Source organism: Homo sapiens, chromosome 11, assembly GCF_000001405.40.
Source record: "Homo sapiens chromosome 11, GRCh38.p14 Primary Assembly".
NCBI classification, from domain to species: domain Eukaryota; kingdom Metazoa; phylum Chordata; class Mammalia; order Primates; family Hominidae; genus Homo; species Homo sapiens.
This window is the reverse complement of record NC_000011.10, coordinates 67051866-67524515: the sequence shown is the minus strand read 5'-3', so window position 1 is coordinate 67524515 and position 472650 is coordinate 67051866. Positions and strand designations below refer to the sequence as shown.

The 472650-nt window shown below is 51.6% G+C and overlaps 21 protein-coding genes, 3 long non-coding RNA genes, 2 other non-coding genes and 2 pseudogenes across 120 annotated transcripts, besides 128 other annotated features; 12 read left to right on the top strand and 16 right to left on the bottom strand.

The window, feature by feature from the left end:
- CABP2 (calcium binding protein 2) lies at positions 1070 to 5604 on the top strand. 2 transcript variants are annotated; one of them, NM_016366.3, is made up of 7 exons: positions 1070 to 1231; positions 1800 to 1970; positions 2534 to 2564; positions 3357 to 3491; positions 4356 to 4465; positions 4576 to 4723; positions 5352 to 5604. In NM_016366.3, exons 1-7 carry the CDS (start codon positions 1190 to 1192, stop codon positions 5375 to 5377), a joined length of 663 nt encoding a protein of 220 aa, NP_057450.2. In that variant the 5' UTR covers positions 1070 to 1189; the 3' UTR covers positions 5378 to 5604. The 2 variants fall into 2 exon arrangements, with proteins under 2 accessions (NP_057450.2, NP_001305425.1); NM_001318496.2 differs by having other exon boundaries at positions 1800 to 1974.
- Positions 15822 to 16071: a silencer, noted in NCBI's record as "silent region_3644". NCBI's record gives its function as "represses an Ori minimal core promoter by ATAC-STARR-seq in GM12878 lymphoblastoid cells {active_cell/tissue: GM12878}" and the evidence as "EXISTENCE:reporter gene assay evidence [ECO:0000049][PMID:35858748]".
- Positions 16354 to 18019, top strand: CDK2AP2 (cyclin dependent kinase 2 associated protein 2). Of its 3 annotated transcripts, none has more exons than NM_005851.5 (4): positions 16354 to 16515; positions 16827 to 16924; positions 17019 to 17151; positions 17504 to 18019. In NM_005851.5, the coding sequence occupies exons 1-4, from the start codon at positions 16434 to 16436 to the stop codon at positions 17569 to 17571; spliced, it is 381 nt and encodes a 126-aa protein (NP_005842.1). In that variant the 5' UTR covers positions 16354 to 16433; the 3' UTR covers positions 17572 to 18019. The 3 variants fall into 3 exon arrangements, 2 of the variants coding, with proteins under 2 accessions (NP_005842.1, NP_001258778.1); NM_001271849.2 differs by having other exon boundaries at positions 16354 to 16656; NR_073484.2 differs by having other exon boundaries at positions 16354 to 16924.
- Positions 16382 to 16481: a silencer, noted in NCBI's record as "silent region_3643". NCBI's record gives its function as "represses an Ori minimal core promoter by ATAC-STARR-seq in GM12878 lymphoblastoid cells {active_cell/tissue: GM12878}" and the evidence as "EXISTENCE:reporter gene assay evidence [ECO:0000049][PMID:35858748]".
- A 230-nt stretch (positions 18020 to 18249) lies between the features above and the next one.
- Positions 18250 to 32748, top strand: PITPNM1 (phosphatidylinositol transfer protein membrane associated 1). Of its 18 annotated transcripts, none has more exons than XM_047427907.1 (24): positions 18250 to 18340; positions 20295 to 20413; positions 21798 to 22012; positions 22103 to 22224; positions 22430 to 22654; positions 24095 to 24421; positions 24507 to 24602; positions 24686 to 24793; positions 25515 to 25576; positions 25670 to 25920; positions 26194 to 26383; positions 26492 to 26599; positions 26837 to 26994; positions 27080 to 27285; positions 28168 to 28338; positions 28914 to 29078; positions 29291 to 29439; positions 29560 to 29670; positions 30156 to 30272; positions 30446 to 30594; positions 30679 to 30828; positions 30923 to 31106; positions 31454 to 31582; positions 32220 to 32748. In XM_047427907.1, the coding sequence occupies exons 2-24, from the start codon at positions 20336 to 20338 to the stop codon at positions 32481 to 32483; spliced, it is 3735 nt and encodes a 1244-aa protein (XP_047283863.1). In that variant the 5' UTR covers positions 18250 to 18340; positions 20295 to 20335; the 3' UTR covers positions 32484 to 32748. The 18 variants fall into 18 exon arrangements, with proteins under 18 accessions (XP_047283863.1, XP_047283867.1, XP_047283861.1 ...); XM_047427911.1 differs by having other exon boundaries at positions 18252 to 18340; positions 24689 to 24793; positions 28171 to 28338; XM_047427905.1 differs by lacking the exon at positions 18250 to 18340 and adding an exon at positions 18378 to 18618.
- Positions 18857 to 19486: a silencer, noted in NCBI's record as "silent region_3642". NCBI's record gives its function as "represses an Ori minimal core promoter by ATAC-STARR-seq in GM12878 lymphoblastoid cells {active_cell/tissue: GM12878}" and the evidence as "EXISTENCE:reporter gene assay evidence [ECO:0000049][PMID:35858748]".
- Positions 19697 to 19856: a silencer, noted in NCBI's record as "silent region_3641". NCBI's record gives its function as "represses an Ori minimal core promoter by ATAC-STARR-seq in GM12878 lymphoblastoid cells {active_cell/tissue: GM12878}" and the evidence as "EXISTENCE:reporter gene assay evidence [ECO:0000049][PMID:35858748]".
- Positions 19867 to 19986: a silencer, noted in NCBI's record as "silent region_3640". NCBI's record gives its function as "represses an Ori minimal core promoter by ATAC-STARR-seq in GM12878 lymphoblastoid cells {active_cell/tissue: GM12878}" and the evidence as "EXISTENCE:reporter gene assay evidence [ECO:0000049][PMID:35858748]".
- Positions 19867 to 20694: a biological region, named in NCBI's record as "H3K4me1 hESC enhancer GRCh37_chr11:67271293-67272042".
- Positions 19945 to 20694: an enhancer, noted in NCBI's record as "H3K4me1 hESC enhancer chr11:67271293-67272042 (GRCh37/hg19 assembly coordinates)". NCBI's record gives its function as "activates a minimal SCP1, AML or CMV promoter by ChIP-STARR-seq in naive H9 embryonic stem cells {active_cell/tissue: H9 hESC(naive)}" and the evidence as "EXISTENCE:reporter gene assay evidence [ECO:0000049][PMID:30033119]".
- Positions 20067 to 20166: a silencer, noted in NCBI's record as "silent region_3639". NCBI's record gives its function as "represses an Ori minimal core promoter by ATAC-STARR-seq in GM12878 lymphoblastoid cells {active_cell/tissue: GM12878}" and the evidence as "EXISTENCE:reporter gene assay evidence [ECO:0000049][PMID:35858748]".
- Positions 20695 to 21444: an enhancer, noted in NCBI's record as "H3K4me1 hESC enhancer chr11:67270543-67271292 (GRCh37/hg19 assembly coordinates)". NCBI's record gives its function as "activates a minimal SCP1, AML or CMV promoter by ChIP-STARR-seq in naive H9 embryonic stem cells {active_cell/tissue: H9 hESC(naive)}" and the evidence as "EXISTENCE:reporter gene assay evidence [ECO:0000049][PMID:30033119]".
- AIP (AHR interacting HSP90 co-chaperone) lies at positions 33413 to 41490 on the bottom strand. Of its 3 annotated transcripts, none has more exons than NM_003977.4 (6): positions 41259 to 41490; positions 37331 to 37510; positions 35061 to 35249; positions 34302 to 34478; positions 34059 to 34200; positions 33413 to 33728 (listed from the first exon to the last, which is right to left on the bottom strand). In NM_003977.4, exons 1-6 carry the CDS (start codon positions 41355 to 41357, stop codon positions 33523 to 33525), a joined length of 993 nt encoding a protein of 330 aa, NP_003968.3. In that variant the 5' UTR covers positions 41358 to 41490; the 3' UTR covers positions 33413 to 33522. The 3 variants fall into 3 exon arrangements, with proteins under 3 accessions (NP_003968.3, NP_001289889.1, NP_001289888.1); NM_001302960.2 differs by having other exon boundaries at positions 34067 to 34200; NM_001302959.2 differs by lacking the exon at positions 41259 to 41490 and adding an exon at positions 40806 to 41000.
- Positions 34201 to 34271, bottom strand: MIR6752 (microRNA 6752). Its single transcript, NR_106810.1, has one exon. It is a non-coding gene; the product is annotated as a microRNA 6752 (primary transcript).
- Positions 37092 to 37171: an enhancer, noted in NCBI's record as "active region_5108". NCBI's record gives its function as "activates an Ori minimal core promoter by ATAC-STARR-seq in GM12878 lymphoblastoid cells {active_cell/tissue: GM12878}" and the evidence as "EXISTENCE:reporter gene assay evidence [ECO:0000049][PMID:35858748]".
- Positions 37342 to 37641: an enhancer, noted in NCBI's record as "active region_5107". NCBI's record gives its function as "activates an Ori minimal core promoter by ATAC-STARR-seq in GM12878 lymphoblastoid cells {active_cell/tissue: GM12878}" and the evidence as "EXISTENCE:reporter gene assay evidence [ECO:0000049][PMID:35858748]".
- Positions 37963 to 38936: an enhancer, noted in NCBI's record as "H3K4me1 hESC enhancer chr11:67253051-67254024 (GRCh37/hg19 assembly coordinates)". NCBI's record gives its function as "activates a minimal SCP1, AML or CMV promoter by ChIP-STARR-seq in naive H9 embryonic stem cells {active_cell/tissue: H9 hESC(naive)}" and the evidence as "EXISTENCE:reporter gene assay evidence [ECO:0000049][PMID:30033119]".
- Positions 39392 to 39441: an enhancer, noted in NCBI's record as "active region_5106". NCBI's record gives its function as "activates an Ori minimal core promoter by ATAC-STARR-seq in GM12878 lymphoblastoid cells {active_cell/tissue: GM12878}" and the evidence as "EXISTENCE:reporter gene assay evidence [ECO:0000049][PMID:35858748]".
- Positions 41589 to 41648: an enhancer, noted in NCBI's record as "active region_5105". NCBI's record gives its function as "activates an Ori minimal core promoter by ATAC-STARR-seq in GM12878 lymphoblastoid cells {active_cell/tissue: GM12878}" and the evidence as "EXISTENCE:reporter gene assay evidence [ECO:0000049][PMID:35858748]".
- Positions 46585 to 47135: an enhancer, noted in NCBI's record as "NANOG-H3K27ac hESC enhancer chr11:67244852-67245402 (GRCh37/hg19 assembly coordinates)". NCBI's record gives its function as "activates a minimal SCP1, AML or CMV promoter by ChIP-STARR-seq in primed H9 embryonic stem cells {active_cell/tissue: H9 hESC(primed)}" and the evidence as "EXISTENCE:reporter gene assay evidence [ECO:0000049][PMID:30033119]".
- Positions 54861 to 55040: an enhancer, noted in NCBI's record as "active region_5104". NCBI's record gives its function as "activates an Ori minimal core promoter by ATAC-STARR-seq in GM12878 lymphoblastoid cells {active_cell/tissue: GM12878}" and the evidence as "EXISTENCE:reporter gene assay evidence [ECO:0000049][PMID:35858748]".
- Positions 55029 to 55653: an enhancer, noted in NCBI's record as "H3K27ac hESC enhancer chr11:67236334-67236958 (GRCh37/hg19 assembly coordinates)". NCBI's record gives its function as "activates a minimal SCP1, AML or CMV promoter by ChIP-STARR-seq in naive H9 embryonic stem cells {active_cell/tissue: H9 hESC(naive)}" and the evidence as "EXISTENCE:reporter gene assay evidence [ECO:0000049][PMID:30033119]".
- Positions 55029 to 55680: a biological region, named in NCBI's record as "H3K27ac hESC enhancer GRCh37_chr11:67236334-67236958".
- Positions 55191 to 55330: a silencer, noted in NCBI's record as "silent region_3638". NCBI's record gives its function as "represses an Ori minimal core promoter by ATAC-STARR-seq in GM12878 lymphoblastoid cells {active_cell/tissue: GM12878}" and the evidence as "EXISTENCE:reporter gene assay evidence [ECO:0000049][PMID:35858748]".
- Positions 55265 to 62806, top strand: TMEM134 (transmembrane protein 134). 12 transcript variants are annotated; one of them, NR_073409.2, is made up of 7 exons: positions 55265 to 55497; positions 56424 to 56488; positions 56926 to 57015; positions 57128 to 57204; positions 59249 to 59460; positions 59660 to 59713; positions 59820 to 62806. NR_073409.2 is itself a non-coding variant. In NM_001078651.3 (7 exons), the coding sequence occupies exons 1-7, from the start codon at positions 55324 to 55326 to the stop codon at positions 59900 to 59902; spliced, it is 561 nt and encodes a 186-aa protein (NP_001072119.1). In that variant the 5' UTR covers positions 55265 to 55323; the 3' UTR covers positions 59903 to 62806. The 12 variants fall into 12 exon arrangements, 4 of the variants coding, with proteins under 4 accessions (NP_001072119.1, NP_079400.1, NP_001072118.1 ...); NR_073413.2 differs by having other exon boundaries at positions 56424 to 56499; positions 56953 to 57015; positions 59416 to 59460; NR_073411.2 differs by having other exon boundaries at positions 56424 to 56499; positions 59416 to 59460.
- Positions 55541 to 55680: a silencer, noted in NCBI's record as "silent region_3637". NCBI's record gives its function as "represses an Ori minimal core promoter by ATAC-STARR-seq in GM12878 lymphoblastoid cells {active_cell/tissue: GM12878}" and the evidence as "EXISTENCE:reporter gene assay evidence [ECO:0000049][PMID:35858748]".
- Positions 62764 to 72113, bottom strand: CABP4 (calcium binding protein 4). Of its 7 annotated transcripts, NM_001379183.1 has the most exons (9): positions 71870 to 72113; positions 71691 to 71778; positions 71547 to 71579; positions 68727 to 69082; positions 68298 to 68410; positions 68074 to 68217; positions 66834 to 66943; positions 65998 to 66145; positions 62764 to 65885 (listed from the first exon to the last, which is right to left on the bottom strand). In NM_001379183.1, exons 5-9 carry the CDS (start codon positions 68377 to 68379, stop codon positions 65857 to 65859), a joined length of 513 nt encoding a protein of 170 aa, NP_001366112.1. In that variant the 5' UTR covers positions 68380 to 68410; positions 68727 to 69082; positions 71547 to 71579; positions 71691 to 71778; positions 71870 to 72113; the 3' UTR covers positions 62764 to 65856. The 7 variants fall into 7 exon arrangements, 6 of the variants coding, with proteins under 6 accessions (NP_001366112.1, XP_024304383.1, NP_001287825.1 ...); XM_024448615.2 differs by having other exon boundaries at positions 68298 to 68328; positions 68727 to 71778; NM_001300896.3 differs by lacking the exons at positions 71547 to 71579; positions 71691 to 71778 and having other exon boundaries at positions 68727 to 68807.
- Positions 64285 to 64334: an enhancer, noted in NCBI's record as "active region_5103". NCBI's record gives its function as "activates an Ori minimal core promoter by ATAC-STARR-seq in GM12878 lymphoblastoid cells {active_cell/tissue: GM12878}" and the evidence as "EXISTENCE:reporter gene assay evidence [ECO:0000049][PMID:35858748]".
- Positions 64545 to 64594: an enhancer, noted in NCBI's record as "active region_5102". NCBI's record gives its function as "activates an Ori minimal core promoter by ATAC-STARR-seq in GM12878 lymphoblastoid cells {active_cell/tissue: GM12878}" and the evidence as "EXISTENCE:reporter gene assay evidence [ECO:0000049][PMID:35858748]".
- On the top strand, positions 71787 to 73215 carry GPR152 (G protein-coupled receptor 152). Its single transcript, NM_206997.1, has one exon. The coding sequence runs from the start codon at positions 71792 to 71794 to the stop codon at positions 73202 to 73204; it is 1413 nt and encodes a 470-aa protein (NP_996880.1). The 5' UTR covers positions 71787 to 71791; the 3' UTR covers positions 73205 to 73215.
- Positions 78255 to 78334: an enhancer, noted in NCBI's record as "active region_5101". NCBI's record gives its function as "activates an Ori minimal core promoter by ATAC-STARR-seq in GM12878 lymphoblastoid cells {active_cell/tissue: GM12878}" and the evidence as "EXISTENCE:reporter gene assay evidence [ECO:0000049][PMID:35858748]".
- Positions 80305 to 81144: an enhancer, noted in NCBI's record as "H3K27ac hESC enhancer chr11:67210843-67211682 (GRCh37/hg19 assembly coordinates)". NCBI's record gives its function as "activates a minimal SCP1, AML or CMV promoter by ChIP-STARR-seq in primed H9 embryonic stem cells {active_cell/tissue: H9 hESC(primed)}" and the evidence as "EXISTENCE:reporter gene assay evidence [ECO:0000049][PMID:30033119]".
- Positions 80545 to 80644: an enhancer, noted in NCBI's record as "active region_5100". NCBI's record gives its function as "activates an Ori minimal core promoter by ATAC-STARR-seq in GM12878 lymphoblastoid cells {active_cell/tissue: GM12878}" and the evidence as "EXISTENCE:reporter gene assay evidence [ECO:0000049][PMID:35858748]".
- CORO1B (coronin 1B) lies at positions 80707 to 89006 on the top strand. 2 transcript variants are annotated; one of them, NM_001018070.3, is made up of 12 exons: positions 80707 to 80763; positions 81051 to 81112; positions 81886 to 82088; positions 82428 to 82550; positions 82654 to 82783; positions 83002 to 83183; positions 83272 to 83391; positions 84077 to 84181; positions 84253 to 84398; positions 84673 to 84730; positions 85567 to 85845; positions 86015 to 89006. In NM_001018070.3, the coding sequence occupies exons 3-12, from the start codon at positions 81888 to 81890 to the stop codon at positions 86138 to 86140; spliced, it is 1470 nt and encodes a 489-aa protein (NP_001018080.1). In that variant the 5' UTR covers positions 80707 to 80763; positions 81051 to 81112; positions 81886 to 81887; the 3' UTR covers positions 86141 to 89006. The 2 variants fall into 2 exon arrangements, with proteins under 2 accessions (NP_001018080.1, NP_065174.1); NM_020441.3 differs by lacking the exon at positions 80707 to 80763 and having other exon boundaries at positions 81040 to 81112.
- Positions 80775 to 81034: a silencer, noted in NCBI's record as "silent region_3636". NCBI's record gives its function as "represses an Ori minimal core promoter by ATAC-STARR-seq in GM12878 lymphoblastoid cells {active_cell/tissue: GM12878}" and the evidence as "EXISTENCE:reporter gene assay evidence [ECO:0000049][PMID:35858748]".
- Positions 81075 to 81124: a silencer, noted in NCBI's record as "silent region_3635". NCBI's record gives its function as "represses an Ori minimal core promoter by ATAC-STARR-seq in GM12878 lymphoblastoid cells {active_cell/tissue: GM12878}" and the evidence as "EXISTENCE:reporter gene assay evidence [ECO:0000049][PMID:35858748]".
- Positions 81985 to 82824: an enhancer, noted in NCBI's record as "H3K4me1 hESC enhancer chr11:67209163-67210002 (GRCh37/hg19 assembly coordinates)". NCBI's record gives its function as "activates a minimal SCP1, AML or CMV promoter by ChIP-STARR-seq in primed H9 embryonic stem cells {active_cell/tissue: H9 hESC(primed)}" and the evidence as "EXISTENCE:reporter gene assay evidence [ECO:0000049][PMID:30033119]".
- Positions 83024 to 83103: an enhancer, noted in NCBI's record as "active region_5099". NCBI's record gives its function as "activates an Ori minimal core promoter by ATAC-STARR-seq in GM12878 lymphoblastoid cells {active_cell/tissue: GM12878}" and the evidence as "EXISTENCE:reporter gene assay evidence [ECO:0000049][PMID:35858748]".
- Positions 85099 to 85158: an enhancer, noted in NCBI's record as "active region_5098". NCBI's record gives its function as "activates an Ori minimal core promoter by ATAC-STARR-seq in GM12878 lymphoblastoid cells {active_cell/tissue: GM12878}" and the evidence as "EXISTENCE:reporter gene assay evidence [ECO:0000049][PMID:35858748]".
- Positions 85285 to 85816: an enhancer, noted in NCBI's record as "H3K27ac-H3K4me1 hESC enhancer chr11:67206171-67206702 (GRCh37/hg19 assembly coordinates)". NCBI's record gives its function as "activates a minimal SCP1, AML or CMV promoter by ChIP-STARR-seq in naive H9 embryonic stem cells {active_cell/tissue: H9 hESC(naive)}" and the evidence as "EXISTENCE:reporter gene assay evidence [ECO:0000049][PMID:30033119]".
- Positions 85751 to 85890: a silencer, noted in NCBI's record as "silent region_3634". NCBI's record gives its function as "represses an Ori minimal core promoter by ATAC-STARR-seq in GM12878 lymphoblastoid cells {active_cell/tissue: GM12878}" and the evidence as "EXISTENCE:reporter gene assay evidence [ECO:0000049][PMID:35858748]".
- Positions 85751 to 86349: a biological region, named in NCBI's record as "H3K27ac-H3K4me1 hESC enhancer GRCh37_chr11:67205638-67206170".
- Positions 85817 to 86349: an enhancer, noted in NCBI's record as "H3K27ac-H3K4me1 hESC enhancer chr11:67205638-67206170 (GRCh37/hg19 assembly coordinates)". NCBI's record gives its function as "activates a minimal SCP1, AML or CMV promoter by ChIP-STARR-seq in naive H9 embryonic stem cells {active_cell/tissue: H9 hESC(naive)}" and the evidence as "EXISTENCE:reporter gene assay evidence [ECO:0000049][PMID:30033119]".
- Positions 86350 to 86882: an enhancer, noted in NCBI's record as "H3K27ac-H3K4me1 hESC enhancer chr11:67205105-67205637 (GRCh37/hg19 assembly coordinates)". NCBI's record gives its function as "activates a minimal SCP1, AML or CMV promoter by ChIP-STARR-seq in primed H9 embryonic stem cells {active_cell/tissue: H9 hESC(primed)}" and the evidence as "EXISTENCE:reporter gene assay evidence [ECO:0000049][PMID:30033119]".
- PTPRCAP (protein tyrosine phosphatase receptor type C associated protein) lies at positions 86834 to 89006 on the top strand. The gene is made up of 2 exons (NM_005608.3): positions 86834 to 86899; positions 88166 to 89006. The coding sequence occupies exons 1-2, from the start codon at positions 86897 to 86899 to the stop codon at positions 88781 to 88783; spliced, it is 621 nt and encodes a 206-aa protein (NP_005599.1). The 5' UTR covers positions 86834 to 86896; the 3' UTR covers positions 88784 to 89006.
- Positions 86883 to 87415: an enhancer, noted in NCBI's record as "H3K27ac-H3K4me1 hESC enhancer chr11:67204572-67205104 (GRCh37/hg19 assembly coordinates)". NCBI's record gives its function as "activates a minimal SCP1, AML or CMV promoter by ChIP-STARR-seq in primed H9 embryonic stem cells {active_cell/tissue: H9 hESC(primed)}" and the evidence as "EXISTENCE:reporter gene assay evidence [ECO:0000049][PMID:30033119]".
- Positions 86883 to 87510: a biological region, named in NCBI's record as "H3K27ac-H3K4me1 hESC enhancer GRCh37_chr11:67204572-67205104".
- Positions 87141 to 87510: a silencer, noted in NCBI's record as "silent region_3633". NCBI's record gives its function as "represses an Ori minimal core promoter by ATAC-STARR-seq in GM12878 lymphoblastoid cells {active_cell/tissue: GM12878}" and the evidence as "EXISTENCE:reporter gene assay evidence [ECO:0000049][PMID:35858748]".
- Positions 87693 to 88454: an enhancer, noted in NCBI's record as "H3K27ac-H3K4me1 hESC enhancer chr11:67203533-67204294 (GRCh37/hg19 assembly coordinates)". NCBI's record gives its function as "activates a minimal SCP1, AML or CMV promoter by ChIP-STARR-seq in naive H9 embryonic stem cells {active_cell/tissue: H9 hESC(naive)}" and the evidence as "EXISTENCE:reporter gene assay evidence [ECO:0000049][PMID:30033119]".
- Positions 87731 to 87790: an enhancer, noted in NCBI's record as "active region_5097". NCBI's record gives its function as "activates an Ori minimal core promoter by ATAC-STARR-seq in GM12878 lymphoblastoid cells {active_cell/tissue: GM12878}" and the evidence as "EXISTENCE:reporter gene assay evidence [ECO:0000049][PMID:35858748]".
- Positions 89007 to 89114: 108 nt separating the features above from the next.
- On the bottom strand, positions 89115 to 96022 carry RPS6KB2 (ribosomal protein S6 kinase B2). 4 transcript variants are annotated; one of them, NM_003952.3, is made up of 15 exons: positions 95893 to 96022; positions 95494 to 95534; positions 95276 to 95396; positions 94921 to 94989; positions 93001 to 93148; positions 91859 to 91916; positions 91679 to 91779; positions 91474 to 91564; positions 91300 to 91390; positions 91069 to 91176; positions 90459 to 90521; positions 90241 to 90318; positions 90032 to 90139; positions 89822 to 89934; positions 89115 to 89527 (listed from the first exon to the last, which is right to left on the bottom strand). In NM_003952.3, the coding sequence occupies exons 1-15, from the start codon at positions 95968 to 95970 to the stop codon at positions 89347 to 89349; spliced, it is 1449 nt and encodes a 482-aa protein (NP_003943.2). In that variant the 5' UTR covers positions 95971 to 96022; the 3' UTR covers positions 89115 to 89346. The 4 variants fall into 4 exon arrangements, with proteins under 4 accessions (NP_003943.2, XP_006718719.1, XP_047283351.1 ...); XM_006718656.4 differs by lacking the exons at positions 93001 to 93148; positions 94921 to 94989; positions 95276 to 95396; positions 95494 to 95534; positions 95893 to 96022 and adding an exon at positions 92024 to 92160; XM_047427395.1 differs by lacking the exons at positions 89115 to 89527; positions 89822 to 89934; positions 90032 to 90139; positions 90241 to 90318 and having other exon boundaries at positions 90485 to 90521; positions 91322 to 91390.
- Positions 89961 to 90080: an enhancer, noted in NCBI's record as "active region_5096". NCBI's record gives its function as "activates an Ori minimal core promoter by ATAC-STARR-seq in GM12878 lymphoblastoid cells {active_cell/tissue: GM12878}" and the evidence as "EXISTENCE:reporter gene assay evidence [ECO:0000049][PMID:35858748]".
- Positions 89961 to 90740: a biological region, named in NCBI's record as "H3K27ac-H3K4me1 hESC enhancer GRCh37_chr11:67201247-67202008".
- Positions 89979 to 90740: an enhancer, noted in NCBI's record as "H3K27ac-H3K4me1 hESC enhancer chr11:67201247-67202008 (GRCh37/hg19 assembly coordinates)". NCBI's record gives its function as "activates a minimal SCP1, AML or CMV promoter by ChIP-STARR-seq in naive H9 embryonic stem cells {active_cell/tissue: H9 hESC(naive)}" and the evidence as "EXISTENCE:reporter gene assay evidence [ECO:0000049][PMID:30033119]".
- Positions 90111 to 90210: an enhancer, noted in NCBI's record as "active region_5095". NCBI's record gives its function as "activates an Ori minimal core promoter by ATAC-STARR-seq in GM12878 lymphoblastoid cells {active_cell/tissue: GM12878}" and the evidence as "EXISTENCE:reporter gene assay evidence [ECO:0000049][PMID:35858748]".
- Positions 94777 to 95544: an enhancer, noted in NCBI's record as "H3K27ac-H3K4me1 hESC enhancer chr11:67196443-67197210 (GRCh37/hg19 assembly coordinates)". NCBI's record gives its function as "activates a minimal SCP1, AML or CMV promoter by ChIP-STARR-seq in naive H9 embryonic stem cells {active_cell/tissue: H9 hESC(naive)}" and the evidence as "EXISTENCE:reporter gene assay evidence [ECO:0000049][PMID:30033119]".
- Positions 95545 to 96312: an enhancer, noted in NCBI's record as "H3K27ac-H3K4me1 hESC enhancer chr11:67195675-67196442 (GRCh37/hg19 assembly coordinates)". NCBI's record gives its function as "activates a minimal SCP1, AML or CMV promoter by ChIP-STARR-seq in naive H9 embryonic stem cells {active_cell/tissue: H9 hESC(naive)}" and the evidence as "EXISTENCE:reporter gene assay evidence [ECO:0000049][PMID:30033119]".
- Positions 95979 to 96228: an enhancer, noted in NCBI's record as "active region_5094". NCBI's record gives its function as "activates an Ori minimal core promoter by ATAC-STARR-seq in GM12878 lymphoblastoid cells {active_cell/tissue: GM12878}" and the evidence as "EXISTENCE:reporter gene assay evidence [ECO:0000049][PMID:35858748]".
- Positions 96329 to 96478: an enhancer, noted in NCBI's record as "active region_5093". NCBI's record gives its function as "activates an Ori minimal core promoter by ATAC-STARR-seq in GM12878 lymphoblastoid cells {active_cell/tissue: GM12878}" and the evidence as "EXISTENCE:reporter gene assay evidence [ECO:0000049][PMID:35858748]".
- CARNS1 (carnosine synthase 1) lies at positions 98912 to 108838 on the bottom strand. Of its 5 annotated transcripts, NM_001166222.2 has the most exons (10): positions 108753 to 108838; positions 108314 to 108340; positions 106839 to 107109; positions 105996 to 106085; positions 105273 to 105760; positions 104855 to 105029; positions 104678 to 104763; positions 103676 to 103907; positions 103297 to 103577; positions 98912 to 101141 (listed from the first exon to the last, which is right to left on the bottom strand). In NM_001166222.2, the coding sequence occupies exons 2-10, from the start codon at positions 108314 to 108316 to the stop codon at positions 99915 to 99917; spliced, it is 2853 nt and encodes a 950-aa protein (NP_001159694.1). In that variant the 5' UTR covers positions 108317 to 108340; positions 108753 to 108838; the 3' UTR covers positions 98912 to 99914. The 5 variants fall into 5 exon arrangements, with proteins under 5 accessions (NP_001159694.1, NP_001381506.1, NP_001381507.1 ...); NM_001394577.1 differs by lacking the exon at positions 105996 to 106085; NM_001394578.1 differs by lacking the exon at positions 106839 to 107109.
- Positions 103110 to 103459: a silencer, noted in NCBI's record as "silent region_3632". NCBI's record gives its function as "represses an Ori minimal core promoter by ATAC-STARR-seq in GM12878 lymphoblastoid cells {active_cell/tissue: GM12878}" and the evidence as "EXISTENCE:reporter gene assay evidence [ECO:0000049][PMID:35858748]".
- Positions 103470 to 104009: a silencer, noted in NCBI's record as "silent region_3631". NCBI's record gives its function as "represses an Ori minimal core promoter by ATAC-STARR-seq in GM12878 lymphoblastoid cells {active_cell/tissue: GM12878}" and the evidence as "EXISTENCE:reporter gene assay evidence [ECO:0000049][PMID:35858748]".
- Positions 107265 to 108100: an enhancer, noted in NCBI's record as "H3K4me1 hESC enhancer chr11:67183887-67184722 (GRCh37/hg19 assembly coordinates)". NCBI's record gives its function as "activates a minimal SCP1, AML or CMV promoter by ChIP-STARR-seq in naive H9 embryonic stem cells {active_cell/tissue: H9 hESC(naive)}" and the evidence as "EXISTENCE:reporter gene assay evidence [ECO:0000049][PMID:30033119]".
- Positions 111473 to 111972: an enhancer, noted in NCBI's record as "H3K4me1 hESC enhancer chr11:67180015-67180514 (GRCh37/hg19 assembly coordinates)". NCBI's record gives its function as "activates a minimal SCP1, AML or CMV promoter by ChIP-STARR-seq in naive H9 embryonic stem cells {active_cell/tissue: H9 hESC(naive)}" and the evidence as "EXISTENCE:reporter gene assay evidence [ECO:0000049][PMID:30033119]".
- Positions 111973 to 112474: an enhancer, noted in NCBI's record as "H3K4me1 hESC enhancer chr11:67179513-67180014 (GRCh37/hg19 assembly coordinates)". NCBI's record gives its function as "activates a minimal SCP1, AML or CMV promoter by ChIP-STARR-seq in naive H9 embryonic stem cells {active_cell/tissue: H9 hESC(naive)}" and the evidence as "EXISTENCE:reporter gene assay evidence [ECO:0000049][PMID:30033119]".
- Positions 112501 to 112640: an enhancer, noted in NCBI's record as "active region_5092". NCBI's record gives its function as "activates an Ori minimal core promoter by ATAC-STARR-seq in GM12878 lymphoblastoid cells {active_cell/tissue: GM12878}" and the evidence as "EXISTENCE:reporter gene assay evidence [ECO:0000049][PMID:35858748]".
- On the bottom strand, positions 114426 to 120603 carry TBC1D10C (TBC1 domain family member 10C). Of its 17 annotated transcripts, none has more exons than XM_006718538.5 (10): positions 120559 to 120586; positions 120162 to 120397; positions 119332 to 119431; positions 119010 to 119117; positions 118815 to 118921; positions 118499 to 118613; positions 117824 to 117889; positions 117500 to 117689; positions 115383 to 115537; positions 114427 to 115109 (listed from the first exon to the last, which is right to left on the bottom strand). In XM_006718538.5, the coding sequence occupies exons 2-10, from the start codon at positions 120311 to 120313 to the stop codon at positions 114762 to 114764; spliced, it is 1341 nt and encodes a 446-aa protein (XP_006718601.1). In that variant the 5' UTR covers positions 120314 to 120397; positions 120559 to 120586; the 3' UTR covers positions 114427 to 114761.
- Positions 119286 to 119455: an enhancer, noted in NCBI's record as "active region_5091". NCBI's record gives its function as "activates an Ori minimal core promoter by ATAC-STARR-seq in GM12878 lymphoblastoid cells {active_cell/tissue: GM12878}" and the evidence as "EXISTENCE:reporter gene assay evidence [ECO:0000049][PMID:35858748]".
- Positions 122397 to 123176: a silencer, noted in NCBI's record as "silent region_3630". NCBI's record gives its function as "represses an Ori minimal core promoter by ATAC-STARR-seq in GM12878 lymphoblastoid cells {active_cell/tissue: GM12878}" and the evidence as "EXISTENCE:reporter gene assay evidence [ECO:0000049][PMID:35858748]".
- PPP1CA (protein phosphatase 1 catalytic subunit alpha) lies at positions 122658 to 126333 on the top strand. 3 transcript variants are annotated; one of them, NM_002708.4, is made up of 7 exons: positions 122658 to 122788; positions 123317 to 123448; positions 123597 to 123827; positions 124851 to 124955; positions 125353 to 125576; positions 125660 to 125794; positions 125871 to 126333. In NM_002708.4, the coding sequence occupies exons 1-7, from the start codon at positions 122734 to 122736 to the stop codon at positions 125979 to 125981; spliced, it is 993 nt and encodes a 330-aa protein (NP_002699.1). In that variant the 5' UTR covers positions 122658 to 122733; the 3' UTR covers positions 125982 to 126333. The 3 variants fall into 3 exon arrangements, with proteins under 3 accessions (NP_002699.1, NP_001008709.1, NP_996756.1); NM_001008709.2 differs by having other exon boundaries at positions 123284 to 123448; NM_206873.2 differs by lacking the exon at positions 123317 to 123448.
- Positions 125847 to 126427: an enhancer, noted in NCBI's record as "H3K27ac-H3K4me1 hESC enhancer chr11:67165560-67166140 (GRCh37/hg19 assembly coordinates)". NCBI's record gives its function as "activates a minimal SCP1, AML or CMV promoter by ChIP-STARR-seq in primed H9 embryonic stem cells {active_cell/tissue: H9 hESC(primed)}" and the evidence as "EXISTENCE:reporter gene assay evidence [ECO:0000049][PMID:30033119]".
- On the bottom strand, positions 126104 to 132530 carry RAD9A (RAD9 checkpoint clamp component A). 7 transcript variants are annotated; one of them, NM_004584.3, is made up of 11 exons: positions 132438 to 132530; positions 132285 to 132355; positions 131734 to 131862; positions 130906 to 131020; positions 130726 to 130825; positions 128691 to 128800; positions 128495 to 128604; positions 128341 to 128405; positions 128116 to 128253; positions 127130 to 127337; positions 126106 to 127052 (listed from the first exon to the last, which is right to left on the bottom strand). In NM_004584.3, the coding sequence occupies exons 1-11, from the start codon at positions 132469 to 132471 to the stop codon at positions 126957 to 126959; spliced, it is 1176 nt and encodes a 391-aa protein (NP_004575.1). In that variant the 5' UTR covers positions 132472 to 132530; the 3' UTR covers positions 126106 to 126956. The 7 variants fall into 7 exon arrangements, with proteins under 7 accessions (XP_047283339.1, XP_047283338.1, XP_006718715.1 ...); XM_047427383.1 differs by lacking the exon at positions 132285 to 132355 and having other exon boundaries at positions 126104 to 127052; positions 130726 to 130793; XM_047427382.1 differs by lacking the exon at positions 132285 to 132355 and having other exon boundaries at positions 126104 to 127052; positions 130906 to 131862.
- Positions 126428 to 127009: an enhancer, noted in NCBI's record as "H3K27ac-H3K4me1 hESC enhancer chr11:67164978-67165559 (GRCh37/hg19 assembly coordinates)". NCBI's record gives its function as "activates a minimal SCP1, AML or CMV promoter by ChIP-STARR-seq in primed H9 embryonic stem cells {active_cell/tissue: H9 hESC(primed)}" and the evidence as "EXISTENCE:reporter gene assay evidence [ECO:0000049][PMID:30033119]".
- On the top strand, positions 129205 to 129306 carry RNU6-1238P (RNA, U6 small nuclear 1238, pseudogene; annotated as a pseudogene).
- Positions 131909 to 132413: an enhancer, noted in NCBI's record as "H3K4me1 hESC enhancer chr11:67159574-67160078 (GRCh37/hg19 assembly coordinates)". NCBI's record gives its function as "activates a minimal SCP1, AML or CMV promoter by ChIP-STARR-seq in primed H9 embryonic stem cells {active_cell/tissue: H9 hESC(primed)}" and the evidence as "EXISTENCE:reporter gene assay evidence [ECO:0000049][PMID:30033119]".
- Positions 131909 to 133363: a biological region, named in NCBI's record as "hESC enhancers GRCh37_chr11:67158624-67159539 and GRCh37_chr11:67159574-67160078".
- Positions 132314 to 132683: a silencer, noted in NCBI's record as "silent region_3629". NCBI's record gives its function as "represses an Ori minimal core promoter by ATAC-STARR-seq in GM12878 lymphoblastoid cells {active_cell/tissue: GM12878}" and the evidence as "EXISTENCE:reporter gene assay evidence [ECO:0000049][PMID:35858748]".
- Positions 132448 to 133363: an enhancer, noted in NCBI's record as "H3K27ac-H3K4me1 hESC enhancer chr11:67158624-67159539 (GRCh37/hg19 assembly coordinates)". NCBI's record gives its function as "activates a minimal SCP1, AML or CMV promoter by ChIP-STARR-seq in primed H9 embryonic stem cells {active_cell/tissue: H9 hESC(primed)}" and the evidence as "EXISTENCE:reporter gene assay evidence [ECO:0000049][PMID:30033119]".
- LOC100130987 (uncharacterized) lies at positions 132829 to 206677 on the bottom strand. The gene is made up of 4 exons (NR_024469.1): positions 206319 to 206677; positions 203183 to 203246; positions 136845 to 136981; positions 132829 to 133118 (listed from the first exon to the last, which is right to left on the bottom strand). It is a non-coding gene; the product is annotated as an uncharacterized LOC100130987 (long non-coding RNA).
- Positions 143527 to 143576: an enhancer, noted in NCBI's record as "active region_5090". NCBI's record gives its function as "activates an Ori minimal core promoter by ATAC-STARR-seq in GM12878 lymphoblastoid cells {active_cell/tissue: GM12878}" and the evidence as "EXISTENCE:reporter gene assay evidence [ECO:0000049][PMID:35858748]".
- Positions 144421 to 145142: an enhancer, noted in NCBI's record as "H3K27ac-H3K4me1 hESC enhancer chr11:67146845-67147566 (GRCh37/hg19 assembly coordinates)". NCBI's record gives its function as "activates a minimal SCP1, AML or CMV promoter by ChIP-STARR-seq in naive H9 embryonic stem cells {active_cell/tissue: H9 hESC(naive)}" and the evidence as "EXISTENCE:reporter gene assay evidence [ECO:0000049][PMID:30033119]".
- On the top strand, positions 150339 to 160348 carry CLCF1 (cardiotrophin like cytokine factor 1). Of its 2 annotated transcripts, none has more exons than NM_001166212.2 (3): positions 150339 to 150469; positions 156890 to 157056; positions 158886 to 160348. In NM_001166212.2, exons 2-3 carry the CDS (start codon positions 156904 to 156906, stop codon positions 159378 to 159380), a joined length of 648 nt encoding a protein of 215 aa, NP_001159684.1. In that variant the 5' UTR covers positions 150339 to 150469; positions 156890 to 156903; the 3' UTR covers positions 159381 to 160348. The 2 variants fall into 2 exon arrangements, with proteins under 2 accessions (NP_001159684.1, NP_037378.1); NM_013246.3 differs by lacking the exon at positions 150339 to 150469 and adding an exon at positions 150918 to 150992.
- Positions 150580 to 150629: a silencer, noted in NCBI's record as "silent region_3628". NCBI's record gives its function as "represses an Ori minimal core promoter by ATAC-STARR-seq in GM12878 lymphoblastoid cells {active_cell/tissue: GM12878}" and the evidence as "EXISTENCE:reporter gene assay evidence [ECO:0000049][PMID:35858748]".
- Positions 151190 to 151529: a silencer, noted in NCBI's record as "silent region_3627". NCBI's record gives its function as "represses an Ori minimal core promoter by ATAC-STARR-seq in GM12878 lymphoblastoid cells {active_cell/tissue: GM12878}" and the evidence as "EXISTENCE:reporter gene assay evidence [ECO:0000049][PMID:35858748]".
- Positions 155690 to 155739: a silencer, noted in NCBI's record as "silent region_3626". NCBI's record gives its function as "represses an Ori minimal core promoter by ATAC-STARR-seq in GM12878 lymphoblastoid cells {active_cell/tissue: GM12878}" and the evidence as "EXISTENCE:reporter gene assay evidence [ECO:0000049][PMID:35858748]".
- Positions 156509 to 157008: an enhancer, noted in NCBI's record as "H3K4me1 hESC enhancer chr11:67134979-67135478 (GRCh37/hg19 assembly coordinates)". NCBI's record gives its function as "activates a minimal SCP1, AML or CMV promoter by ChIP-STARR-seq in naive H9 embryonic stem cells {active_cell/tissue: H9 hESC(naive)}" and the evidence as "EXISTENCE:reporter gene assay evidence [ECO:0000049][PMID:30033119]".
- Positions 159412 to 159461: an enhancer, noted in NCBI's record as "active region_5089". NCBI's record gives its function as "activates an Ori minimal core promoter by ATAC-STARR-seq in GM12878 lymphoblastoid cells {active_cell/tissue: GM12878}" and the evidence as "EXISTENCE:reporter gene assay evidence [ECO:0000049][PMID:35858748]".
- Positions 159502 to 159561: an enhancer, noted in NCBI's record as "active region_5088". NCBI's record gives its function as "activates an Ori minimal core promoter by ATAC-STARR-seq in GM12878 lymphoblastoid cells {active_cell/tissue: GM12878}" and the evidence as "EXISTENCE:reporter gene assay evidence [ECO:0000049][PMID:35858748]".
- Positions 161808 to 162102, bottom strand: RN7SKP239 (RN7SK pseudogene 239; annotated as a pseudogene).
- Positions 170653 to 170902: a silencer, noted in NCBI's record as "silent region_3625". NCBI's record gives its function as "represses an Ori minimal core promoter by ATAC-STARR-seq in GM12878 lymphoblastoid cells {active_cell/tissue: GM12878}" and the evidence as "EXISTENCE:reporter gene assay evidence [ECO:0000049][PMID:35858748]".
- POLD4 (DNA polymerase delta 4, accessory subunit) lies at positions 170920 to 173751 on the top strand. Of its 5 annotated transcripts, none has more exons than NR_046413.1 (4): positions 170920 to 170977; positions 171439 to 171528; positions 171714 to 171825; positions 172497 to 173751. NR_046413.1 is itself a non-coding variant. In NM_021173.5 (4 exons), the coding sequence occupies exons 1-4, from the start codon at positions 171117 to 171119 to the stop codon at positions 172519 to 172521; spliced, it is 324 nt and encodes a 107-aa protein (NP_066996.3). In that variant the 5' UTR covers positions 170970 to 171116; the 3' UTR covers positions 172522 to 173744. The 5 variants fall into 5 exon arrangements, 2 of the variants coding, with proteins under 2 accessions (NP_066996.3, NP_001243799.1); NR_046412.2 differs by having other exon boundaries at positions 170970 to 171152; positions 172497 to 173744; NR_046411.2 differs by having other exon boundaries at positions 170970 to 171222; positions 172497 to 173744.
- Positions 171083 to 171132: an enhancer, noted in NCBI's record as "active region_5087". NCBI's record gives its function as "activates an Ori minimal core promoter by ATAC-STARR-seq in GM12878 lymphoblastoid cells {active_cell/tissue: GM12878}" and the evidence as "EXISTENCE:reporter gene assay evidence [ECO:0000049][PMID:35858748]".
- Positions 171126 to 171707: an enhancer, noted in NCBI's record as "H3K27ac-H3K4me1 hESC enhancer chr11:67120280-67120861 (GRCh37/hg19 assembly coordinates)". NCBI's record gives its function as "activates a minimal SCP1, AML or CMV promoter by ChIP-STARR-seq in naive H9 embryonic stem cells {active_cell/tissue: H9 hESC(naive)}" and the evidence as "EXISTENCE:reporter gene assay evidence [ECO:0000049][PMID:30033119]".
- Positions 171708 to 172290: an enhancer, noted in NCBI's record as "H3K27ac-H3K4me1 hESC enhancer chr11:67119697-67120279 (GRCh37/hg19 assembly coordinates)". NCBI's record gives its function as "activates a minimal SCP1, AML or CMV promoter by ChIP-STARR-seq in naive H9 embryonic stem cells {active_cell/tissue: H9 hESC(naive)}" and the evidence as "EXISTENCE:reporter gene assay evidence [ECO:0000049][PMID:30033119]".
- Positions 176211 to 176350: a silencer, noted in NCBI's record as "silent region_3624". NCBI's record gives its function as "represses an Ori minimal core promoter by ATAC-STARR-seq in GM12878 lymphoblastoid cells {active_cell/tissue: GM12878}" and the evidence as "EXISTENCE:reporter gene assay evidence [ECO:0000049][PMID:35858748]".
- Positions 206257 to 206306: a silencer, noted in NCBI's record as "silent region_3623". NCBI's record gives its function as "represses an Ori minimal core promoter by ATAC-STARR-seq in GM12878 lymphoblastoid cells {active_cell/tissue: GM12878}" and the evidence as "EXISTENCE:reporter gene assay evidence [ECO:0000049][PMID:35858748]".
- Positions 206527 to 206956: an enhancer, noted in NCBI's record as "active region_5086". NCBI's record gives its function as "activates an Ori minimal core promoter by ATAC-STARR-seq in GM12878 lymphoblastoid cells {active_cell/tissue: GM12878}" and the evidence as "EXISTENCE:reporter gene assay evidence [ECO:0000049][PMID:35858748]".
- Positions 206997 to 207046: an enhancer, noted in NCBI's record as "active region_5085". NCBI's record gives its function as "activates an Ori minimal core promoter by ATAC-STARR-seq in GM12878 lymphoblastoid cells {active_cell/tissue: GM12878}" and the evidence as "EXISTENCE:reporter gene assay evidence [ECO:0000049][PMID:35858748]".
- Positions 211924 to 220986, bottom strand: SSH3 (slingshot protein phosphatase 3). Of its 2 annotated transcripts, NM_017857.4 has the most exons (14): positions 220825 to 220986; positions 220361 to 220398; positions 219509 to 219743; positions 217554 to 217678; positions 217403 to 217474; positions 217080 to 217145; positions 216779 to 216967; positions 216577 to 216670; positions 216214 to 216342; positions 216058 to 216104; positions 214973 to 215119; positions 214548 to 214748; positions 214177 to 214450; positions 211924 to 212925 (listed from the first exon to the last, which is right to left on the bottom strand). In NM_017857.4, the coding sequence occupies exons 1-14, from the start codon at positions 220888 to 220890 to the stop codon at positions 212629 to 212631; spliced, it is 1980 nt and encodes a 659-aa protein (NP_060327.3). In that variant the 5' UTR covers positions 220891 to 220986; the 3' UTR covers positions 211924 to 212628. The 2 variants fall into 2 exon arrangements, with proteins under 2 accessions (NP_060327.3, XP_047283133.1); XM_047427177.1 differs by lacking the exon at positions 211924 to 212925 and having other exon boundaries at positions 214177 to 214352.
- Positions 220799 to 221318: an enhancer, noted in NCBI's record as "H3K27ac-H3K4me1 hESC enhancer chr11:67070669-67071188 (GRCh37/hg19 assembly coordinates)". NCBI's record gives its function as "activates a minimal SCP1, AML or CMV promoter by ChIP-STARR-seq in primed H9 embryonic stem cells {active_cell/tissue: H9 hESC(primed)}" and the evidence as "EXISTENCE:reporter gene assay evidence [ECO:0000049][PMID:30033119]".
- Positions 221319 to 221836: an enhancer, noted in NCBI's record as "H3K27ac-H3K4me1 hESC enhancer chr11:67070151-67070668 (GRCh37/hg19 assembly coordinates)". NCBI's record gives its function as "activates a minimal SCP1, AML or CMV promoter by ChIP-STARR-seq in primed H9 embryonic stem cells {active_cell/tissue: H9 hESC(primed)}" and the evidence as "EXISTENCE:reporter gene assay evidence [ECO:0000049][PMID:30033119]".
- ANKRD13D (ankyrin repeat domain 13D) lies at positions 222032 to 235213 on the bottom strand. Of its 6 annotated transcripts, NM_001347901.2 has the most exons (16): positions 234966 to 235213; positions 234551 to 234687; positions 234303 to 234438; positions 234070 to 234194; positions 232995 to 233040; positions 232770 to 232913; positions 232336 to 232525; positions 225392 to 225458; positions 224905 to 224986; positions 224628 to 224689; positions 224393 to 224523; positions 223369 to 223526; positions 223118 to 223234; positions 222865 to 223028; positions 222693 to 222784; positions 222032 to 222397 (listed from the first exon to the last, which is right to left on the bottom strand). In NM_001347901.2, exons 4-16 carry the CDS (start codon positions 234157 to 234159, stop codon positions 222184 to 222186), a joined length of 1557 nt encoding a protein of 518 aa, NP_001334830.1. In that variant the 5' UTR covers positions 234160 to 234194; positions 234303 to 234438; positions 234551 to 234687; positions 234966 to 235213; the 3' UTR covers positions 222032 to 222183. The 6 variants fall into 6 exon arrangements, 5 of the variants coding, with proteins under 5 accessions (NP_001334830.1, XP_047282829.1, NP_997237.2 ...); XM_047426873.1 differs by having other exon boundaries at positions 234303 to 234687; NM_207354.3 differs by lacking the exon at positions 234551 to 234687.
- Positions 233016 to 233938: an enhancer, noted in NCBI's record as "H3K4me1 hESC enhancer chr11:67058049-67058971 (GRCh37/hg19 assembly coordinates)". NCBI's record gives its function as "activates a minimal SCP1, AML or CMV promoter by ChIP-STARR-seq in primed H9 embryonic stem cells {active_cell/tissue: H9 hESC(primed)}" and the evidence as "EXISTENCE:reporter gene assay evidence [ECO:0000049][PMID:30033119]".
- Positions 233939 to 234863: an enhancer, noted in NCBI's record as "H3K4me1 hESC enhancer chr11:67057124-67058048 (GRCh37/hg19 assembly coordinates)". NCBI's record gives its function as "activates a minimal SCP1, AML or CMV promoter by ChIP-STARR-seq in primed H9 embryonic stem cells {active_cell/tissue: H9 hESC(primed)}" and the evidence as "EXISTENCE:reporter gene assay evidence [ECO:0000049][PMID:30033119]".
- Positions 234858 to 235627: a silencer, noted in NCBI's record as "silent region_3622". NCBI's record gives its function as "represses an Ori minimal core promoter by ATAC-STARR-seq in GM12878 lymphoblastoid cells {active_cell/tissue: GM12878}" and the evidence as "EXISTENCE:reporter gene assay evidence [ECO:0000049][PMID:35858748]".
- Positions 235808 to 235877: a silencer, noted in NCBI's record as "silent region_3621". NCBI's record gives its function as "represses an Ori minimal core promoter by ATAC-STARR-seq in GM12878 lymphoblastoid cells {active_cell/tissue: GM12878}" and the evidence as "EXISTENCE:reporter gene assay evidence [ECO:0000049][PMID:35858748]".
- Positions 236098 to 236307: an enhancer, noted in NCBI's record as "active region_5084". NCBI's record gives its function as "activates an Ori minimal core promoter by ATAC-STARR-seq in GM12878 lymphoblastoid cells {active_cell/tissue: GM12878}" and the evidence as "EXISTENCE:reporter gene assay evidence [ECO:0000049][PMID:35858748]".
- Positions 237058 to 237307: an enhancer, noted in NCBI's record as "active region_5083". NCBI's record gives its function as "activates an Ori minimal core promoter by ATAC-STARR-seq in GM12878 lymphoblastoid cells {active_cell/tissue: GM12878}" and the evidence as "EXISTENCE:reporter gene assay evidence [ECO:0000049][PMID:35858748]".
- On the bottom strand, positions 237960 to 258043 carry GRK2 (G protein-coupled receptor kinase 2). Of its 3 annotated transcripts, none has more exons than NM_001619.5 (21): positions 257704 to 258043; positions 247168 to 247244; positions 245243 to 245316; positions 244997 to 245098; positions 244816 to 244890; positions 244616 to 244677; positions 243733 to 243784; positions 243332 to 243423; positions 242958 to 243057; positions 242788 to 242866; positions 242564 to 242694; positions 242151 to 242245; positions 241974 to 242081; positions 241698 to 241764; positions 241288 to 241388; positions 240743 to 240809; positions 240567 to 240662; positions 240143 to 240305; positions 239533 to 239669; positions 239328 to 239441; positions 237960 to 239230 (listed from the first exon to the last, which is right to left on the bottom strand). In NM_001619.5, exons 1-21 carry the CDS (start codon positions 257814 to 257816, stop codon positions 239066 to 239068), a joined length of 2070 nt encoding a protein of 689 aa, NP_001610.2. In that variant the 5' UTR covers positions 257817 to 258043; the 3' UTR covers positions 237960 to 239065. The 3 variants fall into 3 exon arrangements, 2 of the variants coding, with proteins under 2 accessions (NP_001610.2, XP_011543075.1); XM_011544773.2 differs by lacking the exon at positions 257704 to 258043 and adding an exon at positions 256668 to 257320; XR_007062455.1 differs by lacking the exons at positions 237960 to 239230; positions 239328 to 239441; positions 239533 to 239669; positions 240743 to 240809 and having other exon boundaries at positions 240169 to 240305.
- Positions 246319 to 246932: an enhancer, noted in NCBI's record as "H3K27ac-H3K4me1 hESC enhancer chr11:67045055-67045668 (GRCh37/hg19 assembly coordinates)". NCBI's record gives its function as "activates a minimal SCP1, AML or CMV promoter by ChIP-STARR-seq in naive and primed H9 embryonic stem cells {active_cell/tissue: H9 hESC(naive and primed)}" and the evidence as "EXISTENCE:reporter gene assay evidence [ECO:0000049][PMID:30033119]".
- Positions 246522 to 246731: an enhancer, noted in NCBI's record as "active region_5082". NCBI's record gives its function as "activates an Ori minimal core promoter by ATAC-STARR-seq in GM12878 lymphoblastoid cells {active_cell/tissue: GM12878}" and the evidence as "EXISTENCE:reporter gene assay evidence [ECO:0000049][PMID:35858748]".
- Positions 246933 to 247546: an enhancer, noted in NCBI's record as "H3K27ac-H3K4me1 hESC enhancer chr11:67044441-67045054 (GRCh37/hg19 assembly coordinates)". NCBI's record gives its function as "activates a minimal SCP1, AML or CMV promoter by ChIP-STARR-seq in primed H9 embryonic stem cells {active_cell/tissue: H9 hESC(primed)}" and the evidence as "EXISTENCE:reporter gene assay evidence [ECO:0000049][PMID:30033119]".
- Positions 247452 to 247501: an enhancer, noted in NCBI's record as "active region_5081". NCBI's record gives its function as "activates an Ori minimal core promoter by ATAC-STARR-seq in GM12878 lymphoblastoid cells {active_cell/tissue: GM12878}" and the evidence as "EXISTENCE:reporter gene assay evidence [ECO:0000049][PMID:35858748]".
- Positions 251536 to 252500: an enhancer, noted in NCBI's record as "H3K27ac-H3K4me1 hESC enhancer chr11:67039487-67040451 (GRCh37/hg19 assembly coordinates)". NCBI's record gives its function as "activates a minimal SCP1, AML or CMV promoter by ChIP-STARR-seq in naive H9 embryonic stem cells {active_cell/tissue: H9 hESC(naive)}" and the evidence as "EXISTENCE:reporter gene assay evidence [ECO:0000049][PMID:30033119]".
- Positions 252501 to 253465: an enhancer, noted in NCBI's record as "H3K27ac-H3K4me1 hESC enhancer chr11:67038522-67039486 (GRCh37/hg19 assembly coordinates)". NCBI's record gives its function as "activates a minimal SCP1, AML or CMV promoter by ChIP-STARR-seq in naive H9 embryonic stem cells {active_cell/tissue: H9 hESC(naive)}" and the evidence as "EXISTENCE:reporter gene assay evidence [ECO:0000049][PMID:30033119]".
- Positions 252838 to 252977: an enhancer, noted in NCBI's record as "active region_5080". NCBI's record gives its function as "activates an Ori minimal core promoter by ATAC-STARR-seq in GM12878 lymphoblastoid cells {active_cell/tissue: GM12878}" and the evidence as "EXISTENCE:reporter gene assay evidence [ECO:0000049][PMID:35858748]".
- Positions 253939 to 254058: an enhancer, noted in NCBI's record as "active region_5079". NCBI's record gives its function as "activates an Ori minimal core promoter by ATAC-STARR-seq in GM12878 lymphoblastoid cells {active_cell/tissue: GM12878}" and the evidence as "EXISTENCE:reporter gene assay evidence [ECO:0000049][PMID:35858748]".
- Positions 254069 to 254118: an enhancer, noted in NCBI's record as "active region_5078". NCBI's record gives its function as "activates an Ori minimal core promoter by ATAC-STARR-seq in GM12878 lymphoblastoid cells {active_cell/tissue: GM12878}" and the evidence as "EXISTENCE:reporter gene assay evidence [ECO:0000049][PMID:35858748]".
- Positions 255715 to 255774: an enhancer, noted in NCBI's record as "active region_5077". NCBI's record gives its function as "activates an Ori minimal core promoter by ATAC-STARR-seq in GM12878 lymphoblastoid cells {active_cell/tissue: GM12878}" and the evidence as "EXISTENCE:reporter gene assay evidence [ECO:0000049][PMID:35858748]".
- Positions 256085 to 256134: a silencer, noted in NCBI's record as "silent region_3620". NCBI's record gives its function as "represses an Ori minimal core promoter by ATAC-STARR-seq in GM12878 lymphoblastoid cells {active_cell/tissue: GM12878}" and the evidence as "EXISTENCE:reporter gene assay evidence [ECO:0000049][PMID:35858748]".
- Positions 256475 to 256524: an enhancer, noted in NCBI's record as "active region_5076". NCBI's record gives its function as "activates an Ori minimal core promoter by ATAC-STARR-seq in GM12878 lymphoblastoid cells {active_cell/tissue: GM12878}" and the evidence as "EXISTENCE:reporter gene assay evidence [ECO:0000049][PMID:35858748]".
- Positions 258055 to 258254: a silencer, noted in NCBI's record as "silent region_3619". NCBI's record gives its function as "represses an Ori minimal core promoter by ATAC-STARR-seq in GM12878 lymphoblastoid cells {active_cell/tissue: GM12878}" and the evidence as "EXISTENCE:reporter gene assay evidence [ECO:0000049][PMID:35858748]".
- KDM2A (lysine demethylase 2A) lies at positions 266434 to 405253 on the bottom strand. Of its 8 annotated transcripts, none has more exons than NR_027473.2 (21): positions 404467 to 405253; positions 403158 to 403282; positions 344299 to 344437; positions 343118 to 343196; positions 342624 to 342670; positions 316828 to 317006; positions 309070 to 309176; positions 308567 to 308660; positions 306632 to 306785; positions 305113 to 305228; positions 296353 to 296479; positions 292556 to 292950; positions 281424 to 281507; positions 279058 to 279327; positions 278400 to 278531; positions 276146 to 276235; positions 274170 to 274430; positions 271659 to 271822; positions 270905 to 271063; positions 270098 to 270313; positions 266434 to 269642 (listed from the first exon to the last, which is right to left on the bottom strand). NR_027473.2 is itself a non-coding variant. In NM_012308.3 (21 exons), the coding sequence occupies exons 2-21, from the start codon at positions 403197 to 403199 to the stop codon at positions 269461 to 269463; spliced, it is 3489 nt and encodes a 1162-aa protein (NP_036440.1). In that variant the 5' UTR covers positions 403200 to 403282; positions 404467 to 405253; the 3' UTR covers positions 266434 to 269460. The 8 variants fall into 8 exon arrangements, 7 of the variants coding, with proteins under 7 accessions (NP_036440.1, XP_016872880.1, XP_016872881.1 ...); NM_012308.3 differs by having other exon boundaries at positions 273718 to 274430; XM_017017391.2 differs by lacking the exon at positions 404467 to 405253 and adding an exon at positions 392443 to 392564 and having other exon boundaries at positions 273718 to 274430; positions 403158 to 403244.
- Positions 269360 to 269860: an enhancer, noted in NCBI's record as "H3K4me1 hESC enhancer chr11:67022127-67022627 (GRCh37/hg19 assembly coordinates)". NCBI's record gives its function as "activates a minimal SCP1, AML or CMV promoter by ChIP-STARR-seq in primed H9 embryonic stem cells {active_cell/tissue: H9 hESC(primed)}" and the evidence as "EXISTENCE:reporter gene assay evidence [ECO:0000049][PMID:30033119]".
- Positions 269360 to 271017: a biological region, named in NCBI's record as "CDK7 strongly-dependent group 2 enhancer GRCh37_chr11:67020970-67022169".
- Positions 269818 to 271017: an enhancer, noted in NCBI's record as "CDK7 strongly-dependent group 2 enhancer chr11:67020970-67022169 (GRCh37/hg19 assembly coordinates)". NCBI's record gives its function as "activates an origin of replication core promoter dependent on BRD2, BRD4, P300/CBP, MED14 and CDK7 cofactors, with strong dependence on CDK7, by STARR-seq in HCT116 cells {active_cell/tissue: HCT116}" and the evidence as "EXISTENCE:reporter gene assay evidence [ECO:0000049][PMID:35650434]".
- Positions 269861 to 270361: an enhancer, noted in NCBI's record as "H3K4me1 hESC enhancer chr11:67021626-67022126 (GRCh37/hg19 assembly coordinates)". NCBI's record gives its function as "activates a minimal SCP1, AML or CMV promoter by ChIP-STARR-seq in primed H9 embryonic stem cells {active_cell/tissue: H9 hESC(primed)}" and the evidence as "EXISTENCE:reporter gene assay evidence [ECO:0000049][PMID:30033119]".
- Positions 283395 to 283564: an enhancer, noted in NCBI's record as "active region_5075". NCBI's record gives its function as "activates an Ori minimal core promoter by ATAC-STARR-seq in GM12878 lymphoblastoid cells {active_cell/tissue: GM12878}" and the evidence as "EXISTENCE:reporter gene assay evidence [ECO:0000049][PMID:35858748]".
- Positions 284145 to 284224: an enhancer, noted in NCBI's record as "active region_5074". NCBI's record gives its function as "activates an Ori minimal core promoter by ATAC-STARR-seq in GM12878 lymphoblastoid cells {active_cell/tissue: GM12878}" and the evidence as "EXISTENCE:reporter gene assay evidence [ECO:0000049][PMID:35858748]".
- Positions 284415 to 284474: an enhancer, noted in NCBI's record as "active region_5073". NCBI's record gives its function as "activates an Ori minimal core promoter by ATAC-STARR-seq in GM12878 lymphoblastoid cells {active_cell/tissue: GM12878}" and the evidence as "EXISTENCE:reporter gene assay evidence [ECO:0000049][PMID:35858748]".
- Positions 301379 to 302258: an enhancer, noted in NCBI's record as "NANOG-H3K27ac hESC enhancer chr11:66989729-66990608 (GRCh37/hg19 assembly coordinates)". NCBI's record gives its function as "activates a minimal SCP1, AML or CMV promoter by ChIP-STARR-seq in primed H9 embryonic stem cells {active_cell/tissue: H9 hESC(primed)}" and the evidence as "EXISTENCE:reporter gene assay evidence [ECO:0000049][PMID:30033119]".
- On the bottom strand, positions 303500 to 303608 carry LOC124902839 (small nucleolar RNA U13). Its single transcript, XR_007063022.1, has one exon. It is a non-coding gene; the product is annotated as a small nucleolar RNA U13 (small nucleolar RNA).
- Positions 326648 to 327148: an enhancer, noted in NCBI's record as "H3K4me1 hESC enhancer chr11:66964839-66965339 (GRCh37/hg19 assembly coordinates)". NCBI's record gives its function as "activates a minimal SCP1, AML or CMV promoter by ChIP-STARR-seq in primed H9 embryonic stem cells {active_cell/tissue: H9 hESC(primed)}" and the evidence as "EXISTENCE:reporter gene assay evidence [ECO:0000049][PMID:30033119]".
- Positions 375101 to 389905, bottom strand: LOC124902695 (uncharacterized). 3 transcript variants are annotated; one of them, XR_007062740.1, is made up of 2 exons: positions 389869 to 389905; positions 375101 to 375461 (listed from the first exon to the last, which is right to left on the bottom strand). It is a non-coding gene; the product is annotated as an uncharacterized LOC124902695 (long non-coding RNA). The 3 variants fall into 3 exon arrangements; XR_007062739.1 differs by lacking the exon at positions 389869 to 389905 and adding an exon at positions 389305 to 389343; XR_007062738.1 differs by lacking the exon at positions 389869 to 389905 and adding an exon at positions 381145 to 381303.
- Positions 404112 to 404201: a silencer, noted in NCBI's record as "silent region_3618". NCBI's record gives its function as "represses an Ori minimal core promoter by ATAC-STARR-seq in GM12878 lymphoblastoid cells {active_cell/tissue: GM12878}" and the evidence as "EXISTENCE:reporter gene assay evidence [ECO:0000049][PMID:35858748]".
- Positions 404727 to 404866: a silencer, noted in NCBI's record as "silent region_3617". NCBI's record gives its function as "represses an Ori minimal core promoter by ATAC-STARR-seq in GM12878 lymphoblastoid cells {active_cell/tissue: GM12878}" and the evidence as "EXISTENCE:reporter gene assay evidence [ECO:0000049][PMID:35858748]".
- Positions 405047 to 405116: a silencer, noted in NCBI's record as "silent region_3616". NCBI's record gives its function as "represses an Ori minimal core promoter by ATAC-STARR-seq in GM12878 lymphoblastoid cells {active_cell/tissue: GM12878}" and the evidence as "EXISTENCE:reporter gene assay evidence [ECO:0000049][PMID:35858748]".
- Positions 405257 to 405696: a silencer, noted in NCBI's record as "silent region_3615". NCBI's record gives its function as "represses an Ori minimal core promoter by ATAC-STARR-seq in GM12878 lymphoblastoid cells {active_cell/tissue: GM12878}" and the evidence as "EXISTENCE:reporter gene assay evidence [ECO:0000049][PMID:35858748]".
- Positions 405767 to 405816: an enhancer, noted in NCBI's record as "active region_5072". NCBI's record gives its function as "activates an Ori minimal core promoter by ATAC-STARR-seq in GM12878 lymphoblastoid cells {active_cell/tissue: GM12878}" and the evidence as "EXISTENCE:reporter gene assay evidence [ECO:0000049][PMID:35858748]".
- Positions 405877 to 406156: a silencer, noted in NCBI's record as "silent region_3614". NCBI's record gives its function as "represses an Ori minimal core promoter by ATAC-STARR-seq in GM12878 lymphoblastoid cells {active_cell/tissue: GM12878}" and the evidence as "EXISTENCE:reporter gene assay evidence [ECO:0000049][PMID:35858748]".
- LOC107984341 (uncharacterized) lies at positions 406168 to 412224 on the top strand. The gene is made up of 2 exons (NR_160735.1): positions 406168 to 407282; positions 411861 to 412224. It is a non-coding gene; the product is annotated as an uncharacterized LOC107984341 (long non-coding RNA).
- Positions 406297 to 406346: a silencer, noted in NCBI's record as "silent region_3613". NCBI's record gives its function as "represses an Ori minimal core promoter by ATAC-STARR-seq in GM12878 lymphoblastoid cells {active_cell/tissue: GM12878}" and the evidence as "EXISTENCE:reporter gene assay evidence [ECO:0000049][PMID:35858748]".
- Positions 406677 to 406726: a silencer, noted in NCBI's record as "silent region_3612". NCBI's record gives its function as "represses an Ori minimal core promoter by ATAC-STARR-seq in GM12878 lymphoblastoid cells {active_cell/tissue: GM12878}" and the evidence as "EXISTENCE:reporter gene assay evidence [ECO:0000049][PMID:35858748]".
- Positions 423822 to 424322: an enhancer, noted in NCBI's record as "H3K27ac hESC enhancer chr11:66867665-66868165 (GRCh37/hg19 assembly coordinates)". NCBI's record gives its function as "activates a minimal SCP1, AML or CMV promoter by ChIP-STARR-seq in naive H9 embryonic stem cells {active_cell/tissue: H9 hESC(naive)}" and the evidence as "EXISTENCE:reporter gene assay evidence [ECO:0000049][PMID:30033119]".
- Positions 423986 to 424105: an enhancer, noted in NCBI's record as "active region_5071". NCBI's record gives its function as "activates an Ori minimal core promoter by ATAC-STARR-seq in GM12878 lymphoblastoid cells {active_cell/tissue: GM12878}" and the evidence as "EXISTENCE:reporter gene assay evidence [ECO:0000049][PMID:35858748]".
- Positions 424516 to 424625: an enhancer, noted in NCBI's record as "active region_5070". NCBI's record gives its function as "activates an Ori minimal core promoter by ATAC-STARR-seq in GM12878 lymphoblastoid cells {active_cell/tissue: GM12878}" and the evidence as "EXISTENCE:reporter gene assay evidence [ECO:0000049][PMID:35858748]".
- Positions 429158 to 429217: an enhancer, noted in NCBI's record as "active region_5069". NCBI's record gives its function as "activates an Ori minimal core promoter by ATAC-STARR-seq in GM12878 lymphoblastoid cells {active_cell/tissue: GM12878}" and the evidence as "EXISTENCE:reporter gene assay evidence [ECO:0000049][PMID:35858748]".
- Positions 429318 to 429387: a silencer, noted in NCBI's record as "silent region_3611". NCBI's record gives its function as "represses an Ori minimal core promoter by ATAC-STARR-seq in GM12878 lymphoblastoid cells {active_cell/tissue: GM12878}" and the evidence as "EXISTENCE:reporter gene assay evidence [ECO:0000049][PMID:35858748]".
- Positions 445437 to 445546: an enhancer, noted in NCBI's record as "active region_5068". NCBI's record gives its function as "activates an Ori minimal core promoter by ATAC-STARR-seq in GM12878 lymphoblastoid cells {active_cell/tissue: GM12878}" and the evidence as "EXISTENCE:reporter gene assay evidence [ECO:0000049][PMID:35858748]".
- Positions 445685 to 446580: an enhancer, noted in NCBI's record as "H3K27ac-H3K4me1 hESC enhancer chr11:66845407-66846302 (GRCh37/hg19 assembly coordinates)". NCBI's record gives its function as "activates a minimal SCP1, AML or CMV promoter by ChIP-STARR-seq in naive H9 embryonic stem cells {active_cell/tissue: H9 hESC(naive)}" and the evidence as "EXISTENCE:reporter gene assay evidence [ECO:0000049][PMID:30033119]".
- Positions 448922 to 449122: a silencer, noted in NCBI's record as "peak1310 fragment used in MPRA reporter construct". NCBI's record gives its function as "represses an SCP1 promoter by STARR-seq MPRAs in K562 erythroleukemia cells {active_cell/tissue: K562}" and the evidence as "EXISTENCE:reporter gene assay evidence [ECO:0000049][PMID:32103011]".
- Positions 450095 to 450595: an enhancer, noted in NCBI's record as "H3K27ac hESC enhancer chr11:66841392-66841892 (GRCh37/hg19 assembly coordinates)". NCBI's record gives its function as "activates a minimal SCP1, AML or CMV promoter by ChIP-STARR-seq in primed H9 embryonic stem cells {active_cell/tissue: H9 hESC(primed)}" and the evidence as "EXISTENCE:reporter gene assay evidence [ECO:0000049][PMID:30033119]".
- On the bottom strand, positions 452499 to 467669 carry RHOD (ras homolog family member D). Of its 2 annotated transcripts, NM_014578.4 has the most exons (5): positions 467482 to 467669; positions 458533 to 458620; positions 457669 to 457778; positions 453957 to 454091; positions 452499 to 453081 (listed from the first exon to the last, which is right to left on the bottom strand). In NM_014578.4, the coding sequence occupies exons 1-5, from the start codon at positions 467611 to 467613 to the stop codon at positions 452914 to 452916; spliced, it is 633 nt and encodes a 210-aa protein (NP_055393.1). In that variant the 5' UTR covers positions 467614 to 467669; the 3' UTR covers positions 452499 to 452913. The 2 variants fall into 2 exon arrangements, with proteins under 2 accessions (NP_055393.1, NP_001287815.1); NM_001300886.2 differs by lacking the exons at positions 457669 to 457778; positions 458533 to 458620.
- Positions 467531 to 467600: a silencer, noted in NCBI's record as "silent region_3610". NCBI's record gives its function as "represses an Ori minimal core promoter by ATAC-STARR-seq in GM12878 lymphoblastoid cells {active_cell/tissue: GM12878}" and the evidence as "EXISTENCE:reporter gene assay evidence [ECO:0000049][PMID:35858748]".
- Positions 467611 to 467770: a silencer, noted in NCBI's record as "silent region_3609". NCBI's record gives its function as "represses an Ori minimal core promoter by ATAC-STARR-seq in GM12878 lymphoblastoid cells {active_cell/tissue: GM12878}" and the evidence as "EXISTENCE:reporter gene assay evidence [ECO:0000049][PMID:35858748]".
- Positions 470590 to 470699: an enhancer, noted in NCBI's record as "active region_5067". NCBI's record gives its function as "activates an Ori minimal core promoter by ATAC-STARR-seq in GM12878 lymphoblastoid cells {active_cell/tissue: GM12878}" and the evidence as "EXISTENCE:reporter gene assay evidence [ECO:0000049][PMID:35858748]".

Genomic DNA, 472650 nt, shown 5'->3' with positions numbered 1-472650 from the left:
GGAGGAAGGGACAGAAAGAAGAGTAGCAGGGACCCAGGCCACACCTGTGGCTGCCCACAAGACCACTCTCCCGCAGGACTGGGGAGGCCGGACGGAGCAGCGTCCCTCAGCCAGGAGGAGGTACCAAGCCCTCATCTCCATGGCCCAGCCCCAGGGCCCAGCAGAGGGCAGCCTCCCAACGGGGGACCCCAGCCCCTCTGAGGGCACTCCAGGAACCAGCCAGGCCCCTGGCAGCCCAGCAGCCACCCGGCGACGAGAGCTTCTCCGGGAGCTCGAGGCCCAGGTGCAGGCAGCCTACGGGCAGGTAATGCGGGCAGGGGTATGAGGGGACCAGGAACAAAGAGCAGGGACCCCACACCCCAACTGGGGGCCCCGGAGGACAGACCCAGGACTTAGTCCAGGGAGGGGACCAGGAGGCAGAGTCCAATGGGAGACTCTCTGAGGTCGGCAGGGCCGGGGTGGCTTCCCTTCCCAATCTCCACCCTCACCGAGCCCTGTCACTGCCCACAGCACATAGGCGGTTCCCTTCTGCTCCTCATCCAAGGGCGGGGCACCAGTCCAGGCAGGGGGAGCCAAGTGCAAGCAATTGGGGCTACCCCGAGGTGAGGAGCCCAGGGCCCAGCTGGGGTCCTGGCAGGGAGAGGCAGGGGCTTCCTGGGCTGAGCCAAGTGGCTGCCTCTTTCTGGGAGGCTGTGTGGGAAGGCCCGCGTGTCCATACCAACCGGAATCTGTGCCATTCGGAGGGCCCAGCCCACCCTGGCACACTGCACGCCTGCCTTCCTCCTCCTGGGACCCAGGCCCTGCTTCTGAAGACATTAAATCTCCCCTGATTGGGAGAGATTAGAGGCAGGGGTTGGGGGAGGGTGCTGGAGAAGGGGCGTCTGGAAGACCCTCAGGAGGCAGTCTGGGGAGGCTGTGCTCTCCAGGGGGCCTTGGGCCCAAGTGGCTCCCCTCAGCAGCGGAGACGCTCAAAGATAATCCCGGATTAGGACCCAAGCCCCAGGCCCAAGTCCCCCGCCTGCCCACCCGCCCCCGATCTTCCCCACAAAACCCCAGGAAAATCCCCGGCAGTACTCCCAGGCTCTCATCGGGAGCAGCTGGGGGCTGGCAGGAGTCCTCAGGCAGCAGCATCCGCCGAGGCCCACCCGGGCCACCCCCGGGGTTCCAGGCCTGGCATGGTTCAGGGCCCATGGGGAACTGTGCCAAGCGGCCCTGGCGCCGGGGCCCTAAGGTAGGAGGGGTCAGGGGAGAAACCCAGGCCAGGAGGCTGGAATGGACCCTGAGGGTCAGATGGGATGGGCAGAGCCCTCCGAGGGCCGGGCGGGGTTGGGGGCTGCCCACTGCCCCAGGTGGAGATTTTTTTCCTGGAAGCCACAGCCTCTGGCCATCCTGATCTTGGCTCCCACCGACCTCTGGGTCTCCCCTGCCAGGCTCCAGGTCCCCCAGCTGCCCGTCCAGCTGCCCCATCCCGGCTGCAGGTCCCCGCTCTCTGCTAGCCAGCCTCCATCTAGGAGACAGAGCTGGGCACAAGGTCCCTCTCTGCCGCTGGCTTTCTCAGTGGCCTTGGCCAAGTCTCTTGCCTTTTCTGGTCCTCAGTTTGCCCAACAGAACAGTTAGAGGATTGACCCTTTCTGCCTAAAGAGTTCACGGGTGAGGGTCCTCTCTCTACCCCCCAGCCCCTTCCCTACTGTCCCATGCCGGGCTCCAAAGACAGGAGCAGCTGGTGAGAGGAGTGGGGAGGGCTATCAGGCCCAGAGCTCAGCGGCCACTGCCCCAGCTCACGGCCGGCTCTGCTGCAGGACCCCTTGCAGTGGCTCGGCTCCCCACCAAGGGGCTCCTGCCCCAGCCCCAGCTCCAGCCCCAAGGAGCAGGGGGACCCCGCGCCAGGCGTCCAGGGCTACTCGGTGCTCAACAGCCTGGTGGGGCCTGCCTGCATCTTCCTGCGGCCCAGCATTGCCGCCACCCAACTCGTATGTACGGCCACCCGCCCGCCAGCCTGCCTGCCCTTGCCCCTCTCCCACCAGCTCACCTGCCCTTGCCCCTCGCACTCCAGCCCACCTACCCTTGCCCCTCGCTTTGCCTCTCCTGGAGCTAGGGGGAAGAGGATTGAGTGGGGACATCAGAGCAAAGGTACACAGATCTGGGGTGGGGGTGCAGAGAGGGGAGAGAGCAATGACTCTAGAAATGGAAGAGAGATCAACAGTGACATTGAGGCTGGCGGGACCAAGTCTGAGGTTCTGCCCAAACCCCAGATCCACCACCAGCAAAGGGAGCCCCCTGCCCCAGAAGAGGGTGATGGAGTAGGTGAGGACGGCCCAAGGAGTGACCTAGGCCAGAAGCAGGGAAGGGGGCACCCGGTTACCCAGGCCAGTGAGTAGGATGGGGTGGGAACCAGGGCCGAGCAATCAGACAGACACAGGCCCTGCGTGTGCGTGTTGGATTGTGGGGCTGGGTGGGGAGCCCCGGGAAGCAAGAAGGAAGGGCACAGTCATCAGTAGGAGCAGGGAATTCCTAACCCCTCTGTGCCCTTCAGGACCGGGAGCTGCGGCCCGAGGAGATTGAAGGTAAAGGGTTGGAGAAGGAACTGGTTCCCTGAAGGGGAGGTGGCATGGGGGGCATGGGGTGGGGACACAGGGTTGGGGGGGCATCGGGTGGGGGCCTCAGTGTTTCCAGGAGGAAGTGGGAGCAAGAAGGCTGCAGGGGACCAGTTTAGGGAAATGGGGACAAGACTGAGCAGGGAGGGGATGACAGACCCCCACCCAGCTGTCATTCCTTGGTCTCACTCACCAGGCAGGTGACAGGGCCCCTTTTATATTTGTTCATTCAGCTGACACTTCCTGGGTGCCCACTGTGTGCCTGGCCCTGGCTGAGCACTGGGAAACATGGCCAGCTAGACAGATATGGCCCGTGCCCTCTGGAGACCAACGTCAATTAGTCAGCTACAAGTACAAATGGTGCATGTGCTCTCCAGGAAAGGGACAAATGGGCCGGGGGAGGCCACATGTAGAGGGATGGCTTCCTTTAGTAGGTGACATAGGACCAAAGAGGAAGGGGAAGAGTGAGGAAATCTCCAAGAGGTCAGAATTTGTTTCCCCCACTTTCTTTCTTTCTTCCTTTTTGAAAAATTTCACTGCTGTATCCCCAGTGCCTAGAGCAGAGCTTGGCACATAGTAGATGCTCCTCAAATATTTGCTGAAAGAACAAATAACAGGAACAGCACGTGCAAAGGCCCCGAGGCAGCAAAGAGAATCTGATGTTCAGAAGGAGGGATGATTGGACCAAGGGAGAAGGGTAGGCGGGTCCAGGCCAGGATCAGGGGGTTGTGGGGGAAGGACTGACCCCACCCTGCCTGGCAGAGCTGCAGGTCGCCTTCCAGGAGTTTGACCGAGACCGGGACGGCTACATTGGCTGCCGGGAGCTGGGTGCCTGCATGCGGACCCTGGGCTACATGCCCACCGAGATGGAGCTCATCGAGATCTCACAACAAATCAGTATGTGCCTCGGACCCATCCCCATCCCCAGTCCTCCAGATGCCCCCGCTGGGCCCATGAAGCCAAGCAGTCCAGGTACACAGGTGACTGCACAGGCTGTCCCCAGAGCCCATGACCTTGGTCATTCTCAAGGCAAGCTCTCTGCCTCTGGAGAATCTCACCAGCTTCTAGGAGGTGGGCACAGCAAGGACTGTGATCCTCATTCTGCAGATGAGGCAACTGAATGGCTAAGTGACTTGTCTAAGGTCACACAGCAAGTTCCTTGGAGCCAGGACTTGAACCCAACCGAAGAGTTCAGGAAAATTAAGGAAAGTTCCAAGAAGTTTTTTGGTTTTTTTGTTTGTTTGTTTTTTGTTTTTTGTTTTTTGTTTAGATGGGGTCTTTTTCTGTCACCCAGGAGTGACAATGGCGCTATCTCGGCTCACTGCAACATCTGCCTCCTGGGTTCAAGCAATTCTCCTGCCTCAGCCTCCTGAGTAGCTGGGATTACAGGCACCTGCCACCATGCCCAGCTAATTTTTGTATTTTTAGTGGAGACGGGGTTTCACCATGTTAGTCAGGCTGGTCTCGAACTCCTGACCTCAGGTGATCCACCCGCCTCAGCCTCCCAAAGTGCTGGCATTACAGGCGTGAACCACCGTGCCCGGCCCAATAAGTTTTGAGAGTGGTTTTCCTTTCACTTTTGGCCAAATCTGTGCCTTGTTTGGAGGGCGATTCCCATTGGGAAATACAGATGACCCAGGCTTCTGGCGCAGAGGGAGGAAAGGATCCATTCACGAAGGGAAGGCAGAGGGCAGAGGAGGGAGGGCCAGGGAGGGGCAGGGGTCTCTGATGCCCTGGGTCTGTAATGGACGGGACCCCCAGGTGGCGGAAAGGTGGACTTTGAAGACTTCGTGGAGCTGATGGGCCCCAAGCTGCTGGCAGAGACGGCAGACATGATCGGTGTCCGGGAGCTACGGGACGCCTTCCGGGAGGTGCGGCCACTGGGGCTGAGGGCGGGCAGGGCTGCGTGTCTGCCGTGAGTGAGGGGCTGCGCGTGTGAATGACTGTCAGTGACCAGACGCCACAACCAACGCCGCCACAGTTCGACACCAATGGGGACGGCCGCATCAGCGTGGGCGAGCTCCGGGCGGCCCTCAAGGCCCTGCTGGGGGAGCGCCTCAGCCAGCGGGAGGTGGACGAGATCCTCCAGGACGTGGACCTCAATGGGGACGGTCTGGTCGACTTCGAAGGTACCCCCTGCCGCACATAGCAACACACGCCCTGGAAGGGTCCTAGCAGATAAGAAACCGCACAGCAAGAGTCACCACTGGGCACCAGACCCTGTGCCACGCACTCCCATGTCCTCTCCTAGTTAATTATCATGGAGAATCCGAGAGGAAGGAATTGTTATCCCCATAGGCAAGAGAAGAAAGTCCATTCTCAGGAAAGCCTAGGCACTTAGCAAAAAAGCAAGTAGATGGAGTCAAGATTTGAATCTGGGCAGCCTGATCCAGAACCCAGCTCTTCCTCTATGCTGCATTCCCATAAAGGGGTAAAATGATTAAATAATAATAGAAGCCAAGGAAAATTACTATGTGGAAATGTATTGCCATAAGTAGGCCTCAAAGTTGCTCCTGAGCTTCCTAGCTGTCAAAGCAAAAAGGAAAACAAGTTCCATTACAAGGGTTTGTTTGTTTTTCCCCCATAAGACAAAGCCTCCTCTTCCCGGCTCTGAGGCCTATTCCCTATCAGATCCAGAGGATGCCCTTGAAGACCCTCCCCTCAACCACACTCCCACCCGCCCCAAGGCCTGCAGATGATCCTCACTCCTAGCGCAGTCCAGAGAACAGACCCAAAACCTTGGCTTCGTCCTGGCAGAGTTTGTGCGAATGATGTCTCGGTGAGCCTGTACAGAAGCTGGAGGCAGCATAAAGGACTCAAGGACCACAGCCTCTGCCCACCAGCATGTTCCTTGAAGCCCATCGCCTCTAGCGGGGACCCTCCTTTCCTCCCCATCCCACCTGTGTGCAGTGCCCTTGCCTGCCTTCACCCCCACCACCACTTCTCCAATAAAGCCGCCTGGCCTTGTCTCTGTCTCTCTGACAATAAAATATCTCCAAGCCTGGGGAGATGGCTTTTGCCTCTCACTTGCTTATCCTGGAGGCTCCAGTATTTGGCCCCCAAAATCAAGTACTGGGGCTGTCCCCTTGGATCACAAGCCCCGTCCATTGTGAGCTCCAGGGAGATGGGGACCCTCTCTTATTCCTCTCTGGATCCTGGACCCAGCCCAGAGCAAGTGTCAGGAAACATCCCTAGCGAGTAAACAAAGCCTTCTTGTCCCAAGCTCAGGCGTATGTTGGCCTCCACAGTTCCTGCCGTGTATCCTGAGAACAGCTCCTGCTACCTGCATGATTACATTCGAGCGTGGAGCAAGTACTATAAGAAGACCTTTCCCAAGCTTGGTCTCACTTTTCCTGCAGTAGCCTTGGAGGCACACTGCTCAGAGCTCACTTCAAGTACACGCAGTTCAACTTAGAGAAGTGGGTGAGTTAGCAAAAGGGCTCAGCCACTGGCCCCTTCAGGAGACACCTCAGCTTTTGGGCTGACACCTCACTCATCCAGGGAGCCCCCAGCCACTAACTGAGCACAGCATGGGGAACCAGGACCTGGACATTTCTGCCTAATGCAAGGCTCCTCTAATGGGCAGTCTTTGCTCTGAGCTCCCCTTTGGGGCGGCCAAGGCAGACAGATCTGCGTGGAGTCAGAGGCTCGCCTGCCCAGTCCTGCTTCCTCCCCCTTTACCTTCCTCCCTCCCTAACTCCATCTCAGCATCTTCCTCCTGGAGGACCCCAGACACTCAAAGCATATCCCAGTCTTCAGGGCCCCATTTTCCAGATTGAAGAAATTGACAGGCTGAGTGCCCTCATCCTTTCCTGCTGCTATAACAAAATACCTTAGACTGGTATTTTATAAACAGTATGAATTTATTGCTCACAGTTATGGAGGCTGGGAAGTCCAGGGTCAAGGTGCAGGCAGTTGGGTGTCTGGAGAGGGCCAGGTCTCTGCTTCCAAGATGGTGCCTTGAGCTGCTTCCTCCAGAGGGTGCCTCACGTAGCAGAAAGGCAGGAAGCACATGAGGGCCTGGCTACTCCCCCCGCCCCACCGCCACCCCCAGCCCTTTTATAAGGCACTAATCCCATCCATAAGGGCAGAGCCCTCATGGCCCGATCGTCTTCTAAAGGCCCCACCCCTTACCGTTGCTGCACTGGGGATTGAGTTTCAACATGCATTTTGGAGGGGACACGAACATCAGAGCCACAGCACGCGGGCCAGGTGCAGTGGCTCATGCATGCAACCCCAGCACTTTGAGGCCAGGAATTTGAGACCAGCCTGGGCAACATAGCGAGACCCTATCTCTACAAAAATAAAGCAAAAATTAGCCAGGTGTGGTGGTGCATACCTGTAGTCCCAGCTACTTGGGAGGCTGAGGTGGGAGGATCACGGGAACCCAGGAGGTCAAGGCTGCAGTGAACTATATGATTGCACCACTGCACTCTAGCCTGGGCAACAGAACAAAACCCTGTCTCTAAAAAACACTTTTTTAACTAAAAATAATAATAACATAAACAATAGCACCAAGTCAAAGTGACCTGCTAGAGACTACGTGGCCTCACTGCCCTCTATCCCTACACGCGGCTAGGCTATTCTTCCTAAAATGCCACTTGCATTTTGTCACACCCCTGTTCAGGACCTCGCCATGACTTTCCATTACCCCCAGGTTAATCCAGGGCCTTTGCCTGCACAGAGGTTCCAGGAGAACACGGGAGTGGCATAAAGCCACACACAATCAGGATGAAGGGTGGTGGGACTTGCACCCAGGCCCAGGGACTCTGAAACTACAGTGCCAACTAGGGAGGGTGCCTCGGAGTCAGGACCGGCCCAGGCCAGATCTTGGCCTCTTCTAGCTATGCCGCAAGCCTCATCTGCAGCTTCTGCCTGCTGGGAGCGAACGACCCCTGACCTTCCTCATCATGAAGGGGTGAGAGTGCCCAGTGCCTGTGCCTGGTCCTCACATGGCGCCTGCCAACAAGATGGCCCTGGGACAAAGCAGGCAGGCGGCCTGGGGATGTGCGCTGCGCATTCTGGAGACTGGATGCTGAGGTGCTGGAGCTGGCTGCAGTGGCCTCAGCACCACTCTCCTGGCAGATCTCAATTAATCCTTAATCCTCAATTAGGTAATCACCTCTGCCAATCTGGCAGGACTAGGGATGTGGATAAGTTGCCCCAGCCTCAGTGGCTTCTCTGGGAGCCAGGATCCACACTCCCACCCTTCCTTCCACCACCCTCACGGCTGGTACAGATGGTATTGCTGCCTGAGAAGATGCCTGTCCCTGCTGCAGGGGCTGAGGGGTAGTGATGGCCATGAGGAAAAGGGAAATCAGAACCCTACTCAGGGTCAGCCTCCCACCACCTCCCCAGGCCTCAGCCTGGCAGGCTCTGCGGCTAGAGAACTGGGAGTGGCTGTGGGGTGGTCTGAATCAGGGCAGTGTGTCTGCTGGCAAAAGAAGTGCTCCCAGCTCCCCCAAATCTCACACACACTTCCCAACAGATAGCAACTGGAGCAGGGGATCCCTTAAGCCTGTGAGATCGAGGCTGCACTAGGCTGGGGAAGGAACAGTGGGCAGGGTTGAAACTATGGCAAGTCCAGAACCCCTGCCCCCGCTACAGGGGGCACCTGCTGCCCAACTCCTCCGATTCTTGCCAGAGCAGCCCCAAGCTATAAGATCTTCTGATTTAGGCCGGGTGCAGTGGCTCATGGCTGTAATCCCAGCACTTTGGGAGGCCGAGGCGGGTGAATCGCCTGAAGTCAGGATTTCGAGATCAGCCTGGCCAATATGGTGAAACCCCGACTCCACCAAAAATACAAACATTAGCCAGGCGTGGTGACAGGCTCCTGTAATCTCAGCTACTCGGGAGACTGAGACAGGAGAATTGCTTGAACTCGGGACACAGAGGTTTCAGTGAGCCAAGATTGTGTCAGTGAGCCAAGACTGTGTCACTGAACTCCCGCCTGGGCAACAGAGTGAGACTCCATCTCAAAATAAACAAACAAACAAACAAACAAAAGACCTATAGGTTTACAGAATGACTGTGAAGATAGCACAGAGGGTTTCCCAATACCCCACGCCCAGATTCCCCTATATATCAGTCAGGGTTCTCCAGAGAAACAGAACAATAGGATATCTTGGTAGATGATTGATGATTGATAGATAGATAGATAGATAGGTAGATAGATAGATAGGTAGATCGATCCATAGGGAGTCTTTCAATTGGCTTTGTGTCCCCATCTTTGTGTATGTTTGTTTATTTTTAGCACTTTTTATGCTTTGGCACTACAAGCTGCTCCAGGATCATCTTGTATATTTCCTGCCCCAGTCCTACTATCAGTCATTTCTCCGAGGAGCCCTGGTTCATTTTATTGGAGAATGGTATTAGACACCAAGATCTGGGGCGGGGCATGGTGCCTAATGCCTGTAATTCCTATACTTTGAGACGCCAAGGTGGGAGGATCACTTGAGTCCAGGAGTTCAAGACCAGCCTGGGCAACATAGTGAGACCCCATCTCTACAAAAAAATTTTAAAAATTAGCCAGGTGTAGTAGTGTGCGCCTGTAGTTCCAGCTACTTGGAAGGCTGAAGTGGGAAGATCACTTGTCCCTGGGTGTTCAAGGCTTCAGTGAACTAGGATAGCACCCAGTTCACCACACTGCAGCCTGGGCAACAGAGCAAAGCCCTGTCTCTCTAAAAAAACAAAAAAGTGGGGGCAGGGGCCGGGCACAGTGGCTCACACCTGTAATCCCAGGACTTTGGGAGGCCAAGGCAGGCAAATCATTTGAGGTCAGGAGCTCAAGACCAGCCTGACCAACATGGTGAAATCCCACCTCTACTAAAAATACAAAAAGAATCCCGGCGTGGTGGCGGGTGCCTATAATCCCAGCTATGCAGGAGGCACCATGCCCCACCCCAGAGCAGGAGAATGGCTTGAACCCGGGGGGCAGAGGTTGCAGTAAGCTGAAATCCCACCACTGCATTCCAGCCTGGGTGACAGAGAGAGACTTCATCTCAAAAAAAAAAAAAAGAAAGAAAAAAGAAAAGAAAAGGAAAAGAAACCAAGATCTGGGTGCTTGTTGCTAGTGGGTGTAGCAGGGAGGGGAAATTGTTTCCAGGTCTTCTCTGCTGATAACATGAGGAGATACGTGTGTGTGCATGCTATTCTGTGTATACAGACATTCATAAATATTCCTGTATGTAAGCAACTGAATCTCTATTAAGCTGTACATGAGTTCATCCTGATGCTTCCAACTCCAGCCCATTACCACATGGATCATTCTAGCCACCCCACTTGCTTATCTGTAACTTCTCATTCCAACAGTGACCCCCATCATCCATCCTCTGTTTACTTAATTGTTCAGTTCCAGCTACATGTGGAGTGATTTTGGAACTGTTAACCCATATTCCTGTGGGGTACAACTTTCTCAACGAGTGCGGTGCTTATGTGCAGTTCCTTTTGCCTTTAGTCTTACAGACTCCCTCATTTCTAGGTCAGCACCTTATTCCTTCAGCCCCTACAGTGAGGTTGTTGCACACATTTGTAATATAGCTAGTTTCTTTGGTTGCATTCTGCATTCCATCCTGGGATCCGCTGACCTCCAAGATGAATTTTTTTACATTTGCATACATTAAAGTTTACTCAGCCGGGAACCGTGGCTCACGCCTGTAATCTACTTTGGGAGGCCAAGGAAGGAGGATGGCATGAGCCCAGGAGTTGGATGCAGCAGTAAGCCATGATCACACTACCGCACTCCAGCCTGGGCAAAGAGCAAGACCCTGAATAAAAAATAAAAAATAAAAACACAGAAAGTTGGTCAGGAGTGTTGGCTCACGCCTGTAATCCCAGCACTTCGGAAGACCAAGGTGGGTGAATCACCTGAGGTCAGGAGTTCGAGACCAGCCTGGCCAACATGGTGAAACCCTATCTCTATTAAAAATACAAAAATTAGCTGGGCATGGTGGCGTGCAGTTGTAATTCCAGCTACTGGGGAGGCGGAGGCAGGAGAATCGCTTGAACCCGAGTGGCAGAAGTTGCAGTGAGCTGAGATTGTGCCACTGCACTCCTGCCTGGGTGACAGAGTGAGACTCCGTCTCAAAAAAAAACAAAAACAAAAACAAAAAGTTTCCTCATACAGAAGAGTTTCACTCCCCTATGCCTCACCTATTCAGTTTCACTCCCTCTACCCCAGGCCCCAGCAATCACAGATCAATTTCTGTATAGTTTTCCCTTTTCCAGAATGTCACAGAATTGGAATCATACAGTATGTGGCTTTTTCAGACTGGCTTCTTTCACTTAGCAAAATGCATTTAAGATTTATTGATGTCTTTTCATGGCTAGATAGGCGATTTCCTTCATTGCCCAATAATATTCCATTGTATGGATATGTCAGTTTGTTTAACCATTCACCTATTTTTTTTTTTTTGAGATGGCGTCTCACTTTGTCACCCGGGCTGGAGTGCAATGGCATGATCTCAGCTGACTGCAACCTCTGCCTCCCGGGTTCAAGTGATTCTCCTGCCTCAGCCTCCCCAGTAGCTGGGATTACAGGCAACCGCCATCATGGCTGGCTAATTTTTTTATTTTTAGTACAGAAGGGGCTTCTCCATGTTGGTCAGGCTGGTCTTGAACTCCTGACCTTAGGTGATCCACCTGCCTCGACCTCCCAAAGTACTGGGATTCCAGGCGTGAGCCACCGTGCCCAGCCCCATTCACCTATTAAAGGGCATCTCGTTGCTTCCAGTTTTGGAGATTATAAAACTGCTATAAATATTCACATGCACGTGTTTTTGTGTGCTCATACATTTTCAAATCAGTTGGGTCAACACCCAGGAACACAACTGCTGGATCACAGAGTAAGTCTATGTTTAGTTTTGGAAGAAGCCACCAAACCATCTTCCAAAATGGCTGTACCATTCTACATCCCTACCAACAGTAAATGCGAGTCACTGCTGCTCCACACCCTTGCCAGCAACTGACATTGTCAGGTTTTGGATTTTAGCCATTCTAACAAGAATGTAGTAGTATCATCTTGTTCATCCATTCATTTTTTTTTTTTTTGAGACAGAGTCTCACTGTGTCACCCAGGCTGGAGTGCAATGGCACAATCTCAGCTCACTGCAAGCTCCGCCTCCCAGATTCAAGAGATTCTCCTGCCTCAGCCTCCCAAGTAGCTGGGACTATGGGCACGTGTCACCATGCCTGGCTAATATTTTTGTATTTTTAGTAGAGACAGGGTTTCACCATGTTAGCCAGGATGGTCTCGATCTCCTGATCTCGTGATCTGCCCGCCTCAGCCTCCCAAAGTGCTAGGATTACATGCGTGAGCCACCGCGCAAAGTTGAAAGGATTGTACAGAAATACAATGCTGCTCACTAAGATGAAGTTTTAATTCACTGGGCAAGCCAACGAGAGCCCATCTATGGGCTGAATTTAGCAATGGTTAAAGGCTCCAAAATCCAGGGGATGAGCTGTGGGTCTGAGGGCTGAGACCAGAGGGGAGCCCCTAAAGCGTTGTACCAAGGAAGCTGTGCTATCTTCCCCCGAGGTAGACAGAGTCCTCTCTCTAAGATAGGCCACAGTTGTCACCACCCACCTCCCTCACGGAACTCTGTGCCCCTCCTGCCATAGCCCACTGCTCCAAGGAGGAGGGACATCTGAACCTGCTGTAGGGCCAAGCCAGTGGCTCCTGCCTGTAATCCCAGCACTTTGGGAGGCTGAGGTAGGAGGATTGCTTGAGCCCAGGAGGTCAAGACTGCAGTGAGCCATGTTTGCACCACTGCGCTCAAGCCTGGGTGACAGGGTAAGACCCTGTCTCAAAAATAAATAAATAAATATAAATGAATGAATTCAAGGTTCAACCCCTCAGGCACCTCCCAAGCAAACCCCTTCCCCCAAACATGGGTGTTATGGACTAAATGTTTGTGTCTCTCCAAAATTCATATGCTGAAGCCTAACTCCCAGTGTGGCTGTGTTTGGAGATGGACCGCTAAGGAAGTAATTAAGGTTAAATGAGGCCATAAGGGTAGGGCTCTGATTTGATAGGACTAGTGTCCTTTTTTGTTTTTTTACTTTTTTATTTTTTTAAGACAGGGTCTTGCTCTGTTGCCCAGGCTGGAGTGCAGTTGCATGATCACGGCTCACTGCAGCCTCAACCTCCTGGGCTCAAGCAATCCTCCCACCTCAGCCTCCCAAGTAGCTGGGACTAAAGGCACATGCCACCATGCCAGGCTACTTTTTGTAGAGACAGGGTCTCACTATGTTGCCCAGGCTGGTCTTGAACTCCTGGGCTGAAGCAATACTCCCGCCTCAGCTTCCCAGTGTGCTGGGATTACAGGAGTGAGCCACCGAGCCTGGCCCTTCTTTTGTTTTTTAGATGTCGGGTCTCACTGTGTTGCCCAGGCTGGACTCAAACTTCTGGGCTCAATCAAGTCTTCCATGTGAGCTCCCAAGTAGCTGAGATTACAGCCTTGCACCTCCCTGCCCAGCTTCCAGGATTAACGTACTTATAAGAAGAGACACCAGAAAGCTTGTTCTTTCTCTCTGCACCAAGGAGCACATATGAAGACGTGGCCAGAAGGTGGCTATTTACAAGCCAGGAAGGGAGCCCTCACCAGAAACCAACCGTGCTAGCATCCTGATCTCAAACTTGCAGCCTCCAGAACCATGAGAAAATAAATTTTAGTTGTTTAAGCCACCCAGTCTATGGTATTTTATTTTGTTTGTGGAATTAGGCCAGTGGCTATTGCCTGTAATCCCAGCACTTTGAGAGGCTGAGGCAAGAGGATTGTTTGAGCCCAGGAGGTCAAGGCTGCAGTAACTAATAGAATGGGCAGTGGAGAAAGTAGGAAGGTCTAAGGTGTGGAAGTGTCAGAGGTGTTTGAACCAGAGCAACTCCATCTTGAATAGGAGCTGGGTAAAATGAGGCTGAGACCTACTGGGCTGCATTCCCAGATGGTTAAGGCATTCTAAGTCACAGGATGAGATCGAAGGTCAGCACAAGACACAGGTCATAAATACCGTGCTGATAAAACAGGTTACAGTAAAGAGGCCAGCTAAAACCCACCAAAACCAAGATGGTGATGAGAGTGACCTCTGGTCGTCCTCACTGCTACACTCCCATCTGTAAACTGATGCCATGGCAATGTCAGGCAGTTACCCTATATGGTCTAAAAAGGGGAGGCATGAATAATCCACCCCTTGATTAGCATATCATCAAGAAATAACCAGAAAAATGAGCAACCAGTAGCCCTTGGGGCTGCTCTGTCCGTAGCCATTCTTTTATTCCTTTACTTTCTTAATAAACTTGCTTTCACTTTACTCTGTGGACTCACCCTAAATTATTTCTTGTGCAAGATCCAAGAACCCTCTGGTGGGATATGGATCCAGACCCCTTTCCTGTAACAGAAGGAGTTGGGGCTTGGTGGTTTCCAAAGGAGGTATAACCCTCAGTGGCTCCTCTTCACCTACTATCCACAGTAGATTTCTCTGAAGCGCACCCTCAGTGCCACCAGTAGGAGCAGAAGACCTTGGGTGACCTGATCAACACCTTTTCTTTTTAACAGTAGTTGAGTCTGAATATGTATTAGAAAACTATAAATACTGAGCACATGATTAAATGGACATTATGCCTTTTCCTTTCTATTTAAGATTTTGTAAAAGTGAATTAATTACAAGGAAATGTTAAATAGATGGCAAAACTGATGGAGTTTTCCTAATGGCTGGAGTTAGGGAAGCACTGGACTCCGTGGTCAACTCAGCTTCCTTACATCCACGTCACCTAAGGTCCCCTTCCTGACCCTGTGGTTATTTCCACGGCTCCACCTCCACTTCCCAGTGAACTCTCCAGCAGAAAAAAAAAAGGAAAAAAAAAAAAGGCTGGTTCTCAAACACATGTTGTGCTCTCCCATTTCCCAAGATTTTGCACATGACAGTCCCTCTACCTGGAGTGTCCCCTCGGTCTCCGCTTCCACCCCCACCTACTCAAATGCCACCTAGTCTGTAGAGATTTCTGTGATGCCACCCGGCAGGCCCTTCCTCTAAGTTCCAATGCATCCTGTCCCGTTATCCCTTGTGGCCATTGACTTACTGCAATGTAAAGAAGACGTTGCTTCCCTGTCTCAGAGTATAAGGCCTCCTTGAGTACAGAGGCCATGGCCTGTTCATTTCTGTAACCTCAGCGTTCAGCACAAGGCATGGGACGGAGGAGGGAGTCAGAACATGGTTTTTGTGTGTTTTTTTTGGGGGGGGGGTTTGAGACCGAGTCTTGCCCTGTCGCTCAGGCTGGAGTGCAATGGCACGATCTCGGCTCACTGCAACCTCTGTTCAAACGATTCTCCTGCCTCAGCCTCCCAAGTAGCTGGGATTACAGGCGCCCGCCACCACACCGCTAATTTTTGTATTTTTAGTAGAGATGGGGGTTTCACCATGTTGGCCAGGCTAGTCTCGAACTCCTGACCTCGTGATCCGCCCGCCTCGGCCTCCCAAAGTGCTGGGATTACAGGCGTGAGCCACCGCGCTCAGCCAGAACATGCTTGTTGGATGAATGAATGAATGAATGAATGAATGACTGTCCTAGAGATGAAGATCTACAAAGCTGGGAGCATGAAGATACACAAGGCCAGAGAAGTTTGAGTTTGGAGAAGGAGCCTGGGAGAAAGGGTTAGGGAGTGGAGGAGGGTCTGAGGTCTAACTCTGTGGGGAGTGAGACTTGAGGGGAGGGGTCTGAGTGGTGGAGTGGAAAGGTATGGGGGCCCTGTGGGACAGGAAGGCGGAGAATGAAACAACAAGCACTTTATGACTATTCATTTAATCCACACAACCCAATGAGATCGTCATTTTCCCCATTTTACGGATGGGGAAACTGAGGCATACTGAGGTGAGAAACTTGCCTGGGGGAAATCGCTAGTGGGGGTGGTGCTGAGATTTGAACCCAGACGGTTGGCTCCAGTCGGTGCTCTTGACCAGTTTGGTCCGGGGCCCGGCACGCAAGTAATCCCGAAGGTTTGCCCTACGGCCATTGTCACTAACTTAGGCAGCAGCGCGGGGCCTTGGGGGTGCGGGTAAAGGGGTCTTTGAGGTCGCCCTTAGACCTGAGGACGAGCCAAGCCGCAGGAAGAACGGTACGTGGCGGCATCCATGAGGGGCCTGTTGCCATGGGAACAAACGCAGGCCTCGGGCGGGCGCATGCGCAGATCGGGGAGCGGGTGTTGAACCGGTGAAAGGTGACGTAAAAGCGCACGGGGTGGGGCGCAGGGCTCGGGACGTCAAAGCCCTGCGTCCTTCGGCCCCCAGAGCGGAGAAGCGCGCAAGGCACCGGTGGCAGCGGCGACGGCAGCTGCGACAGCAACCCCTGCTGGGCCGAAACTGGGCAGAGCGGAGCAGACGTCTGAAGCAGCGCGAGTGAGGCGCGAGGGTAGCGCCCGCGCCCGGGAAGACCCCTCGGCGCGAACCGGCAGCCCAGCCCCGGGTCCCGGTTCCCAAGGCCCCGCCTCTAGGGCCTGGGGACTAATCGGATTGAGAGCGCGCCGGCCCGGGCCGCGAACTCGCCAATTGCGGAGGGCGGTGGCCACCGCCCAATCCGGAGCAGACAGGTGCGAGGTCCGGAAGGCGGAGGCCAATCGGCGGCGGTTGCGACCTGCTGGGGCAGGTCTCGGCCAATAAGGAGGCTCGAGTGACATCTTCGCGCACCAATCGGGAGTGAGGGAGCATTCGTGCCCGCTCGCCCTTCCGGCCAGACCTCTATTTACCAGGGGCGTGCAGCCCGCTTGCCAATCAGAGCGCGGCTGAGCGGCCCCGCAGCCAACCCCCGAGGAGCGGCCGGCTGGCGTCCGCCGCGCCCAGGAGTTGGGGATGTCCTACAAACCCATCGCCCCTGCTCCCAGCAGCACCCCTGGCTCCAGCACCCCTGGGCCGGGCACCCCGGTCCCTACAGGTGAGGATCCAGCTCCACCCCTGCTCGCCTGCCGGGCGGTCGAGGTCTCGAAGAGAAGACGGCCTGAGTTCTGCAATACTGGGCCTGCCGCCTACCCTCGCTGAGCCTCAGTTTGCTGGCCTGTGAAGTGGGCGTGGTCACGTAAGGGCTTGTAGGTGGAGCGCAGTGGGAGGGATTTGTCCCTGAAGTTGATCAGCATGGAATGAAGCATCCTTTGGAGGGAATCGGGCGAACCCGGTCCTGGGCTTGGAAAAGCTGGGAGGCGGCGTCCCTGCCCCGCGCTGACCTCTTACTCGCGCCTGTTGCTGCAGGAAGCGTCCCGTCGCCGTCGGGCTCAGTGCCAGGAGCCGGCGCTCCTTTCAGACCGCTGTTTAACGACTTTGGACCGCCTTCCATGGGCTACGTGCAGGTGAGTGGGGCCAAAGCCTTGCTTATGGATGCGGACTGGAGTCCCCCTCCCCGCCAGGTGCCTGAGCTCACTGCCCTGTTCTCTTTTGACATAGGCGATGAAGCCACCCGGCGCCCAGGGCTCCCAGAGCACCTACACGGACCTGCTGTCAGTCATAGAGGAGATGGGCAAAGAGATCCGGCCTACCTATGCTGGCAGCAAGAGCGCCATGGAGCGCCTGAAGAGAGGTAAGTGAGGCCAGGCCGCCCTGCTCAGGAAACCGACACTGGACTATCCTTCATGAGGGAAGGAAGGACATCTGGAGGCCACCTGAGCCAAGCCTAGAGGATGTCCAGTATTACTACCAGAGAGGTGTTTTGAATCGAATTGAAATTGAGTCCATTTCCAGGGAAGAGCATGGGAATTTGTATTTCAACAGGGCAACCTTGAGGATTAACCAAACCTCTAATTTCATCTAGCCGTCATTAGATTTGAATTTCTTTTGCCGAAAGTGGAAAGGGAGTGGGGAGGCAGGGGTCCTCCTCTGGAGGGCAGTGGGTGGGGCTGTGGAGGGTTGCTGAGACCCCACCCCACCCCCAGGTATCATCCATGCCCGGGCCCTAGTCAGAGAGTGCCTGGCAGAGACAGAGCGGAACGCCCGCACGTAACAGGAAGCGCCTCGGCCTCAGCGTCTGGACCTATCCGGCCACTGCAGAGCACCCGCTTCTCCCTGGCCTTCATCCCGAGTTGCACTAACCATCCTGGGCTTCCTGTCCTGTGTCCCTTGGTGGGTCCCCTCCAGGAACCAAGGAGTGGCCCTCCAGGTGGCAGCACTAAGGACACCCCCCCACAACAAGAGTTAGCAGCGAGGTCCCCATGAGTCCCACCCATGACCTGCCGACAGTGTTGCCCACCGGAACTTTTGTGGCCCCTACCGCTCAGCCCTTCCCAGCACTTCTCCCACTTTGTCCCGAGCCTCCTTCTCCCCCAGCAGGGGCACAGGCCTGGCACCTCCCTGCCTTGTGTCCTGAGCCATAGTGACTCTTTTATCTGTGTGTCTTTTGCTAAATATGCCCTTTTTATATTAATAAAAGATGATTTGGAGTTGTGCTCTCAGCTCTGAGCCTTTCTGGGTCTGGTTCTTCAGCTAAGCCTGGGTGGGCCAGGCAGAGACAGGGGAAGAGGAGACTATGGATGGGGAGGGTGTGATTAAATGAGGTTTGACTTGCCTCTGTAGGCCATCAGCCTTTGGTGGGACCTGGGCCCTCTCCGCCCCAGCCGTGGCGCTGAGAGCCCTGGGCCTTCCTGTGGTGCCACCAGGGGGCAGCACAGGGCCTGGCTGCTTCCACAGCCCTTGGCGCTGTGGGCAGCCTGGGCCTGGAGGGCGCTTCCTCTGGATTGGCGGTGATGCCTGGCAGCATGGAAATGCCAGTTCACGTAAGCCACTCCCTCACACGCCCTAATGCCCTGACAACACCCCAGCCTCTGAATCAGCCCTGAAGGTCTCTGACTTCTCAGAGAGAAAGGGCACTGCTGCTTCCAGCACTTGGCCTCAGTGTCAAGGGGAGGGGCTGGCGGGGTGCTGCCGTCACTGCCCCAGCACCTTGTAGCAGGCTGGGTGGGATCCCATGAACCCAGCCTTGGGGTGCCTCGTGAGGCCTTTGCCCAGACTCCGGGTGGCTGGGTGACCGGACTTGTGGACCCGGAAGGCAGAGGTGGGGGAGGCTTTGTGGCACCATGCAGGGGCTAGCCCAGCCACTCACAGTGACAGCCCGTTTCTGCCTGGGCGTGTAGCTGGGTGACCATAGAGGCCTGGGGCCCTGGAGCCGAGCCCAGCCCTAGGTGGAGGCATGTCAGAGCCACCAGCTTCTGGCTAGACTGGTGGGGAGGCATTTCCTCAACCCTGGGTCCCAAATCTAAGGACTGCAGAGAGTGAGAAGAGGAGAGTGGGCCTGGGACCCCCCATATCAAACCACCCTGTGACTGCACACAGGAGGGCTGGGCTAGGGTGGAGATAGGAACTAAGAGTCTTTGGGGACCCCAATCAGCACAGAGGGACTAGGAAGAGCCAGAATTTAGGCAATGGCCTTTTTCCCACTGCCCGGGGGAAGGAAGGCAGGGGCCTCCCTCCCTGCCTCCTCCGCTGCAGGCGGGGCTGCCCGGACCCCGCCGGGGTGGGGAGGGCCAGCCGGGCCCAGGAAGGGGGCGGGGCGGCCGCAGTGACGCGGCGGGCGTCGGGGAGGGACTGCAGGGGCGCCGGCGGGCGGATCGAGAGGAAGGTCGGGGCCATGGGCCGGCACTGCGCCTCGGGAGGGTCCGGCCACCGCTGGAACCCGAGGCCGGGGCTGGGGGCGCTCCGGGCTCCGACCCACGGGCCGGCCGGCCCTGCCCGGGCTGGGTGAGGGGCGCCCGCCTCAAGCTAGAGGTGAGCCGGGGCGTCGGCAGGCGGGCCAAGAGCGCGGCAGGGGACCGGGACGCCGGCGAGCAGAGGGAAGTGGGGACAACGGGGCCTCTCGCTTGCTCGCGGGGTGCGAGTGGGGGATGGAGGGGTGCCTGCAGCGGAACCTCGGTGCCAGTCTGGGGCGCAGGTGGACGGAGCGGGTCTCCAGGGCCATGGCCCGTGGGATACCAAGTGGAGCCACTCTGGCCTCAGCCTGAGGAGGGCTCACCCCCTGGGAAGAGGACGGAGTGGCTGCCTAGGCGCGTGGAGAGCCGGCGAGGGCCAGGGGTCCAGGAAGGATGCTGGGAGGGGGAGGTCGAGGACCCGGCTGCCCAAGAAGGCAGATCTGGAGGGCGGAGGAGATTACCGGTCCCGGAAGGTAGGTTCGGGTGCAGGGCGTGGGGAACCCTGGCAGAGATGCTGGGCGCACTGGGCCACTCCGCGCAGAGACACTCGGGGAACAAAGCTCTAGGTGGACGTCCGAGAGTGGGGGACTTGGGACCCCGCCGACTCCGGGAAGGGGATGCAAGGGGCGGGTCCCCGAGGGGCCGGTCGCGGAAGGCGGGCCCGGAAGGAGGGGCCCCGGGGCTTCGGGGGCGCGCCCAGAGGGATGCCGTTTCCCGGGGTTAGGACGCGGTCGCAGCGGGAGAGGTGAGGTGGCCCTCCCGCCCGCCGGCCGGAGCCTGGCGCTCCGGGGGGCCCGCGTCAGCGCGCGGTTGCCATGGCGACGGGCGGGCGGGGGGCGGGGGCTGCGCGGAAAAGAGGTCAGCGCTCAGCCTCGCTGCGGCTCCCGGCCCCGGCGGCGCGGGCGGCGGTGCTAGGCTCGCCTCTGCCTCCCTCGTGGCGGGCCCGGACATGGGGTCCCGTGGCCTGAGTCCCTCGGCCGGCGCGCAGGGCTCGGGGCCGCGCGCAGCCTCCCCGCACTGACTGTCGCGCCGTGCCCTGCGCCAGGAGGAGCGGAGGCCGCGCGCGGCCCGCCGAGCGCCTTCAGGATGCTCATCAAGGAATACCACATTCTGCTGCCCATGAGCCTGGACGAGTACCAGGTGGCCCAGCTCTACATGATCCAGGTGAGGGCGGCGGGGAGAGGGCACCCGGGCAAGGGGTGGAGCCCTGCCGACCCCGCCAGCCCTGCCCCGGGGCTGGGACCGGCTGGGAGCCCGGAGGAGGCAAGAGAGGCCCCCCTTCAGATGTGGGAATGGGGAAGGACTGTGGGAAGAGGGGCAGGAGGGCCGAGTGGTGCTTCCCATCCGCTAAGTGCCCAGCCCTCCTCTGATCTCCTGTAATCCTCCTCAGGATCTGTAATCCCATCGGGGAAGGAAAAAGCGCCCAGGAGGCGGCAAGAATGAGGAGGGGGGCCTCCGCGGCAGAGGAAGGCGGGAGGGGGTCTGGAGAAGTGGAGGGTCCTGGCCATCCCTGGAGGTCAGGGAGATGTGGTGAGGACCAGGTGTCAAACCTGGAGCAGGGACAGGGCAGCAAGGATGGGAGGGCGAGGAGGCTCTGGTGTAGGGCAGTGAGAAGAGTGGGCCAGGGCAGGCCCTCAGCAGTGGCCGGGTTGGTGCGGGGCCTGGGGGAGTCTGCTCCAGATCTGTCCCCAGCACAGCAGGACCAGAATCTCATAAAGCAAGAGGGCCCGGACCCCGCCTCGGGCTTGAAAGGGCCATCTGAGCCCCGGAGCAATAGAAGGCAGGATCTGGGGGCTCTCAAGCTCTGAGGGGTGTGGCGGAGCTGGGATTGGGAGGCGGCCAGGGCCTCCCAGAGAGGGAGGGGGCCAGGGTCAGGGCCTCTGAGAGCTGGAGGCCCCTTTTCCTCTCCTAGTCCCTTCTTCCTTGCCAGCCACCCCGGCCTCCTTGCCACCTGCCAGCACATCCAGTATGCTCCCACCTTGGGGCTGCACTGGCTTCCCCCGGCCTTGAGCACCTCCTCCTACCTCACCTCCTTAAAGTCATGTTCAAGCCATGGTCACATTGTGTTATTAGCAAGGCCTTCCCTGACTATCAGATCAAAACTGCAGCCCCCAACCCTCATCACCTATACCCTACTCTAGGCTTTCTTTTCCTATAGCACCTAGCGCCTTCTAACACACCACATAATTTGCTTTTTCCTTTTGTCTGTCTCCTTCCACTAGAATGTAAGTTCCACGAGGGCAGGGATCTTTGTTCTATTCATCAATATATCTCAATTGATATAATCCCAAACACTGCCTGGAGTGGAGCAGACACTCAATGAATACTTGAATGACTCAACTGAGTGCTGGGTTGCAGACCCCATGCGGGGCTGGGCTGCATCTGTGATTCTGATCCCAGGGAGCTTTGGTGGGGCGGGGTCTGGTTTCAGGGAGTTGAAAAGGCTGGGACCAGGGCCCCAGAGCTGTGTAGAACACCAGGCTGAGCTGGGGATCCCAGATGCTAAGCTGGGGCTGAGCTCCCTGTCCTGCTCTCCCTTGGGCCACAGAAAAAGAGCCGGGAGGAGTCTAGTGGTGAGGGCAGCGGCGTGGAGATCCTGGCCAACCGGCCCTACACGGATGGGCCCGGGGGCAGCGGGCAATACACACACAAGGTGTACCACGTGGGCTCCCACATCCCAGGCTGGTTCCGGGCACTGCTGCCCAAGGCTGCCCTGCAGGTAGAAGAGGAATCCTGGAATGCCTACCCCTACACCCGAACCCGGTGAGTGGGTGAGCTGGGCATGGTCCGAGGCCAGGAGGGGAGCGGCCCTGGTGGGTACAGCAGTGAGCCTCACCCGTGCCTTCTGCCCAGGTACACCTGCCCTTTCGTGGAGAAATTCTCCATTGAAATTGAGACCTATTACCTGCCTGATGGGGGGCAGCAGCCAAACGTCTTCAACCTGAGCGGGGCCGAGAGGAGACAGCGCATCCTGGGTGAGGCCTGGAGCTATGGGGGGACCCTGGCGCCCCTCTCAGGCTCCTGGCTGCCTCAGTGGGCAGCCTCTGAGAAGTCCCAGCCCTCTCCAGGCCTCATGTCCTGTCTGCAAAAGGACGGGAACTGTCATCCAGTCCCAAGAGGGTGCCAGGAGCGGGGGCTCAAAGGGGCTGGCGCTGCTCAATGCTTGCCGAACTCCCTCAGACACCATCGACATCGTGCGGGATGCAGTGGCCCCAGGCGAGTACAAAGCAGAAGAGGACCCCCGGCTTTATCACTCGGTCAAGACGGGCCGAGGGCCACTGTCTGATGACTGGGCACGGACGGCGGCACAGACGGGGCCCCTTATGTGTGCCTATAAGCTGTGCAAGGTTGAGTTCCGCTACTGGGGCATGCAAGCCAAGATCGAGCAGTTCATCCATGATGTAGGTGAGCACCCAGCTGCGGGAGGTCCCACTTACCCAGCATGCCCCAGACCCCATGTTTAGGGCCAGGGATGCTCCCATCCACTGGGGACACAGAAGCAGAAAGCCATCGTTTCCATTTGAGGTGGGGAGCACTAGGGCAGAAGCGGCCGCACAGCCTAGCCAGGCATCCACAGAGCAGGAAGCTGGTAACATGATCTACAAGGTCCATACTGGCTCTGACATTCAGAAATGCTGCTGCTTCCATTAAGATTCTAAGATTCTCCATCATCCTATGAGTTAGATGAGACTTAGAGACACTCAGGAAGGTCACCGGCTCTAACTGGCAGCATGCTAAGGAGTGCAGGCTGAGGCTGTGACTCTGATGTCATTCTCTCTGGGATTCCCCACCTCCACTCCCAGTTTCTAGTGTTCCAGCCTTTGGCCCTGGTGTTCAGGAGCCCCAGTCCCACACCTCCCCTCAACCTGACCCCACCACGCCTACAATTCAGCCCTGCCTCAGTGCCCAGGTCATCTGCACACAGAGGGATGGTCCCTAGTTGGAGAGACCAGCGGCCTGGCTTCTGTCCCACTACTGACCCCCACCCCATGGTACCTCCAGCAAGGCACTGGCCATCTCTGCACTTTAAATTTCTCTTCAGTAAATGAGGAAGAGGTTGAGTCAGATATGAAGAGCTAATACTGACAGTGATTGCGACACACAGACCCATGGCTAATTACTTTTTGTGCAAGATCTCCCTTAACACCCACAACACCCCACCAGGTAATGACGATGATTATTCCCATTTTACAGGTGAGGAAATTCAGCTTAGAGAATAATGAGGACGCCTTGTCTTGCATTTGGAAAAATGCCAAAAAGCACAAATAAGAAAAATATAGCCACTACTAAGATTCCAATATATCTCCTCGCAGAAGTTTATAATTATCATTCAACCATCATTACTTTATTTCCTAGACATTTAAGAGTTTCTAACTTTTTCTTCTGCTTAAGATAAAAATATCCCAGAATGGGTATCATCTTTCGCTACAACCTTCATTGAGTGCCAACACTTCCATTAACTGTTAACACCTTCATTAACCATCAACAATTTCATTAACTGTTAAACCCTTAATTAACTGTTAATTCCTCAGAAGTCAGCAGGAAGCCAGCCAAAAGCAAGAACAAGCATTGGTCCCTGCTTCTGGAGTGATGGGGTGGGGACAGTGCTGAGAGTTAGGGTGTGCAGAGAGACAGGAAAGGCAGTGGGCGGGGGGGAGTCAGGCAGGAAGACAAATGCCCCACTTTCCACTCCCATTCCTGGACTGCACTGGCCCTGCCCTACTTTGTGGCTCTGGGTGGGTGGTGTCCCCAGGGGAGCCATTATCCAACCTCAAGGCTGGGCATGTAGCTGCGGTGGCAGGGAAGCAGGGGGAGGGGGCAGTTCTGACGCCTGGGCACCTGCAGGTCTGCGTCGGGTGATGCTGCGGGCCCACCGCCAGGCCTGGTGCTGGCAGGATGAGTGGACAGAGCTGAGCATGGCTGACATCCGGGCACTGGAAGAGGAGACTGCTCGCATGCTGGCCCAGCGCATGGCCAAGTGCAACACAGGCAGTGAGGGGTCCGAGGCCCAGCCCCCCGGGAAACCGAGCACCGAGGCCCGGTCTGCGGCCAGCAACACTGGCACCCCCGATGGGCCTGAGGCCCCCCCAGGCCCAGATGCCTCCCCCGATGCCAGCTTTGGGAAGCAGTGGTCCTCATCCTCCCGTTCCTCCTACTCATCCCAACATGGAGGTGAGGCTGGGGCACAGGGATGGGAGGAACGGCCCTCCCCAGGCTGGGCTCCTGGGCTGAGGCTGAGGCTGAGCTGGCCCGGCAGGGGCTGTGTCTCCCCAGAGCTTGTCTGAGTGGCGCATGCAGAACATTGCCCGAGACTCTGAGAACAGCTCCGAGGAAGAGTTCTTTGATGCCCACGGTCAGCACTGAGGCCCTTTTTGGGAGTGGGGATGTCCCCGAGCAGCTCCTCCCACCCCATGACACAGCCCCCTGTCCCCTCAGAAGGCTTCTCGGACAGTGAGGAGGTCTTCCCCAAGGAGATGACCAAGTGGAACTCCAATGACTTCATTGATGCCTTTGCCTCCCCAGTGGAGGCAGAGGGAACGCCAGGTAAAGATACCGCCTAGGACACCGGCCCCCAGCACCCGTGTACAGCAGGTCATGAGTTTAATGGCATCTTAAGATGAGAGGCAATCTGAAGAGGTGCTCATTAAATACATAGACGAATAATGAATGGTGGATGGATGGATGGATGGATGGATGGATGGATGGGTGGATGGATGGATGATTAGAATGTAGTCATGATTCAGACATAGCACTAAGAATGAAGGAATTAATTTGGACTCCCTGAATGCTTCACTTGAGAGGTGATGTCTATGCTGGCTTTGGAGGACTTGGGCCAGCACTGTCCAGCAGAACTTCTAGGTCCATGCTGCCCAAGGCAATAACCACCAGCCACACTGGCTCCCAGGCACTGAAAATGGGGTTAGTGTGACTGAGGAACTGAGGTTTTTATGTATTATATTTTAATTCATTTAAATTTAAATGGCCACTTGTAGCTAATGGCCACCACATTGGACAGGGCAGGGTTAGAGAAGTTTGCCAGGCAAACAGGCATTGTGTGGAGAGGCAGCCCTGACTGCAATAAGACCAGTAGGAGCAAAGGCCTGGAAATACAAACTGACCTGGGAGAGTTGGTGGGAGGAGAAGTTTGGAGGAAGGTAGGGACTGGGGGCCTCAGGCAGATGCCAGAACTGGGGTGCCTGAAGTGCCAGATGAGGGGATCCCAGTGGTCCTCTCCGTCCCTCTCACTGGCTTCGTTGCCCTGCAGAGCCTGGAGCCGAGGCAGCTAAAGGCATTGAGGATGGGGCCCAAGCACCCAGGGACTCAGAGGCGAGTATGGTCAGCCACCCCATGTCAAAGCTCCCCCTACTCACTGGCCCGGCCACTGCTGTGACACCCACTGCACCCCATTGTTCCCCCCAGGGCCTGGATGGAGCCGGGGAGCTGGGGGCTGAGGCATGCGCAGTCCACGCCCTCTTCCTTATCCTGCACAGCGGCAACATCCTGGACTCAGGCCCTGGAGACGCCAACTCCAAGCAGGCGGATGTGCAGACGCTGAGCTCCGCCTTCGAGGCCGTCACCCGCATCCACTTCCCTGAGGCCTTGGGCCACGTGGCGCTGCGACTGGTGCCCTGTCCACCCATCTGCGCCGCCGCCTATGCCCTTGTCTCCAAGTACTAGCCACGGGTGGAAGGGCAGGGAACTCGTAGGATCAGGCCAGGGAGCGGGGCAGGGAGCGGGGAAGGGGTCAGGAAGCCAGACACCTGGGTCGGTCACTGGCATGGCTGGACCTGTTCTGGAGAATGGCTCCATTTCAGTTGCCTCTTGGGGCTAACGCTCCCCACAGAGGACCCACAGAGCCAGGGCCTGCCAGCAGGCCCAGGGGACTTGGATGGCAGGAGTGGGTCTGGAAGCCCCTCACCCACGCACATTTCCCCCTCCTACAGCCTGAGCCCTTACAGCCACGATGGGGACAGCCTGTCTCGCTCCCAAGACCACATTCCACTGGCTGCCCTGCCACTGCTGGCCACCTCATCCTCCCGCTACCAGGGCGCCGTGGCCACCGTCATTGCCCGCACCAACCAGGCCTACTCAGCCTTCCTGCGCTCACCTGAGGGTGCCGGCTTCTGTGGGCAGGTCAGCGGTTAGGGACAGTCCATCTGCTGCCCTCCACTGCAGCCCCCACTGTAGTCTGGCCTGGGTGAGGACAAGGCCTCTCCTGATGGTGCCCCTGCTCCCACCCAGGTCGCACTGATTGGAGATGGTGTTGGTGGCATCCTGGGCTTTGATGCACTCTGCCACAGTGCTAACGCGGGCACCGGGAGTCGGGGCAGCAGCCGCCGTGGGAGCATGGTCAGTATAGCCAAACCCGGCCTCCTCAGGAGCGGAAAGGCCCTCTCTGGCTCTAGGTCTCTGCCCCCTGGAATGCCACCCCTCTGCCAGCAGGCAGGCCCCCTGCTGCCCTGCCAGTTCATGTCTTCTCTGGAATTCTGCTCTGCCCAACCCCCAAGCCTCGCTCCTCACTTCTAAGTAAGTAGAATTCGAATGGTCCCCAGGCCTAAGAATGTTTCTGTCTCCTGTTCCATCCAGAACAATGAGCTGCTCTCTCCGGAGTTTGGCCCAGTGCGGGACCCCCTGGCAGATGGTGTGGAAGGCCTGGGTCGGGGCAGCCCAGAACCCTCGGCCTTGCCTCCCCAGCGCATCCCCAGCGACATGGCCAGTCCTGAGCCCGAGGGCTCTCAGAACAGGTGACGTCCCTGCCCCATCACCCCTACCCTGGGCACATGATGGACTACAGAGGCAGCAGCACTGAGCACCCCTCCTCCCCCACAGCCTTCAGGCAGCCCCCGCAACCACCTCCTCCTGGGAGCCCCGGCGGGCAAGCACGGCCTTCTGCCCACCCGCTGCCAGTTCCGAGGCACCTGACGGCCCCAGCAGCACTGCCCGCCTTGACTTCAAGGTCTCTGGCTTCTTCCTCTTCGGCTCCCCACTGGGCCTGGTGCTGGCTCTGCGCAAAACTGTGATGCCCGCCCTGGAGGGTGAGTCCTAGGGGCTGCGGGGGCGCCTCTAGTCTCTGTCTGCCCCTTCCTTCCCCACCTCCTCTGGCCTTCCCTCTCATCCGAGGCATGAGCAACTTCCCCACTGTACTAATTCAAAGGCCTGGCTACAGAAGGGGAACCTGAGGCCCAGAAAGAAGGGACTCGCCAAGGGTGAGTCTCCCAAAGCCACTGGGAGGAGCTTCACACCCGTGGGATGTTCTGCACTAGAAGGGGTCAATCAGACACCACAGCAGCAAATCGAAGCCGCTGCCCTCTTCTCAGCCTTTTTTTTTTTTTTTGAGACAGAGTCTCGCTCTGTCACCCAGACTAGAGTGTCAGTGGCCTGATCTTGCTCACTGCAACCTCCTGGGTTCAAGTGATTCTCCTACCTCAGCATCCCAAGTAACTGGGATTACAGGCACCTGCCACCATGCCCAGCTAATTTTTGTATTTTTTTTAGTAGAGACAGGGTTTTGCCATGTTGGCCAGGCTGGTCTCGAACTCCTGACCTCAGGTAATCCACCCACCTCTGCCTCCCACAGTGCTGGGATTCCAGGAATGAGCCACTGAACCCAGCTAATTTTTGTATTTTTAATGGAGACGGGGTTTCACCATGTTGGCCAGACTGGTCTCGAACTCCTGACCTCAAGTGATCCATCTGCTTCTGCCTCCCGCAGTACTGGGATTCCAGGCATGAGCCACGGTGCCCAGCCCCTGTCTCACTTTAAGCAGGGCCCTACTGACTTCCCAGGGAGTGCAGTTTGGGAAGTGCTGGCTCGGGGTCACACCAGACATCAGGGTGCTGCTCCCACACCCCCTACCTCCCAGAGTGCCCAGCTGAAACCCTGACCCCACAATCTTTCTCTGTCTTCTGGGTACCAGCAGCCCAGATGCGCCCAGCCTGTGAACAGATCTACAACCTCTTCCACGCGGCTGACCCCTGCGCCTCACGCCTCGAGCCCCTGCTGGCCCCGAAGTTCCAGGCCATCGCCCCACTGACCGTGCCCCGCTACCAGAAGTTCCCCCTGGGAGATGGCTCATCCCTGCTGCTGGGTACGCCCCCAAACAAGATAAAGGGGAGAAGGAGGAGGGCACACACAGGAAGGGAGGAGGTAGCAGAAGACATGAGGAGGCTCCCAGACGATGGAAAACCTCTCAGGCCACCACTCCCAGGACCAGGCGCTCCTTCCCCCTGGGGGGGTCTGGATCCCCAGGACCCTCTGACCTCCTGGGCCTAGAAGTTGGGTGGGGGTGGTTAGCCAAGCTAGAGAGGGTGCCCCCTGGCAGCATGATGCTGGTGTGCTGCCATACAAGCAGCCAGCATGTGTGCGCTGCTGCATCTGTGTGGGGTGTGCTGCAGACATTTATTGCGGGGCATGCCCAGGTATGTATGGGCCAAGCGGGCCTGTGTTGGGCACAGGTGTGCAGCGTTTGGGGCGGTGGCAACAGGCATTCTGGCAGGAGTGCAGCTGGCCACTGGGCTGAGAGGAGAGAATGCCACAGTGCAGCCTCAGCCAGGACCTGACCAGAGGGGCCACAGGAAGATGGCAGAGGTGCGGGGAGCCCTGGGTGAGAAGACAGGAGAGCCACCTGGCCGGCCCCTGCTGACCTTGCCCTCCTTCCCCCAGCCGACACTCTGCAGACGCACTCCAGCCTCTTTCTGGAGGAGCTGGAGATGCTGGTGCCCTCAACACCCACCTCTACTAGCGGTGCCTTCTGGAAGGGCAGTGAGTTGGCCACTGACCCCCCGGCCCAGCCAGCCGCCCCCAGCACCACCAGTGAGGTGGTTAAGAGTAAGTCAGCCAGCCTAGGCAGTCCAGCCTGGGGGTGGGGGAGGCCCGTATTCCACCTCCGAAGCCCAGCTGAGAAACCCTTTCCCCCAGCACACAGCCTGGACTTGGCAAAGAGCAGGCTGGGTGAAAAGGGGGGAGGGAAGAGCACCCAGCGCCCAGGCAGATGGGTGTGGGGCAGGAGGCCATCCTGACTCGCTGCCATGGCCGCGCAGTCCTGGAGCGCTGGTGGGGGACCAAGCGGATCGACTACTCGCTGTACTGCCCCGAGGCGCTCACCGCCTTTCCCACCGTCACGCTGCCCCACCTCTTCCACGCCAGCTACTGGGAGTCCGCCGACGTGGTGGCGTTCATCCTGCGCCAGGTGGGCCTGGGAATATGGAATGGGAGATGAGAATGGGACGGGGATGGGCTGCTTTGGGCCGGGGGAGGGGCAGCCCTCCCTCCCCTAAGAGACAGAGGCCTCGCCCCCTGTCCCGTGCAGGTGATCGAGAAGGAGCGGCCACAGCTGGCGGAATGCGAGGAGCCGTCCATCTACAGCCCGGCCTTCCCCAGGGAGAAGTGGCAGCGAAAACGCACGCAGGTCAAGATCCGGGTAGGTGCCCTGCCCCTCGCCCCCTCGCCCACTCGCCCACTCTCGCCCACTCACCAGAGAGGCCCCGCCCCTCCCCCCAGCACCCCCCTCCTCGGGTCCTAGCCGATCCAACTCTCTCCCAGTCCTGCCCCGCCCCTGGGGTCCTGGCCCCACCTCATTGCCCCAGCCCCGCCCCTGGGAACCGCTGGTCTCCCCGCCCTCTGCGGGAAGTTTGGGTCTAGGGTCTGGATCTGCGCTGGTCCCCACCTCGCCTCATCCTCTGCATCCCGTCCTGTCACAGCTCTGCCCCTGGAGGCGCGGCCCACACACAGGCTCTCAGGCCGGGGTCCACAAAAGTGCGCCCCCCGGGCTTGCCCTTTTCCCTCAATGCCCCGCCGCCTCTAGGCCCCCACCCCGGTGTTTGCGTGTGGATCCTCACCCGCTCCCCCTCCCCAAGCATCCCCATCCTTTGCTGGCCGCGGACTCACGCCCTCTCCTCCCTCTAGAACGTCACTTCCAACCACCGGGCGAGCGACACGGTGGTGTGCGAGGGCCGCCCCCAGGTGCTAAGCGGGCGCTTCATGTACGGGCCCCTGGACGTCGTCACGCTCACTGGAGAGAAGGTCAGGACCCAGAGGCCCTGTCGCCTGGTCCCATGGCCCCATCTCCTGTCCTCGGAACAGCTCCTGGTCCCTGGTGGTTGTGCCCCTAGACCCACCCATCCCCGACGACAGCCCCGCCTCTGCCCACCTCCACGCAGGGCCCCCATTTACCTCCCGCCCCTTCTCCCCTCCAGGTGGATGTCTACATCATGACGCAGCCGCTGTCGGGCAAGTGGATCCACTTTGGCACCGAAGTCACCAATAGCTCGGGCCGCCTCACCTTCCCAGTTCCCCCAGAACGCGCGCTGGGCATTGGTGTCTACCCCGTGCGCATGGTGGTCAGGTGAGCGCGGCTGGCCGGGCCTCTGCGGGAGGGCTCCGCCAGGCCTCGCCCCGCGCCACTCACGCCCCGCCCCGTGGGCCGCAGGGGCGACCACACCTATGCCGAATGCTGCCTGACTGTGGTGGCCCGCGGCACGGAGGCTGTGGTCTTCAGCATCGACGGCTCCTTCACCGCCAGCGTCTCCATCATGGGCAGCGACCCCAAGGTGCGAGCTGGCGCCGTGGACGTGGTCAGGTAGGAGTTGCCACTGCCACCACCACCCATTTCACCGGGGTGACCGGCCCCTCACCCCTGGCCAGCGGAGCTGACCGCTGCCCCCGCCCCACAGGCACTGGCAGGACTCCGGCTACCTGATCGTGTATGTCACAGGCCGGCCGGATATGCAGAAGCACCGCGTGGTGGCATGGCTGTCGCAGCACAACTTCCCCCACGGCGTCGTCTCCTTCTGCGACGGCCTCACCCACGACCCACTACGCCAGAAGGCAATGTTTCTGCAGAGCCTGGTGCAGGAGGTGCGGCGGCTGGGGGAGGCTCCGGGTCCTGACCCCGCCCCCGCTCCCCCTTACCCTCCACCCCCGGATCGGCGGAGGCCCATCTGTTCCCAACTGGATCGGCCCGGGCCCTGCCTGACTGCAGCGGCCCGCTACGGTCCTGCTCCCCTAGTTTGAGGGGCCCCGTGTACTTAGGGGCAACTAGGGAGATGCAGCTGGTCCCGCCCCTGTCCCCGTGGGACTGGGACCTGTCTTCGCCTCCGTCTGCCTGGACCCACCCCCAGAACAATCTGGGGAAGCCCAACAGGCCCCGCCCCCAGCTGCACGGCTCCACCCCTGGGGCGGCTGATTGGCATCTCCCGCCACAGGTAGAACTGAACATCGTGGCCGGTTATGGGTCTCCCAAAGATGTGGCTGTATACGCGGCGCTGGGGCTGTCCCCGAGCCAGACCTACATCGTGGGCCGTGCCGTGCGGAAGCTACAGGCGCAGTGCCAGGTGAGGCCCAAGTGAAGGCCAGGAACAGGACCCCACCAGGGGGCAGGGCCCTCAGTCCCAGGCCTTGGGAACCACGGACTCTGGGGAAGATGTGAGAAGGCCTAACCGGCCTCCAGGGAACCTGGGATCCTCCGAGGACAAGGGCCATGAGCAGCTTGAGCTGCCAGCTGCCAGGCAAGCCAGAGGGGACAGCCCACACTGGAAAGTGCTCAAGACCCTAGGCGCTGGTTCCACTCGGCCATGGCTTTCCACTGTGACCTTTCTGAGCCTCAGCTTCCCATCTGTAAATGGAAATGATCATGGCACTGCCCATGTCAGCTTATGAAGATCACATCAACAGGCACAGGGCTGGGCACAAAGCAAGTGCTGGCTAAACATTGGCTGCTGTTATTTTTCCTCTAAGACCCCATTTTCCAGATGAGGAGACTGAGGCCCAGAGAAGGGCAGAGCTAGGAGCACAGCCAAGGTGCCCTGGCTCCCAGCCTGGGGTCCTATCTATTGAGAAGGCTTCAGCTCAGGCTGTGCCAAGCCTGCCACCAGTCCCCCAGCCTGCCTCAGGTGCCTCTGGAGGACCGTGGAGGGCAGCGTGTGGGCCCTTGGCCAGCACCCCCTCATCGCTGCCTACCTCTGCCCACAGTTCCTGTCAGACGGCTATGTGGCCCACCTGGGCCAGCTGGAAGCGGGCTCGCACTCGCATGCCTCCTCGGGACCCCCGAGAGCTGCCTTGGGCAAGAGCAGCTATGGTGTGGCTGCCCCCGTGGACTTCCTGCGCAAACAGAGCCAGCTGCTTCGCTCGAGGGGCCCCAGCCAGGCGGAGCGTGAGGGCCCGGGAACACCACCCACCACCCTGGCACGGGGCAAAGCACGGAGCATCAGCCTGAAGCTGGACAGCGAGGAGTGAGGCCCACACCAGCCTGGACCTGGGTTATTTATTGACACACCCAAGGGGCCCGAGGGGCTGCGTGTGGGAGGCTGGGGACCCAGACTTTTGGCCCCAGCGCTGGCCCCCCCAGCCCCACACCCTATATCTCCGTGTGCTCCTCGGTGTTACTTCCCTTTCATATGAGGGGACCCAGCGCCGGGGGGAGGGAGGAGGGCGTGGGCATGGGCGCAGAGGCTTTTCCAGTGTGTATAAATCCATGAAAATAAACGCCACCTGCACCCCACCCACTCACCCCATGCCTGGCATCACAGGGCAGCCAGCCCAGTTTCCAGTTCAACAGGGGACACTGATGTGCACAGAGAGGCCAACACACACCCAGGGCCATCCAGCTCACAGGCAGGGTCAGGATGGGGGCCTGGGCCTCAAAAGGTCGCACGAAACCCACGCCCAGGGCCATCCATGTCACAGGCAGGTCAGGATGGGGGCCTGGGCCTCAAAAGGTCTCACGAAGCGCTCGGCCCTCTCCTCTTTCTGGACAGTCAGCCCACCCCAGCCCAACCCGGCTCACCTCAGCCCCAGCGTAGCTTCTCATGGAAACCCTGCCCCCAGACACCGAGGCCAGGAGACCATGGGATCCGAGGCTGGAGTGGGAGGGCAGCACCAGGAGACTACCTCCCTCAGGTGCCCAGCTACCTAGCTTGTACCCACTTCATCTCCCCCTTAAGACTGTGGGCTCCTGGGGCGCCCCAGCCCTGGCCAGCGAGAGACACTTCCTTGGTGAAAGAGCTCATCGTAATTTCTCTAACAGGGACACCAGAGCCTCAGAGCTGGTGGGTGGAGGGGCTAGGATTTGAACCCTGATTCTTTGCCTCCCAACAGCCACCCAAGTACCAGGAATGCCAGGTGATGACCCGGCTCTCCCAGTGGAGCAGCTCAGCAGACTCAGAGAGAGATAAATAAAGGCCTTTATATACACAGAAGCATGACGCAGCACGGGCAGGGGGGCTGGCAGCTGCAGCAGTGGGCTTGGCAGGTAAGGCAGGGCCAAGTGCTCCTGTCAATGGGAGAAGATCCCCCGGAACCGGGCTTTGTCCTCTTCGTCCTTCTGCCGGATCCGTGCCTCCAGGGCCCGCAGCTCTCGGCTCACCACAGGCGCCAGGGCTGGGTCCAGCTCCAGCACTTTGGCAAAGTCAGCCTGGGCCTCCTGGGCATTCCACACGGCCGCGTGGGCCTTGCCCCGCTTGAAGTAGGCCTTGACGTTGTCTGCAGGGGAGGCCAGTGGGCAGTGGGCATGCAAGGGCATGAGGGGGGATCCTGGCCAGCTGCCTGCCCTCATGTCTCCTGGCACCATGGGCCCACAGGGGAGAGAGAGCCCTCCCTGACCTGAGGATGCCACCCCACCCCCAATACACCATTCATGCTTCATTGGCACAATGGGGCCCACAGCCCTGCCGAGTAGAGGCATTTAGTCAGGCCCCCGTGGGAGCTCAGAATGGGGGTTGTGAAAGGCTAGGTCTTGACCCCAGCAGTGACAGGAGAAAGGCCACTCTCTGACCACTCGCAGCCCCCGGCAGCCCAGGGCCCGGTGCTCACCGTCGTACTTGTTGAGGATGGAAGAGCAGTGGTCCAGCACCTCGTAGTACTCCTCGACCACCAGCTTGCACTGGCAGTAGTTGAGCAGCAGCGGCGTGATCTGCTGGTCCAGCTGGATCCATTCAGGGGACCCAGGCTGTTCCTGGGAGTATGGGGGCAGGGAGCGGGGAGAAGCTGTAGACCTGGGCCCCCTGGCTCCACACCCCCCTCCATCCATCCTCCCCCTCAGCCTCCAGGCAGTACCTTCATCTGCAGGTTCTTGAGGCAGGCAATGGCATCGTAGTACTTGGCAGCAGCCTCCTTCACATGCCCCTCGCGGTACAACCGGTTGCCCTCCTGGTGGATAAGTGGCACTGCCTTTGCCTTCTCTTCGTCTGTCATGGCCCATGGGTCCTGCTGGTACGTGCCAGGGCTCTCCACCTGCAGGGCATGGGGCATATCACAGCGGGGCTCGGGGACACCACAGCTGCGTCCGTCAGCAGCAGACCTGACCCACATCTGGGCTGGCTGGGCCCCCAGACATCACACACCAGCAGCAGAGCTACTTGTCACTCAAAAAGCATCAAACATCGATGTCACATCTCCTGTGTGCCCAGCACTGTGCCAAGTGCTAAGAATAGAACAGTGAACAAGACGGTGAAAAGCCCTGCCCTCGCAGAGATCATGCTGCATGGCAGGTTCCCTAAATGGACAAGGAAATCCATGAATTCCAAGGGACTTCAAGGTGCGGCAGAGGCTATAAAGGAAATGAGCTGCTGCGAGACAGAGAATGAGGAGACCGGGTGGGCAGGGCCGGTTTCCTGGAGGAGGTGACATTTGAGATGTGAAGGAGGAGGAAAGGAGACCCAGGGTACTGCCAAGGGTCCTGCACAGGTTTTCTTGTCTCTGTCCGCTCCCCCAGCAGTCCACCTGCGGATCCCACCACCCCTGGGTGGACAGGCCAGCGCCGCCCTGAGGCTGGGCAGTGGGGGCCTGGTGAGACCAGGCGCGGTGGCCCCTCACCTTCAGCATCTCCATGTGGAAGATGAGGGGCTGGGGGTTCTGCTGCAGGGCGTCCAGGTCAGCATGGCCCAGGGAGCTGTGTTCACGCATCTGTGCAACACCGCAGCAGTGCCGCTGGCCCTCCAGGGGGTCCTTGCCCACCGCGATGTTGCGGAGACTCTTGGCCACCAGCGGGTACAGGACCACATGCTGCGGGAAGGCAAGGGCGCCGGGGGCTCTGTCACCGTGGGCTGGCTGGTCACCGGGTCCACAAGGCCCAGCCCCCTTCCCCACCACCATCTGAGAACAAACACCAAGGCCCAGAGAGTGACAACTGGGACCCTACTCCGTTTAAGCACAGGAGGCTTTTAATTCAGGACTCCTCCAGTCGCTCAGCCCTCTCTCCTGGTGAAGCCCCAGCTTCTGCCACATTCTCTGGCCACCAAACAGAGCACCTAACCCCCTCCTCACCCCCACCACAGACACATGCCTACCATCAACCCCTGTCTCCCTGGTCCTTACAGGCCCAGTAGAATTCTTACCTCCTCTCCCTCCAGAGGATAAGGCCCTTTGCTGGACTATGCAAAGAACTGGGGCCCCCCACATTCTGTTCCCAGCAGCTCCTCCTTCTGCCCCACCCACACCCCACTGAGGGCCTACCTCAGAGCTGGGCCCAGGCCAGCCACTTCAAAACCCTCAGGGAGGCCGGATGTGGTGGCTCACGCCTGTAATCCTAGCACTTCGGGAGGCCAAGGCGGGCGGATCACCTGAGGTCAGGAGTTCAAGACCAGCCTGACCAACATGGTGAAACCGCGTCTCTGCTAAAATACAAAAATGAGCCGGGCACGATGGCAGGTGCCTGTAATCCCAGCTACTCAGGCAGCTAAGGCAGAGAATCAGCTGAACCCAGGAGATGGTGGTTGCAGTGAGCCAAGATCACGCCACTGCACTCCAGCCTGGGCAACAGAGTGAGACTTAGTCAAAAAAAAAAAAACCCCACAGGGAGACAGGCATAGGGGACCTAGCCTCTAATCTCTTGCTTGGCAAAGCTGCTAGGCTGGTGGGAACCAGATAACCAGATTCCTCCTACCCGGGTCCTCCCCACTCCTCCCACTGCCCTGTTGTCTGGACAGGGGCTGACTGCCGGGCTGCCATCAGCGGGCATTTCCTGAGTCTTGGCTCTGGACTGGCTCGCGCTGGGCATCCCAAAGCTAGAAGTAAACAGGCCAGATCCCTGCTCTGCAATAGCCTAGGACAAGGCAGAAGAGCAGATCCTGGCCATGCAGGGCATGAGGGTTGGAGGACCCAAACATGGGAGTTGAGCCAACCACTAGCAGTCAGGGAGGGCTTCCTAGAGGTGGTGACCCAGGAATAAGCTTTGAAGGAAGAGGGAAGATCTTGGCTAAGAAGGGGAATGGAAAGGAAAAGCAGGGAGGTTGAGTAAGAGGGTGAGACGGCAGGGGCCAGCCCCCAAAAAGCTATGTGAGCAGCTATAGCTTATACGGTTTAAGTCCTCACTTAACGTCCTAAGTAGGTTCTTGGAAACTGTGACTGTAGGCGAAACAATACATAACGAAACCAATTTTTCTTCTCATCAATGTTCTAACAAAATTTTGCTGAGAGAAATGACGGTGGCTGAGAAAAAACCTGATGTATGTTTTTTCTCTTAGTCACAGTTTCCAAGAATGTATCAGCAACATGAAGTGAGGACCCCCTGTGCTCTATCCTTACAGTGACCAGGAGTCATAGAGGTTTGAAACAAAGGGATGTACAGGTCATTTGCATTTGAGAACGAGTCCCCTGGCCTCAGTCTGGCTAATAGGGGAAGGCGGAATGGAGGCCAGGACGCCATCAGCAGGCTGGTGTGGTGGTCTGGAAAGAGTGGGTGGGCCGGGCGCGGTGGCACACGCCTATAATCCCAGCACTTTGGGAGGCCAAGGCGGGTGGATCACCTGAGGTCAGGTGTTCAAGACCAGCCTGGCCAACATGGTGAAACCCTGTCTCTACTAAAAATACAAAAATTAGCCAGGCATCATGGCGGGTGTTTGTAATCCCAGCTACTCGGGAGGCTGAGGCAGAAGAATCGCTTGAACCCAGGAGGTGGAGGGTGCAGTGAGCTGAGATCGTACCACTGCACTCCAGCCTGGGCGACAGAGCAAGACTCCATCTCAAAAAAAAAAAGAAAGCGGGTGGCAGTCTAGCAGAGGGTGGAGGGAGGAGGAGCCCTGGGGATAGGGAATAGGAATAGGGCTTGGCTGGACAGCCACCGCAGACAGGTACAGGACAGACACCTTGATGTCACAGAGGAACTGGGCAATCTCCCCTTCTCGCATGGTGCACACGATGGTCTCCCACACAGGCAGCTTGAACTTCTTGCCAATGATGAGCTCCATGGGCTTGCCACGAGCCCGGCTGTCGTCCAGCACGGTGCCCTCGTCGTCACTGTGCAGCGTCCGGTAGTGGAACGTGGCCTGTGGGCCACATGCGAGGTCAGGCAAAGGCACAAACCCTCACCCTGACCCCCAAGGAGAAGTCCAGTCCCCGGCCTGCAGACGGCATAAGGGACGGGGCTTCCCCGGGGACACCACCTGACCTTACACCTGGCTTCATCCTCCCACGCTGGTGAGAAAACAAAGCCACAAGGAGGGGAGGAATAGGCCCAAGCCACACGGCTAGTGGGTGGCTGAGTGGGAACAAGAGTCCAAGCAGTCTGACTCCAGTCATTCCTCAACAGATATTTACTAAGCACCTACTATGTGCCCAAGCTCTGTGCTAGACACCAGAACATGGCAGCAAGCAAAACACAAAAAAGTCCCTGCCCCCCTGGAGCTCACATGGCGCTTCTAGAGGGAGGAGATGGGCATCAAACAAAACAATATGTCATGGCAGGTGAAGCCACGTGCTTGGGAAACAGCAGGGCAAGAGGGTTGGGGCTGGATTAAACAGAGTGGGGGGTTGGGGAGTAAGGAAGAAAGCAAGCCAAGTGGACCCTGGGATAGGAACTTTCTAGGCCAAAAGAACAGCATGTGTAAAAAAGCCTTGCAGTGGGACAATGTGATATGGAAGTGCTGGGAAGGGAGGAGCATGGTCCTGTTAAATAATTTGGAAGGGGAGAAGGGAAGTGCTGGGTAGAGGAGGGCGTGGTCCCTGGGTAGGGTTCCACCCCCACAGACCTAGGTGAGAACAGGCATTTCCTGCCCAAATGTTGCATTTCCCAAGACCACCCTGGCCTGCCACACCCCTATCCTGTGCCTATAAAAACCCAACACCCCTAGGGGGTAGACCCACAGGCAGCCAGATGTCAGAGGAGCCCATCAGCAGAAGACGAGCTCCTGGTCATTGAGAGGATGTCAGGGGAGCAAGAAGCAGAAGATCACACTGACAGGCACCTGCACGCTGGCAGGTCATCAACTGGCAGGAAGAGGCGGAGTTTGGCTGGGGCAGTCAGAGGAGAGGTGGGGCCACCAAGTGGCCCAACCCCAGGGGAAGACCATCTCCAAGGCGGGTGGATCACCTGAGGTCAGGAGTTCAAGACCAGCCTGGCCAATGTGGCAAAACCCCGTCTCTACTAAAAATACAAAAATTAGCTGGCCATGATGGCGGGTGCCTGTAATCCCAGCTACTTGGGAGGCTGAGGCAGGAGAATCACTTGAACCCAGAAGGTGGAGGTTGCAGTGAACCGAGATCATGCCACTGCACTCCAGCTTGGGCAATAGAGCAAGACTCCGTCTCAAAAAAAAAAAAAAAAAAAAAGGCGTTTGAAACCAGCTTGGCCAACATGGTAAAAGCCCATCTCTACTAAAAACATTTTTAAAAATTAGCCGGGCCTGGTGTCAGGCACATGTAATCTCAGCTACTTGGGAGGCTGAGGCAGGAGAATTGCTTGAACCTGGGAGGCAGAGATTGTGCCATTGCACTCCAGCCTGGGCAACAAGAGTGAAACTCCATCTCAGAAAAAAAAAATAAAATAAAAAATAAAAAAAAATTTGCAATCATTCTCCAAGCCCACAAGTGATCTAATTCTCCAGTACTCCAGTACATCAAGGCAAGAAAACCCCAGACTACAGAAAGCCCTCTGTCCTTGTGATAAGGAAGGGGGTCTAATTGAGCTGGTTAACACAAGCCTCCCATAGACAAACTAAAAGAGCACCCTAGAACACACGGAGCTGTAAATATTCACCCCTAGACACTGCCATGAGGTCGGAGCCCACAGCCTGCCCATCTGTATGCTCCCCCAGAGGTCTGAGCAGCGGGGCACTGAAGAAGCGAGCCACTCCCCCATCGCACGCCCTGCGAGGGAGACAAGGGAACTTCCCGTTTCAAATGCATGATGTGTTCAAGAGCAGCAATGCCAGTGTGGCAGAGCAGAGTGAAGGAGGGGGTGGGGTACACCACAGGGTCAGCAGGGGAGCTCACCCAGGTCAGTAGGGGTGGACCTCACAGGGCCTGTAGGCTATGGTGAGGCCTCTGTTTTTCACTCTGTGATGGAAGCCACTGAGTGGCTCCGAGCAAAAAAGGAATTGAATCTGGCATGGGCTCGGCTGCTGGGACGAGAACAGACCACAGAGGGACAAAAGAGGCAGGAGAGTTAGAGGTCGCTGCAGTAACCCAGGCTGGAGATGAGGATGGCCTGGACCCAAGCAGTGATGGCAGAAGTGGTGAGAACTCAGATCCTGGCTGGATATTGAGGATGTGATGTTGGATGTGAGACTGGGAGGACCACAGAGATGCTAAGGTTTTTGCCCTGAACAACGGGAAGGTTGTTGGTTCCCCTGACACGGAGAAGCCTCAGGTGGAGCAGGTTAAGTGTGAGTTGCCAACCAGGCTTCCAGGTGGATATGGTGAGTAGGGAGCTATATATCAGGTTTAAGAGACAGTTAATGACTGGAGAGCTGCATCTGGGAGTAATCCGGGCAGGGAGAGTTTTTAGAGATAACACTGGGGGTGGGTGCAGAGAAAAGAGGTTTGGAGATTGAACTCTCGACAGGATATGGTTAGAGGAGCCCACGCTCTTAACTGCCGCACCATGCTGCATCTCTGAAGTCAGTTTCCACATCGGTAAAACGGAATCAACAACAGTACCTATCTCACATTGTAGGAAATAAACGTGTGAAGCATGTAGCACAATGTTCGAATAGTGAGCACTCAATCAGTGCTGGCGATTGGTTATTTAACACCACCTGTTTCTGATCTTGGGGTGCCATTGTTCACATCTCTCCTTCTGATGTCTGTTCCATCCAGGATCCCCCTTGCCAGCCCCTTCTTCCAACGCCACCAACCCCCCAGCACATGGGGGCATGAACCCACACCACACATCCTGTCTCTTCTTAGAGAAGATATCTTTTCATACAGCGGATCACTCCAGCCATGCAGCTCCCCTCTGCTCTCAGGGCACTTATACTGCACTGGGCTAGGATGCTTAGCTGCCCGATTCGGCACGGTGCTGGCCAGGGGGCATGTGCTCATTTGCTCAATGTGCATGTCCTGCCTGACTGCTCTGCTGGGCACAGGGGCTGCCCCTGGGAGGTTCCCTACTCTGCAAACAAGTGGCAGCTGGGAAAAGCACTCCGGGAGGAGGCAACTACAGGAGAAGCAGGGAAGCCTGGAGTTGTAGGTTGGGGGAGAAGCGGGCAGAGGGGCTGGATCTGGGGGCCTGGCAAAAAGGAGAAAAGTGGGAGGTTCTTTACTTCCCAACCCTCATCTGTCCCAACAAGCCCCTAGTGCAGCAGGAAGGCTGCTAAAGAGTCCCTGTCTGGGAGACCTGACCTCTGGGCCCGTTCTCCGGCTTTGCACGTCCCAGGGTCTTGGTTTTCCACTCTAAACAGCGGCAGTTGGTCTAAGTGTTTTCAGAAGGCCCTTCCATCTACAAAGGATCATGAGCCTTGAAACCCAGATACCCGAGGACCACTCCCGGCCCTGGGTTTCCTCCAGCGTGGGGTCTGCCCAAGCACTGAGATCAACCCCCAACCCCAACCCGCTTGTGATGACTGACGGCCTCCCCCACCAATGCTGCTACAAGGCCGAGCCAGGGGGCGGGGCAGACAGGCCCGAATTCACCCCCTACTTAAATTCAGCCCAATCAGCGTCGAGTTCTGCATGTGAGCGGTAGGGGCAGTGGACGCTGCCCTCTGGGCATGCGCAACCTCTCGCCTAAGGCCTCCTCCCGCCTCGCATGCGCACCACGCCGCAGAGGGGGAGAAGGGTAGGGTAGACACGAACCTTGGTCCCATCTTGAAAGTCCGGGAGCTCTCCTCGGCCTTCCTGTATCACACGTTTTTGGATCCCGTCCTCCCGGAGTCTTGCGATGATATCCGCCATCCTCCTTCCCCGCTGCTCCCTTTCGGCAACTTCCGGACTCGCTCGGTAGCTTCCGGACTTGCTTCGGCAACTCCTAGCACCTCGGCAGCTTCCGAGCTAGCGCCATTTTGGTTGAGGGCAGAAGCCAAAAGGGACTGAGCGTGGAAACGGATGGTGATTGGTTCTCTGCGCTGGGGCTGAGCGCGCGCGTCTGCTCGGGGGCGGAGCCTAGGAATGTCTCGGGGCTGGACCCCAGCCTGTCAAGGAGGAAGGGCCGGGGTCCGCGGGCCGGGCGGGACGAGGACGTCCCTAACAATTGTCATTGAATTGATTGGGACTGCGGCCGTGTGGCACTTTGTTTGAAGTTGTGGATGGAATATAACAGCACTGCAGAGTTAGGAAAATGAAAAAAAAAAAAAACACCCGTAAGCCACACCCTCAAAGTGTTATGATTTTTGTGTATTTTCTTCCGGCTTTTTCTCTTTCGCATATCTAGTATGATTGTCGGGACTCTTGCATCCTGGATCTTCCTCTTTCAAAAAATAAAAAGAGGAAGAGGGAAAGAAAGGTGGAGAAGGAGACCAAGAGAGCCCATTGCGGGGTCGGAAATGAGTCATAGTTGTGCCCAATTAATATTAGGGAATAATCGATGAATGATAGAAATGAGGTACTTTAGCGCCGGGCGCGGTGGCCCTGTAACCCCACCACTTTGGGAGGCCGAGGCGAGAGGATCGCTTGAGCCCAGGAGTTCGAGGCTGCAGTGGGCCGTGTTCGTGCCACTGCACTCCAGGCTAGCCGACAGAGCGAGATGCTGTCTCAAAACAAAACAAAAAAAAAAAATTAAATTAAAAGAAAAGAGAAATGAGGTACTTTGGGGCTAAAACAACTTTTGTTTTTCTTTTTTTGAGACGGAGTCTCGCTCTGTCACCCACGCTGGAGTGCAGTGGCACAATTTCAGCTCACTGCAAGCTCTGCCTCCCGGGTTCACGCCATTCTCCTGCCTCAGCCTCCCGAGCAGCTGGGACTACAGGCGCCCGCCACCATGCCCGGCTAATTTTTTGTATTTTTAGTAGAGACAGGGTTTCACCGTGTTAGCCAGGATGGTCTCAATCTCCGGACCTCGTGATCCGCCCACCTCGGCCTCCCAAAGTGCTGGGATTACAGGCGTGAGCCACAGCGCCCAGCTGATATGAAACATTCTAAATAAAATACTAGGCTAATTGAATTCACTAATGTCATGTAAAAATGCATCAGTATGGGGCAGGTGTGGTGGCTTATGCCTCTAATACCAGCACTTTGGGAGGCCAAGGCAAGTGGATCTCCTGGATCTCCTTGAGCTCACAAGTTCAAGACCAGCCTGGACAACATGGCAAAATACCATCTTCACCAAAAATACAAAAAATTAGGTGGTGTGGTGGTGCACGCCTGTGGTCCCAGCTACTCAGCAGGCTGAGGCTGGAGGATTGCTTGAGCCCAGGAGATGGAGGTTGTAGTGAGCCAAGATCGCACCACTGCACTCCAGCCTGGGTGATAGAGTGAGACCCCATCTCAAAAAAAAAAAAAAAGCATCAATATGCTAAGTGAAATAACAGTACCAGTCACATACAGGAAAATACTGTATTATTCTACTTATGTAAGGTACCTAGAGTAGTCAGATTCACAAAGACAGAAAGCAGGGCCGGGCGCGGTGGCTCACACCTGTAATCCCAGCACTTTTGGAGGCCAAGGCAGGCAGATCACCTGAGGTCAGGAGTTTGAGACCAGCCTGGCCAACATGGAGAAACCCCATCTCTACGAAAAATACAAAAATTAGCTGGGTATGGTGGCACGTGCCTGTAATCCCAGCTACTCGGGAGGCTAAGGCAGGAGAATCGCTTGAACCCAGGAGGCAGAAGTTGCATTGAACCAAGATCGCGCCACTGCACTCCAGCCTGGGCGACAGAGCAAGACTCCATCTCAAAAAAAAAAAAAAATGACAGCAGAATGGTGATTGCCAAGGGCTGGGGGCAGGGGGGTGGGAAATGGAGACTTGTTCTTTGATGAGTGTAGAATTTCTGTTTTGAAAGACGAAACTGTTCTGGAAATTGGTTGCATAACAGTGTGCATATACTTAACGCCACTGAGTATACACTTCAAAACGGTTGAGATGGTAAATTTTATGTTATGTTATGTGTATTTTACCACAATTAAGAATAATTTTTTTGCCGGGCGTGGTGGCTCACGCCTGTAATCCCGGCTCTTTGGGAGGCTGAGGCAGGTGGATCACCTCAGGTCAGAAGTTCAAGACCAGCCTGGTCAACATGGTGAAACCCCGTCTCTACTAAATATACAAAAATTGGCCAGGCGTGGTGGCGGGCACCTATAATCCCAGCTACTCAGGAGGCTGAGGCAGGAGAATCGCTTGAACCCGGGAGGCAGAGGTTGCAGTGAGCCGAGATTGCACCATTGCACTCCAGCCTGGGCAACAAGAGCGAAACTTCATTCCAAAAAAAAAAAAGAATAATTTTTTTTTCCGGGCTGGCACGGTGGCTCACGCCTGTAATCCCAGCACTTTGGGAGGCCGAGGCGGGCAGATCACGAGGTCAAGAGATCAAGACCAGCCTGACCAACATGGTGAAACCCCGTCTCTACTAAAAATATAAAAATTAGCCAGGCGTGGTGGCAGGCGCCTGTAATCCCAGCTACTCAGGGAGACTGAGGCAGGAGAATCGCTTGAACCCAGGAGGTGGAGGTTACAGTGAGCCGAGATCACACCACTGCACTCCAGCCTGATGACAGATCGAGACTGTCTCAAAAAAAAAAAAAAGAATTTTTTTTCCAAAGAAAATGCATGAAGATCAAGTAGAGTTTATTCCAAGAATGTAAGAATGGTTCAACATTATAAACATCTATTACTGTAATTCACCACGTCGGTTAACTAAAGGAGAAAATGCATATGGTTATCTCAAAATATGCAGAAAAAGCATTTTATGAACTTCTGTGACTATTTATGATAAAAACTCACAGTTAGGAACAAAGAGGAATTTTCTCAGGTTGATAAAAGCTGCATACAATTAAGTATGATGGAATAAGTATCCACAATTTCTTCAAGATCAGGAACAAGGCAATGATGCTCTCTAGGAATGATGCTGATCAGTAAGTGTTAGAAGTCCTGCCTAGAATCCCAGCACTTTGGGAGGCTGAGGCAGGAGGATAGCTTGAGCCCATGAGTAACAACTTGGGCAAGATAGCAAGACCCAGTCTTTACAAAAAGAAAAAAAGAAAGAAAATTAGCTGGGCATAGTGGCACATGCCTGTAGTCCCAGCTACTAAAGAGGCTGAGGCAGGATGATCCCTTGAGCCCAGGAGATCGAGGCTGCAGTGAGCTATGATCTCACCACTGCACTCCAGCCTGCACAACAGAGCAAGACCCTATATCCAAAAAAATAAAAGAAATTTAATTTTTTTTAAAAAAAGAAGTCCTGGCCAAAACAATAAGCCAAGAAAAAGAAACGAGAGTAAACTGTCATTGTTGGCAGATTATATCGGTATAGAAAATCCAACATAATCTATAGACTGCTTTAACAAATTAGAAGGCCAGGCATGGTGGCTCATGCCTATAATCCCAACAATTTTAGAAGTCAAGGCAGGAGGATTACTCGAGGCCAGGAGTTCGAGAGCAGCCTGAGCAACATAGCAAGACCCTGTCTCTACAAATAAATCAAAAAATGTAGTTGGGCATGGTACCACGCGCTTGTGGTTCTAACTACTTGGGAGGCAGGAGGATCCCTTGAGCCCATGAGGCTGAGGCTGCAGTGAGCCATGATCAGACCACTGCACTCCACCCTGGGCGACAGAGTGAGACCCTATCTCAAAAACGGAAACAAAAAACCCAGAGTTCAGCAATGTTACAGGGATAAAATAAAAAAAAAAAAAAAGCGGCCGGGCGCAGCGGCTCACACCTGTAATCCCAGCAGTTTAAGAGGCTGAGGTGGGCGGGTCACCTGAGGTCAGGAGTTCAAGACCAGCCTGGCCAACATCGTGGAACCCCCGTGTCTACTAAAAATACAAAAATTAGCTGGGTGTGGTGGCGGGTGCCTGTAATCCCAGCTACTCGGGAGGCTGAGACAGGAGAATCGCTTGAACCCAGGAGGCGGAGGTTGCAGTAAGCCGAGGTTGTGCCACTGCACTCCAGCCTGGGCAAGAAAGAGCGAAACTCCGTCTCCAAAAAAAAAAAAGCTAACAAAAATTAATAGTACTCTTCACACCAGCAATAAGCAACTGAAAAGTATAATAGAATATAAAGGGCCAGGCATGGTAGCTGACACCTGTAATCCCAGCACTTCGGGAGGCTGAGGCAGGCAGATCACTTGAGGTCAGGAGTTCAAGACCAGCTTGGCCAACATGGTGGAACCCCATCTCTACTAAAAATACAAAAATTAGCCAGGCATGGTGGCACATGCCTGTAATCCCAGCTACTCGGGAGGCTGAGGCAGGAGAATAGCTTGAACCTGGAAGGCGGAGGCTGCAGTGAGCCATAATCACACCACTTCACTCCAGCCTGGACGACGGAGACTCCAACTCAAAGAGAAAAAAAAGGGAGAGACTAAAGTATCATTCACAACAGCAATAAAACCCATGAAGTAGGAAATACAAACACAACTCAGAACTTTTTGAAGAAAAACAAATTTTTTTTTTTTTTTTTTTTTTTGAGATGGAGGCTTGCTCTGTCGCCAGGCTGGAATGCAGTGGCGCGATCTCAGCTCACTGCAACCTCTGCCTCCAGGGTTCAAGTAATTCTCCTGCCTCAGCCTCCCAAGTAGCTTGGACTACAGGTGCCTGCCAACATTCCCAGCTAATTTTTGTATTTTTAGTAGAGACAGGGTTTCACCATGTTGACTAGGGTGGTCTCGAACTCCTGACCTCAGGTGATCCGCCTGCCTCGGCCTCCCAAAGTGCTGGGATTACAGGCATGAGTCACTGTGCCCAGCCTGAAAAACAAGATTTTATAACACAAAAGAAGATCTCAATAACTGAAGAGACGTATCTTGTTAATAAATAGAACAACTCAACACAAAGATGTGATTGCTTCTGAAATTAATCTAGAAATTCAATGAAATCCAAATAGAAATCAGGAGAATTTTTTCGCCCGGCCAGCCACCCCATCCGGGAGGTGAGGGGCACCTCTGCCCGGCCGCCCCTCCTGGGAAGTGAGGAGCCCCTCTGCCCGGCCACCACCCCGTCTGGGAGGTGTACCCAACGGCTCATTGAGAACGGGCCATGATGACAATGGCGGTTTTGTGGAATAGAAAGGGGGGAAAGGTGGGGAAAAGATTGAGAAATCGGATGGTAGCTGTGTCTGTGTAGAAACAAGTAGACATGGGAGACTTTTCATTTTGTTCTGTACTAAGAAAAATTCTTCTGCCTTGGGATCCTGTTGATCTGTGACCTTACCCCCAACCCTGTGCTCTCTGAAACATGTGCTGTGTCCACTCAGGGTTAAATGGATTAAGGGCGGTGCAAGATGTGCTTTGTTAAACAGATGCTTGAAGGCAGCATGCTCGTTAAGAGTCATCACCACTCCCTAATCTCAAGTACCCAGGGACACAAACACTGCGGAAGTCCGCAGGGTCCTCTGCCTAGGAAAACCAGAGACCTTTGTTCACTTGTTTATCTGCTGACCTTCCCTCCACTACTGTCCTATGACCCTGCCAAATCCCCTTCTGCGAGAAACACCAAGAATGATCAATTAAAAAAAAAAAGAAAAAAAGAAATTGGGAGGATTTTTTAAGAACTCGGAAAACATTTTTGTAACATTTCTATAAAAAATAAAGGTCCATGAAAAGCTAAGTCAAGTTTGAACAAGATGACCAAGGAGAAGGGGCTTGGTCTCTTGCATTAAACCACACCGAAAACCGTACAGACAAGGATAAGATACTGGTGAGAATTAGTGAAGTGGGTCAAAGTGTGTCCGGAATTGGTGGGTTCTTGGTCTCACTGACTTCAAGAATGAAACTGCAGACCCTCGCAGTGAGTATTACAGTTCTTAAAGGAGGCGTGTCCGGAGTTTGTTCCTTCTTATTTTCGGATGTTTTCGGAGTTTCTTCCTTCTGGTGGGTTCAGGGTCTCGCTAGCTTCAGGAGTGAAGCTGCAGACCTTCGCGGTCAGTGTTACAGCTCACAAACGCAGTGTTGACCCAAAGTATGAGCAGCAGCAAGAGCTATTGCAAAGAGCAAAAGAATAAAGCTTCCACAGTGTGCAAAACAACCCGAGCCAGTTGCCACCGATAGCTCGGGCAGCCTGCTTTTATTCTCTTATCTAGCCCCACCCACATCCTGCTGATTGGGCCACTTTACAGAGAGCCAATTGATCCATTTTCCAGAGAGCTGATTGGTCCGTTTTGACAGGGTGCTGATTGGTGCGTTTACAATCCCTGAGCTAGACAAAAAAGTTCTCCACGTCCCCACTAGATTAGCTAGATACAGAGTATCCACACAAAGGTTCTCCAAGTCCCCACCAGAGCAGCTGGATACAGAGTGTTGACTGGTGCATTCACAAACCCTGAGCTAGACACAGGGTGCTGATTGGTGTGTTTACAAACCTTGAGCTAGATACAGAGTGCCCATTGGTGTATTTACAATCCCTTAGCTAGACGTAAAGGTTCTCCAAGTCCCCACCAGACTCAGGAGCTCTGTTGGCTTCACCCAGTGGATCGCGCACCGTGGCTGCAGGTGGAGCTGCCTGCCAGTCCCGCACCGTGCGCCCGCACTCCTCAGCCCTTGGGTGGTCGATGGGACTGGGCGCCCTGGAGCAGGGGGCGTCGCTCGTCGCGGAGGCTCAGGCTGCGCAGGAGCCCACGGCGGGGCTGTGGGGAGGCTCAGGCATGGCGGGCTGCAGGTCCCCGAGCCCTGCCCCGCGGGGAGGCAGCTAAGGCCCAGCGAGAAGTCGAGCACAGCAGCTGCTGGCCCAGGTGCTAAGCCCCTCACTGCCCAGGGCCGGCGGGCGGGCCGGCCGCTCGGAGTGCGGGGCCTGCCGAGCCCACGCCCACCCGGAACTCGCGCTGGCCCGCAAGCACCGCGCGCGGCCCCGGTTCCCGCCCGCGCTTCTCCCTCCAGACCTCCCCGCAAGCTGAGGGAGCCAGCTCTGGCCTTGGCCAGCCCAGAAAGGGGCTCCCACAGTGCAGCGGCGGGCTGAAGGGCTCCTCAAGCGCAGCCAGAGTGGGCACCAAGGCCGAGGAGGCGCCGAGAGCGAGCAAGGGCTGTGAGGGCTGCCAGCAGGCTGTCACCTCTCAAAAGGAACCAAAAAGAGAGCTTAGAACATACATATGTGTAGGCAGCTCTACAACTGCTGTATGATAAAGATGGCACCACAGTCCAGAGGGAAAAAGAACTGGTTGTTTGGAGCGGCCAGTGGTAGTGGCTCACACCTAATCCCAGTACTTTGGGAGGCCGGGGCAGGCAGATCACATGAGGTCAGGAGTGCAAGACCAGCCTGGCCAACATGGTGAAACCCCGTCTGTACTAAAAATATAAAAATTGGCCGGGCGCAGTGGCTCACACCTGTAATCCCAGCACTTTGGGAGGCAGAGGCGGGCGGATCACGAGCTCAGGAGATCGAGACCATCCTGGCTAACACAGTGAAACCCCGTCTCTACTAAAAATACAAAAAATTAGCCGGGCGTGGTGGCGGGCGCCTGTAGTTGCAGCTACTCTGGAGGCTGAGGCAGGAGAATGGCATGAACCCGGGAGGCGGAGCTTGCAGTAAGCCGAGATTGCGCCACTGCACTCCAGCCTGGGCGACAGAGAGAGACTCCATCTCAAAAAAATATATATATAATATATTATATTATGTATATTATATATATTATCATATATTATATAATATATATTGTATATAATATATATTATATATTTATATATTATATAAATATATATAAATTAGCTGGGCATGGTGGTGGGCACCTGTAATCCCAGCTACTCGAGAGGCTGAGACGGGAGAATCACTTGGACTCAAGAGGCAGAGGTTGCAGTGATCCGAGATCACCCCACTGCCCTCCAGCCTGTGTGGCTGAGCAAGACTCCATCTCAAAAAAAAAAAAAAAAAAACGGGAATCTTGCCCTGTCATCCAGGCTGGAGTGCAGTGGCACAATCTCGGCTCACTGTAACCTCCGCCTTCTGGTTCAAGCGATTCTCCTGCCTCAGCCTCCCGAGTAGCAGGAACCACAGGCACCCACCACCATGCCCTGCTAATTTTTTTGAGACTTTGTCTAAAAAAAAAAAAAAAAACTTGGAACAGAGGCGAATGTACAATAGCTACCCTTGCCCCTCCAGAGGTCACAGTCTATAACCCCATAAGACCCAAGAACAGCAGAAGTAAGTGAGCAATAGGATTAATTTTGGCGGGAATCAGGGCAACAATAGGACTGGTGGCACCCTAGGGTGGCCTTGCTTACCACGAGTCAACCGTAAAGAACTTGACTCAAACCCTAGAATCCTTAGCCACCAACACGGGTCAGGCCTTAAAGGGAATTCAAGAATTTCTAGACTCTTTGGCAAACATAGTTCTCTGTAACAGATTAGCATTAGATTATTTACTAGCTGAACAAGGTGAAGTTTGTGCAGTTATTAATAAAACCTGCTGCACATGTCTTACCAGCTCCAAACAGACTGAGGCTAACATTCGAAAGATCTATGAACAAGCTACTTGGCTACATAGATAGAACCATAGCACCAACCCCAGCAATATCTGGTCAACTATCAAAAATGCCTTCCCGAGTCTCACCTGGTTTTTTACCTCTCCTAGGACCTTTGATAGCCATCTTGTTATTCCTAATTTTTGGCTGTGGTTGTTTAAACTCTTAGTAAGTCTTTGAGATTGCAACAGTTTCAGGTAAACACAATGCTGGCACAAGGCTTCCGACCCATTCATCTACTGACCTGGGTAATGAAAGTATCCTGTCTTTTGGACCCTTAGATCGGGTATCAGGAGATTTTTTTTTTTTTTTTTTTTTTTTTTTTGAGACAGAGTCTCGCTCTGTCACCCAGGCTGGAGTCCAGAGGCGAGATCTTGGCTCGTTGCAACCTCCACCTCCCGGGTTCAAGAGATTCTCTGCCTCAGCCTCCCAAGTAGCTGGGATTACAGGCGTCTGCCACCATGCCCAGCTAATTTTTGTATTTTTAGTAGAGACGGGGTTTCTTTTTTTTGTTCGTTTGTTTTTTGAGACGGAGTCTCGCTCTGTCGCCCAAGCTGGAGTGCAGTGGCGCGATTTCAGCTCACTGCAACCTCCACCTCCCGGGTTCACGCCGTTCTCCTGCCTCAGCCTCCCAAGTAGCTGGGACTACAGGGGCCTGCCACCACGCCCAGCTAATTTTTTGTATTTTTAGTAGAGATGGGGTTTCACTGTGTTAGCCAGGATGGTAGAGACAGGGTTTCACCATGTTGGCCTGGATGGTCTCGACCTCCTGACCTTGTGATCCACCCGCCTCAGCCTCCCACAGTTCTGGGATTACAGGCATGAGCCACTGCACCCGACCGGGTATCTGGAGATTTTTACCTCTCCAGTGCTAGGAAGGGGCTATGCCCATAAACTCAACAGGAAGCAGTTACAGAAGATGGATCTCTGCCCTTCCGCTGCCCTCTTAAGATTAAGAAGGAGTATCTAATCTCTGAGCGAGGAATGAGGTAGGTGGCAGGACTCAGCTCTGGAGGTGGGACACAGACACCAGACCAGATTGAGAACTAGCTAAAACAGGGAATGCTGCGCATGGTGGCTCATGCCTGTAATCCCAGCACTTTGGGAGGGTGAGGCAGGTGGATCACTTGAGGCCAGGAATTTGAGACCAGTTTGGCCAACATGGTAAAACACCATCTCTACTAAAAATACAAAACTTAGCTGGGTGTAGTGGCGGATGCCTGTAATCCCAGCTACTCCGGAGGCTGAGGCAGAGAATCGCTTGAACCCAGGAGGTGGAGGTTGCAGTGAGCCTAGATCGTGCCACTGCACTCCAGCCTGGACAACAGAGGGAGACTCCGTCTCAAAAAAATAAAACAGGGAAGAGGTGAAAGCACCTCTCCATAAGACCTAAGACCCGTAAGACCAGTGCATGTCAGTTTACCATTGCCATGGCAACACCTAGAAGTTACCACCCCCTTCGGTGGCAATGACCTGACGGCCCAGAAGTTACCACTCTTTCCCTAGAAATTTCTGGATAATTCACCCCTCAATTTGCATGTAATTAAAAGTGGGCATAAATATGGCTGCAGAACTGCCTCTGAGCAGCTGCTGGGGGCACACTGCCTGTGGGATGGCCCTGCTCCACAAGGAGCGACGCCTGTGCTGCTGCTGTGCGCTGCTGCTTCTGTAAAAGTTGCTTTCCAATAAGTAAAAAATAAGGCCAGGCACGGTGGCTCACGCCTGTAATCCCAGCACTTTGGGAGGCTGAAGTGGGCAGATCAACTGAGGTCAGAAGATGGAGACCAGCCTGGCCAAAATGGCGAAATCCTGTCTCTACTAAAAATACAAAAATTAGCTGGGCGTGGTGGCAGACGCCTGTAATCCAAGCCACTTGGGAGGCTGAGGCAGAAGAATCGCTTGAACCCAAGAGGCAGAGATTGCAGTGAGCCGAGATCACACCACTGCACTCCAGCCTGGGCGACAGAGCAAGGCTCAGTCTTAAAAAAATAAAAAATTTTAAAAAATGTTTAAGTTGCTGTCTAACACCACCAGCTCACCCTTGAATTCTTTCCCAGGTGAAGCCAAGCACTCTCTTGGGCTAAGCCCCAATTTTGGGGATCACCTGCCCTGCATCAGCCTTGCTACGCTGAGGCTGATCTTGAATTCCTGGCCTCAAGTGATCCTCCTGCCTCAGCTTCCCCAAAGTGCTGGGATTACAGACATGAGCCACTGCACCCAGCCTGAAAAGGAGTGATTATTCTTTGAGAGCATGTTAGACAAAGAGTCAAAGACAGACAGATAGGAAATATGTGCAAGGTCATAAACCAGCAAGGAATTAATGATTAGATATGTTGATATGCAAATTAGTGGAAAAAGGCTAGAAACCCAATAGCAAAAAGAAAGACCAAAGATATGAAAAGCCAGTTCACAGACAAGGGACACCCAATGGCTGACAAGGGCACAAAGAGCAGCTCAAACTCTCCAGCCATCAGAGAACCCAGAGGAACATGAGGTACCACTTTAAATTCATCAGATCGGCAAGCCATTAAAAAGTTGGATGGTACCAAGTCCTGAGAGAACCAGAAGCCTCAGGTGGAGTGTCAACTCTCACAGCCACTCAGGAGAGCATCTGTGGTACCCTGTGAAGTCATGAGTGCGTGTGCCCTATAACCTGGAAATCCTACCCCAAGGGGAATTCTCCCACAGTCCATAAGGGGACAGCAGGAAGATGTTAACTGCAGTGATGCCTGTGATGGCGGGGTTGAGGCCAGTTTGAGTGTACAACACTGTGGAGGTGAGGTGGATCATAAAGGTGCTAGACACTCAACATGGTACAACATGCATGTAGCCTGTAGAAACAATAAACAAATGCATATGGAAAACAGCATCGAGAGCAAAAATGTAAACGTGTAAGTAACAGAACTGAATTTTCTGCATGACATCATGTTTGTAAATTGCAAACACATCCACATAGGAGACAGTGCCATACATGGTACAGAGCCAGGCAGGCTTTAAGGACGCCGACTGAGCATGCTGACATGGGTCTGATGGAAGGCAGGGGAGAGGAAGGAACCTGGGAAGTGAAAGAGGGTAAGTGAATTAACATAACTCGAGAGGGGCCTTATTCATAGTGTTGATGTGTAACAAACAGAAGTAGACTTGACTCAGCTCTGTACATGAGGCCATAAAATGAACATGAGGCCGGGTGTGGTGGCTCATACCCAGCACCTTGGGAGGCCGAGGTGGGCAGATCACGCCTGTAATCCTAGCTACAGGGGAGGCTGAGGCAGGAGAATCGCTTGAACCCAGGGGGCGGAGGTTGCAGCAAGCCGAGATCTTGCCACTGCACTCCAGCCCGGGTGACGGTGCGAGACTCTGTCTCAAAAATAATAATAATAATAATAATAATAATAAGGCAGGGCACTGTGGCTCATGCCTGTAATCCCAGCCTCCTCGGGAGGCTGAGGCAGGAGAATCACTTGAACCCAGGAGGTGGAGGTTGCAGTGAGCTGAGATCGCACTCCAGCTTGGGCAACAGAGCGAGACCCTGTGTCGAAAAAAACAAAAACAAAAAAGAACTCTTGACTAAGGTCCATAAAGCTCTCAAGGCTCTGGGGCCCATCTACTCCTCCCAGGCTCATCAAGTCGGCCTGCCCCTTTCCTTGCTGCTCAGCCACACTGGTTTTCTCACATTCTTCCTCCACAGGCCAAGCTCCTTCCCACCTCCTGGCCTTTGAACGTGCTGTTCCCTGGTGCCAGGAAAACACTGAACCTTGCTTTTCTCACAGCTGGCTCCTTCATCATCGGCATTCCTGCTCAAATGTCACCTCTTGGAAAGGTCATCTTTGAGTACGAAATCTAAAGTCAGTTTTGCATCACACAGCACTTGAAACTGTCTCATTTTGCACTGTTTTATTCACCACTGTATCTATAGTGCCCAAAACAGTGTTTGGCCCTAAATAGATGCTTAATAAATACTTGTGGCAGAAATGAATGAGGGGTTTGCCAAAGTCCCAAGTACTTACAAGTGGTAGAATGGGGATTTGAAACCAGGTCCACCTAATTCATAGAGTACTTCTGCTCTTCCACCCCCACCGCCCCCCACCACGGTTCATTTTTTTTTTATGGAGTCTTGCTCTGTTGCCCAGGCTGGAGTGCAGTGGTGTGATCTCCACTCACTACAACCTCTGCCTCCAGGGTACAAGCGATTCTCCTGCCTCAGCCTCCCAAGTAGCTGGGATTACAGGCACTGGTCACCGTGCCCAGCTAATTTTTGTATTTTTAGTAGAGACTGGGTTTCACCATGTTGGCCAGGCTGGTCTCAAACTCCTGACCTCAAGTGATCCACTCTCCTTGGCCTCCCAAAGTGTGAGCCACCGTGCCCTGCCAAGAGTTCAGATTTTATTCTAAGTGCAATGGAAAACCAAGGGAAGGTTTTTTTGTTTGTTTTGTTTTGTTTTTTGAGACGGAGTCTTGCTCTGTCGCCCAGGCTGGAGTGCAGTGGCTCAATCTCGGCTCACTGCAACATCTGCCTCCCGGGTTCAAGCAATTCTTCTGCCTCAGCCTCCCAAGTAGCTGGGACTATAGGCATGCACTACCACGCCCGGCTAATTTTTGTATTTTTAGTAAAGACGGGGTTTCGCCTTTTGGCCAGGCTGGTCTTGAACTCCTGACCTCAAGTGATCCACCCGCCTCGGCCTCCCAAAGTGCTGGGATTACAGGAGTGAGCCACCGAGCCAGGCCAGCAGCAAAATTTTTAAAAAGGGTTTTCAGAATAACACACGCAGATAAAAAGATTTGTTTTAAAAGATCACTTCGGCTGCTGCGTGGAGACTGACTGGAAATTGGAAGACACATAAGCTCTCTGAGCCTCGGTTTCCACATTTGCAAAAATGGGGAGAGCACCCCTCCGGTGCGGGGCTGTTGTGAGTAAGGTGGGGAAACAGTTCCCAGGAGTCTCCTTGGCACTCGAGGAACAGGCTGCGGTGCAAAAGGCCCTGTCAGGGACCTGGAGGTTGGGGCGTGGAAGCCCCTCCAAGCCCCCGCACATACACGCCTGGGGGATGTGTCCGAGCCCGGCACGGGCTGTCGCTTGCCATGGCGGCCACTGAGTGGCGTCACGGGGCGGGCGCGCTCCGTCTGGAAGAGGCTCCCACCCATCAGCCCGCTCAGGGCTCGGCAACTCTGGCCTGCTTAGGGCGGACGGGGGCGGGACCGGCGCGTGGGGCGGAGCCAGGGTCGGAGGGGCGGGGCATGCGGGGGCGGGGCAGCGGCGACGCTGGGTGTGTGGGCGCAGATGGCGGCGGCGCACGGCGCCTGAGCGGGCCGGGGCCATGAGCGCCGCCCGGCCCCAGTTCAGCATTGATGATGCCTTCGAGCTGTCCCTGGAGGACGGGGGCCCTGGGCCCGAGTCCAGCGGGGTCGCGCGCTTTGGGCCGCTGCACTTCGAGCGTCGGGCCCGGTTCGAGGTGGCTGACGAGGACAAGCAGTCCCGGCTGCGCTACCAGGTGAACCGCCCGGCCCACCTAACCCCCTGCCCCCGGCCGGACGGGACCCCAGGCCGGGCCCCAAAGGCCTCAACTCGGGGAAGCATCTGCCTAGAGGCCCCAGCTGAAGCGCGAGACCGCCCCCCCGCCCCGCGGACGTGACTCTTGATCCAGAGCCCTGCCCAGGCCCTCCCGGTTCCCATACCGGGCCCCAGCCAGCCGGGAAGAGCCCAGTGCCCGGGCCCGGGAGCTCATCCCTCAGCTCCAGCTGGGGAACCCAACCGGATTCCCCACTCATCCTGGCTACTCGCACCTGGCCCCCGCTGGGTTGGGGGAGCTCCTCTGTATCTGAACCAGACCTTGCCCCACACGCAGGAGCATCCCCTGTGCCCCAGGCCAGCTAAGCTGATGGGAACCCGCACGCCTTTCTCTATTCTGAAAGCCCTCTCCCTAATCCCACCACCACCCCTAAGAGCTGGAGCTCCTCTCACATGACCAGTCCTTGCCCACCCTTTGGCTCCCACTAAACCAGAAAAACCCATTTTCCCAGAAAACCTCCACCAACCCTAGGCTGCTTTTCTTGGAGACCTGGACCAGAACCCTGTGCCTTGAACCTGGGAACTCTGGGCCTGGCCTTTCCTGGCACCCCAATTCCCAAGCTCCCATTCTAGGCCACTGAATGAGAGCTCCACCCTAACCCAAAGTTGGGAGCTCTCCTTTCCCTGGGATCTATGCAGGCTCCTGCTCCCCAAAGCCCTGGCATCCACCCACCTCCTACCTGGTTTCTGTGAATCACCAAACCCGTTCTGCGGGGAGGGCAGAGGGCCAGGTGAACAGCTGCCAGGCGGCCAGGCAAATGGTTGTGTAGGCCTGCTTTTCTCTTCCCGGGAGGGAGTGAGGAAGGGCCCCAGCCCAGCAACCCCCCTGAGACCTGTGTTCTGCAACAGAACCTGGAGAACGATGAGGATGGAGCCCAGGCCTCTCCGGAGCCGGATGGGGGAGTCGGCACCAGGTTAGGGCCAGGTGGGGACCCAACCCTGTACCCCAGCCCCAGCTCCTATCCCCAGGGACCCTGCTCAGTCACCCACCCCACTTCACTCACTCTCTTCCATCCCGTCCTATTGATTCCTAGCCTGACCCTCACTTTCCTCACAGGGTCTCCTACACTGTAGGGTCACCCTACCCTAGTGCCCAGCTGTACTCACCTCTTTCAGAAACCCCCAGTCTGGTCTGGCCCCCACCTTCATACAGGTCACCTGTCCTACAGAATCCCCTAGCTCATCCCCAGCCCCTGAATTCATGCTCACCCACCGAGGCCTCTCAGGGCCCACTATCCTGCAAGGGGCCAGCCCCAGTCCCTGCACCATGCCCTGCACTTCATCAGGACTCCTGTCCCAAAGCAACCCCGTCCTTGCCTCCCTGCCCCTCACTGGGCGCCTGTCCTGGCAGGGATTCCAGCCGAACTTCCATCCGCAGCTCCCAGTGGTCCTTCAGCACCATCAGCAGCAGCACCCAGCGCTCCTACAACACCTGCTGCAGGTGAGCCTGCCCGCCTAAGCCCCCAGCCGAGCAGCCCTGGCTCCACCCCCACAGCCTCCTGCACCCCCTCCCTCCACCTCCTTCACATTCACCCTGCTCTCCTGCCACCCAGCTGGACCCAACACCCTTTGATCCAGAAGAACCGCCGAGTGGTGCTGGCCTCCTTCCTGCTCCTGCTGCTGGGGCTGGGTGAGTGGCCCTGAGGGTTGGGGTCAAGAGGGGCCCCGTGGGAGGCTCTGCCCTCCTTTTGTACAGGCTCTGCCTCCCCCTTGACACTGAGCCTCCCAGCATCCTGAGGAGGCAGCTGGCTGCCATCATCACACTCCCATTTTACAGGTGAGGAGACAGAGGCCTTGTGACCTGGGCACACAGCCAGGAAATCACACATAGCTGAAAATGGAACCTGGCTTATCACTGCAAAGACTTTTCCTTTTTTAAAAAATTTAACCTGTTTAAATCCATTAGAGGACAGAAGAGTAGCAGCTACCATTTATTCTGTGTCTACTCTGGGCAAGGTGCAGGGCAGTTTTATTTTCCCATCTTACAGAAGTCCTACAAGTGAGGTGGTGCCCAGAAGCCACGTGTAGGGGCTCAGGGATGCCGAGTGCCCAGCCAGTGCAGAGCCGCAGGGCACCTGGCACTTCCCCTTGTCTGGCATCTAAGCACTGACAAGCACCCCTCTCCTACCCATTGCTCAGATGGGGGAACTTTTGGTCCAGAGCAGGCAGATCTCACACCAGGTGTTCTTTGGCTCCCAGGCACCTCGTTCTTTGGGGTAGAGGAGGCAGAGTCCCCAGAAAGGATCCAGGGTTGGGGTCACGAGTGATCCATAAGAAGGGACTAACTGTGGCTGCTACCCTGGCTCATCTCTCCGCTTCTCCAGGAAGGCCAAGGCTCCCCAGCCAGCCAGGCCCCTGGCACAGAGTCTGGCCTCTGCTCAGGGTGTTTGAGTGTGGGGGAGGGGGCTGCCACTTCCCAGCACCGCTGTACACTGGCCCTGGTAGTGCTGCCAAGTTCTTTCATTTTTCCCCTCAACCCAGCAAGGCAAGCCTGGGGCTACCAGAGCGCCTTAGAGGGCCTTTGTAGGGTGCAGGGAGTGAGTTTCAGCCCCCATCATACCCTATACCCCTTTATTTTTATTTATTTATTTTTTGAGGAGGAGTCTTGCTCTGTCGCCCAGGCAGGAGTGTAGTGGCGCAATCTCGGCTCACTGCAACCTCTGCCTCCTGGGTTCAAGGGATTTTCATGCCTTAGCCTCCAGAGTAGCTGGGATTACAGGCGCGCGCCACCACACCTGGCTAATTTTTTGTATTTTTTTAGTAGAGATGGGGTTTCACCATGTTGGCCTCAGGTGATCCACCCACCTCAGCTTCCCAAAGTGTTGGGATTACAGGCGTGAGCCACCACGCCCAGCCCTTTTTATTTTTTAGAGACAGGGTCTTGTTCTGTTGCCCAAGCTGGAGAGCTGTGGTATGATCACTGCAGCCTCAAACTCTTGGACTCAAGCCATCCTCCCAGCTGAGCCTCCCTAGTAGCTGGGACTACAGGCATGTACCACCATGCTCAGCTAATTTTTTTTTTTTTAAAATAATAATAGAGACAAGGTCTCACTATGTTGCCCAGGCTGGTCTTGAACTCCTGAACTCAAGTGATCCTCCTGCCTCAGCCTCCCAAAGTGCTAGGATTACAGCCATGAGTCACCACGCCTGGGCTGGGCTAATTTTTTTTTAACCTTTTATAGAGATGGGGATCTTGGTATGTTGCCCAGGCTGGCTTCAAACTCCTGGCCTCAAGCGATCTTCCTGCCTTGGCTCCCTGAAGCACTGGGATTACAGGCATGAGCCACCACACCTGGCCCACCCTTTTTGAAGTAGTCTGGGCAATGCACAAAGCAGTCCATGGTGGCCCCCCAGTCCCCCAGGCTTACTACCCCCCTTGTTGCAGAGCCCAAAGTCCAGCTCCTCATTCCCCCATCACTCTTCTAACTGGGGACCCAGGACTCCTGCACTGCCCTGTTCTTACCCCCTATATCCCAATCACCTGTACTGTTAGCTTTCAGGTTCTTATTGGTTCCTCCACTAAGGACGGGCCATGAGGGCAGGGACCTTATCTGCCCTTCAGGGCGGAATTCCCAGTACCAGGCACGCAGTAGGTGTTCCATAAATGTTTGCTGAATGACTAAAAGCCCACCCCAAGGAACAAAGAAAAATCTCTCCTTTCACACACTTCCCAGGGCCTGCTCAGTGCCTTGCTCTGGAAACAGAGCTTGGTGAGCTTCCTGGGGAGGGTCTCTGCCTAGGGCACCTTCAGCTCAGGTGGTGGGTGAGCCGGGCTGGGGGTGGGAGCCCCCGCCCTCACCACTGCTCCTGCCCCCACCCCCGCGGCTCCGTCTGTGTGCAGTGCTGATCCTGGTCGGCGTGGGACTGGAGGCGACCCCCTCTCCAGGTGAGCGACCCTCCCGCCCCCACAGGCAGAGGACACCCCTGTCTTGTGTCCACGGGTCCACGGCAAGCCCTCCCACCTCCCGGCAGTACACGGCTCCTTTTCAGCTGGGAGTGAGGCTTGCCCGGGCAGTCAGCGGCAGCCCGGAAGGCCTCGAAGCCTCCGCCCCCTCGCCCTGACCGGGCTCTGGTCCCTCCCGCAGGTGTCTCCAGCGCCATCTTCTTCGTGCCGGGCTTCCTGTTGTTGGTGCCTGGAGGTGCGAGCGGGCACCGGGGCGGAAGGGGCGGGGGCTGTGGGGCGGCACTGGGGGCGGTGTTGCGGGGAGGGGCGGGGCTTCTGCGCTGACAGGCCCCGCCCCGCAGTCTATCACGTGATCTTCATCTACTGCGCGGTCAAGGGCCACCGGGGCTTCCAGTTCTTCTACCTGCCCTACTTCGAGAAGTGATCGCGGCGCAGCGTGGACCCCTTGCGCCCATGGGGGCGCCCCTCTTGCCCTGTTCCGTTCCCCTCATCTCAAGGGAAGAGGCCCTCCAGGACCCTCGAAACCCCAGCCCCTAGGGAGTTTGCTCAGGAAGTTCGGGGCATGCAGGCCTGGCCCTGGGAAAGCCGCCCGTCGCCTGCTCTGTGCCTTAACTTATTCTCGGGCCGTGCGGCTGCTAGGTTGCTGTTATTTTGTGCTAATAAAAGAGTAATTAATTCCACCAGAGGCAATTGCTCTCCTCCTGTCCTGCCACTGCTAGCCCAGCCCACCAGCCTGACCACAGCCCCCCTCCCAAGGACTGACCCTGACGCTGAAGGGCTTCGAGCACCACCGAACGCGTGGCAGCCCTGATGCTGAGGCTTGCCCAAGGGCACGGGGCATGTTAGGGGCAGAGCTGGGCGTAGGACTCCTGCCTTGCCAGCCAGGAGCCGGCCGGAACAGCCTGCCCCACCCCCAGCCCTTGGATGACTCAACCAGCCCGTCTCTGTCTGGTGGCCCTGGCCGAGGGCACGCAGAGATGACGCAGGCCTGGGACCTGGAGGCTGGTATCCTAGTTCCAGCCTGGCTCTGGGGCCCTGGGCTGCCACAGCCAGCCCTGAATGTGGGCCATGTCAAGGCAATGGCCCAGCCCCCTCCACCCACTGCCCTCCTTCCCAGTCCCAGAGGTTGGGAGAACCTGGGGGCAGAGGGCATAGGAAGCCGCGCCTGACAGACACCCTCAGTGGTCAAAGACTTAGAAATGCAGAACGTTAGAAACAAACCATCTCAGAATTTTGGAACATCAGCATTTCAGAATCTTACGAAACAAGAAACAGAATCTTTGAGAAACCTGAAATCTGAGATCATAGTAGCTACCAGTTATCAATTTGTTGAAAGACCCCAGGATGGCCGGGCACGGTGGCTCAAGCCTGTAATCCTAGCACTTTGAGAGGCCAAGGTGGGAGGATCGCTTGAGCCCAGGAGTTCGCGACCAACCTGGACAACATGGCGAGAACCCATCTCTATTTAAAAAAAAAAAAAGAAAAGAAAATATACTAGGCCCTGCGCTAAGCACTGAACACGGGTTATATCTTGTAATCTTCACTACCTCCGTCCCATTTTACAGATAAGGACTGACTCACCCAAGGACAGCCAGCAGGTGGTAGGTAGAATTAGGAACGTAGCCCAGGGCTCTTCCCATGACACTGTCGGGGAGGGAGAAGGAAACCGGCACTGAGCTGGTCTCCCCTACCGGCCAACCAAGAGGCTGGCTGAGTGAGCAAGGGTTGGGAGGCCCTGTTGGTGCACCTGCCCGTACTGTCTATCTCCCCCACCAAAACACGGGTCCCACAAACCACTGTCTGCAGCACCCAACACAGCGGGGCCTTCAGGATTCTGAGTTAGAGGAATGGACACCCAGACTCTTGCTCTCGCTCCCACCTTTCCAGGCCCCGCAGACTTCCCACCCTCATCCCCCATTCAAGGCACTTAGGGGGCACCCATTGGATGCAGGAACTCCTAAACCAGTGGTCCCCCAACTAGCTATGGTAAAGGACCAGTTTTCATTTCTAATCCATCACGGTCCAGTACTTTCATAAGAAGAACTAGCCGGGTGCCGTGCCTCATGCCTGTAATCCCAGCACTTTGAGAGGCCACGGTGGGAGGATCACTTGAGCCCAGGAGTTCGAGACCAACCTGGGAAACATGGGAAAACCCCATCTCTACAAAAAATACAAAAACTTAGCCAGGCATGGTGGGGCGCCTGTAGTCCCACCCACTTGCGAGGCTGGAGTGGGAGGATCACGGAGCCTGGGAGGCTGCAGTGGAGTCATGATTGCACCACTGCACTCCAGCCTGGAAGACAGACTGAGACCTATTTAAAAAATAAATAAATAAATAACATAAAAATTTTAAAAACTAGAAAAATGAAATAAAAAACATACAGAGGCTGGGCGTGGTGGCTCATGCCTGCAATCCCAGCACTTTGGGAGGCCGAGGCAGGTGAATCATGAGGTCAGGAGTTCGAGACCAGCCTGGCCAACAGGGTGAAATCCCATTTCTATTAAAAATACAAAAAAATTACCGGGCATGGTGGTGCGCACCTGTAATCCCAGCTACTCAGGAGGCTGAGGCAGGAGAATCGCTTGAACCCGGGAGGCAGAGGTTGCAGTGAGCCGAGATCACGCCACTACACTCCAGCCTGAGCGACAGAGCGAGACTCTGTCTCCAAAAAAAAAAAAAATACAGAATACAAGTCCACAGTTTATCAGATTAATTAGACATAAAATTACATTTCAATAAATATAATCAGAACAAACATAGGAAAAAGGAAAAATGACAAAAACCATTGAATATGAACAAACAGGCAATTAACACAGAATCGCAGCTAACAACTTTTTACTCCTTGTTTTTTTTTTTTTTGTTTTTTTTTTGAGACGAGTCTCACTGTCTCCCAGGCTGGAGTGCAGTGGCCCGATCTCGGCTCACTGCATCCTCTGCCTCCCGGTTTAAGCGATTCTCATGCCTCAGCCTTCTCAGTAGCTGCGACTACAGGCACATGCCACCATGCCCAGCTAATCTTTGTATTTTTAGTAGAGACAGGGTTTCACTATGTTGGCCAGGCTGGTCTCCAACCCCTGAGCCACCTCGCCCGACTTCATTCTACAGTCTTAACAGAAAGCAATTTCAGAAGTGGTGATTCCCATCATTAGAAGTCTGCGTTAGGAATCAGCAAGGTATAGTCCACAGAGTGGTTTTTATATTTTGTAATGGTTGGAGAAAAGTCAAAGAATAATAAGATTTTATGACATAAAATTATATAAAATTCAAATTTCCATGTCAATAAATGAAGTTTTACTGTTATTTATTAAAATTTCTGATATAGCCACACTCATTTGTTGACTTGACTTTGCACTACAAACTTCAACAGCAGAGTTGCGTGAGCAGCTGCAACAGAGACCAAAGCCTCAAAGCTGAAAATAATTATTCTCCAGCCCTTTACAGAAAGTTTCCCCACCCTTAGTCTACATGAACACTTTGACAGAACACCGTGAATCTGACTTTTCTCTCCAGTTATTTATAAGATTTGCTTTTTATATTCTGTGGTTTCAATGGGATATATCCAGATATATATTTATTTTTATTTACCCTACTCTGACTTCAGTTTGTTCCTTCAATCTGGGGAGTTGAAGTCTGTGGAAGTCTTTATGGAAAATTTTCAGCCATTATCTCTTTGGTTATTGCTTCTTGTTCATTCTCTATGTATGTCCTCCGTCTGAGACTCCCAAGGACTTATCTGTCTTTTTCTTTGAGACAGGGTCTCTTGCTCTGTCACCAAGGCTGGAGTGCAGTGGCACGATCACTGCAGCCTCCAACTCCTGGGCTCAAATGATCCTCTCACCTCAGCCTCCTGAATAGCTGGAACTACAAGCATGAGCCACTACACCCAGCTTATTTTTTTATTATTTTTTTTAAGAGGCAGGGTCTTGCTGTTAGGCTGGTCTCAAACTCCTGGCCTCAAGTGATCCTCCTGCCTTAGCCTCCCAAAATGCTGGGATTACAGGCATAAGCCACCACACCCAGTCTTCCAGTGACCTTTTTTTTTTTTTTTTTCCGAGACGGAGTCTCGCTCTGTAGCCCAGGCTGGAGTGCAGTGGTGCAATCTCGGCTCACTGCAAGCTCCGCCTCCTGGGTTCACGCCATTCTCTTGCCTCAGCCTCCCTAGTAGCTGGGACTACAGGCGCCCGCCACCACGCCCAGCTAATTTTTTTTTGTATTTTTAGTAGAGATGGGGTTTCACTGTGTTAGCCAGGATGGTCTCGATCTCCTGACCCTGTGACCCGCCCGTCTCAGCCTCCCAAAGTGCTGGGATTACAGGCGTGAGCCACCACACCCAGCCTTCCAGTGACTTTTAACTACCCTGTAATATTTTCCATCCTTTTGTCTCTCAGTGTTACATTATAAGTGATTTCTTAGATATAGCTTCCAGTTCATTAATCTTTAAATTGTGTTTAATCTGCTGTTTAGCTTATCCATTATTTTTTCATTCCAATGGCTGTGTGTGTGTGTGTGTGTGTGTGTGTATATATAAAATATACTTTATTTTTTTAACAGAAGCCATGGTTTGTTTTTTTCTTTTTGACGGATTCTCACTCTGTTACCCACGCTGGAGTGCAGTGGTGCGATCTCGACTCACTGCAACCTCTGCCTCCTGGGCTCAAGTGATCCTCCCACCTCAGCCTGTAGAATACCTGGGACCACAGATGCAAGCACCACCACGCCTGGCTAATTTTTGTATTTTTAGTAGAGACAGGGTTTCACCATGTTGCCCAGGCTGGTCTCGAATTCCTGAGCTCAAGCAACCCACCCACCTTGGCCTCCCAAAGTGCTGGGATTCCAGGCATGAGCCATGCGCCTGGCCTGTTGGGTTACTTTTTAAATCTTCCGGTTCTCTCTTCATACTATCCTGTTACTGCATGTTGATCTCTCTTCCCCTTTTAGCCGTCTTTTATTTGCATGTATCTTGTGGTCTCTTAGGCGGCTGTATTATGTACACTGAGATGCCAGTCCTCTTGTTTTTGTCTCTGTCTCGTCTCCTTCATGGTGGTTTCTTTACTTTTATAATCAGTATGGTTTTTTTGTTTTGTTTTTGAGACGGAGTCTCGATCTGTTGCTCAGGCTGGGGTGCAATGGTGTGATCTCAGCTCACTGCAGCTCCACCTCCCGGGCTCAAGCGATTCTCCTGCCTCAACCTCCGAGTAGCTGAGATTACAGGTGCATGCTACCTCGCCCAGTTAATTTTTGTATTTTTAGTAGAGATGGGGTTTCACCATGTTGGTCAGGCTGGCCTCAAACTCCTGACCTCAGGTAATTCACCCGCCTCAGCCTCCCAAAGTGCTGGGATTACAGGCGTGAGCCACCACTCCCAGCCCAATAATCTGTAATTTTTATCACAAGTTCCCCTTTGGGAGCGGCAGGGTTTTTTTCCAGTTTTTCACACCCTGGAGAGAGACTACACGCCTGCTTGAAGGGCAGGCCCTGGAGTTCCAGGCTCTTTAGGGCAGCTGTTTCCACTCTGGGCCCTGAACATCTGTATCCTTGCCACTTTCTATGACTGGTCAGTGCAGACAGATTAATATCTTAGCCTTTGGAGACCCTGGAATATATCCGGGGGGTTTGTTTCTTGCTCCCCAGACTCATATGGTTCTTCTGTCACTCATGGTTGTAGGAGTCCAGGCGGCCAAGCCTCCATCCAGATCTGAAACCCCCACAGCGTCAGCTCCCTCTTACAACCCCAGCTTTGATTTCTTTGTCTTTGATACATGGAGCCATCCCTTTCTTTCTTTCAAGCTCACTTTTTTTACACTTGGGTTTTTTGGTTTTTTGTTTGTTTTTTTGTCTTTTATTTTTCCTTTTTGTGGAGAATGGGGTCTCAGTATATTGCCCAGGCAGGTCTTGCACTCCTGGGCTCAAGCTATCCTCCCGCTTCTGCCCCCTGACAGCTGGGCTTACAGGTGTGAGCCACTGCACCCGGCTCAAGTTCATTAAAAAAAAAAAAAATTATAAACATAAGTAGTGGAAGGGGTCCAGCCATCCTCTCCATTCATCATGCCACTGGGGGGTCCCCACTGAATGCTGCCAGTGCCAGGGAACTCCCTACCTCCCAGAGGTCTGGAGAGACCCAAATCTTGCTCACACTGAGGAACGGTGGGCAGCTGAGAGCAGGTCTTCTCCAGGCAGCTTGAGTAGGAGGAGGTAAGGATGAGGGTGGGCAGGTAACATAACAAGCCAACATTGAGGCCAGGTGTTTTCAGGGATAGAAGTAGTCTGGGGGCTGCTGGGTCTCCATCTCCATCCTGGAGGCTCCTGGGGGAGGCCTGCAGCCTGGGTCTGGCTGGTGTCTGGGGCCGCAGGGGCAACAGATATTCCCTCCTGGAGCCTCAGTGGCGGGAGAGCATCATCACAAACTCTGCGGGAGAGAAGGGCAGGGCTTGGGTCAGTCCACGTCAGGGATCCCAGGAGGTGCTGGGCTCAGCCTAGGCCCTGGAAGCACGGGAGGGTTTTCCGGGAAGGAGACTCACCGTCAAAGTCTACGGTGCCATCCCCATTGAGGTCCACTTCTCGGAGCATCTCGTCCAGCTCAGGACCCGCCAGCGGCTCCCCGAGCAGAGCCGGTACCGCCTCCCGCAGCTCCGCCACCGTAATTCGTCCATCCCTGTCCCTGTCAAACTAAGGTCCCCGCAAAGCTCAGCCCCTCCCACCCAAAGCTGCCTCAGCCTCAGCCAGCTCCACTCTTTTATTTTTTATTTTATTTTATTTTATTTATTTTTATTTTATTTTTTGAGATGGAGTCTTGCTCTGTCACCAGGCTGGAGTGCAGTGACGCAATTTCGGCTCACTGCAACCTTCGCCTCCAGGGTTCAAGTGATTCTCCTGCCTCAGCCTCCTGAGTAGCTGAGATTACAGGTGCCCACCACAACCCTTGGCTAATTTTTGTATTTTTAATAGAGATGGGGTTTTGCCATGTTGGCCAGGCTGACCTCAAACTCCTGACCTCAGGTGATCTGCCCACCTTGGCCTCCCAAAGTGCTGGGATTGCAGGCGTGAGCCACCGCGCCTGGCCAGCCAGTTCCACTCTTACCGCTGCCTGTACCTAGATGCTCCCCTGCCCACCATCTCTGCCCATGCACACCTTCCACACCCTCCCACACCAAGGTGGTTTGCCTCCTGCTCCAGGAAGTCCCCCTGGACGGATCCTCTAGCTGGTAGTGATCTGAACCATCTCTGACCCATCCCTGGGCCCCAGTCCCACCGCCTGCAGGGCTCTAGGCCTTCCCAAGGCTGAGACCTGAGTGAGAGGCCAGCAAGGATGCCACCCAGCCCTGCCCCCCTCTGCCCACCTCACCACACTCCGCACCTCTCGGAAGGCGATGCGCAGCTCTCGCACCCCCAGCATGTGCGCCGTCTCCTCCCTCAGCTTTGGGCCTATCAGTTCTACAAACTCCTCAAAGTCCACACGGCCGCCCACTGCAGACCCAGGAAGAGTGTCACAATGGTGAGGGCATAAGGTCTGAAGCCCAAGGAGGGACATCCCACAGGCCAGGCACCCCCACCCCCAGGCTCTGCACCTAGGAAGAAACACCCGTGTCCACGCCTGCAGCAGATAGGAGGCTGGAACCCCCGTCCTTGGCTGCTGGGGTACCAGGGCTGCTTCTGCTCTTAGTGGAGAACCCAAGTGTGCAAGGAAGAGACCAGGCTTTGGAGCCAGATAGTGCCCGGTTCAAATCTTGGCCCTGCTGCTGATGTGCGTGGCATTGGCTGACTTACTGCCCTCCCTTCCTCATCCTAGGAGCAGGGTGAGGAGCCTACTCCATGGGGTTCAGGTTCATGGCCATGAAGTACTGGAGCCCAGTGGGCAGCAATAAATGCCACCTCCGAACACACCCATGTGGTCCGTGCCTCAGTTCTAAGATGCCATCAGTCACTCAAAGCACTCATGGTCACCCAACAGCTTTGGGGACAGAAAAGCATGACACCAAATGTCCAGCTCAATTGTAAATCACATCCCCATTTTGGGAATTTTAAGGAAAAAATGCAGGAGTCCTGGAATGAAGTGAATATGAGATTTGTCTGAGGACAAACCAGCGAAGGGGAACCACACAGTTCCTGCCATCAGACACTGAGTCGCAAGGCATAGGTGGGGTCCTCTCCCATCAGGGCGACCCCAATTCAGGCAGCTGCCACCAGGGCACAGGGCTGAGGCAGGGTCACAGAAAGAGAGAGAAAGAGAGAAGGTGCCAGGTGACTAGTATCAGCGGACAGCACTTTATCACTGAGTCAGGGGCTTCTGGGCCAGCGAGGCAGGAAGGGCTCGGGTGAAAGGAGCAAATGTGTATAGTGGCCATGGCAACAGACATCCCGAGCCAGGGTCCTCAACCTGAGCCCCAAGGGGCTCTCCTGGGTCTCCGGGCCGCCTTGCTGGCCTGCCTTCCCACACAGAGAGGCAGGAGCTTGAACCCGGTGCCCCTGCCTGGAAACCGCCACCCTCCCTCACTCCCACTAGCACCCCGATGGACTCCCAAGGGCCACCTCCTGCCAGCCCCTCGTGACCCCCTGAACTACGCAGGCTGCCCGGGCGGGCGGGCTCCCTGACTGACTGCGCATCTTGATGTGCTGCGAGACCTCCAGGAGCTCCATCTCGGTGGGCATGTAGCCCAGGGTCCGCATGCAGTCACCCAGCTCCCGGTGGCTGATGTAGCCGTCACGGTCAGTGTCAAACTCCTCGAAGGCGGCCTGAAGCTCTGTGGAGGAGGGAGGTCAAGCCCAGGTGGCCAGGCTCAGGGACAGCTCCCACCCCCTGCCAGCAGCAAGAGCCACTCACCGTCTAGCTCCTCGGGGCCCAGTTCGCGGTCCTGCAGGGGGAGAGTCCAGGATGTCCCCAGGGCCAGCCACGGCTCTGTCATCCTTCCTCCTTCATCCCCTGCTCATGTTGGCCTGGGCAGGGCCCAGCCCCATCAGAGTAGGAAAAGGACCCTGAAGCCTCGTGGGACCCAGGAGGAGCAAGCTCCCTTTTGTGCTCCTAGAGCCTGGAGCTCCCACAGAGCCCTGGTGTGAATTCTGGCTCTGCCCACCGCCCACGCTGGCCCGAGACCTACCCTTCCCCAAACCGCAGCAACCCTGCCCCACAGCCCAGGCTCAGTCTGGGGCAGAAGAGGCAGAGGGCCTCTCAGGGGCAGGGTGAGCTGAGCCCAAGGGGTGTGTCTCCAGCCCCACCCCCAGGACCCCCAGCCCAATCCAGGTCCCACCTAACCTTCCCGAAGACTCGATTGAGCAGGGGCCCGTATGTCCTCTGAGCAGCGTCGTGCAGGGAGTCAGGACGATGTCGGTGGGACTGGCGAGAAGAGGCCGGCCCAGGGGATGCAGGGGGTGCGCCCGCCGGCCCCTCTCCAGTGCTGGGAGGGTTATTGCTGCTCCCCGGGGCCTCGGGGCCTGTCTGCTCCCCAGAGCTGCCAGTGCGCTTTCGAGACCCTCGGAGCCCCCTCTCCTTCTTGCTCCTCTTCCTGGTCAACGGGGGCTCCTCTGCATCACTCTTGGGAGTCACAACCCCCGCAGGGGGCTTCTGACGGCCAATGGCCAGATTTGGGCCCTGCTGCCCCCTTGCCTGCTCTGTGGTCATGGGGGAGGGATAACAGGGCTCAGAGACACCACACCCCTGGGCACCCTTGGCTTTCAGGACCCATAAAGCTGCTTATGCACCCCCACTCTTAGAGCTGAGAGCCTAGGATCGGGCTCTGAGGGGGATTAGGGTAAGTGAGGCAGGCAGCCCTGGCCCTAATCCCAGTCCTCTGCCCCAGGGCTGGCCAGGGCAGAGCCAGATGGGTCCAGAGAACTGTCCTTGGTCAGAAGCAAGGGGCACCAGGACGTGGTGGCTGCCATGAGCCTCAGATGCCAGATCTGCTACTTATTAGCTGGGGGATCCAGCAAATTCCCCTCCCAGCCTCAGTTTCCCTATCTATAAAACATGGGGAATAATGCTAGAGCGCAGAAGACTCAGCTCATGTGTGACATGGGCAGAGGCCTTCGTTAGGCAGAGAGGACCAGGGAAGGCATCTCAGGTGGCAGGAGGCATGCGGACAACGGCTGGGAGGTGGGAAAGGATGAGCGAGTGGCCTACTGGGGCCCCCCCATGGGTGACATCCTGGCCAGAGCAGAGGGTGTGTGAAATGGAGGAAGAGGCCAGATCACAGATGCCTCGAATGCCGTTTTGAGGAGCACGGGGGGTGATGTGGGAGGAGGTGGACCTTGGGGTCTTAGAGTCTGCTCTGGGCTAGAGAGGCCCTGGGGAGGAGGGTCTGACTGTCCAGGCCCATCAGGGCTGGGGGAGGGGGTCTGGCTGGTCACTTGGCCCTACTGGGCCAGGGTTAGGGTTTCCCAGCAAGCAGCCCCATAAATAATTGATGTCCTCTCAGCTTGGGTTTCCTGCCCACCCGCCTTAGCGCTGCCGGGTGCCACAAAGCAGGCCCCAGTGAGGGCCGGGGGGACAGCTGGAGTGCTGGGCAGGCAGGCACGCCCTGCTCCTGCTCCTTCCACCCATCGGCCTCTGCCTCCCAGGTAAGCCAGGCCTCACTGGTCAGGGCCCCAGTCTCGGGGTGCCTGGGGCTCTGATCCAATAGGGAATGGAGACAGCAGAGGGGGTCAGCCTGAGGAGGAACCCTGAGGGTACGGAGGGCACCAAACTAAAGGCCAAGTGGCTGGAGCCGTGGGCCGTGGGCAGGGGCCAGCCCTTCAGGGCATCCGTTCCCTCCCCAGACTATACCACCACCTGGGCTCTCATCGCCCTCAAAGGGAAACTCCCTCCCCGCTGCCAGCGGGGAAGGGCGAGGTGGGGCTGCAGGCCTCTTGGATCCCAGGTCTGGGTGCCCTCCAACTCCCCTCACCCTCACCATCCCACCACCATCCCACTGCAGAGCCCCTCCCCCTCTCTTTAGCAGCTCCAGGAGACAAACAGGGGTCACCTCCTGCCTGAGCTGTGGGAAGCGGGAGAGGGCCGCGGTGGGGTGGAAGATGCTGGAGAGGCACCAGGGGCTCCTAGGATGGCCCTCCTGACCCCAGGCTGTGGGGTCCTGAGGCTCAGAGACCTCATCCTGAGCCCATGAGTGACACTCGCTGGAGGGGAGGGGGTTCCCACTGCCCCAGACTCCCTACCTTCGGGTCCCCTGGGCCCATGGGAACCAGAGCCCTCCCTTCTTGGAATCCTAAACACTCGAACCCCAGAGGAGCAGGCATAAAGGGGCCTTGTGATGAGCGGACCAAACGGTCTTCAAACTGTGTTCCCTGGAACCCTGGGGGGTAGGGGTACTCTTCCCTCCCTTAATTTGAGCACCCCCTTTTAGTCCATATAGGAGTTCCACTAGAATACTTTTTTTTTTTTTTTTTTTGAGACAGAGTTTTGCTCTTGTTACTCAGGCTGGAGTGCGATGGCACGATCTTGGCTCACCACAACCTCTGCCTCCCGGGTTCAAGCGATTCTCCTGAGTAGCTGGGATTACAGGCATGCGCCACCACGGCCAGCCAATTTTGTATTTTTAGTAGAGATGGGGTTTCTCCATGTTGGTCAGGCTGGTCTCGAACTCCCAACCTCAGGTGATCCTCCCAAAGTGCTGGGATTACAGGTGTGAGCCACCGTGCCCGGCCTTAGAATACTTTACTTACAGACAAAATTCCATACCTTTAACAATGTTTGAAAGCCTCCGGGTTAGTCTATCCGGACCCATTGGGATTCTACATGGCAGAAGATTAAGTCTGTCTGGACAGTGTCTCATGCCTGTAATCTCAACATTTCAGGAGGCCAAGGTAGGAGGATCACTTGAGCTCACGAGTTCAAGACCAGCCTGGGCAACACAGTGAGACCTTGTTTCTACTAAAAATTTAAAAAGTAGTGGGTGCACACCTGTAGTCCCAGCTACTAGGGAGGCTGAGATGGGAGGGTCGCTGGAACCCAGGAGGTGGAAGCTGCAGGGACTGTGCCACTGCACTCATCCTGGGCAATAGAGCAAGGCCCTGTCTCTCAAAAAAAAAAAAAGAAAAGAAAAGAAAAGTCTGGGTTGAGCCCTGGCACCTCCCTTCCTACCTTCACTGATTCTCTGAACCTTCCTGTCCTCGCCTGTAAAGTAGATTGTATGAGGACTCCATGAGGTCATCCACTTCAAGTCCTTGGCATAGGATAATTACTCAAAAGGTGATGACAATGGCGCAGGGAGGGATGGTGACTTGCCTGGAGATGCACAGCACCGTCTCTCCCATACTCGGTCATTCACACCATCATTGATTCACCAGGCACCCACTCCGTGTCCAGCAGGACTCTGGGGACCCCAAATGGACACTACCATGGAAGCTGACCTGGGTGCCACTGGCCACAGGCCCCGCACAGAGCTTGATGATGAGGACTCCTACCCCCAAGGTGGCTGGGACACGGTCTTCCTGGTGGCCCTGCTGCTCCTTGGGCTGCCAGCCAATGGGTTGATGGCGTGGCTGGCCGGCTCCCAGGCCCGGCATGGAGCTGGCACGCGTCTGGCGCTGCTCCTGCTCAGCCTGGCCCTCTCTGACTTCTTGTTCCTGGCAGCAGCGGCCTTCCAGATCCTAGAGATCCGGCATGGGGGACACTGGCCGCTGGGGACAGCTGCCTGCCGCTTCTACTACTTCCTATGGGGCGTGTCCTACTCCTCCGGCCTCTTCCTGCTGGCCGCCCTCAGCCTCGACCGCTGCCTGCTGGCGCTGTGCCCACACTGGTACCCTGGGCACCGCCCAGTCCGCCTGCCCCTCTGGGTCTGCGCCGGTGTCTGGGTGCTGGCCACACTCTTCAGCGTGCCCTGGCTGGTCTTCCCCGAGGCTGCCGTCTGGTGGTACGACCTGGTCATCTGCCTGGACTTCTGGGACAGCGAGGAGCTGTCGCTGAGGATGCTGGAGGTCCTGGGGGGCTTCCTGCCTTTCCTCCTGCTGCTCGTCTGCCACGTGCTCACCCAGGCCACAGCCTGTCGCACCTGCCACCGCCAACAGCAGCCCGCAGCCTGCCGGGGCTTCGCCCGTGTGGCCAGGACCATTCTGTCAGCCTATGTGGTCCTGAGGCTGCCCTACCAGCTGGCCCAGCTGCTCTACCTGGCCTTCCTGTGGGACGTCTACTCTGGCTACCTGCTCTGGGAGGCCCTGGTCTACTCCGACTACCTGATCCTACTCAACAGCTGCCTCAGCCCCTTCCTCTGCCTCATGGCCAGTGCCGACCTCCGGACCCTGCTGCGCTCCGTGCTCTCGTCCTTCGCGGCAGCTCTCTGCGAGGAGCGGCCGGGCAGCTTCACGCCCACTGAGCCACAGACCCAGCTAGATTCTGAGGGTCCAACTCTGCCAGAGCCGATGGCAGAGGCCCAGTCACAGATGGATCCTGTGGCCCAGCCTCAGGTGAACCCCACACTCCAGCCACGATCGGATCCCACAGCTCAGCCACAGCTGAACCCTACGGCCCAGCCACAGTCGGATCCCACAGCCCAGCCACAGCTGAACCTCATGGCCCAGCCACAGTCAGATTCTGTGGCCCAGCCACAGGCAGACACTAACGTCCAGACCCCTGCACCTGCTGCCAGTTCTGTGCCCAGTCCCTGTGATGAAGCTTCCCCAACCCCATCCTCGCATCCTACCCCAGGGGCCCTTGAGGACCCAGCCACACCTCCTGCCTCTGAAGGAGAAAGCCCCAGCAGCACCCCGCCAGAGGCGGCCCCGGGCGCAGGCCCCACGTGAGGGTCCAGGAACACGCAGGCCCACCAGAGCAGTGAAAGAGCCCAGGGCAGACAGAGGAACCAGCCAGTCAGACAGGTGGGGAGCCGCCGACAGCTTTGTCCTTAAAAACCCTGCTGAGTCCGTCAGGCCTGGAAGGAGGACTTGAGGGAGGGGAAACAATCCAGCCAGAAGTCTCAGGCAGTTCCATGTCAGCGACCCCTGCTCCCGGCCATCAGCCTTTTCTGTGGTTGCTCCCAACACACACACAGTCGCCCGACAGCCCCCAAACCGCAGCTAATGGCATCTTGCGGGGTACTGTCCCTCAACACCCCAGACCCCGCTGACTATTCTTCCCTGGGCCTCAGTCCTGCTGGAGGAAGACAACAGGGGGCACTTTCCCCGGGCTTGACCTGACCTCCCTTTGGTCCTTCCCTCCCTCTCCTCCTCCGGGCCTGGACACAAGGACGTGAAACAAAAAAGTCCCTGAAGAGAAGGGGGCCTCCCAGGAGCCACCAGCCCCAAGCAGGAGCCTAAGGCCCTGGTGAACCACAAGCTGGCCTGGCATGGCCAAGCCTGGTCCACTAGTCCCCTTCCCCCAACAGTCATTGAGGCTGGGGCAGGGCCTCCCTCAGCAAGGCGCCAGAAGAGGCAAGAGCTGCCTAGCCTGGATTCAAATCCAGCTCTGCCATGTCCCAGCTGAGCGACTCTGGAGGAGCAACTTCACCTTCCGAGCTCCCGTGTCATCAGCTGTTGAGAGGATGCAATAAGAAAGTGTGTAAGGCATTACAAGAGCCTGGCGCACGCAGGGGCCTGGTGAACTAGCCTTTCTTCTCCTTCATCCACATACAGGATGTCCCTTTAGAGGCTGGGGATGGATAGAGGAGGCAGTGGGGAGAGCCACCACCTGGCCCAGGCATCTGGGATCTTGTGACCTGTCTGGGCCGTAGACACCCAGGTGGCCTAAGACCAGGAGGCCGCCTCTGTGCCTTGGGGGCCTGCAGGGGACTTCAAAGTCTGATTCTATTTAAAAGTTCAATTAGCATCCACCTGCTCCCCACCTCCCGTGGAGGGCTGCACAAGATTCTTTGTGGGGGCTGCAGGTACAGAGGGCCCCGATCCTGCCTGAATAACAGCCTCCCTCTGTCTGAGCCCAAGTGCACAGATAGGAAGTTGTCCAAGCACACAGAGCTCAGGGCACCAGTGGGTCTAGGAAGGGCAAAGGCAAAGACGGCCGGGCGCGGTGGCTCACGCCTGTAATCCCAGCACTTTGGGAGGCCGAGGCGGGCGGATCACAAGGTCAAAAGATCAAGACCATCCTGGCCAACATGGTGAAACCCCGTCTCTATTAAAAGTACAAAAATTAGCTGGGCGTAGCGGCGCACACCTGTAATCCCAGCTACTCGGGAGGCTGAGGCAGGAGAATTGCTTGAACCCGGGAGGCAGAGGTTGCAGTGAGCCGGGATTGTACCACTGCACTCCAGCCTGGCGACAGAGCAAGACTCCATCTCAAAAAAAAAAAAAAAAATTAGAAAGGGCAAAGGCTCCCAGAGGTCACACAGCTTCTCTAGGGCAGAACCAGCTCTTCCCTCTCAAGCTGCTGATGCTGCAGAAAAAACTAGAAGTGCTGAAGGTCTATCTTCCAACCCCCACTCCACTTCCCTTTTCCTACCCATCGTCCTCTCCTGGCACCCACCCCACCTGCGTTCTCCTTACCCCCAGTGTTCCAGTCATGCCCCCTTATCCCATTAGCTCAGTATCGTGACCTTCAGCAACTGAGACGCCCTTTCCGGCAGGTGTAAATGACAATGATGTCAGATGTGCAACCCTTCCCAGAGACACCTGCATTTTCCAAATGCAGCAGGCTGTGCAGGCAGCCTAGAGTGATACAGTCAGGTCTGGGTTCTGGTTCCTAACTTCCTTCCTCTCAGCCTGTTTTCTCCTCTGTAAAATGGAGTGATCATGTTCCCCTTGCAGGCTTGGCAGTTCTGATCATTGACTGAGCCCAGGGATGGGAAGTGCTGTGGGCGGTGGTGGTGGTGATACCAGAAGCATAGTCGTAGTGATGGAATTGCGGGCACTGAGGCCCATGGGAGAGAGATTTCTGGCCAGGCATGCATTTATTGAATTCATTCATCCAGTATTTCTTGGGCACTCGCTAGATGCCTTTCTGGCCAGCCTTCCATTCTGGAGCCACTTGGGTGAGGTTAAGGGTTTGCCCTCTTGGCTGGGCGCAGTGGCTTACGCCTGTAATCCCAGCACTTTGGGACCCTGAGGCAGGCAGATCACAAGGTCAGGAGATCGAGACCATCCTGGCTAACATGGTGAAACCCTGTCTCTACTAAAAATACAAAAAAAAAAAAAATTAGCTGGGCGTGGTGGTGGGCACCTGTAGTTCCAGCTACTCGGGAGGCTGAGGCAGGAGAATGGCGTGAACCTGGGAGGCGGAGCTTGCAGTGAGCCGAGATCGCACCACTGCACTCCAGCCTGGGCACACAGAAAGACTCTGTCTCTAAAAAAAAAAAAAAAAAAAAAAAAAAAAAGAGTGCACTCTCTGGTGACCATCAGGGGTTGTTTGAATCCTGGCTCCACCACTCACAGGCTGTGTGACCTTCCACAAAGCTCTTAGCCTCTTTGGGACTCAGTTTCCTCGTCTGTAAAATGAGGATCATAATAATGGTACCCATCTTGCAGGAGCGTGAATCCCTATGAAGTGTTCGTGATTGTTAGCCATTAATTTGATGACAGCAGTGGGCACCCCCCGGTCTCACTCAGCCCTGGGACCAATACTGAGCCACAGGCCAGCGCCTGAGTGGCAGATCGCCTGCCCCCCAGGCCTCCCCACCATGGCACTGCCTCCTGTTCCACAAGGGAAGTTCTCACCCTCCCCATCCCACTGCAGTCCACACTCTGAGCGCAGGGCCTGGACTTCGGTCCCCATTAGGGCACTCCGCAGTGCCCTTCTCCCTTTTTCTGGGCAGGGCTCCCAGGGCCTTTTCAGCATGGCAGGCAGATTGGGAAATAAAACCTCAGCATCAGCCACTTGCTTTCAGCTCTGGTCCACACTCCAAACCCTACCTCTTGGGGAGTGGGCCAGTCCCACGTCCAAGGACCCCAAAGGGAATCCCACCCATAATGCGTGATTTCTGTCCAGAAGAAAGAGCAGCAGACCATCACCCTTGGTCAGCCAGAGCAGCGGATGCTCAAGAAAGGAATAAGTGAGGTAGCTGGTACCCCAAAGCCGCCAGCCTGAGGGAGGCGGGGCAGACTCCACCTGTGGGACAGGATGGGGTAGAATGCCTGAAGGGTTTTGCGGAATAAAGAGGAGTTCTCAGGCCAGGCACGGTGGCTCACGCCTGTGATCCCAGCACTTTAGGAAGCCAAGGCAGGCAGATCAACTGAGGTCAGGAGTTCAAGGCCAGCCTGGCCAACATGGTGAAACCTCATCTATACAAATACAAAAAATTTGCCGGGTGTGGTGGCGCATGCCTGTAATCCCAGCTACTCGGGAGGCTGAGGCAGGAGAATTGCTTGAACCCAGGAAGCGCGGGTTGTGTAAACCCCCGAGGGGTTCGCCTTGCCTGCTGCCTAGACAGAGCCAATTCACGCAGAGCCGGCTGTGCAGGAGACTGCAGTTTTATTCTTACTCAAATCAGACTCCCTGAGCATTCTCAGGGAGCTGAGTTTTTAAGGATAACTTGGTGGGTGGTGGGAAGCCAGTGAGCCAGCGGTGCTGATTGGTCAAGGATGAAATCAGAGGGAATCAAAGCTGTCATCTTGCACTGAGTCAGTTCCTGGGTGGGGGCCACAAGATCAGATGAGCCAGTTGATTGATCTGGTGGTGCCAGCTGATCCATCAAGGGCAGGGTCTGCAAATATCTCAAGCGCTGACCTTAGGAGCAGTTTAGGGAGGGTCCGAATCTTATAGCCTCCAGCTGCATAACTCCTAAACCATAATTTCTTTTTTGTTTGTTTGTTTGTTTTGTTTTTTTGAGACAGAGTTTTGCTCTTGTTGCCCCAGGCTGGAATGCAATGGCGTGATCTCAGCTCACCACAACCTCCGCCTCCCGGGTTCAAGCGATTCTCCTACCTCAGCCTCCCGAGTAGCTGGGATTACAGGCATGTGCTACCACACCCAGCTAATTTTGCATTTTTTAGTAGAGACGGTGTTTCACCATGTTGGCCAGGGTGATCTCGAACTCCCGACCTCAGGTGGTCCGCCCGCCTCGGCCTCCCAAAGTGCTGGGATTACAGGCGTGAGCCACCATGCCCGGCCCTAAACCATAATTTCTAATCTTGTGGCTAATGTTAGTCCTACAAAGGCAATCTAGTCCCCAGGCAACAGGGAAGTCTGCTTTGGGAAAGGGCTGTTACCATCTTTGTTTATAAACTAAGTTTCTCCCAAAGTTAGTTCAGCCTATGCCCAGAAATGAACAAGGACGGTTTAGAGATTAGAAGCAAGGGCCAGATGAGGTGGCTCATGCCTGTAATCCCAGCACTTTGGGAGGCCGAGATGGGCTGATCACAAGATCAGGAGATTGAGACCATCCTGGCTAACACAGTGAAACCCTGTCTCTATTAAAAATACAAAAAAAATTAGCCAGGTGAGGTGGTGGGCGCCTGTATTCCCAAATACTCGGGAGGCTGAGGCAGGAGAATGGCGTGAACCCAGCAGGCGGAGCTTGCAGTGAGCCGAGATCGCACCACTGCACTCCAGCCTGGGCGACAGAGCGAGACTCTGTCTCAAAAAAAAAAAAAAAAAAAGAGAGAGATTAGAAGCAAGATGGTTGGTGAAGTTAGATCTCTTTCACTGTCTCAGTCATAGTTTTGCAAAGGTGGTTTCCGTTGCAGTAAGCCGAGATCGCGTCACTGCACTCCAGCCTGTACAACAGAGCAAGACTCTGTCTCCAAAAAAAAAAAAAAAAGAGTTCTCTCAGTGGTCCATGGAGGAGGGTTTTGTGTTAGAGAAAATGGGCATGAAGGTGGGCTCAGCCCCAAGACATTGCCCAGCCACACACCTCCTGCCTACCACATCCCAGGGGACCAGTCTCCTGCTGCCGTCTGGAAGACTCACTCCTTCTCCGGTGAGAGATGCCCTTCCTTCCCTCTCCTTCATAGGTGCCAGACATTGATCCTGAGAATTGTGATTATGAGTATTGTTCAATTCTACATTCAGGGCTGCTGCTCATTCATTCATTCCTCATACATTACTTGATCCCATACTGAGTGTTGGATCTTGTTCAGGGTGCTGGGAATACAGTAGGAAGATAGGCAAAGTCCTTCCCCTCAATTTGCTGACATCCTGGTGGAGGCCGACACAAACCAAATACACCAATAAGCACCTGATGCAACATCAGGCGGCGCTGGAGAACACAGGCCGGGTGGTGGCTCACACCTGTAATCCCAGAGTTTTGGGAGGCTGAGGCAGGAGGATTTTTTGAGGCCAGGAGTTTGGAACCAGCCTGGACAACATAGGAGACCTCCATCTCTACAAAAATAAAAATTAGCTAGGCATGGTGGTACGTGCCTGTAGTCCCAGCTACTTGGGAGGCTGAGGCGGGAGGACTGAGCCCCAGAGTGTGAGGCGGTAGTGAGCTAGGACCGTGCCACTGCACTCCAGCCTGGGCAACTGAGCAAGACCCTGTCTCCCAAAAAAAGAACAATGCAGTCAGGACAAGTAAGACCAAAGAGTGGCTGGGTGAGGAATGGTCCAGGAGAGCCCTAGGAGGAGGTGATGTCTGACCAGAGACCTGAATCGAGTGGGGAAAGGAGCCTTTTTGGGATCTGAGGAAAGAGCTTCCAGATGGAGAGAACAGGATGTGCCCAGGCCTCGGGGTGGGAAGGAAGGTGGGTGGGATCTAGATGATCCTTCTAGCCCCAGGGTTTATAGAGCACTAGGAAAAGCAAGGGCTTTGGACCCAAGCCGATGGGGATTGCATCCGGCTGGATGACCTCAGGCAGGCACCGCACCTCTCTGTGCCTGTTTCCTCAATGGGGTGTGGCAATGGGAATGAGATGGGAGACAAGCCCGAGGTCACCCTCAGACACACAGTGGGGGCCTCTTTTAGCCAGAGACAAGGCTCCTGTGACCTCTGCTCTTCCCCCGCTTCGTCCTCCATCCATCTCTTTCTGGGAAAGGGAGGGTGCCATCGGTCAGCCAGGGCAGTGGATGCTCAAGGAAAGAATAAGGGAAGTAGCCGGTGCCCCAGAGCCGCTGGCCTAAGGGAACGGGGGTACATTCCACCTGTGGAACGGGATGGGGTGGGTCTGGAGAGGCCAGTCTGGGCTCCTTGTCACAGGCGCTGGCTAGAGAAAGAGAGAGGCCTGTGAATGGATCTCCAGGCCTTCGAGGGAGATGGTGGAGAAAAGAAGGCAAGGTGCAAGGGACTCACTGGCCATGGCCCCCTTTCAAATTGTAATAAGAAAGCTCAGCAGAATGCACAGGTGTTTACCCTGAAAAATGGGACTCCTGGGTCTTCCACTCGCTCCATAAACACTGCTATTTTCTGGATGGGCACGGTGGCTCACAACTGTAATCCCAGCACTCTGGGAGGCTAAGGCAGGAGGATTGCTTGAGCCCGGGAGTTCAAGAGCAGCCTGGCCAACATGGTGAAACCCTATCTCTACTAAAAATACAAAAAAAATAGCAGGGTATGGTAGCAGGCACCTGTAATCCCAGCGAATTGGGAGGCTGAGGCAGGAGAATTGCTTGAACACGGGAGGCAGAAGTTGCAGTGAGCCGAGATCGCGCCATTGCACTATAGGCTGGGAGACAGAGCGAGACTCCATCTCAAAACAAAACAAAAAACACACCAGCCTGGGCGACAGAGCAAGAGACCCCATCTCTACAAAAAGTAAAAGAAAAATTAGCCAGGCGTGGTGGTGTGTGTCTGTAGTCCCAGCTACTTGGGAGGCTGAGGCAGGAGGATCCCTTGAGCCTAGGAGGTCGAGCCTGTAGTGAGCCATGATCATGGCACTACATTCTAGCCCGGTAGTGACAGACCTTGCCTCAAAAAAAAAAAAAAAAACCACCCCAACACCTGCTGTTGTTTTCTTTACATTGTTAACCAAGAGCATGAAATTTAGGCCGGGCATGGTGTCTCACGCCTGTAATCCCAGCACTTTGGGAGGCCGAGGCGGGCGGATCACGAGGTCGGGAAATCGAGACCATCCTGGCTAACATGGTGAAACCCCGTCTCTACTAAACATACAAAAAATTAGCCGGGCGTGGTAGTATAAGCCTGTAGTCCCAGCTACTGGGGTGAATTTCTTGAACCTGGGAGGGCGGAGGTTGCAGTGGGCCGAGATCGCGCCACTGCACTCCAGCCTGGGTGACAAAAACTCCGTCTCAAAAAAAAAAAAAAAAAAAAAAAAAGAGCATTAACTTTGATAACTTAAAAAGAGTCACGTGAACATATCCACTGTCCGTGTAGATTCTACATTTATTTGTTGGGGGCGGTAATGGGGCCCCTTGGAGGTGTGCGTTCCGTCGGGGGCCGGGAAGGCGGGGCCTCACCCAATCCTGGAGACTCCTGCGGATGCCATTATGAGGAGCAAGAACGCGAAGGGGCCTCGGGTCCGCTGTAAGGCTGCACCCGCACCTGCGGCGCCTCTGCGGCGGCCGCCGTCGGCCCTGCCCCGCCCCGCCCCCTTCTTCCGGAGGAGCTGCGGTGGGGGCGCTCCACCGGGTCCTAGGAAAGGGGCTCTCTCTGGCCCCGTCCCCGGCGGCCCCGCTCCCGGCCCCCCGGCGCCGCTCAGCCTCCCGCCCAGCCCCTCCGCGCGTGACCTCGGCCCCGCCCCCGCGAGCCCCTGCCCCGCCCCCGCTCCGGGTCCCTCTGTCACTTCCTGAATCCTGCTTCCTGCTTCCCAGAGGCCGGGATCCGGAGCCGCCCGAAGCCGGTGCCGCAGCCCCCTGCGCCCCCGGTGCCCCCGGTGAGCGCGGCAGGGCCGGGGCTAGGGGCGCGGGCTGGGGGCTGGGCGGGGCTGCAGGGGCCGGGCTGAGGGGGCTGAGGGGGGATCGCGGGTCCCAGGAGCCTTTCGCCTCCCCTCTACCCCACTCAGTCCCACTCCCCTTGGCCGCCCAGCCTCTCCTCTCCTGGGCGGAGGTCCCTGGAAGTTGGGCTCCTGGTTCACCCTGGACCCCGATTCGAGGCCGCTCTGGGTTGCTTCGCGGCCCACAGCTGCGTCCCGACCCCGTCCCTTCCTGGGGGCCATGCCGGGGCTCCCTGGACATTCCCTGGGACTCAGAACTGGGCACTCACTCGGCCCCACAGTAGAGAGACTTTTCCTGCTTCCTCTCTCCTTCTTCCCCATTACCTAGCCTCCAAATCTCTGGGAGCAGGAAGGAGGCTGCTCCCGACTGGCTGGGACCTACAGTAGAGCTGAGAGCTCTCCAACCCCGGCACCTCCCACCTCCTGCCCCCGACACACACCAGAGCCAGGGAGGGGCCCTGCGTCCTGCAAAGCCCCTCAGGACTCAGCAGTGGTCAGGGCCGGAGCATTTACCTCTCAGATCACTGCCTGCGGGGTGACAGGCGGCCAGGCTCTGCACCTGTGACCCCATTCTGTAACTGGGTAAACCGAGACCCAGGAGGGTTACGGTGGCCTGGCCCCCGGTTGCATCCTCCCGGCTCACCTTCAGCAGCCTGGGGAGGGCTGGAGTTGTTGGGATGGGCCGGACTGACCCAGGCCTCTCTGTCCCGCAGACATGTCCTTCCGCAAAGTGGTCCGGCAGAGCAAATTCCGGCATGTGTTCGGGCAGCCGGTCAAGAACGACCAGTGCTATGAGGACATTCGCGTGTCCCGTGTTACCTGGGACAGCACCTTCTGCGCCGTCAACCCCAAGTTCCTGGCGGTGATTGTGGAGGCCAGTGGAGGGGGTGCCTTTCTGGTGCTCCCCCTAAGCAAGGTGGGTCCTGTCAGGGTTGGGGGAAGAGGAGGCACCTCGGCCACCCCTACTGGGCCTTTCTGCACACCTTGAATCCCTCATCTTGCCGTTTCTCACACTGCTGGGCAGGTGTTATAACCCAGATTTATCGCCCCAAGTGTTAGCACAGATGGAAAGTAGCCTGTTGCCATAGAGGCAGGGTTAGAGGCAGCAAACATTTCCTGCTCACCTGGCAAGTGGGGCACAGTCACATCTGGGCCACCTGTGAGCCGGGACGTGCATGTCATTCCCACTCCATGGAGGGGAAGACCAAGGCTTCGGGAGGGATGGAGCCCACTGACTGCCCCCTCGTGCCCACAGACGGGCCGCATTGACAAGGCCTACCCGACGGTGTGTGGGCACACGGGACCTGTCCTGGACATCGACTGGTGTCCTCACAACGACGAAGTCATAGCCAGCGGCTCGGAGGACTGCACGGTCATGGTGAGGCACAGGACTGGCTGGGCCAGGGTCGTGGGTGTGGCCGAAGGGGGCCAGCAATAGGACCAGCAGAGGACTGAGCTCGGTGGCCCTGTCCCTACCACAGGTGTGGCAGATCCCAGAGAACGGGCTGACCTCCCCGCTGACAGAGCCGGTGGTGGTACTGGAGGGGCACACCAAGCGAGTGGGCATCATCGCCTGGCACCCCACGGCCCGAAACGTGCTGCTCAGTGCAGGTCTGCACCGCCCCCCGTTTTGTGCTCCCCCCCCCCACGGACCCCTCCATACATCCCAGCAGCCCCTCCAGGGCCCACATGACAAATGGGAAAGCTGAGGCCCTCAGAGTTGGAGAGACCCGTCTGTCCCAGGGTGGTGGGCAGAGTGGGCCTCAGCCTGGTGAGCTAATGGCCTCCTGCCACCCACCCGGCCCGAGCTGACAACCCTCACCTGCCAGGCTGCGACAACGTGGTACTCATCTGGAATGTGGGCACAGCGGAGGAGCTGTACCGCCTGGACAGCCTGCACCCTGACCTCATCTACAATGTCAGCTGGAACCACAATGGCAGCCTGTTTTGCTCAGCATGCAAGGACAAGAGCGTGCGCATCATCGACCCCCGTCGGGGCACCCTGGTGGCAGTACGTGGCTCTGGAGGGCAAGGATGGCTGTGGATAGGCCCAGGACCTTGAGCAGGGCGCTGCACTGACCAGCCTGTCCCCCCGACAGGAGCGGGAGAAGGCTCATGAGGGGGCCCGGCCCATGCGGGCCATCTTCCTGGCAGATGGCAAGGTGTTCACCACAGGCTTCAGCCGAATGAGCGAGCGGCAGCTGGCGCTCTGGGACCCAGTGAGTGGCCAGCCTGAGGGGGCAAACTTGAGACTTGGGCCCCACCCTGGGCCAGGCAGGCAGGGTTCACCCTGGGGAGGCCTGTGGTTCCTAGCTTCTCTGCCTGGAACTTGAGGCTCTCAGGGCCTAGGACTCTGTCAGACTTTCCTCTCCTGCCCCCTGCTCGCCCGACTGCCCCACCACTCCCCCATGGCCTCCCACTGCCTCTGTGTCTTTGCCCATGTTGTTCATGCCAACGGAAGGGCCCTTCTCTCCCTTGCTTGCCTGTACCACCCACTGCCTGCACAGGGCTCCCCGCTCCTCCAGAAAGCCTCCTCCTCCAGCAAGCCTCCTGGCCCCAGCCCTCTCTGCTTCTGCATAGTGACCTCCAGGGCACCTTGAGCAGGGGCTGGTGCCGCTGGCACCCCAGCTCCCCACAGTGAGGTATGTTTCAGCACTTGCTTAGTGGCCTGGGCATAGTCTTAAGGCCTGGAGGAGGCTGGAAAAGAGGGACCCTGGGAATAAAGTGAAGCCAGGAGGGCCAGGTGGGGGTCGTCATGTGGGAAAAGGCATAGAGATGGCAGAGGGCCCACCTGCATTTAGGGGCAGTGCTGGCTGGCCTTAGTGAGGCCAGCTAAGGCCCGTCCTGGTTTGGGATTAGGGGGTGAGGAGGTTCTGCTTGGCCTGACTGCCTGCAATGTGCCAGGAAAACCTCGAGGAACCCATGGCCCTGCAGGAACTGGACTCGAGCAACGGGGCCCTGCTGCCCTTCTACGACCCCGACACCAGTGTGGTCTACGTCTGCGGCAAGGTGGGGCTGGGCAGGGCTGGCGAGGGGCAGGGAAGAGGCGTGCCCAGGTGCTGAGCCCCCTCCCCACACAGGGTGACTCCAGCATCCGGTACTTTGAGATCACAGAGGAGCCTCCCTACATCCACTTCCTGAACACGTTCACCAGCAAGGAGCCGCAGCGGGGTATGGGCAGCATGCCCAAGCGGGGCCTGGAGGTCAGCAAGTGCGAGATCGCCCGGTAAGAGGGCTACCGAGGCCACTCGGGGATAGGGGCATCTAAGGTGAGAGGTCAGGTCATTGGAGGCTGCTTGGGAGCAGGAAACCTTGCGCCAGGGAGGCCCGGCGGGCCATGAGAACTGTCACGAGGCAGCCCGTGTGGGGGTCTAGCCACCTTAGGGGTCGGCCTGCGGAGGTCCTGGGGTGAGGACTGGAAGTGGAGGATGCCAGGAGAGCTGGCGGTGGGTGGGGGGGGCGGTGAGGGTTCCACCCGTGGCTCCTCCTTGCATCCCCAGGTTCTACAAACTGCATGAGCGCAAGTGTGAGCCCATCGTCATGACTGTGCCAAGAAAGGTGAGGCCGCCCGTCCCTCGGCTCACTTGGCCCTTTCTCCAGCAAGCGGGCCATGCAGTTGTGACCAGGGCGAGGCCTGTGAATGGAACATGACCTAGTATGGTTTGTGGGCAGTGAGCTGGACAGATGCCAGCTTGCCCTTGTACCAGCCAGCTGTTGGGCTGTGCCAGTCAGGGGGCAAGTGGGGATGAGACAGAGGGTGAGCAGGGGCCCTGCTCTGGATGAGCCACAGGAGAAGGACACCAGGCAGTCAGGGAGGGAGTGGCAGCCACACAGATCTTCCTGAAGGAGGCAGGACCCATAACACAGCTGGGGTGGCGCCATCCACTGGGGGCAGGCCAGGCGAAGGGCACAGTGGTGGGAATGGAGAGAGGAACAAGGAGTCTGGCTGCAGTGGGGAATCCCATGAAGAGGGGACCGGGCCACATGTGGCTTGGCCTCAGATGCCAAGAGCCTCGGACACGCTTCCATGATTCTCTGGCCAGCATTTGCCGACTGCTCTTTCAACATGCCAGGCACATTTTGGGGAGTGGAGCTGAGCTGATAGGGCCTGCTCCAGGAGCTCACAGTCCATGGGCCCCAGAATCCCATAAAGCCACATAGTGGCCCCTGTGCCTTGCAGGGGAAGGTGATGACAGGGGCCTTGCTCAGAAGGGTGGGAAAGCTTCCGAGGGAGCTGTTGATGGTGTCCAGAAAGGAAGTTAAAGGCCAGATTTGAGCTTTCCAGGCCGTGGGAGAATGGGTTAACAGAGTGCAAGCCTGGAGGCCAGGGGAGGGATGAGGGGACCCTGATGGGGCCTCCTAACTGATCCTGACCTCCCCGGCCCCCTGCCCAGTCGGACCTCTTCCAGGATGATCTGTACCCCGACACAGCCGGGCCCGAGGCAGCCCTGGAGGCTGAGGAGTGGGTGAGCGGGCGGGATGCCGACCCGATCCTCATCTCACTGCGGGAGGCCTACGTGCCCAGCAAGCAGCGGGACCTGAAGATCAGCCGGCGCAACGTGTTGTCTGACAGCCGGCCCGCCATGGCCCCGGGCTCCTCCCACCTAGGGGCCCCCGCCTCCACCACCACTGCTGCTGATGCCACCCCCAGCGGCAGCCTGGCCAGAGCCGGGGTATGCACGCGCAGGCAGGGGTGGTGCTGGGAGCCCCAGGTGTGGCCCTGGCCTGCTGTGTGGGCTTCAGCCATTCGCTGTCCCTCTCTGGGGTAGTGGTGGGTTTGGGAGGGCTATGGCTTAGCAGCCCCTGACCACCGCCCCCTACCCCTGCTTCATGTCCCCACAGGAGGCTGGGAAGCTGGAGGAGGTGATGCAGGAGCTGCGGGCCCTGAGGGCGCTGGTCAAGGAGCAGGGCGACCGCATCTGCCGCCTGGAGGAGCAGCTGGGCCGCATGGAGAACGGGGATGCGTAGGGCCACAGCCACACGCCACCTTCATCTCCTCCGCCGCCCCCTTCCCACTCAGCTTCTGCCAGCGGGTCGCACCGGGCTAGCTGGCTGCCCAGAGCCTCTGAGGCAGCGCAGGGGTCAGTTCCCACCCCCACCCGTCCCAGGCCCAGGCCGAAGCCAGCGCCCAGCTTTCCTCACTGTTCCTGTGGAGGATGTCTACGCCCAGGCGAGCTCCTCGACCTCTGAGGGACCATCTCCCCGACCACTGCCCAGCCCTCTGCTCCCTCCCCAGAGGAGGCGGGAGGGTGGGCTCTATATTTTCATTCCAAATAAAATTCTCTTTCTAAAAGCCAGGCTGACCTGCTGCTGCAAGGGTGGGGCTGAGAAGTCTGGAAACCTGGAGACAGAGGATGTCACAGGAGTCACACATGTGCAGAAGGTCTGGGGGCAGTGAGCAGCCCCACAGGCATTGCTCCCCTGGATTGTCAGGCAGGGAAACTGAGGCAGAAGACCTGAGAACACATGCAAGGCTGCATCCAGCTTCAAGTTGGTGCTGCTTCTTCCTTGGAGGACAGGCCCGGCAGCCCAGCCTCCTCCAGAGAGACTGGGGAGGGTCTGGTGTGGACCAGGGGTCCTGCAGCAGGGAGGGGCAGGTGGGGTATGTGGGCAGGAAGCGGAAGCCTGGGCCACCCTTCACTGCAGACGAGCACTGAGCTCACTTCTCGCTCGACACAGCCAGAGCTGGAGGTGGGTGCCCGGCACGGAGGGGCCTGCGGACCAATGGTAAGCCTCGGAGCCCCCCGGGTTCTTGGGATGGGGGCCACAGGCGGTCGGGGCTAGAATGTCTGGGCCTGTGGAGCTAAGGAGGGCCCCACATTGGCCCCAGGGAAGAGGTGAGACCTAAGAGGAGTATGGCAGAGGCTGAACCTTTCTCTCACCTGAGCTGGGCTCCCTGGGACTCCAGGCCTGGCCCCCAGCACCCCATACCGGACCAGGCCCCTGTCAGGAGCCCTGGGAAGGCCCTTACCTGGTCTTCCTGTGAGCGGGAACTTGCATTCCTGGAGCCTGGGCGGACAGCCTGGGGTGGTGGGGGAGGCTGGCTGCACCTCAGCACCCCTCCCCCGACACCCCCCACCTAGCCTGTTCCGACCGCAGACTTCCTCTGGCAGCTGCGCCCGCCTCCCCCAGCCCCCCCCAGCCCCCGGCCCTGCACGCCTGTGGCCCTCAGGGACTGGGAGTGGAACGGAAACCCTGCCGCTGGGGCAGCCCCGTGGTGGGGAGGGAGGAAGAGGGGCCTCACGGACCCCCGTTTGGGGACCTGGCCAAGCAGAAGATGAGCAGTTGCCTCTGGGTGCATCCAGGCCCCTCCATCCCCCATCCCAGGCCTCAGGGAGAGCCAGCCCTGACACCAGCTAGCAACCTCCTTCCCTCCCTCCCATCTCCTCTCCCACCCACCCAGGCAGCCTAGACACATTTAATCCATACTTATTGAGCACCTACTAACATGCTTGACCCAAAAAGCCCCCGTTTCCTAGCAGCTTATTGTGGGGGGTAGATAAGACAATAGACATAAAAAATGAGTACAGTTATCTCCTGCGTTAGGTGACATGGAAGGAAAAAGGCACTGAGTGCTGGGGGGTGCTGGGGTGGGCTGCAGTGATAGACATCAGGGTAGAGGTTAAGGTCAGGTTCAGCCTCACTGGGGTGAAGTTTGAGCACGGTGAGCAGGCCATGCAGCCCGGGGGAGGGGAGGATGGGAGGAGGTGGAGCTTTCCGGGCAGAGGGAACAGCCAGTGCGAAGGCCCCAGGCAGGTGGCTTAATGCAGCTGTTGGGGGAGGTGAGTGGTAGGGAGGAGGCTGGAGGGATGGGGGCTGATCTCACAGGGCCAGAGCCTGGTTGACCAAATAAGGCCTTGGCCTTTTCTGCTTGGCTGTCCCAAGAGGATCCCAAAGAGAAAAAAACGAAAGTGGTCTTGGTCACCCAGCCTGCCCCACACCAGGCCCCACCCCAGGTGCTGAGCCCTCTGAGCCCCTGCCTGTCTCCCACAGGCTCTGCCCTGCACCTTAGGGCTCGGGATGCTGCTGGCCCTGCCAGGGGCCTTGGGCTCGGGTGGCAGCGCGGAGGACAGCGTGGGCTCCAGCTCTGTCACCGTTGTCCTGCTGCTGCTGCTGCTCCTACTGCTGGCCACTGGCCTAGCACTGGCCTGGCGCCGCCTCAGCCGTGACTCAGGGGGCTACTACCACCCGGCCCGCCTAGGTGCCGCGCTGTGGGGCCGCACGCGGCGCCTGCTCTGGGCCAGCCCCCCAGGTCGCTGGCTGCAGGCCCGAGCTGAGCTGGGGTCCACAGACAATGACCTTGAGCGACAGGAGGATGAGCAGGACACAGACTATGACCACGTCGCGGATGGTGGCCTGCAGGCTGACCCTGGGGAAGGCGAGCAGCAATGTGGAGAGGCGTCCAGCCCAGAGCAGGTCCCCGTGCGGGCTGAGGAAGCCAGAGACAGTGACACGGAGGGCGACCTGGTCCTCGGCTCCCCAGGACCAGCGAGCGCAGGGGGCAGTGCTGAGGCCCTGCTGAGTGACCTGCACGCCTTTGCTGGCAGCGCAGCCTGGGATGACAGCGCCAGGGCAGCTGGGGGCCAGGGCCTCCATGTCACCGCACTGTAGAGGCCGGTCTTGGTGTCCCATCCCTGTCACAGCCGCTCACTCCCCGTGCCTCTGCTTCCCAAGATGCCATGGCTGGACTGGACCCCCAGCCCACATGACCATGCCTCAGACTGTCACCCCCTACCAGTTCCCAAGTCCATGTGTACCCCGCTCACCACGGGAACGGCCCCCCCCAACCACAGGCATCAGGCAACCATTTGAAATAAAACTCCTTCAGCCTGTGGCCCTGTGGTCCTACAGAGACCCCTCCCTCCTGGACCAGGGGCTCCTCCTGGCACAATCCAACCCAACCCTGCCCCTAGGCATGCAGCACAAAGAGCCAGGTCAGCACCATGATTCAGCCCTTTAATCTTCCACGGGAGCAGTTGAGCGCGGGGCGTGGCGGGCGGCCCTCCGTGCCCATGATTCAGGGGCACAGCTGCCCCAGCAGACACACACTTTCATACGCACTCACACCCCACCCCCAGACACACCCCCAGGTCTCTGGAACTGGCCCAGGGTCCTGCTGCTCTCACAGCCGCAGGGACAGGGCTCAAGGGCTACCCTCACCCCCACCCGGCTTCCTAGCGCCCTGGACGCCCACGGCCCCTCTTGGACTTCTTGGTCCCTGAGGGGGGACGGATGGGGAGAGGGGCGGTGGTCGAGGGCGGCGGCGGTGGCAGGAGTGGAGGTAGAGGTAGCTCCGTGGGCTCCGGCAGGCTGGGGCTGGGCCGAAACCCCTCAAAAGGGGAGAACTTGAGGGGGCTGCAGGGGAAACCAAGGCAGAATAAGAGCCTCCTAGGCCCTGCCAGAGGCTCCCAGCACTCAGTCAGGGAAGGCAGCCTTTCCCACCTGCCCAGGCACACAGGCCGCGGGCTCCACAAACTCCCATCCAGGCAGCCTGGCCACAAGGGGTGTAGGAACTGAGGTCCCCATGATAGACACAGCAACCGAAGCCAACACTGGCCGACAGACGTGGCCAAGGCACCCAAGGCTGGAGCTGGCATCCTGCCTGCCAGCGTCCCTAACCCAGCCACACACCCCCACGTCCCTCAGTACCTGACGGGGGCCCGGGGGCTACTGTTGAGGCGCCTGGGTGAGCGCAGCTTGGGCTGGAAGGAGAAGCCCTCCTTGATGCTGTCCAGGACAGACGGCGCCACGTATGTGAAGCCCTGGGGGGCGGAGGCAGGGCCATGCGACACTCAGTGCCTGCCATCCTTAGTCACGATCCGTGCCCTGGTCCCACAGGCCTCAGGCCCCCGCACTCACCAGGAAGGCCTGGTTGGCACTCTCGCTGAGGGCTGTGTCATCAGGACTGTCCACCGGCGTCTGCCGTGTGAAGCGGGTATCAAACTGGCTCACGTCCTCCTCTGACTGCTGTGGGCCGACCAGAGTGGGGAGGGGTCAGAGGGCACCAAGATGCAGGTTCTCCACTTGCCACCCGCCACCGGCCACTGGCCACCAGCCCTGCTGCTCACCAGACAGGGCCTGAAAGGGGGGTCCACACGCCAGGCCAGAAGGTCGTCCCAATTCATGTGCCGGAAAAAGGGATGTCTCTGTAGGTAGAGAATGCACCAAACCCACTAACAGCTCACCCTGCTTGCCCCCCGGTCACTCCCTCTGCCCTGGGGCCCTGCCCCCATTCCCGGCACCCTTGGAGACTCAGCCCTACCCCTGGTGGTGGTCCCAAACCCACCTGCACATCAGCAGCATCCCCTGGGCCACCCCCAATCCGCTGGCTGGGATTCCGTTTCAGAAACTGCGGGACCAGGAGAGAGGGTGAGGGCCTGGGCAAGTACTGCTCATGTGTCCCCGGGTCCCAGGGCTAGCTGGAGTAGGGGTCAGGTGACATGGGAGAGAATGCTTTTGGGTGTGGCTCCCACCTATGGATACCCTCAGGGCTTTCAAGGTTTGGTCAATGGAGCCACCTTCTCCACAAAGGCTTTGCAGAGGCTCCTGGGCCCTGGCATTGCCCCAGGGCGCGTTGGTGAGGCGCCAACTCCCCATGTGGCTGTCCGGCCTCCCCCTAACACCTCCGATGCTCGCCTTTGACGGAAGTGTGGCCAGCTCATCACAAGCGTGTCACTGGTTAGGACTCAGCCTAAGGACTGGGCCAGGGCAGCAGCTGGTCTGTGACAGGGCTGAGACCTGGGCTCAATCCCTGACTTCAAGGGAGGGGCTCCTTTCATTCCCAGAGGCAAACTGCACAGGCCGGGGTGGCCCTGGCTTCCCCACAGCCCAGAGAGACTCAGGAACACGTGCAGAATGGCTGGCAGGGCCCCGGAGAAGAGAGAAGGGAGCTGCACCTTTTTGACAAGGTCCCGGGCATCTGGGGTGAGGTAGGGGGGCAGTGCCAGCTTGCCCCTGATGATCTTATCCATGGTTTTCTTCCGGTTCTCTGCGGTGAAGGGCGGCTGGAGGAGGAGGAAGGTGAGAGGAGCCTTGTGGGCCTCCCACCAGGCCCTGCCCTTGCCCCAGGAGGGGGGCTACTCCCACCTCTGCCCCTGCCCCTCCTCCTCCCCGGGGGCTGGACTTGCCGATCCAGTGAGCATGTCGTACATCAGGGCCCCCAGGCTCCACCAGTCCACAGCCCGGTTGTGGCCACTGCGCACCAGAATCTCAGGGGCCCTGGGGTCCAGGTGGAACTGTCAGTCAGGCCGTGCCCCTTCGGGCTGTCCTCCCGACCCCTGGGCCAGCCAGGTGCCACTTACATGTACTCAATGGTGCCGCAGAAGGTGTGAGTGACGGCGCCCTCATGGATAGACTCCTTGCAGAGTCCAAAGTCGGTCAGTTTGATGTGGCCTGAGGAAGGGTGTTGGAGAGGCGTGACCAGGGCCCCACCCCACCCACAGAGGTCCTCAGCCCTCCCCACAGATTGCAGACCCCGCCTGCAGCTGCCCGCACACACATGCGCACCCTGGCTGCTGAGCATGATGTTCTCGGGCTTGAGGTCCCGGTAGATGATGCCCTGGGAGTGGAGATGGCCCAGGGCCAGCGTGATCTCAGCCAGGTAGAAGCTGCAGAAACAAGACAGGGTGAAGGCGGGAGTAGAGCAGGGACCTGGCAGCCTCAGGAAAGCGGAGGATTAACACCCACCAGGCCGTATCTTCCAGGAAGATGCCCTCTCGCTCCAGATGCGTGAAGAGCTCGCCACCTGCCACACAAACACGTCAGCAGCCACGTGCTGGGTCCAAGCCCCTTTGTGCTTTCTGAGTCTTTATTTCTTCTTGGGGAAAGAGGGGCTCATAATTCCCGCCCTACCTGCCTCACAGAGCTGCCGTGGGGATTCAATTCAATTCAGCAAACATCTACCGACGCCTACTCGGTGCCTGGCCCTGTGCTGGGTGAAGCTGGGGACAGGATGAAGAGACCCAGCCACTGCCCTCAGGACGCTCAGTCTACTGGGGAGACAGACATGTACACAACGGCTCTAATACGCCAGGCCCAGGCCACAGCTCCAAGAGCTTAGCCCAAAAGATCTCGCAGAGAAGACAGGGAAGACAGAGTGAATCCCAACAGAACAGAACAGAGAAAGCGCGGTTTGCTGGGACTTTAAGGGGATGCTGAGATGGACGGAGCGAATGCAGAGCATGGAGGCAGAAGCTCGCAGGGTTCATCTGGCCCAAACGAGGGAAAGGCAGGTCAAGACTGCTCACAGCCTGCAGGGGACAGCCGGCCTAGGGGCAAGGCTTGATGTGGGCAGCCAGCCGCAGGACTCTGAATAGAAGGGCTGGGAGCAGCCCCAGGCTCTATGACCTCAGCAGTCGGCAGAGGAGACACTAGAAAGCAGGTGAGCGGGAGGCCTCAGCCCAGTTAGAAAAGTGCTCTGGCCACCCCACCAGGCCCCTGAGAGTGGACGGATGGAGGAGGACACTACAGAGAATGAACCAGTTGGGCTGGGGACCTGACAGGATGCAGGGCACACGGGAGAGAAGAACAAGACAGGGAGGGGAGTAGGAAGAGACTCAACCATCCTCTGGACTTCTATCCAAATTCGCACCATGCCCATCCACCCCCAACACACGTGAGGGACACAGTAGGTGCTGGACAGACGTTTGCTGAATGAATGAATGATGGGACGGATGCACGGATGGATGGATGGATGGGTAGGACAGAGTGGGGGCCCCCTAGCCAACCCCCACAGACTCATCTCTCAAGAGCTTCCCCCCAGAGCTTCCTTTGCTGGCTCGCTGCCCCCCCGCGACCCCCAGCACCCCTGCCTGGGCCCGCACTCATACCACTGAGGCACTCAAGGATGAGGTAGAGTTTGCCACCAGTCTGGAAGGCATAGGCCAGTTCCACAATAAAGGGGTGCTTCACTGACTCTAGAATGTTCCGCTCAGCCCGTGTGTGTGCTGTGTCCTTGGCATTGCGCACAATTTTGGCCTGGAGATACAGGAATTGGTTAGAAACTGAGGCATCCAGGCTGGGCACAGTGGCTCACACCTGTAATCCCAGCACTCTAGGAGGCCAAGGCAGGCGGATTACCTGAGGTCAGGAATTTGAGACCAGCCTGGCCAACATGGTGAAACCCCATCTCTACTAAAAATAGAAAAATTAGCTGGGTATGATGGTACACGCCTGTAATCCCAGCTCAGGAGGCTGAGGCAGGAGAATCGCTTGAACCCAGGGGCAGAGGTTGCAGTGAGCTGAGATCACGCCACTGCACTCCAGCCTGGGTGACAGAGCGAGACACTATCTCAAAAAAAAAAAAAAAAAAAAAATGGGGGCAACCAGAGCTCCTCAGACCATCCATCTGTTTGTTAACTGCTGCATCCTCTGTCACTGCATTGTATTTCTCCATAATTCTGCTGCTGTCAGCCACCATCATTTTCAGGGATGGGTTTATCCTCTAACACAGGGTTTCTCAACCTCGGCACTACTGACACCTGGGACCAGGTCATTCTTTGTTGTGGGAGGCTGCCCTGCGCATCGTGGGATGTTCAGCAGCATCCCTGGTCTCCACCCACCGGGTGCCAGTAACACTCCCCTCTTGCCTTGACAATCAAAAATGTGTCCATGCCAGGCGCAGTGGATCACACCTGTAATCCCAGCACTTTGGGAGGTTGAGGCAGGCGAATCACCTGAGGTCAGGAGTTCGAGACCAGCCTGACCAACATGGTGAAACCCTGCCTCCACTAAAAAGTACAAAAACTAGGCCAGGCACGGTGGTTCATGGCTGTAATCCCAGCACTTTGGGAGGCCAAGGTGAGCGGATAGCCTGAGGTCAGGAGTTCAAGACCAGCCTGACCAACATGACAAAAACCCATCTCTACTAAAAATACAAAAAAAAAAAATTAGCCAGGAGTGGTGGTTCACGCCTGTAATCCCAGCTACTCAGGAGGCTGAGGCAGGAGAATCACTTCACCCTGGGAGGTGGAGGTTGCCAGTGAGCCGAGATCGCACCACTGCACTCCAGCCTGAGTGACAGAGTGAGACTCCGTCTCAAAATAAGTAGGTAAACAAATAGAAATACAAAGATTAGCCAGGTGTGGTGGCACAAGCCTGTAGTCCCAACTACTCAGGAGGCTGAGGTAAGAGAATTACCTGAACCCGGGAGGCAGAGGTTGCAGTGAGCAGAGAGTGCACTACTGCACTCCAGTCTGGGGAACAAAGCAAGACTCCATCCAAAAAAAAAAAAAAGCTAGGGACGGTGGCTCATGCCTGTAATCCCAGCTCCCAGCACGTTGGAGGCCAAGGCGGGCAGATCACCTGAGATTAGGAGTTAGAGACCAGCCAGGCGAAACCCCACCTCTACAAAAAAGTACAAAAATTAGCTGGGTGTGGTGGCAAGCGCCTGTAATCCCAGCTACTCCGGAGTCTAAGGCACGAGAATCGCTTGAACCTGGGAGACAGAGGTGGCAGTGAGCCAAAATCGCGTCACTGCACTCCAGCCTGGGTGACAGAGCAAGACTCCGTCTTAAAAAAAAATAAAATAAAATAGTGTCCAGACACTGTTGTCAAATGTCTGCTGGGAGTCAAAATTGCCCCCATTGAGAATTACTGCAAGACAATACACATCACAACAGACAATAAACCAGCAAACGCCAAAGTCAGGGATCCTCCTCCACTGTGTTCCCTGCTGTCTTCCCAAAGCCTGGTACAGCATGTTGGGAATGGCAGCCACACAGTATTCGTTGGCTGAACGAGTGACTCACCTTCCTTAGGACTTTCATGGCATATATTTTGCCCAAGTTGGTGCCTTGCACCTTTCGCACCTGGAACACCTGTAGGGCAGGGGAGACAGGATCAACTTCCCTCTCCACATCCTATCTTCAAGAAGCCCCACCCTGAAGCTCTGGCTTTGGGATCAGGAGGCCTAGGCCCTGCCAAGGGTGGGGCAGTGAAGATTTCAAGTCCGATTGGAGAGGATTTGGCCTTCCCTCCTTTATGTTTCTGGCTCTGAATCCCATTAGAGGCCCTGCTGATTCACAAGTCTAATTTGTTTTGAGAACCCTTTGCTGCCTCCAGATGGAGGCTGTGAGGCCAGGAGGAGGGTGCGCCCGCCCCTACCTTGCCATAGCCCCCCTTGCCCAGCACACGCAGCAGCTCAAAGCAGTGGGGCCCGATGCGCTCTGGGCCAACGTTCACGCTGGTCTCAGTCAGCTCCACCTCTTCATAGTGTCCCACAGGCCTACGGACACAAGGAGTTAATGAGGACAAGGCTCCAGTGCTCCCCAGTTCCCCTTCCCCACTCCATTCCCCCCTCCCCCAACACGACCCTCACTCACTCTAGGCCAGCTGCCCTCAACTCGGCAAGGGGACATGCGTCCTGTGAGAAACCGAGGGGTAAGAGCCAAGGAAGGTGCCAGGATACCTCCCCGCTCCCGTTCAGGTTGGACTGCGTGGCCCAGGAGAGAAGGGTGTCAGGGATGGCAGCTAGTAGGGGATGGGTAAGAATTGGGAAGAAACCGAAGGCAGGAAAGGGAGAATCGGGAGAAAAGGCTGGGGTTCTGGAAGAGAGGTCGGGGTGAGGGTGGGATCAGAACTTAATAGAGACCGGGATCTGAGAAGGATCTGGGTCTGCAAAGAGTCGGAGCCCGCTCTGGGCGTGCGGAGCCGCCGCTCCGGCCTCGGCTGGGTGACAGGATCGGCTCCAGGATCCAGTCGCGCCAGGGCAGGGCACTCACCGCGGGGCTGAGCTCTGGCTCGCCCTCGCCCTCGCTGCCTTCCTCCGTCTCCAAATCCAAATCAAACACGGCCGCCATGGCGGCGCCGGCCCCGCGGGCCCGTCGGCCCGTACCTGGCCGCGCACTGACTGACAGTCCCGGACCTAAACATCATCTCTCCGCGACGGCAGCTGCGCGCGCCGGTGACGCAAGGGATCTTACTCCCCCTCCGGAAAATCGCTTAGCCTGGTGGGGAACAAAGATGGCTTCCGTCGCAAGGCCTCTCGGGAATTGTAGTCCTAGAGTGGCGAGGCGCCTAGCCTTCAGCCTGCAGAATCCTTTCCGCAGGACCCTCGGTCTTCCCAGCAAGGCTTTCTGGGAGCCCGTTTTGGTTCTACGGTGTTTTGAGTTTGGATGGAGCAGGGTCGGAAGTGTATGCAGGTGTGAATGTAAATGCAATCCCCAGCCCTGTTGGAGACGGGTACTGCCAGGCCGGCTGCGTGATGAAAGGCAGGTCGCGTTGCTTTCGGTTCACTCCAGAAAGGGAGGCGGCTGCATCAGGGTCTCCTCAAAGTGCCTCTGGCTCGAGGACCCTGCAAATCGGAGCATTTACTGAGTGGCCAGCTCACTGCCAGGCTATGTTGCCAGGTTCCCGCCTTAAATAGGGTTTTGGGGGTCAGTGATAGACCTGTAAATATGGGATTTTGTTGGCGTTTACTCCCTTCTTAATTTAAGCACATTTAGGCACCTGGTACAGAATAGACACTTCAAAAAACGTTGTTGAGGCCGGACACGATGCCTCACGCCTGTAATCGTAGCACTTTGGGAAGCCAAGTTGGGAGGATCACTTGAGGCCAGGAGTTCAAGGTTACAGTGAGCTATGATGGTGCCACTGCACTCCAGGCTGGGTGACACAGTGAGATCCTGTCTCAAAAAAACAAACAGGCCGGAGGCGGTGGCTCACACCTGTAATCTCAACACTTTCGGAGGCCGAGGTGGGTGGATCACTTGAGGTCAGAAGTTGGAGACCAGCCTGGCCAACATGATGAAACTCTGCCTCTACTATAAATACAAAAAATTAGACGGGTGTGGTGGCGCGCACCTGTACTCCCAGATACTCGGGAGGTTGAGGCAGGAGAATCGCTTGAACTCGGGCGATAGAGGTTGCAGTGAGCCAAGATTGCACCACTGCGCTCCAGGCTGGGCGGCAGAGTGAGACCAAGTCTCAAACAGATAAAACCCGAAAACCTGGCTGGTCACGGTGGCTCACACCTGTAATCCCAGCACTTTGGGAGGCCGAGCCAGGCGGATCACCTGAGGTCGGGAGTTCAGGACCAGCCTGACCAACATGGAGAAACCCCGTCTCTACTAAAAACACAAAATTAGCTGGGCATGGTGGTGCATGCTTGTAATCCCAGCTACTCGGGAAGGCTGAGGCAGGCGAATCACTTGAACCTGGGAAGCGGAGGTTGCGGTGAGCCAAGATCATGCCATTGTACTCCAGCCTGGGCAACAAGAGCGAGACTCCATCTTAAAAAAAAAAAAAAAAAAAAAAAAAAAAAAAAAAAAAACTTTATGGTTTTTTTTTCTTTGTTTTGTTTAGTTTTTCAGACAGGATCTTACTCTGTCACCCAGGCTGGAGTACAGTGGCAAGATCGTGGCTCATTGCAGCCTTGACTTCTTGGGTTCCAGTGATTCTCCCACCTCAAATCCCAAGTAACTGGAATGACATAATCACATAATCTTTTTTCTTTTCTTTCTTTCTTTCTTTTTTTTTTTTTTTAGAGGGGAGGTCTTGTTTTGTTGCCCAGGAGGCTGGTCTTGAACTTCTGGACTCAAGTGATCCTCCTGCCTTGGCCTTCCAAAGTGCTGTGATTACAGGCATGAGCCACTACACCCAGCAAAAACCAAAAACGCTGTTGACAGAATGAACTTAGGCCAGGCAGGGTCGCTCATGCCTGCGATCCCAGCAATTTGGGAGGCCAAGGCGGGTGGATCACTTGAGGTCAGGAGTTCAAGACCAGCTTAACCAACATAGTGAAAACCTGTCTCTACTAAAAATACAAAAATTAGCCGGGAGTGGTGGTGCATGCCTATAGTCCCAGCTACTTGGGAGGCTGAGGTAGGAAAATCGCTTGAACCTGGGAGGCAGAGGTTGCAGTGAATCAAGATCACGCCATTGCACTACAGCCTGGGCAACAGAGTGAGACTCCGTCTCCAAAAAAAGAAAAAAAAAGAAAGAAGGAATGAACACACTCAACACAGCAAATCTTGTCTGTGACATGTGGTCTGTGACTTTAGATTGGGTATGGATTTGGCGGGGCGCGGTGGCTCACACCTGCAACCCTAGCACTTTGGGAGGTCGAGCCGGGTGGATCGCTTGAGGTCAGGAGTTCGACACCAGTCTGGCCAACATGGTGAAACCCCGTCTCTACTAAAAATACAAAAATTAGCTGGGTGTGGTGGTGGGTGCCTGTAATCCCAGCTACTTGAGAGGCTGAGGCAGAAGAATCACTTAAACCCGGGAGGCAGAGGTTTCAGTGAGCCGTGACTGTGCCATTGCACTCCAGCCTGGGCAGCAAGAGTGAAACTGTCTCAAAAAAAAAAAAAAAGATTGGGTATGGATTCTTATTGGATGGGGATGTGTGGGTGTGAATTTGGGTCAGACCAGGCCTTGGGTGTGAGTTCTGATTGTTGGAGGCTGTCTAGGTGTGCCTTCCATGTGCATAGGGGAGGTTGGGTATGAACTGAGGTGGACAGAATTCAGGGGTCTCCAGGCATGCAGAGGGTTATCTCGTTGAATGTGGCCCTCTGGTTGTAATTCCACCAAAGGAGATCCCCAGGTTCGGGTCTTGATGTGGGTGTAGGGCAGGCCCCTAGCAACCCAGGGCAACTCAGACACCAGGCCAGTGGGGTGGTTTTCCCTTAGCTCCAGATGCTACAAGTATCCCCTACCCGTCTCTTGATCCCCCTTCCCCACCCCCTATCTAGCTGATCCTGGGAGGAGTTGTCCAGTCAAGAGAACCTATCTAGACACTTCACCAGTACATAAGCCTTTATTTGGGGAGGGATGCCTGGGGAGCTGCCTCCAGCTCCTCTGCTGCACAGAGGCAGGATTTCTTAAAGCATCTTCCCTGAATGAGGAAGAGAGTGTAGACTCTCCTCTGCCAATGCTAGTTAGGTGTGCCAGAGGCCAAAGCACCAAAGCTCGGTGGAGAAGGTTTGTGATGCATAGGAGGGAGGTGTTCACGTGTCTCAGGGCCACTTGTGAATGAGGGCAGGGAGGTGAGGGGGGCCTAGAAGCTGAATGGGCATGTAAGACTTGATCAAAACAGAAACCTGGACCCTGCATCATGTCCTGTGACCCGCTCTCCACTGTGGTATAATCCTGGAGCAGTCATTTTTCTTCTCTCAGCCTGTTTCCTCTCATCGGGGGAACATAGGCAGTTGTGTCTGCCTGGGGTGAGCAGAAAGAGGATTACTTCTGTCCACAGGCCACCTGCCTCTACCGGTCAGGCCGAATGAGGCAGGTTGGATGCCACCAAGTTTCCAGCAGGCTTCAGAGCTATCCTAGAATTTGGGTAAGAGGAAGACAAGGGTTCTAGTCTCAGGTTTTCCCAGGATTTGTCCAAGGCTTGGGGCCCAGCCAGGTCCTCTCCTCTTGTAGATGGCAGGAAGAGAGTGAGACCTGGAGAGGTGGACAGGAGGGGCTGGGTTTGGGCCCACTCCCACCTGGGGAGCTGGCGTCAGAGGTGTGTGTGTGTGTGTGTGTGTGTGTGTGTGGCCATTGTCATTTCTCCAAGGCTAGAATGCTGGGGAAGCTGTAGGCTGGACTGGGGCCTTCGGGAGGGCAAGAGGCCCTTGAGTCCAGGATGCCTTGGTGTCTAAATTGCCCTGCTGCTCTGGAACAGACCTAGGCATTGCAGCGGGCCAGGCTGGGGCTGGGGCATGGTGATGGGGAGAGAAGCAGGAAGAGCTCCAGGGAGCAGAGGGCACCACAGTGCCTCCACCCAGCACTGCTTCCCTGCCCCCTGACCCCAGTGCTATTTGAAGTGAGACAGGAAGTGGGCAACAGGGTAGCTGGGCCCATCGATGCCCAGGCCCTGGCAGAGGCCCAGCAGGCGGAGACGGGCCTCGGTGGGGCTGGGTCCGGCACAGGCCACACTGCAGTAGGGCTCCTCATACTCGCCAGGCACCAGGGCCTCCTCCAGCAGATTGAGGCGTAGCAGTCCACGGTCGTGCAGGGCCTGCAGGGTCTCACGGCTGGCGGTGGAACTCAGGGCCTGCAGGTGCTGGGACACAAGGCACATGACGCCCACCAGATGGCCACGAGCACGTGGGCGGGTGGGCAGGGCAGGACGCAAGCCACAGGCCACCATAACAGCAGCCAGCAGCAGGTCAACACCATAGAGCTCCAGGATCCAATCACGCAGGTAGAAGCCACCCATGCGGGGGTTGATCTCGATAAGCCGAGGCCCAGCCCCGGTCAGCTTGAGCTCCACGTTGAAGACTCCATCGAGCAACCCGCAGCCCAGGCAACAGCGGAAGGCTGCCTGAACCATCTGTGCCTCCTGCTCTGGTGCCAGCCCGGTGGGCATGCAGGCCGCCGTCTCAGTGAAGCCAGGCAGCCTCGTAGGGCCATTGTCGGAGACAAAGGCAGCCAGCAACCGCCCACCAAACAACACCAGGTCCACGTCGTGCTCGGTGCCCTCCACAAACTCCATCAGCAGCATGGCATTGCCCCAGCCCAGCCCAATGCCTGGGTGGTCGGCCTCGCCCTGCAAGTCTCGGGTAATCCGGGAAAAGTGCTCATGGCACTGTGGCGCATCCTCTACCAGCCGGACACCCACTGCACCTGCCCCGAACTCCAGCTTCATGACACCTGGCAGGGGTACCTGGTGCACGGCCCTCTCCACATCAGCCTCACTCTCCAGTGGGCAGCAGGGCACAGCATGGAGGGAGGGCGCAGGCCAGGGTGGGCCATGGTGGTGCAACAGGTGCAGCTGGGTGAGGCTCTTCTGCTTAGCCAGGCGCATGGCAGCTGGGGAGCTGCAGGGCAGACCTAGCTCCTGGCAGAGCAGGGCTGTGAGCACCAGGCAGTCATCCCAGTAGGAGAAGCAGCCATCTAGCTTGAGGCCGCGAGCCCGCACCAACTCTGCCAGCAGCCGTGCGTTCTCCTCATCCCTCCGGTGCTCTGTCATGTCAAAGTGGATGAAGGTCTGTACCAACTGGGATGCAAAGTGGTTGGGGTCTGACTCCACGAGGTGCAGCTGCAGAAGCCACAGGGTGGGGCATATCCAGGTCAGCTAGTACTGGGTGCTAGGGGGATAGGATGGGGCCTAGGATGGCCCCTTCAGGGGATACGAGTACACAAACACTAGGTGCTCAATAAATGTGTGTTGTGGATTGACTGAATAAATGGAAGGGGCAGAAGTGGGACACCTGATACAGGCCGGAGGGGAGGGAAGGCATCCTAGAGGAGGCAATGCCTAAGCTGGGAGCTGAAGAATATGAGTCAGCCAGGTGGCTGCAGGAGGAAAAGGCATGTTCTGGGTGGGAGGGGCTGCAGCACAGAGAAGAGGGTGTGAGAGAGCGTGGTGGACTCTTTCCCACAGGCAGCCTCACTGGCCGGGGATTGCAGAGAAACTACCAGGGCTGGGGCTTGGGACAAGTGGTTTGGTCACAATTCACCCCATGTGCTCTGACACTGGGAAGTGTCCACGGAGGAATCCAGTGGGGCCCCGTGCCCCTAAAGCTTACTGCCTGCTGGGGGAACCCAGGGCAGGGCAGCCACTGAAGAGAGAGGGAGGGTGGCTCTCTGCAAAGTAACACAGCCTCGGCAGTGGAGTGACATTCCAAGTGGAGAAAACACTGAGCAAGGCAGGGGACACAGAGGTGGTGTCCACAGGGGGTGCTGCACGGTGGGAGAGGGGAGAGGAGGCCAGTGTGCTAGATTAGGGCCAGCTTGAGATGGCCTCAGTTTTCTTATCTGTTCAATGGGGATAAGAATGTCTAATTGGCTGTGCGCAGTGGCTCACACCTGTAATCCCAGCACTTTGGGAGGCCGAAGCAGGAGGATCGCTTGAGCTCAGGAGTTCAAGACCATCCTGGGCAACAGAGCGAGATCCCGTCTCTACTAAAAATTTTTAAAATTAGCCAGGCAGGCCGGGCTGGTGGCTCACGCCTGTAATCCCAGTTCTTTGGGAGGCCAAAGCGGGCAGATCACTTGAGGTCAGGAGTTCGAGACCAGCCTGGCCAACATGGTGAAACCCTGTCTCTACTAAAAATAAAAAATTAGCCGGACATGTTGGTGCGTGCCTGTAATCCTAGTTACTCCGGAGGCTGAGGCACGAGAATCACTTGAACCCAGGAGGCAGAGGTTGCAATGGGCCGAGATTGCGCCATTCCACTCCAGCCTGGGAGACAGAGAGAGACTCCGTATTAAAAAAAAAAAAAAAAAAAAAAAAAAAAAAGGCCGGGCGCGGTGGCTCACGCCTGTAATCCCAGCACTTTGGGAGGCTGAGGCGGGTGGATCACGAGGTCAGGAGATCGAGACCATCCTGGCTAACATGGTGAAACCCCATCTCTACTAAAAGTTAGCCAGGCGTGGTGGCGGGCGCCTGTAGTCCCAGGTACTCGGGAGCCTGAGGCAGGAGAATGGCGTGAACCCGGGAGGTTGCAGTGAGCCGAGATCACGCCACTGCACCCAGCCTGGGCGACAGAGCAAGACTCCGTTTCAAAAAAAAAAAATTAGCTGGGCATGGTGGCACGTGCCTGTAGTCTCAGCTACTAGGGAGGCTGAGGTGGGAGGATCGCTTCAGCCCAGGAAGTCGAGGCTGCAGTGAGCTGTGATCGCACCACCGCACTCCAGTCTGGTCAACAGATTGAGACCCTGTCTCAAAAAAGAAAAAACAAAAACAAGTCTACCTGCCTGGCTCGCTCCAGATTCTGTAAAGTGATGCCCTGCTATGAACTTGATTCAGGATCTGTATGCGGTTCCCCAGCACCCTCTGCGGGTCCTGGGTGCCAAGTGTCAGGAATTCAACCTCAAAGGGCCCGCCCTTTCCCCAAGACAGAGCCAGGCTCCTTAGCCTGGCATTCAAGGCCCCCACTCTGGCGCTAACGCTGTCCCTCGCCCAGCCCATCTACCCGGGCTCCTCTCCTCTTTCTGTGGAGGACTCCCTGCCCTCCCCAGGGCCTCTCACTCCAGAACTAGCGGAGTCCCCTCACCCTCACCGGGCGGCGGACTCCGCCCTTACTCCTGGGCTTACTTGTACCTGGCCAGGATGCCCCGCCCAAGCACCGCCTCTAGCGCGGCTGGTCCCGCCCCAAGGACGCCCCTTTGCTCCAGGCCCCGCCCCGGGGTCCCGCCTCCACCACTCGGGCCAGGACCTGGGGCCCAGCCCCGCCCCGCGCCCCGCCCACCTGGAGCCCGTAGTCGCGCGCCGCCTCCCACACGAACTTCTTGCTGACGCCGCCAGCGCCGACCACCAGCAGCTGTTTTCCCTCCATGAGGCAGCGCGCCGACCGCCGAAGCATGGTCTCCACCAGCGGCGCCGCCACCGCCTCGTCGGCCGCCGGCCCCAGCCGCGGCGCGGCCCACAGCCCCTCCAGCGCGCCGCACGCCTCCAGACACAGGCCGCCGTTCAGCTCCAGGGCCACTGGGGTCAGCACGCCGCCGGCCGCTGTCAGCGCGAAATCCACGCCTGCGCCGGGCGGGAGGCGCGAGCTCAGCTACGGCAGCCACCGCCCTCCAGCCCCTGGCCCTCGGCTCCCGGCCCCGGCCCCGGCCGCCCTCACTCACCCAGGAAGTCCGTGTGCGCCCGGCGCCCGCCGCGCTGCTCGGCACTCAGGCCGGCCTCCAGAGCCAGCACGGCGGCCAGCGCGGCCTCGGCCGCCGCCTTGACGCGCTGCCGCACAGCCGCCACCTGCGCCTCCTCGCCCAGGCCGCACTGGGCCAGCGCCACCTCCAGCGTCCTCGGCAGGGAGTTGTGGTGCCGTAGAGGGCGGTCCCCGCGGCCCACGCCGCACACCACCTGGGCAGGGGGAGACTCAGGGGGAGGCCCACACACTCCCTGCCCCCCACGCACACCCCCACCGCCTTGTGCCAAAATTCAGACCAGACCCCTCACTGGACATTCAAGAAGCCCCGTCCTCCAACGTGTCTTAAATTGCACACGAGCTCTCCCTGCCACTCCCCATCTGGTCCCCAGACCTCTCCAGGGATTCTACCTACCCAGGCTTCCAGGCCCAGCTGGGGTCCCCCTCCAGGATGGCTCCTGCAGCCCTGGGGGCCTGGGCCACCCTGGTGTGCCCCACCCTAGCATCTCCCTGGGGCGCACCTTTCCCTACCCCACTGGAGCTCCCTGAGGGCAGGGTCGAATCTCTCCCTCTCAGTGTAGCCTAGAGCGGGGTACTCAGGAGGGTCCGTAAGCCTTCCTGACTCTCCAGCTTAGAGGCCCCTCCTGAAGGCGTCCAGGCACTAGAGGTTTATCAGGAGGCCCTGGGTCAGCCTCTACGTGGGCAAGAGCTCTCTGGGAAGACAATTCAGCCCCCTGGGCCCTGGTACTACCCAGCGTGGGGCTGAGCACAGGGGCAGGGGCTCTTGGTGTGGGAGGGATTCTGGAAGGGTTGCAGGAGAGGGAAGACGGTCAGACCCAGTAGTTTCCCCAGAGGCAACTACGACCCCCCTAAGGATTTTGTCCTCTCTGCCCAGAGACGGCTCAGGGGCCCTTGGCAAACCACTACTGGGACTGGGCTGGCGTGTGGCAGGCAGGGTCACAGCCTGGGCCTGGGCCACGCTCACCTTGCTCAGCAGTGGCCTATCACCCTGTGTCCGACACACCACAGCACAGATTCGCACGGCCAGGCCGGGGCCGGGTGAAGGACCATCTGGGGGAAGACGGGGAGGTCTAAGGCCAGCACAGAGTGGCCAGAAGGCCACACCAAACTCCCATCCCTGGTCAGCCCAGGTGGCTCTCACCTGAGCAGGGCAGCTGGGCAGGTGGGTACACAGCCTCCACCAGGACACTCTCCTCCTCCTCCAGCTTCTCCAGCAGCGCCAGCACTGTGTCCACCACTGCACCCAGCTCTGCCCGCGGGTGCAGACGCCATGCCTGCCGCCCCCGCCAGCGCCAGCCACTGAGCTTCACAGCTACCTGCAGCAAGGAGGGGAAAGGGGCCTCCTGGACACCACCCCAGGTACTGCAGGGTGGGGCACTTCCGCCACAGGAGCCGGTGAGTAAACTGAGGCAAAAGGGCAGGGGATTGCCCCAGAGATGGGGCAGGGCAGCGGCAGGGCTAAGAGGTAGGGACACCTTTCCAGCCAGACTTGGTAACCGTGCCTGGGTCCCATCCTGCTGGCATCTGTACAGACCTCAGGGTGGGCGAGAGTCTGTTACCTGCAGGATATCACCCAGGGCCTCGGAGCGCAGAAAAGCCTCCACTTCCTCTTTCACCAGCGTCTCCTGGCCCTCTTTGCCACTCAGCTCCACCAGCCGTAGCCCTAGGCTGGCATCCCCTCCCCGCAGCAGCCCCGGCGGCTTGTAGGTGAAAGCCAGGGTTGCTGGCACAGCCACACCACCCTGCTGGGCCAGCAACTGCCTTGTCAGCAGCCGGTCCTCCAGCAGCCGGGCCAGCTCAGCCGAAGCTCCTGTGGGGCAGGTCAGGTCACGGGCGAGTTCTGCTGCCTCTCGGCCCCGGCCAGGCCCCAGGCCCAGGCCTGCCAAAAAGTAGGTGGCACGGCGCGGGGGGACAAAGTCATCCAGGAATGTCAGGCCCCCAGGGTGGAAGCTCACAGCCTTGGAGACTAGCAGGGCTGCCTCACCCGGCTGCCCGGGTGCTGGCACCTTCATCAGCCAAGCAGGGGACAGGCAAAGGAGCATGTTTCCTGTGGGCAGAGAAGGCAAGTGGCTGGCCAGGGAAGGCTTGATGCCCTATGCCCGGGCCCCCGGGTAGCGGAGTGGAAGCAGCTGATCCCAGAACCCATCCCCATTCAGCATGGCAGCTGCTCCGGTGGAATGCAGGCAGTTGCCAGGGTTGGCGGGTATTTTGGGATGTGGCTGGGCCAGGGCAGGGCTGCCCTTTCTGTAGAAGGGGATGGGGAAACTTGAGCATACACTCACCCGGGCTCTGGACCCCACCCTCCAGCAGCACAGGCAGAAAGGTGCTGGGGGAGCCCAGAACGCACAAGGTCACCTCCGCCCCAGGACAGCCTCGGGAAAGAGAACATGGCCCAGCTCACCAGGGGCGCCCTTGCTGTCTCTCTGCCCACCTTCCACCACCTCCACACCCACGGCCCCACCCTGAGCCCCCAGAGTTTTCCCAGGAATCGGATGAGACAGGGGACAGGCAGGGAATGGAGGTGCCCGCCAGTCCTGCCCCGTGAAGCTGGTTTCCCCTTTCTGCAGCTGTTCCAGAGGTGCTGTGGGCTAGGTGACTGGAGACCTGAGTTCTAGCCCGAGCTCTGACTTTCTGTGTAACCTTGGAGGAGTCAGTGTTCCTCCAAGCCTCAGTTTCCAAGTTTGTACAATGGGACCAAGTCTGTGATTCTCAGGTATTCTGCCTGTGAACCCTCTGTCCACACAAAGTCTGATATATGTAACAGGCGTGGAGGGGCAGAAGGGGAGGAGTCTGGGGGGTCTCAGCTGCTGAGCTGCCTCCACCACAGCTCCCAAGACCTTTCTCTAGAAGCTTCGGTGCCACACAACGTGGTTTCCCAATCCCAGGGCTGGGTCTTTTTGGGGAGGGGGTGAGGGCAGGGAGCCCAATCCTTGACCTCACTGGTGCCAGATGCCCTTGCAAACAATGTCCGCCTACCCTAGGCCAACTGGCTGTGCCTTCCCTGCCTTCAGATGGAACCAGAGCCTAGGGGAAGGGGCCGACCTTGACAGGGATGAGCAAGCAGACTGGGCTGAGGGCCCCTCCCTGCCCCCAGAGGTGCCTCCCTCCAGGGAGCCCTTGGGCACCTGTGCGGGGCACCTGGCCGCGGTCCTGAGTCTCCGGAAGGCCAGCTTGCTGCAGACAGCTCTGCAGGAGGCTGTAGTAGTAGACAGTCCAAGCCCGGGCCTCGGCCCCCTCGGGGGATCCCTTGCAGTCCAGGCCCACGTCCTGGCGCCAGGAGCCAGGGAAGCAGCCTGTGGGCGGCAGGCCAGAGCCCCCTCCCCAGGGGCCCTCTTCCTCCAGGTCCTTGGAGCCCAGTGGGCAATCCCACTCGGGACCCGATGGATCCAGGGAGAGCTGAGAGGGCAGAAGTGGTAGGTCTTGGGCAGGGTGGGCCAGTGGGCACATTAAGTCACCCAAGGGTGTAAGCCCCCCACTCTCCCAGCCTGGGCTATGTTCAGGGCTGACACCGTCCCGGGGACTAGGAGAGGAAAGGCTTGTGTTGGGGGCGAAGGCTTGTTAATGGGAACGCAACCGTGGGAGTGCTTTGTAAACTGTTCTGTGTGGTGCCCCTGGGGGGAGGGCAGGAAGCAATGTCTTGCCAGCCAGCCCCTCCCGCCCCTGCCATGCTGGGCTCCGCCTTAGCTTGCTTCACAGCAGCAGAGTTTTCTGCTTGTTTTGTTCATGGAGGCAACCCCAGCACCTAAAGCGTGCCTGGCACACAGCCACTTCTCAGTAAGTGTTTGTTGACTGAAGAGTAGATGAATGAACGAACCCAGCCATCACTCTGAGGTGGCTTATTTCTGTCTCATGACCCGGCATGGAGTGTGCTGACACCTAAATGTGATTCCACTGTCATCCCCACGTAGGTCTTGAAGCCCTACTGTGTGCCCAGCCCTGGGCTAAACATTAGGAGGCTAGACAGTATCCCCCCTGCAGATATTTTGAGTCACGGAAATGCTTTCTTTGGATGAAACCTAACGTCCCTCCCCTCTCTGAGGCTGGCGCCCCCCCAATATGGGGCTGCTGGGAGGCTTCGTGTGAATGGAATTCTTGTTCTTTGCAGTCCCCAGGCCTGGACAGGCCTGGCAGCTGAGTCTGTCCTCCAGGGGACAGGCTCGGCCACCTTGAGCAAGTCGTGAGGTCTCTTTGGACCTTGTTGCCTGGTGCCTGCCCTCTCCCATCCCCTGGGGGCTGATGAGGCTGGGACGAAGAGAATCTCTTGGTTGTTGGGAGATGGTGTGCTGTGGCCCAGACGGCAGAGGACTGGGCCTCATGCCTGGGCTCGAATCCCAGTTTGCCAGGGCCAGAGCCTCTGTGCCGTCTCCTAGAAGGTGAGCTCCCTGAGGGGCCATGGAATGAATGAATGTCACAGGGCACTAAGAGTGCCCACCTCCCAGGATGCAGCCGCAGGGTGGGGGTGGGGGAGCTGGTCGTGGGTCTAAGCTGTCTGCAGGGGGCAACTCCCAGGCTTAGGTCCTAGGTGCTGCCTGCTGTCCTCTGGGCCCACTCTCTGCCCAGGGACTTGGGCCTTGTGGGGGAGGGACCACAGAAGACTCACCATCTCGTGGGTGGAGTGGCTGAGAGACTGATGGCAGAGACAGAGGGACAGAGAGACGAAGGAGTCAGGGCAGCCAAGTCCCTGCCTGGCCTTCCAGCCCCTAGACTTTGGGAGTGGAGAGGTGGCCGACACCTGTCCCTGCAGAGAGAGGCCAAGGCAGCCCCACCCCCACCCCGAAGGTAGGGAGGGATTTCTGCTGCCCAGACCGAGTGGCTCCTGCCCCAGTGCGGCTCACAGGTCCTTCCTGCCCTGGGGTCCGGGCTTGGCTCTGCCCCTCCAGCGCGGGGGGGAGTTGGGGGCACCGGGTCCCGGGGGTGGGGGGCGTAGCGTCGAGGGTCCCGCCGCGGGGAGCGGGCGCCCGGGGTCCTCGTCCCCGCGACTCCTGCCCCGGCCGCCCCCCTCCCTGGCTCTCCCCGGGGCGGGGCCGGAGCTGGGGTACCTGGCGGCGGCAGCGGCTCGGCGGGCGTGGCGGGCGGACTCGGACCGGGCGGGATGCAGCGGCGGCGGCGGTGGCAGTGGCACAGCGCCCGGCCCAAGCGGCGCCGCTTTATATAGAAACGCCTGGGGCATGCCCAGTGCCCAGCGGGGGCGGCGCGGGGCGGACGGACCGACAGGGACCGATAGGGACCCGCCGGGGACGCGCCCCCCCCCCCCCCCGCCCGTCAGCCACGAAAACGTCCCAGACCTGGGGGCGTGTGGCGGGACACGGACCCAGCAGGAGGAGGGCACGGAGCAGGCAGGGAGAGACGGGGGTCTTCAGAGACACAGAGGAAGTCCCGACAGAGGGCCAGGTACAGATGGACAGGGACTGTCGTCGAGGGTCACAGACGTAGGGCTGCCATGAAGAAAGAGGGAGGCCCACCATGGAGAAGAGATGGAAAGGAGGGGCGGGGAGAGCCGGAGCAGGCAGAGACTGGTACTAGGGCCCGCCCTTAGGGGTGGGGTGCCCGGGAGAGCAGCCTGGAGCACACAGCCCTGAGCCCTACCTTTGGATGGAGGCCGGAGGTCCCAGCCCTGCAGCTTTCTGTCCCAGCTGCCAGCGCTTTGCCCTATTGCACGTTCTCCCAGAGAGGCCCTCCTGGGCCAGGGTCTCCACACATCTGTGCAGCCCCCTCCTCACTTCTGGACCCAGTGGACTTGCACACAGGGGCCAGGATGTCTATAAGATCCAGCCTCTCCTGGTGCGGTGGCTGCCTATAATCCCAGCACTTTGGGAGCCTGAGGCAGGAGAATTGCTTGAACCCAGGAGTTTGTGACCAGCCTGGGCAACATAGCAAGACCCTGTCTCTATAAAAAAAAAAAATTTAAACTAGCTGGTTGAGGTGGTGTGGGCCTGTAATCCCAGCTACTTGGGAGGCTGAGGTGGGAAGATCACATGAGCCCCGGGGGTCGAGACTGCAGTGAGTCCTGGTTGTGCCACTGCACTCCAGCCTGGGCAATACAGTGAGAGCCTATCTCTCTCGCTCGCTCCGCTTTTTTTTTTTTTTTTTTTTTTTTTGAGACAGAGTTTCAGTGTGTCGGCCCAGGCTGGAGTGCAGTGGTGTGATCTCAGCTCACTGCAACCTCTACCTCCCAGGTTCAAGTGATTCTCCTGCCTCAGCCTCCTGAGTGGCTGGGATTACAGGCACACGCCACCACGCCTGGCTAATTTTTGTGTGTTTAGTAGAGACAGGGTTTCGCCGTGTTGGCCAGGCTTGTCTTGAACTCCTGACCTCAGGTGCTCCTCCTGCTTCGGCCTCCCAATGTCCTGAGAATACAGGTGTAAGCCACTGTACCCAGCCGAGACCCTATCTCTCTCTCTTTTTTTTTTTTTTTTTTTTGACCCTATCCCTTTTTTTTTTTTTTTTTTTTTTAAGACAGAGTCTTACTCTGTCACCAGGCTGGAGTGCAGTGGCACAATCTTGGCTCACTGCAACCTCCGCCTCCCCGGGTCCAGTGATTCTCCTGCCTCAGCCTCCCAAGTAGCTGGGACTACAGGTGCGAGCCACCATGCCCAGCTACTTTTGTTTTGTTTTGTTTTGTTTTGTTTTTGAGATGGAGTTTCGCTCTTGTTGCCCAGGCTGGAGTAGCTGGGATTATAGGCATGCGCCACCATGACAGCTAATTTTGTATTTTTAGTAGAGACAGGGTTTCTCCATGTTGGTCAGGCTAGTCTCGAACTCCCGACCTCAGGTGATCTGCCCGCCTCAGCCTCCCAAAGTATTAGGATTACAGGCATGAGCTACCGCGCCCAGCCCACCCAGCTAATTTTTGTATTTTTAGTGGAGACGGGGTTTCATGATGTTGGCCAGGATGGTCGCAATCTCCTGACCTCATGATCTGGTCACCTTGGCCTCCCAAAGTGCTAGGATTACAGGTGTGAGCCACTGCACCTGGCCCCCCTATCTCTTTAAAAAAAAAAAAAAAGAAAGAAAAAAGAAGAGAAAAGAAAGGAAAAGAAATCTGCTCTGCTTATCAACACCCACCCAGGTCAACTTCACACCCGGAGTTGAAGCTATAATCTCCCCAAGACATACATACTCACACCCAAGTGTACCCACCCAACCACAGAAGCATACCCCAGGAGACCTGGGTCTCAGCCACAATTCACCCACAGAAGCACAACCAGAGATTCACCCCCTCTCCTGGAGTGTGTCCCACCAGTGGGTTTCAATCCTAGCTCTGGCTGTGGGACCTGGGCCCCTCCCCTTTGTGATCTGAAGCTCACTCTCCCCAGCCTAGAATGGGGCTGGTTTCCCTCTCCTAGGCAGGGCAGCCTATGGCTCTAACTCCTCCCTCTCACAGTCCCCAGTCAGCCCTTCTCCCTGCCTGTCTCGCAACTGGACACATATTGAGCCCTGGCTGTCCTTGAGAGCCTCCTGGCCTGGGGGAGAATACTGAGGGGCCCACACATGTCAGGGACAGAGATGACAGCTGTTGGACCCTTTCTGCAACTATATACAGGGCAGTCTGTGCAGACCCATCCCTGTCTACCACTGGAGAGGGTCGGCAGAGAGGGGAAATGGCTTCTCCAGGATGCCCAGTCCAGCCCACATTCCCCACACAACTTCCAGGCCCACGTGCAGCCCTCCCTACAGCTGGTCCAGGCTCCAGGAATGAGGAACCAGCCCCATTCTAGGCTGGGGAGAGTGAGCTTCAGATCACTAAGGGGAGGGGCCCAGGTCCCACAACCACCCCAGGAGACCCAATCGCTTGCCACCTGGGTGGCCTGAGCGCCCATGGGGTCCCACTGTGGGGCCTGGGCGTGATCCAAAGAGCATGAGCTTTGACATTTAACATTTAACAAGCTCTGCAGCCCTGGGGACTCAGTTTTCTCATCTTCAAATGGGGATACAGTGCACACTCAGCCCAGGCTTAACACTTCACATGCAAGGGAGCAATTATGAGACTGAGAGAGGTCGTGTGACTTGCCCAAGGTCACACAGCTGGTGAGAGGCAGAGCCGGGATCTTCTGCCAGAATGCGTGCATGCATGCACAGAGTGCTGCGGCTGTGCCCTCTCCTAGGCCACCCTGTCTGGTCCCTGGCTGCTCTGGCTTTTGCCTTGTGGATACAGGGAGGAAAATCAGAGTTGGGCAGCTGCAGCCCAAGCTCAGGATCCTGGGACTTGGGGCAGGCAGGTGGGCGGGTGGTTCTGCTCTGCCCCTGCCAGGAAAGCCTGGACATCACCTGAGGCTAGGTAGGGGTGGGGTGAGGAGAGGCAGTGCTTTGGCTGCTGTCCCGCTGGACTGAACAGTCATCATCATCATCATCATGAGCTGGTAGAGCCCTCTTGAGGCTGGGGTGGGGGCTATTATAATCCCATTATCCGCAGGAGAATACTGAGGCTCAGAGGAGAAGAAAGGGCCTTTCCCATGCAGGTGAGTCCAAGTCTGACCCCTCTGGGAGCCTGGAACAGTGTGGGAATTCAGGGAACCTCAAGTGGGTGGCAGGGCAAGATGGAGACCGTGGGTCCTCCCCGCCGATCCATGGCAGGCACCCATTTGTCCTGCTCCACTCCTTTGCATGCCCCCACTCGTGTCCACTCTGAGGCAGGCTGACAGACATCCCAGGGGCCCTCCCAGCTTCAGTCCCCACACACTGAGTCCTCTCAGATGCATCACTTCCCTTCTCTGAGCCCCCTTCCAGGCAGATCTGTAGGGACTTTCTAGGTTCACTGAGCATGTTTGTGTAGGTTGCTCACTGCACAAAGGCACCTGGGAGAGAGATCACACCCCACTCTGCTACACCGTGCACTCTGGTGAGGCTGCATGTTGCCTGGAGGAGAGACGTCTTTCCCTAGCTGGCAAAAAGGTGCTGTGGGGGCCGGTGCAGCCCTGCGGAGGAGAGCCTGTGAGAACGCATGTGTGCGAGGGTTCACACCCGGAGGGCACTGGGCCTCTTCTGTCCAGCCTGTGAGTTAGGGCTCCCATGCAGGTGACTGATAAGGAAACCTACAGAAGAGCTGCCCAGAAAACAGTCTCCTGAGTAGGAAAGGCAATGACTGAGCCCCAGCTGGAGGGACGCTGCTGGAGACCACCGGCTCCTAGGGTCTGTGTCCAGGGTGAGCCACTGCCACCGCGCCCCCGCAGGCTCATGACAGACCCTCGGCCCAGGGCTGAGGCTGCTGCACCTTGCTCCTCTATTCTCCCAGGCAAAGAGCTGAACTGTGGAGGGCGGGGAGCTCCCAAGTGGATTTCAGGGACAAGTGCCCCCTGACCCCGGCCACCCTGCCCGCTACAGTGCCTGAGATTCCACCAAGACACTCCTCGTCTAAGGATAAGGCATAGTCTACACAGCACAGAGCCTTGCCTCTGCATTCCAGCCGGCTCTGCCTTTCACTGTGGGCCTGGGTGAGGTCCTTGTCCTCACTAAGCCTGTGTCTCTAACAGGGATATCAGGGGCCACCTGCAGAGAGAGGGCCTAGGGGCGGGGGGTCTGGGAAAGGGTTTTGTAAACTACAGGTAAGGAGGCTATTATTAAGTTGCAGGCACCCCAGCGGGGTAAGGAGGAGTGGGCAGAGGAGGCTCTGGAGCGCGCTCTAAATCACGGGAGTCTGGCTATTGCCTCATTCACACACTGAGGGGCTGGTGCAGGATTGGGGGTAGAGCGGGGAAGGAGCAGGAGAAAGCACTCCCAGGGGGCTGCCCAGGGGGGAGCTGCCAGTGGTTGGGGCAGGGCTAAACCTTGGGTCTGCTATGGATAGATAGTAAGGCTTTCTGCAAGTTCCTGCTCCTCCTGAGCCTCAGTTTCCCCCGGAGAAACGACAGATAAGGAAGGGTCTGGGCCGCCATGATTCCCTCTTCCAGGGGTTAGGCTCCTTGGGAGTAGGACAAGTCTGCCCAGGACCCAGGACCTGGCACTTGCCACATAGACGCAGCCTGTGGCCCTGTCGCAAGAACATTCCAAACCCAGAGTCTGACAGGTGACTCCACTGACACCCCACCCAATGGCCACCCCTGGAGCCTGGGCCTGCAGATGCCTCCCATCCATATGGAGTCCTGCCGTGTTCCCCATCGAAGGGAGGGCACTTGGGAATGGACACTGCGGGACACACGCCTGTGTCGGAACCAGCCCTGTTGCCCTGGCGATGGCTCAGGTCCTGGGCACCCACGGGGGCTATTAGTGAGTGTGGGAGGGGGTTTCCATGGTGGCGGTCCCGAGGGGGCAGACGCAGGGCCCAGGGAGGGGTGAGGGCTGGCGGGACCTTTCTCCTTTGTCCGAGGCACACTAGGCCTTTGTTCTTGCCTGGATCCCTTTGACAGATGTGACTAGAACCATGGGTGCGGGGAGGACTTGGGTTAGAGTCCCCCATCCCAGCGAGTACTGAACCACCCTGGAGGGAGGGGAAGGAGGGCAGAAGAGGGGGTAGAGCCCCTGGACTCGCCATCCACTGGGGCGCCCTCCTCCTGCAGGTGCAAAAGCCACTCCTGTCCCCAGAGGCTGGGCAGGGCAACTTTCAATTGGCTCTTATTACTGTAAACACCTTCCCCAGCGGCCAGTGGGCAGCCTCGGTGTGTCCCCAGGGCAGGACCAGGAGAGGGCGGGGCTGGGAAGGGCAGATGAGGGAGGAGGGGAAGGGGCTGCCTGTCTGGGGTTGGGAGGAGGGCATTTGATCCAGCGCCATCCAAGGCATCTGTTCAAGAAGATTTTATTCCTGGTGCCCTCTGGGGTCCCTTGACTCAGCCAACCCCTTCCCTGACTCCTTTGGTGCTGGCTTTGGTACTTGTGAGGGCCTGGGCACCAGGACGGTTCCATGGGTCCTCACGTGCCCCACTCTGTGACCCTCCTCCATGCTAGTGCCTGACCCAGTATGTACCACGGAGGACCTCCTCCTTCCCCACTGCCTGGTCCTTGCCAGGAAGGAAGCCAAGTCCCCGAGTCCCAAGAGTAAAGTGCGGTGCCTATTTGCCGGGCCGGCATCAGCCATCAGGCAATTGAGACTGGGGGACACTAAGTCCATGGTCCTCTCAGAAGCGGGTGTCCAGGAAGGAGGTGGAGCCTCGTTGGGGCCTGGGGGGCCCCTCGATGGGGGGGCCCCGGGCCCGAGTCAGGAGCCCATGGAAAGTCTTGCCGCGGGTCTGGGGTTTCCGCCGCGGTGGTCTGGGCTCCTCCGGGGGCTGCACCACAATCCGAGGCACCTCAGGCTTGGCGCCTCGTCGCACTCCTGCCAGCTGCTGGGCCTCAAAGATGGCTTGGGCCCCGGCGAGGCGGACCTGTGGCCGGGGCGGGGGTCCCGGCGCGGAATCGGGCAGCTGGGCCAGCTGGGCCTTGATCTCCCGCTGCAGGTCCCGCTCTGACAGCACCACGCTGTGCACCTGTGGGGAGCAGTTGGTGCTGCGTTTGCCCGGCCTCAAGGCAGGAACAGGAAACTGTGAGGTCCCCAGCCCAGGAAGTGGCTGAGGACTGAGGGGCTGACAGCCTCACTGGGGAGCCACAGAAAGCCACTGGAGGCCTCAGGTTTTTGTGTTCTCTGAAGCTCAGGGGACAGGAACTAAGTCCCCATTCTCGCTTTGGCTTCCTGCTCTGGGACTCAGTTTCCCCCGTGCAGCAGGGGCTGGGCAAGTCCAAGGAGAGGTGGGGGTACCCACCTGTGACATGAAGGCCTCCTCCTGCAGCTGCGCGGGGGGGATGGCTCGAAGGGCTCCCAGTGTCTCCAGGAGGCCAGGGCAGGCCCCTCGCTGCTCTGCAGTGCCCAGCGCCAGGCGCACCAGTGTCAGCCCCACACGGAACAGTACTCTGGCACCTGCAGGCCGGGGGCTTATTCACTGGGAGGCCGGCCCTGCCCCTCCACAGTTCTGCACCCAAACCTGCCCTCAGCCATATGCCTCCCACTCTCCTGCAGCTCTGCCCTCCCCGGTTCAGGAACAATGACAGAGGGTGGAGTTGCATTTCGGGTAACACAGGCCGCTGTACTGGCCAAGTTAGCCTCAAGAGCCACAGATGCTTTGGGGAAGAGTTACTATCTTGTGAATTTGGTTACTGTCGCCTCCCATCCCCACCCCCGCCAAAATGAAGGTCTTGATCACTTGATGCTCAGATGCCATCCATATCTGGAGCCAGCAAGCACCCAGCAGGTGCCTGTGGGCTCCGGGGAGGAGCACCTCCTACCCTCCCTGAGCCAGTCAGGCCTCCATGTGCTATGATCACCCAGCTCCTACCCCAGGCAGCATCCGGGTGACAGGTGATGTGCCACCAGGCACAGGGCCATCACCTTCAGCACACCTGGTCCCATGACTCGAGGCTCCAAAAGGGAACCCTGGAGCTGGTGAGCTAGCTCCCTGTCCACACCCCAAGGCTCCAGTCCCCTCCAAGCCACCAGCTTCCTGCCAGGAGCCCAGGGCTACTGATGCCTTCACACCAAGCCCTCCCTGGGCCTCAGCTTGCTCATCTCCATGATGAAAGGTCAGGTGGAGCCCTTTAAGGGCCTTTCCAACTTGGATCTGTGACCCTCTGATTCTAGAAAGATCCTAGGCAGAACTGCTCTTCCCTAAGCCAGGAGCATAGCACTCAGTGCACACTCCCCACAGTGTGAGTTTGGGCTAGTCCTGGAGCCTCAAAATTCCTTCCTGGCAGCCTCTGATCTGAGAAGAGCCACCAGGGGACCAGCGAGGTTGAGTGATGATGGTAGGAACAATCACTATTCATACTATCGTCCTTCTGATAAAGGGAGCCTGTGTAGTGTTTGCCCCCAGGTGGGCAGGTCAGGCCCTGCCCAGCTCTGCCCAGCCCTGCTCTCGAGGTCTAAGGCTGGTTGGAAGGTGACCGCATGGATAGCGACTTGGACACCTGTGGCCAGAACTCTAAGTCAGCCAGTGGTCCTCCGCTGTGCGGAGGGCAGGAAGCCGGCTGAGCACACGACAGGCATTCAGTATGCACAGTATGCATATGCTGACTGATTTCTACCACGTTTTAAGGTGCAACCTCCAGACCTCACATATAGAACAGAATGCAGGTGGGTTACCGATGGCAGTATCAAGGCAGAGTCCCAAAGACACAGGGAGTCCAGCTTGGCTCTGCTCCGACTCCCCTCCTGTTCTTGGCCTGGCCCCCAGCCTCCACCTCTCTGGCTTCATGGCTCCAAGCCCTCCCTGCTTCGTAGACTGTAGCCTGGCCCCTGGGGACAGTGGCCTCTCTGGCCCCAGGCCTCCACAGCCACCCCTGTGAGTCCTCCTCCTGCACAGAGCAGCCAGAAGGAGCTTAAATGCAGCCATCGCCCCTGCACTCCCCTGACACTCCCTGTCACATCCCTTGTTTTATTTTCTTCATGACACTTCTGACAATCTATAAATATCTTGTGAATTTGGTTACTGTCGCCACCCATCCCCACCCCCGCCAGAATTGAAGGTCTCGATCACTTGATTCCCAGCTGCAGATCCACGTCTGGAGCCAGTGAGCACCCAGCAGGTGCCTGCGGGCTCTGGGGAGGAACGCCTCCTACTGTCCCTGAGAAGCTCAGGCCTCCATGTGCTGTGATCACCCTGCTCCTGCCCCATCTGCCTCCTCTGGAAGCCTCCCTGGCCCAGCTCTGCACCAGGCGGTGCCTGGGTGATGGGTGATGGGTGATGTAGCGCCAGGCACCAGGCCATCACCTTCGGCACACCCAGTCCTGTGATTTGAGGCTCAAAAAGGGAACCCTGGAGCTGGTGAGCTACCTCCCCACCCACACCCCAAGGCTCCTGCCCCAGCCACTGGCTGCCCCACTCACCCTCACTGAGGAAGGCATCCCAGACACGCAGCACTGTGGGGAAGGGCAGGGAGCGGGCGAAGAGGCACAGGAACCACTCGGGCAGGTACAGCAGGGGTCCGACGCCCACCTGCTGCAGGTGCTTGTGCACGTGCGGAAGCAGCCGCCGCAGCAGGGCCATGAACACCTCGGCGTCCAGCCGCACAGCCTCCTGTGGCCACGTCCATCAGCAGGCCAGCACCGCCACCCCCAGAGCCCAGGCTCAACCTCCCTCAGTCCCCAGACCCCCACCCACTCACCGGGCCCCTGCCCCTCCTTCCTCCAGCCCCCATGTCAGCCTCTCACCATGTGGGGCCCGTAGTACCCAGGGAGGTAGACCTCACAGATCTGCACCAGGCACCAGAAGGCCTCCTGGGGAAGGGGCAGGGCACAGGCCTGTAAGTGCTCACCAAGGAAGGGACCGTGGAGGAGAAGGCAGGACAGGGGAAAGGAGTGAAGGGGAGGGCCTGGGCACCACAGGGGCCTGCACTCAGGGCCACTCCTAACCTGCGCAGTTCCTGGAAGCCCTTCCCAAAAGCCCCCTCCTCTGCCCAAGACAGGGTCTGCTGAGGGGTTTAGGGTGTTGGAAATCACAGGGCTCATGGTGTTAGATTTGAAGGTCACAGGGTTGGGGTTCACTGGCCAAGGGTTGGGAGTGTCCCAAAGTTCAAGTCCTGGGTTTCTGGGTCTTTGGGGTTGGGGTCGCAGTCCCCAAGTTCAGAATCAGGAGTCGTGGGGTCAAGGTGATAACATCCAGATTCCTAGATGACTGGGGTCAAGGCTGGGGTCAAGGGTCCCAGGTTCCTGGAGTCAAGGTCATTAGGCTTGAAGGTCACTGAGGCTGGCAGTCATGAGGACCTGGGTCACTAGGACAGGGTCCAGGAATCAAGGATTGCAGGTTTCTGAGGCCACAGTTCCTGGGGATGGGGTTCCCTGGGCCTAGGTCACTAGGGTTCCCAGAGCAGGGTCAAGGTCACTCACCTCTGGGGGCAGGTGCATGAGCAGCACAGCAGCCACGGGCCCCTGGGCCTGGCAGTAGCCCTGCTCCGGTCGATACAGGGTGTAGGCCTTGAGCACCTGCAGGAGCCCCTGCTGCCTGTGCCGGAAGACCCCATAAGGGGCCAGTCCTGCAGGCACCCCCTTCTCCACCCTCTGGGGGCCTCTGCCCAGGCCTCAGCCTCCCTGGGCCTTCCTGGGTCCCCTGAGATGCAAGACTGTAGAGCTGGGCTAGGGAAAGTGGGCTGGAGCACCTGGGGCTTGTGGGGCTGGGGGTCCCTGGGCATCACCGGCCTCGTACCCGTGGCCCTGAGGCGACACAAACATCTCGTGCAGAGGGAATTGACGGTGCAGGTCCCTGCCAATGGTCTCCATCCACTGTGGGTCTCCAGGGGCCTCTGCCAGCTCCTGTGGGTAGCCAGGAAGGTGGGTGTGAGGGTTCAGTGTGGTGAGGGGCTCTGGGTAGGGGAATTGGGGCCCCTGCCCACTCCCTCACCTGATAGGTGCCAGGGCTGTTCTTCTGGCACACATGGGCCCCACACAACAGGGGCCAGCATCGGGCGCGCAGGGCAGACGGGATGCCTTTCCGGCACTGCATCTTTACCTGTGGGTGAGGCCAAGGGCTCCACTAGGCAGCCTCCATAGCTCCTGCTGGCAGGCCCCAGGCACAGCTCATCAGCAGGCAGGGGCCCACTTTGGGTGGCAGGGAGCAAAGGCCGGAGGTGCTGGGACACAGGGTGGGTACATTTTGCCAAGATGTGGGCTGAGGCAGAGAGGAATGAGCCATGGAAGCCAAGTGGGGCCCCTGCCCCCCTCACCTTCTTGTACCGCCGGGACATGGTTTTCTCCCAGTGCGAGGTCATCTCCACCCACTTCATCTCCCGTTGGCGGATGAGGTCTGCAGGTGGGTGGCCCGGCCTGGGGGTGCATGGCACAGGTATCCAGACGCTGGGCAGCTGTTACCCAAGGCCCACACTGCCACCCTCCAGGCTACCCAGGTGAACCCAGCTCCTGGCCCTAGGGATCTCTGGGAGCCCTGTGGGGTGACCTGTGACCCAGGAGCTGCCAATGCTTGTCACGGGGACAGGAAAGGATGTGGCTCCGACGTGGGCAGAAGCAGGAGACTGAAGGGGTGAGTGGGTGTGTATTGGGGGAGGGACTGGTTGGCTGTCACCCAGGACAGGGACACAGACAATTCATAGGGGAAGCTGGCTGGAGAGAGCCCTGGACTGGAAGCCCAGAGTCCTGAGTTTGAGTCTGGGTCTGTGTCTGATCTGTGTGACCTGGGGCAAGTTTCTGTCTATATCTGGACTTGTGTTTCTGTCTGTAGCTTGGGGAAAGGGGGAAGGAGGAGGTATGGGTTCTGTGATTTGGATCTGGGATTCCTGAGCCAGAGGTTCAAAGGGGAAGGATGTTCTGCCCCAGTAGTGGGTGCAAACCCTCGGAGGCTGGGGGTAAGAGACGTACAGAGGCCTCCCCGGACCCTTCCCACCTTAGGGTTCCACCTGGCACCTGCAGAGGGGTGCTACTGGCTGAGTCCCCCTCCCAATCCCTACCACCAGACCCTCCCGGCCTCCCTCCAGAATTCAGCCCTCAGCCCCCTGTCCTCTGTCCCAGCATTCCGCCAGCCCTCACCCTGCCCCCTTACCCTGGCTCTGCTGAGCTGCCCCCAATGAATCCATAGCGGTCGGCCTGGCGATATGGGCCAGGCCCGCTGAGCTCTGAGTCGGACCCCAAGGAGCTGGAGTCATCCTGCAGCTCGGGAGGCTGCACCAGGTCCTCCCCCAGGGCCTGGGCCATGGTGCCCGGGGCCTTCGATGCCACAGGCAGAGAAAGTGGGGAGAACCAGTGTGAGGGGCCACTCCCGGCCAGCCTGGGGCCTGGCTGCGGGGTCAGAGGGGGGAGGTTTCAGGGTATCTCACCAAGCCCCCTATGTCTCCTCTTTTATGGGGGCAGGGGCTAGGCCCTGCCCTGACAGAAAAGCCAGGCCTCTGTCCGGAGACCCAGCCCCAAGCCCTGCCCCTGTCCCCACCAGCCCAGCTCACCTCCCGCAGCACCTCACCTCCTCCTCTCACTTCCTCCTCCTCCTCACACAGCTTTGGCAACCGCTGGGGGCCCCTCCCAAGGGTGGGGGGTGTCACCCCTTCCTCTCTGAGGCTCTTCCTGCCTGCCCCAGTGCCCCTGAGCTGTGGGCTCCTCCCACCTTCCCCATGGCCCCAGTGACTGCAGGCTTGAGTTCCTGTGCTGGTGTGGAGGGCCCAGGACTGTTAGACGCAGGGGCCGGGCCACCTCCAGTTCTTTTGTTTGTTTCTTTTGAGACAGAGTCTCGCTCTGTTGCCCAGGCTGGAGTGCAGTGGCGCGGTCTCAGCTCACTGCAACCTCCACCTCCCGGATTCAAGTGATTCTCCTGCCTCAGCCCCCCAAGTAGCAGGGACTACAGACAAGCACCACCATGCCCGGCTAATTTTTGTATTTTTAGTAGAGACAGGGTTTTTGCCACATTGGTCAAACTCTTGACCTCAGGTGATCCATCCACCTCAGCCTCCCAAAGTGCTGGGATTGCAGGCATGAGCCACTGCGCCTGGACTTCATGTTTGTTTCTTGAGACAGGGTCTTGCTCTGTCACCCAGGCTGGAGTGTAATGGCACGATCTGGGCTCACTGCAACCTCCACCTCCTGGTCTCAAGAGATCCTCCTGCGTCAGCCTCCACAGTAGCTGGGACTGCAGGCGCGCACCACCATGCCCAGCTAATTTTTGTATTTTTTGTTGAGACAGGGTTTCGCTGTGTTGCCCAGGCTGGACGCAAGAGACCATCCCGCCTTAGCCTCCCAAAGTGCTGGAATTACAGGCCTGAGCCACCACGGCAGGCCCACTTCCAGTTCTGAGGTTACTGGCATGTAAAGCACCAACTCAGGGTTCCAACAAGAATTAAGGTTCATTTATCGTCTGCTCTTCTTTTTTTTTTTTTTTTTTTTGAGACAGTCTCGCACTGTCGCCTGGGCTCCACTTCCCAGGTTCAAGCGATTCTCCTGCCTCAGCCTCCCAAGTAGCTGGGATTACAGGAGGCTCCCATCATGCCCAGCTAACTTTTTGTATTTTTAGAGAGATGGGGTTTCACCATGTTGGCCAGGCTGGTCTCGAACTCCTGACCTCAAATGATCCGCCCGCCTAGGCCTCCCAAAGTCCTGGGATTACAGGCGTGAGCCACTGTGCCCAGCCACGTCTGCTCATAAAGTAATTATTTTTATGTGCACACCCTGCAATATTACTGTGCTACTCAAAAGCTAATTATGGGGCCAGGCTTGTTGGCTCACGCCTGTAATCCTAGCACTTTGGGAGGTCAAGGGGGGTGGATCACTTGAGGTTAGGAGTTCAAGGCCACCTGGCCAACATGGCGAAACCCCACCTCTGCTAAAAATACAAAAATTAGCTGGGCACAGTGGCGCACGCCTGTAATCCCAGCTACTCCAGAGGCTGAGGCAGGAGAATCGCTTGAACCCGGGAAGTGAATGTTGCAGTGAGCCAAAGTCGCGCCACTGCACTCCAGCCTGGGGGACAGAGCAAAACTCTGTCTCAAAAAAAAAAAGCGAATTATGGGACTTATAAGAAAATATTAATTTAGCATGCCCCAAGGACCAAAGTGCGCTGGGAATTCAGCCGTAGCTGTCTTTGAGTGTGGTCAGCCGCCTGGGCGCCACAGAGACCCACGAAGAAGTGGGGGGTCCTCCGTGAATGCGAGGTCCAGGCTGTTTTTATCTCTTGAGCCTCAGTTTCCTTTCCTGCACTTGGAGCAGTTAACCCTCAGTGCCTAGCAGCCGGTTATTAACATGTTCACAACACCTTCCACCCAGGGAAGGGGTGGGAAAGTCTGTTGGGCTTTTGAAAGAGAAAAACAACTTCCACAGTCCTTCCGGCCCCACATCCTCTGAACAGGGCTGGGCGCCTCCTCTGGGGCGTAACCAGCTTGGTCACGCCCCCGACAGACCCCGCCCCCAGCCCGCCGCCGAGGCCCCGCCCCCCGGGCCGCCGCGCCTCACGTCCAGCGGGGGCGCTAGAGGGCGGGGGACTGGGCGGGGCGGGCCCGGGAGGCCTGGAGGCGGGGCCGCGGGCCGGGGGCGGACTGGGGCGGGCGGAAGGAGAGCCAGGCCGGAAGGAGGCTGCCGGAGGGCGGGAGGCAGGAGCGGGCCAGGAGCTGCTGGGCTGGAGCGGCGGCGCCGCCATGTCCGACAGCGAGAAGCTCAACCTGGACTCGATCATCGGGCGCCTGCTGGAAGGTTGGTCGGGGCGGGGGAGGCCCGCGTCCGCCGCGCCCTGGCCCCCTGCCCGGCCCGGAAGTGGCGCGCGGGCGGGCCCCCGGGGCCAGCTTAGACTGGGCGGGGACGGGCAGCGAGGTTCCGTGGCCGCAGCTGCCCCCCCGCGGACGCGCCTGAGAGGTCCGGGGCCAGCTCCGACGCGCGGAGCAGCTCCCCCCCTCTCCCGGGCTGGGGGCGCACGGGTTGCCTGGGCTCTTGGGGCGAGGGAGAAACCCGGGAAGCCCGGTCCAGGAAGGGGTCCTGCGCTGTGAGGTTTTTGGTGGCAGCCCCCTGCGCACGACAGTCGCCTCCCGAGGCGCTGAGGGTAGCTGGGGGCTTCCCCTGGGAGGCTTGAGGCCGCGGTCCCGGGAGGCTCAGCAGCAACAGCTGCCTGTGGGCAAGGAGGGGCCGAGGAGGCCTAGGCGCCCCCGGAGGTATCCATGGGGCCACCCGTGTCGCCCACCCTCCTCCTGTCAGGGTCCAGGGTCCTGACACCCCATTGCGCCCCAGTGCAGGGCTCGCGGCCTGGCAAGAATGTACAGCTGACAGAGAACGAGATCCGCGGTCTGTGCCTGAAATCCCGGGAGATTTTTCTGAGCCAGCCCATTCTTCTGGAGCTGGAGGCACCCCTCAAGATCTGCGGTGAGCCCCCGGCCCAGGTCCCCTTGCCTTCCTAAAAGTGGCACTGGACCCCACAGAGTTCCTGGAGCCCTCCTCCCTTGAGCGCAGTCCTGGCCCTGGGTTCAGGTCTAGACCTTGCATCTAGCTTACCCGGTTCCCTGGGTCACAGGTGACATACACGGCCAGTACTACGACCTTCTGCGACTATTTGAGTATGGCGGTTTCCCTCCCGAGAGCAACTACCTCTTTCTGGGGGACTATGTGGACAGGGGCAAGCAGTCCTTGGAGACCATCTGCCTGCTGCTGGCCTATAAGATCAAGTACCCCGAGAACTTCTTCCTGCTCCGTGGGAACCACGAGTGTGCCAGCATCAACCGCATCTATGGTTTCTACGATGAGTGTGAGTGGTCTGAGCGTCTGGGGCTGCCCGGGTCCTGAACCGCACTCTTTGCCATTCAGTGGGACCTTCACATTGGCCTGATATCTGACAGACACTTGATAGACTGTGCGCTCCACGAAGGCGGGGCCCAGGTCCGTTCTCGTGCCTGCCCTGCCCCTCCTGGCATGGGGTCTGGGGAATGGTTGCTGACTGAAGGGCTGCCCGGATTCTAGTGCTTTCCCCCAGGGCCCTGCCTGGTGACACTCCCCCTACATTTGCTACTAAGCACTTAGGATGTTTGCAGATGGGCTCTGCTGTCCAGAAGCTGAGATAAACCAGACCTGGACTTGGCCCGGCTCATGGGTGGGGGCATGCGAGGAGTGCCAACCCTGAGGCTGGTCCAGATTGGAACTTAGTTTCCAGTGGACTCGGGTGCTTTAGAATTACTTCTGGCAGGAGGCCGAGGCGGGAAGATCCCTTGGACCCAGAAGCTCCAAGTTACAGTGAGCTATGATCTTGCCACTGCACTCCAGCCTGGGTGACAGAGCAAGACCCTGTTTCTTTACTTTTTTGAGACGGAGTTTCACTCTTGTTGCCCAGGCTAGAGTGCAATGGTGTGATCTCGGCTCACCACAACCTCCGTCTCCTGGGTTCAAGCGATTCTCCTGCCTCAGCCTCCCAAGTAGCTGGGATTACAGGCATGCGCCACCACGCCTGGCTGATTTTTTTGTATTTTAGTAGAGACGAGGTTTCTCCATGTTGGTCAGGCTGGTCTCGAACTTCTGACCTCAGGTGATCCGCCCGCCTCGGCCTCCCAAAGTGCTGGGATTACAGGTCTTAGCCACTGCGCCTGGCCAGATCCTGTCTTCTTTAATTAAAATAAAAAGTAACTAGAATTGCTCCTGGAAGGCTGACAGGTGGCAGGGGTGGGGGGTGGTTTGCATCGGTGCCTGACTCTCTCCTCCCAGCCACGGCTGAATAGCCCAGGGACCCTGGCTGAGGGTGGGGTAGGCAGGCACCTCACAGCCACCTCCCCCTGGGCAGGCAAGAGACGCTACAACATCAAACTGTGGAAAACCTTCACTGACTGCTTCAACTGCCTGCCCATCGCGGCCATAGTGGACGAAAAGATCTTCTGCTGCCACGGAGGTGAGGGAGGGGATGGCTGGGGAGGAGGAGCACTGGCCGCATCCCTCAGCACCCGGCAGCTCTCCTTAGGTCTCATCTGGGAAGTCACTCCTTCCAGGAAGTGTCCCCCATACCCCACTGTGCTGGGCTGCACTCACTTCCTTGATGTGTGTCCTACATGGAGTGGGCTTGTCTCCTTTCTCCCGGGAGCTCTGTGCTCCTGAGGGCAGGGATGCCTTTGTGCCTGTTTGGGAACTTGAAAAAGCTGAGGGGAAGGGGATGACTTCTGCCTGTCTAGGCGCCCAGGAGACCAGTGGCGGGACCAGGAGGGTGGTGGGAAAGGTGGGGTTCATTGGCCAAGGCTTCCTGGAGGGAGGATGTCCTTGTTTGAGGAAGTGACCTTCCCCCGGCCCCCCAGGCCTGTCCCCGGACCTGCAGTCTATGGAGCAGATTCGGCGGATCATGCGGCCCACAGATGTGCCTGACCAGGGCCTGCTGTGTGACCTGCTGTGGTCTGACCCTGACAAGGACGTGCAGGGCTGGGGCGAGAACGACCGTGGCGTCTCTTTTACCTTTGGAGCCGAGGTGGTGGCCAAGTTCCTCCACAAGCACGACTTGGACCTCATCTGCCGAGCACACCAGGTGGGCTGGTGGCTCCGGCCTGCGGCAGGGGAAGGGGAGGGCCGTGCCTGCGCTCGGGACTGACTGCTCCCATCCTCGCCCAGGTGGTAGAAGACGGCTACGAGTTCTTTGCCAAGCGGCAGCTGGTGACACTTTTCTCAGCTCCCAACTACTGTGGCGAGTTTGACAATGCTGGCGCCATGATGAGTGTGGACGAGACCCTCATGTGCTCTTTCCAGGTGAGTGTGGGGAAGAAAGGAGCCGCTAGGCCCTGTGGCTCAGCCCCATGAGCCTGACCAACACTGTCTCTTTTAGATCCTCAAGCCCGCCGACAAGAACAAGGGGAAGTACGGGCAGTTCAGTGGCCTGAACCCTGGAGGCCGACCCATCACCCCACCCCGCAATTCCGCCAAAGCCAAGAAATAGCCCCCGCACACCACCCTGTGCCCCAGATGATGGATTGATTGTACAGAAATCATGCTGCCATGCTGGGGGGGGGTCACCCCGACCCCTCAGGCCCACCTGTCACGGGGAACATGGAGCCTTGGTGTATTTTTCTTTTCTTTTTTTAATGAATCAATAGCAGCGTCCAGTCCCCCAGGGCTGCTTCCTGCCTGCACCTGCGGTGACTGTGAGCAGGATCCTGGGGCCGAGGCTGCAGCTCAGGGCAACGGCAGGCCAGGTCGTGGGTCTCCAGCCGTGCTTGGCCTCAGGGCTGGCAGCCGGATCCTGGGGCAACCCATCTGGTCTCTTGAATAAAGGTCAAAGCTGGATTCTCGCCATGGCCTCCGTCTCACATCTAAGACACTGCCTGGCAGCTCTTCTGCACAGAGCCGCTTGGGAGTCTCGGCACCGGGCCCCAGCCAGGGCAACCCTAGCCACACACTCGGGTCCAAGGCTCTTAGAATTCCAAGTCAGCGCCAAAGAGTATCAGGAAAGCAAGGAAAACTTGTCAGCTCCACGGGGGTCCCAGATGCATGCCCAGGACTTCAGGAAGGAACAGGTCATGATTGGCAGAGAAGCTGGATCACCAGGGGCCAGCAGCACCTACTATGACATTTTCCTTAGGAAGGTGAGCCTGAGGGAGACAGGTTTCCAGCCTTGGCCAGCTGGAGTATAGCCTGAGGCTCAATGAGAAATAAGAGGTAGGAACGTCAGTAGTTCAGGGCCAAGTCTGGAAAGTCCTGATTGGCTGGGGGTTGTGGGGAGATAACGGCCCAGGCCCGACCGCTGTGGGACAGCTTTACAGTGACAGCCAGCTGGGGCCTGCGAGAGGCAGTGAAACAGCTCAGCTCCAGCAAGCCCACCTTTCTGATCCCCAGGGCTGAGAGACCCAGTTCTGCCACTGGCTGGGGCTTCGTCTAGTCCAAGGCCTCTGGGTACAGGCTTCAGGTTCTTGGTTCAGCCTTCACCCTCACTGTCTTCCGCCAGCACAGGGCTGGGGCCCTGGGGGGAGCGTACAGGGGCCAGGATGGAGCCGAAGAACAGTGAGCGGAACTGGAAAGAGAACAAGTGAGTTCTGGAGGCTGCTCCCTTCCCTACCTCCCACCCCTGCCTCCACCTCCAGTCCCTACCTTCTTGGGTGGGGGAGTCCCAGGCACTGTACTGGGCTCAGCCTCATCTTCCTCCTCGGAGTGGGGACCGGGGCTCTTGGGGGGCTGGGGGCCAGGTGAAAGGGAAATGGAGGGCAGCACCCGCGAGCCCTCATTGCCTATAGTGGTTTCCATGGCGATCATGTAAGAGTCAATGTCGTCATTGGCAAAGTCGTCCGGGTGGGGTGTGCTGTAGGCAGAATCGGAGTATCAGGGAGGGGACTGGGGGAGCAGAGGCAGGGCCCCACCTTGGAGGGCTCGAAGGGAGCTCTGGGGCCCCCGACCACTGGAGATCTCTTGGTTTTATGACTTCCTGATTTGGCTGGAGAGGAGAGGATGCAGGGGTTAAGTGGTGACTTCCTGGAGGGGGTGGGCCAGGAATCTCTTTGATCAGAATTCAGGTAGGGGCCTGAGGGAGGCATCCCGGGGGCTACCTTAGCTCAGCTAGGAGGGAGGAGCAGCAAGTCTTATGAACTGGGCCACATGGAGCCCAAGCCCCCACCTTCCCAGGGGACAGGAGCTGGAAAGCACAGGAGCCCAGGGACAGGCTGGGCTGGGGGCCAGCCCCAACTTCCTGTGCTGAAAGTGCACTGGGCCATCCTCCCCAGCCCACCTGCCCTTCCAGCCACCTGCTTCCCCCAGCCCAGGCAGCTCCTGCCTCCCAGCAGCCCTTTCCCTCCTTGGCCTGGGAGGAGGCTCAGAGGGGCGGCCTCAGCCAGAGAAGGAAGCTGGCAGGGCCTTGGGGATGCTTCCCTGGGTGGGAGGGGTCTCTGAGTACAGCTAACCGAGAAGGCTGAGTCTGCAGGGCTGGCAGCTGTGAGCACTATAGGGTTAGGGGCTGGGGCCTGATAGAAAGAGAAGGGGCGGGAGAGAACACATTGCGGGGAGGTGCAGAAGCTAGGAGTTGCAGTCTCAGGCTGGAGTGCACAGACATGGAGAGAGGAGGAGTTGGGGGGAGGTGCCCTCACCTGTGAGCCTGGAGCTGAGGCACTGGCTGGTGACGCTCTGGGGAGCCCAGGTCCTGGGAGTGCGAGTCGGTGTCTGAGAGTGTGGCCAAGACAAAGTGGCCGTCCAGCAAAGAGTCCTTGATGGTGAAGATGGCGGGCCTGGGCAGGGGAGGGGGCCCAAGCTAGGTCATCCCATTCAGCTCCTGCCATCCCAGAGCCCTTCCCTGTCCCAAGGCTGGGAACTACCTGCCTGGAGCATCAAAATGAATGCTAAGATTCAAGTTTGCTGACTCTGCAAAGCTCAGGAGCCCCTGGGAGGAAAGAGGTAGCAGGTGAGGCCCCGGGCTGGGCTGAGCTGGGCAGGGAGGACAGGACGGCGAGCGCCTGGGAGGAACCTCACCCGGAATTCCTTGAGGCAGAAAGTGATGGCCACCCCTTCCTGGGCCTGCAGCTGCTGGAAATCCTCCTCTCCAAGGCACATCTCAGTCACCATGGCTTTGGCAGTGCTGTCTGTTGGGGAAGAACAGGAGTAACCTGGGCCCCGCCCCTCTCCCACCTGCCACTCTGCTGTCCCAGGCCACGTCCAGCCCCCTCACCTGCCTCCTCCTCGTGGTAGCTGCGCAGGATGACCCTGCGGCCACGGCCAATGCCCAGCGTCACTTCAGCCAGTGCAGGAGAGAAGGGCAGAACAGCCTCCCCCAGAACCCTGTGAACAGGGTGGAGCATTACCCGAAATGCCTGGCCCTGCCCAGGGCTTTGCTCTCGGAGGACCTGAGGTGGGGGTGACACATGCACACGCACGGATGTGCGCAGGCCTAGCGCACCGTGGATGAGGCCCAGAGAAGGTGGCAGGGAGGGGACTGGTTGCAGTGGTTGCTCAAACCTGGCAGGCGGCACCTGACCATGCAGACCAGGGAGAGGGCCCAGAGGCAGGACGTGGCACTCAGGCCACCCTACAAACCCGGCCTTCAGAAAGAGCCCTGAAATCCTTATCCTCTAAGGATACCCATTGACATACAGATGAAATCACATCTGGAAATTGTTTCAAGTCAAGTGGGGACGGGAGCTGCGTCTGCTTTTACATATATTTGAAATTATTCATGAGACAGAGTGCTTGCTTCGGCAGCACATACACTAAAACTGAAGCATGCAAAAGATGAGCAAGGCCCCTGCGCAAGGATTTAAAAAAAAACAGTGGCTCATGCCTGTAATCCCAGCACTTTGGGAGGCCGAAGCAGTGGATCACTTGAGTTCAGGAGTTCGAGACCAGCTTGGCCAACATGGTGAAACCTCGTCTCTACTAAACATATATAAATTAGCCGGGCGTGGTGGTGCATGCCTGTAATCCCAGCTACTCGGGAGGCTGAGGCAGGAGAATCGCTTGAACCCGGGAGGCAGAGATTGCAGTGAGCCAAGATTGCACCACTGCACTCCAGCCTGGGTGACAGAGCGAGACTCTATCTCAAAACAAAACGAGAGAAACAATTGCTCATTTTTAAAAAAAGAGACTGAGTGTGGTGGCTGACGCCTGTAATCCCAGTACTTTGGGAGGCTGAGACGGGCAGATCACCTGAGGTCGGGAGTTCAAGACCAGCCTGACCAACATGGAGAAACCCTGTCTCTACTAAAAATACAAAAAATTAGCCGGGCATGGTGGCGCATGCCTGTAATCCCAGCTACTCGGGAGGCTGAGGCAGGAGAATCACTTTTATCGGGAGGCGGAGGTTGTGGTGAGCCGAGATCGTGCCATTGCCTGGGCAACAAGAGCGAAACTCTGTCTCAAAAAAAAAAAAAAAAGACACCACCCTAAATGCAGACCAAGGAATTGGCCCCCGTCTCTCACTACCCAAAAGAGCTCTGAGCAGTGCTGGCTCAAAAGAACCTGGGGAAACAGATGTCAGGACCCAAAGGGATCTTCAGTCACCCTGAGAAATGAGCAGGACCTTGGGCCACTTGAATGCAAGCAGTGACCAGCATGGAGCAGGGGGAGAGCCCACTCCTCTCTGAGCTGGTCCTCGCCAGGGACGTTTGCTTCAACTGGAGTCCCCATTTCCCTGGCCCCAGACAGCCCCCAGTGCTCGGACTGCCCAGAACAGCTCCACCCCATAGCTGATTATTCAGCCTCCCTCCAGCCTCCTGCCCTGGCCTTGGGGACTCCTCGATCCTGGGCAGTCAGGAAAAGAGGCTGCCGTTGAATGGGGAACACCTCTGGAAGGATGCCCAGGCCGGAGAAGGGGTCTGAGCCTCTGAGCCACAGGTTATGGGCAGACCTTCAAGGTTACTCAAGCCAGACAAGAGATTTGGTGGCAGGCCAGAAATGTGCTCCCTAGAGGAGGAGTTGGAATGGGTTTGAGCAGCCAGAAAGTCAAGTCAGACCTTTGGGATGGAGAATGCAGGCTCCTAACAGTAAGGAGAATGGAGCAAGGAGGCGCCTGCCCCTCCTCCATGCCACCGTCTGCCTTTAAAGAGCCAGGTAAGGACCTGAGCACATAGCGGGCCATGGGATGTCTTTGAGGTTCACAGAAACTCTGTAGGGAAAATGAAAGAGGTACCTTCTAAAATCAACCCCTTGGGGCCCCAAAGAAGGAAGAGAGAGACCCGGGGCTGAGCTGAGGGCAGGGGTGTGCTCACCGTGCTGGGGCGCGGAGCATGTGGGGGCACGAGGCTGGGTCGAAGACGGCCTGCAGGGACTCACAGTCCTGGAAGGACAGGTTGTGAGTCTTCCGCACCCCTGGATGGGCGATAGGGTCTCAGTGGGCCTCGCCGACCTCCCTGCTGAGGCACCCCTTGGCTGGCCGGCTGCCCACTCACCGAACTTGCAATGCAGCTGGACCACCAGGCGGCTGCTCCGGCCATTCAGGGAGATGCAGCATTTTTCCACCGTCTTCTCCAGCATCGCCAGTGAGCGGAAGACAGACAGGAAAGACTGCATGGGATAAGACACCTCAGCCTAGCATCACATCTCTGCAACAAGCTCTCCTGTCCCATGCAGGCCCACACCCATCATGGGCCCAGCATGTAACTCTGGGAAAAGGGCTCCCACGTCACCTCGGGCACTGGCATCCTTCTAGGCCTCATTCATGCTCTTCCTTATGCTTGGAATGCCTTGAAAGACCTGCTTACCTTTTTTTTTTTTTTTTTTGAGATGGAGTCTCGCTCTGTCACCCAGGCTGGAGTGCAGTGGTGCGATCTCAGCTCACTGCAACCTCCACCTCCCGGATTCAAGCAATTCTCCTGCCTCAGCCTCCCGAGTAGCTGGGATTACAGGCGCGTGCCACCACGCCCAGCTAATTTTTGTATTTTTAGTAGAGACGGGGTTTCGCCATGTTGGCCAGGCTGGTCTCGAACTCCTGACCTCGTGATCCGCCTGCCTCGGCCTCCCAAAGTGCTGGGATTACAGGCGTGAGCCACCGCGCCCGGCCAAAAGACGTGCTTACCTTTCTTGACGAACTTGAGCGTCACCACCCTCTCAGGTCCCCGCTGTGATGCTTTTACCATGGCCCTCCCTGTGTTTTGCATGGATTGGGCTTGCACGTGTCTCTCTCCCCACTTAGCATCTACTGAGTACCCCAGGGCAGAGGCACAGCTGGTGGAGATTCCTGGGGTGGAGTAGTGCCACTGCTGAGGGAAGGGCCTCACCTTCATCAGGATCTTACAGCGCAGCAGGTCCTGACCAGGGGTGGCTGCCTGGTATTGCTGGAAGAAGAGCGGGGCAAAGAGAAAGCAGGCATAGGCAGAGCGGGAGGAGTTCACCGTCCGGAGGGAGAGCTGGGCCACGAAGAGCAGGGAGAGGGACGTGGTCAGGGGGCAGCCACAGACCCAGCCCTCTGGCTGCTTCTGCTCACACACTTGCCCTATCGTCCTCCCGCTCCGCCACCACCTGCTGAAAAACCCTCCTTTCCCCATGGAAGCCTTCAGAGTCGGCCCCGGCGCTGCTGCCGCAGAGGAGGGGTCGCACACCCAGGCCTTCCCCGAGTTTCTCTAAGTGCACGTCACCCCCTGGGAGCTCGCAGGACAGCTTTCCTCAATTCACACACCGGCCTGGGAAGATGACAGCCGCCAGACTAAGAAACTGAAACTTTGCCGACAAATCTGCCAGCGGTCATCCCGCCTAGTGGGGGCGAGACTCTAGTCCGGGTTACCCGCTCCCGGCTGGAGTCCCACCCGCCCCCCACACCCTAGCCCCTCACCCCGTCCTCCAAGGGTTCCAGGTAGAGCTCGTCCCCGATGCGGGACAGGGAGTGGACGGCCTTGCCGAGCACTGCGGGGAGAAGAGCGGAAGGGGGTTAGGCTGGCGGCTCCGCGGCTGCTGCACCGCCGCTGCCAGGCCGACCTGCACTCACCCTTCACGTTGCCGCCCGTGACCAGGCACTTCATGCTGCCCCAGCGCTCCGCCAGCGGCCAACACTGCCCAGCTCTCCGCGACCTCCGGGTCCGGGGTCCCTTCCCGCGCACCGCCCCTGCCGGCCCCGCCCCCGCCTCCCCATTGGTCCACGTGCAGGCGCCTCCGTCACGTGAGAAAAACGCTCACAGGCTCTGCCGTCACGTGACGGCGCACGTTGTCCGGGGTGTCACGTGACCGGGGAGGCCCGCGGCGCCCGCCAGCCAGCTGCTCCTGGCTCCCCCGGCACGCCTCGGCCTTCCGTGCCCCTGGAGATCGGGGCGTTCCGCGGGCCGCGCACCGGATTGCGAAGGTCAGAGAGGACGCAGCTGTGGGGCGCGAGGTCCCTGTGCAGTGGACCGAGTGCTGGACTCGGAGTCGGAGTGTGGGGGCGAGCTCTCTGGGGTCACCCACTTAGTAGAGTTCCCGGGCGTCTGCCGGGGGATACAGGGTGCAAGCAAGACCATCGCACCCACTCTGGGCCTGAGACTCGGACTCCAGCAGCAATCCCCAACTCTAGAAAGAAGTCAAAGCAGCTTGCTTGCAGCAGCCGGGAGTGGGAGGTGGCTGCTCCTTCCGGCTTCGAGGATCCTTTAAGGAAAAACGGCAGTTTCTCCAGGCAGAAAGGGGTAGAACGGTGCCCCTGGCAGAGGGAAGAACAAGAGTAAATGCTCAGCGGTGTGGGCTCCGCCCCCTGGAGAGGGGAGTAGGTCTGTGAGTCTCAGAGAGGCGTAGGGGCCGCCAGATGATGAGGGGCACCGCTGGGACGCTCTGGAAACGTTTTACGAGGGTAGATCGTGGTTATGTGCCTTTTTTTGTTTGTTTGTTTTTTGAGACATATTCTTGCTCTGTCACCCAGGCTGGAGTGCAGTGGCGCGAACACGGCTCACTGCCGCCTGGAACTCCTGGGCTCAAGGGATCCTCCCATCTCAGTCTCCTGAGTATCTGGGACCACAGGCACACCCACCACGCCCGGCCCTTTTTTTTTTTTTTTTTTTTTGGGTAGAGACGGAGTCTTGCCATGTTGCCCAGGCCGGTCTCAACTGTGGGGTTCAAGCTGTCTTTCCGCCTTGGCCTCTCAAAGTGGAGTGAGCTACTGCACCGGCCTGTTTTTTGTTTTTTGTGTGTGTGTGTGGGGTTTTTTTGTTTGTTTGTTTTGAGATAGAGCCTCGCTCTGTCGCCCAGGCTGGAGTACAGTGGCACGATCACGCCTCCCAGGTTCAAGCGATTCTCCTGCTTCAGCCTCCCAAGTAGCTGGGATTACAGGCGCCTGCCACAACGCCTGGCTAATTTTTGTACTTTTAGTAGAGACGGGTTTCACCATGTTGGCCAGGCTGGTCTCGAACTCCTGACCTCAAGTGATCCGCCCGCCTCGGTCTCCCAAAGTGCTGGGATTACAGGCATGGGCCACCGCGCCCAGCCCCGGGTCTGTATTTTTAAAAGACCCCAGACTGGCCGGGTACGGTGGCTTACGCCTGTAATCCTACCACTTTGGGAGGCCGAGGCGGGCGGATCACGAGGTCAAGAGATCCAGACCATTCTGGCCAACATGGTGAAACCCCGTCTCTACTAAAAGTACAAAAAGTAGCCGGGCATGTTGTCACGCGCCTGTAGTCCCAGCTACTCTGGAGGCTGAGGCAGGAGAATTGCTTGAACCCGGAGGCGGAGGTTGCAGTGAGCCGAGATCGCGCCACTGCACTCTAGCCTGGCAACAGAGTGAGACTCCATCTCAAAAAAAAAAACCAGACTGTGTGCCAGGTGGGGATGCATCAGCTGGAAGGTATTCCCCTTCCCCTGGGCTTCCGGGTCCACGTGTGTAAAATGTAAGGGAGTCCTGGAGAAACTCACTGACCCCTACTCTCCCCACAGTACCAAGGCTCTGGTAGTTCTTGGAAGGGCCCAGGGCATCCCTGTATTCCTGCAGGGCCTGCCCGTGCCTTGCCCCTCAGGTCCTGTGGTAGTGCAGAAGATATATTTATCTCTGCCACCCTTGCTCTCCAGACCCACTTTCAAATGAGTTGAATTGATACATAATAATTGTACACATTTGGATACATGCATACACTTTGTTTCTCCCTCTCCTTCCCTTCTGCTCCCCTCGTCACCAGCCCTTGCCCCTTCCGTGGAGCCTTGGGGGAGGAGGTTACTCTTCCCTTCCCCTTCCCGGGGGATCCATGGAAATAGTGCCCCTGTCCCTGGGCATCCGGCTCAGTATGCTGGAGTCATCCTTGACCTCATGCTCGCCCTCACCCCTACACAGTCTTTCAGTTAAGTCCTGACCACTCTGCTTCCCAAACAGGTGGCAACTTAACAGGTGGCAACTTTGCCCTCCTCTTCCATCTCCAAGGCCTAGGCCACCATCCTCTCACCTGGATGACTGTAACAGCTCTCAGTGGTCTCCTGCCTCCACCCTGCCCCCTCCAGGCCACTCTCCATACAGCAGCAAAGTGACCCTCCTAAAATGTCCATTGTGTCATGCCTCTCCCGTGTTTGCACACTCCAGTGGTTGCCATAAAATCCAAACTCTGCCCTGAACCTGCAGGAGCCGCCGCCACCCATTTCTCCACCTGTGGCCTCCCCTTGATCACCTGCACAGCCATGCCAACCCTGTGGGCTCCCTGAACCCTCCACTTCCTTTTCCACCTGGGGATTTTAGCACATCCTTAGCTGTCCCCACCACTTGGCATCGTCTTACCCCTTCTAACGTGGCGGTGCTTCTCTTCCTCCAGGCTCAGTGCCGTCTTTTCTGCCCCCACCAGCATCCCATTACACTCTAGCTAGACCCTGTTTTAGCCACAGCACTTATCACGTTATTTCATGCGTGTGTTTGCCTGTTTAACATCTGTCTTCCTCACTAGTGTGTCTGCCTCACAAGGGCAGGAACCATGTCTGGTTTTTGGTTTTTTGTTTTTTCTGAAGACAGAGTCTTGCTCTGTCGCCCAGGCTGGAGGGCAGTGGCGCGATCTCGGCTCACTGTAACCTCCGCCTCTGGGGTTCAAGCAATTCTTGTGCCTCAGCCTCCCAAGTACCTGGGAATACAGGTGTGTGCCACCACGCCCGGCTAATTCTTGTATTTTTATTAGAGATGGGGTTTTGCCATGTTGGCCAGGCTGGTCTCAAACTCCTGACCTCAACTGATCTGCCCGTCTCAGCCTTCCAAAGTGCTGGGATTACAGGCGTGAGCCACTGCACCCGGCCTTGGCTTTGTTTTGTTTGTTCTGTTTTGTTTTGTTTGTTAAGATGGGTTCTTGCTTTGTCACCCAGGCTGGAGTGTAGTGGCACGATCATAGATCACTGCAGCCTCAACTTCCCAGGCTCAAGCGATCCTTCCACCTCAACCTCCCGAGTAACTAGGGCTACTGGCGCATGCCACTACAGCCAGCTAATTTTTTAAATGTTTGTTAGAGACAAGGTCTCCTTCTGTTGCCCAGGCTGGAGTTGAACTCCTGGGCTCAGGCGATCCTCCTGCCTTAGCCTCCCAAAGTGCTAGGATTACAGGCGTGAGCCACCACACCCAGCATCCATGTCTGTTTTGTTTGTTGCTGTATGTACCTCACACAGGGTCTGGCACTCAGTAAATAATGAATAAATAGGTGTTACATTTAAAAATGTGTAAACCAGCCGGGCGCGGCGGCTCATGCTTAATCCCAGCACTGTGGGAGACCAAGGCTGGTGGATCACTTGAGCCCAGGAGGTGGAGATTGCAGTGAGCTGAGATAGCGCCACTGCACTGCAGCCTGGGTAAGAGAGCCAGACCCTTTCTCAAAAAAAAAAAAAAAAAAAAAAAGTAGGCCGAGCGCTATGGCTCACGCCTGTAATCCCAGCACTTTGGGAGGCCGGGGCAAGTGGATCACCTGAGGCCAGGAGTTTAAGACCAGCCTGGCCGACATGGTGAAACCCCATCTCTACTAATAATACAAAAATTAGCCAGGCATGGTGGCACGTGCCTGTAATCCCAGCTACTCAGGAGGCTGAGGCAGGAGAATCGCTAGAACCTGGGAGGTGGAGGTTGCAGTGAGCCAAGATCGCGCCACTGCACTCCAGCCTGGGCAACAGAGTGAGATTCTGTCTCAAAAAATGAATGAATGAATAAATATCTGTAAACCATTCCTGTTGACAAAGGGCATGGAAAAATAAGCAAACAAACAAATAAATAAATCAGCGTGAGCCAAATGCAGCTGAGATGTCTCTAAGTCACTCTTAGCACAGTGCTGAGAGAAACATCCAACTTCCAGCCCTCCACCCACAGTCCCATCTGTCCCTGCTTGACAGTTGTCCCCATGCTCTCAGCCTCATCCTGCGCTCTGGACCCCTCCCCCACCACGTGTAAACCAGGACAGCCTTCCCACCTCTGCCTCATACTCATTACCTGAGCAGCCGCCTGGAATAAGGGTAGATGCCGAAGCTCCGTGAAGGCAAGGGAGGTGGAGGCTGTGAATCTTCACACAGTCCTGTTTCTGCCCCTGACACCTAATGGGGTTATGGGGTTCTATGACCTTGAGGACCCTAGGCAGAAGAGAAGGGACACATAAGCTTTTTTTCATATGTTTCATATCTGTCTTCTCCACTAGTGTGTCTACCTCACAAGGCCAGGAACCATGTCTGCCTTTTATATCAGCCAGGGGCAGGTGTGAGCCACTGCCCCCAGCTGACATACACTCTTTCGACTCGTATTGAGTAGTTTTCAGTCACCCTCCCACCCCCTTGCCAAAAGTCAGAACTCGTTGGAACTTTCTGAAGGGCTTAGAACAGCAAGAAGCCTAGAGCGGGAAGTCGGGAGCTGTGGTAGGATACGTCCCTGCCCCCGTGTGATTTGTGCAAATCCCTCCCTGTCTCGGCTGCTTCCTCATCTGTATGATGTGATGGTGGGGGCTGGGGAGAGTAGGAGGTACTCACTGAGGTCCCTTCCAACCTTGACATGCTGTGATCCTGAAGGGGCCCCGAGGCTCCCCTATGCCCCTCATCCACCCCAGCTTGGGGGAGAAGCTGTCCTGCCTCCCCCGACCCTCTGGCCCCTGGGCTGTGGGGCTGGAAGGTAGCTTTCCAATCTGAGCCAAGGATCCCTTCCAGGCCTGCATTTGGCATATCCAGTAACCCACTTCAGGTGCAGAAAGGGGGGCACACAGGGGGATACCAGGAGCTGGGAGCTACCAGGAACCCTGTGTGTGGGTGAGAGATAGGTACGGGAACCCCAAGAGGACCTGGGGTCTGTGCTGAAAGTCAAGGACCTGGATGCAGCTTCAGCCCTACTCAGATGGCATCAGGCCCTTGTCTGAGCCTCAGTTTTTTCCTGAATAAAATGAGGGCCATTCAATGAGATGCTCTTTCAGATTCAATGAGATGCTCTTTCAGGAGCTTTTTTTTTTTTTTTTTTTTTTTTGGAGACAGGGCCTTATTCTGTCACCTGGGCTGGAGTGCAGTGGCATGATCCTGGCTCACTGCAGCCTCAGCCTCCTGGGCTCAATGATCCTCCTACCTCAGCTTCCCGAGTAGCTGGGACTACAGGTGCATGCCACCACGCCCAGCTAATTTTTTAGCCAGGATTCTTTCAAACACCAAATTTTTAGCTGGGCATGATGGCTCATACCTGTAATCTCAGCATTTTGGGAGGCTGAGGAGGGAGGATTGCTTGAACCCAGGAGTTAGAGATGAGCCTGGGCAACATAGTGAGACCCTGTCTCTATAATGAAGAAAATAAAAAACAATTTTAAAACACCAAATTTTTGGTCTTTGGCATACCCCCATTAGCAGTGGCCTCGTATAAGCAGGTGGGCATGTAAGTATGTGTGAATGTGTTGGGGGGCAGATATGGAATGGAAGCTTGAGACCCTAATGCTCACTCATTCATTCAACATATATTCATTCAACATATCCTGGATGCACTTTTTTAACTATGGGAAAGACAGCACAGGACAAAAATCCTGGCCGGATGCGGTGGCTCACACCTGTAATCCCAGCACTTTTGGGAGGCCAGTGTGGGCAGATTGCTTGAGTCCAGGAGTTCAAGACCAGCCTAGGCAACATGGTTTCTACCAAAAATACAAAAATTAGCTAGGCATGGTGGCACATGCCTGTAGTCCCAGCTATTCAGGAGGCTGAGATGAGAGGATCCCTTGAACCTGGGAGGCAGAGGCTGCAGTGAGCTGCGATCGTACCACTGCACTCCAGCCTGGGCGACAGAGTGAAACCCTATAGTATGCAAGAACATGGTGGGTGTTATGAAAAAAAAGAAAACCCAGAGAGGGAGAGAGGAGTGTCAGGGGAGAAGGGCTTCGATTCTAACTAGCACAGCCAGGTTGGCCTCACTGAGAAGTCGCCATTTGAGCAAAGACTTGCAGGAGGCAAGGGAGTGGACAGCGCAGATGTCCGGGAAGGAGTGCTGTGGTAGAGGGAATGGCCAGTGCCAAGTCTCTGAGCAGAAGTGTGGGTGGTTGGTACCTTCTGCAGAGTCCGGTCTCCTGAGCTGGGGAGGGCGGGGGTCTAGTGGGGGAAGACTGAGATTAGCCAAAGAATCATCAAGGTAAATATGAAATTACACCTTTGAGAAGGATCAGGAATGATGATGACGTGGGCTCTGCGAATATGTCCTGGGGAAGACCTGGTCAGGAGCATGAGGGAGAGCTTCCTGGAGGATGAAACAGTCTGAGAGGGGTGAGGTTAGAGCACGGGCTGGCCAGGAAAGCACAGTTGCTGAGAAGCCATTGGTGGGGCTCATTTGCCAGGCACTGCTCTGTCCCACCATGGGATTCCCCATGCAGCCCTCCTTACAGACAAAGGAGCACAGACAGTATTACTCATGGCTGGCATTTTTCCAGATCAGGGTAACTAAAAGTCAGAAGGGGCAGAGGAGTAGAGGAGTTTAGGGTTCAGGAGTTTACTCTGGCTTGTTTTCTTCTCATCATGCACACACAGGGACTGGCATTTGTATGGTTACTGTGGGGTAACCAGGCAGGCAAGGCAGCTCTGAGCTGGCAGGGTACCTGCCCTGCTTGTAATGAGTTTGTGGCATTCCAAGTGCTGCCAGCCCCCCAGCCAAGCTCTGCCCCTGCCTTTCTTGTTCCCTGGCATTTCTCCCAGAAATCAGAATGATGTTTGGCACACAGCAGTGGTGTAATAAGTCTGTGCTGAATGACTGAAGAGTACGGAATTCAGAGAGGTTTCGGGACTTGAACCCACGATTGTCTGTTGAGGTTGAGAATGCAGTTGTGGATGCCAGCCCGTGTAGGTCTGAATCCAGCCTAGCCGCAGTCTCCATCACTTAACAAGTTGTGCAAAAATGGACAAGTTGCTTATGTTCTCCAAGCCTGTTTCCACCTCAAAGGGCTGTTGTGAGGAGTAACTTAATATTTACGCAGCTCTTAGAATCTGCTGTTAGCACTGCTGCGACTATGATTGCTGCGTCCTGCCCCTCCAGCTCGAGTCATCCTTACAGTATCCTTGGGCCGGGACTGGAGACAAAACAAACCATCAGCTTGGACAAAGCTAGGGTGAATCTACACAAGGATCCCAGGAGGAAAGTCTCGCAAGGAAACATTACAGAGAAAAGGCCTGCTGTCCAGAAACTGGCAAATATTCAGAAGACTCTTGGCCAGGCACGGTGGCTCACACCTGTAATCCCAACACTTTGAGAGGCCAAGGTAGGCAGATTGCTTGAGGTCAGGAGTTGAAGACCAGCCTGGCCAACATGGTGAAACCCCTTCTCTACTAAAAAAAAATACAAAAATTAGCCGGGCGTGGTGGCACACACCTGTAATTCCAGCTACTCAGGAGGCTGAGGCAGGAGAATCACTTTTTTTTTTTTTTTTGAGACAGAGTCTCGCTCTGTCACCCAGGCTGGAGGGCAGTGGCGCGATCTCGGCTCACTGTCAGCTCCACCTCCCGGGTTCACGCCATTCTCCTGCCTCAGCCTCCCAAGTAGCTGTGACTACAGGCGCCCACCACCACGCCCGGCAAACTTTTTGTATTTTTAGTAGAGATGGGGTTTCACTGTGTTAGCCAGGATGGTCTCGATCTCCTGACCTCATGATCCACCCGCCTCAGCCTCCCAAGGTGCTGGGATTACAGGCGTGAGCCACTGCGCCCAGCCAGGAGAATCACTTTAACCTGGAAGATGGAGGCTGCCGTGAGCAGAGATCCCTCCACTGCACTCCAGCCTGGGCAACAGGACAAGATTCCATCTCAAAAAAAAAAAGAAGACTCTTGGTTAAGGTCAGAAGAGTCAGCCCATGGGGAAGAGGCTCTGGAGAGAGGCTGCTGCTACTGCTGCCTCCAGCGGCACCACGTGCTGGCCCCATGATTCTGGGCCCTCTGTGTCCTCTGCCTTGAGAGGAGAATGTGAGCCCTTGCCTTCCTCCCAAGCTGCTGGAGCCTGGCATGAGATAATGGATGTGCCCACACTGCCAGGCACTGTGCGCAGATGAGGGACCAGGTCTTTTGAGTCTGCAGGGCTGGAGGTGGAGGGGAGATGGGATGAAATTTTTTTTTTTCAGACAGAGTCTCGCTCTGTCGCCCAGGCTGGAGTGCAGTGGCGCGATCTCGGCTCACTGTCAGCTCCGCCTCCCAGGTTCATGCCATTCTCCTGCCTGAGCCTCCCGAGTAGCTGGGACTACAGGCGCCCGCCACCATGCCCGGCTAATTTTTTGTATTTTTAGTAGAGACGGGGGTTTCATCGTGTTAGCCAGGATGGTCTCGATCTCCTGACCTCGTGATCCGCCCACCTCGGCCTCCCAAAGTGCTGGGATTACAGGCGTGAGCCACCGCGCCCGGCCAGGATGAATTTTTTTAAACCCACAGTGAGGATGGGAAGGGAGAAGTTCAGGCTTGTTCACCAAAACCTGGCACACTGGAATTACAGGCCCCCTTGGAGCGCAAGTGAGGTAAGTTTAGGACAAATAAAAGGCAGTGTGCTTCACCCAGCAGGGGAGGACGCTGATGGAACTCATTATCCCAAGATGTCGTCTCAGCTGGAAATAGAAACAGCTTCACAAAAGATTTAGATACATCCATGGATGATGGCTCCATTCATGGGTTAGAAGGGGAAGGAGGCTGTTTGAGGCCCGTCCCCCAGGGCAGGCATCAGGGAGGTGGCCCGGTCTCCCTAAGACCCCCCTTTGCACTCCTGTTAGAGGCAGGCTTCTGGCAACATGGACCCCAAGAGGCAACGTGGAGTCCCGTAAGTTAGAGCCTGACCTGTGTCCCTGGCCTTTTCCTCAACCTCCCCAATACTCAGCATCCACTGTTGGGGAGAGATAAGGTGCCACCAGCTTCAGGGAAAGCATCCCGGCTGGGCTGTCCCCTAAGAGACCAGCAGAGGGAGACAGACACCGTGTCCAGTCCCAGCTTCGGGAACAGAGACCTTGCTGATCCGCCTTGGGCAGGCCTCTGTGGGGGCAGTTTTGTGCTCATGTTGTGCGGGGTGGGACAGAAGGGGACAGAGAGGGCATCCTCCCAGGCTGAGACAGGCTTATTACTGGGGAGATGGGGGCAGGGAGGAGATTTTTAGGAACTAGGGGCAGGGTGAGGAGGAGGCTACTAATTAAGAGCCGGGTGGCTCCAGAGCCAGGCTGCCTGCCTGTGTAACTTGGAAAAGTTATATAACTCTGTGCCTCAGTTTACCCATGGTAAAATGGCAACTACAACAGCACCGGCCTCAGGAGGGCTATGTGAGATTGCGTGCTGTATTCAAATGCTTCACTGCAGTGCCAGAGAATTGGGAAGAGCTCAGTAAATGGGAGCGATAGCCTACACCGTGGGGAGATCAGAGGACTCTCCCGTCTCCTTAGAGCTCCGGAGCTTGCAAAGCCCTTTTACTTTATTATCTCATCTGGGCCTCACCGAACCCTGGAGGTTTGGTGAGGCTAAGAGGCTCACTTTTTTTTTTTTTTTTTTTTTTTTTGGAGATGGGGTCTCACTCTGTCACCCAGGCTGGAGTGCAGTGGCTCAATAGCTCACTACAGCCTTGAACTCCTGGGCTCAAGCAATCCTGTCACCTCAGCCTCCCAAGTAGGTAGGACTACAGGTGTGTGCCACCATGCCTGGCTAATTTTTTGGGGAAGTAGGGGGGGATCTTGCTATGTTGCCCAGGCAGGTCACTTATAAGTGGTAGATCTGGGCTTTCTGATGCTAAAGAATCCAGGGATCTTTCTCAAGTTCCCTGCTGAGCTGGAGGCTGGAGGAGGCCTGCTCCAGGTGCCCTTGTCTGCACTGAGCCTCCTGGCAGGCCGCCCATATCTCTAGTTGGTATTGAAGTTATCTTGCCCACTGTCCCACCAGCTCCCGAGTCCCTGGCAGGCAGGCTGTGTTTCTCTGTAGGTCCACACTGTTCAGCAAGGCATATATAGCAGGGGCTTCCAAAAGCTTTTGGGAGGTGACGGGATTCCATGGGTCTGAATGCCAGCTCCTCCCCAGCTCCTGTCCTGGTTCCAGGTCAGGTGTGGCCCCCCACTTTTTGCCACTCAAATTCTCCCTGCCGTATCTCCAAAATCTCCCGACGTCTCCCTCTTCTGACCTCTCCTTTCTCTGCATCATAGCCCTTTGTATATCTCCTTAAGTTCCTGTTTCATTTTGAAATCTTGCAACAGTCAAAGGCTAAAACGGAAATATGTACAGAGTGCTCTGTTAAGGACCACAAGGTGGGCCTCAGAAAGATGGCTGTGGGTGCTAGAAAGCGGGTGAGCCTCAAATTAGCTGGGCATGATGGTGGGTGCCTGCCTCCCAGCTACTCGGGAGACTGAGGCGGGAGAATAGCTTGAACCCGGGAGGGGGAGGTTGCATTGAGCCGAGATCACGCCACTGGACTCCAGCCTGGGTGACAGAGAGAGACTCTGTCTCAAATAAAAAAAAAAAAGAAAGTGGTTGAGCTCTTCATAGACCTAAACCACCCATGTCTTCTAGACAACCTGAAAGCCTAGGACGGGGCTGGGTCAAGACTGGTTGGTTTCTCTCATGCCTTCAGAGCTGACTGTGCCATGAGACTCCACCCTTCCCACCTCCAGCCCTCTTCAACCCACTGAAGTCCTACAAGAATCTCTTGGGGACAAAAGAGGAGAGAGATGAGACGGGTCCTTAGAGAGCACTTATAACACAAAGTGGAGAGCAGCAAGGGCCCTGGAGAGTGAAGTCTGTGGTGGGGAGCAGAGCTGGGATGACAGTGACAGGCTTCAGGAAGAAGGCAGAAGAACAAAGGGTCTAGATGAGTAGCCATGGGGAGCTCACGAGGGGCAGCTGCATTGTGGGTAGAGAGGACACCATTAGCAAAGACAGAGGGATACGGTATGAGGGGTAGGTAACAAGATTCTTTAACATTATTGGCTGGGCGAGGTGGCTCACGCCTGTAATCCCAGCACTTTGGGAGGCTGAAGCAGGCAGATTGTTTGATATCAGGAGTTTGAGACCAGCTTGAGCTACATGGCAAAACCCTGTTTCTACAAAGAAATACAAAAAAATTGGCCGGGAGTGGTGGCTCATGCCTGTAATCGCAGCACTTTGGGAGGCCAAGGCGGGCAGATCACCTGAGGTCAGAAGTTCGAGACCAGCCTGGCCAGCATGATGAAACCCTGTCTCTATTAAAAATACAAAAATTAGCAGGCGCCTGTAATCCCAGCTATTCAGGAAGGTGAGGCAGGAGAATCGCTTGAACCTGGGAGTTGGAGGTTGCAGTGAGCCGAGATCGCACCATTGCACTCCAGCCTGGGCAACAGAGCAAGACTCTGTCTCAAAAAAAAAAAAAAGAAAAAAGAAATACAAAAAATTAGACAGGCATGGTGATATCCATCTGTAGCTACTCAGGAGGCTGAGGTGGGAGGATCTCTTGAGCCTGGGAAGTCGAGGCTGCAGTGAGCCATGATTATGCCACTGCACTCCAGCCTGGACTCTGTCTCAAAAATAAATAAATAAATAAATAAAACATCATTGATTGCTTCTAAGTGCCAGCAATTTGACCTATACTCACTCAGTTGTCCCTCATTCAGTTTTACATGGAGAAAACAGAGGTGTGGAGGGTTAGAGACTTGGTGGGGGTCACACAGCTGGTGGAGGCGGAGCAGGCACTCTCCCAGTGGTGCTGGAATGGCAGGCCCGTGAGATGGGACATCCCATCACTGGGATGGCCCCAGGGAAGGCGGTGTCCATCCTTTGACCCCAGGGGCCCCTAGAGCGGGAGCCCAGACAGTCTGGAGAAAGCTGGGAGAAGCCTGACAGAGGGGAGGACAGCGGGGTAGGAGGGGAGGAGAGCTCGGGAGGAGCCGGCATGACTCAGCAGGGCAGGATAAAGATCTTCCAGCCCAGGGAGAGGCAACCCCACTTCTCTGCCAGGGGAGACGGAGTCACAGAGCCCGCGGCATGGGCTGGCCAGGGCAATGGAACATCCTGGGAGAACGGCGGGGAAAGCTCCTGGTGGGCGAGGGAGGAGTGGGGCACCTGGGGGCATCCCTTCTGCCCTGCCCTCCACACACCCGTCACTCAGACACCCTGGCAGATGAGGAGGCCGCGCCCAGCTAGGGCAGGAGAGGGACAGGCAGAAGGCCCCGTTCCTCTCAGCTTCTCTCTGGCTTCCCCGGGAAGCAGGGGGTGTTGGGGGGAGTCCTTTGGGAAGCCTGAGCTGGGTCAGGTGTGGGTGGGGACCCAGGGCAGGGTAGGGCCATTGCTGAGGTCAGAAGAGGCCCTCTGCCTCTGGGTTTCCGCTGACATCACAGCCAGCTTAGGGTGAGGCAGGGCCCTCTAGACTCCTGTCTACTGGAGGGCAAGGGAAAGTGTGTGCATACACACATAGACACACACACACACACACACACACACACCCTGCCTTTCCTTCCCTCTCCTGCCCTCGGGGGCCCCAGTGGTGCCTGCACACGCACACTGGAGGGTGTGCACACGAGGCAGTGGAAAGGAGGGCCTCCTCCTGGGGATGCCGAATCCCAGGGAATGTCCTGGGTGGGACCTCTGAACCTACCTAGGGCTCACTTTGCCCTCAGGAAGCAAAGGGAAGCCCTTGCTCTTGTTCTGCTGGCGGGGGTGGTGGTCATCTGACTCCCAGTTTAATGCTCATTCCAGGATTCCCAACTCCCTGCTAATGGAATCCAGAGCTCTAGCTGAGCCCTCCAGTGTGGGAAGACGATGTGAGGCACCTGGCCCATCTGCACATTGCCAGTTCACGTAAGGGGTCGGTGGTGGGCAGGAAACCCAGGTCTCCCTGTGCTCCAGGCCAGGACTCTCCAGGCACTGGAGGACTCTCTTTATGCCCCAAGCAACATCTGAGTGACCTGAAGAGACCAGCTGTGCCAGGCTAGATGCCTCATAGCCAGGGGCACTCAACCAAGTCCTGCTGTTGCTGAAGTCTGTTCCCAGCACCCGGACTCCTCTTTTCAAGATGTGCCTCTGGCCCTCTTCCCCAGGCTGGCACCTGCATGGTGGAGTTAAAAGAGCATGTTGCTGAAGTTGGATAGCACTGGGTTCCAGTCCTGGTTCTACCACTGCCAGGCTTGTGTGACCTCAGACAAGTGACTCTGTCTTATGAAGCCTCAGGTTCCTCATGTATAAGTAGGGAAATGATAGCTCCTGTCTCGGAGTTACTGTAAAGATGAAATAAACTAGGCCGGGTGTGGTGGCTCACGCCTGTAATCCCAGCACTTTGGGAGGCCGAGGCGGGCAGATCATGAGGTCAGGAGATCGAGACCATCCTGGCCAACACAGTGAAACCCCGTCTCTAATAAAAATACAAAAAAAAAAAAATTACCCGGGCATGGTGGCGGGCGCCTGTAGTTCCAGCTACTCGGGAGGCTGAGGCAGGAGAATGGCATGAACCCGGGAGGCGGAGCTTGCAGTGAGCTGAGATGGTGCCACTGCACTCCAGCCTGGGCGACAGAGCGAGACTCCGTCTCAAAAAAAAAAAAAAAAAACAAACATGAAATAAAATAGCCCGCGAAAGCCTTAGCACTGTGCCTGATGTGGGGAACAGCTGCGTGCGCGTAAACTATTGTTAGTATTTCAGCAAAATAAATGTCAGTGAGAAATACCAGCATCACAGCAGGCTGGAGGAGTCACTGTAGCAGGCATCTGCCTCTTCTCCCAACACGCAGGTCAGCCTCCGCCCCTCCACCCCACCCCCTAGGGCTCCTCTCTGTGTCCCCAGCACCAAAACTTAGGGAATGTTTGGTGAACAAATGAATGAATGAGTGAGTGTCCCTACTCACCTCTGTGGGTTTCTCCAACACACCTGTCAGGAGGGGGCCAGCTAGAGGCTCCCCTAGTTCAGGAACCCAGACACTCCCTGGGCCAGGGTCCCATCAGTGCTAATTGTGCAGCTGTGTGCGACATGGTGTTTTGGGTGCCTGGAGAGCCTTCCTTGGGGATGTCACCATGTGGGGAGGAAGGGTGGGACACTAGCCGGTCCCTGAGCCAACACTGACTCACCCTCCCCCCTTGGAGGGCAGCTCAGTCATCACCTGGTGCCAGCTCTGGCCCCCAGCCAGCCACACTTCTTGAGGACCTGACCTGCCACCCCCCTGTGGATGGTGAAGCCTGGAGTCTAAAAGGCCAGAGAAGGCAGCAAGCCAGTGGCCCCTCGTCAGCTCACGGACTACTCCCACCATCCCATGGAGAGGAGGGCAGAGGTGGTCAGACCCCATCATACAGAGAGGGGACAGGCTTGTCCCAAGGTCACACTGGCCAACTGGAATGGAGGTTTTCTGACTCCCAGAGTAGCTCTGTGCCTGCTGCAGGGAACACTGAGCTGTACCTGGTGCTACCTTGGCACTTTGCCTGTGGTTGCCACTGCTCTTCTAGCTCAATCCATCCACATTTCTACCCCAAAGCTCTACCTCCTCCAGGAAGTTCTCCTCCCACCATCCTCCTTGGCCCTAAATGTACCCACTGCCACCTATGGCTGATGTCAGACAGTTTAATGAGTGTCCCTAGACTGTGGAATTCTTTTCTTTTGAGAGAGGGTCTTGCTCTGTTGCCCCAGGAAACAAAGACCATGTGTAGTGGTCATAGCTCACTGCGGCCTCAAACTCCTGGGCTCAAGCAATCCTTCAGCCTCAGCCACCTGATTAGCTGGGACTATAGGCATGCGCCACCATGCTGGGCTAATTTTTAAATTTTTGGTAGAGATGGGGTCTCTATGTTGCCCAGGTTGGTCTCAAATTCCTCAAGGAATCTTCCTGCCTGGGCTTCCCAAAGCGCTGGGATTACAGATGTAAGCCCCAACTGTGACATTCCTAAAAGCAGGGATGGGTTTTCCTTGCCTTCTCTCTGTCCTTAACAGGACCTGGCAGAGACTGAGAAAGTGCCTGCACAATGTACCCCTGGAGCAGACGGAGCGCTTCTCTTTCCCATGCTTGTCTGGAGCTGGGGGGACTGGCGTCTCCTCTAAGCTGTGCCCTCCCACCAGCAACCCCAGATTGTTAGCACTGGAAGGGCCCCTAACAAGATTCTTTTTGAGAGCCACAGGGGAGCAGGAACTTTCCCAAGGTCCTGATTTCCAGCTGGAAATCAGAGGGCAGCCACCTGTCCTGCCCCATCCCACGGAAATCTTGGAGGGGCTACTCCTGCTCCGTCTTTCCTCTCTTCCTTCTTCCCCAAACCCCAGCAGCTACCCCCATTTAGGGACTTGGCAGGATAAAGGCACAGTCTTTATTCCAGCCCCCGACCCAACCCAACTGGCAACTCCCAGCCTGCTGCCTTTGCCCAGGCATGGCAGAGGGGCACTGGCAGCTTGGAGATGGAGCTGCTTTTCCCTTTGGCAGTGTGGAAGGTGGGGGAGGGGAGGGGAGAGGCTTGGCCCCCACTAGGTGAGGGGAGAGGGCAGGGAGGCAAGTCCAAGAGGCAGAGGGAGAACACAACTTTCCCAGCTTTCGGGGTCACTACATTAAGATTCAAAGACAAACTGGGGACTGGGGGGCTGTGTGTAAAGCCAATTGTCCCTGTACCCACCTGGCCTGGGTCCCTGTTTCAGAGCTGCAGCCCTCAGTTCCTGCAAACCAGTGCTTTCTGGCTGCCCCAGGTGGATGTGTGCTGGGGATGGCGTTGTCCACTCCCACCTTCTGCTTCAGTGTCTTCCTCTCCCCGCATCCGCTGCTTCCCCCTCTTCCTCCCAGCTCCCTCCTCCCCTCTTTCTCACTCCCACCCATTTGCCTCTTTGTGTCTCCTCTTTCCTTCCCAGTCTTGCCCCTTCTCTGGTCTCACCCCTCTTCTCTCGCCCCCGCCCCTTTCTTCAGCGCCCCCTCCCCTCCGCTCCCCCGACACTGGGGCTGCTTTCTCCCTGACTCAGCAAGGTGCTTTATAAGGTGCTGAGGGGCTCAGCCAAATCCAAACCACATTGTGCAGACTCCACAAGGAGCGGCTTCGAGGCGGAGGGAGAGGCTGAAGCGGCTCCCCTTCTCCCTCTCCCCTCCTTCTTGGCCCCCTCCCTCTGAAAGGGTAGCAGCTAGGGGGACCTCCTGGCTGGCCTCCGTGCCATGCACCCATGGGCATCTGCCTTCTTGACCTTGGCATGGGCATCAAGAAATCACTGGGTTCATCCATCAGGAATGTCACTGAAACTCCAGAGTCCTGGCTGGTGGGGGCAGGGAGGAGGTGCGGGGGCGGTGGGGGGGGCAGAGGTAGGCCCTGAGCACTTTTCACAAGGGTCCCTCCAGGCAGTTTTCATCAGAGCTGCTACTGAGGTCCCTCAAAGTCCCCTGCCCCCCACCCCAAGCCAGCTCTCCTTTCCCAGCCCTTTTTCTCCTTGTTTAGGAAAAAAAAAAGGAAGAAAGGACAGAGAGAGAGAGAAAAAAAAAAACCAACCCAACAACAAAGTCTGTCCCACTCCAGTGAGGTAATTGAAAACAAACTTCTTCCCCACCCCCCCCACCCCCCCACCTCAGTGCTCGCGGTACAGAGAAGGGAAGAGCTGCCCTGGGACCCAGCACTGGCCATGATCAGGATGCCTGCCCAGGCCACAGGTTGGAGGCGCTGGGGCTGGACTGGCAGAGTGCCCTCCCATTCCAGGGGCACCAGGAAGGAGTGGGAGACAAATCTCTGATGCCACTCCAGGGAGAGGCATCACCTTCCAGGTCTGGCCCACCACTGGCCTCTCCCACTTTGAAACAATAAATAAACAACAACAAAAGCAACTTATTACCCAGTGATTTAATTGGTGGTGTGGCTATAGGGCACCCAAGCCTTGGGGACCACATGACTCTCCCCCAGGAAAATCATGAAGCAGGGCAGTCCCCAGCCCTGGGTTAGAGCTGCCTCCTCTGAGCGTGTTCTCCCCGGCAGCCCTTGGAGAGGGAGGAGGGGACCCCCTCTGGGAGGGTCCAGGCATACCCCCAGGTATCCTGCCCAGCAAATCCCAACCCAGGCCTGCGGGAAGGAGGGGGAGCCCTCACCGCTAAGCCACCCCCACCTCACCACCGGAAAAACCAACAACCCGAAACCCCAAAGGAAGGAGAATGCCAGGGTCTTCATGGGGAAACATTTCACAAATGGGGACGCTCGGGCGGTCCATCGCCTTGAATCGGAGCATTCCCGCTGAGTCACCCAAGAAGCCTGTGGTGTTGAAACTGGTCCGTTGCCTCGTGCTGATTAATGAATTACAAATCCCCCACCCATGTACATTCTCCCTGGTCACTGGAGGAAGAATGAAGAACCTTGTGAACTTGAGGGAAAAAGTCCCGCCAAGTGGCCTCTTCTCGCCTCTGGGCCGGGCAGTGGGCCTGCAGTGCCCTCTTCCTCCCCCGCAGGGGGCATTGTGAGCTGGTTAGTCACCTGCCCCAGCCCCAGCGCCTCGCTTAGCTCTAGCTTTTGGAAATGGGACAAGCGGCGGGACAATAGGCAGGGGGGGCGGTCAGCCCAGACAAAGGGCAGCAGGAAAAACACCATCACTTGCTCCCAGGCCAGCTCGCTGGCATTTGGGAGAATGTGTCATTGCATTTACTCAAGGGGGAGGAGGAGGGAAGGTTAGAGATGAGGAGGCAGAGGTAGGGTGGGAGCAGGGACCTCGCACAGGCAGAGGTAGGTTGGATCAGGGACCCCGCATCGGCAGGGGACAGGGGGCAGGGGGCGGTGTCCCAGGCCAACGCCTGGGGAGAAGCCCACCCGAAGCCGGCGCTGTCCCCCGGCTCCTGGGAGTCCTCAGACGGACTGATGGCCTCCCCGCCCCCTCCCCCAGGAGGCCCAGGGTGGTACCGCCACAGCCTCGCCTCACCTCACCCCCCCTCGGTGCTGTGGGAGGGAGAGGGAGCCCCAGAAGCCCTCCCTTCCCTCCTCCCCCCTCCTACCCCCACCCCGGGGAGGGCCGCTACAATTTGTGGTTACAGCTTTACACGTCAGAAAAAAAAAAAAAAAGTTTGCAGAATGTCCCACACCGAAAAAAAAAAAAAATCCGAAACCGAGCGAAAAAAACCTGCGAGTGGGCCTGGCGGATGGGATTATTAAAGCTTCGCCGGAGCCGCGGCTCGCCCTCCCACTCCGCCAGCCTCCGGGAGAGGAGCCGCACCCGGCCGGCCCGGCCCCAGCCCCATGGACCTCCGAGCAGGTAGGAGCCAGGCGGCCGAGGCCCCGACCCCCGCCCCGCCAAGCAGCCACGAGATCCGGTTCCCGTCCTGCCCTGACCCCCGGGAGCCCCGCGCCGGGGCCGGGCCAGGGAGCTGGGCTCGGGCCGGGGGAGGCACGGCTGGGCGCCCTCGAGAGGGGCCGGGCGGGGACGCGGCATTCCTGGAGTCCGCACGGCGGGGCCAGGAGGTGGCCGGGAGCGGCGGGGAGCCCGGACGATCGCAGACCTGGGGAGGCGGCAACCTGGAGCCCCAGCGAGGCGGGCCGTAGGAGCCGCAGCCCCAGAGCCCCGCGCACCAGTCGGGGCCAGAGAGTCCGAGGCGGGGAGCGAGGCTGCGGGTGGGAGGAGGGGCTGGGAGAGGAAGAGGGAGGGAGGCCGGGGGAGCCCGAGGCCGGGCGGCGGGAGGCGAGGGGAGGCCGACACCTCGGGCCGCGCCGCTCTCCCTCCCCGGCCCGCCGGGAGGGGTAGGAGGGCGGGCGGGAGGAAGGGCGGGCGGCGGAGAGGAGGGCGGAGGGCAGCGCCGAGCCTGGCTGGGCCGGGCCGGACGGGCCGAGCCGCGCCGCGGGACTCGCGGCTTCCTAGCTACGCGCCGCGCGGCCGGAACCCTCCATGGTGCCCACGGCCGGGGAGCCGGCGGCAGGTAGGGGCGGCGGGCGGCGGCCGCGAGTCCCCCGGGCCACCGTGGCCTGGGAGTGATTATTGTTTGGCGGGGGGCTGGCGCAGCCGGGCCGGACCCGGCAGGAAAAAGTCTGTCACTGGCCAGGGAGCGGCGGGAGCAGCCGCTCAGCCCGGGCAGGAGGGGAGTTGACGCGCGGGAAAGGGCAGCGCCGGGCAGAGCCCGGAGCCCGGTGCCCCGGACCCCGCCCCCGCCCCCGCCCCCGCCCCCGCCGCGGGGAAGGAGCGACCGGGCGGGAGCGGGAGGGGGCGGGGCCGGGGGCGCCGAGGCCACACAGGGGGAAGGCGCAGCGCCGGGAGGGGTCCCAGAGCGAGAGGTCACCGCCAGCAGGGAGGGCCAGCTGGCAACCGCCGCCGTGCAGCTTCCCGGCCGAGCCCCTCGAAGGAAACCTTCGAAAGAGTCCCCGGGGCTCGCCAGAGGTCCCCTCATGCTTGCTCTCCCCACCCGCCTTCCTTTCCACAACTCCGTGCTGGGCTTCTGGAGCCCTCCCCACAGACCCTCCCAATCCCAGAGGACCCCTGTTCCCCCAGCTCCCAGCCTGGCCCTCCCCCCGGGGTGTGAGGGGCTACCAGGAGAGGAGGGGAGACGGGCGGGTGGAGGCTAAGCCTTGGAGAGAGGCTAGGGGTGGGGGGCACTGGGCACGCTGCTCTACTGGGTCCTCCTTCTCTGACCCTAACCCAGGGACACCTCTGTGCTTTCACTGACCCCGACTGACCTCCGCCACAGCTCGGGAGCACACGTTGCCCCTCACACCGGACAGGATGCGAGTACATATTCCCCTAACAGACCAGACGCGCTCCTGGCCAGCTCAGACACCCTCGCTGCCCTGGAGCCACACGCTCCACCGGGGAGGAAGCAGAGATGGCAATTGTCACCCGGCAGCCCCAGAAGTGACACTGCTGATGGGTGCAATGGCTCCCTGTCCCCTTCATTCACAGACCCACACTCTTGTCCGTCACACTTCTGCACACCACCCCTGCACGCCACCCCTGCACACCAGCCACTGGCTCACTGACACTTCACATTCCTCCCCACGTCCCACCTCTTGTGCACACCTGGCTCCTGCACTCTCCTCCCCCCCCACGCCCCTCTTGATAACAACACCCTTTCCAATTCACCCACCACTGCCCTGGACTCCTCCTTCACTGCTCCTCCTGCCTCTGGCTCTCAGTGGGCTGCTGGGCTCCCCCCTGGCTCCCCGCTGGCCTCCCTGAGCACACCCATGGCCCTCTTGTGGCACAATCAGGAACCCTCTCACTCCAGCCAAAGCCCAACTCCTGTCTCGCTTGCTTGGTTACTGACTTCATAAGGCAGTGGGGCTGGCCCACCCTCAGCTTCTTCCCCTGGGCCTCAGTGACCTCTGTCATTTAGGCTGGAGGAGAAGGGCACAAAGGGGGATGCTGGAGAGGAGAGGAGAGATGAAGCCCCGTGTGTTTCCTCTAGGAGGAATTGAGCTTGCATAATGTGACCTCCTTGTGCAAGCCCACAGTCACCAGACGAATTGGTGGCAAAGCTAGGTCTCCCAATTCCCAGGCCCATGTGTCCCCACTCACCAAGCTACTTCTCAGTGGCCTGGGGTAAAAGGAACCAAGGAAAAGGCAGAAGGGAGATAAGTAAGAGAGGGGAAAGCAGCAGCCCAGAGGGTGGAAGGAAGATGGGTTTCTGTGGGCCTTTGCCTGGGAAGGTAGGTCAGGACACGCCCCTGGGGCAGTTTCCTACCGTCACAATGCCTGGACCTCACCCACTCCATCCCTAGCCCACTCCTCACCCACTCTGCCCGCCTAACCCACTCCATCCCTCAATTCCCCTCAACAGACCCCTCCAACCGCAGCCAGCGCTGGTCCTGGTCTGGCCTTTCCTCCTGGCTCCCATATTCAGCCCAGCCTGAGGCCACCATGCCCCACCTCTGGAGCTCTGCAGTGCCTCCCTGGCTGCAACATTTAGGGCTTACAGTTCTTAGCGTAGCTCTTATAGTCCCAGGTGCAGAGACTCCCATTGACTTGTCCTACCACCCTAAGCACCCTGGCACATCTGCATGGCTGAACTCTCACCCTCACTGGGAAAGGTCAGCCTGGGGGTGTCCAGGCCAGGGACTGAGGGGCAGCTGGCTAAAGTGGCTAAAGACATGTGCTCACGGGTGCGCCTGCCTGTGCAGCTGTCTGGGTGGCCAGTCACTTCCTTGGGCTAAGAGAGAGAGAGTGTGTGTGTGTGTGTGTGTTCATGAGGAGAGCCTTGGTTCCTAGGGCCCAGGGATCTGGATGGAATTAGGGGCTGGCCGGGGGTGGGGGGCTGTTGCAGGAAACGTGAGCTGTACTCGTTAGCTCCTCACGTGCTCAGCCGGATTTATAAACACACAGAGAAGACGGGATGTAAACAATCAGTGGGCAGCAGCCAGAGGCAGAGCTGGGGCGGGGGCCGGGCTGGGGGCCAGGACTGGTGGGGAGGGGGAGAGGGGGACCTAGGACACAGCCCCAGTGGCCGGGGTCCACCTGCACAACATGAGCCTGAGGGAGGATGGATGAGGGCTCCAGGAAGCCCACCACGCACTCTCCTCAGGAGGCAGGCGAGCTGTGTTGGGTTCCCAAGCTCACGACTAAACCGCAGGTGTTCACCCCACGCTGCTTTCCCTCCTGCTGCCTGAGACACGGGCATGGCTTTGCCCAGAGTGGAAGCTGTCATAGCAGGGGCAGAGCCCTGTCCTTCTACCCCCCCTTTCTTTTCTCCTAACCTCTTCTCCCTCTGGATTCCTGAGAACCCTTCCCTCTTTCTGGTTCTGTGGGCCGTCGGATCCTTCTGTTCTCCCCTGCCCCCCACCCGCAGCCTGCAACGACACAGTTACCTCAGAACTGAAATATTCCTGGAAACACCGGCCTCGTCTGGTTAATTTCATGAGCCGTTTTTTTCTGCCCAGATGACTTAGTTCTTGTCTATCCAAAGGCTTCTCCCCCTGCTGTCCCTGTGTAGGGAGCTGATCTCCCCTAGGGATGTCCCACAGGGCTCAGAATGGGAGAGGGTAAGTTCTGAGCTGGGTTCCTGACTGTACCTCTTGGCCATGACAAAGGCAGAGCCTAGAACTCCGGCCAGCATGTGGGTAAAGAAGGAAGCCTAGCTCCCAGCTCCGGCTTCAGTTGGGACCCTTGGTCTCGCCACTAACTTTGAGTGAAGCCAGACTCGATGCTGAAAGCGACCTCAAGGCTGGGAGGGCCGCTGCCCAATTCAGCAGGTCTCCAATCTCCAAAACTAATGCTACTCTGTACCCATAGGATCCTAGAGGTGACTGCCAGATCCCTAGGCTTGGAGTTGTGTTGAGATGTGAGGAGCAGGGAGGAGAAAGGAACTGAGTCAGGCAAGAGCTGGGGATAGAAAGGAAGAGTGAGGAAAGCAGCGTCCAGGAGGAAGCCACAAGCTCAGAGGGGACAGGAAAGGGTGAGCTGGTCTCCCCAGGGAGCAGTTGAGTGCCTGACCCTACTCTCTGTCCTAAAACACACGCGTGTACACACACTCACACTTGCCTCAAACCAAGACCCTGTGACTTGTGGTACCCCACCGCCACGCTCCCTTAGTAAAGCCGGCCAGTCACACATCTGAAAGAGTCCAGACTGACCAGGTGGGCCACTGCCGAAGTCCTCACTGACCCCTGTCCTCCATAAGAGATGTTTTATACAAATGGAGTCTTGCATCCTTCCTAGTTATTAGCCCTCTCCAAAACTGCCCCAGCACTGTGATTAGACCTAACCTAGTCTTCATTCTTTCTTGAATCCAAATCCCATCCTAACCATGGGCAAAGCGTTATACCTATCTAAGTTATTTCTGCCTATCAAAGCAACCTATGTCATTATAGAAAAATCTGAGAGTATAAAATATGAACTATAGGGGTGGTGGAAAGAGAAGGTGGCAGCAAAAAAAAAAAAAAAAAAGGAAAAAAAAAGAACTATAGGAAAGAAACCACTCATGACCTCACACCTATTCAAGCTGAAAACCCAAACTAGCCCTGCTCTTCATAACATGACAAGCAGCGCCCCATCTGATACCTAAACCGACCAAGTCACAGCCCTCCAACTCACCCTCTGCCTGCCCAGACCTCACCACATCCTTGCTGGACTCAAACCTCAACCGCACTAAATCAACCAAATCCCAAGTCTAAACTAATCTGAAACTTTTAAAGTAACCCAGTCCTTAAACCTAACCTAGCCCAATGCCAATTATATCTACCCTAGCCAAACCCTAACTGCCTTTGCCAGTCCAAAGTGTCCACTGAATCCTCACCTTGGTCCTCACTTAAAATCCCAGAAAAGCATATTTCCCCACTGCCCACATCCCTCCTTACAGCACCCAACCCTGGCCTCTGGACTCCTGGTATCCTGGGATGTCCAAACTCTGCAGTGCCATCAGCCAACAAGCCCGACTCGTCAAATGCACCTCTCTCCCTTCCTGTCCCCACCCTTGCAGGCTGATGGAAAGGCCTCATTGAAGTCCAACTTTTCCCCACCTAACACCAAGAACGGGGTGAACCTCCACACTGCCACCGTTCCCTGAGAGTGAGCACTAAATCTCCTTCAATCTAACCCCACCCTACACTTCCCACACTCAGGAATCACATCCTAGAATATACCCAAAACTAAGCCCCATAAGGCAGCCCGACCCTAGTGGTCTAACCCTATACCTTGCTTCCTATGGGTGAGTCTGTTCTTGGCGGCCGCCTCTCTCCTGCTTCCTCCCTTAGGGCTGACTGTGCTCAGCCTGCCAGCTCTGACATGTGCTGTCTCCCACCCTCTGACTCCCCTCAAGCTGCAGTGGGACTGAAGACTGGCAGGAAGCTAGGGTACAACTGGAACACAGGCAGGTCGACCTGCAGTCCCTAGGCCTGGCCCCGTCCCTCCATGTACACACATATACATGTTGGCACACACACAGTGGCACACATGCCAAAGACTCTCTCAGCTGACACACAGATCCATTCTCAAGTATCTACTGATAGACACTCATGCGTGCCAAGTCCTCATCCTCAAACATACACATGCCTCTCTTTCTCTCCCGTCTTGCCAGGAGTGTTTCCCCTCCTCCATCCCCTCTGCCTCCCATCTGGTGTCCCACCCTCACCCCCCACCCAGCCCAAGGTGGGGACAGACACCTGAGGGGCTGCCAGCTGCTTCCCCGTGTGGGCCCGGGCCGCGCTCATGCTTCTCGTCCATCCTGCCCACAGGGGACTCGTGGGGGATGTTAGCGTGCCTGTGCACGGTGCTCTGGCACCTCCCTGCAGTGCCAGCTCTCAATCGCACAGGGGACCCAGGGCCTGGCCCCTCCATCCAGAAAACCTATGACCTCACCCGCTACCTGGAGCACCAACTCCGCAGCTTGGCTGGGACCTATGTGAGTATCCAGCGTAGGAATCTGGGAGTTGGGGAGGAGTGAGGAGTTGGGGAAAGACAGTCCTAACCGTGGAGGGTTCTGGTAAATGATGGGGTGAGGAGGGGCTCTTTGGCTCCCACCAGTCCCCCTGTCTGGTCTATCTCCTGCCCTTCCCTCTTAGGTGGCCCCCCCACTTCCCCATCCCTGGCCCCAGGACTAGGCATGTGGGCAGGCCTCGCACCCGCCTTGGCCCATTGCCCCACTGGCTGCCAGCCCAGCCGCCCGCCTCCCCCTGGGGGCCGGGGAAGTCTCCTCTGTTTACACCGTGTTGTGGTGTCTCTTGCGCGGGCGGGGTTGGGTGGGGACAGAGGGGCCCCACCTCCCATGCCTGCGTTCCAGCTCGCCTCTGCCCCCAGACCTGGGGCCCTGCTGCTCTGGACCCAGGGGCCTCCCTTCCGTCTGCCTCTCCCATCCTAGCTGGGCCTCCTAGGGGGGTCATGGGGGAAGGGGACTGTAGGGAACCCAGGCAGTAGTGGCAGGGGGTTTAGGGTGTGGATGGAGGTTATGCTGTAAGGATTTGGGGGTGGTCCAGAGGTGTTCAGAGAGCCCAGGAGAGAAGGAAGGAGGGTTGGAGGAGCCGAGGACCATGGGGAACCGGCCCCCTCTTCCCGTGTTCCTCTTCCACATCCCAGACCCTACTCTGGAGCCAGGGAAAGAAAAGGGAGGAGGGTGGCGGGGGAGCTGGCTCCAGCCCCAGGATACACCGAGGAAATTAGTTTGTCTCTGTGCTTGTCAGCGTGTGAACCTCCCCCTGGGCCCTTGCCTATCCCAGGCCTCTCCCCTTGCTTCTCCCTTCTTTCCCAGTTATACATCTCCCTCATCCCTTTCCCTGGGCCCCAGCCGCTCCCCCGAGGGTTGGAAAGGGCTCTGCCCTCTTCCCTATACCATGCTGTCTTCCATAGCCTTCCTCCTGTCCTACTCATGAGACTGCCTCCATTTCTTCCTTCTGCAACCCTGCTCCTATCAGCTGAACCCTTCTTTCGGAGTGTTAGTGAGTACCCGTCTCTCCCCAGCCCCTCAGCTGGTGGGCCTGGGTGTGTCAGCGGCAAATGGGGCTCTGGTTCCAATGGGCCACTCTCATCTCTCTCTTGTTCCTTGTGCAGAAAACCTTTGCTTCACTCCACTGCCCTCTCTAGTTCCCGACCCTTTTTCTCTCCTGGCTTTCCCTGCCAAATTTCTCCAAGGAGTGGTCTACACCCTCTGCCTCCACTTCCTCTCCACCCACTCACTTCTTAACCCCCTGCAATCTGGCTTCCAGGCCCCAGCAATGGTTCTCTCCAAGGTCGTCAGGCACCTCCTTGCCAAGCCCGACAGTGTTTTGAAGGCTCATTCTCCTTGCTGTCTGTTTTGCAGCCACACTGCTGAGCGCTGCTGCCTTCTCGAACTCCTCTTCCTTGGTCTCTGCACTCTCCTGGGCCACCTTCTACCTCTCCAGCTCCTCCAGGCTCCTCTTCCTCTCTGTCCTGCCCCCACAGCGGGCACTCTCCCAAGGTTTGCCCACCCAGCCAATCAGCACGTCCTTCCTGAGCGTCTTGTGCGTCTCCTCCTCCTCCTTTTTCTACGCCTCTCCATTGGAGAGCTCACCACCGCCACTGCTTCAACTGTCACCTGCATACAAATGATATCCTTATTGGAAAAACTCAGGGAGGCCATGAACAAAGAAGCCTAGCATGGAGACAGGGCCAGTGTCAGGGGACACAAAAAATAGAAACTTTGGGAGCAGGTATCTCCTTGGTGGTGAGCCAGCGGCTCTGCCCTCCTCCTTCCCCATCACCCTCTCCTTTTCACAGCTGAACTACCTGGGCCCCCCTTTCAACGAGCCAGACTTCAACCCTCCCCGCCTGGGGGCAGAGACTCTGCCCAGGGCCACTGTTGACTTGGAGGTGTGGCGAAGCCTCAATGACAAACTGCGGCTGACCCAGAACTACGAGGCCTACAGCCACCTTCTGTGTTACTTGCGTGGCCTCAACCGTCAGGCTGCCACTGCTGAGCTGCGCCGCAGCCTGGCCCACTTCTGCACCAGCCTCCAGGGCCTGCTGGGCAGCATTGCGGGCGTCATGGCAGCTCTGGGCTACCCACTGCCCCAGCCGCTGCCTGGGACTGAACCCACTTGGACTCCTGGCCCTGCCCACAGTGACTTCCTCCAGAAGATGGACGACTTCTGGCTGCTGAAGGAGCTGCAGACCTGGCTGTGGCGCTCGGCCAAGGACTTCAACCGGCTCAAGAAGAAGATGCAGCCTCCAGCAGCTGCAGTCACCCTGCACCTGGGGGCTCATGGCTTCTGACTTCTGACCTTCTCCTCTTCGCTCCCCCTTCAAACCCTGCTCCCACTTTGTGAGAGCCAGCCCTGTATGCCAACACCTGTTGAGCCAGGAGACAGAAGCTGTGAGCCTCTGGCCCTTTCCTGGACCGGCTGGGCGTGTGATGCGATCAGCCCTGTCTCCTCCCCACCTCCCAAAGGTCTACCGAGCTGGGGAGGAGGTACAGTAGGCCCTGTCCTGTCCTGTTTCTACAGGAAGTCATGCTCGAGGGAGTGTGAAGTGGTTCAGGTTGGTGCAGAGGCGCTCATGGCCTCCTGCTTCTTGCCTACCACTTGGCCAGTGCCCACCCAGCCCCTCAGGTGGCACATCTGGAGGGCAGGGGTTGAGGGGCCACCACCACACATGCCTTTCTGGGGTGAAGCCCTTTGGCTGCCCCACTCTCCTTGGATGGGTGTTGCTCCCTTATCCCCAAATCACTCTATACATCCAATTCAGGAAACAAACATGGTGGCAATTCTACACAAAAAGAGATGAGATTAACAGTGCAGGGTTGGGGTCTGCATTGGAGGTGCCCTATAAACCAGAAGAGAAAATACTGAAAGCACAGGGGCAGGGACAGACCAGACCAGACCCAGGAGTCTCCAAAGCACAGAGTGGCAAACAAAACCCGAGCTGAGCATCAGGACCTTGCCTCGAATTGTCTTCCAGTATTACGGTGCCTCTTCTCTGCCCCCTTTCCCAGGGTATCTGTGGGTTGCCAGGCTGGGGAGGGCAACCATAGCCACACCACAGGATTTCCTGAAAGTTTACAATGCAGTAGCATTTTGGGGTGTAGGGTGGCAGCTCCCCAAGGCCCTGCCCCCCAGCCCCACCCACTCATGACTCTAAGTGTGTTGTATTAATATTTATTTATTTGGAGATGTTATTTATTAGATGATATTTATTGCAGAATTTCTATTCTTGTATTAACAAATAAAATGCTTGCCCCAGAACTTAGTCTCTTTGCCCAGCCTCACCCCTCCTGGTGCTCATCAGACTCTTGCCACCCCTGGCTCCCACTCCCTGCTTGCCTCTGGTGGAGCTGCACAGAGCTCTGGGAAGAGGCCCTCTTCCTCCCCGCACTGGGGCGATGGGCGCACCTCAGACTTACCCACTGCTGCTGCCACCACCAACCCCTTGATCCCTCAGTCCTCCCACACAGCTTCTGTCCACCCCAGGTTTCCCTCACCCCACCTTTGCTAAGTCTTCCTCACCTTTCTGGGATTCGGTTTTCTTTCTTTTTTTTTTTTTTTGAGACAGAGTCTCGCCCTGTCGCCCAGGCTGGAGTGCAGTGACGCGATCTCGGCTCACTGCAAGCCCCGCCTCCAGGGTTCACGCCATTCTCCTGCCTCAGCCTCCTGAGTAGCTGGGACTACAGGCGTCTGCCACCACGCCCAGCTAATTTTTTGTATTTTTAGTAGAGACAGGGTTTCACCGTGTTAGCCAGGATGGTCTCGATCTCCTGACCTCATGGTCCGCCCGCCTCGGCCTCCCAAAGTGCTGGGATTATAGGTGTGAGCCACTGTGCCCGGCCTTGGTTTTTCTTTGAGAGAGTCTTACTCTGTTATCCAGGCTGGAGTGCAGTGGCGTGATCTTGGCTCACTGCAATCTCTGCTTCCTGGGTTCAAATGATTCTCATGCTTCAGCCTCTCGAGTAGCTGGGATTACAGGGGTGCACCACCATGCCTGGCTTTTTTTGTATTTTTAGTAGAGACGGGGTTTCACCATGTTGGCCAGGCTGGTCTCAAACCCCTGACCTCAGGTGATCCACCTACCTCAGCCTCCCAAAGTGCTGGGATTACAGGCGTGAGCCACCTCGCCTGGCCAGCCTCACCTTCCTGGATTGCATTAATGGTCTCACAGGTCTGTCTTCCCACCTTGAATTTCTATTTCTGCCCTCTGGCCCAGCCTCCTTATGATGAGCAAAGCTATTCATCTGTGCTTCTGGTGCTCTACCCTGAGCAGTCAGCCCCTGGGCTTCACTCCCCAGCTTCCCCAGGACTCCTGCCTGTCTCTGTCCACTGGGGCTTCAGGAGCAGTGACCCTCACTTCAACACCCTTCCTCTCTTCAGGAGGGAAACAGACTGTGAACAAGTCACAATCCTCAGCTGTAAATGCTACTCCTCTCTCTCCAATGTAAGATAGCATATTCAGGAAAAGAGAAAAATTCAAATTGTGAGAGAATGGGATAGATGCTATTCAAGGGATGCCCTAAGCTCAAATCTCAGACTCACAAATTTTGAGTGACCAGTTTCCCCATCAGTAAAGTGGGGATAATTAAATACCCATCTAAGACTGCTGGAAAGGATAACAGGAACAACAAAGGGCAGATGCTTGGCTGTAGCAGCAGCAGCTGTAGTCATTACAGATTACTTAGGCTCTAGCAGCATGTCATGACACTTTAGTTAGGAACCACTGGGTAAGTCAATGAATGAATAGCTCCCAGGTAATACATGGATATTTTATGGATCTTGAGAGCTTGTTTGGAAGTTCTAGCATGGGAGCGAGGCTACTCATATACCCTTGACGGAAGACTGATCCTCCTCTATCAGGGATGGTCGTCCTCAACAGAGCACACAGCTTCGGGAGGGATGCACGAGGAGCTGTGAGGGAGGACAGGGACACCCGCCTAGACAGCCAGATCAGCCGAATCAACCCTGGTGATCAATGGGGTGACAGATGTCACAGCCAGATCATCCTCACATCCTACATGGATATTTTATAAGGGCCTCCTGGAGATAATGCCTTAAGTGAAGAAAGTAAGAAATGATGGCAATGTCAATCAGTTGACAAATATTTTCAAGATCTAATTACCTGCCTGTGGTGTAGAAAAGCCAAAAGAAGCCTAAAACCTAATTTGGCTCCTGCCCTTATGGAGCTTCTAATCTACTTGGGAAGAAAAGATCAATGTACCTGAAATAATAAGGGCCACAGGCATATCTGTGCGATGCAGACACAGAACTGCCAGCAAGTGCAAGAATCACTAGAAAAGGGAGAGGTCAGAGTGTAGGTGCAGGAGCTACTAACTTGCTTGTGGGTGAGGCAAGCCAGCTCTGCTGAATGGCCCTGAGTCATCTGGCCCAAGTTAGAGGGCACATGCCCCACCCTGAGGGGTCCGGGCTCCTCATCTGCCTAGGCATGGCCTAGGCATGGCCAAGGGCACCTGCAGACCCTGCCCCCTGCATAACAAGATAGAAAGGAGAGGGTATCAGGGCTGTCTCCACACATAGTCAAAATAAGCTGTGGCCTGTGATATGCAAAGCATTAAGTAGGGGCTATAAGGAATACAGAGGTAAAGGAGGAGGTCTTATCATCAGAGAGCTTACACAGTACTATCCTGTTGAGTTTCTTGGGGACAGCTTTTGAGTCTTCTTCTACTCACTATACCAGCACCCAGCTTAGACTCCATCCAAAAGAAGGTGCTCAATGAGTGTGTTGGACAAAACAATCTAGAAAAGGGAATAGAAACCCTTCCCTGAATGGTAGAATACAAGGCAGAACTCGATTAAATGCAGAAAGATCCAGGCAAAATACTACAGAAGACTAGGAAAGAGAGACTGCATCTAGTTAGGTGAAGGCCCTCTAGGCTGTGAGCCCTATTAGGGGAGAAAACAGCATCTGAAGTTATTGCTGACTTCCATAGCTGTATTTCCAGTGCAGAGCACACAGCAAGTGCTCAATAGTTACCTTTTCCATAAATGCATGCGGTGGGATTTGACACCATTCTTGGAGGATGGGCAGAATTCAGACAGATGGAGATGGGGCAGAATAAGAGTTAGTTAAGTGTGGCCGGGCGCGGTGGCTCACGCCTGTAATCCCAGCACTTTGGGAGGCTGAGGTGGGCAGATCACCTGAGGTCGGGAGTTCGAGACCAGCCTGATCAACATGGAGAAACTCGTCTCTACTAAAAATACAAAATTAGCCGGGCGTGGTGGCACATGCTTATAATCCCAGCTACTAGGGAGGCTGAGACAGGAGAATCGCTTGAACCTGGGAGGCGGAGGTTGCGGTGAGCCGAGATCATGCCATTGCACTCCAGCCTGGGCGACAGAGTGAAACTCCAACTCAAAAAAAAGGAGTTAAGTGTATTTGTCTTTCTCTTTTTCTTTTTATTTATTTATTTTTTTTTTTGAGATGGAGTCTTGCTCTGTCACCCAGGCTGGAGTGCAGTGGCGTGATCTCGGCTCACTGCAAGCTCCGCCTCCCGGGTTCACGCCATTCTCCTGCCTCAGCCTCCCGAGTAGCCAGGACTACAGGTGCCCACCACTGCACCCAGCTAATTTTTTATATTTTTAGAAGAGACGGGGTTTCATCGTGTTAGCCAGGATGGTCTCGATCTCCTGACCTCTTGATCCACCCGCCTCGGCCTCCCAAAGTGCTGGGATTACAGGCGTGAGCCACCGCACCCGGCGTATTTGTCTTTTTCAAGCAAATAACATCTTGAGGGCAAGGCCCACGATTTATTCATCTTTGCATCCCTACAGCATTTTAGTGTTTTGTTGTTTTTTTCTTTTGAGATGGAGTCTCGTTCTGTCACCCAGGCTGGAGTGCAGTGGCACAATCTCAGCTTACTGCAACCTCCGCCTCCCAAGTTCAAGAAACTCTTCTAGCTCAGCCAACCAAGTAGCTGGGATTACAGGCGTCCACCACCATGCCTGGCTAATTTTTGTATTTTTAGTAGAGACAGGGTTTCACCACATTGGCCATGCTGGTCTTAAACTCCTGACCTCAAGTGATCTGCCCACCGTGGGCTCCCAAAGTGCTTGGATTACAGGCATGAACCACTGTGCCCAGCCCTACAGCATTTTAGTGTAATGCCTGGCACAGTAAAACTTTGATAATTTTTTTTTCTTTTTTTTGAGCCAGAGTCCTGGTCTGTCCCCAGGCTGGAGTGCAATGGCACGATCTTGGCTCACTACAACCTCCACCTCCCAGTTCCAGCAATTCTCCCACCTCAGCCTCCGGTGTAGCTGGAATTACAGGCGTACGCCACCACATCGACTATTTTTTTTTTTTTTGTATTTTTTTAGTAGAGATGGGGTTTCACCATGTTGTCCAGGCTGGTCTTGAACTCCTGATCTCAAGTGATCCCCCTGCCTCGGCCTCCCAAAGTGCTGGGATTATAGGCGTGAGACACTGTACCCAGCCAAACCTTGACAATTTGACTTAAACTGATTTAAAGAGTGTCAAGACATCAGTTAATAGGGTTGCTATATTAGAGAAAAATTTAAAAAGTGTGTGTCAAGACGATAGTGTTTTGGAAATTGACAGAAAAGGCCAGGTACAGTGGCGCACACCTATAATCCCAGCACTTTGGGAAGCTGAGGCAGGAGGCTCACTTGAGCCCAGGAGTTCAAGACCAGCCTGGTCAAAATGGCAAAACCCTGTATCTACAAAAAACACAAAAATTGGCCAGGCGCGGTGGCTCACGCCTGTAATCCCAGCACTTTGGGAGGCTGAGGCGGGCGGATCATGAGGTCAGGAGATAGAGACCATCCTGACCAACATGGTGAAACCCTGTCTCTACTAAAACTACAAAAATCAGTTGTATGTGGTGGCGCACGCCTGTAGTCCCAGCTACTCTGGAGGTGAGGCAAGAGAATCGCTTGAACCCAGGAGGCGGAGATTGCAGTGAGCCGAGATGGCACCACTGCACTCCAGCCTGGTGACAGAGCGAGACTCCATCTCAAAAAAACCCAAACAAACAAAAAACAAAACAAAACAAAATTAGCCAGGTGTGGTGGCGCACCTGTGGTCCCAGCTACAAGGAAGGCTGAGGCAGGAGGATCGCTTGAGCCTGGGAGGTCGAGGCTGCAGTAAACTGTGATCACACCACTGCACTCCAGCCTAGGTGAAGGAAGGAGCTGATCAACAGTCTCAGATGCCCCAGAGGAGCTCAAGAAGAATGCTGAGCAAAATCCAGTGGCTTTGGCAATCAGGAAGTCTCAGGCAACCTTTGTGAAACAGCAGGTGAGAGGCAGCCACCGAGTTGTGAGATTAATGAAGGCCATGGTGGGCAGAAGTAGAAGGGGTAAATCAAGTCCCTCAGAGTTTGCTGGTTAAGAGACCAGGCGCAGCAGCTTGCACCTGTAATCCCAGCACTTTGGGAGGCCAAGGAGGGCGGATCACTTAAGGTCAGGAGTTTGAGACCAGCCTGGCCAACATGGCCATCTCTACTAAAACTATAAAAATTAGCCAGGCCTGGTGGTGCATGCCTATAATCCCAGCTACTCAGGAGGCTAAGGCAGGAGAATCGCTTGAACCTGGGAGGTGGAGGCTGCAGTGAGCCAAGATCCCACCACTGCACTCCAGCCTGGGCGACAAGAGCGAGACTGTCTCAAAAAACACACAAACAAAAAAACACCATCTAGAAAGGTTAGCAAGATCACAGAAGGCTTTTGTTTGTTTTGTTGTTGTTGTTGTTAAATAGAAGTGATCTAAACATGTTATTGCTGAGTGAGTAGGGGGCGGGTGGAGAAAAATGGGGAGGTTTAGAGAATGGAATAAGGAGACAACCACAGGAGAGCCAAAGGGTGTCTGGGCAGCCAAATAGAACCCGGTGATATCAGCAGGCACCTTTGCCGTGGACCTGTCACCATGGGCAGTGACATTCCTTAGCATTTCAGAGGGAGGGACAGACTGGAGAAGAGGGCATTTTCCAAGGCTGAGGATTGGCAAGGCAAGAATGGCAGAGAATCAAGGGGGATTCTAGGCTGCTGGAAACTACTGGAAATTGGCTGGGAGCCAGAGCCAGGCAGTAAGGGAAGAGTGGTCAGTGGAGGGAAACAGAGGAGGGGAATAGGCTGGGAGAAGAATCCTGAATGGGGAGCGCTGGGGTTCCTGCATGCTGAGGACGCAGAACGCTCCCACAGTGGCGGTGGCGTGGTGGAGGGAGAGGGGGATGAGAGCACCATCAGAGAGGGCACTTCAGAGTGTGAGTTCTTGAACTCTCTCAAATAGCCCCTAATGATGGTGACAGGGGATGTGAGCTGCTCGTTTGTGTTTTGGCACTGTGTCCCACAGGCATCTTGTGAAAATGCCAGCACCACAGCACAGGGAGCACCTGGTAGATCACAGGGCACTGGCGTTTTCTGTGAGTGAGTCATTGGTTTTCCATCCAGAGCTGCTTCAGGAGATCCAATGAGTTTTGTTGGTTATCGAGGTTCTACCTCCTAAGAATGGCTTCAGAGTCAGAGGCCCAGAGGCTAACATGAGACTCTAAGGCATTGCAATGTCAAAGGGTGGAGGGTGTGTTATCTCTAGTATTCCTCATGTCCCCACAAGGATCGGGAGAGTGGGCAAGAGAAGACCCTCCTCTCCATCATCTCCAGATAGAATGTAAGGATTAGAAATCTTGTCATCATCTTGAGTGCTTAGAAACACACCTATGTTTGAAAGAATGAGCATAAAATGGAGAACTATCACTTGAGGCAGGGGCAACCTCTGGGGGAAGTGGGGCTAGAGGAGGCTCTGATGGGAGATGGCACAATACTCAGATCTTGCCAGTTTTCCACTTTTGCAAAGACTGACCTACCGTCCAAGACTTACAGGCCGCCTCATGATATGAGAGGCTCATTCAAGCACTGAGTTTACACACACATGCACACACACACTCTCACTTGCCACAGCCACCCTAAATGGGGAAGGGCAAAGGGAGGCCCTCTGTTCCCCTTAACCTAGAGGGCAAGGGCTAGTGACTCAGTCCTGGCTGGGCACTCCGATGGGCAGCTCCCTCTCAGCTTCCCCTTCTGCTGTGGAGCTACAACTGTCCCTGCCTTTGTTCCTTCAATTCTCAAGCTCCCTGACTCAGCCTCGTTCCTGAACTTCCCAGCAGGGGACAAAGCCCTTGTCAGTGGGGTGGTGTGGGGGCAGTGGCAGTGAGGGGGATCTGGGGGAAAGCTGTAGAGTCAGAGTTCCAGTCCTTTTCCCAGTCTCAACCTTCAGGGTCCCTCAGCCTTGCCAGTTCAGTGGTCACCTCTAGGCTCCTCCCCAACTTGCCCAGATCTCTCTCTGAGGCCAGACTGATGGGGTGGAAATGGTTAACTAGAACCTTCCTCCCACCCAGCTGGGCAAAGTCTGACACCTGGTGGCCAAGGTGAGTAATGGCCAGAAGGCCCCTTTTCAAGTCTTCCCGGAACTGCTCCAGAGCCTGGATGGCCAAGGTGAAAGAGGAGGTGACTAGAGAAGAAGGTGTGGAGGGTGGTAGGAGCAGGACAGAAGATGCAGTGGTAGAAAAACCCAGAGACCCCATCCTTTCCACTCAAGCTGCTGCGATGGAAGCACATTAGGCCAGAGAACCTGGACCAGGGGAAGAGGGAGTGTCTGGGAAGGCAGTGAGGGACTAGGAAGGACTGCCTGAAAGAATTCTGGCCCACAGGGTGAGGAATGGGGCCCACGGTGTGTGAGTATGTTGGGGGCCGGGGCCAGGGGTATTCTGGCTGCCCAGAATCTCCTGAGTGGGACTGACTTTCAGCTCAGGGTGGGTGGCAGGGCCCAAGGGCCTGAGGAAGGGGGGTACTGGCGAGAGGGAAGAAGAGCTGGATCCACCCCACAGCCCACTGGGTCCCAGGCAGCTGCTCCCCTCTCTCCACCTGCCTCCAGCTTCCCAGCTCTACCTGGCTCTCCCCACAAACCTCATGGTGAGGTGGGGGAAGGGAATGCAGGTGCAGTGCTGAGGCCCCCATTCTACCACATTGTCTGAGCTAAGCCAGACCTAATCCTTCCCTTGAGTGCAGTCAGCGGTGGGCCTCAGCCCCTGGGAAGGTGCCGGGTTCCTGTTTCAGTTCTTTTCTCTCCTGGACCCCCAGGACTCTGGGCTTGGCCCTGAAGCAAGGGTCTTGGGTATTGTTACCAGGCTGAGGTGCAAAGGTCACTCCTACTAGTCTCATCACCAGCCTCTGGGTGTCGGGGCTGACACAAGGGTCTCAGGACATTCCCCCAGGGAGAGAGAACTCAGCACCCAACCCAGAACTCTGGCCTGGCCATCCAGTCTGAAGCCTGAACAGGCTCCAAGACAGCAGTTTAGGGAATGAGGCCAGGATGCTGCCTGAGTAGGTGAAGGGGTTCTAGGCAAGAAGGTACAGAAGGTGGATGGGGTTGGACAGCAAAGAAGGAAAAGACCTGAGGACAGGAAGGTCAAGGTCCAGCCTAGTCCTCAGCGCACCTTAGGGATTCAGGTGCTGAGTCAGGGCATGCCAGTTGGACAGGGATGGTTCCAAAATCCCTGGGTGCCAACTCTTTCCTAGGGGCTCCACCCTACTGCCATCTAAGAGAGAGCAGCAATGCTGCCTGCAGAGAGTTCCCTCAACTCCAAGGCAGAAAGCCAGGCCTAGGGTGCCTGCACTTGAGCTGACCACTCTGAATCTTTTTCTTGGGTGTGGGGGTAGCTGAAGCCTGAGGGAGACATCTTCCAGCCTGGGTTGGGGCCTGTGCCAGGCAAAGCTGGGGAAGCTGGCAGGGACAGCCCAGCCAACATCTACAGAGCAGCTCAGGATGCCAGAGGCTGCCCAAGGAGAAAAGGCAATAGGCCCAGGCGGTGGTAGGAGCTACTGTGGCTGCCCAGCGGCACACCCCATTTCACGCTCCCTGGGCGGTGGCAGGGCCCCACGGCTATCAGCTTTCAGGGGTGGGAGGGACTGGGAATGAGGAGGGGTCTGCCCCACCCATGGCTCCCTACTCCCTCAGGGCTTGGTGGACTCAGGAGGTGGGTGCCACACACCTCTGGAAACAGCCCAGGAACCCTTGCCAAGACCCTCTGGGGAGGGGTAGTCAATCCCCCAGAGCCTAGACGCCATCCCTACCTAGCATGCTCAGCACCTGACTGGACTCAGCACCTAGGCCCTTCCCAGCCCTGGTAGACAGGGCCTCCCTGCTTCCATCACTAACTCCGCAGGGACACTGTCTCCCTGAATGTGGGCCCCACTTAGTCCGCAAGGCAGATGGGGGGATTAGACTAGGCCCAGCCCAAACAATACAGCAGAAAGGGCCCTCCAGCTCCATGCAGTGCCCCCACAAGCTCCCTCCTCTAGGACGCCGATGGGGAGAGCCAGGCAGGACGTGGACCCTGAAGACATGGCCTGCTCCTCTGCCTCCCCTCTGGTGGTCTCCTTTCCAGAGCAGCTTCCTCCCTTGTGCCCACGTGTACCAGTGGCTTAGCCCTCTTCCAGTGCAGAACACCCAGACCCCAGAGCAGGGAAAGGAGGAGGCAGAGGCCTCTGAGCAGGCAGCAGCCCAGGAGTCTGTGCCCCACCCTCCCAGTATCCCTGGAAGGAAGAACCGGATGGGATCTCTGGAGGGTGATTAGAGCTGGGCTGGTCCCTGTGCTGGTTCCCAGACTCCCACTGGCCAGTACTTTTGCCTCCTGCCAGGAAGTTGGTGAGGGGGAGGCAGCAGTATGGGTGAGTCAGTGATGACAGGAGCCCAAGGGACAAAGGTCATGGGTGGAGAATTGAGAGACATTGTTTACAGCAGTCCACCTCCTCCAGGAGGCCTTCCAATGCTAATCATCCCTGTGGTCCTAACCAATCTCTGACCCACCCTTTCCCTCTTCTGGTAGGAATTATAGCCTCTCACTGACAACTGTGCATCTGTCTGCCTTGTGACAGTGAGCTCCTGGGGTGCAAGAGAGACTGTGGTTTGATTGGGGCCCTACAATGCCTGTGACTATCAGCAGTGATAATCATTTAGCTATACTTCCTACTTTCAAAAACTTTTTGACATCTATTTTAATTAACATGTGGGAAAGTGCTTAGAACAGTACTTGGCACATGGTACGTGCAATGAGTGTTAGGTTTATTATTAATATTTTCTGCTCAGACTCACATTATTGTGAGAGACAGGGCAGATTTTGCCAGTGAAGAACTAGGGATCCAAACACATTGTGGTGGGGGGACCAGACCCTTGCTCTGCCTTCCTACTCAGTATGGAATCTTCCTGACTGGTGGGGCGGGCCGGACACGACTTGGGACCCCAGGAGAGTCAAAACGGCAAACACTTACTCGGACTAAGAGTGGGCAGCATCTTTGGGCACAGACTGTGAGAAAGGAGGTTTCAGAACCCATGGGCTTCTCCAGCCAGGTCTCCTGGGGCCAGTGGGGGTTGGGTGGGAGCCGGGAAGGGGCCTGGATTAGCCCAAACTCTCTTCAGACCTCCAGACCTGCCCCCACAAGGCGGGGCGGGCCAAAGGACCGAGTGAAGGCTCCAGCTGGACTCTAGGGAGTTACAAACTGGCCACGGGGATTAGCGAAGCTGAAAAGAACATTTGCCTAGGAAGGGAAAACGGGAAGTGAGAGGCTGAAGATAACTCTCCTGAAGTCTCTCGGGACCCACAGCAGACCAATGGGGGCCGGGGAAGGTGGTGAAGTCGGGGCATCCCGACAGGTCCCCCGCCCCAGCCTGCCCCTCCTCCCGCGGCCCACAGCTGAGGCACCGCCCCGCCCCTCACCCTACACTGCCTACCATTGGCTAGCGCCAGGGCCCCGCCCCGCATAGGCGGCCTGCCATTGGCTGAAGTCTTTCCTGTTTGCGTGCTTTTGGGGGTGGGGGAGGCGTCCCTCCCTGGACCCCGGCGACTTCCTCTCTCGGTTTGTCTGGGTCATCTTGTCTGCCCGCCGCTGGCCTGGCCCCGTCTGTCTCTCTCAGCAGCTGTCTTTCTCGCGCCCACTGGCCGGTCTCTCCTCTTCCCCGCAGTTGCCTCCTTCTCTGCCTGCCTGGGTGGCCGCCATGGGCCGGAAGCGGCTCATCACTGATTCCTACCCGGTTGTGAAGAGGAGGGAGGGGCCCGCTGGGCACAGCAAGGGGGAGCTGGCACCCGAGCTAGGTCTCTGAGGTGTGAGGGAGGCAGGAGGAGTGGACACGGAGGGGCCTAGAGGAGGCCCCTAGAGGGGCGGAGGGGCCGATGGAAAGGGAAAGGTGGCCTGTCCTCCCCTCCCGACACCAGGTCTAGCTGCGGGGTGGCAGAGGCAAAGCGGTGGTGAGGAAGGCTGGGAGGTGAGGGGCAGGAGACTGAAGCCAACCTCGTACTGAAGAGCAGCTGTCATTGCAGGGGAGGAGCCCCAGCCCCGCGACGAGGAGGAAGCGGAGCTGGAGCTGCTGAGGCAGTTTGACCTGGCCTGGCAGTACGGGCCCTGCACCGGTGAGAACCCACCCAGCCCCACGGAGGCGCCTCTCCCAGCCAGTCACCCACACGTCTCTGAAGTCACCCAAGCGCTTGCGTGACTCTGACCCTCAGGAACTGTCTCCCCCCAACACACACATTCTCCAGCTCAGACTCTACCCCACCCCCCACAAGTCTCCAGAGTCTTCTTCCCACCCTGGCAGGGATCACACGGCTGCAGCGCTGGTGTCGGGCCAAGCAGATGGGCTTGGAGCCTCCCCCAGAGGTGTGGCAGGTGCTGAAGACCCACCCCGGAGACCCCCGCTTCCAGTGCAGGTCAGAGACAGGCCGGGAGGGCTTTCAGGGGAGCCAGGGCCTTCTCCAGGCACTGTCACCCTGCTGTCCTGACCTGAGGGAGAAATGGATGGAGGGTTGGAAGGCCTTGCTGAACAGGCAAGAAGATTCTATGAGGTGCCTGGCTCAGGAGGACACGCCACTATAATAATTCTTTTTTTTTGAGACAGAGTCTTGCTCTGTTGCCCAGGCTGGAGTGCAGTGGCGCGATCTCGGCTCACTGCAAACTCCGCCTCTCGGGTTCACGCCATTCTCCTGTCTCAGCCTCCCAAGTAGCTGGGACTACAGGCGCCCGCCAACACGCCCGGCTAATTTTTTCTATTTTTAGTAGAGACAGGGTTTCACCGTGTTAGCCAGGATGGTCTTGATCTCCTGACCTCGTGATCCCACCCACCTCAGCCTCCCAAAGTGCTGGGATTACAGGCGTGAGCCACCACACCCGGCCAATAATTCTTACCTCTACAAGCTAGTGGGGGGCAAAGGTACACCCAGGACCCAAGGAACTATCTATTTAGAACTGAGGGGTTTCCCAAGGACTATGGGCATGGCCAAGAATAAGCTGGTGAAATCAGATCCAGGGACTCAACAACTGATTCTCTGTTTCTCTCTCTCTCTCTCTGGGGTATCCCTCCCTCCCACCCCATCTTCCACAGTCTCTGGCATCTCTATCCCCTATGAGGCACCACGTAAGACCTCCTGCCCTTAGCTCTCTTGCTCACCACCCAAGAACCTCAGGACAGAAGCGAGAGCCCATTGCTCCTGCTCAGCTCAGCCCGGCTGCGGAGGAACCCTTGGCAGGCAGAACCTGGAGGTGTCAGAGGCTCAACTCCTCCATCTAACCAGCAGGCTCCCAGAGTCCCCGGAAGAGCCTGCGCAGCTGAAGCAGAGTGCTTCTAGATGGAGAGTGGTCACTGGGGAAAAGGACCTGGCCATCACCTTCCAATACCTGCTGCCTGTCTCCCTGACCCATGATCTGGCAAGTTAGGCACAGTCAGACATGGACAGTTGATCCATGAGGAAAAGATGCTCTCCCACCTAAGGCCAGGAATCTGAGAGCAGGACTGGCTGAGCTCCCAGGGCAAGGGGTTCACTAATGCTTATCAATAAAGAATATTGAGCCTGGAATCCTGACCTTCAGTCCTTTACTGTGGCCCTGCTTTGACTGGCAGTCCCTAGCAAGTTAGGAGATGAGAGAGGCACCACTACAGCTCTTTTCCTTCAAGAAAGTCCTAGGCCGAAGAGGGAGGAGACAGTCATCTTGAGACGGATCAAGTCCTCGGAAGAGCTGAGCGACCTCTGGTGCCCCCTGGTGGCCCACAGGGAAACTACTCATGACTCACCTTCTGGAGCAGCCAGGGAAAACCTACCTGACTAGCCAGCCACCTGCCTTGCTAAGCGGTGCCCACCTCACAAACATGGGTGCTTTGCCAGAGAAGGACCCCTGGGGTCCATAGCTCATGAAGTCCAAACATATCTATACATTCCCAGCAAGCACCTCTGGCTTCCCACATCGGGGGCCACCTTGATCCAAAGCAGGGCTGGCGAGGGTCTCAACTTGCAGGACCTGCTCAGACATGACCATCATCTGAGGGGCTTTGGTAAGAAACTGATGGCTGGGCGCGGTGGCTCACACCTGTAATCCCAGCACTTTGGGAGGCCAAGGAGGGCGGATCACGAGGTCAAGAGATCGAGACCATCCTGGCTAACATGGTGAAACCCCATCTCTACTAAAAATACAAAAAATTAGCCAGGTGTAGTCCCAGCTACTCAGGAGGCTGAGGCAGGAGAATGGCGTGAACCCGGGAGGCAGAGCTGGCAGTGAGCTGAGACCGCATCACTGCACTCCAGCCTGGGTGACAGAGAGAGACCCCGTCTCAAAAAATAAAAAAATACAAAATAAAGGCTGGGCGCAGTGGCTCACGCCCGTAATCCCAGCACTTTGGGAGGCCGAGGGAGGTGGATCAGGAGGTCAGGAGATCGAGACCATCCTGGCTAACATAGTGAAACCCCGTCTCTACTAAAAATACAAAAAAACTTAGCCAGGCCTGGTGGCGGGCACCTGTAGTCCCAGCTACTTGGGAGGCTGAGGCAGGAGAATGGCGTGAACCCGGGAGGCGGAGCTTGCAGTGAGCCGAGATCGCGCCACTGCACTCCAGCCTGGGCGACTGAGCAAGACTCCATCTCAAAAAAAAAAAAAAAAAAAAGAAAGAAAAAAGAAACTGATGGTGCTGGGGGATGGAGGAGAACTGGCTGGAGCCAGAAACAATGCCCAGGGGACCCAGGGTCAGGGTATGACATGGAGAATAGAGTCAGTAACCGCTTCTATAGTGTTACCTTCATCTACTGTGGCAGCCCTCTATCCTGGGGGTAGATGGAGGCAGCACTAGTAAGTTCTTGGAAACAGGCCTAGAGGGCAGCTAAGTGGCCTGTGTAGCCCCCGTCTGAGCACTGATCATGTCTCAGGTACTTTAAATGTATTACCTCGAATCCTCCTAAAAAACCTTCCAGGTAGGTTTTACTGAGGGGGAACTGAAACTAAGAAAGGTTAAGTAAAGTTGCCCAAAAGCACACAGCAGGCAAGAGGCAGTGCAGTGACCAGGGGCCACTTGCATTAACCTCTTCCAGACTATGCCATACCTCCTGCCCAGCTGCTAAGCACTCACTATGTGCCAGGCACCAAAGGTCCCCTTGGGGTATTACTAATGGTCAGGAGATGGGCAAAAACAAACACGTAAGTTAATTATGACAGGTAGCAGTCAGTAGTAAGCAAAATCAGAGTTGGGATCAGAAAGGGTCCAAGGATGCCAGGGGCGCTATGTTAGAGAGACTGGTCAGGGAAGGCCCTCTGCTAAGGTGGCATTTGAGCAGAGACTTGAAGGAAGGAAGGGAGCAAGGTCTGCATCTGAGGGTTCCAGGCAGAAGGAGCAACAAGGAGAAGCTTCCTGAGGAAGGAGTGTTTCCAGCCTGCTCCAGGAAAGGCACTGAGGAGGCCAGTGAGGCTGGGGGCCAGGGAGTGAGGAAGGGTAGTGGGAATTGAGGGCAGACAGGCAGCGGGCTGGTCCCTAGGGCCATGATAAGAAACTGGATTTGATTCTGAGTGAGAGGGGAGGATACTGGAGGGCTTGAAGCCAATAAATGACAGAGTCAAGCTTATGTTTCGAAAACATTACTCTGTTGGTGGAAAACAAGATTGTGGAGCTGGGGAAAACAGAGGTAGCAAAACCACTCAGGAGGCTACTGAAGTTGGCCTCATGAGAGCTGAGGGTGATCTGGACCAGCGTGGGGAGGTGGACTGCTCAGAAGTGGCCAGGTACGCTCTGTATTTTTAAGGAAGAGCTGACTGGCAGGACTTGCCTATTGGTCGACTGTGGGATTTAAGAGGGAGGAGCCAAGGATAACTCCAAAGGTTTTGGTTTGGGCGACTGGAAGGACAGAGTTCTCATTACTAAGATGGGAAGACTTGTGGGAAGGGTGGGGCAGGAATCTGGAGCTCCATCTTAGACATGCTGAAGTATCTGTGCCACTTCCAAAGGGACATGGGGTATAGGCAGTGGATATGTAAGTCTCGGATTCTGAGGCATTCTAGGTTTAAAATATAAACTTGGGAATCTTTTAGATGGCCTTGAAAGCTCCAACAGTGGATGAGATCCCCAGAGTGAGTGTAGAGAGAGAAGTGATCTGAGAGATCCAGTAGCGAGGGAACCTGAGGTTACCGGAGATGAGGAGGCAGTTGTGTGAGTGAGATCTTTGTGAGGGTGAGGAGGGCCAGGAACCAGGATACAGGAAGAGGGTGGCCTTCAGTAGACACATGCACTGTGACAGGAAGGGAGGCAGAGAATATGAGAGGAGCCTCAGGTAGGGGGATATATTTGGGGATGGGAATATTCAAGAATCAGATATTTACTAAGAGCCTGACACTGCTGGGAGGGCTCTGATGTTTACTAAGTGCCTATCCATGCCATCTGCTATGTGAAATGCTGCACACATGTTATCTAGTTGAATCCTGAGAACAATCTCATTAGGGAAGTACTATCCATGTTTTACAGATAAGGAAACCAAGGCTGAGAGGAAAAGTGCCTTGCTCAATCAGTAAACACCAGGGCCTGAATTCACCCCGCACCTGCACTCCAGATGTTGGAGGATAAGAATGTTGTCGAGGAGATAAGGACTACATATGTGGCAAGTTAGAAAACCATGTAATATGAGTGCTTTCCCGAGGCAACCTAGGAGTGGCACAGACACTGAATTGTCTGAGTTCTCAGAAAGGAAAGAGCACCATGGGTGACAGGGACCCGCTGCAGGGGCCTCGAGCACAGGGACTGCAACCTTCCTCCCGCTGCATTGTATTCCCCCTGCTGCACCTCATCTGCACCTAGCCCCTTCTAATCAGGGGTCCCTGTTTCTCACCTTCCCACCTTCCACCGCAGGGCGAATGCAGACTCCCCACTGTAGGGGACAGCACCATGCGGAATGTTCTTAGTCATTTCCTTCATCAATTTTGCATTCTACTCCATATGTCTGGAGTAGTTGTACTTCTTTTTTGACACAGAGTCTCACTCTGTCACTCAGGCTGAAATGCAGTGGGATGATCTTGGCTCACTGCAACCTCTGCCTCCAGGGTTCAAGCAATTCTCGTGCCTCAGTCTCCCAAGTAGCTGGGATTAGAGGTACCCACCACCATTCCCGGCTAATTTTTGTATTTTTGGTAGAGACGGGGTTTTACCATGTTGGCCAGGCTGCTCTTGAACTCCTGACCTTAAGTGATTCACTCGCCTCAGACTCCCAAAATGCTGGGATTACAGGCATGAGACACTGTGCCCGGCCTGGAGTAGCTGTATTAACATAAAAGTAGGTGAAATTATTTATAATTAAATAAAATGAAGTCTCCAGGAAGATGTGCCACATGTGGCTTATGGCTGCTTTCAGGTACCCCTGATACATCTACTATACCACCTCACTCAGTTTGAACAGCACTTCAGAAATACTAAAAAGCATATATATATATATATATATATATATATATATATATATATATATATTTTTTTTTTTTTTTTTTTTTTTTTTTTGAGAAAGGGTCTTGCTCTGTTGCCCAAGCTGGAGCACAGTGGTGCAATCATGGCTCACTGCAGCCTCAAACTCCCAGGTTCAAGCCATCTTCCTGCCTTGGTCTCCCAAGTAACTGGGACTATAGGCACGTGTCATACACAGCTAATTAAAAAAAAATTTTTTTTTTTTTTTAGAGAGATAGTCCTGCTATGTTGCCCAGGCTGGTCTCAAACACCTGAGGCCAAATAATCCTCCTGCCTTGGCCTCCTAAAGTATTGGGATTACAGGAGTGAACTGCCACACCCAGCCAGAGAATAGTGTTCTAGACTAAGGGAATGAGCTGAACAAAGGCAAGCAGGAGGGAATTATGTGTGTGCCACAGGCTAGGTGCACAGAGCTGTGAAGTATATACCACAGAGGTTTCCACATAAAATCATAAAAAACTAGCATTTGGCTGGGAGCGGTGGCTCATGCCTGTAATCCCAGCACTTTGGGAGGCCGAGGCGGGTGGATCACCTGAGGTTGGGAGTTCGAGACCAGCCTGACAAACGTGGAGAAACCCTGTCTCTACTAAAAATACAAAATTAGCTGGGCGTGGTGGTGCATGCCTGTAATTCCAGCTACTCAGGAGGCTGAGGCAGGAGAATCACTTGAACCGGGGAGGCGGAGGTTGCAGTGATGCAGTAACCAAGATCGCGCCACTGCACTCCAGCCTGGGTAACAAGAGCGAAGCTCCATCTCAAAAAAAATAAAAATAAATAAAATAAAGGGACAAAGAACTATAAGAGATGTTGCAAAAGAAGTTGGCAAAACTTGCATTTGGTAAGGGAAGAATGGGGAGGAGGTGTCAAATATGACTCAGGTTTTGAGCTTGGGTGGGTGAGAGAATGCTGATGCCATGGGAAGAAAAATGGAAACTGGGAGGGGGAAGACAGGCTCAATTTTATACATGCTTGGTTTGAGATGACGACAGGACACCAAATGGAAACATCTGGTAGGAAATGGAAACAGAGCTCAAGTCCAGCAGAGAGGTCAGGGGAGGGGCAGTATCCAGGGGACAAGGAAATCACCTGCATAGAACTGACCTATGCGCACAGATGAAAGATTCAAGAGAGACAGTCAAAGAGAAGACCAAGCATGGCACCTGGGAAAATTCTCTCTAGAAAATGGTGGAAGAAGATCCAGCAAACCAGAGGGGAAGAGTGCTCAGAGTGGCAGGAGAACCAAGGCAGAGCAGTGTCCCAGAGGTCACCGGTGTGATGCTGCAGAGACATCAAGGAAGACACTGTCAGGAAGCATGGAGGGGACTTGCCCTCAATTCCATTCCTCCATTTCCCACTTCCCGCTATCCTCGTTTTGTAGTTCTCTCGAGTGTCTTTGGCTGTCATGGTAACTACCAGTACCACACCCCTCTATGAAGGCCACACTGATTCATTCTTTATTGACTCAGGTGTGGCAACATTTATCCACCCTCAGACAAACTCACTAGTAGCTTGAAGGTTTAAGGAGCTAATTTACCAAGAAACTAAAGTCAACACAGGAAAGAAGCAAGTTTCTGAACTGGTCTAGAAACAGAAGAAAACTACAACAGTGCCAGCTTGAGGCCAATTTGGGTTACTGCCACCTCTGGGACTCAAGAGATTCTCAAAATGATTCCTGGTTTTCCACGCAGTTTATCCACCTGAGTCTATCCACCTGAGTCCTAAGCTAGAAAACCATAACTTTGTGCTAGTCATGGCAGATGCAAATGATTAGAACCCCAGGCCCTAAGCCCCAAGAGCTCACTGTAGTAGGGAGACAGAAAACAGACGCGCAAGTATACTTCAAACAATGCTGCAAGACAGGCATGGGCCTGGCCTATGACAACCTTCAGCTGAGTATGTAAGGACGAGTAGGGGTGCCCTCCAGGTGAACAAGTGATGGTAGACCATGTGTTGGCATCTGAGATCTGAGTCCTTCTTAAGCCCAACTTTGGTCCTTTGTCTCTTGAAGGAAAAGGCATCTCCTAGGAGCTCCCTCTGGGATGTGAGCCTCCATCCTGACCTCGTGGATGCCCCTTCACCTCACCTAGAGGCGCCAATGGTTCCTATGCCTGCAGGCCCTGCCCTTGACTGCAGGATGTTTTTCACTCTGTGCAGCCTTCCCTGAAGAGAGTTAAGGATTTCCCCTCTGCTTCCCACGGTAACCTGTTTCTGTTTTATTACAGCATGTCACATTGCCACAACAATACGCTTCATTGTTTTCAGTGCTAGAGAATATTTTATCTCTGCTGGTGTATACCTAACACAAGGTTGGCTACATAGTAAGCGCTCAAAGCTGGCTGAGGTTGGTCATAGTGGCTTACCCCTGTAATCCTAGCACTTTGGGAGGCTGAGGAAAGAGGATCACTTGAGCCCAGGAGTTTGAGACCAGCCTGGGCAACAAAGGGGTATCCTGTCTCTACAAAAAACAAAAAAAAACTAAAAATTAGCTCGGTGTGGCACACGCCTGTGGCCCCAGATAGTGGGGCTGAGGCAGGAGGATCACTTGAGCCCATGAAGTTGAAATGCAGTGAGCCATATTCCCACTACAGCACTCCAGCCTGAGCAACACAGCAAGACCCTGTGTAAAAAAAAAAAAAAAAAAAAAAAAAAAGCTGACCAAATCGTCCCACTTCACTCACATCTACTTTTTTTTTTGAAACAAACTCTTGCTCTATCCCCCAGGCTGGAGTGCAGTGGCATAATCTTGGCTCACAGCAACCTCTGCCTCCCAGGTTCAAGGGATTCTCTTGCCTCAGCCTCCCGAGTAGCTGGGATTACAGGCAGGCACCACCATGCCCAGCTAATTTTATATTTTTAGTAGAGACGGGGTATCACCATGTTGACCAGACTGGGCTCGAACTCCTGACCTCAGGTGATCTGCCCACGTCGGCCTCCCAAAGTGCTGGGATTACAGGTGTGAGCCACTGTGCCCAGCCTACTCACACGTACTTTTTGATCCTGTCTAGCCCGTGAGAATCATTTGTGTGAGAGTTGTAAATGCAACTCTTTGGGCTCTAAGTCACTTCTCCATAGGAGTTGTGTGGCCTTGATGGCAGGAGCCATCTTCTCCTAAGGCCTTCTCAGTGAGGAAGGCATCAAAGCTGTCAACTGCAGAAGCAGGCCCTTTTCGTTTCCTGTTTTGAAGCCTGTGCCTCCAGTGGGCTGGCCATGGAGTGCTTAGCTGAGGTCCTCTGAGGTGCAGAGTAGAGACAGTCATCATTGCAGTGAGCCATCCAGCCCACCTCTCCACATGCTCTCGGGAGAATGGCTGGCCAGGATCTGACTATTCTAGTTCTGCAATGCTGGAGTATACACTTGTACAACTCCAAGGACACTAATTTGGCATTATATATCAAAATTATAAATGCACCTATCCTTTTCAGTCTATATCTAGAAATTTATCCTACAGATACGTTGGTATATGTAAAATAACATATGTAAGGTTATTTATTATAAAACTCTTTGTAATAGCAAAGAACATAAATAGCCTAAAAGTCTGTCATCCATAAGAGACTGGGCCAGGTGCGGTGGTTCACACCTGTAATCCCAAATATTTGGGGGGCCAAGGTGGGAGGTTGCTTGAGGCCAAGGGTTCAAGTCCAGCCCAGGTAACATAGCAAAATCTTGTCTCTACAAAAACTGTTAAAAATTAGCCCACTGTGGCGGCTTGCACCTGTGGTTCCAGCTACTCGGGAGGCTGACGTTGGGGAGGACCCCTTGAGCCTGGTAGGTTGAGGCTGTAATGAGGTGTGACTGTACCACTGTACTCCAGCCTAGGTGACAGAGCAAGACTCTGTCTCCAAAAAAAAATAAGGGCCAAGTGCAGTGGCTCATGCCTATAATCCCAGCATGTTGGGAGGCCAAGGCAGGAGGATTGCTTAAGCTCAAGAGAATTTGAGACCAGTCTGGGGCAACAGAGTGAAACACCATCTCTATGTGGAAAAAAAAAAAATTAATTAATTCTCGTTATGTTGCCCAGGATGGTCTTGAACTCCTGGACTCAAGCAATCTTCCTGCCTCAGCCTCCCAAAGTGCTGGGATTACTGGCATGAGCCACCATGCCTGGCCAAGTTCATTCACTTTTGTTGCTGAATAATATTCCATTGTGTATTGGCCGGGCACAGTGGCTCACACCTGTAATCCCAGCACTTTGGGAAGCCAAGGCGGGCAGATCATGAGGTCAGGAGTTCAAGACCAGCCTGACCACCATGGGGAAACCCCGTCTCTACTAAAAATACAAAAAAAATTAACCAGGTGTGGTGACGCGCGCTTGTAATTCCAGCTACTCAGGAGGCTGAGGCAGGAAAATTGCTTGAACCTTTGAGGCAGAGGTTGCAGTGAGCCGAGATCGTGCCACCACACTCTAGCCTGGATGACAGAGCAAGACTCCGTCTCAAAAAAAAAAAAAAAAAAAAAAATCCATTGTGTGAATATACTAAAATGTATTTATCCCATTTATCAGCTGATGAACATTTGGGTTGTTTCCAGTTTTAGACTCTGATGGATGGAGCTGTTATAAACATTCATGTACAAGTCTTTGTGTGGGCAGGTTTTCATTTTTTCTTGGCTATATGCCAAAGAATCATATTGCTACATTATATATCATATATATATATTTGACTTTAGAGTAAACTGCCAGTCTGTTTTCCGAAGTGGTTCTACCATTTTATTTTTTTGAGATGGAGTATTGCTCTGTCACCCAGGCTGGAGTGCAATGGCACAATCAAAGTTTACTGCAGCCTCAAACTTTTGGGCTTAAGCAATCCTCCCACCTCAGCCTCCAGAGTAGCTGGTACTGGAGGTGTGAGCTGCTGTGTCTGGCCATGCTCTATTGTTTTCTTTGCTGTGCAGAAGCTTTTTGTTTGATGTAATCCCATTGGTCTACTTTTGCTTTGGTTGCCTGTGCTTTTGAGGTCCTATCTCAAAAATCCTTGCCTAGGTCAATGTCAGGAAGCATTTCTCCTGTGTTTTCTTCTAGTAGTTTTATAGTTTGAGGTCTTATATTTAAGTCTTTAATCCATTTTGAGTTAATTTTTGTCATTCTTCTGAATGTGGATATCCAGTTTTCCCAGCACCACTTATTGAAGAGACCATCTTTTCCCCAATGTATATTCTTGGCACCTTTACTGAAAATCAGTTGTGTGAATTTATTTCTGGGTTATCTATACTGTTCCACTGGTCTATGTGTATGTTTTTATGACTGTACCATGCTGTTTTGGTTACTATAGCTTTGTAGTATATTTTGAACTCAGGTAGTATGATGCCTCCAGCTTTGTTATTTTTGCTTAGGATTGCTTTGGCTATTTGGGGTCTTTAGTGGTTCCAGATAAAATTTTTGGAATTTTTTTTTTTTTTGAGACAGAGTCTCGCTTTGTCACCCTAGCTGGAGTGCAGTGGGGCGATCTTGGATCACTGCAACCTCTGCCTCCCAGGTTCAAGGGATTCTCCTGCCTCAGCCTCCCGAGTAGCTGGGATTTCAGGCGCGTGCCACCACACCTGGCTAATTTTTGTATTTTTAGTAGAGATGGGGTTTCACCACGTTGGCCAGGCTGGTCTCAAAATTCTTGACCTCAAGCAATCCACCTGCCTTCCTCGGCCTCCCAACGTGCTGGGATCATAGGCGTGAGCCACTGCACCCGGCCAGAATTTTTTTCATAATAGTATCTTTAGAAGAACGAAAGTTTTAAAATGTGTGTGTGTGTGCGTGTGTGTCTGTGTGTGTGATGGAGTTTTGCTCTTGTTGCCTAGGCTGGAGTGCAATGGCGTGATCTTGGCTCACCTGGAACCTCCGCCTCCTGGGTTTAGGCGATTCTCCTACCTCAGCCTCCCACGTAGCTGGGATTACAGGCATGTGCCACCATGCCCAGCTAATTTTTGTATTTTTAGTAGAGACAGGATTTCACCATGTTGGCCAGGCTGGTCTCAAACTCCTGACCTCGCATAATCCACCTGTGTCGGCCTCCCAAAGTGCTAGGATTACAGGCATCAGTCACCACACCCGGCCCAAAGTTTTAAATTTTGATGAAATCCAATTTATCATTTTTTTTGTTACTGCTTTTTATGTCCTAAGAAATGTTTACCTACCCCAAAGTAACAAATATTTTCTATTTTTTTCTAGATATTTCATTGTTTTAGCTTTTACATTTAGGTTTAGGATCTATTTTTAATTTCACTGTTTCATTCCTGATAATTGGGGATTTATATTTTCTCTATTTTCTTAGTCTTACTAGGGACTTAACAATTTCATTTTATTTTATTTTATTTTATTTTATTTTATTTTATTTTTGGAGACAGAGTCTTGCTCTGTTGCCCAGGCTGGAGTGCAGTAGCGCAATCGTGGCTCACTGCAACCTCTGCCTCCTGGGTTCAAGCAATTCTCTGCCTCATCCTTCTGAGTAGCCAGGATTACAGGTGCCCGCCACCATGCCCAGCTAATTTTTGTATTTTTAGTAGAGACAGGGTTTCACCATGTTGGCCAGGCTGGTCTTGAAATCCTGACCTTGTGATCCACCATCCTCGGCCTCCCAAAGTGCTGGGATTACAAGTGTGAGCCACTGCGCCCAGCCTCAATTTTATTAACTTATTTCAAGAAACTAACTTTTGGTGGATATACAGTTCCAGCCCCATTTGCTCAAAGACCTTTTACCCACTTAATTACGTTGGCACTGTCATCAAAAATAATTTGGCCATGGCCAGGTGCAGTGGCTCATGCCTGTAATCCCAGCACTTTGGGAGGCTGAGGAGGGTGGATCACGAGGTCAGGAGATTGAGACCATCCTGGCTAACACCGTGAAACCCTGTCTGTACTAAAAATACAAAAAAAATTAGCCGGACGTGGTGGCGGATGCCTGTAGTCCCAGCTGCTTGGGAGGCTGAGGCAGGAGAATGGCGTGAACCCAGGAGGCGGAGCTTGCAGTGAGCCGAGATTGTGCCACTGCACTCCAGCCTGGGCGACAGAGCAAGACTCCGTCTCAATAAAAAAAAAATAATGATAATAATTTGGCCATGTAAGTGTGGGACTACTGCTAAACTCTCTTTCGCATTGATGTGTTTATCTCAACATCACACTGTCTTGATTTGTGTAGCTTCACAATAAAGCTTGAAATCATATAGAGTTAGTTAGTTTTTAAAAACTGGTGTTTTTTTGTTTCCTTTTGTTTGCAGAGACAGGGTCTCACTATGTCACCCAGGCTGGTCTGTGGTCTGGAACTCCTGGATTCAAGCGATCCTCCTGCCTCAGCCTCCCAAAGTGCTGGGACTATAGTCATATGCCATGGTACCCAGCCTAGTTTTAAGTGTAGAGGTCTTGCTTATCTTTGGCTAAATTTATTCCTAACAAGGTTTTTATTCTATTAAAAGTGGATTTTAAAAAAATTTTCATTTTCCCATTGTTTGTTGCTAGAACATAGAAATAGAAATGGTTTTTGTATATTCACTTTGTATCCTGTTACCTTGGTAAATCCACTTCATTCTAGTGGTTTTTAAAAGATTCTGGCCAGGCACAGTGGTTCACGCCTGTACTCCCAGCAGTTTGGGAGGCCAAGGCAAGTGAATTGCTTGAGCTCAGGAGTTCGAGGCCAACCTAAGAAACATGGCGAAACCCCATCTTTACAAAGAAGTACGAAAAATTAGCCAGGCATGGTGGCACCCACCTGTAGTCCCAGCTACTTCTGAGGCTGGAGTGGGAGAATCACCTGAGCCCCAGAGGTGGAGTGAGCCATGATTGCCACTGCACTCCAGTTTGGGCAAGAGAGTAAGACCCTGTCTCAAAAATAAATAATAAATAAAACATTTTTAAAAGGGGTTATTTCATTCAAGTTGTCAAATTTATTTCCATAAAGTTGTTCACAATAAATACTCCTTTTTATCATCTTAATACATAACAATCTAAACTGATATCTACTCTTTCATTACTAATAATTGGTAATTTTTTTTTTTTGAGACAAGATCTTGCTCTGTTGCCCTGGAGTACAGTGGCATGATCTCGGCTCACTGCAGGCTCCACCTCCCAGGTTCAAGTGATTCTCATGCCTCAGCCTCCCAAGTAGCTGGGATTACAGGTGTGCACCACCACGCCTGGCTAATTTTTTGTACTTTTAGTAGAGAAGGGGTTTCACCATGTTGGTCAGGCTAGTCTTGAATTCCTGGCCTCAAGTAATCCACCGGCCTTGGCCTCCCAAAGTGTTGGGAATACAGGTGTGAGCCACCATGCTCAGCCTGTATTTTTTTTTAATCAGTCTTGATACGGTTTTATCAATTTTATTATTTTTTCAAAGAATCAACTTTTCGCTTTGCTATTTTTCTCTGGTGTGTGTGTGTGTGTGTGTGTGTGTGTGTGTGTGTGTGTGTGTATTTATGTATTTTCTTTTTTTTTTTTTTGACAGGGTGTTATTCTGTCATCCAAGCTGGACTGCAGTGGTGCAATCATGGCTCACTGCAGCCTCTATCTCCCAGGCTCAAGGGTTCCTCCCACCTCAGCCTCCCAAGTAGCTGTGACTACAGGCATGCCCCACCACACTGAGCTAATTTTTTAAATTTACTTTTTGTAGAGATGGGGTCTCACTATGCCAGGCTAGTCTTGAACTCCTGGGCTCAGGCGATCCTCTTGCCTTAGCCTCCCAGAGTGCTGGAATTACAGGCATAAGCCACTGCTCCCAACCTCTGTGTGTTTTCTATTTCATTAACTTCTGCTCATCATTATTTCCTTCCTTTGGACTTAACTTGTTCTTTTTCTAGCTTATTTTATTTTCTTCTTCTTAGGCCGGATGCCATGGCTTACCCTGTAATCCCAGCACTTTGAGAGGCCGAGGCGGGCGGATCACTTGAGGTCAGGAGTTCGAGACCAGCCTGACCAACATGGAGAAACCCCGTCTCTACTAAAAATACAAAATTAGCTGGGTGTGGTGGCACATGCCTGTAATCCCAGCTATTTGGGAGGCTGAGGCAGGAGAATCACTTGAACCCGGGAGGCAGAGTTTGCGGTGAGCCAAGATCGTACCATCGCACACCAGCCTGGGCAACAAGAGTGAAACTCCGTCTCAAAAAATAAAATAAAATAAAATATTTTCTTCTTTTTTTGACAGGGTCTATGTCACCAAGGCTGGTCTCGAACTCCTATGCTCAATCTTTCCACCTCAGCCCCATGAGTAGCTGGGACTACAGGTGCACAGCACTGTGCTGTTTCTTTTCTTTTCTTCTTCTTTTTTTTTTTTTTGCACTATAATCCACATAATATAAAATTCACCATTTTTAAAATTAATTTATTTTTTGAGACAGGGTCTTGCTCTGTCTCCTGAGCTGGAGAGCAGTGGCAGGATTGCGGCTCACTGCAGCCTTGACCTCCCAGGCTCAAGCAATTCTCCAGCCTCAGCCTCCCAAGCAGCTGGGACTACAGGCACGCACCACCACGCCAGGCTAATTTTTGTATTTTTTGTGGAGATGGGATTTTGCTATGTTGCCTAAGCTGGTCTCGAACTCCTGAACTCAAGCCATCTACCCGCCTCGGCTTCCCAAAACGCTGGGACTATAGGCATGAGCCAACATGCCCAGCCTCTAAAATTCACAATTTTAAAGTGTAAAATTCAGTGATTTTTAGTATATTCACTATGTTGTGCAACCATTACCATATCTAATTCTGTAACATCTTCATCAACCCAGAAAGAAACCTGTGCTTAATGGCAGTCAGTTCCAATTCCTCCCTGGCAACCACTAATCTGCTTTCTGTCTATATGGATCTGTCTATTCTAAAATTTTCATTTTTATAATTAATTTTTTACAATTTTTTTTGAGGCAGGGTCTCACTTTGTTGCCCAAGCTGGAGTGTAGTAGTGCTTACTGCAGTCTTGGCCTCCTGGCTCAAGGGTTCTCATGCCTCAAGATTACAGGTGTATGTCACCACGCCTGGCTAATTTTTTATTTTTTGTAGAGAGGATCTCATTATGTTGCCCACGCTGATCTCCTGGGCTCAAGCAATCCTCCCACTTCAATCTCCCAAAGTGCTGGGATTACAGGCATGAGCTACCATACCCAGCCCTGAAAATTTCATATAAATGGAATCATTTTGTGTCTGCTTTTCTTCACTTAGCATAAGGTTTTCAAGGTTTATCCATCTTGTAGCATATAACCACTTCATTCCTTTTCATGGCTGAATAATATTCCATTATAGGGATATACCACATTTTGTTTATTCATTCGTGAATGGACAGTTGGATTGCTTCCACATTTTGGCTAACACTGTTATGAACATTTGTGTACACATTTTTCTATGAACATGTTTTTGATTCTCCTGCGTATATACCAGGGAGTAGAACTGCTGGGTCATATGGTAATTCTATTTAACTTTTGGAGAAACTGCCAAACTTCTTATAGCTTCTTAAGGTAGAAACATAGAATTATTAATTTAAACCTTTCCACTGGGCACGGTGGCTCATGCCTGTAATCCCAGCACTTTGGGAAGCCAAGGTGGGTGGATCACTTGAAGCCAGGAGTTTGGGGCATGAGAATCGCTTGAACCTGGGAGGCAGAGGTTGCAGTGAACCGAGATCCCACCACTGCACTCCAGTGTCCCACTCTGTCCCTCTGACCACTGCCCCCCCAAATTTAAACCTTTCTCTTTTCTCATGTAGGTACTTTAAGTTATCCACTTTCCTTTAAGTACTTCTTTAGCTGCACCACACATATTTTGATATTCTGTGCCTTCATATGCTACAGTTTGAAATATTTTCTCATTTGTGTTTTCTTCTTTGATTCATTAGTTATACAGAAATACTTTTTTTTTTTTTTTGAGACAGAGTTTCACTCTTGTCACCCAGGCTGGAGTGCAATGGCATGTTCTCAGCTCACTGCAACCTCTGCCTCTTGGGTTCAAGTGATTCTCCTGCCTCACCCTCTTGAGTAGCTGGGACTACAGGTATGTGTCAACATGCCTGGCTAATTTTATTTTTTGTAGCGACAGGATCTCGCTATATTGCCCAGGCTGGTCTCAAACTCCTGGCCTCAAGCAATCCTCCCTCCTCGGCCTCCCAAAGTGCTGGGATTACAGGTGTGAGCCACCATACCTGGCCTAAAAATATATTCTTTGGAAATATATTCTTTAATTTCTAAACATTTGGGGACTTTCTAGATATGTTACTATTAATATTATTTGTCTCTAATTTAACTTCATTGTGATCAGATGATCAGAGAGTATTCTGTAAGGTTGTCTGGGGTTTTTTCCCTTTTTTTTTTTTTTTTAAATAGAGACAGGGTCTCACTCTTTAACCAGGCTGGAGTGCAGTGGCACAATCATACTCACTGCAGCGTCCAACTCCTTAGGCTCAATCTTCCCACTTCAGTCTCCCAAGTAGCTGGGACTATAGGCACGTGCTACCATGCTCAGCTAAGTTTTTTACTTTTTATGGAGATGGGGTCTATCTATTTAATATGTTGCCCAGGTTGGTCTTGAATTTCTGGCCTTAAGCAATGATTTTAATCTTTAGAAATATATTGAGACTTATCTTATGGCCCAGATATAATCTAGCTTGGCTAATGTTCTATGTGTGCTTGAAAAAAAATGTAATCCCAGCACTTGGGATGGTGAAGTGGGCGGATCACCTGCAGTTATTTGGTGGAGTTTCTTGAATGTCAACTATATCAAATTGGTTGATGGTATTTTTCAGGTTTTCTATATGCAGCTGCTTTTTTGTCTAGTTGTTCTATTAATTGCCAAAAGAAGGTTTTCTTTTTTTTGAGATGGAGTTTCACTTTTGTCCCCTAGGCTGGAGTACGATGGCATGATCTTGGCTCACTGCAACCTCTGCCTCTGGGGTTCAAGTGATTCTCCTGCCTCGGCCCCCCCGAGTAGCTGGGATTACAGTCGCCTGCCACCACGCCTGGCTAATTTTTCTATTTTTCGTAGACATGGGGTTTCACCATGTTGGCCAGGCTAGTCTAGAACTCCTGACCTCAGGTGATCCACCTGCTCTGGCCTCCCAAAGTGCTGGGATTACAGGCATGAGCCACCGCGCCCAGCCCAAAAGGTTTTCAAATCTCTGACAATTGTGCATTTGTTGGTTACTTATTTATTTATTTATTTAGAGATGGAGTCTCACTCTGTCGCCCAGGCTGGAGTGCAGTGGCACAATCTTGGCTCACTGCAACCTCCACCTCCCAGGTTCAAGCGATTCTCCTGCCTCAGCCTCCCAAGTAGCTGGGATTACAGGCCTGCGCCACCAGGCCTGGCTAATTTTTGCATTTTTAGTACAGATGGGGTTTCACCATGTTGTTCAGGCTGGTCTCAAACTCCTGACCTTGTGATCCGCCCGCCTCAGCCTCCCAAAGTGCTGGGATTACAGGTGTGAGCCACAACACCTGGCCTATTTATTTATTTATTGAGACAAGGTCTGGCTCTATTGCCCAGGCTGGAGTGCAGTGGTGAGATCCTGCCTTATTGCAACCTCCACCTCCCAGGCTCAAGCGATCCCTCAGCCTCCCGAATAGCTAGGACTACAGGCGCCCGCCACCACGCTCAGCTAATTTTTTTTTTTGAGATGAAGTCTCGCTGTATTGCCCAGGCGGAAGTGCAATGATGCGATCTTGGCTCACTGCAACCTCCACCTCCCAGGTTCAAGCAATTCTCCTGCCTCAGCCTCCCGAGTCGCTGGGATTACAGGTGCCCACCACCACGCCTGGCTAATTTCTTTGTATATTTAGTAGAGATGGGGTTTCACCATGTTGGCCAGGCTGGTTTTGAACTCCTGACCTCGAGTAAGCTGCCCGCCTCGGCCTCCCAAAGTGCTGAGATTACAGGCGTGAGCCACCGCACCTGGCCTTTTTTTGTACTTTTACTAGACACAGGGTTTCACCATGTTGGCAAGGGTGGTCTCGAACTCCTGGCCTCAAGTGATCCACTCGCCTCAACCTCCCAAATCGCTGGGATTACAGCCACTGTGCCCAGCTGATTTTTCATATTTTTTTGTAGAGATGGGGTTTTTAAAAATTAATTAATTAATTAATTTTTTGAAACAGAATCTTGCTCTGTGGCCCAGGCTGGAGTGCAGTGGCACGATCTTGGGTCACTGCAACCTCTGCCTTCCGGATTCAAGCGATTCTCTTGCCTCAGCCTCCCAAGTAGCTGGAATTACAGGTGTGCACCACCATGCCTGGCTAATTTTTGTATTTTTAGTAGAGACAGGGTTTCACCATGTTGGCCAGACTGGTCTCAAACTCCTGACCTCAGGTGATCTGCCCACCTCGCCTCCCAAAGTGCTGGGATTACAGGCACAAGCCACCATGCTCAGCTGGAGATGGAGTTTTGAGGGAAGATCCTTTGAGCCTGGGAGCCCAGGAGGCTGAAGTGCAGTGAGCTGAGATCACACCACTACACTCTGGCCTGGGTGAGAATGAAACCTTGTCTCAAAAAAAGAGAAGGGGAGGGGAGGGGAGGGCAGGGGAATCATAAAAGTATATTTACTATTAAGTGGAAGTGGATCGTGATAAAGGTCTTCATCCTCGTCGCTTTCACGTTGAGTAGGCTGAGGAAGAGGAATGGTTGGTCTTGCTGTCTCAGGGGCAGCAGAGGCAAAAGTGGTGGAAGGGGAGGCAGGAGAGGCAGGCACATTCTGGTGTAACTTTATGGAAATACATTGTAACTTCTGTCTGACATTTTTGCTTTTTCATTTCTCTAAAAATGTTTCTATATAGCAGCAGTCCCAACCTTTTTGGCACCAGGGACTAGTTTTATGGAAGACTTTTTTCCCATAGATGGGGTTAAGGGGGTAGTTTCGGGATGATTCAAGCACTTTGTATTTATTGTGTGCTTTATTTCTATTATTATTACATTGTAATATATAATGAAATAATTAGACAGCTCACCATAATGTGGAATCAGTAGGAGCCCTGAGCTTGTTTTCTTGCAACTAGATGGTCCTTTCTGGGGTGACAGAAGACAGTGACAGATCACCAGGCATTAGATTCTCATAAGGAGCTGGCAACCTAGATCCCTCACACGCACAGTTCACAATGGGGTTCGCTCTCCTGTGATCTGACAAGAGGTGGTGCTTATGTGGGAATGCAAGTGATGGGGAGCAGATGTAGATGCAGATGAAGCTTGTGTTCGCTTGCTCACCCGTTGCTCACCTCCTGCTATATGGCCTGGTTCCGGTGGCCTGGGGGTTGGGGACCCCTGCTATATGGTATTAATCCTTCTTCCACTGTTTGATTGAGTTTCAGTGCCTGCATCACAGAAGGGTCCATGTCATAAAAAATGTCAAAAGTGGTCCTGAATAATCAGAACCCTTCTTCTAGACTAATGTTAATTATTTTCTGCCACTGCTGCTTCTACATCTTCTTCTTCATCTGGCACAGGTTCAGAAGCACTCATCTCTATCGAGTCATCTTCTGTTAATTCGTCTTGGGTGGTGTCTATTAAGCTCTTCAATTTTTCTGAGATCCATATCAAACCCTTCACCCCATCTTTTTTGCCATATCCACAATCTTTTTCATGATTTCCTTGCTTGGCTTTATCATCAATCCTGTGAAATCATGCATAACATCTGGACACAGTATTCTCCAGGAGGAATTTATTGTTTCAGGCTTGATGGTTTTCATGGCTTTTTCCATAACAATGATGGCATCTTCAGTGGTATAATCCTTCCAGACTTTCACGATGTTCTATCAGGGTTCGCTTCCATAGAGTTGACAGTCCTTTCCATAGAGTACCATGTATATGTGTAATGAGCCTTTAAGGTCCTTACGAACCCCTTGATCTAGAGACTGAATTAGAGACGATGTGTTTGGAGACAAGCAGACCACTTTGACACCTTCGGTATTGAACTGATGGGGTTCAATGCCAAGGGCATTGTCCAATAACAAGAGAATTTTAAAAGGCAATCCCAGGCCAGGTGTGGTAGCTCTCGCCTGTAATCCCAGCACTTTGGGAGGCCGAGGCGGGCGGATCACTTGAGGTCAGGGGTCTGAGACCAGCCTGGCCAACATGGTGAAACCCTGTCTCTACTAAAAATACAAAAATTCTCTGGGCATAGTGGTGCGTGCCTGTAATCCCACTTACTTAGAAGGCCAAGGCAGGAGAATTGCTTTAACCCAGGAGGTGGAGGCTGCAGTGAGCTGAGATCATGCTACTGCATTCCAGCCTGGATGACAGAGCAGGACTCCATCTCAAAAAACAACAAAAAAAGGCAATCCCCTTACTGACAAGGTACATCCTGACTTCAGGGACAAAGTATCAATGAAATCAATTCAGAAAAAGGGTTTTCGTTGTCCAGGCTTTCCTGTTGTACAACCAAAAAATTGGCAGCTGGTGTTTTTCTTTTCCCTTCGGCTTGGGGGTTAGCAGATTTATAGATAAGGGCAGCCTTCATCATAAACCTGACTGCATTTGCACAAAACAATAGAGTTAGTCTCTTTTCTTTCCTAAATCCTACTGCTCACTTCTCTTCCTTACTAAGAAAGGTCTTTTGTGGTTTTCTCTTTTCTTCTGCATTAAAAACCTGTTCAGGCAGGTACCTTTTCTCCTCCTCTTTTTTTTTTTTTTTTTTTTTTTTGAGACAAGTTCTCACTCCCATTGCCCAGGCTGGAGTACAGTGGCACAATCACAGCTCACTATAGCCTCAACCTCCTGGACTCAGGTGATCCTCCCACCTCAGCCTCCTGAGTTGCTGGGACTACAGGCATTTGCCAACACAGCTGGTGAATTTTTTGTATTTTTTTTTTTTTTTTTTTTAGTAGAGATAGAGTTTCACCATGTTACTCAGGCTGGTCTTAAACTCCTGAACTCAAGCAATCCACCCACCTCGGCCTCCCAAAGTGCTGGGATTATAGGTGTAGGCCACCGCGCTGGGCCTCAGTTATTTTCTTATTGGCATCTCAGAACTCATCTTTTGTCTCTTGGAAGGTAAAAGGTGCTTTTCCTGTTATCTTGACCTTTTTTTTTTTTCTTTTGAGGCAGAATCTCACTCCCATCACTCAGGCTGGAGTGCGGTGGCACTAACACAGCTCACTGCAGCCTCGACCTCTCGGACTCAGGTGATTCTCCTACCTCAGCCTCCCAAGTAGCTGGAACAATAGGTGCATGCCACCATGCCTGGCTAATTTTTAGGATTTTTAGTAGAAATAGGGTTTTGCCATGTTTCCCAGACTAGTCTCAAACTTCTGGGCTCAAGCAGTCCTCCCATCTTGGCCTCCCAAAGTGCTAGGATTATATGCATGAGTCACCGCACCCAGCCTCTCTTGACATTTTTAAAGCCAAACCTCTTTCTAAAACTACCAAACCATCTTTTGATGGCATTAAGCTCTCTAGCGTTAGATCCTCACCTTCCTTTTGCTTTAAGTTGTCATATAATGACTTCACTTTTTCTCACATCATATTAGAGTCTACATGTACTCCTTTCTTATAGCAACCCTGCACATAAAAGGTGAATTTTCAATATGAGATAAAAAGTTATTTTGCAAAAAGTGCAAGATTTTCACACCTCCTGGTATAGCTTCACCAATTTCCTTTATTTTTTTTTTTTTTTTTTTTTACAATAGTCCTTACACTGACTATTGAAATAGTGGGCAACCATAGGTACAGACCTCAATCTGTGGAACATATCAAGCAATTCAGATTTTTCTTGAAATGTCATAACTTTTCTCTGCTTCCTGGAGTGCTCCCAGCATTAACAGTGGCACTTCATATGGGTCCTATGCTGAAATTCAAGGTCGATGGCATTGCACGAGACAATGAAAACTCCATGAGAACTGCAAGAGATCACCTTTTTACTGCAATAGGCAAGTTACTAGATAGACAAACTGCTCATGCAGAGATGATTAGTGTCACAGCATTTTAAGTGGATACTCGAAACAACTGAACTCAATGCAACAGCAACAGGAGGTGGTTATGAAATTATTACAGTAGTACAGTATGTACTAATTTTATGCAGTTATGATTTAATACGGCATCAAAATTTTTCTTTTTTTTTGAGACAGGGTCTCCCTCTGTCACTCAGGCTGGAGTGCAGTGGCATGATCATGGGTCACTGCAACCTTAACCTGGGCTCAAGCGATTCTCTCACCTCAATCTCCCAAGTAACAGGGACTACAGGTGTGTACCACCATGGCCAGCTAATTTTTTAAACAATTTTTTTGTAGAGACAGGGTCTGGCTATGTTGCCCAGGCTGGAGTGCAGTGGCATGATCACAGCTCACTGTGACCTCAAACTCCTGGGCTCAAGTGATCCTCCTGCCTCACCTTCCTGAGTAGCTAGGACTATACGCACGTGCCTCAAGTGATCCTCCCAGCTTGGCCTCCCAAAGTGCTCTGATTACAGGTCTTGGCCACCTCATCCAGCCAATTTTAACTTCTTATAATAGATTTATCTATATTTCATTGTAGTAAGTGATAAAATAGACCAGTAGCTATACTTGGTGCATTCATGACATACCGAACTTTCTCTTAATTTTTCAATATTTCTAGGCTATGTGGTTTGTTTGTACATTTTTCAAATTGTTGCAAATCTCTAAAAAAAAATTCCAATATATTTATTGAAAAAAACCTGGCTGGGTATGGTGGCTCACGCCTGTAATCCCAGCACTTTGGGAGGCCAAGGCGGGTGGATCACGAGGTCAGGAGTTCAAGACCAGCCTGGCCAAGATGGTGAAACCCCATCTTTACTAAAAATACAAAAAAAATTAGCCAGGTGTGGTGGCAGGTGCCTGTAATCCCAGCTACTGGGGAGGCTGGGGCAGAGAACTGCTTAAACCCGGGAGGCAGAGGTTGCAGTGAGCCAAGGTCATACCACTGCACTCTAGACTGGGCAACAGAGCAAGACTCCGTCAAAAAAAAAAAAAAGAAAAGAAAGAAGGAAAAAGAAAAGAAGGGAAGGGGAGGGGAGGGGAGGGAAGGAACTTGTGTGGATCCAGGCAGTTCAAACCCATGCTGTTCAAGGGTCAACTGTATATTTCTTTTAGGTATTATATAGTTGGATCTTGATTTTTTTTTTTAGACAGAGTCTCACTCTGTCACCCAGGCTGCTGTCTTTTAGTTGGAGTATTAAATTGGAGTGTTTATATTGAAAGTAGTTATTAATATGGTTGGGCATAGGTCTACATTAGTTTGCTGGAGTTGTGCTATGGTCTGAAGGTGTCCTCCAAAATTGATGTGTTGAAAGCGCAGTCCCCAACGCAATAGTGTTAGAAGGTGGGGTCTTTTTTTTTTTTTTTTTTTTTGAGATGGAGTCTTGCTCTGCTGCCCAGGCTGGAATGCAGTGGCACAATCTCAGCTCCTTACAACCTCCATCTCCCAGGTTCAAGCGATTCTCCTGCCTCAGCCTCCTGAGTAGCTGGGATTACAGGTATGTGCCACCAAGCTTGGCTAATTTTTGTATTTTTAGTAGAGACAGGGTTTCACTAAGTTGACCAGGCTGGTCTTGAACTCCTGACCTCAGGTAATCCGCCCGCCTCAGCCTCCCAAAGCGTTAGGATTACAGGTGTGAGCCACCGCACCCAGCCTAGAAGGTGGGGTCTTCTAAGATTTTTTAGATCATGAAGACTCCGCCCTCATGAATGGATTAATATCACTATGAAGAGGGCTTGTGGGAGTGGGTTCACTCTCTCTTGCCCTTCTGCTTTTCTGCCATGTGAAGACACAGAGTTCATTCTCTCTTGTTCTTCTACCTTCTGCCATGTGAGGACGCAATCAGAAGACTTGAACACTTTTGGAACTATGAGAGAATAAATTTCCGTTCTTTATACATTATCCAGTCTCAGATGTTCTGTTACAGCATCACACAACAGACTAAGACAGGTTGCCATAACAAAGAACCACAGATTGGGTAGCTGAAACAACAGAAATTTATTTTCTCACAGTTCTGGGGGCTAGAAGTCTGAGATCAAGGTGTTGAGAGGGCTGATTCCTTTTGGGAGCCATGAGAAAAGGATCTGTTCTAGGTTCTGTTCTCTCCCCTTGGCCTATAGATGGCTGTCTCCACATCATCTTTCCTCTGTATGTGTCTATATCTGAATTTTCTCTTATGAGGACACCAGTCATAGAGGATTAGCATCCACCCTAAGACCTCATTTTAACTTAAAACCTCTGTAGGCCAGGTGCAGTGGCTCATGCCTGTAATCCCAGTACTTTGGGAGGCCGAGGCAGGTGGATTATCTGAAGTCAGGAGTTCGAGACCAGCCTGGCCAACACAGCAAAACTCCGTCTCTACTAAAAATACAAAATATCTCCAGGTGTGGTGGTGTGTGCCTGTAGTCCCAGCTACTTGGGAGGCTGAGGCAGGAGAATCGCTTGAACCTGGGAGCCGGAGGGTGCAGCAAGCCGAGATTGCGCCATTGCACTCCAGCCTGGGTGTTAGAGCAGGACTGCATCCAAAAAAAAAAAAAAAAAAACACCTCTGTAAAGATTCTGTCTATAGGCCGGGTGGCTCATGCCTGTAATCCCAGCACTTTGGGAGGCTGACGGGGGCGGCGGATCATGAGGTCAGGAGTTCGAGACCAGCCTGGCCAACGCAGTGAAACCCCGTCTCTACTAAAAATACAAAAATTAGCCAGGTGTAGTGGCCCGTGCCTGCAGCCCCAGCTACTCAGGAGGCTGAGGCAGGAGAATAGCTTGAACCCGGGAAGCGGAGGTTGCAATGAGCCGAGACCAAACCATTACACTCCAGCCTGGGTGACAGAGTGAGACTCCATCTCAAAAAAAAAAAATATTCTGGCCGGGCGTGGTAGGTCACGCCTCTAATCCCAGTACTTTGGGAGGCCGAGGCGGGCGGATCACGAGGTCAGGAGATCGAGACCATCCTGGCTAACACCGTGAAACCCCGTCTCTACTAAAAAAACAAAAAAATTAGCCGGGCGTGGTGGCGGGCGCCTGTAATCCCAGCTACTCGGGAGGCTGAGGCAGGAGAATGGCATGAACCCGGGAGGTGGAGCTTGCAGTGAGCTGAGATCACGCCACTGCACTCAAGCCTATGCGACAGAGTGAGAATCCGTCTCGGAAAAAAAAAAATTCCATCTGTAAATATTACGTATTATTAGGAGGATTACTTGAGCCCATGAGTTTGAGGCAGTATTATGCTATGGCTGCGCCTATGAATAGCCACTGCACTCCAGCCTGGGCAACACAGCAAGACCCTGTCTCTAAAATTAAATAAATAAATAAATAAAAATTACAAACACAATGAAATAAATAAATTAGGCAAGGATTATTAATGCTAAGGCCAATGGCTGATAGATTGCTGGGGAAAAGCATATTCGCATGGTCTCAACTTACCATCCAAGTTATTTATTTTTACACGTGGAAAAGAGTTCCTTGTCAATAGAGAGATCTAGCAGATACCATCTTAACCAAGTAAATAAACTCAGTATCGGCTGGGTGCAGTGGCTCATGCCTGTAATCCTAGCACTTTGGGAGGCCAAGGCGGGCAGATCACCTGAGGTTAGGGGTTCAAGACCAGCCTAGCCAACATGGCGAAACCGTGTCTCTACTAAAAATACAAAAATTAGCTGGACATGGTGGCGCATGCCTGTAATCCCAGCTACTAGGGAGGCTGAAGCAGGAGAATCGCTTGAACCCAGGAGGCAGAGGTTGCACTGAGCCGAAACCGTGCCACTGCACTCCAGCCTGGGCGACAGAGTGAAACTCCGCCTCAAAAGAAAAATAAAAATAAAAAATAAAATAAACACAGTATTATCAATAATGGGATAAAGCAACATTACATGACTAAAGTAATGCAACAAATAGGAAGAATATGTTATACAATATCCTTAGTATTCTTGTAGTATTATGTAGTATTCTTGCAAAAAGGCTTACCCTGAATCTAATTATAAGGAAATATTCAAAGAGACCCAAATTGAAGGATATCCAACTAGCTTGGATTCTTCAAAAATGTCAATGTCATGAAAAACAAAAAGACAAGAAGACTATTCTAAATTAAGGAAGAATCAAGAGACATGACGACCAAATACAATCAGTGATCCCTCATTCAATCCTGAATCAGATATTTTTTAAAGCTGTAATGGAAAACATAGGGATATTTAGAGAAATGTAATTATGATCTGTAGTCTAGATAATAATACTGCATTTTTATTTCTTGGTCACTTTGTAAAACAGTGTGGCAGTTTCTCACAAAGTTAACAGAATTGCCATATTATCCAGCAATTCCACTCTTAGTATGTACCCTAAAGAAGTGAAAGCAGTGACTCCGATACTAGTAAACCAATGTTTATGGCGGCATATTCACAACAGCCAAAGGCTAAAACATTCCAAACGTCTATCAGCAGATGAATGGGTAAACAAAATGTGGTCTATCCATATAAGAGAATATTATTCAGCCTTAAAAAAAAATTGAAATTCTGAACATGTGCTACAACATGGGTGAACCTTAAAAACATGCTAAGTGAAATAAGCCACACATCAAAGGACAAATAATGTGTGTCTCAACTTATATGAGGTAATTAGAAGAGGCAAATTCACAGACAGAAAGTAGAATTGAGGTTACCGGGGGGAATGGGGAGCTATCATTCAATGGGTACACAGTTTCTGTTTGTGATGATGAAAAAGTTCTGGAAATGGATGGTGGTCACAGTTACACAACATTGTGAATGTACGTAATGCCACAACTATATACTTTAAAACTGCAAAATAGTAAATTTTATGTATATTTTACCACATTTTTATTTTTTGTTGTTTTTTAGAGACGGTGTCTCACTCTGTCATCCAGGCTGGAGTGCAGCGGTGCAATCATGGCTCACTGCAGCCTCTCAAACTCCTGGGCTCAAGCCATCCTATTGTCTCAGCCCCCTGAGTAGTTGGGACTATAGGCAAGCACCAGTATGCCCAGTTAAAAAAAAAATTTTTTTTTGAGATGGAATCTCGCTCTGTTGCCCAGGCTGGAAGGCAGTGGGGTGATCTCGGCTCACTGCAACCTCCGCCTCCCAGGTTCAAGCGATTCTCCTGCCTCAGCCTCCCAAGCGGCTGGGATTACAAGTGCTCGCCACCACGCCAGGCTAATTTTTGTATTTTCAGTAAAGATGGGGTTTCACCATGTTGGCCAGGCTGGTCTCGAACTCCTGACCTCGTGATCCACTTACCTCAGCCTCCCAAAGTACTGGGATTACAAGTGTGAGCCACCGCGCCTGGCGTGCCCAGTTAATTTTTAACTTTTTTTTTTTTTTTTTTTTTTTTTTACAAATAGGGTCTCACTCTGTCGCTGAGGCTGGAGTGCAGTGGCAAGAACATTGCTCACTGTAGCCTCAACCTCCTGGGCTCAAGTGCTCTTCCTGCCTTGGCCTCCCAAAGTGCTGGGATTATAGGCATGAGCTACCACACCTGGCCTAATAATCACATTATCTTTTTTTTTTTCCTTCTTCTTCATTTTTTTCTTTTTTTTTTGAGACAGGGTCTCACTTTGTCACCGAGGCTAATTTTTAAATATTTTTGTAGAGATGGGAATCTCACTATGTTGTCCAGGCTAGTCTTGAATCCTGGCCTTAAGCGATCCTCCCACCTTGGCCTCCCAAAGTGCTGGGATTACAGGCATGAGCCACCACACTCAATCCCAGACTTTTTTTTTTTTTTTTTAAGAAAAGACTGGCCAGGCGCAGTGGCTCACGCCTTTAATTCCAGCACTTTGGGAGGCCAGGGCAGGCAAATCACGAGGTCAAGAGATCGAGACCATCCTGGCCAACATGGTGAAACCCCATCTCTACTAAAAGTACAAAAATTAGCTGGGCGAAAATAAATAAATAAATAAATAAATAATTAGCTGGGCGTGGTGGTGCACGCCTGTAGTCCCAGCTACTTGGGAGGCTGAGGCAGGAGAATCGCTTGAACCTGGCAGGCGGAGGTTGCAGTGGGCCAAGATCGCACCACTACACTCCAGCCTGGTGACAGAGTGAGACTCAGTCTCAAAAAAAAAGGAAAAGAAAGGATTGTGGTTATGTAGAATGATGTCCTTATTATGAGGAGATACAGACCAAAATATTTAGGGGTAAAGTGTCATAATGCCTGCAACTTATTTTCAGTTGGTCCAGGAAAAAAAGAGAGAAAAGAAAGAAACATGTAAATAATAACTGGCAAATCTAGGTGTAGGTTACATAACTGTTCACTGTACTACTCTTTCAACTTCTCTGCACTGAAATTTTTCAAAATAAAAAGTGCTCAAAAAATATTTTTAAATGGAGAGATGAATGGTGGAAGGAACCTTCCCAGACAGAAAGATAAGCATAAGCAAAGGTGAAGAGGTGGAAAAAGTTTTTCGAGAAACAGTCGGTAGTCTAGTTTGATGAGAGTGAAAGGTACATCGTAGGATGTTCTGGGAGATAAAGCCAGAAAGGTAGGCTGGCATCAGATTCATAAAAGGCCTTCAGCAAAAGAATAGAGAGTCTGAGAATGGCGTGAACCCCGGGGGGCAGAGCCTGCAGTAAGCCGAGATCGCGCCACTGCACTCCAGCCTGGGCGACAGCCAGACTCCGTCTCAAAAAAAAAAAAAAAAAAAAAAAAGAATAGAGAGTCTGGGCTGGGCGCAGTGGTTCATGCCTGTAATCCCAGCACTTTGGGAAGCCAAGGCGGGCAGATCACAAGGTCAGGAGTTTGAGACCAGCCTGGCCAACATGGTGAAACCCTATTTCTACTAAAAGTACAAAAATTAGCCAGGCACAGTGGCACGCGCCTGTAATTCCAGCTACTTGGGAGGCTGAGACAGGAGAATTGCTTGAACCCGGGAGATGGAGGTTGCAGTGAGCTGAGATCACGCCACTGCACTCCAGTGCAGAATAGAGTCTGTACTGCACTTGGCAGGCCATAGAGAGCACACCAAAGGCATTTAACACAGGAGTAACACATGCGAAGGGATGAATACGTCTGTGTAGTTAAGGTGCTCTGGACAGACTAAAGGGCATCACCAGCTGTAAAGTTATCACAGTAGCTGAGGCGTAGGAACAGGGACTTCGGCTGGGTAAAGGAAGTGGGGACAAAAGGCAACTGTTTTGTGAAGGACTATCAGAATCTGATAATTGATTAAATGTGGAAAGTCAGCGTTACCCTGAGATTTACAACTGGGTATAGGAGACTATTGATAATGGAAAAGTCAGCAGGAGGGGCTGGTTTGGAGCTCAAGACTCAGAGGTGAGCTGTAAGAAAAAAGAATGAGTTTAGTTTTATCCTAGGCTTCCTGTCAAATGGATCCTTCACAGTTCCTTGTACTCAAACAAGGGTCTAGCCAGAAACAGAATTCTCCTTCCAAGAACAGCTCCTCCATCAGACCAGCCTCACCTGGCCCCACAACCCAGTCCCAGGGACCATTAGGCCCTTACAGCTACCCTGGGCCCCTGGTGCCTTCAGTTATTCTCCGACAGCATCCCTTCCACCTAGTTCCTTCCTATCTAGCCTCCATGTACTTCCAAGTCTTCTTTCCCTAACGTCTTCTCTTATCTGAGTCCTTTTTCCTTTTGAAGAGGAGAAGAATCAGAGCTATCTGCCCAGAAGCGCAAGTCCTGCAGCATGCAGGCCAAGATGGGCACCCGTAGGAAGCTCAAGTGCAGATAGGCCAGGCAAGCATATGTGCCCCTAGGGTCAACAGCTGCTGCTTGCACTACCTAGAGGGAGGAGAGGAGGGAAAGAGGGAAGAGAGGAATGAACAGGGCTGAGGTGGAGGGTGAGGGTGAAGCTGGAGCAGGATGGTGGGGTAGGCAAGTGAGGACCACCTGTGGATCTTGCTGCATATAGGCCTTGCTATACACAGCCCCACCCACCACAGGGATATTCGGGAGTAGGGACGGGGGATCTCTGCTTATCAGCTCAGGCATCCCATTGACCCCAAAATGATTCCATTGGTTGCCTCCAAACCACATGCTCTAGGCCCCATGGCACTCAGCCTCCCTCCCAATTTCCCATTTCTGTGTTGAAAATAAGAGCTTTGGGTTGGCAGGAGTGAGGACATTCTGAGAAGGCAGAGTTCAGCCTGGCATAGGAACATTTGGGATGATCAGATCTCAGACGGTGGACAGAGCTGCGGGAGGCATCTAGCTGAGCCACCAGGCAGGGTGGAGGGTGTGAAAAAGGTCTCTCGAGGGCCATCAGAGGATGGGAGTCGGTCTGCCAAACCAAGAGAGGAGCTGCACAGCAGTGTGTGCTGCCTGGGGAGACAGGCTGCTGCTGTTCTGGGCAAAGCAGGCCAGCTCCAAGCCTTCTCAGGCCATATGAAGATAAATTAGGTAGGATGCATATAACCAGCTCCCTCTCCCCAGGGGCATCCTCCTTTACCCAAACCTGTCTCCCACCTCCGCCTCCATGGCTCTGGCTTGAGTTATGCCAGCAGGTGGGACCCTGCTTTAGCCTTTAGCCTGAGCCTTTACATTCCCTGCCGCACTCACCTTCCACCTTTACCTCTGTGGCTCACTGAGCTGCTCTGCCAGGGCTGCCAATGAGATGGGGTCGCATAGGGTGTAGCATTACTATCCAGGCCAATCCCATCAGGCAAACTTTTGCTAACTTCCTTCCCCACCCAGTGGGAGAACAGTTTTCCTATTCCTGGTTCTCTAACCCAGATACAGAATCCCCTGAAGTCTCACAGCTACCCAGGGTGCCTATCTGGGAGAGGGTGCACCTGGCAGAGTCAAGGGGAAGAGCACAAGTTCTCAGTGCCCTGAGAACAAGTCAGCATGTACTGAGAGCATGAGAGTGAGAGAGAAACTCAGATCAAACTTGTCCAATGACAGGCAGAAGCTGTGCTGAGATAAGACGCTGAGGAAAATGGGCAGTAAATTCTAGCTGAAATGGGAACAAAGGAGAGTCTTGGTCTAGTTTCAGGTTAACCTAGGACCGTGCTCTCACTAGCAGGCAGATGGCACCCTGTCAGTGATTATGGAGGTGGTGGAAAGATCACTGCTCTCAGTGGCATCATTTAGTTCTTTGACCTACAACCTAAGAAATCAGATCCCTCACGTGGAAAAGTGAAAGTCACAATACAAGACCTTACAGCTGTTGAGGTCAAATGAGATCACATGTAAGTGCCAGTGCTTAGTAAACTGTATAGGACCATAACGCCCTTGAAGTAGGTGGACAGAGGCCTCCATGGCAGGCACTGGGCTGTCATAACCTCTTATCAAGTACCAGGCCTGGAGCTACTCAGGCTTCACATGCACTTAGCTATAAGGAAATCCTGATACACACTGCAGGCCCTTACCTGCAGCCTGTGGAGCGGGAGTGAAGTGGGAAAGGAGGATGAAAAGGAAGAACCATTCTCTGGAGAGGGAGCACGGGCTGCCAGAAGGATGGTGTAAAGGCTCACCTTGAGTTGCGTCTCCAGGAGAAGGAGCATTTGTGGCCCCCAGATGTCCTCCAGCATCCCATATCTAGGGACAAAAAGGACAGCCAGTTGTGCTCTATCCCCTGTCTGGTTGCACCTGCTTAATCTCTCCCCAGCTTCCTTGTTCTAAGGATGACTCCACCTTCTGAGCAACAAAACATTCCACGGGGAATCTAGACCTTGGATGAATTAAACAGGACTTGGGAGGATTTGCCCTGTCCTCAAGCCATTCTCCTTTCAACCTTTTCTACTTTTGCTATCCCAGCTCCTGAGGTCATTCTCCCCTCCACAGGCCATTAGACACCTGTCTCTAAGGGGTCTCCTTCAAGGCTAGCTCCTAGGGCAGGTTCAGCCCTGGACAGAACTGGAGAATGGCAGGGCCCTGGCTGAAGTCAGCTTCCTTCCTGTGCAGCAGCGGCAGGCCTTGGCAATCTGCTGGCATGGTGGACACAGTTTCCCACTCCCAACTGGGTCACAGATGGGAGAGAAATCTCCCTAGGAAGGAGCCATAGAAAAAGAAAAGCCAAGAATGGACACAAGAGTCAAGGGAGTGTCCATCACTGGCCTGAGGACTGCTGCATGGTCCTATGCTTCCGTTTCCTTCCCTCATGGTTCTTCACCTTAGTTCCAGGGAAAGAGGCTCACAAACCCCCTATCCATTGATGAGACCTTGTTCCCTGGGCTCTCAGCTGGTACTGTGCCAAAGATGCCAACAATATGGCCCTTGCCCCATAATCATCTGCCCATTCGCTTCCTTCCCCTAGAAGAATGGCTCTGAGACAGCAGGTGAGTCTAATAAAAGAGCTTCAGGGTAATATAGAGACCACAGCTCCATTCCTCTCTACAGGAAACTCATAGCCCCTATTCATTCACTAATATTTACCATGGCAACCATGTGCCAATCAGGGGAGGAAAACGCTGACCAAAATCTAGTCCCTGCCTCCCAGAAGCTCACCATTTAATCAGGGCTGCAGATAGCTCTTCTTCATGTATCTCAAAGCTATGGAATGGGTGCCCAGAATATCTTTTCCCTACTTCTTGGCATATCCACATTGTTTACATGCTTTAGGAGGTTCAGAAGCTGTCTTCTTGATTCTCTCATTACACAGTGTGACTCGACAGCGATCTCTCCTGCCTCTGAATCTTCAGAGCAGTAACCTGGACCTCTCTATGACACATCACTTTCTACTTGAATTTTATATGTTTTAAATGCATAATTGATCTCCTCTACTAGACTGTATTTCCTGAGGGCAGAGAGTGTCTTATACATCTTCATATCCCTCACAGCACCCTGCACAGTTCCATGTACACAGTAGGTGCTCAAAAAATATTCATGGAAAGCCAAGCGTGGTGGCTCACACCTGTAATCCCACCATTTTGGGAGGCTGAGGTGGGCAGATCACCTGAGGTCAGGAGTTCAAGACCAGCCTGGCCAACATGGTGAAACCTCATCTCTACTAAAAATACAAAAATTAGCCAGGCATGGTGGCGTGTGCCTGTAATCTCAGCTACTTGAGAGGCTGAGGCAGGAGAATCGCTTGAACCCAGGAGGCAGAGGGTGCAGTGAGCCGAGATCACACCACTGCCCTCCAGCCTGAAAGACAAAGTGAGACAAGACTCCGTCTCAAAAAAAAAAAAAAAATTTCACGGAATATAGCTTCCATATAAAGATGTTTGTTGGACGAATGAAGGCTTGTTCGTGAAATTATTGGATGTTCCCAGATTTTTAAAATACTTTTTTCATTAATTTAAAACTCCTTGTTACAATTTTCTCAATTAACACAAAGCTTGAACTCAATGCAAGCAGCATAGAATTCTTACGCATTCTTTATAACCATGAAAGTAACCAGTCTTATGTAAATACATAATTCTATATTCAGCTGTTTTTGCATCATAAGTACTCACATCCTCTATGAATCTTAAGTATCCACCCTACTATGTGGCATTAAGCCTGCATCCTCCCTAAATGCTGTGTGGTAACGCTATAATTCAGCCTACAGCTGAAGGGAGGCAATACACTGGCCTTGAGCATCCAACCTTGGGTGAAAAGACTCAAGTTTCCCCATCAAAATCAGCCTATAAAACCATCCTGCCTAGCCAGGTGTGGTGGCTCACGCCTGTAATCCCAACAATTTGGGAGGCCGAGGCGGGCAGATCTCTTGAGGCCAGGAGTTTGAGACCAGCCTGGCCAACATGGTGAAACCCCATCTCTAACAAAAAATACAAAAATTAGCCGGGAGCGATGGCACACGCCTGTAGTCCCAGCTACTCAGGAGGCTGAGGCACGATAATCGCTTGAACCCAGGAGGAGGAGGTTGCAGTAAGCAGAGATCACGCCACCGCACCCCAGCCTGGGTGACAGTGAGACCCTGTCTCAAAATAAACAAACGAACAAAAAGCAAAAAACCGCCCTGCTTAGGAGAATGAACTTGCCCAGAAATAAAGTGAATTCAAAAATTAAGAAAAGGTCTTATGGTGGCTAGGGACTATTGTAGAAATTATCAGAAACGATAGTTGGGACCTGGGATAGCAGTTCCTCTATGCAGTCCCTGGGCTAAAAACTTACATGCGTCATCTCATTTAATCCTCAAAAACCTGAGGTAGTATTAACATTATCCCCAATCTTGCAAATGAAGAAGCTGAGTCTCAAGAGATGTCCTAACTTTGCCCAAAGTCACAAACCCAAGTTTCTCTGACTCTAGATCCCAAGCTGAGAGTCTTGCTCAGATCATCCCAGGTCCCCTTCTTTCTTCTTGCACTTGGGGTGCAATAAGGGGCAATGGGGCCAGCAGTGTGTAACATACTGCACCGTAGGAAGAGACGTTAGGATCATCGGTCTCAGCCTCCGTATTTTACAGAGGAAGGAACTCGTAGGTCACACAGAGCCAGGGGGCTGCTCTGCAACAGAATCTCAATGGACACTAGAATTCCAGTCCAAGCCCCATTTTACAGAGCGTGGGAACTGAAGCCCACCGGGCCTGGGGGCCTCCCGGGTTCCGAATCCACCAGCGGCTGAGCCAGATCCAGCCCCGGGCGCACTCACTGCCCTGTCTGATTCTACCTCCGCGTTCACCTGCGCCGCGAACCCTCCCCGTGGGCTGCCAGCGCCCGGGAGTACCTGTCGGCCGCGCGCAGGCCCTCGGCTCGGGGTGACAAGACGCTGGCGCGGGCAAGCGGGGCTTCGCGGGCCACAGCCAGATCTCGGCCTCGAGGACCCGGGTCGCCACGCCAGCCCCTTTCCTCAGAACGCCGAGGCCTCAGGAGCGTGTGCGCGCCGGGACGCCCCAGAGAATTTGGAAGCGCTGGTCCCGGAGGCAAGGCCGGCTTGGTCTCCTCTCCTCAATCCCCCGACGCCATCCCCTGGACCTTCTGCAGACCGGGTCCCAGCCCCAGCGCACCTCAGGAAGAAACAACACCTTCGCGCTTAGCTGAGTCAAGCGGCCAGGACTCTAGAAGGGGCGAGGTTCCCATGGCAACGAGGGAAACTCTTTGCGCCTGCGCAGAGGCGCTCGGCACGCTGGGAAATGTGGTTTCCGGGTTGTCCCTGGAGGCTAAGGGAATGGACACAAGGTGGCGCGCGAACGTTGCGGTCGATGTGGCTAAGCCCGGGTCCCCAGCTGCCGGGCGCTGCGGGCGCAGGAGAGGCCGCGAAGGTCTGAAAGGTAGTTTCTCTGAGGCGTCTGGGATGCGGAGTGAAGAGAAGGAGGCACAGTCTCTTCAGCGCGGTTGATTTTGCCGTTTGAAAACTTGGCCTAACAAGCGGCAGCCCTGGCTAGGGCGAGGGCAGTTGCTTCCGAGGCCCCGCCCCAGCCTGGGCTGAGCCGGGAGCGGCCGAGGGAGGGGGCTGTGACGGTGGGAGCTGGTTCCGGAGGGAAGCGCGCGACGGTCGTGCTGCAAGCGTTCCAGGTCCAGGCTGGGCGACCCCTCGCGCTGCTGAGAGGCTCCTATGCCCGGTGGGAGTTGAAGTCGGGCTCCGGGAGCAGCAGTCATCCTGATCCTCCCACCCGCGAGCTCCAAGCACTTCTGGATCCAGGTCCCGCCTTGGGCGGAAATGTGCAGTCAGTTGACTGCCCAGGAGCCACCTTCCCCGCTCCCGCGTTAGTCTCTTGGAATGAGAATCTAGAAACCTAGGATCTGATTCCGGCTCTGTTAGAGATTAGTAGTTACTTCTCTGAGCCTCAGTTTCCTCATTTCTAGAAAACGATGGTATTGGGGCAGGCGCGGTGGCTCACGTCTGTAATCCCAGGACTTTGGGAGACGGAGGGGGTGGATCACCTGAGGTCAGGAGTTAGAGACCAGCCTGGGCAACATGGCGAGACCCCCTCTTCTACTAAAAATATGAAAATTAGCCAGCGTCGTGGCACAAAAAAAAAAAAAGAAAAGATTTTTTTTTTTGGAGATGGAGTCTCTCTCTGTCGCCCAGGCTGGAGTGCAGTGGCACTATCTCGGCTCACTGCAAGCTCCGCCTCCCGGGTTCACGCCATTCTCCCGAGTAGCTGGGACTACAGGCGCCCGCCACCATGCCCGGCTAATTTTTTTGTATTTTTAGTAGAAACGGGGTTTCACCGTGTTAGCCAGGATGGTCTCGATCTCCTGACCTCGTTATCCACCCGCCTTGGCCTCCCGAAGTGCTGGGATTACAGGCGTGAGCCACCCCGCCCGGCCACAAAAGTGCTTTATAAAGCATTACCTGGAATGGGGGCGGGGGGGAGCCCTCAGACAACCTAAATGTTCATCAATAAATGACCACTTAACTGATGGATTCCATAAAATAGAACATGTGTGGTTATTTTTTAAATGAGGCAAATCTTTTATGTACTATTTGGGGGGAAAACTCAAATGGCGTTTTTCCTCTGCTCTCACACCATCACAATTATCAACACGTAAGACTTTGGTGACCAAAGATATTGGGTTGGCCAGGCGCAATGGCTCACGCCTGTAATCCTAGCGTTTTGGGAGGCCGAAACGGGTGGATCACCTGAGGTCAGGAGTTCGAGACCAGCCTCGCCAGCATGGTGAAACCCCCATCTCTACTAAAAATACCAAAAAAAATTAGCCAGGCATGGTGGTGGGCACCTGTAATCCTAGCTACTCGGGAGGCTGCGGCAGGAGAATCGCTTCAACCTGGAAGGTGGTGGTTGCAGTGAGCCAAGATTGCGCCATTGCACTCTAGCCTGGGTGGACAAGAGTGAGAATCCATCTCAAAAAAAAAAAAAAAAGGTGTGGGGTTTTTCTCCCCACACACCAAGCAACAGACCAGCTGGGTGGCCTCCAATTCAATTCCAACTCTGTCTACCGGGAGATAGTGTCGGATCGCACAGGTTGAGGCTCAGCCCCCAAGACTGCATCTCCCTCCCCTCAGATCCCAGTCAAAAGTCCAGGCCTCCAGAACTTCTGCCTGACCAGCTTCAAGTTGGGGTTCCCACGATCCCCTCTTTCGGTTTGATTAATTTGCTGGAGCAGCTCACAGAACTCAAAGAAACACTTACGTTTAGTGGCTTATTATAAAGGATACTACAAAGGATAAAGGTGAAAAGATGTGCACGGGGGAGGGTGCGGAGTGTGCACACCCTCCCTAGGTGCACCACCGGGGAGGAACCTGCACATGGTCAGCTACCCAGAGCTCCAAGAAGCCAGTCCTCTTGGGTTTTTAATGGAAGCTTCATGACATCAGCATTCCTTACACCAGGGTATAGAGTGAGGAGGAGGGTCTCTCTGGGGAGGGTCTTATAACCCACAATCTGAAAGTGAGGGTGAACAGTAGAGCCCTGCCTTGGGGCAAGGGAGAGGAGGGCAGAATGTCAAGAGGTTGTTTCCTGCGGCCTGCTCCTGAGGCCTGACACACTCAACATTAGAACAAAAGACTGAACAAGGGCTATGAGGGTTATGAGCCAGGAGCCTGGATGAAAACCAATGTATATATAACACCACGGTACCGATGTGGAACTCTGATATGAACCAATTTTCAAAGTGTAGAATAGTATGTTAACATGCTATTGTCTGTATTTTTAAAAAATACACATACCAATATATTTGATTACATAAGCATGGGGTACCTGGAGGGCATCAAAGGCAGCTGGTAACAAGTCATTGCCTGAGTAGATGTGAAGGACTAGAGGACAGAGTAGGAGTGAGATTTACTTTTCATTTTATATCCTTCTTATTATTTTTTGCCCCTTTAGCAATTTGGGTGAGCTTTGTGTATACATAGGGTTTTTTTTATTTTTATTTTTTTTTGGAGACGGAGTCTCACTCTGTCACCCAAGCTGGAGTGCAATGGCGCAATCTTGGCTCATTGCGACCTCAGCCTCCCAGGTTCGAGCAATTCTCCTGCCTCAGGCTCCCAAATAGCTGGGATTACAAGTGCACGCCACCACACCCAGCTAATTTTTGTATTTTTAGTAGAGACAGTGTTTTGCCACATTGGCCAGGCTGGTCTCGAACTCCTGACCTCAGGTGATCCAACCACCTTAGCCTCCCAAAGTATTGGAACTACAGGCGTGAGCCACTGCACCCAGCCAATAGGGTTCCTAATTGTTTGTAGTTTTGTTTTGTTTTGTAGAGATGGGGTTTCACCATGTTGCTCAGGCTGGTCTCGAACTCCTGGGCTCAAGCAATCCGCCTGCCTCAGCCTCCCAAAGTGCTGGGATTACAGGCATGAGCCACCACACCCGGCACCCTCTTGTCTGTATTTTTGATGCGGTTTCCCCTCCAGTCTTCATTTCCCTGTTTGCTGACTTCTTACTTCTTAGAATCCTCCTGGATTCTAGTGGATTCTAGTGAGCCCCACAGCTCTGAGTTCCTGATTGGACCTGCCTTCTGAGATGCACAGGCTGCAGGAGGGGCAGGGCCTGGCCTTGGCTTACCCCGACACTCTCACCACCACCCCACCCATCTGCAGCCCTAGGCCAGGAATACTGAAAGGGCAGCCTGGGTAGGACTCCTAGTTGGCCACAGAGTGGGGGGTAGCCCCCAGTGTTTGCTCAGCAGGATGGATCAAGAATCAGAACTAGCTTGCATGTACCCCACATCTTGTGACCCTTAGGCATACCACCCAGATAGGTGCCAAGGATTCCTCTTCTGGAAGGGAGGTAGAGGCTAATCTAGCAATGTCTAGATAGCATGTATTGTTAAAATGTATCAAAGTGTAGCCAGGCGTGGTGGCCCTGTAGTCCCAGCTACTCAGGAGGCTGAGGCAGGATGTCTTGAGCCTGGGAGGCAGAGGTTGCAGTGAGCTGAGATCACCCCACTGTACTCAATAATAAATAAATAATAAATAATATAAAATGCATCAAAGTGAAGAGGGGTACTTGGGGATTTCCAGGTCTAATCCCTTTATTTTACAGAAAGAAACAGAGACTCAAAGCAAAGTAATTCATAAGTGGTGAAGCTGGGGCTAAATCCAAGTCTCCTGCCACTGCGCACTTCAGGGTTAGAGCAGTGCTAGGAGTCCCACCAGGGCCTGGGTGAGAGATTCATTCTTAAAACTGGGCGTGAAGTCTCAGTCACTGAGAATGCTTGGTGCCAGCTCCCATCTCTAAGGACTGCTTTGAGGGAAGGAGTTGAATCCGGCCCCTTCCCCAAACCAGGGTAATGTATCATAGAGCAGAGAGCATACATAATCTTGGGAAGAGGGATAGAAGTGACAAAGATGGGCCAGGCGCAGTGGCTCACGCCTGTAATCCCAACACTTTGAGAGGTCGAGATATGCAGATCGCTTGAGCCCAGGAGTTCGAGACCAGCCTGGGCAACATGGTAAAACCCCGTCTCCACAAAAAATAAAAGATAAAAATTAGCTAGGCATGATGGCACATGTAGGTAGTCCCAACTACTCAGGGGCTGAGGCAGGAGGATCCCTTGAGCCCGGGAGGTTGAGGCTGTAGAAAGCCAAGATCATATCACTGCACTCTATTCTGGGTGACAGAGCAAGACCCTGTCTCAAAAAAAAAAAGGAAGTGACAAAGATACAACCACTTAGCTAGGTGTGCCTGTGGTCCCAGCTACTCAGGAGGCTGAAGTGAGAGGGTCTCTTCAGCCTGGGAATTCAAGGCTGCACTGAGGCATGATCGTGCCGCTGCACTCCAGCCTGGGCAACAGAACCAGACTCTGTCTCAAAAAAAGAAAAAAAAAGATGGAATGACTAACTCTTCTTGGACACTAAAGTTGAGCAGAAGGAACCCCTGGGCAGGAGGGGAAGTGTCACCAAGGGTCCTTCTTCCCAGGCCGCAATAGCCTGGCTTGGAAAGTCAGGCCCTTTGCTTTGTAGCAGGAGGAAGGTGATTCTTGGGACCCAAAACATGCCAGAGAACCTGGCGCCGAGTGTCCCAAGGAGGCTTCGCTTTTGGAACAGGCTTGGTCCTGTCCAGGTAGGCACTTCCTCATGAGTAACCCCTTCCAGCTCTCACAGTGGAGCCACATGCCTGCTGCCCGCTGACGACTTCTTCCCTTGCCCGACCTGTCTGAGCGGGTGGGTGTGAGCAGGTCATATTTACCAGGCCCTGCCCCAGGAGATGGGGAGATAGCACTGACTTCCTCTCTTCTCTTACCCAATCTTCCTCCCACGCCACGCCCAAACACGGCACTCCCCCAAATAGGTCTGTCACGAGCCACCTTGGAATTGTGAGGAGACTGCTGGGAGGAAGGGGCGGCCACCTTCCCCAGCCAGCAGAGAAGGGTCTGACTGCAACACAGATGGCTTCATCGTCACATTGAAAATAACCAAATATGAAAATGTGTTTTATTTCTCAGTACAAAGCCAGATACTGTAAGGCTATGAAAAACTGACTAGCCAGAGGCCAGAAAGGACAAAAAGAAGACTATCTCTGGCCTGGTGCCCTGTGATCTGGCGTGGTGTCACAGGAGGTCTGGGGACAGCAGCAAAGACCTGGACCGGTGGAGGTGGATGAGGGAAGCGATCTGCCAGCCCTTCCAGCCTCCCGCGGCTGGGGCCTGAGGATCCTGCCTGCCTTTGGGGGCCACTGGTTGCCTGGCCTGGCTGGTTCCAGGAATGAACTGGGAGAGGACAGGAGGTGCAGGGAGGGGGCGGGGGTGGGAGGCGTGACCCTTTTTGCACGGGAAGCTCTGTTTTCATTCCGTGCCACAGGTGAGTGTGCAGGGCTAGAGTTGAGAATGAAACTAGGGTGCTGTTGCCCCCAAAGGTACCTTCAGTCCCTCTACCACATCCCAGTTAGAAAGTCTTGAGCCCTTGGACAGGCAGACATGGGCCTGGGACTTAAGGCTGTAGGAGGTGAGGCTGTAGTGACAGGGGTGGGAGGTGAGGCCGTAGTGACAGGGGTGGGAGGTGAGGCTGTAGTGACGGGTATGGGGCGGAGCTGAGAGGAATGTGTGCGGCAACAGACGTGAGGGTGTTTCTCCAAGGAGTTGTGGATCCTCTTCAGTGTCAGGGGAGCGTGGGCATGTGTGAGGGCTCAGGCCTCGCCCTCCTCTCCACTGTCATGCACGCTGGCCTGTCTCACCACCTTCCGGAACCTGGGCGTAGAGGAAATGCAGGGCTCTCCCTGCCCCTGCCCCTGCCCCTGCTCCTGCTCCTGGAAGGCCTGGGTCCGGTTGGCCACCACGGCACTGCCCTGGAGGGTAACCACTGACTGGCGGGACTTCAGGGCAGGCTGAGGCCCCCTGTCCACCTGCTGGCCTCCCTTGGTCCTTGCAAGCTGTGGGAAGGGCTGCAGAGGCTCTTCATGTGAAGACTCGTGGGAAGAGAAGACCTGGACAGGTGTGAGGATACGGAAGCCATGGGAGGCCTTTCTGGGGCAGGGGTGCCCAAGCACAGAGCCGGGAAGATCTGGGGCAGGGGTGCCAAGCACAGAGCCAGGAGGAGGCGAGGGCCGGAATGTTTGTGGCACGCACGCCAAAAGCCAAGCTGTCCACAGCCACGCTTCCTCGGGAGGGAGGACAACACCCCAGCCCTGCTGCCCCGCTCCTTGAACCCTACCTGCTTGTAGCTTCCTTCTGGCCCCCAGAAGCCCTCCTCAGCTCCCTGGAGACCCAGGCCTCCCTGCCCTCCTCCCCTCCTATGCTTTCTCTGCCTTTGCGTAGGCAGCCGGCAGGTGAAACCCGTGCCGGCACCAGCCCCTGAGCTGGGCTGGGTGGATGCGTGCGTCCGGTGCTGGGTGAGGACCTCTTGCCTTTAGCAACGCCCACACCCGCCCATCAACCCACCACGCCTCCCTATCCTTCCCCACCCACACCTCCTCCAGGAAGCCTCTCCCAAATGTTCCTGCCCTCAGTGGATGCTCCTTCCTCCAAGTCAGCCATTTGGCCTTGAGTCCCAGACAGGGCCTGGCTCCCAGGCTTAGGCTTGTGCCCGCAGCACTGAGCATCAAGGGTGCTGACTTAGGCAGGACTTGGGCGGCGTGAGTGCGCAGACTCCTCCCCACCCCATCCTTTGAGGTGCTGCTCCTCAGACCAGGGAGGGGCTTCAGAGATTAATTTAGCCTCCCCACCATGGGGTTAGAGATCGCCCCCAGGGCCTGCAGGGGCCTGTGGAGCTCATGGCCTGGGGAGGCAGCCCTGCCCCTGAGACAGCTAGTCCTGTGGTCAGGCTGGAACCTGCCCGCGATCGAGGCTGGGGCTGGCTCACCCAGGAGCCTTGGAAACAGGCACTGCTTCCTGCCCTGCCCCCGTGACCCCTCTCCAGCCTGTGCCTACAGTGCCTCCGCCTGCCCTCACTGGATCTCAGCTGCTCTCAGGGGCCCAGGACGTGGCTGGTCCCCATCTTCAGGGGTATTCATGGGACAGGCTGGAGACGCCGGGTGCTAAGAGATACTGGGCTGACTGTGAAGGAGGCTGGGACCAGGCCCCCTGGGTCCTCCCAGGACACCCTGCATGGGCGGGCCAGACTTAGCCCGGGTACGCCCTGCTCAGGTCTACAGTCAAACGCCCATCCTGGTCTTTCCCCATCTCCCTCCTTATGGCCCCCACCCCTGCAAGCTGAGCTCCCCCAGCCCCAGCCTCACCTCTGGCATGTCACTGGTCTCTGAGGTGCTCTCCAGCTCCAAGGAGGGCTCCAGAAGACTGATGGACCTCATGACCCCTCGGAGGTTTATACGTGGCCGTGGCCCAGGCTCTTCTTTCGGGGCTGCCTGGCTCTCTTCCATGCCTACAACCTTCTCCTCCCCACCACCCTCAGGTTCTGGCGGAAGAGGTGGGAATGGTGTAGAGACTTCAGGGGCTGGGTGCTCCTCTGGGGAGACCCCACCCACTTTCTGCTCCCAGACATGGCTCTGGCGGCTGTGAGGAGGTGGCCCTGAGTCAGCTCTGAGTGACCCAGCAGCCACCCCCAGCAAACCCACCTACTCACCCCCTGCCACTCGCTCCCATCCCATACCTGGCCGTCAGGATGCCCTGGTAGATCTGCAGCTGGCGCAGGAAGCCAGGGTTGGGGCGGGCGATGGGCCGGAGCTCCTGCACGTGGCGCAGGGCCTGCTCCAGGCTGCATTCGTACTGCTTCATGGCATAGGCCAGCACTGTGGCCGCTGAGCGGCTGACGCCCATCTTGCAGTGGACCAGCACGTGGGTGCCCTGTGCTCTGTGGAAGCAGGCCAGGTTCAGCACCCTCCCCTCACCATGAAGGATCCCGCCTCCTGCAGGGGAGGGCAGGTGAAGGGCTCACAACCAACTGAGAGTAGAGAAGGAGGGAAGGACACTGAGGGCTGGAAGGAATGGCACAGCTGATGGCAGAGTGGGCAGGAGGAGGGCACCGGAGGCCGCTTGAAGCCACAGTGGGGCAGGCAGCAAAGCCAGGAGACCGACCTTGCAGCCTCAATGAAGCGGTGCGTCTCCTTCCAGTGCGGCAGCAGCTGGGCCGACTCCTCATCCCAGAGGCGCACATTGTGGTAGGTGAAGCGCTCAGGGTAGAAGTTGTCAATCTCCCGGGCCATGTTCAAGATGTGGGTGACCCTGTCCCAGAGGGCCCAAGGCCAGGCTGATGTGGGCAGAGGTACCAGGCCCACTGGCAATCGGACCTGGCAGCCCCTGGGCCTCGCTTTAGCTCTGAGTTTCAAGTCAGATGGAGGCAGCAGTGACAGTGGGAGGAGAAGTGACCCAGCTGTCACCTGGCTGCGACCTTAGACCAATCATCTTGCCCTGCTGGGCTTGTTTCCCCATCTGGTCCAGACAGCTGGGCCAACTGCAACTCCAGCCCTTCAGTTATTCTCAGAAATGAGTTAGAGAACAGCTTTTGAGCTAAGCTGAGAGTGGGTGGGTCTGCAGCAGTGGGTGGCAGGGGCTACAGCAGGTCCCAGAAGCCCATGGTGGGCAGATGACAGGTACCTGTCAGAGCAGGCAGCCAGGTCCCCACGGGGAGAAGGGCAGTTCCTTCTTCCCTGAGACAGGGCAAGGTGGAGAAAAGGCTTTTTCTCTCTTTCTTTTTTCTTATTTTTTAGAGACAGGGTCTCTCTCTGTTGCCCAGGCTGGAGTGCAGTGGCGTGATCACGGCTCACTGCGGCCTCAATCTCCAGGGCTCAAGCGATCCTCCTGCCTCAGCCTCCCAAGTAGCTGGGCCCACAGGCGCATTCAAGAGGAGCCTTTTTCTGCTTGTCCAAGGCAGTTACAGCAGTATGCGCTGCTGCTTCTCGTCTTGGCGTGGCTGAGGCCCTTTGTTTCTGTCCTTGTTTCACAGTGTGGATGGGGGAGGAGAGTGGGCGGGGGCTGGCCAGCAGGTCTCCTGTCCCCACCTGGGAGCCCACACCAGGGCAACAGCCCCAGGACAGAGTTAGAAGCAGAGCTAGCAGCTGCTGAGGGTGGTCCAGGGGTTTTTGAAGCTGGCTACCACCCAATGCGGGGAGGCCAGGAGAAGGGAAGATGGGGTGGGTGGCCCGAGGGGCTCATAGCCCTACCTGTTCCTCTGCAGCTCCTCCAGGTTTGCTGCGTTCCACTCTGAGCCCTGGGAGAGAGGGAACAGCACATTTCTCCTCTCCTCCAGCCTCTGCTCCTGGCCTGCCGCCCTCACAGCTGCCAGCGGTCCCCATGGCCCAGGCCTGGCTGAAGCTCACCAGGTAGAGGTGGGGGAAGATGCGGGAGGCTCGGTCCCGCTGTGCCACCAGCAGCAGCATCTGGTTGTCGATGAAGTCACGGTACTGCTGGAGGGGGAGCCCCAGGCGCAGCTCCAGAGCCTGGCGGATCTGCAGGCAGAGCCCAGGGCAAGAGAGGCTGGGGCTCTCCTAGTGCCCAACCTGCCACCTTCCCTCTGGGACCTCTGAGGACAGCACCCTATCCCATCTAGATGGATTAGGGCCAAGGCCAAGGCATCCAGGAATGGCTCAGGACTGGAGACAGGCAAGGTGGGGAGGGCTCCCAGGAAAGGCAAGCTTGCAGCCCCTGCTAGAGGGGACTCAGTCCCCGGGCCCCCTGCCCACCTCTTTGGAAGTGACACTCTCCAGGTCACTGACATCCAACACTTTCCACAGCTCAGCACGGATCGCCTGCTCCATCTGCTCCTGTTCTGAGGACCTGGGAGCAGAGCCCCTCAGTCAAGGGGCCCTTTCCCCTCTCCACCATGCCCCCCACTGCATTATCCTGCCTTCCCCTCCACCCAGTCCCTCCCCTCCACACACTGACCCGCCAGGCTCGGCGCTGGGAGGCCGCAGAGACTCCAGGTCGGCCATAGCCGTCCACTCATTGAGGCAGCTCTGTTCGGAGTTCAGTCTCTCCTGGTAGTGGCTGGCCCAGGTGAGGGCACTGCCACCCGGTACAAGGCCGCTGCCTAGAGCTGCCTCACATGCTTGGTGCAATACCTGGAGTGTGGCCCTGAGACAGGAGGAGAGGCTGGGTCACACTGTTCCCTTGCTGCCCTTCCCCAGGCCCTGCAGCCTCCTTCGAAGGAGAGGCTGGCCTGAGTCCAGGCAGTCTCTGTCCTTACCACATGGTCTGGATGGAGATGGGCTTGAAGATCCGGCTTTGCCCACCAGACGTCACGCTGAAGCCCCTGCAGGAGACCAGGCACAGGTGAGGCCAGACTCCAGGCTCTGCGACAGAGAACCCATCCTTTTGCTGGATACGGGAAGCCGAGACCCAGGAGTCAGGTGCCTTGCTCAGGATCACGGTGAATCTGACGTGGAGCTGGGAGCAGGCCCCAGAGTCCCAGCCTAAAGTTCTACTGTACCCTGGTGCCCAGGCCCCGTCACATCCGTCACACTCAGTTATTCCACCCTCCAGCCCCCACCTCCAGTTGCCATTGCTTACCCGTCTCCATCTAAGTACACCTGGGTGTCACTCCAGAGGGGCAAGACCAGGCCCAGGGTGCAGCTGGGGGAGCTGGCAGGGGACAGAGGGAAAGCCATTGTCCCCCCTGTCCCTCACCTCTTTGCCCCTCCTTTCCTCTCCCTGCTCGAACCTGCTGTCAGGGAAATCCACGCCCAGGAGGACCGTCTCATCCTGGCTCAGACCTTCTCCTTCTCGTGTAGAAACTACCAGCAGGTAGCGGAGCCGGGGAGGCCGGGGTGCCTCCAGCTGGGCTGCCTGGGGGGAGATGAGGAACCCAGGGTCACAGTGGCCCCAAGGACCCTGCTCCCCACCTAGACACCCCAGGCCCAGAACAGTGCTGACCCTGCTCCTTCCTCTCCCATCCCCCCTCTTCCCAGATGTAAAATCAGTGGGTAAAGAGGGACTGTGTGGAAAAAAGCGGGGAATGGGACTGACATAGGTTGCACATTTTTTGTTTCTGCTGAGGAAGGAGGTTGTTTTTGTTTTTGTTTTGAGATAGGGTCTCACTCTGTCGCCCAGGCTGGAGTACAGTGGCACCATCACAGCTCACTGTAGCCCCGAACTCCGAGGCTCACATGATCCTCCCACCTTAGCCTCCCAAGTTGCTGGGACATCAGGCCCATGCCACCATGCCCAGATAATTTTTAAGTTTTTTGTTGAGATGAGATCTTCCCTATGTTTCTTGGGCTGGTCTTGAACTCCTGGACTCAGGCAATCCTCCCTTCTCAGCCTCCCAAAGTGCTGGGATTACAGGCGTGAGCCACTGTGCCCAGCAAGAAGGAGGTTTTTTCTTTTTTTTTTTTTGCAATGGAGTCTTGCTCTGTCACCCAGGCTGGAGTGCAGTGGCGCAATCTCAGCTCACTACAAACTCCATCTCCCGGGTTCACGCCATTCTCCTGCCTCAGCCTCCCGAGTAGCTGGGACTACAGGCACCCGCCACCACGCCTGGCTAATTTTTTGTGTTTTTAGTAGACACGGGGTTTCACCGTGTTAGCCAGGATGGTCTCGATCTCCTGACCTCGTGATCTGCCCGCCTCGGCCTCCCAAAGTGCTGGGATTACAGGCATGAGCCACCGCGCCCGGCCAGTTTTTTTTTGTTGTTTTTTTTTTACCCTGTCACTTGCAAATGCTATCATTTCATTTGAGAAATGTTTATCACCAAAGAAATATTAAGGACAAAATCTCACGATAGGGGATGATACTTCTGTTGTAAATTCAGTTTTACCAAAGATTCACTGCATCTTGTTTGCCACGTCTTGCTGAGGACGGCGAGCTGTCTCCACAAGTATTTGAGCATGAGCGCTCCAGCTCCACCTGGACTCCCTTCCTCCGTGGGGCTGGAGTCCTCCTCCCCTCTGCCTGGGTCCCTCTAGCACACCCTCCCCCAGTGTGTGTCCAGCAAGCCTGCCTTGTGCACTGGTCCATTTAGGGACAGCTCACATCATCAGGAAAGTCTTCTACTGGTTGAGGAGAAACATGCCTCTGGAATTCCCACCCCTTGGACCTAATTTGGCCCTATTGGCTCACACAGGACAAACCTCCCCTGTTCTTTCCCTTCCAGAGACCTGCAGCCATGACCTCGCCCTGTCAAAATATCTCTGCCCAGGCCGGGCGCGGTGGCTCACGCCTGTAATCCCAGCACTTAGGGAGGCCGAGGCAGGCGGATCACGAGGTCAGGAGATTGAGACCACCCTGGCTAACACGGTGAAACCGCATCTCTACTAAAAATACAAAAAAAATTAGCCAGGCATAGTGGCGGGTGCCTGTAGTCCCAGCTCCTCGGGAGGCTGAGGCAGGAGAATGGTGTGAACCCGGGAGGTGGAACTTGCAGTGAGCCGAGATCACGCCACTGCACTCCAGCCTGGGCAACAGAGCGAGACTCCATCTCAAAAAAAAAACAAACAAAAAACAAAACATCTCTGCCTGAAACAGCAGGGTCACTGGGATATGGGTAACCCCAACACTCCCCAGGCTGCCCCCTGCCCTCACACCATTGCTCCCCAAGCAGACACATACACAGGGCTCCATTCTGCCCTCAGGCGTGTCTCTTCCCCCCACCCCCCGGAGCTCCACATGGGCCCTCACCAGGCGGATGTCATCCTGCGGCCTCAGCAGCTGTACCATGAGGTGCAGGTGCTGCCTCTGCTCCTCCTGCTTCTGGGGACTCTGGGATCCTTGCCCGAAGTCTGTCTGGTCCCCGTGGAGCTCCTCCTCACTCGGGGCCTTCTCTGTTGGCTCAGAACTGGCCTCTGCTGCATCATCATTGTCCCCTCCATCCTGCAGTCCCAGGACAGCCCCACGGAGCACCGCAAAGCTCTGCCTGGCAGGGCAGTGGGCAACTGTCATGGCTCCTCATTCCCCTTAGGGTAGGGGCTCTCAAAGTCTAGCATGCATCACATTCACCTGCAGCCCTTGTCTACACGGATTCATGGGCCCCCACGCGGTCGATAGGTCTAGAGTGGAGGCCTGAGCATCTGCATTTCTAACCCCTCGGCCCCTTGGCAATATTGCTGAGAACCAGTCTTGGGGGCTTCCAAGCTCTCAGCCCCTCTACTCTAGCTCATCTGTGGGGAGAGGGGGCTGCTCCTTTTCCCCTCCCACCTGTTTAACTCAAGTGCTGCTGGGAACATGGTCGGGGACCCAGGAGTCCTCAGGCCCATCATGCCCTCCTGCCGTTCGGCCCGTGGCCACCACCTGAGCCAAAGCCCAGGGCAGTGGATGAGGAAGCCCCAGCTGACCAGGGGGAGGGTGAAGGCAAAGGCCGCCCTACCGCGAGCCCACCAGCCGGCCCCACCGGGAACGCTGCCCCACAAATTTGGCAGTGGGCTTCGCTGCGCGTCCTCCGGGGAGCTTTCTGTCCCTGCAGCTGGAGCCCAGGACGGCCGTGGCCAGGCCCGGGGCAGACGGAAGTGTCTGCGTGGGGGAGGTGGCGCTCACCTTCGCTGGAGTCGACTCCTTCGCTGGACCGCCTGGTCCTGCGGAGAGAGCAGCCCCAGGGCAGGGTGAGGGCGGGGAGGGCTGTCCCCTCCCCTCTCTCAGGAATTCTAGAGTTGGGGGAGGCCAGAAAAGGCGCCAGATGCCAATCGTCTTCCCACCCCAGTCCACGCCCCACCGGGAGGCCCCGTGGAGCCCCGGCCCAAGGCCAGGTCGGCTGGGTGGGCGCCGAGTGTGGCGGGGGGCGCGCTCAGATCGGGGCCTCCGCAGCCCGGGCGGCGCGCAGGGCTCTGGATTGTGCCCCGGCGCCAGTACCAGAGACCCTCGAGGCCCCCAGCGCCCTCCAGCCCGAGCCCCGGGGCCCCCTCCTCATGTCCCCGTTCGAGAGGAGCCCGCTGGCGGGCAGGACGCGCTCCCAAGCCGGGGCAGCAACTGCGTGGGCGGCACCACGGCCGGACCACACTCACCCAGGGCCCCACGGGCGTGGAGGCGCCGCTGCCCGGGGGCGAACGGCTCACTGTGACCAGGGCCATGGAGCCAGGCCGCGAGCACCTGGGCTGGCACCGGGCACGGCCCCTTCCCTCAACCCCGCGGACAGTCCTGGACCCGCAGGACCAGGAAGGACGGACGGCGCCACCCGGGCCTGGCACCTCCTCGGGGGCGGCCCTTAAAGGGCCAGACACTCGCCCAGCCGGGCCCGCGGAGCTTCTCAGGGCGGCCGGGCCCCGCCCCTCCGGTCTCCGCTGTTCGGCCCGCCCAGCCCCTGGGCACAGGTCAGGGGCGAGGCCGGGGGCGGGCGCAGGTGCGGAGCCCGGAGACCCGGAGGGCAAGAGCTGAAGGCCGGGAGTTTGGTCCCCCTCCCAGGAAGCGCCCGGCCCGGGCCGGCCCAGCGGGAGCACCTGAGCTGTTCTGGGCCTCCAGCGTCCTGTGCCCTGCAGAGGCGGGTCCTAGGGAGGCAGAGCTGAGGTGGGGAGGTGGGGGACAGGTCTAGAGAGGATCAGGCACGGCGCGCCCTCGGCCAAGGGCCCCCACCCCAAACATTTCTCCCTGCTGGTCGGCCTTCTCGTTCCCACTCCGCAGGAACCACTGGAAGACAGGCTTCCGGGGAAAACGGCCTGGGGTTTACAAATAACCCAGGAAGCCCATGAGGGGCTCTCAGGTCCACCTCGGAGGCGAGCAGGGCAGGGCTTCCAGCTACGCAGGCGGAAGTGACTTGCGCAAACCCACCCGCAGAGAACAAGCCGCAGTCAGGGCCAGGGCCTGGGCTTGGCTGCAGGGGTCGGCGTCGGGGCTCTTCCCAGCTGGAGGTGAATGGTGCCTGGGGACCCAGGCTTTTCCTCCCCAGCAGGCACGTGGGCCGGTTTCCAGAAGACTAGGCTGGGTGGCAGGACGAACCGGGTCCCCAGCAGGTGGGACAGGGCACAGGGGATCTGACTTTCACAGGACGCCTGCTTGGTAAGGACACGTGACTCTCGCCAGCTCCTTTCAGCCCTGAGGGGCGGAGGGTGGGGGGTGGTCTCCTCATTTTACAACTGAAGAAACTGAGGCTCAGATAGGCTAAGGGGACCATGACCAGGATTCAAGCCCAGGTCTGAGGCCGCCATCCACAGTGCCTCTCCACAGCGCCCCACCTTCAGGGTCCCCACCGCTCCAGCCCAGTGAGCAGAGCAGCCCTGCTGCGACAGTCTCTTTATTTCCATCTCAGTCTCCCCTGCCTGCTCATTCCTGGGGCTCCAGGCCCCAAGCTCAGCAGCAGAGAGTTTATAAATAAATAAATTACAAAAGCGGGCAGGGAGTGGCCTGGCCAGCCCTCCCGGGGCTATGGCTCAGTGCTCAGTGAGTGACAGCTGCAGGATCCGCTGTAAGTCCTCCTCCTCCTGCTGCCCGCGCCGCTCCCGCTCCTCCTGCTCCCGTGAAGACAACTCCAGGGCCAGGCGCAGCTGCTCTTCAAAGCTGGGTGGACCGGGGGCTGGGGGTGTCCTGGGAGGGGATCCTGGGCCCCTGGGCTCTGTGGACAGCTGCAGGCTTTCCTGGAGGGCCCTTCCAGGCAGGGCAGGGGAGGGAAGAACAGGCCAGTGAGCGCCAAGGCTGGGGCAGAAGCCGAGGGGCTGGGGACCGGCTTTGGAGGACAAAGGCAAAGACAGGGTGGCAAGCAGAGGAGACAAGGCAGGGCCCTGCTTCCCCACCCCTCACACCACCTTTGGTGGCAGATAGCGCTGCTGACAGAGGGTGGCCTTGCAGAGGGCCTGGGGTCCTAGCACCTTCCTGCTATCCCCCTCCCCGCCAAGCCAGGGCTGGGGGGACAGGGACCCAGCCAGCCCCATGAGGGGCTCACCGCTCCAGCTGAAGCTGTTCCTCATAAACCGTGGCCTGGGGAGGAGGGCGGGCACCGGGCCGGGTGTTGGTCAGGGCTTCCCAGACGGTCACCTGCAGCCACCAGAGCCCACAGCTGTCACTTCTGCCGTGTGGCTGCAGAGGCCAGAGCCCACCCCCTGGGCAAGTCCCACCTGCTCCGCCTCAGTGCCCGCTTCAAGCAGGCTCTGCTGGATGGCGAACTGCAGGAGGTCATCGTCCTCGTCCCGGAGGGGCTCGTTGCGCTCCATGCCCAGCACGCTGTACCCGTTGGGCACTTCAAACACGGTGGGGTCCACCTCGCACGGGAAAGGGTTCCCTAGGCAGGTGGCAGAGGGGCCACGCTCAACCCGCGGGGCTTGGTGACCAGAAAGCTGTGCAGGCTCCCTCTTCCTCCCGTTGGGGTACCTGATGCGGCAACAGCAGAGCTGGGGGCCGGCACCCACACGGAGCTCAGGGGCTCATCACAGCCACACAGGTTGCTGAAGGTGATGCGGGCATTGAGCACGTGGAAAAGGGGAATCTCTGTGAGAAGACAGCCACGCCTGAGCCCTGGCGGAGAGCCACCTGTGCCTCCGGCCCCTGCAGCTCTCCAGGGACTGCGCTGAGGGAGGGTGCCATGCCTGAGGTCCTCCCGCTGCCTGTGCCCAGCCTCTCACCAATTTTGACGGGGAAGCCAGGTGGAAGGCGCAGAGTGATGAAGTCGCGCAGCTTGGCAAAGTGAGCGTTGCTGATGGCCATTAGGTCGATGATGGGGGTCACCTGGTCACCCAGGGAGAGCGGGTGCTCTTCACTCAGCCACAGTGTTGCCTTGAACCTGCCCAGCCGACCACAGGACATGGGTGAGGCACGGCTGGTGGCCCTTCCATTGAGGACTGCCCTCTGGTTCGTGGGCAGCTGCCTTTACCCACCTTCTGCCTGGCCTGGAGTGCCCTGCTCTGCTCAGATGCCGCTGCCCGCCTCCCCCGGGAGCTGGTGTCCTGGCCACGTGGCCCAAGCTGCCCTCCTCCCTGGGCCCAGGCTGGGGCTCCTGAGGATTTCGTACCAGCTCATCTGGTCTGGACAAGGAGGCCAGGTGCCAGGCTGTGGGCTTCTCTCTGGGCCTGGCCCACAGCCCCGTTTTCCTCCTCAGCCCAGAGCTGGTCACCAGCTCACGTGTTGCCAAACTTTTATGTCCAGCACACCCCAGGGCAAGACTGCCAGGGTTCGAATCCCAGCGACTGTTGGGTGGCTAAGAGAATCCTCCTGAGATGGTGGGGAGAGCGCTAGGCTTGTGCAGGCACTGTGCCTGCTGTTACCGCCTATACCTGCTCAAGGCTCCTCACGAGGCAAGAGCGTAACTGTTCTGTTCCACCAAGGCAGACGCTCCACTCCCAGGCCACGTCGCTGGGGGCCCTTCCCACTGTGCCACGCTGGCCCCAGCAGGTACTCATGAAATTCAATAGAAAACCATACATGGGTGGCACCATCCATTCATCAAAGACAAACTACCGGTTTTCTGTGCCAAGCCCCTTGCTAAGGGCTGAGGACCATGGATAAGGCAGACATGACTCCTGCCCTCCAGGAGTGGAGTCCAGAGAGAAGCCAGCCGAGGGAGTGGGTCCCTAACTATGACAGGCCCAGAGAGGGGTCTGCAAGAGCCCTTGTCCCGAGGCAAGTCCCCAGCCAGCTCTCAGACCTCACCTCTGTACTTTGCTGGACATCTCGATGGGGCGGCCAATGTTCCGTGACTCCAGGCTGAAGTTGGGGTCGAAGTACTCCTCAGGGGAGATGGCTGTGGGGTTGGTGGGGCTGGCTGCCTGCTGCACGGGGGCCTGCGTGGGTCCCAGGGCGGACTCAGCCATCAAGGTGACAGAGGGTGCCCTCCCGCCCAGGCTCGGCCCCCCGCCAGCCCTGTCTCGGCCCAGCCCCGGCTCACCCCGGTGTGGGAGGAATGCTGCTGCGCCATCCCCAGGAAGGACTGGAATGGAGTCTTCCCCGCTACGGAGAAGGGGTGGGAGCTGGTAAGGGGTCACAATGCTCGCATCGCCCCTGCCCACCTCCACCCCTGGAGCCTACTGTCTGGGGGAAGAGGGGTCAGACGGGAATGGGGAGGCCTCCCAGCTCATCCTGGGAAACTCTGGCCCCTAATCCCAGGCCAGGGTGACCCCACCACACGGTGTGACCGGGCAGCAGGCAGGCGCACCTGGGTTTACCTTTGCTCCTCGACTTGTCCTGATCAGAGAGGTGCTCCGTGCGTGTGCGTGTCACCAGCTCCACGTTGGTGGCACTGTACACCTGGGGAGCAGGGGACACGGGGAGCTGGGGGCTCAGAGCCTGCTCCCCACACTCAGCCTCACCAGTGCAGAACCCAGGTCCTCCTGTCCCAGAGACAGATGAGATCTTGCTCCCCAAAATGGAGGAGGTGGCAGGGTCTGAACCCCAGGAAGTCACCAACGAGGAGATGCAGCCCCAGGGTCAAGAGGAACACACTCCTCTTTTGATCTCGGTACCCTGGGTAGGGGCCCATGATGTGGGTGAGCCCTGTGTACTCCGCAGGGGCTGGGCACTCAGGCCCGCTGAGTTCCCACAAATGCTCAGGGTTTCCAGAGCCCAGGGGCTACTCTGGGATGGATGTGGAGAGGAGCTGAGTTCCTGGACCTCATCTCCTACCCCCAGCCCCCCACCCCTAGCCTCTCCTGCCTTGGCCTCGTAGCCGCTAACAGTTTCCATCTTCTCAGACCGCCAGCCCCAGATACCACATTTGTTCCTGAAACAGACCAAACAGGAGCTGGTGAGACCTGCACCCTCACACGCTGGCCAAAGCCTTCCTTTCCAAAGCCCCCTCCAGCCAGCCTGCCCGGGGTGCCCAACTCTCAGGGCCCCTTCTCGCTATGAAACATGGAGGACCCCTGAAGAGGGTGCCTGGACAGGGGGGGACACTTGAGCATGGACTTGGGACTAGAAGACACTGAGGAATTAGCATGAATCTTGTGAGGTATGATAGTGTCGGGGCTGGGTTTAAAAACATCCTTGTCTTTTAGAATTGTGCAGAAGCATTTACTAGAAACATTAGGACATCTGGGATGAGCTTTGACACACTCTAGGAAACATTTTTAAAAAAGGTAAGGAAGGATAGATTCAGTAAGATTGGCAAGATGTTGATAAATGTTGAAGCTGGGTGATGAGTAAGTACATTATCTCTTCTTTCATATATGTTTGAAATTTTCCAAAATAAAAAGCTAAAAGAAAAGTATGTCAGTTGGAGACTCCAGTACCCCACTTTCAATAAGGGATAGAACAACTAGAAGATCAACAAAGAACCAGAAGATAAGAACAACACTACAGCTGGACTTCATAAGCAGGCTAGAACACTCTACCCAATAACAACCACACACACGCTTCTCACGCGCACACGGAACACTCTTCAAGGCCATACACTAGGCCATTAAGAAAACCTCAATAAGTCCGGGCGCGGTGGCTCATGCCTGTAATCCCAGCAGTTTGGGAAGCCAAGGGGGGTGGATCATGAGGTCAGGAGATCGAGACCATCCTGGCAAACATGATGAAACCCCGTCTCTACTAAAAAATACAAAAAATTAGCCGGGCACGGTGGTGGACGCCTGTAGTCCCACCTACTTGGGAGGCTGAGGCAGGAGAATGGCGTGAACATCGGAGGCAGAGCTCGCAGTGAGCAGACAGTACCACTGCACTCCAGCCTGGGCGACAGAGCGAGACTCCGTCTCAAAAAAAAAAAAAAAAAAAAAAAAAGAAAACCTCAATAAAATTGAAAGGATAGAAGTCATACAATGTATGTTTTCCAACCACAATGGAATGAAATTAGAAGTCAATAGCAGAAAAAAAAAACTTTGGAAATTCACAAATATGTAGAAAGTAAACAACACACTCCTAAATAGCCAACGTCTCAAATAATAAATCAAAAGAGAAATCAGAAAATACTCTGAGATAAACAGGAATAAAGACACAACATATCAAAACTTATGGCCGGGCACGGTGGCTCACGCCTGTAATCCCAGCACTTTGGGAGGCCGAGGCAGGCAGATCACAAGGTCAGGAGATGGAGACCATCCTGGCTAACACAGTGAAACCCCATCTCCACTAAAAATACAAAAAATTAGCCGGGCGTGGTGGCAGGCGCCTATAGTCCCAGCTACTCGGGAGGCTGAGCCAGGAGAATGGCGTGAACCCGGGAGGCGGAGCTTGCAGTAAGCCGAGATCGTGCCACTGCACTCCAGCCTGGGCGACAGAGCAAGACTCCCTCTCAGAAAAAAAAAAAAAAACCAAAAAACTTATGAGACACAGGTAAAGGCCAGGCCAGGCCCGGTGGCTCACGCCTGTAATCCCAGCACTTTGGGAGGCTGAGACAGGCAGATTGCTTGAGCACAGGAGTTCGAGACCAGCCTGTGCAACATGGTGAAACCCCATCTCTACTAAAAACAGAAAAAATTAGCTGGCGCCTGTGTTCCCAGCTACTCAGGAGGCTGAGGTGGGAGGATCACTTGAGCCTGGGAGGCGGAGGTTGCAGTGAGCTATCACACCACTGCACTCCAGCCTGGGCGATGGAGTGAGACCCCATGTCAAAAAAAGAAAAGACATGCCTAGAAGTATAAATGTAATATGTGTGAATGCCTATATTAAGAAAGAAGATCTCAAATCAATAACCTTAACCTAACCTTCCATGTTAAGACAATGGAAAAAGAGCAAACTAAACCAGAAAGAACAGAAAGAAATAATAAATATTACAGTAAAGGTTAATGAAATAGAGAATAGAAAAATAATAGAGAAAATTAATGAAACCAAAAACTGGCTCTTCGAAAACATCAACAAAATTGACAAACCTTTAGCTAGGTTGACCACGGTGGGCAAAAAAAGAGAGAGAAGACTTGGCTGGGGGCGGTGGTTCACACCTGTAATGTCAGTGCTTTGGGAGGCCAAGGCAGGAGGATTGTTTGAGGCCAGGAGTTCAAAAGCAGCCTGGATGACATAGTGAGACCACATCTCTACAAAAAAAGAAAATTAGCTGGGCTTGGTGGTGCATGCCTGCAGTCCCAGCTACTTGGGAGGTTGAAGAATCACCTAAGCCCAGGAGTTCAAGGCTGCAGTGAGCTCTTATCATGCCACTGCACTTCAGCCTGGGTGACAGAGTAAGACTCTGTCTCAAAAACAAAACAAAACAAAACAAAACAAAACAAAACAAAAACTTCAAATTACTCACCAGAATCAGAAATGAAAGAGGGGAGCAACAGAAATAAAAAGCATTATAAAAGGATACAATGATAGCTGTACACCAACAAATTTTATAATTTAGATGAAATGGACAAATTCCTAGTGAGACACAAACTACCAAAACTAATTTGAGAATAAATAGATAATCTGAATAGATGGATAACAAGTCAAGAGACTGATTGGTAAATATAACAACAAAAAACTATACACACATACACACACACACACACACACACACACACTCAGGCCCAAATGGCTTCACCACTGAATCCTACCAATCTTTTGAAGACAAATTAATACCAATTATTTGCAAACTATTAAAAAAAATAGACAAAGAGGTGACATTTTCCACTTCAGTTATGAGGCATCACCCAGATACCAAAACCAGACATATATCACAAGAAAACTACAGACCAATATCACTTATGAATATGGACACAAAATCCTCAACAAAATACGAACCAACCAAATCTAGCAACATATGAAAAGAATTATACACCACAACCAAGTGGAACTTATCACAGGAATGCAAGGTTGGTTCAATATCCATAGGTCAATTGATGTATCAATAGAATTTTTTAAAAAATCACATGATCATATCAATAAACACAGAAAAAGCATTTCACAAAATCCAACATCCTTTCATGATAAAAACACTCTAACAATGAGGAATGGAAAGGAATTACCTTAACCTGATGAAGGGTATCTACCAAAAACTCACAACTAATATCATACTTAATGGTAAGACTGAATGTTTTTCCCCTAAGATGAAGAACAAGACAAGAATACAAGGATGTCTGCTCTAACCACTTTTCTTTTCTTTTTTATTTATTTATTTACTGTTTTAGATGGAGTCTTGCTCTGTCACCCAGGCTGGAGTGCAGTGGCACAATCTGGACTCACTGCAACCTCTGCCTCCTGTGTTCAAGCAATTCTTGTGCCTCAGTCTCCCAAGCAGCTGGGACTACAGGTGCCCACCACCATGCCTGGCTAATTTTTTTTTTGTTTTTGTATTTTTAGTAGAGATGATGTTTCACCATGTTGGCCAGCTTAGTCTCAAACTCCTGACCTCAAGTGATCTGGCTGCCTCAGCCTCCCAAAGTTCTGGGATTACAGGCGTGAACCACTATGCCCAGCCTGCTCTAACCACCCCCCTTTTTTTTTGAGATGGAGTCTTGGTCTGTCGCCCAGGCTGGAGTGAAGTGGCGTGATTTTGGCTCACTGCAAGCTCTGCCTCCCGGGTTCACACCATTCTCCTGCCTCAGCCTCCTGAGTAGCTGGGATTACAGGCGCCCGCCACCAAGCCTGGCTAATTGTTTGTATTTTTAGTACAGATGGGGTTTCACCATGTTAGCCAGGATGGTCTCGATCTCCTGACCTCGTGATCCACCCACCTCGGCCTCCCAAAGTGCTGGGATTACAGGCGTGAGCCACCGCATCCAGCCTCTAACAACCTTTAATCAATATTCTACTGGAAGTTCTAGTCAGAGCAATTAAGCAAGAAAAAGAAACAAAAGGCACCTAAATTGGAAAGGAAGAAATACAACTAAATCTATTTACAGATAACATAATCTTATATGTTAAAAAAAATACTGAGGAAAGGAATCCACTAAAAATCTACTTGAATGAATGAGTTTAGCAATGTTGCAGGATACATGGTCAACATACAGAAATCAATTGTAATTTTATACATTTGCAATACACAATCAAAAAATAAAATTAAGAAAAACATTTGATTCATAATTGTATCAAAAAGAATAAAACCCTTAGTGGCCAGGCACGGTGGCTCACACCTGTAATCCCAGCAAGGTCAGGAGTTGGAGACCAGCCTGGTCCGACATGGTGAAATCCTGTCTCTCTAAAAATGCAAAAATTAGCAAGGAGTGGTGGTGGGCACCTGTAATCCCAGCTACTTGGGAGGCTGAGGCAGGAGAACTGCTTGAACCCAGGAGGTGGAGGTTGCAGTGAGCCTAGATTGTGCCACTGCACTCCAGCCTGGGCAATAGAGTGAGACTCCATCTCAAAAAAAAAAACAAAAAAACAAAACAAAACAAAAAACAGAATAAAACACTTAGGAATAAATGTAACAAAAGTGCAAAGCTTACACTCTGAAAACTATAAAATAATGTTGAAATAAATTAAAGAAGATCCAAATAAATGGAAAAACATCCCATGTTCACGGATTAGAAGACTTAACATTGTTAACATGGTACTATTCCCCAAACTGCTTTATAGATTCAGTGCAATTCCTATCAGAATCCCACCTGACTGTAGAAATTGACAAGCTGAATCTAGAATTCATATATTCTGCCTACACTGGGTTGTGAGAAAAAAGAAAATAGAATTCATATAAAATGCGAGGGTCCCAAAATACTGAAATAACCCTGAAAAAGAAAAACAAAGTAGGAAGACTCACACTTTCCAATTTCAAAACTTATTGCAAAGCAACAGTGATTAAGACAGTATAATATTGGCATAAAGACAGACATGTAGACCAATGGAACTAATGTGGGAGTCAGAAAGTAACCAATTTATCTATGGTCAACTGATTTTCGACAAGGGTGACAAGACCATTCAGTGGGAAAAACATAGTCTTTTCAACAAAGGGGGCTAGGACAACTGGATAGTCACATGCAAAAGAACCTTCCACTATACACAAAAATTAACTTAAAATGGCTCAAAGACCTAAGTGTAACAGCTAAAATTATAAAACTCCTATGACTCAATAATCAAAAGATGACCCAATTTTTTAAATGGGTGAAGGGATAGGTGTGGTGGCTCATGCCTGTAATCCCAGCACTGTGGGAGGCCCAGGTAGGCAGGTCGCTTCAGCCTAAGAGTTTAAGACCAGTCTGTAGACTCTATCTCTACAAATAACTAAACAAAACAATTAAATGATATAATAAAATAATTACAAATAATTTAAAAATTAGCTGGGCATGGCAGCATGCACCTGTAGTCCCAGCTACTTAGATCACTTGAGCCTGGGAGGTGGAGGGTGCAATGAGCCATGATCATGTCACTGCACTCCATCCTGGGTGAAAGGCCAGACCCCATCTCAAAATAAATAAGTTAATTAAGTTAAATAAAAAATGAGTAAAGGATCTGAATAGACATTTCTGCAAAGAAGATATACAATTGACCAATAAGCACATGAAAAGATGCTCAACATCATTAGTCATCAAAGAAAGGCAAATCAAAATCACAGTGAGCTATCACTTCTCACCCACTAGGCTGGCTAGATTCCAAAAACAAATGAGTGAATAATGACGTGTTGATGAGGATGTGGAGAAACTGGAACCCTCACATGCTGCTGGTGGGAATGTAAACCAGTACAGCTCGTTTGGTAAACAGTCAATTAAACAATGAGTTATCAGTAACCTAGCAATTCCACTCTTAGGTATATACCCAAGAGAAATGAAAACATATGAAAGAGAAATTAAAACATACGTCTACACAAAAACTTGCACATGAATACTTAGAGTGGCATTATTCATAAGCCAAATAATGCAAATAACCCAAATGTCTATCGATGGGTTAATGAATAAACAAGATATGGTATATTCATACAATGGCCACAAAAAGGAAAGAAATAGTTACGTGCTACAACTTGGATGAACCTTGAATATATTATACTAAGTGAAAGAAGCCAGACACAAAAGGCAACATATTATAAAATTCCATTCATATGAGAACTCAGAGCAGGGAATTCTACAGACACAGAAAGTAGATTAGTGGTTGCTTAGGACTGGGAGAGGGGATAAGAAGTTTGGCGAAGAGTTAGCTAAAGGGTGGGGGGTTTCTTCCTGAGGTGATAAAAATGTTCTAAAATTGACTGTGGTGATGTACAAATCTCTGAATAAATATACTAAAAGTCATTGAACTGTATGCTTTAAATGGGTGATCTTATATGGTATATGAGATTATATCTCAATAAAGGTTTTTTGTTTTTTTTTTTAAGTGTTTCCACTGACTGTTAAGGCAAGAGGGGGCATGTGTTGTCAGAGAAACTCTTGCTGGAAGGGTCAGGTTCCTAGGCTACCCACAAAGGATTCTGCCCCCAACACAGCCGCACCAATGACAAGCCAACATTGGTGCAAAGAGCTGCCGTGAACCACAGCCTAAATCTTTGTCTTAATGGGAAAACATATGAGGTCAGAAGTCAAGAAACTGGGGACATCTTGACCTGACCCCTCCCCACAAAGGTGGCCACAGGAGCCCAACCACCCCGGCAGTCTGAGTGAGACACGGGCTGCAGCAACCCACCTGCCCCTGAGCAGCCCCTTGTGAGTGAGCCCAGAGGCCTGAACCAGGATCTTCAAGGATCGCCCTGCCCTCATTAATGGTGGCTCTTGCTATCCGTCCCCATCCCACCCACGGTGTGCCAGGACCCGACCGACCTCTCAAAGGCCACATTACGAGTGTCCAGGTGGGTGGAGACGATAGGAGAGGTGAGGCGACTGGCCACATGCTCCTCGCTGGGCCGCATGGCGGCCAGCAGTGTTTCGGGCTCCTGCAGAGTGAGCCCCAGTGTCTCCACATGCACCACCTGCCGGTCATGGTCCACTTCCATCACCAGGGCTCCTGCCTCTGCCGGCCGGTAGGGGTGGACAGAGGGGGCGCAAATCAGTGCTGGGCGCCAGCAGTGCAGAGAGGGCGATCATGTACCCTCAGCCACCTGCTGCCAAGTGGGTCAGTCTTGGCCCCTGGATGCCCCTCCATCCCCAACCTCAGCTTCCACATCTGGAAAGTGGAGAGAAAAGGCAGCACCGTCCTCCCAAGCCGCAGGAAACCCAAGGGCCGAGGAGCTGCAATGAGTTTGTCCAGAGCTCACCCTGGCCCTTGAAGATGAAGCTCCTCCGGCCCCGCTGCCAGGTCATGTGCTCGAAGCCCAGGAGACTGGTGTCTACTCGCAGGCTCTCACCCCGCTTCCACACGCGGTACACATCGCTTGGGCACATCTTAGACACAAGGGGCACTGCAGGGTGCACAGGGGTCACTGGGGGTCTTTCCAAAGGCCCCACCCCAAATCCCTGGGAGCCCAGAGGTCCCCACTCACCCCAGCTGGTGAACTCCCACTTCATCTCAACGTAGAAATCGGGGGCCTAAGAGAAACCAGAGCTGCTTGTCAGCGCCCTGCCTGCTGCTGGCTCCAGCAGGCCTGGGAGCCCCTTGTCCACAGCCAGCCCAGCCCTTCATCAGGTCTTTTTTTTTTTTTTTTTTTTTTTTGAGACTTGCTCTGTCACCCAGGCTGGAGTGTAGTGGTGCAATCTCGGCTCACTGCAACCTCTGCCTCCCTGGGCTCAGGTGATTCTTCCACCTCAGCCTCCCGAGTAGCTGGGACCACAGGTGTGTGCCACCACTCCCAGCTAATTTTTGTACTTTTTGTAGAGACGGCTTTCACCATGTTGCCCAGGCTGGTCTCCACCTCCTGGGCTCAAGTGATCCGCCCACTTTGGCCTCAGAAAGCGCTGGGATTACAGGAGTAAGCCACAACGCCTGGCCCTTCATCAAGTCTTGACGCACTGCTATGGCTCAGCTACGCCCAACCACTCTGCCCTGGAGAGGGTGGGCCAAGTGGGGCACTACAGTGGTCTTCAGACAATGAGGCTGTAAGCACCTGGAGGTGGAGGGCCAGCCTCAACCTGGCCATGAGCCTGTGCAGAGCCCTGGGGGAGCCTTTGTTTCCACTGGGTCTCAGAGTCCTACTCTGTAAAGGGGGCACAGTGGCTCCCTCCGAGCCTGCTCCTGGGGTAGGGGGTATGAGATAGTATGCTCTGCCAGCCAGGCCCCTCCGTGTGCTTCCAGAAGGGTGCGTAGTAGCAAGTATTCCAGGGTTTCAGGCCATAATCCACCGAGTCAACCTGAAGTCCCTGCTCCAGGTAATCTGCATTCTTCAGGAGGCCCAAAGCTGGCAAGGCTTCTCTTCCAAAGGGTCCAGTCTCTCCCACGTGAGCCTGGCCGTCTCTCTTTCCTACGTGACCCTGGGCTGGGGTCAAGATAGACAGACCTCCTTGCTGGTGGCAGGAGGCACACTGCACAAACTGGGTGCCTTTCCAAGGCCAGGCCTGGCACAGTAACCAGGGTGGTGCCCTGCCATGGTACCCCACCTCCATAACTGTGCCCTGCTGTACCTGGCGAAGTTTGTTGAGCAGTTCCGGAATGCCCGCCAGCCTCTGCGTGGCCCTCTGGTAGTCCCGATACTGGAGCACCAGCTGCACCATCTCGGGGTCTCCAGTGCTGACTGCCTCCTGCAGGACTGCGGGCACCAGGCTGCTGAGGGGAGCCCTCCAGATGACCCCAGGCCTGGCTGCTCACTGCCCCCCGCCTGCCAGCCTCAGGGGGAGCCCCTTGTCCTCTGCAGTACCTGCCCAGCCCTGGCGGTTCTCTTTGCCCACGTTGGCATTGTGTCGAAGGAGCACTCTCACAGACTCCAGGTTTCCCAGAGACACGGCCAGCTCCAGTGGGGTCCGCCCGCGGGGGTCCTCCTGTTCAATGTCGTGCTGGGGGAGACGGGACACTCACAAAGGGCAGGAGAGAAGAGGGCAAGGCAGGGAGGCTGCCAGGGCGAGCAGGGTTGGGAATCGCTGTGGGAAATAAGGACGGCGGACTGACCAGGGAGATGGCAGAGGGTGGCCTGCGTGTCCTGGCAGGGGAGAGGAGGGGGCAGGAGGGAAGGCAGGGGCAGAGCCGGGGTCTGGCGGCGGGGCCTGGTCAGGCAGAGCTGCAGGTTGTCAGGAGTTTGGCGGAACCTGGGGACCAGGACCAGAGTTCTTGTTCTCAGCTTGGGTCAGCAAGGATGCGGAAGCGAGTTCGGGCGAGCAGGGCAAGGCCCAGCGCAGGGGAGAGGAGGCCAGAGGCTCAGGCGCGAGGGGCCGGTGACCTGGGCTTGGGATCGTGCAGGGGAGGAAGGCCCAGGATGTGGCTGCGGAGCTGAGCGGGCGGGGGGGGGGGGGGGGCTCCAGGACGGAGGCCACAGCCTTGGGTGGGGGACCCGGGGGAAGGGCCGGGTGCCCCAGCGGGGCCTCACCTGGTGGCTGTGCAGTGCGGCCTCCAGTTCGCGATGCCGGTTCGCCCAGACGAGCCGGTGCAGCGGGAAGGTGGGGCCCGGGCCGGCCATGCTGGGCCTCAGCGCCGCATCCCGGCCCCGCCTCGGCTTCGGGCCTGGCACGGCCCCCTAGCCTCCCCTCCGAGCCGCGCCCCAGCTGCGCCCCCCGCGGCCCCCGCAGCAGTAGCGGCGGCGGCGGCGGCGGCGGCAGCGCGGGCGGCAGGGAGGGCGGGGCGGGCGGCGGAGCGGGCGGGGCTGCGCCGGGCCGGGGCGGGGCTTCGCGCGCGCCCCCGTCCCCCCGCAACCATGGCAACCGCGGCCAGGCCAGCGCGCGGCAGAGCAACCGCGAGCGCCCGAGGAGATGCCCGGCCTTGGGTCTGCGCCCCGACCTCGGTCGGGCCCGGGTCCGCTGGGGCGGCCTGGAGGGCGGTGCCCGGTTACAGCTCCGCCCGCGGCCCGCAGGAGGCGCCCCGAGCCCTGCGCAGACCCCCGGAGCCGGGTCCGGAAGAGGAAGGCGGGGCCGGAGGGGGCGGGCACTGGGCCCCTCGGTAGTGCACGCGCGTGCGCGGCGGGCCGCGGTCCTGCTGCAGCCGTGATGCCTGCGTTTCCCCCGCGGATCCCCTTGCTCGCCCCGGTCTTCCTACCCCAGGTCCCGCGGTCACCGACTCTGCTGGGGTGTGCGGGTGAAGTGGGGCGCCCCGGCTCCCCTCACCCGGCCTGGAGACGAGCAACGAGCAGACGCCACTAAGTGCTTGCCGGCTGAGCGGGAAGCACCTTCCCCTGGGACCTGGCCGGTGTCTGCAGGCCCAGCGATGCGGGGAGGCGGCCCCCGGGGCCCTGAAGTCAGGGATAGGAGTTCGGGGAGAGAGGGGCGCAGGCCCAGGCAGCGGCAGAGCCGTCCCGGCGGAGGACCGCCCGCGGCGAACGGCTGCCTTCGCCCGCCGCACGAGTCCCTTTTGCAGAGGCTGCGGTTGGCTGCCAGCGTCAGGAGAGGAAGGCGAGTTTCGAAATCAGGGCCGGCCCCTCCACCCACACCGGAACTAGGGTGCAGGCCTCCGTCAGCTCAGTTCCGGCCCTTGATTACTGGAGGCCCAGCCTGGGGTCTGGGGCCCTGGTTTTGCTAGGTGGCCAAGGCTGACCCTCTATTCTCCCTTTCCCTACGTGGAACATGATTGAGGAGGGCCAGCTAGCTTGAGCATCACTTCCTGCTGTAGGGCGTCCTCAGTTCTGAGACTCTGGGCTGGAAGGCCTGATTGCCATTTTTACCCTGCCTTCTCCCTGTAGTCACATGGCGCCTGTGCCATCTGGGGTCACTTTGCCACCCCACGCTATGGTGTCAATCTGTGAGGTCCTGGGGTTGGTAGCAGCCCGAAGGCTTCTGAATGCCCAGAGCTCACCTGCTCACCACTACTGCAGCCCTCCCTGGCCACCCCTTTTCTCAGAGGCGGTCCCTTCCCTGAGCCCTCTCCAAACTCAACCCCGACAGGACTTTCTTGGTTCCAGCCTCTCCTGATTTCTGCCATCTTGAACACAGCTCCCCACTGGCACTTAATTCCATGACAGTGCCTTCTCAACCCTCTTCCACGGCCTCCTCTCTCTCCCTGACCCCCACATCCCTGGGAGAGAGACTGTCCGTTCCCATTGTCACCCTGATGCCACCCCCAGGTCCACATTTCAGCTTACTCCAGGACATCTCTGTGCCCAGGGATCCCATGCTATCCCATCAGTATGTCCGAAGCCAACCCAACCACACCTACCCTCTTCCCCAGACTCCCGCCTCACTCAGCCCCAAGTCCAGCCTGTTTCTGCTGGACCACGTTCTTCCCGTCTGGCCTCTTTTCATCTCTTCCTCTCCCACTGCGGAGGTTTGTCTCCCTGCCTCCTGTCCTTCACCTCCCTCCCCACATCCTGTACTCAGTAACCAGGCAATCACTTTAGAGCCAGCTCTCACCACTCTCAGCCCTGTTCCGCACCTTCAAGGGCTCCCTGAGCATGGCAGGTCTGGACTCCATGTCGTTTGTATCTTCATTCTGCAGGCCCTGAGCACACACCTGGCTCCGGGATAGGTTAAGCCTGGCATTCAGTGCCTCCAGGCATGGCTCCTTCCTATAGTCCTCCGGCCAGCCTGGGCCACTCATGAGTCCCTGGCTCTTCCCTGCCTCAGAAATGTCCTCCCTCCTTCCCACACCAATGCTGGAGGCCTGGCTCAAAGGCCATTGCCCCTGACTCTTGTATTCAGCCCTGAGTACCCTGCCCAGCTGCCTGCCTCCCTTCTCTGCCTGGCATGCTGTGCTTTGGCCATGGGCCCCAGCCATGCCCAGCAAAGCCCTGTGTGGAGTGGGCAGCAACATGTATCTGTTTAGTCACCCGCGGGGCTAGGGCAGGGACCTGGGGAAAGGGAAGTTGACCAGAAGCCTCTGGGTAGAGGAGAGGCCTAGTGCTGGGGTTCCCCTCAGGCCTCAGGGACCCCTACTAGGGCTGTGCAGTGAGGCCAGAGAGGAGGCTGAAGCCAGAGATGGCCAAGGGCCCAGAGGCTGCGGTGTGACCTAGAGGGAAGAGGTGCCTTGTGACTGTTTCTGGGGAGGGGCCTCAGCTTGGTGCCTGCTGTGCAGGGGTGTTCTGTGGGCCTGAGACGGTCCCAGTCAGCCCAGACACTGTGCCAGGCCTAACACTGTTGGCACCTCCTCCTGCTTACCTGGGAAGTGGCAGAAGCTGCTCTCTCCTCCCCGGGAAAAGGTGAGGAATGGGCACTGGACAGCCACTAGGTGGAGAGGACTGTCAGCTGGGAGGGGTAGGAGGGGAAGTGGGACCCACTGCCTCACCCCACCTGGAAGATGGCCTGGGCCCGAGCAGACCACCTTGGAAGCCATGGCGGTGGAGGAGACCTGGTACCACCGAGACCCTCCCCATCAGGCCCCAGCCCAGCAGAAGCTGAAAAGGGGTCACCAGGTACAAAAAGAGTCTGAGACAGCCGAATCAGGCACCATTTTTTATAAAAACGCATAGTCTCATTTTTCACTCTTTAAAATCACATTCAAAAATCGGCAAAGAAACGCCCCGGGGAATGAGTAGACGGGAGGGGAGGGTGCGCCAACCCAGCCCCGGGGGGGAGAAGGCGCGACACCACACAGGCAGCGCGACTGGCACGAGGGGGCATGCGGTGGGCGAGGCGGCGGCACTGACAGGACGTGGGCTGTGGGGCTGGCCAGCCTGGGCGGGGGTACACTGATGGGCCAGGATGGGGGGCACACTGATAGGCCCCAGCCAGCCTCCTTGCTGTGCTGCCCGCCCACCTGGCCGGCCCCGTCCTGGGCAGATGGGGTCGCACCCAGCCCAGCATCAGCGAGACCTCAGGCCAGGCGAGGCCAGTATGGCCCAACCTGCAGGTGCCTTGCTGTGGTCCCTGAGCCCGGGTGCTGGGGGTTGGGGCAAGAGGGGACAGCAGGGAGGGTAGCAGCACCTGCTGCCAATGCCACTCTCTCAGCCAAGCCCCGCAGTGTCAGGGAAGTGGGAGTGGAGGCAGCCAGTGACACAGAGGCTTTTCCTGAATAAGGGCACAGGAGCCCGAGTCACTGTGGGAGGCCTTGAGGGCCAGGGAGACAACGGGCCCCTCCTCTCGCCAACACTGTGGAGCAGGACAGTGCAGGGCCTGCCCCTCTGCAGCAGGAGGGGGTGCAGTGGGAAAATTCAAGTCGGATCCCTGTGCTGTGCCTGCCCCTGGTGAGGGGGGATGGGCCACCCAGCAGTGCCCATGGGCACAGAGTGCAGCCCACAGAGCCCAGGGTGGCACAGCTTGGTGTGGCATCATCCCTCGGGGAAGGGGCGGGAGGGCTGTGCTCTTCCCCCACAGGAAGACACTGGGAGCGGGCAGCCCCTGAAGTCAGGACAGAGGGCGCCGGGCAGCGGCTGGGTTGGTGCAGCAGGAGCCGAGGCAAGCGGGCCCCTCCCGGGGGAGCTGGGCCAGGCTGGGGCCACGGGAAATCACAATAATTACAAAATAAAACCTTTTCCGCTTGGCGGGAAAACAAATAATAAAAATTCGACAAAATAAATTAGAGGTTTATAAAAGGCGGGTGGGCGGGTCAGAGGCCGTTGGCACTGCCGCGCTGGACCAGCGGCACCTTGCTCAGCTCCACCACGGGCGAGCGCGGCTTGTTCTTCATCTTGGGCACCCGCTGCACCAGCTGCTGGGCCTCGCGGTAGGCGTCGCGCAGCTCCTTCTTCCACTGCACCAGCTCAGGGTCGCTCTGCACATGCCAAGCCCAGCTCTGTCAGCTGGGGCTCTCCCCAGCCTGCCTGGCCTGGCCCCTCGGCCCTCCCATCCCTGGCTCAGCCCCCACTCACATCGCACTGCAAAATGAACTGTTTCCCACCGCGGATCTTGAGGAGCAGGCACTTGCGCTCCTTGATCTGCGTCTCCTCCACCGACTGGATCTCCTCCATGGTCAGCAGGCTCTGCTGCAGGGCCAGGGATGGGTGGTGCAGGTAAGAGCCGGGCCGGCCAGCCACCCGGAAGCCCGGCTCCCGGACCCCCGCACGGGCTCCTTACCGGGGCCTCGCCCTCGCCCCGCCACTCGAGGCGGTTGGGGAACAGGTAGAAGTACCGCCGCTGCCACTGGGTCAGGAAGGGGTTGCCCATCTTGGACATGTAGCCATGCATGATGCAGTCCTTGCCCAGGGCGTAGTCTGAGGCGAGAGACAGAGGAGACTCAGCCGGCCCCACCTGGGTTTCTTTTTTGTTTTGAGACAGGGTCTCCACTCTGTTGCCCAGGCTGGAGGGCTGTGGCACAATCTTGGCTCACTGCAACCTCCACCTCCCAGGTTCAAACGATCCTCCCGCCTCAGCCTCCCGGGTAGCTGGGAGTACAGGCGCGTGCCACCATGCCCGGCTAATTTTTTTGGTATTTTTTGGTAGAGACAGGGTTTCACCATGTTGGCCAGGCTGGTCTCAAACTCCTGACCTCAAGTGATCTGCGCTCCTTGGCCTCCCAAAGTGCTGGGATTACAGGCGTGAGCCACCATGCCCGGCCCCAGCCTGAGTTTGAATCCCAGAGCCGCCACTTTCTGGCTGTGATCCAGGGTGAGTTCCTTAAACCCGAGCCAGCTGCTCACTTCTAAGCAGGCAGGGGCCTGGTGCCGCAGCAGCCGGCGACCCTCACCTTCCTCATGGCCCAGCTGCTTGTTCTTGGCTTTCTTGCGAGCCTCCAGCCGGTCTGTCTCAGCGTTGATGGTGTCGAAGACAGTCTCTGCCACCTCCTGCTGCCACCGCTCCGAGATGGTGAGGGGGAAGTTGCGGTAGAGCTCCTGATCACTGTCCAGTAACTTTACCAGGTGGATGGGGCAGGGGCACATGGGTGGACAGAGATGCCGGAATACCATCAGCCACAGGCTGCCCAGACCCAGGGCCCTGGGTAGGGATGGTCAGTGCAACTGCCACCCCCCAGGGAAGTTGGCCAAGGAGGAACTGAGGCCTACAAGCTGGCAGGGCTGGCACAGGGTCTCACAGGTGATAAGAAGGGAGAGGGATCCTTCCCCAGGCCAGGATCACAGCCTAGGTACAAGAGGCCAGGCAAGGCCCAGTACCTTGATTCCTTTTGTGTCCTCCTCATCGAAGGAGCCAATGTCGAAGGCGTCGGCCGCGTTCACCTCCCCTCGTGGGGGGATCAGCGGGGGAGGGTACTGCAGCAGAACAGGGGTCATGGGCATTAGCTCGGGGGTGGGGCTGCAGAGCACCCCCAGTCCCTGCCGCAGACTGTTACCTTCTGCAAGAAGACCATCTGCCAGTCCAGGGAGCGGAAAAAGGGGCTCTCTTTCACCTCCTGAGCCCTGTGGGGAGAGGCCAGTCATCTGGGCTCAGCCCCACCCTGAGTCCCGGGCTTAACTCCTGATTGAGCCACTTTCTGGCTCTGTGAACTTGGGCAAGTTCCTTAAGCCTGAGCTGTTTCCTCATCTCTCAAATGGGAGAACAGAAGTTCCTACATCGTAGGGTTGTGGGTTTTAACACTGGTAAATTTTGCAACCCTATGCCCAGTGCTTAATAAATGTTTGATAAACATAAAAAGCTGCTATCATCATCATCTGTGACAAGGGCCCCTCTGGAAGCCAGTTACTAGCTGGTTCCAGCAGCTCCAACTCCCAGGGCAGCCCCTCCACTCTGAGAACATTGGACAGGGCTGGCCATGCCCCAACTTATGAGCTCCTCCAAGGAGGCTGGGACCTTGGAGGGGGTTCCAGGTGACGGGACACAGCCCTTGTCCTCATGGGGGCACAGCCAGCAGCATGCCCAAGGCGCCAGGGTACTCACCCTCGGCCCAGGCAGCCCAATCTCCGGTTGACATCCCTCTGCAGCAACCCCTCCAGCAGGGAGCGTAGTTCAGGGGAGAAGGAGTCGGGCAGCTCCACGGCCTTTAGAGAGGAGTGGGACATTAGCAGGGGCTTAGGAAGAGCCCTTGACCCCATCCCAGCTCAGGGGAGAGAGGGGTCCAGGCCCCCGCAGAGGGACAGATGGGGCACAGCATCCTAGCTCGCCCAGCAGTCATGCTCCAACAGCACGGGGAGGGCGAGAGCCTATGGGGCAGGAGGTCTGTCTCAGAGGCCAGAGTAGGGGTCAGTGGCCCAGATCTCTGCTGGCTGGTGGGAAGCAAGAGTCATGGCCTGGCACCCACAGGAGCTCCCCCCAGCCCCCTGCGGCCCTGCACTGAGACCTGCACCCACCATCGTCAGCGTCATGCGGTCGATCTCATGCTTGTCTTTGGTCTTGTGCTGCCGGAAGGGGCTGTGCCTGGGCAAGAAAGGCCAAAAACCAATGTCAAAGGACAGGAATGGGGAAAGGGAGGCAGGCAGCATGGATGAGCTGTGGCCAAAGTCAGGGACGGTGCCAACCCTACCACCAAGGCAGCTATGGGCTCCCCTCCTTTGGCATCCCACCTGGATTGGGGAGGAACTTCTCTTAGCCCCAACCCACCTGCCCACCTGGGATGGGCCACTCACCCCCGCAGCAACTTGAAGAGCATGCACCCCAGAGAGAACCAGTCGGCACTGCTGTCGTAGGCCACGCCCTTCTGCAGGACCTCCGGAGCCATGTACCCGTGGGTGCCCCTGTGGGAGCAAGGGGGCCATAAGCGGGAGTGGCAAGGGGTGGGGAGGGAGAGGGTGGGGGGCACTCACACGCTGGCATGGGGCTTCTTCTTGGAGAAGTCACAGGCCAGGCCCAGGTCCGAGATCCGCACGTGGCCATGCTCGTCCAGAAGGATGTTGGCTGGCTGTGAAGGAAGCCCAGTGAGCTGCCTGGGGCAGCTCAGGATGGGGCCCAGCCAGGCAAGATGCCAGCTGGGTCACTGCTTCACTGGAGAGGACGATGGGTACCCAAAGAAAGGGCAAAGGTGGGGGTCCTCTCTCCTGTCCCCAGCTACAACCTGGACCCAGAGAGTGGCTCGGTGGGAAGGGCAGGGGCGGAGATGGGAAGATACGGGGCGGCCATGTCCCAGGAGCCCCACTCCTCTGGGCCTGGTGGCCGGGATGTCGAGAGGAAGGAGAGGACAGCCACGGAGGTCCAGCCTGGGGACAGCAGGGGCGCTCACCTTCAGGTCCCGGTAGACCACGAAGCGGTTGTGCATGTGCTCCAGGCCCAGGATGATCTCGGCCGCATAGAAGCGCATGTCAGCCTCTGAGAAGACCCCGTGCTGGGAGAGGTGGTAGTGCAGGTCCCCACCTGAGGGAGGCAGTCCCACAGGCAGCACTCAGTGTCTTGCCCCAGCCTCCCGTGCCTGGGCCCGGCCCACCCTAGGGCCCGGCCAGCACTCACCGTTCATGAGGTCCAGGATGAAGCTGAGCTTGTCTGGCGTGTGGAACGCGTATGACATGCAGACAATGAATGGGCAGTCCTAGGAGGGGAGAGGAGGGGAGGGGGCGGGCAGTTAGCAGGGGCGCCCGGGGTTCCAGAGCCTCAGCGGCAGCCCGGCCCACCCAGCTCACCCCAGTGCTGACGAGCGAGAGCATGATGCGCTCGTTCAGGGCCAGGGTCTCCCCCTGCTTCATCTTGATGCGCTTTTTGTCCAGGCACTTCATGGCGTACCTACGGGGCAGAGGTCGGCAGTCAACACCCACCCTCAGAGCAGGGGCCCAGGGCTGCCTCAGGGGGCGCTTGAGGGAAAGACTAGACCCAGGACCAGCGTGTGACACAAATCAGAGACAGGGAGGGCTGGGGCCAGAGGAGCCTGCGGGGGTAACAGCACGGCAAGACAGGAGTGCATGGAGCAGCAGGTGGCCCTGTGTGGAACCCGGCCTGTCAGGGTCCCCCAGGAGCCCGGCTCCCCGAGGTATCCCACCGCGCCGAGCAGGGTGCTCACATCTTGCCTGTGTCAGCCTTCCGGCACCCATAGACCTCGCCAAAGCCCCCGCGCCCAATGATGCGATGCACGCTGAAGTCATTCATGGTCAGCTGAGGGGCAGCGACAGCTGCGGTCACCACAGGCTGCCTCTGCCCAGCCCTGGGGCAGAGGCACCTGGGCAGCAGGGGCTGGCCCCATGCCAGGGTCCCCATACCCATGTCCTGGCCATCCTTGCCACATATTTACCTGCTCCGGCCTCCCCATGCTGGGATCCCGGCCCTGACCCCCATAGCCACGGCCCTGGGGGCTAAAGGACAGACATCCCCTGACCTCCCCCTCCCAGCCAAGCCACAGGCCCAGCTCCCGGGAGAGGAGCAGCAGGGTGCGTGGCTTTCCATGCCCCACCCAAGCCCACTCACGTGGATGTTGAGCTCCACATTCTTCCACTGGCAAAACCGTGTGAACTTATCGCTGGAAAAGAAGAATCAGGGCTCAGGGGCCACTCAGAATGTGGGAAGGATGATGCTGTCGTGAGCCTCCCCACCCAGCCGCCACTCCCTGGGGTCCCGTGAGGGTAGGTGTGGAAACATCACGAGCGTTAATGTCCTCTTCCAGGAAGGATATGTTGAGGGCCTGCCCGCCCACAGCACCAGTCAGGGCTGCTTGGGTGCCCAGCATGGCCCTCGGCCACCTGGCCGTGGCTTCCTGCTGGAATCAGATCCGCACAGAAAGGAGGTCTTCCAGTCTAACCCAGACTTCCTGCTACCATATCCTTGACAAGTACGTCTCCTGTCCCTGCTTGCATACCCCCAGTGACACAGAGCTCACTCCATGGCTGGGCAGCAGTGACCCTAAAACAGCTGCTCCCTAAAGCTGGCTGAAATCTACCTACAATTCCCACCCACCGCGCCAACTCTGGCTGTGAGGGTCACGGGGGCCATGCGCTCTACTGGGCCTACCCCTACCAGGACTCTGATGCTTCTCAGTCCAGGTGGGCCAGCAAGGTGCTATACAGCCCACGGGAGAGAAAGAGGCACAGGTGGCACAGCTCTCCTAGCTCCCTGGAGCTAGGAGACTGCCTGGGATGGGCTTTGAGCTGCCTGGTGCTGAGGAGGGCAGGGTGGGAGATGACCTGCAGCCTGTCTGACTTCTCAGGAGTCCTTGCAAGGGGGCCGCTGACGGGCCAGCCACCTGCCTGCTCAGGGCCTAATGAAGGCTGGCTTCTGCCCTCCACGCCAGCCATACCCCTTCTGAGAGCGGCCCCTCCCTCCCCCTTCCTCTCCCACACTTCCCTGCTCTCACCTCTCAATGAATTTCTGGAACACGTCCCCTCGGAGGTTTTGACAAATCTCTTCGATGTATGGCTAAGGGAGGAAGCTGGAAGTTGGTGACTGAGCCCCGAGAGACCGTGGTTGCCCAGGCCCCACCCCTGGCTGACCAGGCTTGTTGACCAGGGGCTGTCCAAGGTGACCTTGCCTGGGGAGGGACCGGGAGGCACACACCTGGAAGAGATCCGGAGGCACCTGCTTCTTCCCCAGGTGGCCTTGGACATGCTCAGTGGCACTCTTCGAGAAGGGCTGGGGAAGACAGAGGTGGCCATGAATTCTCAGCAGGGTCCTCTCTTCCCCTCCCAATCTGCAGGTGACTCTGGGCCAGCACACAGGGCCAGCTGAGGACACTCACATGCGAGCAGGCCAGCAGCTCCTTCATGATGTATGAGTCGAAGATCTCCCGGCTGCGGGCCACACGCTCCTCCTCCGTCTCCAGCTTCTCGTACTTCTTGATCTGGAGGACAGGATTCCTGCAGGTCATCTAGAGCCCAGCAGGGAATGGGGATGCCCACACCAGGCAGCTTGTGGGTTCCACAAAGCCGCCCCAACCTCCTCCCCTTTCTCCAGGCAGAGCAGGGCTTGGGCCTCTGGGTCTCACCTCCTCATAGAATTCCACCAAGGGCCTGGCCTCCTCCAGGTGGTTCAGGCAGAAGTCTCGGAAGAGCAGGTACCCTGAAGGCAACAGTGTAAGGTCACAGAGCCACGCCTCTCTCAGAGGCCTTCCCATCATTGTGGATGGTGTGGGTTGGGCTCCCTGGGCAGAACTGGCTATGGAGGTGGCAAAGGTGGTCTCGGCCCCAGGCAAGGGGTGGGCCAGGCAGCTGCTAAGGCTGCTGCCAACGTGAAGATTCCTGGATTCTGGGTTGGGGCCCCTGTGTTTCTACCCTCTTCCTGAAATCTGTTTCCCCAGGTGGTAGCTGGACGGCGATGGGCACCAGGGTGAGGCAGAGGAGCGGGGTTGGCTCTGGCATCAGGGAGCCCTGGCTTAGCACCTGGGCCCCCACTCACTGCAGCCCAGGGCCCTGCGCCTGCTCTGTGAGGCCGATACCCCCCACCGGGGCGGGCTGTGCAGGTGCAACACGATTCAGTCTGGGGGCCCTGGGATGCTGTGGCCACCGGGGCCAGGTCAGGCTGCAGCATGGGGAAAAGGTTAGCAGGGGGCTCTGAGGCCACACCACTCCTCTGGACCCTGCCCCACTCCAGTGTCTGGCTGATTTGCACAGCAGCCTGAGAAACAGGCAGGGAGGGTGGGTCCAGTTGGGGAAACTAGGGCTCAGGGAGCTGGTCAGACACACTGTCTGTGGCAGAGGCTCAAGTGGAACTCAGGGCTACTCCACCAAATGGCAGGTCCCTGGGAAAGAGGTTGGGGCTGGGGCCTCAGGGCAGGGGGCATGGAACGGGTGTAAGCCACAGGGAACTGGAGAGGCAAGGTGGGCTGTGGGAGGGGCTCTCAGGGGACCCCAGATAGGGTGTCCTCATGCCTGAGTAAGGGGCCTGGACCCTGGACCCCGGCCCCCGAGCACTACCAGGGGACAGAGGCCCTCCTCAGGCCTCCAGTCTGACACGGGTAACCAGGCTCGAGCTGGGTGGCCTCTCATGCCTTCGGGGGCACTGCCTGGGCACCTGGGTCAGAGCTGCGGCCATCATTTCAGTCCTCACTGCCTGGCCTTTAGTGCAGGGCCTTTGAGGAATGGGGGCCAGGCTTCACAGTGGGCACAGTGCTCCCATCTGACTCTGACAGGCCTGCACAGTCGGACTCATGAGTCCCATCTCCCAGATGAGGACACCATCAGGCTCAGAGAGGTGAAGCAACTTGCCCAAGGACAAAAGGCACAGGCCTGGGACCCAAACTTTGTGCTTCTTGACACACCGACTCCCCCAGGCTGACCCCCAATGCCTGATCCCATCAGGCCAGGATACCCCCTGTCCAGAGCTGAGCTCCTGTTCTCGGGAAGGCCAAATCAGAGCCATGTGGGGCTGGAGCCTGCTTCCCGAGACCTGCCCCAAGCCTGCCCTCCGGGCCAGGTCCGCAGGGTGGGTCACATGAAACTTCTGACAGCAGGCATCAGACACCAGCTGGAGGAGGAATGGAGGGCCAACACCAGGCAGGTTGCTTACAAAGAGGGCCCATGGGGTGGGGCGGGGCCAACCACAGCTCGGCAGGCGCCACAGGAAGGGCCCCGCCTCTTCCTGTCAGTTCTACCAACGGCCCAGAGCAGCTGCGGCCGCGCCAAGGGGAAGCTGCAACTCTCAAAAACAAAAACCCCAAAGGAGGAACTTCCCTGGCGGCCCTGGAAGACTCTGGGCCCCCACCCCCACCACGGGGCTCCCTGGGCCGACAGCCAGGGGCAAGGAGGCACGCAGGGTCGCAGCGACTTGGAGCAAGCCCTGGGGTCTCGCTGGCTGCTCCACCCTGAGTGGATGGGAGGCCAAATCTCTGGAGAGTGGGGAGCACAGCTGGGCTGGCTGGGGTAGGGGCAAGAAGTTAAGTCCGGTGGCTGGCAGAGCCACTGCCATACTCACCCAGCTTCTGGGAAAAGATCTTCTCAAAGGTCACCTCGCCCCGGTCCTCCAGGTACTTCTGCATGACACTGCGGATGCTGTGGGTCAGGGGGGCGCAGTAAGCAGAAGCCCCCAGAGCCCGTGGGGGCTGCAGGCCCAGAAACGCGAGCTGAGGGCACTGTGGTGGTGTCGCCACTCCCTCCAGGAAGGAGGCCAGCCCGTCAGGCCTACTCACTTATCCCAGCCACAGGTCAGACCAGAAGGCTTCAAGGAAGCCTTTGCCTGCACCGCCCCCGCCAGGCTGTGTCCTCAAAGGCCAGGGTGGCCGGCAGGTGGCCCCCTGCTCAGAGGCCCACCGCCTGTGGGGTCTCGTCCCAGTGATGCCACCGGCTGGCTTTGGGAACTTGGCCAAGTCACAAAAGCCAAGCCTGGTTTGTGAGCGGATGAAAAGACACACATGTGGCATCTCCACGCAGCAGCACATGGCTCGGCTGTAAAAAGGAACAAGGCACCAACAGGGGCCACAACGTGGATGAGCCTTGAAAACATGAGGCTGAACGAAGCCAGTCACAAAGGGTTGCCACATATTGTGAGATTCCACTCATATGAACAGATCCACGGACACAGAACGCAGATCCGTGGCTGCCGGGGGCTGGAGAGAGGGAGAGGAGTGACTGCGGTGGGGACGGGGTTTCTTTTTGGGGTAAGGGTTGCACAACACGGTCAATGTACTAAAAAACACTACATTGTATAATAAAATGATGAATTTTATATGAATTGCATCTCAATTTTTTAAATTGTAAGAAAAGGCCATGCCTTGGTTCGTGTGTCCCTAGTACTTGGATATAAAATGTGACCCCTGCCCTGGGTTGCTTGGTATGGCCATAGGGGAGGGCCTGGCCATTGTGACCCTCAAAACCCAACCCGACATCCCCCACCCTGTTTATCTCACCCCACACTGAGTGCTGTCTGGGAGCGCCACACCAGGCTACACTCCCGGCCTCAAATACCACCTTACTGTCCCCTCCTGCCCTCTCCTGGCCCACCTCAAGCCCAGCCCTGCCGGTCTGTCCCAACAGCCAGCTGAGGCCTGCATCTGGTCCTCACTAGTCTGGGCTCCTGGGGTAACGTGTAGCTGCCATGCTGAGGGCATTGCAAGGCTGGGGGCCTGAAGGGACAACACACCTGAGCCCATGTCACGCTCACATGGCCCTGCAGGTCTATGGGGCCACCAGCAGGCCTCCCGTGAAATGACTGCAGCTGGTGGAGATTTGGATCCGCAAGTCCAGGTTCTCTGTGCTTGCCATGGCCCCTGCCTTTCTGCACCCCGGCCCTGCCTGCCCCTAGGAGCCCAGCCCAGGGCTGGTCGGACTGGCCACCCAGGCTGTGGTCACGAGGACCCGCTGCACATCTACCCCTGAGGCACTGTGTACCTCATGCCAAAGCCACCCCCTGCTCCAAACAGCCCTGCCCAGGGCATGGTTCTGAGCCTGTGATACCAGACAGCGTGTGCAGAAGCCTTGGGAAGGAGAGGAGGCCTCTGGGTCTGGAAAGCCTGTGTGGAGAAGGTGGAACTCCACTGGGTTCCTGGAGTGCAAGTGGGATCTCGGCAGCTGGCGAAGCCAGGGGGGTCGGTAGACGTGGGAACAGGCAGGGGACAGTATGTCCAGGGATGAGCAAGGGGCCAATGGGGCAGGAGAGAGGGCACACAAAGGCCATGGTGAGGCGGAGGGCAGGGCCTTGCAAACCAGGGGGCTTCACAGCCAAGGAGTGGGCAGGAGAGCAGGACTCAGGAGGCTTGGTCCAGGGCGGTGGGTGGCCCGACTCCACTGGAGGCGCCACGCGGAGGAAGCCCAGGCAGAGGCAACACTTGGGCAGGAAGAAGGGGAAGGGGGTGGGTGGGAGAAGGCTCAGGCTGTCGGGGACCGGGAGAAGGGTTATGAGGCCAGCCCCGTGAGGGCTTCCAGGCTTTGGGCCCGAGGGTCTGGAAGAATGGCAGCTTCAGCCAGAAGAGCCGTCTGCGGAGAGCAGCTCCAGACAGTGCGGACCTGGCCTGTGGACCCTGCCTGGCCTCTGACCTCGGCCTCGAGAGGGGGCTCTTATCCGCTTCCACTGGGCACTGTCCTTCCAGGAAGGGCTGCAGTGGACTCCCGGGCCTCGGCCCCTGATCTCACTTGGTTCCAGCCTTCCTCAGGAAAGGCCGAGCGAGATAGCACGAGCACAGCAGGGCTGCCATGAGCACGGTTCCAAGGCCGCGACCCCCTGGCCTGCTCCCCACCCTCAGAGGCTGGGAGGGGCCGCGGCCTCTTCCAAAGTTGTCTCCAGCAGGAAGCAGGGCACTGAAGACAAGGATGGGCCTAGGTGACCCTGAGTTCGCATCCTATGACTGCTTTGGAACAGACCCTGCCTGGATGGGAAGAGGGGGGCCCATGCCCCCCACCGGGGAGTGAGGATGCCCTCTGAGAACTGACAGGAGCTCCGAGGATGGGCCCCGCGTCCACACCAGCACACCCGCCCCTTCGGGCCACACGCCAGCTCATGTCCACCAGCCACCGTCAAGGACATGTTTCCCGGCATGTGGGACTCCCAGGGACACAGGAAACGGTGGACGGAGATTGTGGTGTTTCACACACAGCAAGGGCTTCATAAAAATCTCTTGAATTGAGAAAGACACGGTCCCTGCCCTTGGCACCTGCAGACAGGAGGCCTGGGCCCTGGGCGACCCTCAGGGCACAGGCTGTGCACTGGGAGACTGGAACGTGGAGAAAACCCCAAGGTCAGGGGCCTGCATCTCACCTGGGAGGTGGGCCAGGACATTTTGGTCCACAGAAGGGGATGAAAAAAAGCAAAAAAAAAAAAAAAAAAAAAAAAAAAGGTGCTGGTCAAGCGGAAGGTAGCGACAGGCAGATGCAGATGACAGGCAAAGCAATCCCAGCCTGTAGGGGTCACCCACCAGGAGCCGGGCATTGTCCCAGGAATGGGGGCCACCGGGCTTCAGCAGTAAGCCCCACTGAGCCCCAGACTTGCTTCTTAGGAGCCTGCAAAAATGGTGCCAGCTTGGCGGGACGCGGTGGCTCACGCCTGTAATCCCAGCACTTTGGGAGGCCGAGGCGGGCGAATCATGAGGTCAGGAGTTTAAGACCAGCCTGACCAACATGGTGAAACCCCGTCTCTACTGAAAATACAAAAATTAGCCCAGCATGGTGGCGTGCGCCTGTAGTCCCAGCTACTCAGGAGACTGAGGCAGAAGAATCGCTTGAACCCTGGAGACAGAGGTTGCAGTGAGCCAAAATCGTGCCACTGCACTCCAGCCTGGGTGACAGAGTGAGACTCTGTCTCAAAAAAAAAAAAAAAAAAAAAGGTGCCAGTTTGGCAGAGGGAATGGCCACCTAGGAGCCAGGGAGTAGCCACTGCCACTTTTCAACTGGACACACAAAGTCTCCAAGGGGGAAGCATGCTTGGTTCCCTGCCTGCGACAGCCAGGGGAACCTGCCGGGCAGGCCCTTTCTCCTTCCCAGGGGCTCTGCTGTCAGCCCCGGCCTGGGAACAGCAGGAAGCAGGACCCGGGGCTCTGAGGCCATCTCTCCCCTCAGCAGCCACGCCTGGGCATGGCCACCACATTCTTCCCAGCCCACAGCACTCCACTTTCTTCCTTAAAAAGAAAAAAATGTTTTTTAAATAAAATAAACAACCCCCCTCCCCCCAAGCAAGAAACCAAACACGAGGTCAGGCCTGAGCAGAGTCCTTGAATGGAAGGCCCCCAAAGTGGCAATTTTAGGGTTTCCTGTCTATTCCCATGGGTCTGGCCGCCAAGGGAACTGGCAGGTTGGAAGAACTTGCCACTGGGGGCAGCTCCTGCCAGGGTGGCAAGCACGGGCGAGCACAGGGGTGGGACAGCCTCCTGGACTGGGTCACCTTGTCTCCAACACTGCTCCCTGATACTGGCAGAGTCTGGAGTGGCAGTGAGCCCAGAGCGTGTCCCTGTCCCCCACCCAGGTCAGCAACCCTGAGATCCGGGGGAACGTGGCTCCCAAGATCTACTCTGGAGCATCAGGAGAACCAAGCGGCCTCAACAGTCCCAGATGGAAGGACGCTAAGGTTCCCAACACCTTTGGGCAAGGGCCTCAGAGTTGCCTTTGCTCTGGCCGTTGGACGGGTGCCTGGGTTCCAAGTGGCCCTCACCACCTGGTCACAAACTTGAAATGTCCAGTTTCCCCAGCTGTAAAATGAGGATGTCAATGAGATGCTGAATCGCCACCGTCACACTGGCCATTTACAAAGCCTGGGTGGACACGGCAGAAGGAGGGCTTCTAATATGCCAGGCTGGCCATGCTGCCCGCCGTGCCCCGCCTGCTGGGCCATGGGAGAGAGCCGCCAGAGCCCCATTTCTCAGTGCCCCACGGCTCACCGACAGTCCATGCTAGAATCACACAGTAACTGGTCTTGCTCAAGCCTCTGCTCCACATTTGCCGTGTCCTCGGAGAGGATGGGGCCTTGGAGGATGGGGCCTGTGGCCAGGGCTGAGCCGAGCAGGGTGGGACTCCTCTGCTCACAGACCAGCTTCAGGCACTGCATTGCTCTACTGCGGGCCCAGTGGGTAGAGCCCGTGGCTTGCCCTGCCAAAGTATCAAGGGCTCCTTGGCACAGAGGTACTTGGTGCCCACCCAGCTTTGGGAAGGAGCAGTCAGTCCCACCTTGGCACCCCTGCAGTTACAGCGGCCTGCACCAGCTCCTACTGCTCCCGGAGCAGGCTCAGCCCAAGACAGTGAGCAGCTGCAGCACTGAGCACTGGGTGACAGGGAAGGAGTGGGTGCTGAGGGAGCACTTCCGGTCCCTTCTGGCACCTCATGGTTCAGAAGAAATGCAAAGTCCAGGCCATCCTCTGTGGCCTGGGCTCTCTTAGGTGTCTCCTGCTCGGGGTCAGAGGCTGTAGCTGTGTGGACAGGAGGGGGTGACAAGTCAGAGACAAACACACTCTTGCTGATGGCAAGGAAGCTGGCTGGGCCACGTGCTCCGAGGCCCACAATGAGTTCGTGGCAAAGAAAATGTCCAAAGGCTCCCTGAGAAACGGCCTCCACTAGAGCACCCTCCATCCCCCCCTTGACCTCTGTGGAAGAGCTGGGTGCAGGGCTCAGAGGACCCTGACTTGTGCCCAGCCTCTGGCCTGGCTGCCCTCCCGTCCCTGACCAGGAGCTGTAGGAGACGAGCAGCCCCCTTCCCTGGAACCCAGGATGGGAGGCAGCCTTGGCTGGCAGCTGGCAGCCAGGGGCCATGCTTCCTGTGCCCCTCATGTGACAGTGATGCTAAAGCTTTGCCACGCCAGGACGGTGCAAGCTGGCATGAAGGCTACAGGCCTGGCAGGTCTGGTGCGGCCACTCTGGGAACCGTCCCCTGGGAGATGAGCGAGCATTCACCAACCAGTGCAGCAGGGCCTGTGGCTGTGGCCGAGGTGCTCCCTGTGGCATTTCCAGGAAACCAGACACCAAGGTGCCAGCAGCAGAAGGAAGTCCCCTGGGGCTTCTTAATGTTTCTCAATGACTCTCCCTGGGGCGAACAAGGACGGGGCCACAGATCAAATAGGAAAGGCCAGCCCAAACCGGCAGGTCCAAGGTAAGCCCTGAGCAGGGGAGAGAAAAAGCCAGCTGGCCCCGCACACACAGCCAGGGTCTGCAGCAGCCTGGGCTCCGGAACGTCGTGTCGGCCACAAAGCAGCTCCCTTGCGGGGATGCTCAGGAAGAGGCACTCTGGCGGCCTTGTCAAATGTCACGGCTTCTTCACAAATATGACATGAGCACCCACACCCTGCAATTTACTGCTGACATGGAGACCGTAATCTGCATTACGCTAGAATGCACCAAGAACAAACTTCCAGAATTCCATGCCCTGTGGTTTCCAGGAGGGGGTTATCCCCCATCCCAAACACGAAATGGCTCTAGAGTCAGAAAATTGCCCCCACCTGGGAACAGAGCTGCCAACATGTTAATACCAGAAAACCCACTTCTGCCAGCATAGACGCGTCCTTTTGCAGTAAACAGCAAAGCAGAGAAGGGATATTACTGTTTTAGAAAAAAGCTGCAGTCAAACACCTCATTTTTAGTATCTCAGTTGCAGCAGAGTAGAAATAACGTGAATATAGCTCCATCCAGCAGTGGAAACTGACCCATGGGGAGCCGGCGGGGAGTAGGGAAGGGGCCCAGGAAGAAGGGGCAGGTGTGAGGGAGGCTGTGCATCCTCAAGGGCTACACTGTGCTTTTGGTTCCCACTGTGTGTTCCGAGGCAAGAGCATACCCTGAAAGCAACAGCCAAGCGCGTGGAGCCCAAACCCACCAGCCTGAGCACTCAGTCCCTCTGCCAAGCCCACCTGGGTGCAACCTAGGCACGGGGAGGAAACACTGGCTGCGGAGCGCTCCTGTACCTGACGTCACCGGGAACTTACTACTAGGAATTGATTGTGCATTAATAGGACACCTCATTCTGGGTTAACAGCCCAGGTTCCCCTGCACAGATTCCAACCTGCATTGCTCACACTCCCTTCAAATCCATTTACCCAGGTAACGGCAGGCGGGCGACTTAATGGCAAATAAGTGAAACGCATGCTCTGGAAAGGAAAACAGACGGGAAAGACATCCCAGAGACCCATTCCTGGGGAACGGCGGTGCTTCAAAGGCCCAGAGGGAGTGACTGCAGGAAAGATCATCTTGTTTGCAGGGAAAGGAGTTGGGAGAACGCTGCCACTGAAGTGGAAAGTTCTGGGTAAGGGACAAAGGCTGGAAGCAGCAGGGTTTCAGCTGGTGCTGCAGGAGTGAAGGAAGGAGGGAGGGAGAGAGCTTCCCGCTGCACCCCTTCCCCCACAAATCGAGGGCAGGAAGTTCTGGCTGCGAAGAGTTAACAGGAACGAGGCAGCGGAGGAACAGGGGCAGGGTCTGGGGAGACAGGGAAGCCAGAAAGGGGCAGGAAGGAGGAAACTCTCGGTGGGGGAGGGACCAGGAAACAGCCAAGAAATCGGGAGGCTGCAAGAGGCACCCAGCTCCGACAATCTGCTGCTGGGGCTGCCACTGTCACCGGGGAGGGCAGAGGAACCTCCTGGGAGCGCCCAGGCAGGGCTCCTCAGCTAGGAGCCCAGAGATTAATTACACGAGGCCTCAGTGGTCATATTAAGCAAATGATGATAATTACAAGACTGCTGGCTGCTGGGAAAGGGAGACAGCAGTTCCTTCAGGGCAAGGCCCAGACCACAGACCCTGAGAGTGAAGGGGCAGCCGCCTCGTTTTACAGAGGTGGAAACTGAGGCAGGTCCAGTCGGGCTAAGGGACTCGCCTGGGTCCCATGTGAGCTGGTGGTAGAGGGAGAAGCCAGACCTCCCATCTTCCAGATACACAATGCTGCCTTACGCTACCTCCTTCTACAAGAAGGTCGGGGAAAGGGACTGTTTCCTTGGATTCTATAGGGTGACAGAAGGGGAGGCCCCTGTGCCAACTCAGTGTGGCACTGTGCCTAACCACTCCCATTCCCTAGCCTTTGGAACTCAGAGCTGTGATGCCAGCCCCAGTTCTTGGCCAAGACACATCCCCAGGCACCAGCCATGGAGGGGCTGCCAAGGTGGGCCACCTCAAGGTATGAACAATTCCCAGTGGCAACCTGTCACTGGGACAAGCCACAGCCCCTCTCCCTGACTCTGACCTTGACCTTGTGGGTATGGGGAAGACAGGCTCCTGCATCTGACGGGACCCTGGAGTGGGGCTGCCCCTCGGTGCAGTAGCTTTGCCACGGCAGCTCAGTTCTCCATCCCAGCCAACGGGAAGAGGGCTGAGCCTTGTGAACTGTGACAGCCGATGGCCCCAGACAAGGGGTGCCAGTCAGCCCACACCGCAAAATGTGGACAGAGGCGAGAACAGTGGTGTGCAGGGGTGGGTGGAGGGGATAAAGCACAGCAAAGAAACAGCACTGGCCTGTGTGGTCCAGAAACCCGAGGCCCCATTCCAGCTTTCTTCTGTGACGAGGACACGACTCCTCCCCTCCCTGAGCCTCAATAACTTCAACTGCTAAAGGGGAGAATCCTAACTGCTGGGCCTGCCTCTCACAGTTGTCAAAAGGACAAAACAGAGTAAAAAGCACTCTGCAAGTGGAAAAGTGTCAGGCAAACATGAAACATGGTCAGGATCACCACTGGGGCGGCGGGGGGCGGGGGGCGGCGTGCTCTGCCCCACTGGGTGTGCAAGGCAAGGCGTTATGCAAAGGGTGGCCTGCTCCCTAATGCCCCAGGCCTGGACCCCCATGTAGGGGTGGCCAGTAGCCCTTCCCAGGCCTTAGCGCACTGACATTCGGCGCTCGCACCTCCAGTCCGTTTCACAGATGTGGGCGATTTGCGGAAGGCCATGCTGCTGATGGTGACCCAATGTGAAAACCTGGGCTGCCTGGCTCGGCCTCCTGCTGTCCTCCTAGAATCCTATCCAACCTTGTTTCTGCTCAGGACTGCATGGGGGTGCCACACAGTCCTGGTATTTCTTGAGCAACTACTACATGCAAGGCATGGCCTTGCCAGCTTCACAGGTTGGTTGCTGGAAGAACTGAGATGACAGATATCAAAATAGGTAAGTCAGTAATAATTCCTATCATTATTGCTATCACCGCCATCACTACCATGGATGGGAAAGGGGACAGGAAAAGAAGACCATCTCGTTTCTCAGGGTTCTGACACCTGCAGAGCCAAGGCGGCGCCCCATCAGAAGCAATGCATTCTGGGGGGAGATTACCCGAACGCAGACAGTTCCAGAAAAGGCCCCGCCTCACAGTTGCAGAACTCCATCCTGCAGGAGGGTCTCGAGGCTGCAGCCACCAAGGAGAGCCGTTTTGAGCCCTAGAGGCTGACTCCCCCGTTTCCTCCCTCGTGGGTTTGTCATTTCTGAACTCATTTCTGTACTAACCGTCACTGCTCCCTGGACAGCCCCCAGCTGACAGTCAGTCTGGTTCCTGTTTTGAGAAATCTGATTGCAAATGTCTTAGAAAAAAAAAGGCCCTAACGGCCTTTTCAAAATGCAGACCAATTTTCCTCTCCCAGGCCTGACGTTCAGTCAATCCAAACACCCAGTGAGCAGGGCATGGCACAGGGGGGCGGTGAGGGCCATGGGCATGGGGCACCCCTGCAGCGTCAGCCAGAGCTTAGACGGCTGCTTCAAAGGCTGAGGGACACCGCAGAGTCACAGCTCTTATTTCACGCCATCCACATTTCACAGATGAGAAGACCGAGGCCCAGTGAGGGAAGAGACTTACCCAGAGTCACAAGATAAGACCACGGCAGTGTGGACAGGCCCCATCCCCAGCCCGCTGGGGCACCAGGAGGAGGCCAACTCTCAGGCATGCACAAGGAGTTGCCACACGACACAAAGAATCGTGGCGGGCACGTCTGCTCCCTGGCACAGGCCAGGGTAGCTGATGAAATGTAGAACCAGAAGTCTGAAGCCCTGATCTGTTGGCCAGGTGCCACCTGGGACTACCTGTGTGACTCGGGGCAGGCCACTCACCTCTGGAGCTTCAGTTTCCCCATCTGTTCCACAGGGACAAAACCACACCTGTCCTCGCCACCCCATGCGCTGCTGAGAGGCTCACACAGTGGAGAGATACTCTATCAGCCATAAAATGCTGGACAAACCGCAGCAATCGTCCACATCCTGTGTACTTTTGCACCTACATCCTGAACAGTCTAAACTTTGATACCAGGTGTGATGTCAGTTGTCTTACAGAGGCGGCAGCTAAGGTCCAGCCATTGCAGGTGTGCTGGGAGGGCCCCTGGTCAACAGCACCCACGGGGCACCATATGCAGGGCCTGCCAGAGGAGAAATGTAGGGGAGAGGGCACAGGGGATGTTTCCCCGACCTGAGCGCGGTCCGAGGGGGAGGGTGCCCGCAGCACCCTAGGTCCTGCTCACCACGCCGCCCTGAAAGCACTCTCGAGCCCAACTCCAGGACAGCGACCCCACCAGAGGGTGGGAGAAGAGTCCGGAAGACTGGCTGTCCCCCAACACCTCACACAAGTGTAGACTGGAGGAGAGACGGGTGGGGGTAGTGGAAACCCTAAAGCGAGTGCCGTGAGCAGGGACAGCAAAAGGGTGGGTGACATCGTCAGGCGAGGTAAATGGTGGCCAGCGGAGGGGAGGGGACCCCACAGGGACCAAGGGCTGCTCCGAGAAGGATGAAGGGGCGCGCCGGGCCCCCGTGGGAGAAGGCGGGAGCCAGGGGCTGACAGCGACTTCGGGGGGCCGGTGGAGCACGATAAGGAAGCAGCAGGGCGGCCAGGGGGACCCGACTGGGTCCGGGGACCGATGGGGCAGAGGAGCTCCGGAGTTGGGGCGCTCCGGGCTCAGGCGCCCAGGGTCTGGGGCTTAGGGTCTGGACCCGCAGGCGCCAAGGCCGGGCTGCTCCGGGCTGGGGGGCCGACAGGGGGTTGCGAGAGCCGGCCCCGGGGGTCCAGGTCGCGGGGTCGAGCATGGGGCCAGGGTCTCGGGGCCGCGGCCGGGGCGCCCGCGGGGTCGGGCCGGGGCCGCGGGCAGCTTCTCCTCACCTGGGCTCGGGCAGCAGGATCTTCTTGCTGGCGCGCGCGGCCGGCGTGGCCTTGCTCTTCTCCATGGCCATCAGGTAGCTCACGTCGGCCAGCACCGCCTCCAGGTCCGCCATCTTGGCGGCGGCGCTGCCTCCTCCCGCCGCCGCCGCCGCCGCCGCCGCTCCTGCTCGCTCGGCGCTCGGCCCGGCCCGGCCGCGGCTCGCTCGGCCTCGGGCGCCGACGCCTCCCGCCTGGCCCTGCTCGGCGCCCGCGGCTCCGCTCGCCGCCGCTCACAGGCGGCGCCGCCCCATGGCGCCGGCTCGGGCCCGGCCCCGGCTCGCGCTCCGCTCCCGCCGGGACTGCAGTCGGGGCGCCGCCGCCGCCGCCGCCCGCGCGCCCGCGCCCCGGAGCCGCCGCCGCCTCCGGCCCCGCCTGCCGCGCACAACGCCAGCGAGCCCGCGAGGGGCCGAGCCGGGCGGGCGACGGCGCCCCCTGGAGGCCGCGCGGAATCTGACCCCGAACCAGACCTGCGACCGCGGGCTCAGACCCTGGCCGTGACCTCGGCCCTCGATGCTGGACGGAGACCCGGGCCTGGAACACGACAGGGACCCGGCACGGAAGACGACCCGAGACCCATTCTCTGACCACAACCTCGGGTCACATCTCTGGATCCCAGGCTCCCCAGTCGGGCCGCAGCCCTGACACCAAACGTGATCACAGGGAACCTGGACGCTCACCAAGACACAGATTCAGACCTCTGAACACCATCCTGGGACTTTCATCTCAGACCCTGGCTATAACCCCGGACTCCCTGACCTTGGACGCAGTCCACGACCTGACACCAGACTCCAAACAGGACCCCAGACTCAAACCTTGGCCCACCACCTCAGACTCTAACCATGACCTCAGATCACAGCCCTGGGTCTCCAACGCCATACCCAGACTGCGACACTCACCTCAGACCCCCAACAGGTCCCCAGATCCAGATTTTGGACCATGACCTCGATCCCATCCTGGTTACTGACCCCAACCTTGATTCTGACCCTAGGCTACTACCATGACCCTGAACTCTAGACTTGGGGTCAGGACTCAGACCTAGATTGGACTGTCAACTCCAGATCACTGTCCTAGACTCAACACCCAGAACTGTGGACACGGACTCAGGACTAGGACGTCTAACCTGGGACCCACACTGGACCCAGAATCCTTAGTAGGTCACCCAGAACCTGGGACCTGACAACTGCAGCGCAGTTACAGGCTTCCCCCATCCCTGATCCCACCCCTCCTACTCTAGAACCAATCCTGGCCGCAGAAGGCCCACTCAGGATCAAGTACCCTGCACCCAACCCCACCCCCCAACCAGCTCATAGACCCAGGTCCCTGGCCAGCACTCTTGGCAGCTCCCTTCCCTGTACCCCATCCCATCCAGATGTTCCTTCAGGATGGTTCCACATGTAGTTACGGTAAAAACTCTCCCAGCCCGGAAGCGCACAGAGGTTTCAGTGCTGCCTGGCAGGGGAAACCCACCCTGCTGAGAGCCCACCCAGAGTGGGGAAAGCCAGGTGTCTCAAGGCAGCATTCCTATCTCAACATGCCCCTCTCTAGAGCCTCTCTTTGCTTTCAAAGTGACAGGACCCTCCTCCCAGCCCTGGGCACATAAAGCTCAAATCTCATTACCATGCTGTGGGCCAGCAGCCAGCATCCTTTTGCAAAGCAAGGCCCCCATCTCTGTGCACCTCTAGGCTACCATCTTGGATCAGCCCCAACAGAACCTGGAACCAGAGCATGTCAGAGCTTGTGAGGTTCTCCTCTCAGTGGGTGGTGAGTCACTCGCCACCCATATACCCATGTCAGAGCCTCAGTTTTCTTTTCCCCAACTGCTCCTTCATTCTCTCCCCTTCTCTAATCTAATTTGTCACCATAGTCTCCTGTCTGGCCTCCTGAGAATCTCCGTGAATCTGTCTACTTCTCAGGGTCCTCATGGCCAGCCACTGCCCTGATGCAGGCCCTGACCAGGGATGCTTTTCCCAAATCTAGATCTGATGGAGTCACTGCCTGCTTGGCACCCAGAAGCAGCTCTCCAGGCCTTCTGGGGCTACTGAGAGTGAGAGACCTAGAGGGGTCTCTAGGACTCACCACACTCTGCCCAAAGCAGATTAGGTGAACAAACTCCTTAATCTGCAAGTCAAGATCTTGGAGGACTTGGACCTTGAATGCTCCAGTTTGTTTCGCTACCATCCTCTGCACCTGGAGTTTCCCCACCAACTCACCCACCCATTCTCACTTCTGTGCCTCTGCTGTTTCCTGGGCCTGGAAGCCCTTCTGTGTACCTTCCTCCGTGGACAACTCCTACTCATCCGCTAAGACTCACCTCCTCCAGGTAGTCTTCCCTGACTCCCTGACCCCAACTATGTACATCTCCAATTCTACACTTACCACCTTCTAGGCCCTGTTTTCCATTTTCAGTTGCAAGATGCATTGTTGCAAGTTTCGACAGTGGGGAGTGAAGCCTCGTTACATGTCAGCATCAATTGGAAAATGCATCCTGATGTTGGAAATGCTGATATATATATTTAAAGAGGACATACTGTCCCCCACTGTCACTGGTGCCCCTAGTTCATCCTTTGCTCCCAGTGCCCACCACAGGACCCGACTCAAAGGCATCAGTGTTTGATGAGTGAATGAATGAGTGAATGAGCTCTTGGAACACATGGGTTTTGGGGTGGAACAAGGCCAGATGCCACAACATGAAGCCTCTAACCTCCTCTCCCCACAGCCCTGTCCTGACTCCTCTGGACTGCGAGCACAGCCACATGTCAGCCAGGGTTTTCGGGAATAGCCTCTATTTTAAAAATTCTACCTGATGAACTTGTTGGACCAGAGTCTGTGTGTGAGTTCTGAAATGCCAGCCATCCTGTTCCAAGAGGTGGCCTTACCTTCCCATCCCCACCTAAAAACTCAGTCCCTCCCACCCACAGCCCAATCCACACCCCCTGCCAGGCCTGAAGCTGGGGTCTTTTGAGGGGGGCTGGTCTCCCTTCATTGATTCCTGGGCCCAGGAAAAGTGACTTCAGGAAGCTCCAGGTTCAGAAGAGGTTGGTGTGAGCCCTAGGCCTGGGGAAGACTGGTTTTGGGGACGGTGTTGCCTCTGTTGGTCCTAGGAAGGTCGATTGCAAACTTGCCTTCACAGGCAGGCCTTCCTTCTCTCAACAAACCTTTGTTCTGTGCCTAGACTGCTCCAGGCCCTGACCAGGATGCTAGGAGTGCAAAGTGGAGTAGAGCCCCATCTCTGCTCAGCTGGCAGCCCCACAGACACATCATTACTTGGCATCGCCACTGGATGACTAATAGATGTTGCAAACTTAGCGCGGCCCACACTGAGCTCTTGCTCCCACTACCCAGCCCCTGTCCAACCTGCTCCTCTCCCGCCTCCCCATCTCAGGCGTGGATCCTCCATTTTCCCAAAATGTAGGAGCTGTCCTCGATTCCTCTCTTTCCTCACCTGGCCCCCACCCCGATGTATACCCCTGCTGTCATACAGCATCTCTGGCGTATCTGTCTCTGAAGTACATCCTTGATCCGTCCACTGTGCCCTGCTAAACCCTGGCCCGAGTCTCAATCACCTCTCGCCTGCATGCCTGCACCAGCCTCCTCTCCGCGCGCCCTGCCGTTCCTGTGGGTTGAGCTTCTATAGATCTCCATCAAAGCCCACCCCCAACGACTGCCCCTGCACTTAGGATAAAATCCACCCCACTTCCTGTGGCCCATGAGACCCGCACAGACTGGTGCCTGCCTATCTCTCTAACTCAGCAATTTCCATTCTTCCCCTTCCTCTTAGTCTCCAGCCTCTCTGGTCTTCCTTCTGTCACTAGAACAAGCCAAGTCCATTTCCACCTCTGGGGCTTTAACTTTACAGTTCCCTTGCCTGGACTGCCCTTCCCCACTTCCGGAGTGGCAGGCTCCTCCTCGTGCTGCCACCTTGTGGGCGGAAGATATCCTGCTCAGCGGTCTCTCCCTTGGCATTTCTGTCCTGGTCACTGCTGCACCCCTCATCCCCAGCACAAAGTAAGGGTAAGGGCTGCATAAAGAATCAAGACTCAGTGTTAGCCCAGTCTGGTGGGGAAGAAAACCCCTAAACACATATCTCCAATTAACCTGGCAAGAGCTATAGTTTAAGGAAGTGAGGGCACTCGGGAGAAGGTCAGGGGAGGGGTCGGGGAGGGTTGGGTAAAGTCTTGAACATGACATTGTGTGCATGAGCATGAGAGAGGTTGGAAGTGGCACGTGCCAAGGCCCGGGAGTGCGAATTTTGTCCTGCTGAGACCTCTCTTCTCCGCCTCCAGCCTGGGCTTTGCAGAGCAGGAGGGTGAGCTCGGGGCTTCCTTGACCTCAGCAGGTGTGTGCCAGATTGACCTGGGGACACTCCTCCCCAACATGGACAGCCATTCCTCTGATGTCAGGTCCCCAGACAGTGTCAGGCTCTGGCCGGGATGCTGGGAGTTGATTCATTCACCCGATTATTTGACAGTATTTGTTGAGCTCCTACTACATGCCAGGCACCTGTACTTGGCGTTGCGGATCCAACACGGGAAGACACAGGAGGGGAGCTTAGAGGCAAACCATACGTGATAACAGCCGCTGACAAGTGTTGGGTTCTCCTTATGTGCAGGGCACTGCAGAGCCCAGCTGATCTCATTGAAAGCGGGAACATCCCTGTGAGGCACGTGACAAGTTCTAAGAATCAGGAGCCTCTTCAGGTGAAGTCAGGGAAAACTCAGGGCGTTTTTGTCAGAGCCAGAGGATGGGAGGGAAGCAGTTGTTTTAGGGGCAGAGAAAAGAGCTTTTCAGGTATGCGGAACAGTAGATGCAAAGGCCCTGAGGGAAAAAGGGCCCTGGTTATCCGGGAGGCTCCAACATCACCAGGACGCCCGGGCCCTTCGCTCCTTTCTGCAGAGGGCAGGGACCTTGGGTGGGGATTGTTAGCCCGCAGGCGCCAGCCCACCAACCATGGCAGGGGTTTCGAGACCCCTAGCTTCTCTCGACCCGCCTCCCAGGAGCATCGCCTCCTCCTGGAACTCTCTGGAAAGTTCACACAGTCCCCGCACTGTCCCCGGATCCAAGGTCCTCTTCCACCTCAGAGTTTTTGCCGAGACGGGGCCCCAGCGAGCTGCCAGGCCCGGCCCCGTCCCCGAACCCCCGCCCCCGCCCTCGCCCTCATCCTCATCCTCATCCCGGAGCCCCGCCCGGCCCGCCAGGAGCCCTGCCCAGCGCGCATGCGCCTCGGCGCCGCCGAGCAGCTTGTTCCCAGAGCCGCTTTGCCCCTTGACGCTCCTAACCGGCTTGTGAGTGTCCGACTCACGGTCTCGTCGCTCCCACTGGGCCCACATTGTGACCGCTGGTACTTGCCATGTGTCGAGGGGTGGGGTAGGAAAGACTTGGGGTAGGATGCCAGTGCCACCTTCTAGGAACCCGGCTGGGTGCCCTAGGCAAGTTACTTAACTTCTTAGGGCAGAGCCTTTTTCATCTGTACAAAGGGCGTCCCACGCGTGGCCTCACTGGATTGTTTTGAGGATTAACTCAGATAAGATGTGTGAAGCGGGCCGGTCGCGGTGGCTCAAGCCTGTAATTCCAGCACTTTGGGAGGCCGAGGCGGGCGGATCACCTGAGGTCAAGAGTTCAAGACTAGCCTGGCCAACATGGCGAAACCCCGTCTCTCCTAAAAATACAAAAATTAGCCTGGCGTGGTGGTGGTCGCGTAGTCCCAGTTACTCGGGAGGCTGAGGCAGGAGAATTACTTGAACCCGGGAGGCGGAGGTTGCAGTGAGCCGAGATCGCGCCACTGTACCCCAGCCTGGGCGACAGAGTGAGACACCATCTCAAAAAAAAAAAAAGGTGTGTGAAGCGTTGGGCTGGGGAGACGACCCGCCGAGTGGCCACTGTCACACTAGAGTATCCTGGGCCTCATTTATGTCTCCCCCCCGTCTTCCTCCATGGTCTCTTTTCTATCCATCCCTTTCTACCTCTTTGCCTTTCCTCTTCTGGGTCTTTCAAGGTATGTTTCTCTCCCTGTCCCTCTGCCTGCTATCCTATGGCACGCTCTGGGGAGGTAGAACTCCCTGCCCATTGGATTGGGGTGGATGTGGAGTGGGAGGCAGAGGCTGGATGACAGCATTGACGGGGGAAAGTCAGGTGTCCCTGACCTCTGGGGCCTGCCGTCAGTTTCCTGCACCTACATGGGTGTCAACGCTGAGATTTCCTTCTGGACCTGGGCTCTGAGAATTGTGGCCTGGAAAGATGGTGAACAGACTGGTCTTTTTTTGAGACAGAGTCTCAACTGTGTCGCCCAGGCTGGAGTGCAGTGGCACGATCATGGCTCACTACAGGCTGAGGTGAGTCTCCTGCCTCAACCTCCTGAGTAGGTGGGATTACAGGCACATGCCACCTTGTCTGGCTAATTTTTTTTTTTTTTTTTTTGAGACAGAGTGTCGCTCTGTCACCCAGGCTGGAGTGCAGTGGTGCGATCTTGGCTCACTGCAACCTCTGCCTCCCGGATTGAAGCAATTCTCCTGCCTCAGCCTCCCGAGTAGCTGGGATTACAGGTGCACGCCACCACGCCCGGCTTATTTTTGTATTATTAGCAGAGATGGGCTTTCACCATGTTGGTCAGGCTGGTCTGGAGCTCCTGACCTCAGACGATCCACCTGCCTTGGCCTCCCAAAGTGCTGGGATTACAGGTGTGAGCCACCGTGCCTGGCTGTGTGTTTTTGTAGAGACCGGGTTTTGACATGTTGACCAGGCTGGTCTTGAACTCCTGGCTTCAAGTGCCCCTCCCACCTTGGCCTCCCAAAGTGCTAGGATTATGGGCGTCAGTCACTGTGCCTGGCCTGATCCAGTCTGGAGTAAAGGAGGAGATGGTTTCCCAGAGAAAGTAATAGATAAACCGAGTTAGGTGTACCAGGTGGAGTGAACAGGACATACAAAGACCCAGAGATGGTGTTAATTGAAAAGTTGGCTGTGAGTGGAGAGGAAGAGGAGGGACAAATGGTGGGCAATGAAGCCGGAGGGCCTGGCAGCCTCATGGGCCACATTACATGCCACATTCAGACTTTATCCTGAGATGAACACAATGAAGGGTTTTAAGCAGGGGAGGGAAGTAGTCAAATCAGTCTTTTTTTTTTGAGATGGGGTCTCGCTCTTGTCACCCAGGCTGGAGTGCAATGGTGCGATCTCAGCTCACTGCAACCTCCACCTCCCGGGTTCAAGCGATTTTCCTGCCTCAGCTTCCCAAGTAGCTGGGATTACAGGCATGCGCCACCACACCCGGCTAATTTTTGTATTTTTAGTAGAGACAGGGTTTCACCATGTTGGCCAGGCTGGTCTTGAACTCCTGACCTCTGGTGATCTGCCTGCCTTGGCCTCCCAAAGTGCTGGGATTACAGGCGTGAGCCACTGTACCCAGCCAAATCAATCTTTTCAGATAAATGTCTGGCTACCAACATGGAGGACAGGGGGTTGGACCGGGACCCTTGGGGCTTTTCCTGTGGTTGAGGTTCTAGACAGTGGTGGCTTCCACTAGGGTGGCAGAGATGAGATTAGTAAGGGCAGATGGGTTTCTGAGATATTTAGGGGCAAAACTGACACTTTTCCTTCCCTGGAAACATCCAAACATGGCCACATCCATATCCGTCCTTGGGGGAACCAACATTAAATCAGCCCATTGTGCAACGCCCTTGTCCACTTCTAGACTGTGCTCCAGAATCGGAGATGGTCCTTTACTATCAGTTTGGGGAATAGGATGGGCGGAGATCCCCAGATTCCTTTGGAGGTAGTGATGGAAGCCTGCTCAGGCTCTCCCAGATGGGACTGCAGCCCTCCTGAGACTCAGCAGTCAGGTAAGGAGGCAGTTCTCTGGCAGCATCTGGCGCACATATTTAAAGACTGGAAACTTGGACTCAACATGCTGGGCGATGAGCAGCAGTAGGATGAGGTGGGAGACACGCTGGTCACAGCCTGCCTGGGCCAGACCCTGCTCAGCTACTTTCTGCAGCTTTAGCAGATGGAATTGGCACTGGCTGATGGCTTGGCAGTTGTGGGGATGAAAGATTAGAGATGCCCCAGCCCATTCTAAGGAGTGTACCACTGGGTGCCTCTGCAGGGCTGCTCTTTTTGGGTGAGAGAATGTCAGGTAATCTCACACTTAAAATGTTCACATCCATTACAAAGTTCACCTTGGGGCTGCGCGCGGTGGCTCATGCTTATAATCCCAGCACTCTGGGAGGTGGAGGCGGGCAGATTACCTGAGGTCAGGAGTTCAAGACCAGCCTGGCCAACATGGTGAAACCCCGTCTCTACAAAAATACACACACACACACACACACACAAATTAGCTGGACATGATGGTAAGTGCCTGTAATCCTAGCTACTCCGGAGGCTGAGGCAGAAGAATCGCTTGAACCCAGGAAGCGGAGGCTGCAGTGAGCTGAGATTGTGCCCTTGCACTCCAGCCTGGGCGACAGAGCGAGACTCCATCTCAAAAAATAAAAATAAAAAAAAAGTTCACCTTGATGAAGTAAACGTTGTATTTCTAGAAGCAAGTGCTGCTTTTTTGGTGTTTAAAAAATAAGCTAAGGAAAACCAAGCAGTAAACATGCCCCCTAGTTCTGCTGCTGCTGCTGAGAGGTGAAGCAAGGGCTCCGTGGCCTTAGCCTTCTGACTTGCTCACACGCACACACCGAAGCAGAAAAGGTTTAGTTTTTGTTTTTAAAGCCTTTTTATTTTTTTAAAAAAACAAAAACCCCCAAACAAAAACAAAACCTAAATTAAAATATTTCCCATTGGAGGCTATTTCTTTTTTTGTCTTTTAAAAATTTTATTACACAAATATCACCCATTCCCACGTGTCAGAGGAAAGATGTCCTTGCTCTCTCTAAAACCAATAGTGGAGAACTTTTGGAAAACAAAACAAAGTCCAACTAGCTTCCTCCTTCTCTGGCCCAAAATAACCTCAATGTGTCAACTGAGATAGCATAAGACTTATCCCCTTAATGCTTACATTTAATTTAAACTTTTTAGCACAACATTGGAGATTGACTCTAAATCAGCAACAAAAAAATATATATTTACAATATTTCTCCGAAAAACAAAAAACACAACCAAACCCTTTAAACATAAGTGACTTTAGGAGTTTTATTTATGGAGCAGTTATTTTTTTAATCACCAAGTGATTTTATATTATATATATATAAATTTTCTTCCTTTCCTTTGTGGTTTTTCGCCCCGGTGCTTGGAAAGATGGAGGCAGGGGTTCTGGTCCTGCAGTCTGAGGGCAGGCTCTCCTGGCAAGGCCGTGTCTAAGAGCAGATTGTAGGACATGCGATGGACTCCCCAGGTTCCTCTGTCCCCCAACAGAGACACTTCTTTCCTCCACATGGACCAACCCTCACCTCTAAAAACCATTTCCCCTCACAGTCCCAAAGAAAAGGAAAACCCAGCAAGGGCATGGTCCATCTGCTGCCTTTTCTGGGCTCCCTTTTCTGCTGACCAATTTACGTGCACGGTAAAAATGCATGTTTTTCCAAACCCCAAAAAACAAACATAAAAACCAAAACCCAAAAGAAACCATTGGCTTGGAAATTTCTGTGGATGAAATGTCCCAAAGTCAGAGGCACTCTCCCGGCACAATCCCTGCTCTGAAGGGGTCTCTCCACCTCCCCTTTTATAAAAAGACAACAAAATAAAACAAAGTAATCTTTTCAGTATTTTCCACAGGAGCAACCAAAGAAAAAGGCAGGAAGCTTCCAATTATAGGTCATTAACGATAATAAGGTTTTTGCTCAATACCCAGGGTTCTTTACAGAGAAGTTCCCCTAACTGAGGCACTCTGGAATAAGTCACTGGCATTTCCTCAAAGTTTCAACCCCAGATTATTGGGGCCTGGAGACCAATGGAAGTGGGCAGAGGGTCATGGGAGCAGACTGCTGTTTGTAAGGTGCAGTCAAAAGATTCAGCAGATTGGAAGAAACAAACAAAATGCCACCCCCTACCAGGATCCAGTTTCTTCTAAGGCCAGTTAATGCCAGGGTCAAAACTGGCCTAGGTGGCAAAGAGGGGACCACTCTGCCTCTATTGCTTTGGAAGTGGCAAGGGTGCAGTTGGCGTCTCTCTTCTCAGTGGCTCACACTTTAGACCCCTGGTGCCTGGGCTCCATTCCCTAACTCTGTAGGGCTTCAGGAAGAGGAAAGCCTGAGACTGGGCTACAGGAAGAGGGCCAGAAAGGGACAGGGATGGACGACCAAAAGGCGGGGCGGGGTGGGGGGAAGAGGTTGTGCTATCAGTATCCTTACAGAGGGGGAGCAGAGTGCAAATTTGCATCAATCATTTATAAGCTCTTGCCATAGGCTGCTGCTACTGAGCATCTCCTCACACACTTAAAAATATTGACCCAAAAGAAATTCCGACCTTTCTTTCTTTCTTTTTTTTTTTAAAGTGCAAAAAGCTCTCTGCTGCCCTAGAGAGAGGATCTTTGGACAGGCCGTTCAATGCAAAGTAAAAGGGGGCAGCTGATGGGGCTCAACAAAGGGCGGTGGAGCGGGAGACACCATGCTCCCCTCCCTCCCTCCCTCCACACACACGCGCAGAATACACTCAGCCACACACACAGAGGCACGTGCACACCCCCTTCCATGGCTGCAGGCAGAGGGCTGGTGACTGGCTTCTAAGCAGGACCCCCTGACTGCCCTGAAAGTTCAGTGAGCCACTGGGGCTAGACACAGGCCTGGGCTCAGGGGGCTCCGCTAAACCAGAGGCCTGGAGGAGCCTGGCTGGGAGGCAGGTTGGGGCTTGGCCCAGTCCTCTGCCGCCTCCAGCTTGGGGGAGATAGGCTGCTCCCTCTGAGGACGTGCATCCTGGGAAAGCCTTCTTCAGGCAGAATGAAGACACATGGAAAAGGGCAGTCAGTGGGAGGCAAAAGAGAGAGGGGGAACAAGGAGATGGTGCCTGTCTCAGAATCCACTTGGGTAGCAACGAAATGGGTGTGTCCCTGGGGTAGACAGTTCCAGCTCCTCTGAAGAGCTTCAACCCCAATAAGTGCAATAAGGACCTCATAGAGACTAGCAAGTAAGTCGGGTAGGCTGGGGTGGGAAACCTAATTATGTGAACAAGCACGAGTGCTGGGCAGAACCAAGCTCAAGGGAGAGGAAAGGAGGGAGAGCACAGTTAAGGACGTGAGGTTTGGGAGATCTCAACAGCACCAGTGTGATCGGCACGGGTCTGGGACTCCTGGGGCTGCTGGCCCCTCCTGCGCAAGCCGGGAGAGTGTGATGGAGGAGAGACGCGCACTGGACACCACAAGAACCTGGCCATGGAGACAGGGCCGTTTTCTTCCCTGGGAGTTTGCTCAGAACCAGGCACTGCTGGGGACCATGGATGGGGAGGAGGGGCACAGGGCCCAGTGCAGATGAAGGTTGCACAAACACCCCAAACTGAGAGCCCGGCCTCCTGGCAGGCGAGTAAGCGAGCAGGCGCCTCGACAGCACAGCCTGTGCTTTCCCCTCAGATCAATCTGCTACTCCCTTTTCCTTAGGAGGGAGAGGAGCAGGCAGATAAGCCTGGTGTCCACCACCCTCTCTGCCCCACCTGTAGAGGAAGGGCTCAAGGGACAGGAGAGCAGAGAGGGAGTGTGACGCTGGCCTCAGAGCCCGTGCAGGGTCGAGGAGAGGCTCTCCTCGGTGGGGAGTCAGGGGAAGATCGGTTTCCTGTTGAATCTGGGCTGGGTGTGTCTTAGCTGATCTTCTGTATCAGCTTCTCGTCAGACAGGCAGTAGAGGCTGTTGATGGACAAGTCTGAGATGAAGTGCTCGCAGGCTTTTCGAGTGATCTGCTTGCATCCTCGAAGGTCGATCAAGGTGACGTTGGCAATGCGCCGTAGGTAGATCAGGGTCTGGTCTGTCAATTTATTGCAACCTGTCGGGAAAGTGGACATAATGACAGTGCTCACATACACACAGCTTTCCTCTGCCATTCAATTCCTGTAGCCGTCTTTCCTTCAAAATGCTAAACAAAAGCCCTCTTTGTCCCACAACTACCTGGCTCAGAGACCAGAAGTGCCATCAGCACCTCCAAAGGGACCCTGCTGCCTCACTCCCATCACCATATGACAACAAGCACAAGGGCTGCAAGGCTGACCAAACTCCAGCTGGATGTTGGCTGCGCAGACAGGCAACCGACTTAACTACTCAAGGCCTCAGTCCCCCATCAGTTAAAAAAGGGATAGAAATCCATGTCCTTGTCCAGATGTGAAGAAATGAGCTGATGTGGGTCAATCAACAGACCCAAGGTCATTCTGGTTTACTGATCAAGTTCCAGGGAGGGCTGGAGGCAGGGGGCACCGCTGATTATGAACAACTGTAGCGGCATACCTGCCATATTGAGCTCTGTGAGAGAGTAGCGAGTGGAAGACCCGACAGCAGTGAGTAGATTGGAGGACTGATCTGTAAGGTGGCTGCAGTGACTGAGGTCGAGTCGAGACAGGAGGGGCATGTGGCGAATTATGAGGCGAAGCGTGGCATCTGTGATGTCAAGGCCTGCCAGCCGGAAGTCGGTCATGTTCCGGAGCTTGCTGCGATTGTCCTGACCTGTACAGGCAAGAGAAGAGCCTAGATCAAAACTCTCAATTCTCTAATCCAGCTTCAAGGCTCCAGGCAGCAACAGCTACTTGCTGGCCAGGCCCCCTTGAAGGGGTTAAGTAGAACTGCCCACACCCAGCCATGCCTTCAGGGTGTGAGCACTGGGTGTAGGCAGTTTCTAGGAAACCAGACAAGTTTTCTTTCTTCTCAAGCTGCTAGATTATGCCTCATGCACACAGCAAAAGGCTATGTGCAGAATGCTCCTCCCCTTCCAATACCACCACACTTTTCTAGACCATCATGCAAATAGCTTTTGACTCCACCTCCACCATAAAGCCTTCTCAGACTTTTTCAGGCTTACACTCTCTGGGCCCCAAACTCCACCAACTCACAAAATGGACTTACTCCATTGTTTGTAGGTAGTTATCTGCTTATAGTTACCCTATTCTTGTACACAGTCCATCATTCTGTTTTCATTTTGTGCTCTTCTATTCTTCCACAGCGTCATATCTGAGACTACCTTAGCTTCTGAAGACGAGGTCTGTTTGGAAGACAAAGCTACCCCAAGACAAGCACAGAGAAGTCAGGTCCAGAGCATACCTGGTTTATCAGCCGGTGGAGTAAGCAAGTCCCGAATTTGAGGGTCCTTGATTCCTACTGCCCACCGAAGATCAAGGGTCCTGAGAAGGGGGCAGCTGGAGGTGCTGAGGGCAGAGACTGCAGACCAGGAGCAGCCTGCTAGGAGGAGGTCTTTCAGTCCTGCAATGGATGGAATGAGACATGTAATAATACACTGTTTCCCAGCATACTCAGAGCCGTAACGATCTGAGCAAAGTGAACAAACTTCCAGTCTAATAGGAGAGAAGGACTATGCCTAATCTTTTAGTCATCCAGCTCAAAGATTTCCATGGTATCCTATACTACATCTTCTAGCTTTAGTGGTAAATTGATTGCTTAGTTCCCACCAGAGCAATACAAGAAGGAGTGACTTCCTGTCTTTCTAAGAGCTCAAAATGCTGAAGAGAACAAGGGCTTATAAGGAGCTGACCAAAGTAACATCTGACTCAAATTTCCTCTTTAGTGGTTATGCTGAGGAGAACTGCAGGGCTGGCAGCAACACTGATTCCGTTCTCTTTGCTGTCCATTGCAGTGATTGGCCTGCCAGTCCAGAGTGCTGCCTGGGAGACTGACACTTAAGATGGCCCTGGGTAAACCTCTTGCTAAGCAACAATGGCATGGGACTGCTGCCCTACACTGCCCTCCAGTGATGCTAAGAAGCACTGCCAATAATGCAACTTTTCTTGCCCGCTTCTTCTGGGCCCCTGGAAAGACAGCGGCAGGGCTGCTCACTTACCTGGCAGCCTATTGACGAGCCATGTCAGTTGCTTTTTAGAGATGTTGGTCCAACTGAGGTCAAGGCTGACTGGCTGCCTCTTGATGATGCCACTGAGGGCCTGGGGCACAATGGCCTTACACCTACTCAAGTCAATTTTTGTCCAAAGTCTCTTGTCGCAGCACCTGTGATAGAAGGGAAGAGAACTCGCCTTCATTAACTTGATCAGTGGAGCTCCCATCACAGGCTGCTTATGGCTTCTGGGAAAAGCAGAGTACCTGGAGGCTCGTTCTTCTACAAGTGTACAGGGATCACACCTTATCATTTTTTGCCTCACAGAATAGGCAAAAAATTGCCTTGAACTCTACAACAACTAGACGCTTTGCAAACCTACATGTTGATAGTATATAACTTGACCACTTTACCCTGATTTATTCTGGAGTGTTTGAGAACACAACAGTTGTTAGGGACCCATAGCAAGCAACAGTCTATAGCCCCTTCATCTGTATTAAAATGGCATGGTTCCTGCTGAAGTGTATATAAGGGAGCCTCTTGAAGTTTCTAGACTTCTTACTGTCTAAAGCTAAGAAGGCCTGCTCCGTTCCCTCCCTTGTCAATCACTCGCAGCTGCCTGAAATGCAGGGTGCTACTCAGCACATCCACAATTCACCCTGCCTTCAGCCCATTACTGTATCAGGTCAAAAGAGGCTCTTTATCAGGCTTACAGAGTCCTCTCTCACCCTCAAGTTCTGCCTCAGTGCTATCCTGACATTTTCTAGCCAGGCCAGACCAGAACTGAAAGGGATAGGCCTGGCTTTCCACTGCAGTCTACAAATCTACAGGCCACAAACCACAACATGCTGGCTTCAATTTAATATTTTATAGCCCCTGCCCCCCAGCCTGGTTGGCAGGGGAAGAGAGACAGCACATAACGGGAATCTGATGTGCCTTGCCCTGAAAACCAAGAGGTAGAGCCAAGCAGTCCTATTAGCCCTAGACAGAGAAATATTAAGGAGAATTTAGATACACTATACATTAATTCAGATTTGGGAAATAAACTCATGTTTGCAAAGAATAGGGTCTATTTAGAGACTGAAACAATTTTACCAGTGGCACATGAAGCTTCTATGGCAGAAGCAAGCTGCTGACAATACAGCAGATTTTGCTGCTCTAAACTCGAGCATGCATCAGAGTCCCCTGGAGGAGCGCTTGTTAAAGCAGACTGCTGGGCCCACCCAAGAGGTTCTGATTTAAGAGGCCTATGAGGGTCCTGACAGTTGACATTTCTAAAAAGTTCCTGAGTGAATGCCATTGGTCAGGACACCACACTACTGTAATAGGATGTGTGTGACCCAGATAAAAAGGATATATCCTAGAGTAAATATATACCAGAGTTTAAGGAAAAACCAACAATGCCCAATGGGAAGCTCCTTGTTCATCATCACTAGCAATTTTTTCCCCCAAGTGTCTGTCCAACTTAAGAAGAAATGGTAGCTCTCATTAAGGAAGCTTCAAAACTGGACTCTGCTTGCTGGAAGAGGGAATTCTGATCCAGGTTTGGGGGGATGAGCATTAAAACTGAAGAAAAATGTTAAGCACCTTCAAATTCATCTTGAAAAGCATGCCCACTTCTCTCACTGAATGGAGAGGTAATTGAGTCAGGGGCTTAAGTGAGGTTATCTGTGTTATCAGCACCAGAAGAGTGACTAGAACATCATAGGCTCTCAACCAACATGTGATGAGTTCAGCTGACTTGAGGAGGAAATTTTCAGCCCGCAAGACTCTCAAGTTTTATCACAGACTACAAATCTATCCCGCAAATCAGTCTCCCTCCCCATAACAATGAGACATGGGAAAGTATAGAGCAGGGCCAGGAGGCAAATGGCCAGTTCCCTAATGACATCTGCGGGTACAACAGGCTACATCTTTAAACAGGACCCAAAGTTTGGGAAAAAGGGTCAATTCACTCCTCATAAGACCCCACAGGCTTTCAGATGCCAAGGTGCATGCTGTTCTCATATGGAAAACCTGCCACCTACTCCCATACCCCTAATTCCTGACCCCCTGAATCCCTGCTCACCATTTATACCACGTCTTGCACACTCGCATACATTCACAAAGTTCTCTGCGGCTGAGGTAGCGGAAGACAGACATCCAGACCTCCCGCTGCATCCAGCTTTCGTCTCCATCCTGAGCCCAACTGCCCCGGCCATTCAGCCTGGCTGCACCCCCCTCCTCTGCACTGTCATCTTCCTCCTCCTCCTCCTCCTCTTCCTCCTCCTCTCCCCCCAGCCCCTCCTCATCCCCACGCTGGGGGGTTCGGGCTGGGCAGTGCTGCACTAGCACACGGGGGGAATGGCGAAGGTTGGCAGAGGAGGCCGTGATGGCCTGCAGCTTGGGCACAATGGATGTCCCGTGGAGCTCTTTGGTGGGCCTCTGTAGCGTGACAGTGAGGTACGATCCCCGGATCTTGGCTTTCTCAACTTCAGACAGCTCCTTTTTGCCGCTGGGATTGTTCTCCTTTTCCCGTACCATGGTGCGCTCTGTGGCCTGCAGCCGCAGCAACTGCCGCCGTTTGAAGCGCTCATCGCGGCTGGCACTGTGGTGGTCGCTGGGGCCAGCCCCAGGGGATGACCGAGTCACCATACCCCGGGGGGAAACCGGGTCATGGATGAGCTGCAGCATGGAAGTGGGTGAATGAGGCGGGGGCGTGAGAGGCTCATCGCAGCTCCGCAGGGGCCGCAGGACTTTGGCTTGCACAGCTTCTTCGTCACTCTCTTCCATTTTCCGCTTCTGCAAAACAGGCCCAGAAAAGCAACATCAGTGCTTCCTTTCTTCCAAACCCTCTGAACCGACAGGGTGGACCTCCCTTGCTCTCAGGGGACCAGAGAGAAGAAAGGTCACGTTGGAGAGGGGGTCATTCCCTCAGAGTCGGCCCAGGCTGGTCTCCAACTCCTGGGCTCAAGTGATCCACCTGCCTTGGCCTCCCAAAGTGCTGGAATTATAGGTGTGAGCCACTGCACCTGGCCTGACCATTTTTAATTGCGTCTCTGACTTACCTCTTTCACCCAAGAGACGTATTTCTGTTTCATGGTGGAAAAAGCCCACATATACCATTTGAACTAAGATCCTGAGTCTGACAATGGTAAACACCATTGGCTTCTAGCTCTACCACAGTCTAAGTTTGACTCCACCAGGCTGCGTCTTCCACTCCAACCCCCACGTGAATAATAAAGCAGATAACAAGAACCTCTCTGAGAAACTGGGTTGCTACAGAGAGATTCACTCAGGATTATGGTGAGGAATCCCACAAGAGCCCCCAACTTTATCTGTGGCATTTGTGCTCTCTAGATACTTGTCTTTTCCTGGAGCCCACTATGACTATGCTATGACAAAGCCCAGTAAACATGTTCCACTAGGAACCGTATCAGTAGTTCAGGTTTTTTGCAAGGAGACATTTTATGTCTCTAAGCAACAACCCTGTTCTCTGCTCCTTTTCCTCCTTACATTTTTTTATCATTATGGTTGGAAGAAAATGACCACCTTTTGGGTGCTACCTTTTCCAATGTATTAGAAGGTAATACTAAAACACAGCCATCTGCCAACAACACATCTGCTACAGCAGAGATGCAAACACTCAACATCACTAATGAAGACACATGTAAAGGTCACTAGTGCAAGAACTAAGGAGAACTTTGGCCCTAGTCAACTTCAAAAATCCTTGCCCTCAAAGACAAATAGATTGAAAAATTCAACTATCTTAGTATCCAAGTGGGAAGAAATAAAAAGTAAGAAAATTCCTTTCTGCCCCCTTCCCTGCTCCCGTGCAAGGGTCCTTGAAAGACTGGCACTTGGAAAGCCATCTCCTCCTGTAGGTGTCCACAGCTGGTCTTGCCTTGTCAGCCTGAGTAAGTACAGTCCTTTTGGCCCTTTGACATTATTGGCAACCACTGGTCAGCAACCTCAGCTCCTCTGGGCCAAGGTCATAGCACTGGTCCTCTCTGGGGGAGGGGCTGCCTCCACATGACACATTTGGGCATGTGGGATGGGCAGGGCAGGGCTTTCTGCCAGGCCACAAAAGTGAAGATGACAAAAATGTGAACCTGCTTAACTGGAAGCTCAAGTACACTGCTGCACTCACTGGCTGCCTCAGGCCACTGCCTCTCCTCTAGTTAACATTCCTCAGGAGGGATCATACTCACCTAATTTCTCTCCTCAAATAGCCCAGCCGTGGTTCCTCTCTTTGTAGGGCCCCAGAGTATAAAAGGACCTTAGGAATTTGCAGATCCCAAGTGGAACAACATTTAGTAATACAAAACACAATGCTACAAACTCTAACAAAGAAAATACTAAAAATTAACCAAAGGAAAAACATACCAAACCAAACAAAAATAATCTCCTAGGTCAGAGAAACTGTGTGAACACTAATGCAAAGGCAAACGTGTAGCAATCCCCCACATTTGATGCCTCCTTTCTGTCACAGTGCAAATCTGATAAGGTTCCTTTACCTGGGCTTTCTCCGAGCTGTCCTCCTGGTAGCACTTTGGACATTCCCAGCAATTTGGCAATTCTTCGTTAAGCAACCCCTCTCCGTCCATCTATAGGAAGACAGAGATGTTTTTAAAAGCCTGTCTCTCAAGCTTCCTTTATCCAACAATAACACAGTTGGGAAGAGTTACTCATTTCTCAACAACATTGGTCCATAAAGGGAGAAAAACTGTGAGCAATCCAGCCCCAAATAGCCAATGGTGCTGAACCTGATCTTGACAGTGCGGCACAGGTTCTGATAGCTTGGGTTTAGGGACTAATGCTCTAGTCTCTGTGACTCAGTGTTCTCCACTGTAAAATGTTGGCTGATATTATTACCTTCACTTTCCCTCAGGAACTAATACACAGAGATACAACAATATAATTGCCAGAGATACAACAAAACCCACCTTATAGGGTTGTGGTGAAGATTATTCATTGTGTAAAGAATTTAACAAAGGTATGGCATACAGAAAACCCTTTGTATTAGCCATTATCATCATCATGGAATTAATACCCTATTTCACCAATTCTTTGGGTTTGAGATATGTTAATAGATGTAATATGCACCATTTACATCTTCACCAAGTTATAATTAATCAAACAAACTTTTAAGATTGTAAAGTTGGCCGGGCATGGTGGCTCACGCCTGTAATCCCAGCACTTTGGGAGGCCAAGGTGGGGAAATCACTTGATGCCAGGAGTTCAAGACCAACCTGGCCAACATGGTGAAACCCCAACTCTACTTAACACAAAACTAGCTGGGCATGGTGGTGCATGCCTGTAATCCCAGCTACTCAGGAGGCTGAGGCAGAAGAATTGCTTGAACCCAGAAGATGGAGGCTGCAGTGAGCCAAAATCTCACCACTATACTCCAGCCTGGGCAACAGAGGGAGACCATGTCTTAAAAAAAAAAAAAAAAAAAAAAAGATTGTAATGCTGTTAAAATATCCTAAGAATCAGGCTGGGTGCGGTAGCTCACACCTATAATCCCAGCACTTTTGGAGGCCAAGGCGGGTGAATCACTTGAGGTTAGGAGTTCGAGACCGGCCTGGCCAACACGGTGACACCCCATCTCTACTAAAAACACAAAAATTAGCTGGGCGCAGTGGCACGTGCTTGTAATCCCAACTACTAGGGAAGCTGAGGCAGGAGAATCACTTGAACACCAGAGACAAAGGTTGCAGTGAGACGAGGTCACGCCACTGCACTCTAGCCTAGGCAAAAGGAGCAAGACTCTGTCTCCAAAAAAAAAAAAAAAAAAAAAAAAAAAAAAAAAATATATATATATATATATATATATATATATATATAAAATAATTTATAACATTAAATGAATAAATGTATAATCGTGCCACTGCACTCTAGCCTGGGCAACAACACAAGGCTATGTCTCAAAAACAAAACAAAACAAAAACCCGGTTCTTCATTCAACATATGCTTAATGCCTCCAAATACTGACCTACTATTGTTTCTGTTATAGATTTGCTACTATATAGTATTCAAAAAAACCAAAAATCTATAAAAGGTATACTTTTCACATTTTAACCTTTCTGAAATTGGGCTGCTTCTCATGAATGACAGTGTCTTATTATCACTGTCAGGCGACAGTCATGATTTTAGCTGATACTTTCTAAGAAGGCCAAGGAAACAGTGGTTCTCCACAAAGGCTGCACAATTCGGATCAGTAGGGGAGCTTTTGGAACACAAGGCCCATGCTGGACTCAATCTCTGAGGCTGAGATCTGAATTTATTACTTTTTATTACTTTTTTTTTTTAAAGCTATTTAGCTCTGCACTGAGTCTGATACAGACTCAGCACTCATTAAATGTTATCTGATATTATTATCCTCACTCTCCCTTAGGAACTAATATCCAGAGGTACACTGAAGTATGTATCAGAGATGCCTAAAGGCTTGAGGCATCCCAAAACACACCATGCAGTTCCATTATGGCCTGGGAACTCTACATACCCAATCCAGAGTCCAGATTCTAAGCTCCATGAGGACAGGAACTGGGTCTATTTTGTGTACTGTTCTATCCTCAGGGTCTAACGCAGTGCCTGACACATTGTACATATATGAATCAAGGGCTGATGTTAGACCACTGCATTATGTGACCACAGAGCTGATGGCCTACAGTAGGGATGCTGGCACTCCCATCACAAGTGTCCCATTCTGTTGTGTCACTCACTCCATTAGCTGAGACTTCAGGAACCCCTCATAGCTCTCCTCACCTGGAGGCAGCCAGGATGAACAATCTCATTGCAGATACAGCATTCCATGAGTTTCTTCTCAAAGTCTTGTGTCTCTTCATTCTGATCCACCTCTCCACAGAGGGAACATGTGACTGAGTGAGGCAGTCTGGGCTACAAGAGGACAAAGATAGAATCCAAGAGAACTGACTCAGATCTTTATCATTTCAGTTTCCCTTAAACTGAAGATGGGAGATTTGGGTCCTATAATTCTCTACTAAACACCTGGAAGCATGGAGGCAGGGTGGAGAGAACGGAGGTTTTGGGTAGGAAAAATGACTGGGGAAGAGGAGGACTCAACCACCTGGGCACCAGAGACTAGTTTATTTTCAGTTGGCCTATACTTGGCCTCCCCGGTCCTTTCTAATCTACCTGAAGAGGGGAAAGAAAGCAATGATTTGCCCTTCAAATGCTAATCTCTTGTTTGAAAATTAGGTAAAGCCTAAAGATTAAATCGGATTTTTAGTACTAGATACCTTCTATCTAAACCTGGGGAAAAAAGGTACAAAATAAAGCCAAAAAGAGAGTATAAACCTTTTCTTTCCAACTCTGAAGTCTCTTTAACTCTACACTATATGTATTTCAGTTCCTTTGGCACTGCCACCCCTCCCCAAAATTCTTTACCCAGCAGATCACTCACTGCCAAGCACTGTCGGAGGACACAGGACTGCTTCATGCGTCCAGGCCCCCCAAACTTCTTCATGTCTCTGCAGTAGTGGCAAACACCACACTCTCCTTGCACACAGGCTTTGCATTTTCGACATCGCACTCGTCTCCGTCTGGCTCCTGACACAATCGGGGAGGCAGCAGCTGGCCTCACAGGTGTTAACCGTGGAGCTGGTTTCATAGTGTGAGGCTTCGTAATGGGGATGGTAGGAACCCGCACCTTTGGCCGAGTGGGGAATTTAAGCTGGAAAGAGAAAGCAGTGAGGTCAAATATATCAGGTTGCTTTAAGACTGGATAGGGTAGAAGATTACATGGTAGCATACCTAGCCTGGGGCTTGGCCCACTATGGCCAGATCTGCCCACTGCTTGTTTCTAGAATAAATTTTATTGACACACAACTCATCTTGTGTATGTATTATCAATGGCTGCTTTTTTTTTTTTTTTTTGAGACAGAGTCTCGCTTTGTCACCCAGGCTGGAATACAGTGGCATGATCTCGGCTCACTGCAAGCTCCGCCTCCCGGGTTCCCGCCATTCTCCTGCCTCAGCCTCCCAAGTAGCTGGGACTACAGGTGCCCACCACCATGCCCAGCTAATTTTTTTGTATTTTTTGTAGAGACGGGGTTTCACCATGTTAGCCAGGATGGTCTCAATCTCCTGACCTCGTGATCTGCCCGCCTTGGCATCCCATAGTGCTGGGATTACAGGTGTGAGCCACCACACCCGGCCAATCAATGGCTGCTTTCATGCTACCATGGTAGAACTGAGAAATTGTTGACTGTGTGGTGTACAAAACCTAAAGTATTTACTATCTTGACCTTTACAGAAAAATTTACCAGCCCTTGTCCTAGCCCTTTGGCCTACTAATTCAGCTGCTTCCCTTTCTTTTTGCAGAGCTGTTAAGATTCACCCCTCCCTGAGCTTTCTGTATCAAGTGCCATGTACCGAAGTCACTCCAGGAGCCCTCCAATATTTCCTCATCCTGACTTCTCAGATTATACTCCTAAAGAAGACAGTAAACTCCCTTAAGGTGAAACTAGTCTTGTTCATTTCTTTAGTACTCCAAATTCAAGCATACGAACTGGTAGATAGCAGACACTTCAATAATATTTAAGTGTGGAACACATTTCTTAGCATTTGCATTTACCCTGCTGGTGACCTTTTCAAGGACAAGGACCATGTTTTCTACTACTTTAATTTCTTACCATATCTTAAACACTTTTCTGACACAAAATACTCAACAACCAGAAATGACTGAATTGTTTTAAGGCAGTCACCTGTGGCCAAGCAGAGGCCAAGCAGGACTCCTCCCACTAGGGACGAGGAGGTGATTCTCTAAATATACTGTTCAACTCCATACCTTTATATTCTGCCTAAACACCCCTGGAATGTGATGGCTTTGCAAGTTTCAGCTAGGGAACAACAAACAGAAGCCTCATTTATTTGCCAAATTCACAGCCAGGATCAGAATGCTATCATTTATTTAATACATAACCTTGATAGAGGACAGTATGGGGAAAAAAATTATACAGGATCTAAACTGAAGAGGCATGAAAATTCATAATTGACAATTTATTAGCTGACAGTAATTCCTTTCTTCTTCTTCTTTTTTTTTCTTTGAGACAGTTTCGCTCTTGTCCCCCAGGCTGAAGTGCAATGGTGCGATCTCGGCTCACTGCAACCTCTGCCTCCTGGGTTCAAGTGATTCTCCTGCCCCAGCCTTGCAAGTAGCTGGGATTATAGGCGCATGCCACCACGCCTGGCTTAATTTTTGTATTTTTGGTACAGACGGTGTTTCACCATGTTGGCCAGGCTGGTCTTGAACTCCTGACCTCAGGTGATCCACCTGCCTGGGCCTCCCAAAGTGCTGGGATTACAGGTGTGAGCCACCATGCCCGGCCCCTTTCTTCTCTTTTCCATTCCACACTGCAAAGTCCAAGGTAAGGGGATTTTTGAGAGAATGATCTCACTACGTCAAAGAAAAACTCTGCTCCTTTTAGATATCTATGTAATTATTTTAACTGGCTTTCAATCATATCTGTGAAGATAGCTGAGTAACTGGTCACAAGGATAGAAGCGGATGCACAAATGCACAATTTGGCATCTGAATCTGGAGGGAGGCCTCCCAGTTTGATAGTTCTGTTAAGAGAGGTCACCTCCAAAGATAGCCAATTACCCTGACCTACGAGTCAAAACAGAACTGAATAATGATTTTCTGTCAGTTTGTATTAATGCACCAAAAGCCATCTGCCTCTAGTTGTTCTTGTTTTCCCCAGAATGGTAATGATCAACTAACAAAAGGCTTAAGCAGCCTAAAGATCAAGGAAAATAGTTTCTTACCTTATCCCTTTTTGGCCACTGTACTATAGGAACTCCAGTGAGGGCTAACTTGGGATCGCTGTTGGCAAGCTCCTCCAGCAAAATCTAAGGGTAGGAGGGAAAAGAAGGAAAAATCAGGGCAGGGTGAACAAAGAGCCAACCACCCTGAACAGCATCCAGACTCTGCCTCAGTACCCTTGAGTAGCAAGGGAGGCAGGGTGGCAACTGTCTGTATTTGCCCTTCATATAGAGACTCACTGGAAAACAAATAAATCAAAGGTGAAGGAGAAAACTCAAACTTAGGCTGCTGCAATATTATCAAAACTTTGAGGCTGGGCACAGTGGCTCATGCCTGTGAGAGGTGGGAGGATCACTTGAGCCAGGAGTTTGAGACCAGCCTGGGAAACACAGCAAGACCCATCTCTACTGGGGGCGGATGGTGGTGGTGGGGGAGCAGAAAGGACTTCAAACTCACCTTTGTTCCCAATCCCTTACTTGTGTACTAATTATACTAACACACTGAAACAACTAACTTACTGTGGTGACAAGTGTTACTTCTCATACAGTTCTACATATGACAGTAAAACTTTATTATTGCTTCTTCACTTTTCTACACCAGTTAGTGAATATTATCAGGTAATTGCCTTCATTTCTCAGATGTGAACCAAGTGGCATAAAAATGATTTGCTAATACAGAATTAATGAGATGAATGGTACAGCCTAATGTGCAGATTCAACCCAGGGCTCTTTTCTTCTAAGGCTGATTACAGAAATCTCAATCTCAAATCTCTTTCTTTCTCTCTCTCTCTCACACACACACACACACACACACACATACACACACCCACAGAGTCTGCTATTTGCCTTTATTCCTCTAAATGGGGGAAAGGAACAATCTTAGGGGCAAAAGTTCTCATGGCATTACCAATAAAATTTAAATGACTTACGAACAATGCTACAGTGAGAAAATGCCACTTAAGTGAATCACACTGGTTGACTGTTATTTTGAAACAAATATATTTTTTTTAATTTTTATTTTTTAGATGGAGTCTCACTCTGTTGCTCAGGCTGGAGTGCAGTGGCGCTATCTCGGCTCACTGCAACCTCCGCCTCGCCTCCCGTGTTCAAGCTATTCTCCTGCCTCAGCCTCCTGAGTAGCTGGGATTACAGGCACCTGCCACCATACCCAGCTAATTTTTGTATTTTTAGTAGAGACGGAGTTTCACCATGTTGGCCAGGCTGGTCTCGAACTCCTGACCTCAGGTGATCCGCTTGCCTCGGCCTCCCAAAGTGCTGGGATTACAGGCATGAGCCACTGCACCTGGCCAAATCTTTTCGTTTTAGACAGAAACTCCTGAAACCCAAATCTTCTAGTATAATGGAATCCTTCTTCTTCTGACCTTATGAGCCCTAAAGCAACACCAACAGCAAAATAAATCTGGGAGACAAGTTACATGATTCCTTTTCTGGCTACCCTAGGTATGTATGTACAGGATGGTAACTGTTTCGGCAAACACTAAACTCTGATCCTGGACAGGTTAGCAAGTCTGGGCCATTGCTAATAATTTTTCTCATAATCCTGTGTGCTCTGTCCCGGAGACCAGGACTTTTATGTATTTTCATTCTTAACCTAAGGATCCTGCTCCAAATCCCAAAGTTGGGTCTCAGAAAGACCCTTTCACTCATAGCCAAGAAGCTCCTCTACTAAGATCCCCTTTTGCCAAGTCTCCAGATGCCTCTCACCTTCCCCCAAACTCATTTCATCTGCGGATGTTTTATTTACTTCAAGTTGCTATGGCATCCTTTTCTGTTAGTACCATACAGCGTGGGGGTGAAGAGGCGGGGTGTGGTGCCACGTGGGACAAGGCTCTGGTATGGGCTCCTAATCTCCCTAGGGTGAAAAATTCAGGTCCATTCAAAATGTGTGCTAGGGAGTGCATGGCTCCCCTCCCCCACTTCGCACTGACGAAGAGTAGGACTCTGCCCATTTCCTCTGCTGAAGTGAACTGAGCTGTCCACAAACGGGGACTTTCCACTTTCAGCAAAACAGACTGCACAGTAAGATCTGCGATTGTTCAAGAGTAGAAAAGGAACTTAACTGTTCACCAAAAGCAGTCTAATTCTACCTGCAAGATTTTTGTGGGGAATAGGGAAGGGTAGGCGGAAAACTGTGTCGGTGTGTGTGTGGGGGGTGGCAGCTGTTCACACATACAAGACTCAGTTACTGGGGTATGTGTGGGTGTGGAGGGAAATGCAGATTTCCTTCCAAGCCTTATTTTGCTGGGGCCATTCAACCAAGCACGCCCTGCTTTCATCAAAAAAGGCAGACTCCAGCTGAGGCCCTACAAGAAACCATATAAAGAAGCCACCACCCTTCACTAGAGGGGGTTTGGGATAGGAGAGCGGGGGTGGAGTGCGGGAAAGGCTGACGCCTATCTCGGCTCCAGGCATTCGGGAGAACATTTAAACACAAGCCCACACCCTACAGATCACAGGAAGGGAAAGAGAACAGAAGGTGCCTGGGCAGAGAGGGAAAGGATTCTCAAAAGCCAACCAACCCAATTCAAAAGCACATCCCACCAGGTGAGGGAACAAGTGCAATGACGGCTCAAGCAACACGAAGTAACATAGCATTGTCCTGGACTCGCCCGGCAGGCAGTTTCTCCTGCCTCTTCACTGAGACAAAAGTCCCTATAGTTACACGCACCCCAAACCAGAAAGGGTTTGCCGATCGACCCCCTGACCTTTCGTTTCCCGTCGCTCTGGAGCTGCCGAGGCTCTTGGTGAAGTTTCCCCAGCGTCTTTGTTTTGTTTTCTGTACTGGAAGTTCTCCTGAAGGAGTTAGATATTCTGCCTCTGGGAAAATCCGGATTTACTTGAATATTCTGGAATCTCCCAGAGCACATAGGGCAGGGCAGTCCAGCTCTGACCCTTCAGACTACCCAGAGGGAGCAGCGTGCAGCGCTCTGGGCTCCTTCTCGAGCCCTTCAGCTCAGCCGCGGCTTCCTGTGCCTGCGAACAATGCTGCTGCGTCACCCACATGCAGCTCCCAGAAATGCTTTGCAACGGAAGATGGCAGGAGGGGGAGCCGAGCGAGAGTGAGCGAGCCAGGCAGAGGGCCCAGCCGTTCTGCTGCAGAGCCGGGAGGGGGTGTGTTCAGCAACTGCTTTCTTCCTCGCGATTGGAAGAGGCCCTGCCAGGGAGGAGAGCTCAGCCACAGCCCCCGCCCTGTCTCCCTCCCACCACCACTGCAATAGGAGAACCTAGGGCCAGCCCCCTGAGGGCTCCCGGTGGCAGACTTCTGAAGGCGCCAGCCAAAGGGAAGGCTTTAACTCATTCTGCGGGCTACACTAGGCACCTTGGCCCACATTTGTCCTTGTTTCAGTCCACACCCTTCCCCTCAGGGTCACCTCTCACTGTTACCACTGTTACTGCCAGAGCTCTCTGGCTGACTGCACACACACTTCTCTCTCCCCTCTCAGCAAGTAGAGGGGGTCGCCCAAAGTTCCGCCTCTCTGGATGAACTAGGCACAGGAGCTGAGTTCCTCTTGAGTTATCTTCTCTCTCCGGCACACTGCCTGCTTCACCTGCCCTCGCTGACTTGCTCCCAGCCCACAATCCAGAATCTGCCTATGTGTTCCAAAAAACCTTCAGAAATGGCCCATGTCAGCCAATATTGAGATATTCAATAAAATACGGCTAACATCAACTACATCTAAAACAGATGCCTGCTTCTGATTCTGACAAGGACTCCACCCCCACAGTACAGTACTAGAAATGTCTGCGCAGCAATCCTGCAGCAGTTCCACCGTGACCAAGTCAAACAACTGAGGCACAACACACTTTGCCCTCCTGCCTCTAAACAAGGTGCAGGAAGCCAGGGAACACACATTCTCCCAATTCCAGCAGTCTCCTCTGCCTGTAAGATTATCCTACCCTCAGAATACCAGTATTGTACTCTTGGATTTCCATTTCTATTCAAGTCTGTTTGCCTGTCTCATTCTTGATATTCCCCAGATGAAGCAGCCAGTCCTGCATCCTGTCAAGACACCTCACTGCCTTCTCACAGCCACTCGGACTGACAAGTATTGCTCACACCTCTGCACAACAAACCCTGATCCCCGGATCCCCAGCTGGGATGAAGCTCAGACTGAACACACACTCCTTTCAGTCTACAGGAGGAAAGGAGGGTGCACACTCTGGTTGAGTTTCTAGTGATCCACAGTGTACCAAACATCAGCATGGGAGAACCTGAGTAGGAATCAAATACTTAGCAGAAACAGTTTGGGTCTTTTTTAGAGCCAATGTGATTTTTATGTGACTTTTAGACCCTTACAAATGTATAACTTGCCTTTTTTGCAGATGCTCTGATTTAAGCATCTAGCTCTTAAGCATTCTTATTTATTTCCAGGACAGTTGTTTGAGTGAGTTTCTGGTACAGATTTAGTGGCTAACTAGGCTTTCTAAAGTCTGGAGCTTTGCTGCCAGGGGCTACATATGTTATTTTTATAGTAGTTTACCAGGGGAAGGACAGACTTTTGTGCTCTCGGCTGAGCTTCTCCTGGAAATGCTTATATGGTCATCCTAACCCTAAACTTCTCCCGGACACTGTATCTTAAGACTCAAGACCCACTGCAATCGGCTTATTTTGTTTGAAAGGCTTTCCTTAACAGTGATCTAGCTATTGAGAGGTCTTCTTGGAAAATGCTTATTTTGATCTTCAGTGCTATCTATATTATAGAGATAGTAAAGTATGAATACTTAAGAGAAAACATATTACTTTAAAACAAACGTAAGTTCAAGTTGCAGCAAGTGCAAATTCTAGAGGCCACCAGGAAAGGAAAAAAATCACATCGGGCACTAGGAAACTCACTCCCAGTAAGTTTCCAAATCACAAATTAAACAAGGCCTAACTTTACCCCCTCCTGCTAATTGAGAATAAAAGATAGGCAAAAAAGATAAGAATTACTAAGACCATGACATTACATAATACAAGAATATAAGGAAAATATTTAAAATAATTATATGTAACTTTAAGCATATATGCCTCATAACTGAGTTACATTACTTAAAACTTTCTATTCAGTAAGAATGTATGAATTATTACAAATATCTTGTTAGTAAATATTGCAAATAAAGTTTTATTTGTATAAATAAATATATCCTATAACAGGATATAAATTTTTTTTTTTTTCAGACAGGGTCTCGCTTTGTTGCCCAGGCTAAAGTGCAGTGGTAGATGACAGCTTACTACAGCCTAGACCTCAGCCTCCTGAGTAGCTGGGACTACAGGTGCACAATACCATGCTCAGCTAATTTCTTAATTTTTTTGAAGATGGAGTCTCACTATGTTGCCCAGGCTGGTCTTGAACTCCTGGCCTTAAGTGATCCTCCTGCTTCAGCCTCCCAAAGTGCTGGAATTATAGGCATGAGCTAACACATCTGGCCTAGGTTGCTTTACAAAAAAAAATCTGTAAGCCTGGACCCAGGACAAACAAACAAACAAAAAGCTGAGTTGGTTGGGTAAGGTGGCTCATGCCTGTAATCCTAGCACTTGGGAGGTCGAGGCAGGAGGATTGCTCAAGGCAAGGAGTTCAAGATTCAAGACCAGCCTGGTCAACACAGCAAGACCTCGTTGCTAATAATAATAATAATGATAATAATAATAATAAAGAAAAATTTAAAAACATTTAAAAATCTGGCTTAATGGAATAAGAGCTAACTATACTGGGTCTTCTTCTAGTTCTATTAGTGTCAGAATAACCCCCAAATTATCAACTGAAGAGAATTCCTAATTAGTATTTCTGGAGTTATTTGCAACAATAACCCTTTCTGCTTCAATCTCATCATACTCCTGGGATGGGGCCTAACATAAATTTTTAGATCATAGTTCCAAAATAAAATGTTAAGATTCTTAGATAAGAGTATCAGTAGCCTATTACATCACAAATAACAATTTTCCAATTTATAAATTCAGAGTTTTTACCATTTATATAATGTTGTAGTAATAAATTTATATCCTATAACAGGAAAGTTTATTAGCTGGTGAATTAAGACTGGAACATCTCTTTCCCTCAGGATAGACTCTGCCACTCTCACTCATTTTCTCTGTGCCCTGTGTCATGCCAGGCACCTACAAACCTGGACTGCACTTATTTCCTATTTCTTAGCCCACTTTTATATCTGCTTTGCCACTGAACTCTAAGGCTCTTGAGGGCTAGGACCACGGCATGTCTGCATAGTTTCCTTAACATTCAATCTGATTCCTGACACAGAGCAGGCAGGCATTATTCAGAGCGGTGGAATAAGTGAATTTCATAGATTTGTAACATCTAACTTTTTTCTGGCTGTAATAATGCACTGCTTATTAAGTATTTTACTAATCTTGTTAATTTTAACAACAATCTCACAGATATTTTATAGAGGAGAAAATAGGTTTCCATAAATTTAGTAACTTACCCAAAAGTCACAAAGTATGATTGGCAGGCTTATCAAAATGTTTAGAGAAAACAGGAAAGTCGAAAAGTATTCAACAATATTGAATTTGCTTTATTAAGTGAGCTGGGCCGCCAGATATATTGTTATATAAAAAGCTTCTTTTATATATGCATATATATTAAGAACTACTTTATCACCAAAATAAATACCAACAAAAACAACAATCTGATTAAAAACTCAAATTGTGGCTGGGCGTGGTGGCTCATGCCTATAATCCTAGCACTCTGGGAGGCCTAGACAGGCAGATCACTTGAGGTCAGGAGTCAAGACCAGCCTGGCCAACATGGTAAAACTCCATCTCTACTGAAAATACAAAAATTAGCCAGGCGTGGTGGCACACACCTATAATCCCAGCTACTCAGGAGGCTGAGGCAGGAGAATCACTTGAACCCGACAGGCGGAGGCTGCAGTGAGCCTAGATCACGCCACTGCACTTCGGCCTGGGTGACAGAGCAAGACTTCATCTCAAAAAACAAAAAAACCACAAATTCTTCCAGTTGACTACTACTATCCTATTGTGCCCTGCTATTAGCAGGCTGGGATGTACCCTTTTAGATTCCTCTGCAATGCACAAATACGCATACACTTTTTCTTACATTAATGGGATGGTACTATACATACTGTTACATGTCCTACCTTTTTATTCAACATATATCAAGAATACAACTTTCCAATTTTAGAAATGTTAAGGATATCTTGGCCGGGCGCAGTGGCTCACGCCTGTAATCCCAGCACTTTGGGAGGCCAAGGCAGGTGGATCGCAAGGTCAGGAGTTCAAGACCAGCCTGGCCAACATGGTGAAACCCCGTCTCTACTAAAAATACAAAAATTAGCTGGAGTGGTGGTGCGTGCCTGTAGACCCAGTTACTCAGAGGCTGAGACAGGAGAATCACTTGAACCCAGGAGGTGGAGGCTGCAGTGAGCCGAGATGGCGCCACTGCACCCCAGCCTAGGTGACAGAGCAAGACTCTGTCTCAAAAACAAAACAAAACAAAACAAAACAAAACAAAAAAGCAGCCGGGCGCGGTGTCACGCCTGTAATTCCAGCACTTTGGGAGGCAGAGGCGGGTGGATCATCTGAGGTCAGGAGTTCAAGACCAGCCTGAACAACATGAAGAAGCCCAGTCTCTACTAAAAATACAAAATTAGCCAGGGTGGTGGTGCATGCCTGTAATCCCAGCTACTCGGGAGGCTGAGGCAGGAGAATTGCTTGAACCTGGGAGGTGGAGGTTGTGGTGAGCCAAGACTGCGCCATTGCACTCCAGCCTGGGCAAAAACAGTGAAACTCAGTCTCAAAAAAAAAAAAAAAAAAATTCTCATAGTAGGAAAACCCTATTCTACCTATGTACACTTTCAAGAGTCAACATTACCCACAACCCCTCCCAAACAGAACCTCATACACACGCTGATAGCTTTACCAGTTTACCGGTAAGGCAATACTTCCTTTCTTTTTTCTTTTTTTTTTTTTTTTGAGATGGAGTCTTGCTCTGTCACCCAGGCTGGAGTGCAGTGGTGCCATCTGGGCTCACTGCAAGCTCCGCCTCCCGGGTTCACGCCATTCTCCTGCCTCAGCCTCCCAAGTAGCTGGGAATACAGGCGCCCGCCAAGACACCTGGCTAATTTTTGTATTTTTTCTAGAGACGGGGTTTCACCATGTTAGCAAGGATGGTCTTGATCTCCTGACCTCATGATCCGCCCGCCTCAGCTTCCCAAAGTGCTGGGACTACAGGCATGAGCCACCATGCCCGGCCTACTTTCTTTTTGAGACAAGGTCTCACTCTTTTGCCCAGACTGGAGTGCAGTGGTGAGATCACAGCTCAGTGAAGCCTCAACTTGCCCAGCTCAAGTGATCCTCCCACTTCAGCCTTCCACGTAGCTGGGATCACAAACACACACCACCACACCTGGATAATTTTGTATTTTTGTGGAGGTGAGGTTTCGCCACGTTGCCCAGGCTGGTCTCAAGAGATCTGCCTGCGTCTGCCGCCTAAAGCACTAGGACAAGAGGTGTGAGCCACTGGGCTCAGCCCAAGTCAGTACTTTTTAATGTCCTATTTTTTCACTTAATCCTCTTCCAACTCTATATTCTATGACTTGTTCTTCAACGCCTTAGAACCTAAAAAAAGCCCTTTTATCACAGCACTGAAATGCACTATTTTTCCTTGGAATATTATGAATATCTCATCTACCACTTTTCCCCTCATCTCTTCTACTAATTATTCCTGAAAGCCAGATAGGTTACAACAGCAAACAATTCCTTTCTCTGCAGGAAGGGTAAACTGTACTAGCTTTGTCCCCCACTGAAGTATAGCCATCAGTGCTATAAGCACCAAGTTTTCTAGCACTTGAAAGTCCCCAGCTGTGCAGTGATTCAGCAGCTACCCAATCTAATGCTTTTTTCTTTTGAGTGATGCTTAGATTCTCAAGGTATTCAAGCTCTAAGCTTGCTATATCTTTTCTGAGATTTAGCATAACTGATCAAATATAGGAATAATTAATCTATTTGATCTTAAGTGAAACTACACCTGCAGAGCTGGAATCTAAATCTGTTGTCTTCTGACGTCAGCTACATTTTGACTGTGGTTTTGGGTAAACGAGAAGCTGTGGACAAGTCTCTGGAGGGAGAATTCAAACACTGTCGGCCTGTGTAGTCATCTCACTGGCTACTTGTTCCTCATGCTCTGGCCTCTGCCACTATATCTTAGCCAGTGATGGCAGTCACGTTTTTCAGTGGTCCCTGATAAACACAAGCAAGCTATCTCCGGACACTTTTCATAATGCTAAGCCTCCTCTTTAGATGTCTCTTCTTAACTCCCCTCTCTTCTTGCTGACTCTGCTTAATATTTAACCCAAATCTTTCTACTTTTTCCTTTGGTATACCATTGTACCACCCTTTCACCTCAAATCTCCTTATTTAGCTACTTTAGTTAAACTACTCCAATGGATTTGTTGTTGTTGTTGTTGAGACAGGGTTTCACTTCCATCACCCAGGCTGGAGTGCAATGGCGCAATCTCGGCTCACTGCAACCTTTGCCTCCCAGGTTCAAGGGATTCTCCTGCCTCAGCCTCCTGAGTAGCTGGGATTACAGGTGTCTGCCACCACACCCAGCTAATTTTTGTATTTTTAGTAGAGACGGGGTTTTACCATCTTGGCCAGGCTGATCTTGAACTCCTGACCTCGTGATCTACCTGCCTCGGCCTCCCAAAGTGCTGGGATTACAGGCATGAGACATCGCACTGAGCCTTTTTTTGTATTTTTAGTAGAGATGGGGTTTCACCATGTTGGCCAGGCTGGTCTCGAACTCCTGACCTCAGGTGATCCTCCCACCTTGGCCTCTCAAAGTGCTAGGATTACAGGTGTGAGCCACTGTGCCTGGCCCCCCTAAATTTATAAAATGGCTTAAAAGTAGCTTAAAATAATCTATGTGAGGTTTTCAAAATAACATTACAACTTGTAGATTAGCTTTCTAATATACATACCCATTGTTCCAAACACTGATTTAAAAATAAAATTGCTATTTCCAGCTTTACAATTCTTGGTCTTCACATTAATTGTTACTTAGGAGGAAAGACTTAAAATAATTTCCTCCAGTTTAGATAGCTCAAGGTTGGGTGTGGAGGCTCATGCCCGTAATCCCAGCACTTTGGGAGGCTGAGGCAGGCAGATCACCTGAGGTCAAGAGTTCGAGACCAGCCTGGCCAACATGGTGAAACCCCATCTCTATCAAAAATATAAAAAAATTAGCCAGGCATGGTGGCACGTGTCTGTAATCTCAGCTACTCAGGAGGCTGAGGCACGAGAACTGCTTGAACCCGGGAGGTGGAGGTTGCAGTGAGCCGAGATCTTGCCATTGCACTCCAACCTGAGCGACAGAGTGAGACTCCGTCTCAAATAAATTAATTAATTAATTAAAATTAAAAAAAAAAAAAAAAGCTCAAGTCTGGATTCCTTAAGAAAAATATACAATATGAAGGGGAGCTGGAGGAGGGATAGCATTAGGAGAAATACCTAACATAAATGACGAGTCAATGGGTGCAGCAAACTGACATGGCACATGTATGTCTATGTAATAAACCTGCACGTTGTGCACATGTACCCTAGAACTTAAAGTATAATTAAAAAATAAATAAACATAAAACTTGATAAAGCAATGGGATGAATTATTTTAAAATGATGCTTTTCCCAATGTATTTAAGTCTTGATGCTAGATAAATTTGAATCTAAAGAGGCTAAAGCTACTCAACGTTAACCCAGCATAGAACAATTTCATTTCTCTCAATCTGCTTAGGATGAGACTCCTATCAGTCACTTTTGTCCTGAGTTTTATCTCAAGGTAACTTAAGTTTAATGTAACATTTCTTATATAAATATTTTCTTTGGGTCACTTTATTTTTGGGGTCAGCCTGAAACCTATGTTTAAGACTAAATTTATAAGTCTTCAATGAACACATAAATGTTAGTATTTTCAAAACAGGGACATAACCTCATTCTAGTAATGAAAACACTGAGCAGCAATAACAAACACACATGCATATTAACTTCTCTCTGACTGAACCAGAGATCACCCAAAATTCCTATATTTTCTCCCTCTGAATCTGGAAGCTGACTGCCATAGCTGGATCAGTAGCTGTCATGTAACACATCAAACCCTTACCTTTACATCAGCAATGAGAGCATCTTCATCTTCTATCCCTGTGGGGACACATTTCTTGTGCAGTGGCAGAGACTCCAACTTATCTACAAGGCAGCGAAGGCCTTCAAGCTCAAAATGGGTCAGATGCACTTGCCTGTCCTTTCGGGGAGCACACTGGGGATCCCACACTTGTCCATTGTGGGAGCCCCGGCTACAGTCAGAAGATGAGTCCCCAGCCAAAGTTTTCTTCAGACTTGGAAGACTTCGGCAGGTTTTGCCCAGTCCATCATAATCCAGGTTGACTCCATTCGCTACAGGGCTAGTGAGGACAGAACGCCTGCTGCTCAAGCGTCGGGGTTCTCGATCCACTGCTTCCTCATCCCCATTCCCAGACTCCAACCCATTTAACTCCAAATCTACCAATATGAAGAAAAAATGCAGTAAGAACATTTCACTCTGCCATGTGATCAGCAAGAGAAATAGGTGGCATGATAGGGGCCTTGAGGCTATAAATGACAAAATTACCACATTTAAAAAAATGGTCTATCTTTATTCCAACCCATTTGTCCACTGTTCAAAATCACAGTTAACAGGTAGAAACAGGATCCTGACCTAGGAGGACACCTAGGTAATAGTCAATTGGATTTTTTAAAGTTTGGGTAGGACCTAGTCTTTGAACTGTGTACTAGAAATCAGTTACTTATCAAAGTGGTTGTAAAGTCAGTTTCAAGTTAAAGCTTGAATCTGGGATTATTATTTCATTACCTTTTAAAAGAGAAGACACTAAGAAGCATGTATGTTTAAAAAATAGTTTTAGCCTGGGCAACATAGTGAGACCCCATCTCTACATTAAAAAAATTAGCTGGGTATAGTGATGCATGACTGTGGTCCCAGATACTAGGGAGGGTGAGGTGGGAAGACTGCTTGAGCCTGGGAGGTTGAGGCTGCAGTGAGCTGCGATCATATTACTGCACTCCAGCCTGGGCAAGAGAGTGAGACCCTGTCTCAAAAAAAAACAAACAAAAAAAAACCAAAAAACTTTTTTTTTTTGTCTGAAGTTTTGGTCTTAAAATCAAGCTTTGGAGTTGAAATTCTAACAACATAAGTAACAAAACAAAGTGACTATTTTTGAAAAGGAAGATTTTGATAGTCAAAACACAGTGATAAATGTTCACCAGTCTTTTCTTTTATAATTTAGAAAATGCAAGAAGGCGCAAAGCGGTAAATAAGTCATCCCTTATCCCTCCATCCTACGATAACAACTGAACAGTACAATATACTTTCTTTCCATGCTTTAACAGATGTGTATGATTATTATGTGGGTTTTTTTTTTTTATGTTGTGGTTTGTTTGTTTTGAGACAGGTTCTCACTCTTTTGCCCAGGCTGGAGTGCAGTGATGCAATCATGGCTCACTGCAGCCTCAACCTCCTGGGCTCAAGCAATCCTCCCACAATAGCCTCCCAAACAGCTGGGACCAGAGGCATGTGCCCCAACACTCAGCTAATTTAAAAAATTTTTGTAGACAGGGTCTGGTCATGTTGCCCAGGCTGGTCTCAACCTCTTGGACTTAGGTGTGCCTTCCACCTTGGTTTCCTAAAGTACTGAGATCACAGGCATGAGCCACCATGCCTGGTCTATATGTGTTTTGTTGGTTACTTTTTGAGATGGGGGTGTCACTATGTTGCCTAAGCTGGTCTTGAACTCTTGGACTCAAGTGATCCTCCTGCCTTAGCCTCCCAACTAGCTGGGACTACAGGTGCTCATCACAGTGCCTAGCTCTATTAGATGTATTTTTTTTTTTTTTTGAGACGGAGTCTCGCTCTGTCACCCAGGCTGGAGTGCAGTGGTGCCATCTCAGCTCACTGCAAGCTCCACCTTCTGGGTTCACGCCATTCTTCTGCCTCAGCCTCCCAAATAGCTGGGACTACAGGTGCCTGCCACCACGTCTAGCTAATTTTTTGTATTTTTAGTAGAGACGGGGTTTCACCATGTTAGCCAGGATGGTCTCGATCTCCTGACCTCGTGATTGGCCCTCCTCGGCCTCCCAAAGTGCTGGGATTACAGGTGTGAGCCACCACACCCGGCCTAGATGTATTTTTTTTTTTCTTTTTGAGACGGAGTCTCACTCTGTCGCCCAAGCTGGAGTGCAGTGGCGTGATCTCGGCTCACTGCAACCTCCACCTCCCGGGTTCAAGTGATTCTCCTGCCACAGCCTCCCGAGTACCTGGTACTACAGGTGCGCAACACCACGCCTGGCTAATTTCTGTATTTTTTAGTAGAGACAGGGTTTCACCATATTGGCCTGGCTGGTCTCGAACTCCTGACCTCATGATCCGCCCGCCTCAGCCTCCCAAAGTGCTGGGATTACAGGTGTGAGCCACCGTGCCAGGCCCATTTTTTATTTTCAACTGAGAATATAAACTATGAGTAAAATTATGCAGTAAAAGTAAAATGCTAAAGCAAAAAATATCTTGCTTGGATTAAAGATTCCATAAGAACATGTGATCCCAGGATATTATGGTGTTGAGTCCTCACCAGTTTCAGACATATAAGAGTCTAAAAATGTATACTGAAACTACACTGTCATCTAATTAAAATATTTCTCTGATAGATGTTGGGGAAACTTGAAAGCACAGAGATAAAGAGCATAAACTGCAGAGTCTGACCAACCTGGTTTAAGCTGTGAAGCTGAACCAAGCTGGTCAGACTCTAAAAGCTGTAGCTTTGTCACTTATTAACTTTAAGATCATGGACAAGTTTTTAAATATCCTTGAACCTTAATGTTCCCATTTGTAAAATGAGGATAATAATACCTATCTCTCAGGTAATAATAAGAATTTCATAAATGTAAATTGCTTAGTATAGTGCCTAGAATACAACAGGTTATTCTGATGATGTATTCCTAGTTTTTATTGTGCCAAAGACCATTCTTTATACAATAAAACGCATTAGACAACCGGGCCAGGAGTGGTGGCTCACACCTGTAATTCCAATTTGGGAGGTGGAGGCAGGAGGACAGCTTGAAGCCAGGAGTTTAAGACCGGCCTGGGCAACAGAGCAAGACTTCATCTCTACAGAAAGTAAGAATTAGCTGGGCATAGTGGTGTGTGCTTGTAATCCTAGTTACTCAGGAGGGGGATTGCTTGAGCCCAGGAGTTTGAGGTTACAGTGAGCTATGATCACGCCACTGCAATTCAACTTGGACGACAGGGCAAGGCCCTGTCTCTAAAACAAAAACAAAAAGCATATTAGACAACTGATCATCGTTCTTTCTTTCTTTTTTTTTTTTTTTTTCGCAACAGGGTTTCACTCTGTCGCCCAGGCTAGAGTGCAGTGGCATGATCTTCGGCTCACTGCAGCCTCAACCTCCTGGGTTCCAGTGATCCTCCCACCTCAGCCTCCTGAGCAGCTGGGACTCGAGCCACCATGCCTACCCAATTTTCTGTAGTTTCTGTAGAGATGGGGTTTTGCCATGTTTCCCAGGCTGGTCTTAACTCCTGGGCTCAAGCCATTCGCCCACCTTGGCCTCCCAAAGTGCTAGGATTACAGGCGTGAACCAGCGTGTCCGGCTTGATCATCCTTCTTGAGGAGCTAAGTAATAGCAACTCAGACAAAGATCAGATCCAGAGTATTTCATTTGGCCATTAACTCACATCTGGGTAGGTAACTGGTATTCAATTCCAGTGATGAATTTGGTACTTCCAAGTAGATGAATTAAAAAACCAAGAACATATTGAGTGACAGCCTACTGAGTATTTCGGGCCTCACCCTCAGACCTAAGCGGTGTCTTCAAAGCTCCTATAGGCAGAATACTTACCCATGCTGAGGGACTCTTTCTGAAATTCCTTAGTTAGGTGGGAACGGTTGGTTATGCAGTACACATAGCGCTCCAACACATACCAACACATCTCATAGTAGAATGGATAGCGAAACTTATTTGGAACCTACAGAGGAATAAAATAGAGAAAAGATGACGATTTTCAAGGAAAGAGAGTACAACAAATGGAATTACTGTAATCATTAACCCAGGAAATACTCTCACCAGTCAACCTGCAAACCCAGCTTGGCATCTGAAGCAAAAACTTAAGCAGAACCATCAACTTAGAAAACGTTGGTCTTGAGAAACAATCACTGAAGATAAAGGGTACTTGGGAGGCCCAGACGGGTGGATCACTTGAGGTCAGGAGTTCGCGACCAGCCTGACCAACATGGTGAAACCCTACCTCTACTAAAAATACAAAAATTAGCCAGGTGTGGTGGTGCACACCTTGTAATCCCAGCTACTCGGGAGGCTGAGGAATGAGAATCACTTGATCCTGGGAGGCGGAGGTTGCAGTGAACTGAGATCACGCCTCTGCACTCCAGTCTGGGCTACAGAGTGAGACTCCGTCTGAACAACAACAACAAAAAAAGGTACTTGAGGAAGACCATTTAGAACCACCAAGAAGCTGTCTTGGTTGAGTGGGAAAGCATCAAAACAATGAAAGTTTCGGTTCTGGGACAGAGTAAAATGTAAGAGTAAGACACAAAATACTTGAAAAAAAGGCATGCAAAGTACTCTTGCTTTACTATATTTGCCCCTGAATCAGAAGGCCATGGAACAAAGAATCTCATGGAAAAACAGGACATGAGATGAAGTGACATGTTCATATTAGGCTATTACAAATACTAAAGTTTGACTAGAGACTCACTCTCAGACCGTGTCTAGTCTAGGGGCACCAGGTTGGGTATTTTCTCCACTATCGATGCTCAGCTTGCCTGCCTCATACTTTGTAGTCTGCCAAAATGGTATGTCCACAAACCAGATTAATGTTCCATACGACTTAATCAATCACTGTCTTTATTTTCTTTCCATTCTTCCCAAAAGAGCATTTTCATTATTATTTCAGCTGGATACTAATTTTAAAAGGTACTCTTTAGATATATCACAGTCCAGGAAAGGACAAATCAGCACAGATTAATCAGTGAGGAAGACCAATGATGGGGACTATCCTAAATATATTTTGTTGCCTTTTTTTGAAACCATTTTTTTTTAACTTTTAGAGACAGGGTCTTGCTCTTTCACCCAGGCTATCATCCTCCCACCAAAGCCTCCCCAGTAGCCGAGATTACAAGTGTATGCCACCACACCTGGCTAATTTATTAACCCATTTCCCTTTTAGAAAATAAAAGAGCAGCTCGCGGCCAGTGCTCATTTAATTTTACATAAACATGCTCTTTGATGCTGAAGGAAATCTGATTGATTTTCGTTTGTTTTTTGAGACGGAGTCTTGCTCTGTTGCCCAGGCTGGAGTGCAGTGGCGCGATCTCGGCTCACTGCAAGCTCCACCTCCCGGGTTCACACCATTCTCCTGCCTCAGCCTCCTGAGTAGCTGGTACTACAAGCGCCCGCCACCACGCCCGGCTAATTTTTTGTATTTTTAGTAGAGACGGGGTTTCACCATGTTAGCCAGGATGGTCTCGATCTCCTGACCTCGTGATCTGCCCGCCTTGGCCTCCCAAAGTTCTGGGATTACAGGCGTGAGCCACTGCGCCTGGCTGGAAATCTGATTGATTTTCAAGGTGAACATAAAATATAAAAACTGTCTTTGGAGTTATTTCTAAACAAAACTAACAGCAGGATGGTCTGAATCATCAGGATTGTCTATTTCAGAAAAATCAGATCCATCAAATGAATCTCTGGCCAACAACTGTTCATGAATGATATATTATTATTTTTTTTTTGAGATGGAATCTCGCTCTGTCACCAAGGCTAGTGTGCAGTGGTGGGATCTCGGCTCACTGCAACCTCCACCTCCTGGGTTCAAGCAATTCTCCTGCCTCAGCCTCCTGAGCAGCTGGGATTATAGGTGTGTGCCCCTACACCTGGCTAATTGTTATTTTAAATTTATTTATTTATTTATTTTTACTCTTTTTTGACACAGTTTTGTTCTTGTTGCCCAGGCTGGACTGCAATGGTGCAATCTTGGCTCACTGCAACCTCCACCTCCTGGGTTCAAGCGATTCTCCTGCCTCAGCCTCCCAAGTAGCTGGGATTACAGGTGTGCACCACCATGACCAGCTAATTTTTATGTTTTTAGTAGAGACGGGGTTTCACCATCTTGGCCAGGCTGGTCTCGAACTCCTGACCTCAGGTGATCCACCTGCCTCAGCCTCCCAAAGTGCTGGGATTACAGGCATGAGCCACCGTGCCCAGCTATTTATTTATTTAGAGACAGAGTTTTGTGCTTATTGCCCAGGCTAGAGTCCAGTGGTGTGATCTCGGCTCACCGCAACCTGTGCCTCTGAGTTCAAGCGATTTTCCTGCCTCAGCCTCCCGAGTAGCTGGGATTACAGGCATGCGCCACCACACCTGGCTAATTTTGTATTTTTAGTAGAAACACGCCTTCTCCATGTTGGTCAGACTGGTTTCGAACTCCCAACGTCAGGTGATCCACCCACCTCGGCCTCCCAAAGTGCTGGGATTACAGGCGTGAGCCAGCGTGACTGGCCAATTGTTGTATTTTTAGTAGAGACGGGGTTTCACCATGTTGGCCAGGTTGGTCTCGAACTCCTGAACTCCAGTGATTCGCCCGCCTCAGCCTCCCAAAGTGCTGGCATTACAGGCATAAGCCACCACGCCTGCCCAAGAATGATGTTAACATCACGCATAGGAATGCTATGTTTTCTAGGATTTGACATTTTCAGCAATCAAGAATAACTATATTTTGTAAGTAGAAATACCACTACTAAAAACAGAATGCTATAAATAGAATGATATCTTTTGTTTTCAAAGTCAGTATACTAGAGTGATGTGAAAATAATAAAAGCGAGATAGTTCGTGGCAAAGTTATCTTGGGGTAAATGCTGCAGCCGCCGGGCGTGATGGCTCACACCTGTAATCCCAGCGCTTTGGGAGGCCAAGGCAAGTGGATCACCTGAGGTCAAGAGTTCGAGACCAGCCTGCTGAAACCCCGTCTCTACTAGAAATACAAAAATTAGCGTGGTGGTGCATACCTGTAATCCCAGCTACTCGGGATGCCTGGGCAGGAGAATTGTTTGAACCTGGGAGGTGGAGGTTGCAGTGAGCTGAGATCACACCACTGCACTCCAGCTTGGACAACAGCAGCGAAACTCTGTCTCCAAAAAAAAAAAAAAAAAAAAAAAAAAAAATGCTGCAGCTGCCAAGTGCCCCTGGTGAGTATCATTGGGGAAAATGAGAAAGGGATTAATTTTGGCCGGACAAGATAGCTCAAGCCTGCAATCCCAGCACTTTGGGAGGCTGAGGTGGGTGGATCATGAGGTCAGGAGATCAAGGCCATCCTGGCTAACACAGTGAAACCCCATCTCTACTAAAAATATAAAAATTGGCCGGGCTTGGTGGCGGGTGCCTGTAGCCCCAGCTACTCGGGAGGCTGAGGCAGGAGAATGGTGTGAACCCAGGAGGCGGAGCTTGCAGAGTGAGCTGAGATCGCACCACTGCACTCCAGCCTGGGGGACAGAGCGAGACTCTGTCTCAAAAAAAAAAAAAAAAAAAAAAGAAAGGGGTTAATTTTTGGTACGGACAGGGTCTCACTATGTTGTCCAGGCTGGTCTTAAACTCCTGGGATTAAGTGATCCTTCGCTTCAAACTCCCAAAAAGTACTTGGGATTATAGGCATGAACCACCATATCTGGCCATACAGCTTTCTTTTAGAGAGGCCATATTTCAAAAGGATAAGCCAAATGATACTGTTTTGAATATGCAGCTCCTGAGAATGTTCCCATCTCCTCCCATATTGTAGGGATGACTTCACCTACCCGTTTACAAACTCTATATCGGGTAGTGTTCCTGAATCACGGAGAACTGGATAGGAGTCCCTTTTCAAAAACCTTCACCAGGCCACAGGGCATCACTGGGGAATAAGGAGATCACTCTCCCCATGGCAAGGCAGGAGAGGAGATGTACTTTTCATAGTTAGCCCCAATCAGTTTTCTAATGCATAGTAGCCAGACCCTGATTCTGGTTTCTTATGTGGCTAAAACTTTTAACAACTAAAAGAATGACTCTCTTACACGGAAGTAAAATTAATTTATTTCTGACTAAGGGAGACAGAGGAGAGAGACAACAACCAATAGGTATTTGGTCCCTCAAAATTAAATATAATACACTACGCCTCTCCATTAGCCTTTTAAGTATAGCAACACTTTCTGGAAGGGTTTTTATTAGGAGTTCAGGACAACTCCAAATTCTAAAGCCCTCTGGAAATCAGTTGAAAGCTGAGTAATAATGACAGTTTAAAAAAAAGAAGAGTCTGGGCATAGTGGCTCATGCCCGTGGTCCCAAGGCTTTGGGGGCCTGAGGCTGGAGGACTGCTTGAGCCCAGGAGTTTGAGACGAGCCTGGGCAGCATAGTAAAACCTCGTTTCTACAAAAAAATAAAAATAAAAAAACTAGCCAGGTGTGGTGGTGTGCGTCTGTGGTCCCAGCTACTCAGGAGGCTGAGGCAGAAGGATCACTTGAGCCTACGAGGTTGAGGCTGCAATGAGCTGAGATCATGCTACTGCACTCCAGCCTGGGTGACAGAGTGAGACCCTGTGTCAAAAATAAATAAATAAATAAATAAATAAATAAGAAAGAAAAAAGGAAGAAAATATGAAATACAGGCATTAAAATTTTGAGTTTTTACTCGTAACTTATAAGACTGTATTAATTATAGCCAAGAGATACCACATACCCAACCTGACCCCATTGCTTTTTACTTATGCCGCATATCAATTTCTAAGACTGGGTTAGCATTTTTTGGAAATAATTTTTTTTTTTTTTTTTTGAGATGGAGTTTCATTCTTGTCGCCCAGGCTGGAGTGCAATGGCACGATCTTGGCTCACTGCAACCTCCGCCTCCCAGGTTCAAGCGATTTTCCTGCCTCAGCCTCCTGAGTAGCTGGGATTACAGGCATGTGCCACCACGCCTGGCTAATTTTGTATTTTTAGTAGAGACAGGGTTTCTTCATGTTGCTCACGCTGGTCTCAACTTCCTGACCTCAGGTAATCTGCCTGCCTAGCCTCCCAAAGTGTTGGGATTACAGGTGTGAGCCACTGTGCCTGGCCTTTTTTTTTTTTCCCCCTTATTTTTCTTCTCTTTACGTAGAAAACTCTTCATGCAGGGGATAAGGTACTCACTTTATGTTACTGAATATGTATTTTCCTTTTCTTCCCTGAAACTGAACCAGTGTATAAGACCCAGGTGTAAGAGTCATCTTTAACCATAAAAAGGGAACACATTCTAAAAACCAATTTTCAGACTGAATCTTAGAATGGGTACATAATTACCTCTAAGAATGACAGAGTTTTGAGGGGCGCCTCTGCCCGGCCGCCCCTACTGGGAAGTGAGGAGCCCCTCTGCCCGGCCACCACCCCGTCTGGGAGGTGTGCCCAACAGCTCATTGAGAACGGGCCAGGATGACAATGGCGGCTTTGTGGAATAGAAAGGCAGGAAAGGTGGGGAAAAGATTGAGAAATCGGATGGTTGCCGTGTCTGTGTAGAAAGAAGTAGACATGGGAGACTTTTCATTTTGTTCTGCACTAAGAAAAATTCCTCTGCCTTGGGATCCTGTTGATCTGTGACCTTACCCCCAACCCTGTGCTCTCTGAAACATGTGCTGTGTCCACTCAGGGTTAAATGGATTAAGGGCGGTGCAAGATGTGCTTTGTTAAACAGATGCTTGAAGGCAGCATGCTCGTTAAGAGTCATCACCAATCCCTAATCTCAAGTAATCAGGGACACAAACACTGCGGAAGGCCGCAGGGTCCTCTGCCTAGGAAAACCAGAGACCTTTGTTCACTTGTTTATCTGCTGACCTTCCCTCCACTATTGTCCCATGACCCTGCCAAATCCCCCTCTGTGAGAAACACCCAAGAATTATCAATAAAAAAATAAATTAAAAAAAAAAAAAAAAAAAAGAATGACAGAGTTAAACAGGAGTATTTTACTATGGAATTATACATTTTTTTTCTTTTGAAACATTTTCCCTATTTTAGAATATTTACCTATTTTAGAATAGACATCTTTTTTTTTTTTAAATTAACAGACTGTGTCTCACTCTTCCACCCAGGCTGGAGTACAGTGGCACCAACATAGCTCACTGCAACCTGGAACTCCTAGGTTCAAGCAATCCTCTCACCTCAGCCTCCCCAGTAGCTAGGATTACAGGCATGCACCACCACACCCGGCTTTGTTGCCCAGGAGAGTCTCAAACTCCTTGCTTCACATAATCCTCCCACTTTGGGCTCTCAAAGGGTTGGAATTACAGGTATGAGCCCCTGTGCCTGAACTGTACTTTTGTTACTCTTAACAAATAAAAAGAAATGTACTTTTATAAAATGTGTTGAAGAAGCACTGGCTTCCTCTCTTAATTCTACTAGTAGGGCAATTCCTGTAACTCCAACAATAATATCAATGATGTGTATAGTGATACGTAACTCCTACACCAAAATAAATGTTGCAAAATAGGCACCATAATGGTTGACTATTATTGCAGTACATAGGTCAGTGACCATTCCTATAATATATAAAAGACCATTCATATAAAAGTTGTGAATTCTTCATTAATTGTTATTTTAAAATTTTTAATACTTTTAATTCTACCAAAAAGTTTCAAGAGCAGTAGCATTAATAGTTCTACACTCTTCTCTGCAATTCTCCAACTGTTAACATTTCTCCACATCTGCTCATCTCCATACTAGCTTAGTATTCTGCTAAGCTACTTGAGAGTAACTTACAAACATCACAACCCCCAAATATTCTAATTGCTGTTTAATCCCAGTATCATCTATACTTTCATATATGATTCAGCCCTTACCAATTAGAATTCTGCTAAAAAATAAGCTCTCATTCTCTAAGGTGGAGGCTAGCCAGCAAACAACACTTAGTGGATTTGGCCTGCTGCCTCTTTTTATGATTCCTGTGAACTAGGAGTGTTTTTTACCTTTTTTTTTTTTTTTCGGGTCAGACAGGTAATGTGCTGACGTATTAATAGTAACAAGGTTCAAGGGTGGCATCTTTCACATACGTGCATGAACACCTAATCATGATCATGAACTATATAAAAGGATCGTTTTTTACATTTTTTAATGGTTGAAAAAAATTTAAGAGTATTCTGTGACATGTTAAAGTTATCTGAAATTCAACTTTCAGTGTCTATGAATAAAATTTTATATTATTTGAGCCACACTCATTTGTTTAAGTATTTCATGCTACAAGGTAGGGTTAAACAGTTACAATAGACACTTTATGACCCACGAAGCCTAAAATATTTACTATCTGGTCCTTTGCAGGAAAAGTTTGTCAACTCTTGCCTTAAGGTATCCATTGTATATAATAAATTAACTTTTTTCTATGCATCTAGAAGGGTATTAGCTGTGTATCATCCTAGAGAAAAATGAGAAAATAAGATACACAAATTATTTTATTTTGGGCTTAATTCTCTCTTGAAACCCCAGTTGAGAAAGACAGTATATACATTTATATAATTAAAGTAAGATGCTTTGAGTATAGTCATCAGTGTAGAAAAAGATACATGAATTTAAAGTTCTGAAATTTGGGTTGATAAGCCCCATTACACCAAATTATTCTGTGAGCATAAAAATGAAACACATGGCTCAAGAGATTACCAGAGGTAAATGTCTGGCCTTATAAAAATCCAAGATACTGTGGGATGCAGTAGCTCACACTTGTAATCCCAGCACTTTAGGAGGCCAAAGCGGGCAGATCACTTGAGCCCAGGAGTTCAAGACAAGCCTGGGCAACACAGCAAAAACCCATCTCCAAAAAATACAAAAAAATTAGCTGCATGTGGTGGCGTGTGCCTGTAGTCCCAGCTACCTGGGAGGCTGAGGTGGGAGGATCAACTGAGCCCAGGGAGGTTGAGGCTGCAGTGAGCCATGACTGTGACACTGCACACCAGCCTGGGCAACAGAGTGAGACTCTGTCCCAAATATTAAAAGAAAAAAATGTTACTTTTTCCCATTCACTATGGTGTTGGCTAAAAAATAAAATAAAATAAAATAAAATTTTAAAAAAAGGAAAGAAAAAGAAATCCAAGATACCAAAAACCTCACAGAATTGGAGTCCCTAAAACGGAGTATGTAAATCGTGTTAAAATTTTTATTTGGCCAGTCGCAGTGGCTCACACCTGTAATCCCAGCACTTTGGGAGGCTGAGGTGGGAGGACTGCTTGAACCAGGAGTTCTAGACCAGCCTGGGCAACGCAGTGAGACCAAGTCTCTACGAAAAAAATTAAAAATTAGTCAGATGTGGTGTGCACCCACGGTCCCAGCTACTTGGGAGGCTGAGGCAGGAAGATGCTTGAGCCTGGGAGGTTGAGGCTGCAATCATCCATGATCACGCCACTGCACTCTAGCCTGGAAAACAGAACAAGATTCTGCCTTAAAAAAAAAAAAATTAAATTTAAAATTTTGTGTGTTCCCAAAATGTCAACACTGCATTTTAACTGAAAGAAAAATGGAAGTTTTGATAAACCATCAGTGAATCTCTTGTAACATCTATCATAACTGGAGTAAACCTCTTCACATGCAACTGTTACATAAGATTACTTACCCGTGTCCGATCTTCAATGTTGTATATTTTTAACTGCATAGGGATGTTGAAGCTATGCAAAAAATTGCCCCCAAACACTAATGTGTCTGTAGGAGTATACACAGCATGAATCCAGCCTAGGAGAAGGGGAACAGAGGGCAGTGGCTGAAAACACACATTACAGTAAGTCTCTCTCAGAGAACTAGTACAAGACCCCTAGATCACACTCTTCACTCTGATTCTGCTTCTTAGTGGTTTGTCAAGTTACTTAATCTCTCAAAGCCTCAATTTCCTCTATAAAACCAGGATAAATAATACCTCTTATGGTTGCTCATGAGCATTAAATGAGAAAATGCACATCAAATGCTTAGCACATAATAAACGTTTACTGGAGCACCAACTATAAACCAGGCTCTGTACAAGATAGTTTACAATTCAGGGGTGTCCAATCTTTTGGCTTCCCTGGGCCACACTGGAAGAAGAATTGCTTGGGCAACACATAAAATACGCTAACATGACCTGGCGCGGGGGCTCACGCCTATAATCCCAGCACTCTGGGAGGCTGAGGCGGGTGGATCACGAGGTCAGGAGTTCAAGACCAGCCTGGCCAACATGGTGAAACCCCGTCTCTAGTAAAAATACAAAAATTAGCTGGGCATGGTGGTGCACACCTGTAATCCCAGCTACTCGGGAGGCTGAGACAGGAGAATTGCTTGAACTGGGACCTGGGAGGTGGAGGTTGCAGTGAGCCAAGATCACGCTACTGCACTCCAGCCTGAGGCTACAGAGCAAGACTCCATCTCAAAATAAATAAATAAATAAATAAAATAAAATATACTAATACTAATGACAGCTGACAAGCTTAAATAATTGCAAAAAAAAAAATCTCATAATGTTTTAAGAAGGCTTATGAATTTGTGTTAGGCCACATTCAAAGCCATCCTGGGCTGCATGAGGCCTGTGGCCTGCAGGTTGGATAAGCTTGGTTTACATGTGTTCTCATTTATATTCCTTATAACAAAATGAGACACAGATTTAAATATTTGCTCTAAGCGTAGTATCTAGCAGGTAAATGCATAGTCAGAATCCTAATAGAGGTCTGTGACTCCAAAATCTGTGATCTTTATAAGCACTTACTTTGATTTAATGACTTGATCAAAAACATCCCTGACTGAGCACTCCAGCCTTCACAGCCATTCCCTAGAATAGTAGGCAGTTCTTCAACATAGATTGTGTATCACCTGCAGAACAGGTCCTATCTATAGAGATTCTAAATTACTAGGGCTAATGCAGAGCCCAAACGTGTATACCTGAAAAGCCTCTGCTGGCAATTCTCATATACTTTATTGGAAAACCACTGCCTTTTCAAACTGAAAACAAAACAAACAAAACCTCAGCATCTATTCCATAATGACAGGAAGAAACACTGTTGTTTTCTGCAGACGCCCAGCATCATAACTATTCTTGGTGGTAATCCATCAATTTCTTTTTCATTAAGGAAAAAAATGGCTAAATAACCCACTCTTCCCATTTTGCTTACCTGAGGGAATGACGAAGGTATAGCCCTGCTTGAGCTCAATGCGCTGACAATCTGATACCCGGTCACCCAGAAAGATGTCTCCCTGTTTCCCTGACAGCAGCCAATTCTCGTACAGCTCCAGGTTGTGGGCTGTAGGGGGGATGAGCCAGAAGACCTGTGAGTTAAAAAACTTTAGTCTGTTAACAGCCATTGACATGACCCAGTCGTCTCCCTCAACTGATAAACAGGTACAAAATTAAGACCACCAGGTAGAAGAAAGGCAAGCAATTTTCCCAGCCTATAGAACTTGACTATGTGGTAAACCCTAGAAGGTCCAAGGCAGTAGATCTTTCTTATCCTTCACTTGATCCAACAGCATTAAGGCTTCCCTTGGGTTTGACTATACACCATCCAGGACTCGGAGAGAAGAGGGACCATTCAGCTCATTACCTAGGCAGTCCCTTAAACACTCTGTCTGGCTTCCAGAGTCCTAAGTAGTACAGTTAATTAGGCACAGTATCTTCAAGAGACTGGCTCAGGTTGTTTTGTCCAAGGTAGTAACTAAGATCAACAGGGCTTAAAGGGATCTGAAGCAAACAAAATGACTTTTGGATTTGGAGACATAGTTGTTCTGATTAAGACTTTTTTTTTTTTTTTTTTTTTTTGACAGAGTTTCACTCTTGTAGTCCAGGCTGGAGTGCAGTGGCACAATCTTGGCTCACCGTAACCTCCACCTCCTGGGTTCAAGCGATTCTCCTGCCTCAGCCTCCAGAGTTGCTGGGACTACAGGCGTGCGCCACCACACCCAGCTAATTTTTGTATTTTTAGTAGAGACGGGGTTTCACCATGTTGGCCAAGATGTTCTCGATCTCCTGACCTTATGATCCACCCACCTTGGCCTCCCAAAGTGTTGGATTACAGGCGTGAGCCACTGTGCCCGGACAAGACCTCATGTTTTTTTGTTGTTGTTGTTTGTTTCTTTTTTGAGACAGAGTTTTGCTCTTGTTGCCCAGGCTAGAGTGCAATGGCGCGATCTCAGCTCACCGCAACCTCCACCTTGTGGGTTCAAGCGATTCTCCTGCCTCAGCCTCCCGAGTAGCTGGGATTATAGGCATGTACCACCACACCCAGCTAATTTTGTATTTTTAGTAGAGATGCACTTTCTCCATGTTGGTCAGGCTGGTCTTGAACTCCTGACCTCAGCTGATCCGCCCGCCTTGGCCTCCCAAAGTGCTGGGATTACAGGCGTGAGCCACCATGCCTGGCCAAGACCTCATGTTTTAAACAAGGCATTATCTATTCTCATTCTAGTTCCTACTTTTCTCTTACAAATGCATTCACTGCAAGTTAGAGAAAAAAGAGTAACAAGAGTATAATACTATAAACCTCGGGTATTAATTCTAGATTTCCATTCTCATATAGCATTCAGAAGCATTTTCACAAGCTGGAATATAACTGAATGAATAAAGATAATCCTTCAAAACCTGTTTACATCCTCAAAAAGGACTTAAAGGCTTCCTTTGGCCATATTTCAGACCAATGGCTACATAGAGGGAAAGTTGGTTTAGATCTTAATTTGCTGATTTCACAGTGAATCTATCCAAAATTCGTGTTCCCTTCCACTATTTATTATACTTCCAAGTACAGAAATTATCTTGTCCTTCTAAAATCACTTCTTTGGCTTCATTTGGAGAACTCTGATTCAGGAATCTAGAAACAGGACTATTGAGATTTACTAAGTGCTGTGCCAATGGTGTAATGACAGTGAACTAGATGAATACTAATTTCTACTGAACACTAGCCAAGAAGGTGAACTTAATCTATAATTCTTTCCAGATACGAATGGGGACAATTCCCTAACAGATTCATTTCCAGGGTATATTAAGTATACATGAACTGAAGCAAAGTCATACAACCAACTTCAGATTCCAACCCCTATCACAACTATGACCATACCTTTCCCCCTTGATGGATGTGATACCAAACAGAGGTACCACCAAAGTCCACATGGAAGTCAGTATAGCAGCCTCGAACACTCATTAGACAGTACCTGACCCAAAAAAAGCAGCAGCATTAGTGTACTGATGGAAAAAAGTACATCTGCCCCACCAAAATGCCATACTCTCCTCTTATATACTCCCTTTATCTTCCACTTAATCTTAAGTTCCAGAAGGAGAAAAAGCAATGCATTTTCAAGTCATCACATTATCAGAAAAAGGTTTTTTTTTTTTCTACCGTATTGACTAAAATGTAAGTTTTTTTTCCTTTAACTGTGTGGTTGTGTGCTATGGTATGCTCACATACACTCTTCCTTGTGGAACTGTAAAGTCTCATCTTTAAATAATTCATCTTTTTAATCATTCAAGACACAGAGCAAAGCTCGTAAGGGAGAAGCCAATCCTTGCTATTGCTTTGGTCTCCCACAGCACACGGAGGAAGATGCAGGGCGCATCACTTACTTCTGCACTTTAGGGTACTGCATCTCCAAGATGGCATTTGTTGATTCAGTCTGGCTTTCCTTCAAGTGCCTTGGCCACATGTTGTCTACCCAGTCAATGAAATCCACCTTTAAATAGAAGGAGGAAACACTTGGGCTCCAAGGGAAAGGTTGGGGTCAAAGATAATTTTAAAGTCAAGAAAAGCAGAATTTCTTAAAATACATAACAAAAAACTATAATTTAATTATAAGCAAATTAAAAAAATCTGTTGGCGAATCTTAGGATTACTAGGCAACCATCCTAGAAATAATTGTTATATGAGAATAAAGATTAATCATTCCATCAAATGATAATAGTAAAGACAGCACTAGTCAAAATGGAATCATTAATTATGCAATAGTGTATAACTATGAACTCTCTTCTATGTCAATACTTATATAATTTGTTTTATTTTTTAATCCAATAAAAGGTGTTGTCTGGAAGGTATCTATAAACTCAGCAAAATATATACCATTGTTAGAACAGTTAAGATGCCAAAAGTTAGGCCAAAAAAAAGAAAAAAATCCAGTATAGATTTATAGCCTTGCATTGACAATGTGCTATAGAAACTACCAGCTTAGGAATAAGAAGCTCCAGGTCTATCATGTCTTTTCAAGACTATATAAGGCCCTCAAACTCATCTATAAAACTAAGATAGACCAGGCACAGTGGCTCACACCTGCAATCCCAGAGCTTTGGAAGGCCAAGGTGGGAAGATCACTTGAACCCAGGAGTTTAAGACCAGCCTGGGCAACACAGTGAGAACCCATCTCTTCAAAATAAAAAAATAGTTGGGATCAGTGGCTCACACCTGTAATCCCCAACACTTTGGGAGGCCAAGGCAGGCGGATCACCTGAGGTCGGAAGTTCAAGACCAGCCTGACCAACATGGAGAAATCCCGTCTCTACTAAAAATACAAAATTAGGCCCAGTGCAGTGGCTCACGCCTGTAATCCCAGCACTTTGGGAGGCCGAGGCAGGTGGATCACGAGGTCAGGAGATCGAGACCATCTTGGCTAACATGGTGAAACCCCATCTCTACTAAAAATACAAAAAATTAGCCAGGCGTGGTGGCGGGCGCCCGTAGTCCCAGCTACTCGGGAGGCTGAGGCAGGAGAATGGCATGAACCCGGGAGGCGGAGCTTGCAGTGAGCCGAGATTGCGCCACTGCACTCCAGCCTGGGTAACAGAGCAAGACTCCGTCTCAAAAAAAAAAAAAAATTAGCTGCGCATGGTGGCGCATGCCTGTAATCCCAGCTACTTGGGAGGCTGAGGCAGGAGAATCGCTTGAACCCAGGAGGTGGAGGTTCTGGTGAGCCGAGATGGTGCCACTGCACTCCAGCCTGGGAAACAAGAGCGAAACGCCGTCTCAAAAAATAAATAAAATAAAATAAAAAAAACAGCCAGGCGTTGTGGCATGTGCCTATAGTCCTAGCTACTTGTGAGGCTAAGATGGGAGGTTTGCTTAAACCCAGGAGGTTGAGGCTGCAGTAAGCTACGATCACCACTGCACTCCAGCTTGGGCAACAGGGCAAGACTGTCTCAATAAAAAACCCAAAAACACAAAAAAACTAAGATAACTACTTCAAAGATACGTTGTAAGGATTAAATGTAAACACTTTTAAAATCTGAAATAATGTGAGAATACAGAAATCTTTTTTTTTTTTTTTTTTGAGACGGTCTGCTCTGTCACCCAGGCTATAATGTTGTGGTGCGATCTCAGCTCACTGCAACCTCCGCCTCCCAGGTTCAAGCAATTCTCCTGCCTCAGCCTCTTGAGTAGCTGGGATTACAGGCACCCGCCACCGCACCTAACTAATTTTTGTATTTTTTAGTAGAGACAGGGTTTCACCATCTTGGCCAGGCTGGTCTCGAACTTCTGATCTCAGGCAATCCACCAGCCTCAGCCCCACAAAGTGCTGGGATTACAGCATGAGCTACCATGCCCGGCCAGGAATCTTTTAAATAATACTGGCTGAAAAAAAAGAGAAGTGAAAGCAATACGCAACATTTTACACTAAATTATAACATTTCCTGTGCCTTCAAGTGTCTACACTCAACCAATGAACTCCAGGTAGGTAAAACTCGAGAGCCAAACCACCATGAATTCAGCACAGTGCTGATGTGGTAAATATCTAACTTATGGTTATAAAAAACATGTATCTGGTAAGCTTTGTAACAACATCTACGTATTTGATCACTTACTTCCCTTATAATGTGAATGGAGACAAATGCATAAAGTTGTGCATGATATGAAGCAGTTGTCTAGAGGATACCCAGATGTTAACTGTGGGAGAGTGTTTAGAAAGCATCACCACTGACATGGAAGAAACAAACAAGATGAGGAGCAACGGTTAAGGTTAACCTGCTGTTCCATTTCAAAGAATTTCTGCTCAGGGAGCCAACAATTTTAACCAAGCATCCGCCGGTCCCAGAACATTGAATAAGCCCTGGATGCCTTTCTTTCCTTCAAATAAAATTTACTGTTTCTTAATGTAGTAGCCACCATCTCCCATCCCCGTGTGTTGTCCATGGGAATGCCTTTAACAGAATAATGAATAAAGTACTTGCTTAATACGCTGTAAGCTCCCATGTCTGAATAGGGAGAGGAACGGTTCAGAACATATGAGTATTTTTTTTTTTTTTACCACGCATTCATTCACAGAAAGCAGAATTTCTTAATTGCAGCAAGAAAGTCAGTCATTTTTGCCTGCCTTTCTTTGGTATTATTAGGTATCTTCAGACTACAGAGAGAATTTGTGGTAACATGTTCGTGCTTTTCTTCTTAGGTTAATCTTTAGCCTTGGGATAGATCCTTTGCTAAATACTCTGATCCCAGTTATAATCTGTTCTGCAACAAAACTAGGGCCAAACTGGTAAGAAGTCCAATATCATGAACCTAGTCTATTCATAAACAACTCATAGCCTTCCATGAACTTATTTCCCCATCACCAAACAAATGTGTATTATTTGTGCCATTTTAAAATCTACCTCTCAGTTATTGCTGGAATGGCAGCACTAAATAATCTCTTCTCACCATAGAACTCTACTTTATGCTAGCTCCTATAACAGGCATGTAAAAGTTGCCCTTCTTACCTCCCGGAACCTACTTTTACAAATGCTATTCCTTCTGCCCGTAATTCTGGTCTCCCTCTCCTTGCTTCATTATTTCTTTTATGTCAACATTAGGCACCACTTCCTCCAAAGAGCTTCCCCTAATTCTCCTATAGTTTCTAAATTAGGTCATCCTTCCAAAATGCTTCCACAATATCCTGCTTTATTCAATTTTTTTAATTTTAAAAGACTGGGTCTTGCCACATTGCCTAGGCTGCCTCAAACTCCTGGGCTCAAGCAATTCTCCCACCACAGCCTCCCAGGTAGCTGGGACTAAAGGCATGTGCTACTTTGCCTGGCTGTTTATTCACTTTTGAAGCACTGCTCATACTATAGTTTATATAAATGCATATTTTCTTGTCTTTCTTTGAGTCTCTAACAAGAATGATATCATTTTCCACTGTATCTCTAGTACCTAGACAGTGCTTAGCATGTGGTAGGCATCTGATAAATGAATAGGCAAACCCTGAAGGTTGTGAAGATCACAGGGAACAAACAGATTATGTAACTCTAGGATTAAGAAATGCAAATAGGTTAGAACTTGAGGATATAAAGTGAGAAGTGACAGATCAAAGTTTTTAGACATGAAGATTAAGTTTTTAGAAATGAAGATTAAGTTTTTGAATATTAAAAAATTAAAAAAGAACTACTAATAGGCTATTATATATATATTCTTTTTTTTTTTTTTTTTTTTTTTTTTTGAGACAGGGTCTCACTGTGTCACCCAGGCTGGAGTGCAGTGGTGTGATCATGGCTCACTGCAACCTCTGCCTCCTGGTTTCAAGCGATTCTCCCACCTCAACTTCCCAGGTAGCTGGGATCACGGGTGTGCACCACCACACCCAGCTAATTTTTGTATTTTTAGTAGAGGCGGGGTTTCACCATGTTGGCCAGGCTGGTTTTGAACTCCTGACCTCAAGTGATCTGCCTGCCTTGGCCTCCCAGAGTGCTGGGATTGTAGGCGTGAGCTACCGCACCTGGCTTATTTTCTATATTTTGACTATGGTGGTTACTTACATGAATAAATATGTTTGTCAAAACTCACTGAAATGCACACTTAAAATGGGGGTCCACTTTACTGAACATCAATTTTACCTCAATAAAGTTGGTTTTTAAAAAAAGCACTAGTGAAATATACTGGAAAAAACCTAGATAAATGAAGGGATATACTATGGGGGGAATAAGAATTCTACCAATAGAAACAGCAACAACAAAAATAACATGATTGTAGCTATGTTTTTGTTTGTTTGTTTGTTTTGAAATAGGGTCTCATTCTGTCACCCAGGCTGGAGTGTAGTGGCACCATCTCAGCTCACTGCAACTTCTGCCTCCCGGGTTCAAGTGATTCTTGTACCTCAGCCTCCCGAGTGGTCTCGAACTCTTGGGCTCAAGTGATACGCCCACCTTGGCCTCCTGAAGTGCTGGGATTAGAGGTGTGAGCAACTGTGCCAGGCCTCTAGCTATAAATGTAAAACTTGACCTGGTCGATACTTTTCCATTATTAAGATTTTGAAATGTGTGACTATTCCACATGAAGTCTTCTATCTTATTCTATCAACAAAATAAACGTTATTACTTACATAGCAAGGTCACAAAAACCTTACCTGCTTTTAGAATGTGAGCTTGGTAATAGCTCATTCAATCTTTCATGTTTTAGGTCCCCGTAAGATATTAGTATTGTGGCCTCTGCTCTCTTAATAATTTTCTATTTCTGAGCCCTCTCATAGGTTCTTCTCCGCCCTTTAATGTTAATATATTTTTCTAATTTTTATAAAATGATGTCACATTTTTATCATTAAAACTAGGGACAGAGTGAATAAATTCAGGATGCCACAAAAAAGGCTTCATGTGGAATAGTGAGACATTTCACAACCTTAATAATGGTAAAGTATTGACCAGGTCAAGTTTTACATTTATAGCTACAATCATGTTATTTTTCTTGTTGCTGCTTAGTTTTTGTTTTTTGTTTTTTTTTTCAAAAGTAGAAACAAGGTCTTATTATGTTGCCCAGACTGGTCTCAAATTACTAGGCTCAAGCAATCCTCCTGCCTCAACCCCCTGAGTAGCTGGGACTACATGGGGGACGCCATCATGCCTGGCTAATTTTTCTATAGAGACAGGGTTTCACCATGTTGCCCAGGCTGGTATCAAACTCCTGAGCTCAAGCAATCTGTCTGCCTTCGGCCTCCCCAAGTGCTAGGATTACAGGCATGAGCCACCATGCTCGGCTTCTATTTACATTTTTTATCATTTTATTATTTTTTTGAGACAGATTCTTGCAATGTTGGCTAGGCTACAGTGATCACAGCTCACTGCAGCCTCAACCTCCCAGGCTCAAGCAATCCTCCCACCTCGGTCTCTTGAGTAACCAGGACTACAGGTGCATGCCACCATGCCTGGCTAAGTTTCCAAATTTTGTAGAGATGAGGTCTTGCTATGTTAACCAGGCTGGTCTTGAACTCCTAGGCTCAAGGGATACTCCCACCTCAGCCTCCCAAAGTGCTGGAATTACAGGCATGAGCCAACGTGTGTGGCCAATCCTGTTATTTTTAAATTAAAATTCTGGAAATTGGCCGGGTACAGTGGCTCACACCTGTAATTCCAGCACTTTGGGAGGCTGAGACAGGTGGATCACCTGAGGTCAGGGGTTCGAGACAAGCCTGGCCAACATGGTGAAACCCCATCTCTACTAAAAATACAAAAATTAGCCGGGTGTGGTGGTGTGTCCCTGTAATCCCAGCTATTTGAGAGGCTGAGGTGGGAGAATTGCTTGAACCTGGGAGGCGGAGGCTGCAGTGAGCCAAGATCGTGCCACTGCACTAAAGCCTGGGCAACAGAGCGAGAACCTGTCTCAAAAATAATAATAATAATAATAATAATAAAATAAAATTCTAGAAATATTAAGAAAATAAAATTATAAATAAATAATGTTACTGGAATTCTTACATCCCATCCCTCTCACTAAATTCCTATTTAGCAAATCACATTAGGCTAATAAGAAGGCTAAATTCTAACCACCTGTCTTCCTATACTTCCATATGATCAAATAAACATGATTACTAATACAAAAATAGTTCCTTTCGGCCCGGTGTGGTGGCTCATGCCTGTAATCCCAGCACTTTGGGAGACCGAGGCAGGTCGATCACTTGAGGTCAGGAGTTCAAGACCAGCCTGGCCAACATGATGAAACCCCGTCTCTAACAAAAAAAATACAAAAATTAGCAGTGCATGGTGGCCTGTAGTCTCAGCTACTCAGGAGGCTGAGGCAGGAGAATTGCTTGAACCGGGGAGGCAGAGGTTGCAGTGAACCGAGATCGTGCCACCGCACTCTATATCCCGGGCAACAATGTGAGACTCGGCCTCAAAAAAAAAATAATAAATAATAAAAATGTTTATTTTTATTTTTGGGGGTCTCGTGACATTCCCCAGGCTGATCTTGAACTACTGGCCTCAAGCAATTCTCCTGTCTTAGCCTCTCAAAGTGTTGGGATTACAAATGTGAGCCACCATGCCTGGTCAAGAGTGAATTTTTTTTTTTTTTTTTTTGAGACAGGGTCTCACTGTCACACAGGCTGGAGTGCAGTGGCATGATCTCAGCTCACTGCAACCTCTGCCTCCCAGGTTCAAGCGATTCTCATGCCTCAGCCTCCCGAGTAGCTGGAATTACAGGCGCATGCAACCATGCTTGGCTAATTTTTGTATTTTTAGTAGAGATGGGAGTTTTGCCATGTTGGCCAAGCTGGTCTCAAACTCCTGACCTCAGGTGATCCGCCTACCTCGGATCCCAAAGTGCTGGGATTCCAAGCATGAGCCACTGCGCCTGGCCCCAAGGTTGAATTTTAATATTCCTCTCCGTTACATCCAAAGGTCAATGTTCCTACATTAAGTTACTGTGATACAAATCAGAATAATCCTGCCCTATATAAAATTAAGTGATTTCACGCCCAGGCACGGTGGCTCACGCCTGTAATCCCAGCACTTTGGGAGGCCAAGGTGGGAGAACTGCTTGAGCCCAGCAGTTCAAGGTCAGCCTGGACAAAATTGTGAGACCCTGTCTTTAAAAAAAAAAAATTTTTTTAATAATAATAAATTTTAAAATTTTAAAATTTATTATGATTTCGGAAAATGCAGTTATTCTTATCAAAATACAATATCAATATATCTTTATAAAAATACAAATTATTCTTGTCAAATAGTCTTGTTTACCTTCAGCTTAATCTTGATATGTGCAAAAAGTTATAAAATTTCCCAGTATAAAAACAACGCATTTTATTTTAAATTTTTGAGACAGGGTCTTGTTCTGTCACCCAGGCTGGAATGCAGTGGTGCAATCACCGGTCACTGCAGCCTCAACCTCCTGGGCTCAGGTGATCCTCCCACCTCAGCCTCTTGAGTAGCTGGAACTACAGACATGTGCCATCACACCCAGCTAATTTTTTTTTTTGTACTTTTTGTAGAGATGTGGTTTCACCATGTTGCCCCGGCTGCTCTCAAACTCCTCAGCTCAAGCGATCTGCCTCCCTTGGCCTCCCAAAGTGCTGGGATAACAAGCATCAGTTACCAACGTCCAGCCGAAAACAACCCTTTTGGTGACAATGACAATATGAAGAAAATGATTACACTAACCGTGGAGGGCCTCTGCACCATATTCTCCAGCCTGGTGTGGCTAAACTCGAGGCTGATGACATTATAGAGTTTCTCTCGCTCCTCCTCTGGGGTCTCATAGTAGCGTGTCCACTGAGCCATGGTCATTTCAATGCCTTTCTGTGTGTTCACGTCCATGACATCCACCATGCGACGACTCCCTGCCATAAAAGATGCATCGATCATCTCTATCGAGCCACTAATATCCTTAAATATAGTAAGAATATTTTTTAAAAAGTAGAAGAAAAAATACTGTCCTTTCTTATTTTCAATAATACACAAGGAAAAAGTTCTCACTCAACAATCATAATCAAATCACAAAGAATGGGAAAGACAATGGATAATGTTAATAATAATTATTCCCTAAGGCATGTTTACTATACAGTCAGTTGTTGACTCTTTTATCTAATGTCTCATTTAATCCTAACAATTCTAAATGCTAAATACTAATCTCCACTTCATACATGAGAAAGCAGATGTTAGGTAACTTACAGAACAAAGCAGGAAAAGAACCGGGGCAGGCTCACTCTAGAGTCAAGCTCTTACTTACTGATCTATACTGATTTGATGCAGGTTGACCTAATCTATCTCATAATTTGAATGAAGTATCCATAATTTAGTGGGTAACAGACTGATTTTGAATTTATATTCTTTTGTTAAACAGGGCTATTTCGCAAACCTGTTGCTAATATCCTAGCCCATGAAGATAATTATCCTAGTTCATGAAGAACAAAGTCCCCTTTTCATTTATTCCACAAATATTTATAGAATGATAAAGACACCAGGATGGACACGAAAATCTATATCAGATTCTTGTTAACTATAACAACTACAACAAAACGCATAAGGCCACAAGAGTCAGCATAAAATAGTAGTGGAGAGAAAACAATAGCTTTGGAGTCAAAGAGACCTAAGTTTGTTTATTTATTTTTTAGAGACGGAGTCTCGCTCTGTCGCTCAGGCTGGAGTGCAGTGGCACGCTCTCGGCTCACTGCAACCTCCCACCTCCTGGGTTCAAGCAGTTCTCCTGCCTCAACCTCCACAGTAGCTGGGACTACAGGCACACGCCACTACCCCACCTAATTTTTTGTATTTTAGTAGAGACGGGGTTTCACCATGTTGCCCAGGATGGCCTCCAACTCCTGAGCTCAGGCAATCCGCCTGTCTTGGCCTCCTAAAGTGCTAGGATTACAGGCGTGAGCCACCATGCCCAGCCTATTTATTTCTTTAATTTTATTTTGAGACAGTCTCGCTGTGTCACCCAGGCTGGAGTGCAGTGGTGCGAAATCTTGGCTCACTGCAACCTCCACCTCCCAGGTTCAAGAGATTCTTGTGCCTCAGCCTCCCAAGTAGCTGGGAATATGGCCGTGTGCCACCACGCCTGCCTAATTTTTGTATTTTTGGTAAAGTCAGCGTTTTGCCATGTTGGCCAGGCTGGTCTCAAACTCCTGACCTCAGCTGATCTGCCCGCCTTGGCCTTCCAAAATGCTGGGATTACACATGTGAGCCACTGCACCTGCCTGAGACCTAAGTTTAAATCTCAGCTCCTATACTACTTAGACAAGTTATATAATTTCTCTGAACATTAATATCTTGTGGAGAATGAGTATCACCTTGTGGGCCACTGTGAAGATTTAAAGTCGATAAAGTAAAATGTTTAATACAAAGTAGGTGCTCAAGCGGCAGTAAAAACAAAAGGGAAGTATCATATTTTTATTAGACTGATCAGAAAAGGCTTTAGGAAAAGAGGGAGAAGAATAAGTAGAATTCTAACAAGAGATGATTCAACAGGGACAATTCCATGCAGAGGTAAAATATAAGCTAAAAGATTCAGAAAATGGTGGTCAAGGAAGGGAGAGAAAATAAAAAGCTGACAATATTGTATGTCTGGCCGGGCACGGTGGTGCACATCTATAATCCCATCACTCTGGGAGGTCAAGACGGGCAGACAGCTTCTGTCCAGGAGTTTGAGACCAGCCTGGGTAACATAGCAAAACACCGTCTCTACTAAAAATACAAAAAAAATTAAACATACACACACACAAAACAAAAAAATACAAATACAAATACAAAAAATTAGCTGGGCATGGTGGTGCGTGCCCGTAATCCCGGCTACTCGGGAGGGTGAGGTGTGAGAATCACCTGAGCCCAGGAGGTCGAGGCTGTAGAAAAAAAAAATTTATATCTATTGTCTTCCTTGTAAGACGAACAAACACCTGCCCTGGCTGGATGTATCAGGTAGCATTAGAACCTGATACCCTGTCTCTAAGGAATTTATAGCTTAGTTAAAGATAGGAGATAATACCCAAGAGAAGAATATGGCCACTGTGAAATAGACAAGGCAGAATATATATATTACTAGTAAAACATAACTAATAATGTAAGGCAATGGACAGAACCTACACTTCATATTTTAAAAGAAAAAGTGAATGTCAAATCAAAACTGCCAAGAAATACCACTTCACACCCACTAGGATCGCTATAATTTAAAAAATGGAAAATAATGAGTGCTAGCAAAAATGCAGAGAAATTGGAACCCTCATACATCTACTGGTGGGAATATAAGATGGTGCAGCCGCTATGGAAATTGGATTTGCAGTTCCTCAATAAACTAAACACAGAATGACCATGTGACTCAGCAATTCCACTTCTAGGCATATATCTAAAAGAATTGAACAAGGTGTTCAAACAAAAGCTTGTACATAAATATTCACTGCAGCACTATTTAAAACAGCTAAAAGATGGAAATAACACAAATGTTTACCATGATATGAATAAACAAAATGTGGTTGATCCATACAAGGAAATAGTCGACCATAAAAAGGAATGAAGTACTAATACATGCTACAACATGGATATACCAAGAAAACACACTGTATCAGCTGGGTTTGGTGGCTCACGCCTGTAATCCCAGCACTTTGGGAGGTCGAGGTGGGTGGATCACGAGGTCAGGAGATCAAGACCATCCTGGCTATCACGGTGAAACCCCATCTCTACTAAAAATACAAAAAATTAGCCAGGTGTGGTGGCAGGCACCTGTAGTCCCAGGTACTCGGGAGACTGAGGCAGGAGAATGGCATGAACCCAGGAGGCGGAGCTTGCAGTAAGCAGAGATCACACCACTGCACTCCAGCCTGGGCAACACAGTGAGACTCTGTCTCAAAAAAAAAAAAAAGAAAAAAGAAAACACACTGTATCAAAGAAGCCTACACAAAAGGCTACATATTATATAGTTCCATTTATATGAAATATACAGATTAGACAAATTCACCAAGACAGAATAGATTTGTTGTTGCCAGGAGTTAAGTGGAGGAGAAAACGGAGAATGACTGCTCAAAGGTATGGAGTTTGTTTGGGGTGATGAAATTCTAGAACTAGATAGTGGTGATGGTTGCACACTGTGAAAAAACTTGATGACACTGGTATGCTTTAAAATGGGTACATGACAATGAAATGTTCTATGCAAAAAGAAAAAAACGTAATGGTTATGATGGTAAACTTTATATTACCTGTATTTAACCATAATTTAAGAAATAACAAGTAAATGCTTTCCTTCAAGAATGTAGGGGAGGCCAGGTGTGGTGACTCACGCCTGTAATCTCAGCACTTTGGGAGGCCGAGGCGGGCAGATCACTTGAGGTCAGGAGTTTGAGACCAGCCTGGCCAACATGGTGAAACCCCATCTCTACTAAAAATACAAAAATTAGCTGGGCGTGGTGGTACGCGGCCATAGTCCCAGCTACTTAGGAGGCTGAGGCAAGAGATTTGCTTGAATTCAAGAGGCAGAGGTTGCAGTGAGCCAAGATCGCACCACTGCACTCCGGACCTGGGCGACACAGCAAGACTCTGTCTTAAAAAGAAAAAAGAAAAAAAAAAAAAAGAATGTAGAGGAAAGCATTTTATTCTTTTTTCCTTTTGAGATGGGGCCTCACTCTGTCACCCAGGCTGGAGTGCAGTGGCACAATCTAGACTCAATGCAACCTCTGCCTCCCAGGCTCAAGTGATCCTCCCACCTCAGCCTCCTGAGTAGCTGGGACTACAGTGCATGCCACCATACCCAGTTAATTTTTTGTATTTTTGGTAAAGACAAGGTTTCACTATGTTGCCCAGGCTGGTATTCTTTTATTACTAGACTACTTATTTATTATATATTTTATATTATATATTATATAAAAATATATTAATATATATTAATAATTATTAATAATTAATAAATATAATTATATTAATATATTATTTATTATAGACTATTTATTACTAGACTATTTTGTATTTTCAGACTACTTAGTATAACCATATCTTGGAGATATTGTGGGTTCAGTTCCAGATCATTGCAATAAAGCAACTATTCCAGTAAGCAAGTCATACAAAACTTTTTGGTTTCACAGTGCATATATTTACATTATACTGTAGGCTATTAAGTGTACAACAGCACTGTATCTAAAAAACAAGGTACATACTTTTATTTAAAAATACTTTATTGCTAAAAATGCTAACAATCATCTGAGCCTTCAGTGAGTCATAATCTTGGCCTGTGGAGGAACTTGCCTCATTGTTGAGGGCTGCTGACTGATCAGAGTGGTGGTGGTTGCTGAAGGTTGGGGTGGATATAGCAACTTCTTTTTCTTTCGCTGAAGTGTAAACCGTTTTTCTTTTTTTTTTTTTTTGGCGGCGGACGGACAGGGTCTTGCTCTGTTGCCCAGGCTGGAGTGCACTGGTGCAATCACAGCTCACCACAGCCACAAACTCCTGGACTCTGGTAATCCTTCCACCTTAGCCTCCGGAGTAGCTGGGACTACAGGCACGTGCCACAATGGCTGGCTAATCCTTTAATTTTTGCCGATACAAGATCTCGCTGTTTCTCGGGTCGACAATTTCTTTTCTTTTTTTTTTTTGAGACGAAGTCTCGCTCTGTCGCCCAGGCTGGAGCGTAGTGGCGCGATCTCGGCTCACTGCAAGCTCCGCCTCCTGGGTTCACGCCATTCTCCTGCCTCAGCCTCCTGAGTAGCTGGGACTACAGGTGCCTGCCACCATGCCTGGCTAGTTTTTTTTTTGTATTTTTAGTAGAGACGGGGTTTCACCATGTTAGCCAGGATGGTCTCAATCTCCTGACCTTGTGATCCACCCGCCTCAGCCTCCCAAAGTGCTAGGATTACAGACGTGAGCCACCATGCCCAGCTGACATTTCTTAAAATAAGACAACAATAAAGTTTGCAACATGGATTGATACTTCCTTTCACAAAGAGACTTCTCTGTAGCATGCAATGCTGTTTGATATCATTTTACCCATGGTAGAACGTCTTTCAAAATTGGAGTCAATCCTCTCAAACCCTACTGCTGCTTTATAAACTCACTTTATGTAATATCCTAAATACCTTGTTATTTTAACAATGTTTACAGCATCTCCACCAGGAGTAGATTCCATCTTAAAAAAACAAACTTCTTTATTTGCTCATCCATAAGAAGCAACTCTTCCATCTGCTCAAGTTTCATTATAGATTGCAGCAATTCAGTCGCATCTTCGACTCCATTTCTAATTCTAGCTCTCTCACTATTTTCACCACATTTGCAGTTACTTCCTCCACTGAAGTCTTGAACCCCTCAAAGTCATCAATAAGGGTGGGAACCAACTTTTTCCAAACTCCTGTTAATGTTGATATTTTGACCTCCTCCCATGTACCACAAATGCTCTTTTTCATTTTAATTATTTTTTTTAGAGACAGGGTCTCACTCTCATGCCCAGGCTGGAATAGAGTGGCAAGATCAGAGCTCATTGCAACCTCGAATTCCTGGGCTCAAGTGATCCTCCCACCTCAGCCACCCAAATAGTTGGGACTACAGGTGTACACCACCAAGCATGGCTAATTTTTTTTTTTTTTTTTTTTTTTTTTTTTTTTTGAGATGGAGTCTAGCTCTGTTGCCTAGGCTGGAGTGTGGTGGGGTGGTGTGATCTTGGCTCACTGCAACCTCCGTCTCCCAGGTTCAAGTGATTCTCCTGCTTCAGCCTCCCAAGTAGCTGGGACTACAGGCCCATGCCACCACACTCGGCTAATTTTTGTATGTTTAGTAGAGACCAGGTTTCACCATACTGGTCAGGCTGGTCTTGTACCCCTGACTTGTGATCTGCCCACCTTGGCCTCCCAAACTGCTAGGATTACAGGCGTGAGCCACCGCACCGGGCCATGGCTAATTTTTTGTAGAGATGGTCTCACTATGTTTCCCAGGCTGGTCTCAAACTCCTGGCCTCAAGGGATCCACCACCTGGGCCTATCAAAACATTGGGATTACAGACATGAGCCACTATGCCTGGCCATAAATATGTTCTTAATGGCATCTACAGTGGTGAATCCTTTCCAGATGTTTTTCAATTTATTTGGTCCAGATTTACCAGCAGAATCACTATGTCAGCTATAGCCTTATGAAATATATATATATACACACACACACACACATATATATATATATATTTTTTTTTTTGAGACAGAGTCTTGCTCAGTCGCCCAGGCTGTAGTGCAGTGGTGCAATCTCGGCTCACTGCAAGCTCCGCCTCCCGGGTTCACGCCATTCTCCTGCCTCAGCCTCCCCAGTAGCTGGGACTACAAGCGCCCGCCACCACGCCCGGCTAATTTTTTTTCTATTTTCAGTAGAGACTGGGTTTCACCGTGTTAGCCAGATGGTCTCAATCTCCTGACCTCGTGATCCACCCGCCTCGACCTCCCAAAGTGCTGGGATTACAGGTGTGAGCCACTGTGCCAGGCCATGAAATATATTTCTTAAATAATAAGACTAAAGTTGAGATTACTCCTTGATCCATGGGCCACAGAATGAATACTGCTATCTGGCATGAAAACGGTATTAATCTCAGGCAAGGCATGGTAGCTCATGCCTGTAATCCCAGCACTTTGGGAAGCTGAGGCAGGCAAATCCCTTGAGCCCAGGAGTTCTAAACCAGCCTGGGTAACAGGGTCAAACTGTGTCTCTACCAAAACACAAAAATTAACTGGGTGTGTTGGCATGTGCTTGTAGTCCCAGCTAAAGGCTGAGGTGGAAGGATCACCTGAGCCCAGGGACACTGAGCCTGCAGTGAGCCATGATTGTACCATTGCACTCCAACTTGGGCAACAGAATGAGACCTTGTCTTAAAAAACCAAACAGGCTGGGCACGGTCGCTCACGCCTATAATCCCAGCACTTTGGGAGGCTGAGGCGGGCGGATCATGAGGTGAGGAGATCGCGATCATCCTGGCTAACATGGTGAAACCCCATCTCTACTAAAAATACGAAAAAAATTAGCCGGACGTGGTGGCGGACGCCTGTAGTCCCAGCTACTCGGGAGGCTGAGACAGGAGAATGGCGTGAACCCAGGAGGTGGAGCTTGCAGTGAGCTGAGATCGTGCCACTGCACTCCAGCCTGGGCAACAGAGAGAGACTCCGTCTAAAAAGAAAAAAAAAAACCACACAAACAATATTAATCTCTTTGTACATTCCCATCAGAGGTCTTGGGTGAAGAGGTACACTGCCAGTGAGCAGTAACATTTTGAAAGGAACCTTTTTTCCTGAGCAGATCTCCACAGTGGGCTTAATAAATTCAGTAAACCATGCTGTAAAACAGATGTGATATCATCTAGGCTTTGTTGTTCCATTAATAGAGTAGATTTAGCATAATTCTTAAGGGCCCTAGGATTTTGGAATGGTAAATAAGCTTTTTTTGGAATGTTAAATTTGGTTTCCAATTAAAATCACCAGCTGCATTAGCCCCTAACAAGAGAGTCAACTTGTCCCTTGAAGCAACTGCCTTTTATCTAGCTATGAAAATCCTAGATGCTATCTTCTTCCAATAGAAGGCTGTTTCATTTACATGGAAAATCTGTTGTTTAGTGCAGCCTCCTTCATCAATGATCCTAGCTGGTTCTCCTGGATAACCTGCTGCAGCTTCTATATCAGCATGTGCTGCTGCTTTACCTTGCACTTCATTGTTACAAAGATGGTTTCTTAAACTTCATAAACCAACCTCTCCTGGCTTTAAACTTTTCTTCTGCAGCTCCCTCACCTCTCTCAGCCTTTACAGAATTAAAGAGAATCAGGGCTTTACTGTGGCTTAGGGTTTGTTAAGGGAATGTTATAGCTGGTTTGATTTTCTATCCAAACCACTCAGACTTTCTCCGTTATCAGTGATAAGGCTGTTTTTCTTTCTTATCCCCATGTTCACTGGAGTAGCACTTTTAATTTTCTTCAAGAACCTTTCCTTTGCATTCACATCTTGGTTAACTATTTGATGTAAAAGGCCTATCTTGGCTTTTGACATGCCTTAATCACTAAACTTAATCATTTCTAACTTTTGATTTAAAGTGAGAGAGGTGGGACTCTTCCTTTCACTTGAACACTTAAGAGGCCATGTGTTATTAGTTGGCCTAATTTCAATATTGTTGTGTCTCAGGAAATAGGGAGGCCTGAGGAGAGAAAGAGAACAAGGGAATAGCAATGTGGCAAAGCAGTCAGAACATATACAACATTTCAAGTCTGCTCTCCTATATGGATACAGTTCATGGCACCTCAAAACAAGTATAATAGTAATGTCAAAGATCACTGATCTGCTGGGTGCAGTGGCTCATGCCTGTAATCTCAGCACTTTGGGGAGGCCAAGGCGGGTGAATCACTTGAGGTCAGGAGTTTAAGATCACCCTGGCCAACATGGTGAAACTCCATCTCTACTAAAAATACAAAAATTAGCCAGGCATGGTGGTGCATGTCAGTAATCTCAGCTACTCGGGAGGCAGAGGCATGAGAATTGCTTGAATCCAGGAGGTGGAGGTTGCAGTAAGCCAAGATTGTGCCACTGCATTCCAGCCTGGGCAACAGAGTGAGACTCCGTCAAAAACAAAACAAAACAAAACAAAACAAAACAAAACAAACTACTGATCACCACTGACAAATAATAATGAAAAGCTTTTTTTTTTTTTTTGAGACAGAGTCTCACTCTGTCACCCAGGCTGGAGTGCAGTGGCGGGATCTCAGCTCACTGCAACCTCCGCCTTCCGGGTTCACGCCATTCTCCTGACTCAGCCTCCCAAATAGCTGGGACTACAGGCGCCCGCCACTGCGCCCAGCTAATTTTTTGTGTTTTTAGTAGAGATGGGATTTCACCGTGGTCTCGATCTCCTGACCTCGAGATCCGCCCGCCTCGGCCTCCCAAAGTGCTGGGATTACAGGCATGAGCCATTGCGCCCGGCATAATGAAAAGGTTTTAAAATGTGACAGACATGAAGTGAGCATATGCTATTGGAAAAATGGCGGCTACAGACTTGCTCAATGAAGGTTTGCCAGAAACCTTCAATTTGTTAAAAAAAAAAAAAAATACACTATCTGCAAAGTGCAATAAAATGAGGTGCGCTCATACTCTGGGTATGGACCAGAGCACTTAGATAAAATTGTGATGGTCAAAGTAATAGCTAACATTTACTGAGAACTCAGCACAGTTGATCCTTGAACAACACTGGTTTGAACTACATGGGTTCACTTATACATGAATTTTCTTCCATCCCTGCCACTCCTGAGACAGCAAAAGCAATCCCACCTCTTCCTCCTTAGCCTACTCATCATGAAGATGAAAAGATAGTAAATATATTTTCAATCTTAATAGTAAACAAATGTTCTTTTATGATTTAAGGAATTTTTATCTTACTTTATTGTAAGAATACAGTATATAATATGTATAACATAAAATATGTTAATCAACTGTTTACATTATCCATAAGGCATCCAGTAAACAGTAGGTTATTGGTAGTTAAGTTTCTGAGGAATTCCAATTTATATGTAGATTTCTGACTTGCTGGGGGTTGGTGCCTCTAGCCGTTGCATTGTTCAAGGGTCAACTGTATATGCCAGACACTGTTCTAAGCACTTCACATTTAAGTAACTTGTCCAAGATTACACAGCTAGTAATTAGTGTAGCTCAGGACAGTTTTGCTACAGAGTCCATATTCTCAACCAAATACATCCTATCACAGAAAGTTTACAAGACAGAATGGCTTACTTCTTTCTGAGACATAAACTGACACTGAAGAAGTAACATTCCACCACAGGCTGAAAAGAAGAGCTGGATCAGCTTTTTCACTGCATTTTGCCAATGATTAGCTATCCAAGAAACAAAAAAACACCCAGACTTTAAAAAACCTGGATAGAAAGTTAGTCACTGGCTGGGCAGAGTGGCTCACGCCTGTAATCCCAACACTTTGGTGGGGCCGAGGCGGGCTGACTGCTTGAGCTCAGGAGTTCCAAGACCAGCCTGGGCAACATGGCAAAATCCCATCTCTACAAAAAAAATACAAAAATTATCTGGGCATGGTGGTGCCCACCTGTGGTCCCAGCTACTCAGGAAGCTGAGGTGGGAGGATCGCTTGAGCCCAGGAAGTCAAGGCTGCAGGGAGGCATGATTGCCCCACTGCACTCCAGCCTGGGTGACAAAGCAATACCCTGTCTCAAAAAAAAAAAAAAAAGTTTATTTCTGATAAGGTCTGTTAGGTTAGATATAATTGCTATTTTATTTTAAATCACAGCAAAGTTATTTGTGTTCACCCTTGGGTTTATTTAGAAAATACAAGGTTACAAAGGGCTTCCAAAGATCATTATTAGCAGTAAGAAGATTACCGAGGAAAGGAAAAGTGGTAAGGAAGTGGGAAGAAAACCGAAGACTGATGACTGAATAAGATCTTACATATTTGCATAGCTCAGAAATTTGAATACTATATCCAGGAGTCTATTTTTTTTTCAACTTGTAAAAAATGGTAGTAAAATACAAAAAACATAAAATGTTCTATCTTAACCATTTTTAGGAGCACAGTTCAGTGTTATTAAATATATTCACAATGTTGTGCAACCATTACCACCATCCATCTCCATAACTCTGTTCATCTTATAAAACTGAAACTATGGCCGTTTTAAGTCCCCATTGCCCTTCTTCCCAGTAACCACTATTCTATTTTGTCTCCATGATTTTGGTTACTCTATATACTTCATGTCAGTGGAATTACACAGTATTTATATTTTTGTGGCTGGGTTATTTCACTTAGCATAAGTCCTTAGGATTCATGTAATGTGTAGTATATATCAGAATTTCCTTCCTTTTTAAGGCTAAATAATAATCCAGTGAATGGAAATAGCACATTATGCTAAAGTATTCACTGCTGATGGACATTTAGGTTGCTACATTTTAGCTACTATGAATTATCATTCAGCCAAGCACTGTGGCTCATGCTTGCAGTCCCAGCTATGCAAGAGGTTAAAGCAGGAAGATCGCTTGAGTCCAGGATTTCAAGGCCAGCTTGGGCAACACAGTGAGACCTCATCTCTTAAAACTGTAATAGGCCCACTTGCTCCCTCCTGCCATCTGGCTGACATGAAGAACTGGAGGTGGCAGCAGTGGTAGCCTGCATCTGAGGCTCATGGGCTGCAAGCCCCTGCTCGTGCACCATGGATGATTTTGCCAAAGAAAGTTTCACTGTAGTGGATTATGTCTTGTTAGAAAATTGCCCTAATATGGGTGACTATGTCGTTGCTCCTCAATTTATGACCGACAATTATGTTCGTGTGACTCAGCTTAACTGGGATGGGGTGGGTACGCAATAAAAAGATTACATCTAAGTGAGAGAAATTTAGCAATTCTTGTGGTTCTGAGATAAGTTTGAAGAAATCACAACATCTTGAGTTGATAGAAGATATTGTGGATTTGGCAAAGAAAGTTGCTGTAAGTGGTAGAAAAATTATTCCTTATTGGAGCCTATTGAGAACTGGTTATAAAATAGAAAATAAAATACTGGCAACGGAACCAGCTTTGAACTGGGTAAATACACAGGCAATATTAACAATTCTAACTAAATTAGGACAAGCTGACAATTGTTGGCTTATGTTAAGTATTTTCTTTACTGAATATAAGTACAATATAACTAAAGTTCTAACAGAAAACTGCAATTTGCTTGAAGAATTTAAAACCCAAGGTTATACAGACTGCATAGAGCATGAACAACTAATAAAAATAAAAGGAAATAAAGAGTTTTGCAAAGAAAGACTTGATACAGCTCTATTACACCAGAGCCACTGAATAGAGACCTGAAAACCATTTTCTTTATAGTAACAGAGCTCTTTGTTTTCTTCATACTGGACAGTTTAGAACACAGTCCCATGGCATAAAATTTGGAAAATAGAAGAGTTTAAAAAGAAAATAAAAATCACCAGCAATCCAACCACCTTGAAGAATATTGCTGTATTAATGTTATTCAACTTTTTTTTTTTTTTTTTTTTTTTTTGGAGACGGAGTCTCACTCGATCACCCAGGCTGGAGTGCAGTGGTGCGATCTCGGCTCACTGCAGCCTTCGCCTTCTGGGTTCAAGTGATTCTCCTGCCTTAGCCTCTCGGGTAGCTGGGACTATAGGCATGCGCCACCACGCCCGGCTAATTTGTTATGCAACTTTTAGATGGCTCAAGTCATGGATAAACTGAGACTATTTAGACTAGAGAACTGGATGGGCTTGACAGTCTTCCATCAATACCACTATTCTCAATGGGTTCTGACAAGAAATGAGCTGCAAATGTCTTTAGGTTATTGCCTCTGTCTAGGTCCAGAATTGCATATATTCTACACTGTTTGAAGGTAAGTTTGTACACTTTCAAGATCAGATGAATAGGCTGGCAATTCTAAAAGTTGAGGATTCCTGTAATAATTGAGAAGCCAATCCAAAAATCGTGCCTTGCAGGAAGTCATCCACTCTCCAGCTCCAAGAGCTAAGAGGCAAATCCAAGTATTTCTGCTCCTTCATGAATGTTGAATCTTAGATACACAAATAGGATCCTCCTAAAACCCTGCTGCAACAGCAGGTGAATCAAAGTAGGAGTACAGAAGCCAGGTAGCTTGCTGAGATAAAGGCCAAGAGCAGGTTGTGGATCTATCCTTGTACCTCCTTCCTGATGGTCTAGCTTGTGGTTTAATACCACCTACATTTTTATTAGAGGCAGGTAAGCAGCACTGAGAGCCCTCTATTTTTTACTAGGCAATCACCAATATGTATTGGGTGCCTATGTAATGCACAAAGTGTTATGCCACATTGCTTTTGTGGTGTTTTTTACCTTCTCGCAGTATTTACATGATTTACTCAATAATGCAGGGATAATGTTTTCAGGGTCCACAGTATATATAACTCCTGATCAACTGACTAGATAACATAACTTAAGAAAAGAACACGTTGTTAGTAATTCAGATGTGCCATTGACACAGGAGGACCTACGCCTCAGAAAGACTTTTATCTGAGTTACCAAGGTTGAGATGTTTTGAAAGATGCTAGATCTGGGAATCTGGCTGAGCAGCTGCTGGGACAGCTGGGGGTAAAGCAACCACCCTCCCCCAGTTTGGGAAAGGATGTACTACTCAGCTGTTCCACAAGACCAGGATTTTTATTTGCTGTCATTGAAGCAAGAACTGAGATACACAAAGAGAACAGAAATGGAACATTTTAAACTAATACTAGAAAAGAAACAAAAGGATTAAAGTCATGAATGCTAAAATTGCTGAAATAATTTATCATAAAAGATTAGAAAATATAAGTAGAAACACTCAAAGAAATGAGATTAAATTTTAAAAATAACTTTGGCAAGATTAGTATCTAAAATGGTGGACAGGTGCAGTGAGATTACGCCTATAATCTCAGCAATTTGGGAGGCCAAGACAGGAGGACAGCTTGAGGCCTGGGGCTAGAGACCAGCTTCTTCAACACAGCGAGACCCCTGTCTCAATAAATACGTATGTATGTATGTATGTATTGAGATGGGGTCTCACTCTGTTGCCCAGGCTGGAATACAACGACATGGTCTCAGCTTACCGCAACCTCCCGCTCCTGGGTTCAAGCAGTTCTTCTGCCTCAGCCTCCCAAGTAGTTGGGAGTAGAGGCGCCTGCCACCATGCCTGGCTAATTTTTGTATTTTTAGTAGATACGGCGTTTTGCCATGTTGGTCAGGCTGGTCTCGAACTCCCGACCTCAGGTGATCTGTCTGCCTCAGCCTCCCAAAGTGCCGGGATTACAGGCGTGAGCCACCATGCCCAGCCAATATATACGTATTTAAAAGGATAAAAATAATACTGTCTCCAACAACATGGCTGTGACTCTTCTGAGCACTTTATGTGTATTAACTTTTAAAACTAGAGTTTCTACTATTAATCACTATGAGAAAGTGATAACAGAATAAAAGGGAACATGAAAGTTTAAAAAATTTAAATAGATGGCCCAAATAGTCAATAAACATTTCTGAGAACATGATTATCCTTACAGGACATGCAGATTAAAAACTACAAGTTTCTCTTTCATACCCATCAGATTGTTGAAAGTTTAAGTCTCGGCCAGGTGCGGTGGCTCACGCCTGTAATCCCAGCACTTTGGGAGGCTGAGGCGGGTGGATCACCTGAGGTCAGGAGTTCAAGATCAGCCTGGCCAACATGGCAAAACCCTGCCTATACTAAAAATACAAAAATGAGCCGGGTGTGGTGGCAAGAGCCTGTAATTCCAGCTACTCAGGAGGCTGAGGCAGGAGAATCACTTGAACCTGGGAGGCGGAGGTTGCAGTAAGCCGAGATCGCGGCACTGCACTCCAGACTGAGAAACAAAGTGAGACTCTGATACCCCCTAGCCAAAAAATAAAAATAAAAAATAAATGAATATCTCATAATATCAAGTATTTGAGTGAATATGGAACAAAGGACACTCTCCTACTTGACTCAACAAAGTGTAAACTGGTACAATCACTTTGGAGAGGAATTTGACAAGGTGAAAATGTATACTCTTTGGCCCACTTCTAGGCTTATACCGTCTAAACTCTCAAATGTGTACCCAAGAAGAAATTTATAAACCTTCATTGTAGCATTATTTGTAAGACAAGAAATGGAGGCCAGGCACGGTGGCTCATGCCTGTAATCCTAGCACTTTGGGAGGCCAAGGCGGATGGATCACTTGAGGTCAGGAGTTTGAGACCAGCCTGCCCAACATGGTGAAACCCCATCTGTACTAAAAAATACAAAATTGACCAGGCATGGTGTTGCATGCCTGTAATCCCAGCTACTCGGGAGGCTGAGGCAGGAGAATCGCTTGAACCTGGGAGGTGGAGGTTGCAGTGAGCCAAGATCACGCCACTGCACTCCAGTCAGGGCACCAAGAGAGATGCTCCATCTCAAAAAAAAAAAAAAAAAAAAAAAAAAAAGAAATGGAAACAAAGTAAATGTCCATTGGTGGGGAATGGGTAAATTATGGTATATTCATACAATGGAATTCTATATGGTAGTTAAAATGAATGCAATGTTTAGTGAAAAAGCAAGTTGCAGAATGATTTGTACACTATGATGCCATTTGTTAATGTTTAAAAACATGCAAAGCAATATGCATGTCTACAGACTGCATTAAAAACCAAGGGAGTGCCTATCTCTGGAGAGAGGAGGAAGGAAAAGGGATTGAAAATGGGAAGAATGGTACACAGTGGATGTCAATGCTAACAAACTTCTGCAAAAAGAGATGAAGTAAATATGGCAAAAGGTTAATTTCTTACTAAGTTGTACACAAGTGGATCTTCATTTTGGGTTTATAGATGGGTGTTCATTTTGTTAATGATATTCTCCGTAATTTTATGTATATTTGAAATATTTGACAAACAGCAAAACTAAGTGTAAAGATGCACATGATAGAAGGAACCAAAGAAAAATACTAATAACAAATAAAAAAGTCATATCATCTGCCAACAGAGGTGACTTTACTTCTTCCTTTACAATTTGTATGCCTTTTCTTTCCTTTTTTTGCCTAATTGCTCTGTTAGGACTTCCAGTGCTACATTGAATAGAGGCAGTAAAAGCAGGCGCCTTTACGCTGTTCCTGATCTTAAATGCTTTTGGTGTTTCACCACTGAGTATGATATTTACTGAGGGTTTTTCATATAAAGCTTTTATTATGTTAAGGTAGTTTCCTTTTATTTCTAGTTTGTTAAGTGTTTTTATCATGAAAAGGTGTTGAATTTTGTCAAATACCTTCTCTGTGTCAATTGAGATGATCATGTAACTTTTTTCCTCCTTCACTGTTAATGAAATTTATATTGATTGATTTTCACATGTCAAATCATCTATTCCAGGAATAAATCCCACTTGGTCATGGTGTATAATCCTTTTAATATGCTGCTGAATTTAGTATGCAAGTATTTTGTTGAGGAGTTTTACATCATTGTTCAAAAAGGATATTGATTTGTAGTTTTCTTGTACTGTCTTTGTCTCGCTTTGGTATCAGGGTAATGCTGGCCTCACAGAAAGACTTAAGAAGTGTTCCCTTGGTCGGGCGCAGTGGCTCACGCCTGTTATCTCAGCACTTTGGGAGGCCGAGGCGAGCAGATCACGAGGTCAGGAGATCGAGACCATCCTGGCCAACATGGTGAAACCCCATCTCTACTAAAATACAAAAAATTAGCCGGGCATAATCCCAGCTACTTGGGAGGCTGAGGCAGGGAATCGCTTGAACCCAGGAGGTGGAGATTGCAGTGAGCCGAGATCGCGCCACTGCATTCCAGCCTGGCGACAGCAACGAGACTCATCTCAAAAAAAGAAAAAAAAGAAGTGTTCCCTCTTAAATTCTTTGGAAAAGTTTGAGAAGAATTGGTGTTAGTTCCTCTTTAAATGTTTGGTAGAATTCACCACCAAAGCCATCAGGCCCAGCCTTTTCTTCGTTGGGAGATTTTTGAATATTGACTCAATCTCCTCACTAACTACAATATAGTTCTATTCAAATTTTCTATTTCTTAGTGATTTAGTCTTAACAAGTTTTGTGTTTCTAGAAATTTGTACACTTCATCTAGGTTATCCAATTTATTGATGAACAATTGTTCGTAGTATTTTTTTTTTTAAAGAGTCTCGCTCTGTTGCCTAGGCTGGAGTACAATGGCACAATCTGGGCTCACTGTAACCTCCGCCTCCTCAGTTCAAGCGATTCTCATGACTCAGCCTCCTGAGTAGCTGGGATTACAGGAACATGCAACCATGTCCAGCTCAGTTTTTGTATTTTCAGTAGAGACAGGGTTTCACCATGTTGCCCAGGATGGTCTCAAACTCCTGAGCTCAGGCAATGCACCCACCTTGGCTTCCCAAAGTGCTAGGATTACTGGAATGAGCCACCACGCATAGTATTCTCTTACAATCCTTTTTATTTCTACAGAATTGGAAGTAATGTCCTCACTTTCACTTTCTTTTTTTGAGTCGGAGGTTTGCTCTTGTCACCCAGGCTGGAGTGCAGTGGTGCAATCTTGGCTCGCTGCAACCTCTGCTTCCTAGGTTCAAGCCATTCTCCTGCCTCAGCCTCCTGAGTAGCTGGGATTACAGGCATGTACCACCACATCCAGCTAATTTATGTATTTTTAGTAGAGACAGGGTTTCATCACATTGGCCAGGCTAGTCTCGAACTCCTCACCTCAGGTGATCCACCCGCCTCGGCCTCCCAAAGTGCTGGGATTATAGGTGTCAGCCACCGCGCTCGGCCCTCACTTTCACTTCTGATTTTAGTAATTCGATCTTTCTTTCCTTAGTCCATCTGGCTAAATAAAGCTTTGTCAATTTTGTTTATCTTTTCAAAGAAGAACCACCTTTTGGTTTCTTTGACTTTTCTCTATTGTTTTTCTATTCTTTATTTCATTTATCTCTAATCTTTATTACTTCCTTTAGCTTTAGGTTTAGTTTGTCCTTTTTCTAGTTATTTAAGTTGTAAGGTTAGGTTGTTGATTTTAAGTTTCTCTTCTTTTGTTAAAGAGACTGGTGTTTGTTTGTTTTTTGACACAGAGTCTCACTTTGTTGCCCCGGCTGGAGTGCAATGTGCGATCTTGGCTCACTGCAACCTCCGCTTCCCAGGTTCAAGTGATTCTCCTGCCTCAGCCTCCCGAGTAGCTGGGACTACAGGTGTCCACCATCATGCCTGGCTAATGTTTGTATTTTTAGTAGAGATGGGGTTTCGCCATGTTGACCAGGCTGGTCTCGAACTCCTGACCTCAGGTGATCCACCGGCCTCAGCCTGCCAAAGTGCTAGGATTACAGGCGTGAGCCACCTCGCCCGGCCGAGATAAGGTCTTGCTATGTTGCCCAAGCTGGCCTCAAAATCCTGGGCTCAAGCAATCCTCCTGCCTCAGTCTCCCAAGTAGCTGGAACTATAGGCACATGCTACTGCAATCAGTGATTCCGTGTTTTATAATCAAAGCATTTATAGCTACAAATTTCTCCTTTAATGTTGCTTTCACTGATCCCTATAAGTTTTGGTAGGCTGTGTTGTGTTCATTCATCTATAAGTATTTTCTAATTTCCATGTGATTTCTTCTTTGATTCACTGATTGTTAAATTCCACAATTTTGTGACCTTTCCAGTTTTACCTGTTATTGATTTTTAACTTCATCCCATTGTGGTTGGAGAAGATACTTTGATATCTATTTTTTAAATCCACTGATATTTAATCTGTAGCCTAACATATGGTGTATCCTGGAAAATGTCCTACATACACTTGAAAAGAATGTGTATGCTATTGCTGTTAGGTAGGATTCTGTCTGTGTCTGTGAGATCTAGTTGGTTTACTGTGTTAAGTCCACTATTTCCTTACTTATTTTCTGTCTGGTTGTTCTATCCATTATTGAGAGGGGGTACTGAAGTCTCCAGGTATTACTGTATAGAAATGTCTACTTCTCCCTTCAGTTCTGTCAGGTTTTCCTTTGGGTATACTGATGGTCTGTCGTTAGGTACATAAATGTTTGTAATTGTTATATCTTCTTGCTATAGTTAAACCTTTAATTAATATATGTCTTTGCCTCTTGAAACATTTTTTTTTTTTTTTTTTTTGAGACAGTGTCTTGCTCTGTCACCCAGGCTGGAGTGAAGTGGCACAATCTCAGGTCACTGCAGCTTTGACCTGCCAGGCTCAAGTGACACTCCCACCTCAGCTTCCTGAGTAGCTTAGACTACAGGCATGTGCCACCATGCTTGGATTATTTTTATTTTTTTGGTAGAGACGAGGTCTCACCACGTTACCCAGGGTAGTCTCAAACTCCTGGGCTTAAGCAATCTTCCCGCCTTGGCCTCCCAAAGTTGGGATTACAGACGTGTGAGGCACCATGCCCAACCATTTTTTCTTTCTTTTTTTTTTTTTTTGAGACAGAGTCTTGCTCTGTCGCCCAGGCTGGAGTGCAGTGGCGCGATCTCAGCTCAGTGCAAGCTCTACCTCCCGGGTTCACGCCATTCTCCTGCCTCAGCCTCCCGAGTCGCTGGGACTACAGGCGCCTGCCACCACACCCGGCTAATATTTTGTATTTTTAGTAGAGACGGGGTTTCACCGTGTTAGCCAGGATGGTCTCGATCTCCTGACCTTGTGATCTGCCTGCCTCGGCCTCCCAAGGCAAGTGCTGGGATTACAAGCGTGAGTCACTGCGCCCAGCCTCTTTCTTTCAAGACACAGGGTCTTGGCTCTGTCACCCAGGCTGGACTACAGTGGTGTGATCAGAACAGCCTCAAACTCCTGGGCTCAAGCCTTCCAAGTGGCTAGGAGCACAGGCATGCAACACCATGCCCAGCCAACTTTTAAAATTACTATTATTATTTTTTTTATAGACATGAGGTCTTGGTATGTTGCCCAGGCTGGTCTCTGAATTCCTGGCTTCAAGCAGTCCTGCCTCAGCCTCCCAAAGTGCTGGGATTTTAGGTGTGAGGCACCATACCAGGCCCCTCTTGGAACCATTCTTTGATTTAAGGTCTGTTTTAGGGCCCGGTGCCATGGCTCACGCCTATAATCCCCAGCACCTTGGAAGGCCCAGGTGGGCAGATCGCTTGAGGCTGGGAGTTTGTGACCAGCCTGGCCAACATGGCAAAACCCCGTCTCTACTAAAAATACAAAATTTAGCCGGGCGTGGTGGCGGGCACCTGTAAATCCAGCTACTTGGGAGGCTGAGGCAGGAGAATCGCTTGAACCAGGAGACAGAGGTTGCAGTGAGTCGAGACTGCACCACTGCACACCAGCCTTGGCAACAGAGCAAGACGTCATCTCAAAATAAATAAATAAATAAATAAATAAATAAATAAATAAATAAAATCAATTAAATAAATTAATAAATGTCTGTTTTATCTGATATAAGTATAGCTACCCCTGCTCTTTTGGTTACTGTTTGCATGGAATAGCTTTTTCCATCCTTTCACTTTCAATCTATTTCTGTCTTTTGGATCTTTAGTGAGTCTCTTGTGGACAGCATATAGTTGTGTCATGCCATTTTTATCCATTCTGCCAATTTCTTGTCTTTTGATTGGGGAATTTAATCCACTTATATTTAAAGTACTTGTAAGGAGGAACATACTTCTGTCATTTTGGTATTTGACTTCTATATCCTTATAGCTTTGTTCCTCATTTTCCTAAATTACTGTTTTCTTTTGTACTTAGATACATTTATTTGGTGAAATGTGTAAATTCCTTTCTCATTTCCTTCTGTATATATACTATAGATCTTGTCTTTATGGTTATCATAGGGATTACATCTAATATCCTGAAGTTAAATTCTATTTTTAATTAATACCAGTTTGACTTCACTACTATTCAAAGAATCTGCTCCTTTACAGCTCTGTCTCTACCCCTTTTGGTTACTGATGTCACAAAACCACATCCTTATATACTGTGCCCCTATTAGTTATTAGCTTTTGCCCTTAAACTTAAATTAATAACTCATTCATTCATTCATGGGGTGGAAGAAATGGGTCTTTGCTATGTTGCCCAGGCTGGTCTTGAATTCCTGGGTTCAAGCAATCCTCCCACCTCAGCCTACTGAGTAGCTGGGATTACAGGCATATACCACTATACCCCGTTCTACTAATTATTTTAAATGTATTGATCTCTCAAATTATGTACAAAATAAAATGTGGGGCTACACTCAAAGTTTCAGTATTAGATTTTAGGCTAACAACTGTCTTTTAAAAAATATGCTCGTCTCTTAAACTATGGAGAAAACAAAAAGGAGTTAAAAGCCATTGTTAAGATAATACTAGCTCTTACAATTACCCATGTATTTACCTTTATCGAGATATTTCTTCATATGGCTTCAAGTTACAATCTAATGTCCTTTCATTTCACCTTGCAGACTCTCCTGAGCATTTCTTACAAGGCAGGTCCAGTGGTAACAAGTTTCCTTAGCTTTTGTTTTTCTGAGAATGTCTTAATCTCTCGCCCCTTTTGAAGGACAGTTTTGCCAGATATAGGATGCTTGGTTGACAGTTTTGTTTTGTTTTCCTTTTAGCACTTTGAATACACTGGCTCACTGCCTCCTGGCCTCCAAAGTTTCTGATGAGAAATTCGTTCATAATTTTACTGAGGATACCTTTATGTAATGAATCATTTAGTCATTTCTCTCTTGATGCTTTCAAGAGTTTGTCTTTGGCTTTTGAAAGTTTGATTATAATGTGTCTTGGTGAGGGTCTCTGAGTTCATCTTACTTGGAGTTCATTGAGCTGTTTGGATGTTTATACTCCTGTCTTTCATCAAATTTGGGAAATTTTCAGCCATTATTTGATCAAATATATATTCTCTCTGCTCCTTTCTATTTTCCTTCTGGTACTTCTATAATGTGTATGTTGGTCTGCTTAGTGGTGTCAAAATGTTCCTTTAGGCTCTTAGTCCATTTTGTGTTGCTGTTGACAGAAAACCTGAGTAGGTAATTTATGATGAACAGAAATTTATTCGCTCACAGTTCTGGAGGCTGGGAAGTCTAAAATCAAGGCGCCAGCATCTGGTGAGGGCCTTTTTGCTGCATCATCACATGGTGAAAAGCGAGACAGTAAGAGAATGAGAGAAAGCACGAAGGGGCCGAACTCATGCTTTTATAACAGCACCAATCCCACCCATGAGAGTGGAGTCCCTGTAGCCTAATTATCTCTTAAAGATCCCACTGCTTAATACTGTCACAATGGCAATTCAATTTCAACATAAATTTTGGAAGGGATAACTTTTTTTTTTTTTTTGCGACAGAGTTTCGCTCGTCACCAAGGCTAGAGTGCAAGGGAGTCAATGGTGTGACCTTGTCTCACTGCAACCTCCACCTCCCGGGTTCAATAAATTCTCCTACCTGAGCCCTCCCAAGTAGCTGGGATTACAGGGGCCCACCACCATGCCCAGTTAAGTTTTGTATTTTCAGTAGAGACAGGGTTTCATGTTGGGCAGGCTGGTCTCAAACTCCTGACCTCAAGTGATCCACCCGCCTTGGCCTCCCAAAGTGCTGGGATTACAGGTGTGAGGCACCACACCTGGCAGGGATAACATTTAACCTATAGCAAGCTATGTTCACTTTTCTTCAATTTTTGTCATTCTGTTCCTTAGACTTAATAATCTCCATTGTCCTATCTTTGCTGATTCTTTTGCTTGTTCAAATCTGCCTTTGAATCTAAGTTTTCATTTTAATTATTGTACTTTTCAGCTCCAGAATTTCCTTTTAAGGTTTTCTGTCTCTTTATTGATATTTCCATTTTGTTCATACATTACTTCCTTGACTTCCTCCACATATTCCTTAGTTTTCTGAGCATCTTTAAGACAGCTATTTAAAAATCTTTGTCTATTAGATCCACAATCAGGACTTTTTCAAAGACATTTTCTGTTGATTTTTTTCCTTTGAATGGGCCATACTTTCCTTTTTCTTCGTATGCCTTATGATTTTTTGTTGAAAATTGGACATTTGAATTTAATAATGTGGTAACTCTTGAAATCCAATTCTCTCCCTTCCCCAGGGTTTTTTGTGTTTTATTATTGTGTGTTTTGTTTTTGTTTTGTTTTTTATAGGCTATCTCTGTGTCAAGGATCAATCTGAGGTATACACTTAAGTTTTCTTACGTCTTCTCTGAGCCTGACCGTCCATGTGCATATGCAGTCGCTTCCTATTCTGAATGTGCTAGTCTTTAATGTCTGGCTCTTAAAGGGGAAAAGAGAAAACTAAAATGGGGGTGGGTGTGGGCAATAGCCACCCTCCACTCACCTTTTTTTGAGATGAGTCTCGCTCTGTCACCCAGGCTGGAGTGCAGTGGCACAAGCTTCGCTCACTGCAACCTCTGCCTCCCGGTTCAAGCAATTCTCCTGCCTCAGCCTCCTGAGTAGCTGGGATTACAGGCGCCCACCACCACGCCCAGCTAATTTTTGTATTTTTAGTAAAGACGGGGTTTCACCATGTTGGTCAGGCTGGTCTCGAACTCCTGACCTCGTGATATGCCCGCCTCGGCCTCCCAAAGTGCTGGGATTACAGGCGTCAACCACCGCACCCGGCCTAATTTTTGTATTTTTAGTAGAGATGGAGTTTCCCCATGTTGGCCAGGCTGATCTCAAACTCCTGACCTCAAGTGACCCTCCTGCCTCAGCCTCCCAAAGTGCTGGGATTACAGACATGAGCCACTGCACCCGGCCACAATAGCCCTTTAAATCCCCTGGAAGTCAGTTCAGCTGAGGGGAAGAGGCCTGCAACAATTAGGAGAAGATGCAACAACAACTGCCCCACCTGCCTTTTTTTTTTTTTTTTTTGAGACAGGGTCTCACTCTGTTGCCCAGGCTGGAGTGCAGTGGTGTGATCACATATCACTGCAGTCTCAGCCTCCAGGGCTCAAGGAATTGCCCCCCACGTAGCTGGGACTATTGGTGCATGCCACCACACCCAGCTAATTTTTGTATTTTTTGTAGAGACAGGGTCTTGCTATGTTGCCCAGGCTGATCTCAAACTCCTGGACTCAAGCAATCCACCTGCCTCAGCCTCCCAGAGTGCTAAGATTACAGGCATGACCCACTGTGCCTGGCCCCACCTGCCTCTTTGTCTGTACTTCTGTGATCAGAAGCAGCACTCAGTGACCACAGCATGGATCCCATTATTTGGAGGAAAGGTTCCTCTTTGCTCACCCTGGCTCCTATAAGCTGTGTGCAAGTTTTTCGGGGAAACATATGCACAGCTGCTTGTCATGGGCTTGGTTGGCAGGGAAGAATGGAGCAGCTGTTACTGTGCTAAGGCCTGAAACTGACTGAAATTAACTGTACTTTATTGTCCAAGCTGTCCCTGAAATTTGCAAGCCTTCAATAGACTCCTGAACTCCAAAATAGTTGTATCAGACAGATTCTGCCCGTGCAATTATTGTCTAGGTAAGGAGAAAAGTTCCTGGTGCTTGCTACTCTGCCATCTTCCTACAATCCTCTCTGAGAGTCTATATTTTTAACAATATCACAAGCAATTCTGATGCAGGTCATCTGTGGACCACAATCTGTAAGAATGTCTCATCAAGAGGGAAGCTTTAAACAGGGAATTACTGTCCTGGAGGCTCTTTAATAAAAGAGGTCAAATTACAGACTATTACATATTCAGGTAGGTTTTCTGAGGTCCCCTGAGTGTTCTGTCTTGTGACGAGTAGGGGAGCATTTTCATTATTCAACGGATTTACTGAGCACCTACTATATTCCAGGGACTGTGCTAGGTACTAAGGAATACATGGCAACAGGCAGATGGCCAGGGTTTAAAACAGAAACAGTAAGGGGATGAATAAAACAGAGATTTGGGAACTTTCCTCTACCTGGGATATCTGTGACTTTCACGTTTTAGATGAACAGAAGAGTCGGTAGTCTAACAAGGACCCACAAGTGGCCAGGAGATAGTACTGCAGTACTTAATTTTCAAAGCAAAGGAATGGCACTGGAGCTTTAGTACAGAGGACAAAAGATAATAGAAATTCTAGTGCTAGGAAGAAAATTTAAAAAGTCCCTTTGTTTTAAGTCCTATTGGACGCATTTCAAAAAGACTTTATTCCAGCCGGGTGCAGTGGCTCACACCTGTAATCCCAGCACTTTGGGAGGCCAAGGCAGGCGGATTGCTTGAGGTCAGGAGTTCAAGACCAGCCTAGCCAACATGGTGAAACCACAACTCTACTAAAAATACAAAAATTAGCCGGGCCTGGTGGCACATGCCTGCAATCCCAGCTACTCGGGAGGCTGAGGTGGGAGAACTGCTCGAATGCAGCAGGCGGAGGTTGCAGTGAGCCGAGATTGTGCCACTGCACTCCAGCCTGGGCGACAGAGGGAGACTGCGTCTCAAAAAAAAAAAAAAAAAAAAGACTTATTCAATTTTACTGACCATCCCTGAACTCCTAAGGATGCTGAGGTGTCTCAGGACCACAATGAACACCACTGTCTGCAGAAAACTAGGCTGAAACTTTACTAACATCAGGAATTTTCTTCTTTAATTAGATTAATTTGCTTTCTTTTTCCCAAATTTTGAATATAATAAAATAATTAAAAGACTCAATTTTAATGTATCTACTTCTCAGCCTATAAAGTTTCAAGTCTTAGGCAAGTTTCCAAATGCAGCACTGGCGAGCATTTCCTGGAAATTTCTCTACTCCTTTTAGGGGAAGGAAGGGAATCACGGATATTAATGAAACTTCTTTCTTGGCTAAGAGATGTAAGTTTTCGGTTTCTTGGAAAGGTTGCCCTAGAAGGCACACTCTTCAAGGAGAGAAGGAAGTATGAAGGTAGGAAAAAGAGGTTCCAACTTTCTAGGTTTAATGTGTATTAAATAAGGCAACTTCTGTAACTCTCTTTGATAAAATTCTCAGTTCCTAATGAAAATGTAGTTTCTAATCAAATATATACTTCAATGTTCCTAGGCCTTAAATCTCAGTCAGAGATTTAATTCAGTCCTAAGTCTTAAATCTTTGCCTTAAAGACAGAGGCCAAAAGCTCGACACTTACCCACACACATTTTGACATCATTCACAGTGAAGTCTGGATCCGGCATTCTATGAAACAAACACCAGTAAGTATATATGGAAAACACAATTGCTCTAGTAAATGTGAGTTTTTTTTCTTAAAGTACTGAGTACTCCCCAGACACAGTAATATTCACAATCAGGTTTGAAATTATTTTAAAAATATAGGTGATTATATATTTACACATATGCACAGGAAAAAAGAATACATAATAAAATGTTAATGATCTACCTAAGGGTGGTAGATTTCAGGAGATTTAAATTTGTTGTTTTTTTTTTTTTGGTTCATCTATATTTTCTCATTTACCTCTAATATGAAACACTTGTGTATCAAAAGAAAAGCATATACTTTTAAAACAAAGTGGGAAATTATTTTCAATTACTATTGTTTTGGGTTATCAATACCACCACTGTTTATTGCCCTGGGTGTAACGAGGCCATTTTGCAACTACATCCAGCCAGGCTGAAAACACTTACTTTATTCCGAGTCCATCAGAATTCTTGAAAATCAGAGGATCTCTCAAGCCACCCCGCTGAATATACTCTACATTAAAATCTGTCACCATAGGAAAATATTAGAAAGATAAGTGGTATAATTAAAAACGATAAAAGGACCATAAAAAGGATCCTAAGTAATACAGTATAAATGGTGTTTGTTATTCTGTGTATATAGTTATGCTGTTAGTCAATAAAATATATGCTTAGTAAGAAGCATCTCTTAGAAAATATGGAGAGCACATTGAGAAGCAACGCTTGAGGGGTTTTCCAAGTCTATATTCCAAGTCTAAATTTCCACAGGAAATTTAGAGCTTAAATAATATGGGGATAGGACTACTAATAGTGAGTCATCTTATAAATGCTAAACAGAAATTATCATCACCCTGTCTCTGAAGAGTTAAAAAAAAAAAAAAAAGGGCCAGGTGTGGTGGCTCATACCTGTAATCCCAGCACTTTGGGAGGCCAAGGTGGGCAGATCACCTCAGGTCAGGAGTTCGAGACCAGCCTGGCCAACATGGCGAAACCCCGTCTCTACTAAAAGTATAAAAAAAAAAAAAATTAGCCGGGTGTGGTGGCACGTGCCTGTAATCCCAGCTACTCAGGAGGCTGAGGTAGGAGAATTGCTTCAACCTAGGAGACGGAGGTTGCAGTGAGCCGAGATCGCACCACTGCACTCCACCCTGGGTGACACAGCAAGACTCCGTCTCCAAAAAAAAAAGTAAACAAAACATTAATTTTGACCACTACAATACATATATGACATCCTTGTCAGTTTGCCAAGGATCAAAGATGCACGGTGCGCATGGAATCCCACCCTCAGTTTTGGTGGGGTAGATATATACATAAAAGGATTTCTATTGTACTATTTTTAATTAAATTTAAACCAAGGGATAGAAGAAGGAGGAAGAGGCCGTTAGGCAAAAAAATCCAACAATACTCCTGCCCTAATAAAAAGATTACTTCTAATATAGGAGAGAATGACTCACAGGGTGGGAGGACTGGGGGATAAGTGCATGCAAATGGCATTGTATAACAAGAGAAAATAGATAGATAACATCAACAGGCAATATTTTAGCTGGATAAAGGCTAAACCCCCAATGCTCAGAGTCTATGGCTTCCCACATCAAAGGACTGTAAGCTGGAACCAAAACAATACTGACCTTTTCCTTCCATAAAAGTAACAAAATTGGCATTATATTTGTTGGTGTGCAGTTTCTCTTCCAAGTCAAAAGTTCTTTTTCCTTCAATTTCATCATCTGAAATGCCATCATCTTCATAGCGTCGTCGCATGGTACCACGCTAGGAAAGAAAGGAACATACTGATGAAATCATGCACTTTTTCATGCCTACCTACAAGTGGTCATAGATTTCCCTACATGTGCAAAGTGCTACTTTCAAACTCAGTTGCTATTTTCCTTGCCTTATGGATCTTTTCTTTCTCTCAAGATAGCTGATATTCTCAGAATCCACAGAATATAATGAAGTTTCAATGAGCCACTGGGTCCTCTATGAATTTTACCCTTGCTAATTCTTTGAGCCTAGAGATATAAATTCACAATAAAAACAGGACCAAAGAGGGTCTACTAAATATTTCATTTGTCTATCACTGTTTATCAGAGTGGGCACAAACTGTCTTCATAGAAATTTCAAGCCAGGATACAAAATATAATTTTTTCACAGGGAGAGCTGTATTTAAAATTAGCTTGGTAAAGCAATCTCAAAAACACATTTGAATGAATGGATCAAAAACCCTTGTCTCAGATAAAGGAAGAAAGTTAATCTAAATAACAGCATTCCAGGCCGGGTGCGGTGGCTCACGCCTGTAATCCCAGTACTTTGGGAAGCAGAGGCAGGCGGATCACCTGAGGTCGGGAGTTCGAGATTAGAGACCAGCCTGACCAACACGGAGAAACCATGTCTCTACTAAAAATACAAAATAAGCTGGGCGTAGTGGCACATGCCTGTAATCCCAGCTACTCAGGAGGCTGACGCAGGAGAATCGCTTGAACCTGGGAGGTGGAGGTTGCAGTGAGCCAAGATCGTGCCATTGCATTCCAGCCTGGGCAACAAGAGCAAAACTTCGTCTCAAAAAAACAAAACAAAACAAAACAAAAAAAACCCAGCATTCCAAATAGCACACCATCAATATTTAGTTTTAAAGATAACATGTCTTTCCAAAGAAGATATACAAATGTACAATAAGCACATGAAAAATGCTCAATTCTCATTAGTCATTAGAAAAATGCAAACCAAAAACCACAATGAAATACCACTTTATACCCACCAGAACGGCTATCATCAAAGAGATAAACAATAACAAGTGCTGATGTGAATGCAGACCAACTGGAAGCCTCATACATTGCTGGTGGGAATGTAAAATGGTGCAGACACTGGTAAACAGTTTGAAAGTTTCTCAAAAAGTTAAACAAAGTTATCGTACGACTTAACAATTCTGCTCCTAGGTATATAACCCAAAGAACTGAAAACATACGTTCTTCTTTTCAAAACAAAAGCTTATACACAAATGTTTACACTAGTGTTATTCACAACAGCCAAAAGATAGAAACCACCCAAATGTCAATCAATTGATGAATGCATTAACAAAATGTGGTATACCTATACAATGAGATATCATTTAACCACAAAAAGGAATGAAATAACGCTATGTGCCATGACATAGATAAACTCTGAAAACATTATGCCAAATAAAAAAAAAGCCAGTCATAAAAGACCACATATTGTATGACTTCATTTAAATAAAATGTCTAGAATAGGCAAATCCATAGAGACAGAAACTAGATTCATAGTTGCCAGGGGCTAGAGAAAATGAAGAATGGGAGAAGTGACTGTTAATAGTATGGGTTTTTTCAAGAGCAATGAAAATGTTCTGGAATTAGATAGTGGTATTTGTATGACCCTGTGAATATACTAAAAACCACTGGATTGTACACTTTATTTTATTTTTTATTTTCTGAGATGGGGTTGTGCTCTGTCGCGCAGGCTGGAATGCAGTGGCTCCACTAAGGCTCACTGCAACCTCAACCTCCTAGGCTCAGGTGATCCTCCCACCTACAGCCTCCCATAGCTGACACCACCAGTGCACACCACCACACCCAGCTGATTTTTTTATTTTTAGTAGAGACAGGGGTTTCCCATGTTGGCCAGGCTGGTCTCGAACTCCTGTGCTCAAGCGATCTGCACGCCTCAGCCTTCCAAACTGCTGGGATTACAGGCTTCAGTCACTATACCCAGCTGACTTGTACACTTTAAATGAGGAGACTGTATGGTATGAGAATTCTATCTAATAAGCAGTCACTTTCAAAATGTTGCTTATACTGCAAGTTTACCTTTTAATACAGTCATGCACAGTATAATGACATTTCAGTCAATATATATGAACTGCACATATATGACAGTGTTCCCATGAGATTACAGTAGAACTAAAAAATGCTTATCTCTTAGTGACACTGTTGCCATCAGGACATCATAGCACAACACATTACTCTCGTTTGTGGCAATGCTTGTGTAAATCTAACTGTGCTGCCAGTCATGTAAAAGTGTAGCACATACTGTTAGGAATAGTACATAATAAATGACTGTGTACCGGTTTATGTATTTATTATTCTGTGCTTGATCATTATTTTAGCATGCATTCCTTCTACTTTTTTTTTTCTTAATATTAACTGTAAAACAGCCTCAGGGAGGTCTCTTAGGAGGTATCCAAAAGAAGGCATTGTTATCACAGGAGATGACAGCTCATCTGTGTTACTGTGCCTGAAGATCTTCCAGTGGGAAAAGATGTGGAGGCGGAAGACAGTGATAATGATGCCGCTCTGTGATACTGATGACCCCGACCCTCTGCAGGCTGATGTGTATGTTTATGTCTTGGTTTTTAACAAAAAAGTTTAAAAAGTTAAAAAAAAAACTTTAGTAGACAAAAGCTTATAGAATAAGGATATAAAGAAAATGCTTTTGTACGTGGTATAATGTATCTGTGTTTTAAGCTAAGTATTATTACAAAAGTGGAAAATTAGAAAATGTTCAAAAGTATATAAAGTTAAAAAGTTACAGACTAAGCTTAGTTTTATTACTAGTAGTAGTAATATTTTTTTGAGACGGAGTCTTGCTCTGTTGCCCAGGCTGGAGTGCAATGGAGTGATCTCGGCTCTCTGCAACCTCCACCTCCCGGGTTCAAGTGATTCTCTCGCCTCAGCCTCCCGAGTAGCTGGGATTCTCTCGCCTCAGCCTCCCGAGTAATATGCCCGGCTAATTTTTGTATTTTTGTAGAGACAGGGTTTCGCCATGTTGGCCAGGCTGGTCTTGAACCCCTGACCTCAGGTGATCCGCCCACCTCAGCCTCCCAAAGTGCTGGGATTACAGGCGTGAGCCACCGTGCCCAGCCTAGTTTATTATTGAAAAAAAAAATTTTATAAATTAAAAAATAAAACACTGTTCATAAAATCTACAAAAGTGTCTTAGGCCCTCGCATTTACTCACTATTCACTCACTGACTCACTTAGAGCAACTTTCAGTCCTGCAAAACCCATCACAAGAAGTGCCCTATACAGGTATACCATTTTTTTTGCCTTTTATACCATATTTTCACTGTACCTTTTCTATGTTTAGATACACAAATATTTACTGGCATGCTATAACTGCCTATAGTATTCAGTACTGTAACATGCTGTACAGATTTGTAGCCTAGAAGCTATAGGATATACCATATAACCTAGGTGCGTAGTAGGCTATACCACCCAGGTTTGTGTAAGTACACTCTAGATTGTTAGTACAATGATGAAATTGCCTATACACTTCTCAGAACATATCCCCATTGTTAAGCAATGAATGATGGTATTTTACTTTAGCCAGTGTTAAAATTTGCTGAAATTTATTGAATACATACCCAACAGGAAACTGGATGTGCCAGTGGTAGTGGTAAGGATAAAGTCACTCTACCTTTATCTGTGCTAAGAACATCAAATCTAGAATTTAAAACTAAGTATTGATGATCTAGAATTGATTACATAGCACCTGAATCTACATAAACACGTAAGAAAATGAGACACTGGAGATAGGTCTCTTAGGGAGTAGAAGTCTGTGAAAGGGCAGAAATAAGTCATAAAAAATGAAAGAAATAAACTTGACTATTACATACCAGAGGAAAGCAAGATTCAACTTACAAGTTTTAGGCAAAAACACAAAAGGGAAATCTAGTATCTTTTCCATATTTAGTAAAAAGCCTTAGAACACTCTCTTACCTAGTAACTTGGCTGCCACAAATCACAGTTCAAAAGCCAAAAGAAGGTTTAATTTTGATAAGACTTCACTGACACCAATAATGCCATCATCATTCAAAGTATTTTTAGGTATCTTTTGGTGCAGGGCAGGGTGTTCACTGACAATTCCTAACATTGTTTTCCCCAAAAACATCATCCAGTTCTCTCCCTCACCTTATTTTGTATATGTGTCTCTGAAGAACTAGAAAAGATGAGTTCCAAGCACATTATAAAGCAAGAGCAATGCTACTAGAATAAGTATAGTTTCCCAGAATCACTTTTAGAAAGCACTCACTTGCATTTTTAGTTCTAATATGCTTGTTTTAAAAATCCCTCATGTTTTCAAACCTCAACCTTTTTATTAGGTCTACCATAACGGATTCTTCTTCACTCAGGAGAAAGTAATCATCTTGATTATCCCAACATTTCTAATATGATAGGCAAAAAGTTCCCCTGATCTTTTTCATGCTTTTCTTCTCCTTAAATTCTTCCATTTACACCTTCAATAGGGAGAATGTAAGGATACAAGGAAGGCTTCTGTCTCCAAGCCATTCCCATTTATTAAAGACAACAGAAAAATGAATTTGAATTCCTGATCTCTTTTTGATTATTGCAACTGGAAAGTTGGCAACAGTGTGAAAATTACGTGTGTGTGTGCTGGTTTTTTTCGGAGACAGAGTCTCTGTCATCTAGGCTGGGGTGCAGTGGCACGATCACAGCTCACTGTAGCCTTGACCCTTGACCTCCTGGGCTCAAGTGATCCTCCAACCTTGGCCTCCCAAAGTGCTGGGATTACAGGTGTGAGCCACCACACCTGGCCTGTGTGAATTTTAACACTGTCAAGGATGTCTGTTTTTCCTGTATCCTATCTTAATGTAAACCCTAGTCAAAGTAAGCTTCTATAACATATCTCATAAATGCTTTAAAAACATTCAATCCTCACAGTAACCCTGGATATCAGTAGGCAATAACACAATCTCTGCTATAGGTGAAACTCAAAAGGTAAGGCCACTTTAACAGTAAGGAAATCAGCTACTGATTTCCTCTAGCCCATCAACATTACCAAATAATACAAATTGGCTTACTAGCATGCTATGCTTTTATTCTAGATGCTTTTCATATACGTGATTTTAGCAGCCTAAAGGGAGTTACTGGCTTTCTGTAGGTACCAGTCCTCACTAGGCCCAGTGTCACAGTAAGTAACAAGTATAAACTGAACAATGACATCATTTCAACCATATTTCCTCTCAAAAGCAATTTGCATTTCCCAGGGTTAACAGGGAATTGTATTCCTGAATAACCAACAACAAATTACTTTATTCTACTTAGATGACCAAATAATATAGCAAAATCATGTTATTTAGAATCCAAATAATATGAAGAATTTTAAATGTCTTAAAAAATATTCACCATTCCCAGTTTAGTCGTAATTAACTATATAAAGTGGTTAAAATGGCCACATAAATGGAATACTTAGATTAACTCAAGTACTGGTAGTTAAGTCAAACTGCAGGAGTATTAGTTGTATCACTCTCCTAGGTGGTGAGCAGAAGAAATATGAGGAAGCAACACTAGATGCAAGTAGGTATTCATCTATTAATCATTCTATAGAAATTTCTGACATTCTTTTCTAAAGCTGCCAGAAAATAGAATAGTGGAAAGGGTATTTTCTCAAACTGTCTATGTCAGACATTTAAAAAGTAAAAAAGCAGGTAAGAGTTGGGAAATCAGAACTTTTGAGCAGAGAATATTCACTGAGTCAGTAACAATATGTCTGAGTTATCCAGAAAACTAGAATAAGCTGAGAGAGACTGTTTTTAGGAAACGGTTTCTTTCTTTTTTTTGAGACAGAGTCTTACTCTGTCGCCCAGGCTGGAGTGCAGTGGCGCAATCTCAGCTTACTGCAACCTCTGTCTCCCAGGTTCAAGCAATTCTCCTGCCTCAGCCTCCCAAGTAGCTGGGATTACTGGCACATGCCACCACATCCAGCTAATTTTTGTATTTTTAGAAGAGACAAGGTTTCGACATGCTGACCAGGCTGGTCTCGAACTCCTGACTTCAGGTGATTTGCCTGCCGTGGCCTCCCAAAGTGGGCATGGTGGCTCATGCCTGTAATACCAGCAATTAGGGAGGCTGGGGTAGGAGGATCACTTTCTGAAGCCAGGAGCTCAAGACCAGCCTGGGCAACATACCAAGACCCTATCTTATAAAAAAAAAAAATTGTTTAAATTAGTTGAGCATGGTAATGTGCGCCTGTACTACTCAGGAGACTGGGACAGCAGGATTGTTTGAGCTCAGGAGCTTGAGGCTGCCATGAGTTATGATGGGGCTACTGCACTCCAGTCTGGGCAGCAGAGCCAGACCTTGCCTCAAAATAAATAAATAAAAAGAAAAATAATAAAAATAAAAACCAGGCTAAGTGCAGTGGCTCACACCTGTAATCTTAGCACTCTGGGAGGCCAGGGCGGGCAGATGACTTTGGCCCAGGAATTCAAGACCAGCCTGGTTCATGGCAAAACCTGTCTCTTCTAAAAATACAAAAACTGGCTGGGCATGGTGGCTCACACCTGTAATCCCAGCACAATGGGAGGCCAAAACAGGCTGATCATTGAGGTCAGGAGCTGGAGACCAGCCTGGCCAATATTGCAAAACCCCTTCTCTACTAAAAATACAAAAATTAGGCCAAGAACGGTGGCTCACGCATGTAATCCCCACACTTTGGGAGGCCAAGGCGGGCGGATCACCTGAGGTAGGGAGTTCAAGACCAGCCTGATCAACACGGAGAAACCCCGTCTCTACTAAAAATACGAAATTAGCCACGCATGGTGGCGCATGCCTGGAATCCCAGCTACTTGGGAGGCTGAGGCAGGAGAATTGCTTGAACCCGCGAGGCAGAGGTTGCAGTGTGCTGAGATCGCGCCACTGCACTCTAGCCTGGGCAACAAGAAACTCTGTTTCAAAAGAAAAACAAACAAACAAACAAACAAAAAACTGAGGTGGGAGGATCTCCTAAGCCTGGAGAGGTCCAAGCTGCAGTGAACTGTTACAGCACCACTGCACTCCAGCCTGGGTGACAGGGTGAGAGACCTTGTCTCAAAAAAAAATAAAAATAAAAACCAGTGCATCACATTATGTCTATAAATATTCCATAATTTTTTTCTTTTCTTTTTTGAGATGTGGTCTTGCTCTGCCTCAAAAATAAAAAAAAGAGAAAAACATACTTAATGGTGAAAGACTGAAAGCTCTCCCCCTAAGATTAGGAACAAGACAAAGATATGTTTATTCCCCACTTCTATTCAAAACTGTATTGAAGTTTCTAGCTAGGGCAGTTAGGCAAGAAATTTCTAGCTATGGCAATTAGGCAAGAAAAAGAAAAGTTTGGAAAGGAACAAGTAAAACTACATCTATTCACAAATTACATGATCTTGTACACAGAAAACTATAAGGAATCCACACACACACACACACACACACACACACACACAACTATAAGAGCTAATAAAATCAGTTCTATTTCTATATACTAGCAACAAAAAATCCCAAGATGAAGTTGAAAAAAAATCCATTTATAATAGCATAAAAAAAACTAAGGAATAAATTTAACAAGATAAGTACAAGACTTATATACCAGAAAGCTACAAAGCATTGTTGAAGGAAATTAAATGGTAGCTAAATAGAAAAATGTCCTGTGTTCATGAACTGAAAGGCCTTATTAAGATGGCAATACTCTCCCAAATTTATCTTCCAATTCAAAGCAATTCTTATCAAAATCACAGCTTTTTTTCTTTTTGGCAGAAATTAGCAAGATGATCCTAAAATTCATATGGAAATACCAGCAAACCAGAATAGTCAAAACAATCCTTAAAGAGAACAAAAGAAAGCTAGGAGGATCACTTGAATCCAGGAGTTCAAGACCAGCCACTGCCTCTACAAAAAAAAAATATATTAGCCAGGAGTGCTGGTGTGTGCTTGTAGTCCCAACTCCACAGGAGGCTGAGGTAGAAGGATGGCTTGAGTCCCGGAGGTTGAGGCTGCAGTAAGCCATGTTCACGCCACTGAACTCAGCCTGAATAACAGAGTGAGATCCTGCCTCCAAAGAAAAAAGAAGAGTGAAGAACTCACTATAAAACTATAGTAATTTCAAAACTTACTATAAACATATAGTAATCAAGACTGGGTGGTACTGGTGTTTAAGGAGAAACATATAGATTGATGGAACAGAAAGGAGAATGCAGGCATAAACTCTTACACTTACAGTGAATTGATTTTCAGTAAGCATGCCAAGACCAGGAGCAGTGGCACATGCCTGTAATCCCAGCACTCTGGGAGGCCAAGGCACGAGGATCACTTGAGGCCAGGAGTTTGAGACCTAGTTTGTATCAAATAGTTTTTCTTGCCTAAGATAATCACACTGTGAGAATTAAGACGAATGATGGATTTATTTTACACATGAAGAAACAGAAAGGTAAAGCTGACCCAAGCTAACCTTTTTGGGTAATAGCAGAAAAACAACAAAAAAGCAAATGTGTCTAAAGGGAAAATATATCTGGTGTCACTTTTTCTATTACTTTGCTGTGCAACTATAGGCAGTTTAATAAATCATTTAACCTCTCAGATCTCAACTTTCCCTTGGAAGTAAACAACTTAAGGCCCCATTATGTTCTAAAATAAAGTCTTCTACACTCTGAATCCAACTCACATCATTTCAATTTCATTCCTATTTACATTATATATTGACAATTTGCTACATACCAGTCCCTCTGGTCTGTTTATGTTGCATTCAAAGACTATCTAATTTCAGACTCGGCCTCGTCTGTCCTGACTAGGAACACTGAGGGAGACCTGATGGTGGGGTTGGCAAGTAGCTCTCTTAGGGCTTTCCACATCTTCCTCTCAACTTCTATGTATCACAAATCTCAATCAAACAGATGTTAAAGGCTATTTTTTCAGGACAGCTTAAGCAATTCCCATTCCAAAAGGCACAAAGGAGTCTAAATGTTTAAGTACCTACCATGTGCCAGGTACTGTAACAAGCACTATGCATGTATTAATATATTTAAATCCAACATCCCTATGAGATATTAATACCCTCTTTACCAAAGCAAGGAAAATGAAAGAAGTAACTTGCCCAGGTTACAAAGCTAGTAATTGATGTGGCTAGGATCTAGAACCCAGGTACTTTGGTTCTAGAGCTGACAGTCCTAACCACTACTCTATGCTACAAAAATCCACTTGAGACTTCGACCAGACCAGTCTCTTAAGGTAACCGGAAGAAATTGTCAAGGACGACCTCAGATACAGCTTAAATGGGTCTGGCAGAGAGAGAGAAGGTGTAGTGGTGGGACCAGTCAGCAACAAAGAATGTCTTTTAGTCAGAAAACCATGCTTGGGCCAGGTGCGGTGGCTCACACCTGTAATCCCAGCACTTTCAGAGGCTGAGGCGGGCGGATCACTGGGTGAGGAGATCGAGACCATCCTGGCTAACATGGTGAAACCCCGTTTCTACTAAAAATACAAAAATATTAGCCCGGTGTGGTAGCAGGTGCCTGCAGTCCCAGCTACTCGGGAGGCTCAGGCAGGAGAATGGTGCGAACCCAGGAGGCGGAGCTTGCAGTGAGCTGAGATCGCGCCACTGCACTCCAGCCTGGGCGACAGAGCGAGACTCCATCTCAAAAAAAAAAAAAAAAAAAAAAGAAAGAAAGAAAAAAAAAAAACCCCATGCTTGGTAGGATAAAGGATTAGCAAAGGATCTTCCCTGGGGTAAGAGATTTCTGATATTTGTTAAGGGACACTACATTTCTAGCTATATTATTGTTTATCTAATATTCCACCATTCCTGGTTTCTAATTCTAGCTTTTCGTTGACAAACTACTGGTTGTTCAACTATTCTGGCTGAAATGAAAACACTGCTATTTCTAATCAGCATTTTCTATCACAAGGTGTTTGAACTCGGTACATTTATTGTGTGTATGCCATGAAAATGTGTTCTCACTTCCTATATTTGTAGTTATAATTTATTATAGACCTCTAAAAAGATGAAACTGTGGGCCAGGCATGGTGACTCACGCCAGTAATCACAGCGCTCTGGGAGGCCGAGGTGGGCAAATCACGAGGTCAGGAGTTCGAGACCAGCCTGGCCAGCATGGTGAAACCCCATCTCTACTAAAAATACAAAAATTAGCCTGCCATGGTGGCACGTGCCTGTAATCCCAGCTACTCAGGAGGCTGAGGCAGGAGACTCACTTAAATCCAGGAGGCAGAGGTTGCAGTGAGCCGAGATCTCGCCACTGTACTCTAGCCTGAGTGACAGAGTGAGACTCCGTCTCAAAAAAAAAAAAAAAAGAGAGAGAGAGAGAGAGAGAGAGAGAAGGAGAGAGAGAGAGAGAAGAAAAAAGAAAAAAGAAAGAAAAAAGAAACCAAGTGATGGGCTGAGCGCAGTGGCTCATGCCTATAATCTCAGCACTTTGGGAGGCTGAGGCAGGAGGATCACCTAAGGTCAGGAGTTCAAGAGCAGCCTGGCCAACATGGTGAAAACCCTTCTCTACCAAAAAACAATTAGCCAGGTATGGTGGCTCAGGCCCGTAATCCCAGCTACTCAGGAGGCTGAGGCACGAGAATCACTTGAACCTGGGAGGCAGAGGTTGCAGTGAGCCGAGATGGTGCCACTGCATTTCAGCCTGGGCAACAGGAGCGAAACTTCATCTCAAAAAAAAAAAAAAAAGAAAAAGAAAGAAAGAAAGAAACCAATCTTGTCACTATTAGATTTTCATGTCTCACACTGTGATACGATTTAAAAAAAAAAAATTTAGGGCATTGTTTTGTAAAGTTATATAAAGCTACATGGATTAGGCCGGGTGCAGTGGCTCACGCCTGTAATCCCAGCATTTTGGGAGGCCAAGGCAGGTGGATTACGAGGTCAGGAGTTCAAGGCCAGCCTGGCCAAGATGTTGAAACCCCATCTCTACTAAAAATACAAAAATTGGCCAGGCGCGGTGGCAGGCGCCTGTGATCCCAGCTACTCAGGAGGCTGAGGCAAGAGAATCGCTTGAACCCCGGCAGCAGAGGTTGCAGTGAGCTGAGATCACACCACTACACTCCAGCCTGTGCGACAGAGTGAGACTCCATCTCAAAAAAAAAAAAAAAAAAAAAACTACATGGATTAAATCTGAATCTTTGCAACATATACCAAATCCCCACTTCATAGCCTTAATATGTACTTGAATAAATAAATACATTTTAAAGGAAAAAGCAACCTCAGGCTTTCACTCTGCTCTCCCACAACATATGAATGCATACATATCCAAAAAATCAACTGAACTTTAAAACGCTGTTGCTTTCATTTTCTTCTTTGCAACCTTTTGAAAACCCAGCACTGCTGCCAGGTCACACACTGGGCCATATGTGGATAGACGGACATTGCTGTCTATCCCCCCGACCGTGTGTGTGTGTGTGTGTGTGTGTGTGTGTGTGTGTGTGTGTGTGTGTGTGTGTGTGTGTGTGTGTGTGTGTGTGTGTGTGTATAATTCATACAAGACTGTGTGTGTGTGTGTGTGTGTATTATAATTCATACAAGACCATGCTGAATATAGAAAAAATAGCCAGACACTCTGTATACAAAAATTAAAATGTAGTCCTAGCACTCAAGAAGATTGCTGGCCACTAGGGGGCAACAAATATGTAAATAAATTATAGAATTACAATTTAATGTGCTATGTATTAAGACAGGTAGATACAAATGTTATTGAAGCCCAGTAGGAAGAACAACTAACACAGAGGGTTTGGGGGAAGCTCCACCTAAGAAGCCACATAAGAAAAATGCTGATTCATTCAGCATAACTTCACTGGACATCTACCAAGTTCCAAAGACCATAGATACAGACTGTGTTGCTCCTCTATAGCAGTGATCTCTTCAAATTTTAGGGGGTTTCTCTTCACTTACTAGATTTATCAGTATCTCCTTATTAATAAGATATATATAAAACTTTCTTCTAAAATAAAAGGTTATACAAAGTTTGATAATTTCATATCTCATGATGGATTTTAATTAAAATGCCCTAAGGAAGTATAAAAAGAGTCGGAATCACTGCCTTACAATGACTAAGCCTTAGGCCCAAGTTTTTATCTTTTGATCTATATAAAACTTTTTGTCCCTAAATGATAAATGGCCTGAGCACAGAGAATAAGGAAAAACACATGTTTACTTTTAACATAACTGCCATATATATTACAAAGAAGATGCAGTGATAAATTAACATGGCTGAAAAGCTTGCATTTCTTTTACTGAAAGGTCAGCCTTCAAATACATTCTGGAAAAGATCAAATTCTACAGAGATCAACAGTACATAGAACAGTTTCCATACATGAAAAATGTTAGATCACAATAATTCCAACAACCAGATAATGTAACCCATAAATAGAAGGTGTCTACAGAATTTAGCAGGAAGCTTATGCGTACCTAAGTCTCTTGATTAAAAAAAAATATTTAGTCAGTAGGACCTTTAAGGAAAAAAAAAAAGATAGCTGTGAAGGCAGAATGTTCAAGAGAAGATGAATATACAAAAGTAAACTATTCCCTAAAAAGTTCCCCCAAGAACTAGTGTCAAATAGCTACTTATATACAGAATGATCCTAAAAGAGTCGGGATACACTTACCCTGACCACAAACAAGCCCTCCACAAAACTAATTGGTCAAGAAATGAGTTAAAAGTGCTAGATCTCTCCCATCACTGTTGCCTGCCTTCCTGCATACCATCAGGTATAATCAACTGTTCAGTGTGCTTGCTGCACATTTAACTATGATATCATCACAACTCTGCAACAACAACAACAAAATGTGGCTATCAATTCAAGATGAGGATAAGGCATCTCAACATCATCTTGAAGAGAAGCAATCTGAGTTTAGATGTTATATCTAAGGCACATTCTTGGTTTTTCCAAAGGTTTTACTAGAATATGCATATATTTGTCTCCTTGGGTGCTAACAAAAGCAGTAACTCGCAATATTAAACTTTTTAATTTTTTTTTGAGGCAGAGTCTCGCTCTGTCGCCTAGGCTGGAGTGCAATGGTATGATCTCAATTCACTGCAACCTCCGTCTCCCAGGTTCAAGTGATTCTCCTGCCTCAGCCTCCTGAATAGCTGGGATTACAGGCGTGCACCACCACGCCTGGCTAATTTGTTGTATTTTTAGTAGAGACGAGGTCTCGCCACGTTGGCCAGGCTGGTCTCAAACTCCTGACCTCAAGTGATCCGCCCGCCTTGGCCTTCCAAATTGCTGGAGTTACAGACATGACCCACCACGCTCAGCCCAGCACAGGAGTTTTGACCTGCTCAGTTTCCAACCTGAACCAGTGTACTCCCTTCTTGGTCCCCAGTTGCTGGGAGGTCACCATATTGATGCCAAACTTAGTACAGATACCTGATCTGTATACTGCATTACAGCCCAGAACTCCTTGCTTCAAGAGATCCTCCTGCCTCAGCCTCTCAAGTTACTGGGACTACAGGTCTTATGCCACCATGCCGGGCAAGAAGTAATCTTTAAAGCACCCCCACTCCACCCTCATACACAAATACTACTATTGGAAACAATAATATAACTCAGAAATATTCAGTTTCTCAGCCAGGCACCGTGGCTCACTCCTGTAATCCTAACACTTTAGGAGGCCAAGGCGGGCGGATCACTTGAGGTCAGGAGTTCGAGACCAGCCTGGCCAACCTGACAAAATCCTGTCTCTACTAAAAAATGTGAAAATTAGCCGGGCATGATGGCATGTGCCTATAGTCCCAGCTACTTGGGAGGCTGAGGCACGAGAATCACTTGAACCCAGGAGGGAGAGATTACAGTGAGCCGAGATCACACCACTGCACTCCAGCCTAGGCGATAGAGTGAGACTGTCTCAAAAAAAAAAAAAAAAAAAGAGAAATATTGTTTCTCCTGAAAGTCAACCAATTTTTTAACTTGATTTTCATTAGCCAGTGAAACACCTACTGAAATACAAATACTCCCTGAATACTTCTGTTTACTGCCTGATTTCTGTATCAACAAACACAGAAAAGGGAAACAAAGATAATGCCTAGTTTCTTCACCACCTTTTATAATTGATGCAACTGTTAAGTCATCAGTATAATACATGGTACTGGTCATGCCAATTTAGTTCCTAGAATATAAGGATTAATGAAAGTATTATACAAATAAGAAGTTATGGAAAAAGAAAAAACCCCTAAAAGTTGACCGTAAATCTAAAGGGGAAGTAAGAGTGACCTTTCTTTTTGCCAGTCAAGAAAGGTTACTATAAACCTGAAAGAACAGCTTGTCTTAAAAAACACTAACTCTAGATCTTTGCTTGGTTAATGATAAAAACCATGAAATTTGTCACACATGCTGTTTCTCCTAAGTCTTTAAGTGAATTAAGGGAGATAGCAAGCAGTCACTTGAAACCAGAAGATAGTCTATAAATGCACCTATTTTCCAGCTTTGCTACATTCCTCTCATCAGGAAGCTTTCCTACATGATCCTTCTCTCTGGAGCTGTGATTAATGTTTTGATTCATAGACAAAGGTCAGTCTCTTAATCAACAAATGACCTCTATTTCAAACTGTCAAACTTAAGATTTATGAAATTTCACATCTAGGAGTAGAAGCTTTAGAAGGAACTGGCATAAGATCAAGAGTTGGTATTCTAAGCTGGGTGCGGTGGCTCACACCTGTAATCCCAGCACTTTGGGAGGCTGAGGTGGGCAGATCATCTGAGGTCAGGAGTTCAAGACCAGCCTGACCAGCATGGAGAAACCTCGTCTCTACTAAAAATACAAAATTAGCCAGGTGTGGCGGCGCATGCCTGTAATCCCAGCTACTCAGGAAGGCTGAGGCAGGACAACTGCTTGAACCCAGAAGGTGGAGGATGCGGTGAGCCAAGATCGCGCCACTGCACTCCAGCCTGGGTAACAAGAGTGAAAGTCGGTCTCAAAAAAAAAAAAAAGTTGGTATTCTAAATTACTCCCTTCAAACACATATACTCCTACCCGTCCCACTACCACCATTACATTACAGTCCTGGCAAGACCTCTTTCCTTCTATGTGTTCAGTCACCCCATCTGCACCAACTAAAGTTAAAGCAGAGAAAACTATGTCTTCATCGCTGAAATTACCTAAGAAAGTTACTCTAAGAGTGGTAAACTGACTAACATCATTAAAAAGTACAATAGCAGGCCAGGCGCGGTGCTCACACATGTAATCCCGGCACTTTGGGAGGCCGAGGTGGGTAGATCACTTGAGATCAGGAGTTCAAGACCAGCCTGGCCCACATAGTGAAACCCCACCTCCACTAAAAATACAAAAAATAACCAGTCCCAGCTACTCAAGAGGCTGAGGCAGAAGAATCGCTTGACCCTGGGAGGTGGAGGTTGCCGTGAGCCGAGATTGTGCCACTACACTCCAGCCTGGGCGACAGAGCAAGATGTCGTTTCCAAAAAAAAAAAGTCCAACAGCAGTCAAGTGTGATGGCTCATGCCTGTAATCCTAGTGCTTTAGGAGGCCATGGTAGAGGATCACTTGAAACTAGGAGTTCAAGACCAAGCCTGGGTAAAAGAGCAATGTCCCATCGCTACAAAAAAACAACAACAACAAAAAAAGGCCAATAGCAAGATCAACACTTAATGAACAGTTATACACAAGCCACCAGAGAAACTAAAAATGTAAGTTAATAATCACATCTCTGTTAAACTTCTCCAGATTTAAGTATCCCATCTAAAACATTAAGAAATCATCTTCAATCAAGCTAAAATTCTTATATCTGAAATCAAAAATTCACTTTCAGGTATGAACCTATATTTACTATGTTTAGCAAAACTACATAATCAGAAGAACAAATGGATTAGAGTCAGAAGTAGGTCTGGGTCTAGGCACTGCCACTTTGAGCTTCAAATTCCCTAAGCTTCCATTTTCTCATGTGAAAATGTCAAGAATGTCACCTAATGCACAGGATGGCTGTGATGTTTAAATGAAAACATATATACAAATACTTTGCAAATGTGGCCTTATATATAAAAAGAGGCTGTATAGAGTAGTGGCAGGGTCCAGACCAGGTTTCTAGAGTTCAAATCCTGGTTCAGCCTCTCACTGTGTCTGACCTACTTAACTAGTAATAACAGAAGCCATTCCACAGGGTTGTATGAGGATTAAATGAAAGATGTAAAGTATCTAGCACATACTCAAAAAATATCAGCAACTGTGATTTTTTTTTTTTTTTTTAAGATGGAGTGTCGCTCTGTCACCAGGCTGGAGTACAGTGGTGCTATCTCGGCTCACTGCAACCTCCGACTCTCAGGTTCAAGCGATTCTCCTGCTGCAACCTCCCGAGTAGCTGGGATTACAGGTACGCACCACCACGCCCAGCTAATTTTTGTATTTTTAGTAGACACGGGGTTTCACCATGTTGGCCAGGATGATCTCGATCTCTTGACCTCATTCATGATCTGCCTGCCTTGGCCTCCCAAAGTGCTGGAATTACAGGCGTGAGCCACGGCATCTGGCCCAGCAATTGTGATTTTGAACATGATTCTACATTGGACTGGAAATCAACTGTATGTCCCAAAAAGAATGGCCTAAGTGGCTAGAGATAAGTCATACTTGCCTCTTCTCCAATGGCATTAAATGTCCTTCTTTATCATTCCAAGTCATAGAATTTTCCAAGTCCATACCTTTTGGAATTAACTCTTTTATGATTCCATCTCTAAATCTCTTCATATCAAATGTCTAATCCTAGGGATGAAATTTTATGAAATTCAACAACTGTATCCTGCCACCGATTTAATATGAAGTGGCCATCTCTGCAAGATGTTATTTGAGAAGGCCCTGCCCTAAGTGGTAGAGTTGGTTATGCAGCTGCTGATCCTTCAAGAGAGTTTGAAGGAAGGTCAAACATAAATACGAAAGTGTAGCGCTAGAAGACAGAGTAGCAATGAAGTTATGCAAGAGCAAAATTCTGGATATCAGTCTGACTAGGGCAGAAGGCTGAAAACAAACTAAAGGAGAAGAGAAGTAACTAACAAAAGTAGGATACAGTTCAATTCCTAACTTTAAGAAAAAGAAATCATGGCCACGCTTGGTGGCTCAAGCCTATAATCCCAACGCTTTGGGAGGCTGGGGCAAGAGGATCACTTGAGGCCAGGAGTTTGACCTGCTTGGACACAATGCCAGACCCCATCTCTAAAAAATTTATTAAATTAGCTGGGCAAGGTGGCACATGCCTACAGTCCCAGCTACTTGGGAAGCTGAGGTGGAAAGACTGTTTGAGCCCAGGAATTTTAGGTTCCAGTGAACAATGATCACACCACTGCACTCTAGCCTGGGCAAAAGAGCAAGACCTTGTCTAGGAAAAAAATAAAACTAAAAATCGCAGGCCGGGCGCGGTGGCTCATGCCTGTAATCCCAGCACTTTGGGAGGCCGAGGCGGGCGGATCACTTGAGGTCAGGAGTTCGAGACCAGTCTGGCCAACATAGTGAAACCCCATCTCTACTAAAAATACAAAAGTTAGCTGGGTGTGGTGGCGCATGCCTATAAATGCCAGCTACTTGGGAGGCTGAGGCAGAAGAATCACTTGAACCCAGGAGATGAAGGTTGCAGTGAGCTGAGGTCACGCCACTGCACTCCAGCCTGGGTGACAGAACGAGACTCTGTCTCAAAAAATATATACAAATAAAATAAAATAAAAATCATATCTACTTTCCTGTGTTGCTGTAAATCTCAGTGGGTGCTTCAGGAGAAGTGAGCATTATATATTTACAGGCAATAAGAATTAAATGAACTTTACCTGACCTTATTTGGCACTTATTGCTATGATTTTCTTGTATTATTGGGATGTAAGAAGAGAAACTCTGGTGAAAAATATGCCACCTACACTAGAATTTCATACAGCCAAGAGAAACAGAAGATTTACCAAATAAACCAAAATGATTTAATAAACTATAATTTATCCATCATTATATTTCTTAGGGAGCCTATTCATTAGTGGAAGGAAATTCCTGAGAGGCAAAGTAAAGAATCAGAACAGTAGTCCAGAACAATTCACTGTACTACAGTGAGGTACAGATTAGGCAGATATAACCAAAGACAACTACTAAGAGCATAATATAAATACTGAAAACTGAGTTGAATCTCTGAAAAAGCATCTATTTATATATTAAACCTACTACCTTAGGAAACTCTAGAAAATAAAGAATATACAAATATACATTCCCTTAGTCCTGAGAGCATTATCATCACACATGATATAGTTCTAGAAACCTCTACTATACTTCTGGAAAGTCTACACTTATTAGAGAATGAGAGCAAAAAAGACAAATAATAGTACTGTTATGAAAATAGTTTTGACTTCACAAACCCCTAATAAAAGAATCCTTGTGTATATCCCCAGACCACATGTTGAGAACCACTTTTCCAGATCATCTTAAAGCATGAGTCACAAAAATCAATTTAGGTCACAACAGTGTGTATTTTTTAAATGAAATTTGAGTAAATCAGAAAACACACTATGAGTAAATACCACTTCCTGAAACATGTTAGTTACATATATCCATGCATATAATAGTAATACGTAGTAATATAAAATGTATTTCCTGCTACAGGTCAGTTAAAAACTGTGCAAAACACTGTACTACAACATACTAATTTTCCTAATCTACTGTCTAAGCAAAAGCTTGCACATAACCTATGATCTGTAGACTGAAAACTAAACATTTGTGATACACTAGATACTCTCCAAAGTGAAGACAATTCAAAGGTTTCACGTGGATACAATTTCTATAGATTGAAAAAGTCACAGTTTACCATGATCATGCTGTCATCACAGCCATCACTAAAGTCTTGTTTTTCTTTTGTTTTTGGTTTCAATTTAAAAAAATTTTTAATAGAGACAGGATCACACTGCGTTCTCAAGTTAGTCTCAAACTCCTAGCCTCAAGCAATCCTCCCAACTTGGCCTCCCAAAGTGTGGGGAATACAGGTGTGAATTACTGTGCCTGGCCACTAGTCCACCTTGTCCACAGTTAACTCAGGCAAAAAGGAAAGGAAAGAGAAGTCCAAGCTCCGTCAGCCACAAATAAAGGCGTTCTTTCCTTCCATCTAATTTGCTATTTTTTGTTCATTAATTATTTATTTATTTTTAGAGACAGGCTCTGGCTGTTTCTCACATTGGACTTGAACTCCTGGGCTCAAGCAATTCTCCTGCCTCAGCTTCCCAAGTAGCTGGGTCTACAGGCACATGCCTCAGTGCCCCGCTAGCTCTTGTTATTAATGAGAAGGTCTATCTCATTTTTTTTTTGTTGTTTTTTTTGAGATGGAGTTTCACTCTTTTTGCCCAGGCTGGCGTGCAATGGCACTATCTTGGCTCACTGCAACCTCTGCCTTCCAGGTTCAAGTGATTCTCCTGCCTCAGCCTCCTGAGTAGTTGAGATTATAGGTATGCGCCACTACACCCAGCTAATTTTGTATTTTTAGTAGAGACGGAGTTTCACCATGTTGGCCGGGCTGGTCTCAAACTCCTGACCTCAGATGATCCACCCACCTTGGCCTCCCAAAGTGCTGGGATTACAGGTGTGAACATCGCACCCGGCCCAGAAGATCTATTTCTTAAATGAAGGGCTTCCTCCCTAACAAACTGGTCACAAAATCACTTTCCTGCTGGCATTAAGGTTACTGCTCTCATCCTGAACCCAGGATTTACTAGGTCAAAGCAGCATTCAGACAATGGTTCAAGCTATAATCTCTTCCTAAACCGGCAAAGGCAGGCCAGCATCTGGTGAACTGCAACAAATGGCAACAGCATACCCAGAGACATCAATAATGATCCCTCGAGGCTACAAAGACAAACTCTACTGATGGCAATTGCTAAAATACAACATCACTGCCTGTTCCTAACAGAACTGAACTATAGAATTTTATTTCAGGAAGAGTTTTTCTCCCAATTAGTCCTAATAGACCAACAGGAAGCCTGATAAAAATTATCAGGGAAGAGGCAGTGAGGCAGGGCTAAATTCAGTGGTATGCCATCACAGTGACATATACTTTCATGTGTGTGGTAATATACACATAAAGTTTACCATTTTAGCTGAATTTGTGTATAGTTCAGCAGCATTAAATATGTTCATATTGTTATGCAATCAATACCACTATCCATCTCCCGAATTTTTTCATCATCTCATACTACAACTCTGTATTCACTGGCATATACCTTTTCATGGATTCTATTTTTCTGATATGAACATATCCTAAACTGCAAATGTTCCCTGCTGCAAAAACAGATCCATTCCCACTATTGTCTTCAAACTCTGGAGGGAAAAAGGTAAGGTATGTGAGAGTAGAAATCTCTTTTTCACCACTGTCTTCCCAGTACCTATCAAATGCCTGACAAATATTGAGTCAAATATTTCTGTGTTCATGGCCAAAGAATCACCCCACAGATTATTTACTAGTTGCAAATGGCAAAATGTACCATTACAATGGGAAAATCTGCAGGTTACCACCTTAATCAATTTTTACCATCACTACCAGCAGGACAATCAATCCATCATTGTGTATCTCCTGACCTGATACAATTTGAAGTGCTCAATCATCTGGGAAACATTCTTGCCAAAATGTTTAAGATGAATCTAATCTTCTAGATCCAACTTCCAGTTTACAAATAATGTAGCTTAGGAAAACAAATTAATCTATACAATGAGAAAACAGACAACCCAGAAAGGAGGACATTTTAAAAGACAGTATCACTCATGTAACTACAGATAATTATCTTTGACACAGGACCAAAGGTAACTCGGATGTAGAAAGGTAGTCTTCTCAACAAATGGTGCTGCAACAACTGAACATCCACAAGCAAAATAACTAAATAAATCTAAACACTAACTTTATGCCTTTCAGAAAAATTAACTCAAAAAAGATCATAGGCCTAAATGAAAATCACACAACTATAAAACTTCTAAAAGATAAGAGGAGAAAGCCTAAGTGGCCTTGGCTTTGGTAATGGGTTTTTAGACGCAACACCAAAAGCATGATCCATGAAAAAAATAATTAATAAACTGGATTTCAATGAAACTGAAAACTTCTGCTCTGTGAAAGACACTGTCAAAGGAATGAAAAGACAAGCCACTCACTGGGAGAAATGCGCAAAACACATATTTTATATAAAGACTTAATACTCAAAATTTACAATCAACTTTTAAAACATCACAATAAAAAAACCAGCACAATAAAACAGTAAGCAAAAGATCTAAACAGAGAAGATATACAGATGACAAATAAGCATATGAAAAGATGCTCAGGCTGGGGGCGGTGGTTCACGCCTATAATACGAGCACTTTGGGCATGTAAGGTAGAAGGATCACTTGAGTTCAAGACCAGCCCGGGTAACATAGTGAGACACCATCTCTATTTCAAAAAAAGAAAAAAGAAAAGATGCTGAACATTGTACATCATTAGGGAGTTGCAAGTTAAAACTATGAGATACCACTACACAACGGTCAAAATTGAAAATACAACACCAAATGCTGGCAAGGAGGTAAAGCAACAAGAACTCTCATTCACTGCTGGTCAGAATACAAAATAGTACAGCTACTTTGGAAAACAGCTTGGCAGCTTCTTACAAAACTAAACACTCTTACCATAAAATGTGCTGACTCAATGAATTGAAAACTCATGTCCACACAAAAACCTACACATAAATATTCAGAGCGGCTTTATACATAATTGCCAAAACCTGGAAGCAATCAAGATGTCCTTCAATAGGTAAATGAATAAATGAACTATGAAACATCCATACAATGCAATATTCAACAATACAAAGAAATGAGATATGTAGCCACAAAGAGACATGGAGGAACCATAAATGCATACTGCTAACCAGTCTGAAAAAGCTGTATGATTCCAACTATACGACATTTTAGAAAGGGCAAAACTACAGACAGCAAAAAGATCCGTAGTTGCTGGTGTATGGGGGAGAGGAAAGGGGATGAATAAGTGGTGCACAGTAGATTTTTAAGGCAGTGAAACTATTCTATATGATACTGTAATGGTGGATAATTTGTCAAAACTCAGAACTGTACAACACAAACAGGGAAACCTAATTTAAACTATAAACATGAGGTTACAGTTATAGTTAAATAACAATGTATCTCTCTCTTTCTTTTGCGATGGGGTCTCACTATGTTGCCCAGGCTAGACTCCAATTCCTGAGCTCAAGTGAGCCCCACCTGGAGTAGCTGAGACTACAGGTACCCACACCCAGCTTATAATAATGAATCATTATTGGTTCATCAGTTGTAACAAATGTACAACACTAATGCAAGTTTTTTTTTTTTTTTTTTGGAGACGGAGTCTTGCTTTTGTCGCCCAGGCTGGAGTGCAGTGGCGCCATCTCAGCTCACTGCAAACCCCACCTCCCCAGTTCCAGCGATCCTTGTGCCTCAGCCTCCCGAGTAGCTGGGATTTCAGGCGCGTGCCACTGTGTCTGGCTAATTTTTGTATTTTTAGTAGAGACGGGGTTTCACCATGTTGGCCAGGCTGGTCTTGAACCCCTGACCTCAGGTGATCCGCCCCCCTCGGCCTCCCAAAGTGCTAGGATTACAAGCGTGAGCCACTGCACCCGGCCACAAGATGTTAATAAGAGAAACCAGGAATTTTTTTGCTTTTAAAAAATAAAGTTTACTACTTAAAAAGTCAATCACACACACTCACACACGAAAGACTATTCAAAATTTGCCAACTGTGTGGTGTTTTTTGTTTTTTTTTTTTTTGAGACGGGAGTCTTGCTCTGTCGCCCAGGCTGGATGGAGTGCAGTGGCGCGATTTTGGCTCACTGCCAGCTCCGCCTCCCGGGTTCATGCCATTCTCCTGCCTCAGCCTCCTGAGTAGCTGGGACTACAGGCACCCACCACCACACCCGGCTAATTTTTTGTATTTTTAGTAGAGACGGGGTTTCACCGTGTTAGCCAGGATGGTCTCTATCTCCTGACCTCGTGATCGGCCCTTCTCGGCCTCCCAAAGTGCTGGGATTACAGGCGTGAGCCACCGTGCCCAGCCAATTAGCCAGCTTTTAATGAAAGGGGCCAGAGGGTAAATATTTTAAATTTTGTGGGCCATACAGCCTCTACCACAACATGTTAAATGAATGAGCACGAGTTTATTTGTGGGCACTGAAGCTCCTATTTCATATTTTCTTTTTGAGAGAGTCTCACCCTGTCAGCAGGCTGGATGAAGTGCAGTGGCGCGATCTCGGCTCACTGCAACCTCCGACTCTCAGGTTCAAGCGATTCTCCTGACTCAGCCTCCTCAGTAGCTGGGATTACAGGCACATGCCACCATGCCCAGCTAATTTTTTTTTTTTTTTTTTTTTGAGATGGAGTCTCGCTCTGTTGCCCAGGCTGGAGTGCAGAGGCGCCATCTCGGCTCACTGCAAGCTCAGCCTCCCGGGTTCACGCCATTCTCCTGCCTCAGCCTCCTGAGTAGCTGGGACTACAGGCGCCTACCACCACGCCCGGCTAATTTTCTGTATTTTTCTAGTAGAGACGGGGTTTCACTGTGTTAGCCAGGATGGTCTCGATCTCCTGACCTCGTGATCCGCCCACCTCGCCTCCCAAAGTGCTGGGATTACAGCCGAGAGCCACCGCGCCTGGCCTAATTTTTGTATTTTTAGTAGAGACAGGGTTTCACCATGTTGGCCAGGATGGTCTTGATCTCCTGACCTCATGATCCACCTGCCTCAGCCTCCCAAAGTGTTGGGATTACAGGCGTGAGCCACTGCGCCCAGCCAATACTTTCATATGTTATAAAATATTATCCTCCTTGTGATTTTTTTTTTTTTTTGAGACGGAGTTTTGCTTTTGTTGCCCAAGCTGGAGTGCAATGGCATGATCTCAGCTCACCACAACCTCCACCTCCTGGGTTCAAGTGATTCTTCTGCCTCAGCCTCCCAAGTAGCTGAGATTACAGGCATGTGCCACCACGCACAGCTATTTTGTATTTTTAGTAGAGACGGGGTTTCTCCACATTGGTCAGGCTGGTCTCTAACTCCTGACTTCAGGTGATCCGTCTGCCCTCAGCCTCCCAAAGTGCTGGGATTACAGGCGTGAGCCCTGCGCCCCGCCCTTCCTGTGATTTTTTTTTTTTTTTTTTTTAGCCGTTTAAAAAATAAAAACCGGCCAGGCGCAGTGGCTCACACCTGTAATCCCAGCACTTTGGGAGGCCGAGGCAGGCGGATCACCTGAGGTCGGGAGTTCCAAACCAGCCTGACCAACATGGAGAAACCCCGTCTATACTAAAAATACAAAATTAGCTGGGTATGGTGGCACATGCCTGTAATCACAGCTACTTAGGAGGCTGAGGCAGGAGAATTGCTTGAACCCGGGAGACAGAGGTTGCAGTGAGCCAAGATCAAGCCATTGCACTCCAGCCTGGGCAACAACAACAAAACTCCGTTTCAAAAAATAAATAAAAATAAAAATAAAAACCAAGCCAGTGCAGTGGCTCACTCCTGTAATCCCAGCAACCTGAGAGGCTGAGGCAGGAGGGTCATTTTAGGCCAAGAGTTCGAAACCAGCTTGGGCAACACAGCAAGACCTTGCCTCCAAAACAATTTAAAACTTAGCCAAGGTGGTACCTGCCTACAGCCCCAGATACGCAGGAGGCTGAGACAGGATAATCGCTTGAGCCTAGGAGTATGACGCTGCAATGAACCATGATCAGTCCACTGCTTGCACTCCAGCCTGGGCAACAGGGTGAGACTCTGACTCTTAAAACAATAATAAATGTATAAACTGCTAGGCTGGGGCGCAGTGGCTTATGCCTGTAGCAGGCAGACTGCTTGAGGTCAGGAGTTCGAGACCAGCCTGGCCAACATAGCAAAACCCCATCTCTACAAAACATACAAAAAATTAGCTGGGTGTGGTGGCAGGCACCTGCAACCCCAGCTACTCAGGAGGCTGAGGCATGAGAACTGCATGAGCCTGGGAGGCAGAGGTTGCAGTGAGCCAAGATGGCACCACTGCACTCCAACCTGAGTGACAGACTGAGACTGTCTCAAAACAAACAAAAAACAAAAGAACTAAAAACAAGTATTCAAATATTTACACACAAATGCTGATAGCAGCACTATTCACAGTAGCTAAAAGGTAGAAACAACCCAAATGTCCATCAGTGGCTGAATGAATAAGCAAAATGTGGTATATCCATACAACGGAATATTATTCAGCCATAAAAAGAAATAAGATGCTGATACATGCCAAAACACAGATGAACCTCGAACATATGCTAAGTGAAAGCCAGACACAAAAGGTCATACAGTATATTGTATGATTCCATTTACATGAAACACCCAGGCTGGGCATGGTGGTTCATGCCTGTAATCCCAACACTTTGGGAGGCCAAGGCAGGTGGATCACCTGAGGCCAAGAGTTCGAGACTAGCCTGGCCAACATGGCAAAACCCCATCTCTACCTAAAAAAAAAAAAGAAAAAATTAGCCAGGTGTGTGACAGGTGCCTATAATCCCAGCTACTCAGGAGGCTGAGGCAGGAGAATCGCCTGAACCCAGGAGGCAGAGGCTGCAGTGAGCTGAAATCACGCCATTGCGCTCCAGCCTAGGCAACAAGAGTGAAACTCTGTCTTAAAAAAGAAAGAAAGAAAGAAAGAAACACCCAGAATAGGTAAATCCATAGAGACAGAAAGCCAGAGGTGATGATTGCAAAACATTTTGAATATACTAAATACCACTGAATTGTGCACTTCTAAATGATCAATGGTTAATTTTCTGTTACACAAATTTTACCTCAATTTAAAACAATTATATATTAAAAGACGTAAAAACCATTCTTATTGGATGGGCTGTACAAAATCAAATGACGAGCCAGATTTGGTACATGGGTTGTAGTTCACCTCTATTCTATTAATACACTGAGTGACTAAAGAGTCAACAGTCAAATATAATGCATAAACGTGGACTGAAGTCAAGTGAGAGCTATAAAATTTTATTTAGGACATTGGAAAATTCTAAATATTAGACATTATGGAATTTGAATTTTCTTCAGTATAACCGTAAATCTGTGGTAAGATCATGTTCTTATTCTTAGGAGAGGCAGCTAAAACATTTAGGAATAATGTGTCATGATGTATGCAAATTACTTTCAAATAACTCAGCCAAAAACAACAGAAAATTTTAAATGTGACAATTAAAAATAAAAAAAGGGGATTATCAGTGCAAGATATACACAGTTGGTTGTTTTTGGTGTTTTTTTTTTTTTTTTTGAGACAGGGTCTCACTGTTACTCAAGGCTGGAATGCAGTGATGTGATTATTGCTCACTACAGCCTTGAACTCCTGGGCTCAAGCAATCCTCCCACCTCAGCCTCCTGAGTAGCTGGGACTACCTCACCACCACGCCTGGTTTATCCGTAAACATTTTTGTAGACATTGGGTCTTACTATGTTGCCCAGGTTGGTCTGAAATAATCCTTCCGAAGTGCTGGGATTATGAACATGAGACCCTGCACCACATCCAGATGTTCTTTACGCTATTCTTTCAACTTTTCTGTGTTTGAGCTTTTTCAAAATAAAAAGGGTTTGGGGAAAATGTATTGCATGAATCCAGAAAATGGCTCTAGATAGCTGAATACAAAGTTTGATGACACATTAAACCAAATTTCCCTCATTCTTTGGGAGCCAGGGTGTCTAAAAACTGGGTTGAGGAATACACCTGGTTCCAGGACCTTTTCTTGGACAGAAAAGCATCACCTTTCCAATTACACGTCCTTGTAAACATGCATATTAAGACACACCAGCCGGGTGCAGTGGCTCACACCTGTAATCCCAGCACTTGGGAGGCCGAGGCGGGTCGATCACCCAATGTCAGGAATTCGAGACCAGCCTGACCAACATAGTGAAACCCTGCCTCTATTAAAAATACAAAAATTAGCTGGGCGTGGTGGCACATGCCTGCAATCCCAGCTACTTGGGAGAATATGGCAGGAGAATGGTTTGAACCCAGGAGGCAGACGTTGCAGTGAGCTGAGATCGTGCCATTTCACTCTAGCCTGGGCAGAAAGAGTGAAACGCAGTCTCCAAAAAAAAAAAGACATACCATGAACACTATAAGAGGAATTCCTGAAAACACACACACACACACACACACACACACACACACACACACACACACACTCTGGCACTGTAATCCTATAGTCTCACTGATATATAAAATTAAAAATGCTTTTGTTTTGCTAGCAAAAAAAAAATCTGATTCTACAAAAGTTAAATAACTTAAATATTCTTACTGAACTGAAATCATTAAACATCTGCTATGGAATGATCCATATGAAATTCTACAGCAAGATAAAAGAAGTACTTATCCCTGGTATGGGTTGTTCCAGGCCAGTGGAGCTCAAAAGAAACAAAATGTAAGCTACATATGTAATTTAAATTTTTCCGGTAGCCAATTTTTAAGGGATTTTTTTTTTTTGTAACAGGGTCTTACTCTGTCACTGAAGCTAGAGTGCAGTGGCATGATCACAGATCACTGCAGCCTTGACCTCCCAGGCTCAAGCGATCCTCCCACCTCGGCCTCCCAAGTAGCAAGGACTACAGATGTGCACCACCATGCCCAGCTAATTTTTATTTTATTTTTTGTAGAGATGAGGTCTCTTGCTCTGTTGTCCAGGCTGGTCTCAAACGACCCTCCAACCTCAGCCTCGCAAAATACTTGGAATAACAAGTGTGAGCCACTGCACCCAACCCAGGGAAATTAATTTTTTGTTGAGACAGGGTCTCACTCCATCACCCAGGCTGGAGTGCAGTGGTGCAATCTCGGCTCACTGCAACCTCCGCCTCCTGGGCTCAAGTGATCCTCCCACCTCAGCCTCCCAAGTAGCTGGAAGCACAGGTGCACACCACCACGCCTGGCTTTTTGGTATTTTTAATAGACACAGGGTTTCACTATGTTGACCAGGCGGTTCTTCAACTCCTGGGCTCAAGTGATCTGCCTGCCTCGGCCTCCCAAGATGCTGGTGTAACAGGTGTGAGCCACTGCACCCGGCGGGAAATTAATTTTAATAATATATTTTATTTAACCCAGTAAATCACTTCAAATGTAATCAATAATGCCATTTCAGGCCAGGGCAATGTAACAAAACCTTGCCTCTACCAAAAATTAAAAAAATTAGCCCGGTGTGGTGGTACATGCCTATAGTCCTAGCTACGCAGGAGGTTGAGGTAAGAGAATTGCTTAAGCCCAGGAGTTCAAGGCTATAGTAAGCTAGATAAAGCCATACTACACTCCAGTCTGGGTAAGAGTGAAACCCTGTCTCTATAAAAATAAAAAAATAAGAAATAATAATAATACCATTCCAATATATCGTCAATGTAAAAAATTATGGGGCTATTTTAATCCTTTTTTCATACCAAGTCTTCAGGATTTGAGGCCGGGTCCAGTGGCTTATACCTGTTAATCCCAGCACTTTGGGAGGTGGAGGTGGGCAGATCACCTGAGGTCAGGAGTTCAAGACCAGCCTGGCCAACATGGTGAAACCCCGGTCTCTACTAAAAATACAAAAAATTAGCCAGGCATTATGGCAGACACCTGTAACCCCACTTATTCGGGAGGCGGAAGGTGCAGCGAGCAGAGATGGCACCATTGCACTCCAGCCTGGGCAACAAGAGTGAAACTCTGTCTCAAAATAAAATAATAAAATTAAATTTAAAAATAAAATAAAATAATAAATAAAATATGTGGTGTGTATAGTTTACACCAACATCTTAATTCATAGTAGCCACATTTCACATGCTCCCTAGCAACCTGTGGCTAGTGGCTACCATAGCGTACAACACAACTCTAGGCTGTTGGAAGCAGCAGCAGAACCAAAGCTGAAAAAATCAGCCACCAAGAGAGTGATTCAATATATGTATGTGTATCTCCTAAAGCAACGTATGCTGAAACAGTTCTGTATTTTCAGCATAATTGGTCAAACATACAGTTACCAAGGTATAACTTACAAACTAAACTGAACCCCTGCTTCTACTATCCACCATGATATCCTCCAAGCAAAGGAGAATATCACATCTCTACTGCATGCAAGGGGGGTTTACTACATACTCCCTCCCACTCACACTGTGTATGGGAGTATTGTCCTTTGGCCTTCAACACTAGGTTTAGACTGAAGACTAGGATGAAAGAAGAGGTGAATGCTATGCTCCATTCTCCACCCCACCCCCACCTCCAAAATGTTTAGAATTAACACCATTTACCTTGGCATTTTAATTTTATTTTTGTAGAGATGGGGTCTTGCTCTGTTGCCCAGGCTGGTCTCACACTACTAGACTCAAGTGATCTTTCACCTTGTCTGCTGACCCTCTCTCCCACAGTTTTCTCCAACTCACCTCTAATTCCCCAGAGAAGAGAGATCATGTCTGACATATCCTCCAACTCTTAGATCCCTCCTCTCAAAGGATTAGTAACTATGGCCAGCCCTTTCCTCTTGATATTCCCTTATTTAAACAAGTGGTTTCCAGAGAACTAACATCATTTCAAAATCAATCTCCTTCCCTAATTGGCCTGGAATCCACTTTCCAATGTGTACTAATAGTAAACAAACAAAAACCAAAAATACTATAGATTACTACAAAAATAATTTAAATACACTTGAGAATCAATGATATGCAGAAAGCAGTTTCAATTACTCTTCTCTTCCCCCAACCTCTCCTTTGGCCCAACAAGGTGGTGGTAAATTTTTCACATTTTTGAGAAAAGAAAACATCATTTTTTACTTGTCAGACTAACAAATAATACCTGTGGCCCTTAGTTGTAAAATTTGAGGTAAACTGAGAGGCAGTGAATTTCTTAAGTTCTGATCTATTTATCGGCTAGAAAAACAAATGCATATTTCCGGGCTAAACAGCTGTAGCTGTTTCTTACTTTTTAGTTTCTTCCCTTTAATTAAACTTGTCTAGGGTTGTAAAGAATTCTGTAATTTCGTGTAAGATCTGTCATTACACAACGAATTGTTGAATTTTGCTATCTTTTGTTTACTGAGTATCTAAAATACAGATTCTAGGCCATGCGCAGTGGCTCACGCCTGTAATCCCAGCACTTTGGGAGGCTGAGGAGGGCAGGTCACCTGAGGTCGGGAGTTCAAGACCTGCCTGGCCAACATGGTGAAACCCCGCTCTTCTACTAAAAATACAAAATTAGCTGGGACTGGTGGCGCATGCCTGTAATCCCAGCTACTTGGGTGGCTGAGGCAGGAGAATCACTTGAACCTGGGAGGCCGAGGTTGCAGTGAGCCGAGATCGTATCATCGCACTCCAGCCTAGGCAAAAAAGAGAAAACACTGTCAAAAAAAAAAAAAAAAAGATTCTAATACCTAGTAATTTAATATTTATAAAATTAGATTACTATCTTTTCTATTCTTCATCTATAAAATTAAAATGCATGTGTATGTATGCATAAAAGCAAAGAAAAAGACATGGAAGGATATATTAACTAATAAAATGATTACATCTGGTGAAGGGGTTAGGATTAAGGTGGCTAAGGGGCTCTTTAGCCTTATCTGTAAAATTTTAATTTCTACAATAATACAGATATATGTTATCTATATAACTAAAAAATCAGATTTAAAAGGCGTAAAACTGGCTTGTTATATATAATAACGTATTAAGCTTTGAGAATTACAACAGATACCTTTTATTGAAAGCTCACTGTTGGCACAGCAGTCTACATTCATTATCCCATTAAATCCTCAACCAACCCTAAAAGGTATCAGTACCACCTGCACTTTAGAAATGAATAAACCTGAGACTCAGAAAGGTTAAGAAGTACCCTGTTCAAGGTCACACAAATGTTAGAACCTGGAAGGGACTCCACCAAAACCAGGTTATAGCCCTACACTAAGGGAACAGTCAATTTATTCAGGAAGGGAATACATTCAGTAAATTCAGGACTACAGAGAAAACACTTTTTAACTTTTGCCATTATTAAAGAGCTTCAGGGGAAAAAAATCTGCTTTTTCATCTGCCACCATCTGTAAAGGAAGCAAAAATGAACGTTTTGGGATATTTCTTGATTGGCTTATTAACCATGCTAAACATGTTATAACAACCCAAACCTATAAATAGTTTACAAGATTTAAGTAGATCTGTAATGCTGAGCTATGCGCCACCAGCCCCTACCCCAGCTCTTTTGGTTAATTCTAGGCAAAATACCATAGACAATTTCAGCTGAATCGCACTTTAGGGTGTGGATTATTTCTTTTTTGTCTGTCTTGTTTTGTTTTTGAGACGGAATTTTGCTCTTATAGCCCAGACAGGAGTGCAATGGCATGATCTCAGCTCACTGCAACCTCCACCTCCCGGGTTCAAGTGATTCTCCTGCCTCAGCCTCCCAATTAGCTGGGATTACAGGCACCCACCACCACGCCCAGTTCATTTTCGTATTTTTAGTAGAGACTGTGTTTCACCATGTTAGCCAGGCTGGTCTCAAACTCCTGACCTCAGGTGATCCACCCACCTTGGCCTCCCAAAGTGCTGGGATTACAGGCATGAGCCACCACGCCCGGCCGGATTACTTGTTTCTGATGGGGGAAAAAAGATATGATTGATACCTATTATTTGAGTTTTACCCCATGAAAAAACCCTTATTTTATTTTCTTTCTTTTTTGAATTAGGTCTCACTCTGTTGTCTAGGCTGGAATGCAGTGGTGCAATCACAGCTCACTGCAGCCTCAACCTCCGGGGGTCAAGCGACCCTTTGGCCTCGACCTCCCAAGCAGCTAAGACTACAGGTGTCCACCGCCACGCCCAGCTAAATTTTTTTTTTTAATAGAGATGCGGTCTTGCAATGTTGTCCAGGCTGGTCTCAAACCCCAGAGTTCAAAAATGATCCTCCCAATTTGGTCTACCAAAGTGTTGTGATCACATGTATGAGCCACTGCACCCAGCCCCAAAGTTTTCTTAAAGGAATGCAAAAGTAACAAATGCTTGTAACAAATCAGCGATCTAGTAAATACTTTAAGTCAATCAATCAATATGTATGTACTTAGCTGATTTACATTACCACTAGATGATCAGCTAGAGACATTTGCTATAAGACTCTCTAATGAGGGCCGGGCGTGGCAGCTCACACCTATAATCCCCGCACTTTGGGAAGTCGAGGCAGGTGAATCACGAGGTCAGGAGTTCCAGAACAGCCTGGCCAACATGGTAAAACCTCGTCTCTACTAAAAATACAAAAAATTAGCTGGGTGTGGTGGCAGGCGCCTGTAATCGCAGCTACTTGGAAGGTTGAGGCTGGAGAATCGCTTGAACCCAGGAGGCGGCAGTTGCAGTGAGCTGAGATTGCACCACTGCACTCCAGCTCAGGCGACACTGCAAGACTCCATCTCAAAAAAAAAAAGAATCTCTAATGAAAGGGAACTACTCAGTCTCCAGAGAAAGCCCTTGATCCTTGAAATTCTCACTTCTTCCTGCTTTAATAAGGTTTAACTAGGTTCACTGGCTCTTGAAATCCAGTGAAAGTTGCATCTTTTTTTTTTTTTTAAGACGGAGTCTCGCTCTGTCGCCCAGGCTGGAGTGCAGTGGCGCGATCTCGGCTCACTGCAAGCTCCACCTCCCAGGTTCATGCCATTCTCCTGCCTTAACCTCCTGAGTAGCTGGGACTACAGGCACCCGCCACCACACCCGGCTAATTTTCTTTATTTTTAGTAGAGACGGGGTTTCACCGTGTTAGCCAGGATGGTCTCAATCTCCTGACCTCATGACTGGCCCGCCTCGGCCTCCCAAAGTGCTGGGATTACAGGCTTGAGCCACCGCACCCGGCCCAGTGGAAGTCATATCTTTTAACCTGACCATTCCCAGAGTGGCACAAAAGATCTGGCCAAGCCTGGATGAAATACAAACAGGCGTATTTCTATTCTCTTACACCAAACTGTCAACAACAGTGTTCATTTTTAAGTTGATGACATACATCGGACTTACATGGCAGACACTTTCATAAATCTTAGCTCTGTTTCAACTTCCATCCTGTTAGGTTTTCTGGCTATTTATATCTGACTAAGCAAATTTTAACTATTGCTACAAATTAACCTTAGTCTTCAGTGAGGTTCAAGGGAATTTCAAACATTAACATGATCTCAAATGAGATCAGTAAACTATGTGCCTTTGATAAACTTTTATGAAACCTATTTGTATTCCAGTTAAGGAATAATAAATAGATAAAATCCACGAAAGTGAGGGAGGAAAGCATGGCATTAGAGTTTATAACCAATATTAAAGAATGTTCCAGGCACGGTGGCTCATGCACCAGCACTTTGGGAGTCTGAGGCATGCAGATCACCTGAGGTCAGAAGTTCAAGACCAATCTGGGCAACACATCAAAACCCTGTCTCAACAAAAATTACAAAAAATTAGCCAGGTGTAGTGGTAAGCACCTGTAGTCCCTGGTACTTGTGGGGCTGAGGCAGGAGGATTGCTTAAGTCTGGGAGGTGGAGGTTGCAGTGAACCTAGATTATGCCACTGCACTCCAGCGTGGATAACAAAGTGAGACCCTGTCTCAAACAATAAAAAGGAAGACAGACAAAGAGAGAGAATCTGTCACAGTAGATAGAAAATTATATTCAACTGAATTCATTAAATGTTTTAACTTCTACCATATGCCAAACACTGTCAATGCTCTGATAAATAAGACTGCCATGATTTTTGCCCTCAGGATCTATAAAAAGTAAGTAAAAAGACAATCGGTGTATTATTTCTTATGACAGCAGAAAAATCAAATGTTAAAGAAATGGGGGCCAGGTGCGGTGGCTCATGCCTGTAATCCCAGCACTTTGGGAGGCTGAGGCAGGCAGATCAGGAGGTCAGGAGATTGAGACCATCCTGGCCAACATGGTGAAACCCTGTCTCTACTAAAAATAGAAAAAAAATTAGCTGGGTGTGGTGGTATGCGCCTGAAATCCCAGCTACTCAGGAGGCTGAGACAGGAGAATCGCTTGAACCCGGGAGGTGGAGGTTGCAGTGAGCTGAGATCGCGCCACTGCACTCCAGCCTGGCAACAGAGATAGACTCTGTCTCAAAAAAAAAAAACAAAAAAAAACAAAACAAAAAACGGGAAGAACAGGCATTTTATATACCAGAAACAGAGAAACATGTTGAAAATCTCCCGGATACAGTTCATGAAAAGCAGGAATTAAAAAAAAAAAAATTCCCAAAGGATGTAACACTTAAGCTGAAACCTGAAACCTGAAAGGCAGAGTTAGAGAGGAAGGAAAATGTATGATTCAGAAAGAACAGCATACGCAAAGGTCCAAAAGTAAATAAGAGGGCATAAAACATTAAGAAAAGAGAAAGTAGCCGAGTATGGTATCATTTTCAAGTAATGAGAAAAGAGAAAGGGAGAATATGGTATAATGGAAAGAAATTCAACCTGAACAAAGAATACCAGGTGTCCAGTCTTTGTTCTACTGCTTAGTAGTATAACGTTAGGGTAAGTAATTTTGCCTCTATGAGCCTTTATTTCCTAATGAAAAAAAAAATGGGGTGCTACCATATTCCCCCTCAAAGGGATGGCTCAAAGATCAATTTTTATCTTTTTTTCTTAAAATGAAGTCTCACTCTGGAAGGCTGGAGTGAAGTGGCACAATCTCAGCTCACTGGCACCTACACCTCCCGGGTTCAAGCAATTCTCCTGCCTCAGCATCCCAAGTAGCTGGGATTACAGGCACACGCAACTACACCTGGCTAATTTTGTGTGTGTGTGTTTTTTGTAGACGGGGTTTCACCATGTTGGCCAGACTGGTCTCGAACTCCTGACCTCAGGTGATCTGCCCGCCTCAGCCTCCCAAAGTGCTGGGATTACAGACATGAGCAACAGCGATTAGCCTCAAGGATCAAATTTTAAAAACCATGTGAATGGTCGGGCACGGTGGCTCACACCTGTAATCTTAGCACTTTGGGAGGCCAAGCTGGGCAGATCACCTGAGGTCAGGAGTTCAAGACCCGCCTGGCCAACATGGTGAAACCCTGTCTCTACTAAAAATACAAAAAAAGTAGTTGGGCATGATGGTGGGGGCCTCTACACCCAGCAACTTGAGAGGCTGAGGCAGGAGAATCACATGACCCGGGAGGCAAAGTCGGCAGTTAGCTGAGATTGCGCCACTGGCACTCCAGCCTGGATGACAGAGCGAGACTCTGTCTCAAAAATATAAATAAAAATAAAAATCCAGGCACGATGGCTCACACCTATAATCCCAGCACTTTGGGAGGCTGAAGCAGGAGGATCACTTGAGGCCAGGAGTTCAAGACCAACCTGGGTAACATGGAGAAACCCATCACTACAAAAAAAATACCAAATATTAGCTGGGCTTCGTGGTGCGTGCCGGTACTCCCAGTTACTCAGGAGGCTGAGGCAGATCACCTGAGCCCAGGAGACTGTGGATGCAGTGAGCTATTACTGTTCCACTGTACTCCAGCCTGGATGAGCTAACAGAGCAAGACCTTGTCTCTAAAAAATTTATATTAAAAAAAATGTTGGGGCCGGGCACGGTGGCTCACACCTGTAATCCCAGCACTTTGGAAGGCTGAGGTGGGTGGATCACCTGAGGTCAGGAGTTCAAGACCAGCCTGACCAACATGGAGAAACCCCAACTCTACTAAAAATACAAAATTAGCCAGGCATGGTGGTGCATGCCTGTAATCCCAGCTACTTGAGAGGCTGAGGCAGGAGAATCAGTTGAACCCAGGAGGTGGAGGGTGCAGTGAGCAGAGGTCACCCCACTGCACTCCAGCCTGGGCAACAAGAGTGAGACTCTGTCTTGAAAAAAAAAAAAAAAAAATTTAAGGCCAAGGGCCAGGTACAATGGCTCACCCCAGTAATCCCAACACTTTGGGAGGTAGGCAGATCACGTGACATCAGGAGTTTGAGACCAGCCTGGGCAACATGGTAAAACCCCAACTCTACTAAAAAAAATACAAAAATAGCCAGGAGTGGTGGAGAGCACCTATAATCCCAGCTACTCAGGAGGTTTGAGGCAGGAGAATCGCTTGAACCCAGGAGGTGGAGGTTGCAGTGAGCCGAGATTGCACCACTGCACGCCAGTCTGGGCGACAGAGGGAGACTCCGTCTCACAAAAAAAAAAAAATAGTTTTTTTTAAGGCCAGGCACAGTGGCTCATGCCTGTAAACCCAGCACTTTGGGAGGCCGACGCAGGCGGATCACTTGAAGTAAAGAGTTTGAGCCAGCTTGGCCAACATGAGAAAACCCTGTCTGTACTAAAAATACAGAAATTAGTTGGGCATGGTGGCACACGCCTGTAATCCCAGCTACTCAGGAGGCTGAGGCAGGAGAATCTCTAGAACCCAGGAGGCAGAGGTTGCAGTGAGCCAAGATCGCGTCATTGCACTCCAGCCTGGGAGATGGAGTGAGACCCTATCTCAAAAAAATAAATAAATAAATAAATAAATAAAAAGAGAAAGACAGACAGACAAAAGCGAAACTAAAATATAATTCCACTGAGTAAGAAAAAGTAGTGATTAGGAAGGTTGTAAAGAAGCTTTTGAAGTGGTGGCAATTTCAAATCTTGACTGAGTAGTAGTTACACAGGTATTTGCTTCATGCTTATTCACTACACCATATAAATTTATGTTTTACGGACTTTTCTGCATGTGCTTCTTCCCAAGAAATTTTCAGAAACTGAACCAACACTATTTCATACCGATGCTAGTGCTCCTGAAGTCCTGTAGCAAAGACCCTCTCAGATGTTTATGAAATGAACAGACAGGCCAGATGCAGTGGCTCACGGCTGTAATCCCAACACCTTGGGAGGCGGAGGCGGGAGGATCACCTGAGGTCACGAGTTCAAGACCAGCCAACCCCGTCTCTACTAAAAATACAAAAATTAGCCGAGTGTACTGGTGTATGCCTGTCATCCCAGCAACTCGGGATGCTGACGCAAGAGAATCACTTGAACCTGGGAGGCAGAGGTTGCAGTGAGCTGAGATCATGTCATTGCACTCCAGCCTGTGCGACAAGAGCAAGATTCCATCTCAAAAAAAAAAAAAAAAAAGAATAGATATATATATATAACTGAAGTGTTTACAGATGAAGTAATACTATCTGGGATTTAATTCAAGACAACTGAGAGGGAGTAGAAGATAGAGATAAAAGAAGATTTCCAAGTTTTGATAATTGTTGAAGCTTGGCAATGGGTATATGGGTGTTAATCACACCACTATTTACTTCATATAATCTTTCCATAGTAAGTTTTTTAAATGTTTCTAATTTTAATTACTGTACTTCTAGGAATAAGGATTTAATAGGAAACACAGAAAAACAAATACATAATTGAGCTCCTTGTACTTTTATTTCTAACTTTTTTTTTTGAGATGGAGTCTCACGCTTGTCCCCCAGTCTGGAGTGCGATGGTGCAATCTCGGCTCACTGCAACCTCCGCTTCCCAGGTTCAAGCGATTCTCTTGCCTTGACGCCCCCCCAACCCCAACCCCAACCCCAACCCCAACCCCAACCCCCCGGCCAACTTCACCAGTAGCTGGGATTACAGGCACCTGCCACCACACCCGGCTAATTTCTGTATTTTTAGTAGAGGCAGGGTTTCACCATCTTGGCCAGGCTAGTCTAGAACTCCTGACCTCAGGTGATCCGCCTGCCTTGGCCTCCCAAAGTGCTGGGATTACAGGCATGAGCCACCACACCCAGCCTTATTTTTAATGCCCTAAAAAAACTAGATATACAGTGGGCGCGGTGGCTCATGCCTGTAATCCCAGCACTTTGGGAGGCCAAGGCGGGTGGATCACCTGAGGTCAAGAGTTTGAGACCAGCCTGACCAACATGGTCAAACCCCACCTCTACTAAAAATGCAGAAATTAGCCGGGCGTGGTGATGCACACCTGTAAACCATTACTCAGGAGGCTGAGCCAGGAGAATCATTTGAACCTGGGAAGTGGAGGTTGCAGTGAGCGGAGATCGTGCCACTGCACTCCAGCCTGGACGACACAGCAAGACTCCGTCTCAAAAATGAATGAATGAATGAATGAAAGAAATACCATTCATCCATAAAAAAGAATGAAATTCTGTCATTTTCGGAACATGGATGGAATTGGAGAATATTAAATAACATGAAATAAACCAGGCACAGAAAGAGAAGTATCACGTGTTCTCACTCAAATATTAAAGAACTAAAAAGCTGATCTCATAAACAGAGAACAGAATGATGGACACCAGAGGCTGGGAAGGGTGTGTATGAGGGGCAAAGGGGTGCATAAAGAGAGGATGGTTAATGGGCATGAACATACAGTTAGAAGGAATAAGTTCTGAAGCTCAATCGTAAGTAGGGTGACTATAATTAGTAACAATGAATTTTATATATATATATATATATATATATTTTTTTTTTTTTTTTTTGGAACGAGTCTCATTCTGTCGCCCAGGCTGGAATACAGTGGCACGATCTCAGCTCACTGCAAGCTCTGCCTCCCGGGTTCACGCCATTCTCCTGCCTTAGCCTCCCGAGCAGCTGGGACTACAGGTACCTGCCACCACACCTGGCTTATTTTTTGTATTTTTTAGTAGAGACGGGGTTTCACCATGTTAGCCAGGATGGTCTCGATCTTCTGACCTCATGATCCGCCCGCCTTGGCCTCCCAAAGTGCTGGGATTACAGGCGTGAGCCACCGCGCCCGGCCAATAACAATGAATTGTATATTTCAAAATAGCTTGAGAGGAGGACCTGAAATGTTCCTATTAAATATTCAAGGTGATAAGATGCCCCAAATACTCTGACTTGGTCATTACAATCTATGCATCTAATAAAGTATCACATGTACCCCCAAAACAATATGGAAAAATTGTTTCGCATATGAAGAAATGGTTAAATAATAAGGGACAGAAGTAAATGGATGGGTATCTTCAGATGCTTGTGTTCCCCAAAATACAATGTTTAGGAGAGTTCCTAATATTTTCATCGATGAGACAACGTGGAGTGACACTCCAAAGAGAGGGGGATAAACTGAGAAAGTGCCCACAAAGCTAAATGAGTAGTATTTATCAACCTTTGACTTGAGCAAGCATGAGGTAAGAGGTCTGGAGAAAAATTAAGTAATCCATGCAGTAATTAAAATATAGCGTTTTTTAAACTAGTTCTACCTAATAAAAAGTGATCCAAATCTATGGTGATACCTCATGACGTTAACCCAGAATCTCTGGTAAGGTTCTTCATAAAGTAGACCCAATAAATAACTGGTGAATTAAATATGCTACTAGAGACAGAAAGGTTAATATAAATAAATCAAAAGTATACTTGTAACTTTTTTTTTTTGAGACAAAGTTTCACTCTTTTTGCCAGGCTGGAGTGCAATGGCACAATCTTGGCTCACTGCAACCTCCGCCTCACGGGTTCAAGCAACTCTCCTGCTCCAGCCTCCCAAGTAGCTGGGATTACAGGCGCCTGCCACAACGCCTGGCTAATTTTTTGTATTTTTAGTAGAGGCAGGGTTTCACCATGTTGGCCAGGCTGGTCTCAAACTCCTGACCTCAGGTGATCCACCCGCTTCCACCTCCCAAAGTGCTGGGATTACAGGAGTGAACCATCGCACCAGGCCTACTTGTAACTTCTTTTAAGGTTTTCTTGAGACAGTCTTGCTATGTTGCTCAGGGTGGTCTTCCGACCTATATTCTTTGTATAAAACCATGATATTTTTTTTTTGAGACAAGATCTCACTCTGTCACCCAGGATGGAGTGCAGTGGCGTAATCAAAGCTCACTGCAGCCTTGACCTTCCAGGCTCAAGTGATCCTTCCACCTCAGCCTCCCAATTACCTGGGACTAGAGGTACACGCCATGACAGCCAGCTAATTTTTGTATTTTTTGGAGAGACGGGATTTCGCCATGTTGCCCAGGTTAGTCTCCAACTCCTGAGCTCAAGCCTTGAACTCCTCCTGCCTTAGCCTCCCAAAGTGTTGGGATTATAGGTGTAAGCCACCGTACCCAATCCACAAACCATGGTATTCTCTCTCAATTGGTGGCACCACCCATCAACCAGGAACTCAAGCTAAGAACACAGGAGTAGGCCAGGTGCGGTGGCTCACGCCTATAGTTCCAACACTGTGGAAGGCCAAGATGCACACATCAGTTGAGGTCAGGAGACCAGCCAGTGCAACACAGTGAAACCCGGACTCTACTAAAAAAATACAAAAATAGCCAGGCATGGTAGCACATGCCTCTAATCCCAGCTACTCAGGACCTGAGGCAGAAGAATCACTTGAACCCGGGAGGCAAAGGTTGCAGTGAGCCAAGATCGTGCCAGCGCACTCCAGACTGAGTGACAGAGCGAGACTCTGTCTCAAAAAATAAATTAAAAAAAAAAATAGCAGCAGCAACCTTGCAACCTTTGGGCCAGTCGTGGTGGCTCATGCCTGTAATACTAGTACTTTGAGAGGCTGAGGCAGAAGGATCACTTGAGCCTAGGAGTTCAAGACCAGCCTGGGCAACCAACGTAGACAGATCCATCTCTAAAAAACAAAAAGAGGCTGGGTGCAGTGGCTCACGCCTGTAATCCTAGCACTTTGGGGGGCCGAGGTGGGCGAATCACCAGAGGTCAGGAGTTCAAGACCAGCCTGGCCAACACGGAGAAAACCCATCTCTACCAAAAATACAAAAATGTGCTGGGCGTGGTGGTGGGTGCCTGTAATCCCAGCTACTTGGGAGGCTCAGGCAGGAGAATCATTTGAACCTGGGAGGCGGAGGTTGCAATGAGCTGAGATCATGCCACTGCACTCCAGCCTGGGGGACAAAGCGAGACTCCGTCTCAAAAGAAAAAAGAAAAAAGGAAAAAAAAAAAAAGTAGCAATCTTTGGCTGGCAGGGCTGCAGGGTACACTTACTTGCCCTGGCTTGGTTAACTGGTGTCACCAGGAAGGGCGTAGTAATGGGCCCCTTCTGTACTCACTGAAGGTTATTTAAATAAGACTTAAGGAGCATGGTGGGGGGAGAAGCAGTCTTCAGAAACTTAATACTACTGCCTGTGATTCAAGGATACTGTGCCTAAGATACCATTAGTGGTTTAGAAAAATGTCAGCAAATTCAACTGGCAGGAAATATGAAGAAACGATTTTAAAATAACTTTAAGCTGTGAAGTGTGAAATTAAGGTAACTACCTCTAGTTAATTTTTTGTTTCCAACAAACAGAAAAACTGCTACAACAATTCCAATGGTTCTCAAACTTTACCATCTATCAGAATCACCTGGAGAACTAGTTGAAACACAGGCTGTTGAGTCCCCACTGCCAGACTTTCTGATTCAGTACGTTTGGGGTAGGATCCAAGAATGTAGTGGCACAATCTTGGCTCGCTGTAACCTCCACCTCCCAGGTTCAAGCAATTCTTCTGCCTCAGCTTCCCTAGTAGGTTGGATTACAGGTGCACACCACCACACCTGGTTAATTTTTGTGTTTTTGGTAGACATGGGATTTTGCCATGTTGGTCAGGCTGGTCTCGAACTCCTGACCTCTGCTGATCTGCCCACCTCAGCCTCCCAAAGTGCTGGGATTACAGGTGTGAGCCACCGTGCCCAGCCCAAGAATTCCCTTTCTAACTAGTTCCCAGGTAATGTGGTCTGGGGAGCACACTTTGAAAACAACTGGTTTAAATTATTAGAACTAAGAACCTTGTAGGTGAATAAAATAAAGCTAGATAACTAACCTATGCAACCTGATTAGCAATCTAAGGTTCTTTTCATTGTTGAAATTCACTTACTGTGTTCTCTACATTTTATGTATTTTTAGGACTACATAACACATTTTTGTTCAATTCAATAGACAAGTTTTGAGCACCTGAATAAAGCATATTCCTTGACTTACAGAAGTCTACTCTTACTAGGTAAAAAGAGACTCACGGTCAAATACAGACTTGTGCCACTTAACGGCATTTCACTCAACAACTGTATATGTGACGGTGGTCCTATAATAATACTATAGTTTGGCCAGGCGCGGTGGTTCACGCCTGTAATCCCAGCACTTTGGGAGGCTGAGGCAGGCGAATCACAAGGTCAGGAGATAGAGATTATCCTGGCCAACATGGTGAAACCCCGTCTCTACTAAAATACAAAAAATTAGCCGGGCATGGTGGTACATGCCTGCAGTCCCAGCTACTCAGGAGGCTGAGGCAGAAGAATCACTTGAACCTGGGAGGCAGAGGTTGCAGTGAGCCGAGATCGCACCACTGCACTCCAGCCTGGGCGACAGAGCTGAGACCCCTTCTCAAAAAAAGACCCAATCATATGCCAGTAAGTCCTTCCTTAGACCCAGAATCATACCCAATTACCTACTCAACAGTTCTACTGTGATATTTCACAAGCACTTCTCATTTAACCTTTTCAAGTTTTCTCAAAACTGAACTTATGCTCCTTTGCTCAGTCCCCAAACCTGCTCTTCCTTCAGTGTACCCTATTTCAATAAAAGAACTGTATTATAAGCCATGCACTAGGAAAACTTGGGAGTCATACTTATATTTACCTCCTTTACACTGACCCTCAAAACATTCAATGAAAAGTCCCATGATTCTATTTCATATATAGTTCTCATAGAATCAATCATAGAATCTCAATCATAGAATCAATCTCCTCTCTAGTTCTGTCAGCACTCAACCATACCACATCATTGTCTTACCTGAACCAATATAATAGCCTCCTAATTAATCTCCCTAAATCTATTCTTGCCCTCTCCCTGACCCTTTCTCTACATTGCAACCACTGACATTGGTCCAAACGCATTACTACTCTGCTGAACTTCTGCCTTCCCAATGGCTTCAGGATAATGCCCTATTTGATCTGACCTGTCTACCTTGTCAAGAATTTTAACTCTCTCCTTCACTTATGTTTCTTCAGTTACAATGGCTTTTTTGGTGTTTTGTTTAGTTGGTTGGCTTAGCTGGTTGGCAGGTTTCTCAAACATGTCAAATTCTTTCCAACCTTAAGAGTTTCTGCATGTGCTAATCACTCTGCATCTTTGCCTGGTTACCTCCTAGTCACCCTTTAGGTCTCAACTTCAAAGCCTCTCTCAGGAAAGTGTTCTCTAATGTTTCTATCTACTACTGAAGTCTAGATTAGCTCACTCTATCATATACTGTTACTGCAGCCTATGTTTACCTTTGTAGCCCTTTGTGTAACTGTAATTAACATTACTAGTATTTGTTTAATGTCTGACTTTTCCACCAGACCAGAAGCTCCATGACAGAGGGACCATACCTGTTTTATCCATTACTGTAAGCCAGAGCGCCCTACATGGTATCTGAACATGGTTAAATGCTTAGTATTATTTTCTCATTCCTACCTTAGGACTTTGCATTGCCTGTTCCCTATACCTAGGGCCCCAGACCTGGTCCCCAGAACCCCTGAACATCACAAGATTGGCTGTTCATCACTCAGGTCTCAGTACAAAATGCCACCTTCTCAAGAAGCCTTTCACTGATCACTCAATCTCAAGGAATTCTCCATCCTACAAGTATCTCATCATCCTTGTAATTTCTTCAAAGCACTCAGCATTATCTGAAACCACAGCATTTAGAAGACCCAAATAAAATGCTTAGTACAACATAAGCACTCAACAAACATTTGTTTAAGTGAATGAATCTCCTGAATGAGAACAGATGACTTGGGAAACACCCTCAATTCATCAGTGAAACATTTATAAACTGTGTCCCAACAAAGTTGATGAAGAGGCAGTATAACTTAAGTATGCTCTGGAATCACCAGACTGTTTACTTTGAATCCTGGCTCTGTCCCTTAACTGGATAATCTGAGACACTTAACTGCACTTTGGATCTGTTTCCAAAACTTTAAAATGGGAGTCAAAGAATCCATTTCAAAGGGTTCTTGAGAATTAAATTAGTGAGTATATCGAAAATGCCAGTACCAAGCACACAGTACACATTCAATCAATGTGTGCTATTATCCATGAGATTGGGTTTTTATCTCCTACTTTCAAATATGCAGTGTGACTTTTCCTTTACCTTATCCCCCAAAAATGGTTTCTGGCCTGGTGAAAAAATCAGATATTAAACAAACACACTAGTAACGTTAATTATAGTTACACAAAGGCAACAAAGGTAAACACAGAATGCAATGAAAGTATATGATAGGATGAGCTATCTAGAATCTAGACTTCAGTAGTGGGTAGAAACATCAGTTCATAGTTCTACAGGGTGTGCACCATTGAATTCCAAGGGCATCTTTATTCACATAGATTAAGATATGTGAATGGCAACTTTTGGGATTACCCAACATGTAGCACTGTCCACAAGTTCTGGCAACCCCAAGAATGGTGATGATCAAAAGACTAAGATGGTGATGATCAAAAGACTAAAATGACAAAAAGACACAAGAGACAAAGAAGTACTTTGCAAACTATAAAACTACTATAAAACGATCACTACATTTATGAATATATATTATCTTGAGGTCACTCTCAGAAACGAGTCATTTACGCAGATTACTGCCTTGACAAACAAAAAAGTTGCTAACGTCTGTGATCCAGGATCTAAAGAGATGAATTAAGGCTGAGGGCCACAACCAGCTCATGAGGCAGTTTTTCAGAGTGATCATGCGGTCTTCAGCTACAGGGCAATTAAAAATATTTTAACATTTGCTCACAACAGCACCACAACTTTTATCTCATTTCCCTATCCTTCAAAGAGAGTATCAAAAGGAAATCTGTGCTGGGCGCGGTGGCTCACGCTTGTAATCCCAACACTTTTGGAGGCCGAGGCAGGTGGAACGAGGTCAAGAGATCGAGACCATCCTGACCAACATGCTGAAACTTTTTCTCTACTAAAAATACAAAATTAGCTGGGCAGGGTGGTGCATACCTGTAATCCCAGCTACTCGGGAGGCTGAGGCAGGAGAATCGCTTGAACCCAGAAGGCGGAGGTTGTGGTGAGACGAGATCGCGCCATTGCACTCCAGCCTGGGCAACAAAAGTGAAACTCCGTCTCAGGGGGAAAAAAAAAAAAGAAAATCTTATCTGCTGTAGCTTAATGACTGATGTCTAGACAGTGAATGCTTATGTTACCGAAATAAGTTGATCTTTGCGTATGTTAAAAGGAGTAAAGAAAATATGCAACTGGGTTGAGGATTGTCATGACCATGAAGTTAGTTTTGTGAAAATTCAACAACAGAAAAAGGGCTTCATGCTTACTTTTGCAAAGCATGATGTGGGAAACACAATGTGAGACTGCTTTTGAGATGTTTTGTGTTAGATTTATCTAAAATTCAAGGCCAGGTGAGGTGGCTCACACTTGTAATCCCAGCACTTTGAGAGGCTGAAGCAGGTGGATCACCTGAGGTCAGAAGTTCGAGACCAGCCTAGTCAACGTGGCGAAATCCTGTCTCCACTAAAAATATAAAAATTAGCTGGGCGTGGCGACGCATACCTGTAATCCCAGCTACTCAGGAGGCTGAGGCAGGAGAATCACTTGAACCCAAGAGGCAGAGGTTTAAGTGAGCCGAGATCGCACCACTACATTCCAGCCTCGGCAACAGATTGACTGTCTCAAAAAAAAAGTAAATAAATAAATAAAACTTTAAAAAATAAAATTATAAAATGAATAGCAGATAATCAGGACGGAAACATGCAACCTATCTACTGGGTATTTCCCTTTACATCAGGGTTTGTCAACCTTGTACTACTGACATTCTGGACCTGTTCATTCATCGTAGTTAGGGCTGTCCTGTGCACTGCAGAATGCTTTAGCAGCATCCCTAGCCTCTACTCATTAAATACCAGTAGCACTACCCCAGTCTGACCATCAGAAATGTCCACTGCTAAATGTTTCCTTGGGGGCAAAATCATCCCCAGTTGAGAATCTGCTTTAAATCTTCTAGTATCTCCAACTGTCTAAAGCCTCATCCACTCATATTCTCTCCTCAAAGTTTCAAAAAATCTTTCCCCCAGTCTTCCTGGTAATCCAAGCTAAATCCCAAAGTCTACCTTAGTATTTCATTTGTCTTTGCCTTCAAAATCCTCAGAAAGCACACTGTACAACTTCAACAAGGACAGGTCAGTTTTCTTGTTTAAAACCACAGTTGGTGCCGGGCATGGTGGCTCACGCCTCTAATCCTAGCACTTTGGGAGGCCGAGGTGGGAGGATCACGAGGTCAGGAGTTTGAGACCACTCTGACCAACATGGTGAAACCCTGTCTCTACTAAAAATACAAAAATTACCTGGGTGTGGTGGCGCAGGGCTGTAAACCCAGCTGGCTGAGGCAGGAGAATCGCTTGAACCTGGGAGGCGGAAGTTATAGTAAGCCGAGATGGCGCCACTGCACGTCAGCCTAGGAGCCAGAGACTCTGTCTCAAAAAAAAAACCACAGTTGGAAGCCGGGTGCGGTGGCTCACGCCTGTAATCCCAGCACTTTGGGAGGCCGAGGTGGGCAGATCACCTGAGGTCAGGAGTTCAAGACCAGACTGGCCAACATGGCAAAACCCCGTCTCTACTAAAAATATAAAAATTGGCCGGGCGTGGTGGTGGGAGCCTGTAATCCAAGCTACTGGAGAGGCTGAGACAGAAGAATCACCTGAACCCAGGAGGCAGAGGTTACAGTGAGCAGAGATTAGGCCACTGCACTCCAGCCTGGGCAACAGAGTGAGATTCTGTCTCAAAACAAAAAATAAAAATAGGCCAGGCACGGTGGCTCACACCTATAATCCCAGCCCTTTGGGAGGCCAAGGCGGGTGGATCACTTGAGGTCAGGAGTTTGAGACCAGCCTGACCAACATGGTAAAACACCATCTCTACAAAAAAAAACACAAAATTAGCGCAGTGTGGTGGCGCACGCCTGTAATCCCAGCTACCTGGGAGGCTGAGGCAGGAGAAGTGCTTGAACCCTGAAGGCGGAGATTGCACTGAGCCAAGATAGCACCATTACACTCCAGCCTGGCCAACAAGAGTGAAACTCCCTCTCAAAAAATAAATAAATAAATACGAATAAAAGCACAATTGGTAAGAGACTTGATACTAAAACTCAAGGCTCAACATCCCCAATTAAGTACTCTTCTCTATCATAACATGCTGCTATCCATCAGTTACAAAGTTTAGTCAGTCCTTCACTGCCAATGTGTCTTGCTTCTATCTCTTCCTTTCCATTTCTACCTATAACCCACAGCAATGGTTCTCAAACTTTTGCGTGGATCAAAATCACCTGTCTTGTTAAAACACAGATTGCTAGGCCCCAACTCCAGAGTTTCTGGTTCAGTAAGTTTGGGGTGGGGCCCAAGAATTTGCATTCTAATATGTTCCCAGACACTCAGTTAATGCTCATGCTGCTAATGAGAGACCTACACTTTGAAAACCACTGCCTTAAGAGTTCAGGGTTCCTGTCACCTCAAAAGGCAAGCTATTTGAATTTCTTTCTAGACCACCCCGACCTGAAACTGGAGACATTACTCCCAAAATGCCACTTTGGCCAAATCACTGTTATATTAAAAACAAACTGGCTGGACGCAGCGGCTCATGCCTATAATCCCAGTACTTTGGGAGGCCGAGGCAGGCGGATCATTTGAGGTCAGGAGTTCCAGACCAGCCTGGCCAATAATAGTTGAGACCCCGTCTCTACTAAAAATACAAAAAATTAGCCGGGCGTGGTGGCACGTGCCTGTAATCCCAGCTACTTGGGAGGCTGAGGCAGGAGAATCGCTTGAACCCAGGAAGCGTAGGTTACAGTGAGCCGAGATCGTGCCATTGCACTCTAGCCTGGACATCGCAGTGAGACTCCATATCCAAAAAACAAAAAAAACAAAACTTCTAATGGCTATGTCCATACTTGGCTTTCAAAGTTGTTTAAAATTTCTACCCAACGTTATCAGCAGTGCCCCTCAAAAGACACCACCTACTTCAGTCTGCTCATCTATCAGAGATCCACAGAATAGGCCTTATAGTAGTAGTATAAAGCTTATGCTGTCTTTACCACCTGAAAGGCCACCCTCTTCCCTCCTCCTCTCTACCTACCTGAAGGAGGCCTTCACCAATGTATTTGCCAAAAACATTCGTTTGGTCACTATTTGCTGCCTTTTATCTTTAGGGTTTAACTTTTTACCAAGTACTCACAGACAGAGAAAAACCCCAAGAACCTAAAATTTAAAACAGAAAACAAGGATATGAGTGACATACATAAATAAAAGCCTTGACATACACACAAACTGCACAATACTGCCGTTTTAACAGATCAAGTGCAATAAGTTCAAAGTTCATGAAAAGAAAGAATGTGCCATCTTTGTTTGAAACATAATCAAACACTGGCTATCAAATATTTATAGCTATCTAATTCAGGATGTTAAGCAGACAGACGTTAGCAAGAAAATGTTAAAGTAGGCGGAAAGTCGTGGCTCATGCCTGTAATCTCAGCATTCTGGGAGGCCAAGGCAAGTGGATCACCCGAGGTCAGGAGTTCCAGACCAGCCTGGCCAATATGGTAAAACCCCATCTCTACTAAAAATACAAAAATTAGCCAGGCGTGGTGGCACACGCCTGTAATCCCAGCTACTAAGGAGGCTGAGGCAGGAGAATTGCCTGAACCTGGGAGGCAGAGGTTTCAGTGAGCCAATATCGCACCACTACACTCCAACCTGGGCGACAAGAGCGAAATTCCATCTCAAAAAAAAAAAAAAAAGAAAAGAAAACACTAAAGTAGCCTCAAAAGAGAGAAAGTACTCAGCCTACACACCGTGGAGTAAGAGTGTTATTATTATTATTTTTTTGAGACGGAGTTTCGCTCTTGTCACCCAGGCTGGAGTGCGACGGTGAGATCTCAGCTCACAGCAACCTCCACCTCCCAGGTTCAGGCGATTCTCCCACCTCAGCCTCCCGAGTAGCTGGGACTACAGGCGTGCACCACCATGCCCAGCTAATTTTGTATTTTTAGTAGAGATGGGGTTTCGTCATGTTGGCCAGGCTGGTCTTGAACTCCTGACCTCAGGCAATCTGCCCGCCTCGGCCTTGCAAAGTAGTTGGGATTACAGGCGTGAGCCACTGCACCCGGCCTGTTTTCTGTATAAAGTACACAAGAGACGTTGGATGGTATGAGAGAAGAAACCTGGGAGTTTGGAGTCAGGGTACCTGAGTTCAAGGTCTGGTTTCACCTCTTACCGACTCTGTGATCTTGGGCAAGTCATGGCCCCTCCCTGGGCCTCTCTCTCCATAATTAAAAAAAAAAAAAAAATCAAGGTTTAAAACGATACCATCTACCTTCCAGGGTTGTTTTGAGAATTAAATAAGGTAATATATATGAAAGAACCTAGCCTACTATCTGGCATATAATAAATGTTTACTGAATTTTAACCCTTTTTGATGTGAAAGTGCAATGCAAAAATAAAGTATTATTCCAAAAGTGAGATAAACAGAGAAAATTAATGAAACCTAATTAAGAGTGTCCGTTACCCCCCCAAAATAGAAAGATACAAAGAATGTATGTCTATCTACATGATATACATAATGTATCAATTCCTTGACTTAATAACCAAAACCAAGACCCGAGAATAACACAAACATCATCACTTGCAACTTCACAGCTTTAAGGCTGTCTAAAGGTCAGCAAAACCTAGGCACAGTTTAGGACAGGATTAGAACAGGAGAGCTTAAGGCCGGGCATGGTGGCTCACGCCTGTAATCCCAACACTTTGGGAGGCCGAAGTGGGCGGATCACTGGAGGTGAGGAGTTTGAGACCAGCCTGACCAACATGGTGAAACCCTGTCTCTACTAAAACAATATAAAAATTAGCCAGGTGGTAAAGAGCAGTCAGGTGCACCTGTGAGGAAGTCAGGTGCCGTGACTCAGACTCGAGTAAACACGAAGTATGAGTTCAACCCAGAAAACTGCTCTCTCTTGGGTTTTGCAAACTTGTCAGAAATAAATCACTAACTTTAGAAAGCTTTGGTGCAAGAAAAAAAAAAAAATTAGCCAGGTGGGGTGGCGGACGCCTGTAATCCCAGCTACTAGGGAGGCTGAGGCTGAAGAATCACTTGAACCCGGGAGGCGGAGGTTGCAGTGAGCAGAGATCGCACCATTGCACTCCAGCCTGAGTGACCACAGTGAAACTGTCTCACAAAAGAAAAAAAAAAAAAGAATAGGAGAGCTTAAAATTCAGACTAAACTTTAATTTTTTTAATTTTTTTTTTTGAGACAGAGTCTCTGTCGCCCAGGCTGGAGTGCAGTGGCACGATCTCGGCGTACAGCAACCTCTGCCTCCCGAGTTGAAGCGATTCTCCTGTCTCAGCCTCCTGGGTAGCTGGGATTACAGGCATGTGCCACTATGCCCGGCTATTTTTCTTTTTCTTTTTTTTTTTTTTTTTGAGATGGAGTCTCGCTCTGTCACCCAGACTGGAGTGCAGTGGCGTGATCTGGGCTCACTGCAAGCTCCGCCTCCCGGGTTCACACCATTCTCCTGCCTCAGCCTCCTAAGTAGCTGGGACTACAGGCGCCCACCATCACGCCCGGCTAATTTTTTGTATTTTTAGTAGAGACGGGGTTTCACCGTGTTAGCCAGGATGGTCTCGATCTCCTGACCTTGTGATCCGCCCGCCTCGGCCTTCCAAAGTGCTGGGATTACAGGTGTGAGCCACCGCGCCCGGCCTATGCCCGGCTAATTTTTGTATTTTTAGTAGAGACGGGGTTTCACCATGTTGGTCAGGCTGGTCTTCAACTCCTGACGTCAAGCATTCCACTGGCCTTGGTCTCCCAAAGTGCTGGGATTACAGGCCTAAGTCACTGTACCTAGACAGACTAAACTTTTAAAATCAACTAGACACTTTATTATTTGTTCTAAATGGTCCAAATACCAAACATCATCAATGTGGTAGTCTGACATGTGTGCTACACATACGTTTTTATTTGTTATAGTTTAGGTCTCTGTTTCTTATCTACACTGCAAGACCCAATATCCAGATATCCTCCTCATCCCTACCTGCCAAAGTGTCCTCCATTCTAATTTATTCATTTTTTTAGAGACAGGGTCTTGCTCTGTAGCCCAAGCTGGAGTGCACTGGCACAGTCATAGCTCATCACAGCCTTAAGCCCCTGGGCTCAAATGATACTTCTGCCTCAACCTCCTGGGTAGCTGGGACCACAGGTGAGAGCCACTGCATCCAGACCCTCCTCCACTCTAGTGGCTTAATCCTAGCATTCAAGAAAATTGGTAGCAAAGAAGAGCATATATCCAGGCTTTCAACAATATCAACAAATACTTATTCAGCACTTGCTATGTGTTAGGCCCTATTTGAAGCATCTAGCACACAGCATAAACAAAAACAAAGCCCCAACTCTCAAGAAGCTTATACTCTAGTGGAAAGCTATACACAAAGTACAGTAGTGATTAATGCTCAGCAAAATAAAACAACAGAAAATAATAGGGCTTAAATTTAATCCTCATTCTAGGGGCCCAAAATATAGCTTACTGTGGAAGACTGATGTATAAGAATAAAAAATTAGTTGTCATTATCTGCATTTTTGAATCACCCAAAAATGGTCAAGTTTTTCCTACATTATTAGGAGGGAGGCCGCAACAATGAGACCAGTGCACTCTCTACCAACACAGACTAAAGACTAAATCTCATAAAATAATTAGAAATAAACTAATTCAACAATGTAGACCACATATAATTTTTTCTAGCTAACATTATACTTTCATACTAGAAAAAAAAAAGGCTTAAAATAAATATTCTATTTTATCTAGTCCATTCTCAGTCAGAAAGACCTCAGAGTGGGAACGGGTCCAGGCGCAGTGGCTCACACTTATAATCCCAGGAGCTGGGGAGGCTGGAGAGGCCTCCAGGCAGGAGAGAGGATCACTTAAGCCCAGGAGTTCGAGACCAGCCTGGACAACACAGTGAAAACCTGTCTCTAGAAAGAATTTAAAAATAAGCCAGGTGTGGTGGCATGTATCTGTGGTACCAGCCACTCAGGAGGCTGAGGTAAGAGGATCACTTGGGGAGGCTGATGCTGCAGTGGTAGTGCCATTGCACTCCGGCCTGGGCAACAGAGCAAGACCCCGCCTAAAAAAAAAAAAAAAAAAAAAAAAGGCCGGGTGTGCTGGCTCACAACTGTAATCCCAGCACTTTGGGAAGCCGAGGCAGGCAGATCGCCTGCCTGAGGTCGGGAGTTTGAAACCAGCCTGGCTAACATGGTGAAACCCCGTCTCTACCAAAAATACAAAATTAGCCGGGCATGGTGGTGCATGCCTGTAATCCCAGCTACTCAGAGGCTGAAGCAGGAGAATCGCTTGAACCCAGGAGAGGGAGGTTGCGGTGAGCCCAGATTGCGTCATAGCACTCCAGCCTCGGCAACAAGAGCAAAACTCCATCTCAAAATAAATAAATAAATAAATTAATTAATTTAAAAAAGATAATCTGGTAATCGCTGCTGAATTTGGGGAGGCACTTTCAAAGGTAAACCAAGGAAAGGTGGGACTATTGCCAGAGTTTCAGTGGCCGCAGTTCCTTGTAACAGATAAATGATTTAGCTATTTCATAATTATATGTAAGACAGGTTAACAGGATTGAACATGCGATAATAACATCTTTTAGAAAAGCTCTCAATTTCTTATTTTTTATTTTTTTTTGCTAGGTGAAAGTGCTAAAAACTCTCAATTTCATCAAGATTGACAAGCACACCAGGCATAGTGGCTCACACCTGTACTCCCAGCACTTTGGGAAGCCAAGGTGGATCGCTTGAGTCTGGGAGTTCAAGACCAGACTGAGCAAAAAAAACCAGACCAGCCTGAGCAGCCCGAACAGGGATAGCCTGCCTTTACAGAAAAAATTAAAAATTAGCCAGGCATGGTGGCACATGCATGCCTGTAGTCCCAGCTACATGCTGAGATGGGAGGACCACTTGAGCCAGGCGGTTGAGGCTACAAAGAGGAATGATCACACCACTGCACTCTAGCCTGGGCAACGGAGTGAGACCCTGTCTCCAAAAAGAAAAAGAAATACAGAAATAAATCATTGTTACCTCAGAACAACCCACCCCAGCATCAAAAGGAAGCTTCTATCCCTCCCACTTGAGTACCTTCTCAGGTATACAAACTTGCATCAGAGTTCTGGCTTTGTTCTGGCAATCAATATACAAAAGTACTAATATTTTCATTACCTAAAAAAAATTAAGTCTTACTTAAGAGAAGCCAAACATTGTTTATCCACCCTTGTCATTTCCTAGCTGTTCCACTCCAACACTGCAGAATATTCTGGTTCCAAGTTCCAGAAAGTGTAGCTTATATTCCAAATCTACACATACACACCATCTTCAAAGGTGCATTTCTTTTCCACACGTAATAGGTAAATAATGAAGCTTGGCAAAAAATACTTTTTTTTTTTTTTTTTTTGAAATGGAGTCTCGCTCTGTCGCCCAGGCTGGAGTGCAGTGGTGTGATCTCAGCTCACTGCAACCTCCACCTCCCGAGTTCAAGCAATTCTCCTGTCTGAGCCTCCTGAGTAGCTGGGACTACAGGCGCCTGCCACCACATCCGGCTAATTTTTGTATTTTTAGTAGAGACAGGGTTCCACCTTGTTGGTCAGGCTGGTCTCAAACTGCTGACCTCAGGTGATCCACCCGCCTCAGCCTCCCAAAGTGCTGGGATCACAGGCATAAGCAACCGCACCCGGCCAAAAAACAATCTGTGTGTGAGAAACGGGGGTCTATGTTGCCCAGACTGGTCTCAAACTCCTGGGCTCAAGTGATCCTCCCTCCCTGGCCTCCCGAAGTGCTGGGAATATAGGTGTGAGTCACCATAACTGGCAAAAGACAATTTTTTTAAACTAGTTATTCCATTTTTTTTTTTTTTTTGAGACGGAGTTTTGCTCTTGTTCCCCAGGCTGGAGTGCAACGGCATGATCTCAGCTCAGCACAACCTCTGTCTCGCGGGTTCAAGCGATTCTCCTGCCTCAGCCTCCTGAGTAGCTGGGATTACAGGCATGCGTCACCACGTTCGGCTAATTTTGTATTTTCAGTAAAGACGGGGTTTCTCCATGTTGTGTCAGGCTGGTCTCGATCTCCCGACCTCAGGTGATCCACCCGCCTCAGCCTCCCGAAGTGCTGGGATTACAGGCGTGAGACACTGTGCCTGGCCTTTTTTTTTTTTTTTTTTTTTGAGGTGAAGCCTTGCTCAGTCACCCATGCTGGAGTGCAATGGTGCAATCTCAGCTCACTGCAACCTCTGCCTCCCGGTTCAAGTGATTCTCCTGACTCAGCCTCCTGAGTAGCTGGTATTACAGGCGCCCTACACCACGCCCGGCTAATTTTTTTTTTTTTTTTGAGATGGAGTCTCACTCTGTCGCCCAGGCTGGAGTGCAGTGGCGCAATCTCTGCTTAGTGCAACCTCCACCTCCCAGGTTCAAGCGATTCTCCTGCCTCAGCCTCCCAAGTAGCTGGGATTACAGGCACGCACCACCACCCCCAGTGCCCAGCTAATTTTTGTATTTTTAGTAGAGATGGGATTTCACCATGTTGGCCAGGCTGGTCTCAAACTCTTGACCTCAGGTGATCCTCCTGCCTATGCCTCCCAAAGTGATGGGATTTCAGGTGTGAGCCACCACACCCAGTCCTTAACTAGTTATTTCTGATTTTTTTTTCCCCCCAAAAAATGACTTGTTGGGAGGCCAAGGCGGGCAGATCGTTTGAGCCCAGGAGTTCAAGACTAGCCTTGGGAACACGGCAAAACCCCACCTCTACAAAAAATACAAAAATTAACCAGGCATGGTGGCACAGGGCTGTAGTCCTAGCTACCTGGGAAGCTGACGTGGGAAGATCACTCGAGACCAGGATGTCGAGGCTGCAATGACCTATGATCATGCCACTGCACTCTAGACTGGGCGACAAAGACCCCTATCTCAAATAAAAAAAAAAGAAAAAAAAAAAAGAAAGTTCCCTCCAGGCTGGGTGCGGTGGCTCAAGCCTGTAATCCCAGCACTTTGGGAGGCCGAGGCAGGCGGATCACGAGGTCAGCAGATCGAGACCATCCTGGCTAACATGGTGAAACCCCATCTCTACTAAAAAATACAAAAAAAAATTAGCCGGGTGTGGCGGCGGGCGCCTGTAGCCCTAGCTACTCGGGAGTCTGAGGCAGGAGAATGGCGTGAACCCGGGAGGTAGAGCTTGCAGTGAGCCAAGATCGAGCCACTGCACTCCAGCCTGGGCGACAGAGCAAGACTCTGTCTCAAAAAAAAAAAAAGAAAGAAAAAGAAAGTTCTCTCCAAATAGATGATGTGTCCTCTTACACAAACACTGCTAAGATAGCACATTAAACAAAAGAAAACATATGCTAGTTAAGGGTTAATGTATGCAACAAGTACCAATCACCTTACAACTTAAAGAAAAAAAGAAAAAAAAAAATCTTGCCAAGACAAAAGTCAAGAGTACTTGACTCTCCTTCCCACTATTCCTCCCTACCTTGTTTAAAAAAAAAAAAAAAAAAAAAAAGTGGGCCAGGCACAGTGGCTCGCACCTGTAATCCCAGCACTTTGGGAGGCCGAGGTGGGTGATCATCTGAGGTCAGGAGTTCGACACCAGCCTGCCAATATAGCGAAACCCCGTCTCAACTAAAAATACAAAAAAATTAGCCGGGCATGGTGGCAGGCGCCTGTAATCGCAGCTACTTGGGAGGCTGAGGCAGGAGAATCATTTGAACCTGGGAGGCAGAGGTTGCAGTGAGCCAAGATCGTGCCACTGCACTCCAGTCTGGGTAACAGAGTGAGTCTCCATTTCAAAAAATATATATAAAAATAAAGTGAAGCCGGGCACGGTGGCTCACACCTGTAATCCCAGCACTTTGAGAGGCTGATGTGGGTGGATCATCTGAGGTCAGGAGTTCAAGACCAGCCTGGCCAACATGGTGAAACTCCATCTTTACTAAAAATATAAAAATTAGCTGGGTGTGGTGGTGGGCACCTGTAGTCCCAGCTACTCAGGAAGCTGAGGCAGGAGAATCACCTGAACCCGGGAGCCAGAGGTTGCAGTGAGCCCTGATAGTGCCATTGCACTCCAGCCTGGGCAACAGAGCGAGACTCAGTCTCAAAACAAACAAACCAACAAACAAACAACAACAACAAAACCCAAAAGTCCAGGTCCAGTGGCTCATGCCTGTAATCTCAGCACTTTGGGAGGCCAAGACAGGCGGATCATCTGAGGTCAGGAGTTCGAGACCAGCCTGGCCAACAAGGTGAAACTCAGTCTTTACTAAAAATACAAAAATCAGCCAGGTGTGGTGGTAGGCACCTGTAATCTCAGCTACTCGGGAAGCTGAGACAAGAGAATCACTTGAACCCAGGAGGAAGAGGTTGCAGTAAGCAGAGATAGTGCCATTGGACACCAGCCTGGGTGACAAGAGTGAAACTCCGTCTCAAAAAAAAAAAACAGTTAAAAGTTTTGCTTGCTGGAAAGGCTCTTCCTTTAAAGTCTGGACTGCAAAATTCCTTAGATACCTAACTAACAACTTGACATGATAAAAGTGAATTCCATATAGCAATAACTACCTGGGAAAGGAGTTTTATGGCATCATCTCTTTTTCTGTTCCCAAAGAAAAGTTAAATTCAAGAAATGTAAAAATAAAAATAAATCCCAACGATACAATATTCTACTACAGATATGCTTAATTTCTACAAAGTTAGAGATAAAGAATTATAATCTCAACACATGAACTGGGAACAAGACAAATCTCTGAAATTAGGCTCACCGGAATATATGCATGCTGAATATATACTTCCCAATACACACCAAACCTTTCTAGCAGTCACAAAAAAAAAAAAAAAAAAAAAAAAAAGCCAGGTACTGTGGCTCACGCTTGTTAATCCCAGCACTTTGGGATGCCAAGGTGGGAGGATCGCTTGAGGCCAGGAGTTCAAGACTAGGGTGGGCAACATAGCAAGACCCCGTCACTAAGAAAAAAAAAAGTCTGAAAATTACCCTGGCATGGTGGCACACGCCTGTAGTCCCAGCTACTCAGGAGGCTGGAATGGAAGATTGCTTGAGCCCAGGAATTTGAGGCTACAGTGAGTTATGATCACATCACTGAACGTCACCCTGGGCAGAGCAAGATCCTGTCTATAAAAATAAAAATAAAAGGCCAGATGCAGTGGCTCACACCTGTAATCCCAGCACTTTGGGTGGCCGAGGCGGGCAGATCACAAGGTCAGGAGATCGAGACCATCCTGGCTAACACAGTGAAACCCCGTCTCTACTAAAAGTACAAAAAATTAGCTGGGCGTAGTGGTGGGCGCCGATAGTCCCAGCTACTCGGGAGGCTGAGGCAGGAGAATGGTGTGAACCCAGGAGGCGGAGCGTGCAGTGAGCAGAGATTGCGCCACTGCACTCCAGCCTGGGCAACAGAGCCAGACTCTGTCTCAAAAAATAAATAAATAAATAAATAAATAAATAAATAAATAAATAAATAAAAATAAATAAAAAATAGGCCATGGCCAGGCGCGGTGGCTCACGTCTGTAATCCCAGCACTTTGGGAGGCCAAGGTGGGTGGATCATGAGGTCAGATCGAGATCATCCTGGCCAACATGGTAAAACCCTGTTCTCTACTAAAAATACAAAAATTAGCTGGACGTGGTGGCACATGCCTACAGTCCCAGCTACTTGCAAGGCTGAGGCAGGAGGATCACTTGAACCCAGGAGGTGGAGGCTGCGGTGAGCTCAGATCACGCCACTGCACTCCAAGCGTGGGCGACAGAGTGAGACTCAATCTCAATAAAAATAAATAAATAATAAAGAAGTCTCTTCTCAAAAAGAGTAAGGATCACTAGAAAATGTATTCGAGAACCATTCTTTTTCTCCTAAATTCAGTCTAAAATGCAGAGCCAAATAAAACCACCATAAATTCCTTTAGTAATCTTCTAGGCCTTTCAGGTCAGCAAATTTCACATACTACATACAATTCTGTCGCTTTCCTCATAGCCCACTCTTCAAACACAAATTCAGATTTTTATTAATACTGTGAGACTACTAATAAAGCTCTCTTTGGCTAAGAAAAACAAAAATTGAATTCTTAAAACTCCAATAGGGAAACCTTACGAGGAAAGCATGGCTTAAAGGATCCAAGTGTTCATATACAGATATAAGCCAATCCTTTCAAATCATGTCTAAAATTTCTTTCAACAAGATCTATCTCGTACATTCCTCCCAAAACACAGAACTTTATCAGCATCCAGTATTCTACCTACTTGTCTTCAATCAATCCCAACAACCCTTCAAAGCTACCAAAATGTTAATTTATAAAATAAAAGAAAATAATCCATAGTTCTCCCCGCTCAAAGTCACAAATCCTGGGACAACAAAATCTTAAAAAACGTATTGAACTATCCTTCCTCAAACAGCTTTGCCCCCAAAATTTATATTCTAATCTAACGTAATCAGATGTATTACAATGTCAGTACTGTAAAATCAGGAATCTTTGTCACATTGTAATCCACAAAATCCTTTGGTATACAATGGTTTCTATAAAAGCTAAAGGCTACATATAACTCCATTTCCAAACAAGATAAATATATAAAATATAAAACATGTTTGGCCAAAAGCCAAATTCGATATTAATACACCTTTCCCCCTCCTCTGGTGCACAGAAAAGTCACCCGAAAAGTTTTAATCACAGATTCACAGTATATTCACAACTGGAAACAAAATAGTTATCCTACTTTAAAACTGGAGGGTGTGGTGGGGGGAGAAAATACTAACCAATCTCTGGCTGTAACGAATCCTTTCTTCTTCGGGTTCCATCTCTCACTCTTCTGTTGAAATTACTGTAAAGAAACCACTCCAGGGCTGCCTTCCTCTTCCTCCTTAGGAACCAGATTGCAACACTAAAGAATAATGATATAAGCAGAAATGAGAACTCATTCTCAAACTTGTGCTTTCTGTTCACGGAAAGGAGTATTTAAGGTAAGTGTTAAAGGCTCTCTGAAAAATCAGGTTCCTCTTCATGAGTTTGGGACCTTTCTGCTCTTGGGCAAGTGGTTCCATGTCATGTTCAACATTAATCACATTACAACTGTCGGAGGCCTAGACGAAACGAGATGTTGGTTTCAGTTCCTTGTGGAAGGGCCACACCACCAGTTTCTCCCCACAGGATTACAACTAGCAAGGATCTCCTTCATGGCAGCATCAGCAAGAAAAAAAAAAAGCCCAGGACTTTTATCTCCAGAGAGCTGACCAGGTGAAGCACCACTGAACTAATCCAGATCCTAACCAAATTAGTTCTCTCTCACCGGTAATCAGAAACTAAAGGAAAGAAGGGCAAACTGACTATGTAAAAAGAGGACAAAAAATTAGGATTTAAATGACCCCAAAACAATTTCCCATACCCCTCCTGTAAGGCCGTGCACAATCGTCGCCTTCCTTTCTAGACTCCCCGGATCTTATCATTCCCAAATCTACCCTCCACCCCAACACAAGATGTGCACAACTCTGAAACAAATTTCAGAGGTGCAAATCAAGGACCAAAATTCCATCTGATCTTTTTGGATAAAGTAATAAAATAAACGATTGCATCTAAGGATACAAGGAAAATACATCTTGTCCAAAAATTAAATAAAAGACCGGCCGGCGCGACGGTCAATCCGTAATACCAAGAAAGGGTTTTCTTTTTTCTAAATATTCTCGTGGATAATGGCTTCCATTGAGAACACAGGTTCCCCCCGTTTTTGTCACTACATTACAGCCACGTTAACAGCATCCTTTCAAAACTGCTACGAGACCAGAGGACCCGATGACACAGTTTGCAGAGCAGTTAGAGGCAGAGCCCTCCCGGAGGAAGCCCTGGCCCGAAGTCGGGAGGGAAACCGTGCTTGCACCCCCTGGGCGACGACCGCCTGGGCATGGAGCAGCCAGGGCCGGAGAGGAAAAAGGGCGAATCTCGCTGGGCTCCCCCAGGAAAAGGCGTTTCAATGGTTCACCCATCGGAAAAAGAGATAGAAACTTTGCATTCAGTCTTTGGATAACACAGTCAACCAAACTTCCAAATGAGGGGGGGGAGGGGGAAACTCACCGGAGATTCTGCTCTTGAGTTCTTGTCCAAGTGAGAAGTAAAAGATTCCAAAGCTGAGAGGAATAATTAAATCCCAAACGTCGTCTTCGGTTTTTCCGTGGATCAACCCAGTATCCAGAGAGGGTCAGAGCGACCAGGAAAAGGGAGCAAACAGTTGCTGAATCAAACCTTCTCTTCTGGCTTTGGAGACCGGGAGTCGGAGGCGTCAGGAGAGAGGAGCGCGACCCCTCGGCGCCGAGCCCGGGGCGCCCCCGCCTCCCCCAGGCCAGCGGTCAGCAGCCCGGGCCCGAGCCCCGGGCCGGCCCCGGCCGCAGGGAGCGCCCTCCTCGCCGTGCCCTCGGCCAGCAGGGGCTGGTCGCCTGCGGGAGCAGCGGCCGATCAGCTGAGACCGGCCGGCCCGAGGCTCCCCGCGCCGCCCCGGCCCCCCGGAACGCGGGCCCCGGCCCCGGGGGGCGGACAGGGCGGGAGCGGCGCGGCGCGCCGGGATGGGGGCCCTGGCTCCCCTCGCGTCTCCCCCTCAGGTCTGGCTCCGCGCTGCGGGACGAGCCCCCCGGCTACTCCCCAGTCGCAGAAGAGGGATTCCGGGGGATGGGCCCCCTGGCGTTGCCCCTCCTCCCGGAGCGTCCCCTGCCCAGGAAAGACAGAGCGGCCACGGGCCCAGCCGCTGGGAAGGTGCTCCGAGAGCCGCCGCCGCCGCCGCCGCTGCCGGGGAGGGGTGTTGTTTCCCTCACACAGGAGGAGCCGCTGAAGCAGCCGCCGCCATTTTGAACCCGTCAGACTCTCACATACACACAGCTCCTCCGAGGCGCACTGCGCAGGCGCCACCTCCCCACCCCTCCTCCAGCTCGCCTCTCCACCCCCCCACCCCCTTCAGGCCTCCCTGCGCTTCTTACCGCTCTCCCGGGCGCGCGTGAACGCGCACGCGTCACTCCCCTCTAACGCGGACACACCGCCGGCGCGCGCACGCGCGGATGCGTCGGCCTCGAATCGCCCGCGCCCCGCGACGCCGACGCGGCTCCCTGCGCCCCCTCGCGTCAGGCCGCCCGCCCTCCCTCCCTCCCGCCAGCCCGCCGCCCCCGCTCCCCGTCGGCGTTCTTCCAGGGCTCGGGCCTGGCTGGCTGCTCGCGCCTGCGCGCAGGGCACCGATCCTCCTCCGCGCGCCCTCCCCCCACACACCCTCACACACACTTCGCCTCTGCGACCCCGCCCCTCGCGGCCAGCTGTGCTGGCCGCCCTCCCCCACCCCCCTGGGAGGGTGGTGACCCCCGACCCCCCACAAAGCACATCACCCCCCCCAAGCAGTGGGAGATCTGCGTCCCCTTCCCCTTCAACCGCCTTTGGCCCCAGGCTGCCCGTCACAGTCACACAACCTGAGGGCCGGGAGGCCTGGGCCAGGGCAACCGATACCCGCCTCAAAGCAGGGTCTCCCGGGGTCAAGCCGCCGGGCTGGGCCCGCGGGACCTGGGCTCCCGGCTCAGGCCTGCCCAGGGCGAGAGGGCGCAGGGAAGGGGCGCATGGCCGCCGGCTGCCCTCCCTTCGCGTGCCGGCCGGTGGGCCGAGGCCGGCTTGCCCGCCATTCCCGGGCAGGCCCCGGCGCCGCCGCCACGGGGCCCGTCTGCCCTGGGCCCGGGGGCTCCTCGGTGCAGCGGCCTGGCCCCGCCTCACCCACTGCTCGTCGCTCCGAAGGGGCAGGAAACAGGAGTAGCATGTCTGTCCTGGGCTCGGCTCCCCGGGGGTGCTGCAGGCGCTTAACAAGGGCGTCCACAGGTACCAGGCGCAGAAGCGGTCTCCGCGACGGCCCGGGGGCGGTGGCGGCCGGCGCGCCCACCGCCGGCCGGAGGCGCCCGGCGAGGTGGCCCAGGAAGCCCCCGCTCCTCGGCCACGCTCAGCTTTCCGCCGCGCCGGTGCCCCCGGCGGCCCGGGTGGGACGTGACCCCGCCCCCGGCGAGTCGGGGCGCCCCCCACGGAGGGGTGCGCGGGCCGCCCCCGGCCCCCGGCCCGACCCTGCCGCCCTGGGCCGTGGCGGGCGCGGGAGGCCCGGCCGGGAAGATGTCTCCTGTTGGTGCGCGCAGCTTCGCGCGGGGGTCAGCGACGGGGCAGCAGCCGCCCGAGCTGCGCCGGCCCTGCCCACGGACCGACTCCCGCGGCCCGACAGCTGCCCGACGGGCCAGCAGGCTCCGAACGTCGACGGAGCCCGGCCGGAGGTACCCGAGCAGTGCCATGCGAGCAGCCCAGCCGCGATCCGGGCATTTCCCCAGCCAATCTCTTGCTCTGGGGCCCGTTTAAATTCTAAATCCCACAAAGGACGGTGGCTGGGGCGTTACACATCGGGGTTGGCACTATTGGCTCCACTACGCCCTTGCTGAGCGGTGTCACACAAATCTTTTTCTCCCTGCCTTGGTTTCCCACTCTTTAAGCTCTGACTCCTGGAAGCAGGGAATGGAGCAGAGAGGTAGGGCATGGAGTGAATCATATAACCTGCATAAACAGCCATCAACTCTTTCAGGAGGACGTTAGCGAGACAATTAAAATAATGATACCTTCTAATTCTATCAAGGCTTGAACTCCAAGGTAAAAGCGCTACGTAAATGCAAGGTATTATTATTTATTACCACAGAAGGTTTTTCTGCATGCACAACTTGGGGAGTTTGTACAGACATTCTCTGCTTTGTTTCACAACATCCTTAGGAGACAAGCTAAAGTGCCTGTTAGCGCTATATTCATTTTAAAGATAGACAACTGAAGTATAGAAAGGTTAAAGAGCTTGCATAATTACTCCAACAGCCGACTGAAACATCTCACAAACAGCAAAAAAGGTTTGTTAATAAGATATCATCTTCTTGCGTTCTAGTCACTGGGAAATATTCTTTATTTTGATACCAGTTTTGTTCAGACTTCTTAGATTTTCAGAGCACTGATACGAAGAAGATAATCACAGAAACTGTATCAGATCTAAAGCCTCTTTAAATCTTTCCGACTATGGTAAAGTATATTTTAAAAGCAGCAGTCTCTCACACTGGTGCTACCAGATATGGCCCCATAAGCATCTGGCTCTCTGTAGTTATAGAAAAAGTCAGCAGCTCGTTTTGTTTGTTTTTTAAGCAGGAGAGAAAGCTTTTGCCATTGTCAGATTAAGTGTTGGGCCTTGTTGCTATTTGCAAAATAAACAGCTTTATTTCCTTCCCACTCACCCTTATAACCCAGGGAATACTTGGCGGCAAAGAGAAAGTCTCTAGGAGTAGCTCAACTTGGTCTTGCCCTTTTTCTTAACATTCAGACCCCCTTAAGTAATTAACCCTCAAGGAGGTGAGTTGCACACCCTTGGCAATCAGATACCTCCAAGTTTAATTCAGATGGGCATGCTGGGAGAACCCTAGAAAGGCTTTAGAACAGGCCGGGCGCGGTGGCTCACGCCTGTAATCCCAGCACTTTGGGAGGCCAAGGCAGGTGGATCACCTGAGGTCAGGCGTTCAAGACCAGCCTGGCCAACATGGCAAAACCCTGTCTCTACTAAAAAAAAAATACAAAATTAGCCGGGCGTGGTGGTGCATGCCTATAATCCCAGTTACATGGGAGGCTGAGGCAGGAGAATCACTTGAATGCAAGAGGTGGAGGTTGCAGTGAGCCGAGATGGCGCCATTGCACTCCAGCTTGGGCTACAGAGTGAGACTCCATCTCCCCGCCCCCCCCCCAAAAAAAGGCTCTAGAACAATAATAGTAGTACTTATTTTGAATGGGACTGCCAGTAGAGCAAGATTTGTCAGATTGCAGCCAGCTCTTTTGCCGTAGGAAACCATTTGTTAACTAGTCTGCGTTGGGGGAACGGGACATTTAAACAGATATACACAATGGTTTCTCCACAGGCAGGCTTTGTTAATAATCCAGAGCAGATATATAGGGTGAGATAAGAGGTAGACAGATGGCTAGTGATTCCTCCCGCCATCACAGTGGCTCTGATTGGCAAGGACAGATCTGTGAGGCTGCATTGCCCTAAAACAGCCATTTGCAGGGAGAATAGAGCTTGGGGGATTCCCCAACTATGAACTCTCTGGCTTCAACCCTGACAATGGTATATGGGAAGAAGGAAATAAAAATGCATTCTAGAGGCATTGAGAACAGGGTCCCTGGCTGGAATAAATTGGCATCTTAATAAGATATTAATAAATCACTGCCTTTTTGAGCAAAGCTAAGACTCAACAAATGCTGAGAGTGAAAATCCAGTCACCATTTTCTTTTCTCTTATTTTCTCTTCTTTTCTTTTTTTGGGATGGAGTTTTGCTCTTGTTGCCCAGGCTGGAGTGCAGTGGCTCAATCTTGGCTCACTGCAACCTTCACCTCCTGGGTTCAAGCAATTCTCCCGCCTCAGCCTCCAAGTAGCTGGGATTACAGGCGTCCGCCACCACGCCCGGCCCACCCATTTCTTTTGGGAGACTTTAGGGTGTGAAAAGAGAACTCTTTAGTCTGGTTAAGCTAAACTATTTCCAATTTCTCCTTAAATGTTAAGGAGGAAGTAAAGATGTCCCAAACAGTGTAGGTCTAAACTAAAATAGAGAAGTTGGTTGTGAAGGTTCCCCAGGAGGTAGCATAATCAGTGGCTAAAAAGCTTTGGCCGGGCGCCATGGCTCACGCCTGTAATCCCAGCACTTTGGGAGGCCGAGGCAGGCGGATCATGAGGTCAGGAGTTTGAGACCAGCCTGGCCAACATAGTGAAACCCCGTCTCTACTACAAATACAAAAAATAGCTGAGCATTGTAGTCCCTGCCTGTAATCCCAGCCACTCAGGAGGCTGAGGCAGGAGAACCGTTTGAACCAGGGAGGCGGAGGTTGCAGGGAGCCGAGATCGCGCCACTGCACTCCAGCCTGGGCAACAGAGGGAGACTCCGTCTCAAAAAAAAACAAACAAAAAAAGAGACTGAGGTGGAGGATTGCTGGAGCCCAGGAGTTGGACTATGAACTATGACTATGCCACTGCACTTCAGCCTGAGTGACAGTGAAACCATGTCTCTAAAAAAAAAAAAAAAAAAAAAAAAGAAGGGAAGGAAGGTTTTAAGTAAAGATGCTTCAATATTTAAGAAACTTGAAGTTTTCATGTGAGTCAAGAGTTTGCATAGACATTAAGTGTGATGACTTATTCCTCGATTCTCTTCCCCCTCCCTTTTTTTTTTTTTTTTTTTTTTGAGACAGTCTCACCGTGTCACCCAGCCTGGAGTGCAATGGCATGATCTTGGCTCGCTGCAACCTCCACCTCCCGGGTACAAGCAATTCTCCTGCCTCAGCTTCCTGAGAAGTTGGGATTACAAGCACCCGCCACCATGCCTGGCTAATTTTTGTGTTTTTAGTAGAGACAGGGTTTCACCATGTTGGCCAGGCTGGTCTCAAACTCCCTGTCTCAGGTGATCCGCCCCCCTCTGCCTCCCAAAGTGCTGGGATAACAGGCATGAGCCACCACACCCGGCCCTCTTCCCTATCCTAACTCCTGGTTTCTCTCCCCGACCCCCGACCCTGGTGTCTCCGCTTTCTATTCTTCCCTCTTCCCTGACTCCAGCTGCCTCTTTCTCCTCATCACCTGCCTCCTGAAGTCTCTTTCTTTCCAGCCTTCTCTCCATCATTTGGCCCACCCCCTCCTCCATGTTCATCTCACTCTCCTGGCCCAGTATCATCTGACTGAATGGCTTTCCCACTTTCCTTTACCATCCATTTGTTGCCCTTAATCACCTCAATCCCGTGCTCTCTGATTTTGTTACTTAACCATTTCCTGAACATCTCCCTCCACCCGCACCCCCCACCCCGGGAAAAAAGAAAAAAAGAAAGAAAACTTCTTCTAGGGTTAAAGGGTGTTGGGGGGTGATTATAAGCTTTAAGTGATAGAAAGTTTTCTTTTTTTTCTTTTTTTGAGTTGGAGTCTCGCTCTGTTGCCCAGGCTAGAGTGCAGTGGCGCGATCTCAGCTCACTGCAAACTCCACCTCCTGGGTTCAAGCGATTCACCTGTCTCAGCCTCCTGAGTAGCTGGAATTACAGGTGCCCGCCACCGTGCCTGGCTAATTTTTGTATTTTTAGTAGAGACGGGGTTTCACCATGTTGGCCAGGCTGGTCTCGAATTCCTGACCTGGTGATCCACCCACCTCCGCCTCCCAAAGTGCTGGGATTACAGCCGTGAGCCACCACGCCCAGCTGAAAGTTTTCTTTCTTTTTTCTTTTCTTTTCTTTTTTTTTTTTTTTTGAGTTTGGAACCTGAATTGATCAGGGGGAAAAAAATGAAGCAGAAATGCCCTGCAGATTCTTGGATCATCAAACATGGGTGTCACATGAGGTTCTTGCATGGAATGTGGCTGACGCTTTCCTTGGGACCATGGGACCACCACCCTCCCTGGCCCCATGCTTCCTTGCTGCCATCTTTTCCAGGTATGTCACCTTCCGCTGTGCAGACCCACTGCTCCTGAGCGCTGGGGTGTACTTTGGCTGTTGGGGCAACTGCAGCAGTGTCTGGGCCCCACCTGCTCTTTAGCAGCCTTAGCTTCGCTTTGGGGCCAGGCCACCCTCATTTCTCACTTCTAAAAGGGTGGGACTTCCTGCTGTGCCCGAGAGTGGAGCTCTAAGATGCAGAGCCTGTGCCTCAGCTACACCTGTGCTTGCTGGGGGAAGTTTCTGGCACCCTGGGGTTTCAGGGTCTGTTTGCAACCTTGCACTAGATTCCCAGCTTGGGTTGGTGGTGACAGTCATACAGGGCTCCAGCCACTTCCCCAAAGGGCCAAATGCTTAAGCACTTAGACCTGTTTAGCCCCTCCCAATGAGTCTGATCTTTTTTTATCTTCTTCAAGGGCATTCGCTACCTTTCATCAGTTTCTGCTAAAGCTGGTGTTCCTTCAGCCACTTTGTGAGAGGTTCTGAACCCGTCAGAACTTCAGTTCTCTTTAATAAAACAGAGTAGGCTGGGCGCGGTGGCTTAAGCCTGTAATCCCAGCACTTTGGGAGACCAAGGCGGGCAGATCACCTGAGGTCAGGAGTTCAAGACCAGCCTGGGCAACATTGTGAAACCCTATCTCTACTAAAAATACAAAAATTAGCTGGGCGCGGTGGCACATGCCTGTATTCCCAGCTACTCGGGAGGCTGAGGTAGGAGAATCACTTAAGCCTGGGAGGCAGGCGGAGGTTGCAGTGAGCCCGAGATCGTGCCACTGCACTCTAGCCTGGGCAACAGAGCAAGACTCTGTCTCAAAAAAATATATATTATATATAATATATGTATATAAATATATATAATATATATAAAACATAATACATGTATATAAATATATATAATATATATAAAACATATATTTAAAACATATATATTTTATATATATAATGTATATAAATAAAACAGAAGTAGTGACTCCTGCCCTGTTTCCTCCTAGGATTGTTGTGGAGTGAAATGGACTAATGGACATGAATACCCTTTGGAAACTAGAAGACAACTTATTTTAGAAAGGATTTCTGAGGTCTTGCACAGTGCCTCATGCCTGTAATCCCAGCACTTTGGGAGGCCAAGGTGGGCAGATCACCTGAGGTTGGGAGTTCGAGACCAGCCTGACCAACATGGAGAAACCCCATGTCTACTAAAAATACAAAATTAGCTGGGCATGGTGGCACATGCCTGTAATCACAGCTACTTGGGAGGCTGAGACAGGAGAATCACTTGAACCCGGGAGGCAGAGGTTGCAGTGACCCGAAATCGCGCTTTTGCACTCCAGCCTGGACAACAAGAGTGAAACTCCATCTCAAAAAAAAAAAGAAAAAAAAAGGATTTCTGGTTTTCCTATTTTTAAAAAATTTTTTACTTGGTAATTTTTTTTTTCATAGAAACAGGGTCTCACTATGTTCCCCAGGCTGGTCTCGAACTCCTGGCCTCATGTGATACTCCTGCCTTGACCTCCCAAAGTGCCTGGGATTACAGGCATGAGCCACTGCACCTGGCCAGTTCTCCTATTTTAAATTTATTTTTATTTTATTGTGGTAAGAACACTTGATGTGAGATTTACCATTTTAACAAAGTTTTAAGTGTACAATGCATTGTCCAGTTTCTTTTTCTCCTACATGTAGGATTTGGGTACTTACTGAGTACACTGTGCCCAATGCTAAATTAAGTGCTTGGATAGAGAAAGGAGATTTGAAAAGTTAGAAGGCTTGACTTTTACCTTCGAAAACTTCATATCGAAGAAAGGACACCATGAAGATGTGACATACTCAGAGAACAATCATCATTCCAATGAATTGCTGGAAGATCATTTAGACCATAAGAACTGGTCTTCAAATTGCACTTGGATATAAGCCCCGTGGGGCAGGAAGTTTTGTTCATTGCTGGATTCCCCAATGCCTAGAACAGTGCCAGGCATAGTTGGCACTCATTCCTTCATATTTATTGAATCAGCCAATAAAGTAGTGCAGTGTTGCTTTTGAGGGAAGGAATATGAAGGCTGGAGAGCATTGAATCCTTGCAGAGAAGCTTGGTTTTGTGAGAGCAAGAGAGGCACATATGTTCTGGAGCAGAGAAGGTTGATGTAATAGTAATTGTTGCAGAGAAACTGTTCCTGCAGCTGTCATTGCAGCTGGAATAGAAGTGATAGAAACCAAATCCTGTACTACTGCAAACCAAGCCAGGAGGTATGTGAATCTTGGGCCAAGTTCTTCACTGTCTTTTTATTCCAGCTCCTCTTGTGATCTTGTCTTTCTGCTCCACTTACCTCTACTGTCTCCAGTTTAGGATGTTGACTTTAGAGTCCACGTCACAGTGCAACTTTTTTTATTTTGTTTTGTTTTTAGACAGGGTCTTGCTCTGGCACCCAGGCTAGAGTGCAGTGGTGCACTCTCAGCTCACTGCAGTCTCCACCTCCCAGGCTCAGGTGATCAGTCTTCCCACCTCAGCCTCCTGAATAGCTGGGACTACAGGCACATGCCACCACACCTGGCTAATTTTTGTATTTGGATTTTTAGTAGAGATGGGTTTTTGCCCTGTTGCCCTGGCTGGTCTCCAAATCCTGGTCTCAAGCTATTGGCCTGCCTCCCAAAGTGCTAGGATTACAGGCATGAGCCACTGCACGTGGCCACAAGATTTTTTTTTTTTGAGACGTAGTATCGCTCCATTGCTTGGACTGCAGTGCACTAGCGTGATCTCGGCTCACCACAGCCTCCACTTCCCAGATTCAAGCGATTCTCCTGCCTCAGCCTCCCGAGTAGCTGGGATTACAGGCGCCCACCACCATGCTCAGCTAATTTTTTGTATTTTTAGTAGAGACGTGGTTTCTCCATGTTGGTCAGGCTGGTCTCGAACTCCTGACCTCCTGCCTCAGCCTGCCAAAATCCTGGGATTACAGGCATGAGCCACCACACCTGGACTTCTTTTTTTTTGAGATGGTGTCTTGCTCTGTTGCCCAGGCTGGAGTGCAGTGGCATGATCCCGGCTCACTGCAACCTCCGCCTCCCAGGTTCAAGAGATTCTCCTGCCTCAGCCTCCCAAGTAGCTGGGACTGCAGGCACTTACCACCATGCCTGGCTCATTTTTGTATTTTCAGTAGAGACAGGGTTTCACCATGTTGGCCAGGCTGGTATCAAACTCCTGACCTCAGATGATCTGCCTGCCTCGGCCTCCCAAAGTGCTAGGATTACAGGAGTGAGCCACTGCTCCCGCTCGTTTTTGGTGTTTTTTTTTGAGACAAGGTCTTGCTCTGTTGCCCAGACTGGAGTACAGTGGAGTAATCTCGGCTCACTGTAATCTCTGCCTCCTGGGTTCAAGCGATTCTCCTGCCTCAGCCTCCCAAGTAGCAGGGATTACAGTTGCACACCACCGCACCCGGCTAATTTTTGTATTTTTAGTAGAAACAGGGTTTTACCATGTTGGCCAGGCTGGTCTCAAACTCCTGACCTCAAGTGTTCTGCCCACCTTGGCCTCCGAAAGTGCTGGGATTACAGGCATGAGCCACCGCGCCCAGACAGGAGTGCAGCTTTTGATGTGATATTATAAGCTTAATATCTCCAATCAATTATTTTTCATTATATCTCTTTAATTATAATGTACATTATATTTAAACAGTGTAACTTTAAAATGACAATATTGTTTTTTCCCCCAAAAAATGCTTGCTAAATATTTAAACTCTGAAAATGTATTTGGTCTTTACCTTCTTTCTGGCTAAATCTATTTTCACACTCTCTGGGGGACTGCAAGAAAATATTGACTGAGTTTAAGGTAAGATTTTCATGGTTTTTTTTTTTTTTGCAATTATACTTGATTTGCCACAGCTTAGAGTTCATGTTCGATTTGGTCATAATTTCTAGATCTACTTTTACTGTTGATCAAATAATCTTCCTATTGGTGAGCTTCATATCATTAACTTTCTATTCCTGCATAATGTTATTGGTGGAAGAAATGTGGGAGACCCTACATCTATACCTCATTCCTTTATTACTGGAGCTGATGACAGGATTTACCCATCTGTCTATTTATTTCATTTTTTTAAATTTTATTTTTTTATTATTATAATTCTTATTTTTTGGGATGGAGTCTCACTCTATCACCCAGGCTGGAGTGCGGAAGTGCAATCTCAGCTCACTGCAGCCTCTGCTTCCTGGGGCTTCCTGGGGGTTCACGAGGTTCTCCTGCCTCGGCCTCCTGAGTAGCTGGGTTTATAGGCGTGCGCCACCACACCTGGCTAATTTTTGTATTTTCAGTAGAGACAGGATTTCACCATGTTGGCCAGGATGGTCTCAATCTCTTAACCTCAAGTGATCCGCCCACCTTGGCCACCCAAAGGGCTGGGACTACAGGCGTGAGCCACTGCGCCCGGCCCCCTAGCTAATTTTTAAATTTTTTGTAGAGATGGGGGTCCCACTATGTTGCCCAGACTAGTCTCAAACTCCTGGCCTCATGGGATCCTCCTGCCTCAGCCTTCCAAAGGCTGGCTTGGGTTTACAGAAATGAGTCACTGTGCCTGGCCCGATATATTTTTAGTTTATATGTTTCCATGGGTGAAGGTTTATGCTTTGCGTAAATGTTGGTAGTTTCTATAATATGTCTTACTATTTTACATTTCTTTCCTTTTTTTTTTTTTTTTGACAAGGTCTTTCCTTCTGTCACCCAGGCAGGCTGGAATGCACTGGCACGATCATAGCTCACTGCAGCCTCAACCTCCTGGGCTCGAGTCCCTGTGTTGTCCCAAGCCGATCTCAAAACCCCTGACCTCAAGTGAGGCCACCTGACTTCCACACCTCATCCTCCCAAAGTGCTGAGATTACAGGGGTGAGCCACCATGCCCAGCGGTATTCAGTATTTTATTTTCTTTTTTTTGTTTGTTTTGGAGACAGAGTGTCACTCTGTTGTCCAGGCTGGAGTGCAGTGGCACAATCTCAGCTCACCGAAACCTCTGCCTCCTGGTCTTAAGCCATCCTCCCACCTCAGCCTTCCCAGTAGCTGGGACTACAGGTACACACCACCATGCCCAGCTAATTTTTTTTTTTTTTTTTTGAGATGGAGTCTTGCTCTATCACTCAGGTGGAAAGCAGCAATGGCACAATCTCTGCTCACTGAAACTTCCGCCTCCTGAGTTCAAGCAATTGTTCTGCCTCAGCCTCTCAAGTAGCTGGGATTACAGGCATGCACCACCAAGCCTGGCTAATTTTTTTTGTATTTTTAGTAGAGACAGAGTTTCACCATGTTGCCCAGGCTGATTTCGAACTCCTGACCTCAAGTGATCCGCCCGCCTCAGCCTCCCAAAGTGCTGGGATTACAGGCGTGAGCCACCACACCCAGCCAATTTTGTATTTTTTGTAGAGATGTGGTGTCACTATGTTGCCCAGGCTGGTCTCAAACTCCCAAAGTGCTGGGATTACAGGCATGAACTACCATGCCCACCACCGGAAGTATTTTCTATTTCATTTTACTATTTACTACTCATGTAATATATCCTATAATGTATTTTATGCATTTTTCTTGTCAATGAATTCAGAAAAGTGGACAAATGGAATACGCAATTCTGACTTGCCATAACATAATGTGGAATCCTCAGTGGCTTCCTTTTTCTGAAACCACATTGTGCCTCTTGATGGGACCATATTTCTTTCTTTTTTTTTTTTTTTTTCTTTGAGACAGAGCCTTACGCACTCTGTCGCCCAGGCTGGAGTGCAGTGGCGCGATATCATATCAGCTCACTGCAACCTCCACCTCCTGGGTTCAAGCAAGTCTCCTGCCATAGCCTCCAGAGTAGCTGGGATTACAGGTGCACACCACCATGCCCAGCTAATTTTTATATTTTTAGTAAAGATAGGGTTTTACCTTGTTGGCCAGCCTGGCCTGGAACTCTTGACCTTAGGTGATCCACCCACCTCAACTTCCCAAAGTGCTAGGATTACAGGCATGAGCCACTATGCCTGGCCTCCATGTGTATTTAAGTTGCTCCTTAATACACAGGCATAGGCATATAATTGTGATGCTTTTGATAGGACAATGCCCATAATTTTCACTGCTTTCTCTTTGTTCTCTGGTGTATTTCTTTTCTTTTATCTTCTTGTGTGTGTGTGTGTATGTGTGTGTGTGTGTGTGTGACAGTTTCGCCCTTGTTACCCAAGGTGGAGTGCAGTGGCGCGATCTTGGCTCACTGCAACCTCTGCCTCCTGGGTTCAAGCGATTCTCCTGCTTCAGCCTCCCGAGTAGCTGGGATTACAGGCACACACCACTGTGCCTGGCTAATTTTGTACTTTTAGTAGAGATGGGGTTTCACCATGTTAACCAGGCTGGTTTCGAACTCCTGACCTAGGTGATCCGCCCACCTAGGCCTCCCAAAGTCCTGGTATTACGGTCGTGAGCCACTGCGCCTGGCCTCTTGTTTTTGAGATGGAGTCTTGTTTTGTCACCCAGGCTGGAGTGCAGTGGCGCGATCTCGGCTCACTGCAACCTCCACCTCCCAGGTTTAAGTGATTCTCCTGCCTCAGCCTCCCAAGTAGCTGGGATTACAGGCGCCCACCACCACACCTGGGTAATTTTCGTATTTTCAGTAGAGACACGGTTTCACTGTGTTGGCCAGGTGAGTCTCAAACTCCTGACTCAAGTGATCTGCCCTCCTCAGACTCCCAAAGTGCTGGGATTACAGGTGTAAGCCACTATACCTACCCTTCTCTGGTGTATTTCTGATTAAACCTGCCATCCACTGTCTAACATTTGATTTGATTAGATCTCCATATGACCATTATTGTCAACCACAGAACACGTGCCAGGTTCTAATTTAACTTAAAGGGCCTCAAGATTTAAAACATAAGACTTGGAGCCTATCCTCAAGAAGCTTACAGTTTAATTGGAGAGAGAAACAAAAAACAAAAACAAAAAACAGCACCGTGCATATTAACCAAAGAGACAGCAGCATGACAGAACTGGCAGAGGGAAAAATGAAGGTGGTTCCTGCACAGCTTCAAGAGCAGCACCAACACTCTCCATCGTCCAAGACTTCCTGGTGTGTGTACTCAGTGCCACACTAACTTCTTCCATTTAGGGTCTGAGAGGTCCTCGTCTATTAAGGGGATAACTCTGAATCACAGAATCTTAGAGCAAGCATCGAGGGCAGAGGTCATTTAATCCTACTTGCTCATTTAAAAACTGGCAGTCTGAGGCCCAAAGATGTTAAGCAGCGTGGCCAAGGTCATGCAGCTAGTTTCGTGATGAAATTAGAACTATAAACCATGTCTTCTGATAGCTAGTCCAGTGCACTTTCTGCTACTCCCCAAATTGATGGCATTTTCTAACCACCAGATCAAATGTTCATTTATTCTTTCCTTCCCTAGAAAGAGCACCTGCCTGTGCGGGGCACTGGGATTGCAATGTGAGTGACATGAAGCCACATTGTCAGGGGGCAAGTCAGGTGAACAAAGAAATTAGCCTCTACACTGAGACACTTTCAGAAAATGAAAGGGGCTAATAATAGCTATGTGTGCATCTCGGTTGTAAACCAGGACTGAGTGCCATGATGGACATCAGGTCTATACAGGATATAGACAAGTCTCCCATTCAGGGCAACATAGTGAGACCCCCATCTTTACAATGAAAAACCAAAACAATTAGCTACTCAGGAGGCTGAGGGGGGCGGATTCCCTCAGCCCAGGAGTTCAAGACTGCAATGAACTGTGATTGTGCCACTGCACCCCAGCCTGAGTGACAGAGCGAGACCCTGTTTAAAAAAATAATAAAAATAATAATAATTAAAGACAGGGCGTGGTGGCTCACGCCTGTAATCCCAGCACTTTGGGAGGCCAATGCGGGTGGATCACCTGAGGTCAGGAGTTTGAGACCAGCCTGGCCAACATGGTGAGACCCTATCTCTACTAAAAACACAAAAAATTAGCTGGGTGTGGAGGCAGATGCCTGTAATCCCAGCTACTCGGGAGGCTGAGGCAGGAGAATCGCTTGAACCCCAGAGGCGGAGGTTGCAGTGAGCTGAGATCATGCCATTGCACTCCAGCCTGGTCAATCTATAAGAGCAAGACTCCGTCTCAAAAAAAAAAAAAAAAAAAAAAAAGCACAGTTTCCACAGGAATCTGTGAGGGCGCAAAGGTGGGAGGGGCCACTTCTGCTGTAGGGAGGAGTATCAACTCAGGGAAAGCTTCATGGAGGAAGCAGCATTTGAGCTGACTTAGTAATTACTGGTTATGGGCCGGATGCAGTGGCTTATGCCTGTAATCCTAGCACTTTTGGAGGCCGAGATGGGTGGCTCACCTGAGGTCAGGAGTTTGAGACCAGCCTGGTCAACATGGTGAAACCTTGTCTCTACTAAAAATACAAAAATTAGCCGGGCATGGTGGCGCACCCCTGTAGTCCCAGCTACTCGGGAGGCTGAGGCAAGAGAATTGCTGGAACCGGGGAGGTGGAGGTTGCAGTGAGCCGAGATTGCGCCAGTGCACTACAGCCTGGGCAATGCAGCAAGACTCCATCTCAACAAAAAAGAAAAAAGAAATTACTGGTTACAGACTGGGTGCAGTGGTTCATGCATGTAATGCCAGCACTTTGGGAAGCTGAGGAGGGTGGATTACTGGAGGCCAGGAGTTCCAGACCAGCCCAGCCAACATGGCAAAACTCTACTAAAAATACAAAAATTAGCTGGGCATGGTGGTGGGCACCTGTAGTCCCAGCTACTTAGGAGGCTGAGGCATGAGAATTGCTTGAACCCGGGAAGCGGAGGCTGTAGTGAGGTGAGATCGTGCCACTGCACTCCAGCCTGGACAACAGAGTGAGAGTCCGTCTCAAAAAAAAAAAAAAAAAGAAATTGGGACAGCTTCTCTGAGCAGGTGACACAGGAGACAGGAGTTGAGATTGTTTAGCAAAAAGGAACCTCCTAGGCAGAGGGAACAGCTTGAGCAAAGACCTTCCATGGGAACGGGTGTTGGTGTACTCAAACAGCAGCAGCCGGAGCGTCTGGGGCAAAGTGGCCAAGGTGGAAAATGGTGCGAGATGAAGTCACAGAGTGGCTGGCCAAGTCACATGAGGCTTGTGGCAAGTCAGGAGTATACTCTTTTTTTTTTTTTAAAAAGGAGTCTCGCTCTGTCGCCCGGGCTGGAGTGCAGTGGCGCCATCTCGGCTCACTGCAAGCTCCGCCTCCCAGGTTCACGCCATTCTCCTGTCTCAGCCTCCTGAGTGGCTGGGACTACAGGCGCCCGCCACCACGCCCGGCTAATTTTTTGTATTTTTTAGTAAAGATGGGGTTTCACCGTGTTAGCCAGGATGGTCTCGATCTCCTGACCTCGTGATCCACCTGCCTTGGCCTCCCAAAGAGCTGGGATTACAGGCATAAGCCACTGCATCACGCCTGAATACAGGCGTGAGCCACCACACCCGGCAGGAGTGTACTCTTAAGGCAGGAGCAACCCATGGTGATCATACAAGTAGGGAAATGACGAGGTCAAGTTTATGTTTCAGAAAGAACTCTGATAAGAAAGCAGATGCTGTTGAGAAAATTAAGGTGTTTTATCTTCCCCATGTGAGAAGGACATGGCCTCAGGCAGCAAACAGGGTATGGAAAGTAGAGCTGAGAGGTATAGGAGGAGGAGCATTCGACAGGATGTGGGCACACGTTGGATGTGCGGGAGGAGGGGTCGTGCATGTCTGCCGTGTGTGTGTATTGACTGATCCGCCGTGCCATCCCCTCAAATGGGAAATACAGGAGAAGCAATGGGTCGGGCCAAGAGACACAGGATCACATTTGCACACGCTGAGTCTGAGGGGCTCTAAGACATCTGCTGCTAGCTTTATGAGGCCTGGGATGGAGGGGAGCAGCACACACTGGAGTCAGAGGTCTGGGCATCCACATGCCAGATCCAGGTTGTGGGAGGAATAAGGTGATCCATGGAAAGGGCATGGAAGGCCGGGCATGGTGGCTCCTGCCTGTAATCCAAGCACTTTGGGAGGCCGAGGCGGGCGGATCACTTGAGGTCAGGAGTTCAAGACCACCCTGGCTAACATGACGAAACCTCATCTCTACTAAAAATACAAAAATTAGCCGGCGTCATGGTGCGCTCCTGTATACCCAGCTACTCAGGAGGCTAAGGCAGAAGAATCACTTGAACCCGGAAGGCGGAGGTTGCAGTGAGCTGAGACTGAGCCACTGCACTCCAGCCTGGGCGACAGAGCGATTCTGTTTCAAAAAAAAAGAGAAAGGGGGCCGGGTGCGGTGGTTCATGTCTGTAATCCCAGCACTTTGGGAGGCCGAGGCAGGCGGATCACAAGGTCAGGAGTTTGAGGCCAGCCTGGCCAACATGGTGAAACCCCGTCTCTACTAAAAATACAAAAAAAATTAGCCGGGCGTGGTGGCGGGTACCTGTAATCACAGCTACTCTGGAGACTGAGGCAGGAGAATGGCGTGAACCCAGGAGGCGGAGCTTGCAGTGAGCCAGGATCGCACCACTGCACTCCAGCCTGGGCGACAGAGCGAGACTCTGTCTCAAAAAAAAAAAACAAAAAACAGGGACTGCGCATCAGGGAGAACTGTGCCCAGCCCCACTGTAGGTGCCCAGTAACTGCTTGAAAAATGAATGGGCATGTAAAGTAACCAGGAGAGAAAGCAGAGCCTGTGAAAGCAGCTGAGAAGGAAAGACCAGATGGGTAAGAGAGAGGCAGAGTGTAGGCGGCAGGGAGGAGAGTGCAGAGGAGAGGAGTCAGAGAGGAAGATGAAGCTGGAAGACCACCCCTGGATGCAGCCATTATGACATCACCAGGGACCTTTGATAGCTGTGTCATGAAGTTGGGGGTGGGGGAGTCGGCATGAGGTGAACAGAAGGCAAGTGTGCATCCTTTTTTTTTTTTTTAGACAGTCTCGCTCTGTCGCCAGGCTGGAGTGCGGTGGCGCGATCTTGGCTCACTGCAACCTCCGTCTCCTGGGTTCAAGTGATTCCCCTGCCTCAGCTTCCTGAGTAGCTGGGACTACAGGTGCACACCACCACACCCAGCTAGTTTTTTGTATTTTAGTAGAGACAGGGTTTCACCATGTTAGCCAGGATGGTCTCGATCTCCTACCTTGTGATCCACCTGCCTCGGCCTCCCAAAATGCTGGGATTACAGGAGTGAGCCACTGTGCCCGGCCGTGCATCCCTCTTTCAAGAGCTGGCTGTGGAAAGAAGTTCCAGCAGCGGAAGACAGGATGGGGGGGTTGTAATGGGAACATAAAGAGTTTGTGTGTGGCCTGCAAGAAGATGTCAGTAGAGATGGGGCGGGCAAGGGTGGGACTAGAAACTGCAAATAAGGGATAAGGGATAGAGCAAGAGGTGCTTGGTGCCGGAGCAGCCAGAAGAACCAGCTGGCCTGAGGTAACTTCCGTGGGGTGAGGACACGTCTTCCTCAGAACCTGGGGAGAGGCTGCCAGGGCCGTGTGCAGGTTGATCATTTTGAGGATGTGGGTGCAGGAGATTGAGAGAGTTTAGGCTTGAAAACCCCTGGAATAATCTTGGGAGTTGCTATGGTCTGAATGTGTTCCTCACAGTTTATGTGTTGGAAACAATCCTCAGTGCGACAGTTTTGGAGGTGGGGCCTAACGGGAGGTGTTTAAGTCATGAGGGCTCGGGCCCTCAGGAGTGGATTAATGTTGCTATAAAAGAGAGTGGGGGCTGGGTCCAGTGGCTCACGCCTGTAATCCTAGCACTTTGGGAGGCTGAGGTGGGTGGATCACTTGAGGTCAGCAGTTCAAGATCAGCCTGGCCAACATGGAGAAACCCCGTCTCTAATAAAAACTACAAAAATTAGCCGGGCGTGGTGGTGGGTGCCTGTAATCCCAGCTACTTGGGAGGCTGAGGCAGGAGAATCGCTTGAACCCGGGAGGGGGAGGTTGCAGTGAGCTGAGATCACACCATTGCATTCCAACATGGGTGACATAGCGAAATTCCGTCTTAAAAAAAAAAAAGAGAGAGAGCGGGTTCACTGTCTTCTGCTCTTCTGCCATCTGACAATGCAGTCTGAAGGCCCTTACCAGATGCCAGTGCCTTGATCTTGGACTTCTCAGCCTCCAGAACTATGAGAGTTCACTATGTTACCCAGACTAGTCTCAAACTCCTAGGCTCAAGGGATCTTCCCACCTCAGCCTCCTGAGTACTGGGACTACAGGCACGTGCCACTGTTCCTGGCTATAAATTTCTATTCTTTATAAATTATTTAGTCTTGCCGGGCACGGTGGCTCATGCCTGTAATCCCAGCACTTTGGGAGGCCGAGGTGGGTGGATCACAAGGTCAGGAGATCGAGACCATCCTGGCTAACATGGTGAAACCCCGTCTGTACTAAAAATACAAAAAATTAGCCGAGCATGGTGGTGGGCACCTGTAGTCCCAGCTACTCGGGAGACTGAGGCAGGAGAATGGCATGAACCTGGGAGACAGAGCTTGCAGTGAGCCGAGATCGCACCACTGCACTCGAGCCTGGGTGACAGAGCGAGACTCCCTCTCAAAAAAAAAAATAAATAAATAATCTAGTCTCAGCTATTTTGTTATAGCAGCACAAAGGGACTGAGGCAGGGGTGGATAAGGTGACCCCTTTCTCTCTGAGAGAAGCCAGATCTTACTATGACATATATATTTTTTTGAGATAGGGTCTCGCTCTGTTGACCAGGCTGAAATGCAGAGGCGTGATCATGGCTCACTGCAGCCTCAAACTCCCGGGCTGAAGTGATCCTCCCACCTCAGCCTCCCAAAGTGCTGGGATTACAGGCATGACCGGGTGTGGTGGCTCATGCCTGTAATCCCAGCACTTTGGGAGGCTGAGGCAGGTGGGTCACCTGAGGTCAGGAGTTCAAGACCAGCCTGGCCAACATGGCAAAACCTGGTCTGTATCTAAAAATGCAAAAGATTAGCCAGCAGTGGTGGTGCGTGCCTGTAGTCCCAGCTACTTTGGAGGCTGAGGCAGGAGAATAGGTTGAACCAGGGAGGTGGAGGTTGCAGTGGGCTGAGATCACGCCACTGCACTCCAGCCTGGGTGACAGAGTGAGACTCTCTCAAAACAAAACAAAGTGCTGGGATTACAGGCATGAACCAGCATGCCTGGCCTTCTTTTTTTCTTTTTTTCTTTCCTTTTTTAAACTTACTACTTTCTGTCTACAGTCTTCTACCCCACAGAAGTGGAGAGAGAAGTGGGTGGATTCGGGAAGCATCATGAAAGCTCACAGGAAACCAACTTCCTGTGACCACCAGTTATGCCAGAGGGTCAGTGAGAACCAAGGCAGGTCCAGGCACTGCGCACAGGTGCCCTACACAGGAAGGAGAGCGTAGAGTCCTAAACAGGCCACAGTGGCCCAGGCTAACAAACAAGAGTTTCTCCCTCCTGCAGGCTCACCCTCTGCCCCTCTCCCCTACCCCTGCCTTTGGGCTTCCTGCAAGGCCTAGTCCTCAACCCTCTGCTCTTCTCTCTCTTGAGGCTTTCATTTATTCTCAGAACTTCAGATGTCTTCTCTGCGGGTTTGTCCCTGTGGCTGCTACGGCCCTGAACTTTCCCCACCACCTGGCCAGTGACTTCTCTGTTGGAGATTCCCCTGCACCCTCCTGTGTGAAATGAGGTCTATGCTGTCCTCCCCTTCAAACAGGCATTGGATACACTCTCTCCTCCCTGCCGCCTCCTCTGCCTCCAAACACATGCACAGGCCTTCCCTGCTGCACTCTGTGAATTCCCACAGCCCTGAAAATCCATTCACCCAGCTTGGCAATTACTGCATGCTCGCTTGCGTTTGATTTTTTTCTGAGACAGAGTCTCGCTCTGTCGCCCAAGCTAGAGTGCAATGACAGGATCTCAGCTCACTGCAACCTCCACCTCCCGGGTTCAAGCAATTTTCTTGCCTCAGCCTCCTGAGTAGCTGGGATTACAGGCCTGCGCCACCACACCTGGCTAATTTTGTATTTTTAGTAGAGACGGGGTTTCACCATGTTGGTCAGGCTGGTCTCAATCTCCTGACCTCAGGTGATCCGCCCACCTTGGCCTCCCAAAGTGCTGGGATTATAGGCGTGAGCCACCACGCCTGGCCTCACTTCTGTGAGTGTGTCTGGTTCTCTCTCCAGTGGAGTAAGCTTCCTACAGAATGGGCTTGCTGTGTGCCTGTTTCCTCCACCATGTCTGGAATCAGGCCCCGAAAATAGTTTTCCTCATTCACTAAATGCTTGCGAAGGGTAACAGGAGAGGGGCCCCTGGTGTAGTGGCCGATGTTGGGGGCGGGGAGACAGGCAAGAGGGTTTGCCAGGAAAGAGGTGGAATTTGTAAAAGTAACTATTGGAGGAGTACATTGCAGGCACATAAAGTATTTGCATCTGAGCAAAGACTCAAATGGGAGTGAAATTATTGGAGGAGGAAGACATTGAGTCACTGCCAGGAAGGCCCAGCTGGTAGGGGTGGAGTTGGAGGAAGAAGAGGTAGAGGATACCCCGGGGAGAAAGAGCTGGTGGCAAGTTTAGAGCCCAGGATGGGACAAGGTTGATCACTGACAGCCACTAAAGATGGGAGAAACAGCTTGGCAGCCAGCACTGGGCACATGGCAGGCAGTTAGTTGCTGGAGGCCAGATACCCAGAGGGAGGAGGTGGTAATGGGCAGTGGTGATAGCGACTAGAGTGAGACAGTGACAGAAGAATGGGAAGAGGCATCCAAGTGGGTCAGAGAAAAGGAGCAGTGTGAAGTGTGGCAGAGGACATGGGGTGTGGAGGGTGGTGGCAAACTTGTAGTCTAAGCTTTGCCTTATGGTTGGGAGAAGAATAATAAAGGCCGAGGTACATTTGCATTTCTTGGTGGTTCCTATCCAACTCCATTCAGTGAGGTTGTTCCTACAGGTACCCAGTCTCCCTTGGAGATGCCCCATGGGTGGTACTGGGGAGAATAGAGACATCTTCCCTCTCCTGACCGGGTGCAGCCGGGTCAAATTCGGTTTGACCCAGCAGACCTCCTTTTTTAGGTTGCTGACTCCCAAGCAGGTGGCCTGAGGAAGTGGAGAAAGATGGACATCATTCCCATCTGGCTTCCTGCCCATCCCAAACCTGGTCCTCCAGCCCCCAATCAATTCTTCTTCTTCCTTTTTTTTTTTTGTTATTGAGATGACGTTTTGCTCTATTTTTTTTTTTTTTTTGAGACGGAGTCTGGCTCTGTTGCCCAGGCTAGAGTGCAGTGGTGCGATCTCAGCTCACTGCAAGCTCCACTCCCGGGTTCAAGCGATTCTCTTGCCTCAGCCTCCCAAGTAGCTGGGACTACAGGCGCCCGCCACCAGGCCCGGCTAATTTTTTGCATTTTTAGTAGAGATGGGGTTTCACCGTGTTAGCCAGGATGGTCTCGATTTCCTGACCTCATGATCCACCCGCCTTGGCCTCCCAAAGTGCTGGGATTACAGACGTGAGCCACTGTGCCCGGCCCCGTTTTGCTCTTGTTGCCCAGGCTGGAGTGCAGTGGCGTGACCTCGGCTCACTTCAACCTCTGCCTCCTGGGTTCAAGTGATTCTCCTGCCTCAGCCTCCCAAGTAGCTGGGATTACAGGCGTCTGCCACCATACCTGGCAAATTTTTTGTATTTTTAGTAGAGACAGGGTTTCACCATGTCAGCCGGGCTGGTCTCAAACTCCTGATCTCAGGTGATCCACCCACTTCGACCTCCCAAAGTGCTGAGATTACAGGCATGAGCCACCACGCCCAGCTGCCCCCAATCAATTCTGAGAGCCACCTTCACCCTGACAGATAAACACATAGACACACACTCCAAAAGGCTGGGATTACAGGCATGAGCCCCTGCGCCCTGCCCAGACCCTGTTCTTAATGTAAGCAAGTGAGTGTGTCTTTGTTTTTTTGTAGGTTTTTTGTTTGTTTTGTTTTTGTTTTTTGGAGACAGTCTCACTCTGTCACCCAGGCTGGAGTGCAGTGGTGTGATCTCTGCTCACTGCAACCTCTGACTCCCAGGTTCAAGCAATTCTCCCTGTCTCAGCCTCCCAAGTAGGTGGGATTACAGGCACCCACCACCATGCCCGCCTAATGTTTGTATTTTCAGTAGACACGAGGTTTCGCCATGTTGGCCAGGCTGGTCTCGAACTCATGACCTCAGGTGATCAATCCTCCTCAGCCTCCCAAAGTGCTGGGATTACAGGTGTGAGCCACTGTGCCTTACTTCGAATTCACCCAGAAGCAAACCTTGAGGCAAGGATTCAAGTGCAAGAAGTTTATTTGGGAAATGGTCCTAGGAAATACTGACAGAGGAGTGGAAAGTAAGACAAGGGAGGGAAGAGAACCAACGAAGGGTGCATCGTCGAGCAAGTCACTGCAGTGGCTGCTGGTGCTGCCTGGCTGGACACCTCTGGGAGACAGTGTAGAAGGGGACTCCACATTTTCCTTATCCACCCGCTGCCACCTGCCATTGGTTGTGGGCTGCTTCCAGAGGCTGTTGGCTCCCTGGCACACTCACTGCCCCATGTGTGTGCAGAGTCAGTGGCCTGAGCAACCCCTGGTCAGAGACACAGAATCGGGACTGCCAACGGCCCGTGGTAGGCACCACATCCAGAGCTACAGAGGGCAATGGAGAGTTCTGGAGAGTTCTTTGGATGCTCTGAGAGAACTAGGGTAGGGTATGGTGGGCACCAGAAAAAAAAAAAAAGTTCAGTTTGAGAGAATGTCAGACTTAGTGACATCCTTTACCAAGGCTTTCTAGGGATCATGGGCATTGAGTTTGAACTTGCAGATGTGGGAAGGAAAGCCCGCTGGAAACAAAAACCTCCTGTGCCACATCCCACTGCAAGAGCCAGCCTGCTGGGAGGCAGCCTGCTGGGCTCTAAGGCAGAGTTGGGAGGGCAGGAGGCAGGTGAGTGGAGGTCCCTGGTAGCAGTGTCTCCCGGCCTCCCTGCTCCCATGGGGCCCCTGCAGCCACCAGCCTGGCTCCACCCAAAGCCAAAGATGCCCCTTATTTATTATTATTATTATTATTATTATTATTATTATTATTATTGACACAGTCTCGCTCTGTCACCCCAGGCTGGAGTGCAGTGGTATGATCTCCGCTTACTGCAAACTCAGCCTCCTGGGTTCAAGTGATTCTCCTGCCTCAGCCTCCCGAGTAGCTGGGATTACAAGTGCCTGCCACGACCCCTGGCTAATTTTTGTATTTGTAGTAGAGACAGGGTTTTGCCATGTTGGCCAGGCTGGTCTTGAACTCCTGACCTCAGGTGATCTGCTCGCCTCGGCTTCCCAAAGTGCCAGGATTATAGGCATGAGCCACCACGCCCGGCCAATGTGCCCTTTCTTTTTCTTTTGCTTTCTTTTTTTTGAGACGGACTTTCGCTCTTGTTGCCCAGGCTGGAGTGCAATGGCGTGATCTTGGCTCACTGCAATATTTGCCTCCTGGGTTCAAGCGATTCTCCTGCCTCAGCCTCCCGCGTAGCTGGGATTACAGGCATATGCCACCACACCCAGCTAATTTTGTATTTTTAGTAGAGGTGGGGTTTCGCCATGTTGGTCAGGCTGGTCTCAAACTCCCGACAGGTGATCCGCCTACCTTGGCTTGGCTTCCCAAAATGTTGGGATTATAGGCATGAGCCACCACGCCTGGACTTCCTTTTTTTTTTAGAGAAAGGGTCTCGTTTTTTCACCCAGACTGGAGTGCAGTGGCGTGACCATAGCTCACTGTAGCCTCAAACTTTTGGGCTCAGGTGATCCTCTTGCCTCAGCCTCGAGGAGCTGGGACTACAGGTGCACTTCAGAGAGAGAGCCCCAGCCAGGGGCTAAGGTACCTTTCCTTTAACCTCCTCACAGGTCACACCTATATGGGCCAGGACCTTGCAGAGGTTGCAGCTAAGAAGCAGGGGCCAGAGGGTGGCCTGCTGCAGGAAGGCGGCTACCTAGTTACTGATCCCTAGTTACTCACGGGGGTGAGGGTCCCATTCTCCCCTGAACCCCCAGCAGTGTCCCCTGCAGTGTGAGCACTTCTCCGGAGAGGACAGTTTCTGCCCCAGTACTCACGCTGCAACTGACTAGCAGCTTCAGGGGACAGGGCAGGGAGAGGGGCAGGGTCGACCCTTGCTGCTTAGGTGAGAGGTCTTCATCCTGAACCCTGCTTGTCTTCACCCTGAGCGGGTGCTGGAGCATCATCCATCCAGAGAGGTCTGCAGGTCCCTCCAGCCCATCCTGCACATCCCACCACTGCTCTCACTCCTGCTCCAGGATCAGCCCAGCTGTGAAAATTCTCCAGTGTCCCCTCACCTGGCTCAGCCCTAAATCTTTCCCTCACTTCCACCACAATCCTAGCATCCCAAGCCCCATGCATAGCTGACCACAGACCACTGCCTTGTGAGCCTGGACTGGAGCAAACTTCAGCTAGAGGCACAGGGAAGGTCAGGTTTTGGGCACATGTAGGGGAGCAGTGGCCCTTCCAGCTGGTGGACAGCTGTTCCTGGTGTCCCTGCAGGTGCCTGGGCCTCTAGCATGCTGGCCTGGCAATCCTACCCCACCCCACCCCCGCCCCCTGGCGGGCTTTTAATACCTGGCATAATCTCTTCTGCTGATGCAGCTGGTTTTAAGGTGGGAAGAGGGGCCAGTGAACTTGGAGAAGCTTGGGAGCTGCTCTGCCTGCAGCCCAGAGACCCAGGACGGGTGGGCAAAGGAAACTTGAGCGAACAGGCACCAGGTGGGAAAAATGCGTGAGCAAATCTATTTTTTTTTTTTTTCTGAGACAGAGTCTCCCTGTGTCACCCAGGCTGGAGTGCAGTGGCGTGATCTCTGCTCACTGCAAGCTCCGCCTCCCAGGTTCAGGCCATTCTCCTGCCTCAGCCTCCCAAATAGCTGGGACTACAGGCACCTGCAACCACGCCCGGCTAATTTTTTTGTATTTTTAGTAGAGACGGGGTTTCACCATGTTAGCCAGGATGCTCTTGATCTCCTGACCTCGTGATCCGCCTGCCTCGGCCTCCCAAAGTGCTGGGATTACAGGCATGAGCCATCGCGCCTGGTCTGCATGAGCAAATCTAAAGCTATCAGGGGCTTTCTTTCTTTCTTTCCTTCTTTCCTTCTTTTCCTTCCTTCCTGCCTTCCTTCCTTCCTTCCTCCCTCCCTCCCTTCCTCTTTCTCTCTCTTTTCATTCGTTCTTTCTCTCTCTTTCCCTTCCTTCCTTTTCCCTCTCTCTCCCTCCTTCCTTTTCTCCCTCCCTTCTCCCCTCCCTCCCTCCCTCCCTTCTTTTTTTTTTTTTTTTTGAGACGGAGTCTCGCTCTGTTGCCCAGGCTGGAGTGCAGTGGCGTGTCTCGGCTCACTGCAAGCTCCGCCTCCTGGGTTCACGCCATTCTCCTGTCTCAGCCTCCCAAGTAGCTGGGACTACAGGTGCTGGCCACCATGCCTGGCTAATTTTTTGTATTTTTAGTAGAGATGGGGTTTCACCATGTTAGCCAGGATGGTCTCAATCTCCTGACCTCGTGATCTGCCCACCTTGGCCTCCCAAAGTGCTGGGATTACAGGTGTGAGCCACCACGCCTGGCTTTTTTTTTTTTTTTGAGACAGAGTCTTGCTCTGTTGCCCAGGCTGGAGGGCAGTGGCACGATCTCTGGTCACTGCAACCTCCACCTCCTGGGTTCAAGCGATTCTCCTGCCTCAGCCTCCCTAGTAGGTGGGAGCACACCCCACCATGCTCCACTAATTTTTGTATTTTTAGTAGAGACGGGGTTTCACCATGTTGGCCAGGCTGGTCTCAAACTCCTGACCTCAAGCAATCCGCCCGCCTCAGCCTCCCAAAGTGCTGGGATTACAGGCGTGAGCCACCGTGCCCGGCTTGGCTGTTTGCATTTCTATTGTCAGCTGCCAGCTGAGGTTTGTTTAAACCTCAGGAGGTATCCCCTGGTTCAAGTGGGTTACTGCTCCACCCAGGACTAGAATTTCACAAGTAGGTGTGCGTTGCACCCATCCTATAGGTCTTGCCTGGAATTGGGGCAGTTCACATCTTACGCTGCACACATGCATTTACTGAGCAGTGCTCTGCACTGAGGGAGGCAGATGGGTTGCTATTGGGTCTCTGGGACCTACCCTCAGCCAGTATGCCATCTAGGTACCAGTAGGGGCAGCCCTCAGGTGGCCCACCCAGCCAGGTCCTACTCTTGGGATTTCACCTGACTACTACTGTAATTTCTGGTGGCTACTTTGATTTTTCTTTTTTTGAGACGGAGTCTCACTCTATTGCCAGGCTAGAGTGCTGTGGCACGATCTCAGCTCACTGCAACCTCTGACTCCCTGGTTCAAGCGATTGTCCTGCCTCAGCCTCCCGAGTAGCTGGGACTACTGGCGCATGTCACCACGCCCAGCGAATTTTTTTGTATTTTTAGTAAAGATGGGGTTTCACCATGTTGGCCAGGATGGTCTCAATCTCCTGACCTTGTGATCCACCCGCCTTGGCATCCTAAAGTGCTGGGATCACGGGCCTGAGCCACTGCGCCTGGCCTGATTTTTTAAATAACCATTCTACTTTAGAACAGTTCTAGATTTGCAGGAAAAGTATGTTTCTATATAGCCCTGCACCAAGTTTCCCCTATTATTAATATCTCAGATTACTGTGGTACGTGTGTTACAAGTAATGATACATGGCTGGGCGTGGTGGCTCACGCCTGTAATCCCAGCACTTTGGGAGGCCAAGGCGGGCAAATCACTTGAGGTCAGGAGTTCCAGACCAGCCTGGCCAACATGGTGAAACTCTATCTCTACTAAAAATATAAAAAATTAGCCAGTCACGGTGGCGCACGCCTATAATCCCAGCTACTCAAGAGGCTGAAGCAGGCTGGACACGGTGGCTCACGCCTGTAATCCTAGCACTTTGGGAGGCCAAGGCCGGCGGATCACGAGGTCAGGAGATCGAGACCATCCTGGCTAATATGGTGAAACATCCTCTCTACTAAAAATACAAAAAATTAGCTGGGCGTGGTGGTGGGCGCCTGTAGTCCCAGCTACTCGGGAGGCTGAGGCAGGAGAATGGCATGAACCCGGGAGGCAGAGCTTGCAATGCCACTGCACTCCAGCCTGGGTGACAGAGCAAGACTCCGTCTCAAAGGCAAAAAAAAAAAAAGAGAGGCTGAGGCAGGAGAACCTCTTGAACCTGGGAGGTGGAGCTTGCCATGAGCCGAAATTGCACCACTGCACTCCAGCCTGGGCGAAAGAGTGAGACTCTGTCTCAAAAACAAACAAATAAACAAAGAAAAAGGAAAAACAAGTAATGATACATACAATATTGACACATTATTTTTAATTAAAGATCATACTTTACAAACTAACACAGGAACAGAAAACCAAACATCGCATGTTCTCACTCCTAAGTGGGAGTTGAACAATGAGAACACATGGACACAGGGAGGGGAACATCCCACACCGGAGCCTGTCGGGGAGTGGGGGACAAGGGGAGGGAGAGCATTAGGACAAATATCTTTTTTTTTTTTTTGAGATGGAGTTTCACTCTCGTAACCCAGGCTGGAGTGCAATGGTGTGATCTTGGCTCACTGCAACCACTGCCTCCCAGGATCAAGCGATTCTCCTGCCTCAGCCTCCCGAGTAGCTGGGATTACAGGCATGCACCACCACCTCCGGCTAATTTTGTATTTTTAGTGGAGACAGGGTTTCTCCATGTTGGTCAGGGTAGTTTCGAACTCCCAACCTCAAGTGATCCGCCTGCCTCGGCCTCCCAAAGTGCTGGGATTACAGGTGTGAGCCACCACGCCTGGCTTAGGACAAGTATCTAATGCATGCGGGGCTTAAAACCTTGTTGATAGGCGCAGCAAACTACCATGGCACATGTATACTTACGTAACAAACCTGCACGTTCTGCACATGTATCCCAGAACCTAAAGTAAACAAAACAAAACAAAAGAATACTTTATTCTGATTTCCTTAGTTTTTGTTTGTTTTGTTTTTTTGAGACGGAGTTTTGCTCTTGTTGCCCAGTCTGGAGTAAAATGGCACAACCTTAGCTCACTGCATCCTCTGCCTCCCAGGTTCAAGGATTCTCCTGCCTCAACCTCCCAAGTAGCTGGGATTACAGGCATGTGCCACCATGTCCAGCTAATTTTTGTATTTTTAGTAGAGACGGGGTTTCTCTATGTTGGCCAGGCTGGTCTCGAACTCCCAACCTCAGGTGATCCTCCCGCCTCGGCCTCCCAAAGTGCAGGGATTACAGGCGTGAACCACTGTGCCCAGCTTGATTTCCTTAGTTTTTTTTTTTTGTTTTTTTGAGACGGAGTCTTGCTCTGTTGCCCCGGCTGGAGTGTAGTGGTGCGATCTCAGTTCACTGTAAGCTCCGCCTCCCGTGTTCATGCCATTCTCCTGCCTCAGCCTCCCGAGTAGCTGGGACTACAGGTGCCTGCTGCCACGCCCTGCTAATTTTTTGTATTTTTAGTACAGACAGCGTTTCACTGTGTTAGCCAGGATGGTCTTGATCTCCTGACCTCAGGTGATCCGCCCGCCTCGGCCTCCCAAAGTGCTGGGATTACAGGCGTGAGCCACTGCGCCCGGCCTGATTTCCTTAGTTTTAATCTAATGTCCTTTTCTGTGCCAGAATCCCATTCAGGACACCACATCGATGGCATTGAGTTGTCATGTCTCCTTAGGTTTCTCTTGGCTGTGATGGTGTCTCAGACTCTCCTGGTTGTTGTTTTTTGAGACATGGTCTGAGGCTGGAGTGCAATGGTGCGATCACGGCTCACTGTAGCGTTAACCTCCTGGCTCAGGCAGTCCTCCCACCTCAGCCTCCTGGGACTGAGGTTTGAGCTACAATACCAGGCTAATTTTGTTTGTAGAGACAGGGTCTCACCACATTGCAGAGACTGCTGGTCTTGAACTCCTGTCCTCAAGCAGTCTTCCCACTTCGGCCTCCCAAAGTTCTGGGATTATAGGCATCAGTCACTGCTCCTGGCCTTTTCCTTGTTTTTGATAACCTTGACAGTTTTGAGGACTGGTCAGATTTGTACAATGCCCCTTAATTGGATCTGTCTGGTATTTTTCTCATTATTAGACAAGGATTGTGGGATTTTAGGAGGAAGATCACAGAGGTAAATTGCTTTGGTTAACTTATCTTTTTTTTTTTTTTTTTGAGTCTTGCTCTGTCACCCAGGCTGGAGTGCAGTGGTGCGATCTTGGCTCACTGCAAGCTCCGCCTCTCAGGTTCACGCCATTCTCCTGCCTCAGCCTCCTGAGTAGCTGGGACTACAGGCGCCTGCCACCACGCCTGGCTAATTTTTCTTTTCTTTTCTTTTTTTTTTTTGTATTTTTAGTAGAGACAGGGTTTCACCGTGTTAGCCAGGATGGTCATGATCTCCTGACCTCATGATCCGCCCGCCTGGGCCTCCCACAGTGCTGGGATTATAGGCATGAGCCACTGCAGCCGGCAACTTTTCTTTTTTATTTTATTTATTTATTTATTTTTTTTTTGAGATGGAGTCTTGCTCTGTCACCCAGGCTGGAGTGCAGTGGCATGATCTTGGCTCACTGCAAGCTCCACCTCCTGGGTTCATGACATTCTCCTGCCTCAGCCTCCCCAGCAGCTGGGACTACAGGCGCCCACCACCATGCCCGGCTAATTTTTTTGTATTTTTAGTAGAGACGGGGTTTCTCCATGTTAGCCAGGATGGTCTCGATCTCCTGACCTCATGATCTGCCCTCCTCGGCCTCCCAAAGTGCGGGGATTACAGGCCTGAGCCACCGCGCCGCCCGGCCAAGTTTTCTTTTTTTTAAAAAAATTATTATTATTTTTTGGGATGGAGTCTCACTCTGTCATCCAGGCCGGAGTGCAGTGGCTTAGTCTTGGCTCACTGCAACCTCCGCCTCCCGGGTTCAAGCAATTCTCCTGCCTCAGTCTCCTGAGTAGCTGGGATTACAGGTGCCCACCACCATGCCCAGCTAATTTTTCGTATTTTTAGTAGAGACAGGGTTTCACCATGTTGGCCAGGCTAGTCTCAAACTCCTGACCTCAGGTGATCCACCCACCTCAGCCTCCCAGAATGCTGGGTTACAGGCATAAGCCACTATGCCTGGCCCTGGTTACCTTTTCATATAAAAATCAAGTTGTCGGCCGGGTGCGGTGGCTCACGCCTGTAATCCTAGCACTCTGGGAGGCCGAGGCAGGCAGATCACGAAGTCAGGAGTTCGATACCAGCCTGACCAACGTCGTGAAACCTTCTTTCTACTAAAAATACAAAAATTAGCTGGGCATGGTGGCTAACCCCTGTAATCCCAGCTACTCGGGAGGGTGAGACAGGAGAATTGCTTGAACCCGGGAGGCGGAGGTTGCAGTGAGCCAAGATCAAGCCACTGCACTCCAGCCTGGGTGACAGAGCGAGACACTGTCTTGGAGGAAAAAAAAAATACCCAGCTTGGCGGGCGTGGTGGCTCATGCCTCTAATCCCAGCACCTTGGGAGGCCGAGGTGGGTGGAGAAACCCCATCTCTACTAAAAATACAAACATTAGCCAGTGTGGTGGTGCATGCCTGTTATCTCAGCTAGTCCAGAGCTGATGCAAGAGAATCGCTTGAGCCCGGGAGGCGGAGGTTGCAGTGAGCTGAGATCCCGCCACTGCACTCCAGCCTGGGTTACAGAGCAAGAATCCATCTCAAAAAACAAAACAAAAGAAAAACAACAAAAAACAACCAGCTTATTGGGGTTTGTTTTGTTTTTGTTGTTGTTTTAGACGAAGTTTCGCTCTTGTTGCCCAGGCTGGAGCGCGATGGCGCGATCTCCGCTTATGGCAACCACTGCCTCCCAGGTTCAAGTGATTTTCCTAATTATGGCCACTGGGTTGGCCATAATGATCTGATCTTGATCAGACAATGAATCAATGTATCTAAAACCAGGGGTGTCATTGGAAAATTCAGTAAGTTTTTTATGTAAAACCTTTGTCCTGGTCCGGGCGTGGTGGCTCACACCTGTAATCCCAAAACTTTGGGAAGCCAAGGGGGGCAGATCACTTGATGGCAGGAATTTGAGACCAGCCTAGCCAACCTGGGGAAGCCCTGTCCCTACCAAAAATAAAAAAATTAGCCAGGTGTGGTGGTGTGTGCCTGTAGTCTCAGCTACTCTGGAGGCTGAGGTGGAAAATCACTTGAACCCGGGGGGTGGAGGTTGCAGCGAGCTGAGATCGCGCCACTGCACTCCAGCCTGGGCGACAGAGACCCTGTCTCAAAAAACAAAAGAATATTTTAAAATTTTTAAATAGAAATAAAAATAACTGGGCGCGGTGGCTCACGCCTGTAATCTCAGCATTTTGGGAGGCGGAGTCGGGCAGATCACTTGAGGCCAGGAGTTTGAGACCAGCCTGGCCAACAAGGCAAAACCCTGTCTCTACTAAAAATATAAATAAATTAGCCAGGTGTGGTGGTGGGTGCCTGTAATCTCATCTACTTGGGAGGCTGACGTGGGAGAATTGCTTGAACCCGGGAGGCGGAGGTTGCAGTGAGCCGAGATAGTGCCACTGCACTTCAGCCTGGGCGACAGAGTGAGACTCCCTCTCAAAACAACAACATCAACAAAATAAATAAACAAACAAACCTTTGTCCTGGATCCCCTTTAACAATTCTGAGACCAAATGTAGTGGATCACGCCTATAATCCCAGCACTTTGGGAGACCAAGGTGGGAGGATTGCTTGAGGCTAGCAGTTTGAGACCAGCCTGGGCAATATGATCTCTACAAATTTTTTGTTTTTTAGACATAGTCTCGCTCTGTCACTCAGGCTGGAGTGCTTGATCTTGGCTCACTGCAACCTCCGCCTCCTGGAGTCAAGCGATTCTCGTGCCTCAACCACCCAAATAGCTAGGATTACAGGCACACGCCACCACACTGGGCTAATTTTTATATTTTTAGTAGAGATTGGGTTTCTGCATGTTGGCCAGGCTGGTCTGGAACTCCTGGCCTCGAGGGGGATGTGCCCGCCTCAGCCTTCCAAAGTGCTGGGATTGCAGGTGTGAGCCACCACACCCAGCCTACAAAAAAAAATTTTTTTTAATTAGTTGGGTGGACGGGCGCGGTGGCTCACACTTGTAATCCCAGCACTTTGGGAGGCCAAGGCGGGTGGATAACTTGAGGTCAGTAGTTTAAGACCAGCTTGGCCAACATGGTGAAACCTCATCTCTACTAAAAATACAAAAATTAGCTGAGCGTGGTGGCACTTGCCTGTAATCCCAGACTCCATCTAAAAACAAACAAACAAACAAACAAACAAATGGCCGGGTGCAGTGGCTCACACCTGTAATCCCAACACTTTGGGAGGCTGAGGCGGGTGAGTCACCTGAAGAGTTCAAGCCCAAAATGGCAAAACCCTGTGTCTACCAAAAAGACAAAAATTAGCTGGGTGTGGTGGTGGGTGCCTGTAATCCCAGCTACTCAGGAGACTGAGGCAGAAGAATCACTTGAACTCGGAAGGCAGAGATTGCAGTCAGTCGAGATCACACTACTGCACTCCAGCGTGGGCAACAGAGCAAGACTCTGTCTAAAAAATATATATATATACTATTTTTAAATGTTTTCCAGTTTTTCTCTTACTTCTTTTTTTTTTTTTTTTTGAGATGGAGTCTTGCCCTGTCGCCCAGGCTGGAGCGCAGTGGCGCGATCTCAGCTCACTGCAAGCTCCACCTCCCAGGTTCACGCCTTTCTCCTGCCTCAGCCTCCCGAGTAGCTGGGACTACAGTCGCCCACCACCACGCCCGGCTAATTTTTTGTATTTTTAGTAGAGACGGGGTTTCACCGTGTTAGCCAGGATGGTCTTGATCTCCTGATCTCGTGATCCACCCGCCTTGGCCTCCCAAAGTGCGGGGATTACAGGCATGATCCACTGCGCCCGGCCTCTCTTACTTTTTTTTTGTTTTTATTTATTTATTTATTTATTTTTATTTTTTTTTTGAGACGGAGTCTTGCTCTGTCGCCAGGCTGGAGTGCAGTGGCGCAGTCTCGGCTCACTGCAACCTCTGCCTCCTGGGTTCAAGCAATTCTCCTGCCTCAGCCTCCCGAGTAGCTGGGATTACAGGCACGCACCACCATGCCCGGCTATTTTTGTATTTTTAGTAGAGATGGGGTTTCACCATGTTGGCCAGGCTGGTCTTGAACTCCTGACCTTGTGATCCGCCCGCCTCGGCCTCCCAAAGTGCTAGGATTACAGGCTTGAGCCACTGCGCCCGCCCTTTTCTTTTGTTTTTAAATGACAGGATCTTAGTCTGTCACCCAGGCTGGAGTATAGTAGCGCAATCATAGTTCATTATAACCTTGAATTCCTGGGCTCAAGTGATCCTCTCACCTCAGCCTCCCGAGTAGCTGGTACTACAGACACGTGCCACCCTGACTGGCTGATTTTTAAAAAAATATTTTGTACAGATGGGGGTCTCCCTATGTGTCTACACTGGTCTCCAGTTCCTGGCCTCAAGCGATCCTCCTGCTTTGGCCTCCCAAAGGGCTGGGATTATGGGCATGCCCCGCCATGCCTGACCTGAATTTCTCTTTAATATAGGATCTGAACCAATGAGAGCTCTTAAGAAGCTTCAGACATCAAAAAGGGCTTGTTAATTTCAGCAGAAAAGAGCCTTGTGGGAAGGCTATCTGATCACTCTGAGTCAGTGACAGGGCTGGTAGCAGGCCCCCACAGCCTGGGTTACAGACCACTGGACACTGTGGACCTGCTGTCCCCATCCATGGCCTGAACACATTGTGCGTTCTGGGACCATCCAGACTGGATTCAAATCCTAAATGTCCCTTGTCAGCTTGTGATTTTTGGACAAATTTTTTAACCCCTCTGCCCCTCAGCAGTTTTCTCATCTGTAAAATGGGGCTGCTGATAACTGTACCTACGTTGCAGGGTGGACATGAAGGTTTAATGAGTTAGTATTCGAAGTGTTGTTGCAGAAGAAATGAGGGTTAAAAATAATTTTTTTTTGAGTTGGAATTTTGCTCTTGTTGCCCAGGCTGGAGTGCAGTGGCAGGATCTCGGCTCACGGCAAACTCCACCTCCTGGGTTCAAGAGATTCTTCTGCCTCAGCCTCCCGAATAGCTGGAATTACAGTCACGCGCCACTATGCTCAGCTAATTTTTGTATTTTTAGTAGAGACAGGATTTTCCCATATTGGCCAGTCTGGTTTCGAACTCCTGACCTCAGGCGATCCACCCTTGGCCTCTGAAAGTGATGGGATTACAGGCGGGAGCCACCGCACCCAGCCTATTTATTTATTTATTTATTTATTTACTCATTTATTTATTGAGACAGAGTCTTGCTCTGTCGCCCAGGCTGGAGTGCAGTGGTGCAATCTTGGCTCACTGCAACCTCTGCCTCCTGGGTTCAAGCGATTCTCCTGCCTCAGCCTCCCAAGTAGCTAGGATTACAGGCACACGCCACCATGCCCAGGTAATTTTTGTATTTTTAGTAGAGACAGGGTTTCACCATGTTGGCCAGGCTGACCTCAGGCAATCCGCCTGCCTCGGCCTCCCGAAGTGCTGGGATTACAGGCGAGCACCACCACGCCCGGCTTTTGTTTTATTTGTTGAGATGGAGTCTCACTCTGTCACCCAGGCCGGAGTGCAATGGCGCCATCTCATCTCACTGCAACCTCCACCTCCCGGGTTCAAGCGATTCTCCTGCCTCAACTTCCCGAGTAGTGGGGATTATAGGCATGCGCCACCACGCCCGGCTGGTTTTTGTATTTTTTGTAGAGACGGGGTTTCACCATGATGGCCAGGCTGGTGTCGAACTCCTGACCTAAAGTGATCCTCCCGCCTCAGCCTCCCAAAGTGTTGGGATTACAGGCATGAGCCACCACACCCGGACTAAACATTATATTAAAAAAAAAAAAAGTGTTGCACGGGGCTCATGCCTATAATCTCAACACTTTGGGAGGCTGAGGCAGGAGGATTGCTTGAGTCCAGGAATTTGAGACCAGCCTGGGCAACACAGTGGGTCCTTGTCTCTCAAAAAAAAAAAAAAAAAAAAAAAAATTAGCCAGGCATGGTGGTATGCTCCTCTAAGTCCAAGCTACTCAGGATGCTGAGGTGAGAGGACCGCTTGAGCCCAGGAGGTTGGGACTTCAGTGAGCTGTGATTGAACCACTGCACTCCATCCTGGACAACAGAGTGAGATCCTGTCTCAAAAAAGTGGCAGACATGTAGTAAGCACTATATATTTTTTTTTCTTGAGACGGAGTTTCACTCTTGTCGCCCAGGCTGGAGTGCAGTGGCACCATCTCAGTTCACTGCAACCTCCGCCTCCCAGGTTGAAGGGATTCTCCTGCCTCAGCTTCCCGAGTAGCTGGGATTACAGGCACAGGACACCATTCCCGGTTAATGTTTTGCATTTTTTAGTAGAGATGAGGTTTCAGGCCTCGTCTTGGCCAGGCTAGTGTCGAACTCCTGACCTCAGGTGATCCACCCACTTCAGCCTCCCAAAGTGCTGAGATTACAGGCGTGAGCCACCGTGCCTGGCAGGAGATTCATTTTTACCACAAATCTTAGCAACTTCAGCTTTTGATTTTTTTGTTTCTTTAAGTTGAGAACTTTCACCTTTTCAGTGAAAGGAAGCTCTCTACAGTTTCTCTTTGGCATATCAGAATTGCCAGCATCACTACTCTTGTGCCCTGGGGCCACTGTTAAATACAGTAAGGGTTACTTGAAACCAGCACTGCCATACCACAGTGGATCCCAACCAAGCCAGCTACTAAGTAACTGATGTAATGATTCCACACTAACTAATAGGTAGTGTCTACCAGGAAGGATGGAGTGGGAATTGGGGAGATGTCATCACGCTACTCAGAATGATGTGCAGTTAAACTTACGGCCAGGCTTGGTGGCTCACACCTGCAATCCCAGCACTTTGGAGGCCGAGGTGGGGGGATCACCTGAGGTCAGGAGTTTAAGATCAGCCTGACCAACATGGCAAAACCCTGTCTCTACTAAAAATACAAAAAGTAGCTGGCCATGGTGGCACATGCCTGTAATCCCAGCTACTTGGGAGGCTGAGGCAGAAGAATCGCTTGAACCCGGGAGGCAGAGGTTGCAGTGAGTGGAGATCACACCACTGCACTCCAGCCTGGGCAACAGAGTGAGACTGTGTCTCAAAAAAAAAAAAAAAGAATTGTTTATTTCTAGAATTTTCCATTTAATAGTTTTGGGCCAAGGTTAACCATGGGTAAATAAAACTGTGGAAAAGGAAGGATAATTCATTTAGGAGGAGATCCCGGGTAGGAGGAGTGAGGGAGGGAGGGGGAGAAGGAAATGGGGAAAGAGAAGCTCACGTATTCTGTTAATGCCCTAGGTGAAGGCTGCGCGTGGACTCTGCTGAGACCCTCCAAGATGTGATCAGAGTGGTATGACTTCCTCCTGGATGGTGGGCCTGAGGACAGCGGGGAGGGGAGGATGTAGGTGAGGGGATTGGGAACTTTCAGGGAGATGGTCCTGGGGGATGTGATGAGTGACAAAGGTATAAAATATTCTTGGCAGGCCGAGCGTGGTGGCACACGTCTGTAATACCAGCTACTCCAGAGGCTGAGACAGGAGAATCGTTTGAACCAGGAAGGCAGAGGTTGCAGTGAGCCAAGATCTCAACACTGCACTCCAGCCTGGGCGACAGAGCAAGACTCTGTTTCAAAAAAGGAAAGAAAAAAATTCTTGGCCAAGCGAGGTGGCTCATGCCTGTAATCCCAGCACTTTGGGAGGCCGAGGTGGGTGGATCACCTGAGGTCAGGAGTTCGAGACCAGCCTGGACAACATGGTGAAACCCCATCTCTACTAAAAATACAAAAATTAGCCGGGCATGGTGGCATGTGCCTATAATCCCAGCTACTGGGGAGGCTGAGGCAGGAGAATCTCTTGAACCCAGGAGGCGGAGGTTGCGATGAGCTGAGGTCGCACCACTGCACTCCAGCCTGGGCAACAAGAGCGAAACTGTCTTAAAAAAAGAAAAAAAAAATTAGCCAGGCATGTTGGCACACGCCTGTGGTCCCAGCTACTCAGGAAACTGAGGCGGGAGGATCGCTGCAGCCCGGGGAGTTTGAGGTTATAGTGAGCTAGGATAGCGCCACTGCACTCCACCCTCGGTGACAGAGTGAGATTCTGTCGCTAAAAATAAAAAATTCTTTATCAGGCCATTTCTTTTTTGATTCTCAACAGAGGTGTTGGGGTGGGGAAGTGAAAAGAACTGGAGAGCTGGGAGTGTCTGAAGAGGCTGGGCTGGGCCAGACAGAAGCTCCTGAGAGGTGTCACCTCTTGGCATTGTGGAGGCAGCAGCCCTTCGCTGTTGGGAGGACGAGGAGGAGTTCACAGCTCCGAAATGTTTCCCAGTGCCCCACACGGGGGTTGGGTCTCTGCATGGGTTTGTTCTCCAGCAGGAAGGTCCCGCCGGCCATCCAGCCTGCCCCGCAGGGTCCTCCAGCTCCACCCCTTCTCTGGCAATCCTCCAGGATTATTCTGGCCACACGCAGTGGGGTGTGCCCCCTGGTGCCTGCCCATAGCACCTCTCTTTCTGGGATCCCTCTCTCGGGGTTCCTTAACACTCTTAAGTATTTTGATCATCTCCCTGAACTGCGTTGCAAATTCTGGGGTGGGGTCAGGAGAGAACAGCAGTGGTGCTCTTACTGCGCTTCCCACGTTTGATCTCACTCCAGCCAGGCCCGCCTGACGCTTGACAAGAATCCTGCCAGTTGGTAGGTGCAGGGGAGGGATTCAAACCCGCATCTCTCTGACCTTAGAACCACAACTGATTCAGGAGAGCATGATTCTCTTTTGGGTCTTTCTAGACTAACTGAATGGTCAACTTACTCAGCCACTCTGAGCCCCAGTTTTATTTCTGTAAAATGTTGGTGGGGCGGGCAGGGCTCAGTGGGTGGGGCTGGTGGCAGTTGTGTGTTGCTAAACATGCCCCAGGCAGGAGCGATGGGGCAGATCGCCACACCTGCCCCATGGGCCTCGCGAGGAGTGGGGAAGGCACCTCTCCTTGGGCCCTGCTGCCCTCTGGTGGTCGAGGTCCAGCACCTGGACAGTACCCAGGGGAGGCCAGGAGCTGAGGCTGAGAGTTGGGGTCCTGTGTCCAAGCGCCCAGCTTTGCCACTCACTGCTTTTGATCCTGCCTTTTATCTTTCTTATTTTTTTCTGTTCCACTAATTTTTTTTTTTTTGAGACAGAGTCTCACTCTGTCACCCAGGCTGGAGTGCAGTGGTGCAATCTTGGCTCACTGCAACCTCCACCTCCCAGGTTCAAGCAATTTTCCTGCCTCAGCCTCCCGAGTAGCTGGGATTACAGGTGTGCGCCACCACACCCGGCTAAGTTTTGTATTTTTAGTAGAGGTGGGGTTTCACCATGTTGGTCAGGCTGGTCTGGAACTCCTGACCTTGTGATCTGCCCGCCTTGGCCTCCCAGAGTGCTAGGATTACAGGCATGAGCCACCGCTCCCAGCCTGTTCCACTAATTTTTTAAAAATGTACCAGCCTTGGCAACATAGTGGACCCTATCTCTACAAAAAAAATTTTAAAATTAGCCAGCTGGAGGCCGGACATGGTGGCTCATGCCTGTAATCCCAGCACTTTGGGAGGCTGAGGCGGGCGGATCACGAGGTCAGGAGATCGAGACCATGCTGGCTAACATGGTGAAACCCTGTCTCTACTAAAAATACAAAAAATCAGCCGGGCGTGGTGGCGGGTGCCTGTAGTCCCAGCTACTTGGGAGGCTGAGGCAGGAGGATGGCGTGAACCCAGGAGGCAGAGCTTGCAGCGAGTTGCCGAGATCATACCACTGCACTCCAGCCTGGGTGACAGAGCTAGACTCCATCTCAAAAAAAAAAAAAAGAAAAAAAAAAAGCCTGCTGTGGTGGTCTGAGCCTGTGATCCCAGCTACTCAGGTGGCTGAGGCGGGAGGATCGCTTGAGCCCAGGAGGTCGTGGCTGCAGTGAGCAGCGACCCTGCCACTGCACTCCAGCCTGGATGACCGAATGAGACCTTGTCTCAAAAATAAAAAATACTTTGTGTGTGTGTGTGTGTGTGTGTATGTGTGTGTGTGTGTGGAGATAGTGTCTTCCTATGTTGCCCAGGCTGGTCTCAAATTCCTGGGCTCAAGCAATCCTCCCACCTTGGCCTCCCAAAGTGCTAGGATTATAGGCATGAGCCACTGTGCCTGGCCTAACCCTGTTTTAGCTGAGCTCCTCCTGTTTGTCTCAATGGCAGGAGCTGGCACCCACACTTGTGGGTTGCTGAGTGAATGTGGCACACTCCCCTCCCCTGCTGGTTGTATCCACATCTGAGCTCCCACGGAGGATGGAAGATGGAAGCTTGGAAGGCAAGGACCACATCCTGCTCTCCTCACCTCTGCACCCTGCCTCCTGCGCTTGGTGCTCAGTAGACACAGTGCCTAGAGCAGGGCCTGTGGTGGCATGCGCTGTGTAGTCCCAGCTACTTGGGAGGCAGAGGCAGGAGGATCACTTGAGCCCAGGAGGTCGAGGCTTCAGTGAGCAGAGACTGTGCCACTGCACTCCAGCCTGGATGACAGAGTGAGACCCTGGCTCAAAAAGAAGTAAAGGCTGGGTGTGGTGGCTCACGCCTGTAATCCCAGCACTTTGGGAGGCCGAGGCAGGTGGATCACCTGAGGTCAGGAGTTCTAGACCAGCCTGGCCAACATGGTGAAATCCCGTCTCTACTAAAAATACAAAAGTTAGCTGGGAGTGGTGGTGGGTGCCTGTAATCCCAGCTACTTGGGAGGCTGAAGCAGGAGAATCGCTTGAACCTGGGAGGCGGAGATTGCAGTGAGCTGAGATCACACCATTGCAGCCTGGGCAACAAAAGCGAAACTCGGTCTCAAAAAAACAAAAACAAAATCAAAAAACCATAAATAAATAAAAATTAAAAAATTTTTTGGTAGGAGCTGATACTACACATTTCCTAATCAAACGTATTAACATTGTCAGCCCTGGGCTGAGCACTGCTCAGTTTGGTGTGTCCCGTGCAAATAGAAGCCCTGGAGGAAATTCCAGCCCCATCCTCCCTGGCTCTGCTGAGGGTCCAGCCCACTCCTGCAGGCCTGCAAACAGCAGTCGGCCTCATGTTCCATTCCGTCTCCTTGATGAAGCTTCCCTCTCTTCTCCTCCCAGGCTTGGTGACCCAGATTGGGAAGAAGAGGCCAGCATCAAACACATACATGCTTGTTTCTGCTTCACAGGCCCTGCAACAACCCTGCACAGTAAACAATTATCCTCATTTCATAGTTAATAGCTCTAGTTAGGAGTTAGCACTGAGGGAGTGAATAAGCACTATTTGCTTATTGAATCCAACCAATGTAGGAGGTCAGAACTACTCATACCCACATTTGACAAATAAAGAAACTGACACATAAGAAAGCCCTAGTGTCTCCTTCAAGGTCACACAGCTGGTAAGTTGAAGAGCCAGGATTTGAGCCCAGGAAAGTCCCCTTCTAGTCACAATCTGACCTTTTTTCTTTTTTGAGATGGAGTCTCTGTCGTGCCTAGGCTGGAGTGCAGTGGTGCGATCTTGGTTCAGTGCAATCTCTGTCTTCTTGTTTCAAGCGATTCTCCTGCCTCAGCCTCCTGAGTAGCTGGGATTACAGGCGTCTGCCACCATGCCTGGCTAATTTTTTGTATTTTTAGTAGAGACAGATTTTACCATGTTGGTCAGGCAGGTCTCAAACTCCTGACCTCAGGTGATCCGCCCACCTTGGCCTTCCAAAGTGCTGGGATTACAGGCGTGAGTCACCACGCCCAGCAATCTGGACCTATTAATCAGCAGCATTACCGTGGAGATTACGCCCTTGAATGCATGGGTGGGCGGTCAGCCGTTCCACTCATTCGACGCTTACTGCCCTCAGCCTGGCCATATGCTTTGTTGGTTTCCTAACCAGCGGCTGAGCGATGACTTCCTGGGGGCTGTGAGTGGTTATCCTCCAAAGGACAGGACCCCAGGAGGAAAAGGAGGCTGGAGAGCAGAGGGTGGCCTGGAGTAGGGTGATCTGCTGGCCACCATCCTCTCCCTGTGTCTAGACATGGGATGGGGCCCAGAGTGCTGCCCCGGCACAGGGGAGAGGGAAGCTCTGTGACTCACAGACAGTGTGCGCCCCACCCTCCTCCTCACCCTGAGGGTGTCAGGGAGTGGCCTGTCCTGGAGGAGATGACTTGAGGTCCCCACCCCTGCCCTCTGCCTTCCCAGCAGACAACCCCAAGGCTGGGCGGAGGCGGCATGGGGAAACGAAGACGGTGGTTTGTGGCTCTTGGCTTGCGCTGGCCTCCAGGCTGGGCCTTCCCCAGCTCCCATCCGTCTGGCCGTGCCTGCCCTACCAGGCTGGGTAGTGAGGAATTGAAAGAGGGGATTGTTGGGGGGAGAAGGAGGAGGAGAATAGTAATAACTCTGGCTCCTCACAGGCGTCTCCAAGGACCCCCCTGCCCCCCGCCCCCGTGCCCTCCTTGGACACTTTGGAGAGCTGTGTGTGGCGGGCTAGGCAGGATGGGGCCTGAAACAGGCGGGGCAGAGGGAGAGGCCAGAGTGAGAAAGCGGCCACCCAACTAAGGTCCCCGCCTCTCCCAGTGCCGGGTCTGGGAGAAGTGCTCGCCCTCCCCACATTCCTCCCGCCCCCCCCACCCCGACCCCAGGTGGGAGAGGCCTGCATTCTTCCCTCCCTCCCAACGTCCCCACCCTTCCCAAAGTCCACCCTTGGTGCTACAGCTTCCAGCCCAGAAGTCACCAAGCCTTGACTTGTAGTGGCTTGTTTCTTGTGTCTGGACATCTGCAGCTCCCCAGCTGGTCTCCAGGCTCCCGCCTCCCTCCTCCCAGATAGCCCACCTGGTCCCACCACCAGACCTGTCATCTTAGGGAGTCTAACCTGGCCCTTCCCACAGCACGGGAAGAAAAGCCCAGTTCCTTAGCCAAGGGGCCCCGTGAAGAGAGATTTGGTGCGCACAGGCAGGCGTGCAGTGAAGAGGGAGAGAGGCGGCAGGCCCGGCCCACAAGCTTCCTGGAGAGGGTGGTGTCCCAGCTGGACCCTGAAGGATTTGGGGGAGGAGGGGAGGTTTGAACAGGCGGTGACTGGGAGGCAGGGCTTGCCGAGGTGGGGAAGCAGTCTGAGCGAAGGCTAGGAGGTTGGTGCTCCTTGGATGTGGCCCCTGGGTGTGGCCGGAGTGGGTGTGGGGAGGTGTCCTGGGGATAAGGCCCGGATCAATGTGGGCTAGGGCCAGATACTGGAGAGCCCCAGGCCCCAACTGTGGACTCTGGCCCTTCTTCTCTGGGCAGAGGGGGCTGCTGAAGGCTTCTGTGCAGGGACGCACTTATGCTTTGGAGGATGGCTCTGCCAGGGTGAGGAGGATGGAGGAGGCCGAGAGCCTGCAGGCTGGGAGACTTATGTGATGGTCCAAGCCCGAATGGATGAGGGTCTGAATGGAGCACGGATTCATGGCATTCATTAATTCATTCACTCATTTCTCACCTATGTATTTGGTGTTTACTCTATGCTAGGCATTGTTTGAGGCACAGGGGATTTCTTTCTTTCTTTCTTTCCTTCCTTCCTTCCTTCCTTCCTTCCTTCCTTCCTTCCTTCCTTCCTTCCTTCCTTCCTTCCTTCCTTTCTTTCTTTTTTTTTTTGAGACGGAGTCTCGCTCTGTCGCCCAGGCTGGAGTGCAATGGCGCAATCTCAGCTCACTGCAACCTCCGCCTCTGGGGTTCAAGAAATTCTCCTGCCTCAGCCTCCCGAGTAGCTGGGACTACAGGCGCCTGCCACGACGCTCGGCTAATTTTTTCTATTTTTAGTAGATACGGGATTTCCCCATGTTGGCCAGGCTGGTCTCGAACTCCTGACCTCAGGTGATCCACTCGCCTCGGCCTCCCAAAGTGCTGAGATTACAGACATGAGCCACTGCGCCCGGCTGGCACAGGAGATTGCAACAAGCCCAGCCTGTGCTCTCAGAGAGCTGGCATGACCATGGGGAGACAGACAGGACCATTTCAGGTGGTGATGAGCTCTCAAAGAAGGAGAGGAGGGCAGCCCTTGGCAGGGAAGGAAAGTCCGATGTGTGTGCTCCTGAGTCCCACTGTCTCTCCCAGGAACTCTCTCCCCCGCACAGCAGGCAGGTGCCGACTTCCCTCCTCTTATTTGGTGGCCCCAGATGCCTCTCCCCAACTTCTGCACACCACTGGATCTTTCAGCTCCCCAGACCATCCTGTTTCTCTTTTGCCCACAGAGCTCGGTTCCTCACTGACCTTGATCTCCCAGCACGTGTCCTCAGTGAAGTGCCATGAGAGGCTGAGCTGAACTTCAGCCCTACCTCTGGCCACATGACCCTACACAGACCACTCTCCTGCTTTGAGCCTTATTTTCTTCTCTGAAATGGGTCTAATAATGGCATCTCATCAATCAAGCGTCTGGCATGGGGTGGGAACCCAATAAATCCCAGCACCTGTTCCTTCTGCTGGGATCCTCAGGTGCTGCTCAGCCTGCTTCAGCGGGACTTCTGTGAGCTGTAGCTCTGCTGGTGTCTGGGTCAAACCACGTGGTCTTCACAGCCTTGCACCTGCCATGTTGCCCCCAATCCCTGAAAGACAATTCTAGGCCTTCTTGTCTCTGTAAACTCTGAGCTCCTTGGGGTCTGGAAATACTGGTACAAAGCAGGGGTCCAGGGCTGGGGGTCTGGGGAAGAGGTGACTCAGGACAGGGGTCCAGTGTAGTGGCTGACAGCCAAGATTCTGGACAGTCAGACTGTCCTGGGCTTAAACCTTGGCTCTGCTACTTCTTCTTCTTTTTTTTTTTTTTAGAGACGGAGTCTTGCTCTGTCACCCACGTTGGAGTGCAATGGCACAGTCTAGGCTCACTGCAACCTCTGCTTCCCAGGTTCAAGTGATTCTCCTGCCTCAGCCTCCCTAGTAGCTGGGATTACAGGCACACACTGCCACACCTGGCTATTTTTGTATTTTTTGTAGAGACAGGGTTTCACCATGTTGGCCAGGCTGGTCTCAAACCCCTGACCTCATGATCTACCCGCCTCGGCCTCCCAAAGTGCTGGGATTACAGCCTTGAGCCACCACGTCCAGCTGCGGCCCTGCTACTTCTTGAGGTCATGAGCATTTGACCGAGCCCTCTGTGCTTCCGCCTCCTCATCTGTGAGGTGGGTGTGTACCTGGTCCTAGCTCACTGGGGCCTGTGACTACTAAATGGGATACTTCATGGAAAATGACTAAGCACAGCACTAAGCACATAAGTGGGTCTTTTCTTTTTTCTTTTATTTATTTATTTATTTTTTTTTTTGAGACAGAGTCTCGCTCTGTTGCCCAGGGGGAGTGCAATGGCGTGATCCCGGTTCACTGCAACCTCCACCTCCCGGATTGAAGCAATTCTCATGCCTCAGCCTCCCTAGAAGCTGGGATTACAGGCACGTGCCATCACACACAGCTTATTTTTGTATTTTTAGTAGAGATGGGGTTTCACCATATGGGCCAGGCTGGTCTTGAACTCCTGACCTCAGGTGATCCACCTGCCTTGGCCTCTCAAAGTTCTGGGATTACAGGCGTGAGCAGCCACGCCCAGCCTCAGTGAGTCTTAAGTCAATGTGAACTTATTAAAACCAATTCAGTGACAAGCCCACCCCATGATCTACTCTGCTCTACAGCACTTAGAACCCTGCAGGGGGATTAGCCAGGTGTGGTGGGCAACTGTAGTCCCAGCTACTCGGGAGGCTGAGGCAGGAGGATTGCTTGAGCCCAGGAGGTTGAGGCTGCAGTGAGCTATGATTGCACCACTGCACTCCAGCCTGGGCAACAGAGCAAGACCCTGTCTGTAAAAAAAAAAAAAAAAGAATCCTGCCGGGGCTTGAGGGGGAGGTCATTCCTAAGAGAGATCTTGGGGTGTCCTGAATCAGATGAAGTTTGAGCACCCCCACTGTCTACCCATCTGGCCAAGCCACAAGGTGAGCAGGGCACTTATGACTCCCCCACCACAGCTTCATTTCTGGCCTGAATGAGTAACTTTCTTATGCTCGGAGGCTCGATCTGAACCAAACCATGAACCAGCAGCCAAAGCTGCACTAAGCTACTCTATGGCCATGTGCTCTGGACTCAAACCCAAATATTCTCCAACTGTACTGTGAGCCTAATTAAAGCTCTTGGGAAGTTCCAAAACCAAACATGTATTTTCTTTTTTTTGAGACAGAGTCTCACTCTGTCATCCAGGCTGGAGGGTAGTGGTGTGTTCTCAGCTCACTGCAACCACTGCGTCGCAGGTTCAAACAACTCTCCTGCCTCAGCCTCCTGAGTAGCTGGGACTACAGATGCGTGCTACCACACCTGGCTAATTTTTGTGTTTTTTATAGAGACAGGGTTTCACTATGTTAGCCAGGCTGGTCTTGAACTCTTGGCCTCAAGCAATCCACCTGCCTTGGCCTCCCAAAGTGTTGGGATTACAGGTGTGAGCCACCGCGCCCAGCCGAACTGGACCATTTCTTTTGCGCTGATACACATGATCCTTAATGAGAACCAGCTGCTGACACCTGTCCCGGAAGTTTCATCAGAAACAGCTCCAGGTGGGGGACTGCTTCAGCAACGTGGGGCCTCACAGCTCAGATTACAGGGCCGAGCTGCCGCAAGTGAAATAGTGTTAGGGGCCAACGTGGAAAACCCTACCTAGATTCCAGTCCCCACTGTGAGGTTTCTTTTTTTAAAATTTTTATTATTTATATATTTTATTTTTAAATTATTATTATTTATTAATTTATTGTTATGGTTCTTTTTTGAGACAGAGTTTTGCTCTTGTTGCCCAGTCTGGAGTGCAGTGGCGTGATCTCGGCTTACTGCAACCTCCGCCTCCCGGGTTCAAGTGATTCTCCTTCCTCAGCCTCCTGAGTAGCTGGGTTTACAGGTGCCCACCACCATGCCCAGCTAATTTTTTTGTATTTTTAGTAGAGATGGGGTTTCAACATGTTGTCCAGGCTGGTCTCGAACTCCTGACCTCAGGTGATCTACCCTTCTCAGCCTCCCAAAGTGCTGGGATTACAGGCGCGAGCCACCACACCAGGCCCCACTGAACTTTTAATCTCACCTGCTCAGGGATGGGAAACAACTTTTCCCAGCTTCCATTTCCAGCCTGATTGCTCTTCCCCTAAGCATACCCTGCACCCAGAATATTCTTCCCTATTCTCCCCAAGCCTAGTGAGCTTAACCTAGCTCAGACAGCTCTCCTCTGTAACTTCCCTGTGTTCTTGGAGCCCTTGATGGTTTTGCTGTTATGCTTTTTATGCAGACTTCTTGCAGATTTTTCTTCTTGCACAAGCCTCAACTGCTCTGAAGTCAGAAGTCAAGATCCTTTTTTTTTTTTTTTTTTTTTTTTTTTTTTGACAGAGTCTCGCTCTGTCACCCAGGCTGGAGTGCAGTGGCGTGATCTCAGCTCACTGCAACTTCCACTTCCCGGATTCAAGTGATTCTCCAGCCTCAGCCTCCCAAGTAGCTGGGATTACAGGGACGTACCACCACATCCAACTAATTTTTATATTTTTAGTAGAGACCGGGTTTCACCATGTGACCACTAGGCTGGTCTCGAACTCCTGACCTCAGGTGATCCATCCGCCTCAGCCTCCCAAAGTGTTGGAATTACAGGCGTAAGCCAACACACCCGGCCACTTTTTTTTCTTTTTTTTTTTTTTTTTCTGCTTTGTAGCCCAAGCTGGAGTGCACTGGTACAATCGTGGCTGGGACAGGTGTGCCACAGCACCTGGCTACACCTTTTTTTTTTTTGAGAAGGAGTCTCGTTGTGTTGCCTGGGCTGGAGTGCAGTGGTGTGATCTCGGCTCACTGCAACCTATTCTCCTGCCTCAGCCTCTGGAGTAGCTGGGATTACAGGTGTGGGCCACCACGCCTGGCTAATTTTTGTATTTTTAGTAGAGATGGGGGTTTCACCATGTTGGTCAGGCTGGTCTCAAACTCCTGACCTCGTGATCCACCCACGTCGGCCTCCCAAAGTGCTGGGATTACAGGCATGAGTCACTGTGCTCGGCCCTGGCCGAACCTTTTGTGAGCACTTACTGCGTGCTAGGCACCTACTAAGCTCTTTGCGTGTGTTGGTCCTCATGACCCTCTTACTCATCCGAAAGTTCCATGGCTTAGTCTGTGATCCATTTCACAGGTGAGGAAGCTGAGGCCCAGAAGAACTTGCCCAAGGTCGTGGAAGCAATAAAGCTGGTTTGGATCCAAGCAGTCCCATCCCAGTGCCTAGATGGGGTGGGCTTTTACCTACCTTGGAACGTGTGTGTAAAGACACCTTGAAACAAGAGGCATAGGCAGGGCGTGGTGGCTCATGGCTGTAATCCCAGCACTTTGGGAGGCCGAGGCGGGTGGATCATGAGGTCAGGAGTTCGAGACCAGCCTCACCAACATGGTGAAACCCCGTCTCTGCTAAAGAAAATACAAAAATTATCCGGGTGTGGTGGCGCGCGCCTGTAATCCCAGCTACTCAGGAGGCTGAGACAGGAGAATCGCTTGAACCCAGGAGGCACAGGTTGCAGTGAGCTGAAATGCGCCACTGCACTCCAGCCTGGGCGATAGAACGAGACTCCGTCTCAAAAAAAAGAAAACAGAAAAAAGAGGCACGACACAATGATAAGTGATGTCGTTTTTCTTGTTACAGTTACCAGTATGACAGGTGGGAAGGGGCCGGGTGTGGGTTCTGGCCAGAGGGACCTAAGAACATTAGGTCCTGGCAGGTGCAGCCCTGGGAGCAGCCACGAGGGGGCATCAGGCTGCACAGGCGGCTCCAGGATGTCGGTCCGGGACCGGGCATAGGGGTTAGCGAGTGATTCTCGGGCACCGCAGGACGAGCCCTACACAGAGCAGGTGGGCCCAGGAACCCCCTTTCTCAGTCCAGGACTCCCAGGCCTCAGGGCCTGGCTTTGGTGGCGCCCGTCTGTTGCAGTGGAGTTCGGCGGTCACAGCCTAGGGACCGGGTCCAGCCCAGCCAGCTCAGCAGCAGGTCAGCGCCCTGCCCCTTCCCGCGTCGCTGGGACGCCCCGAGCCGCTCAGGTCACCACGCAAAAGCCCTGGGTAATCCGCCGCCAGAAGTTGCGACCGCGGCTGCTGAGGGCCACCTCGGCGGCCTCCTGGAAGACGGCGTGGACGTTGTCATGGAGCCGAGCCGAGCACTCGAGGTAGGCCACCGCGCCCACGGACCTCGCCATCTCCTGGCCCTAGAGGGAGAGGTGGATGGGGCTGCGGTGAAGGGGGCACTGGGCAGGCCTCACGTTCTCGCTTCCTTTTCCCGGACAAGAGTGGAAGGTGGGGTCTGCGGAGCACCCATGGCTCCCGTATCCCTGCTTGCCCAAGCGCCCTCATGCACTTCATCATGTTTGTTTTTCTTTTCTTTATTTTTATTATTATTATTTTTTTGAGACGGAGTCTTGCTCTGTCGTCCAGGCTGGAGTGCAGTGGTGCGATCTCAGCTCACTGCAGCTCCTCCAACCGGGTTCAAGTGATTCTCCTGCCTCTGCCTCCAGAGTAGCTAGGACTACAGGCACCCGCCACCACACCACTTGGCTAATTTTTTGTATTTTTGGTAGAGACAGGGTCTCGCTATTTTGCCCTGGCTGGTCTCGAACTCCTGACTTCAAGTGATCCACCCACCTCGGCCTCCCAAGTGCTGGGATTACAGGCGTGAGCCCCTGCGCCCTGCCAGCCTTCGTTGTTTTTAACCTCCGTTCTGGGCCTCTTTGCCTCTCAAGGCACCAAGAAATGAACTTCCCATGAACCCAGACGTGTAGCAGAGAGGGACCCACGGTCTGAATATGTGGGTGCCTGCCTGGGCCCCCTCTCTGGGTCTCAGGTTGGTGGTGGAACTGACTCTGATATGCCTACTTCCTTGTTCTCCCTTTTGCCTGTGGAGGCTCCCAGAATATTCTAGGGACCATTTCTAAGTGCTGGAAGTTTCTGACCTCTGACAGCCTCTAAGACGACCGCAGCTCTGACCTACACCCTGAGCGTTCTGGACACCTGGTGCCACTGAGAGGCATCCAGAGGTCCCCTCACTCAGTCCTCCCCAACTCCCACCTCGGGCTGGGTTTCCTACCCTGTGGTAGGTCACAGGCTCCAATCCGTTTCTTCGGAGCTTGTTCACCAGTGATTTGTCCTTGCGCAGGTCAGTCTTGCAGCCCACGACGATGATGGGTACCTTCTTGCAGAAATGATTCACTTCTGGGTACCACTGCAGGGGGGCGAGGGGGCATGTGGGGGGCATGTGTGAGCCCTGGAGAGTTCTGGCCCTCTCAGTGGACCACTCTCTTGCTCCCCAGCCTGAGCTCTGATATGGATAATCAGCAAAGCCAGCACCTAGGGAGAAACTATTTGGTACCAGAACCTCATCTAAGAATTTACACGTATGGACCCATTAATTCCCCGAGGCCGTGGCAGCAAGTTCACAACCAATCCCACTGTACAGGTGCGGTAACTGAGGCACAGAAAGGCGATGTAACTTGGCCTTGGCTGGAAATGGCAGGATTTGAGCCTGGGGGTGGGGCTCAGAACCCTGCTCCTGCCGTTCTAGAATCTTTCCTCTCTGCAGGGTAAGGGCCCTCATGGACACCCACCAAACTGAGCAAAACATATAAGGAAGTAAGGGATCCTTTAAAAACAAATCTGGGCCAGGTGTGGTGGCTCACGCCTGTAATCCCAGCACTTTGGGAGCCTGAGGCAGGTGGAACACCTGAGGTCAGGAGTTTGAGACCAGCCTGGCCAACAGTGAAACCCTGTCTCTAGTAAAAATACAAAATTTAGGTGGGCATGATGGCGGGTGCCTGTAATCCCAGCTGCTCGGGAGGCTGAGGCAGGAGAATGGCATGAACCTGGGAGGCGGAGGTTGCAGGGAGCTGAGATCGCGCCACTGCATTCCAGCCTGGGCGACAGAGTGAAACTCCATCTCAAAATAAATAAATAAATCAATTAAAAAGATAAAAATAAATCAATCAATCCAGGCCGGGCTCGGTGGCTCACGCCTGTAATCCCAGCACTTTGGGAGGCTGAGGGCAGGCAGATCACCTGAGGTCAGGAGTTCGAGACCAGCCTGGCCAACAAGGGGAAACCCCGTCTCTACTAAAAATACAAAAATTAGCTGGGCGTGGTGGCGTGCACCTGTAGTCCCAGCTACTCTGGAGGCTGAGGCAGGAGAATCGCTTGAACCTGGGAGGCGGAGGTTGCAGTGAGCTGAGATGGAGCCACTGCACTCCAGCCTGGGCTACAGAGTGAGACTCCGTCTCAAAAAAATAATAAATAAATAAATCTGCTCACAAAATGGTTGCAGCAGCTGTCTGCCTCAACTGCTTGCCTGGTGGAGGGAGGGCTGCTCTGCAGAATGTGAGGCCACCAGGGCCGAGTTCTTTCAGCCTGGACTACAGCTGGGGAGCCGGGGATCCCGGGAGGGGGCTTCCTATCTCCAGGAGCACTAAGTCGGCTGAAGTCGGCTGGTTTGGGCATGAAACTTGCCTGATAAAAATTGGCATCAGCCGGGCTTGGTGGCTCAAGCCTGCAATCCTAGCTACTCGGGAGGCTGAGGCAGGAGAATCGCTTGAACCCAGGAGGTGGAGGTTGCAGTGAGCCCAGATTGTACCACTGCACTCCAGCCTGGGAGACAGAGTGAGACTCTGTCTCAAAACAAACAAACAAACAAACAAACAAAAATTGGCATCAAACTACCTCATTCCTGGAAGCAAATGGGGCCTTTGTGGGGTCCCTGGCAGATTCCCCACACCCCCGCATCCACCGAAACTGCCCATGAGAAAGGTTTCCTTGGTGGCTCCCACTGAACCCAGCAGTGAATCCTCTCTTTTTTGAGACAGTCCCGCTCTGTCGCCCAGACTGGAGTGCAGTGGTGCGATCTTGGCTCACTGCAACCTCCGCCTCCCGGGTTCAAGCAATTCTCCTGCCTCAGCCTCCCAAGTAGCTGGGTTATAGGCATGTGCCACCACGCCCGGCTAATTTTTGTATTTTTAGTAGCAACGGGGTTTCACCATGTTGGTCAGGCTGGTCTCAAACTCCTCAAATAATCCACCCTCCTCAGCCTCCCAAAGTGCTGGGATTACAAGGCGTGAGCTACCGCACCCGGCCACCATCAGAGAATCCTTAGCCCTGCTCCTACTGATCCCTCGATAACCCCGACCCTGGGCATCACTCCCTCCTACCTGACTGAGCCTGCACTTCACCCCAGGACCCCACTCTCCTGGCTCTCCTAGGTCTTATGGGGCCTTGCCCTCCTCCTCCTCTCCCTGGGGTTCAGCCTGTGGTCTTTCCTCTCCTCTAGCTGCTCTCCCTTCCTGGGCAGCCTCCCCCAGGCTTTACTGCACCCGTAGCTTCTAAATGTGCAGCTGCATTTAGGCTGCCCAGCTGGACTGCCTGCTCGGAGGAACTGCAGACGCATGCATCGCACTGCCTGCCGGACACCTCCACTAGGATGTCCCACTCCCGAACCCAGCTTGCTCCTTGTCATCTTGGCCAAGGGCAACTCCACCTTCCAGCTGCTCTGGTAAAAACTCCTCCCAGGCTGGGCGTGGTGGCTCACGCCTGTAATCCCAGCACTTTGGGAGGCCGAGGCGGGCGGATCACGAGGTCAGGAGATCAAGACCATCCTGGCTAACATGGTGAAACCCCGTCTCTACTAAAAATACAAAAAATTAGCCGGGCGTGGTGGCGGGCGCCTGTAGTCCCAGCTACTCAGGAGGCTGAGGCAGGAGAATGGTATCAACCTGGGAGGCAGAGCTTGTAGTGAGCCGAGATGGCGCCACTGCACTCCAGCCTGGGTGACAGAGCAAGACTCCGTTTCAAAAAACAAACAAACAAACAAAAAAACTCCTCCCTCCCACCCACATCCAATCCAACAAGAAACTCTGATCATCAGCAAACTCCGCCTTCTAGACCGATTCAGAATCAGCCCCCTTCTCGTCACCCCCACTGCTAGCACCCTGGCCCCAGGCACCACCATCTCTCCTGGTACCCAATGCCCAGAACAGCACCAGAACGAATGTGCTCAATCATTCGTTCTGAATGAATGGGCGGAGCAGCCTGCCTGGGTTCAAATCCCAGTGTTACCACTTTAATAGATGTGTATCTTTGGACGAGTGACTGGATCCGGGAATAATAATACTCCATAAGGTTGGCCGGGGGAGTAAATGAGTAAATACATGCAAGTACCAAGAACACTGCCTGGCACGTGGTCAGTCCTTAAAATTGTCACCGTTGTTGTTGTTGTTGCAAATACTGTCATGGGCTGTACCCTGCGGAAACTCGGAGGCCCTGGCAGCAGTGGGTGAGGGGCTGTGCCATGGCTAAAGGCAGCTGGAGCAGAGGAATTCAAGGGGCCACATCCCTGATGCCCATGAGCAGCCTCTGAGAACCAGCAGCCACGCAGAGCTGCTGGACTCTGACTTGACTGTTCATGCACCTTGGGCGGGCACAGGCTGGGGAGATGTAGCAGCCTCTGGCTCACCCAGCAACCTCAGGCAGAGCCGCCGTGGGAAGAGCCACAGTGTTCGGAGTCTGCAGCATAGGGTAGGCAAGGAGCACTGTACTGGGAGTCAGAAGGGCAGACGCTGCCACCAAATCCCTGTGCCAGCAACCCTGGGCAAGCCACTGCCCCACTCTGAGCCTCAGTTTCCCCATATATACACCAAAAGCTCTGGAATCAATATCATTTTGGGCCTGCCAAGCTCTGACAGTCAGCTGGGTCGAGGGTGGGTGGCAGAGTGGAGTGGCCTGGCTATGGGGGCTATGCCTCCCTGCCCCCCAGTACCTACCCGGTTAAAGATGTTGTCAAAGCTGTTCGGGCTGGTGACATCGAAGCAAAGCAGCAGGACGCTGGCGTCAGGGTAGAACAGGGGCCGCAGGCGGTCATAGTCATCTTGCCCTGGGCAGAGTGGAGGTGGTCACTGCCTTCAGGGCTCCTGGCCCCTGTCAGCACTGCCCCAATGTCAGGAGGTCACCTCATCAGATGGGGAGCTTCTGGGGACAGGGCCTAGTTTTTTGCCTCAGAGTTTGGCACAAATTTGGCTCTGAGGTGGCTACTCCATGTGAGTGCCCCTTTGGGGCAGTGCTCACCTCTGCCTGTGGGATGTCTGGAAGGGATGACGGGCAAGGCAGAGGCCAGGCCTGGCACCGCCTGGAGGAACTGGGGCCAATTGCTCAGAAGCCAGCTTTGCCCTGAGCTTAGGAGTGAGAAATAAGGGGTAGGTGGGAACCTGGCAAAGACATCTTAGCCCGTCCAACTAAGAGGGCTGCTGGGAGGCCCTGAGTTTAGCTTAGAGCTCACCCTGGTATAGGCAAGGTCAGGAGGCTGGAGGGCAGAGGCCACGGACAGACAGATCCTACAGAAACTAAAAGCAGAGTGGAGTGCTCAGAAGGCCAGGAACAGTCCTGAAAGCAAAGTGCTGGACTCCCGCTTGCCTCCAGGACGTAGCGGGCGGCCCTGGGGTGCTGGGGGTGCAGGAGACACTGCTGCAGAGGCAAGGAGGGCTCAGACTCCTGGGCCCACTCCTGGCCCACACCTGTCCCTTGGAGACTGGCTGGCCTCCCTGGTTCAGAAGGAAGCAGAGCGGAATCTGTCCCAGGCATCAGGGGCCCACAGAAGCCCCTCCCACCCTGCCCCACCCCTGCACACCCACCTGCTGTGTCCCAGATGTGGAGGTGCACAGGTTTGCCTTTCACTTGCAGGTTGACCATGTACCGCTCAAACACCGTGGGGGTGTAGCTCTGAGGAGAAGCAGGGCGGGGGAGGGTGTGAGGAGGCTTCGGAGAGGCACTGGGGACTTGGTCTGTCCACAGCGCTGCTCCCTCCTTGGGGGTCAGTGGAGCGTAGTTGTTTGTGAGAAGCCTCCTCCTTGGCCTGCCTGGGGTGGCGGCCTAGAGCCTGTCTGCTTTTGCAAACTCCTGAACCTCCCCAGCTTTGTTCTCAGTTGTGAAATGGGAATATTAAAAGTCCCTACCAGCCAGGCACCATAGCTCACCCTGTAATCCCAGCACTTTGGGACGTTGAGGTGGGCCTTGAGGCCAGGAGTTCGAGACCAGCCTGGCCAACATGGTGAAACCGTCTCTACTAAAAATACAAAAATTAGCTGGGAATGGTGGGCCTGCCTGTAATCCCACTACTTAAGAGGCTGAGGCACGAGAATTGCTTGGGACTGAGGTTGCAGTGAGACGAGATCGCACCACTGTACTCCATCCTAGGTGACAGAGCAAGACTCTGTCTCAAAACAACAACAACAACAACGAAAAGGCCGGGTGTGCTGGCTCACGCCTGTAATCCCAGCACTTTGGGAGGCCGAAGTGGGCGGATCATGAGGTCAGGAGTTTGAGACCAGGCTGACCAACATGGTGAAACCCTGTCTCTACTAAAAATACAAAAATTAGCCAGGCGTGGTGGCACATGCCTGTAATCCTAGCTACTTGGGAGGCTGAGGCAGGGGAATAGCTTGAACCCGGGAGGTGGACGTTGCGGTGAGCTGAGATCGCGCCATTGCATTCCAGTCTGGGTGACACAGTGAGACTCCGTCTCAAAAAAAAAAAAAAAGTCCCTACCGCAGTGCCGCTACAAGGATTCAGTGAGATATTCCATGCGGAGCCCTTAGCTCAGGGCCTGGCATAAAATAAGCACATCTACATGCCAGCTACTGTTATTTTTATCATTGCCCTCTGGATGGGGGCAGGGGACTCCCGTTTTTCTTTTTTTTCACAGACAGGGTCTCCCTGTGTTTCCCAGGCTGGAGTGCAGCAGCTATTCACAGGCACCACAGCTCACTGCAACCCCAAACTCCTGGGCTCAAGCAATCCTCCTGCCTCTGCCTCCCAAGAGCTGGGACCACTGGCACACACCGCTGGGACTCCCATTTCTGAGCCTTCATTCATGTTGTCCCCCCTTCCTAGAACAACATTAACCTACATGTTTATTCATTCCTTGCTTTGTTCATTTGTTCATTCACCTACTCATTCAGCAGCATTAGCACCTTCTCTAGGCCCAGTTCTGGACACTGGGAAGCAGGCACCAAAGACTCAATACCTGCTCTGGGGAACTCGCAGCTTTTTGGGGTTCCTCCTTTGCCTCTCAACCTCTCACAATCCAAACAAGACCACTATTAAATGCTACCTTCACCTTTCTGGGATGCCTTTCCTGATCCCTTACCAGAATGCCCCAATGCGCCCCTCTACCGTTTTTTTTCCTTCTCTTTTTCCTTTTTTTTTTTTTTTGAGAGGGAGTCTCACTCTGTCACCCAGGCTGCAGTGCAATGGCGTGATCTGGCTCACTGCAACCTCCGCCTCCCAGGTTCACGCCATTCTCCTGCCTCAGCCTCCTGAGTAGCTGGGACTACAGGCGCCCGCCACCACGCCCGGCTAATTTTTTGTATTTTTAGTAGAGACGGGGTTTCACCGTGTTAGCCAGGATGGTCTCGATCTCCTGACCTCGTGATCCACCCGCCTCGGCCTCCCAAAGTGCTGGGATTACAGGCGTGAGCCACCGCGCCCGGCCTTTTTTTTTTTTTTTTTTTGAGACGGAGTCTCACTCTGTCACCCAGGCTGCAGTGCAGTGGCGTGATCTTGGCTCACTGCAACCTCTGCCTTCTGGGTTCAAGGGATTCTCCTGCCTCAGCCTCCCGAGTAGCTGGCATTACAGACATGTGCCACCATACCCGGCTAATTTTTATATTTTTAGTAGAGACGGGGTTTCACCATGTTGGTCAGGCTGGTCTCGAACTCCTGACCTCGTGATCTGCCCACCTTGGCCTCCCAAAGTGCTGGGGTTACAGGCATGAGCCACTGTACCCGGGCTTTTTTTTTTTTTTTTTTTTTTTTTGAGAGAGAGTCCTGCTCTGTCACCCAGGCTGGAGTGCAATGGTGTGATCTCTTGGGTCAATGCAACTTCTGCCTCCTGGGTTCAAGTGATTCTTCTGCCTCAGCCTTGTGAGTAGCTGGGATTACAAGCACACGCCAGCACACCTGGCTAATTTTTTGTACTTTTAGTAGAGATGGGGTTTCACCATATTAGCCAGGCTGGTCTTGAACTCCCGACCTCAAGTGATCCACCTGCCTCGGCCTCCCAAAGTGCTGGGATTACAGGCATGAGCCACCACGCCTGGCCTTTTTTTAAAAAAAAAAAAAAAAAAGATAGGGTCTCACTCTGTCACCCAGGCCTGAGTGCAGTGGTGCGATCTTGACTCACTGCAACCTCTGTCTCCCAGGCTCAGGTGATTCTCCTACCTCAGCCTCCTGAGTAGCTGGGATTACAGGTGTGGGCCACCATGCCTGGCTAATTTTTCTTCTTTTTTCGTAGAGACAGGGTTTTGCCATGTTGCCCAGGCTGGTCTCGAACTCCTGAACTCAAGCAATCCACCCACCTTGGCCTCCCAAAGTAATTTTTTGTATTTTTTGCAGAGATGGGGTCTTGCTATGTTGCCCAGGCTGGTCTTGAACTCCTGGACTCACACGATCCACCTGCCTTGGCCTCCCAAAGTGCTGGGATTACAGGTGAGCCACCACGCCCAGCCCAGTGCCCCATGTTTGGGCCTTTCTTCTTTGTCCTGCCTGGGCTTGGGAGGAGGTCACCCAGGACAGAGGCCCCTTACTCCAGCCCTGCCCAGCCTGAGCTCACTGCTGCCTTTCCATGAAGGTGAGATGAACGGGCAGCAGGCCAGGTTTTGTACACAGATGAAAATGCAGGAATGAAGAGGGAGCTTTTGTAAGATGGGTTTGCAAAACTCTGCCACAACCTGTGCCCTCTGCTCTGAGGGGATGCTGGGCCGCCCGCTCTTGGGTCCCTAAGCCTTGACTGCCTGCTCAGGGCTGGTTGATGGGGCCACAGTCTGGGGGGCCCCTATCCTCTTCCCTTCCCATGCCGGGTGCGGCCCACACCTGCCCGTGACTCAGGAGAATTTCACGCCTGCCTGCCCGCTGGCCCTCTGAGTCAGGCCCTGGCCAGCTGGGAGGGGCAGCACCTGAGCAGTGGGTCAGCACCGTCCTCCAGGGAAGCTGCAGGGAGTGGGGTGGGGAGAAAGGCAGGTCCCAGAGTGGGCAGCTGAGGAAGATGGAGAAGTCTGGATAGCCTTGAGGTAAGGGCTGGCCCCACCCCAGACTCTAGACATGCTATCACTCCCTCTACCAAAAGGAACCAACAGGAACAGACAAGGGCCTCACCTACCTCTCCATCCCCCCTTGCCTGCTCAGGGTGCCCTCCCTCAGGCCCTTTGCCTTTGCCAGGGCAGTGTGACCTGGTAGCTAGGAGCACTAGCTTTAGGTTTAGATATGCCTGGCTTAAGACCGGGCTCCAGCACTCACCTGCTATGTGTCCTTAGGACAGTCTCCTCACTGGTTAAAGGGGGAGAGTGTCATGCCATGATGTGGGAGGGAGGATGGACTGGCAGGTGAGGCCCCAGCATAAATGCTCACCACCAGGGAAGCTGGTGGCCAGGGGCAGTGTCCACACGAGCCCCCGTCCATCCTTCCAGGTGGTGACACCTTCGCCAGTGATATGGATTGGCTGTGTCCCCAAGCAAATCTCATCTCGAATTGTAATCCCCACGTGTCGAGGGAAGGACCTGGTGGGAGGTGATTGAATCATGAAGGCGGTTTCCCCCATGCTGTTCTTGTGATAGTGAGGGAGATTTTTTTTTTTCGACGGAGTCAGGCTGGAGCGCAGTAGTGCAATCTTGCTCACTGCAGCCTCTGCCTCCTGGGTTCAAGTGATTCTCCTGCCTCAGCCTCCTGAGTAGCTGGGATTACAGGTGTGTCACCACGCCTGGCTAATATATATATACACACACACACACACACACACACATATATATATACACACACATATATATATATACACACACACACACACATATATATATATATATATATTTTTTTTTTTTTTTTTAGAGAGGGTCTCGCTCTGTCGCCTCCTGGACAGGCTGGAGTGCAGTGGCCTGATCTCGGCTCACTGCAAGGTCCGCCTCCCGGGTTTGATTTTTTTTTTTTTTTTTTGAGACAGAGTTTCGCTCTTGTTGCCCAGGTTGGAGTGCAATGGCACGATCTCAGCTCCCCACAACATCTGCCTCCCAGGTTCAAGCGATTCTCCTGCCTCAGCCTCCTGAGTAACTGGGATTACAGGCATGTGCCACCACGCCCGGCTAATTTTGTATTTTTAGTAGAGATGGGGTTTCTCCATGTTGGTCAGGCTGGTCTCGAACTTCCGACCTCAGGTGATCCACCCGCCTCGGCCTCCCGAAGTGCTGGGATTACAGGTGTGAGCCACCGTACCCAGCCTAATTTTTGTACTTTTAATAGAGATGGGGTTTTACAGTGTTGGCCAGGCTGGACTCCTCCTGACCTCAAGTGATCTGCACACCTTGGCCTCCCAAAGAGCAGGGATTACAGGTGTGAGCCACCACGCCTGGCCAATAGTGAGGAAGTTCTTACGAGATCTGATGGTTTAAAAGTGTGGTGCTTCCCCCTTCTCTCTCTCTCCTGCTGCCACATAAGAAGTGCCTTGCTTCCACTTCACCTTCCACAATGATTGTAAGTTTCCTGAGGCCTCCCCAGCCATGCAGAACTGTGAGTCAATTAAACCTCTTTTCTTTATAAATTACCCAGTCTCGGGTAGTTCTTTATAGCAATGTGAAAATGGACTAATACACCCAGCCCCTCCGCAGCTTCTGACCTTTGTCCTAGAGTAGGGGCCTGTCATTGTGAAGGGCACTGGTGCCCTTGCATCTGAGCTCCCAGCTTGACCACCCACTCAGTCACCTTCTTGATCTGAGCTGCAAGGCAGCCTGCTGGAAATCTCTTGGGAGACATGTTTCAGTGCTTTGCAAATGCCCATGGTAATGACACCACCACCCACCATTCTCTAAGGATCTTCTGTGTGTGGCTGTGTACTGGCACCATCTCCGATCCTTGCAAGCTCGGAACGTCAGTACAACCTTCACTTTCTGATGATGCCCAGAGAGAGGAAATGACTTGTTCAAGGTGACACACTGAACAGCTGGCTAGTGACAGAGCCAGGTCTTTGTGGCTGCAGAGACCAGGCCTTGTCCTCAGCCACCTGCCTTTCCTGAGGTTACCAACTCCAGTTCCCGGAGACAGAAAGGGGCTGGGTTTCCCCTCTGGCTTGTAACTGTCACAGCCCTTTCCCCCACTCGGGACGTCATCCTAGAGACTCTGTCTGTACCTTTTGTTGTGTTGTTCTTTGACCCCCAGGCAGGGTCACCCTCTGTCCATGGGATCAATGGCACCTAATTTTATCTGTTAAGCCGTCCTCAGCCAGAAAAGAAGGACTGGGCCTGTGCTGGACCAGGACGGAGATGACTCAGGCTCAGGTCTGCCCTCCAGGGGCTCACAGACAGAAAATGAATCATTACCAAGATGGGGGACCTGGCTCAAGAGGGAGTGTCGGGGCATCCCTGGTTAGGACACCCATGGGAGTCCAAGTGCGAACCAGGAAGGACCCAGGGGGCTCTAGCCAGCAGGGCCGGGTGCTCCCTGCCACCTCCTATCCCCATGCTGGTGTGGGGGCTGCTAGGCTTTGAACCTGTGGGAATGGTTGCAGCCACAAATGCCAGCCAGGACTGGGCAGAGGCTGGCACCCCAGCCTGGGGCTTCCCCCTGTCCTAGGAGCTCTCTCCACCTTGCCCTCCCCTGCTGCCCTGAATCCAGGGTTGGGTCACAGCCAGATGAGGGTCACTGAGGTCCCTCCAAATCCTCAGGCTGCTCTCAGCCCTTTGCTGTGTGCAGGAAGTCTGGGAGATGGGACTCCAGCCTCCTGGCTGCTGGCCCCTTGGGCTTCGAGGGCTGCCTAGAGGAAGAGTCTGGTGCTAGGGACAGGGGCAGGAGGAGGCTGGGTCCAGCAGGCAGAGCACTGGGGGCTGTGGAGAAGGCCCTGGTCGGGAGGGGGAAGACCTGGGCTCTAGATCAGTGCTGCCACTGCCGGGCCATGTGCCCCCAGGTAAGCCTCTGGGTTCTGGACTCAGTTTTCCCATCTGCAAAATGAAGCCTTTCCAACTCTTACACGTTGTGGGTTCTTTTAATTAATTTATTTAATTACATATATATATATATATTTATATATATTTTGAGACGGAGTCTCGCTCTGTTGTCCCCGAGCTGGAGTGCAATGGCGCGATCTCGGTTCACTGCAACCTCCACCTCCTGAGTTCAAGCGATTCTCCTGCCTCAGCTTCCCGAGTAGCTGGGATTACAGGCGCCTGCCACTATGCCCGGGTAATTTTTTTTGTATTTTCGGTAGACATGGGGTTTCACCATGTTGGCCAGGCTGGTCTTGAATTCCTGACCTCAGGTGATCCACCCACCTTGGCCTCCCAGAGAGCTGGGATTACAGGTGTGGGCCATTACGCCCGGCCCATTGTGGGTTCTTTAAATGAAGAGGACTCTCCTGCTCCAGGGAACTCAGAGCCCCCAGACGGGAGGAGCCTGGACAAATCCAGCCCATTTTCCTGGTGATAAGCATGCCCTCCCCCCATTTCTGGCCAGCCCCAGCATGTCCCTCAAAGCATTCACATCTTATCAACTGGAAGAGGCCCATTTCCACGTCATAACTCCTCTGAAGTTGGGATGGTCTCACCATCAAGGACATCTCAGAGCTGGTGGTGAGGCATCAGCCCTCCAGCCCCCGCCCATCAGGTGCCTTCCCCTGGGCCTGGGCCACCTGTCCCTGTGTGGTGCTCTTCCCCGGGTGCCCTCATTGTTGGGTTCCCATGGGCAGCATCTAGGGGCCCAGAAACATGTTTCCCCCAACTTAAAAAAATGTATGACTGGTCAAAGGAGGTGACACCAGCTCCGCAAGCTACTAAACAAAAGTGGCTCAATGCCACTGCAGCAGAAAGCACATGGGCCAAGGGTGGGAGACAGGCAGACAGATATCATCCTGATAAGAACTACAGTGTGATAAGAACTGGGGTAGGCCCGACCGTCCTGCTTGTGCTCAGATGCTCCAGCACCTATACAACCCCAGGGGCTTAGAGGATGCTGGGAAGAAAAGGAGGAAGAATGCCAGTTGCGGTGGCTCAGGCCAGTAATCCTAGCACTTTGGGAGGCCGAGGCGGGCAGATCGCTTGAGGCCAGGAGTTCGAGACCAGCCTGACCAACATGGCAAAACTCCATCTCTACTAAAAATAAAAAAATTGGCTGGGTGTGGTGGCTCACACCTGTAATCCCAGCATTTTGGGAGGCCAAGGTGGGCGGATCACCAGGTCAAATGATCGAGACCATTCTGGCCAACATGGCGAAACCCTGTCTCTACTAAAAATATACAAAAATTAGCTGGGCACGGTGGCACGCGCCTGTAGTCCCAGCTACTCGGGAGGCTGAGGCGGGAGAATCGCTTGAACCTGGGAGGCAGAGGTTACAGTGAGCCGAGATTGTGCCACTGCACTCTAACCTGGCGACAGAGCGAGACTCCGTCTCAAAAATAAAATAAAATAAAATAATTTTAAAAATTAGCTAGGCGTGGTGGTGGGCGCCTGTAATCCCAGCTACTTAGGAGGCTGAGGCAAGAGAATCGCTTGAACCCAGGAGGCGGAGGTTGCAGTGAGCTGAGATTGTGCCAATATCACTCCAGCCTGGGTGACAGAGTGAGACTCTTCTCAAAAAAAATAAAAATAAAAAAAAAGAAGAGATGCTGGAAGCAACTCCATGGACTCCCAGGACAACAGGGCTGAGAGGCGGCAGAGCAGGGGCCGCCTGGTGCCCGTGGAGTCTGCCTGGGCAGTCAGTGAGCATGTCAGGAAGGATTAACGGTGGGCATGCCTACAGCGCCAAGGACATGCCAGCTACCGCACGGGAGCTGCCTGTCAGCCTCCCCTGGGCTCCACTTCACCACTGCCCTACAGTCCCTCTACCCCATGGGGTTGTTGTGAGGAAACTGAGGCTCAGAGAAGCTAAGCAGGTTACAAAAGGGCACGGGGCTCAGAGGAGAGCAGAGACGCGGGCCCAGCAGCTGAGGCTACAGCTGGCGTGCTCCCACCCTCCAAGGCAGAGCCCATGGCATGTGCTTTCCAGCGGCAAGAGCTGGAAGGGAGACAATGTTTCCCAGGAGCGACATGTGCCAACTCTCCGTGAGTCCTTCCTGTGCACAGGCCGGGGCTGAGTGCTTGAGGTCTATTAACTCTCTGTCACAGTGACCCTGTGTGGTGGGCACTGTCACTCACCTGTGATGTAGTGAGGGACACAGGCACAGCAGGGTTAGGGGACTTACCCAAGGGCACACAGCTATAAGAGGCAAAGCCATAATTTGAACCTCGGCAGTCTGGCTTCCAAGCTCTCAGGCCCTCAGCGGAATTGTGTGGCCAAGTGCTGTCTTAGGATCTTGTGTGCACCCAGGTCGCCTCACTCAGTCCTTGTGACACCTCTCCCCGGTGGATGCCATTCCTCCGGCTTTACAGATAACATCACTGAGGCCTTCATTCCCAATGGCTGGGGCGGAAGAACTCTGCCCTGGACCCCAGGCCCCGCTGGGACACCCCTCGGAGGCCGGGTTAGGCGCACAGCCTGGGCCGCTCCGGCACGGACCTGTACACCCGGGCGCGCGAGCGGAACCGGGCGAGGCGGAGGCGCGGGGCACTCACCTCGGGGAAGGCCCCATCGGCGAAGACCATCAGCAGCGACGTCTTCCCGCAGCCGCCGTCGCCCACCAGGACCACCTTGACGGACCGCACGCCTGGTGGCGCCTCCTCACCCGCGGCCTGGGCCGCCGTCATCCCGGGGCCGGGCGCTGAGCGGGCGGGCGGGCGGCTGCGGCGCAGAGACCCAGACTGCGCGGGGCAGGCCCGGCGGGGCAGGAATGTGGAAGGGGCGGGGCGGCGGGAGGAAGTGCGAGCCGGGCGCCCCGAGAGCCAGGTGAGAGGCCCGGGCGGCTGGGCTGGGGCCCTTCCTCTCCAGGCCGTCTAGGTCCCTGAAGAAACGCTGCCCGAGCACCTACTGTGAGCTGGCCGCGCTGGGGCCACGGGAGGTCGGAAGGGAGAAGACAAACAGCGGGACCATGACAGTGGGGGCGGGGGTGTGCTCAGGGGCTGGGTCCCAGATCCCAGGCAGGAGCCAGTGACCTTTAGTGAATGAATGAATGAATGAATGAATGGTGCATTTCCCCAGGGGTCTCAGGACGCAGCACAACACAGGCGTTTCATGCCAGGTGGGAAGGGGATGACCCCCTTCACTGGCCCCACCAGGCCTGGCCTGCCCCCTCCCGCAGCACCAGGAAGCTCTGCTGCAGGTGGGCAGCCACCTGACACCGTGGCTGGCCACGATCTAGGGAAAGCGATAGAACCTTCCCTCTGTAAAGTGTGAGTGTTTCTTATTATTGCACCATGAGATGTCCCCCTGGTGCCCAAGGGCCCGGGGACCCTGAACTGTTTAAGACAAAATCCAGGCCCTGCCTTGAGAAGCCCACGGCTTAGAATGGTAGACACGCAGGACATCAGTGTGATCAGAACTACAACGGGAGTAGGGACAGGCAGCGGGACGGGAGTAGGGGAAAAGAGCTCCTCGCCCACGTTGAGGGAGTCAGGAAACCTTTCAGAGTCTTGAGGAAAAAGTGAAACACAGTCAGATGGGGGAGGGAAAAGGTGTTCCACCGGAGACAGCGGCACGTGCGAAGCTGCGGAGGCCGGAGCGGAATGCTGCCCCCCCACCCCGCCCCCGCAGAGGGTGAGGCTCGCTTGCACAGTGGTGCAGCATGAGGAGCTGGTGCTTGCTCAGTGGAGCACGTTGGATGCCAGCAGTAAATCCAGCATTGAACTGGGAACTCATTGTCACCTGATCTCTCCACTTCTCCTAATGGCCAGAGTTGAAATCTTTTAAAAATGGGCACAAGGGTCTTCCCAGATCTTGGACTGAGTGTTTCTATTGAAGCTTAAAAGAACAAGGGGCAGACGTCATTAGGTTCCCCCTAATTTATGCTGGTCATGACATCCCCCCTCATGGAGTTCCAAGTCAGGCAGGTGAAAAAGCACCTTCAACCTCCTTTAAACTCACTGTGGTCTAAAGAGGCAGCCAGGGCAGGAGTCACTAGGTGGAGAGGCAGAGCCCAGCTCCTTGACTCCTCTGCCCGGCTCCCGCTCCGGGCTGTGGTCTGCAGGCTGGATGGAGCCCCACTTGGAGGGAAGGATCCTCCCCAGCACAGCTCTGCCTTTCCAGGTGCCCCTTCCTCCCCGAAACTGCCACAGGGCTCGGCAGTGACTTGACACTGGGCTGGGCAGGTAGCTCCAGAGCAGGGCTCCCCGCCCCAAGGAGTGGTGAGAGGGGCCCCACCCCCTCGGATCAGCTGTCAGCATCTTCCTCCCAACTGCTGCTGTCGTCAGGCCTTGGGTGGCAAGGCTGGAAGGCAGGTGGGGCCAGACTGGGGGTGGAGGGAGCTGAGAGTCAGGCAGAGGCGTTTGGCCTTGGTTGCTATAGGGATAATCTCTGTAATGACACACTTGATGTTTGTCATGCTATACAGTTTCACTGAACATTTCCTAATAATAACAACACCCATTAGTGGATTGCAAGCCACGTGTAGGCACTGTTCCCTAGGAGGTAGGGACTCTTAGCTCCATTTCACAGATGAGGAGCCTGAGGCCCAGAGAGGCTAAGTTGTTGACTAACATCCACAGCTAGTAAGAGGCTGAACTAGAATTTGGATCCAGGCGTGACCCCAAAGCCAGGTGGTCTCCCTCCATCACGCCTCATCTGCACAATTGCAATTTCATTTAGCTCTCAGACCACGAGGTAGACCAAGCAGATGACCTGCTTCCTCCCATTTTACAGATTTGGGAACTGAGCCTCAGAGAGAGGCAGAGGGGTGTCTTAGACCAGCAGGACACAGCAAGGATTCAATCTCCTGACGTCAAGCCCCAGCCTCCGCTCCCCCACCATGCTTACGCTCCTGCGAGAGGGAGCTTAGTCACCAGGCCACAGAAATCGGCTCTGGTTGGCAGGGAATGTCCCTGAATCTCAGACATTGCTGGACCTGGGACCATACTGTTTTCCTGGAATTTATTTTTAGAGTGGTGGCCCAGGTCACACAGTCTGCCTGGCCAGGGTACTGTTTACTGTTTTAGTGTTTACTGAGGCTTCTCAGGACTTGCAGCCTGTGGGAGACTTAGGCCCCTCGAGGCCCCACCAACCCCAGGCCCAGATCTGTGGGGAGCCCAGCACCGTGGCCTACTGCCCTGAACCCTTCAAGGGCAGGGGCCAAGGCTCACCGTATCCCCTAGAGGAGTGCCTCTCTCAGGCTGGCACCCAGCTGTGGCTCAGGACGGTATGCCCAGTTGATCTCCTGGCCAGACAAACCAAAGGGACAAGAAAGAAAAAAACAGAGTGAGAAAGAGAGGAAGGAAAGACGGAAGGATGGACGGCAGAGGGGCTGGCTTAGAAGAATAAACAAACTGAAGAAATGAATAAAGGAACAAATACTTGCATGGATGACGAATACCACATGTGACATGAATGGGGAGTCTGTGGACAGGCAACCACTCTCCAGCCTCCGCCTACTCCAAGGCCCCCTGGCCTCACCCCTCTCCCCATTTTCTCACATCCCACCCCCATCCTAAGGCCAAATCCTATGCGGTCCTGATCGAGTCTCCACTGCCCTCATGTGGTCGCTCAGCTCCCTGCACAGTCATCACCTGGGGCTGCCTCCCTGCTTGGGGTTCCTGGCTTGGGGGTGTGGGGTGTTTGTGGATGGCTGAATGAAGGGGAGAGATACAGTCTTTCCCCTTGGAGTGGCTTGGCAGGGTGCACGGGCCCTGGTGTGTAGCTCCCGAAGCTCTTGGTTCCGCGTGCATCCCCTGTCCTCTGCTCTTTTTTTTTTTTTTTCCATGGGGAGTCTTGCCCAGGATGGAGTGCAGTGATGTGATCTCGGCTCACTGCAACCTCCGCCTTCCGGGTTCAGGCGATTCTCCTGTCTTAGCCTCCTGAGTAGCTGGGATTAGAGGCACCTGCCACCACGCCCAGCTAATTTTTGTATTTTTAGTGGAGACGGGGTTTCACCATGTTGGCCAGGCTAGTCTCAAGCTCCTGACCTCAGGTGATCCACCCGCCTCGGCCTCCCATAGTGCTGGGATTATAGGCGTGAACCACCGCGCCCGTCCCTGGCCCACATTCATCTGAAATACTGGATCCTAAGAGCCTTTGCCCTCAGCCTGAACTCCTCCACCCAAAGCCTTGACCTCGCATTTACTGAGCACCTACCTGTGCCGGACACTTGGCACATGTCATTTCATGCCATCCTATGAAGTATGTTCAATTCTTATCCTCCTTTGACAAGTGAGGAAACTGAGGCCCAAAGAGGTTGGATAATTTGCCCAAGGTCCCGCAGCTAGTAAGCAGAGAAGCTGGGATTTGGACCCAGGCCCTTGGGCTCCGGAGTCCATACACACAGAATGTCCAAAAGTCAGAGGTACAGGGCTCTTTAGAGGCCATCTTATCCAACACCCCCATTCTTCAGATGGGGAAACTGAGGCCTGAGAAGGGAAGGAACTTACACAGCAAGTGAGCAGCAGACTCAGCTTTACGCCAGGTGGAAACCAGAGGGCCTCTGCTCCCAAGTTTCTTTTTGTCTAGCCTGCCCAGACAGCTCCAGCCTGGCTGCCATCTAACTGGAGCCCCAGGCCACGGGGACGTGCCCTCCTGCCCTGGCCTCCTCTCCCTGCCAAACCATTATTGATCTTTCAGGTTGGGACGGAAGGGCTGATAATAGGGTGGGAGGGGTGGAGAGAGAGGAGGTCTGGTGGCCCCATCCTGGTGCTTATTAAGCCTTTTGATTTGTCCCTTTTGGGGGTCTGCAGGCACAGACAGATAGAAGAGAGGAAGGGAAGTTTGGAGCTTAGAGCTGCTGCCGACCGTGATGCAGTGGCTTGCTCTGCTTCTCCCACATGCAGGCCTAGCCCAGGCAATGCTGCTGGGCAGGTCAGAGACCTCCACACCTGTCCTCTTCGGTGGGGCTCCCAGACAGAGGGGGCCTGGGACCCTGGAGGTGTGTCCTTGGGCCCAGGGCTGGAGGAGGGGAGATGAAGGGGTGGGGAGGGATGGGACCCTGGATGTGGGGTGGCCTGAGAAAGGAGGGAAATAGGTTGGGAAGATTACAAGAGAGAAGAAGGAGGCAAGACAGCTTCTCAGAGCCTGGGTTGTCCCAGCTTCTCTCCAGGATGGCACCTCAGTTTGAGTCCTGCTGAATGAACCCAAACCTAAAGGCAGCTCAGAGGCCTCCTGCCTGCCCCTCCTGCCACTCACTGGCGAGGGTAACATTCACTGATGTCCCTCTGTGTCACCTCCAAAGCTGCTTAGAGTGACCCCTCCCTCCCTTGGACCTGCTCCTGCTCAAGACCCCACCATGGCTCCCCACTGCCAGCAGGATAAGGAGCTTCTCCCTGAGCTTGGACACACAGCCTCCACAGCCCAACCCCACCTGGCCTCTCAAGCCTCAGCCCAGCTGTGTCTCCCCAGACACTGTGACACCTTTGCTCAGGCAGTTTGAGACCCCTCTCCCTCCTCCATGTGTACAGTCCCCCTGCTGCAAAGCCAGCTCTCATGCTTCTACCTCCTCCAGGAAGCCCTCCCTGGTCTCTGCCCCTCTTACCGGCTCCTGCCACAGCCCGTCTCATTGGTTGCCTCAGAAGCTCTTCGGAGTCAGTCCCTGTGGTGGACAGGCCTCCCAGGAGCTGCTGGGAATTCTCCATCAGCTCATCCTTATCCATGCTTGATGTCCCACGCTTCTGATCTTCCAGGGGTGGGGAGGGGAAGGCAGCAGCCTGGGA

Coding starts and splice junctions, on each gene's coding strand:
- TBC1D10C (NM_001369498.1), bottom strand. CDS start 120,313: ATGGCCCAGGCCCTGGGGGAGGACCTGGTGCAGCCTCCCGAGCTGCAG. Junction 118,922..119,009: donor ACAGCCCTGGCACCTATCAG/GTGAGGGAGTGG, acceptor GGCTACCCACAG/GAGCTGGCAGAGGCCCCTGG. Junction 117,690..117,823: donor GGTACTACGGGCCCCACATG/GTGAGAGGCTGA, acceptor ACGTGGCCACAG/GAGGCTGTGCGGCTGGACGC.
- RPS6KB2 (NM_003952.3), bottom strand. CDS start 95,970: ATGGCGGCCGTGTTTGATTTGGATTTGGAGACGGAGGAAGGCAGCGAG. Junction 91,780..91,858: donor TTCCTGGAAGATACGGCCTG/GTGGGTGTTAAT, acceptor TTGTTTCTGCAG/CTTCTACCTGGCTGAGATCA. Junction 91,391..91,473: donor TGCGGCACCATTGAGTACAT/GTAAGTGGCACC, acceptor CCTGGACCCCAG/GGCCCCTGAGATTCTGGTGC.
- POLD4 (NM_021173.5), top strand. CDS start 171,117: ATGGGCCGGAAGCGGCTCATCACTGATTCCTACCCGGTTGTGAAGAGG. Junction 171,214..171,438: donor GGAGCTGGCACCCGAGCTAG/GTCTCTGAGGTG, acceptor CTGTCATTGCAG/GGGAGGAGCCCCAGCCCCGC. Junction 171,826..172,496: donor GACCCCCGCTTCCAGTGCAG/GTCAGAGACAGG, acceptor CATCTTCCACAG/TCTCTGGCATCTCTATCCCC.
- CLCF1 (NM_013246.3), top strand. Junction 157,057..158,885: donor GCAGCTTGGCTGGGACCTAT/GTGAGTATCCAG, acceptor TCCTTTTCACAG/CTGAACTACCTGGGCCCCCC.
- AIP (NM_003977.4), bottom strand. CDS start 41,357: ATGGCGGATATCATCGCAAGACTCCGGGAGGACGGGATCCAAAAACGT. Junction 35,250..37,330: donor AGTTCCTCTGTGACATCAAG/GTGTCTGTCCTG, acceptor GCCTTCCCGCAG/CATGTGGTCCTGTACCCGCT. Junction 33,729..34,058: donor CATCCTCAACAAGTACGACG/GTGAGCACCGGG, acceptor CCTCCCCTGCAG/ACAACGTCAAGGCCTACTTC.
- RHOD (NM_014578.4), bottom strand. CDS start 467,613: ATGACGGCGGCCCAGGCCGCGGGTGAGGAGGCGCCACCAGGCGTGCGG. Junction 458,621..467,481: donor CCGATGGGGCCTTCCCCGAG/GTGAGTGCCCCG, acceptor GCTTCTCCTCAG/AGCTACACCCCCACGGTGTT. Junction 457,779..458,532: donor CCACATCTGGGACACAGCAG/GTGGGTGTGCAG, acceptor CACTCTGCCCAG/GGCAAGATGACTATGACCGC.
- RAD9A (XM_006718652.4), bottom strand. CDS start 132,000: ATGGGGAAAGGAGGGTTTTTCAGCAGGTGGTGGCGGAGCGGGAGGACG. Junction 128,801..130,725: donor ATGCTCCGCGCCCCAGCACG/GTGAGCACACCC, acceptor CCCTGTTCACAG/GGTTCTGGGGGAGGCTGTTC. Junction 128,254..128,340: donor CATTTTGATGCTCCAGGCAG/GTAGTTCCCAGC, acceptor TCCCCTGCCCAG/GCCCGCCATCTTCACCATCA.
- GRK2 (NM_001619.5), bottom strand. CDS start 257,816: ATGGCGGACCTGGAGGCGGTGCTGGCCGACGTGAGCTACCTGATGGCC. Junction 245,099..245,242: donor TGGTGGAATTCTATGAGGAG/GTGAGACCCAGA, acceptor CCTGTCCTCCAG/ATCAAGAAGTACGAGAAGCT. Junction 244,891..244,996: donor AGCTGCTGGCCTGCTCGCAT/GTGAGTGTCCTC, acceptor TGTCTTCCCCAG/CCCTTCTCGAAGAGTGCCAC.
- GPR152 (NM_206997.1), top strand. CDS start 71,792: ATGGACACTACCATGGAAGCTGACCTGGGTGCCACTGGCCACAGGCCC.
- ANKRD13D (NM_207354.3), bottom strand. CDS start 235,055: ATGGCCGGCCCGGGCCCCACCTTCCCGCTGCACCGGCTCGTCTGGGCG. Junction 223,029..223,117: donor CTCTGCTGTTGCCGCATCAG/GTACCCCAACGG, acceptor CCACCTGCCTAG/GGAACCCTTTCCCGTGCGAG. Junction 222,398..222,692: donor GAACAGCTTCAGCTGGAGCG/GTGAGCCCCTCA, acceptor CCTGCCTGGAAG/GGCCCTCCAGGAAAGCCTGC.
- CABP2 (NM_001318496.2), top strand. CDS start 1,176: ATGGTTCAGGGCCCATGGGGAACTGTGCCAAGCGGCCCTGGCGCCGGG. Junction 3,492..4,355: donor CGAGATCTCACAACAAATCA/GTATGTGCCTCG, acceptor CGGGACCCCCAG/GTGGCGGAAAGGTGGACTTT. Junction 4,724..5,351: donor CGGTCTGGTCGACTTCGAAG/GTACCCCCTGCC, acceptor TCGTCCTGGCAG/AGTTTGTGCGAATGATGTCT.
- CABP4 (XM_024448615.2), bottom strand. CDS start 69,092: ATGACCACAGAGCAGGCAAGGGGGCAGCAGGGCCCAAATCTGGCCATT. Junction 66,146..66,833: donor TGCGCATCGCCTTCCGAGAG/GTGCGGAGTGTG, acceptor CGGGGACCTTAG/TTTGACAGGGACAGGGATGG. Junction 65,886..65,997: donor TGGCACCGTAGACTTTGACG/GTGAGTCTCCTT, acceptor TCTCTCCCGCAG/AGTTTGTGATGATGCTCTCC.
- CORO1B (NM_001018070.3), top strand. CDS start 81,888: ATGTCCTTCCGCAAAGTGGTCCGGCAGAGCAAATTCCGGCATGTGTTC. Junction 84,182..84,252: donor TGGTCTACGTCTGCGGCAAG/GTGGGGCTGGGC, acceptor CTCCCCACACAG/GGTGACTCCAGCATCCGGTA. Junction 84,731..85,566: donor TCATGACTGTGCCAAGAAAG/GTGAGGCCGCCC, acceptor CCCCCTGCCCAG/TCGGACCTCTTCCAGGATGA.
- KDM2A (NM_012308.3), bottom strand. CDS start 403,199: ATGGAACCCGAAGAAGAAAGGATTCGTTACAGCCAGAGATTG. Junction 317,007..342,623: donor TGATGTCAAAATGTGTGTGG/GTAAGTGTCGAG, acceptor CTTTTATGGCAG/GGAGTCGTCGCATGGTGGAT. Junction 296,480..305,112: donor ACATTGAAGATCGGACACGG/GTAAGTAATCTT, acceptor ATTCCTCTGTAG/GTTCCAAATAAGTTTCGCTA.
- SSH3 (NM_017857.4), bottom strand. CDS start 220,890: ATGGCCCTGGTCACAGTGAGCCGTTCGCCCCCGGGCAGCGGCGCCTCC. Junction 217,146..217,402: donor GTGTACTTAGATGGAGACGG/GTAAGCAATGGC, acceptor GGTCTCCTGCAG/GGGCTTCAGCGTGACGTCTG. Junction 216,343..216,576: donor AGAGTGTCACTTCCAAAGAG/GTGGGCAGGGGG, acceptor CTCTGCCTGCAG/ATCCGCCAGGCTCTGGAGCT.
- PITPNM1 (XM_047427907.1), top strand. CDS start 20,336: ATGCTCATCAAGGAATACCACATTCTGCTGCCCATGAGCCTGGACGAG. Junction 24,794..25,514: donor GGAGGCAGAGGGAACGCCAG/GTAAAGATACCG, acceptor GTTGCCCTGCAG/AGCCTGGAGCCGAGGCAGCT. Junction 30,829..30,922: donor GGCGCCGTGGACGTGGTCAG/GTAGGAGTTGCC, acceptor CCCGCCCCACAG/GCACTGGCAGGACTCCGGCT.
- TMEM134 (NM_025124.4), top strand. CDS start 55,324: ATGAGCGCCGCCCGGCCCCAGTTCAGCATTGATGATGCCTTCGAGCTG. Junction 57,016..57,127: donor TCCTACAACACCTGCTGCAG/GTGAGCCTGCCC, acceptor CCTGCCACCCAG/CTGGACCCAACACCCTTTGA. Junction 59,461..59,659: donor GGAGGCGACCCCCTCTCCAG/GTGAGCGACCCT, acceptor TCCCTCCCGCAG/GTGTCTCCAGCGCCATCTTC.
- PPP1CA (NM_001008709.2), top strand. CDS start 122,734: ATGTCCGACAGCGAGAAGCTCAACCTGGACTCGATCATCGGGCGCCTG. Junction 122,789..123,283: donor CATCGGGCGCCTGCTGGAAG/GTTGGTCGGGGC, acceptor TCCTCCTGTCAG/GGTCCAGGGTCCTGACACCC. Junction 124,956..125,352: donor GATCTTCTGCTGCCACGGAG/GTGAGGGAGGGG, acceptor CCGGCCCCCCAG/GCCTGTCCCCGGACCTGCAG.
- CARNS1 (NM_001166222.2), bottom strand. Junction 105,761..105,995: donor GGGTGGGGTCCAGAGCCCGG/GTGAGTGTATGC, acceptor CTCTGCCCACAG/GAAACATGCTCCTTTGCCTG. Junction 101,142..103,296: donor CGCGCGACTACGGGCTCCAG/GTGGGCGGGGCG, acceptor TGGCTTCTGCAG/CTGCACCTCGTGGAGTCAGA.
- CDK2AP2 (NM_005851.5), top strand. CDS start 16,434: ATGTCCTACAAACCCATCGCCCCTGCTCCCAGCAGCACCCCTGGCTCC. Junction 16,516..16,826: donor GGGCACCCCGGTCCCTACAG/GTGAGGATCCAG, acceptor CTGTTGCTGCAG/GAAGCGTCCCGTCGCCGTCG. Junction 16,925..17,018: donor CTTCCATGGGCTACGTGCAG/GTGAGTGGGGCC, acceptor CTTTTGACATAG/GCGATGAAGCCACCCGGCGC.